Below are 576,716 nucleotides of genomic sequence, written 5' to 3'. Positions count from 1 at the left end.
CACACGTTAACATCTGTGTTTTATTGTATTTTTATTTATTATGTTAAACATTTCACAATTATATTTTAATCTGGTTCAGGTAGTACTCCAAGTGTTGTGGGCCCTGAGTTTGACACCTCTGCCTCATGTGTAGAAGGATTTTCTATAACTGAAGGCAACCCACAAAGATACTATTTGTTTAATTTATCATTAAACTGTCCTCTTCTGAGACCTTTTGCTTTAGGTCACCCTTTTTTTTAAATCTAGATCTGCCCTGAACTTCCCTCTTGAGCTTGTGGGTTTTGGATTACTTTGTTCACCCTTTTCTTCTTATGGCTCCCAAGAATGACTCAGCTCATGAATTATTGCTGATGTAAGTCAGTAAGCGCTTATTAAGCACCTATGGCTGGAGATACAAAGAAAAGTAAAATATAGTCCCTGCCCTCAAAAATCTCACAATCTAATGAAAAGACAACATCCATGCACATATGATATATAAGTAATAAATTGGAGATAATCAACATAGGGAAGATACTATTGGAAAAGGCTTCTTGTAGAAGGTGGGGTCTTAGCTGGGATTTGAAGGAACCTAGGGAAGCCAGGGGCAGAGGGGAAAAGAATTCTAAGCATATCAGACAGCCAATAAAAATTATCAGAGTTCGGACACTGCTGTGATGAGCAGCAAAAAGGTATCACTGGATCATAAAGTATGTGGAGCTGAGTAAAGTATAAGAAAAGGCCAGGTTATGGAGGGCTTTTAAAGACAGAAGATTTGTATTTGATCCTAGAGGTGATAAGAAACCATGAATAAGGGAGGAGTGACAACTTAGCTATCACAAAAAGTCTCAGGGGAGCAATAAGCTAGGGAACAGAAAAGTTGGGATATTTTTCCCATTTGCAACTTAAGTGGGATAAGGAGAAAAAAATTCTTTAGGAAGAATGAAGGATGGTCTAGGTGACTAACCAGCAAGCTATTGCAATAGTCAAGGCATGAAGTAATGGGGGCCTGTACGAGGGTGGTGACTGTGTCAGAGGAAAGAAAAACAGTATATATAAGAGATGTGATCAAGCTAACATCAACAGAACTTGGCAACAGATGGGATTGGTGAAGGTGGGTAGCTAGCCCAGGTGACTGGGAGGATGGTAGTATCCTCAACAATAAAACAGTAATAGGAAAGTTAGGGTGAGAGGAAGGGTTTGGAGGGGAAAATAAAGAGTTCAGTGTTTAGACATGTTGAGTTTAAGATGTCTATGGGATATCCAGTTTGAGATATCCAACAGATACTTGGAAATGTGAGACTGGAAGTCAGTAGGGAGATTAGGATGGAATAAGTAGATTGGAGACAAAAATTAGATAATACAGATAATAAATCCATGAGAAGTAATGAGATCACCAAGGAAAGGGAAAAGAAAAGACAGCCCAGAACAGAGATCTGTTCATGGTTAGTGGATATGACCTGGATGAAGATCCAATAAAGGAGACTGAGAAGGAATAGTCAAATAGGGAGAGAGGAGAACCAGGAAGGAGAGGTGTCCTGGAAATCTAGAAAGAAGCAAATATGAAGAGAGTGATCCACAGTAATAAAGAGGTCAAGAGGAATTAGAATTGAGAAAACGCCATTATATTTGGCACGGAGAGAATGTGTCCTAGGTGGTAGGTTCTTAATAAGTACCTGTTAGGTTTAATTGGATTGATAACTTTTTTCTGAAATCAATTAGGAAGCATTTATTTTATGCATCCTGTGTGCCAGACACTTGTAACCTTAAAGGGTTGCCTTTAAAGTCTAAAAGTCTTGAAAGTCTAACTTGCTCAGGATCAGACACTATGTTAGGGTTCTAAGAGATACAAAATAAATAGTCCTTATTCTAATAGATCTTATATTCTACCTAGGAGAACATCATGTACCCATGCAAATGATTACAAAATAAATACAAGGTAAATACAAGGATTTTATTTTTTTAGGAGAGGCACAAGTAGGTTGAGTGGTCAGGATATATTGATAATTTAGTCATAGAATATCTGTGCATTGATTTGGTTTTTAAAAAAGACACAAGGGAGTTGGCAGGGGAAAGAATTAGAGGGTCCATTGTCGGGAGAACTAAGAGCACTCAAATTTATTCCAAGTTCAACGCAACATGTTCTCACTTTCTGGTGAGTATGTATCTTTTTAATTCCCCAACTTACTGAAGCTGGCCCTGCCTTCTAGTCTCTAAGTAACAATGTAGGGCAAGCAGCTTCCTCTTTGGGCCCAATTATAAATACATGTAACCTTTATAGTATCTAACATTCACATGGTTATCTTCATGTTTAAGTAGCAATACCTATTAACTCTTTGTCAAAATTTAATATCCTCTTTTTGCCAAAGGAAATATTATTGTTTGATAGCACCCAAGAATAAAGCATTATGTTTAACAAGACATTTTCTATGGATGTGAAAATTAAATTACTTTTTGTCTGGCCTCACCAAAAGATGTACCCTTATTGCATTATGAGAACTTATTTCTCTTATCATTTTGCTTCTGGTGATGTTAAGGTTATTATTGGAACATTAATGATATCAGCTGATTTTTAGTACTTTAAGTTTTACAAAGTGCTTTTTGTATATTTGATCCTCAAAAAAATTCCATGAGGTAGATAGTACAAGAATTATTACTGCCATTTTATAGATGGGAAAAATAAAATCAAGAGGTTAAATGACTTTCCCAGGGTTTTGCAGCTGGAATGTATTCAAGGCAGGATTTTAACCTGTCTCTTGCAGACTCTATAACTTTCAGTGTTACTTTGTTAAAGTAATTTAACTTTTCTTTGACTCAGTTTCTTTATGAACTATCCCTTCAAATCTCCAAGCTATGAGTCTATGAATTTTTTTTATTCATAGGAAACTTTGCAAATGACTGATGGGGTTGGTGTAAACTGTTAATAATTTATTGAGAGCAAAAGTTTCAGGGTAATTTAATTCTCTCACGATAGAAACTATAAATTCAATTCCAGTCGGATTTCTTCCTCCTGAAATAAACATAAGGTGAAAGTAGTACAGATAAAAGAGAAAATTTCAGAAGCAATATCTAAAGTTAAATCAGGGAGAAATGAGCTATTCAAGAATGACACTTTTGGTCATTGGAGGAAAACTCTTATTATCTAAACTAGAATAGACTACAATAAGAAAGAATAGAAAATATCGTTAGCTATCATAAAACGTCTCAGGGGAGCAAGAAGCTGGGGAACAGAAAAGTTGGGATATTTTTCCCATTTGCAGCTTAGGTGGGATAAGACTGTAGAAGATCCAAAGGAAGTGAAAAGACTTGAACTGAATGAGAAAAAAATTTTCTAGCTAACCTGGAGGGGCTTTGACTAGTAAAGTAGGTTAGAAGTTGAATTTGGGGAGGAGAAATTTGGCAAAATTTGAAGGAAAACACTTGTCAGACCCAGATTCTGATCTAGATTATATTTTAAGGTTATAAGGGAAATGAGATCAAGAATAATTAATAATAATAATGACCATTTTTATTATGACTAACATTTATATAGTGCTTGAAGGTTTGCAAAGCATTTTATATGCATTGTCACTTTAATCTTCGCAACAACCTTAGAGTGTATATGCTATTATTACTCTCTTTTTATAAATGGGCCAGCTGAGGCTGAGAGGTTGTGACTTGCCTTCGGTGGCACTACTAGTATCTAAGGCAGAATTTGAACTTAGGTTTTGCTATCTCCTTGTTCAGCATTCTACCCACTGTACTATTTAAAAGGAGGATAAGGAAGAACTAAAGAGTAGAACGTGAAGATTTCATTCAAGGAGGATAAGGAGAAGATAATTAGTAGTCAATACAAACTAAGTGAAACAAATAGAAAGTGAAACAAATTCACACATTTTTGTTTTTAAACTCTTAGTGTATTAGTGTCCTTTATAAAGGGCTCAAAGAGGAAGCTGCTTGCTCTCCACTGTCTCTTAGAGACTGCCGTTTCCCTTCAGTGCTGTGTTTATAGTAATGATGGAGAAACTTGGAAGACAGGGCCAGCTTCAGTCAGCTAGGGCATTAAAAAGACTCATGCCCACCGGAGATGAGAACTACATATTGTGTTGAGCTTGGGATAAAATGTGAACCCTCTTAGTCCTCCTAGCAATGGACCCTCTGTGAAACCTCTATCCCCCTTCCCAACCCCCAGCATCAGTCAATGAATAGGGCAATGTAGTTATAAAATTTTTCACTTTTTAAAATTAATATTTGATTGTAAAGAGTTTAAATGAGGTGATTAGACTTGACGTATAAATACCCACAAGTAGTTTCAAGAAACAAGCTGAATATTTCATCCATTCTAAACAGAGGGAATATTAGGCAGTGACTTGAATCAAATTTGTAATGTTTTTATTTTTTTTTAATTCTGCCACAGCCAAACAACTGTTATCTTTGTTACAAGTACAAATTGATGTCTCGTGTAGAGGAGAAAGTAAAGGGATTAGAAGGTCTTTACACTCTTAAGGCTTTAGGGAAGATTAGAGTTCCTAAAGGAATCAGAAACAAGACTTCAATGGGTAAAACATTTCTGAGGTGGAAGAGGGGAGACTTCACACTTTTTGGTATGCTAGAGAAAGGAAGAATGTTACCCAGGAGAAAGGAAAGAAAAAGGATACCAAAACTATTAGAATTTAAAAAGAAATTTAATGCTCTTCCTGAACATGACAAATCAGCTGGAGACTCTCAGAGGAAGAAGCTGTTTTAAGAGTAATGTAGAAAAACCACCAAACCAACAGAACCACAGAAACTAACAAGTGAGATCCAGGAAGAGGAAGAAGCAGATGAGTCAAAGTTGTTGCTGGTACTCATCCCAGGTTATCAAAGCAACTATTTGTCGCATGATAACAACAAGAGGTCTGTTGTTTTCCTGGGACATATATCCAAGACATAACAGTCTCCTAAGACATATCAAAATGAATGACAATACCCCCCCCACTAAAAATAATCTGCATGTACAAAAACTTTTGTAGCACATATTTTCATGTTAGTCAAAAATTAGAAATTAAAGGGTTGTCATCCTATTTGGTGAATGGCTATGCAAATGATGGTAGCATATAACAGTATTATTGTGCCATAAAAAATAATGAAATGGATAATTTCAGAGAAAACTGGGATGACTTCTATAAACTGGCAAAAGTAAAGTTTGCCGAAGTAGTAGAAAAATGATGCAATAATAATATTAGAGAGAAAAATGATTTTGAAAGACTTTGGAACTCTAGTCATTTCAATGATAAACCATAAGTCAAAAAGAATGAAGATGAAATATGCCATTCATCTCCTGATGAAGAGGTAATGCCAATTTGGCATTTGGCTAACTATCTGCCAAGCCTAGAGGCCTGTATTGGGCTACCCGAGTCTTTCCTACCTGTCCCAGGTCTTCGGCTGGCCACGCCGGATGCACATATGAGAGAAAGGACGTTCCAGAGTCGAACAGGGGTTGAGCTTTATTCCAGGGAATCGGTTACAAGAGCAGGGGAGGTCTTCCTTAGGAGGAAGAGGGGGAGATTTCCTAAGGAGGCTAAGCTTAAGGGATTGGAAGTAGAAGTACAAGCGGGGAGAGAGGGGGAGGGGAGAGAGGAAAGAAAAGAAGCGGAGCCCTACTTTTCTCTTTGGCTCCACACGTGCTAAGAGAGAGCTTTCTGGCTTCCTCATTCCTACTTAATCTTCAGCCACACAGTTTGCATCTCAATACCATGCTGTTAGGTAACTAGGTGTGCTCCAATCCGGGACAACCTCGAGGGCAGGGAGACTCCACCCATCAGGTATCTCCGGGGGAGAGGCGGAAATACCCGAGCTAGCCGAGCTAGCTCAGTCTGACCTTCTCGAACCCCCGCTGTTCATGGAGGGCCTCGTAAGACTCTAAGATTTAGAAGTCCCACTTTTACCCGCCCGAGACTGTCCACACGGAATTGAGCTTCCAGTCCCAACAACTATCCATATAGTAGAAGACAAAAAAGGATTCTCTATGAAACTGTCTCCATTTCATATTTGTCTCCTTTTTTGAAAGTATTTACTAATATATATTGTACATGTTATTTTCAAACCTATCTTGCTTGTGATTGCTTCCTTTAGAACTTCCTTCTGTTTTCTTCTGTGCATTTAAAAAATGTTTCAATGGCCCTTTTGTTTTGGCAACACTATTGCTAACCTCCCTCTTCTCCACCAAACAATTCCTCCCCATTAAAAACCAAGAGAAAGAAATTTGTTACCATAAACGTAGTCAAGCAAAACAAAAGCATACATTGGATGTGTTCAAAAATATGTCTCTACAATTGAGTCTATCACTTCTCTGTTAGAAGGTAGGTAACATGCTACTGTAGGAATTCCTTTTGTATATGGTTTGGGGTAGATGATTGCTGAGTTTTCTTCCAGTTCTCAAATTTTATGATTCTGTGATTCTTGAATCTGAAATTTAAAGGAGAGAAAAATAGAGGAAATGTGATACAAGTAGACAAAGCATTGACTTTGAAGTCAGGAAGTCCTAGGTTCAAATCCTCCCTTAGATACTTATATGAGCTGTGCGACCTAGGGTGAGTCATTTATCCTCTCCAGTCTCAACTCCTTCATTTGCTAAATGAGGGGTATGGACTCTACCTCTCAGGTTTCTCCTCTGCTCAAAAACTGTATGATCCTATGATATAAAATAAATTAAATATAAAAGGAAATAAAATGCTGGGCTATTCTAATGGCTATAGCTATTCTTAATTTTTCTCCCATATGGTAGTGTTGAGGGTGGGAAGGGGTGTGTGAGACCCCCATAGAGACCAGGGTACCAGGGGTAGGTCACCTGGAGAAGAATTCACAGACTCAAGCATTGTTGAAGTCAAGGTAAAGATTTATTACACTTTTCAGGGGGCAAGAGTTCTTAGGGAACCTGCAACCTTAGAGGGGTACAGGGAAAGTTTATATAGGATATTGTATAGGAAACATGTGCCAAATATGATAACTAGGTGTTTTGGGGTGGGATTAGGGAGTGGTTAAGGACTTTGGGTATCTACTGTGCAGGCATTTTACCTGAAGTTCATTGGGAAATAGCCCAAGGTGGGCTACATGGAGGTGTGATTTTAGCCCTGAAATGCCACTAAGTCAACTAACAGTCATGGCTGGCTCAGAAATACCAGGTTGCTCTCCTCAGTGTCTTGTTAGACAAGATAAATGTAAGAGAGTATACATATGTCTAAGTCTAGGATACATATGATTGGTCAGTGGGTAGTAAATGTTGTTATGATCCAGTGCACAGCCAGTTCAGTCAGTACACAGTTCTATAGGTACCACTGGCTGCTATCAGGAAAGGAGATAATAGTTGTTGCTGGGGCATGCTGTGTCCTTGGGCTGAGGAGAAACTGCCTGGGATAGTATTTTGAGACTAGGGAAAAATGTGATTTTTAAAGAGAAATGTGATTTTAGAATTGGGGTCCAAGCACATGTACCTAAGCACCCTATCAGTAGACCTATAATCACCATGGAAAGCACATTTCAAAAATTAGTTTCTTGAGGTTCAAATAGAGTCCAATGAATGTATCTTGCAATTTCAACACCCAAAGAGCAAAAATATAATGACCATAGTTTTAGAAACTATACCCCTACATATTTACTCTGCTGTAAAGCATGTCAGAGTCTATAGTATAAAGCGTGGTTTGTGAATACTACCCTTCACACAAAATCCAGCATTTATTATTAGCTAGTGAAAATGAGATTACACCACCAGTTAGCTGCTTTTGAAAGAATTCCCCAGGGCTAAATGGGGGATATCACCAGAGCATCTAGTAGTCGTCACCAGAATGCTCAGTTAAGTCAGATTAAATTTCTTCATCCTCCAAGTCCTCTAATTTTTTGCCATGACTTTTTGCATCTTGACTTCAACATCTTCTCATTGCTGCGTCAGCATTAATAAGATAACATGAAACTTGAGCAATCTGGTTAACAGATACAAAAGTGACTGTAGTATTTATCTGATCTATATCTTTCGCTCTTCAGTACTATGTGAGATTGAGAAACTTGTCTCAACATTTCCTGAGTACTAGTTTGCTTGCCATGCTCAACCTGGGGTGTTACTCTGACATACAGTTCCTTTGGGTGTGCTTTAGAGAAAATATTCATTTCATTATTTGGAACAAGCTGATTCCTCTGACGCTGCCAATTGATCAACAAATATTTACTGAGGGGCGGAGCCAAGATGGCGGAGTAGAAAGACGCACATACACATAGCTCCAAACCCACAACCCACAGAACAGCTAGAGGGGACCAACCCACAGTGAATTCTGCACCCAGACGCCATGGAATATTGGAACGAGGGAGATTTCTGTTCCAGAGAGACCTGCAAACCTCTCACGGGGGGTCCTTCGCACTGTGGACTGGGCGCCGGGACTGGGAGCTGAGGGCAGCCCTGCAGCGGCCGCGACACCGTGAGGAGGAGATCCGAACGGGCTACGGGGACAGGATGTCCTGCAGCCATGAGGGTCCCTCCGCCCACAGAAGGACCTGCAAACCTCTCGCAAAAGGTCCATCACGCTGCAGACGCGGAGCCCAGTCCGGACCTGTGGCGGCCGCGGCTCCGAGAGGTACAGATCCGAGCAAGCTTTAGGGACGGGATCTCCAGCGGCGGCACAAGCCCCCCCACCCACAGGTGACAAGGGTCGGTGGGAGAGTCTCTTTGGCGGGTCGAGAGGGGAGTGGGGTGCCCCCATGGCTCGGGCCCCCCCCCCGGGAGATAGAAGCTGAGAGGCGGCTGCAGACAGGGGCTCCCCAAGTGGGCGGGAGCCTGAATCTATTGTGGAAGGTCTGTGCATAAACCCCCTGAGGGAACTGGGCCTGAGAGGCGGCCCTGCCCCGACCTGACCATCTGAACTTAATTCTCACACTGAATAGCAGCCCTGCCCCCGCCAAAAGCCCTAAGGCGGGAAGCAGCATTTGAATCTCAGACCCCAAACTCTGGCTGGGAGGATCAGGAGGCGAGGTGGGTGTGAGGAAATATTCAGAGGTCAAGCCACTGGCTGGGGAGAATGCCCAGAAAAGGCAAAAGAAATAAAACTATTGAAGGGTACTTTCTCGGAGAAAAGACATCTCCTCCCTTCCTTTCTGATGAGGAAGAACAACGCTTACCATCAGGCAAAGACACAGAAATCAAGGATTCTGTGTCCCAGCCCACCCAATGGGCTCAGGCCATGGAAGAACTCAAAAAGAATTTTGAAAGTCAAGTTGGAGAGGTGGAGGAAAAACTGGGAAGAGAAATGAGAGGGATGAAAGAGAAGCATGAAAGGCAGATCAGCTCCCTGCTAAAGGAGAACCAAAAAAACGTTGAAGAAATTAACACCTTGAAAACTAGCCTAACTCAATTGGCAAAAGAGGTTCAAAAGGCCAATGAGGAGAAGAATGCTTTCAAAAGCAGAATTAGCCAAATGGAAAAGGAGATTCAAAAGCTCACTGAAGAAAATAGATCTTTCAAAACTGGAATGGAACAGATGGACGCTAAGGACTTTATGAGAAAGACAGATATCACAGAACATAGCATGAAGATTCGAAAAATGGAAGATAATGTGAAATATCTTATTGGAAAAGCAACTGACCTGGAAAATAGAATCAGGAGAGATAATGTAAAAATTCTGGGACTACCTGAAAACCATGATCAAGAGAAGAGCCTAGACATCATCTTCCACGAAATTATCAAGGAAAACTGCCCTGAGATTCTAGAACCAGAGGGCAAAATAAATATTCAAGGAATCCGCAGAACACCGCATGAAAGAGATCCAAAAAGAGAAACCCCTAGGAACATTGTGGCCAAATTCCAGAACTCCCAGGTGAAAGAGAAAATATTGCAAGCAGCTAGAAAGAAACAATTCAAGTATTGTGGAAATACAATCAAGATAACACAAGATCTAGCACCCTCTACATTAAGGGATCAAAGAGAATGGAATAGGATATTCCAGAAGTCAAAGGAACTAGGACTAAAACCAAGAATCACCTACCCAGCAAAACTGAGTATAATACTTCAGGAGAAAAAATGGTCTTTCAATGAAATAGAGGATTTTCAAATTTTCTTGATGAAAAGACCAGAGCTGAAAAGAAAATTTGACTTTCTAACACAAAAATGAAGAGAACCATGAAAAGGTGAACAGCAAAGAGAAGTCATAAGGGACTTACTAAAGTTGAACTGTTTACATTCCTACATGGAAAGACAATATTTGTAACTCTTGAAACATTTCAGTATCTGGGTACTGGGTGGGAGTACACACACACACACATGCACACACGCACACATACATAGAGACAGAGTGAATTGAAGAGGATGGGATCATATCTTAAAAAAAAAAAATGAAATCAAGCAGTGAGAGAAAAATATTGGGAGGAGAAAGGGAGAAGTTGAATGGGGCAAATTATCTCTCATAAAAGAGGCAAGCAAAAGACTTATTAGTGGAGGGATAAAGAGGGGAGGCAAGAGAAAAACATGAGGTCTACTCTCATCACATTCCACTAAAGGAAAGAATAAAATGCACACTCATTTTGATAGGAAAACCTATCTCATAATACAGGAGAGTGGGGGACAGGGGCACAAGCAGGGTGGGGGAGAGGATGGAGGGGAGGGCATGGGGAGGAGAATGCAATCCAAGGTTGACACTCATGGGGAGGGAAAGGATCATAAGAGAATAGAAGTAATGGGGGTCAGGATAGGATGGAGGGAAATATAATTAGTCCTATACAACACAACTAGTATGGAAATCTTTTGCAAAACTACACAGATTTGGCCTATATTGAATTGCTTGCCTTCCAAAGGGAAGGGGTGGGGAGGGAGGGAGCTAAAGAAGTGGGAACTCAAAGTGTTAGGATCAAATGTAATGTTCTTACCACTGGGAAATAAGAAATACAGGTTAAGGGGTCAAGAAAGCTATCTGGCCCTACAGGACAGAAGAGAAGACGGAGATAAGGGCAGAGAGGGAGGATAGAAGAGAGAGCAGATTGGTCACAGGGGCAATTAGAATGCTTGGGTTTGGGGGGGGGGGGATAAAAGGGGAGAAAATTTGTAACCCAAAATGTTGTGAAAATAAATGTTAAAAGTTAAATAAAAAAAAAAGAAATTTCCAAAAATATGCAAAACAATGATATTTTTAATGCATTTTTTGTTTTAGAACATATAGTTACTTTTCATAAAAATATATTAACATGTAAAAAAAAAAACAAATATTTACTGAGTACCTACTATGTTTGAAGCACTGAAGGGGGAGGAGGGATAAAAAAAATCTAATTATACCTGCCTTAAAGAGCTTAGGGGGAATACATAAACATATGTTAAGTTACTTAACAGTATTAACTAACACAAAAGCATAGTTTGGGTTTGAATGGCCCTATGAAGTCATCTAATCCAACACCCCTCATTTTACAGATGTAGAAACTGAGTCTTATCACAGGTATAACTGATATCATGTTGCTTACCTTCTCAATGGGTAGAGGAGAAGGTATGAGGGAAGGAGAAAATTTGGAATTCACATTTTTTTAAAAAAAAGGAATGTTAAAAATAAATAAATGAACCATCAAGGTCAAAAGGAAACTAAGTCTCAGAGAAGTTAAGTGACTTATTCTAGGTTACATAATTTGTAAATTACAAAGTCAGGGTTTGAACCCAGGTCCTCTGTAACTTGAAATGCAGTTCTTTATACCCTGCGAGATAGATAGAATAATACATTAGAATGGATTCCGAATGACTACTATAGACACTAAGGCTTAACAAGTTCAAAGAAGGAAATGATTGCTGTGAATTGGAAGGCTTCCTGGAGAAGGTTGGACTTAAACTGGACCTTTATACATAGGTAGGGTGTTTATACATAAACAGAAAAGAATCAGAGTTGTATTTAGGGTAATATGATTAAAGACAAAAGGCAGGAACAAGAAAAAATAAGACATGTTTAAGGACTAGTGAAGAGAGAAAAAAAGACTTAGATGAACAATTTGTGGATGAAAGTAAGGTAAGATAAGGCTAGAGGGAGAGGTTAGGATCAGACTACAGAGGGCCTAGAATGAATGCCATAAGGAGGTTTATACATAGCCATGTAGTATCCATTACCAAAGTCTGTTGCTTAGCATAGAACACAAAAAGGAGCTGCTTCTGGAGTTTCTTTTTTCAGTGTCCAATAGAAACCCCTTCTTTTCTTTTTGAGGAGCTTATAATTTCATTTCCATTTATTTGTTTATTTAGTTTAGTTTTCAACATTCACTTCCACAAGATTACTGTCTCCAGGGACTGAGGAGCAGTGATTGGGATGGAAAAAAGATACCATCCAGCATGAAGTCAGAGAAACAATGGTGGCTATGATCAGTACTTGGGAGGCAGCTGGATCTAGATCGGGAGGATATGCAGAAGTCCTCACAGCCTCTCAAATCCATTTTTCTGTTGCCACTATTCCTGAAAAGTACCAAAGAGAGAGCCTGGCTTCTTTTATGTCCAGCACCACCATCCAGGTTCACAGACTCAGCATCAGGGAGAATGAGAGTGCTCCCCCTCATCCTATCCTCAACTGCCACAGCTGCTCAAGGGGTCAGCAACCCACCCCCTGCCTCAGGTCACCAGAACCTGTATCTTTGCCAAGAAAACCCCAAAATGGAATCATGAAGAGTTGAACATGACTAAAATGACCAAACAACAAAGAAGTGATAAAGTAGAATTATATAGTTATTATTGTAATTATTCCCATGATAAATTTCAATTTGGAATTTTGTACATGCACAAAAAAGTGAATAATCTATACCTTTTGACCGGCACCAAAATTACACTCTTTGGTATTCCTCCAAAGAGATCAAAGATAAAAGGAAAAATTTGATATATACCAAAATACTCATCGCTCCACTCCTTTATTGTAAAAAAAATACTGCAAACAAAACGGGTGCCTATATATTAATAAATACTTAAAATTACAGTATATGAAAATTGAATATTATTGTGCCATAAAGTGAAAAATATGAGGAATTTAAAGCATGTGGAGAAATTTATAAGAATTGATACTGAGTAAAATAAGCAGAACCAAGAGAACAGTATATGTAAATTACAAACGTGTAAATTAAAATTATCACTAAAAGGAAGTTGAACTTTAAGTAATAGAAAAACCATTGAATATCTTGGAGAATTGATCATGGAAAGTACCTCCTTGTTCATGGTAGAAAGAGGGAGAACTACTAGGGAGAGTTCAGTATGGGCAGTGTTTGGTGGTGGGAAAATGAGTGTGATATAATGAATACAATATTAATAAAACTTTTTTAAAAGTATGATTCCAAGTGTCAGATAAATCCCGTCTCCGCCTCACATTGGGAGTTTGGGTCCCTTCCTAGATGGAACCCTGAGGGATTGCACTGTTACTCATCTTGTATGCTTATATGCATCAATTAACTAGTACAACCCTTTCAACTTTTAGAAAAAGAATTTACTGAGAAGATATGGCAAGAACAATCATTAAGAGAGCAATTCCCTTCTCCCCTGCCTGACATGCCCAATTATGGAAAACACTCCCTCCTCACACACAAAAGGTCTCTGTGGAGAGTGGGCTCCAAGTTAAATTACAGTAAAAATGTGAAAAAGAATATGTGTGGCCACAGGAACCTTAAGGCTCTTGGCCCTAGGAGTCTTTTTCTCCATTGCTAGAGTCCTCCTGTGGTTTACCTTAGGTGGAGCTCTCTGCTGGGATCCAAGATTCAGTGCCTTTCCAGAGTCTACAGCCAGCATTTCTCTTAGTCATACTGTCTTTTCAGCTCCTTCTGCAGGTGCCTACTCTGTCATTGGCCACAACTACTTTTATAGATGCTGCCACCAACTCTGATTGCCAGTAAGACCAATTATAGTTCTGATGAATCTCCTGGGCACTCCCCTCTCAGAATACTCATTTACCTAAGATAAAGAAAGAATAAATACAAAATAAGAGATAATGCTGCAGCTCTCTTCTTCTCTCCCTACTCCTCCACTCTGTAGGTCATTTCTATTTGAATTTGACACCACTGCTCTAAATAACTTGAAGTGAACATGTCCAAAACCATTCTCTTAATTTCATTTCATCTGTGATCTGAAGTCCATCAAGTAGGGGTAGTTGAAAATACAAGTCTGGGAATCTGGAATTATCTGAATAGAAATGATAACTGAAACAGTGTGAGGAAAGAAAGAAAGAAAGAATAGTAGACTATGAAGAAAGTGTATAGAGAGAGAACAAAAGGCCATATTCAGAGGGCAGGAAGGGGAAACTGTCAACAAGAAAAGAACAAAAGGAGTGGTTAAGAGGGTAGGGGTGGGAAACAGATGGATTCAGTGTAATAGAAGACAAGAGATGAGAGATCATCAAGAAAGAAAAGATGATTAACAGTGTCAGTTGCAAAGAGAAGCGATGAATTTTCAGATGCATGTAGTAATCAGGAGATACATTGGTGATCTTTGAGAGAGCAGTCCTAGTAGAGTAATACAAATGGAAGACAAATTGCAAGGTGCTGAGAAGTGAGTGAATGGTGAGGAAGTGATGACAAAGATCCTGTAGTGGGAAGGTTGCCAAGGAAGTCACAGCACCAGGAGCAACTATGAATATGCCAGCATAGTTCTGAATCACATAAAGTATGACAGACTCTCCATATAGAAGGCAGAACAAAAACTTTTACTTAGACACCAGAAAGTCAGATTTGTCATAGTAACCAAGAAGTCCATATACATTAGCACTGCAGGGGACAAAGGCATTCCCAAGCTTATCCCCCCAACCCCCCCCACTCCCCCCACCTCCTGACCGCTTTCCCCCTAGCCTTCCCACAGACAAGCATCTGCTTGCCTGTGTCCTCTCCTCCTTCCACCCTAACTGTTCTCATCAACTTCCTCTCAGTTCTGCTCCACCCTTCCTGTACCACCTGTTCAGCAAGCTCCTCCCACCATGTGTGACTTAGACTTCCATGGGATTTAAGCAGGTCACATGGGCCTATTAATGAATGGGAAAGATCTTTCCATTGAAATTACTATTACAGGAGTGGGCCAGGAAACCAACTAGCAGATTACTGCAATGGTCCAGGTGATGAGGCTGTATACCAGGGTAATATGGTATCAGAGTAATATGGTATCAGAGGGGGGCTTATCCAAGAGATTTTATGAAGAAAAAAATCAATATGTGTTGACAATAGTCCTATTAGGCACGAGGTAAGGGGTGACAGAGGATGAGGAGTTGCAGGTTGTTGTGAAATCTAAGTGACAAGCCTGAGTGACTGGGATAATTGTGGTACCCTCAGTGGTAATAGGGAAGTTAGGTAGAGGGGGAAAAGAAAAGATAAAGAGATGTTCTGGACGTGTTGAGTTGAAGCTGTCTATGGGACATCTAGTTTGAGATGTGTAACAGGCATTTGGAAATGTGAGACTGTAACTTTGGAGGAAGGTTCAGGCTAGATAGACTGGAGAATCATCAGCACAGAGATGGTGAATGAATAGAAGGGATGATATCACAAAATGGATAGTACTGAGGGAAGAGAGTCCAGGACAGAGTCTTGGACATCCAGACATCCATGATTAGCAGACATAACCTTGGTGAAAATCTAACAAAGTCACATTGAGGAGTTGTTAGATAGATAAGAGGAGAACTCTATCATGAAAACCTACAGAGATATGAATATCCAGGAAAAGAAGGTGATCTACAATGTCAAAAGTTGCAGAGAAGTAAAAAAGGGTGAAGGTTTCTTTATTAGTAGTAGTATTTTTTCCAATTAATAGTTTTTTATAGGATAAAGATTTCTAAAAGACTATTTGATTTGGCAATTAAGGAGTAAAGGAGTAAAGCAAAAAGTAAAGAAGGGAGCGAGAAGAAAGATATTGGAGGCCCTATATTGGATAGCTTTTTCAAAGCATTTAGCCACAAAAGGGACAAAATATATGGGATGATAGCTAGCAGGGATGAATGAATCAAATGGTGGATTTTTGGGAGATGGGGAGATGGGGATATATTTTAGGCCCTAGGGAAGCAGTGAGTAAAAAGAGATTGACAATAAGTGAGAGAGTGGGGATGATGGAAGAGACAATCTGTTGGAGAAGATGAGATGGAATAGGATCACTTGTGCATGTAGAGGAATTTGCCTTGGTAAGGAATAGGTCCACTTCATTTTTGTGAGGTAGTGATGAAGGATAAGATAGTGGCAGAAATATCACTCTTATCTGAATGATGAGGAGGATGGGAGAAGAGGGAGCTCTCAGTGAATGACATAAAATTTTTTCAGTAAAATGTAAGGGAGAATTCTCAGCTAATAGGGTAAGGGGAGTTATGATGAGACATAAAAAGATTTGGAAAAGTCTCAATGGTGAAGGAGGAGTGTGAGTTAATTAGGGAGGTATAAAAAGATTGCCCAGTAGCAGTTAGGGCTCAGTCAAGGTTATGTAACCTAAATTTGGAGTTGACCCATAAGCATGGTTTCATGATTTTCTCCACCTCTATTCAGCAGTCTCTATGTAGGAGTAAAGATAGTGGAATTGATCCATGGCTAAGAGTTGGCAGGGCAAGTTTGGCGATAAGATATGGAGTTAAGGAACTCAAGAGAACAGGACAGTATGGAGTTGAACTGGTTCACCAAGGGAAGGAAAGAGAGTGTAACTAGTTCAGGGGTGATGGCCTGGGAAAGAGCTGAGGGTGGAGAGATTGAAGGTCATGGTATGGATGAAGAACAGGGTTCAGGGTCACAAAGCAGGGAGAGTGGTGGAATAACAATAGATTGTGATCAAATAAGAGAATTTAAAAATTCATGAACACTAGTTGTGTATTTGTGGATGAGGCACTGGGCACTGTGGCAGGCCCATAAATATGACCATCTTTATGTTTGGTTAAGGTGGGGTAAGTAAGTCATGTAAAATGAGTAAGCTAAGGAACTGTGTGAGGTTAGGGGGCTTGAGCAAATAGCGATATGTATGTTTGATTTGAGAAAAAGAAAGATGTGAGCTAGGCACTGAACTTGAGTAAAGAAATTATATGTAATGAAGGTCAGTAAACAAAGGTAAGAGAATTGTGATTGGGTATTTTGTATAGCTTGAGTGTACGATAAGGGAGAAGTTATTGAGGAATGGAAGAGGAAGAAATGGCGATGGGGAGCAAGAAGTATTCTGATTCCCCCATCTCAACCAATGGATAAAGGGAATTAGTGAAAATGCAGCCAGTGCTGACAAGGGAGGACAGGGAGACTGCGTCATGAGGAGAGGGCCAGGTCTCAGTAAGAACCAAAAGAAAGGAGGAGTAATAAGGGAAAAGATTTTAGATTGAAACAAGTTGTTTTTTCTTTTGTTTGATTTTTTGCCAATGGAGGAAGCATTCTAGAGAACCCAAAGTAAAAGGTGGATAGCTTTAGAGTGTAAGATTAGGATGGTTGGGTTGAAGAGAATGGGGGATAAAGGACTGGGCATCGAGGAATGGAGAATTAGAAGTTCAAAATCAATGGGACAGAGAGGGTCTGACAAGGGAAAAGTTTGTTAATCCATGAGGAGTGAGTTATGGCATGTTTGACTGTTCATAGAGATTTGGCCTGCTAAGCAGTGTCATTTCCATGCTTTTAACTTCATCTTATGGAGTCCCTGGAGACTTTTAGAATAGGTAAATACTTCCTTACTCATCTTCAAGATAACTTGTTGGGGCAACTGTTTGCCTCCAGATATCATGGTATACCATATAATCCTCTGTTATCAGATGGTATATTTAAGATAATTTCAAGTGTGGGATGTAATAAAGTCAGGCTGAAAGACTTTCTTCATGTCTAGATATTGCATGCTGGTTGACAAGACTGATAGTCTTATTGACAGCACCTTCTTTGCTTTGAGATTGGCAGTGATAAGAAAATTTCATTGAATTAGGTAATTTGTCATGTTAAGCAATTTCCATTTACTTTTTCTTTTGAGTGGGAGGACAAAGGAGAGAAAGTATGTCAAGTCCTCTTACTCCACTTTATAAAAATTTCTAAAAGAAGCTCTCAGAATATTAGAGATCCCCAGGCACTGAGGACTAGATTACTGAAGAGCTCTTGATTTAAAGGGTTGAGGGAGAAAGTGGCATCATTCAACTCTCCCTAAATTAACTAAGGACTCTGTGCTTTGTAACAACAGAAAGGAAAAGGGAGAGAAATCCCTTTAACCTCAGTGAAATAAAAATATATTTGAGTTGGCTTGGATAGGGATGACCAAAGGTGGTAAGAACCTTTGTCAATTGATTTTTTTTCTTTTTGAATTGATCAATAGGGTCGATTTAGCCCTGGGAAAAAAGACAAGGAAGGTGTTCTTTTATTTGTTTTTTTGTACCTCTTCACAGTATCACAAAACTGAAGGTTTGAAAGAGACTTCAGAGGTCATTTGGTTCAAGTTGCAATCATAATTGATCCTTCCTCAGAGGTTCCAGTTTGTTCTCTGAGCATCAGGACAGAAAAAAAGATAAAATTCATGACTATTACATAGAGACTTTAATTAGATCAGTCTCTAGTTGTTCATTCATCTATACAGGGCTGAATCTGGATTAAATGTCTGCCAGTCATATAATTGTTTCTTTCAATAGAAGGAAAATGCATTTATTAAGCACTTATTATAGACAAAGTATTGTGCAAACCAATAGAGATACAAATAGAAAAGCAGACACAGTCCCTGCTCTCAAGGAACTCACACACTAATGGAGGAATACAACACATACAGAAGATTTCACCTGAAAGATAGAAAGGTCCCATGGTCCTCAAGGTGCATCAGCAGAGCAGATAGTAATGCAATTTCCTTAATATTTTTTTGACCTATAAAGTCCTATTTCTGATTTCAAACTATTTGACAGTACTATGAACTTTGCTATCAAGAAACTTTGTTATTGGGTCTTTAGTAGCTGTGGTTGCTGCACCTGTAGGAACAGTCACCAGGTACATCTTTGTAGGGCTTGTTCCCCAGGATGCTCACTGTGGAAGCTAAACTGGGAATTTTAAAATTAAAATTGAGGAAGGCTAAGGCTGTTTTGGCTGTCCTGTTTCCAAGTTGGTTGAGTCAGGTTGAATGCATCACTTCAACTATTGCCTCAGACTGTGGACTCAACCCTTGTAGCCCTGAGTTTCCTGTTCAGTCAGAAAAAAAATGTGAAGTAAGAGTGGCTAGACTGGCTTGGTATAGAAAAGAACTATGAGGAACAGTTTTATTGCCACAAATGGGAAATGGTACTAAATCATTCTGATTAAAAGAAAGATACTAATTATATATACAAACATACAAGGTTTGACTATAGAGTAATGAGATCCAATTCCCTGACAGACCTTTAAGTGTTTCATTTGTGCACGGCGCTGCTCAGGACACTGGAGTGCCAAAGATAAACTAAAATGTTGTGCCTTCCCTCCAGGAACTTTAATTTTATGACAGGTGGAAGATGTAGAGGAATAAATATATCTCATTACTTTATTCAATTACTCAATTCAACAAACGTTTATTAAATGCCTAATAGCGTGTTAGGTGTTAGGGGGAGGGGGAAGGTGTGGAGGAAATGCAAAGATGAGAGGAATAAAATCCACTCTCTGCTATCATGAAGCTTGTAATCTAGTAAAGGGGTAATGTGAAGCCAGGAAGGAAGGAGAAAGTGAAAACAACAGCCACAAATAATTGTTATGCAAAATAAAATATGATAAGAGCATAAGAAAGTTATAAAGTGCTGTATGTTTTCTAAGGAATGATCATTTTTTTCTAAGGGTGAGAGTGGTGGTGGGAAGAAGCTTCATTGAGGAGAGAGTTGGACTAGGCTTTAAATAAAAATGGAGAGGATTCCACAAGGTGAGGATGCAGCATTGTGGACTTGGGTGGGCTTTCTGTGCTTAGGAAAGACAATTCTTTCCTAGTAAAAGTATAGAGGTGACTATAGCCACAACCATCTTTTGGTCCTAGCCTATGATTCCTTTGGTATGGCATATTCCTGTAATATTAAAATTCCCTTCACCAATGAAGATCAATTCTTCTGCAAATTGCACTCTTTGTGATCTGAGACATTGAAAGGGTAAGCAATATATTCATCTTCACAACTAATATGTGTCTGAGATAAGACTTGAGCTCCCCTCTTCCTGACTCCAAGGATATCTCTCTATTCAGGATGCCAGACTTTTATATCTTTCAAGTGTTTTTAAATTTTAAAAATATTTAAGACTAAAAGAATAAAGACAAAAACCTCTTATCTATCATATTGCTATGCTTAATAATTACCTTTTTCATCTTTATATACCTAGCATTAAACTCAATGCCATATAAGGTCCTTAACAAATACTTGTTGAATAAGTGAATGAATGTTAGTATGTTACATAACCATTAATCAATACAGATGTCAAAATAACTAAATAATGTTACCTATTTGATATTCTACCATGAGTATCTTCACCTTGCTGCAAGTATGTCTGCTGTACCCTAGGTTTTATATTTATTTCCCAGCATCCCACAAATATGCCTTCTTGCTTAAAATTTTGTCCCATTGTGCTCCTAAAATATTTGTTTTGTCTACTATATAGCAATTTCCCCATTTCAATTCATCATATAAAAGATGTGGGGTATCCTTCGGTCCTTGGTACCAATCCCCTTCAGTTTTGGAGGGAATGTCAGAAATGTTCTATTCCAGTCGCAGCAGCTTTGCAGTGCAGTGGATACAGTGCTGGGCCTGAAGTCAGGAAGACCCGAGTTCAAATCGGCCTCAGACAGTTACCTAGCTGTGTGATCCTGGGCAAGATACTTAACTTGGTTTGTCTCACTTTCCTCATCTGTAAAATGAGCTGGAGAAGAAAATGGCAAACCACTCCAGTATCTCTAACAAGAAACTCTAAATGGGATGACATGTAACTGAAACAACTGAACAACATTAATATTCCTGCTCTGTGATTTTATAGGTGAAGTACCTCAGGCGCAGAAAATTTAAATGACTTGCATAAAGCTACATAACTTATTACCAGATTTTGGGCTGTAAACCAGGTCTTCTAAAACCCCTTACCTTACTGCTGCATAACATTGCCAAAGGTCCAACCATGATAGGATCATTCTCTACCAGGTCCTCATGTAGTTTAGGTTCATTCTATCCCTAGAAGGCAAGGAAGTTATCCCCAGTATTAGTCAAGGAACTATACTTTTCTCTGTGTGTTGATTCAGATTTCTAATTGCTTCAGATAACATTGACTTGACTTCCTGGTCACCTAAAGGCATTGAGCTCTTAAGACTTAGAGGATATCCTAAGGCCACTGGGTTTACCATATAGGACTCTGCTGACCAGATGTACTTTTCATATAGGGAAGCAAGGGAAATGGTATGTCCCACTTGAGTGTTGTGTCCTTATAGAGTATTCTTTCCATGCTATGACTGAACCTCATTTTGTCAATTGTTTAATGACCCTATAAGTATCTCATTTAATTCCAGTATCCAGACCTAAACCACCAGGGTGGTGTGTCAGGTCCAGACTACAACCAAGTAAAACTGGGTATGTAGGCAATTGTTACTTCAATTTGATAGGATCCTAAAAAACAATTCTTAAACACGTCCTCTATGCCAAGCATTATTTAGATGGTGGTAGCTGATTAATCAGTTCCAAGTAAATAAAAATGACCCCAAAAGATGGATCTGTGGCTCATGCTTTGTGGAGTTATTTGGTTCCATCTCAAGACTTATGCCAAAATGGCAGATTATTCTGCTGGCATTCCAATTTTATCTGTTGTTTCTTTGTCACTGTATCATTGTTTATAGAGGTGGACAAATTCAGTAACGATTCTGTGCTTCCTACTGAGGATGAAAATTTCTAACTATATGTAAAATTTCAAAGTGTAGCATGCGGCTTCTTCAAGCTTCTCTTTGTTCCTCTGGGTTATATTTGTTTTATATCCTCCGTCATAACAAAAGTTTCTCCAATATATGTTCAAAGATGTTTGTGAATCATACTCAGTTCAAACCTTCTATCAGTAAATAGAGAAGATAATACCTACCTGGTGAGTTAAGCAAGAAAGATGGGTTATTTCCATTTCACTAATTAGGAAACAAGGAGATCATACTGAAGCCGAAATATTTTGTACAAATACATAAATGCAAGATAATTTGGTGAAAGGGATTAGGAAAGTAATTTGAGAGAAAATAGGGATCTCACTGGTATAAGTGGGGAGGTCATGAATCCCAAGCATGAGGAACAGCTTGTACAAAGACCAGGAGATAGGAAATGTAGTTCTATTGGTAATAACCAGAGAGGAGGTCATTTTCCTCAAACTATAGAGTAAAGTGGAGTGATACATATGGTCTCCCAAAAGGCTTAATGCAGTTTTAAATGATTCAAGTCTAAATTTTTGGCATATCATGTACTATAACACCACTGAGGACTCAGTGTTCTATGCTTCCACAATTACTTTTTGACACAGCCCAGTCTTGACAGTTTTTCTTATTATGACCTTTCTCTGTGTATTAGATTTGCCTTTGGACAGTTGGTATAAATTTGGTTCTAGAGTACAATCACAAGCCTTTATGGGAATACTGGTGATGGTTTGGACTAGTTCCTTCCCATGAACTGGGCACTATAGGAATCCCATGACTAAAATTGTTTTAGTATAGGATACATATTTTTAAATTGAAATAATCCTAAAGGCAGATATGACTCTCCAAAGTCATTAGTTGAGATCTATGTCAGTTTAATGTGACTAAATTTCATTTTATTATGGTAGATGCTATAACCGCAGGAAAGAACCGAGGGAACAGTGCAATAGAATGCACCTCTCAAGCAAACAATGATTTCCCTCAAATGAAGTCATAGGAAATCATGTCTTATTATAAATATAAGATCTTATTTTTTTTAACCTGTTTACCAATTTTTTCTGTACCACCATCATCCCAATACTGGGTTTTTTAAAACCAGATTTTTAAAACATATTTTAAAACAATTTGAAATCATACATATGTTTTCAAATATGAAACAATGGGCCTTAAAAGGCACCATGCCAGTGTAGTCCAAGAATGGCTTTTCTATCCTTCAAGTGTACATAAGCTAAAAGTTCTTCCACTTCAAAAATCCAGTCTATTTATTTCCTTCTCAGTTCAGCTAATTACTTAAGGGTAGTGAGAATAACATGACCAACTCCATATTGTTTTAAGCCTCCACTTTGTAATGGGGTGTTTTGATTTGTTTTGCTACTAGGTATTTTTTTCCTATCGTTTTCAATAAGAAGACAAACATTTGGGTGGTATAGTTTGGTAAACAACATGTGTGCCTGTTTCTAAACAACTGATAAACATATGTGAACCAACAGATAGGACAGATAATCAATGAAAACGTATTGTAAATAACTTATCAATAGTTGTGTATTTACCTACCAAACAAATTATGTGGTAAATAAATTAGGTGACAGATCAACAATAAGAATTTGAGTGTAACCAGCTAATGCCCCAGACTCTTGGGTCTCTTGGGTCTCCTAGGACTAGGACATACTCCTGTGTTTCTAAACATATGACTTGAGCACACTCTGTTCACTTGAGGATGGATTAATTAATTAATAGATTTATAGACTTGCCAGATGACCATATCCAAGGGAGACAAGCATATGACCTTTGAGCTATGAGGGAGTCTTTTCATGAAAACTAATAATGTACATTATGGGACTTCTAGGAATCAAGTCGGTAGTTTGTTCCTATTGCCAAATAGGTCATTGTTTTCTCTAGATTTTTAAATTTTGATTTCATTTTTGAAGAGTGTAAGTCTGATTTAGTGTTTCCACTGTACTAGTCAACATACACAATGGCACAGTTTGACATGTACACTGTATGTTATGTTTGATGAGGAGGATGGGCTCTTTTGACAGGTTAGAATAAGGTTTGAAGGAAAACAGAGATCAGGTAGGAGTTTATTCCCATTACCTCCCTTTAAGTCTCTAAGTTGCTGACCAGGGCTGGGTCCAGGTCTCTTGGAAGTTGTTCCTTCTGCAGACAGGACAAGGTTAATAGCTCTGCAGATAGCTCCTGCCTTCCCTAGAGAGAACAAGGGCTGAGACACTAAACTCTATATGCTAGCAAAAAGGGAATCCTCTAGATGTATAAATTGCTGACCAGGACTGGGACTAGGTTTCTTGGGAGTTGCACTTTCACAGCTGGAGAAAGGTCAATAACTGCTGGCATTTCTTGTCTTCTCTGAAGGGAGCAAGAGCTGAGTTATTGAACCCCATACTTCAGTAATAAAGAATCCCTTCCTTATATAAGAGTCAACACAATGCCTACTTTCTTCTCCTTCTCCTCCTCCTCCTTCTTCTCTCTCTCTTTTTTTCCCTCTTCTTCTCCTTTTTTCCTTTTTTCTCCTTTTTCTTCCTCTACTCCCCTGCTTTCTGCCTCCATCCATTTGTTCTTCCTTATCTTCCTCCTCCCCCCCCCCAATACATACCGAGGTCAAGTTCATATTGTCAAATATTGAGAGAATTTTTTTAAAGAAAGTATCATATGAGAACAATTTTTTCTGGTCCCTTAGAGACAAGGTGGGACCTCATAAACCCTGCAGCAGTAAACTATTACAGATCTTGGATGTATTCCAAGAACCATAGATGGCCCAGATAATGATACTAAAATAGTATAGTGGTCAGAGGCCCTATGACTTGGCTTAAGCCACAATTGCCAATATTAAATTCAAAAATGTATCCTTTTAAAACATAGAAGAGTTCCTATTTTTTAAAATGGGAAAAAGGAACAGACTCAGTTCTACAGGAAAAAGTGTATTTCTATCCCTTTGAAGATAGAAAATAAGTTAAGAAGCTATAGAAATAACAAACAGATGCTCTGGGGTTGTTTTAGAGGTATTTTGTCAAAAAAAATACCTTTGAATATAGGGACACCAGAGCCACATGTGGATAGTAAAGAAGGAATAGTGACTTGACCCACCATTTTATGGTGAGTCAAGTGACACATTGCCAGGAAAATATGAGGACATGTCTGACTCCTGGAGGGTCTCAAGTCCTCTAACATAATAAAAAAACTTAAAGGTGAAGAGGAAAAACTGTCAGCACAGAAACTTAAAAAGAACTGGATCAGGTTTACAAAGTTTGTTCAAAAACCAAAAGAAACAGATGCCATCTGGTTACTAAGAGTCAGAGGCCAGATTGCAAGGAGGTTAAAAGTTTATGAATAATTAGCAGGGATGAAAGCCTGGCCCAAACTATTAAAATTCTAGCAGCAGAAGTTAGAGGGTTAGTGGAAATACTCTCCTACACTGAATTTTCTGTGCCTGGAGGAGAAGATGGTCTGCCCATCACACCAATGACAGCATAGTTAAATTAAGCCTCAGAAAACTATGTCTGAGGCAGTTCACCTGTTACTAAAAAAGGCCATAACAGAATGAGCAAATTCAGATTAAAATTAATAGGCCAGGACTGATAAATTGTATTGAGTATATGAAAAGAATATTAACTAAAGCAGGTTCCAACAGCAACAAAAGTCTACTCCTTTCCCTTTCAACAGAGGGAGAAACACGCAACAACTACTTTGAGGCTAAGTGAAGATGTGAACTCAGAAACCAAATATGTATTCCTGCTGAAAAACAGGAGACCTAACCAGAATGACAATAATGCCTTAAAGGGAATAAAATGATAGAAACCAAGGCAACGTCCAAAATTATGGTCAGGGACAGAATAGATCATATAATGAACTAAGTCCCATCAAAAGAGAAATATGTTCCAAATTAAGGCAGAGAGGAATACCTTTCAATTTTATTAATGGCAAATCATGGTCAGAATTAAAAGATACTGCTATGAAAACCCAACTTCTCCCACAGACCCAAGGAAGCAATAGAATTTTTCAACCCCCTCTACTTCAAGTACAGGTCAATCAAGCCAAAACCAGTACTGGAACTTTGATAGAACAGGGCCTAATTTCACTGTAGGGATTTAGTGGTCTCCTTGTTAAGATCAAACTGGGGGATAATCACCCCTTTCTGGAACTAGTCATTCAACACAATAATGATTGATACCACTCCATGTTGGCCCCACCAAACACTGGCTCCCAATAACTATAATACCAGTAACTATAATACCAGACATAGTAAGAGAGAATGAGAAAACCCTCCAGATCTAGACCTGGATAAAGTTTTGGAGATCCTGAAACCCTAGATTGGAAAATATATAGAAAATTAAAAATTGCAAATTGACCCAAAGAAATTTAAAGAGTAATTGGAATGGATGTGTTACGCAAAAAATTGACACTGTGGAAAAAAAAAAGTTAATGTAACATTCCTACTAGGAAATTGTATTCTCTGTCCCAAGTCAAGTAGTAAACATTTCTCAAAGTATAATTAAAGGGAGAGATTAGGAAATTGGCACATTCCTAAAGGATTTGAACAGGAAGATGTAATTTAGAAAACAATTAACCCTTATAAATTTCCAGTCTGGCCAGTGAAAAAGACTAGTGGGGAATGGAGATTCATAGTGAACTATAGAAAACTAGATGCTGAAACCAAATCCATCAAGTGATCCTTCTCGAACATTTTGGAAATGACTGATGAAATTAAAGGACATGATGGACCTTAGTGGTCCCAGGGGCTAAAGAAAGTCAAGGAAAATTGTGCTTTATAAACAAGAGTAGATTGCTGCAAGGATCTATTCATAGCCTAGCGTTATGCCATAATATGTGCAAACAAGACTTAGATAGCATTAACCCAGGCAACCTTGTCCAGAATTACATGGAAGACATATTAGTTAGGGGTCACAACAAACAAAAGTAGAGGAAGTCACTGACATGATTATTAAAGGCCTAAATAGTAGAGATAGGCAGTTACCCCACAAAAGGTACAGAGAAGAAATATCTATTCCCCAACCAGTGGTTAAAGATCTTTGTCTTACTAGAGGAAAGTGAAGGGAACAAGCATTTATTGCGTACCTACTATGTGACAAGTACTTTACAAATATTATCTCATTTGATCATCACAATGACCCGTGGTGATATTCTCCTCATTTTAAAGCTCGAGGAAACAGATAGGAGTTAAATGACTAGCCCAGTTAATAAATATCTAAGCCTGGATTTGAACTCACTTCTTACTGACTCCAGACCCAGTGTTCTACCCACTGCACTACCTAGAAGTTTACTACCACCAAAGGACAAGAAGAAAGCACAGATAATAGATCGTTTGGTTTCTGGAGAAACCACATTCCTCAGGTCTGATATATGAGGTTACAAGGAAATCAAAATGTTTTGAATGGGGTCCACATCAACAGAATTCATTAGAACATGTAAATGAGATTATGCAATAAGTCATACCTCTAAGTCTCGATTTCCTCAGACCTTTCTTCTAGGTTAGAAGTCGAATACAAGGGAGACTTCATGACTTCATCTTTGTAAAGAGGAGAATGAGAAGGTTTATATGCCACTCATGCTTTGTACTCAAAAGATGATTGTTCCTCAAACTATATACATCACTATGGAAAAGATATCCCTGGCAGCAGTATATTATAGAAAGCAAAAGCTTGACCCAAGGTGTGCTGCTAACACTATCAACACCAATCCCTCTACTAGCATGAGCCAAAATCACCTCTGATAAATATACTGGAATAACCATCACCACACAGTAGAAAAGGCTCATAATCAACAGATCAAGTGCTGGGGAAACAGGAACAAGTCATCTTCAGGAGGAAATAGTAACCCATACTGTTGACATGTCAACCAAGCTCCTATAAAAGGGATGTCACTAGAGTAAGCAATCACCTTCCTGAGTGTCCCCTGACCTATCAAAAACTGAAAGACAAAAGCTATGCATAGTTTGTGAATGGAAATGCTATTCTCACTTCAGAAATAATCAAATGATGAGCAACTGCCTTTGGCCCATCCATTGGGGAATAAATGGAACGAAATAGAAATTAAGTCCAATATGCTGAACTGAGGGTGATGTAATTGGTTGAGCCACCAGGGAAAACCTCAATACTATAATTTATACCAATTCTTTGGCTGTCATTTAATGGATTGGCTGTTTGGTCAGCTAAATAGAGGCTTTAAACAAAATGGAGTTTTCCAGTCAGGATTTCCTTTCTTAAAGATCGTTTTTTCCTGACAGAGTCTTATGGCTAAGTTGAAATAGTACTGATGTAAATCTGGTTTGATACTGCAATAGTTTCTGCAATTGATTGTACATGAGTTTGCCCCCAGGTCAGCCAAAAGAGAATTTCAAAGGAAAAAACATTCTTTGGAAATCTTTCCTCTGAAATAAAATACTGAAGATAGTCCCAGGAAAACATTCACACATTTTGATGTTTGCTTTCAGGAGCTGATGTTCTCACTATTTTTCATAGGATTTCATTTACTAAGCACTATCTAGATGACTGGCCCTTTCATAAGCCCTTTCAGCCTATCTAAACATTTATCTTTTGTCATTATTCTAAAGAAATACTATCTAATTTCAAAAGAACAAAATTTACCATTTCAGTATTTTCAAGACTACATTTGGATCCAGTAGTGCCTTAAGGACCTACTAGTAGGTTCAAAATAATGTTCTAATGTTTCAGATGTTACTTATAAGGCTTGACATTCATGACCTTCCTATTTCCTATTCAATACAGCATCAATCAATTAAAAAATTAATATTAAGTGCCTCCTCTACTCCAGAAACTGTTCTAGGTGCTGGAGATACAAATACAAAATAAGACAGATCTTGCCCTCAAAAAGATTCCATTCTACAAAGGGTAGACAACATATTAATAGACAAATACAGACTATACAAAACAAATACACAGTAAGAGGGAAAGGGAAAAATAAGCAGGAGATTCAGAAAAGACTTCTTGAAGTAGATAGAACTTGAGCTTACCACTGAAGAATTAGAGATTCCAAGAGGAGGAAGTGAATAAGAGAATTCCCGGCCTTGGGGGACAACCTGCTCAAAGGTCCAGAAAAAGGAAATGGAGAGCTATGTGCAAGAAACAGTAAGCAGATCAGTTTGGCTGGTGTGTAGACTGTGTGAGGGCAGTGCATTAGGGGGAATAATGTGGAATCAGCCGGTAAAGATAGGCAGGTATCACACTTTAAAGAGAATTAAATGCCAAACAAGCAACAGGGAGTCATCAAAATTTCTCTGGAAGAATAATGATATGTTCATGTCTGTGCCTTAGGATGACCACTTTGACAGCTGTGCAAAAGATATATTGGAAAGGGAGACACTGGTTTCAGGGATATCAATTGGGAGACTTACAGTAAGTGGCAAGGTCTTGGTCTATTTGGTGGAATCAACGACGCTTGGCAATTGGTTGGATATAGGAAGAAATGAAAATGAAGAGTCAAGCGTGAATTTTAGGTAACAAAGAGGAAAACAATGGTGCCACTGAGAGGAAATATGATGCATTTTGTTTTAGACACGTTGAGTTTGAGATGACAAAGGAAAATTTAGGTTGAAATGTTAAGTGGATGATTGATGATGCATTTATAGAACCAAAAAAAGATAAGACACAGTGGCTGGGTATGTAGATTTGAGAGTCATCTACAAAGAAATTGTAGTTGAATCCATGAAAATGAGATCACTTAGTATAGAGAGCTCTCTCTCTCTCTCTCTCTCTCTCTCTCTCTAAAGTACACTCATGCATAGAATTCTAGATTTAGGAATAGAAAGAGACCTTAGAAATCACCTAGTCCAACTATCTCATTTTACAAAAACTGAAGCCCAAGTGAAATGACTTTTCTAAGGTCACACAGGCACAGCAGGTGGGGATATTAAGAAACAGAGTAAGGATTAGAACCAGATCCTCTGACTCCCAATACAGTGTTCTTGACAGCAAATCCAAGATACTCTTCTAACAGATATTGGAGAGCACTTCAGCTCCAATAAAAACCCATAAATTTGTAGTTTTCTTCATATACTAAGAACATTTCTATAAAATTCATTCTTTTTTCTTCCCCTCTTCCTTCCCATGACAAATTCTATATTATTAAGAAATATTATAAACTCAACATGAAAATAAATGTTTAATCCCTGGACAGTAGATTTTATAAGAAAGTACCTAACTTCATAATTCTTACTTTCCTACAACCTGTTTGGTGCTAGCTTGCCAAAGTGGTAACAAAACAATGTCTCACAAACTTTGGCCTATTGAGGGCTTATGGGCATTTCTTTAAGGACCAGAGAGCTTTTACCTATATTGCACAATACAAAGGTAGTTGCAATTATATGTGGGAGGTCCAGCCCACAGACCACAAATCTCAGCTTGTAGTGGCTAGGGATATAAAAGCATCCTATGCTGAAGCCTCTATTCTCTTGGTAGTGCAACTCTGCCAGTGACGGACAAGTACCTGTGAACAACCTTGAAGAATTCTTGGGGCTACATTTAGATTCTTCTGTTGCATGTCATACGTAGCTCTCTGCTACACCTTTTAGTTCTAAAGAAAACTGAAACAAAGGAAGCAAGGCAGGAAGGTAAGGAGAAAATAACAACAAATTAAGGTTCTATTTCTCTGAAACTTGGAGGAAAGAAAGTGATACTGTCAGTCTGAAACACTTTTAGAACAAGAAAATGTGCCTTTCCTTTCTTATTCTAGAATTTCCATTCAGCCAAGAACTAAATCTCTGCAGGAATACAAACTGTATTGATGGATGCATTTCTTCAAAGTCAGATAGAGAAATTTGTTAGTTTCCCACTGGAATGACAAGAGATTTTTCACTCACTTTCCTTTGAAAAGTACAAACCAAATAACTTTGGCAAGGTAAATGAAGAAGATTCTTTTGATATTACATATGCATAATGGAATGCTAAATCATTTGCAGGGGGAATGTTATTATTACTTACCTTGGAAATTCATTTCTGTCTTGAGTTTGTGCTGTAACCAAGAGTTGCTATTGCAGGTATCTCATCAAATCTTTTTACATATGAGGAAAATGTGTAATTAAAATCAAACCCATGGATGATCATCTTTCAGGATAAAATGTAATATTTCAAATATATCTGTTAAGTTTGATAGTTTTATTTGATAAGATTTGTTAGAAGGAAGGTGCTTTTTCTCCATATCTAGTTCAGAAGTTGTGTAGTGTTGTTCACTTGTAACAAGAATACATTTCTTCATGAAAGTTAACAGGCCATCGAGTACTGTTCTTGCTGCTAGGAAATAAGAAATACAGGTAAAGGGGTATAGAAAGTTATTTGGCCCTACAGGACAGAGGAGAGGATGGAGACAAGGGCAGAGAGGGACGATAGAGGAGAGAGCAGATTGGTGATGGGGGCAATTGGAATGCTCGGTGTTTTGGGGTGGGGGGAGGGGACAAGGAGGGAGAAAATTTGGAACCCAAAATTCTGTGAAAATGAATGTTAAAAGTTAAATAAATTAATTAATTTAAAAAAAAAATGAAGGACCGACAACAACAACAAAAAAAGAAAGAAAGAAAGAAAGTTAACAGGCCAAAGGGAGGGGAAAAAATCAGTTCTGTTATTTCAGGAGGGAAATTGAGCATTGGGTATTCTGGGCTAAACATTTCTTCTCTTTTTGCTTCAACTTCTTACCTGTATTAAGCATATAAGATCTTTACCTGCAAAAGTGACATATTGCTTAGTGCTCTAAGCAATTTGAATTAGATTTGAAGGGATTTCAGAGGTCATCTAACCTAACCCTCTTATTTTATAAATGAAGAAACCGAGGTCCAGAAAGTTAAGTAACGGTCACACAGGTGCTTTAGAATGATGTTTAAAAGCATCCTGTGTCTTGTGACTCTTAATTTTGCTATTTACAATTCAGATCAGTACTAGCAAAGTACTATAAAGACTATATAAAGTTTATACAACATAACTGAACGTTAGGGTTACTATAATAAGTGAACAATATTTAGTAATAAAGGAGTCACAGTTTGCAGTAACTTAAGAGAGTTATATGGTAGATTAGAGAATAACAAAGCATCATAGTAAGATGACAGTATTTTTACAATGGTTTGCCAGAATAAAGAGGTTTTGGGTAGTACATTGATTTCATGTTCTATAGGGATTATAACGAATAGAATATTGGTCATGCCACTTCAGTCTCTGGTGAAAAGTGGCCCCTTCTTCTTGCAAAGATCTACCCCCCTCTTAACCTTTCTTCCTTTGGCAAATTGCCCCTAGCATCATTCTCTCCTACCTACTCCCATTTTCATTCTCCACTATTTTTCATTCACTAGCTCCTTTCCTACTGCTCACAAACATGCTCATCTACTGAATCCTTAAGATCAACCCTTGTTACCTAATATATCTTTTTACTTTTACAAATTCTGTGAGAAAACTGTCCATAATCCTTGCATCTATTTCTCTCTCTCATTATTCAACCCCTTGCAATAAAACTTCCAACTTCAGCACTCAAAAAAACTGCTCTCTCCATATTTACCATGATCTTTTAATTGCCAGATTCAAAAAACTTTTCTCTACCTTATACTTCATGGCCTCTATGCAACATCTGACACTTCACCAGCCTCTTGCCTTGTATACTCTGGATTTTCATGACACTCTTCTACCTTGGTTTTCCTCTTACCTGTCTGACTGTTCCTTCTCTCAGTCTCCTTTGACAGGTCATCATCCATGTACCACCCCTCTGACTCCCCCCAATTCCTAACTGTAGCGTGTCCTGTGTTCTGTCATGGTCTACCTGCTCTTTTCTCTTTATATTCCATTTGCATGTTATTCCATCAGTTTCGGTGATTGTAATTATCAGCTCTATATTGATGATTTCCAGATCTCTATATCCATCCTGTCTCTCTTCTGAGCTCTAGCCTTACATCACCAGTTACTTGTTTGACATATTTAACTGTCTTCTTGTCCTGTAACTATTTCAAACTCAACATGCCCAAAACAGATTGCATCATCTTCCTTCCCAGTCTCACCTTTGTTTCTGGCAAGAATGATATCAGTCACCCAAGTCTGCAGCCTCTACACTCTCCCTTATCTCTGTATCTAATTGGTCGCTTAGTCTTGTCAATTCAACCTCTATAACATCTCTTGCATTATTTTCCTTCTCTCCAGTCACATGGCCACCACCCTTTGTCACTTCCTTCCTGAACTCTTGTGGTAGCTCCTGATTTTTCTTCCTTCACTCAAGGCTCCCCTTTTCCATTCCATCCTTCAAATATGTTATTCCTGAAGCACAAACCTTATCATGTTACTCCCTGCTCCAAAAGCTCAAATGATTTCCTGTTACCTCAAGGATAAAATACATATTCCTCTTTTTGGCATTTAAAGCCTTCTTTATGTATAGGCAGTATAGGCAGATGGCACAGTGGATAAGGCATTGGGCTGGGAATCAGGAAGGCTCATCCTCGTAAGTTCAAATCCAGCCTCAGACTGTGTAACCCCCGCAAGTCATTTATCTGTTATATCTTAGTTCCTCAACTGTAAAATGACTTGGAGAGGAAAAGGGCAAACCACTCCAACAGCATCTTTGCCAAGAAAACCCCAGATGGGGTCACAAAGAGTTGGACACAACAACAACAGCAAAAACAGTGTGGCTTCACCCTACTTATTGAAGCTGAATACACATTATTCCCATTCACACACTCTTTGTTCCAACCAAACTGACCTATTTTCCATGTCTTATGTACAAAATTCTTGTGCTTTAAAACAGGTTTTTTCCTTTGCCAAGAATGCATTCCCTTCTTGCCTGTAGCTCCTTAGTTTCTTTCAGAGGTCAGTTCAGCTGCAAGCTTTTATAGGAGACCTCTCCTGATGTCCCACCCAAGTTGTTAGACTTTCTTTCCCTGAAAAAAAGTTCCTCTGTAAAATATATGTATATACATATTCCTGTATAGATGTCTTTTGAGGGGTAGCTAGTGGCACAGTTGATAGGTAGAGTGCCAGACCTGGAGTCAGGAAGATGAGTCTTCCTGAGTTCAAATCTGGCCTCAGACACTTACTAGCTATGTAACCCTGGCCAAGTCACGTAACTGTTTGCTTCAGTTCCTCATCTGTAAAATGAGCTGGAAAAGGAAATGGCAAACCACTCCAGGATCTTTGTCAAGAAAACCTTAAATGGGATCACAAAGAGTTGGACACAAATGGAGCAAATGAACAACAATAAATATATTTTATGCGTATAAATATATTTTATGTGTATGTACGTATTTTATGTATGTATGTACTATATAATGGTAAGGGCAATATGGCAAAGAAAAAAGTTTCTCTGTTCTGTTGAGGGACTTTTTCCTTTAGCTGATTGACCTACCATTACACTCTCTTCCACCTTCATTTTGCTTATATGTATAACTGTCATTTTCCCTTCCATAAGAAGAAACTGTTTCATTATTTTTGTTTATGTATTTCCAACACCCAGAACAGTGACATACAGTGGACATTTAATCAATACTTACTGACTGATTGATACCAATTTCAGGCATGATAGATAGTAAAAAGCTTCTAGTAGAAACCTGAGTGGGAGGTCAAGAAGCATTTTTATTTTCACATGAAGCAGAGTTGCCAAAATTTAGTGAAACAGTTAAGTCCCTTTAGTATGCCTCCAGGCACCCAAAGGCCACAGTTGGCTCCCTCTCATAGGACTGATTCCAGTTTTCTTTATTTCTAAATGAAAGAGGTATCAGATTGAGGTGAAAGTGCAGGTTAGTCATGCTATTCAACTTTGAAAATCTCCCTAATTTCCTTTATAATATTTTCTTTTTGCACCTGTGAGTTGTGAAGTAAGAAATAAGATACTGTTCTCTCTCTCTTTCACTTTTTTGTTACTCCAGATTTCCACCCCAGATTGAATTTGAACCACACAAAAGTTGGAAGTATTTGGGCTATGGAAGGGAGTGCTTTGAAAAGGAGAGAAGGGGAAGTGATACTAATTTATAAAGTGATCTCAATCTTCTTGTAGTAGGAGTTTGGCCATACATATCCATTACTTTAGGTAGAAAGGGAAAAGTCAGCCATAGAATACTGCTGAACTTCTATTTCCCTCACCAACAGCGAGCTGATTGGATACTTTGGGACTGATGGATTTAGGATCAGTCCCTTGAGTTTTCTGACATGATAATCAAAAAGGTGGGAGGGGATTAACTTTTATACTCATTCTATCTTTTTAAACTGTATTCTTTTAATTCTCAAGTAGTAGAGGCAGTTCAGCATCGTGGAAAGAAAACTGGCCTCAAAGTCAAAAAGACTTGGGTTTAACACTTGACACCTGGCTGTGTACCTCTGAGCAAGTCACTTCATCTCTCTATGCTTTGGGCAACTCTCTAAAACTGTAAGTTGTTGGGAATGTGCCAACCTGCATTAGCAGAGGGAATTTCCACACTTGGGAGTTATTTATACCAAAATAAATCACAGATCCAGCTCTATCCCAGATTCATTCCTATTTCTAACATGATTAGATAGATAATGATACATAGATAGATAGATAGATAGATAGATAGATAGATAGATAGATAGATAGATAGATAGATAGATAGATAGATAAATGATAGATAGACAGACAGACCTCAAGGAACTTACTTTTTTTGAGGTAATTGGCGTTGACTTCCCCAGGGTCACACAGCAAGTAAGTGTCTGAGGATTTGAACTTAGGTTGTCCTGACTCCAGGGCTGGTGCCCTACCCACTACACTACCATCTGCCCCAGGAACATTTTAATGGAGGAGTCAAAAGGGAGGAAAAAAGGGTGAAGGGGACACAGTCAGACAAAGAGAATAAAGAGATTAGCAGTGCACGGGGAACTCAAATAATGGCAATCCCTATCAAAGACTCACGAAGCAAGAGAACAGGCTTCAAGTCAGAATTATCAAGATGTAGGCAAGCAGGTGGGCAGGTAAAGCAATTAGGAGATAAAATTGAGCTGGAAGTGATTTTTAGCTAGATTTTATAGTCCATAATTGCTTGCTGAATTTTAAACATCACCTGGCTCTTATTAAATCTATGGAAAAGGTGGACCACCAACACAGAGAGAATAAAAACAAATGGTCATTGCTGTATTAGACAATTAGCAGAAAAGGTGAGTAAGCGTTCATTTTTTTAAAATAATGCTTTGAAGTCAAAGAACTGTTTAATGGATTTGTTGACTACCCAGGTGAAGAGGTCAGTGTTACAGAAGGCAGGAATTAATAGGTTACATGCGGAAAGCATGCTATTTGACCCAAAGATTTCTCTGGAGAATGCCTTGGCAGTTAGATGGTGCAGTGGGAATTTAAGTGCTGGGCCTCAAATCAGAAAGCCTAAATTCAAATTCTACCTGAGACCCTTACAAATCACTTAACCTCTGTCTGCCTCAGTTTCCTCAAATGTAAAATGAGAATAATGATAATGCCATCCTTCCTGGTTGTTGTAAGTGAGCAGAACCAGAAGAACATTGTACATAGCAATAGCAATATTGTACACTGACTAACTGTGATGACAGCTATTCTGATCATTACAGTGATCCAAGACAATTCCAAAGAACTCATGATGAAAAATACTCTCCACCTTCAGAGAAAGAACTGATGGAGTCTGAATGCAGATTGGAGCATAATTTTTCACGTTCTTTTTAAAAAAAAACCTTCCGTATCTGCTCCCCTGGCTAGAGAGAATGACACTTTTGGTGAAAAGTAGATTCCTTTAAACCTGGGATCTGCCCAGCTAGTTAGGTCTTCTTGCATTTAGGGATTTTTTCCCCTCTTGAGGCAATAAGGAAGTTCCTGAGGGGTTTCCTCTTTCTGGAACTGAAGATGGCACTAGAGAGCAAGGTATCATTTTCCCATTCAGTTCTTTCTCCAATAAGCTATTTCCCTTCTATCTCATCTGTTCGCTACATGTTCACTAATTTTAGCTGTGCTCAGCTGTCCTCCACTCTGTTTATTCTTATTAACCTTTTCTCAGTTTCTCTTCTCCTGAATTCTCAGTTTGGAAGGCTTTGGTAGTCCATCTTCTATGAGTTCTGAGTCTTCTCAGCTGGCTTCTCAAGTGTCTTCTCAAAATGCATTTTCTCATATTACATCTTATGCATAAAATCAGGGAATTCTGTGTAGTAACCTACCTCTAAAACCTAAAATCCACATTTCTGTCAATTACGACATAAAGACAGTATGACATAAAGAGTCCGTAGACAATTGTCCCATAGTTCTCAAATAATATTTTGATTCAGACTTTTCCAGAAATAAACTGCAAAGACCTGAGAATAGTCATATTCAAATTAGCTGCTGGGAAACAATGTGCTACAACCATCTCCAACATCTATCTTGAGTTATTTCTTCATCTGCACTGCTTTCATTCAATTCTTCTCAGTACTTCTATCTGAGGAACTATTTTCTCTCAAGTCCTTAGACTTGTATGTGTTTCTCTTTGAGCTACTTTACTCTTTCTCATATGAATACATTTTTTTCTGCCCCTGTGAGGAAATAAATTGTTCATTCAAGAAAGTGGCAGTGTCCTGTATTTCTTTGTACAAACTTCCTTTATAATAATCCTGTGTGCTTGGTGTATGGTATTTGGTGATTGACAATACATTATTGAGATTTGAATAAAGTGGCTATGCCAAATCCTTTTTTTCTGGCTTTTTCAGTGTAGTAGACCAGGTAGCAGAAGGACAAGAAAGATCAGCTTGATGTAACTTCATTATAGCCATTTAGAGAATGTTAGGATGAATAATGTGAAAAGGCTGCTCAAGATTCGGTTAAATACTTCATGTATGTATTAGTGTTGGGCTATGGAGGCCCAGGTAAACCCTTTATTCTAAATATCATGGCTACCTTAGAAGGTTTGAAAGCAATTTCATACCAAAAGAGTAATCATCGAAAACCTGTTACATTCAGTAACAGAAGATTTACTATTGTCCCATATACAAACTAAAATTCTTGACTTTGAAGCAGACTATCAGTAAGAAGTTGAAAGACTCTATATGTGTGTGTGTGTGTGTGTGTGTGTGTGTGTGTGTATGGATTGCCATTTTGTCCAATATCAGTTTAGGTGCTGCTTGCCAGAGATGAGTAGCAGAACTAGTAAATTACAAGTTTAGTGTACACTATAAACTAGGAAGACAGAGACAGACATTGACTGAAATTAGAAATGGTTTCAGTACTTTGTTTCCTAGCAGCTTTTTTGAAAATGACTATTTTTTGGACTTTGGAATTTATTCCTGGGAAATTCTAAATCAAAGACTGTTTGGGAACTATGAAACAGTTGTCTAGAATTATTTGTATAATTATCTATCAGACGTGTGGAATTGGAGTTTTTCAACCTAAGAAAGGTGGGTCACTACTAAGAAGGAGACTGATTTTCAGCATTAGATGCTAGATGGATGAGAAGCCAGTTTCAGAAAACATTGAGGAATGAGTACATATTGACTTAGAAAATCACAAATTAACATTCTGTTGTTGTGTATTTTCATTTGTTTTGTGCAACATTTCTCAATTACATTTTAATCTGGTTCTTCTGTATCTGTGATTTTGATGCCAGCTCTCCCCCCCACCCCAGCCTGTTACTAAGTAACTTCTAGTAGGTTCAAACAGACAGTGTATATTAGAGGCAGAACTTAGATTCAAGGCTTCCTGGCTCATAGGCCTGGTCTTTCCGTAACATGTTGGCAACCTTTCACTGTATGTAATTATATACAAAATTATATTACTTGTATTACTGCTTCCAATTTTTGTATTTCCCCTAGTACTTAAACACATCCCTCTATAAACAGTTAAATGCTAAATAAATGTTCATTGATTGACTAACTCTAGGACCAGGAGTTCTATATGAGTTCTCCCTGGACTTATAATTATGAGCATTTCTATCCAGACTCTCTTGCACCAAACTGGAAAAAACATCATAACTAACACTTGTGAAGTATAATCTCTGGAGATGCCCTCTGACTCTTCTACGTCAGCTCCCTAAATAGTAAGGTAGAAAGCAAAGTTCATTTCTTCTAAATGTCATAACAATAGTAAAAGAGCAAAGCCGAAAGCACTGGTCACTATTTTGTTTCATGAGTGGGGAGGAATTCACAGAGTAACTAATAGCCTGGATCCAGTTTTCAAAGTCTTGAAAGGATACATGTTGAAAGATTAAAGGTATCAGTAAGTCTAATAGTTAACGGCCATCCACTTGTAGTACAATCAACCGCTAACACTCATTCAGACTAAGTTTCTGCTATAGTGAAACTATGTCCCATATTTAGCAACACATTCTTGTGAGATAAATTATAATTTGTTCCCCTACACTTTTAGATGTTATTTATTCTGAGCAGGACCACGATTGATTTTACAAATAAAATTCTACCCTCTGGTGGCCAGTATTTATAATTACAGCACAGTATTAAGAAAAGTGGGACAAAGGTGAGAAGGTAAAGCCTGACAATTAGTGCTACTGGATGTTTTCCTAAACACTACAATGTGTGAATTTTTCAGATGAGTGAATTCTGCTGAGAAATTAAAGCAAACAAGAGGTGGGATGCATCTTGAGGAGATCCAATCAGAATTGAGTTTAAATGGGCGTGTAGCGGGAAATGAAAAAAAAAATGTGAGAAGAAACAATCAGAGCCTAGGAAGAGAATACATTTTTGTTTTTTATGAGTAGGAGGTCACAAAACTGCAATAGATTATGTGTAAACCTTGGAGAACTGTCATTTGCATAACATTGGTATCAAAGTAATTCTTTGTGGTTGGAACTCCAGAATAAAAGTATGAACATAGACAATGGGCTTTCATGTGAAACGTATGAAAATTATGTGCTTTTTGTTTTGGTTTTGTTTTAATTCACAAATTTATCTTAATTACATTACTCATAATATTACAGTTCATTTTACAAGTTGATGAAGACATATGAAACTTTTGAAAACTAAACATGGATTTGGAAAATGAACTCTATCCAAAAACGGGAAAAAAAGAAGTGGAGTCATGGGGAAGGGGTGAGAAAATGAGAGGAGAGATGATATTTACAAGGTGGGTTAATGTTAATGGTGAATGTTCATCCAGCTGTATTTATACCTGGAACGGGTTTCCAACTTCCTTCTTTGTCCTGTTATGGGATTAGTGAGTTTGGTCTGGTCAGTGGAGGTTGGTCACCAGGTAGGAGAAGGCCATCTGACTGCCTGTACAAAGATGGTTATCTGGTGGTTACAGGTGTTTTTGTTTTATTTTTTTGCCAGAGAGGGAGTTAGAGGTTGTGGTGCCAAAAAAGGGTGTGTGGAGGACAGTAAAACAGTTTCCCTCCCATATCCTCTCCCCAAAACCAAAATCCTGGAAATACATAGATATCCTTTTCTCAAGCATAAAAAAGTCTCACCCTGGATACACTTACAAGGATGTCATCATCAAAGAACTTGGTTTCCAGGATAATATTACCAGTTAAGACTTTTGCTGGCATCATCTGGGACTCTGGCACTGCCTCTGTCAAGGACTGCCAAATGTTTGTGGAATTTGGAATCATGAAGTCAAATTCAAAGAACTACTCTTCTAGGAACCACCCTTTAAAATAAACTTTTTGTTCCAAAGGATAGATCAGAATTGGACTTACTCTCCCAATTTATGCATCCACTAAGCAAGTGAGTCCCCAGAGGTCCGCTTGTGATATCTCTGCCTCAGGGTCTTAGAGGTATTCATGAATGGATATTAGGTTCTTTCTAATGCTATCAGCTACCTTGAGATAGGGGTAAAGGAGGGGAACAGAATAATCATTTTAATGTAGCACCTGCCATGTCCTAGGCACTGTGCGCTTTATAAATATCTCAAGCCATAATTTTAACTCTTTAGAGAACAATTTGCCCAATAGTTCACATCCATATAGTATCACCAAGAGAATTTGGAGGTTAAAGTTATGGCCTTTTGAAGAAGAAAATAGGATTCATTGAAAGTGTCATGAAATTTCCCAAATGCAATTCAGCTTAAAATTTTTCTAGGACTCAATTCTTGGCCCAGTTTATTACCTATCTGAAACACTTGTTTCTAGATCTTCTAATAGCAGAGAGGAAAAAAATATAAGATGAAACTGATTCTTAAAAGAGCTTCCTGGTACCTTTTAGGAACTATTTTCTAGCACTTCTAGAAATTAAAATCTAAAGGCAAATAAAGCCCTCAATTTCAGGATGTAAGCCTGTGACATTTGTCATTTTATACCTTTGGGTCTGCTTTCATTGACTTAATACAGTACCAATACAGAGTAGAAATTTAATAAGTGTTTTCTCAATTGATTGAGCGATAGGCATTATGCTGATAATTTAAATGACTGCCAATAGTTTAACGGTAGTACCCTAGGTCATAATTATGTTACCCAAATAACTAGCAACTTTTATAGATGTAAAGAACTGGAATATAATAAATTACCATATTAATTATGTTTCCTATTTTATTAAAAATATTATTTATTAAAAATACTATGTTTGAGTCCAGGGACTCTCATTTTTTTTATATTCTTATCATAGCAGTTTGCATATAGTAAGTACTTAATAAATACTTGCTGAATTGAATGAATCTAATCACTAATAATAAACATTTATATGTAATTTTAAAAAAGGATGAAATATTGAGTAATATTTAAAGAAATATAAACATAATTTACATATTTTCCAGATTAAACTTCAACTGTTATTAGCCATTGCTAAATAATTGGACCTTAGTTTATTTTTCTTTTTTTTAGTTTTTTTCTCCAACTACATGCAAAAACAATTTTTAACATTCATTTTTAAAACTTTGCATTCCAAATTCTCTCCTTTCTTTCCTCCCCATTCCCTCCTTATTGAGAAAGCAAGCAATTCCATATAGGTTATACATATGTAGTCATGCAAAACATTTCCGTAGCCATCATGTTATGAAAGAAAACAGACAAAAAACTCAATAAAAATAAAGTAAATTAAGTATACTTCAATCTGTATTCAGACAACATCAGTTCTTTCTCTGGGAAGGGATAGCATTTTTTATAATATGTCCTTCAGAGCTGTCTTGGATCACTATATTGCTGAGAATAGCTGTCACAGCTGATCATTGCACAATGTTGCTGTTACTTTGTGCATAGTACATGGCACTTTGCCTCAGCTTCTGTAAGTCTTTTCAGGGTTTTTTTCTGAAAGCAGCTTCCTTATCATTTCTTACAGCTCAACAGTATTCCATCACAAACACATACCAAAATTTGTTTAGTCATTCCCCAATTGATGAACATTCCCTTAATTTCTAGTTCTTTGCCACCAGAAAAGAGCTGCTATGAATATTTTTGTTCATAGAGGTCCTTTTCCTTTTGTTTTTATCTCTTTTTGGATACAGAATTGGTAGTGGTATTGCTGGGTCAAAGGGTAGACATGATTTTACAGCCTATTGGGAACAGTTCCAAATTGTTCTACAGAATGATTGAATTGGGTCACAACTCCACCAACAGTACATTAATGTCTCGTTTTCCCTACAACCCCTCCAACATTTGTTATTTTCCTTTTCTGCCTATTAACCAATCTAATAGGTATAAGATAGTACCTGAGATCTGTTTTAATTTGCATTTCTTCATTCAACAGTGAGTTAGAGCATTTTTTCATATGACTATAGCTATCTATAGCCATATCGGAAAACCTTTCATATCTTTTGATCATTTATCAGTGGGGGAATGGCTCTAATTTTTATAAACTTAACTCAGTTTTCTATTTGTTTGAGAAATGAGACCTTTATCAGAGAAACTTGATTCAAAAATTTTTTCCCAGTTACAATTGCTATTTCCCTCCATCCCATTTCCTGCTCTGTTTCTTCTGTTCTCTCTCCTCAGAAGTGTTTTGCTTATACCACTACTAGGTCTTTATAAGATATAAAAAACAAAAAGGAAAATTATTTATATGTACAAAGATATTTATAGCAGCTATTTTCTTGGGACAAAATTAGAAATTGAGGGGATGCCCATTAATTTGGGAATGGCTAAACAAATTATGGTGTGTGATTATAATGGAATGTTCTTGTATTATAAGAAATGATGAACAGAATGCTCTCAGAAAAAAGTTGGAAAGACTTACATTACACGTGAAATGTACAGCATACAAAATAACAGAAATATTGTGCAATGATCAGCTGTAAATGATTTGGCTATTCTTAGCAATAATATGCAATAATGATCCAAGACAACTCTGAAAAACTTAGGATGAAAAATGCAGTCCTTCCACAGAGAGAGAACTGATGGTGTCTGAATACAAATTGAAGCATACTTTCTTTAACTTTCTTTTTTTGTCTATTTCTTTTATAACACGGCCATTATGGAAATGTTTTCTATCACTCCACATGTATAACCTGTATCAAATTGCTTGCCTTCTCAATCAGGGGGGTGGGGGAGGAAGGCAGGGAGAGAATTTAGAATTCAGTTTTAAAAACAAATTTAAAAATTTTTTACATGTAACTGGGGGAAAATAAGATACTGAATAAATTTTTAAAAAGAAAAAAAGTGTTTTCTTCCAACTAACCCCTCCCCCAATCTACCCTCCCTTCTATCACTACCCCTTCTCTTGTGCCCTTTCTCCTCCACACTTTCTTGTATTGTATGATAGATTTCTATACTTAACTGAATACATATGGTATTCCTTCTTTGAACCAATTCCAAATGAGAAAGAACCTCCACTATGAAAGGTTTTTTTTGCCTCTTTTATTTGAAATAATTTACCCCATTCTATCTTTCCCTTTCCATTTCTCTCATTACATTATTCTCTCACTCCTTTTGTTTTTTTAGATATCATCCCTTGATATTCAACTCACACCTGTGCCTTCTGTCTATATGTAATCCTTCTAACTACCTAATGAGAAAGTTCTTATGAGTTACAAGTATCATCTTCCTATGTAGGAATGCAAACAGTTTAACCTTATTAAGTCCCTTATGATTTCTCTTTCCCATTTACCTTTTTATGCTTCTCTTGAGTCTTGTATTTGAAAGTCAGATTTTCTCTTCAGCTCTGGTCTTTTCATTAAAAATGCTCAAAAGTCTTCTATTTCATTAAATTCCCATTTTTCCCCTGAAGGATTATACACAGTTTTGCTGGGTAGGTGATTTTTGGTTGTAATTGTTACTCCTCTAGAATATCATATTTCAAGCCCTCTGATCCTTTAAGGTAGAAGCTGCTGTATCTTGTGCTACCTTGACTCTGACTCCATGATCCTTGAATTGTTTCTTTCTTGCTGTTTGCAATATTTTCTCCTTGACCTGGGAGCCCTAGAATTTGACTCTGGAATCTGGAATATTCCTGGAAGTTTTCATTTTGGGATCTCTTTTAGGAGGTGATTGGTGGATTCTTTCAATTTCTATTTTACCCCCTTGCTTCTAGAATATCAGGGCAGTTTACCTTGATAATTTCTTGAAAGATGATATCTAGGCTCTTTTTTTATCCTAGTTTTCAGGTAGTCCAACAATTTTTAAATTATCTCTTCTAGATCTATTTCCTAAGTTGTTTTTCCAGTGAGATATTTCATATTTTCTTCTATTTTTTCATTCTTTTCATTTGGTTCTATTGTTTCTTGATTTCTCATAAAGTTGTCAGCTTTCATTTGCTATTCTAATTTTTAAGGAATTATTTTCTCCAGTGAGATTTTGTACCTCCTTTTCCACTTGGGCAATTCAGCCTCTTAAGGAGTTTTTTTTTTTCTTTCTCCTTTAAAATTATTGTACCTCCTCTACAATTTGGCCTAGTCTGTTTCTTAAGGTATTATTTTCCTCAGCATTTTTTGTGTCTACCAAGTTATTGACTTGTTTTTCATGATTTTCTTGAATCACTCTCATTTCTCTTCCCAATTTTTCCTCTATCTCTCCTATTTGATTTTCAAAATCTTTTTTGAGCCCTTCTGTGACCTGACACCAACTCATGTTTCATAGAGGTTTTGGATCTAGGAGTTTTGACTTTGTTATCTTCTTCTGAATGTGTGTTTTGATCTTCCTTTTCAATACAGTAATTTTCTGTGGCCAGAATTTTTTTTATGTTATTTGCTTATTTTTCCATTCTATTTCTTGACTTTTAACTTTTTTTGTGAAGTGGCGCTTTGCTTCCAGGGTGGAGAGTGGCCTGTCCCAAGCTTCAGAGTTGTATTCAGAGATACTTCTAGGGACCTGTAAATTTTCAATTCTTCCAAAGTAATACCACAATTTAAGGAGAGGTGTTTACTCCTCTCTTGACCTATACTCTGGTCTGTGAGTGATCACAAGTACTCTTTTATGCCCTGGAACTATGATCAGGATCCCCACTCCACTGTGGCCCACAAATTCTGTTATGATAGTCTTCTGTGTTCCCCTGGGACTGCCACCCAGTACTGTGACCCAGATCTGAGCATTGGCAAAGCAACAGAGTCCTGCCCCCAGTGTTAGCAAAGAGACCCTTGTAATCTCCTTCTGATCAATCCCCTTACTATCTGTGGTCTGAGAGTTCTGGAAGCAGCTGATGCTGCTGTTAATTCAGTAGCTCCCTAGGCCTGTTCTTGGTTAGTTGAGGCATGGTCTGTGTTGGCACAGCCTACGTTGGAATGCTCTCCACTCTCCCTGCAACAGACTTTTCCTGCCAATCTTCTAAGTTGTCCTTGGAAAATTAGTTCACGCTGTCCTTTCGTGGGCTTCACTGCTACCGGAATTGTTTTATGGTATTATTTAAAGATGTTCAGAGGGGTTTAAGGGAGAGCTCAGGTGAGTCACTGCCTTCTCTCTACCATCTTGATTCTGCCTCTTCTTTATTTTTTTTTTAAGGAGAAACTTGCAACTTGAGGTTAACTATATTTAGCTAATAGTTGTGAGCATTTATTCATATTTTTCATAGTTTGCTGCAGCCTGCTTCTGCTTGGGGCTTGACATCAAAAATCCTTAAGTGATCATTTTCTTCTTACTAGAAAAAAGATATTAAATATTTGTTTAGCATTCCTTTTTCGCTCTCTGAAGACTTCCTCTATTCACTCTAAGAGGAAACTTTTTTTTTCTTAGACACTTATGTGCCTTTGGGGTTTCAGTTCACCAGAAGGCAATTGCTACTACCCACATGTGGGCCCATAGTCAGGAAACTATACGACTCTCTCAGGTCCATGTTGATCTCTTTCCAATCCAGAAACAGATTCCCTGACAATTCTATTTGATTCCTTCCTCCCTTCTGTCCTTTGAAGCTGGCCCTGTCAGTAGTTATTTTGTTCCAAATTCCTTAAAATGACATATTAACCACCCAATAACTTCAAAATTATTCTAACCCTGCTTCTTAAAGTTTTCTGTTTTGTTGTTATTTTACTATGTGAACACATTAAAGCACATTTTGACAGAACAATATTTAAGCATACATATCTAGTGACTTCCTCAGGGGATGAACACTATCTGGTTTGGGAAAGGAGATTAAGTGGCAGCATTGAAACTGTAATACACTGAATATTTTTTTTTTAGATTCTATGAACTTTTTAAATCGCTGAAACATTGCCTTAGTTTCTTTATCTTTAGGGACCATGAATTTTTTCCAGTAAGGTTAAAAGCCAAGTGGTGTAGTGTAGTATAGTATAATTTAGTATAAAAAAGGGCTATTAGGTGGCACAGTGAATAAAGTGCTGGGCCTGGAGTCAGGAAAACCTAATGTTCAAATATGTCCTCAGACACTTACTAGTCATGTGACCCATGTCAAGTCACTTAACCCTTTTTGCCTCAGTTTCCCCATCTTTACAATGAGCTAGAGAAGGAAATTGTAAATCACTCCTGTACCCTTGCCAAGAAAACCTCAAATGGAGTCAGGAAAATTCTGAAACAACTGAACAACAACAATATAGTATAGTATAGTAGTAAGACTTTGAAATTTGGAATCAGCAGGTTGGCTTCAGATACTACTACCTCCTATCCTTACTAGCTGTATAATCCTGGCCACTTAATCTGTCTGAGCCTCTTCATCTGCAAAATGGAGATAATCATTCCTGCAGCACTTTTTGTGAGGATCAAATGAGATCATGTATAAAAATGTTATTATTTTTTGGAAAATCAGGTGTGCCATGATAAGTTCTTTAGAAGCTAGAAAGGATTTAAGATTGTTTATCTTTGACTTTTTCATGGTACTTTGAAATGTTTAATATAGAATTTGGAAATAGTCAACAAGTATTTTGTACTACAAGATCCAAAGTGATTAGAAATTGATTAGAAACCATTTGACAAAACATGGAATAGTGGAGTTCAAAGTATAAAAGCTAATAAAAAAACTAACAAAGGTAATAAATAATGTGGTTCAAGGTAATAGAAGTTTTTGAAAATGTTGGTCAAGGTAACAAAAGATTCTTTGAAATTATGGGACTCCTTCATGCAGTGGAATAATAAGGTTTAGAGCAGAAAGTCATCAGAAACCATCATCTGGTCTCACCCTCTGTCCCCTACAGGTGAAAACATAATATCTTAGGAATATATTTAGAGCTGGAAAATCTAGTTTTAATCCTCTTCAGCAAGTATCACCAAGGCAATATTCACAGCACCATGTTGACATAGTTCTAAATCACAGAGTATAACAAACTCTCCATATAGATGGCAGAAGAAAAACTTTTATTCAGACACCAGAAAGCCAGATCCCAACACCAGAAAGCCAGATCCTGACACCAGAAAGCCAGATCCCAACACCAGAAAGCCAGATCCCAACACCAGAAAGCCAAATTTGTCATAGTAACTGAGAAGTCAATATACATTAGCACTACAAGGGACAAAGGCTTTCCCAAGCCTTCCCATCCACCCCACCTCCACATACCCCCACACACTCCCACTACCCCCACTCCCACCACCCCCAATCCCCACTGGGCCTTCCCACAAACACTCAGGAGCCTAGCTGTGCCTGCTTGCCTGTGGCCTTCCCAGCACTGACTAGCCTGACTAACTTCCTATCAGCTCAGCTCCACCCTTCCTGTTTCACCTATTAAGCAAGCTTCTCCCACCATATGTGACTTAGGTTTCCATGTGATTTAAGCAGGTCACATGGATCTTTTAATGAATGAGAAAGACCTTTCCATTTAAATTACCATTATACTATGCGACTATAGGCAAGTGAATAATCAATTATTAAGCACTTTCAGTCTCACATACTATGCTAAATACTAGGAATACAAGTAAAAGTGAAAAGAAAAATGGTCCTTGCCCTCAAGGAACCTGCATTCTTATAGGAGAATATAACACATAAAAGGGAGTTGAAAGGGAAGAGGAAAGGTCCCCATCAGGAAGGTGGTATTGAAGTTCAGACAGTCAGCAACTGAGCCAGGTGAACAAGGGATAGCTGGTCTGAGTTCCTTTATTCACTGTAGAAATGTTCCCTTAGTAGCCTCCAATTATTTTCAGTATAAAATCCAAATTCCTTAGCTTGTCATTCAAAGCTCCCTATTAGGAAATTACTCTTAAGTAAACTATGAAAGTTAATGGCAATAAACAAATCCATACCTCAGATTTCCTGGTCCATAACACAACTCAAAACATATGCAAATTATATCCATATTTCAAGGCCCAATTCAATCTCTACCATATCCAAGTACTTTTATTCCAAGCCATTTTTCCCTCCTAAGAATTTTTTAGAATAAAAATTTTAATTTAATTTATTGTTAAACATTCTTTTCTTTTTAAATTTTGAGTTCCAAATGCTCTCCTTCCCTCTTTCCATTCCATCACCCACTGAGAAGGCCAGCAAGTGATATTAATTATGCACCTGAAATCATGAAAACATATTTCCGTATTAGCTATATCACAAAAAACATAATCAATAAAGCAAGAAAATTATACTTCAGCCTTCATTGGTTATCTCTCTGAAGGTAAATAGCCTTTTTTCATAAATCCTTTGGAATTCTGTTAGATCATTGTATTGATCAGAGTAGCTGAGTCTTTCACAGTTGATCATCATTACAACATTGAGGTTACTGTGCACAATGATCTCCTGGTTTTTCTCACTTCACTTTGCATCAGTTCATAGAGGTCTTGTCATCTTTTTTCTGAAACCACCTCCCTCGTCATTTCTTTATAGCACAATAGTGCTCTGTCACAATCATATGCTACAATAGCTCCATATTAGCTATTTTGTGGGGAAGGGAACTTAAAAAAAAAGAGAGAGTGAAAAATGGTGTGCTTTACTCTGTCTTCAGATCCTATCTGTTCTTTCTGAATCTGAATCTGAAACAGATAGCATCTTTCATCTTTGGGATTCTTTGGGATTGTCTCATTGTATTGCTGAGAATAGCTAAATCCTTCACAGCTGTTCATGGTACAATGTTACTGTTACTATGTACAATGTTCTCCTGATTCTGCTCACTTCACTCAGCATCAGGTCATGTAAGTCTTGTTCAACTTGTTCATCATTTCTTATACAAAAATAGTATTCCCATACAATTACGTATTATAACCTGTTCAATAAATCCTCAATTGATAGAAATCTCCTTAATTTCCAACTCAGCCACCACAAAAAGAGCTGCTATAAATATGTACATATAGCTCCTTTCCCCTCCTTTTTTAAAATCTCTTTGGGATTCAGGTGTGTCTCTTATGAACAACATATTGTTGGATTCTGTTTTCTAATCAGTTCTGCTATCTGCTTCCATTTTATGGATGAGCTTATCCCATCAACATTCAGTTATGATTACTGTTTATTTCTCTATATCCTATTTTCTTCTGTTTATCCTTCTCTCTCTTTTTTCATCCTGTCCGTCCTCAAGTCTTTTTTGCTTCTGATTACTTTCTCCCTTCATCCATCCTCCCTTTTATCACTCACTCTCCCTATATTTTTTATCCCTTTCTCTTCTGTTTCCCTATTGGATAAGAAAGATTTCTATACCCAACCAAGTATGTATGTACAGTCTTCCCTCTTTAAACCAATTCAGATGAGAATGAGATTCAAGCATTGCCACAACCTCCCATTTTCTTCTCCACTATAAAAGCTCTTTCTTATATATCTCTTTTATGGAAAAAAAATTTTCCCCATTTTACCTTTCCTTTTCCCCTTCTCCCTGTAGATCCTTCTTTCTTTCTTTTTTTTCTTTCCTTCCTTCTTTCTTTTCCTTCTCCTCCTCCTTCTTCTTCCTCTCAAGTCACAGTCTTGCTTTTGTCTATGTAGACTCCTAATAATGGACTCCATCTACTCTAATTATGGCAAAGTATTTATCAGTTACATGTATCATCTTCCCATATAGGAGTGTAGTTTTATTTGATTGAGTTCCTTATGGTTACTCTTTTATGTTTACCTTTTTATGCTTGTCTTAAGTCTTGTATTTGAATGTCAAATTTTCTATTCATCTCTAATGATGAATTCTTTAATTTAGAAGCCACTAAATCTTGTGTGATCCTGACTGTGCCTCCATGATATTTGAATTATTTCTTTCTAGATGTTTGCAATATCTTCTTGACCTGGGAGCTCTGGGATATGTCTATAATATTCCTGGGAATTTTCATTTTGAGATTTCCTTCGGGAAGTGATTGGTAGAGTCTTTCAATTTCTATTTTACCATCTGAATTTCAGATAGCAGGACAATTTTCCTTTATAGTTTCTTGAAATACCATATTTCACCGCATAATCATTACACATTTTATGCCAATTTTTTTTTGCAAAAAAGTGAGGTGCAACCTTTATGTGAAGCTTTAAAAAAGTTGTGCCAGTATTACTTGTCTTTTAGTTTCTGCCAATCTTACATCAACTTTTCATTCATTGAAAACTATTTCCACAGTTTTGTTTTCATGCTGTTCAGTGAACAAAATCACTTTCAGCTTGAAACCCACTGAATGGTTTTTATATTTACCCATAATTAGAAGGAAATGCTTTGCATGTTAATGTATCACTGCAGATGAACTGTACAGTTTAGCTAGCACTGGACGATGCAATTCTTACCATATCATGTGACTTACTCATGGCAGCTTCACCTGCCCACCTGCTCCCCTTTCACCTACAGCCCTTCACTGGGTTGAGTGACAATGCCATTAGTACTGCAGCACTCTAAACAAACCACACAAGTCAGCTTTCAGAAATATACTGACAATACACATGTGCTAAGAATTCTAGGCTCACAGGCATGTTTGGTGAGGAATGGTGGATGAAAGCTAGGATGCTGCTTATCCTCCACTATCTTAACAACCCCTCCTATGAATTTTTAATACTTATTGTTTATCTCTTACATTTTACACTTTATCACATATAGTTTTGTGACATCAATCACTGGATTGTCTGACCCCAAGTTACCCTTTAACCTTACCTCCCACTATAAACAGACCAGTCTACTTCTACTTTAGTCTTCTAAATTCTATTTACTACTTGAGCTCTACAAACAATATTGGATCCAACAATCATAGCTATCATATATGGTGCTTTAAGTTTTGCAAAATTCTTTATGTGCATTCTCTTCTTCCCCAATATAACAAAAACTTCCAAAACATTTTATATTTTATTGTAATGATATCTTTCCACCAAGATTTCCATCTTATTAACAGAAAAGATATTATATTAGGCAGTTGAGGCTACAATTTCTTATATAAAGGACATGATTTCTACCCTACCCCCAGCCCATTTCTCTGTCTATAATGTAAGATCCAAAATAGAAATTCACAAGATTACATGCAGCATAGTAAATAAATAACTCCTTATGGCATGGAAGATGCAACAATAGAGGCTTGAGTTGATATGTGAGGAAGCACTTCCTCTTCTCTAAAGGGCATGAACCCTAGAGTTCCTCCCTTGAGGCAGTCCATGGAATGATGTTGTCTGGAAATGTAAAAATCTTGGAGGAAGCTCTCTTTCAGAAGTGGGTGCAAGGCTATTCTATTTGGGAATCGGGATGCTAACAAGACCTCCTCTAGTTCCAGGAATCTGTGATTCTCTAGCAGAAAAGAGTAAGACCCAAAGAGGGAGGTTTCCGTAGCAAAGAAAAGGAAAGAGATGGTTGTCAAGATAAAAGGTGGTTCTTGGATAAGTGGTACAATGAAAAGACCACTAGATATGAAGTAAAAGGATTTATGTTCAAATTCCACCTCTGATGCTTACTATCCCTGTGACCTTGTCACTTAACCTTTCTGATTGGAGAGAAGAGGTGGTTGAAGAGGAGGTGGGACTAGATGGTCTCCGAGGTCACTTCTAGACCTAGAGCTGTGATCTTTTGATTTTCTGAATTGAAGCAATTGGGTCAGTTGATCCATCTACTTTAAACTAGTGTGTCAAGGAGAAAAAATAAGTTTGAGAATAGGTTTTTCCCATGCTCAGATTCAACCTGGACCTAAGAAGTTTATCTTTCAATTTTTGGAATGTTGATCTCAGACTTAAAGCTGTCTTCCCAAGAGTGTCCCTAAATTAATTCATAATCTTCTTTTGGATCATAAATCTCCATCTCATGCTGCAGATCTTGATGCCAATGACATAGCCCCCACCAAGCACACCACCACTCATAGAACTGAGCAAATGCTTGTACCACTGATTCTAAATCAGCCCCTATGCTTATCCCTCCACTTGTTTGCTTTTAGCCAACACTCCAAAACTGTTTTACTTCTTTTGCTAGTGCCTTATCCTTTTGGTTAATATCTTTTCATATCTCTAGTAAGTTATATCACTAGAATATTTATCATATTCTATTCTAAAACTGACATGGAACTTATGGCACTCATCTGCATGATCAGAGCAGATCTTGTTCCTTCATCCTTGGATTATACCTGGCATCTTGTGGAGTTACTAAACCCTGGGGGCTTAGATATAAAAGGGCAAGAGTTGATTTGGAAAATGTTTGAAGACCAAAATCTTGTTATGGATTCTACTCTTACCTACTAACTTGAATCCTATAAATATTAAAGAATGATATATTAGAGAATAAAGGTCACCTAGAACCTGCCCTTCTTGTTTTCTTTGTAGTAAATGCATAGGCTTTTATGGACTTATCTCAGAACAGGAAGCTATGATATATAATCCTTGTAGGAACTGATCTCTGAAACTCTTGTTGCCTTTGTTTCTGTCACCATTTGTAATGACTGCTTTACAGGAATACTCTACAGTATTGCATCAGGCTGATGTCTGCATCCTAGTCACCAACTCAGAGTAGATGCCTGCCTGTGTGTTTTGACTCAGAGAGAATATATTTTATCTGTGAATATCAAGACATTGTCATTTTTTAATTTCTTTCAAGTCCTAGCTGATATTGAATTCCAATAAAGTCTTGGTAATGAAAAAATATCAGCTCTGACAGTGATTTCCCTTATAAGTGGATGAATTGCTCCTACAAGGAAAGCTGTCCAATATTTAGTTCAGCGTAGAACTCAAATAAAAAAGCATTTTGGTGCTATATTATTTCACCACCACTACTGCCCCTGTGACCACCACCCCATCTCTGACAAAAAAGATATATATTCCCTCGAGTTCATACCTGATGCAGGATTCACAGTGCAATCTTAAAATAACAGTTCTATTTATAATAACAAACCCCCTTAAAGCTCAAACTATTGTCAATGTTGTTGGCAACAGGGAGGACAGAAGGGGAGGAAATGCAAACCAGGATAATACATAGTAAGAACTCTGCCCTGAGATGATTTTGGTGAAGTGAAGGTCTGACGGGAACCCTGAAGTATCAGCCAATTTGGCTATGGCTATACTACTAACTTGGGTAGCACCATGGTCAAAATGATGTAAATATTCTTATGAATCTAAGAAACAGATGGGTTGGTATAGGATTGAAGGCTGACCCCACTTGGAATCATTATGGTGAACAGCATAAGAATGGTATTTGCTTGTGTTCAGGTACCCAAGAAGGCAAGATATATTGAAACAAATCAGAAATAGCACAAATTATGGTAATATTGTGCTAGAAGAAATGATGTAAAAGAAATGGTTTCAGAGAAATTTGTATAACCTGATGCAGAGTGAACCAGAATGATTCATACAATAACATCAACAGTATTTTTAAGACAAACAACTTTGAAAGAATTTAAAACACTAATCAACTCAATAACCAACCACAATTCAAAAGGACACATGATGAACCATGCTACCTACTTCTTGACAGAGAGACTAAGGTTACAGATTAAGACATATTTTTTGGACATGATCAATATAGAAAATTATTTTTTTGATTGTGGATATTAGTTACAAAGGTTTTGTCTTCTTAAACAGAGAGAAGTGTAGGGATGGAAGGGGGTGGCAAAGGTTTTTGTTCATTGTGAAAAAATGTAAACTGAGTCAAAAATAGTTAAAGCAGGACAATCGTAAGATTATGGCAAATGGACTGAAGATATGAATGTTTTTGTAATGTGTCTCTACTTAATATGCCATAACAAAATTGTAAATAGATATTACCAGTGATAAGCAAAGACTCCATACTGTTTTTTGTCAATGATATTCTCAGCTCCAAGTCATATAACAGTGTGTTGCATTTCAATGCTAGATTATCATACAAAATAACTTTATTCCTAAACCTAGGTTAGATTAGATGAGAGCAGAAATTATACAGTTTCTAGAGAAGGAAAGCCAAGGAATCTGAAAGTATTGAAAATCTACACTTCACACAAACTCCAAAAAATGCTACCTAATAAACAAGTAGCAAAAATAATTCCAGTGCTTCAAATCCTTTGGAGAAAGAAATCAACTTATTTAGAATGGAATTTTCAAAATACCTTTTTGAATGTGATGGCATTAATCCAATTAATAGACCAAAGGAGTCATTCAAAAAAGATTGTATCTATCATAATCGTCACAAATGGATGTAATCTCCAGCAACAGTTGACACAGAGTGTAAAAATATTTCATGACTTACATGTAATAGTATAAATTTCACCATTCCATTTCATATAAGTTTATTTCTGACAGGTTCCTACAGTAGCTGGAGATGGGGGGGGGGGGGGGGAAGGTTATGTAGTTTGGGAAAGGGAACATCTGTCCTTTACACCACTTGATATCAGATTAGATTTCCTGTATATATAAGAAAAGGAAAGCAAGGTAAAAGAGACAAAACTTCTCAAATGCTATTTCCTTTTCTAAATCACAAAATCTGCCTTGATCTAGAATCATACATAGCATAGAGTTACAAAGCAACTGAAAGGTAATCTAGTCAAAACCTTTGAAGAAATTGGGTTCTAAAGATATTAAATACCTTGCCAAAGGTCACGCAGATGGTAACATAACTGTAACTAAAAACCAATTTTCATTCATATATTCTATCTACTAAGTTTTACACTTGTCATTTTTTCTGGTACCATATATTTAATTGTACAGGTGCAGAAATTATGCATTTCATGATTATTTTCTGTTAATGCTTGGGCAATATATAGACTCAAACCAAGAACAAAAAAATGGAGTATTTAAGATGACATAGAAGTCAGCCCTTTGGTACTCTAAACTGATGGGCTAGAATCTGTTCTTCTAAGATCATGGCCAAGTTGAACATATTCTGCTTTCTTCCAAAAGTGTTCTGTGTTTTTCATTAAATGAATTTTTTTCATTAATCAAAACATATTATTTATAATCTTCAGAGTAATTGAAACTTTTTGCTTATTTAGAAGGCCCCTAGAGCCTAATACCACCATACCTAAGTACTTCATCCTCACTGCAAAAAGTGGAAAGTGCTTAAAGAGTACAAACAGGGATGAGGTGGGAGTAAAGAAAGTGCCGTGATCAGTAAGCAAATAACTCCATGGATCTTTTCCATTTTTCAGTGCCAGAATTAGGAACCCTATTACTTCATGTACATATTTTGCCAGCTGGCAATGCTAGCATTCTGATTAAGAACTAGGTCAGATTTGGGGAATCTATTGTATTAGAGACTATTTTTGCTTTGTAAAATTATGAGGAGGGTCAGGGCAGTTAATGCCACAAGAAGTGATTATGAAACTGTTAAGAAGCCTGAAAATTACCAGCTTAATTGGTGGTATGGAGAGTTTTAGAACCTCTTTAACTCTAGAGTTAGTTGGGCCAATACATAACGAGTCATCTTAGTTTGACATGGTAGCAAGTGTGGTGTAGTGCACAGAACACTTGAGCTGGAGTTAGAAAATCCAGACTTGACTTCTAGCCTAGTATTTGAAATAGAAAAAAATCTCTGGTCCTCAGTTTTCTCACCTGTGAAATAGGGGGTTGGGCTACAATTATAGATTCTTGGACTCTCAGAATTAGGAGAGAGCTCAAAGGCTTTCTTATCCACCTTATATCTGAACAGGATTACATTCTACAATAAGAGTATTTGCTTGAAGACCTCTGGTAATCCAGAACCCACTAGGTAATTGCATTTAGGGACAGCTCTAATTGCTGTTTTTCTTTGCACTGAGCCTAAAGCTACTCTTTGCTACTTTTGCCCATTACTCCTAGTTCTGCCTTCCGGGCAGAAGTCATCTAATCCTCTTCCAGACAGTTAACATGCCTTTTCAAGTCTTTTTTCCAAGTTAGATGTCCTTATTCTCTTTAATCAATTCTTACAGTATAATGCTGGAAAACATTTCACCATACTCTTTGCCTTCCTATACAATGCAAAATATAATATATGTGTATATGCACACATATATATACATACATGTATATATGCACATGTCTATATTTGTAAATAGATGTGAAAAGTTATATGTAGAACTTATATGTAGAAAAGTTATATGTAGATGATAGAAGGCAAAGAAAAATATTAGCTTTAGAAAAGAAGTTCTTATACATTGGAATGGCTTAAAGACACCAAGTAACATTCACTTGTGAAGGAGTGAGCTCCCATAACTATAGGAAATATGAAAGGGAAAGGCATTGGCTAATAATTTGAGAATTTCATTCTTCACAAGGATCTAAAAATATTGTTTCTACCTGCATTAATTCATATCTCTTCCTTTTCTCCTGAGTATATCTGTCAATTTCTTGCTCCAGATTAGCATCAGTCACTTCCCTTAAGAAATAAAGGTGTTAATAAATGCTTGCAACAGTATATCCTCTGAAGTCTTTGTGAGCAGCATCATTCCTTTATCATTTCTAAGGCAGATGTATTTAAACTAAGAATCCTAACCAATTATTGCGTGTTTTTAAGGGAATATAATCCTTCAGCCTGAGGCCAGAAGCTTCTTTGATGAAACAAGATTTAGATTGATTATATTGACAGAACTCATTTATCAGAGATAATTTAAAATCCTCAGTTTCTACAAAGCTTTTGCTGAATTTTTCTAACTTTTTGAGATGATTCCATGGGCTTCTTTCACTGAGGCAATAATTCTTAAGGGAAGTAATGGTGGGTGCTGGGAATTATTAATACTGCTGTTTTTGTGCCCATTTTAACTCTTTCACTCAGAATTCTTTATTGTTAAAGTATTCAGAATACTTTATTGTTGTTCAGTCGTTTTCAGTCATGTCCAACTCTTTGTGACCCCATTTGGGGTTTTCTTGGGAGAAATACTAGAGTAGTTTGCCATTTCCTTCTTCAACTCATTTGACAGATGAAGAAACTGAGGCAAAATTGGTTAAGTGACTTCGCTGTGGTCACACAGCTAGTAAGTGTCTGAAGTCAGATTTTAACTCCAGAAGATGAGTCTTACTGACTCGACCTGGCACTCTGTCCACCTAGCCACTTAGCCACCCCTGCAAGAACATGCAGGACCTTTATGGTCTAATATTTCAGCAAGTTGAATTTTCAGGTGTTTATACATTTCTGAATTATTAAATTTATCATTAATTGAAATATTTAAATTGAATGACAACTTTTATTTTCTTCTTTAAGGGCTTTTTAAAAATGTTTGTCATGTACATAAAATAAAACTACATTCTCCATTCTTCTACTAAAGCCCAGCTGTAATTCATCATCATAACGTGGGGGTGACTCAGGATTCCTGAAGGCTCTATGTCATTGAACTGCAATTCTGCTATAGTTCATACCTAATTGGAAAGGTTGTAAGTATCTGGTAAAGGACCAGAATGACTTAATCATGCAAGAGTCAACCTACCTAAGTTCATGGAGGCTCATCACCACAGCTTGAATCAGAGAATGATGAATTATTTTGACCAGAACAACTCAGGAAAACCATCTAATAAGATGTGCACTTTTAAATCATGAGATTGAGAGCTATAAGGAAATATCTTCTAATTCAAACCTCATTTTATACAATTAAAAAAACTGTGGCTCAGAGATGACATTATAACAGATATTAAGTAGTAGTACTAGGAATTGAACCCAGGTTTTACAATTCCAGATCTAATATTCTTTCCTCTACATGATAGTTGCCTCCAAAGAACAATCCATAATAACAAAACATTACTACTTTATTAGGTCAATTATATGGCTAAACTACATGTCAGATCATGATCCTCAAATATTTAAAATCTATCCATCACAGTGTCACATGGGAACTTAATAAACTATATGATATATTGCTGTCTTTATCTACTCACAAGAGGAATCCCTGCATTATAGGGACTTTTGTAGCAAAGTGAAAATCATGCATTTTTCTGTTTATAAGTAAAAACCATCTCCCTGGACTACTGCAATAATCTCCTAATAGACTCTTCCTACCTCCACTTTGTTCCCTGTTCCAATCTATCCTTTACACTGCTGCCAGAATATCCTTTCTTAAAAACACATCTGAACATTTTATTCCCCTACTTAAAAATCTTCAGTGGCTCCCTTTTGTCTACTGTTGGAGGAATTCCTCAATCAGGAAGGAGTTGACATCCTGGCAATATTTCACCTATTAGTAGATCTGAAAGACCTGGATCCCCCATCATCATTATTTTACCAAACATTTCACTTATAACCTGAGTTGATAGCAGGTAGCATCAGTGTGCATAGTGGATACAGAACTTGCCTCTAAGGAAGATTTCAGACCAAGACCTGCCTCTGGTACAAACTATCTTGGTAAGGCAGGGCAACTCTCTTGACTTCTCAGCGCTCCAAACAACATCCTAAGACTTTAGATTGTTGAGCAGATGCTAACCTGAATTAGCAGAGGGAGTTTCCTTCATGGGAATTTTCCTACATCGATAAAATTACTAGTCCTGTTAAAAAACAAAAACAAAAACAAACCAATCAGATGCAAAATTCTGTGCCAATTGTGAGAAACCAAGAAATTAGGAGGAAAAATGGAAATTCAAATTTTAATAATATTCTCATTATAACTCCAATGATCAGAATTTATTGCCTCCCTGTATCATTTAGAGTATGTTTGCCTTTTTCTAAAATGTTTCATTACTGTGAAATAATGGATTTGAACTGTGTCCCTTTTTTCCCCATGATATTTCTGTTTTCTAAAGAAGTACTAAAGGGCCAAGTATATGTGAAGTATCAAGGCTCACTAGTTTTTGCTATAGTTCATGTGTTTAAATATTGAACCTTCAAAGATGTTTCCCTCCCCAACTCATTTTGAAATGATTCCAACCTTGAGCACCAAATATTACTGCCCTGGTAAGTCAATAGTAGCCCAGGATGTACACAGGGTTTAATTTCCACTTGAAGTACTAAATTGAAAACCTGAAACAATTTCCTAAGATGATTTTGTATGACAAGATCCCATATAGATGGTATTTTATAATTTTAATTATGTTGATAACACTAAAAGAAAATAATTTAATAAAAAAATGAATGAATGCTTAAATTTCAAGTTTGGAGCTTTATATATTAGTGACATACATAGTTTGTTTACATATACCTACATGTTTACATATGTGTACAACTTATTTGAATGTCAAGAGCATGTATCCTACATTAGTGAAATAGATGTGGTATGCTGCAAAGGTAACAAAAGTACTCAAGAGTCTTTCTCTTCATTATTAGTGTTTCTGCCTCACCTAAAATAGCTTGATGCTTTTTCGTTCTAGTATTACTGGCCCAAAAATGTCAAGTCAGTTTTAAGTAGTATTGGAATGACATTTATTCATGATTAGGGTTTCCCTTTATGAATGTCATTCCATTTTTATATTGTAATCATTCTTTGATGCAACATGAATATATGTGATATCATTTGGGATATCCTTAAAAATAAAATCTTAAGCTAAATAGGTTTATTATGAACTGGACCTGTTCCATTAATCTCTGAAACAGAAGATCATATTCTAAAATTACATTAAAGTGAATCCATAATTCTTTAAAAACTAAGTTTTTTCTCTCTTAGAATCATATATCTAGAGTTTGAAAGGACCTTAGAGGTCACTTAATTTAACCCCTACATTTTTACAGGTAAGGAAACTGAGGTTCAGGAAGATGAAGTGATACCCGTGGTTATATCTGTAATGCAAAGTAGTAAGCATTAAAAGCACAATTTGTGCTCAAGTCCCCAGACTCTAGAACCAGTGTTCTTTCCACAGTATCCTTTGGTCCCTGATAAATGACTGTGAATAGAAAGATACAGGAAAAAAGTGGTGATTCTCTCCACCGCCACTACCCAGCTTAAACATTCTAGTTAATTGCCCTCTAAGATTCATTTTGAGGTGAGAGAAGGAATATTAAGAAATCAACAAAGTATCTGGTTTTCCCAATTAAACTTTTGTTCTGTTCAATGAATGTGTCCATATGTAATAAGATGGTAAACTATCTGTAATTTAAGAAAATGTGATTGTGTGCCATAGTGCTCATAGCGTTGGGCTTGTTTTTAAAAATATCCTTTAATAGAACTCATAATCTATCAGATACAGGTGTCAGACAATTTGAAGTTTGTAAGGTCTCCCTTCTTTAAGTATTTATTTTTGCATATTAAAGAGTCAGGAAACTTGACTGAGGGTTGGCCATTGTCATGAGATAATGAATTTGTCCCCTGGGCGTCCCTCCCTACCTAGAGTATGGGACTTACTCATATTGCTTCATTCTAGGTGCCCCTTCTTTGATATTCGTTTCTATGAGCTACTGAGAGAGACAGTTTAAAAATGGGGGAACCAACTCTGGGGAAAAGGTTTAAAGACAGAAAACTTGATCCATGGAGATGAGATCCTATAAGTTAGGAACCTCAGAGCTGAGATTCCAAAGCAGAACTAAGGAGGCTTCCTTTTGATGCTAGCAGAGTCAAGGGTTCTGATTCTTTTGAAAGAGTCTAACAGTGCCCTAGCCAAAAATTTCAGTTTAGTCAGATGCTAGAGGCAGAGCTATTTAACAATGAAATATAGATTATTAATTTACTAGCCCAAAGGGAGTAGAACTCAATATGGAAAATTTTAATCCTTTTCAAAGGAGAAACTCCATGTGTCAACTTCCAGATTCTGAACAGGAAAAATTCAGTAGACTAGAACACCATGTTAAGAGTTCAGAATGTTTTGGACTGTTTGCTAAGTAGCCAATGATTTTTAACATTGGGCTTTTGCAATAGATACTAACAGATTTTTATGGCAGAGGAAAACAAAGAAAAGACAAGTTTCATCTATTCAAGATGCAAAGTTGACCTTCCACTTTTCAGTAGCTTATAAAAAAGGTAGTTGGAAGTATTGGTGTACCTAGCACTTCATTGACTTTGGAAAAAAAATGTGAAAAATGCTCATGAAAGTGTTGGATCAGCCAGAAGAAAAAGATCTGAAGTAACACTTAGCATAGTATTTTAACGTAATTGGCCCCTACTAAATAACTGTGAATTTGTTTAATTGAATCTATAGAATGAAGGGATTTAGATTAAACTATGTTTAGGTCCCTTTTAGTGTGATAATTCCATGATCCTATGATCATTGCTCAATATAGTATTAAAGCAATGTTATCGAATAGAGTGGTTTTTCTTATATGAAGGGGGAAAAAGAATATTAGTAAATTTGTATTCTATAGGAAATGTTTACTTGCCTCATAAATTTGAAAATAAAATGAGGAAACTAAGTAAATGATATCTTGACACTTGTGATGTCTCTGATTTGTTCCCTGATACCTTTATCATATTAGGTCAAAAACCTGCATATCTCATTAAATCTCAGAACTGGCACCTGGTTTTTAAAGCTTGTGATAATCAAAGAAACATTTTCTGAAATTTCTCTACTCTACCAGAAACTTTTTCAGGAATCCCATATTCTGGAAATTCCCAGAATGTCATCTTTGGACCTTTGTACTTTCAGGTACCTCAATCAGGAAGCCAGCAAGAAGAAAGTGAGAGATCACCATGTCTGTAATAGCAGCTTTCTATGGTGGCAAGTCAATACTCATCACCGGAGCCACAGGCTTCATGGGCAAAGTGCTTGTGGAAAAACTACTTCGTACCAGCCCAGACTTGAAAGTTATTTATATCCTTGTGAGACCCAAATCTGGACAATCTCTGCAACAGAGGGTATGCCAGATGATCAGCTGTAAGGTAGGTTCCCAAATCATTTGGATCATTTCACCTCTCTGGACCTCGGTTTCTCCAAGTATAAAACATAATATAAAATGACAGGATTAGACTAGATCATCTCTAAATTCATTTCCAACTTTAGATTCCACTATTCCAAGTATGACTGGCTATGCTGCCATCTCATACCCTTGAACTAAAATAGAAATCACTAGCTTTGAGTGGGACTGATGGGGAGGATAAAACAGCAAGCTGGTGATTCAAACTGAAGAAATCTGTGTGGCTAGCTCAGAAAAGCTAAAAGAAAAGTAAGCAATTGATAAATATAATCTATGCCATAGAACCTGCCATACTTTGGTCTATGGAAATAATTATCTTATACTTTTTATAGAGAATTGGTATTAGTCCTAAGTTCACACAAACTATGTGAGAGCTTCCCCCCGCAAGTTTTAAGAATTTTTTTATGCCTGAAAATTAATTTATTCTTGACTACTTCATGTTCAATTCTATATTTATTAAGCATCTGCTATATGCAAGGCACTGTACTAGGTACTAGCAATGTAAAGACAAACAAGAGTTCCAGCCTTCAGAGGCAAAGTAAAATGTATACAAATAAATTGATACAAGTATAAACAAAGTCATAAGTGGGAGGGGTTGAATTGTGGAATTGAAGTAATCACTGAGTGTACACATATTAATTTTTCCAAGAAAGTAAGTTCCTAGAAATTTGGATATATATTTTACATAGGAAAATTTGATTTTTAGTATTATAAAAAGGTGTTTCTGGAGCATCATTCCTTTCTGTGAAGACATGAGGGTACCAGTGATTCAAAAAGAGGGAAGCAGAATTTTTAAGACACTAGGAAACTATACTGGCCAAAGCATCCTTGTGTGTTAAGGTACACAGGAGAATGGAGACCTAAGATCAAAATGCTTGCATACAAGATTGGCGGCCTTCCTTTTTCCTTTCATTGTTCTTAAGATTCAAACTTCACCTATTTGCCATGTGGGTGATTGCATTGGTCTGCAGCTGCAGTGAGAGCCTAGTTTGCTAAGTCAGACTTACAAGTTATTCTGTGACTATGTGTGTGTGTATTTGTATTTGAGAGTCAGACTTCCAAGTTCCTATGTTTAGAGGGAACTGGAAACAGAGAAGGAGAAAGGAGTGGGCATGCTGCCACTGGACAAAGAATAAAAGATTCTGGGTCCTTATGAATTAGCCCATGCACAAGAAGAAATGAGATAGTAACCTGGGAAGTAGCTTAAGGAGATTGCCATCTGGTGGCCACCTATGGATTTTATATTCCCTTGCCACATAATTATACAGTGGCATGCCTGCTACTGTCAAGATCAAGAAAAGCAGTACACAAATGAGTAAATCACAATCACTACTGCAGTGCTCCAAGTATCACATGTGGGACAAAAGGATGATATATTGTCTTGTACGCACTTCAGAGAAGAAAGGATTAAAATTTTGGTGGGAAATAAAATGCCATCATGACTATATTTCTTGGCAGTTGTTAATGGCATAGTTTCTACATTGCCAAATCTGCATTAGCATGCAGAAAGGAAGTCTGGCATAGAGACAGAGTTGTTGACTTGGTCAGGAAAACCTGAGCTCAAAAAATGCTACCATATACTTACCAGCTGCATGACCACGTGCAAGTCACAAGCCCTCTTAGCCCTCCTTTAAGATTTATCTACTAAGTTATAAATAGGCAGCAATCTACTAATGAATAAAGTTTCTACATTAGCAAAAAGTGATAAAGAATTGTGTTCTTGAGCAGAATATACTATGTTGGAGTTGTCAAAATTCTTTGAATATTAGAGGATGAATTCATAAGATATGTGAAAGAGAAAAACAAGTAGTGGGGAGAAGGGGAAAATATTTCAGATCTTATAATAACTTTTAAAAATGATAATCAGAAGAACATCTACAATTAAGATTTTATATGCCTACTTTCCCATCTATAAAAAATGCCCAGACATGTATCAAATGCATAGTCAATACAAATATTACCAGGTAGTATTTCACAAACCATATTCTGTAGTAGACTATGTCTTTGCTATCGTAAAGTTTACAGAGCTATACAGAATATATTTTTTCACTGTATTTATTGTTTTTTATGAAAAAAGTTGATTTAATAGAGCACAATACCATCTTAAACAACTTTTAACAAAGTGATTCCCATACATTCAAAATTTCTTGAAATATCTAAAAATAGAAATAGCCTTATTCAATGACTCATCATAAACATGAGGTGAAGCATAAAGTAGAGAAATGTATGCTTGTCAAAAGTTTTTGCTGTTGTTGTAGAGGAGATCCAGCACAGAAGTCAAGTGAAAGAGCTATTTGAATGGTAAGATCTTCCAGTTTCTTCTGTTTGTGGATAACATTGTTTTGGTTGCATCAAGCCTTAGAGCATTGTACTGGAAGTGATTCATAATGACCCAAAAGAGTTTGGCCTGACCATTCACACAGGGAAGATCAAGTGTATAAAGTATACAAAAAATGTCTGTTGCCCATCTATAGAGATTGTTCATGTGAAGAGATTTTGAGTTAAGTACCAGGAAGGAACATAGCCCTCAAGGATCACAAGTTGAGTAGTTTATTATTCATAGACATACAAGCATGTAGCTCCCTAGGGCTTTAGTTTCAGAGGAAAGCCCAGTGGCTCCAGCATTCAATGGAATGCACAGCACAGTCTAGAGCCCTGAATTCTGGGCCTCTTTCTTTATATCTGGTTGCTGTTGCTGGGCAGACTCACAATACTGAGTGGAAAGAGGGACCTTAGGGACAGTCAATTGACAAGCTGCTGTACTGCGACTCCTCTCTAGATATTGTGATTAGGAAAATTTGGTACACTGATTATGACCAGGAGAACTTTGTAAACCTTGCCTAAGTAAAGTTAGCTTAAACCACCTATTTGGTATTGTGGGCCAGAAAATTCCATTCTGTAACAAAAGTCACTGAGTTCAAGCATGATTAATCAATTTATTAGAGAATCCAGGGGTCCATAACTGATTGGGTCCAAGATCTTTCTCCCAATTTGAGACCCCTACCCTTGGATGCAAGCTACTTGGGTGCAATTTCATGATTGGTTAACACCAGAAAAAGGGAAAACTCTATGACCGGTTGAGGGGCATGTCCACCAATCACAACTAATTTATCAGAAAGCTTTTAAGTTACTAAATGCAGGTTTTTCTCAGTAAAGGTGTTTCCCCTGCCACCTCAGTAGAGGTTTTGATACAAAATCAAATATCTGGTGTTTTGGTCAGCAGTATCCTAGGAAATAAGGAAGTGATGGGAAAAAGGAAAGATCACAATGGAAGAGTAACAGATTCATTGGCAAGAGGAGTGTTGATGCTGCAGTAACAAGCTCCAGGATTAATGTTATATAATAACTGTATAACAGTCATATGATTTTATCCTATAACCTACAATTTTAACATGAATATACAATATCAGTATCACTAATACATAAGACGTTCTTCGGTCTAATGTGTATAACTCTTATCCTAACAGCATTAACATTACATAACTAACTCAACCTTAATTCTATTCTGCTTAAGTCACTAATACAGTCACTGACACCCATTAAATCACCACGAACTGAGTAAATACTGATTAAATTGAGTAGGGGTATCAAAATTTTCTTCACAGGACATAGGAATTTCCTAGTATATGAGTGGATCAATTAAATATGAGTCACTTCTGTCAGTTTGTTGTTCAATTATTTTTCAGTCATGTCTGACTCTTCATGACTCCCATTTAGGGGTTTTCTTGACAATGATACTGAAGAGAGATTTACCATTTCCTTCTCCAGATAATTTTACTGATGAGGAAACTGAGGCGAATATGATTAAGTGACTTTCCCAGGGTCACAAAACTAGAAAGTGTCCAGGACCAGAATTTAACTCAGGAAAATGAGAATTCCTGATTTAAGGCACACCTCCTATCCCTAGAGCCAGTCCTCACAGTAAATAAGCATGCGTACCTGGGACATACAATGTAAGTGGATGAGTTATACCCAGAATTAATCAGGAAAATAGTATGATAAATTGCTTTTGAGAAATTTTGAAACTTTTTTAATAATCCCTAGCTTCCACACACACATGCAAAAGGCTCCCTCCTCTTTTTTTAGTCTAGTACCCTATCGTACTAGAAACACAACATTCTCCAAAGAATTATAAATAAATATCACAAAGTGGTATGAGATAACTCTGTGTGTATGTGTGCATAAAAAAGGAACTCCAAAGAAAAATTAAGAGTTAATTATATAATAAGGACAATACATGATAGGACAAGTACTTGAATGTGGTAAGGGATGACAGGCAGACCAACCAGTACTCCACTAGAATGCTCACAGTCCTAGGAGGAAGCAAGAACAGCCTCAATCAAATTGGGTGGACCTGTGGGACAAACTTTCAGGAAGACATGAATAACAGTTGTAGAGGATGTAGTATGTCTATTAGAGGGTACTTCCACATCAAAACAATCATAGATTCCTTTGAGTGTTTGAGTTTGATACAATACAGAAGAACAGAATGTTTTCTAACACCAGTGATCTCACTGACACAATGTAGACCAAAGTTGTAAAACTCATGGTTGAACCACTGGGCCATGTTAAAATGAAATGAGAAATGTTTAACAAAATAAATATAAATAAAATATAAGATAGATAATATTAATTTGTAATTTTTTAAGTCAATATGTGGCCCTTAGGTATCCTAGATTGACACCACTTGTGGAGACTATAACTGTCCAGTTACAACTACCAAAACTCATATTAGAAAATCAGTTAATACCCTCAACAAATAATAACTTCGTAATCTAACATAACAGGAATAGTTATGGCATCTAATATTTTATTAGAAGAGTAACAGCAGGGCTGATATGGCAACAAGAAAGATCCTGAAAGTGAAAATCTTGGTTGTCCTTTCAATTACTTATTTACATAAAATTCTTGCTCTTTTTAATTCCTAAATAAACTTTGTTATTAAAGATTGTTTATACACATACACGCACTCTTAGACTGGCAATTTTGCTGACTCTTGCCACCCCTAGCTTGAGGAATTTCTTAATATATGTTGTATCACAGTCTTTTGATCCGTGCAAGATCCTTATCTGATACCACCTTACACATCCTACACATGTATCTAACAGTGGAAGGACCTGGGACACTTGATAGAGCTACTACTACGTATGACTTAACTTGGACCTTGATTTGCAAAGGAATGGTTTTCTTTTCCAAAATCCCATTTTCAAAATTAGATTAGACACATGTATTCTAAGATGTATTGAGTTTATCCTCCTCTACAAGATTGCTCCTACCAAATGAATTTGCTATGTACTATTTTCCTTTAATTCTAAAGCCATATTATTAGAACTCATAGGAATTGGGCTGTATAATAAGTGGAAAGACATATAAGCATGGTGGTCACTCTCCCAGGACCCTCTAGTACAGGTGGACTGGGTCCTCAGGGCTTGACTACTTATCACTCTCGAGGTTACAGGGATAACCCCAAGGACTACTCCAAGGGTGCTTTTTAAAATGTCATTATTCATGAGCCTATCATCCAATGTGTTCTTCCCTATTCTGCAAGTTAGAAAGTAGGTTTGCCAGGCTTTTATGTGGATATGCAGAGATACAGAACACTATGCTTGCACCAATGACTGTGCCCTTATTGATCAGTAGCCTCCCTCCGTTACCCTATATTAAATCAATACCAGGGCTTCAATAATAAAAATTCTGAAGAATAGTGCTTTCATTTGAAAATACTTCATATGAGAGTGATGTGAAGGGTCCATAGGTAAAGAAATAATTTAAAGAGAAAGATACACTTTGTGGTTCCTTACTGTGGGAAAATTTTCTTATTGATGACTTTGGGTAGGTCATGTGTAGGAAAGAAACAAACCAGAATATAGGCATACTAGATGAACAATATTCACATATTGTATACAGTACACAAAGTGCAGTATTAGGTATGCTGTGACATCATTAGGTATACCTAGACATCAACAACAGCTATCTAGAACATGCTCCATAACTAAAACATAAGTAACAAAAAAAGTCCTTTGAACAGTCAAAATAAATGTCAAAAAGTCCACACTCTTAAAACGTGCATTTTTGTCATTGATGAATCCTTTAGATCTTCATTGCCTATTTACTCTTTTTTTAAAAATTTCAACAGAATTCTAACCAACTCATCATCTAGTCTCTCAGCCTACAATAAAATAACACTATCAAATTAGAAAAGGTAAACATTAAAAGGCAGACATGCCAATAGCTACAATATTGGGCAGCTGACAGATTGACAGCAAAGAGGAAGAGAAAAAATTATAATAAACTGGTTTAGATACTCAGATAAGATAGCAGACTCAGCTATTTAGTGCAGTGGATATTTGCTTTACACATTTCAGTAGTTTTTGATAGCTATGCTCATACCTGTTAACAACTATAGTCTATATCTTTTTTATATAATGGTACCGCATAAGAGAACTTATCCTTCACCTTAAAAAGTTACTAGATCCCTATCCATTTCATCTGACCATCTCTAAAAAAGCCATTCTACTATTCCACTTAAAGGAGAAAAGACAACTGAGTTCATTATTTCAGTGGATGCCAGGGTAAAGAGATCAGTACACAGAGGAGCCACAGGGGGAAGATATAGTCAGATTGTTGCAAATGAGGAGAAATATGATATATTATGATACATATGCATCAAGTGAATTAAAAAAAAACAAGAAAACTATATTACGGTGGAAGGAAACATAGACAACAAATCAGTATTCATTAATAAAACTATATACTCCAAACACCTTAACATTCAAATTCATTTAAGAATTATATAATCATTAATAAAGAAACATTAGCTGAGCTAAAAGAAGACATCAAGAGTAACATAATAATGACAGGAGACTTCAATATCCCTCTCTCAGTTTGGGATAAGTTTAGCAGAAAGCTAAACAAAAGGGAAAATATGGAACTGAATAAACTGTAGGAGAAACTAGGGTTAAAAAACTGATGGTATCTTCTAATTAGAATGGCAAAAAATAATAATAAAGATTTCTCAGAAACACATGGAACTTTTACAAAAATTGACCATATACTAGGATACAGAGATATTGCAAATAAATATAAAAAGGCAGAAATAGTTAAAATACATCCTTTAAAGATTATAATGTGATCTTTAAAAGTATATTTATCGGTTTAGCGACCACAAACAAGACACAGATCCAAATGGAGATTTAACAATGAAATCCTAGATAATGGGTGTGCAAAAGAACAAATCATAGAAACAATTCATTATTATATGACAGAAAATGAGAGTGATGTAACCTACCAAAAGTTCTGTAATAGAGCTGAAGTAGCCCCCAAGAGGGGAAACATATCTCTACAAACATACATTAATAAAAGAAAGAGAGAGGATTAATGAACTGAACAGGCAGAAAATGTCAAAAAACAAAAAAATGTCAGAAAAAGACATATCTAAATTAAGCACAAAACAGGAAATGTTAAAAACTGAGAAATAAACTGGAAACAAAAAACACAGAAATTATAGATAAAATTAAAAGCAAGTTCTTTGAAAAGACTAGTAAAATTGATAAGCTTTTAGTTAATAGTTAAAAGAAGGGAGAAAATCCAATAAATAAAATAGTAAATGAGCAAGGTGAAATACAACAAAAACAAAAGAAATAAAAAGAATAATCAGAATATATTATGTAATTATAGGGTATCAAAACTGAGAACACAACAGAAATAGATGAAACAACTTGAAATATATAAAATGCCCAAACTATCACAAGAGAACTAGATCTTCCTATAAAGGAATTGCCAAAGGGGGTGGGAAGGAGGACTCACAGTCCTGATGGATTCACAGGAAAATCTATTCAAATTAAAAAAAAACAATAAAAACCAATACTTCAAAAATTATTCTCAAAAGTTCAGACAACACTGCCATAATCTTTTTGTGAGACGCTATCGTTCCAATCCTAAACCAGGGAAACGTAAAACACAGGAGGAAAACTAGAGATCAATATCATTCATCAGTATTGACTCAAAAATTCTGAACAAAACCCTGTCAAGCAGACGACAGTAATTTATCCAAGAAATCATTCATTATGACCAAGTAAAATTTATACCAGGGATGCAAGCAGGGTTGGACATTAGAAAAACAACCAAGATAATTAATCATATAAAAATCAAAACATTCAGAACCACAAAAGTGCCTCAAAAGATTCAGAAAAACCCTTTGACAAAGTGCAGCACTTTTATGTTAAAAAAAACAACCTGCAATATATATAGGTATAGAGGGTTCTCTTTTTAGTATCATATATAGAATAGAATCTAATATTAACTTGAAATATCATATACTATGGGGATTCAATAGAACCTCTTCCAATAAATAAGGGAGTGAAGTAAAGGTGCCCACTCTCCCCTTTATTTGATATAGTTCTGTTAATGATTGCAACAGCAACAGCAATAAGACAAGAGAAAGAAACGTAAAATAGGTAAAGAGGAGGTAAACTAGGGAATAAGCAAAGATACTAATTGAAGCAATAGCTTCAGCAAGTTGCAGGCTGTGAAATAAATTTTCAAAAACAGCATTTTTATATGTATAATAATGACCAAATCCTAGATTCAAAAATAAAAAAGGAAATCCCATTCCAAATAACCCAATTCCAAAATATATGCATAAAATGTCTAAGGATCGACCTACAAAATCACACAAAAGACTTGTATATATTCAGTTAAAAAGAATTTTTTAAGAATTAAAGAACAACCTACATAGCTGGGAGAATATTTAATGCTAGACTGATTTTTTATTTATTTATTTAACTTTTAACATTCATTTTCACAAAATTTTGGGTTCCACATTTTCTCCCCTTTTGTCCCCTCCCCCCACTCCAAAACACTGAGCATTCTAATTGCCCCGTTACCAATCTGCTCTCTCTTCTGTCATTCCTCTCTGCCCTTGTCTCCATCTTCTCTTTTGTCCTGTAGAGCCAAATAACTTTCTATACCCCTTTACCTATATTTCTTATCTCCCAGTGGCAAGAACAGTACTCGACAGTTGTTCCTAAAACTTTGAGTTCCAACTTCTTTTCCACCCTCCCTCCCCACCCCTTCCCTTCGGAAGGCAAGCAATTCAATATAGGCCAAATCTGTGTAGTTTTGCAAATGACTTCCATAATAGTCGTGTTGTATAAGATTAACTATATTTCCCTCCATCCTATCCTGTCCCCCATTACTTCTGTTCTCTCTTTTGATCCTGTCCCTCCCCATGAGTGTTGACCTCAAATTGCTCCCTCCTCCCCATGCCCTCCCTTCCATCATCCCTCCCCCACCCTGCTTATCCCCTTATCCCCCACTTTCCTGTATGGTAAGATAGGTTTTCATACCAAAATGACTGTGCATTTTATTCCTTCCTTTAGTGGAATGTGATGAGAGTAAACTTCATATTTTTCTCTCACCTCCCCTCTTTTTCCCTCCACTAATAAGTCTTTTGCTTGCCTCTTATATGAGAGATAATTTGCCCCATTCCATTTCTCCCTTTCTCCTCCCAATATATTTCTCTCTCACTACCTGATTTCATTTTTTTAAGATATGATCCCATCCTCTTCAATTCACTCTGTGCACTCTGTCTCTATGTGTGTGTGTGTGTGTGTGTGTGTGTGTGTGTGCATGTGTGTGTGTGTAAACCCACCCAGTACCCAGATATTGAATAGTTTCAAGAGTTACAAATATTGTCTTTCCATGTAGGAATGTAAACAGTTCAATTTTAGTAAGTCCCTTATGACTTCTCTTTGCTGTTCTCCTTTTCATGGTTCTCTTCATTCTTGTGTTTGAAAGTCAAATTTTCTTTTTAGCTCTGGTCTTTTCATCAAGAATGCTTGAAAGTCCTCTATTTCATTGAAAGACCAATTTTTCCCCTGAAGTGTTATACTCAGTTTTGCTGGGTAGGTGAGTCTTGGTTTTAGTCCTAGTTCCTTTGACTTCTGGAATATCCTATTCCACGCCCTTCAGTCCCTTAATGTAGAAGCTGCTAGATCTTGTGTTATCCTGATTGTACTTCCACAATACTTGAATTGTTTCTTTCTAGCTGCTTGCAATATTTTCTCCTTGACCTGGGAACTCTGAAATTTGGCCACAATGTTCCTAGGAGTTTCTCTTTTTGGATCTCTTTCAGGTGGTGATCTATGGATTCCTTGAATACTTATTTTGCCCTCTGGTTCTAGAATCTCAGGGCAGTTTTCCTTGATAATTTCATGAAAGATGATGTCTAGGCTCTTTTTCTCATCATGGCTTTCAGGTAGTCCCATAATTTTTAAATTGTCTCTCCTGGATCTATTTTCCAGGTCAGTTGTTTTTCCAATGAGATATTTCACATTATCTTCCATTTTTTCATTCTTTTCTTTTTGTTTTGTGATTTCTTGGTGTCTCAGAAAGTCATTGGCCTCCATCTGTTCCATTCTAATTTTGAATGAACTATTATCTTCAGTGAGCTTTTGAATCTCCTTTTCCATTTGGCTAATTCTGCTTTTGAAAGCATTCTTCTCCTCATTGGCTTTTTGAACCTCTTTTGCCAATTGAGTTAGCCTATTTTTCAATGTGTTATTTTCTTCAGCATTTTTTGGGTCTTCTTTAGCAGGGTGCTGACCTGCTGTTCATGCTTTGACTGCGTGTCTCTCATTTCTCTTCCCAGCTTTTCTTCCACCTCTCTAACTTGATTTTCAAAATCCTTTTTGAGCTCTTCCATGGCCTGAGCCCAATGAGTGGGCTGGGATACAGAAGCCTTGACTTCTGTGTCTTTCCCTGATGGTAAGCATTGTTCTTCCTCATCAGAAAGGAAGAGAGGAGATGCCTGTTCACCAAGAAAGTAACCTTCTATAGTCTTATTTCTTTTCCCTTTTATGGGCATTTTCCCAGCCAGTGACTTGACTTCTGAGTGTCCTCTCCACCCCCACCTCGCCTCCAGATCCACCCAGCCAGCACTTGGGGTTTGAGATTCAAATGCTGCTTCCCAGCCTCAGGAATTTGGGTGGGGGCGGGGCTGCTCTTCAGTGTGAGATGAAGTTCAGCTGCTCAGGTGGGGGCAGGGCCACCACACAGGCTCAGTTCCCTCAGGGGGTTTATGCAGAGACCTTCAACAATGGATCCAGGCTCCTGCCTGCTTTGGGAGCCCTGGTGTGCTTCACTGCTGCCTCCACTGCTGCCTCCTGAGGGGGCCTGAGTTATGGGGGCACCCCACTCCCCTCTTGGCAAGCCAGAGAGACCCTCTCACCAACCTTTGGGGCCTGTGGGTGGAGGGACCCATGCAGCTGCTGGTGATCCCATCCCTGAAGCCTGCTCGGATCTGCTCCTCTCTGTGCCACGCAGCCAAGTCTCAGCTCTGATCCGCAGCGCAACGGACCTTTTGCGAGAGGTTTTCAGGCTCTCTGGAACAGAAATCTCGTCCGCTCCGTTGTTCTGTGGCTTCTGCTGCTCCGGAATTCAGGGGGGGGGTCTTTTTTACAGATATTTTATGGGCTGTGGGTTCGGAGCTAGGGTTATGTGTGTGTTTCTACTCCGCCATCTTGGCTCCACCAAACTAGACCAATTTTTAAAGAGCAATTCTTCCAAAGTTAATTTACACTTTTAATACTATTATATAACTTGATAAAATGACAGCAAAATTCATTTGGAATAAGAAAAGGTCTAGAATATCAGGGAAACTGATGAAAAGAAATACGGATGAAGAGCACTTCCAGAACTTAAACTATATTTTAAATGAGCAGTCATCAAAATCATGTAGGGGCAGCTAGGTGGTGCAGTGCAGAGCACCAGTGCAGGAGTCAGGAGGACCTGAGTTCAAATTTCACCTCAGACACTTGACACTCACTAGCTGTATAACCTTGGGCAAATCACTTAACCCCACTTGCCTCATATTGGGCCATCTCTAGTCATCCTGATTATTATCTGGTCACTGGATTCAGATGGCTCTGGAGGACAAGTGAGGCTGGTGACCTGCACAGCCCTCCCTCACTCAGAACAAAATCAAGTGCAAGCCACATCATCATTTCTGATGACATGGTCTTCTTCGGCAACAAAGGATGGACATACATCAAAACCATGTAGTATTGTTTTTTAAAATGGAGAAAGAGATCAACAAACTAGACAAGAAAGAATCAGAAGCAATGAAAACTCAGTGTTTGATAAATAAGAAAACATAAATACCTAGGAAAAAACTCCTTTTGTGATTTTTTTTTAAACTGCTAGAAAAACTTGAAAGTAGTCCAGCAGAAATTAGACTTAGACCAGTACCTTATGCCATATTCTAAAATACTTTCTAAATGTATAAATCACCTTAATATTAATGATCAGATTATTTTTAAAAATTAGAATAGATGAATATTATATATTTCTCACAGCTAAGGATAGGAGATGTATTCTTAACCAAACAAGAAAAGCAGGCAATTTATAAAAGATAAAATGGATAACTCTGATTACATGAAATTGAAACATTAATGCACAAACAATATGAGTGCATCTAGGATAAGAAAGGAAGTGGTCAAATGGGGGGAAATATCTTTGTATCAAATTTCCCCAAGGAAGGTATGGATAAGAAGAAAGTTCTCAAATACACCAAAATATTTGTAGCAGCACTTTTTGTGATAGCAAAGAATTAGAAACAAAATAAATGCCCAGTGATGGAGGAATGGGTAAACAAATCATGGTGCATGGATAATACATATTACTGGGATGTAAGAAATTATGTATGTGATGAACACAAAGAAGAATGGAAAGATCTACATGAACTGATGCAGTGAACTAAACAGAGCCCAGAAAACAATATGCACAATAACTAAATAATGTAAATGGAAGAAAAACCACATCTAAAAACTCAAAAGTTAATGGAACAAAACTATAAAGATCAAGCATTACATGAATGAAGAGACATGAAAAGAACCCCCCCCCCCCCAACCCACCCTTTCATAGAGTTGGGAATTCTATAAGTGTTACACATTGTACATGTTTTTGGAATTTTTCAACATATTGGTCAGTTGCACTGGATTTTTTTCCTCCTTACAAAAATACTATTTGTTATATGGGATATCTTTCTGGCTGAAGGAGGCAGAAGGCTACTGGAGATAACTACAATAACATAAGAAACAAACGACTCCAATAAAAACATTTTTAGAAAAAGAAAATAGATCAATACAAAACATTGATTTGCCCTCCCCTCATTTTACATGTAAAACACTATTGAAAAATACCCCCCTCACAGAACTCTGGATTCTGTTATTGTACTGTACTTTTAAGAGAAAGGTTAAGAAAATCTTGAGAATAGAGAAGCATCATTGTCGTTGTAGAAAGAATTTGTCAGCAACTAAGAGTTAACAGCCATTGTAGAACAAATTTGGGAGGGACCTGAAATTAATTATCATCTTTAGAGTACTCATAAGATACAAAGCATGAACATAACTGTCTTTCCTGAAGTAACAGTTAACTATTGCCTTTGGACAAGAGTCTGGGATGGTCTAGGACAGTCAGCTGTCTTCTTTGGGAGACTATAACTAGCAGTTAGTGGAAAAGTTATTCTGTAAAACCTGCATGAGGGGAACTGAAGTAGTTTAACCATCTTTCATTCCTGATGAAAACTTAACTGAGTTAAATCTTATTCTCTAGAGTAAACTAGTTAACTGACATTTCTGAGAACTGAGTAAAATGTTATTCTGAGTAGAACTAAGTTAACTACAATTCGAAGGCAACTGATTTTTTTTTTTTTTTTGGACTATGTTTCCAGCATTTTGGAGAAGCTGACAGGTGAGAATCTAAGAGAATTCTAGTCAGTAACTATTACTGCTAATACAATCAGCTGAGAAGTTAATATTCAAGACTTGTTGGAATATAAAACAAGGCTACTAATTAAACATTTACATTTGCTACTCTATTGGCATTGTCTGATTTAATACTCTAGCTGTATCTTTCTTCTAGTGGTCTCTGTCTTTCTGCCATCAGCTACTGTCATTCCAGAGACACCATAGTCACCAGCACTGGCAGGCCTTCCAGGACCTTCTAACATTTCTGAATTCATAAAGTCTCTGGTTAAACACATCCATTTTGAGGTTGCTGCTCAGTCACCTCCTTGGAGAAGGAAACGCAAAAGAAAGATGTTATGAGGCAGCCAAGAGTCCTTGGTATAAATACTACTAGTGGAGTCCATATTCCACATGGATATCTGTGACTCCTGCCACCATCATGTCCAAGTAGAATACAGGACTGTCTTCTTCTTATGCTAGAATAGCATCTAATCATTCTGGGGCTACAATCAAGAGAGCACCAGCCAGAACCTCTTTTCATTAGGTGTCACATCTCTGTTTCATCAACATTCTACCTTTATAATCTTCTTATAATTTACTCCTTATTATGTACTCTATAATCCAGCTACACTAGTCTACTTGCATTTTCTTCAACAGGACCCTTCAGCTCCCATCCAGTGTCTTGTTGGCTATTCTCCATGCCTGAAATGCTCTAACATTTCATCTCCATCTCCCTGGCTACTTTCAAGACTGAGCTCAAGTTCTCCCTTCTTCAGGTGGTCTTTCCTGCTCTTCTTCCCCCTACTTCTTTCTTCTTTTCCAGTGGCCTCCCATGTGCTCTGTATATGTAATATACACAAGTTTTAAATGTTGTTTTCTGTATTAGAATGTATACCCCTGGACAAATTTTGCCTTTCTTTGTATTCCCAGCACTTAACACAGTGCCTGGCACTTAATAAATGCTTGTTGATTAACTCACTGACTGACTTGAAATAGGATCTCTAGTGCTTCTTTGTTGCCAGAACTTTGGGCATTTGTAGACGCTGGTTGACACATGATACACTCAGCCAGACATTCCAAAGAAGTAATCAATTTTATTAGTGTGAAGAATCCCAGATTATAATACATAAACCGATCAGCAATTCAAATACAAAGACTGTAGAGTCCAACTTACTCTAGTTTAGCATATACATTTGGCTACAGGGTCTGATTTGTTTTACATCACTTCTAGACCAGCTGGGATATTTTCCTATAGCTCTTCCTACAGAGATTTTCTCTAGGAGGTGGATTCCCAGTATATCTGAGTTCATATCAAAACTGCTCTCTTTGCAACCACCTCATTCCAGAAATGGTCGCTCTTATCTCTACACCTATCCCAAAGACCTTTGGAACTAATTTCTCTCCCTCAACTAAAAGTCAATTTCATGAGAAGTTTCTTTCCTAGCTCTCTGCAGTTGGGTAATTATTTCAAACTCCTAATTCCTTTTTTTAAATAGCATTTTATTTTCCCTGCATTCCAAATTTTTTTAACATTCATTTTTAAAATATTTTGAGTTCCAATTTTTCTCCCTCCATACCTCCTTTCCCCTCTTCTGAAAATGGTAGGCAATTTGATGTTATTTATAAATGTGCTATTATGTAAAAATATTGCCATATTAGTTTCAGTTGTGAAAGAAGAAACAGATCAAAAGAAAAAAAAACATAAGAAAGAATAAAATAAGTGAAAAAATATTCTTCAATCTGTATTTAGAGTCCATCAGTGCTATATCTGGATATGGATAGTATTTTCCTTCTTGAGTCCTTTGTACTTATCTTGGATCATTGTTTTGCTAAGATCTCTGTCCTTCATTGCTGATGCTGAATACAATTCCTGCTCATTTCACTTTGCATCAGTTCATCAAGTCTTTACAGGTTTTTCTGAAATCTGCCTTTTTATCATTTCTTATTGCACAATAGTCTTTCATTACATTCATATATTACAATGTGTTCAATCATTCCCCAATTAATGGGTATCCCCTCAATTTCCAATATTTTGCCACCACAAAAAGAGCTGCTATAAATATTTCTGTATGTATGGTTCCTTGTCCCTTTTTTTATGATCTCTTTGGGATATAAACCTTGTAATGGTATTGCTGCATCAAAGGGTATGAATAAAATGCATGAATATGCCTTTGGGCATATCTAACTCCTAATTCTTAAACTGTTGTTTTATTCATTATCTCTGTCCAAATTCTTCCAATAACTTTGATCTGGCCCAAGTCTCCTCCCATTCTTATAAGCTATTGTCCCTTATCTCTCCTCCTTTTTCCAGCCAAACTCCTAGAAAAATCTTTCTATACTCATTGGCTTTATAGTGAGGGGTGCTGTATTTTCCCTCTCTTGATTTTCATAACTCCATTTTAAAATTAGACTCCATTTAGTTTAAATGGAAATTCATAGCCATTCACTATATTTTCATTCACCTCTACCCCAATTCTCCTACAAGGCCCATCAAAAGATGGAGTCTCCTCTCTCTCATATTCTAGAGTAAATGACACACTAAAAGATTAAAAAATCTCTGCCTCCTTCCCTAGACTACTCCCATGCCCCAAGGACAGTGGCAGATCATTTATGAACTTGAGAGAATGTCTGTATACTTTTGTGTAGATTACAAATACCTCTGAGAAATAACACTTACTCAGAAGCCTGACTCCCCCATAAAGATTTCTCTTTTCTATGGCCAGCTGACACTTCTTCATGTCTTGGCACACAACTGAACAAAATTAAGCTTTTTAGTGATTTATACTCTAAATTATAAGCAAAGGATCTTTTTTCCCCTATAACATTTCTACTTCGTTTCCTCTCACTCACTTCTTAAGCCTTTGCAATCTGGCTTTTGATCTCACTGCTGAAACTGTTCTCTCCAAAATCACCAATGATCTTTTAATTGCCAGATTTCAATCCTCAATTGCCTTTTCTCAGTCTTCCTCCTTTTTAATCTCTCTATAGCTTTTGACACCATTGGTTATCTTAGTTTGCTGGAAATTCTCTCCTCTCTAAACATTTGTGACACTATTTTTTCCTGATTCTCTTTCAGTCTGACCTTTCCTCATTCTTCACTAGAATCACCCATGAAGATAACCTATTGCTGTGTCTAGGACCCACTTCTCTATATATTCTCTTTCGTAGTGACCCCATCAGCTCTACAGGGTTTGCTTATCATCTTCATGACTGCTATATCAATATAGCCATATTTTCTCTCCTGAGCTCTAGTGCCACATCATCAACTGCCTATTATTCATTTCAAAATGGATTGATTAATGGATTGTTTGTGCATAAGATCATTTAAAGGTTAAAGCATTCTTAAGGGTCATTGAATAAAACCCTATTATTTTACATATGAAGACACTGAGATCAAAAGAGGTTAAGTGACTTGCTCAAGGTGACACAGTAGCAAAATCTGAAACCAAATTTGACTCTTTTTTTCCCAAAGCCTGAATTTTTTTTAAATTTTACACTCAAAGGCCAGAACACAAATACAGAATAGATAAAAGAAACAAAAACATATCATAAACTTAAATATTGGAACTTAAATAAAAAGTAAGAAAGGAAAAAAAGCATGTCATGTGCATAGCAGAATGGAAGAGAGGGTTCAAAATATGTAAGAATAAATTTTCATTTCAGGAAAGCCTGTATGATAAATAATACACATTGTGTTGAGAACTGTCCATCTTTTCTTTGTTTTCTTTTAAGTTTTCTTTTGTTCTCTGCTGTGCATTTTTTTACTTTGTTCTTTTTTTCCCCTCCCCCCAAGAAGGCTACAATTAAGTTTGGATATGTTTCTCCATAGCTTTAGATATATACATACACATATACACTTACATATATAGACATTTACTTTCCCAAACAAATTCTACTCCTGGTCTTTGTTTTTATGTTTGTGCATCTTTTCCTATCCCACCTGCCTCCTCTACTTTACTTTTACCCACTACCTTGCCCCCCTATTTCTTGCCTACTCCCTTTTAAGGATCCCTTCCCTAACCCCCCATTCCCATAAATCTGAAGACCCTTCTATACAACCCCTTTTACCTATTTGTTCACCTTCCCCTCTAAAAATTCCCTTCTCTGTCCTCTCCTCCATCCCTATGCCACTACCATTTTTATTACTTCTGAATTTAGAAGACTTCTATATTCTTCTAAATATCTATATATTGTTCCCTCTTAAATTCATTCCTGATGAAAGTGGGTTACCAGCACTACTAACCCTCCTCCCCCATCTAATTTCTCTGTATTGATTCTACCTCTTGCACCTCATTTGTATAAAATAATTACTCTTCTTAGCTGTTCCTAAATGGTTTTACTTTTAAAATTCATATTATAGTCAGGTTTACCCCAGTCTTTCTTATGAGCTACCCAATTGTTAATAAAAATCTTAGGCATACATTTTACATATATAAAAAGTAAACAGTCTGCCCTTATGAATCCTTTATAATCAGTCTTTGTTATGTACCTTATGCTTCTCTTGGCTCTTATATGTTAAATCTTCTATTAAGTTCAGAGTTTGTCTTTTTTTTTAACAAAATCTTGAAAATCTGAGAGTTGATCAAATGTCCATTTTTTTTCATCCAGGATAATGCTTAACTTTACAGGGTATATTTTTGGCCAGAGCCCCAGTTCTTTTGCTGTTTATATCGTCTTCTAAGACTTGTGGTCCTTTAATGTCTCAGCTCCTAGATTTTGTGTGATTCTAATTGTGGCACCATCATATTTAAATTGTTTTGATGCTTTTAACATTTTATCATTAAGCTGGGAGTTTCAGAATTTGACTATGGTATTATGTTTTCCTCATAAGATCTCTTTTAAGTGGTGATCAATAGATTTTTTTCTATTTCTACTTTCCCCCCATCTTCTAATGCTTCAAAACAATTTAATTATTTCTTGCATTATTTTATCAAGATTCTTTTTTTATCATAACTTTCAGCTAGTCTGATTATTTTCATGTTTTCTTTTCTTGATCTATTCTTCAAATCTGTTTTCTTATAAGATGTTTCACTTTCTTTTCTATTTTTCATTATTCATATTTTGTTTAATTATTTCTTGATCCCTTATAATTTCACTGGCTTAATGTTGCTCAATTCTAATTTTCAAGGTGTCATTTTCTTCCTTAAGATTCTGGATCTCCTTTTATAATTGGTCCTTTTCATAATCTTGTTTTTCTTGGTTTATTCTTATTTTGTTTTTCCTCCATCACTGTCATTTGATTTTTAAAGTCTTTTTTAAGATCTTCTATGAATTATTTTTGGGCAGTGACCATTTGAAGTTACTCTTTGGGATTTCTTTACTTCAATATCCTCCTCTGAAGATGAACCCCAGTCATCTTTATTCCCATTATGGCTTTCTATGATTGAATTCTTTCTCCTTTGCCTGTGCAGTTTTTGTGGTAATAGCTTAATTTTTGTAAACACCTCTGGCCCTGGGGTATAGGAGATGGATACCTCTTGCCCCAGATGTTCAGTTCTCCCCTCTAGCCTAGAACCAAAGCCAAATCTCCAACCTCTTGTAAGTGCCCACAGCCAGGGGTTTTCTGCCCCACTGCTTCTGCATTCACCCAGAATGTACTGGTTCCTTCCCTTTGCAGCACAGCTGGATCTGGAGTTCCTTGTCAGCCGGTGTTCCCTCTACCTTCCCAGGTTCAAATGCCCAATTTCCCTCACTAGCGTAGGGGGGGATATTCACCTGACTGGAGCCTATGCAGCCTCTCAAATCAACTAACCCCAGGGCTTGTTGTTAAAATGGAACTTAGCCTGGAGGCGTTTACTCTTCACAGGGAACAAACCTCCTCCTGGAATTTTTCTTCTGATTTTCTGAAATTGTCCCTGGAAGACCCAGGTTGTGCCCCTATTCTTATTTATTTTTACCCGCACCTTGTTCACTCTAAGGTGCTATTTTAACTCTTTTGTGGGGGAAAATCTTGAGAACCTGGGATTTTCTGACTCCACCACCTCCCCCATGACTCTTAAGGCCAACCCTCTATGTACTATGACATATTTTCACTGGTATTTCTTAACATTTTGAAAAGTTTGGTAATTCTGGATCTGGAAAGTTTATATACAACAAATGGAAATGACACATAAAGGCTGTTTTTATTATATTTACCAGGAAACAATGGAACTTTTATCCAGTGACATCTAGATATACTGAAAAAATTATCCAAAATTCTGTATAAATCCAAACTTATGAAGTTTCTTTAATTTATTCATCTATAATCTATAACCAAAGAGTGACTTCTTAAATATTTATATTTTGCAAAATGTGGAATTATTCTTTTAGCAGGTAAAATTATATTCTAAAGGAAAGATAAAACTAATGGCCTGAGGCACAGATTAGTGAGAATTTTATCCTAACAAATTAAAGAACTGGAGCAATTGTTCATATCTTTCTCCAAGTACACAACTTTTAGTGAATGAGAAAAATGTACTTATTTGTCCAGTAAGAAGGGGCTTCCAGTGTCTATACCTCATGTCAAGTTATTCCTTTCCTTAGGCTTGCCTGTTCCAATATTGAATATAGTTCCAGATTTAGGAACTTAAAACAACTCCTCTAACACTGCATCCAATAAATAAGGATATAACTTATTGGTAACTGAGTTTCAGAATCTCTGGACTCTTCCCCTTGACAAACCCATAAATGGTTGGAATACTTAAACAGATGTGCCTATGAAAGATGTGGGTTCAAAGTTGAAGAAAACTCAGGAGTCACTTAGTTCAAATTCACCCTGAATTAGAATAGTACTTTCTTAGCAAGTTGTCTGTAGCCTAAACTTGAAGATCTCTAGTGACCTGATTCACTATATTCCAAAACAGCCCATTCCACTTCCAGACAATTCTAACTATTCAGACAGTTCTAATTAGTGTAGCACATAGGCTGTGTATTTGTCCGCCAAAATTCTGGAGATATAACCCTGAGGGGCTAAGCCTTGTGTGGGATGACCTTCTTAGTAAACTTAGAGTCTTGACCAAAGGAGTAAAAACAAAAGACATTTATTCAGCTTTCTCAAGAAAGGGCACTCCTGCCTGTACTCAAGATGGCAATGACTAAAGAGGGCAAGGGTGTGCCCTGCACAGTAGTTTTTATAGGTCCTAACCACAATACCCCCACCCTAACCCCCTTCCTCTTAGCACATTGACTGGGCCTTGATGGTACAATCTATCCATGAAAATCTACCCCAGCAACAAAGAATAAGTGTACAAGAGTAATTTTTAGAAAAAGGGGGGGATATGGGAGTGAGCAACTCCTGCTCAAGGACTGTCACATAATGTCTACGAAAAGAGATAAGGGAGTGAGTAAAGGCAGTCTCTGTCAAGGACTATCTTAAAAAGAATTTTAAGAGAGAAAAAACCAGAATCTCTATTGTTTGGTTTCTCAGTTTCTTAGGGCTGGGTGAGACAAACAGGGCTGACCCAAAGGGGCCCCTGGGGGGTCTTCACTAAATACACCTGTTCCACTCAATCCCTCCTTTTTTTTTTGTCCCTTAACTCAGATATGAGGCTGATTGACACATTGACAAATTATGGGGTAGGGGGGAAGGGCAGTCCCCTTCATGAGATTTCACTAACGAGTCAATAACAGGCTCCAGTAGTTACATAAATATACTAAATAATCATTGTTAACACAGTACATATCACATCATAAAGTAATTCCAACTTCTGGTCATGTGACACTTCTTCAAGACGTCTTCAGCACAGTATCTCAGCATCTTCTTTCCTTCATCTTCTCATAGAGATCCAGTTGTCCACTCTCCTACAAAACTGCCTTTAATACAATACAATTTTAAATGACCATTCCTGAGCTTTATACACTTATCACTCTTACAAAATCTAAATTGGAACTTTGTCCAATTGTGATTTTTAAGAAATTCACATTAACCAACTGAGACAAAATAATACCTATGTATGCTAATCTCACAAGCCCTTGACCAGATTGTCTCCTTACTGTTACTAAGAATTAAAGGACTATAACTTATTGTTGTTGGTCTAAGATCCTAAGTCTAATAGCTTAATTTTTAGGCTTAACCTCAGATGTTCCCCCATCAACAATCTACTATTTAATAGATCTGGTATTATGCTTACAAAACTTTTGCTCATAGGAAATTGCCATTAAGAGTAGGGACATTTCAGGGGAACATCTCCCTAACTTCATGTCAGTCCCAGGCAGGAGTAGATTGTCAACTGGCATCCATCCACACTGCCATGTGTCAGTGGGAAAATTGGCCCAGGAAAATCCTACCTCAGCCCAGGTTGAACAGTCATTTCCCCAACCTTCCCATGAGATCACCTTTGCAATTCATACCAGCATCTCACAGGCTCACTGTCATCATGGATCAATGGTTCAGACAGTCTTTCTATCTACACCTGGAGTTAGACTCAGAAGAATAGTCAGTTAATAGTCCCATAAAATCTTAACATAGCAAACTCCAATAATCAGTTTCAGATATGACTGTAATTTCACATTGGCTAAGGAACATCTTTTGAAACAAGTCTTAAGTAGCTTTGTATGCCTTTCTATACGTGTTCTAATTCTTGATTAAATAACAATCAAAATCAAATTTACCATTAAAATCATGTTATTTGCTCTAAATTTACATGTGTTTCCTAAGCTTCTCTATACCTTCTCTATACCTCTAACCCTGCTCTGTCTAAAAGAATGAGCTACACATGACAAGTTCAAACATTAACTTCAATTTATACTCTTGAAGTGAATTGAAATCAAAATAGAAACATCTAATTTTCCATTAATGGCAAATATTACCAGAGGTTACCTACCTCTAAGAAACTACACAAATTCTTTTCCCCTAATTTAAGATGTCTCTGTTTTAGTCTCAGTAATTTGATTCAGTCAATTGTTTCAATCATTATACCCAAATCTCTGTTCTATTTCCCATCTTTGATACTATTAATCCAAATCTTCAGGCCATTCCCGTCAAGACCATCCCTGGAAACCCCCAAACCACCTGGGGCCACCCCTGGACTCTTTCCTCAGTCCCTCTGTAGATAAGATAACAAACTTTGACCTTCTTTAGCTGAAAGAAGGCTTGGGTTGAATTCATTTGAGCAGGACCCAATTTTTGGTCACTATTTTGGGGTTGTAAGTACCCCCAACCTTAACAATTCCACACAATTACAGTTAACTTTAAATCCCAGTCTTATTCTATGGAACAATGATACAACATTACATTTATACTTTAGTTTCCTTTCTTTTATCTAATTATTCCTATAACATTCAGAGTTTTGTGTCCCATTTACACCAGAGTACCCATCCACCCAATTAATTGAAAACAGCAAAATTCCACTACTTGCCTTGTGCTCACATCTTAAAACTATCTGCTTTGATTATAGAAACATGCCATAAAGATGAAAAGCAAGAACTCAATTAGATATCAACTCCACTTTATAATCAGACTCAGAAATAGTCAATCACTAGAGATCATTTCTTTACATATTCAAATTCTCACCCAAGCAAGTTCTTTATACAATCTCCTCAGCTGATGGGGCTGTACTTTTTGACTAGCCTGAGGACTGCTCCTTTCCACACATATACACACAGTATACCAGCTTTAGGTTTTAGCATTAGAACTATAAACAAACTTAAAATCTTCATAAGTGACAACCAAATTGTTTTAGCTGTGAACACAAACAATAAATTTCACATGACATCAATTGCATTTTCATGTCAGGATGAGCTGTCTTACCAAGTGCAGATAGCAACTGGCTGACTTCTCCATCCTGATCCATCCCCCTTTGCCCTCTATCCAAATCTGTGGCTATGTGCTGAAGCCAGGTACTTCCAGGATGTAATTTTTCCACTAGAAGCAGGCACTTCCATCAGGGGAAAAAGTCCTGAGGACCCTGTGGGGATAGGAAGTTCCACTCTTGTGAGGGAGGGGTTAGGGAATGCTGTGTGGACCAGATTAGGCTGCAAGGTCAAGGAATCCGGGTGGCAAGGGGAAAGATCTGCTGAGGAAGAATAGGGGTCAAAAGGAAGATTCCCCAGAGAGTACCATGGGAGCAGGGCCTGAGGCCTAAATGGGTGTTGCCTCAGGAGGAGGGGCTGCAGAGGGTCACATCTCAGAAAGACCCATGTCTGGGCCAGGGGATGGGGAGAGGGCCAAAGTCAGCTGACCTCCATTGCTTTTTCGGGGGGGGGGGGGGGGGAGGGGAGCTCTAACTACAAGCATCTCACAATTTCTCCTGAGAACAGGGTTCTGAGAGCTTAACAAGGGCCATTATGTAGGAAATTTCTACCCCTTTTCCTTCTAGGCTCACAGTACAATTCTACCTAGGGGCAGCTAGGTAGTACAGTGGATAGAGCACCAGTGCAGGAGTCAGGAGGACCTGAGTTCAAATCTCACCTCAGACACTTGACACTTACTAGCTGTGTGACCTTGGGCAAATCACTTAACCCCAAATGCCTCACCGTGGGTCATCTCTAGTAATCCTGATGAATCACTGGATTCAGATGGCTCTGGAGGAGAAGTGATGCTAGTGACCTGCACAGTCCTCCCTCACTAAAAACAAAAGTCAAGTGCAAGTCATGTCATTATTTCTCTGATGGCGTGGTCTTCTGCAGCAACGAAGGTCGAACATACACACGATTCTCACTATAAGAGAGTATTTATTTTTAAAGTCCCCAAAACAGGTCATGTTTCATGGCCCTCTAAGCAATATTGAGGCCAAACAGTGTTACAAAAGAACATGACCTTTTTCTTTTTAAGTTCTTTAGAGAAACTAAATTTTTCCCAATTTTGTGAAAGACAAACTTTTGGGAACTGAACAAATTAACTCACAAATACAAATTGGGTAGGCCTTCCAAAAATCATACAAAAGCTTTTGCAAAGCATTTCTTCATACAAAAATATCTTCCTCTTTTAAGAACAGTTTACAATTTATCATAAGAGCCTCATGAACCTAATTGGCAAAAATTACAAAAGATCTAAAAACCAAGGCCTTTTCACATTTGCCCTTAAGGTTCCTTTTACACACATACTTTTGTAAGTGCTTAATTCATAGCAAAAAACAATTTTAATTAAAACTTCCTTCTTAACAGCAGAAATAAACTTTTTAACATACGTTATATATCCTTAGATGGAACAGGCTTGAAAATCACACCCATATATATAAAAATATATGTATTTTTTTTAAGGATCCTCATTTTCTCAATAGAAATTCTACAACACAGAAACTCTTTCACAGAATTCATAACAGCTTTTTTTAAACCAATTCATCATTAATTTAACAATGGCATTCCTAATATAACAACATTTAGATTACTTAAAAATTTAAAACTATTTAAGTTCATTTAAAACTTAAGAAAAAAAAAAAACCATTAACCCATTCAGGTGAATGTATTTCCACATCACCTGGCACAGTAATTCATCTCTTTACCACCACGTGGGCACACTCTATCACCTGATCAAATAGAGTCATCTCCAATTTGATTGTGCTATTAATTATCAAATAAAGTTACATGATTTTTCTGTCTCCTTCAAATACTTCCTCACACCCTCACCACTTACTGATACCATCTGAAACTGACACAAAGGTCCAAAACAACTATCTAGGGACAAGGGGAATTTGAATAACCCCCATCTATTCTTAAACCTTATCTGCCTTCCATATTATCAATCAAACTTTATTCATCTTTCCAAATCTTTCAATCCCATTACTCAGATTATCCAGTTTTCCTTTACATTTTAATCATAACACAAGACAGCTCATAAGTTATTACTTTTTATTTAAATTCAATCTAAATAACATTTCTCCTTTTCTGAAAAAGTTTAAAATTATGTTGACTTAAAATGTACTTACGTTAACTGTCTTTAGCCTTGGTATAAAGAGATCTTATTAATTCTGAAGCAATGTTTGACTTACCCTCCAAGCAGGGAACTTGGAAACTTAATAATTCATTGAATTGTAACAATTACCAATTACAATAATTGTCTGTTGGTTTTCCAATCAAGTTATAAATTTTCATTTTCTCAACATACTCAAATCTTCTGAACTGACATGGGGAAGGGAGTGGCTGAAAGCACATGAGCCCATTGTCCCCCCATCTCCCATTTTTCTTTACATCATTCTTTTTTTCTTTTCTGCCTTTACTCAGATTACCTTTAATCTCCTTTATATTCCAAATAAAAAATAAAATGCCTAACAATTTTGTCCTACCTCAAACCTTAAAACTAGAGGGAGTTAAATGTCTAACAGTTTACATACCAAGAAAGCCATATTTCTTCCCCTTCCCCTCTGCAAAAAAATAAAATAAAGCAGAATAAAGTAAAACCCTTTTTCCTTATCCTAAAGTGAGCACTAAAAAAACAAAACAAAACAGAAAAACCTCTTCTTATTATTTATTTATTTTTGTCACCTTAAACCCATTGTCTGGTATCAGATATATTGACTTAATTTGAACATAAATTAAACATAATTGAACATAAATAAGTTCAAGACCTAATTAAACCTAAATTCAAAACTCTCAGCCCTTCTTCTAAATTGCCTGCTTGAGATTTTTTGCTAATCTTCCACTTGCTTCTACCAGACTTTAATAAATTCTAACCTATCTTGAACATTAAATTAAGAGTAACACATTTCATCTATTCACAATTCCGAATACCACCAGAATGAATTCTATTACCTTTCTGTTGTGTCCCATTACACAAAAATTTCTCCTTTGGATGAGGCAGGAAATGGTTAAATGCTGATTAGCCCGCCTTTCTTTGGTCTGAGAGAAAAGATAAATTCTCTCCCTCCCTGTCCCTCCATCAAGGACAATCCAGCTCAGTCTTTCTGTTCTTGCTAGCTGACTGGCTAAATTTACAAAGTGTCAGATAAAACAGAGACATAGACTTTCATTCAAGCAGAAATATCAACACAACATGTACAGACAAAACATTTAACAAAATAGGAGTGTACATATAGGTTTAAATTTTTGGCAGACCCAGTCCTCAGAGGATTTGCACTTTGGCCAGAAGACATTTCCGCTGAACTGAGTGCCCGCCCAAATTAAACAACAATACTTAATCATTTTCTTCTTATCTTTTCCTTTATACTTTAGTAGTTCATTCAAATTACTAAATCAGGACCCAAGAGGACTATCAGCCTGCACATTAAGTAACTTGCCACCACTTTCCTTAGAATTAATCTTCCCTATTTTTATGGACTCTAACCACTTATGTGGGAGATTAAACAGCCCTTACAGACTTGAACTGCTTAGGGCTACACCTACCCAAACCTTAGGGACTCTAACCGCTTAGGTGAGAGGCAAATCAGGAGCTCACTGGTCTTGGCTAGGCAAGGCTTATGGACTCTAACTGCTTAGGGTGCCAAGTCTCACAGATCTTGCTTACCTGGCTGGGGGAGGGAGGGGAGACGAGGGGGAGGAGGTGTTTGTGCACACAAACTCACGATACCAAGTTGGTTTCACTTTGATCTGGTGGCCTTGATGACTTCTTTGTTAGCTCTGGAGCTCTGCTGGTGTGGCACCTGCCCCCGAGAGTACTGGAGAGATTCCAAGGAAAAGGGGAGTTTCCCAGGTTGACCCCCTTAATAAAATTAGAGTCTTGACCAAAAGAGTAAAAAGGAAAGATACTTATTCAGCTTTCTTGAGAAAGGGCCGTCCCGCCTGCACTCAAGATGGCAATGACTGAGGAGGGCAAGGGTGTGCCCTGCACAGCAGTTTATATAGATCCTGACCACAATACCCCCACCCTAACCCCCTTCCTCTTAGCCCATTGGCTGGGCCTTGAGGGTGCAGTCTATCCACGGGAAATCTACCCAGCACCAAAGAATAAGTGTACAAGAGTAATTTTTAGAAAAGGGGGGGGATATGGGAGTGAGCAACTCCTGCTCAAGGACTGTCACATAATGTCTAGGAAAGGAGGTAAGGGAGTGAGTAAAGGCAGTTTCTGTCAAGGACTATATCATAGCACAAAAAGAATTTCAAGAAAAAAAATACAAAATCTCTATTGTTTGGTTTCTCAGGGCTGGGTGAGACAAACAGAGCTGACCCAAAGGGACCCCTGAGGGTCTTCACTAAATATACCTGTTCCACTCAACCTTAATATGGTATATTTCTATCTAATAGCATTTAACCAGTTAACTTGTCCCCAGTGTCAAGTAACTAACATCTGCTCTTGCGGCAGGATATTTACTGAGAAGATATAGCAAGGACCAAAGGACAAAAGCATTCCTGTTAATTGTGACTCTCCCTGCTATACATTCACTCAATTCCTGGGGAGAGTGGACTCAAACAAAGAGGTTGCTACAAGACATCTGACTGGCCTTCTCTGCCTCCACACACACACAAAATAAGGGGCATTTTCCCAGATGCTTTTCTTTTCCTGCAGAAAGTGACCTACCAAGGTCACTTAGGGGTGTGACACAAATGATGTATGAGTTGCTCCATTGCTTATAGGATGTGGTGTCCGAGCTGCCAGACAACACCTCCACTTCTGATAGAACATTCCTGAATTACATCATTACGCCACTTCTCGTATGCAGATTTCCATTGGCAACATGCTATAACTAACCTACAACTATTATGCATCTCTGAATTGCCCATTGAGTTTCTTTTAATTTCAATTTTTAAAAAAATTTTAATGTTTCATGATTAGAAACCAAATAACTTCACTGAAAGGATATTTATATTCAAAAGGCAGATTTTTCTGTCAGTCCATTTGTTGAAAGTTCTATTCAATTTCTTCAATGTAATCCAACCCATTTTCTTCCTTCTTTTCTTCCCCTCTGATAGTATATCTGAAGTCTATATCCCTGATATATGTACTAAAAGGCTAACTCAATAGATTGATCATCTAACTGCATTTCATTTTCTAGAACATTTAGCTTTTTTTGTCATATCATAATGTTGACTCAATTTTTGTGTGTGTATTCCAATATAGCTTGAATATCAGACTTTTATTTAGATATTTGATATCAGTTTTTTTCCTGTATCCTTTCTTATCCTAGTCATGTTAAATTTACTCTTGCAAAAGCTTTCCAATTTCTTGAAATTAAAATTACTTATTTTATCTCCTGTGATTGCTTCAGTCCCTTATTTGTTGTTCATCCCTAGCCATATGGAAGAAAAGTGTCTGATCCTTTCTCTCCTAATTGTTTGATAGTATGATGTTTAATATTTTGGTCATATATTCATTTTGAATTTATTGTAACACAGAGTATGAGAAAAACTCTAAGCCTAACTTTTATTAGACTATTTCGTGGTTTTCCTAGCAATTTTTATCAAACAGGGAGTTCTCAGGTTTTTTAATTAACTGAACTGTGGGTTGTTTCTGACCTTGTTTAGTCTGTTCCATTAATCTACTTTGCTCTGTTTTAACCACTACCAAAGAGTTTTGATGATTTCTACTTTAAACTATAACTTGGATTATGGAAAAGCTATCTTCCCTTTCATTCCTATTTTTTTCATTTTCCTCAGAACTCTAGATCTTTTGTTCTTCAGAATAAAATTCATTATTATTTTTGCACACCTCTGCAAAGTATCTTCTTGGTAGTTTGATTGGCATAGTACAAGATCTATAAATAAAGTTAGGTGTTATTGTCATTTCTACTATGTTTGCATAACCTAGCCATAAGCATTGACTATCTCTTTCTAGTTATTTAAATCATTCTTAATTTTTTAAAGAGCATTTTATAATTATATCTACATTGGTCTTAATGGTGTTTTGATAGATTGATTCTGAAATATTTTAAACATTTTGTAATTATTTTGAATATGACTTCTCTTTCTTTAGTTCCTCCTAGATTTTCTCTAGTTTTATTAAAATGCTACTGATTTTTGCAGGCTTTTTTATAGTGTTCTATATTAATGAAGCTATTAATTGTCTCAATTAGCTTCTTGGCTAAGGATTTCCTAAGTATCATGTCAGCAAATAGAAACAATTTTGTTTCCCCTTTAACCATCTTTCTGTCTTTAATTTCTTTCTCTTGCCTTATTATTTATTTATTTTTGTTAGTTTAGTTAATTTATTATTGTTAGCATTTTGAGAGCTATTTCAAATAACAGCTGGGAAAGGGAATATCCAAGAATGAATGAATGGATGAAGAATCTATTCAGCACTAACTATATGCAAAACACTCTGTTAAGTGTTAGTATTACAAATAGAAAAATAAAACAGACCTTGCGCTCAAGGAGCTCACATTGTACTGGATGAGACAACACATATAAGAAGTTTCAACTTCAAATCCATAGGGTGCAGCAGCAGCAATGCAAATAGTAATGCCTCTTCTTTGTTTCCACTGGAAAAAATCATATCAGTTTCTCTGATGTTGAACCATATGACATTTCTGATGACTCTAGTGATGAGAGCTTTCTTTTCTGGATCTTCACAGATATGACTGTAGTACCTACAGTTACAGGTGCCAGGCTACATGTCCATAAGGGTTGCTTCCCAGGATGATAGCTGTGGAAAGCATTGCTATTCCAAAGGCTCTTGTGTTCAGGGTCCTGCAGTGTCTCCAGTGGACTCGATGTGGAGATGATAGTTACATCAACTTGCCTGGCACATGCTGCCTCCCATTTCTCCCTCAGTTTGCCTCCAGCTTTAGCTATACTAGCCCATCTGCCTTATGAATGGTGGTTGGTTGGCAGTTAGTAGGAATGTCTGACCTATTTCCATAGGAGTTGCTTCCTTGGATGATGACTATGAAGGCAGATCTAAACTAGGAATATTGTTCTGGAGAGCACTGACACTGGTTGATCTAGATGTTCTCCAAGGTCCCTTTCAAATCCTATAAATAAGAAAATTATTTTAAAATATTTTCTATCAGTTTATGGAACTAATTCATAAGGAGGAGGTTATTGTCAATATTTCAGCATAAATCTTGAGGGATCATGCAAGGTGAATTGCCACAGAATCAGTCTTTGGCTAAATGGTGACAATTTTTGTCATCGATGATGATTTATCACAGATATTGAGAGTACTTTATTAACACTAATGATGAAACCAAACTGGAGGAATGAGGGCTAACATAATAGAAGGGTTTCCACTGGTATGCTCAAAAAGGTTAATAAGAAAGCAAAATTAAATTCAATAAAACAAATGAAAATTGATACATTCAAACAGAACCAAAAATGACTAAAGTAATCGTACCACTGACCCAGTCATTCAGCCTCCTAAGCATATATATGCTACAAAAAAGTAAAAAATAGAAGCAAAAATTTAATATATGCCAAAGTATTCACAGTAGCACATTGAGTAGCAAAGGACTGGAAACAAAGGAATTGCCTATTGACTAAGAATGAATGGGGAAAACAGCTATGGTGTGCAAATGTAATGAGATATTATTGGACAATAAGTAATAATGAAAAATTCAGAGAAATGTGAGAAGACTTGCATGAACTGATAAAGTTCAAAATAAGCAGTATCAAGAGAATAATATTCACAATGACTTTACCAAGGTAAATGAAAAGGTCCATGAAAGGAATTTAAATGAATAACTGAAAGCCAATGAAGATCTTTGAGAATAGATAATGAAACATACTTCCTCCAGTAAACCAGAATATTATATGTATTTTCAGATATCATCTCAATATCAGATGTGTTTGCTTAATTTTTTTTAGTCATAGAAGAATATTCACTATGGAAAGGGAGTGGAAAATGATTATGATATAAAGAAAGTGCGTTTGGTTGGCAATGAAACTTTCACTGGAGGAAGAGACTGGCTACATATAAGAGCCTGGGGTGGGGGGATCTAAGTTCAAAGAACACAAGAAATTGGCCAGAATTTTAGTTAGCCCTCAGGATGTGGGAATCTATGGAGAACTATACCAAGAGAATTATAGTAATATTTTTTTAAATGCTTCCTGTCTTAGGAATTGCTAGCTTATACATGGGAAAACATATTTAATATCTAGCAGGAGAAGTAGAAACAGGGGTTCTTGAAATGAGAAACCCATTTTCTCATTCTTCTCAATTAACTTTATTGTTGGCTTGGCAGGTTTTCTGTCTTGCCTATGGACCACACTACTATTGTTGTACTCTGAGGAGGGAGATATGTTTCTTCACAGAAACTTTAGCCATAAAATTAGAAATTATACTTTTTTCTTAACCTGTCCTTTTCCCTCCAGATAAATTCTTTTGGTAACAAAACTTCTCAGAGAGGATTTTTGTTACATTATCAATGGTGGTCATTTAAGTCTGAAGAACATGTCTTTTACCAGGGATTCAATCTCCCCAGCACAAATCCTACGTCAGAGTGGAACCATCCATCTCTGAGAAAGAAATCATCTCCTGTGGTTTTGAATTCTGTTTCCTATAGAATTTGCACAATGTTCAGTATAATCTACTGCATTGGAGTTTTAATTATTGTATCCTTTTCCTAACTCTATTTCTTGGTTAGGAAATGAATCTGAATTTTTATGTTTTTAGAATTGTTTTCTCATACATTTTTGTGGTCATTGTATATATTATCCTCTCATTTCTGTTTGTTCTTCAGCAGTTCATTCATGCATGTGTTCCAAGGTTTCTTTGAATTCCTCATGTTCATGATAGCTTCTGCACAATCATACACCATATGCCACAATTTGTTTGGCCTTTCCCAAATGATGGTTTCAGTTTTTGGTTACCGCAAAACTGCTATTATGAATTATATCCTACTTCTGAGGTTGTAAAATAGAGCTACTAATTCCCATTATAGCTACCTCACTGTTTTGTTATGAGGGTCAAAAGCTATAATGTATGCTTTACAAGTATGGAAGTGATGGGTAAAAGTCAAATATTATTACTTAAATATGTAATTATCAAATGTGATGAACGCATTAATACGTTAAATACATTCATACCTTTTAATTATCCCCAGTCCTTCTCCCTCTACTTCAGAGAATCCTTAGTGTTCTGCCTACCCCCATAAAGAAACTTCTTGCTTCTTTTGTACTAATTTATTCATCCATCCAACCATTCGTTTGAAATTATTTATTTCATTGAACCCCCAAAATTGAAATTAAATATCACCAGGGATTGGGAAGGTTCTAGTTTTCCCACAGAAAGATCCTCAGATGATGTCAAGCCAAGAGTTATCAGAGCCACGTCATTAACTCCTGGTTGGTTCCATAGATGTGTCAATACCAGAGGGAGTAAAAAGAATCTGTCTCATCATTCTATCCAAAGCATTATACAGACACTGAAACAAACAATGAAGTGTGTCCTTTTTAATGTTTTGCCTTAACTAGAAATGACATATCTTCTTTCGATTGTTCCCCAAAGCTCCCTATATATATAGATAGTTTATCATATATTGGTTGATGCAGCTGCAGCAGACTCTGCAATAGACTACAGTTGCCAGCCCCCCTCCACATGGTTTTCCCACCCTTTTGGTATCTACAAGGTCATACTTGGATCTATACCTGTCTATTACTTAGTCACCTAAGATCAGGAAAAAATAATAGAGACACAAGATAGCTGAGAGAGAAGAAACAACAGTGCCACCGATTCATGACCACATGGCAGCCTGAATACAGAAAACAGGCTGCTGATGCTACCTTTCTTCCAATCTCACGCTTACCACAATTTTTGCCTTACTACCAAGGAAAAACAAAGAGCTATGTACATTTTTAATGCATAGTCTTTTGTATTCACATACAGTTTCAGCCAATTAAAAGGTTTTCCATACTTGTGCTTGTTCTCAGTTAGAGCCAGGGTCCCTCGACATCTGCATTTCCAGAACCAGAATCACCGTACTTCCATGTGGGCCAATACTAGGCAGAGCATTTTGCACATGGTCCTTTTCAGCCCACATCCCACCCCATTACTGTATATAAACAGATAATATCTATCTAACTCTCTATGAAACAGTTGTGAACAGATTTACTAATTAGGGTCCTGTTTGTAGGTCTAGTTATTTATTGTGAAGAGTAATATATTGTTAGCAAAGTAAAAATTAGAGAGGTCTTCTGTTCAGTGACAATAGAGGATTAACTTAGGCCCTCCAAGGAAATTGCAAGGGAGCAATTTGCTCATATTGTTAAATTCAAGAATATTATTTGTTATTAATAGACTGTGCATGTATGTGTATGTGTGTGTGATGAATTAAGAATAATTTAGGTTTTTAAAAAAGGAATAATTATAGTTGAACAAAGAAGACATCCCCATAGAACACTCTTTCTTTCTTGAGGTAGAGGGTTATAGTTATAAAAAAATTAAATAAAATGTCAAACTTTGATCAATATTTTGATTGGTTTTTCTGGACTGCCATTTTTGCTTTTTTATTCTTTGTTTTAATTGATGGCTTTGAGAGGGGAGTAAGGAGGAATATATTAGGAAATGTATGCAGTATAAAAAGATTTCAATAAAATTTTATTTTTTAAAATGTATATTCTTTCAAAAACAAAAATTGGCAATTTGTCCAAAGAATTTTGCAAGAGAGAAAGAACAAGTCAATCTGAATAATAATAATTCCATCTGGATAATAATGAGAATAAAACATTCTGGTATTCTTCTTAATAAAAACTTACATATAAATAATCCTTTAATTTTTATGCGTTTTAATTTTTTCATGCGTTATTGAATGTGTAGTATGATGATTTAATGCTATGTCTGTTTTACACAGGAATAAACAGAGGCTCAGAGAGCTGAAGTCACTTATGGGAGGTCACATGGCTAATAAGTGGTAGAATTATGATTAAAACACAAGTCTTTTGACTCCAGTTTTTTTAGCATTATATCTAAAATGTTTAAGTTAGAAGAGATCTGAGAGTGCATCTAATCCATTAGATTAGAGTTCATCTATTCTCCTCATTTTACATATGTGGAAGCTGAGATAATAGTTAAGTGACTTGCCCATAGTCACATAGCAAGTTATTATCAGATCTGGGACTTGATTCCTTCACCCAGTGGCTTCAGAGGCCCAGAAATGATTTGCCTGGGAAATAAGTGATAGAGCTCAGATTTGAACACAGGTCTTTTGATTCTAATCCTGACTGTGATTCTGGATCTAGGGTTCTTCCAACTCACCATAACTGCCTTAACCATTTATAATTCTTATTCTGGGCTGGATTAATCCAGTTAGTTCAGATCATATTGCTCTGAGTCCAAGGGCATAGATCAAAGGATGTGAAACTTAGATCTTGAAAGGATCAACAGGGTCATCTAGTCCAACCTCTTTGTTTTATGTATGAGAAAACAGGCCAGAAAGATTAATTGTCCAAGGTGCAGTAAACAGTAGGGCCAAAATTAAGACCCAAGTCCTTTGACACTAAATCCAACAATCTGCTGCATGCCTGAGAAATTCTATTTCCAATTAGAAGCTGCAGAGGATTCCTGTATATTTGTGCTGCTTATTATAAGGAAAATCAGGGAATTTGGTTGAATGTCTTATCACTATGCTGACAGGCAATGAGTAAGGCATACATTTTGGTCTTTTTCAGTGAAGATAAAAGTTATCTATAATTTTTTAAAAGTTATTTATCTGGTTTAGAGCATAAGAAACACAGAAAATAGGTGTAGGATAAATACTTTTTTAAAAATTACGATGATAGTTTTCTTTATTGAGTTCATCAGGACAGCTAGCCAGTTTTCAAGACTGAATTTAGTAAATGTCAAAAGGAAGAATTAGGTAATGATGAGGTATGAATTGACCTACATCTATGTTTCAGCTTTTTGAACAGGCCAAAGAAATTTGCCCAAATATCTTGGAGAAGATCAAACCTATTTATTCAGATTTCATAAAGCCAGATTTGGGTATCAGCAAGGAAGATCTAGAGGAGCTCCTGAGTAACACCAATATCATCTTCCATTGTGCAGCAACAGTTCGCTTTGATGACCCGCTAAGGTACGTTCCCATTTTTTCTTTTTAATTCAGAGTAGAAAATAAGGGCCAATAAATCTAAATAATGGAGAAATCTATCTAATCCAACACAATTAGATGTCATCTGGCAATCAGGCCTTGAATCAGGCTTCTACATTAAAACAAAAACAAACAAAAAGCATTAATATAGCCAGTGGCACTGGCTTTTGTTTTTTTGTTTTGTTTCACAACTGGGTTCACCCAAGGGACCTGTCCTGTAGTGACAGTCTTCCTTAGACCCCCATAGGCCTCCTGGTGGTTAAAATCATCATCAAGATGACTGAGGGCATGAATTAGAATATTTCTTTTTTCTCAAAGTCAGAATCAAATCATTGTCTAAATGTAATTGGAAACTCTAATCATCCTTATCTATTTCACGAATGTAAAAATTGTGGTTATGTGAAGGGAAAGAAGGAGATATATAAAGAGATATTGTGAAGGTAGAAATTATAAGATTTGACAATAAATAGGATATGTGAGATGAGAGTGAGGAGTGTTGTAAGTCTATATGACTGGGAGGATAATGGCAACCTACCCTCAACAAGAATAGGCAAGTTGGGAAGAAAGAAGGGTCTGAGGAGAAAGATAATGAGTTCTGTTTAAAGGCATGCTTATTTTAAAATATGTATGGAACTTGAGGAACATTCAGTTCTTAATGTCCAAAAGGCAGTTCATGATACAAGACTGAAAGTCAGGAGAGAAGTTTGGAAGGGATATATAGAATCATCTGTATTAAGATGATAATTGAATCTTGGAAGCTAATGAGATCAGTATGTGAAATAGTATATCTAGAGAAGAGAAAGCCAAAAACACACTCTTTTGGGGACATCTATGGTTAGTGGCATGATATGAATAAAGAATTAGCAAAGGAGACTGAAAAATAATAGTCAGACAACTAAGAGAGAGTACCCAGGAGGAAAAAGTGATCAACAGAGTCAAAAGTTGCAGGCAAGTTAACAAAGGTGAAGACTGAGAAAAAACTGTAAGATTTGGCAGTTAGAGATCACTTGTAACTTTGGAGAGAGCAATTTCAGTTGAATGATACAGTTGGAAGCCAGAGTTCATAGTTAAGAAAAAAGTAAGAGAAAAGAAAGCGGTGGTACCCTGTATAGACTGCATTATCAAGTTTAGCCACAAAGGGAAGGTAAGATATAGGATATTGACTTGTGGGGATAGTTAAGATGAAATGAGTTGAGGGAGGATTTAAAGTAAAGGAAGGCATGGGCATGTGTATAAGTGGCAGGGAGCCAGTAATTAGGAGAGTGATGGGGGTGGGGTGTAATAAAGGGGGCAATATGCTGTTGAAGTAGGAGTGGATGGGATCAAGAGTTCATTTAAAGGAGTTAGTTTTCAGAAGGAAAAAGACCAATTCTTCATTCAAGCTACTGTAAAGGAAGATATAGTAGGGTTTGAAAACAGGGAAGCTCTTGGTGAATGGTTTCAATATTTTAAGTGAAGTATGAAGCAAGATCTGAGGATAAGAAGGTAGGATTTGGAATACCACACAAGGGCTTGAGAAGAGATGAAAGACATGCTGCATTTCCTGGTGCCTGTATTCTATTTTTATGACGTCTGAATTGCAGGTGACTTTGATGATTTGATCAATATTATATTTATATTAAAAGTACTAGAAAAACTGACTTCTGGGAGCAAAGATAGTGGAGTAAGCAGTAGACAGCTGCACCTCTCCCATACTCACCTTCAAACAGCCATAAAGTAGAGCCTCAAAACAAATCCTGGAAAGCAGAACCAGCAAAAAGACGGAGTGGAACAATCTTTCAGCCCAAGAAACTTGGAAGATCAGCATGAAAGGTCTGTCTCACTTGGGTGAAAGGGGAGCACAGCCCAGGAGGGGAAGCATCCCAGCAAGGCAACAGCAAGCTGTACCTCAGCAAACCAGCAGGAGATCCTGAGCCCCAGTGTGGTGGAGCAGGCAAACACCAACACCAGGGCTCCCTATATGCCTTAGCATAGCCAGGAAAACCAGCAGATTCCAACTCTGAGAACCACCATAGCCCCGGGCAAACAGGCATCCTCCAGAGGCCTGACCACTATGTGCTTCAGTGTAGTTGCAGGGAAATGCAGAAACACCCCACCAGGCCTCAGCATGTGCCACACACCACCACTAGAACCCCAGCTCAGCACCAGGTAAGCTGCCAGACCCCTACAGCTTCCAGCAGCACCAGCCAACCTCCACTCCACACCCTCAGCACAGCATCAAACATGAGGATCATCCATGGTCCTCAGGACAACATAGTGCAGCACCAGATTAAACAGCTAGAGCCCTCAGCCACTAGGACAAGAAGCAGGAGACAGTTCCCCTGCCACCCTGGAAGCAGAAAAAGGCTAAAAAAAGATAAGCAAAAAACAACAACAAAATAATCTGACCATAGAAAGCTATTATGGTGACAGAGAAGAAGATCAAGACACAAGCTCAGAAGAGGACAACAATGACAAAACACCTATGGGCAAAACCACAAAGGAAAATGGGAAGTGGTCTCAAACCCAGAGAGCTCTTATGGAAGAGCTCAAAAAGGGACTTAAAAATAACATAAGAAAGAAAGAAGAAAAATTGGGGGGAAAAATGAGAGTGATGCAAGAGAATTATGATAAAAGAGTCAACAGCTTGGAAAACTGCTTAAAAAGTAGAATTGATCAAATGGAAAAGGAGATACAAAAATCCACTGAAGTAAATAACTCCTTAAAGAGTACAGTTGGCCAAATGGGAAAGAAAGTACAAAAGTTAATTGAAGAAAACACCACCTTAAAAGTTAGAATTGGGCAAGTGGAAGCTAATGACTCTATGAGACATCATGAATCAATCAAACGCAAAAGAATGAAAAAATAGAAGAAAATGTAAAATATCTCATGGGAAAAACAACTGACCTGGAAAACAGATCCAGGAGAGACAATATCAGAATTATTGGACTACCTGAAAGCTATAATGAAATGGAGCACTTCAACAGCATCTTTCAAGAAATTATCAAGGAAAACTGCCCTGATGTCCTGGAATGAAAGGGCTCCATAGGCAATGAAAGAATCCACCCATCACCTCAGTAAAGAGATCACAAAATAAAACCACCAAGGAACATTATAGCCAAATTTCAGAACTATCAAGTCAAAGAAAAATACTACAAGTGGCCAGAAAGAAATATTGGGGAGTCACAATCAGGATCACATAGGACCTGGCAGCTGGATCAGAGGTCATGGAATATGATATTCTGGAAGACAAAGGAGCTAGGACTACCAAGAATCACTTATCCCACAAAATTAAGCATAACACATCAAGGGAAAAATGATCATTCAATGAAATAGAAGGATTTCAAGCATTCATAAGGAGAAAACCAGAACTAAATTAAAAATTTGACTTCCAATATCAAGACCCAAGAAAAAACAGATTTAAAAAACAGTTAAAAAGAGAAAAGAAAACAAGGGATTCAATAGAACTGTTTACATCCCTATATGGGAAGATGATACTCATAACTCTTAAAAGTTTTATTACTAACAGTGCTGATAGAAAGAATATATATAGAAGATGATATGGATATAAGGTGAATTTGAGGGAATGACAAAAAAATTAAGAAATGAGAAAGAGGAGTACAAAGGGTGCAAAAAGAAGGGAGAAGTAGAATAGGGCAAATTATCTCACATGAAGATGTGAGAAAGAACTTTTACAGAGGATAGGAAGATGGGAAGGTGGGTGATGGGCATTACTTGAACGTTACTCTCATCAATATTGGCTCAAAGAGGGAATAATATACAAAATCAGTTGAATATAGAAATCTCTCTTACCTGATAGGGAAGTGGGAGGGAAGGAGATTAAGTAAATAGGGAGATGGTAGGGAGGGCAGATGAGGGGAAGTGGTAGACAGAAGCAAAACACTAGTGAGGTGGGAAAGGGTGAAAGGAGAGAAAGGACAAACAGAAAGAAGAAAAGATGGAGGGAAATACACAGGCAGTAATCCTAACAGCGAATGTGAATGGAATGCACTGTTACATATAACAGAAGCAGATATCAGAGTAGACCAAAAACCAGAATCCTACAATATGTTGCTTACACGAAACACACTTGAAGCAGAGAGACACACACAGAGTAAAGCTAAGGGGCTAGAACAGAATCTCTTATGTTTCAGCTGAAGTAAAAAAAAAAAAAAAAGCAGGAATGGCAGTCCTGATCTTATACGAAATAAAAGCAAAAATATACCTAATCAAATGAGATAAGAAAGTAAATTATATCTTGCTAAAAGGTACCATAGACAATGAAAGCAATCAAATTAAAAGAGTAAGGAATAACCTATCTGACAGATCTATAGGGAAAGAAAAAATTCATGACCAAACAGGAGATGGAAAGCAATACAAAAATGTGGAATAGATTATTTTGATCATATTAATAATAATAACTGATCATATTAAATTTAAAAGCTTTGCAAAAAAAAAACAATGCAGGGGGCAGAGCCAGCATGGCAGAGTAGAAAGATGCACATACACATAGCTCTGAACCCACAACCCATAGAACATCTCTAAAAAGGAACTCACGGCGAATTCGGGAGCAGCAGAGGCCACAGAACAGTGGAGCGAAGGAGATTTCTGTTCCAGAGGGACCTGCAAGCCTCTCACAAAAGGTCCTTCGTGCCGCGGACTGGGCGCCGGGACTGGGAGCCGAGCACAGCCCTGCCGCGGCTGCGGCACCGAGAGGAGCAGATCTGAGCGGGCTTCAGGGACAGGATCTCCAGTGGCCGCGTGGGTCCCTCCACCCACAGGTGACAAGGGTTGGTGAGAGGGTCTCTGTGACGGTTCGAGAGGGGAGTGAGGTGCCCCCATAACTCAGGCCCCCTCAGGAGGCAACAGCGGAGGTGGGAGCAGACTGGGACTCCCCAAGCAGGCAGGAGCCCAGATCCATTGTTGAAGGTCTCTGCATAAACCTCCCCCCCCCCCCCCCCCCCCCCCCCCCCGCTGAGGGAACTGAGCCTGAGAGGCAGCCCTACCCCCACCTGAGCACCTGAACTTAATCTCACACTGAATAGCAGCCCTGCCCCCACCAAAAGCCTTGAGGCTGGGAAGCAGCACTTGAATCTCAGACCTCAAGTGCTGGCTGGGCAGATCTGGAAGCAAAGTGGGTGTGAAGAGAATATTCAGAAGTCAAGTCACTGGCTGGGAAAATGCCCAGAAAAGGGAAAAGAAATAAGACTATAGAAGGTTACTTTCTTGGTGAACAGGCATTTCCTCCCTTCCTTTGTGATGAGGAAGAACAATGCTTACCATCAGGGAAAGACACAGAAGTCAAGGCTTCTGTATCCCAGCCCACTCAATGGGGTCAGGCCATGGAAGAGCTCAAAAAGAATTTTGAAAATCAAGTTAGAGAGGTGGAGGAAAAGCTGGGAAGAGCAATGAGAGACATGCAGTCAAAGCATGAACAGCAGGTCAGCACCCTGCTAAAGGAGACCCAAAAAAATGCTGAAGAAAATAACACCTTGAAAAATAGGCTAACTCAATTGGCAAAAGAGGTTCAAAAAGCCAATGAGGAGAAGAATGCTTTCAAAAGCAGAATTAGCCAAATGGAAAAGGAGGTTCAAAAGCTCACTGAAGAAAATAGTTCTTTCAAAATTAGAATGGAACAGATGAAGGCTAATGACTTTGTGAGAAACCAAGAAATCACAAAACAAAAACAAAAGAATGAAAAAATGGAAGATAATGTGAAATATCTCATTGGAAAAACAACTGACCTGGATAATAGATCCAGGAGAGACAATTTAAAAATTATGGGCCTACCTGAAAGCCAGGATCGAAAAAAGAGCCTAGACATCATCTTTCATGAAATTATCAAGGAAAACTGCCCTGAGATTCTAGAACCAGAGGGCAAAATAAATATTCAGGGAATCCACAGATCACTGCCTGAAAGAGATCCAAAAAGAGAAACTCCTAGGAACATTGTGGCCAAATTCCAGAGTTCCCAGGTCAAGGAGAAAATATTGCAAGCAGCTAGAAAGAAACAATTCAAGTATTGTGGAAATACAATCAGGATAACACAAGATCTAGCAGCTTCTACATTAAGGGATCGAAGGGCATGGAACAGGATATTCCAGAAGTCAAAGGAACTAGGACTAAAACCAAGAATCACCTACCCAGCAAAACTGAGTATAATACTTCAGGGGAAAAATTGGTCTTTCAATGAAATAGAGGACTTTCAAGCATTCTTGATGAAAAGACCAGAGCTGAAAAGAAAATTTGACTTTCAAACACAAGAATGAAGAGAAGCATGAAAAGGTAAACAGCAAAGAGAAGTCATAAGGGACTTACTAAAGTTGAACTGTTTACATTCCTACATGGAAAGACAATATTTGTAACTCTTGAAACGTTTCAGTATCTGAGTACTGGGTGGGATTACACACACACACATGCACATGCACACACACACACACATAGAGATAGAGTGCACAGAGTGAATTGAAGAGGATGGGATCATATCTTTAAAAAATGAAATCAAGCAGTGAGTGAGAAATATATTGGGAGGAGAAAGGGAGACATGGAATGGGGCAAATTATCTCTCATAAAAGAGAAAAGCAAAAGACTTTTTAGTGGAGGGATAAAGAGGGGAGGTGAGAGAAAAACATGAAGTTTACTCTCATCACATTCGACTAAAGGAAGGAATAAAATGCACAGTCATTTTGGTATGAAAACCTATCTTACCATACAGGAAAGTGGGGGATAAGGGGATAAGCAGTGTGGGGGGGATGATGGAAGGGAGGGCATGGGGAGGAGGGAGCAATTTGAGGTCAACACTCATGGGGAGGGACAGGATCAAAAGAGAATAGAAGTAATGGGGGACAGGACAGGATGGAGGGAAATATAGTTAGTCTTATACAACACAACTATTATGGAAGTCATTTGCAAAACTACACAGATTTGGCCTATATTGAATTGCTTGCCTTCCAAAGGGAAGAGGTGGGGAGGGAGGGAGGTAAAGAAGTTGAAACTCAAAGTGTTAGGAACAACTGTCGAGTAATGTTCTTGCCACTAGAAAATAAGAAATATAGGTAAAGGGGTATAGAAAGTTATCTGGCCCTACAGGACAAAAGAGAAGATGGAGACAAGGGCAGAGAGGGATGATAGAAGAGAGAGCAGATTGGTCATAGGGACAATTAGAATGCTTGGTGTTTGGGGGGGGGGACAAAAGGGGAGAAAATTTGGAACCCAAAATTTTGTTAAAACGAATGTTAAAAGTTAAATTAATTAATTAATTAATTAATTTAAAAAAAAAACAACAATGCAACCAAGATTAGAAGGAAAACAAAAAGCTGGGAAACAATTTCTACAGTAAGTGTCTCTGATAAAGGCCTCATTTCTCAAATGTGTAGAGAACTGAGTCAAATTTATGAGAATACAAGTCACTCCCCAACTGATAAATAGTCAAAAGATATGAAGAAATGCTAGAAATCGCTTTTGATTAAAGAAATGCAAAATAAAAGAACTCTGAAATACCACCTCACATCAGTTACATTGGCTAATATGACCAAAAAAAAAGGAAATAGTACATGCTGGAGAGGATATGGGAAAACTGGGACACTAACGGAGGTGTGAATTGATACAACCACTCTGGAAAGCAATTTGGAACTATGTCCAAAAGACAAACAAATTGTGCATACCCTTTGATCCAGTAATATTACTACTAGGTCTGTATCCAAAAGAGATCATAAAAAAAAGGGAAAAGGACCTTCATGTGCAAAAATATTTATAGTAGCCCTTTTCATAATGGCACAATATTGGAAATTGAAGGGATGCCCATCAGTTGGGGAATGGTTGAACAAGCTGTAGTACATGAATGGAATGAAATATAATAAAAATATGCAATATGAAATGCAATAAAAAATGACCAATAACCAGATTTTAGAAAAATCTGGAAAGACGTGTACAACAAGTGAAATGAGCAGAACCAGGAAAACATCGTACACAGTATCAGCAACATCATGTGCTGATCAACTATGAATGACTCAGCTCTTCTCAGCAACACAAAGGTCCAACACAACTATAAAGAAATCATGAAGGAAAATGCTATCCATATCCAGATAAAGAACTGATGGACTCACTCAGAATGCAAATCGAAGAATATTTTTTTCACTTACCTTATTTTCTCCTGCCTTTGTTTCCTTTTAATCAGTTTCTTCACAACTGGGATAAATATGGAAATGTTTTATACAATAGCACATGTATAAATTATATACCATTTTCAAAGGAGGGGAGGGGAATTTAGAATCTTTTAAAAACTAAGGCTAAAAATTTTTCCTGATATGTAATGGGAAAAAAATAAAATACAATTTAAATTTTAAAAAACCTAAGAAATAGTAGGAAATCTTTCTTCCCTTCCCTCTCATGCTTAGCAATAAGACTTAAGTATGGTGCTTCAGGAAGAGGCTCATGTTCATTAAGTATATTGTCATCATGCAAATATTAAATATCATGTATTTTCAAGTATGGTCTATGTTATAAAAGGAATTATGGCATTATGAATCAAGATCTGCCTTTGAAGGAACCCAGGAAGATCTGGGTTCAAGTCCTCTCTCTAACAATTACTTGATTGCAAGTTACTTAACCTCTTAGTACTCTAGGCAAGTCTTTAATACCAGTTGCAGAGAAGGTACCAATCTGCATTTGTAGAAGTTTCTTCATCTGGAAGTTCCCAATACCAAAGTGATCAAAGGTTCAGTCCCTATCACTGTGATTGATATTAGTGTTTACTTGGTATAGTCAACATAAGCTTTGTTAATTAGTGCTGTAGCTACCATTATAGGAATGCAAAACTACAAACTGAACACCTTTGATTTTCTTTCTGCCTGATGTCCTCTAGACATGCTTTGCAACTCAACGTTACTGCCACCCAGCAGCTTCTGTTGATGGCCAGTCAGATGCCACAGCTTGAAAGCTTCATCCATTTATCCACTGCCTATTCAAACTGTAACTTGAAGTACATTGATGAAATTATCTACCCATGTTCTGTGGAACCCAAGAAACTGATTGACTCAGTAGAGTAAGTTGTATCCAATATGATTTTCTACACCCTACTCTTACCTGTTCTTGCTTTCTATAGAAATTCTCCTCTGCCACCACCCTCCAAGACTATGAAGTAGTTATGTATGTAAGACTCCCTTCATTGATGCTGGTTCTGTCTACCTTGCCCATGGTCTCTCCTATTTCAGAGAGGAAAAAATAATTTTGGGTATGTGGGTATAAGGAGAGGTGGAAAGAGTTAGCAAAATCCCAAAAGAAAGGCTTAAGCTTCCAAAGATCATATGAAGTACTTCGAAAGTATCAGAAAAGGCAGCAATTCTACATTTTCTAATGAATGTAGTATGTCCCCCAAAAAGGTAAGATAAGATTACTTAATAAGTGAGAAGTGAGAAGATTAATTGATAAGAAAAATGCTACTAGCTAGAACCAGAACAATTTCTTCTAAGAAAGGGCAGGAATTTCCTTTATCTTTTTGTTATAAGCTGTTTTTCAATTTTAAGATATTGGGCAAAGGCCATCATGCCCCTGACCTACCCAAGTGGAATAATATTTACTTTCGCTCTAACTGTTCAGCAAAAGTAGTTCTCTATTTCTGTTATTCTCTCCAGGGATAACTTTCTTCCAAGGAAACACTATTAACACTGTTATTTGTTCTCACATTCTATCTCTTTCCTTCTCTTCTATACTGTCTATGCTTCTATTATAGAATTACTTTATTCTTAAATATTCCTAGAGAATGTTGAAAGAAGTCAAAAGCATAATTGACCATTTCAACACCAGGTTGTTTTAAATTGCAGTTTCATTTATTATTATTACAGGCAACTTAAGTTCAAATCCTAGCTCTGTTATTTACTGATAGTGTACACCCCACAAGAAGTTACAACCACTTTTGGCCTCATTTTTTTTTCATTTTAAAAACTGATAGTGTTAAATTAGATGATCTCTAAGGTCTCCTCCATCTTTAAATCCCGTAAATTTTAAGATGATAACATAAGTTGATAATTATAATTGATAACTGATTGTACTTATTAGGTTCCTTTTTATTTTCAAATGATGTAGATAAATGTATAACTCTGCACTTGGTCTCACAATATTTCAAGGATAAAAGACAGGTATTGTTACCATTTTTGCATAGAGACAGTGAACAGCCAAGAGAGAAGTGAGAATTATTTTGGAAATAATTGCTTCCTTGATTCGAAGATTTCATGAAACTAAAATTCTCTGAATCAGGTTAACCCATCAAATTTTATAAGCCTTTAAAATGTCCTAAAAGCTATTTCAAACTATGTAAGCAATAGTGAACACAAGCAATATGAAATATAACAGTGTAGTGAGCTTTGCTCTGATTTTTATTAAAATTCTTCTTAGTTGGTTGTTGCTTTCTATGGCTGGCTTAATGTACTTCAGACCTAGAGCTGTCAATTGATACGCCATTTGATTCATCTACAAAATGAGGTGGTTGAGTTAGATGATTTCTAAAGAGCCTTAAGAGAATCAGACAATCTCAGATTCTGAGTTATAAGGGACCCTGAGGCCTATAGTCCAATTCATACATATCTAAAAAAGAATTCCTACAACATAGCATAGTCAAAATAGTTTTTGCTCAAAGAACTCTAAGAAAACGGAACCTCACCCCTTCCTGAAGCCGGCTATTATACTTCTGAATAGTTATAATTACATCCTTACATCCAACTGAAATTTATCTTTTCAATACTTATCCCTCTTTGTTAGTTCTCCCCTTCTACACTCAGACAGTGAAGATTGTCTCTCTTCTACATGGCAGCCCTTCAAATATTTGAAAACAGCTATCATGTCTCACCCTCTACTCACATCGTCACAAGTTTCTCTCTTCCACTTCCTCCAACCAGTCCTCATATGAAATGATCTGGAGGCCATTCACCACCCTGTTTGCCCTACTCCATATGCTTTCCAAATTATTAATGTCCTTCCTACTACATAGCTACCAGAATTCAGTGTGTGGTCTGATGAAGGTACAGTGCAGCAAAACTAACCTCACCTTCACTTTAGACACTATTCCTCCCAATGCAATCTAAGATTACATTAGCTTTTTTGGCTGCCATATAATATTGAGATTGCAGCCCACTAAAAGTTTCAGATTTTTATGCCTTACCTGTTTTATACTTGTGAAGCTGATTTTTTAGACCTATATAAGACTTCTTACATTTATATCTATTATTTTTCATCTTATTAAGTTTATGCCGGCCTGTTAGGATCTTTTTGTATTCTGTCTCTGTTTTCCATTATAGGGTTAGACACTCTTCCCAGCAAAATTTAAAAGTGGACCATCTATGCTTTTATCCAAATCACTGATGAAAAAATGATGAAGGAAAAAAGATAATATAACATGAGTTGATAATATATGATAAGTGATTATACTTATTAGGGTTCCTATTTTTTATAAATGAAGTAGACAAATGTATACTTCTGCACACGGCCTCATGATATCTCAGGGTTACAAGGCAGCTATTATTATCATTTTTCCACATAGAGACACTGAATAGCCAAAAAGGAAGTGGGAATTTGGAAGTACAAAGAACTAAAAATCCCTTATGGAACAATAACTCTGAGTCTTACGTAATGACCAGAGCCAGACTTGCTACATTTCCATCTCAGGATACTAGGGGTATTCCGAAGGTTTAGAGATATTTCTTCTCTAATGTTTGAACCCCGAAGAGTTCTGCTCATTGCTTTTTGTATTATTTTTTAAAAAAACTTTTTCCAATTACATGTAAAAACAATTTTTGACATTTAAAAAATTTTTTAATTCCAACTTCTCTCCTTCCATCCTGCTTTGTAATATGGCAGACAATTTGATATAGGTTATATAGTCATGCAAAACATTGTTCCATATTACTAATGTTGTGAAAGAAAACACAGACCAAAAAAAATTGCTGAGAACACAGGCTAATTTTGAATGAGAAACACAAGAAATCCAATCTGTAAACTGACTAGTGGGAGTTGGATGCAACAATTCTATGATTCCTGGTGACTTGTTAAGGGGCATAAATGGTCATAAATAGAAGGGTCATGATTGAAATATAGGCAATCTTACTTCAACTGTAGTATCCTAAGATTCTGTTTCATGTCTTTAGTCTTTTCTCTTCAATGTGTCCTTAAGCTAAATGAGGGAGCACTGTACATATATATGGGTCCTATATTTTTCTATGGCTCCTCCATGGTGCTGCCTAACTAACACCTCAAATACATGGGAAGATAGGGTTCAAACTTAGATAATGAAGATGAAGCACACATGGAGGATATATGAATGGCAACAGAAACTCACAGGGCCTGGATTCTCTGTTTGCATGGTTCTCTGCGGTTCCTCTTGGATACAGTGTCTCTGCTGGGTGGATAGTTTGTTCAGCTAGACTCCTAAGATCTTTGCTCTTTCTCACCAGCCCAAATATTAATTGACAGCTATCTCTTTGCAGTTATTTCTTCCCTTTGGTGACTTTGTGTATCACTGTCTATTTGGAATGTGTCTCTGCTCCCTGATGGATCTAGTGTCTTTCTGCTGGTCAAGGAGCTCTGATTCAGAGTGGCATGGCTGATGTTAGGGTCAGGGAGGGCCAGGGAAAGGAAAAAGAAATTCCCTCTTCCCCTTTTATAGGAATCACTTCCATAGGAAGCTTCCTAGTCTATACTTTCTTCCACTCTTGAACTGCTGGATGTGGTTGGTGTCTACCACTCTACTGCTAGATATCATGACCAATGTAGAGTGGGGAGAGGAAGAAAAAGAAATACCTTTTACCACCCCCACCCTACCCCACCAGTAACACCACAGAATATCACTTCATCAATGTTCCAAGCCTTGCCAAAACAGTTCAAAACATAACTCCTCAAGGCTTAGCTATTTAAAACACCATAAGTATAACCAATCTGTTTTCTCAGCCAATCATATTGTTGTCCTCTTGATTCAGAAAGATATTTATACCTCATAGAGGTATCAGGGTGTGGATGTATAATTATATATATGATTCTATATTCATATAAATATATTTATGTATATATGTGTACACATTCAGTTTAACTCCACCTTAACACCGTGATGGCATGCTGGGTCTTCTGTAACTATATGAGCTGAGTCAACCAGTAAGCATTAATTAAGTGCTTACTTATGTGCCAGGCACTGTGCCAAGTGCTGAGTATACAAAAACAAAAGATAGTTCCTGCTGTCATGGAGGTCACATTCTCATGAAGGATAACATGCAAACAACTATGTACAAACAAGATATATACACAATAAATATAGATAGAGAGTCTCAGAGGGAAGGCATGAAAATTAAGGAGGATTAAAAAAGGCTTCTTACACAGAAGGTGGGACTTTAGCTGAGATTTTTAAGGAAGCCAAGAGGAGAGAAAGAGTGTTCCAGCATGGAGGACAACCAGTGAAAATACATTTGTTCAAGGAACAGCAAGAAGCCCAATGTTACTGGATAGCAGAGTATGTAGAGAGGAATAAATTTCAGGAAGACCGAAAACGTAGGAAGGAGCTGAATTATAAAGAACCCAACAACTAGAGGGATCATTATGTCACCTTATTTAGGAGATATAAACTGAGTCTTAAAGGGAATTAATAATTACAAGAGAAGGGGCTGGGGAGAGAGGGTATTCCAAGCAAAAGAGACAACTAGTGCAAGGCATGGAGATAAGATTAGGAATCTCATGTCTGTAGAATATCAAATGGGTCAATTCACTAGAATATAGACTGTATGAGGGGGGAGTAATATGAAATTAGTCTGGAAAGATATGTTGGAACTGGATTATAAAAGGCTTTCAATGCCATAGTGAGGAGTTTTCATTTGATCCTAAAGGCAATATAAAGCCAATGAAGCACCTGGGTCAGGGGAGAGTCATGGTCCAACCTATGTTTTAGGAATTTGGTAGCTCAGAGAAGGTGACTTTCCCAACATCACATGCTTCAAACTGAGGCCCTTTGGGAGAGCAGCTTGATAGAGCGGGCAGAGGAATGCTGACCTTGGAAACACAAACACCTAAATTCACATCCAACTTCTGATATTTACCAGTTATGTGTGAATGGGCAAGTTACTTAGCCTCAGTTCCCTCATCTATTAAAGATTATCTGTAATACCTACAGTACCAGTTTACTATGAAGCCCCAATAGGATAATATATGCAACAGGCCTCATCAAACCCATCAGTGAATTAGGGGAATGTCTGCTCCAAGCATGTGAAGACTTTCTCTGGTGGAACAGGTAGATGAGGACAATTTGTTCCAACAGTCATGAAGGCAACTGAAGCAGGCACTGCAGAATGCTTATACAGCAACACATGTATAAATTATATCAAACAGCCTACAATTTTCAAAGGAGAGGAGTGAGAGAGGGAGAAAAATTTGGAACTTAAAGTCTTCTAAAAGTTAAGGATAAAAATCTTTCTTGATATATGATTGGGAAAAAATAAAATACAATTTAAATAAAAAAGCCTAAGAAGTAGTAGGAAATCTTTCTTCCCTTTCCTCTCATGCTTAGCAATAAGACTTAAGTATGGTGCTTCAGGAAGAGGCTCATGTTCATTAAGTATACTGTCATCATGCAAATATTAAATACTGTGTATTTTCAAGTATGGTCTACATTATGAAAAGCAGTGTGGCGTTATGAATCAAGATCTGCCTTTGAAGGAACCCAGGAAGACCTGGGTTCAGGTCCCCTCTCTAACAATTACTTGATTGCAAGTTACTTAAGTTACTCAGACATCAAAGATGCCAGTCAACCACTGCATTTCAGGATGTCACCAGTTGTCTAGACTTTTGTCTTGTCGCTGAACTTTGATGATTCTGGAAGAGAAAGTGAGGCTGACAATTTTGCACAAGTCTGCAAACTAATTTATATGAAAGTCAAGACATCACTCCTTTGTGTCATTAGTCTTCTTTGAAAATGAAGGATGAACAACAGTGTGAACCTAGGCGAGTTACTTAACCTGTTTCCTCATCTAGAAAATGGAGCTAATAATAGCATCTACCTCCTAAGGGTAGTCATGAGAACAAAATGAGACGATATCTGTAAAGTGCTTCACAAACTTTAAGGCACTATATAAACGCTAGCAATCCTTCCTCTGCTGATTTCCTGTATGTACCTACTATTTTCTTCTTAATCTAGATAGTAATAGATACTAATAGATTTTTTTTTAACTTTCCCTGCCCTCCAGGTGGCTAGATGATTCAATCATTGAAGAAATCACACCCAAGTTGATTGAGAATCGGCCCAACACTTATACATATACCAAGGCCTTGGGAGAGATGATGGTGGTTCAAGAACGTGGGAACTTAAATGTTGCCATCATAAGACCATCCATTGTTGGAGCTAGCTGGCAGGAGCCTTTTCCAGTAAGCCCACCCACTCCTTTAGCTTCCTAGTTTTGCTTCCTGATACTTCCAGACTCATTTTACTTTGACAGCCACCTTTCCTGCTCAGATATCTGAAGGAACTTCCTGAGATGGATTTGTGATGTTCTGAATACTGATCCAGTTTAAGCAAAATCTTAATGGATGGATATAGAAATTCTTACCTAGGGTTCCCCCGAGAGGGGCACTCCCAATACTGACAATGGCCTTGGTTGGGGTGAGTTTAAGTGAACTCCCTATATTATTCCTTCCCTAGTCTCAAGGAGCTCCTGGATTCAGACTGTCCAGGATAGCACTGGGGATTTCCTATGTCACCAACCTCAAATTCTAGGGAATAAGTAGGTGCTATGAGTGAAAAAAAGAAGACACAGCACTGGTTTGTGCACTAGATTGGGAATACTGATACCTGGCAAAATACTCTATACTTTTTAAGACGTGCTTCTGTGTTTTCTTTCTATGGTCACTACAACCTATGAGGTTTCATGTTTCAAGAAACACGAAGAAAAAGATTAGTTGATCTGTCCAAGGCCAACACAAATAGTGGGAAAGCTACAACAAGAATCCAGGCTTCTATCCATGTCCTAGTTCATTATTGTTCCCACTAGCCAAACTGTCTGTCTCAGACCCAATACGGAGACCACTGCTCATGGGAATTGACTACATTGAAGCAGTCCTGAGTGACTCCAAGGTCACTAGCTAGAACTGGACTAGTTTCAAGAATGTAGCAATTTTAATAATCAGTTTATGACTTTTAACTTCACTCCAGTATTACAGTGTGGGGCATCTCAATTTAGAAGCAACAGTTTAAGTGAAAGGGGTATGGTCTATTTACTTCCCTTGAGTTTCAAAAGCTCAAGTTTCCATGACCTATTAGGGCTGAGTTTGCTTTGAGATGGTGGGAAAATACACCTTTAAAAATATACATACATACATATATATGTATATATATCCTATTCATAGTATCTATAGTTTTAGGGTTTTTTTGTTTCTTTGTTTTGTTTTTCATTTAGCTTAGGCTGATAAAGGTACCAAGAGGTAAAGTCTCAAATAGCTTTCCCAGCTGTCCTGGTCAGCTAATAATGTGTTTCCTTGACTTCCTTGTGTCCTCCCTTGTTTCATGATGAAACAGGAAGAAGAAACTTTTATGTGATGGGATATTCTCTTTATAGTATAGTATATATATTTATGTATGAATGCAATTTGATAGTATTTTCCCCCAATCATAAATTTTCCTGCCAACCAAGTATTAACCTGTTTTTGTTTTCTTCCTTTTGATTGGAAGTCCTAATTTAACCCTTTCTCCTAACCAATAGCTTAGCTGGGTGTAAATAAAATTCATAATAAATTGTTTCCATAATAATCATCCTAGATTCATCAGCTATGATGCAAAGTGCCCTCCTTTAAATCTACTCTACTCCCTTTCTAGCTAGAGTTGTTTAAAAATAATATACTGTATTTTATGGGCAATTTAATGGATTATGAAAGATAATTATCCCCCATAAAATGCTTCTATACAGCTTGACAAATTTTCTCTCTCCTGCCCCCAAGTGGCTATATTGAAATTACATCTTTTGAGATTCAGTTCTGTAGAATTTTTAAACTCCCTAGCTTGGTAGGAACTGGCAAAGTTAGTGCATGGCTTGAAGTTGCTTACATTTTCAGAAAAAGAAAAATCTCACAGTCATGCTCTGTGTAAAATGCATAACTTTCTTTTTCAGGGTTGGGTGGATAACTTAAATGGACCAAGTGGACTCATTATTGCAGTATGTATAATGGTGAAACAATAATTTATTTCTCTAAGATTTAACCAGGAGTAATAGTAGTAGAATACATATATATATATATATGTGTGTGTGTGTATATGTATATATATTTAGTATATGTTTATGTAAAGTATACATATATCCACACACATATATACTAAATATAGGATATATAAATATACACTGTGAAAACAGGGTCTATATATACACCCACATGTAACATATATAAATGTGTTCCAACCAATGTTAGTGAAATATATATATATATATATACAATATGTAATGTATATACAGTATAAATGTACTGTATATACAAATACATGTGTATATAATACATACCTAAATATATTATATATGTGTATACACAAATACATGTGTATAATACACATATACAAATACATATTTGCATATACAGGTTATTTACATAATACATATAAACATATTATTTTACTAACATTGATGGGAACACATTACCCCCATTTTGCAAATGGGAAATAGGGATTATAATGTATTTTAGATAAGAGTTTAATTGATTAAGAAAATTTCTGACAATATATATCCATATTTTAACTTGAAATGGTATATATTTTAAGAGTATTATTGACACAGAATAGTATGGCTGATAAAATAGGACTAAAAATTACGAGATCTGAGTTCTAATTCAAATCCTAGTAATTATGACCTCAGCAGTTACTTAACATCTCTGCATCTCAATTTCCTCATGTATAAAATAAGGAAGCTGGGCTTGATGGTCTTCTAGCTCTAACATGCTATGATTTTATTGTACTTTGGCTCTGCCCCCAGGATTGTCATAAGTAAAAAAGTTACCACAACCAAACCCAGTAGCCTCTGAAGTGGTATGTTTCCAGATTGAACCCTTAATACTTTTGTGTTCATTCCTGGTTCTGAACTTTCCAAAGAACAACTATTTTCACCCAGAAAGGTATAAGACTTCCAGAAATACTAATATGAATCCTATTAGTCCACATTTCTGTCTATTTTTACCATTCTTTGTTTTAAAACTATTTTAGGGAGAAGCAACACAGCCATTTTTATTATTTTTTGCTTGAGAACAATTTATTTTAGGGAGAGGCAATATTGGATATTGATTCTCTCCAATCAGAGAAGATGTTTTTCTCAAGTCAGGTTTTAAACACTTTAAATTCAACAACTTTTCACTAAATTCAGCTGAGTAAAAAGTTCCAAATACCCAGCGGCAAAAGTAGAAATGAAGAAAATGTAGTTCCAGGATCTCCCAGGTTCCCTTCTGGGCAGATCACCAGGGGTCTGAGAATGAATGTTTTCCATTTCTAGGAACAGGTAGTATCTGTTTTTTAGGACCTAATTCATTTCAGTTTAAATTCAGCTCAAGTTTAAGCAGATTTTACAAGTATCTACTACAATAATAAAAATAATTCACATCTGTCTAACACTCTAAGTTTTATAGGGGCTTTCTGATGAAATAGTATAATTATTAATAACTCCATTTTACAGAAGAGAAAACTGAAGTTCATAGTGCTTGTTGCTTGTGAATAATCATGTAGCTAGTTAATAAATGGGCAGCTAGGTGGTACAGTGGATAGAGTACTGGGTCTGGAGTCAGAAAGACTTATCTTTATGAGTTCAAATCTGGCTTCATAAACTTACTAACTGTGCAACCTTGTTTGCCTCAGTTCCCTAGTATCTTTTGCCAAGAAAATTCCAAATGTAATCACAAAGAGTTGGACACAACTGAAAAATGACTAACAAGTGAATGTGTCTAAGCCAGGACTGCACCCAGGTGTTCCAATTCTCAGTTGGTCAGAGAGTTCAGTTCTCTTCTACAGCATATTATTTTTCATGTAAAGTGATCAACACTGTACTAGTCACAGTGGGAATGCAAAACCAATATATTTGATGATCTCTACCTTCAAAGAACTTAAACATTTTTGAGGAAAAATGGGTCATGGAATAATATAAGATCAAATGTAATTAATCAACAAGCATTTGTTAAATATCAATGTATTCCAGGCAGTATATTAGGAATCAATGAAATATTTTTTTACTTGCAAGGACCTCATACTACAATAGGGAAGACGACAAAGACACATATAAGCATGTCCAAAATAAATTTAAAGAAAATAAATACAGAGTAATTAAATACAAGGCATTGGGGGAGGGAGGAAACCAGCAGCTGAGGAGACCAGGAACAACTTTAGGTAGAAACTTGAGTTGTAACTTGAAGAAAGAAAGGGATTCTAAGACAGAAGTGAGGTGTCTCCCAAGCACATGGGGACAGCCAGTACAAAGGCACAGGGATAAGAGGAGTATCATGTCTGAGGAGCAGAGACCAGTCTGGCTGGTCTCAAAGAATATGAGAGAAGTACAGTGAAGCTTAAAAGAGAGCTTGGAGTCAGGTTATAAAGGGCTTTAAAAGACAAACCTATGAGTTTATAATTTTTCCTGGGTGCACCAGAGAGGTGCTAGAATTAATTGAGTACAGAAGTAACATGGTCAGAGCTGCACTTAAGGAAAATCAGTTTGGCAGCACTGTGTAGAATGGACCAGAATGGTGAGACAGGAGGCTGGGAAACTAAACAGGAGGCTGCAATAATTCAAGCAAGAGGTGATGAGGTGGTAACTGTATGTGTAGACAAAATGGGCCAGATGCCAGAGATATAATGAAGGTGGAAACAGTAAGGTTTAACAACTGTTTGGGTTGAGAGAGAAAGAGGAATCAAGGATAATAATAAGGTTAAAAAACCTTGGAGACTGGAAGAGTTGTGGTGCCTTTGACAAAAATAGCAAAGATAGGAAGCGGGAGAAATTTGAGGGTGGTGAGAGTAGGGGTGGAGCGGGGAGAGATAATGAATTCAGTTTTGGATATGCTAAGTGTGAGACATCCCTAACCCACACAAATTTGACAAAGAGTTGTGGGGAAAGAGAGAGACCAATGTAGTCTAAAAGCTGTTAGTTTTATGGACAAGATGAGCCTTGAAACAGACTGAAAGATGGATAGAATTTAGAGAAATTTAGAGGTGGGGGAAGGTAAGGAGAACTACATGAATGCTTAGCACCTTTAGAAGAGAATTCATATTAGGTGGCAGTAGAAGATAGGATTGGATAGATGCTAGATTAGAGAAAGTCTTGAAATCTAAGCTAATAATACTTTGCACTTCTGTAGCACCTTAAAGTTAGAGAAGCACTTTACATACACCATTTCATTTCAGCCTCACAAAAACATAGTGAAGTCAATACTATAGGTGTATTGTTTCATTGTTGTTGTTTTTAAAGTGAACCTCTGATTCTATTGGTATATGGAATTTCCAGTGAGAAAATACACTCTATCAATGAATGTTTGTACCTGCTTTGCAAGTTATACTTTTAGAGAGCTAATCTAAGGCAATGAGAAGTTAAATAAATGACTTCCCCTGGCCCATGTCTTCTTGACACCACATTGCCTCTCAACCGTGGATGTTATTGTCCCCATGTTATGGATAAGGAAATAGCCCATGGTACAGCTAATAAGTGTCAAGGGTAGGATTTGAACCCAGGTTTTCCTGACTCAAAGTTCATGAGTCTGTCAACAATTCTATACTGCATGAGGATTTTAGATTTGATCTGATGGGCAAAGGGAAGCCAGTCAGTGCCTCCAAGTACCAAAGAATATTCAAGTGAGACTTTAAAACTTGAATGTATTTGAACTACAGTATTGACTGAAAATCTGACTTTAATTATGTTCTTGTCCATTGTGTAGGCTGGGAAAGGGTTTCTACGGTCTATAAAGGCCACTCCAAAAGCTGTGGCAGATGTGGTCCCAGTGGATGTAGTCATTAACCTCACCCTGACAGTAGGGTGGTACACTGCAGTTCACAGGTATGGATGCACTTCTGGTAATACTGGTAACAAGGAAGATTAATGTGTTGGGTGCATTTTAAAACAAAGGAGATTTCCACAAGTCTGAGAAATAGTGTCTATTAAGTCTGTCTTTTTTTAAAGAACTGAGAACAGTACTGTATGTCCTAGGGTGCCTTATAAAAGCTTTACTCACATGGTCATGAAATATTTAAGCTTTCCAACAAATCCTGTGGTTACTGCTGGTTACTGTTTTATTTTTGTCAGGTACAGAGTAATCAGAGAGCCTTGTGATTTTAGATAGCTTCAGTAAAATAAATAAGCCCACAAAAATTAGTATTTCTGTATATGATATAAACTTGCCATGTTTATATAATGCTTTGTATTTTTACAAAGTACTTTTTTTCTTCTGTAAAATAAGTAGTAGTATCCTCATCATATTAGTTATTTATATTTATTATAAATCAATATTTTAATTATAATTTAATTTATTATTAACTTATATGATTAATTAAATTAATATTATCCCCATTTTAAAGATGAGAAAACTGAGGCTCAGAGAGAAGTTAAATGATTTGTATGAGACCTCACAGTTATTCAGCACAATTGTAGAGTTTAATTAAGCAAATATATAACTCAAAACCCAATGTGCTTGCAATAGACTACGATTCCCAAAAGGATCTTCCCTTTGTAAAGGGAAATTAAGATGTGAGGGCAGAATGGGGCATTTCAAAAATTAGCTTGGCAATAGAACAATGCTAAAAGTTAGTAGCACTTATGGGGAATTTATTTGTTTATTTGTCTCTCTGGCTCTATAAGCCAATCAATCAATGTTAAGTACTTACTTTGTGCCAGGTACTGTGCTAAGCACTGGGGATACAAAAATAGGCAAAAAAGAGTTCCTACCATTAAGGAGCTCACAGTCTAAGAGGGGAGACAAGATGCGAACAAATACATATAAAGCAAGCTATGTTTAGGATAAATTAGGAAATCATTAACAGAGGGAAAGGCACTTGAATTAAGATGAGTTGGGGAAGCTCTAGAAGGTGCAATTTTAGTTGAGACTTAAAGGAAACCAGAGGAATCAAAAGTCAGAGTGGAGGAGGAAGAGAATTCCAGGCATGGGAGCCAAGCAGAAAAAAATGTCTGAAGCAGAGGTAGAGTATCTTGTTCTTGCAACAGCCAGTGTCACTGAATGGAAGAGTAAATGTAGAAGAAGAAGGTGTAATAAGAATGCTTTGAGGGCTTTGAATGTCAAATAGTGTATTTTATATTTGCTCCTGGCGGCAGTAAGGAGCCACTGGAGTTTACTGGGGCAGAAAAGGAATGTGGCAGGAGGGGAAAGTAGGTTGACGTGATCAAACCTACAAAATCACCTTAGTGGCTAAATAAAAGAGAATTGGAGTGGAAAAAATTGAGGGCCACCAGTAGGCTATTGCAACAATCCAAGTATAAGGTGATTAAGGGCCTGTACTAGAGTGGCGGCAGTATCAAAGGAGAGAAGACGGCATATTCATATTTCAGAGATGTTGTAAAAGATGAAATCAACAGGACCTGGTAATAGATTAGATATGGGGGATGGGGGTGGAGGTGGTAGTGAAAGATAGTGAGGAATCTAGGACGTCTCCTAGATTGCAAGTCTGAGGAGACTGGTGCTGCCTTCTACAATTTTAGGAAAGGGAGGAGTGGTGGAGGGTTTAGAGAGAAAGATAATGTGTTCAGCTTTGGACGTACTGAGTTTAAGAAGTCAGATGTTGCTGTTCAGTTGTTTTTTCGATTGTGTCCAATTCTTCATGGCCCCATTTGGGGTTTTCTTGGCAAAGATGTTAGTCTGCCATTTCCTTCTCCAGCTTATTTGACAGATGAGGAAACTGAGGCAAAGAGGATTAAGTGACTTACCCAGGGTCACAAAGCTAGTAAGTGTCTGAGGTCAATTTGAACTCAGGAAAATGAGTCTTCCTGACTTCAGGCACAGTACTCTGTCCACTTAGCTGCTCAAGAAGTCAAATTCCAAACAGTATTTTGTATCAGTCCTGGAAGTGACAAGAAGCCAATGGAGTTTATTGAGAAAAGGGGCAGAGTATGTGTGTGGCATTGTTGGATTTGTGCTTTAGAAAAAATCACTTCAGTGACTCAGTAGAAGATGGATTGAAATGGGGAGAGACCAGAGGCAGAGACCACCAGGCTTTTGCAATAATCCAGGCATAAGGTGACAAGGGCCTGCATTAAAGTGATGGCAGAATCAGAGGAGAGAAGGGGACATATTTGATACATATCAAAAAGGCAAAATTGACTAGGCATAACTTTAATGTGGGGTTGGTGAGAGATAGTGAGGAATCTAAGATGACTCCTAGACTGTGAGCCTTAGGGACTGAGAGAATGGTGCTGCCTAATAAAGAAGATGGAGGGAACAGACCAGGGTTTAGGTTGAAAAAAAAATGTTCTGTTTTGGACATAATGAGTTCCAGTTAGAGATGTCTGAATGACAAGTGGAAATGTGATACTGGAAGTCAAGCAGAGAGTTTGAGGTAAGATAGGTCAATCTGAGAATCATCAGATTGACATGGTAGTTGAATCCATGGGAGGTGATGAGATTACCAAGTGAAATGGTATAGAAGGAGAAGAGAAGAGGACACAGGAATAAAATCCTGAGGGCTACCCATGGTTAGAAAGTATAATCTGGAAGAGAATCCAGCAAAGGAGACAGAGTAGTCAAATAGGCAGGAGGGGAACCAAAGAGTGCTGTTCCAAAAACCTAGAAAAAAGACAATATCAAGAGAGTCAACTGTCAGAGGTTGCAGAGAGGTCAAGATGAGGTTTGAAAAAAGGTCATTAAGTTTGGCAAACCAAAGATTATTAGTAATTTTGCAGAAAGCAATTTTAGTGGAATGATATCAGAAACTGAATTATAAGGGGTTAAGAAGAGAGTGAGAGGGAGAGGGTTCTAGGGAGATAGTGAAGTAGGTCAGAAAATTCCAAGCTCTCAAGATTTCCCCCCTACAAAAATCTTAGAATAGCACCTTAGGGTGAACAAAGTGTGGATGAAGATAAAGAAGAATTGGGGCTCAACCTGAGTCTTCCAGGGACAATTTGAGAAGATCAGAAGAAAAGGTCTGGTCCTTGTGAAAAGTAAACCCTTTCAGGCTAGGTTCCATTTTTAACAACCAGTAGCAAGCCCTGGGGTTAGTTGGTTTGAGAGGTTGCCTCCCAGGGATAGTGAGGGGTGTTAGGCCTTTGAGCCTGAGAAGATTGAGGGAACCTCTGCTGATAAGGAATTCCAGATCCAGCTGTGCTGCCAAGGAAGGAATGAGACCAGCACATGCCCAAGTGAGTGCAGAAGCAGTGAGGCAGAAAGCCCCTGGCTGTGGGCACTTACAGGAGGTTGAAGGCAGGAGGGGAGAACTGAAGATCTTGGGCAAAAGGCATCATATCTCCCATACTCCAGGGCTAGAGGTAATTACAAAAATTAAGCCATTACCACAAAAAATGTACAAGCAAAGGAGAAAGAATCCAACCATAGAAAGCTATTATGGAAATAGAGATGACCAGGGTTCATCTTCAAAGGAGAATATTGAAGTAAAGAAATCCCCAAAGAGTAATGTCAAATGGTCACCTGCCCAAAAAGAATTTATAGAAGATCTTAAAAAAGACTTGAAAAGTCAAATGACGGAGTTGGAGGAAAAAATTTTAAAAATAAGGATAATCCAAGAAAAACAAGAAGGTTATGAAAGGAAAGCTAAGCAATTTGAAAAGGAGATACAGAATCTTAAGGAAGAAAATGACATCTTGAAAATTAGAATTGGGGCAGACAAAACCAGTGAAATTATAAGGGATCAAGAAATAATTAAACAAAATATGAATAGTGAAAAAATAGAAGAGAAAGTGAAACAACTTACAAAAAAACAACAGATTTGGAGAATAAATCAAGAAGAGAAAATATAAAAATAATCAGACTAACTGAAAGCTATGATCAAAAAAAGAATCTTGCTACAATAATACAATATTGATACAATCTTGATGCAAGAAATAATTAAAGAAAATTGTTCTGAAGCATTAGAACAAGGGGGGTAAGTAGAAAGAGAAAAAAAATCCATCAATCACCACTTAAAAGAGATCCTTTGAGGAAAACTCATAGGAATATTATAGTCAAATTCCAAAACTCCCAGGATAAAATATTAAGATTAAAACAATTTAAATATGATGGTGCCACAATCAGAATTACACAAGGCCTAACAGTGGACACATTAAAGAGCCACAGATCTTGGAACACAACATACTGAAAAGTTAAAAAAGTGGGGCTCTGGCCAAAAATATCATACCCTGCAAATTTAAGTATTATCCTGAATGGGGGGAAATATGGATATTTGTTAAACTCTCAGACTTTCCAAGACTTTGTTAAAACAAAATCCTGAACTTAATAGAAGATTCAACATACAACAACAAAGAGAAATATAAGGTACACACCAAAGACTAATTATAAGGGATTCATATGGACAAACTTCTTACCTTTTATATATGTGAAATGTATGTCTAAGATTCTTTTTAATAATTGAGTAGCTCATAAGAAAGATCTGGGTAAACTTGGCTGATATGAATTTTAAAAGTAAAACCATTTAGGAAGAGCAAAAAAGGGTAATTATTTTATACAAATGAGATGCAAGAGAAAGAATGGATACAGAGGAATTAGATGGGGGAAGAGGGCTGGTAGTTCTGGTGACCTAGTTTCACTGGGAATGGGTTTAAGAGGGAACAATACATATATATTTAGAAGAGTACAAAAGTCTTCTAAATTCAGAAGAAATAAAAACGGTAGGAGCATAGGGAGGGGGAGAGGACAAGGGACATATTTTTAGAGGGAAGGATGAGGGAATAAGTAAAATGGGGTATAGAAGGGTGTTTAGATTTATGGGAATGGGAGATAAGGGAGGGATTTTTGGAGGGGTTAAGCAAGCAACAGGAGGGCAAGGTAGTGGGTAGAAGTAAAGTAGAAAAGGCAGGAGGGATAGGAAATGAGATATGCACAAATATAAAAGCAAAGATCAGGAGGAGAATATGTTTGGGAAAGTATATGTCTATATGTATGTATATATGTATGTGTGTGTGTATACATATATATATATATCAATAGAAAAATATATCTAATCCTTACTGTAACCTTCTGGGACCTGGGAGGGAAAAGAACAAAGTAAAACAGTGCACAGAGAGAACCAAAGAAAACTCACAAGGAAGCAAAGAAAAGATGGACAATTCTCCACACAACCTGAAGAGAGTGAGAGGAAAGAAAGCAGAAGCACCTATTATAGACAGCCCTTTCAAGTTCAGCTACAAAGAGCAGAAGAGATAGTTGGGATGATAGTTAGCTAGGATGGAAGGATCAAATGAGGTTTTTTTCAGGATAGAGGATATATGAGCATGTTTGTAGTCAGTAGAAAATGGGGCAATCTTTTGGAGGAGACAGAAGGAAATGGGATCACTTGAATAAACAGAAGGCTTAGCCTCATTAATGAGTAAGGCCACTTCATGCGAGACAGGGTTGAAGGAGAAGAAAATGGGATAAAACATCTGAGTGATAGAATATGAGGAAAATGGGTAAATGAAGTTCATGGCAAATAGCCCCAATATTTTTCTTTTGGTAATTTTATAGTAGTAAGATGTCATTTACCATATGGAAAGTCAAATGGTTAGATGTTTTCCAATCCAGCATGCCTTAATTACATTGAGGAAAAAACACTGCCTAATTGTTTGCTCTGCATATATGCCCAAGAGTTACCTGTAGTCTATGGAAGAGTTTTCATCTCCATAGTATATCTTGCATCGCTATAAACCTGACATGAACAAATATTGCCCATCTGTTTGACCCACAAACATCCTTCCTCTCCCACCTCAGCTTCATTTTGCTAATTCACTAGCAAATAAACTCTAAAATAAGAGGAGAAAATGAGAATGGTTCTGGCTTGTATAGGAAATCCTAAGGTACCAAAAATCATTGCCTATCATTAACAACCACTTTCCCCTGAGACATTTTATTTTCTCCTCTACAATGCTGTACTTATCTAATTTTCCTCTTATTTTTCAGACCAAAATCCATTTTAATCTATCACTGCACAAGTGGAAGTCTCAATCCTTGTTTTTGGAAAGATCTGGGTAAGTTTCTAGAATATCAGCTAGGTATGTGAATTGCTTGGGACATTTCAATATGCTTTCATTTTGTCAAAGCAATGATATGTGTACTTCTATTCACATTAGACTGACTTAGAACTCCTGACCCTGATCAGATGAAACTGGATCAAGCTGGTTTCCCCTCTTTTCTCAATTAGTTGAGTGCTGTATTTTGTGTCATATGCATGTTTCATTATTCTCTTTTGTTATTAATTCTGAGGTCTTTAAGAATGGATATTATTACAAGAAAATGTGCAAGAAGTGTAACATTTAAAGAGCACAATTTAATGACAGTTAAGAACTAGTATGGCAGGAGTGACCGTGGCTGGATATATATATGTAGATCACAAAGTTATCTACATAGACATACTAATTAGACTGCTATGAGCTTATAAGGTCAATGAGAGAGTAGAGAGAAGAGAGCCAAGGACAGACTGTGTAGGGTACAACAAACAGATGACAGGATAAGAATGATGATCTGAGAAGATTATCAGAAGAAACTGAGGAGCAGTCAGGCATGAAGAAGAGACCAGAAAGTAGTGTCAAAAAAAAAAAAAAAAGAAAGAGTATCCAAGAAGAGAAGTCAACAGTATCAAATGTTGTGGAGGTCAAGAAGGATGAAAATTTAGAAAACGTCATCATATTTGGCAATCAAGAGATCACTGATAAATTTGAAAGGAGGAATTTCAGTGAAATAATGAGGTTAGAAATCAGATTGCAAAGGACTAAGAGGTGAAAGGAAAGGAAATGGAGACAAGGACAACTTTTTTTTCTAGGGCTTTAACTGTAAAAAAAAGGAAAGTTATGGGATGATACTTTAAGGGCATAATAGAGTCAAGTGAGGGTTTTTTTAAAGATAGGGAGAGACCAGGCCATATTTGTAGGCAGCAAGGGGAGAGAGTGAATATCAGAGAGAAAAGTAAGGCAACTACAGTGACAATCTTCTGGAGGAACACAAGGGATGAAAGCAAGTACATGTAGAAGGCTTGGCCTTGGTGGATAGAAGGGCCACTTATTCACTTTTGTTCTTGTTGAAGTCATTTAGTTGTGTCCAATTCTGTATTTCCTTAGCAAAGATACAAGAATGGTTTGCCATTTTCTTCTTCAGTTTGTCCCCATTTTACATATGAGGAACTGGGGCAAATAGTGACTTGCCCAAGGTCAAAGAGCTAGTTAGTATCTGAGATCACATTTGAACTCAGATCTTCCCAACTCCAGGTCAAGTCCTCTATCCCCTGCATCATGTAGCTTCCCCTCACCTATTCACTCGAACCTGAAATAAATAAGGAAAGAGTAAGGGGTGATGTCAAAGGGTTTTGAGATGTAGCTAATACACTTAACTAAGTAAACCAAATAAGTAAATGGATGAAAAAGAGAGAGCTCATAGCAAATGGTTCCTTTTCTAAGTAACTGATGGAGTGAGATCCTTTGCTGAGAACATGGAAAAAGGGGATAGTGTGGGAGACTTGATGAGACAGGATTTGTAACATTTCCCATATGGGATGTGATAGGAAATTAGAGAAAAGTAATATGGCCACGAGGGCCCAAGTGAGAGTATCTATCCTACAATCTCAATGCTTTGGTTGGTTCCTAGACTATGGATCTATAAGGTTAGTTGTTTCTTTGACTCACTTCCCTTCACATGTTTCTGACTGATATGTGGGGAATCCATAAGGAGTTCTTAGTTTGTTTGGGGTTTTCTATGATTTCTTAATATTTAAAACATTCCAGTTTAATAAAATTAAACTCATACCTAGTAATAGAAAAAAAATTTGGGGATTTTAAAGATAAATATGTAATGTTGAAATACAAAAGATTCATATAAGGTTTATTTAATCATTTTATTTTTAATTTTTTTATTCAGAACACACACACAAAATGAGCATATCCATATATACAAGAGAACACATAAAGATCGTATATAAAACCATGAATCTCCATTTCATACCATTTGCTTTAAAAGAAAAATATGTTAAATTCTCAAATTACTTTCGAAACTGTCCTAAATATCTCAGGTACTTCTGTTTCTTTCTATTTATTCTTTTAAAATGGGAGAATAGCCCTTTTTTTTGGACATTACTACGGCTAAACCTTCTTTTTCCCTCCAAACCATTCCCTATTAACAATTGAATGAAAAAAAAAAAAACTACCCTTGTAACAAATGCACACCATCAGCATGTCAAAAAATGTTTCTCCATTACCTCTCTATTGAGAGATAGGTAACTGTGCTTCATCCTAGGTCCTCTGGTCATTGATCAAACTGTGTGTGTGTGTGTGTGTGTGTGTGTGTGTGTGTGTGTGTGTGTGTGTGTGTGTGTGTGTGTGTGTGTGTGTGTGTGTGACTACGTACAGTGACTGGCTTTGTGGGTGTAAGAGGAGAGTAATGTATGACCAGTATTGCTACCCACAATATATATATATGTAATGAGTTATGTCATTTCATCTGAACCTGAAGCTACTATTTGATGAGCCTGGCTCTCTCTGCAATTCTCCACAGGTCGCAGGGTTGAAGGAAATCTCAAATTCAGCAGACTAAATCCAAAGTTTTCAGATCAATTATATATAAATGGTATATATGTATATGTAAATATGTAATAGTTTTTTTAAAAATTCAGAACTCATTAATAACAAAAAAGATCAAGTATACATGAATAACTATTGACCAAGAAATATGCTTATTTTTCCATCTAAGTATAATTTTTATTCAAATAACCATCTAATCCCAATTAGGGAACATTCTCCAGAGGGTGCTAGTATGGAAAAAGTAAGTTTTCATAAGAGATATTCTAAAACGGATCACATATTTTTCATTTCACAATTGGCTGAAAGATATAGAGAATATAAATTCCCCTTGTGTTTATAACAGTTACAAAAAAGCATTTGATCAAATCCATTTGAGTACTGGGTGTCCTAGTTCAGATAACAATTAGGTTCTCTCTGCCTGTATAGTTTTCTCTTGAAGTAGCAGAGTTAAGAGAAATAGTCATTGTCTCACTCTACTTCCTCATTCTTTGTTCACATATTTCCTTTTCCCTACCTTTTCTTTCTTCTCTTAAAATAATATAAACCAGAGGAAATCTATTCCTGAGATTGTCTTTCCTTGTTCCTTTGATTTTGCTGTTCTTCACACACAACATTCAGTATTTTTTCACTGACTGTCTCCTGTACCTGGATGCTCTCCTCCTCCTTATCTCTGCCTCTTAGCTTCTTTTAAGTCTTAGCCAAAATCCCATCTTCTGTAAGAAGCCTTTCCAAGTCCCTCTTAATCTCAAAACCTTCCCTCTGAGACTATCCCCTTTTAACCTGTGTGTCTTGTTGGTACACAATTGTTTGCATGACTCCTCCATTAACTAGTGAGCTCCTTGAGAGCAGTGATTGTTTTTGCCTTTCTTTGTATCCCTAACATTTAGCATAGTGCCTGGCATTCTGTCAATAAGCATTTATTAAATGCCTACTAACTGAACAGTAACCTAATATTCTGTCATTGCGGCTCTAGATAAAATTGAAGGAAAAAGCAAAACAAAACATGTTGAGTTAAATAAAGCTAAGTTGTTTTCTTAAGACTAATAGACAAACCATTAGCTCATTTGATTTAAGAGAGGAAAACCAAATTACTAAAATTAAAAAGAATTCACAACAGAAGATTGACTGATTAACCATTTATTAAGCAATTACTATGTCCCAGGCACTATGTTAAATTCTGAGAATGAGGATAATTCCTACTCTAGAGCTTGTATTTTAATGGGGGAAGACTATATACACAAAAAGGGGAGATCAAAAGTGGAGAGGGGGGAGGTGTGTGGAAAAGTACTTGTGTGCAGGCAAGGTGGCTGGCAGGAAAATAGAGAAATTCATTGAGTAAGATGAAATCCTTTGAGTGTGAGCATGGCTGTGGAACCTCTTAAATGACGGTATAGATACAGCACTTCTTAAACTGTGCGTTGTGACCCCATTTTGCAAGAGTAAAAGGTTTCTGAAATGTACAACCAAAAATTAATTCAAAATCAAACGTAATAAATCTGAGGTGTTTCTGGCACCACTTGCAAGTGTTGCATAGCACAACTTCATTGTAGCCTTGATTCAGGAACACAAAGCATGCAGTCCAGCCATGCAAGGCCAACAAACCGCTACTGAAAAGGAAAATGGGTTGCTAGTGGAAAAAGTTTAAGAAGCCCTGGTCTAGAAAACAGAATCACCATTTAGGAGAATGGGGCCTGGGGGGGGGGGGGGGGGGGGAATGAAGCGAAAACACAGAAAATTGTTACAAACTATTTTATCAATTATATGTCAACAAAAGTGAAAATTTAAATGAAACTCATGAATATAGTTTTAAAATATAAAATACTTCAATTAATAGAAGAGACAGAATTTAGACAAGACACAAACTAGGCAATAATGGTCAAATGCATTTAGAACTGGCTGAATAACTGGACTGAGAAGAGCTGTCCCATTAGCAGATCTTTCTAGCCCTAAACTCTCTCCTAAATTCTAGTCTTACAAATTCAGTATGACCAAAATAAACTCATTGTCTTTCTTGTCCAAATCCCACCCTCTTTATAACTTCCCACTTACTGTCAAGGACACCACTATCCTACCAGTCACCCAGATTCATCCTTGACTCCTCACTTTCTCATCCCTCCATACCCCATCAGTTGCCAAGTTCTGTTGATTATATCTTGATTATACCTTCCTACTGTGTCTCATATATGCCCCCCACCTTCATTTTTCTGACACCACCCTGGTATAAGGCTTCATTACTGAACATCTGAACGACTACAAGAGCATTCTGGTTGGTCTCCCTCCTTTGTCTCTCTCCACTCTGCTATCAGAGTGATTTACTATTATTTGGCTTTTAAAGTCCTTCAAAAGTTAGCCCCTTCTATCTCTGTAGTCTTCTTATACTTTACTTTCCCTTTCACTTAATCTGTGATCCGGTGACACAGTCCTCCTTGCTGTTTCTTGTATTGACTTCAATGTATTTAAACTCTTTCCTGTTCATCCTGTCTTTCTGGCTTCACTAGCTTCTTTTAAGCCTCAGATAAAATTACAGTTTCTACACAAAGCCTTTCCCAATCCCCTAATCTCTGATACTGTCTCCATCTTATATTGCATATATGTATATACATACACGTTTGAATGTTGTCCTCCCCATGAGCACCTTGAAAGCAGAAGCTGTTTCCCCTACCCTTTTTTTTTTTTTTGTAGTCCCACTCCTTAGCACAGTACAATGACCCATAGTTGCTTAATAAATGCTTGTTGGCTTGATTTAATTTAGGTTAGTCAACTTGTAAAGTTTCTGGTAGAATGTTGAGAAGTTTTATATTTGACTCTGTGCTATTTAACATTTTTTATCAATGAGGCAGATGACTTGCTTATCAAATCTGCAAATGATACAACGTGCTTTAACATGTTAGAAGTATTAGTCCAAATCAAATAAGATGATTGGGGGGGAAGGGTGGATGAGGAGGAAATCTAGACACTAATTTCGTTGGTGTAGTGAATGTCCTGTGGGGAGATACTCTCCATTCATTTGGTAATCTGTCCACAGCTCACAGTTTCTGAGAGTTGCCTCAGGCATAGAAAGGTTAAATGACTTACCTATGGTCACACAGCCAATGTTTCAGAAACAGGTTTTGAACACAGTTTTCTGACTTTAAGTGACCTAGTGCTCATTGTACAATGTTGTCCCAAGATGAAATTTAATAAAGAAAAATGTTTTGTAACTGGGTTAAAAAAAAAATCAACTTCACAAGCACAAGATAGGGGAGACATAATAGTTCATCTGAAAAAGATCTGGGGATTAATAGATTGTCAAATTGATATGAGTCAGCAATATATGACAGCCAAAAAAATCTATAACAGTCATGTTGCATTAAAAAAACCAAAGTGTCCAGGACTAGGGAAGTGAAAATCCTGGTATACTGGTATACTACATTCTGTTCAAAGCATATCTTAAGTGGCATGTTAGTTTCTGGTTGCCAATATCTAGAGCGTTCAAAGAAGAGCAGCTAAGCTAATGAGATGTTTACGATTATGGCATATGAAGAAAAACTGAAGGCATTAGGGATGCTTACCTTCAAAAGAAGACTTGGGGAAAACATGGTAGATGTCTTTCAAATACTTAAAGGAGTGTCAACTAGAAGAGGGTAATCCCACCTTTCTCCTTGGCCTCAGAGAATTGAACTAGAACGATGGGTAAAAGTTGCAGAAAAGCATTTTTTTGCTTTGGTGTCAACTCCTAATAATTTAAGCTATCTATTCATAATTTACAAATTCATACATGCAGTACATATATATAAATATGTAGCATACATAAATACACTCTAGCATTTTCTTTTAATCCTTATATTATAACCCTCCTATAATTCAATTTAACAAACATTAAATGAGTGTCTTCTATGTGAAAGGCAATATGTTAGGTGGCAGAGATTGAAAAACAAAAAAATTAAAATTAAGTTTAATGAGTTAACATGCTGCTAGGGAATACAACGTGTGTGCATATAAGCAAATATAAGGTAGCATGAGGAAGAGAGCACTAATAACTAGGCTTCAAGCACAGGCTTCAAGGAGAAGCTGACAATAAGGAGAGAGGACATTCTAGGCATCAGAGGCAGTCTATGCTCATGAACAAAGATGGAAGAAGTTTGGCAAACAGTAATAACCCAGTTTGTGAAGCACAATATTAAGAAAAAATAAATTGGAGTCAATTAATGAGTATAAGTAAAACATTTATTATTTTATCTATTTTATTATCAATTAAGAGAACCTTAATTGATAGGCAAGGAGTTTCCATGTTACCCTGTAGGCAAATCAGAACCACTGAATATTTTTGAGCAGCTAAGTGACATAGACAGGCCTGCACTTTGGTAATATTATCATGACAGCTTTATAAGATTAGAAATAAGGAAAACACTAGAAAGCATAAGGTTAAATGGAACTTTTATTAACATAAACAGTGTCTATCTAAACCTTAAAAAGCCAGGATTATCTATAATGAAGATAAACTAGAACTTTTCTAATAGGATCAGGTAAAGCAACGATGTCCACTGTCATCATTAATACGGTCTAGAAATACTAACTGTAACATTAAGACAAGAAGAAAAGAGGAAATAAAATTATCACTCTTTGCAGATATGGTGGTTTGCTTAGAGAACCACAGAGTCAAAATAATCATTGAAATGATGACGTTAGTAATATTTCTGCATGTAGGTCCTTTACCTCTTAGGGTATTAAAAGAGAGAAAAAGTAATTGAATTAAATAAGTACAGAGAGTCTTGGAACCTGCCAAGAAAAACATTGTAACCACATGAATACAATTACCAAAACCCTCTTTACATAAATACTAATCTAAATAATTGGAGAAATATTCATTGTTTATGGGTAAGCCAAGCCAATGTAATAAAAATGACAATACTGCATAAACTAATTCACATATTCAGTACCATACTATCAAACTAGGGTCCCTTTATAGAGCTAGAAGAAATAACAGCAAAATTTATCTGGAAGAAGAGAAAAAAAATAGTAAAGGAAATAATAAAAAATGGGAAGGAAGGGTACCAGGCAATACCAAATTTCAAACTATATTACAAAGTTGTAATCATCAAAGGAATATGGCGCTGATTAAGAAATAGTGAGGCTAATTAGTGGAACAGATTAAGTGTTCAGTATATAGAAGCAAAGAAATACAGGAGCCTATTGTTTTATATACCAAAGAAGAGCAATATTTCGCTATACAACAAACACTGCAAGAAAAACTGGAAAACAGTGTGGCAGAAACTAAATTTAGACCAATATCACATACCAAGATATACTGCAAATAGATACATTATTTGGATATAAAAGGTGACAAATTTGAGCATGGAAGAAACTACCTGTCAGGTCTCTGGCTAGAAGAGTTCATGACCAAATAAGAGAGAGGTTAACAGGAAGTAAAATATACAAACTTGATTACACAAAATTATAAAAATTTGTCAACAAAACCAATTCAGCTAAAATTAGAAGAAAAGCAGAAAACTGGAGATGAGGGAGAATTCTATGCAGTGAGATTCTCTGGTAAAGGTCTCCCTTATAAGGTATATAAGGAACTGATTCAAAAGTACAACAATAAATTAATAAATGAGCAAATGATATGAATAGACAGTTTTCAGAGGAAAATAAATCTGAGGCACCAATAGTCTATATGAAGATTATGCTAAGTCCCTAATATGAGATAAATACAAATTAAAATAGCTATGAGATTATGCCTCATATCCCTCAGATAGGCAAAAAAGGGAAAATGACAAATTTTAGAGGGGATATGGGGAAACAGATACATAAATGCAATGTTGGTGGAACTGTGAACTGGTCTAGACATTCTGGAAAGCAATTTAAAACTATGGCCAAAAAGCTATTAAATTTTGTATACCCTTTGATCCACCAATGTTGCTACTTAGGGCTGTACTCCAAAGAGATCAAAGAAGGAGGAAAAGGAACCATATGCAGAAACATTTTTAAATCAGCTCTCTGTGAGAGCAAAGAATTGGAAACTGAGAGGGTGCTCATCGATTGGAGAGTAGCCCAGTTCTTTGAACCAGTTATACTAGCTTCCTCACCGTCCTCCAAACAATACACTATATTTCCCAATTCAGAACATTTTCTCTGGCTGTCCTTCATATCTGGAATGCTCTACCTCCTCATCTCTACCTCATGATGTCCTTCAAGTCTCAGCTACAATCCCACCTTCAGCAATGAACTTTTCCCTTAATTCTAGTGTCTTCCCTCTATTGATTGTCTATTTATTCTGCACAGAATTTATTTCTACATATTGTTTGCATCTAGTCTCCTTCATTAGATTGCAAACTCATCAAAGGCAGTGACTGTCTTTTGCCTTTCTTGTATCCCAAATGCTTAATATAGTGATTGGCACACAATAGGTTTGTAATAAATGATTACTGTGAAACTTAATAGTAACTTAACATTCTATTATTGAGACTCTAGGAAAAGATTAGATCATTAAAATATAAGGAATTGAAAATACAGCTCAAATTGTGTTGATCTGGACAAGTTAATAACATTTTTTCTCCAAATTTGTTTTAGAGTTAAAAATTTATCAAGGGCCACATTCTGAATATTTAAACAGAATTCTTATGTATTTGAATTTGCTGATTGCCACTTGAATTTGTGCTTAGTGGCAATAACAAGTTGATCTAGGAATAAAGGATGCTTTGTTTTTAAAGTCAGTATCCAAAGTAAATTTCTCTCTGTAGCCCATGGTGGGAATGGTTGGGATCCACACATTTTGGATATTAAAATTTGTCATTAACTAGGAAAAAATTCTTACTGCTTTCTGAAAGGGGGACACCTCATCATTTAAAAGCACAATAAATATTATTTGCTTTCACTTACACGATACTTCATGCATTCCAACAAATTTGGTGTTGTATTATCGCTTTCTCTGTCTACTGTTTTCCAGGATTCCATGTCTTAGCCACTTTTGAAAAAACTCCCCTTGAGAAAGCATTTAGGAGGCCAAATGCTGACTTCACAACCAACAAGTTCACAACTCAGTTTTGGAATACTCTTAGTCACATGGCTCCAGCAGTGATGTACGACTTTTATCTTCGCCTCACAGGAAGAAAGCCCAGGTGAGGAGACAAACTACTTTGGAAACAATGTCGCTGAGTGGTGAATTCTGAGGAAACTAATTCATGCTGATGGGTGTGGAACCCCTTCCAGGTGTAAGCACTCTTCAGATAGGAATAAAGAAATCAGAATATGATGTAATGGAAAGAGTGCTGAATTGGGAGCAAGGGGACTTGGGTTTGACTGCTGCCTATGAAACATGGGCATTTGGGAATGACTTAAGGAAGTCGTGCCAACTCTTCTAGCTTCAGTCTCCTCCTCTATGATGGGGATCATGGCGTCTTTTCTGTCTCAGACTGTGAAGATCAAAGGAGTATTCCTTTGAAGTACATGAATCTGGTCAGAAAAGTACAAAATCTTTTACAAAAGCAAAGTTTTACTATTATTATAATTATCAGCTTTATTCTACCAGAAGTAAAGGGCTTAAATAGTGTTGACACTTCTGTTGTAAAGAATCTTTCTCTGCCCATGGCTCATTGTTTAGGTATTGATAGATTAGAATGAATTTAAATGGCAGTTGTTTTCTGTTCTGGCCAGAAAATCTAAGGGTCTTCCCCATCTGTAGGATTGTAAATTGGGTCACCTTTCACCTTAATTCTTACCTAACCCTTAGTCACTAAATGGACATGGCTTCAGACAAATAGACTGGGGAAAGAATTTAATTCAGAAAAGGACAAGGTCATGCACTGCATCCTGGGCCATCACCAGTCATTTTGACCTTTATTTTGCCACTGGAGTTCAATGACCTGGAGGATGGAGCGTGACTGATGACACTGCATGCTCTGCCACATTCAAAACCAATTCATGTGCAAGTCAGGTTATCATGCTCTTGGTGTCATTGGTCCTCTTCAGGAACAAAGGAGGAACAGCAGCAGTTTAGCTCCTGCTGGTTCACTTCCTCCATATCCCATCTCTGTGCATTTTCTTTATATCTGGACTGTTCTTCTGCCTGACCTCTCCCTCCTGGTTTCCTTCTAGACTCAGGTCAACATGTACCTGCTGCAGAAAGCCTCTCCTGGTGTTCCAATACACATTTAGCCAGTGACTACTAAGCGCTAAGCACTGAGGACACAAAAATAGACCAAAGACAGTTCCTGCCATTAAGAATGCTCATATGTACAAATAAGTTATATATAGGATGTAAAAGAAATAGTTAAAAGGAGGAAAGTATTAGAATCAAATTGTTGCTCAATTGTTTCAGTCATGTCTGACTCATTTGAGGTTTTCTTGACAGAGATACTACAGTAGTTTGCCATTTCCTTCTCAGGTTCATTTTATTGATGAGGAAACTGAGGCAAACAGAGTTAAGTCTCTGAGGCTATATTGGAACTCAGAAAGATGAGTCTTGCTGACCCCAGGTCCAGCATTGTGCTACCTAGATGCCCCAGGTTGCCTGCATTAGATGGAATTGCAGTTGGAACTTAAAGAAAGCTAGGGAAGTCAGAAGATGAGGATGATGATGAAAAGCAGTCCAAGCATGGGAGACAGCCAGAAAAAATACCTGGAGTCAAGAGATAGAGTATCTTGTTTGTGAACAGCAAAGAGCCTAATGTCACTGCATTAAAAAGTACAAGAGAAAAAAATATGACTGGAAAATGGGGAAGAGGAAGGAGCTAAGTTATGAAAGGCTTTGAATGCCAGAGCATTTTGTATTAGATGTTGGAATCAACAGGGAGTCACTGGAGTTTACTGAGTAGAGGAATGACATGGTCAGATCTGTGCTTTAGAAAAATCATTTTCATGGCTGAATGGAAGATGAATTGAAGTGAGGAGAAACTTCAGGCAGGCTGACCCACTAGCAAGCTAGTAATGGTCCAAGTGGGACATGATGAAGGCCTGTACCTGATTGGTAGCAGTATCAAAGGAGGGAAAAGATATTGCAAAGATGAAATTGATAGGCCTTGGTAACAAAATGGATATTGGGGGTGGGGCATGTAGAAACACCAAGGAATCAAGGATGACACCTAGGTTGTGAGCTTGAGAGACTGGGAAAATGGTGTTACCTCCAAAAGTAATAGGGAAGTTGGAGGGAAGGGAGAGTTTAGGGGGAAAGATTTATTTGTAATAACTTTTACTATGGTTATTCAAATTGCCTTGAAGAAACATTATTTTGAATTCTCATAATTGCCAAATTATGCCTAATGCCAATGCCTCCTAAGTATCATTTGCTTGGTACTTCACATGTGGTTAATGCAGCAAAATTGGTCTGACTCCTGGTAAAGGAATAGAAAAGGACCTTCTGTTTCAAGGCTCTATTATGACAGCTGATTTACTTAGGCTCCATGAACACTAAATGAAGTTGTGACTCCTATGATATGGGTAATCACATCCATTGACACTATCCCTTTTTTGATGTATAGCATTATGTGATGCTATGTGATTTTATAAGGAGGGATGAGATTTTCCCTGCTCTGAATAGAGAATTCTCATCTTTTCCTACTAAATTCAAAGAACGTATTGTGTGTGTGTATGTGTGTGTGTGTGTGTGTGTGTGTGTCTATGTCTATGTCTATGTGTGTTTGTGTATATTTAGTAAAGGTAAAAAGGTCTGCTACTCAAAGAACTGAATAGTGGAAAGGTATAAAGAACAAAAAAGAAATGGGGCTATAAGAAAATTAAAATATAATTAGCATTTAAAAATTCAAGCCAGTTCCCTCAGATAATGGGGAAATAACTGGAAAAATAAGAATAAGAGTTTCACATAAAACCTTAGATATAGTTCGAGGTAATTTTAGTGGTTTTTTTTATTAATTTATTTAACTTTTAACATTCATTTTCACAAAATTTTGGGTTCCAAATTTTCTCCCCATTTGTCCCCTCCCCCCACCCCAAAACACCAAGCATTCTAATTGCCCCTATCACCAATCTGTCTTCTCTTCTAACATCCCTCCCTTCCCTTGTCCCCATCTTCTCTTTTGTCCTGTAGGGCCAGATAACTTTCTATACCCCTTTACCTGTATTTCTTATTACCTAGTAGCGAGAACAGTTGATCCTAAAACTTTGAATTTCAACTTCTCTTCATCCCTCCCTCCCCACCCATTCTTCTTGAAAGGCAAGCAATTCAATATAGGCCATATCTGTGTAGTTTTGCAAATGACTTCCATAATAGTCGTGTTGTGTAAGACCTATATTTCCCTCCATCCTATCCTGCCCCCCCATCGCTTCTATTCTCTCTTTTGATCCTGTCCCTCCCCAAGAGTGTTGACTTCTAATTGCTCCCTCCTCCCATTACCCTCCCTTCCATCATCCCCTCCACCCTGCTTATCCCCTTCTCCCCCACTTTCCTGTATTGTAAGATAGGTTTTCATACCAAAATGAGTGTGCATTTTATTCCTTCCTTTAGTGGAATGTGATGAGAGTAAACTTCATGTTTTTCTCTCACCTCTCTTCTTTTTCCCTCCACTAAAAAGTCTTTTGCTTGCCTCTTTTATGAGAGATAATTTGCCCCATTCCATTTCTCCCTTTCTCCTCCCAATATATTTCTCTCTCATGGCTTAATTTCATTTTTTTAAGATATGATCCCATCCTATTCAATTCACTCTGTGCTCTCTGTCTCTGTGTGTGTGCGCGTGTGTGTGTATGTGTGTAATCCCACCAACTACCCAGATACTGAAAAGTTTCAAGAGTTACAAATATTTTCTTTCCATGTAGGAATATAAACAGTTCAACTTTAGTAAGTCCCTTATGACTTCTCTTTGCTGTTTACCTTTTCATACTTCTCTTCATTCTTGTGTTTGAAAGTCAAATTTTCTTTTCAGCTCTGGTCTTTTCATCAAGAATGCTTGAAAGTCTCCAATTTCATTGAAAGACCATTTTTTCCCCAGAGGTATTATACTCAGTTTTGCTGGGTAGGTGATTCTTGGTTTTAGTCCTAGTTCCTTTGACTTCTGGAATATCCTATTCCACGCCCTTCAATTCCTTAATGTGGAAGCTGCTAGATCTTCTGTTATGCTGATTGTATTTCCACAGTACTCAAATTGTTTCCTTCTAGCTGCTTGCAATATTTTCTCCTTGACCAGGGAACTCTGGAATTTGGCCACAATGTTCCTAGGAGTTTCTCTTTTTGGATCTCTTTCAGGAGGTGATCGGTGGATTCCTTGAATACTTATTTTGCCCTCTGGTTCTAGAATCTCAGGGCAGTTTTCCTTGATAATTTCATGAAAGATGCTGTCTAGGCTCTTTTTTTGATCATGGCTTTCAGGTAGGCCCATAATTTTTAAATTGTCTCTCCTGGATCTATTTTCCAGGCCAGTTGTTTTTCCAATGAGATATTTCACATTATCTTCCATTTTGCCATTCTTTTGGTTTTGTTTTGTGATTTCTTGGTTTCTCACAAAGTCATTAGCCTCCATCTGTTCCATTCTAATTTTGAAAGAACTATTTTCTTCAGTGAGCTTTTGAACCTCCTTTTCCATTTGGCTAGTTCTGCTTTTGAAAGCATTCTTCTCCTCATTGGCTTTTTGAACCTCTTTTGCCAATTGAGTTAGCCTATTTTTCAAGGTGTTATTTTCTTCAGCATTTTTTTGGGTGTCCTTTAGCAAGGTGTTGACCTGCTTCTCATACTTTTCTTTCATCTCTCTCATTTCTCTTCCCAGTTTTTCCTCCACCTCTCTTACTTGATTTTCAAAATCCTTTTTGAGCTCTTCCATGGCCTGAGCCCATGGTATATTTATTTTGGATGTGTGGGATACAGAAGCCTTGACTTCTGTGTCTTTCCTTGATGGTAAGCATTGTTCTTCCTCATCAGAAAGGAAGGGAGGAATTATCTGTTCACCAAGAAAGTAACCTTCTATAGTCTTATTTTTTTTTCCTTTTCTGGGCATTTTCCCAGGCAGACTTGCCTTCTGAGTTTTCTTTCCACAGCCACCACGCCTCCAGATCCTCCCAGCCAGTGCTTGGGGTCTGAGATTCAAATGCTGCTTCCCAGACTCAGGGCTTTTGGCAGGGGTGGGGCTACTATTTAGTGTGAGATTAAGTTCAGGTGCCTGGGTGGGGGCAGGGCCGCCACACAGCGCTCAGTTCCCTCAGGGGGTTTATGTGGAGACCTTCAACAATGGATCCGGGCTCCTGCCTGCTTGGGGAACCCCTGTCCGCTGTCGCCCCGCTGCTGCCTCCCAAGGGGGCCTGAGTTATGGAGATACCCCACTCTCGTCTCGGCAAGCCAAAAAGAGTCACTCACCCCCAGTGCCTGTGGGTGGAGGGACCTGCCTGGACACTGGAGATTCTATCCCTGAAGCCTGCTCAGATCTGCTCCTCTTGGTGCCTCGGGGCCAAGGCAGGGCTGGGCTCTGCTCCAGGTCGGTGTGTGACAGACCTTTCATGTCAGGTTTTCAGGTCTCTCTGGAACAGAAATCTCCTCCACTCCGTTGTTGTGTGGCTTCTGCTGCTCCAGAATTTGTTGGGAGTTCTTCTTTACAGATATTTTATGGGCTGTGGGTTTGGAGCTAGTATATGAGTTGCTTTCTACTCCGCCATCTTGGCTCCTCCATTTTAGTGTTTTCTTAAAAATAACTTGTTTCTCACAGCTTGGATTGCCAAGTAGAAATATTTCACAGACAAGTTGAAAACAGATATGCCAGTATACAAAGTACCATTTACTTGTGTTTGATCTCTTTTTTTAGAATGGCAAAACTCATGAGTCGCATGTTGAAAACCATTTCCATGTTGGACTATTTCATCAATCACAATTGGGAGTGGAGTACACACAACACAGAAATGTTAATGTCTCAGATGAGTAACGAAGACCAGAAAGTAAGTATTATGTTAAATATGAAACCTCTTTAATTTGGATGTCAATAGTTTAGAATTTGTGATGATTTGACCAGAATAAGCTGGTCAGTGTAGAAAGGTTTTACAAAGCAAATAAATCAACAGTATAAACAAAATTACAGAGAAAAAGCTACTTGAACAAGAACATTTCTGTATATAAAACCATACTGACTGGACCCACTCCTGTATCTCACCCCTTCCATTGTGCTGTAAGAAATAATGAGGAATAACCACAACTTAAAGGACTCATGATGAAGCATGCTATCCACTTCCAGAGAAAAAGCTGATGGACTCAAGAGTGCAGACTGACACACTTATTTTCTCTTTCTCATTCTTCCTTCCTGTGCTCACCTGCTCTCTCTCTCAAGGACTCAGAGTATCTTTCCTCTTTACCATTTCCACTGCTATTACATGGTTCAAGCCCTCAATTAATGTCTTCTTCACTGATACTTATATTGCTTGAAGACAGAGAAAGTCACTGGAATCATGAAAAGAAGTCCCTTCAGCACTCCCCAATTTTGAACCAAGCACTGGATCTGTTGTGTGTGCATGTGTATAATGTGCTAACCAATACAGAGAGATATGTAATGTGCTAACCAATCCTAGAAGCTACTGCCAGATTTATCTTCTACCACTCTAAATATATAATGGGCATACTTTCTTATTCAAGGATCTTCAATGGCCTACAGGAAAAGTATCAAATTCCTTATTCTAGAGGTTCTACACAGATTGTGCTTAACGTTCTTCAACTTTATTTCCCACTACTTCCGACATGAACCTTCTGCTTAGACTAATTATGCTGAATATGCCATGCACATTCCAGTTTTTAAACCTTTGCCTATTCCATTCTCCTACCTGGACACTTAGCCTCCCTCCTCTTCCCTGCTTTTCTACACTGTAAATACTGTCCCAATTCAGGTTCAACCTCTTTATAAATAAGGCTCTTCTCAACTCCCTTAGCCTTCAGAGATTCAACAAATATTTAATAAACTATATTTATGAGCCTGATTAAGCTAGGCACTAGGATACGAAGGTAAAGAAATACTTCTTGCTCTAAAGAAGGCTGCATTCTAAGAACTGTTTTTGATTTTGATCTATACCATTCATTCTTATGCTACAATATATTACCACATATACTTGGTATTTTTATCTTTTAATGTCATTATTCTGTCTCCCCCATTAGACTGTAAGGCCATGGTGTCTATCTTCATTATCCACTCAGCACCCAGTGTAGTTCTTTACACAGTATCTGCTGCTCCGACTGCCACTAAATAAACTTCTTAAATACTTTCAGTACATTTGATTTTGAAAGTTTGATTTCTTCCTTTAAGTAACCACAGTCGTTCACACTCACTGACAATTTTACTTTAGTAAAGTTACAAGTATAACTGGAAAGTAACAAAGTTATCCTTTAAAAAATGTATTCTAGTTCAAAATTTTTGCTGATTTGGACTGACCTTCACTCCAGTAATTCACAATAAGAGAAGTTTTTTTAATTAATGTTAATCATTTTCCTAAAACATTTGGCCAAAGTTAATATTTGTTAGAATAGTCACATGCTACAGACTTTAAAGGAAACTCTTAATTTTTAGCCTCAGATTTGTTAAAAAAAAAAACTTTTAATAAAATTTATCTTTAATTTATAATTTATTTTATACAGGTCTAAAAAATGTTCCATGTCATTAGTACATTATAACTACTAATATGTTGGAAAAGCAAACTGAATAATTTGTTTTAACTCACTTGAATTCTCTATATTGCTGCCTTACTTAATGCCATGTTTTTATGGACTCATTTGGTAATGTTAATGGGGTAAAACTATATAGTCATGGAGTATTTTTAACAGGTTCCTCTCTGGTTGTTAGCTAATTCAAATGACTCTTTGATGGATATTTTCCCCTAAATCATATGATGATGAAATACAAGCACTTCATAAACAAGTGTTTTCATATTGGTCAGATTTTGAAATGTAATTTGGCTTTTAAAGCTGTGTCACATTTTGAAATGTAATTTGGCTTTTAAAGCTAACGTCTCACTAAATTTGAGCTTTTATTATCTAAAAGTCAATAATTTAGTTCAATAAATATATAGTAAGTAAATACTTATGTAAGACACCACAATAAATGCTAAAGACAAAACTGAAAAACAGTCCCTCCCCTCAAGGGCATTACATTCTACTCAAGCCATTTCTTGACCTTTACACTATTTGCCTGCTGACATTGCAGCTCTCTGATGCCCTTTATGGAGTACATTTACTAAGGATGTACTCAGTATTGGATGTACTCAGCTTGAGTCAAGCTACTCAAACCAGGGGTATATTCCTCATAGGCTAGTTGTCAACTTGGAGAAAAGTCTTTCTCTTGGTTTGCCTCAGAACTTTGTAGATCATTCTCTGGTCAATATCTTTGGTTGTGTTCAGATAACAATACCAAAACGTTTGCCAATTTTCGTAGATAGTTGAATTACTGTATGTCAGAATCAGGATTCAAAAAAAATCTCAATAACATGCCAAATTTAAAAAAGTTTGCACTTCATTGGGATAAATATAAAGTCTCAGGCTAAAAAGAATGAACGGGACAAAAAACTACATGGAAGAGATATGGCTAAGTAATCATTAATGGAAAAAATAATCAGAGTTTTAGCTGACAGTAAGTCCAGTGAATCAACAGTAGGATATGGCAGCCCCAAAAGCTAATGTGCCCTTGGGCTTTATTAATACTATATAGAATCCAGGAAGAGAAAAGAATAGTTTTACTGAACTCTGTATGGTTTAGACTATACCTGAGGTATTCTGTTCAGTTCTGGGTGTCATATTTTAAGAAGGATATTGAAGTTGATACAACAAACAAACATATCCAGAAACAATCAGAGGAGTGGGATAACGTGAAACCACTTCATATCTGAAATAGTTGAAGAAACTGGAGGTTTTTAGTCTGCAAAAGTATAGATTTTGGGCAGGGTTTGAAGATTATAGCTGATATATTTGAAAGGCTATCACGTGGATAAGGAAGGATGTTTGTGGTGATTGATTCATTTCTTTGACAATGCTGTTTTAGGCCTACTGGCTTCTATAACCTAAAAACTGAAATAAAATATATGTTGTATATGAAAAGTAGACTACCTTAATAATTTAACTTGGTTGTATGTATACATTATACAAATGTGTATAAAAATCATGTGTATATGTATGTAAATAAGTATATACACATTTATATCCACATGTGTATCTATATATAGTCAATCAAAAACTATTTAAATGCCTACTGCACTAAGCACTAGGAATACAAAAAATAAGGACAGTCCCCTATTCTCAAGAAGTTCACAAGCTAATGGGGAACAGAAAATGCAAATAATTATGTACAAAATATTTACAAGACAAATGGAGAAGGCTAAAGAGAAGGCACTAACATTAAGGAGATCACAAAAAGCTTCTCATAGAAGAATTTAGCTGAGATTTTAAGAAAGCCGGGTTGTAGAAATGAGGAGGGAGAATATTGCAAAGGGAACATCCAGTGAAAATTCATGAAGTCAGAAGATGAAGAAGCTAGAGTCACTGATTACAGAATATATGGAAGGAAGGAAGATATAAGATGGGTGGAAAGCCAGGAGGGGATCAAGTTGTGAACAGCTTTTAGTGCTATACAGAAGACTTTATATTTGATCATGGAAGTGACAGGGAGACGCTGGAGTTCATTGAATGGGGGGAGGGAGAGTGATATGGCTAGTTTGTATTTTAGGAAGATTAATTTGACAACTGAGTGGAGGATGAACTGAAGTGGGGAGATACGAGGGCCTCTATCAGGGCAGTTATTGTACCAGAGAAGGGGGAATATGAGAGATGATACAAAAATAGAATTACCAAACTTGACCTTGACAATTGACTGGATACCGTAAGAACGAGAAGTCAAAGATGACTTAGGTTGTGCGTCCAAGTGACTGAGTGGTACCTTCAAGAGTAATAAAGAAGTTTTGAATGGGGAGAGTTAAAGGGGAATGATGAGTTCAGTTCAAGGATACAAGTTTAAGTTGTATACAAGATATCCAGTTTTTGTATATAAATTTACACATATTTGGTATACCCATTTACATTTTATATATACATGGATATGTATATATTTGAACACACATATAGTGAAACTAATAAGCAGTGGAAGGCTATTTCTCACCTGAACTCGTCATTGAGGCTGTGGATTGGATTCTTAATATCATAAAGCATAAGTGAAATAAAACTAGGTCTGAGATATCAAACTTTGCCCAAGGACACTGAAATTTAGAGGATACTAAAATTTTAAACTGAACTTAATGCCTAGTTTACAAGAACAGTTAAAAAAGGAAAAGCTACTCAATCATCGCTCAACTATCTTTTTAATTTTCAAATTATTAGGGCATAATCTCAATCAAGTCATATCAGTTACACACTAAAAATGCCATTTCTGAATAACCTCTTAGAAACTTTTCCATTCATAATCTTATCTCTGATTCTTTGGCTTCAAGAATAAGTCTCTCCACATGATAGCCCTTCAAATTCTTAAGTCGTATTTTATTTTTTTCAATTACATGTAAAGACAAATTTTAACATCCACTTAAAAATTGAGTTTTAAATTATCTCCCTCACTCCTTCCCACTTTGATATAGGTAACATATATGCAGTCATGTAAAACATATTTCCTTATTAGTCATGTTGTGAAAGAAGAAACAAGCGAAAAACAAGCCATGATAAAAAGAAAGTGAAAATCGTATGCTTAGATCTGCATGAGATTCTATCCATTCTTTCTCTGGATGTGGATAGCATTTTCCATCCTTTAGAATTGTCTTGGAAGCCCTTCAAATTCTTAAAGATGGCTACTACAAAACTGTAGAATTTAGAATTAGAAGCCATCTAGTCCAATTTTTACCCAAAAGGAAATCTCATTCTGCTAAACCTGAGTCATCCAGCTTTTCTCCTAAATATCTCAAAACTGGGGATTAGAGGGGGAGACCTAGTACCTTTCAAGGTAATCAGTTCCGCTTTTTTTTTTTAAACAGTTCTAATGTTAGGAACTTTCCCTTAATAAAAACCACTTAATTTAACTTAAAAACTTTTCTCACTTTACCATCCTAGCCTTTAACCTTTCCTCTCACAGGTCTTAGGAAGTGTTTAAATAACAATTATTTAATGCATCCAGTTAGAGCCATCTAATTCCTCATCTTATTATCTTTAATCTTTCCTTAAGCAAGCAAGCAAAAAAAACCCAAAAAACCAAAACACTTTGGCAATCTCATACATATATAAAAGTTTTTCAGTGTTGGATTATTACATTACTGCCCAACTATTCAATCTTAGCTATTAAACCACTGTTATTTCCTTTCAGTTATTCAATTTTGATGTGCGTCACTTGAATTGGTTGGAGTACACTGAAAACTATTGCTTGGGAATTAAGAAATACCTACTGAAAGAAGATATGGCTGGGATTCCTGCAGCAAAGAGACATTTAAGAATGTAAGTGTAAACAGTCAATTAATAATAGTTGTCGAGCTCCTATAATGGGTTATTACACACAAAGAACTTAAAATTGAGGCGCAGACAAAACAGACACATGAACAATTTGTTAAACAATACAAAGTAATGTCTGAAAAATTCAAAATGAAAGATTGAGTCAGTAAGTATTAAAGACTTCAAAATAGGAAGAAAATAACTGTGGGGATGATGTTTGGGTATTCAGAGGGATGGCCTTTCCAGTCATGTCTGTGTGCTTAGGTGTTGGGTAGCTGAGGGGGCAAAAGGAGCAAAGGCATGGCGGTAATAATATACAAAACTTGTTTATAGCATAATGACCATTAGCCCAGCTGGAGGAATAAAATTGAGTAACAGTGAAAAATATAGTTGAAAAGAAAAGTAGGTTGCAATCAGATTGGGAAGGGTTTTGAATGCTAGGCTTAGTTTGGAGTTTATTGCTTAGACAAGAAGTCATTAAAAGTTTGAGGCTTTATTAACGTTAATATGACAAATATTTTTATGAATATTTATTTGTCGAAGTTACATACAAAAGATGGAAGCAGACAGGATAAAGAGAAGGAAGCCACTTAATAAGCTATTATTAGTATTGAGGTAAGATGTAATAAGAACCTGAACTAAAGTAGTAGCAGTAGAACTTGAAGAGAAAAGATAATGAAATTACAAAAAGACTGCAATTGAGTAATTTGGATGTGGGAAGCAAGGAATATAGGATAAAGTCAAAGTTAACTCCCAAGATTTTAAGCATATTAAGGAAACTTCATGTTTCTAAGAGTGTATCTGGCAGTTATGCAAAGTTTTTGCTTTTTGAAAAGGAGTAATAAATCTAAAGAAAAGTTGTTTCTAGTAGAAATTTCCAGTAGAGCATAAATTCTTTGAGGGCAGGGGGTGGTTTTATTTTTGCCTTTCTATCTCCAGCACCTAGCATTTAAATGAATTTCTAATGTAATTTTACCAATGGAATTAACAGCTCCCTCTAAATTCAACTCAGGTGGACTGCAGAAAACATTTTCCACAACAGTATTGCTCTATCTCTGTGCTAAGTTGTATCAGCAAGTACCCTGGAAACCAGGAGGGCCTGCTGCACAGGTTCTTAGATCTGCTCTTCTAATAGGAAAGCAACTTTAAGAGGGGCAAACAATCTTACTTTAATTACATATACCAACAGAGAAAAATATAAGCAAGACCAATAGACATGACTTCCAACTGTCTGACCATAGGCAATACATACATCATTACCAGAGAGAGAAGCACCAACATCTGGATTTTCAAAGCCAGGGGGCTTCTTAAAATGGCTGCCCAGAGTCCCATCTGACACACGAACCTTCTTCCAAAATCTAAGCTCCAAAGCAAAACCTCATCTCAGAGTATATATACTCTGTGAGTCAGAGGGCACTACCCCCTGGTGACCCAGTGCATCATTAGCAATTAGCAAAAGGTGTGGGCCATCATTGGAAACGAGCCTCCCCTAATCAAGCCTCCCTTAATAGCTTATCAATGGGTGGGGAAGATTTTAAACTCCCATTACATAAGTATAAAAAGTCTACAAGGCTGAAACACTCAGGGCACAGCTCTATCTAGGGAACAATTAAGCCCCAGTTCAAAATTTCTCTTCCTCTATTGCTTTTTAAGCAATGAGGGTGACAATAAGCAGCATCCTGAGGATTTGATACATAAATCGTGTTAAATGCTTACTAAATGCCAGGCAAACAATAATATTCAGATGCTCAGGTGTTCACAAAGCAACCTCAGATTTCCTTCCTGGGAACACAAGGCTTATTTTCAATCGGTGGAAAAAGAGAAAAAGAGGAAGCTTCTTTCAACATTCCTGTTACTGATTGTCTGAGCATCAGTTGTTATCAGCACAGCCAGCACACGTATAACAACCAATCACAATTCCCAGCTGGCCTACTACTGATTTGAAAGCTCAGCCAACCACTTGCATTGGTGAAAAGGAGTGGTCTCCTTCCCTAAAATGTAGTTTAAAAATTGTCTCTTCAAATATTATGTACTATAGGTATTGAGTCATGTGATACTTTTTGGAAAGGGGCATGGTATGAGGAAGGGTAGAACCTGGCCTTTCATTAGCATGTGTTCATAGGGGAGTAAACATGCAGTTAGTTAAATAGAACAGTGTGATCAGAGCACCAAAGACCTGCTGACTATCAAATGGCTTACTAAATGGATGAAAGTGAGGCTGGGATACAAGCTATACCAAAGAACTTCATTTAGCACCACTGGCTAGGCCAAATCCAAATTATTGGGGGAGGAAGGAAAGAGACTGACTTTGAACCAGTTCTTTGGGCATTAGAGAGAAACATGTGGTCTCTGATGTTAGCAATGTAGAATAGTTTAGAAAATTTAGAAACCACTTGATCCATGTTGTATGATGGAATTCTCTAATTAGTTTTACTACTGATATTCCTATTGGTACTCTATGCCCTTGGAAATACACTAGGAAAAACACACTTTTATTTTGTTTAGTATAGGATGAGATAAAGAATTAGTTACAAGTCATTTTTTGGTTCTTTTAGAAGTTCACAACACTGTTATAGAAAGAACAGAATACTGAGGTTTAACTTGGCTCTGCTGTACTGGGTTAGATAGAGCTAGTCATTACCATTTAAGTACGTGAAATAAGAAGGTTCAGATCATGCATTGATCCTCTGAAAATTAGGTAAGGTTAAATTTAGTAGAGCCTCAACAGTCTAAGAAAAAATCTTGTTCATAACTATTAGGTTATGAACCAAATTCCTGAATATAAACCACTTGATAGCACATTAATTCCATTTTACAAACTAGACACATTGATTCTGTCATGTGCAAAAAAACTGCTTCCAGCATGCTATGCACTTTAGAGAGGTTAATTTGCTTTTATTACAGCTTATACTTGAGAATTTCTTAGTCCTGTGCCCCTGATAGCAGGTACACATTCTTTGAAAGGCAATCCTATGTACTCTGTGGGTGTTCAATAAATACTTGGGTAACTGTTAGGTTTAGAGTAGTTTTTTTGTTTTTTGTTTTTTTTTAAATCACGTGTGTCTTTCTGTTCCTCAGGCTCAGAAATATTCACTACCTCTTTAACACAGTCCTCTTCCTCATCATCTGGCGCTTTTTCATTGCAAGATCACAGATGGCTCGGAATATCTGGTACTTCGTGGTGAGCCTCTGCTATAAATTCCTTTCCTACTTCAGGGCATCCAGCACCTTCAGGCACTGAGAACAATCAAAGTTTACCCATCTTCCATTGAGCTCCTTGAACACAACAAACTGTGGCTATTAAGTGTTAGAAATCATTTAGGAGCTTGTCCTTTTATCTATTACAGGGCATATGTGTAGTCTCACATTCACCTCAACTCCTAACTGTATTTTCTTGATTTATACGTTGTGCTTTACCTTCCAGAGGATGCCTAGTGAAATAAAACCTCACTGCAATCTCTTAAGCCATAATCATGAACTTTGTTGAAAAAATGATCCTGGAATAATTTCCCAATACTGTCTTTGACATATGTGTGGAACAACTTAACTTCTTTCTCTCTTCTAACTTTGATGTTTTTTTTCTGTACTACATTCTGATGTCAAATTTTAAAGCACAAAATATAAAACAAAGTTGAAAAATGTGAATTTTTAAGAGCAGGGTTACACTGTGGCGCCCTCTTGGGGAGTAAGTTAAAAGTTACAAATAAAAGTAGGCAGAGGAGAGTATTTCTCAACTCACTAACAAGTACTGTAGGAGAAATTGTTAACTTTTAAACTTTCTCCCCTGTCCTCTAAATGTGAGTAATATTTTCAAGTCCTGGGAGAAAAGCTTTTTAACTAGGAAATCAATATTACCAAGAAAAAAAGACTCAAATGAACATGTTCTTATGACTTTTAATCAAAATTCTGAATTTATATAATTTGGACTTAAACACTAGTATTCAAATTTCTTTTAATCACTCCTCCCCTAGCAGTTTATTACTTTTTAAAAATTCATTTCCCTAGCCTCTTCTATTGTTACCTCTATGCTATCTATAATTATTTTTTCTGTAAACTCTATTTATATTTAAGCCCTGTTCAGCTGTTATTTCAATTAGGGCAAATGCTGGGAGTGGCTTTCAAAGATATATCTAAAAAACATTTCCCAACTGAAAATTATGAAATATTATAAAGGTATTAAATAAAGCAGGATTTGAAGCTAAGTATTTAGTCATTGTTATTATGCAAGGGAAAAGGGGAGAAGCAGGCACTTATTCCACACCTGCTAAATTGAAAGTGTTGCTCTATTTATCTGTAATCGAGCTGACCCAGTGTTGTGTACTATGTACACAGGAAGAGGTTACAGTCTTCAGTAATAAGAGACACTAAAACTACCTTTTGGGCATGCTGATTAGGGGTGTTTTTTTTTAAGCTTACTGTATTTTTAGGTGCAAGGGAAACAAACTAATTTGATCAGGTTAATAATAAATATCAAAACAATCAAAAATTTCAAAATGCTATTATATTATCATAGCATTTGCTCTTGCATCTTTCCTAGTAATCATTACTTACTACACTCTATTAAACCACTCACTCCAAAAACACTGATTAATCATATGATCATAGTTTGAGCAGGAAGGAACCTTAAGAGGTTATCTAAACCAATTCTCTTATTCTGAAGATAGGAAATTGAGGTCCAGATAATTAGTGACCTGCTTGGTAAGTGGCATATTTGAGATTCAAACCAAAGTCCTCTGACTCCAAACCAGCGTTCTTTGGGGTAGAATAAATGAACAGAATAACTTATTAAGTGGTTACTATAGGCAAAGCCCTGTGCTAAGCACTGGAGATACAAATAAAAAAGGCCATCCCTAGTCTCAAGACGCTTACATTCTATTAGGGGAGAAAACACATATAGAGATTTAACATGCAAGTCAGATGTAAAAGTCGTTGTCCTTAGGGTATAGCAGCAAAGTGGATGTTCATTCCTCTTCTTCGATGCGATTTCCACTGAAAAAAATTATATTAATTTCTGGATGTTAAACTTACTTGGCAGTGCCAAAGACTTTGGTGGCAACATTTTTTTTCAATAATTAGAAAAGAGCAATTATCCAAATAATAGCTAATAGAAGAAAGAATAACTTGGGCAAAATATGGTAATAAAAACAGCTTCTCATTTATATTCAAATATTGGAATAATGTGCAACAAGATTAGAGATCTTCTCTGAAGGCCCCCAGAAGAAGTATGGACTGATACATAAACTAATTCAGAGTGAAGACTTAGGGTCAAGCCTCACCTCTAATGCATATTGGCTGCATGACCCTGGGCAAGTTGCTTTTAACTTCTATGTCAAAAGCATCTCTTTAAGACTGTAAATTGCTGAAGTTTCCTCTCATTCAGGGGTTTTCTGTATCAATGAAATCAAAGGTCCAATCCCTGGGCTCCACAAGTGTCCCCCCCTTTTAGGGAAAAAAAATCAAAATTTCCTCCAGGTCTAAATTCCAAGGTATTTAACCCAATTCTGGATCAAAGTATCTGGGAAGCAATCTGAGTTTCTCAGCTGTTAAACTACAAAAATACACAATAATAAAAACAAGGGATATGAAATATGTAAAAAAATCATCAAAATGTTTCACTGGGATGGGGACAAGTTTTAATAAATTACTGGCTATGCCTTTTTGATTACTATGTTCAAAAATTTCAATAACTTCAGTAAATCAAATAATCATTTTTATTTTTTTCAGTGAGAAAAAATTGAATAAAAAATGAGTATTTCCTTCCTTCTTTCAATGACTTGTATTTATTTGTGCTTAATATTTAGAGAAAAACACTTTTCAAAAGCTACTCTTAAAAAATAAACAATTTTTCTGGCTTCCCAAAGAATCTCTCTGTATGATAATTTTGGGTATTCTATTTATCATTAGTTTCCATTATATGGGCTTCCATCTCTAATCTGCTAGATTACAAATTCCTTCAGGGCACAAACATCTAGATAAAACTTCGCTTTATCTTTGTTCAGGCTCTCATTACTTCTCCACTGGATTATTCTAACAAGCGCCTACTCATGTCTCCCTCCCATTTTTTATTTTTCCTCTACAATCCATCCTTTATATATTGTTTCCAAATAATTGTCCTAATAATTCAAAGGTCTCTTCATGTCACAAAATTTTAGTTTCCCATTCAAAATGAACTCCCTAGTCTGGTCTGAATACCTTAGTGTAGTATTCAAGGCCATCAACTATCTGCCTGCAACCCACATTTCCACCTTTATCTCACACTACACTCTAGTATGTTGAGTGTTATCCTTCACAGTCCACTTCCATTAAGCTTTCCTTCCTCTTTTCACTCCGTTCCTCCATCTAAAAATGATTCTTCCCTCTAACTGTTCCTACCATTGTTTGACATCTTCTATGCACATAATCACATTTGCATAGGTCACCACTAAATTTCTTTCTGAAAAGCCAGATTTGCGTAGTGCACCACACTCCCTGACGTGATCTCTCTCACACAAGGCTGTGTGATTTAATTGAACTGGTTCTACTTAACATGAGCTGCTGAACTCTTGTACAAGCTTACTGATATGGTGGTTAAAATTTGAACTTCTTAATGCCCTTGGTTCTTCATTAGGCAAACTTTAGAGCTTTCTTCTGCAATTGGTTCATGTTCCCTGACTTCACTCCTTCAGAAGTTAGCTTCTTTATCAGGCCTTTGAAAATACATATAAATGGCCAGCTAGGTAGCATTGGCCCTAGAGTGAGGAGGAGCTGAGTTCAAATATGAACTTAGTTGACACTTACTAGCTGCGTGACACTGGGCAAGTCACTTAAACCTGACTGCCTTGAAGAAAAAAAAAGAAAAGAAAATCTATATAACTATATAGCTTTGGGCCTTTGAACAGAGGTCATACCATACAGCATGTCTGGATTTCTATTCTGTATGCTGGCTCATCGAACAGTGGGAGCAAGGGAGGCTGCCTGCATCCTATCCTTGACTGAATTACTGTTATCCTAAAACATTAGCTTGGTTATGTGAGTATCAAAAAGCTATCTTAAATCTATTCTAGTGCTGCTGCATCAAAATTTGTGCAACACATTTCCTTACTAGATTATGAGGACCTTTTGAGAGTAAAGACTTGTCAACATTCATATCTGATATTCAGGAACTAACACATAATAGGTGTTCAACTCATTGAAAAGAGAATTTAAAATAGATAATGGAGGTAGAAATAATGTTTGGATAAGATATGAACCTTGCTCCCAATGATCTTAGTCTAGTAGTGGGTTAAGTCACAAAGAGGTAACTATTAACATGCATTATGCAAATGCCTTAGACAGCAAAGCAACAGTTTTGGGAACTCTCAGCTCATACATGGTAAGGGGATCAGGCAACTAGTTAGAGATCACAACAACCTTTGTTAGCACTAAGTGCAGCTGGCACTGATTATCAATTCTATTACTTATAAGCAGCTCTGGGTCTCAATTAAAGCATGGAGAGAACATGTGATAAGTCACAAGACGCCAGGGGTCCTTCCTGGGTAAAGGCAGGAGCAGAAACCCAAAAAGCAATGACTCTCACAGGAGTACACTGCAGACTCCCAGAAGTAGCTCTGAAAACAGCAAAACAAAAAATCCTAAAGTTAGGCACAGTGCCTCACCATACCCGGGTAAGGAGAGATCAATTTTAACATAAAGTTTGAAGTTAAGAAAATAGGGGAAATGAGCAAAAAACAAAACAAACAAAAAGAACCTGACCATAAACAATTACTACAGTGGGAGAGAAAAACAGGACATAAACCCACAAAAAGAAAGCAATGTGAAAACAACTATAGCAAAGCCTCAAAGAAAAATGTTAATTGGACCTAAGGCTATCCAGAATACCTGGAAGAGTTAAAGAGACAAGTGGTAGCGGAAAAGTTGGGAAAAGAAAGGAGAGGGAAATTATGAAAGAGAATTATGAAGAGAATTAATAGTTTAGTAAAAGATGCACTTTACAAAACTGAATAAAATTAACATCTTAAAAAACAGAATTGGCCCAATGAAAAAAGAGGCACAAAAATCACTTTAAGGGAAAAAAAAAACTTAAAATGTAGAATTGGTCAAATGGGAAAAAGGCACAAAGGCTCACTAAAGAAAATAATTCCTTAAAAATTAGAATTTGCAAGTAGAAACTAATGACTCCATGAGACTTCGAGAAACAATAAAACAAAGTCAAAAGAATGAAAAAAAGAAGAAAATGAGAAATATCTAATCAGGCAAACAACTGACCCTAGATTAATGAGATATGATTTAAAAATTATTGGGAGCTGGCCATGATGACAGAGAAAGGGCAGAAACTTGTCTCACTCAAATTCCCTGCCCAACAACTTTCAATAACGCTTAAAAACAAATTCTTGAGGAGTAAAACCCAAAAAAGGACAAGGAAAAATAATTTTCCTTCCCAAAACTACTTAGAAGAACTACAGGAAAGGTCTATCTCAATCAGGTAAAGGGAGAGCATAGCCCAATGTAGGCAGTGTCCAGAAAAGCTAGTGGGAGGCCTCTATCCCTATCACAGGTCAGAAAACAAGACCGAGCTGTGGCACAGCAGTCCAGTGGCACAGTGTGACAGGGAAGAAGCAAAACACAAACTCAGAAGAGCAACAATGTCAAAATGCCTATATGCAAACCCTCAAAAGAAAAACATTAATGTGTCTCAAGTTCAAAGAGAACTCTGAGAAGAGCTCCAAAAGGATTTTAAAAATAAAATAAGAGATGTAGGAGAAAAATTGGAAAATGAAATGAGAATTATGCAAGAGAATCATGAAAAAAACAGTCAAAAGCTGGATTTAGGAAGCACAAAAAATGGCAAAAGGTGTACAATAATTCAATGAAGAAAACAAATCCTGAAAAAAACAGAACTGAAAAAACAGAAAAGGAGGTACAAAAATCCATTAAAGCAAGCAACTGCTTAAAAAGTAAAATTGGCCAAATGGAAGATGAGGTACAAAAGCTAACTGAAGAAAATTCCTTAAAAATTAAAATTGGGCAAGAGGAAACTAATGACGCCACAAGACATCATGAATTAATCAAACAAAATCAGAAGGGTGATGGATCAGTGGAATAGGGTATATAAGATAGAAGTAAATGACAATAGTAACCTAGTGTTTGATAAACTCAGAGACCCCAGCTTTTGTGACAAGAACTCACTATTTGACAAAAACTTCTGGGAAAACCGGAAAACAGTATAGCAGAGACTAGGTACAGACCAACATCTAACAATGTCCACCAAGATAAGGTCAAAATGGGTACATGACTTAAATATAAAGGGTGATGCCATAAGCAAATTAGGAGAACAAGGAATAGTTACCTGTCAGATCTATGAAAAAGGGAAGAATTTATGACCAAACAAGAGATAATTTTTATTATATTAAAAATTTTTGCACAAACAAAATTAACGTAAGCAAGAATAGAAGGGAAGTAGAAAGTTAGAAAATAATTTTTATAGGAAGTATCTGATCAAGTTCCCATTTCTCAAAAACATAGAGACCTAAGTGAAATCTACAACACAAGTTATTCCCCAATTGATAAATGGATATGAACAGTCAGTTTTTGGATGAAGAAATCAGTTATCTATAGTCATATGAAAAATACTCTAAATCACTACTGATTAGAGAAAAACAAATGACAATAACTCCAAGGTACCACTTCACAATTATCTGATTGGCTAATATGACAGAAAAGGAAAGCAGTAAGTGGTAGACGGGATGTGGGAAAAATGGGACACTACTGGTAGATTTGTGAACTGATCCAACCATTCCTTACCAATTCAGGGAGGAGAAAAGTGAAGAGAAGAAAAAAATTTGGAATTCAAAACATTTTTAAAATGACTTAAAATTTTACTTTACATGTAATAGGGGAAAATTTTTTTTAAAAAAAAGAATTATTGCACTTCCTGAAAATCATGATTTAAAAAAGGGCAGAGACATCATACTTCAAAAAATTATATAGACCTGACCTGATATCTTAGCTTTAGAAGGCAAAATAGGAATTTGAAAAACTCCACTGATCACCTCTTGAAAAAGATCCCAAAATGAAAACTCTCAGGAATACCACAGTCATATTCTGGAGATGTGAGGTCAAGGAGAAGACATTGCAAGCAGTCAGAAAGAAACAATTCAAGTAATGTGGGACCACAGTCAGTACCACACAAGATTTAGTAGCTTTCATTTTAAAGGAGTAGAGGTCGTGGAATATATTCCAGATGGCAAAGGAGCTAGGATTACAATAAATAATCACCTACCCAGCAAAACTAAGTATAATCCTCCAAGGGATAAAATGGATATTTAATGAAATAAAGAACTTCCAGAGCTGATAGAAAAGTTGACACTGAAACATAAGGCTCAAGGGAAGCACAAAAAGATAAACATAAAAGAATAATTACAAAGAAATCAATAGTTAAAATGTATACATTCCTATATGAGATATATGCAATTGCTAAGAACTTTGCCATTATTAGGGCAGTTAAAAGGAATCTATATAAGGCAAAAAGTATGAATGTGAATCAGTTATTTGGGGATGATCTTCCCTCCCCTCCCCCAAAAAACATGAAAGGGTAAGAGGGATACAATGGGAGAAAAGGAAGTGGAAGAATGTGGCAAATTTTTCCCCATACAAGTGCCAAAGGAAGAGCTTTTATAGTCGGGGGAAATGTTGAGGTGGAGGGTAGTATTGAACCTCACTCTCATTAGAATTGGTTCAAAGATGGAAGAATATATATATATATACACACACAGCTGGGCACAGAAATCTATAGTGAAATAGGAGGGGATGAAGATAAGAGATATGCAGTGGGTAGGGGATATTAAAGGTGGCAGTAGTCAGAAGCAAAGCAGACTTTTGAGGATAGGATTAAAAGAGAGAGTCAGATAAACAGAATAAAATAGGATGGGGGAAAATACAAAGTAATCATAATTATGAATGTGAATGAGATGAGTTACCTCATAAAATGAAAGCAGATAGCAGAAGGGATTAGAAACCAGAATTCAACAATATGTTGCATACAAGAGACACATGGAGAGTTAAAATAAAGGGTAGACTCTATTATGCTTCAGCTAAAGTAAAAAGGCAGGGGTAGTAATTATCATCTCAGAGAAAACAAGGGTAAATATAGATTTAATTAAAAGATATAGTCAGGGAAACTACATTTGCTAAAAATGTACCACAGACAATGAATATAAAGTTTTGTAGTAAGTTTTTGATAAAGACCTAATTTCTGAAATATATAAAGAACTGAGTCAAATTTATAAAAATAACCACTCCCCAACTGAAAAATGGTCAAAGGAAAGAAGAGGCAGTTTAGGTACATTAAATGAACTGATCCAACCATTTTGGAGAACAATTTGGAACTATGTCCAAAGGGTTATAAAACTGTGCATTCCCTACTAGACCTGTATCCCAAGGAAATCAAAGAAAAAGGAAAAAGATCTATATGTACAAAGATATTTACAGCAGCTCTTTTTGTGGTGGCATAAGATTGGAAATAGGATGTTCATCAATTGAGAAAGAGCTAAACAAGTTGTATCGTATGATTGTGATGGAGTATTATTGTGTGATAAGAAATAACAAGGGGGTGCTCTCAGAAAAACATGACAAGTTTGGTAATCAACTGGTGCAAAGTGAAGTGAGAAGTTGTTGTTCACAGTGCACAGTTACAGCAATGCTGTAATGTTGGTCAAATGTGAAAAACTTAGCTACTCTGATCAATACAATGATCAAGATAATTCCAAAGAATTCATGATGGAAAAATGCTACCCATCTCTAGAGAACTACTGAACTTTCTATGCAAACTTAAATTTTCTTTTTTTCTTCTTTTTTGCAATATGGGTAACATGGAAATGTTTTGCATTTCTCAAGTGTGATATCATACTGGTTACCTTCTCAACGGGTGGGGAAGGGAATCTAGAACTCAGAATTTTAAAAGAACACTAAAAATGCTAATGTTCGATATTTGAAGAGTTGCTATGCAGAGGAGGAATTAGTGTGGTACTTTAAATTTCTATGGATCTTACTGAATTTCTAGAAGTTAAGAGATCTTACTGGGATTTCTCCCTACTGCTTTCCCCAGAATGGAGAAGTCAGGAGACTTAGATTTGTATGGCCCTACAGGGCAGAACTGGAACCAATAGATGTTGGCTCTTAAGGGGGAACATAACAATGCAAAAACAGAATAGGATAACTAATTCTGAGTTTCTCATCACTAAAGATCTTCAGAGTAGATTGGGTGGAGAGAAACAGAGTGGGGGGAAGGAGTGTCAGAGAAAACTTTTCCTGCAGTGGCATGTGGGTTTATCTCCTAAAGGATACAAAGAAATTAAAAAGCACTTTTTCCTGGCAAATGACCAGAATTTAAAGATTTCTATTTTGGGAGATGGGGGGTGATGGAAACTGAGTTTTAAAACAATTGACTTGCAGTGTGTATTCCTCAAATGTTGTTATCTGGAAGCTACAACATACAATTGTATTTCTGAAACGTATTTAGTATTATGCAGCATGGGGAATGGACACCAAGCCAACATTAATGAGAATTATGCTTTGAGTTGTTTTTCCAATGGTGTTCATGAGTTTTGCACCTGGTCAGTCTCTTGCCTGTGATGTTTCATTCATGTGTGACTCTTCAAGATATTGGAGTGATCTGCCATTTCCTTTTCCTGTTCATTTTTACAGATAAGGAACTGAGGCATAAAGAGTTAAGTGACTTCCCCAGGAACACACAAATAGATGTGTCTGAGACCAAATATGAACTCACATCCCCCTGATTCCAAGACCCACACTCTATCCACCAAACTACCTAGCTCTCCCTCTTGCCTACATTATCTCTTTAAATAATGAAAATTCTTGAGATGGCAGGTCAGGCTTAGGAGTAGTTCGTAGTAACAGTATGTTAAGATTTCATCTACATTAAATTGACTATGATGAGCACATTTATGACCTCTGACCTTATTAACAACATTCTCCAACAAACTCAGGCTCATACTTAAAAAACTGTTCCATATTAAAAGAGATGTTACAAAGACATTTAAATAACTTTTGAGAAGAAGTAAAAGCAAAAAATAACCAAATCCAAAGTATTACTTTTAATTTTTTGGGTAGCTATGAACTTGCTCCCTATTTGAACTTCCGGGAGCCAGCATGATAGAGTGATTGGTAAATGCTCTCCCCCTCCCCTTGTTGACCTTAAAAGATCCATAAAATATTTCCCCAGGAAAAATTCTGGAACAGTGGGATCAGCTGAAGGGGTAAACAGACTCTTTGCCTGTGACGATAGGAAAATCGCAAAGGGGGGGCCCCTTTTGCTGTGGCTGAAGGGGACTAGTGCAAGACTAGAGCTGTCCCAGACAGCCACATCTCAGCAAACTGGAAGGAGATCCTGAGCCCCAGGGGGCTCAGCCCAGAGCCGCCAACACCAGGACCCCAGACATGCCTCAGTACCAACAGTTCACCAACCACTGAGCTTGTCTACACTCTAGCTCAGCAGAGGAGATCTCTTGTGGCCAGACCACCCCTCCCCCACACTTAACGCTGCTAGTTCCAAGGTAACTATGAGGAAAACACAGAAAGACTTCACTTGGCCTCTGCTCTGGAATACCGGCCAAGCTCAGCACCAGGTAAGCTGCAGCATTTTAGCTTCTAGCTGAAAGAACCAGAGGCCACAGCACACAAAGCCTCAAGTTCAAGGCACCAGAACTGTGGGACACAGCCCTTTGTGCCCCAGAAGCAGAGATCTACTTTAAAAGCCAGCAAAAGGGTGATCATCATGAGTAAGAAGCAAAGCAAAAAAGAAAAGACCACAGAATCTTTCTATGAGGGCAAGGACCAAAACACAAATACCAAAGGGTTGAGACTACTCTCATCTGAAACTTCTGAAAGGAATATTAACTAGTCTGAAGCACAAAGAGCATTCTTGGAAGAGCTGAAGAATAATTTTAAAAGCCGAATTAGAGGAATAGAATAAACACTGGCCAAAAATTTTTAAAATATGAACAAAGAAATCATAGAAGAATTTAAAAGGAAAATTGGACAAATGGAAAAGTACAAAACCAAACTGAAGAAAATAACTCCTTAAAAGGAACAACTGGACAGATGGAAATGGAGATGCAAAAGTTAACCGAAGAAAACAATTTGATAAGAATAAGAATCAGGCAAGTAGAAGCTAATGACTCTATGAGACATCAAGAATCAGTCAAACAGAATCTAAAGAATGAAAATATAGAAAAAATATAAAATATCTAATTGGAAAAACAACTGACCTGAAAAACAGATCCAGGAGAGAAAAATCTAAGAACTACTGGTCTACCACAAAGACATGATGAAAAAACAGCCTGGACAATATCTTCCAAGAAATCATCAAGGAAAACTGCCCACAAGTCCTAGATCCAGGGGGCAAAATAGTCATCAAAAGAATCCACTGTTCACCTCTTGAAAGGGATCCCAAACTAAAAACACCAGGGAATGTCATTGCCAAATTCCAGAACTATCAAGTGAAGGAGAAAATACTGCAGACAGCCAGAAAGAAACAACTGAAGTATCGAGAAGCTACAATAAGGGGCACAAAGGACCTTGCAGCTTCTACATTAAAAAGATCAAAGGAATGAGAGTATGATATTCCATAAGGCAAAGGAGTTGGGACTACAACCACGGATCAATTACCCAGCAAAGTGAGCATAATATTTCAGGCAAGGAGATGGACATTCAATGAAATAAGAGATTTCCAGACCTTTCTGATGAAAAGGTCAGAGCTCAATAGAAAATTCAATCCTCAAACACAAGTCTCGAGAGGCATAAAAAGGTAAATGGGGGGGGGGGGGGAAACTTGTTATTCAATATAGGCAAACTCTTTACATCCCTATAAGGGAAGATGATACTTGTTAATCTTGAGAACTGCATATTTATCATGATATTTAGGAGGGATATACATAGAAAGAGGAAGGAGATATAAATTACATAATGCAATGATAAAAAATGTGATTTAAGGATGCAAAGGGATTGTAACGGGAGATGTGAAAAGGAGAAGGCAGAAAAAGGTAAATTACATCACAGGAAGTGGCACAAAAACATATTACAGAAGAGAGAAAGAGGGGATGGAGATGAGCAGTTTGAAATTTATGTTCATCTGATTTGGTTTATATCACTGTGATGGTCCCACTTACCTTTCCATTTTGCCTCTGTTTTGACAAACAAACCTTCACTTAGTGTCATTACCAATTTCAAAAGATAAGGAGAAATGACAATGGTTTTTTGTGATATTCTCCTAATATATAAACCTCCTAGAACTGAGTCTACTAGCACAATGTCTTGTAGTTACATAAATCCTTTGCTGCATAAGCAAAACATAGTTTTTTATGACTGTCTAAAATTTTCCCCTGAATTGCAAGAAAATAAATTATACAGGTAGTATGGTACAACAGAAAGGAACACTGACTCTAAAACCAGAGGACTTAGTTCAATACCCTGTCTTTGAGCTTCCTCCTTTAACCTATGGGTCCAGTTTCTTCTTCCATAAAATGAGACTTGAACTGAAAAGCTAAGATTCCTTTCAGCTCTAAATCTGTGGTCCTCATTCTAATACATCAGAATTCAGTGCATCAACCTGTTTATTCTTTGGAATTCTACATTTTTATAAACTTTGAGTCTCTCTCTTTTCTCAGTCTTCATCTTTCCAGATAAAAATAATTCCTTCTAAAGCAGATTGCTTATCTTTTTGTCATTTTACCTTTGGGGGACATTTTCTAGTTCACATTTCTAGAAACACAGCAACTATAACAGCAAACAGTTGTCTATATGCTTTCATTTCCGTGTTGCTAAGCTATGATGGAATACAATGACAAAGCAGTTGACTTGAGCACTGAGAAATTAGTTCAAGTCCAAATTAAGACACTTTCTAAATGTGTGCCCATAGTTAAGTCATCTCCTTCATCTAAGCTTCTTGTTTCCTAACCTCTAAAAGGGCTGTTACAAAAAATCCTTTATAAACCTTAAAGGACTATATGTGTAAATTATTGTTATGGGGTGGAAAGTGCCTATCAGTGCTAAGAACTTTTTAAAACAAAGTCCTGCCTGATTTGATGGTTACTCAATATTCTCTTTATAGCAAAACATTATAAGCTCAGAGTTATAGCTAAACAGACCCTCAGAGGCTATCCAATCTAACACCCTCATTTTACAGATGAGGAAACCAAGAACCAGGCAGATCCCATAGTTACCTAGGTAGGAAACAAAGATAAGATGTGAAACCAAATCCTGACTCAAAAGTCAAAGCTCTTTTCACTATACCATGGTTACACTAAATGCCACAGAAGCAGATAAATAGTTATTGCCTTATAAGTACATAGGATAAATCAGTCAAGTGAGATAACACTATAGTTAACAATAAAGATAATTCTTAGCTATTCCAGTTTCTATCAGTTCATTAGCATCTTGTCAGTGATATTTTATTTGGTCTATATTGGTCTAATAAACTTCACAGTAAATATATCTGCTCTGTGAACACAGAATATTGCCTAAGACCTTGTTATTTGACAATAAACACTTTAAACTTAGTCTCAAACTTTCTAATTGTTTTTGATCCAAACTCATCTATGCTTAAACTGTAGCGAACTTCCAAATGCAATGTTTCCATCTATCAAAAATCAACTATTCTACAACTCAGCCTTTGAGAATGGCCTGGAGGTGTAATAAAGGAGGTTAAGGGACTTTCCCACAGTCATACAGCTAATATGTTTAAGAGGTGGGACTCAAAAATAGATCTTCCTGATTCTTAGGAATTCTCTATCCAAACACACATGGTAATGCCTGTCTCAAAAATTAGTTCCCCAAATTTTAAAGTCTCACTCATACTTTTGTCACCTCCTACCTAGTGTTTTGTCATACCTAACATTAACAATAAATGGTAAACAGGAACAAATGTCCTAAGATCCCACCAAAAAAGGGCCTAGAAAGATGCTCACTCTTGATTTAAGGGTCTGGTATCATTAAATTAAAAAAAATAAAGAAAACCAGCACTTGGCCAAACGTTAAATGTTTCATAAGGAGGGAGTGGTGCCTTTTTAAACTGCTTACTCAGCATAGCAGGGGATGCTTAACTGGAACAGAGTTGAGTCTCCAGATGCAACTCTTCTTATATCCAGGGGAGCACTTTGAGCAAGTGTTCCCCCAATTTATTTGATCCACTGCTCCCAACCTGGAATTACACATAGGTAGGGTGGGAGAAAGACAGAATCAGGCTAGTCCTAAGTATTCATATTTTTAAAAACTAAAATCAAGGATTTATTGGAATTGTGATTTGTTTAAATAAATAAACACTTGCTTTCACTTGAAAAGGTATATCCTGTAGTACTCACTGCTCATAAATGTTCACTTAGCTGCTTAGGAAAAGGGATGCTAAGGGTTTTTTTTGTTGTTGTTGTTATAAAATATTACAGATAACAGGTTAACAAGCCTATTAGCTGTTTATCAAAAGTGTAAGCAAATACTGAGATTAGCATCCATTCATTTAGGATTGGTATTTTTTTTCTTCCACCTGTATGAAAATATTTTTCCTTGAAAAGTTAAAACATACAGTTTTGTGCAAGTATTCTAGTTCCCTCTTTTAAAAATGAATAATAAACATAATCCAGTGTTACTAAGACACAAGTACTTGCAGGTTTTCTTGAACAGTACTAACTTTCTATATCCACTTTACTCAACCTTGTTCACTAGTTTCCAGATGAAAAATGCTTCAGTAAAATTTTCCCTCAATTTTCCCACATGATTTTTTGGTGCCAATCTTTGCTATAAGAAAGGAAAAAATAAGTCTTTATCCATATGAGGACTTAGCCCCAAATGCATGAAAAATCTGGGTTAAGTGTTACATTAAAATTCTTACTTCATTTTACTTAGGCAGTTGTCATGAGAAGGAAGAAGTTAAGGTATATCTGAGATTTCCTATTTTCTTTCTGTTTAGATCAAAAGGACAAATTAGTTGTTTTCATAGTTCACCGTTTTATTTATTCTAAATATCCTAGATCACGAGGAGGAATTCGTTTTAATTTTTCAATTCTTCCTGCTTATCCCTAAAAAACAACACAAAACGCAAAAGCAAACTAAAAACAAGGCATTTTTGGTCTCTATTTGTAGAATAACACAAAATTACCTCATAATTGTGTATAAATGTTTCAGGGAAAAACACCAGAGACAAAAAACAAAAACAAAAACTACTGACCCTAAAGTGAGAACACAGGGTTTGGCACACTTTTGCAAAACACACAAAAAATCCCAGAGGAAATGATACACACTGTTCCTTTTTTGGAAGCACCAAAAAAGGTGGCTGAAAGACCATTGTTATAATTCCAAAAACTGAAGAAGAAAGTTTTGCTGAACTGAAACCAAATACGAAATGCTTAAGTCCCACTTTAAAAGGACGGTTTCTTGAAATCTTTTAAGGTTCTAAGACTATTTAAATATTCTTCTTAGACTACTTATAATGTTCACAACTTGAGCATGAACCTAAAGTTTTAGACTTAAATCAAGTCTATCGTAGAGTAGTAGAAACTACTTCAAGTATCATTCTTGAATTATTAAGATAAAGAAAGCACAAATATATAGAACACATGCAATACTGTAGGAAATTTGTTAATTTTAAAATTAATTTTAAACACAGATTAGCTAATGAAGCCTGTATGTTCACACTGATGCATTTTTAGTTTTTCTATCTTGTGTTTATATTATTTATGCTGTGTGATAAATTTCTGAGAGGAAGATCTGCGGGTTAACAGATACAAGCAGTAAACTATGTAAATTTGAGTTGTTCATTTTTATCCAGAAGAAAATAATTTGCAGTTACTTTTTGTTTTGAGTCAACATGCAAACTGATGAAGCAAAGAACAAATTGATTTTATAGAAACTGAAGTCTCAAATTAAGGAATTCTCAATACATCATCTTAGTAGCATCTTCAAACAGTGGATAATATTAAACAAAAGTTAATAATGCTGCCTAATTCTCTTTTTAGACACTTAAAATCTAGCCTAAAAAAGGATTAATAAAGTTTTAAGAAGTAAAAAGATCCTGGTTAAGAGGAAAGTTGCTATCGGTAGAACCACAAAGTACAAAGGAAAAAACTACTTGTTGAGGACAACTTCTCACGGATGTACTTCCTTGATAACAGTAATTACTACCAAGCAGGTAGGTAGCCAAGGCTTATAATCCCTTTTCAAAAGGGTTACTCATCTGCTTGGGGAAAGTTAGTGGGAAAACTGGATTTGATGCAAAGAAACTAACAATTCAACTTTCTTCAGACAGATTCATTCTTTAAAAAAGCAAGAGATATTTGCAAAACCTTAAGAATTATGATAAAAGGAAGAAAAATTCATTTAAGCAATTTTAAATGCCTTTTTAAAAAAAACCCTATACACCATGTTTCCTAAACTCTTAAAACCAAATTGGTGGATCTAGAGTATCATGTCAGGTATTTTTCCCTCAAAGATAGAGATGAATGAGGGGAACAAAACAATTAAATGGCATTTTATTGGATGAACTCATTCAAAATCTTGTAGTATGATAAAGTTCTGATTTTTAAAGAAGTATTTATAAAGTATACGCTACAAATTGCTCTTTAAAGTAAAATTCTAATACTTTCTTACATAGAATCCAACTAAGGCTCATTCATGACTCCAAAATTGTAGGGTCAAATTCTTTTTGAGAAGAAATAAAATTAGCTAATTAAGGGGGCTCTTTTTTTTTTTTTTAATGCATTATTCTTCTTGGCAGTACTTTTACTTTCTGCAAAGTGTTGCTAGATGAGAACTCTACTGCAACCTAGTTCCTTCAGCAACTCTAGACTTGCTTTTCCTTGTTACATTAAAAGATTATCAACCCTATTTCCAAAAAAGCAACTCCCTCTCTTTATCTTTTTTCCTAAGTCTAACAGATAACTCTTAGTTTATCATCTTTTAATATACCATTCTCTACAAAGTCATGATTTAATTTCCAGTTTATTATAGTAGAATATGTCTAATTTGGGCTATTACTTACCTGTAAGATTTCAACATTCCTTTTCCCCTTAATGGTCTAAACTCTGGGAATGAATAAGTGTTTCCTCCAAAGTCCTCAAGTATTTATTATAAAAAGAAAACTAAAGTTTGGCATGTTTATTGAAAAGGAAATATAGTTTTGAACGGCAGTTCAGATCATAGTCCTCTTTTTACCTTCAATTTCATTACATTACTACTATTTTTAATCAGCCTAAGGTCACAACTATATACTGTATACTCTGCAGAAATGTAAACCTAATGCCTAATATTCTTAATGTTAATAAAGCAATTTGTTTCTTTGTCCCATGGAATTTTAGGGTTGAAAGTGACGTTAGTCACACTCCATCATTTTACAGAAGAGGAAATGGAAGTCCATGTATGTTACAAATCACATGCCTTCATTTGGTGTCTAACAACTCCTGCATCTCTTCTTTAAGCACACTGCTGGCTCCTTTTGACTTGCTCTCCAACTTTATATTGCTTGGATAAATTAACTTAAATCAAAAAGCACCGACACAAATATAATAAGTGCATGTCCTAATTCCTTTGCAAGATTAATTCTCACTAATATAAACGCACTTTTTAAAATTTAAACTCCTTAAACTTTATATTTTCAGCTATAAATTCTTTGCAAAGAAAAGAATCGATTAAAAAAGAAAAAATAGCACTTCTTTTAAAGGACTGTTTCCTACTACCATCCAAAAGAGTTTTTAAATTTTGTCAGTAAGATATTGCTTAGTTACACATCTAATCATCAATGTCTTCATAATAACTTTCAATTTTATCTTCTTGCTGGCTTGAGCAATATTAGATAATTAAAAGATCTAATTGTGGCAAAAAGCAATTAGGTCACATTTCTTATTTTAGATCAGCCTTAATTAATGGAATCTTTGTATCAGTATGGCTTAATATTAATAAGGCTACATCACAGGAACTATTTCTGTTCTTTTCCTTTGTTAACAGTGGGACTGATAACTGACTTTCAATGTCTGGACTAACCTGATAAATGTTTTAATTCCAACAAATTTTTCTAAAAATAAAGGGATTCACCATGTCCACTACTTTTTTTCATATGCAGTTTGACTTTTTTCTTTTAAGACTCTACCTTAACAATAAGAATGGCCTGATTTTAATGCTGACTGCCCATCTGCTATGAAAGTAGTGGCTGGGGTTTTCTTCAAAGAATTTCTCCAGGTGGGTTCAGTCAGAAGATGGGCCCATGACCTCTTGTAACAAATTTGTAACAGACACAACACACACAAGGTTGTTGTTTTTTTAAAATGTGATTTCTCCTTTCCATTCATATTTTTTCTTTAAACATATTGCACAATATTTTATTATTTAAAAAAGATTTTCTGTCAGGCAAAAAAGTTTTTCTCCTCTTCTCAGGAGGTGCTATGTATACTATTTTTTGTAAGAGGTAAGTGGTTGTTTGTGTGGCCATCCTGGACCTAGGAAATATAATAGAAAAAGATCACATTATTAGTTTTAGTTATTGTAAAATACATCTAATGTAAAAACAGAAACTTTATTTTCATTCAAATTTGGATATGTTGGGGACCCTCAAAAATGTCTGTCTTTTTTTTTTTGTCCACACCTATGATTTCACGGGTTTGAAAGCACTTAAAAAAGCAAAACTCACTAAACCAATGCAGATCAACAACTGCTCTGTCCTAGACAGATATCTGAGACAGAGAAAGGTTAAGTAACATGCAAGTATAAGAGGCTAGATTTCAACCTACATGTTCCCAATTCTGACACTGCCTTCTCAACTTCTATTTGAAATATTACAATAAATGAAACACAATACTGGTAACTCAGATGGTTGTTCTACTGTTGTTACTTACAGAAGTAACAGCTTTGTAGGCTCCAAGTCTGAAACGACAACAAATTATTTCAACTATGAATTTTCCAATTCCATGAAGCATGCCTGTAGTTAAGAATAAACACATAAGAATACTTTGTCACAAAACAAGAAATTTTTAAGCTAAATTTCTGAATTACCATTTAAGAATACACAACAACTAACTGGACTAGTATAGATTAAGGTGTGAAAAAGAGCACATAACTTAATGGATGACATCTTTTACTTACCAGCTAATAAGAACTCAAAATTGCTATTTTCAAGGATAATGGATTTTTAAAAATTGTAACAAACAAATAAAGCCACATAGTTCCTAGGCCCTCAAAATCCAGCTTCTCCAATTATACTTATGAAAAGCTGCCAGTAAAAAAAAACATTGGGAGCTGTTTTCATATCTTTTGGGAAATTAGTGATACTACAACATAACGTTTTATCCACATGGCTGTGTGGTTTCATATAAGAAAAGAACAGTATGCCCACCACAACTTAAAAAAACATGATGAGCAGTAAATATAAATTGTTTAATTACATGCTATTCTGATCATAAAATAAGTTAGGAAGAACATAATTTAATTTCCATACAAAATTGTATCCTTGCCTTGTTCAACAGCATTTCTTATGAAAATCACACAAATTTATCAGGATCTTATTAATCTTTGTGATAGTAACTTAAGTAACACTGAACTCATGATATATAATCTATTTTCATTACAGGATGATTTTCCAAATTAATTCTGAGATTAATTTCTCTGTCTCTTCTAAATAACACATTTTCTAAAATGATAAAAATTATTATAGGTTGTTGATATTAGCTCAAATTTATATAGTGCTTTCATGATTTACAAAACTTCCTCAATTTAGGCTTGTAAGACAGATTATATATGTATTACTATCCCCATTTTACAGACAAGGAAATAGAGGATCAGAAAGCACTGACCAAAAGGTCACATAGTTTTTAAGCCAGGACTCAAATACAAGTCATAGTATCATAGATTTAGATCCAGAAGGGACCATAAACGTATAATCCAAACTTCTGGATTTTTAATCAAATAAAGAAACTGAGACCCAGAGAGATTAAGTGGCAAAGCAGAGATTCAAACCCAGGACTTCTGATGCTAAATCTGTTTCTTCTTTCCATTGCATCATGCCTCCTTTATGACTCTGAATCAACACTCTTTCCCAAAATAAACAGCATTCCCAGAAAAAAGATACAAAAATGTTGTATTACCTGTTGTTGAGAAAATTCCTCCAATAATACCACACAGTCTTACTAAAAATTGCCAGAATGGCATATGTTCTTCAGTCACTGTTACCATAAGGGAACTAAGATCATATTTCATAAATATCCCAGATACCCCATGGCTTCCTGCAGCATGGTTAATGGCACGTTCCTAAAGCAACCAAGTTGGTGAAAAAGGTAAAAGAGAGAGACAGATAATGTATGTCAACATTATGTAGTCAATTTCTACTGCTTCTTAACTTTCTGACTGATAAGTCAGTTGCTAAGGAATTCAGGCAGAGAACAGTTCCCGCAAATTAAAAGTGGATAGTAAACTGGAGAAGAAATTGTCTCACATCAACCTCTCAGGTCTAAAAATCTCCCATGCCTCCACTCTTTCTTCTCCCCTGCCCCAAAAAACTTTTTAAAGATCCTTACAATTACTAGATTGTGTTTTATTTTGGTTCAGAGCAGCTGATTTTGTTAGAGAAGGGATGCCCAATAAAGAAACTCCCTTTATAAATGCAGACCAATTAATGAACAAACAACTGGCTATGTGCCAAATATCGTGACAGGATACAAAGAAAAAAAAGACAAAAATGGTCCCTGGTCTCTGCCCTCAACTCAACATGTAAATATAAAGAGATAACACGTAACTATAAACACTATATACAAAATAAACAAAAAGTAATTTTTTGAGGAAAAAGCATTCTCAGGTGAAGAGGTGGTGAATTATGAAAGCCTTCAAGTAGAACATAGCTCTTCAGCTAAACCCTTGAAATTTAATACTGACTCCTAGAACAGAAGTATAATTTGATGTATGAGAGACAGCCAATATAAAGGTATGGGAAAGGAAATGTCTGCTGTGTAAAGGCTACACCATAAAGTGTGTGAAGTGGATTAATTTATGATAACATTGGAAATGTAGTCAAGAACCTAGTGGTCAGGGTCTTTAAATTCCAAACAAAGAAATTTATACTTGATCCTAGAGGTAACAGGGAGCCAAATGAATTTATGGAGTATGTGATTAGCTCTCTATAATTTAAGCATATCACAATAACAGCTGTGTAGAGAATAAAATAGAAAAAGGAGAGTCATGAAGCAAGAGGACTAACCAGAAATCTATTCCAAAATAATCCAGGACAGAGATGAGAGCCTGATTTATGGTGGTGGCCATGTGAGTTAAAGGAAAACATGTAAGACTTGGCAAATGACTGGATCTGTATGGTAAGAGAAATAAATCAAGACTGAAGACCTAGATGGCTAAAAGGATTCTTGACAAAAATAAGGAAGTCTGTAAAGGGGTTGAGGGGGCGGCTGAGGGGAGGGGGGAGGAATGAGATCATTATTATTACTAACATTTATATAGTGCTTATTATATGCCAGGCACTATGCTAAGAGCTTTACAATTATCTCATTTGATCCTGGGAGGTAGGTGCTATTATCATCTCCATTTTACAGATGAGAAACTGAGGCAAACAGAGGCTGATGACCTGCCCAGGGTCACAGAGCTAGTAAGTCTGAGGAATGACCAAAGCTTTGTTCTGGGCCTGTTTTCTTTGTTTATATTCTCTTTGTGACCTCCTTAATTCTTGAAGGTTTATCATCTTTATACAGATCTTCCAGGTCATCTCTGGCTTAACAGTCTGTACTTCGAGCTTCTGTCTTACATCAACCTGATTTTGGGGCATTCTGAATTGGACGCCCTATAGCCCAACATGTCCAGAACAGCAGCTGGGTCCTGCTCACCAGGTTTTCCCCCTCTTCTGATTTTTAATTGAGAAGGGAATGGTAATGTCAAAGAATGCAAGCCAGTGAAACATTTTCAAAAATGAGGACAAGCATACAATTTTAAAGTTAACATATAGAGGTTATGATAAACTTTTCTGAAGTAAAGTAGTATGAAATTAAGGTTCATGATTTCATATACAATCTTTTTTTGTGTGTGCTCTGCTCTGTATAAGACGATATTCATTTTTAATTTCAGAATTTTAAAATTACATTTTTTTAAAAGAGACTTTTGGTAACTTGAGATCTAACAGTTACTGTTAAGAGATGGAGTCAGAAAAAAGATTGCAATTAAGAAGAAAAATGATAGAAAAAGGAGTGGAAGCAACAAAATAGACAGTTTTTAACTAAAGGTTTGGCTTTTAAAGGGAAGAGAGTTATAGAATAATAGTTTAAGGGGATGGAAGGTCCAGTGAGCAGTTTTTTTCTTTTTAATAAAAGATAGAGTGAGGAGATGCAGAGTGTTTCTAGGCAGTAAGGAGAGAACCAGTACACAGAAAAAAATGAAGAACAGAGTGTTTGTAAAGGGACTGACCTTGGTGGGGAGGACCACCTCTTCATATGAAACTGGAGTAAAAAGAAAAGAATGAGAGATAATATCAAAGGATTTCGAAATGAACAAGAGAGAAGTTCATAATTGATACATTAATGTAAGAGGATACCATTGTACTATAAGTAAAAAGGAATATGAAGAATTCACAAGAACACCAAAAAAAAAAAAACCTCATAAAAAATGATGGAGAGTAGAGTACAGCCAGGATAATAATATATGCAATGTATGAAACAATCTGCAAACTGCAATTATAAGGACCAAGCTTTTGCTATGGAAAAGCTAAGAACAGGTATCTCTGTCTCCTGCAAAGGCAGGAGACTAGCGGGTTTTACTTAATTTTAAAAGGTATTTCTAAAAAGGGAAGGATAGCTTGGTGAGGAGGTCAGTTATATATTCATAAATAAATGTAAAAACAAAAAAGTGATAAAAAATATTTTTAAAAGAGGAAAAACCTTAGAAAAACTACTCTTGTAATCTCAAATATATTGAGACAACGGAAAAGGGAACAGGTACGAGAATCTGACACTGAATAAGAGCGGTAGACGTAGAAGGTAGAAAGTTGATCATGGATTAAGTGCTATAAATTCCTCAACTCCAAGAAGCAAACAAGCTCAGAAGCTCAGAGCTTTAGGCTGGAGTTTACAGATCAGGGAAAGTTTGTAAAGTGATGAAAGCCCTGGAGTCTAAGGAAAAGAAAGAAATGGAAATGCATAGAAACTGACTCAGGGCTAGTCCATTCCTATGCAGCTACAGGGAAGTAGAGAAATTTCTTGCAGCATGGTAGACACTTTCCTGCTAAATCAACCTCTTGGCAGAGAGAATAGATATTAAATTACTGTTAATGATGAACTAACTGCCTTTAGACTTGCCCTTCACTAATCGATTTGTCACATTCTGCCAAAATAGTTTTCGTAATGCAGAGGTCTGATTGCATCACTGATTCTCAAAATTCCTCAATGACTGTTATAAAATACAAACTCCTTTAATATAATGTCCAAGGCTCTCCCCAGACTAGACTACTTGCTCGCCAGTATCATCCTACTCTTTTCTGTTTCCTCCATCTACAGAAAGGACACTCTCAGCCTATCTTTTCCAAAATTCTCTTTCTTCAAGGCCCAATTTACCTGTTACCTTTTTCATAAAAGCCTTTCCTATTATCTATTGCTAGACAGGATCCTGGCCTTCCAAAAACTCCCATGCATCCTGACTTTTGCTATGCATTAATCATATCAATGTTTATATTATAATTATTTGAGTACATGTCTTATTCCTTTTCCTATACTATGAGCTCTTGGAGGGTAGGTACTATAATTTTTTATTAGCTATATCTCTAGCACAATGCCTTACTAAATGGTTGTTCAAGTGAAATAAATATCTCCATATTAAAAAGTCCAATCAAGTTCAAGAGTTTTAATCTCACAAAGCCTACTGATCAAATTAATCTGAGTGTTAAAGTTTACAATCTGGTCACACTTTCAGTAACACTTCCTTGCAAGAAATTTATAGTGAATTCTGAACTCTACAATCTGTCACTGATGTAAGATACCATCACTGGAACAGGCTATACTATACTGATATTCTCATTACAAGAGATTAAAGAAGGGCAAGAATTGAGGTTGATAAATATGAGACATTTACTCAGATTTTTTGAGCCACTAACCCAAATATTAGGAGATATTTTGCATCTCTCTCTGAATTAAATATAAGCAAATTAAAAAAAATAAAAAATTATTTAAAAATTTATAAGATTAATTTAAAAATTAATCTTACATCTGCAACATCAGTATTTTTTAACCAATCAATGACATTCCATTCTTTTTTGGGGGGGGGGGGGACAGGGCAATTGGGGTTAAGTGACTTGCCAAGGTCACACAGCTAGTAAATGTCAAGTGTCTGAGGCTGGATTTGAACTCAGGTCCTCTTGACTCCAGGGTCTGTCATTCATCGCGCCACTTAGTTGCCTGTATTCCATTCTTTTCATCCCTATATTGTCTCAAAAAAGTTTATTTTCTAGTATAAATGCTTCCATTCTGAGAGCATTGTTATAGAACTACAATTATCCCTTCCACATCATGACTTTCCCCATCATCCCTCTGATATACCACAGATTGGCAATAAGAAATTAAAAAGGAATTTTGGGGGAGTTTTGTGGAAGTCACAGACAATATGCAAAGGCCAGCAGACAACAAAGAAAAAGAAACTCAGAAATTTGTAAAATATATGTATAGTATTGTACAACATCAACTCAAATTTTACAATAAGGTACTATAAACATCCCATAAAAGAAAAAAAGGGGGAGGAGCCAAGATGGCGGAGTAGAAAGACACACATATGCTAGCTCCGAACCCACAGCCCAAAAAATATCTGTAAAGAAGAACTCCCAACAAATTCTGGAGCAGCAGAAGCCACAGAACAATGGAGTGGGAGATTTCTGTTTCAGAGAGCCCTGAAAACCTGACATGACAGGTCTGTGGCACACTGGACCCCGAGCAGAGCCCAGCCCTGCCTTGGCCCCGAGGAACCAAGAGGAGCAGATCCAAGCAGGCTTCAGGGACAGAATCTACAGCGGCCAAGCAGGTCCCTCCACCCACAGGTGACAAGGGTCGGTGAGAAAATCTTTTTGGGTGGCTGACAGGGGAGTGGGGTGTCCCCGTGGCTCGGGCCCCCTCGGGAGGCAGCAGCGGGGCGACAGCGGACAGGGGCTCCCCAAGCAGGCAGGAGCCCGGATCCATTGTTGAAGGTCTCTACATAAACCCCCTGAGGGAACTGAGCCCTGTGTGGCGGCCCTGCCCCCACCCAGGCACCTGAACTTAATCTCACACTAAATAGTAGCCCCACCTCCGCCAAAAGCCCTGAGTCTGGGAAGCAGCATTTGAATCTCAGACCCCAAGCACTGGCTGGGAGGATCTGGAGGCGTGGTGGCTGTGGAAAGAAAACTCAGAAGGCAAGTCACTGGCTGGGAAAATGCCCAGAAAAGGAAAAAAAAAATAAGACTATAGAAGGTTACTTTCTTGGTGAACAGATAATTCCTCCCTTCCTTTCTGATGAGGAAGAACAATGCTTACCATCAGGGAAAGACACAGAAGTCAAGGCTTCTGTATCCCACACATCCAAAATAAATATACCATGGGCTCAGGCCATGGAAGAGCTCAAAAAGGATTTTGAAAATCAAGTAAGAGAGGTGGAGGAAAAACTGGGAAGAGAAATGAGAGAGATGAAAGAAAAGTATGAGAAGCAGGTCAACACCTTACTAAAGGACACCCAAAAAAATGCTGAAGAAAATAACACCTTGAAAAATAGGCTAACTCAATTGGCAAAAGAGGTTCAAAAAGCCAATGAGGAGAAGAATGCTTTCAAAAGCAGAACTAGCCAAATGGAAAAGGAGGTTCAAAAGCTCACTGAAGAAAATAGTTCTTTCAAAATTAGAATGGAACAGATGGAGGCTAATAACTTTGTGAGAAACCAAGAAATCACAAAACAAAACCAAAAGAATGAAAAAATGGAAGATAATGTGAAATATCTCATTGGAAAAACAACTGACCTGGAAAATAGATCCAGGAGAGGCAATTTAAAAATTATGGGACTACCTGAAAGCCATGATCAAAAAAAGAGCCTAGACACCATCTTTCATGAAATTATCAAGGAAAACTGCCCTGAGATTCTAGAACCAGAGGGCAAAATAAGTATTCAGGGAATCCACAGAATACCGCCTGAAAGAGATCCAAAAAGAGAAACTCCTAGGAACATTGTGGCCAAATTCCAGAGTTCCCTGGTCAAGGAGAAAATATTGCAAGCAGCTAGAAAGAAACAATTCAAGTATTGTGGAAATACAATCAGGATAACACAAGATCTAGCAGCTTCTACATTAAGGGATCGAAGGGAGTGGAATAGGATATTCCAGAAGTCAAAGGAACTAGGACTAAAACCAAGAATCACCTACCCAGCAAAACTGAGTATAATACTTCAGGGGAAAAAATGGTCTTTCAATGAAATTGGGGACTTTCAAGCATTCTCGATGAAAAGACCAGAGCTGAAAAGAAAATTTGACTTTCAAACACAAGAATGAAGAGAAGCATGAAAAGGTAAACAGCAAAGAGAAGTCATAAGGGACTTACTAAAGTTGAACTGTACACACATACACATACACACACACACACACACACACACACACACACACACAGCACAGAGTGAATTGAATAGGATGGGATCATATCTTAAAAAAATGAAATTAAGCCGTGAGAGAGAAATATATTGGGAGGAGAAAGGGAGAAATGGAATGGGGCAAATTATCTCTCATAAAAGAAGCAAGCAAAAGACTTTTTAGTGGAGGGATAAAGAAGGGAGGTGAGAGAAAAACATGAAGATTACTCTCATCACATTCCACTAAAGGAAGGAATAAAATGCACACTCATTTTGGTATGAAAACCTATCTTACAATACAGGAAAGTGGGGGAGAAGGGGATAAGCAGGGTGGGGGGAGGATGGAAGGGAGGGCAATGGGAGGAGGGAGCAATTTGAAGTCAACACTCTTGGGGAGGGACAGGATCAAAAGAGAGAATAGAAGCAATGGGGGGCAGGATAGGATGGAGGGAAATATAGTTAGTCTTACACAACACGACTATTATGGAAGTCATTTGCAAAACTACATAGATATGGCCTACATTGAATTGCTTGCCTTCCAAAAAGAATGGGTGGGGAGGGAGGGAGGAAGAGAAGTTGGAACTCAAAGTTTTAGGATCAACTGTCGAGTACTGCTCTCGCTACTAGGAAATAAGAAATACAGGTAAAGGGGTATAGAAAGTTATCTGGTCCTACAGGACAAAAGAGAAGATGGGGACAAGGGAAGGGAGGGATGATAGAAGAGAGGACAGATTGGTGATAGGGGCAATTAGAATGCTTGGTGTTTTGGGGTGGGGGGAGGGGACAAATGGGGAGAAAATTTGGAACCCAAAATTTTGTGAAAATGAAAGTTAAAAGTTAAATAAATTAATTTTAAAAAAAAGAAAAGAAAAAAAGAAAAAAATGAATCAGATTTATTCTCTGGTACAAAAGTAAGATCAAAATATTTTATAAGGATTTTCCAAGATCACAGAGGTACCACTCTGCTACATGGAAGGGATATCTGCACACTCCTTTTCCATGTTCCATTTTAGCTAAGTTATAATTGGTGCTAGAGTTTTTTTTAAAAAATCACAGTAATGAGGTCAACTCTTTTCAAAATAAGGAATTACTAAGGAAAATGCTAACTAAGACAATACAGTGCCTCATTACCTGTTAATATTACCCTCCTAAGATACTACAGCATAATTTAAAACATTGTATCTCAAACTATTTTTTTTTTAAGGATTCTTTTTTATTACAAGGAGGGGAGGAAACACACAGCCAGTATAAGGCTTCCTTATCTTGTCCAGGCTGGAAGTACAGCACCTACTCACTAGACTTATTCCAATACTGATTCACATGGAAGTTTCAATTTGCTGCTTTTCCTGCCTGAGTCAGTTTGCTCATTTTTAGGCTGCCAGGTGGCATTCCTCCTTCAAGGGCTTACCATATTGGTGCCATACTTAGTGCAGACACCAATTAGTTTTTGGCCCTTCTGAAGCTCAGAACTCCTGGAACTCAAGCAATCCACCAGCCTCAGCCTCCCTCATCAGCAGGGACTACACAGGTATATTCCACCATACCCAGGGAGAAAAACACATTTATTGACAAAACTTAAAAAACAGTTATCACTGTGCCATGTGGCTGAATGGTGAGAGAAAATATTTTTTCAAAATATCAGCACATCCAGCTAACAAAAAATTTATTATTAAGTGGCAAGGATCCACTTCTTTATCCTGTTTCTTCTCTAAATGAAACATATCCACCTCTCGTCACACTTTCAGTATAACCTCTTCACTGTAGAGGTACTTAAGAATTCCTCTTCTAATCACCAGAGTGGGTAGAAGAGAAGAAGTATGAATGTACTCAATTCTTTTTCAGGTCACACAATGAATGTAAGAAAGAAACCTTAAACATACTTCTTTTCTCAGCTTCAAAGCATAAAGGTATGTAAAGCAAATCATTTGTTCTCAGCTAAGTGGAAATCTGCTACACTTAATATTTGTGAGAGCTACATATTTTTTAAGGCACTAAAATTAAATTTCAATTGAAGGTAACCAAATTTCTCTAATAACATCCTATTCTGTAACCTCATTATGGCATGTTAACTTATATTGGGTTCTTACAGCCTATCTATGTCACTAGGATATAAGATCCGGAAGGTCCTATCACAGATTAGAAAGGTTTTTAATATGGGTCTATGTGCATGGAATTTAAAGACCAAACTAACCATAGAAAATTTCATTATTAATTACATGGCTGACTACCAGATAATGGATGTTTTAAGCCATTTTCCTCCTGGTCCCGTTCCCACCTTCTGGATTTCAAAATCATGCCTCCTGTACTGCTGTCCTGGAATTTCACTCAAGTGCTTGAGGCCTCATCACCCTGAAACAATCTTCTACTCCCAAGGTCACTGACCATGGCATATTCCTCCACAAGACCTGCCCCTCTCCCCCTTCTCCCACTAGTGAGTTCTTCCTGAAGCCTCAATTTTATAGAGGAGATAAGGCTGGACTGCTATCATTCTTGTCAAGGCCCTTGTTCCTGACTCCCTCTAATTTCATAACCTTTACCTGGTACTTCCATGCCAACCATCCCCACCCCTCCACTTTTCACCTCACTTTGTTGTTGTTCCGTCATTTCCAACTCTATGTGACCCCATTTGGGATTTTCTTGGCAAAAATAGTGAAGTGCCTTGCCATTTCCTTCTCCAACCTATTTTACAAATGAGGAACTGAGGCAAACAGGGCTAAGTGACTTGGCCAGGGTCACACAGCTAGTAAATGTCTGAGGCTGGTTTTGAACTCATAAAGATGGATCTTCCTGATTCAAGCCCAGCACTCTATCCACCGCACCACATAGCTGCCCTAAAATAAACTACTTAAGATTAAATATTATAAAAAACATTAAAAAATTTCTAGATTTAACTAAAATGGGTTTTAGGAAGTAAAAACTAAAATCAATCCATTTTTCCATGCAATGAAATTTTACAATGTAACAAATACAGAAAAAACATTTACACTTAGTGTTAAATTATTTGTCAAATATGAATACATACTAGTTTTGAGACATTTCCATTCTTAAGTTCTGGGCTTAAGAAAAACCTCACTGAAGTTCAAATTTTTTCTTCTATTAGAAAAGAAAGACTATAAACAAAAATTATCACAGATTATTATGCTAGTCTGGAACTAACTTACCCTTTCAGTCACTGAAAACTGGTGAGTGTCTGCTGAGATTTTGTACGTATTGAGTTTTGTTGGCACAACTGTGATAAAGTACTGGAACATCTGGTTGTCTAGAACAAAATAAGTTTTCCAGAAAGTCAATCAAAAAAGTTAATACTTAGGAAACATGCTTTTTTCATGAAAGTTAATACCTTCTATCACTACCATATAGTAACTAATAAACAGTACTTATTTATTAATGATGTACATAAAACCTAGTAAAGCAGTTTCAAGGTACCAAAATGACTACAGCAATTAGAACTACAAGTGGAATGAGTTACCTAAAGAAGTGGTTGGCTCCCCCTTTAGAAAAGATTCTTGTTTGGGTTTTAGGTTGGACTAGGTAGATGATCTTTAACAACGGGGGCACAGTAATGGTGCTGGATAGATAAAGCCCTGCCTAATGCTATAATGGCATTTCACTCTAACTACTGAATTTAATATTCTCTGAATAATTGATAAATTAGACCAGAATTTTGTAAATGTTTTAAAGTAAGATGACAGACCTAAAAGACATCTCTCCTTGACATAGAAACATTTGTAGAACTAATGTTGAATTTTTGGATCATAAATGATCTGTGATTATTTAAAGTCCTTTTAAACTTCATCCCTCCCCCTCAGTTGCATGGAATTTTTAGGTAATTTTAGTAGTATAGGTTGGTCTTAAACATACATGTAAAATGAATAAGTTCAGATCTAATCATTTAATCTGGGTTTTACCTTATTAAGTACTCATAGGATCACATAATGTTAAATATATGACATTTGATTTTCTTCATACTTAATGCTGCAACGGCCCCCATGAACAATTTCCTAGGATATTGAGCAACTGTTACTTGAATGAAATACTTTTAAATATGACTAGACAAAAAAATAGAAAACTCATATATATTGCTTCAAAGTATAGAATTAATCTGGTATCGTTTCTTAACTTCCATGGTAATTAACACTTGCTTTTCACAAAACATGTTATTATGGTAGTTAACTATAATGTTTTAGGATAAGTTAAAAATTTTGTTTTAACTTTTAAAAAAGACATGCTTCCCAGAAGCTAGAGGAGGAAGAGGTGGAATTCTCTGTGGGCCCTATGATGTGCAGGCCTGCCCAAAGGTAATGAGCCTCTTAATCACTTCTTAAAAGGCTAGTGAACCCTAAGCCACAGTTACATCCTCTACATTTTTCACAGGTCACCCAAAATCCTTTGGTGGGCCACAAGTAGCCCTGTGGCCCAAATGTCATTCAGGCCTGATCTATATTTTCAAACAAATTCTATGAAAAAATCTAACCAATTTAGGCCAAAAATGTTTTATTTTTAAAACTACATCAACATTCATACATCATTACAAACACTATGTATGGTGGGGTAAAATAAAGTTATAGTGGGATTAACATACAACATCAAAACTTTCAGCTATTATCATGAATATCTTCACATTTCATACATGAACCAAAATTTAGAGTGATACTTGATAAAATATATCTGAGATATCAGGGATTAAACCTCTACCAATGCTTTTTTTCTTTTTCTTTCTGTAAAACCAAAAAAGTTGCACTTTAAAATCTTAGTAAAAAAAAAAAACTACTTAGAGATTATTTTACAGAAAAAAAATCAATACTGTAAATAATTAAGAGGGTATAACCAATTGTTCCCTTGACAAACTTATTTGCCCTACTATTCAACACCTGTCTTAGATTCACATCATAATCCAAAATTAACAAAATAAACTTAACTATTAATTTCTAATTTCAATCAGATTTCAATTAGGTAACTAACATTACATAATTACATAGCTCCTCTATACTTTAATCATAAAAGTGACTAGCAAAATCAAAAAAATTCTGAAAAAAAACTCAAAATAGTAGACATAAAAAAAATTTTTTTGGTCCATATCTGTAATGTCACTAATATAAAGAATTACAGGTAAGGAAATTTCTTTTAGCATTGAAAAACATAATTTGCAACTCAGAACCTTAGAGATGCCTGAGGAACACTGATAGATTGACTTTGTCTAGGGTCCTACATATAGTACATGTGTTAACAATAGGACCCTGAAAAGACAAGCTGACTTTCTTACCCACTAAGCTAAGCTGCTTAAAAAATGATATGCAAATCTAATTTTACAGACTGCATAGTTTAAAATGTTTTAGTAGACTATTTAAATGTAGCTTATAGATTCTTATGCAAGCAATCTAGCGTCATCCTGAATCAGGAGCCATGAGACCTCAGTTTTAGTTCTGGGTCTGTATCTAAGTAGCAATTCATTTAATTTTATTTTCCTCATTTATAAAAGAAACAGGGACTTAACTGTGAGGTCTAAAAATCTGTGATCTTTTTATAATGCCAAAAATAGTTAGGTATAGCCTTAAGAGAAAAGTCTGTTTCAATTTTGTCACTGAGTACTTCACATCTGTCTGCTTAACTAATTTTTAGGGGCATTACATAATTTCAAATGTCAGGCACATTCCTGAAGATATATATTGTGTGGATATGAAGACACGCAATTTGCAGTTTAGTCTGACATCCCGAAATAACAATGACCAATGTAAGTTCTCCAATTACCTGTTATAATACATATTTAATATTTTATACAATTTTGTGCTTAAGAAGCAACAGTGGTTCAGAGATCCACTAATGAATTTGTGATCTGATTTCCTTTTTTTGTATAGCCAATTTTCTAAAGTGTAGATAGTATATCTAAGCCAAAAATAAAAAGCATGATGGATTGAGTGCTACAAGAAATAATAAGAGGTTAGCTCATCTATTTTTCTAACTCTATGACTACAATTAAAATATCCCATAAAAAGAAACGTATAAGGTATGTAAAAATTCCACAGAGGCTTTTGAAAATAGCAGTGCACTTTTGGACCTTAAAATTGTAAGTGAGGTGTTTCTTCCCAAACCTCTCCTAGTTCTTATTCTGCCTTTAATAAGCAGAAAACAGCAGCATCAATTCAATACAATTTCCACATATTTGAAAATTCCATGTTGTCCCTTTTCTAAACTGAGTAACTATTTAAGTTATATCACAAGCTAATTTCTTTAGCATTTCCTTCTAAGGCCTATGTTCTAACCTTTCAAAAATGTTCACTGCCGTTTCCTACTTTTAAACACATTTAACATTCAAATGAGGAAGAAACCTGGAATTGATATTATTTAAATTATAATAGTTCAATGAATACAAACCTCTATATCGACTGCAAAATACTTACGATCTGTAGCAATTTTTTCAGTTCCATCTAAAGGATTAATAATTCCTGGAACAAGTTCACCAAAAGACAGATGATCTATTCTATGGGAAAAATTGTAGGCTAAAAGACAAAAACAATACAAAACCCATAATATTGTAAAACATAATTTTCCAGAAACAATTTTAAAATTCTATTTTGTCTTTTTTGGGGGAGGCAATTGGGGTTAAGTGACGTGCCCCAGGTCACACAGCTAGCTAAGTGTCTGAATTCAGATTTGAACTTGGGTTTTCCTGCCTCTAAGACTGGTGGCTCTATCCACTGCACCACCTAGCTGTCCCCAATTTCAATTATTTTGCCCTAAATATAAACTCTAAAAATCTATATGCTCAAAAATAGTTTTATTTAATACATATGCTTAAACATTTTCAGAAAATCTAAAAGAAATGTATAAAAATTTCCTACAAATTGTTGTAAATCAAGGTTTCAATATTCTACTACAAAAGAACGCTACACTTAACTCTCGTATCTACATGTCTATCTATCCCTTGAGTTCAATTTAAGAAAACAACATATTTCAGAGACAAATAACTTAAAACTATTGTTATAACTGTGATGGTATTCTTTACACAATCAAAAAGTAAAACGTCTCAAACCTACTTCCCCCACAAAAAAAAAAAAAAAAAAGATCAAACTAAATTTCAAATGAAAGTCTTCAGAAATTTTAGCATTATATATTCTTTGTTTTCAATCTAGTGGTTTTAGTTTTATGCAATAGCCATTACATAAATTATTTTAATTGAAATATATATTTAAAATATAGTATGCATATTACAGATTATATATATTTTGCTATGTTAGAAGTAACTGAATGAACCTGAAACTTAACTAACATTAGAATGAAAAGGAAGATTAGTGCATATATATATAAGATGACATTTACAGAGGTTTTTGTTGGCTAAAACATATTCTGAATTGCGTCAACAAAACAGAAACAAAAAGTAATGGATTGGTAATCAGTCCTTGGGAAAAATCCAGACTGGAAGAATAAATGCAAAGTTATATATTTAGGGAAATTGTGAATCCACAAAATACTAATTCTTCTTCTCTCTTTTTGATCTCAAATGGTTTAACCCATCCAATGATTCATCTAAATTACTTCCTTTCAATTTCTTATCTTGCATTAGTACCAAAAACAAAAATCACAATTTCTTTTAACGACCCTAACAAATAAGGGAGAAAATATCATAAATAGCTTACACTCATGGCTGACAAGTGCTGCCAGGTGTGCATGACCTCGGGGATGTGGAATTGCCCTATGAGGATGAAAAAACAATGATTTTAATGAAAAACAGAAATTGGATTTTCTCTTGAACTAACTGCTGTATTTTTTTTCTTAATGTACAATAAAGAGTGCCACAAGCTTTAAAATTAGGTTTGACAACTCCCTAGGTACATAAATCCACTCCTCTCAAATATGTTCTTCATCTAACTACCCTTATCTTATTGATATAACTTTATTCATTCCTCTACTTTGAATTTCCTCAAATCCTCAGCATAACTGTTCTTCCTTCTCTTGGATCAAACATTTGAGGATTTTACTATACCTGGAATTATTTCTTTAAATGATTAGAGATATTTTCCTGTAAGTGAAATCGCTATTGCAATGAAATGCTGAAAAGTCACAGCATAAAACATCACTAAGTGATGAAATCAAATTCAGCAAAAGTTTTCTTTTTTTTGAAAACAGGAATTACTTCAACTTTAACTGTTTGCTTTACTACCCAGAGTTCTGAACTGAGATGAAGAGAAGTACATAAAAAAAAGATTAAAAAAATCCAAAAGCAAATTCATAAGGCACAGAATTAAAATAGAATAAAAATACATCTTTTTTAAAACACAAAACTTAATTAGCTTTATTTCTCCTCATCACAACATGTCTGCATTGAGCTTCAAAGTAACCAAGTAAAATCAAAATCACCAAAAGACGAAACAGAAGTCAGAAGTCCAGATCTATTTGTCTTTATTTTGTGAAAATGTTACAGCCATTTTTGTTGGTCTGTAAAAGAATCATCATTAGGGTTAAAAATGAGTTTTTATAAATCAAAAACCAAACCAAAAAAACCCCAAAAAACAAAACATTCTACCTTTTGCAAAGGGAAATTAGCAGTAACATTCTCACTGAAGATTGTAAATTACATTTTTTTCATAAAAAGTACATACTATTCCACATGTTCCACCAAAAGCAGTGGTGTAAGTTCTAAGTTTTTAAAATATAGATTTGTATAAAAATCCCCAACTGGGACAGCTTGTGATAGGAAGTACTTTCCCTCTTCTCAAAGTACTTATCCTACCAGAAGGACTGCAGAGAATTCCACCTCTTCCTCCTCAAACTACTGGGAGCATGTCTTTTTTAAAAGTTAAAACAAAAATTTGTAAACCTGTCCTAAAACATTATAGTTAATTATTATCTTCCAATAATATGTTTTGTGAAAAGCAAACGCTGATTACCAGGGAAGTTAAAAAAAAAAATCAGATTAATTCTATACTTTGAACCAAAGTATATGAGTTTCCTATTTTTTGTCTAATCATATTTAAAAATATTTCATTCAAGTAACAGTTGCTCATAGGGGTCATTGCAGCATTAAATATGAAGAAAATTAAATGTCATATTTAACATTACATGATCCTATGAGTACTTACTAAGGTAAAATCCAAAGTAAATGATTAGCTCTTAACTTACTCATTCACTTTACAAATATATAGTTAAGACTAATTTATATTACTTAAATTAGCTAAAAATTCCATGAAACTGGGGGGGAAAGCTTAAAAGAATTTTAAATAATCACAATTTATGGTGTGAACACTAGTTCAGTAGTACTAGTAGAACCCAACACTAGTTCTCCAAATAAAATGTTTAAATGTCAAGAGATGTCTTTTAGGTCTGTCATCTTACTTTAAAACACTTTAAAAAATTTTTAAATTCTGGCCTAATTTATCTGAAGTCCCAGAGAACATTAAATTCAATAGTTAGAGTGAGATGCCATTATAACATTAGGCAGGGCTCACACCAATCCAGCACCATTACCACCCCGTTACTGTCAAAGATCATCTACCTAGTCCAACCTAAAACCAAAACAAGAATCTTCTCTAAAACTTCCACAGCAGATGAGCACCCAGCTTTTGCTTAAAGACCTCTAGTGAGGGGGAACCAACTACCTCTTTCGGTAACTCATTCCACTTATAATTCTGATTGTTAGGCAGTTTTTTCTAACAACAAACAAGCCTATATATGTTTCTTTTCAGCTTTCATGTCTTGGTCCTGGCTTTGCCCTATCATATTCCCCCTAAGTCTTCTCCAAGTTAAACATCTATATTTACTTCAATCAATCCATATATGGCATGAACTCAAGGTTCTTCATCCTGTTAAAAGTATCCATGTACTTACTTACTAAAATGTGGCCCCCAGGTTTGATCTAACCAGGACAGAGGTACAATGGTACTCCCTGCCTTCCTAGTAGAGAGTACATGAATGTCTTAATGACAAGCTTAACTCAATTTTGAAATACCAGGCTCCCTGAGATAACTTAACATCCTCTAACCTGACTATTAAAAGAAAAAAAGGTTAAACGTTTGCATTCTTTTTACTCACAATCCTAAACTCTGAATTTTGACCAAATCTTGCAAGTAAAAAGCACATATTAATATATCTTAATAATAATAATAATATATTAATTAAAATACACATATTAAGAAAAGCTCTGTTAATCAAGCATACAAATGTATGGTCAATTTAATATATGATTTAACTTATATCCAAGTCCCCATTTTTATGTAAAGTATTTTCAATAAGCGAAAAGAACATACTTGCCCACAGTTATGTGAAAATTCCCTGCTACTTTATTGACATATAGATGACCATGAATTCTGCATGCATCTGGAGGTTGTAATGAATTATCTTCCCTGTTAGAACAAGATATGGTAAGACTGCTTAAAGCACATCCATCACAGGAAATGACTGCATAAATGGGTAAGGTATGTGGGAGAATGGTCATAAATTTTAGGAAGATCCTAAATTTCCAAAAAATAAAAATAAAAAACAAAACTGCTTAGAAAAAACCTAAACTGTTAGCATTTATCAATCAGAACCTTAAGAAAAAGGAAAAGATAATTTAAATTGACAATTCCATAGCACTTTAAAATTTGCAAAATTAATTTATTACTTCATTTGAGCTACACAATACTGTGAGGAAAGTGCTACAGGTATTACTATTTCCATTTTATGGATGAGGAAACCGAAGTTTAAAGAGGTTGCAATATGTCCATGGTTACAAAGCTATTTACTATCAAGGGTAGGATTTGAGCCAAAGCCATAGAACATTACAAATGCTACACAGAACATTACAAATGCTACATAAAACAGAGAACATTACTATAAGAAAAGTTAATCTGAAGTTCTACAGTTTTTTATAGCTAACCAAAAAGCTTAGCTACTACTTAGAAATTATGTGTAATTAGGTCAATAAAAAAGATGACATGCAGTCTTTCCCTTTACTTCCAGTACTTTATAGAAAACTACCTTTTCAAATGAGAATTAGAAGAAAACACAGATCTAGCACAAAATGCAGTTATCAGCACACCAAATCATTTAGCAAAGTATTTGTATTAGGTAGAATACCAGGACTGGAGTCAGGAAGACCTAAATTCAAATCTGGCCTCAGAAACAAGCTGCATCACCCTGGCCAAGTCACTTAACCCTGACTGCTCAGTTTCCTCATTTGTAAAATGATCTGGAGAAGGAAATGGCAAACTACTTCAGTAACTTTGCCAAGAAAACCTCAAATGGGGTCACACAGAGTTGGACACAACTGAAACGACTGAAAATCTGTATGATTATACACTTCTACAAAATTATGAGATATTTTAAATCAGTAAAAGAAGTAAAAACTAACTCAGTAACTAGGAAATTCACACTAGGGGAACAACATGCACCCAGAAAGATCTTCACCCTCCTATAACTTAACAAATAAATCCTTTGCAATTGCCTAAGAGAAGTAGGCACTGAGCAATTTTGTCTGGGGACACTCAGAGAGTGGGTGAAATGGGATCTAGATCCAGATATTCCTGACTCCAAACACAGCACTCTACCCCTGGATCACATTGCTTATATACTGCACCTCTGTACCCGTAACCATAAATTAGTATATCACCACAGGAAGGCCTCTAGTGTGTTAAAAAAAAACACCTGATAGATCACACCTCCATTTATGTACCTGACCATACTATGCTATTACAGCAAAACCCTCAAAGGCCCCTGAGGTGTATGAGCGTTTGGAATCAGAGAAACCTAAATTCAACTCCCAGCTCAACGATTCACTGACACAACAGTGCCCTTGGTGAGTAAGTCATTTACACTTCTGGGCCTCAGATTCATTCCTCCTGTTTAAGATGAGGGATTAGGACGAGGATTCTCCACAATTCTATAACTATCTCCCTATGAAATCCAAAATATTTTGTAGACTTACTTATTTAGTCCAAGCAAAAAAAATTCTTGAAATAATTCAGGACAATTATATAACAAATAATGCTTCTATTTTGTTTTAAAATCTTACAAACAGAGAATTTTATTCAAGAATTTTATAGATTGCTCCCCCATCACAAAAATAAAAAAAGTAAATAAAACTACACCATATTTGTAAAATTATAATGAGAAAATGGGTTTGCAAAATTCTTGGTCAATGCTAAACATTCCCATCAGTTCAAAACTAAACAATGTCATCATAATACAAAATTATTTTCATTTCTATAGCCTTAGTTACACATGAAAGAAAACTGAAAACAATATTCACTCCCTTTACTAAAACTCTCTAACAATAAATTCATGAAAATGGAAAATAAGATATAATGAATAGTCATCTCACCTTGGGGGTAGTGCTGTTGAGGCACTTTTAAAAGCACTTTTGAATATCACGTCTTGTAGTGAATGTTCCTCTTGCAACCTACTCTGAATTGTCTGTAACATTCTAAAAGTAACAACAAAAAAAAAATTAGAAAGTTAATAAGGTATAAAAACATAAGCAAAATTCTACTTGAATACTTCAGAGATCATCTGTGACCTCACCAAGATGCACAAACTGCAATCCCGCTAAAAAATTTCATTATCTGTGATGATGGCACCAAGTGATAGGCCTCTCAGACACTCAAATTTATCCAGGTTCATCTTAGATAAAAGATGTATCATATATAATTATGTCAATTTTTTAAACCTGGATATTGTATTCCATTGACATAGCAGCTAGTCATGAAGATCAGAGCTTGAATCCTGCCTCAGGCACTTTACTAGTTGTATGACCCTGGGCAAGTCTTTTACCTCTCTCAAGTCTCTGTTTTCTCTTCTGTAAAACAGGAATAATAATACCATGTACTTCACAGGGTTTTTTGTGAGGATTAAATTAAAACATAGGTGAAGTGTTGTGCAAACCTTAAAGTGCTATAAATTATTATTATTATTATTATTGTTACCATTAAGAACCCATGGTCATTTTAATAGGACAGCATAGCAACAAAGGAGGACTTTATAGGAGGAACCAAAAATATAATCTTCATTAAATCTGTTCATAAAGTAACAGCTGGCATGCACAGCAAAACTGTACATCAATCTCTGAAACTATTTTGAAAAAGACACCATGTCTTCATTTATTTTCTTGAAAAAAACAGAAAGTAAGGTGTGACAGATTGGTGGTAGCAGTCACTTGAAAATACAAATGTAGGAATCCTGAAGTTCACTATGCTAAAGGGGAAATACTCCCCAAGTTTTGCAATTCTGTCAATGCAGGATCCAAAGATAGCCAAGAAAGGGAACAGCAGACAATGAAGTTGGTGAAGGCAGTTACCACCCCAGTCCTGGTCACCATGCCATTAAAAAGCATCTCACATGCACAAAGTTGACAACTATTTTATAACAAAAATATTTAAAAGGAACAAAATGCTACTGTATATTTAGGTTAAAGTCCAAGATCCAGGATTCTAGAAAACAAAAGTGACAATTTTTTGGTTCAGTTGTTCCAGTCATGTCTTACTCTTCATGACCACATTTGGGGACATTCCTAGCAAAGACACTGGAGTAATTTTCCATTTCCTTCTCCAGCTCATTTTACAGATGAGGAAACTGAGGCAAACAGAGTTAAGTGTCTTGCCCAGGCTCACACAGCTACTAAGTATCTGAGGCAAGATTTGAACACAGGAAGATACGTCCTCCCGAACCCACACTCTATCCACTCCGCCCCCCACCTGCCCTATTTCAAAAATACACAATAGATTTTGTAGCACAAAGCATAGAAGCTGCATCAAAAAGACTACTTTTAACAAGACTATGCACAGAGGCTCCCATGTTGAGATAACTTAAGGTATGTCAATATTAACATTCCTATTTCTTTATGAGGCATGTGAATTTAAGCCATCTTTGATACAGTAACCAAGGTAAGAATGGAATATTCCTGCACTTCTGAAAAGGTCAAGTTTACTTTAGGAATACCTATACATCTTTTATGTCTATTCCACCCCTATTTCCTATAATTTTGTACCTTTGGGTATCCATTAGTAACCCAATTTTTGCCTAACTCCACAAGTATTTCTTTTAAAAACAAGCCTGGATAATTTTATTCTTTAAAAAGGTAAATATAAAATCCTTTAAAAAAATTGCAAAAATAAATTTGAATCTTCCATACCTCTCATTTCTTCACCCTAGAACATGCAATAATATTTTTTCCAGGTGTTCAAGCAGGTAAGAATGAGATTGAAAAAAATAAAAATATAAACCAGCCAGTTTTTCACCAGATGTTTGCAGTCATGGCAAAGCAAGTGTATTTAAAATGAGATAAATTATTTTTATATTTTATAATTATTTCAGCCTATACTAAAACTTTAGAAATAAGAAAAGGCCTAGAAAAAAACTCTAAAAACTGGCAGTTCTTTCATAGAGTTGTAAAGAGAGATTAAGGCATTTGAACATTATGGAAAAATAAGATAGCAGTATAAAAAAATCAGTATATTTTATTTTGGCATCTCTCACATAGACATGAATATGTTCAGGTGTTTTTATTAACAACCAAGAAGATGCCTTGAGATGTTGCTGTTCATTCCAGAAGTACTTTGGAATTTCCGCTCCAAGTATATAGTCCCTCCCCCTTGCCAGAATTTTCTAAAAAGCTGGACCAAATTTGGGATCTGACCTAAGGGTCTTCATCCTAGCTTTAGGGTATCTGAAAACTTCTTAAAGAAAGATCTCCACCTCCAGACTGCTCTTGGCATTAAGCAGAAGTCAAGTAAAAAACTACCTGGTTATCTTATTTGATGACATCAACATGATGCCAAATCTACCTCCAGAATACTAAAAGGTATCTTGCTAACATGCTAGACTTATAATTAAAGAATAAGTTTGAATGCTAGCTCTGCGGCTTGGAAATTTGGGTTATTAGAAAAGTCACTTAACTGCTCCGGACCTAGTTTCCTCATGTGTAAAAATAACAGGGCTTGGTCTCTTTCTAGCTCCAAATATATGTGCCTACAATGTTATGTGCAAACTGTGTTCAGATAGAATATATAAGGTATGATGTAAAAGATCTGTCATTCTTAAAACAAAGGGAGGTGGGGAGAAATTTCCACTTTCTCTTGTGAATTCCGAATATCAGGCAATTTCAGCTGAACCAGAAATACCAATTTCCAAATACTTCAAGCTAATCTAGAATACACTCAGTCTTTTGATGGCCTTCTACTCCTAGCTTTAAAAGGGCTAATCAACACCCAATGAGCTTTAATTGCATTAAAATGCTGGAGTATAAAATTTCTACAGAGTTAAAAAAGTTAGGAATGAGGAAACTTGAAATCACAAGTAACATTCTATAACAAACATAACCTCTTATACAAAAGACTGGTGGTAGGAAGTTTATAATAAACAAAATAATAATAATAATACCCTTACAAGTCAATCAAGAGGAATAATACTTTAATTACTTATTACCTCTGCCACTCTCTTTGTTGGGGTGAGAGATCAAATATTACCTGTAATAAAGGAAAATAATCAACAGCAAAGTCAAAATCTTTGGTTTTCACAAAAGAAAAATTATTATGGATAGATAAAATGCTTTTTAAAAAGTTTTATTTATACCTTTTGTTTTTATATTAGTCATTCCCAGACAAATCCCCCTCATTCACTGCTCTTTTAAATAAATAAACAAATAAATAAACAAGTGAACGCACGAATAGAAATGAATGCACCTTCCTCTTGAGCCTGTTGTGAAGATCAAATGAGATAATGCTCATAAAGCATGTTGTAAACCTTGAAAGTGTCATATGAAAAGACAGTATAATACAGCGGAATACACTGGTTCTAGAGTCAAAGGACCAGAATTTGACTTCTCTCTAGCTTGCTATTTGTGTGGGCAAAGCACTTAACCTTCCTGGGCCTCCCTTTCCTCATCTGTAATGCCCCTTTTGCAAAATGAGAGAACTGAATTAGATAAACTCTGAGGCCCCTTCCAACTGCAACTCTATGGTCATATGATCAAAAGAGTCAGTATCTTTTTTGGGAGGGGAGTGGGGAGCAGTAGGAAAGATAAGGAGGGAACTGAGATTGGCAATAATTTGCTGAAAGTCACAGAGAATCCACTTGTCATTTCTAGTTCTACCAAATCAGGCTCTCACCTCAATCCACTAGTCTAAATCTGCTTCTCTTTGTTTTGAATAAAAATTTACATTAATAAAGTAAATGACATACTGCTTTTTGGGAAATAAAACTAAATGAAACTACAATATTAATCAAAAGGGTGTTTTACATGGATTAAAATAATATAAAACACTGTTAATCTTCAGAAAAACAAAAATACATCAGAATTTTTGCTTAAGTACAAAAGTCAAAAGTACTAAAGTGAGGTTAAAGTTTTATTGGAAAGGAAGAGAAGAGTGTGGTCTGGCCTTGCATCTCACCAGTGTAAAAAGTATAGAAACTTAAGTACAGGACCATAATTCTCAGATTTATAAATCAGCAAGGTTACTTTTCTCCATCAATTCAAAGTAAAAACGATGGTCACTTGAGGAACAAAAGAAAACACATTTTCAAGAGGATCTTATTGTTTATGGACATAATTTAATTGTCTGAAAGTGCTTATCAGATGTAACATAATGTGTCAATTCCACATTACATACTCCATTTTACCAACCTATTTTCCTAAGCTTATCTTCCACTACTGCTCTACATCACTTCCCACAAAAGACTAATCTACTTAATATTATCTATATACAAGCATTTCATTTCTATACTTTTTGATAACTTCCCTATGAGGAATGATTATCTGCATTTTTCTTTTCCATAGTCACAGAGTATCTATCCCTTCAAGACTCAGAAAAAGTCCTCCAAAAAGTCTATCAGATCACTTCAGGACATATTTGTACCACCCAGTCAGCATCTAATCATATACTGGCTAGTAATGTTTCTCGTATGTAACCTTGTGTTGTCTAACTACTGTGGAAGCATACCGAAGTCACCATCCTTACCTTTTAGAAATACTAATTAAAGTATTTTCTAATTATTTTAGTCTGAAGCCTTTAAAACTAATCTTAAAGAGAAACTCTTCTCAGTCTTTTTCCTAACTATAAATTCCCAAACTGTTCCCCCTCTTAGATCAGCCCAGGAAGGACTCCTTCCTTGGAAGTAATTAAAGTAGTAAACAGTCAAGTAAGAAGACAATGGACCTTTGATTGATCTGATCTACCTAAGAGTAGTAGCTGCTTTCCCAGTGTCCTGAAGTAATGATCCACCTAAGAGAAGTCTGAAAAGTCTCTAACTCCTTCTGGTTCCCTGTGATCAGCTTGGAGAAAGGGGGTGGGAGGGAGGAGGAATAAGAGGGAATTGGAGGGAAAGAGAGGTCTTGAGGAAAAGGTCACAGAGGGGCTGAGTGTTTTTGGTTTTTGGGGGGGCTTTTTTGGAAAATTATTTCCCAAGGGCATCCCAAAAGATTAAACGACTACTATTCTGTTTGATGAAGCAAAATGTTAGGTTTTATCATACTGTAATACTTCCTCATCATAATCTTATAAAGGGACTTCAAGATGATTTATGTGGAAAGATGTCCGTCCAAGTGTAGAAAGGAGTTCAGCCAGTTATTTTTCTAAGTCAGAAAAATGCTTCCATTACATGATAAATTAACAAATATTTCTGGTAAACTTGGGACTATACCACAGGCTACTGTATTAATACTTTTTCTTTGATAAGAGCAACTGCCTCTTATCCCATAGTATCTATTTGAAACATTCTTTGCTCTAAGCAAAAATGTCCATCTCCATCACCACAATTTCCACAGATGATTCAGCCTCCTAATTTGCTAAGAAGATTGGAACTGACATGGCATCCCATAGCAACTTCATGTCAATCTTCAAAACTTCTGACCATCAACCTCAACTTTTCTCTGTTCACAGAAGAGGAGTTATCTCCTACTCACTAAGATTAATCCCTCTAGCTACACCCTTGATCCTATTCCTTCTTCCTTCTTCTAAGACCTTATTCCAAATAATTATTCCTTTCAGTCTCTCTGTCTCCACTGACTCCTTCCCATCTATACCTATAAACATGGTCAGATTTCCCCACTTATAAAAATGCCTGCCATTGCCCTTTTTGACTCCCCACTGAGTTACTGTCCCAGGTCTCTTCTATCCTTCACTGCTAAATTTTAAAGTTACCCATTCCCAATGTCTCTGAATGTTCACTATCTTTCTCTCCTCAATTCTCTACATCAGTCTAAACTCCTCTTCTAAAGACTAAAAGTTTTCTAAATGGTACACCCAATGACCTTTCAGTTTTCATCAGCTTTAAACTCTCTAATAATTCCTTCATTGTTTCCTTATCCTTTTCCCAAACTCTTAAGGAGGGTGAGAATTTTTCAGAGGTCTGTCTTGGGCCTTTCCTTCATTTATCTCTATCCTCTCCCACCTGGCTATCTCATTCCCTAACACAGTTTCAAACACTATACTTCTTTGCTGATAAGCCTCTGAACTCCACATCTACATCACCAACATCCAGCGGTTCCACCAGTAATTCAAACATAAGTTACTAAAAGGTTTGCTGTTGTTCAGTCATTTTTCACTTATGTTTGACTCTTCATAACCCCATTTGGGATTTTCTTAGCAAAGATACTGGAGTGGTTTGGTATTTCCTTCTCTAACTCATTTTGCAAATGAAGAGAACTGAGGCGAACAGGGTTAAGTAACTTACCCAGGATCACACAGCTACTAAGTGTCCAAGGCTGGATTTGAACTCAGGTCCTCCTGATTTCAGCTCTACATAGCAGTATCCACTGCGCCACCTAGATGCCCCTACTAAAAACTGACCTCTTACAAAGCCAGAGTCTCTCAGAGCTACCAGAGGCTCAATAGTAAGAGATCAAAAGCCTACAAGGATCACCCCTCACCCTGAGGCCTATCCTAAGTGAAAGATGGAAAAGAATAGGAAAAGACTTGAGATAGGAACACATATTAGAAGGCTACTGCAATAATTCAGGAGAAAGATGATCAGGGTCTGAACTCTGCTGGTAGCTGCATGAGTTGAGAAAAAAAGTTCTATGAAAAAGATGCTGTAGAGGTAGAAACTACAAGACTTGGTAACTAATCTGAATATGGGGAGTGAGGGAGAGTGAGGAATCAAGGATGTGACCTGGATAAAGGGAAGGATGGTGGAGCCTGTAACAGTAATGGGGAAGTTCAGAGAGGGGTGAAACCCTGTAATTCCTTTATCGAATCATAGCCACCTATGTTTCAATCTCTCCCTCTGACTTCTCACTCCCTAAACTTATTGCCTAAGCCAAATTCTTCAACCATACCACCCCTAAGTACTCTGTCAGTCATCACCTCTGCTCTGACTCCACTGTTTCCAACAGAAAAAACTCTGTTCCTAAACTCAACCCTACAATTAGTTCAAGTCACACTGTTTTCTACTTTCAAAATCCTTACTCCCTTTGGACATGGCTTGCTAAATTATGCAACCCGGGATTACTTCCACTATCCACATTCTCTGTTCCTAGTCACATGTCAAGGAACAACATGAAAGAAGTCACAGTTGACTGGGTACAGTACAATTTAACATTTTGGAAGAAGTCACTCACAGATGACTCGGTCCACTATAAATTTATATTTTCTAACTTCAACTGAGAGGATGGGCAATTAGGAAGTGTTATGAAGTTTGAGTAAAGAAGAGAAATTTTGGAACAGCATTTGTGGGATGTAGTATAGAAAATTAATTAGGAAAGAATAAAAATCTCCTTCCTAAAGGGAGACCCAACTGATGTATACAGGATAAACTGGAGATAATCTCAGGGGGAAGGCACTAAGAAAGGCTTTTTTTGCAGAAGATGGAGTAAGAAATATGAAGGAAGCAAGTGAAGCCAGTGGGCAAAGATGAGGAGGGAAGAGAATTTCAGGCACAAGGGACAACTCATAAAAATAGACAGTTGGGAGACAAAGTATCTTGTCTGAGGTCAGTGTCAAAGGATCACACAGCATATGGAGGGAAATTAGACATGTAAAGATAGGAAGAGGGTTTTAAAAACCAAACAGAGTTTTACATTTAATCCTGAAGGTAATGGGTAGTCATTAGAATAAATTAAATAAGGGTGTAACATGGTCCTGTAGGAAGATGCCTTTGATAGCAAAGTAGAAGATGGTTTGGAGTGGGGAAGGCTTTAAGAGGTTACTGTGATAGTCCAGGTTAGAGATGATGAGGGCCTGCACCAGGGTGGCAGCAGTGTCAGAGAAAAGAAGGAAGTATATAGAGGAAATATCATGAAGGTAAAATCAATAAGATTTGGAAAGTGATGAAATGAGAGGATGAGCAATTAGAGAGAGTGAAAAGTTGAAGATGACACCTAGGTTGACTATGAGTGACTGAGAAGATAGTGAAAATTCTCAATTATAGAAAAGTTAGGAAGAAGGGAGGGTTTGTGGAGGAAATATGAATTCAATTCCAGACATGCTGCATTTATGTTGTCCTTGGACAGTTAGATCAAAATATCCAACAGGGAGATAGAGATGTCAGATTGGAAATCAGGAGAGAAGTTAGGGCTAGATAAAGTTGAGAATCATCTGCATAGAGAAGACAACTGATTTCAATGGAACGCATGAGATCACTGAGAGATATTATAAAAGGTAAAGAGAAAAAGGCCCAAGACAGAACCCTGGGAACACATACAATTATTGAGTACAACAATCTTCATCTGAAGATCCAGAAAAGGAGAATGAGAAGAAATATAATCAAACAGTGTAATGAAAACTTGAGAGAAGACAGTATCAAAAAGACATGGATGACTGACAAACGCTGCAGAGATGTCAATAAGGATTAAGACTGAGAAAAGATTTGACAGTTAAGAGATCACTGGTGATTTTGGAAAGAGTAGTTTCAGTTGAATGAAGAGGTTAGAAGTCAGACAACACAGAATTAAGGCCTTTACAAAGAGTTTAGCCTTCAAAGGTGGGCATGGGGCTGAGTTGGAAGGTCAATCTATCCAGCATTCCACCTTTGTGCTGTATGCCAGTCACTGTGGTAAGCGCTAGGGATACAAGAAGAGGCAAAAGACAATCCAAGGTATCTGTGGGCTGACAACACATAGCACAGTCACCTGCATGTAGATGCGCTTAATAAATATTCATTCAATGAATGAATCTAATGAGGGAGACAATATGCAAATAAATATCCACAAAGCAAGCTATATACAAGGCAGTTGACAGAGGGAAGGCACTGGAATCAAGAGGGGTTGGGGAAGGTTTCCTGTAAAAAGTGGAATTGTAGCTGAGACTTAAAGAAAGCCAGAGAAGTCAGTAGTCAGAGTGGAGGAGCAAGAGATTTTCAGGCATGGGAGACAGCCAGAGCGAATGAATGCCCAGAGTTGAGAGATGGAGGATCTTGTTTGTGGAAATGGCAGGAGGTCAGTGTCACCTGTTGAAAGAACACTTGATGGGGACTAAGGTGGGAGAAAACTAGAAAGGGCAGAAGGGGCCAGTTTATGACCTGGCATTTTGTGTTGGACTCTGGCAGCAATAGGAAACCACTGGAGTTTATTGAATAAGGACAGCGGTGATACGATCAGACTTATGCTTTAGAAAAATCATTTTAGAGGCTGAATGGAAGATGGATTGAAGCAGATAGGAATGCCCTAACCACCTCTAGAAGACTATTGTTAATCGTCCTGGGTGTGAGAGTCTGCACCAGGGGAATGACAGTGTCAGAGAAGAGAAGGGCACATGTGGGAGAGATGGTGTAAAGGTGAAACTGACAGGCCTTGGCAACAGCTTGTGTATGGGGTTCAGACATAGTAAGAAGTCCAGGCTGACTCTTAGGTCATGAGCCTGAGGGATTGGGAGGGTGGTATTGTCTTCTGTGGTCTTAGGGGAGGTATGTGATGGGGAGGGTCTAGGGGGAAAGATAATGAGTTCAGCTTTGAATATTTTGAGTTTCCTATGTCTAGTGGACATATGAGTTTGATATGTCTGAAAGGTCCTTGAAGATACGAGACTAGAGATTAGCAGAAAGGTTGGGGCAGAAAAGGAAGAGTAGGGAATCACCATTGACACTACACACCTATATGAAACCTCACAAGGGATTATGAACTGGTTTCAAGCCCAAATAGCATCCTTGGAAGAGCTAAAGAAGGATTTTAAAAGCCAAATTAGAGAAATAGAAGAAAAACTGACCAGTGATTTTAAAAATACAATCAAGTCCTTAAAAAGTCAAATTGGCCAAATGGATAAGAAGGTACAAAACCTAACTGGAGAAAATTACTCCTTAAAAGGAACAATTAGACACATGGAAAAGGAGGTACAAAAGTCAACTGAAGAGAACAATTCATTACAAATCAGAATTGGGCAAGCAGAAGGTAATGACCCTATGAGGCATCAAGAAGCAGTCAAACAAAATCTAAAGAATGAAAAAATGGAAAAAAACATAAAAGTATCTCATTAGCAAAACAACTGAGCTACAAAGCAGATCCAGGAAGGGGCAGAACCAAGATGGCAGAGTAGAAGCACAGACCTGTAAAAGCTCTCCCCCAGAGACCATAAAATACCTGTAAAAAATGACTCTAAACAAATTCTAGAGCAGCAAAAGCCACAAAACAACAGACTGAAAGAGATTTCCAGCCCAATACAGCCTGGAAGGCTGACAGGAAAGGCCTATCGCGCTGGGCTTAGAGCAGGGTGCAGCCCAGTGTGGGCCCCACAGTGCGACAGGGACAGGACTGCAGCAGGTCTCAGGGGGCAGAATTCTGGGCAGCAGCTGCAGTTCCCACACTGCTCAACCCACAAACACCAAAGACAGTTTCAAAGGTCAGTGAGAAAGTTCTTTCACCTGGGTAAAAAGAGAACATGCAATGGCCCCGCCTGCAGCAGCAACTGCAGTGGCAGGCCAGCATCCATTTTTGGAGCCCTCTGCCTAAAGACCCTGAGGGAAATGAGCAGTTGATCTGGATCTCAGCCCTGAGTGGCAGCCCTGGGGTAAGGAGCAGTGCTGCTGTGGTGGAGCTGGAGGTGGTTGTGGAGAGGGAACCCTACTCACAGATCCTGGGCAGAAAAGTTTTTGGTTGCTCACAGAGCAGTGCACAGGCACTCCTCTCCCTTGATTGTGCCACCTTGGAGTAACTGAGAACTTACAGGTCCCTAGGGTATACCTTCCTCTTGACAAAGGACTCAAAAGTAACTGGCTAGAAAAAAAGCACAAAAAAGGGAGAAAAAAAAGACTACAGAAGGTTATTTTCTTGGTGAACAGGTATTTTCTTCCATCCTTTCAGATGAGGAAGAACAATGCTTACCATTAGAGGAAGACATAAAAGTGAAGGCTTCTGCATCCAAAACCTCCAAAATAAATATGCAATGGTCTCAGGCCATTGAAGAGCTCAAAAAGGATTTTGAAAATCAAGAAGAGAGGTGGAGGAAAAACTGGGAAGAGAAATAGAGAGATGCAAGAAAATCATGAAAAACGAATTAACAGCTTGCTAAAGGAGACCCAAAAAAATGCTGAAGAAATAACACCCTTAAAAATAGACTAACTCAAACGGCAAGAGTCCAAAAAGCCAATGAGGAGAAGAATGTTTTAAAAAGTAGAAAGCAGATCCAGTAGAGAAAATCTAAGAATTATTGGTCTACCGGCAAGCCATGATGAAAACAGGAGCCTAAACAATATCGTCCCAGAAATCATCAAGGAACACTGCCCAAAGGTCCTAGATCCAGAGGGCAAAATAGTCATCAAAAGAATCCGCTATCACTTCCCTAAAGAGATCCGAAACTGAAAACACCAAGCAATGTTGTTGATAAATTCCAGAATTATCAGGTCAAGGAGAAAATACTGCCAGCAGCCAGAAACTATTTAAATATCAAGGGACTTTAGTCAGCATCCAACAGGACCTTGCAGATTCTACATGCAAAGATCAGAGGGATTGGAATAAGATACTGCATAAGGTAAAGGAGGCTGGACTACAAGCAAGGATCAGTTACCAAGCAAAGTAGAACATAATCTTTTAGGCATGGAGATAGACATTCAATGAAATAAAGGATTTCCAGACCTTCCTTAGGAAAAGGCCAGAGCTCATTAGAAAATTTAATTCTCAAATACAAGACTCAAGAGAAGTATAAAAAGATAAACAGGAAGAGAAAGAAAAAGAAAACCTGTTATTTAATATGGGCAAACTATTTACATCCCTATATGGGCATTACCTCCCTCTAAATGAGTACCTGAAAAGGCCAGCCTAAAAAGGCCAAGGTCGCCCATTGAATCCTAGGCCATCTCCAGTCATCCTGATGCACTGATGAATATTTGGTCACTGGATTCAGATGGCTCAGGACATGAAAGTGAGCTTGGTGACGTTGCACAGCCCTCCCTCCCTCAAAACAAAGTCAAGGATAAGTCATGTCATCATTTCTCTGATGTCATGGTCTTCTTGGAAAACAAAGGACTAACATAGACAGACAGCCTTCAAAGCGTGGAGAGATATAAAAAAACAGTTAGCAGAGATAGAAGGTCAAGAGATTTCAGAAAAATCTGGAAAGACTTACATGAACTGAAGCTGAATGAAGTGAGCAGAACCAGGAGAACATTGTACAAAGTAACAGCAAAACTGTGCAATGTTCAGCTATGATTGACTTAGAACTCTTTTCAGCAACACAATGATCCAAGACAATTTCAAAAGACTCATAATAGAAAATGCTATCCATATCCACAGAAAGAAATGATGAGAGTCTGAATGCAGATCAAAGTATACTATTTTCACTTCGTTTTTTTCATGGTTTTTTTCCTGTTGGTTCTGTTTCTTCTTTTACAACATGACTAATGTGGAAATTCATGATTGCACATGTATAACCTATATCAGACTGCTTGCTATCTTGGGGAGTAAGGGAGGGAGAAAAAATTTGGAACTCAAAATAATCTTACTAAAAAATTAAATTTGAAATTGTCTTTACATGTAATTTGTAAAAATATTATATTAAAATTTTTAAAAATCAGAACTTGCTGTCTTTTCCCTAAAACATTCCTATTTATGTGGAAGACGAATGACACCATCCTTCTATTCTCCCAGCTTCACAACTTCAGATACACAACTTCCTCAAGCTCCTTCATTCTACTCATTCCCAGAGTTGCCAAATCCTGCCACAACAGGTTTAGTACCTAACCCTTTCTCATTACTCCCACAGACACTACATTACTTCAAGTGCTCATCCCCACGACAACTGTAATAGCCTCCTAATTGGTCTCTCAACCTCAAATCTCTTGTATTCCAACCATTCTCCAAAGAACTAACAAAATGATTCTTCTTAAACTCAGGTGTGACCAGGTGATTCCCTAAGTCAAAAAAGTCCAGCGGTTCCTGATTGGCCAGAGAATAAAATGTAAATTCTTGTTTGGCTTTTGACACTCTTCACAACCTTACTCCAAACTAACATTCTAGCCTCATTATGCATTATTCCTCTTCTTTTATTTTACAGTCCAGATAAACTGGACTTGATGCTGTTCCTCACATATAAGATACTCCATCTCCTGTTTCCTTGCCTTTACAGAGGCTATCTCCACAGCTAGGAATGTATATCCTCCTCCCCTCTATCTCTTAGAATCCCCAGTTTTCTTCAAGATTTACCTCAACTGCTAGCTTTTCTTTCCCAGAGCTCTCAGATCCAAGTGCCTTCCTGTTTAAGGTTACCGTTCTTCTACTCTGAATGTATATTTTATATGCCTATTTGTATACATGTCATCTCAATAATTAGAATCTAAGCTTCTGGGGCAGCAGGGACTGTTTTCATTTTTTCTGGGTATCATTAGTGCTTAGCCCAGACAGAATAAATACATAATAAATGTTTACTGACTGACTGATCTTATATATACTTAGATACAGTTAGATGTTATCTTCCCATATAGAAAATAAGCTCTAGATATAAGGGACTGTTGCTTTTGTCTTTGTACCCTCAAGACCTACCTATCAAAATGCCAGGCACATATTAATAAATGCCTTAAAAATGCTTGATGACATATATCATTCTCACTAAACTTGCTCTTCCTTCTGCTTTCAATGTCTTGGGGTTATCTTTAACTTTTTGTCTCATCTCACATTCAGTTACTCTGATTAGACAGCATTCTTCTGATGCTCCTTCCTTCAGTCCCATGTCCCCTGATGCAGTATCCTGGTCAAAAGGCATAAAAAGTCCAATCTATGTGAAGTCTGAACCTCTCAGATTTGGTGAGTGCCTGAGACCAGGCAAGATGCCAAATACATTTTCTATTGGAGATAAGGGAGACTGTGTTAAGAGAAGCTAAATGCCACTGTATCTTTGTTACCTATTCTTGCCCTGTGAGGGCAAAGTAAACCCTCTTTCGTTAAATGTTCAATGACTCACAAGTGCCTTATTTCGTCCCATCACTGAACCTGAGCTAATGGGGTCCTGATGTTGCTAAAATCTGTTAATTCCACCTCTATAATCTTTATTACCTTTCTCACATTCATTGCTTACTCTTTAATTCCAATGTCACCACTCCAGCACAGGACCTCATTACCAAGTGATTCAATACTAGTCTTAGAGCCTTCTAACACAACCCTGCCCTCAATTCTCTGCCATCCATAGTCAATTCTTCATGTTATCGACAGAATATCTCTCATAAACAATTGTTGTGACATCTACCCATTATACAAGCATATCTAATATCTCCCTAACTCACTCCCAAATTCAATTTCCTCTTCCTGTCATTCAAGGTCTTCTATAATCTGGCACTGTTATACTCTTCAAGCCTTATTTCATATTACCTTTCTCCAAATTTGTGCTTGAGTCAAACTGTTCTACACTGTTGAAAGCAATACAAACTTAAAGGCAATCATGGATTAATTTTCAAAAGTGATGACAAAGACAACACCAATGCCAATTCAGGAAAAACATTTCACTTAGTACAACAAAATGTGACCATAAAGACTCTCTTCTATCAGGGAATTTCCCATGCCTAACAGCAATTGTGTCAGTTGAATCATATAAGAATCTTTGATTGAGCCAAGGGCTATAATTAGAGAGCCAATTTTTAAATACTTCCTGATCATCAATTAGCAAAGTACAAAATAGGGAGATATAAGTTTGACAAAGATGCTAACCACTCTCACTCTTATCAAATGATAAAATATTTCTAAGGGCACTTAGCACAGTGTCTGGCACATAGTAAGTGCTACATAAATGTTTATTCCCTTCCCCCTTTCCTTCATGGCTGATACACTGGTACAAAATCCAAATAGGAAAACAATTTTCCTATAATACATAAGTTCATCTTTGTAAACAACATCATACTGATTCTATAGAGCCACAGAATGCAACAGGGCTTTCTCTATGACATTCATATGGCCAGTCAGTCAACAAGCATTTATTAAATGATTAATATGTGCAAAGTATTATGCTAAATTCTAGAGTACAAAGAAAGGCAAAAAACAGTCCCTGCCTCAAGAAGCTTATACTCTAATAAAAAAAACACAAAATGTAAGGAACTAGATGCATATTTCACATATACAGAACTAGATAGAAGAAAATCTGAAAGGGGAAGGCATTAATAACTGGGAGAACCAGAAAAGGTTTCCTCTAGAAACTGAGTTTTAAGCAAAGTCTTAAGGGAAGTCAGTCACTAAAACAGAGGTGAATTAAGCAGAGCACTGCAGACCTGGGGGACAACTAGCATAAAGGAACAAAACTGGGAGATGTAGAGTGTCAGATTCAAGAAAGTAGGCTGGTTCACAGAATATATGAACAAAAATATTTTAAGAATAGAAAGGTGGGAAGGTGCCAATTTGTGAAGACTTTTAAATGCTAAATGCAAGTGTTTATATTTTATCCTAGAGATAAGAGAGTCACTTGAGTTCACTGAGCATAGGGGTGATAATGTCAGACTTACTCTTTAGAAAAAATATCTTCATAATTGAGTAGAGAATAGATTGGAACAAGGAATCCAAGGGAGAGGTAATGAGGGTAGCTAGGTGAAGCAGCAGCCCTGGAGTCGGAAAGATCTGAGTTCAAATTTGGCCTCAGATACTTACTAGTTGTGTGACCCTGGACAGGTCACTTAACCCTGTTTGCCTCAGTTCCTCAACTGTAAAATCACTTGGAGAAGGAAATAGCAAACCACTTCAGTATCTTTGCCAATGAAAACCCCAACTGGGGTAACAGAGAGTCAGGCATGACAGAAATGACTCAACAACACCAGGGGCCGAAACCAATAATGTGATTCCATAAACAACAAAATCTGGCAACGAACTAGATATGTGGGATGAGAGAATATAAAGGTAATTTAAATGGGAAGATCTTTCCATTCATTCATAGGCCCATGTGACCTGCTTAAATCATATGGAAGTCTAAGTCACATGTGGTGGGAGGAGCTTGCTGAATGAGTAGAATAGGAAGGGACGAGCAGAACCAAGAAGAAGTGAGAACAGTTAGGGTAGAGAGAGAGAAGACACAAGCAAGCAGACAGATAGGTTCCCAAGTGTGTGTTTGCTGGAAGAGCCTAGGGAGAGGGTGAAAGTAGGGGGAGGGAGGCTTGAGAATGACTACGTTCCCTTCAGTGCTAAAGTATATTGACTTCTTGGTTACTATGATGGATCTGAGTTTCTGGTTTGGGGATTTGACTTTATGGTGTCTGAATAAATGTTTTTCTTCTGCCTTCTATAGGGAGACTCTGTTATATTTTGCGACACAGAATTACGCTGGCATATTCATAATCGTGACCAGTGCTGTGAATATTGCCTTGACAATACAGACAGTGAGGAATTACAAATGACACTGTATTTCAGAGGTTGAGTGACTGGGAGAACAGCAGTATAAGTTCAGAAGGAAGCAGAAGTTTTGGGGTTTGGGTTTTTTTGGGGGGTGGTTTAACCAGTTCTATTCTAAACATGTTGGTTTTAAGACCTCTGTGGGATATCCAATTAGATATGCACACAATGCACTTAGATGTGTAATGAAAGCTCAAGACAGATCAGGGTTGGATATATAGGTGTAGAAGTCACTTGCATAGAGATGATACTGAGAACCAGGAGAGCAGTTTCACAAAAACCTAAAGTGAAAAAAGTATCCAGGAAGACAAGGTGATCAACAATGTCAAATGCTGAAGGGAGAACAAAAAGGAATAAGTCTGAGAAAAGGCCATTAGGTTTTGAAAATTAAGAGATAACTGCTAAGTGTGGAGAGTTAAATTTCATTTGAATGATGAGGTCAGAAGCCAGAATGCAGGTTTCAAAGAGAGGAAAGGAAAGTATAGAAGTTCTAAAGTTTGGCCATGAAAAGGAAGACAGATGAGAGATGATAACTATTAAGGATGGTAGGCTCAAGTAAGTGTTTTTTAAGGATGTGGGAATCAAAATCACAGGTTATATTTTTAGAAACAAAAAAGGTTCTGGAAAATAAAGAGAAATAAAGGTAGTAAAGGCAATTTGCTAGAGAAGTCAAGATGGAATGGAATCAAGGGAGTATAGAGAGAGACATGGTCGTCTCCAGGGAGATAAGCCTATTAATCCAGACATGAAAAACCAAATGATTAAGAAATACTGCCCAGATTAAGACATACTGTCCATCACCTATCTTGGACAGGCATTACAGACAGACAGTGAGTAGGGCCCAAACATGAACTGAGGTGGGGAATTGGATTACATTTGGGAACTACAATGCTTTTGAGGACTGAAAGCTGTTCCCTGACACAGAAGACCATCTATATTACAAGCATTATTTTTTCAAGAATGCTGGGAAAATGGATGCTCTCAAAATTACAGATGATTCAAGGGAAGCAGAAAGATGCAGGCTAAATAGGTTATAGGTTATTATATACAAGGTTGTGAAAAAATAACAGATGCAGAGGCCAAATACTATACTCATTTCCATAAATTGATGGAAGACCTAGAGGAAAGCCTCCAACACACTGAGTAGATCTATGAGAATTTATGAAAGGGCATAGAAAAGAATTGCCTAGGATGAAACATAGGTAAGTATTCGGCCTATTTGCCATGGGCTACCCCAGTCTGCTTACCTTTCACAGGTCTTCGGTGATCAGCCAGATAAACGTGTTGAGAAAAGAGACTTTCCAGAGTCAAACAAGGTGGTAGGCTTTATTCAAGGTCTTAGTTACGTATCCATATGCAGGGCGAGTTCTTCCCCAGGAGAAAGGAACCCTCTTCCTCCCAAGGAGCACGGATCATACAGCAAGAGGACGGGAACGGAAGAGGGGAGGGACCCTCTTCCCTCCAAGGACCCCGAAGCAAAAGAGGGCCGCCTCAGGCTTTCCTGTCCCTACTTAAGCTCTCCCAGCAGCATAGTTTGCACGTGAATACTGTGCATGCTCTCAGCCCCTAGCTAATTAACAACAGGTGTGCTCAGACCACAGACCAATCTCAAGGGTGGGATGCTCTCCCCAGCAAGTTTCCACTGAGAAGAGGTGGAAATACAAGATAGCTCGAGTTTCACTCCTCTATTCCCAGCTGTTCCTGGGGGGCCTCGGGAGAGCTCTGAGGTTTAGAAGCCCTCACTTTTACCTGCCCGAAACCGTTCACGTGAAAACTGAGCTTACACCCCAACAGGTAAGTTGTAATATACAATGGTGGCAGAATTTACTACACCAATGAAATCACATAACCTCTGAAACAGTGTTATTTAACTTTTGTGGGTTTTCTTCCCACTTGCTTCATAAACTTTAAAGTGGTACTACATTCCACATTTCCATTATGTCCTAAGCTACACATGTGTGTGGTCCTCCTTTGTTGCCAAAGAAGACCATGCCATCAGAGAAATGATGACATGACTTGCACTTGACTTAACAGAGTGAGGGAGGACTGTGCAGGTCACCAGCCTCACTTCTCCTCCAGAGCCATCTGAATCCAGTGACCCGATATCCATCAGGAGACTGGAGATGATTGGAGATGATCCAGGATGAGGCAATTGGGGTTAAGTATCTTGCCCAAGGTCACACAGCTAGCGAGTGTCAAGTGTCTGAGGTGAGATTTGAACTCAGATCCTCCTGATTCCTGCACTGGTGCTTTAACCACTGTACCACCTAGCTGCCCTAAACTACACATAATATAATGAAGAAAGTAAATAGGGAATAAATATAATATCCAAGACAATACTGTCTACATTAAAGATTAGGTAAGCTAGATGAGATTTCCTATAGATATTTTGTCTATACTCCTACATTCAGATAAGCAAACATTTTAACCCAAAGACAAACAAGTTTGTCTATTCCAGCTGGCAAAAATATTTTAAAATTTATATGTTAAAGTGGTAGATTTTACTTAGTCACACTAACTCCTGGTGAGGTAAAAATGCATCCTGGCTACCAATTCATGTGGCCAATATCCTTAAAGTAGCAGGGAGGAAAAGACATTATGAGTTTACCCAACTTCTTTGAGACTTCTATCTTTGAGATATCTAGGTCTATTCTGTTCTATTTTTTAAAATCTCCAAGAAAAAGAACTCAACTTCTCTTTATAAGTAATAACTTGGCAACCAAGAATTTAACTTTGTCCTATCATTATCCTAATCAATAAAATATTAGATGAGAGTTTAGCACAAGGTCTTTGCTAGATGACCAGGCATAGTGAAATCAGCTCTGAATTTGAAGTCAGAAATACTTACATTTAAAATCCCACTACAGCACTTACTACAAAGTTTATTGTACTTATTAGGAACTGAAGGCTAAAAAAGATAAAAGTGCTTTAATATTATGGAGTAAACAGTCTCTTTGAGAAGGTAGTAGATATATACAAAAGGATAAAGTATGGTGTTCTACACAACATTTAATAAATGTTGAAAGTATTAAATCCTGTGAACAAAATCATCAATACTTAATTCCATCACTGGCACCTGTGGCAATTTCTACACTTCACCCCAAAATGCCTAGGACAATTTGGAAGGATGTTAGAAAAAATCTGTCAGACCTGTGTGAGAGAGTAGTATGGTTCGGTCCCAGCCCCAGGGTGGTGGAGGAGCCCAGAGCAGCCAAGGCAGTAGGGGCAGCAGCAACTGCTGTTTCTGGACCTCTAGGTCCAGCTCTAGGGGAGACCGAGTAGCTGACAGTACACACCCCATCCCCACTGGAAGCAGAGGAACTACCTTGAGAAAGAGCTCAAAAGTCAAGTAAATGGCCAGGGAAGCGAGGAAACAATGGAAAAAACCACATACTACAGAATCTTACTTTGGTGACAAGGAAGATCAAAATATACAAACAGAGGAAGACAACAAATTCAAAGCTCCTACATCCAAAGCCTCCAAGAAAAATATGAATTGGTCGCAGGCCATGAAAGACCTCAAAAAGGATTTTGAAAATCAAGTAAGAGAGATAGAGGAAAATATGGGAAGAGAAATGAGAGTGATGCAAGAAAGTCATGAAAAACGAGTCAACTGCTTACTAAAGGGGACCCAAAAAATTGCTGAAGAAAATAACACCTTAAAAAACAGACTAAGCCAAATGGCAAAAGAGATCCAAAAAACTAATGAAGAGAAGAATGCCTTAAAAAGCAGAATTGGCCAAATGGAAAAGGAGATTCAAAAGCTAAATTAGTTAGATTTAATCAAATCTACATTCCAAGAAGGGAAACAGTCTATTCTTAAATACTGAGAGGATCCAAAAAGCACTTGAAAGTCTTCAATGAAAAATATTGTCATGTTAAGATTTTCTAATATAACTGAATAAACATGTATTGAACACCTACTATATAGGAAATATTATGGTAGGCAATTTAGGGAATAGCGTTCAAGTCTTCAAAGAGTTTGGAACCTGGCTGGGAAAATAAAACAGACATATGAACAGGTAATTAACAAAATCTGGCCATATAAGCACCAAATATAAAATATTCCACAGGAGTTCAGATGGTAAAGAAAATCTGAAACATGTTCTGAAAAAAATCTTGAAGAAAACTTACTGATTCATAAACTAGACCATCTGCAGCTGCCACCATTGTTTCTGCTAAATCCAGTACATCGGCTCCAACATCTGTATAAAAGGAAATATTAACATGTTTGTATTCTATAGTCAATCAAAAACAAAATATATAGAAAATATTAGAAAGTGAGAAAGAAAAAAATAAAAGACTTGGTTTGTAGATTCACTTCCTACACTGCTACCATTTTGTTCAAAAGCTACAAAATGCAAGATTACAAGACTCAAAGATCTGCAGTACCTTTTTCAGTTCTTCCTTGGTAAATTAAATGATGAAAAGCTCTATATAATATAAACTTTTATTAAACTAAAGAATGTTGTGATGACTAGAGAATATCTAACACCACTAGTGAATAAATGCTTTACATGATACCAAATGTATCATATTTAAAAACTAAAACAAATGTCTTTTAAATTTTAATCGTTTTTCAATCATATCTGACTTTGTGACCCCATTTTGGGTTTTCTTGGCAAAGATAATAAAGTAGATTGCCATTTTCTTCACCAGCTCATTTTACAGATGAGGAAACTGAGGCAAACAGGGTAAAGTGATTCACCTAGCAGCACAGAGCTAGTAAGTGTCTGAGGCCAGATTTGAACTCAAGAAGATGAATCTTCCTCACTGCAGGCCTGGCACTCTATCCACTGCGCCACTTAGCTGCCCCTTTTAAAATTATACTTCTGCTTTAAAGAAATATTACTTCAAAATAGCTAATTTTGAAAAAAAGAAATGTCTTTTTCTATGTAGTATGGAAATATCCCACATAAGGCAATATATACAACCAAGTAATTCAGAATCAAACACTGGTCCAAAAGCTATCACTTTTCAGTATACAGATAAGGTTAGGTACTTAGCTCCACACATCCCTTCATCAAATACTAGTCTACCTGACATATCTTCTTCTCAACCACAGGAAGGGGTAACTGAAAAATAAGAATTGGTATAGAACTTCTTCAAAATGAAATTTTTGCAGGGACTTCTCTGATTTCATAAAGTTCTCTGATGTCTTTTTTTTTTTGAATTGTGACCTTGAATTTTAATAATTATTTTGTTTTCAGTGTTCCATAATCACTTCCATATATCTTAGATTTTTTCCCTTCCCTCTTCCTCTTTCCCCTTCCCTCCTCCTCTTTCCCCACTCCCTCCCCAAGACAGCTTGCAATCTTATACAGGTTCTATACATACATTCCTATTAAATACAATTTCACTATAGTCATATTGAATAGAAGAATTAAAATGAATGGCAGAAACCATAAAAACAAAACATAATAAAACACAAAAGAAAATGGTCTGCTTCATTCTGCGATCCAATTTCATAGTTCTTTTTCTGGATGTGGAAGGTGATTTGCCTTAAAAGTCCACTGGGAATTTTTTAGGTCCTTGCACTGCTATGAAGGGCTAAGTCTACCAGAAAAATCCCTTGCACACTGTGGTGGTTGCTGTGCACAAAGTTGTCCTGGTTCTGCTCCTTTCACTCAGCATCAGTTCATATAAGACCTCTCTGAAATCTTCCTGTTCATCATTTCTTATAGCACAATAGTATTCCATTACATTCATATGCAACAACTTGTTCAGCCATTCCCCAATTGATGGACATCCCCTTGATTTCCAGTTCTTAGTCACCACAAAGGGAGCTGCTATAAATATTTTTGTACAAGTGGGACCCTTTCCCATTTTTATGATCTCTTTGGGATATAGTCCTAGAAGCAATATTGCTGGGTCAAATGGCATGCACATTTTTGTAGCCCTTTGGGCATAGTTCCAAATTGCTTTCCAGAATAGTTGGATCAGCTCACAGCTCCACCAACAATTAATGTTCCAACTCTCCCATATCTTCTCCAGCATTTATCATCTTCCTGTTTTGTCATGTTAGCAAATCTGATACATGTGATGGTGGTACCTCAGAGCTGTTTTAATTTCTATCTCTTTAATCAATAGTGATTTAGAGCATTTTTTCATATAATTACAGATAGCTTTAATTTCTTCCTCTGAAAACTGCCTGTTCATATCCTTTGACCATTTATCAATTGGGGAATGACTTATATTCTTGTACATTTGACTCAGTTCTCTATATATTTTAGAAATGAGGCCTTCACAGACACTAGTTATTAAAAATTCTTTCCCAGTTTTCTGCATCCCTCCTAATCTTAGTTGCATTGAGTTTATTTGTGCAAAAATTTTTCAATTTAATGTAATCATAATTATCCATTTTGCACTTCATAATGTTTTCTATCTCTTGTTCGGGCAAAAATTTCTCCATTCTTCATAAATCTGACAAATACGCTATTTCTTGTGCACCTCATTTGTTTATAGTATCAATCTTCATACCTAGACCATGTACCCATTTGGACTTTATTCTTGTGTACGATGTTAGGCATTGGTCTATGCTCAGTTTGCGCCACACTGCTAATCCAGTTTTCCCAGAAATTTCTGTCAAACAGTGAGTTCCTATCCCACAATTCTGATAAACTTTTTTTAAAAAAAAAAAAAAAAATTCCTACAAAAATGGAGCTTTTACTTACTGTTTTTAAAGCAAGATGAAACTCAAGTACATTTGCTATTCAAAGAGTTCCCCATTTTGTGAAACAACATTTAACATGAAAAAAACTGCCTACTTCGTAACATGTATAAATTTCTACAACTTTGTACAAGTATCACTAAGAAAATAATCTCAGAAGCCTCACAGGCTAATAGAATCATTAATTTACCACTTTTTGTTTTTTTTTTAAGATTTAGATTTCTGCATATAAAAGAGAGCTATAGAGGACCTAAGGTGGAAAGGTAAACAAGTGCATGGAATTTAATTAAAATTTTAAATATTTCACTCCCTCAATTCTTTTATTATGATGGTTCCTCTTATGCTAATGATATAAATACACTGGAGGAATTAATAGATTCCTTTCTTTTAATGAGAAATAAGAGAAATATTCTATGAATAAAGAGACAAGCTGAAAATATTTCTACTATAGGAAACTTATAGTAAATTTGTATAATCCAATGAATGATGGTGAAATTTTTTTTGACGATGAAATTCTTAAAACCTAACAGAAAAAACAAAAAAGGGAAAATGAAATTGCAATTGTTAGAAATTTTTTAAAAAAAGCACTTTGAGTCATCAAACAGAAGAGATACTTACACTGACACTTCATAGCCACAGTAATATCTATATTGATTCTTAATTTGCTAGAAGACAAAAAAAAACACAATTCATTGACAAATGCCCCCATGTAATGACAAAGGTGTAGACTGGTAATAGTAGAAAGCGTATTCACTGGTTTCAGAGTCAGAGGAATGGCAGTCCAAGTTTGTCTCTATCACTGTTACTAAGTGTGCAACATAATCTTTTATGGCCTATTTCCTCATCTTTAAAATGAGGGGGCAACTACATAGCTTCTAAAGTCCTTTCCAACATTAAATCTATAATCCATGACCCAAAGTATGGTTTGATTCAGAAGAGAATGGAAAATTTTAGATTTCAAAGAGAATTAAATATAGCTGCATTAGTAGCATATCTAGAACTGAGAACGGGATACTTTAAAGTCAGCTTTGAAATCATTCTAAAGAATTTTTTTTAGTCCCACAGGTTTTGGTATTTTTATCCCTAATAATCATAATGGTAAGTATAAGAGTAAGAATGCTAGGTAACTCTTAAAGAAGCAAAAAAATCCTGAATAGTATCCTTCTAAAGTAAAGTTATTTAGAAGTCTATAAAAGTTAACTCAAATAATAGTGAGACTACAGTTAAACCCCTTGAAAACAAATTATTCCCTAAATATGCTTTGCTTTTCAAAGAATAACTTGTACCAAATGAGTTTTTAAGATGCACCATGAATAATCAAAAATAAGACCAAACTCTCAATCAAATGCCCTACAACAGAAATGTCATACACTGGCCTGTTGGCCAATGGGTCAGCAAATTCAGCCTGAACCAGATTAAAATGCAATTAGGAAATGTTTGACAAAATAAACTAAAATATAATACAACAGACTATGTTAATTTGTGGTTTTCTAAATCAATTTGCAGTCTACAGAGTTACTATGAGTTTGACATCACTGCCCAACACTAAACTACGCTGCCTCAACTTTGATATTTTTTACTTAGATGAGTGCTATTATCAGTGTGAATATTACCTTCACTTGTACAAGTCACAACAAATACAACAACTAAGTCTTCTCAATCAGTATCCCAATGATGATTCTCCCATCAATCTCCTTTTATTATCGGCCACAGAAGAGCTAATCAATATGCTGGTTCTTAATATGAACAGGGTAAACATACCCAGGCTATACATTTATTACTGCTTTCTTTCTATATGATCCAAATACTTCCCTTTTCATTTATTCATGTCCCTTCTTTTCTATTCTCATTCATAAGTTCTCTCTTTGTTAACATGTTATGATCTGGTGATATTCCATCATGTGTCTTCTCATTACAGTCACTTGCAATATTGACTGTTTTGATATCATAACAGTATATGATTCACAGCCATATTATCACTAAGAGGATGCTGATGTTAAAGAAACATTTTTGAAGCGGCAAGCACCTAAAGATCACTGAATGTCAAAATCTGGGTAATATGTATTTTTTTCAACAAATACTTTGTTCTTCCAGTGTAGATGGTCAAACTGATATCACTCTTCAGAACAATTAAGAATTTTATTGGGGTGGCTTCGTTTCTGGGGTTGATGCAATTGGTACATTTTTTGTGACTAGAAATATTTGGAGAACTTTGTCATTAATGGTAATGCTTTGTCTTTTTTGGGGAGGTCCCTGGGCAACTAGGTAACACAATGAACAGAGTACTGGACCTGGAGAATGTGTGACTCTGCAAAACCTGTATTTGTCTCAGTTTCCTAAATAAATATAATCATAGCACCTACTGGGTCGTTGCGATGATCAAGATAAAATATTTCTTAAAGAGCTTAGAATAATGCCTGGAACAAAATAAGTGCTTAAATGCTTGTTCCATTCTTTCCTTCCTAGACTAGGACAACCTAATGAAAAACGCTTTCAGAAGCCCTGCATTTACCTTACTACCTTGTGACACTGAGCAAGTCATTTAACTTCTGGATCTAAGTTTCTTCACCTATATAAAATGAGAGGGTTGAATTAAATGATTACTGATGATTAAATTAAATGATTACTTCAGGTTCTAAATGCATACAACTATGAAACCTCAAGAAAATACTTTTAAGTCTCTTTTACAATGCTTGAATACTTAGGACACTGACGAACAAAGTTATCTCATAAGATCATAAACCTTCAAAGTGGAAGGACTCTTAGAAATAAAACTCTTCATTTTACACCTGGGGTCACACAACTACTTAAACATCAAAGGAAGTATCTGAACCTAGGTTCTTCTAACTCTTAAGTCCAGGACTTTACATACTATGCTAAATTAACACTCAAACAGCAGCTCTAATAACTTAAGAAACATCTGTCATAAAAATCTTCTATTACTCAAAAATGTGAACAGAAAATGCCTTGTTAAAAAAAAAAGTCTTCAAAGCCATATTTTATTATATTTCTCAATTTTATGATTTTAAGATGAATTAAGATGAACATCATGTACAAAACCTGCCTGGATCCCTTTCTCAAATTTTCATCAAAGATATATTGAAAAAATAATCACGTGTGTGTGTATATATATATATATATGTATATACATATATATATACATATATATTTGATCAGGATCACCCATTCTTATATTTGATCAGGATCACCCATTCTTCCTAACTTTATCTTAAGGGCCAATGCCATGCCCCCATATAGTGAAGAAGAAGAATTCAGAAGCATATTTCATCTCAGATATACCAGTTTATGTAAATATCAACCAATCTATTTCATTTCATATCTGTTCATTATTCTCTTCCTGAGTTCATCTGCTCTTAGATGATAGGGTTTACCAAAAATTAATAACTCTCATAAATAGTTTTAATTTAGCTTTTTGTGATGTAGTTCTGTGTTCACTATTTCAGTTCAATTAAATTCAAAGGATTTATTATGCACCTATGTATGTATGCAAGGCCATTTTTCCAAGCACAAAAGATGAAAATGAAAGAATCCTTGCCCTGAAGGAACTTACCTTCTATTAGGGTTATAAAACACATACAGAGATAAAACATGTACATAAACAAGTAGACAAAGCAATCGGAGAAGGGAAAGAGTATTAAAAACTGAAGAAATCAAGAAAGGATATAAAAAAGAAATTGATAAGAGGTAGATTTAGACTTAGTAACACTTCATGATACACAAAAGTTCCTTAAACATAACTCTTTTGATCCTCACAATACTACTACATGGTTCTGTAAAGAAGAAAAATGAACAATTAAGTTACTTCATTTTGTAGTGGGTTCCATCTCCCTGGAGGTCTTCAGGTAAAGGCTGTATGAACACTTCTCAGGATTGTTGTTGAGAGGGATTCCTATTTCAAGTATAGAATGAACCAAAGGACTTTTAAGGTCCTTTCGAACTCATATTCTATGTTTTTGTGAACTGGGAATTGAAGGAATATAAGGAAAGGAAGAAATGACAAGTGAATTCTAAGCATGAAAACTTAAAGAGAATGCATAAAGGTAGAGATGGCATGGAGTTCAAGGAACAGCTGTAATGTTAATGTAACGTTAATGGTGGAGGGAGCAGGGAAGGGAGGAGAAGAGTCAAAGATCTTCCCAGCCCATTAAAAGGCCTCAATACCTTTTGTTAATTTCTATTGAGGTATGGGTCAGAGGGCTGTGACTTCTGGGTCTGAAAAGCAACTTCTGGGTCTGAAAAGCGTATAAATACTCTGAGGTGAGGTTTCACTTTGGGACTTAGCTCCCTGGAAGTGTCTGTTTGACAAGAAGAGACTCTAGGTAGCTGCTAAGGAGGCACGCCGGCTTTAAAAATCCAGATTTTGGTGCTTCTCTCACTGGTAACTATATATGTATGTAATGGTCAAACAGCTGGATCTGTCTGTTGATCTGTGATGTGTTTTACTAATGGTCAGACAGGTGGAAGCCCTGTCTGTTGGTCTTTCTGTTTGTAATTTCTGCTTGTAATTTGTTTATATTTTCTCTGAAATTCAGGGTGCTGACTTTTCCCCCTGAACTAAGTGAATGATATATGTGCTTGATTAACATAGATTGCTGACTCCTCAAAAGCTGCTTTCCTTTTAGAAAAGTAGATGTAAGAACCTGTACAGCAGGCCCTGCTGTTATGTTGGGGTCCTTGCTATTTCAATACCTAACGTCAAGTTTGGCCAAAAGTAGAATGTATAAAGGAGAGAAGTGAATGATGACTAAGAAAGTAGTTTGGAAAAAATGAATGAATTAAAAAGCATTTATTGATTGCTTACAATATGTAAAATACTGGGGATACAAACAAAAGCAAGAAAGTTACTGCTCTCAGTAATTTCACATTCTAATAGAAGGCAACAGTACATATGGATTTCAGTTGAAAGTTAGATGAAAAGACCTTCTCATACTTAGGATGCAGTAGCAAAGCAGATGGTAATGCCATATTTCATATTAATTCCACTGATAAGACAATATTCATCACTGATGTCAAACCACCCGACAGTGTTAAGAACTTAGGTGGTGAGAACTTTCTTTTCCAGGGCTTCAGCAGGTACTAAAGCAAGAGCTACAGCATTTTTAGAGAAACATTTGCCAAATCACATCTCTGCATGGGTTGGTTCCCTATATGACGGCTTTAGGGGTTGGGTTAGAAACTGGAAGAAGGAACAGGTGGAGGAAGAAGGGAACAGTTATTTCCACATGAAATAGAGCAGGAAGAATCTTAAATGCCTGTCTAAAGATTTTTTTTTATTTTATCCTTGAGGTGATAAGAACAACTAAAGGTTAGAGCAGGGAACTATTCAGGCCTGTGCCTTAAAGAGAATATTTTAGCAACTATGAGGCAAAGAGGATAGAGAGATAAGAGACTGGAAGTAAAGGAGATCAATAAGGAAGCTATTGCAATAGTACCATACAGAGGTGATGAAAGTCTGAACTATACAGTACAGATAAAAATTCGTTGTAGAAGTTGAATCAATCATCTTGATAACTGATTGCAGTATCTGGTCCAGGTGGGAGCAGGCAGAGAAAAAGGTAAGAGACCTGGAGAGAATCAAAATAACTGAGTGATGATCAGCCTAAATGACCAGGAAGAAGGAAGGCAGCCTGGTACAATGGAAAGAGTACCAGTTCTGGGGTCAGAGGACCTTGGTTCAAATCCAGCCTCTGATACTTCCTACCTATGTAATATAAGGCAAATCACTTAGCCATCCTTGCCCTTGGTTTCCTTATCTGTAAAATGAGAGGACTGAACTAGATGCTCCTTGAAAGGAACTATGATCTATGTTCCTACAAAGTTCAAAGAAAGGGTGAATTTAGGGGAAATGAGTTCAGTTCTGGACAGACTCAAATTGAGTTTCCAATAGAACATAAAGGTAGAAAGGTACATCAAGTACGGTAGTTGGCAACAAAGATCTATAATCAAAAGAAAGCAATTAGAGATGGATTTGGAGACTTGTGGATTACCAGGCATACATAAATACCAAGAATATTTAAATACAAAGGAAGTGACCAGATCACCAAGAGTAAAAGTATAAGTAAAAGAAGAAAGACACAGCTGTTTCTTTTATAAAATCCTTCCCTGGAAGAGTCATGAAAAACACCCATTCTTAGAAGGTGAGAGATTTATTGACTGACTAGTACTGTCATCCATCAATCAACAAACATTTATAAAGCATCTACTATGTGCTAAGCACTGTACTTGGGACTAGAAATACAAAATGATACCATCCTTGCCTTCAAATTGTTTATAATCTATCAGAAGAGACACTGAAGACATGGTACAGGACTTGTTGCTAGATAATTAGGAAAGGCTTCAAGCAGAAGATGGCACTTAAGCTTAGTTTCAAAGGAGACTGGAGAATCTAAGAAGAACAGTCATTCTAGGCACTGGGGGATGACAATCAATGCAAAGGCATGAAAACAGAAGAGCCTGTAGTATCTTGTGTGAGGAGCAGCAAAGAAGATTTTAACATATGATTAGTCACATCTGGAGAGAAATAGAACAATGCTAAAAGAGGAACAATTTAACCTGGACTGAAATGACACAGAAGATAATTCCACAGGTGAAGAAAGCAACTGGCTCCCTTCAGTGTCCCACAGCTTTTGCCACTAACTGCCTGAGACTCAGCATAACAGTTATAGCAAATGAATGTAGTGAAAGGATATAAACAGAACACACTTTCATAGATAGTGCCATGGTTTCATCTCAGGATGGTGAAAAATGAGACACACAAAGAAGGTAATAGTTCAGGTAGAGTTCATGTTGGCAGGTAGAGTTCATGTTGGCTCCTAATCTGAATATATGCCCTTTGGCATGCAAGGCTAAGGTCCTCTGACAGGTATGCCAGGGATCTCTGATAGCTGTATATACCTTTTAATATGACAGGATTGAGTTTTATGAGTATTGCACAAATTTTTAGCCTCTTATTTCTTGATTCTCACATCACTTTTTCTAATATAACATTCAGCACTATCCCCTGTGACCATTTTCATATAGAAGTGACTGACCATGAAGTTAATTTAGAATATCTAGTTCAATTCTTCACAGAACTTCTCTATTCCTTCATTTCGGTTGTTTCAGTTGTGTCCAACCTTCTGTGACCCCATTCAGGCTTTTCTTGGCAATGATACTTTGAGTGGTTTGCCATTTTCTTCTCCAGATCATTTTACAGATAAGGAACTAAGGGCAAAGAGGACTAAGTGACTTGACCAGGGTCACAAAACTAGTAAGTATCTGCACCGACTAGCCCCTGATAGGTCATTGTTTTAACCATTTCTTAGTTCCAACAGGTGGCTAAGTAATTTTTTTCAGTTATGTCCAACTTTCCATGACCCCATGTGGGGTTTTGTTGGCAAAGTTAATGGAATGGTTTGGCATTTCCTTCTCTAGGTCATTTTCAGGGATGAGGAACTGAGGCAAACAGGATTAAGTGACTTGTCCAGGGTCACAAATCTAGTAAGTGTTTGAGGCCAGATATGAACTCTTATCTGATTCGAAGCCCAGGGTTCTATCTACTGCACCACCTAATTCAATTCTTAGTGGAATTTTTTTATTCTTTCTTACCAGACAATAAATGCTGGTACATAAGTATAGTTATTTTCTTGACAATCTGGTACATAAGCTACAATTAATCTCCTTGTAGTACTCATGAATAGTATTTCAGCACATAATCATCATACCCCCTTTTTATTCTGTCCAAAAGTTGGTTTATAACCTTTCAACGTGGAATCATCATATGGTATAATTCTGTTCATCACACCACTTATAAGATAAACAGAGCAGCAATGTATTCATGAGTGGCATATGGATATGCATTTATCTCCTGCTCATTGCAAGACACAAGCCTAGAACTCTCAGTGTACAGATACTGTAGTACATTTCCAAAAGCTGACTTACATGGTTTGTTTAGAGTACTGTAGTACTAACAGTCATGTCACTTAACCCAAATGAAGAGCCACAGGTGCAAGGGCAGCAGGCAGGCAGGCAGGCAAAGCTGCCATGAGTAGTTGCATGATATGACTGCTTGCTAGTGACACATTAACATGCAAGGCATTTAATTATGATTCTGAGTAAATATAAAAACTATTCTGCAGGCTTCAAGTTGAAAGTGATTGTGTTCACTGAACAGCATGGAAACAGAGCAGCGGAAAGACAGTGTTCAGTGAATCAAAAGGTGGTGGTGAAAAGGTGGTGCAAGAGTGGTGGAAAGTAAAAGATAATAAGTAATACCAGTTTTTGTCTATTAAGTGTGTAGTAGTACCATATCTAAAAAAAAAGTGCATGCCTTAATTAAGAAATACTTTATTGCTAAAAAAATAATTCTAACCACCAACTGAGCCCTTAGTGAGTCATATGCTTTTTGCTGGTGGAAGGTCTTCCTCAGTGTTGATGGCTGCTAACTGATTAGGGTGGTGGTTGCTGAAAGTTCAAGTGGCTATGGCCACTTTTTTCAATCATGTAAAACATATCTTCATATCAATCATGTTATAAAAGAAAAAACAAAACAAAAAGAAAAAAGTATGAAAACAATAAAGTGAACATAGTATGCTTCTATCTGAATTTGAACTCCATCAGTTCTTTCTTCAGATGCATTTTCCATCATGTGTCCTTCAGAATTGTTTTAGATCACTGTATTGCTAAGAAGAGCTTAGTTAATCATAGGTGATCACTGTACAATGCTGCTGTTAGTATATACAATGTTTTCTTGGTTCTGCTTACTCCACTTTGCATCAGTTCCTATCTTTCCAAGTTTTTTCTGAAATCTGCCCACTCTTCATTTCATATAGCACAATAGTATTCCATTGCATTTATGCACCATAACTTGCACAACCATTCCTCAATTGATGGGCATTACTTCAATTTCCAATTTTTTGGCTGTGATAATTTCTTTTTTTAAATATATAACATTTATTTTTCAGTTTTAAACATTCACTTTCACAAGAATCTGAATTCAAAATTTTCTCCCCAACTCTCCCTACCCCCCACCCCAGGACAGCATGCATTCCATCTACCCCTTCCTCCAGTCTGTCCTCCCTTCTATTACCCATCCTTCTTCCATTTCCCTTCCCCTCTGCTTTCTTGTAGGGCAAAATAGATTTCTATACTCTTATTGCCTGTATACTTTAGTTTCCAGTTGCATGCTAAAACAATTTTTAACATTCATTATTAAAGCTTTGAGTTCCATATACTCTCCCTCCCTGCCCCCCTCACTGAGAAAACAAGCAATTCAATATAGGTCATACATGTATAACAATGCAAAGCACTTTCATAATAGTTATGTTATAAAAGACTAACCACATTTCTCTCTGTCCTATCCTGCCCTTCATTTATTCCACTCTCTCCCATTACCTATCCTCTCACAATAGTGTTTGCTTCTGATTATCCCTTTCCCCAATTTGCTGTCCCTTCTATTATCTTCCCTCTCCTATCCCCTTCCTCCTTGCCTTCCTCCTGCAGGGTAAAGTAGATTTCCATATCCAATTGAGTGTGTTATTTCTCCTTAAGCCAAATCCCATGACAGTAAGGATCCCTTATTTCCTTTCATTTCCCTCCCTTCGCCTCCATTGGAAAAGCTCTTTCTTCCCTCTTTTATGTGAGATGATTTGCTACATTCTACCTCTCCCTTTCTCTTACCCCAGGTACATTCCATTCAACAGTAAATTTTATTTTTTTAGGTATTCTCCCTTTATATTCAGCTCACCTTGTGCCCTCTGTCTACGTGTGTATATACACATATACACACACACATACATATATACATACATGCATGTATGCACACACACCCATGTACACATACATACCTACACATATATAATATACATGTGAGAGATGATCTCTGAGGATCTCTCTCAGGAGCGAAGCCTCTTCAAGGGGTTAATTGTTTTTTGTCTTATTGAAACTATCCCAAGACTACTCCCTTTACTTTCCCAGACCGCCCTCTGCATTTTCTCAGCCTTTCCTCCCCTTGTTTTTAGATACCTAGCAGGGAGGAATAATACCTCCCCTGCGTCTTCTCTTTTTTTTTAGGGCTAATGTGTGACATTACTGTTTTTTTTGTTCTGCTGCTGGGATAGATTGTCCCAAATAGATTTTACCCTCAGGGCTTACATCAATGAGCCCTGAGGAAGGAGGATAGGGAGGGGGGACTGCAGGTAAGGCCTATATAATCTGTTGAGCTAAGCACAGCTCTGCGCTCTCTCTTCAGCTGGTACCATCTTTTGGGCACTCTGAAGGAGTCCTTTCTCAAGAAAGTCAATAAACAAACTACTCTTTTTGCTAATATCTCTGAGTCTCTGATTCATTGATAAGGGTAGTTAGAGGGAATATATATATATACTTCCTCTAACTACCCTAATACTGAAAAAGGTCTCGAGTTACAAATATCATCTTTCCATGTAGGAATGTAAACAGTTCAACTTTAATGAGTTCCTTAAGGCTTCTCTTTCCTGTTTACCTTTTCATGTTTCTCTTGCTTCTTGGAACTGAAAGTTAAATTTTCTATTCAGCTCTGGTCTTTTTAACAAGAATGCTTAGAAGCCCTCTATTTCACTGAAATTCCATTTTTTCTCCTAAAGTATTATACTCAGTTTTGCTGGGTAGGTGATTCTTGGTTTTAATCCTAGCCCCTCTGACCTCTGGAATATCATATTCCAAGCCCTTTGATGTCTTAGTGTAGAAGCTGCTAAATCCTGTGTTATCCTGATTGTATTTCCATAATACTTGAATAATTTCTTTCTGGCTATTTGCAGTATTTTCTCCTTGAGGTGAATTTCTGAAGGATCTGTTCAGAGATCTCTGAACTCTGGAATTTGGCTACAATATCCTTAGGAGTTTTCCTTTTGGGATCTCTTTCAGGAGATGATTGGCGAATTCTTTCCACTTCTATTTTACCCTCTTGTTCTAGAATATCGGGGCACTTTTCCTTGATAATTTCTTGGAAGATGATGTCTAGGCTCTTTTTTGGATCATGGTTTTCAAGGAGACCAATAATTTTTAAATTCTCTCTCCCTGGATCTATTTTCCAGGTCAGTTGTTTTTCCAATGAAATAATGCACATTGTCTTCTATTTTTTTTCATTCTTTCGGTTTTGTTTTACAATTTTTTGGTTTCTCATAAAGTCATTAGCTTCCATCTGCTTCATTCTAATTTTGAAAGAACTATTTTCTTCAGTGAGCTTTTGAACCTCCTTTTTCATTTGGTCATTTCTGCTTTTTAAAGAATTTTTCTCCTCATTGGCTTTTTGGACCTCTTTTGCCATTTGGGTTAGTATATTTTTAAAGATGTTATTTTCTTCAGCATTTCTTTGAGTCTCCTTTAGCAAGCTGTTGACTCGCTTTTCATGATTTTCTTGCATCACTCTCATTTCTCTTCCCAATTTTTCTTCCACCTCTTTTACTTGATTTTCAAAATCGTTTTTGAGCTCTTCCATGGCCTGAGACCACTGCATATTTTTTTGGAGGCTTTTGATGTAGAAGCCTTGACTTTGATGTCTTCCTCTGATGGAATGCTTTGGACAGAAGAAAATACTTTTTCACCCAGAAAGTAATCTTCTATAGTCTTATTTTTTCCCCTTTTGGGCATTTTCCCAGCCAGTTATTTTACTTTTGAGTCCTTTGTCAAGTGGAGGGTATACTAACCTAGACTTCAGAGGTTTTGTGCAGCTGTTCTCTGAGTTATCTCTAGATACCTGTAAGTTCTCAGTTCCTCCAAGGTGACACAATCAAGGAAGAGAAGTTTACTTACTCCTCTCTTGCCTGCACTCTGCTCTGTGAGCAATCATAAGCACTCTTTTCTGCCCTGGAACTACAAGGATGGTTCCCTCTCCATAGCCACCACCAGTTCTACTGCGCTAGCACTATTCCTCATCCAAGGACCGCCACTCAGGACTGAGACCCAGATCAGCTGCTCAATTCCTCCAGGGTCCTTAGGTTAGGGCTCCAAAAGTGGAAGCTGCTGCTGCAGTGGCTGCTGTCCTAGGGCAGGACTGAGCTTCCCTCTTATCCAGGTGAGCTTTCTTACTGATCTTCGAAGCTGTCTTTGGAGTTTATGGGTTGAGAAATCTGGAAACCACAGCTACTACCTATGATTTCGCACCCTGAAGCCTACTCCAGGTCTGTCTATGCCATGTGTCCCAGGCTGGGCTGTGCTCTGCTGAGCCTGGGGCAACAGATCCTTCCTGTAGGCCTTCCAGGCTATCTTGGGCTAGAAATCTGTTTCACTCTGTTATTTTGTGGCTTCTGCTGCTCCAGAATTTGTTTAGGGTCATTTTTACAGGGTTATGGGGAGAGATCTAGAGCAGATCAGCCCTTCTACTCCACTATCTTGGCTCTGCCATACCTGTAATAATTTCTTAAAATAAAACAAAAATGAAGTCTGCCATACTAAATGACTCTTCCACAAAAGACTTCTCTTTAGCATGTAATGCTATTTGATAGCATTTTACCCATAGAATAACTTATTTCAAAATTGGAGTCAATTCTCTCCGACTCTGCCACTGCTTTATCAACTAAGTTTATGCAAGGTGTCTTAGGAAATAGGGAAGTCAAAGGGAAGAAGGGAAGCAACAGCTGGATGGTAGATCAGTCAGAACAAATAAAACATTTATCAAGTAAGTTCACTGTGTTATATGGATACAATGGGTAATGACCCCACCTTCCAAAATTACAACAGTAACATCAAATAATACCAATGACAGATCACTAAGACATATATAAGACACAATAATAATGAAAAAGTTTGAAATATTGGAAAAATTACCCATCTGTAATATAAACACAATGTGAGCACATGTGGTTGGAAAAATGGTGCTGATAGACACAAACCTTCAATTTGTAAAACAAACAAAAACCACATTAGCTACAAAGCACAATAAAATGAGGAATACCTATACTTTCCTGCTCAGCATTCTTAGAATTCTTTCAGTCTAAGAGAGAAAGCCTAGAATCCTCTGAAGATCATCCCAAAAGTATTTCAAAAGGAAGGTAGATAATAGGACTTATCTGAATATGACTGACATGCTATATTCATTGGTATTAGAAAATCTGAAATAAGTCAAGAAATCTGATTACTAAAATATGCCCTAAAACTTACAAAGGCCTATATGTATCAAAGTATTCTTACAAGGAAACAAATGGATTTGTAAAAATAAGATTTCCTTATTGAATCCTTGTGCAATCGTAACTGACCTGTAAATGACTCTTGAAATATCTAGTTATTTGACATAGTATAAAATTGATTATTTGGACATGGGAATAATTAAGCTAATTAAATGAGAAAAGACTCTCTTTAAACAGATGCATATCAAATCAGAGAACAAGAACATTTATTTCTTACAGACTAACTATACATAGGTCACCTATGTAAAAGTTTAATTCTGAAAATATTAATCTAATAATACATCCAACTTAGAAGAGGATATGATGCTGTTTCCTTAGCAGAATATCAGGTGAACATTAAATAGTTAATTTTTGAGCTTTCTATACATTTTCTCTCAGAAGAAATAAATAAGAATTAATACACTCTAAAAAGATTTCAAAAAGAAAATGTTACCTAGAAAAATCTTTGTCTACTTCATATTCATACTTCATCCAAGTATCTTGATACACTGAAAACTCCATTATGGTTAACAAAGCCATTGTAGTAAATGCTATTAGAGAAACTAAGAAATCAAGAACAAAAGAAAAAATGAGTTAAGTAAAAGTAAAAGTAAGCCTTAAATAAACATTTCTGGTTTTTAATATGCTTTCCTTAAAAAGAATATATCACTCTTGAAAAAAATCTAAAAACTATTAGAAAATCATTATTAATAACTTTAAAATGTGACTGTGTTCATAAGACACTTTCTAACTTTCATTTTAAAGGTTCTTATTAAACCAAATATAACCACCAAAATATTTACAAGACCACAAAATTTTCACTTGTCTTTCTACATAACAGAGACACTACAAACTTTTGTTGTATGGGTTATAGTATTTTCAATCTTGACATCTGACTATGTCTACAGACTCTGCTTATTCTTTTATTTAATTTCAAGGGTACAGGAGGATAGGCAGATTTTGATGTTGTTTTAAATAAATTGGTCTGATTTCTCCCAGGCACCTTGGAAAATTTACATGGCTGAAAAGTACACAATAGCTCCAAAATACAACCATAAGACTTCTTCCTCTGCTCTACATTTGGCAATCACATAAAAATGTTACTCCACATGCAAAGGAAAAATAAAAAGTCTGATTGAATACACATAACATCTCCATTCTTAGCATACTAACAACAATAAAAGATTAAGACTGTATAATTGGAATTTGCAGTATTAATTTCATGGCAATGCAACTGAAACTTTAATAGTATCATAATCAGTTTTGTGCTTGTTATTTATGACATGATTTCTATAAACCTTTGTGATGTCTTTTTTTCTGAAAAAATAAAAAAAACTCTATGAAAGAGAAAGTTCAAATACTACCATTTCCATTTTACAAATGAGAAAACTGAGGCATGAGAAGGTACATTTAAGGTTCCTAAAGCTAAAGCTTTAGAGCGAGGTCTCAAACCTAGGGCTTCTAACTCCAAGACTAGGGTCCTTAATATGATACCACTGTGACTCAAAGACTAAATCTGAGAAATTTCACTACCATAAATAAGTTATCTCATCTTCAATTTATACATAATTATCTACACTTGAAAAACATGAACAGTTTAAATTTGATTCATTCCTTAATTCATTCACTTAATAATTATTCATCACATTACATAATTACACTATTATAGATACTAAGAGGGCACATGAAGCATAACGTGAAGTCCCTGTCCTCTAAATGTAAATGATGTAGTTAGAGCTACAAAGCATACCAAATAGGAGAGGATTCTGGGAAAATGGTGGAGCAGGTCAGAAAATTTCAAGCTCTCGAGATTTTCCTCCACAAAAGAGATAAAATGGAGACTTGGGGCGAATATAAAGCGGTGAAAATAAGTAAGAGTAAGGGCAGAACAGGGGTCCTCCTGGGACAATTGGAGAAAATCTAAAGAAAAATTCCTGGAAGAGGTTTCCTCCCTGTAAACATTAAAACATCTCAAGTCTAGAGACCACTTAAATAACAAGACAAACCCAGGGACAGTGAGGGGAGTTGGGTATTTGATCTGGGGAAGATTACAGAACTTCTGCTAACAAGGAATCCCAGACCCAGTTGTGCTGTTGAGAAATGGTAAGGGCAAGAAGAAACCAGTACACACCTGTTCAGTGCAGAAGCAATAGGACAGGATAGGGCTGGCACTTAGAGCAGGTTGGAGGTCTTGGTTTGAGTTCAAGGTCAGAGGGGAGAACTGAAAAGGATCTAAGGACAGAGGCACCATACCCCATGCACCAGGACTAGAGGTGATTATAAAAACTAAACTATTACCAAATAAAAATGCACAAGCAACGAAGAAAGAATTCAACCACAGAGAGCTACTATGGAAATAGAGAAGACCAGGGATCATCTTCAGAGAAGAATACTGAAGCAAAGAAACCCCTCTTCTACCCCAAAGAGAAATGTCAAATGGTCACCTGTCCAAAAAAGAATTCATTAAAGAACTTTAAAAAAGACTTTAAAAATCAAATGAGAGAATTTGAGGAAAAAACTTAAAAAAACAAAAAGAAAAGAAAGCTAATTAGAATTAGCGTTAGCTATTAGCAATTAGAAAAGGAGGTCTAGAATCTTAAGGGAGAAAACATCTCCTTGAAAATCAGAACTGCACAAGGGGAAGCCAGCAAAGTTGTAAGAGATCAAGAAATAATAAAACAAAATATAAAGAATAAAAAAAATAAGAGAATGTGAAACATCTCATAAGAAAAACAACTGATCTGGAGAATACATCAAAAAGAGAAAACAAGAATAATCAGACTACTTGAAAGCCATGATCAAAAAATGAGTCTTGATACAAGTATACAACAAATAATTGTCCTAAAGCATTAGATGAAGAAGGGAAAGTAGAAATAGAAAAAATCCACTGATCACCACCTGAAAGAGATCCTACAAGGAAAACTCACATGAATATCATAGTCAAATTCTGAAACCCCCCAGCTCAAGAATAAAATATAAGCAACAAGAATAAAAACAATTTACATATGGCAGTACCACAATCAGAATCACACAAGACCCAGCAATAGTGACACTAAAAGACTGCAGGTCTTAGAATACTATATCTCAAAGAGCAAAAGAACTAGGCTTCCAGCTGAAAGCATGATACCCAGCAAAGTTAAGCACAATTCTGAATGGAAAAAAAAAAAGACATTTAATGAACTGTCAAACTTTCAGAACTTTGTCAAAAAAACAAAAACAAAAAACCTGAAGATTTGACATACAAGAGCCAAGAGGAATATAAAGAACACACCAATGACCAAATTACAAGGGACTCAATAAGGACAGACAATTTACCTTATATGTATGTAAAAGGTAAAACCTGTGTCTAAGATTGTTATTAGTTATTAGGTAGACTTTAAGAAATATTGGTGTAAACCTGAGTATGTTATGATTTCAAAAAGTACAACTGTTCAAGAACAGTTAAAAGAGTAATTATCTTATATAAATGAGGTACAAGAGGAAGAACCAATACAAAGGAATTAGATGGGGGAGGAGGCCTATTAGTTCCAGAAAACTATTTTCATTGGGAATGTGTTTAAGAGGGAAAAATACATATACATCTAGAAGAGTATAAAAGTCTTCTAAATTTAGAAAGAAATAAAACTAAGGGCATAGAGAGGAGGAAGAAGATAAAGAAGGGATCTTCAGAGGTGAGGATGAGGGAATAGGTCAACAGGGTGAACAAAAAGGTGCTTTGATTTATGGGGAAGGAGAGGATAAGGGGAGTTGTTGTAGGGGAGGATAGATTAAGTAAAAGGAAGGAAAAGCAACAGGTCAAAGGGGCAAATAAAAGACTGTTCAGATTTATGAGAACAGATGGAAAAGGGAGAGATCACTGGGGGGAGGCATAGTTTAATTAATAGAATTCAGGGTAAAGTAGCAGGTAGAAGTAAAGTAGAGGAGTTCGAAGAGATAGAAAAAAGAGATACGCACAAACAAAAAAACAAAGATTAGAAGTAGAACCTCCTAGGGAAAGTATGTTTGTGTGTATGTCTGTGTGTATGGACGGATGGATGGATATGTATATATATGTATATGTGTATGTATATACATATCAATATCTATATGCAAATATATCCATTTTGGGGGAGAGGGAATTAGGGGTAAAAGGGGAACTAGGGGGAGGGGGAACTAGGGGGTAAACAAAGTCAAGTAAAATAAGTAAAAACAAAGTTGAAAGTGTATAGCAGAGAACTGTAAGAAATCTAAGAAAAGATGGACAGCTTTCAACATAAAGCACAGTATTTAATATATAAGTTTGGAAAGTTATTGCTATGTATTCTGAATCCTCTCCTACATACATTCTGCTGTGCACATGGCATGTTTTTTTTCTTATATTTGTTTATTTTTTTCTTATATATTTAAATTTCAGTATTTATCTAAAATTTCAAAAGATAACAAAAAAAAAAGAAGAGGTAAAGGGGAAAAAAACTCTTTATATCAAATACACACACTTTTCCCATAATCCCCACTGCCTGAAATGCCTTCAGCAATCCTTTTATGCTATTCAGTTCTTAGCTGTCTTTTAGTGATCAGTTCAAGTTCCATTCCTCTGATCATTCCATCTCATGTTGTTATCTATGAACTCAGCATTTATCTACTCTCCTAGCTACTGGACATTTAATCATATGCTGCCATTTATATCACTGGTGCCATCTACCGTTGCTATTTAATTCTTATGTTATTTAGGTATGACCCTTAAATATAACCACCTGAGCCTCAGTTTTCTCATCTGTAAATTGTGAGTAGCAGTATTTGAACTCTCTCTTTCACAAAGACAAAGCATAGACACAGAAAAACCTAACTAATACAAGAATTAAACACCAATAAAAGATGGCACAAGTGATGTCAATGGCAGTGTATAATTAAATACCAAAAAGGTAGGATAGTAGATAAATACTGAGTTGATAGACATCAATACGAGACGGAATGGTCAGTTGGTTTAATAAGACTTGAGCTGATTAACAAAAAAAAGCTGAAAAGGAATACTGAAGGAATTTCAGGCAATGGGGCTTTGTGCAAAATCTTAACAAAAGTGTATATTTGGTAGTAAATTTATTAGACTGGTCAAAGTGGCGAGTTTACGCTGGAAAGTAATGAAGATAAGGTCAGTGACTGAGGCCAAACTGCGAATAGCCTTTAACACCATGAAAGCACTAAAGGGTCATAAACTTCATCTTGCAGAAAACAGAGTGGCACAGCTAGGTTGTGCAGTGAATAGCGCACCGGCCTTAGAGTCAGAAGGACTTATATTCCTATCCGGCCTCAGACACTTGACACTTATTAGCTGTGTGACTTTGGGCAAGTCATTTAACCCTGACTGCCATGCCTCCTCCCTCCAAAAAAAGAAAACAAAGCATTATGGAAGATATCTAAATAAGGTGAATAACATGAAAACAAATGGTTAGGAAGAGTGGAACAACCTGAAAGCAAGGAAACAGTGACAAAGCTATTCTGATAATCCAGTCAAACCAATGTCAACTTCCAGTGATTAAAAGGAATTGCCATTTGCCAGCTAATATGACCTATTGTTTTTAATTAAAAACTACGGATAATCCAGGTAGTTAACTTGGAAGTCTTTTTTCTTATTTCTCTGCTTTTCAAATTACTGAGGTATTACTGAATTTGCAACATTTCCACATTCCCTTGATCTTGAAAATGACTAAATAGTAAACTATTGAGTGTCATATGACATACTCAAAGTGCAAAAAGAGAACAGCGTCTGGGCATTGTCCTGACTCAGTATGCTTTATACTTGAAGCTTAAGACGTTGCATTTTTAAATGATAGCTCGTAGGTCCAATCTAAAATCTCAAACACCACTTGTAACTTCTGTATGTTATATGTTAAAACTGTTACTATAAAAGCCAGTTCTCTTTCTGTAGTGTCAGATTATTATCAAACAAAACACATCTTAATGAGTCTATCTTTTCAAAACATTGCATTTCTATTCCATTGACTGGAACCTAAAAAAGAGTTACAAAGTTTCTATTAAAAACCACATGTTTATACCCCATCCACAGTTGAGATTTTCAGTGAAACCTACCTGTACCCCCAATCGCTGAAGTCTCTACATAGCTTACAGGAACCTTTGGAAAGGCATCCAATTCTTTAACCAAATTTAAGGTTTTCTTTCGACTCAGTCGCCTCATCTTCAGCACAGTCTTCCACTTCTTCCTTCATATAGCCACTCTACATGTACAGAAACATACATATATACATAGAGTTAGCGAGAGTTCTGAATATTTTAAAAATCCCAACAAATACTGAATACCGACAATGTGAAAGCATTGTGCTAGGTACAAGAGATACATAGACAATAAAGTCCCTACAAATATGGGATTATATTTGGAGCTAGAAGAAGAAACCTTAGGAATTATCTACTCCATCTCATTTTACAAATGACCCAATGTTGCTTAAGGTAATAGATTTTAACCAAAAATATATTTTCTTTCCATTACACTTCTAGTGCTATATAACTCCTTTAGAAATAAACAAAAACTGGGATGTTGCTTCTTAATTAAGGACTGCAACAATATCTGACACTGCAAACCCAAGAAGCAAAACTCAAATTTTAATGTACAACAGAGCACTTCTACAAAAAATAAACTCTTTGGAAAGCTTTAATACATGCTAAAATACAAGATTATCATAATTATGGAATTATAACTCCTAATTACATAATATCTAAAATGTTTAAGTCCAATTTTATTAAAAGATAACAAGTCAGGAGAGGATTCTGGGAAGATGGCAGAGTAGGTCAGAAAATTCCAAGCTCTCTATACTTCTCCCACAAATGAGATAAAATAATTGCCTCAGGGCGAACATACAGTGGTAAAAATAAATCAGAGCAGAGCAGAATAATGGTCCCCCTGGGACAACTTCTCCCCCTGGGAGAAGATCTGAAGAAAATTTCCAGGATAAGGTTTGGTCCCTGTGAAGAACAAACACCTCCAGATTAATTCTGCTTAAACTGTAAGCCCTGAGGTTAGCTGGGAAGCTGCATCAGCCCAGCCACAGGAACTTATACCCCAGGGACAATGAGGGGATTTGGGCATCTGAGTCTGAAACACCAGACCCATCTGTACTGTGAGGATACAAGAAGGAACCAGCATGCCCCCCAAATGAGCGTAGAAGCACAAGGGTGGGGATCTGTCTATGGGCATTCACAGTAGGCTGGAGGGCTTGGTTTTGGTTCTAGGGCAAGTGGGAGAACTGAAGAAGGATGAGAGGATCTTAGGCACCACTCTGCATATCCCAGGACTACAAGCTACTGCTACCAAACTGCTACCAAAAAAAAAAAATTAACAGGCAAAGAAGAAGGAATTCAATCATAGTATGGGAATAGAGAAGAGCAAAGTTCATCTTCAGAGGAGGATACTGAAGCAAAGAAACATCTGTACCCCAAAGAGTAAGGTCAAATAGTCACCTGCTCAAAAAGAATTCACAGAAGAACTTTAAAAAGAATTAAAAAATCAATGAGAGAGACTGAGGAAACTTTAAAAAAAAAAATTATAAAAAAAAGTCATCCAATCAAGAAAGCACATTCAGAATCTTAAGGAAGAAAACAACTCCTTGAAAATCAGAACTGGGAAGGGGAAGCCAGTAAAGTTGTAAGAGAACAAGAAATAACAAAACAAAATATAAAGAATGAAAAATATAAGAGAATGTGAAACATTTCATAAGAAAAACAAATGATCTGGAGAACAGATCAAAAAGAGAAAACATAAGAATACTCAGACTACTTGAAAGACCTGATCAAAAATGAATCTTGATGATACAAGTATAAAACAAATAATCAAGAAAATTGTCCTGAAGCATTAGAACAAGAGAGGAAAGTAGAAACAGGAAAAACCCACTGATTGCCACCTGAAAAAGATCCTATGAGGAAAACTCACAGGAACATCATAGTCAAATTGTGAAACCCCTGGTACAAGAATAAAATATTACTAGCAATAAGAAAAAAATTTAAATATGGCAGTGCCACCATTAGAATCATACAAGAACCAGCAGTGGTGACACTAAAAAACCACAGGTCTTGAAATACTATATGACAAAGAGCAAAAGAACTGGGCTTCCAGCCAAAAATATAACCAGCAAAACTAATTATAAAATCCTGAATGGAAAAAATAAATGGACATTCAATGAACTGGCAGACTTTTAGATTTTATTTTTAAAAATAACATAATAGATTTTACATGTGACATACAACAGCAAACAGAAATATAAGGTACACACCAATAACCAATTAGAAGGGACTCAGTAAGGACAAGACTGCTTACCTTTTATATATGTAAAATGAAAAACCGATGTCCAAGATTATTATTAGCAACTGGGTAGTTCGTAAGAAAGATTTGAGTAGACCTGAGTACATCGTGATTTTAAAAAGCAAAACCATTCAGGAACAGCTAAAAAGAGTAATTATCTTAAATAAATAAGGTGCTAGAGGAAGAACTGATACAGAGGAATTAGAGGGGGGAGGAGAGCTAGAAGTTCTGGAAACATTTTCATTGGATATGGGTTCAAGAAGAAACAATACATATATACCTAGAAGAGTATAAAAGTGTTCTAAATTTAGAAAGAAATAAAATCCTAAGGGGAAAGGGAGAGGATAAAAAAAGGGATCTTTAGAGGGAAGGGTGAGGGAATAGGTTAAACTGGGGGGGGGGGGTGTTTAGCTTAGGAGAATGGGAGGATAAGGGAGGGATCTTTGGGGGGTAAGGGGGGAGGTGAGGTAATAGGACGGCAAGGTAGTGTGTAGAAGTAAAGTAGAGGAAATAAGAGATACACACAAACATAAAATAAAGATCAGGAGTAGAATTTCTTAGGAAGAAAAGTGTGTGTGTGTATGTGTGTGTGTGTGTGTGTGTGCGCGCTCAAGCTTGTGCGTGTCTGTGTAGGTGTGTGTGTGTCTCTAAGTATATCCAAGACTAACTGAAGCCTGGGGCAGAGGCAAGAACAAATAAAAATTGCACAGCAGAGAACAAAAGGAAACTTAAAAGAAAGCACAGAAAAGATGGACAGCTCTCACCACAACATGTACTATTTATTACATAGGCTTTCTTGGAATGGAAATTTATTGCTGTGTATTTTGAATCCTCTCTTACATTTTGTTGTGCACATGACAAGGATTTTTTTTAAAAAGTTTTATTTTTGTATTTCAGTTTCAATATTTAAGTCTATAATAAAAAAAATTATTTAAAAAAAGATGAAAGTCATGTTCTATCTTCAATCCATACACACACCCCCATTACACCAACTATAATGAATTCATGTTAGAAATTAATATTTAAGATAATGTCTCCATGCCAGAACCACGACCTTCTATAGCTTACAAAAATCAACAATTCAAGTGAATTCAAGATTTATTTGGTGTCTACCAGGCATGAGGGGGTGTTTTAAGTATTGTAGAAGAAAAAGATTTAGAAATTACACAATATCCTTATACAGTCTAGTTGGGAGTCCTGACATAATACAGTAAAAAAAAAAAAATGCTTGGACAACAAGATATGAGAGGGAGGCATAAGCAAACTCCTGTGAGGTTGGAGGGAAAGAAGAATAAAAATAAAAGAATGCTTCCTGAAAAAATTGGTGGATGAGAAGTAGTTGGCCTGTTATAAAACAAAAACACATGAAACAAAACAGCATCTAAATTCATTTTAAAAAGCAAACCAAATTGAAATAAAATATTTAATATTCAACTGTAGTATTTTTGTTGTCCTTTTTTATTCTTATATGCAGGTAGGTGGTAATGTGGATAGGCTGGATCAAAAGTAAAAAAAAAAAAAAAAAAAGAGTCCAAACATGGTCTCAGACATATACTAGCTGTGTGACCCTGGGCAAAGCACTTACCTTCCACATCTGTAAAATGGGGATGATAATAATAGCAACTACTTCTCAGGATTGCTGTGAGGATCAAATGAAATAATAATTATAAAATGTTTATTTTAGTACATTGCCTGGCACATTGTAAGTGTTATATAAATATTATTATTTTGTGAGCTAGATAAATCTAAGAAAAATATAAACAAAAAAACCACAATGAGCTAAAAAGTATCCTGTGGTGAGGTATTAAAATATATACACATGTCAGAAACACAAGGTACCATAATAAAAAACACATTACATTCTAAGGCACAGGAAAAAACCTTTAATGTAAAAAAGAAGCTATATTAAATACATTATAGATGACAAAACAATAAAAATAGCAATAGAAGAAACATAAGCAAAAAGATACAGACCTAAATGGAAACCAGTAAGTATCAAAGGAAAAAAATCATAGAAACTAATTCTTCATAAAATAATAAAATAATGTACCAAAATTTTAGGTAGCAGCTGAAACAGTTCTCAGGAAAAAAAAAATGTTATCTCTAAAACATATTTTTAAAAAAAGGAGAATTAATGAATTGGGCGTGTAATTTTAAAAATCAATAACCAAGACATTTTTTAGAAAACACAAAATAATAAAAACAGAAACATCGAAAAGTATGAGAAAGAGAAAATGTAAAACAAACACACAAAAAGCCTAAAATTAGAACTAAGCTGGTGTCATAAATATCTTTAAAATGTTAATGCAATTTTCAAAAAGAAGAATGGGCTGAAGTGCAGCCAAGATACTGGAGTAAAGGCAGGGACTTACTTGCTTCAGCTCTCCCAATCTGCCCTGTAAACAATTTTGAAATAATACCTCAAAATGAATTCAATACTACTGGAACCAAAAAAGTACAGAATGAAACAATTTTTCCAGCTGAAGATAAATCAGAAATTAGACAAGAAAATCTGTCACACTAGAGTGAGAATGGAGGGGCAGTCTCTAGCACAGGTGGCACTCCATAAGCCTTGGGGAAGACTAACTTGGGTTGATGACATCCTGAGCTCTCAGCCCACAGATATCAAACAGGGCTGTTTACAAAATTACTGGGGACTCTGTGCTAACTCTGAGTGCAGGACTCTGCTGGATTGACTATCTGGGGATCCAGGTAATGGCTAGAATGAGAAGGAGCAGCAGCACACCACAGCTTGTAGTCAGGGGGGAGCAGGAACCCTGGTCAAAGTACCAGGGAGAAAAAGGAGCACTGGTCTGGAGAGTAGTGATCACAACTCTCTTTATATCATGACACCTTGGAAGAACTAAATACTTAGAGACCCCAGAACTAGCTCTGAAAACAGTAACAAGAAAACCTGAAACTTGGGACAGTGCCCTCTCCACCAGAGGGGCAGAGTCCAACTTTAACAAAAAGTTAAAAGTCAAGAAATAAGCTAGAATAATGAGCAAATAACAAAAAAGAACCTGACCACAAAAAAATTAATATAGTGAAAAGGAAGATCAAAACACAAACTCAGAAGAGGACAAGAATGTAAAAAAACAACTACATGCAAAGTCTCAAAGAAAAACATGAATTGGTGTCAGGCTCAAAAAGGATTCCTAGAAGAACTCAAAAAGGATTTTAAAACTAAAATAGCAAGGATAGAGAAAAATATTGGAAAAAGAAATTAAAGTATGTATGCAAGTATATGTATGTACGTATACATATTTTCATATATATTATGTATGTATGTGTGTGTGTGTATATATGTATATATATATGTACATATATATATGAGAATAAAGAGTCAACAGCTTGGTAAAGGAAGTTCCAAAAATAGAAAAAAAATGTACAAAAATTCACTGAAGGAAACAACCACTTAAAAAGTATAACATTAAGGGGATGAGAGAAGAGAGGGGGACTGACAGAAGAAAGAATAGACTGGGGAAGATGGTGGTCAGAACTAAAACACTTTTGAGGAGGAAAAGGGTGAAAAAGAAAAGAATAAATGGGAAAAAAATAGGATGGAAGAAAACAAACAGCAATCATAACTATGAATGCGAATAAGATGAATTCACCCATAAAATGGAAGCAAATAGCAGAAAGGATTAAAAACCAGAATCCTACTAAAGGCTGTTTATAAGAAACACACTTGAAGCAGAGAGATACAGATTAAAGGTAAGGGGGCTGGAGTAAAACCTATTATGCTTCAACTAAAGGAAAAAAAAAGAGTAGGGGTAGCAATCATCATCTCAGACAAAGGAAAAGCATACACATATCTAATTAAAAGAGGAAAAACAGGAAAACACATCTTGTTAAAAGGTACCATAGACAATGAAGTAATATCAATACAAAATACATGCACCAATTGGTACAGCATCCAAATTGTCTTAATTTATTTTAAACTTAAAAATTAAAACTTAAACAGAAAATAAGAAAAGAAAAAAAGCATTACCATGTAACAGCAGATTACAAGAGAGGATTCAAAATATACAGCAATAAATTTCCATTTCAAGAAAGTTTATATAATAAATACTACTACACACTGTGTTCAAAGCTGTCCATCTTTTCTTTACTTCCTTATAAGTTTTCTTTTGCTCTCTGCTATGCATTTTTTCATTCCTCCCCCCAAGAAGGATATAATTAAGCACAGATATTTTATCTATATAAACATACATATACACATATGTACACAAAATTACATACAAATACATATTTATAATCATACTCATATATAGAGACTTACATTCAAATGCATCTATGTAAGACCTTACCATACTTGTTTGACTTCTGTTTCTCTGAGGGTGGAACATCTTCATAAGTCCAAGTCTTGGCATATTTTTCTAAGCTCAGTAACTCATTATTTCTCTTAATGTTTTAAAAAGTCTATCTAAAGCTAAAACCTAGCATTTGAAACTAAATAATAAAATATGTACCAATAAAACACAAAAGTAATGCAAGGATGCTTTCTTTTCAATAGTATTTAACACAGTTCTTAAAAAGTTAACTACAGCAGTAAGACAAGGGAAAGAAATCAAGCACAGAAACAAAAGTAGCCCTAAGTATAATCACAATAGGGAAACATGACAAATCATCAACTAGGAATGGCTAATCAAACTATCCTATGCAATGTAACGGATTACTATTGCATATAGAAGAAAATGACAAATTTAAAGAATGGAGAGAAGCCTGTCAGATTTAAAGTACTGCAGAGTAAAATAGAAAGAAACAGAACAATAAATAAAATGACTAAAATAATATAACATTCAGTAGACAGAAGCTGACTTCTGAGTAATTGAAAAATCAGTAACAATCCCAAAGAACAAATACTAACAATTATCTTTCTGCTCAAGGCAGAGACATGAGGAATTATTATTACACAAAAGTATATTTGTCACACAAGTTCACTGAAAAGTTGCTTTTGTTCAACTGCTTTTCATTGCTATAAAGGAGTTTTCAATTCTAGGGAGCAGGGGAGCAGAAAGGAGTTTATCCAAAAAGTATCTATGATAAAAAATATTAATATAACTTCTAAAAAAAATACTCCTGCTTACACACATCAAGATGTTTTATTTAGAAACCACCAGAAAAATCAGTGATGAAACTAATTAAGACAATTAATGTATTCAATAAATTAAAAGGTTACAAAATAAAGTCACAAAATATTGTCACTATTTCTTGGGAGGAAACTCAGGAGGAAACAATAAAAAAAGACATCCAATTCAAAAAATCAACAAAAGGTATAAAATATCAGAGAACCACTACTCCTCCAAACCACCCTACAAAGAAATAAATAATAGGAGGGATATTCATAACTGATTGTAGAAATGCCAATGTAATAAAAAATTAGTACTATAAAAATTAATTTATAGATTTACTGCTACACCAAGCTACCAAGATATTACTTTCTAGAACTAGTAATATTAAATTTTATCTGAAGGAATAAAAAAGTCTAAAATCTTAAGTAAAATAATTGAAAAGAAGCACAGAACTTATGGACTTTAAAAAAACTAAACTATAATAATCCTCAAAATTATTTGGTACTGATCAGTGGGTGGCAGAAACAGTAACAGCAGCCCATAAACACAAACTTCATGGGAAGGACTCCCTATTCCAGAAGTGCTGGGAAAAGCAGTTTGGTAAAACAAAAAAAAAAAAGTTCACATCACTGTCTTATACCACATACTGTATGCAACAATACATTCCTTCAGGTTAAGTGACCTAAACAAAAAAGGTCACAACTTAACAAATAAAACAGAGAATGGAAATAAGGTTTACAACTATGGCTAGAGATAACTCTTAAACAAAAGAAAGGACAAAAGACATCATAAAATAAGAGGAGCTGGCAAAAAAAAGAAAATAGCAGAAATTAAGCAAACCAGTATCTTACAAGGCCTTTCACAATCAATTCAAAAGGGACATAGGATATTAAAAACCATAATATTAAAAAACTAGGAGAGAAACAGATGTTGTACCTTTCACAGTTCTGGGTAGGAATTCTTAACCAAACAAATGATAGACATTTGATCTATAAAATCTATAGACAAAAGATCATTTTGATGAAATGAAGTTGAAAAGCTGTTTGCTGCACAAAAATCAATAGGCCTAAGAATTTTTTTTAAAAGGTGTTATAGAGAAAAATTTATCAAATATCTCTAATAAGGGTTTAGAATCTAAGATATAGAGAAACATACAATATGCACCCCAAAATCTTTAAAGTTTAAGAGCTTAAGACTGCACTAGGACCTCTGAGACAACTCCCCAAATGACAATCCAATCAATCAACAAGCATTTATCCTTGATTACAAAGACCTTATATTCAAGTTCAAGGGACACAAGTACATATAAAAATACTCATACAGCATAAATACTAAATTTATAAACACAAATATATACAAAGCACTTAAGCACAAGAGAATTTAGAAGAAAAGGCACTAGCAATTGAGGGGAACAGCACTATTAGAAAAAACAATACGGAAGATGTTGCTTCAGTTGTGTATTAAAGGAAGACAGGTACACTGAGTGGATGCAAGTAAGGATGGACTACATTGCTGGGATGTGGAAAAACATGGGAAAGGCAGAGATACAATGAGAGGAGTGTCATGTGTCAGTTACAGAAGCAAGGCCACTTTAACTGAATGGGAAAGTATAGGATGCAGAGTAATATTCAATGAGGGTGTGGCCAATTCAGGAAGAGCTGGGATCCAGATTTTGAAGTCTGGTTAAGACTATGAACTCCCTCTAAGAATCATATTTTAAATGCATAAAATATACAAGATTACAAAGTAAGCCAATTATGCTGAAATAATTATCAAAACTTTTTTTTTAAGTTCATGGATTCTTGATAGAACCTTTGGGAATATCCAGAACTGGTGGAGTGATGATGATTAAGCAACTACTAATACGCCCAGCACTGGAAAAACAAAGAAAGGCAAAAGATACCCTCTGCTCTCAAAGAGCTCAACAGTGACAAATACAGCAGGTAGGTGGAGAAGGATTTTATAGATTCTTGACAAATATTTCTTAAATTCAATTCAATGTTTTAACCTTTCTGCCTTGACATATGTGAAACCAAAATAGGAAAAAGCTTTGAACAACTGAATTACTTGCAATGGGGGCTCTACTAATCTTTCCACTGCTTTGTATAAAGACCAAACGAGACAAATAACTCTTCAATCCCTTCAATCAAAACTGAAGTCAAAGTAATTGTAATCATCTCAAAATAACTCACAAACACAGAAGTCCAAATGCACAATAAACCTGATTGAATGTCAATTATGAATTTTGCTATGTAAAATAACTACTAAATTTGAGTAAATTAAAGTTAAAATTTAATAATAAAAAGTAAAAATTAATTTATTTTATTAATTTAAAAAATAATAAAACACAGAAATCATAAAAATAGAGCACATTTCATTAATGTCACTGTTACAATTAACATATTCCAGTGGCTCTAAAAGTATGATCAGGGAACCCAGAGGGGTCACTGAAGTCAAAACTAATTTTACATTAACTAAGAAAAAGCAGTTAGGTCAAGCGGTGACTAGAATCCTGAAACTGGAGTCGGTAAGATCTGGATTCAAATGCAGCCACAGATACTTACTGGCTGCACTTAGGCTCAGCCACAATTACCTCCCAAGCTTGTCCTGTGCATACAATATGTTAATATTTATAAAGCACTTTGCAAACCCTGAAGTGTCATGTACTATCATTATTATTATTGTAAAATATAGATATAACTCAAGGTTTATGTGAGGAGAAGGGAGGGACGGAGGATGTCTCAATAACTGAAAACCAAAAATATATACATGCTAAGATACTTTGTGGGTGTGTTGTCACCACATACGTAAAATGTTCCCACAAAAAGGTAAAGCACTGAAAGCTTAAGTTCGGAAATGAGGTTTTCTGTTGTGAAGGCTGGGGAGTTTTACCAACAAGCTCCAGTTACTCTCTCCACAACGCTGCATTTTACCCCCTGGGGCTTGTAGCAGCAGTAACTACAGTAGCAGTCTGACAGCGGATGTCAGTTAAGCCCCTCCCCCACCTGCTGCTTTCTCCTTACCTCCTCCTCCCTCCCCCCCTGTTCTGCTTCCTTTTTTAGGTGGTCTTCCCCGATTGGTTAGGAGGATCATGAAGGCAAGGGCAGTCTTCTACCTTTCTTTGTATGCCCAAGCTTAACCCGGTGCCTCGACACGCAGTAGGTGTTAAATGGAGGGACGGACCTCCGAGCGTCCGGGGCTCACTGGGTTCTCTCCAACAAGAGCCTCTCGCGCCCGCCCCCTGCCCCCGCTACCCCCTTCCAAGGTCTCCTAAGACATCATCTAGAACCACGACATCCCACCCTGAATCTGACAGTGCTCGAGCGGAGAGCCCGCCCCGACAAGCCGAGGTTCGTGAATGCTATCAACCCGGGCAGGCGAGCTCGGCGCAAGCCTCAGAGAAGCCAGCCGGCCAGAACGAGGATTCTCCGGGCACAGGGACTGAGGAGGCGCCGACGAAGGGGGCCGGTCTACCTTCCCGTGCCCTCCCCTTCCCCCCCGGCGCGTAACCCGCCAGCCCAGGTCTCGGAGGAGCGACCCCGGGCCAGGCGGAGCGCAGAGGGATGGGGCCAGTAACGCCCCCAAAGAGAGGGGGAGGGTGCTCGGGAGCCGGTACCCGCCCTCGTGCGCGCCGGAAAGAAAGCACCGCTCCGGGAGCCAACCTCGCTGCACGGCCCGAATCCCTCGCTCAAGCCCCCCAGAGCGGGCCTCCGCGCGGCGTCCACAACCTCACGATTCTTTTACCTTAGGATACAGTACACGCCGACAGCCATGATACACGGAAGCCCTCAGCCACTCAGGGTCCCGAGCGTCCGGAAATATCGCGGGAGGTGGAGCAGCAGCCGCCGGAAATTTCTTTTTGGCTACGGATGACGTTCTCGCGATATTTCCCGTGGTCCTCAGCCTGAGGAGTCGGAAGAGGTGGAACTTGGGAGAGGGGGGCGTGGCGAATGCGAGCTTTCGGAGACTTGGGCCTCGAGGAAGCACGTGTGTCCGGAGTTCGTTGTTGTGTTTGCCCTTCGTTCTCGAAGAGGGCCGTGACAGCGGGACGATGGCGTGACTTGCAGATGACTTGGATTGGAGGGAGGGAGGGAGGGCTGTGCAAGGTCCCCAGCCTCGCTTTCTCCTCCTGAGCCACCTGGGTCCAGTGGCCAGATATTCATCTTCCAAAATAAAATCCTGAATCCAGACAAGGTGCAGAGGCACAGGCTGCCCTTCCGTGGCCCTGATCCCATGTCCAGGTTTCAGGGTGCCAGGCTAATGTATGGCATTCCCTATTCCTCCCGACACAATACAAGTTGGCAGCTCCTTGGTTTTTCCAAGCAAGGCTGTTCCTGTGGATAAAACTGATTGTCCCAGGCATGTGCAAGAGCCAGGTAGCTCATACCCACCTAGGGGATTGCTAAATATTCCGTTTGAGCATTTATACTTTGGAAATTTGCAAATACTACAAACCAGAGCTTGGTTTATTGGTTCATGGATTGTCTAGACTCAAGAAAGTCATGGAGAAAATGTTAATAATGGAGATGAAATTTTAGAGTGTGCCCTGTAGGTTTTCCTGGAGAGCAGTTGTCATTCATTTACTAGCATTTTCCTAAAGTCGATCCAGTCAAACATCATTACCCTCTGACCATTCCCTGCAACTAAAGATGATTTTAAAAACGCAGTAGGGATAAAAGAGAAAGGGGAAATAATTGCCAGCTGGAGTCAAGAACAGTATTACTGTTTAAATATGACCTCATGTACTACATTTCAAATTTTAATCTGATAATCTCAAACCTTTCTGATTTCATGTTGGGGTGTTTTTTTCTTCTCAGATTCCAGGCTTCCTAATCTTGCTCTTTTAGGACTGTGATTTCTATTGATATTTAGTTCAAAACCTGCTTCAGGCCATTGCTGTGGGACATTAGGTAAGTAGCTTACCCTCTCTACCTCAGTTTCCTCATCTTGTATAAGGGAGATAAGAGTAGCATCTAACTCAGATGATGTGCTGATAAATGTTTAACAACTGGCTCTCAGGGGGAAAAATTGTATAGCTGACAACATTTTAAGTTTAACCTGTATTATTAGCATTTTCTCCATCACTTTCCTAAATCTAGGCAGTCAACAAAACAACAAATCAAACCTATTTGTAGCATTTGCCTATTCTCAGAGTTTGTCCCAAATTTGCCCAAGATTACATAACTAGGACTAAAACCCAGGGCTCCTAGCTAATAAACAACTGTAAATTAGGAGATTTTTTACAGGCTCTCAATGAGAAAGTCACCTTGTCGAAATGTACTTGAACAAGAATCCCCTGTACAGTATGCCTGACAAGTGATCTTTCAGGGTGATGTTATCACACTGGACTTAGGTATTGTATATCCCTTAGATCCTGCAATACAAGATATTTGTGTTATTTAACTCCTCTAAGAGTCTGATAAATTCTGTATTGTGTTTAGAATGAGGATGTGGTGACACAGTCCTATCAGACCACAACTAGTGAGTAGTGTTTAGATCTGGGTGGAATATTTTAGGAAGGATAAGCTGATACACTTCTGAAGGTGATTAACCAGGATACGACAGGAACAATAAGAAACTAGAGAAGAAAAGACATAAGCCTTGTTTTCTGATATTTGAAGTACTCTAGCACAGAGAGGGATTAAATTGTTTTTGCTTGGTCTCAGACAATAGAACTGCTACCAAGAGGTAGGTGTTAAAGAAAGGAAGATTTTGGCTATATGTAATGAAACACTTCCTAACAGAGGCATTTTAAAATGAAATGGGCTTGAGAAGCTATAAGTTTCATTGTAAGTTCAGTTAAAGAAAGACTGGGTGTTTATTTGTTGGGGACAGTGTAGACTGGATTTTACACTTCAGGTAAGGGGATGAGGGTTTCTTTTCACTCCTGAGATTATATAAAGCAGATACAGGCAGCCTGAAGTGTAAGAAATAGCTAATTGAACAGCTTCTTTAAGTGATAAGGGTACCACTTACATTTCTTTTATAATTTAATTCTGACAGGAGGACACAACTCCAAGAATCAATCCAGGAAGCTTTATTAGTAGTGCCTTGACACTTAGCACTACCAGTGGTCCATAGTGAATGTAAACAATGGCTGACTCCAGAGTACAAGCAGCAGGACCTAAAGGAAGAAATAAGGAGGGAAAGAGACAAGAAATGTCCTGAAGGAAAGGGAGGCATCCCACACTACAAACTAGGTGATCACAGTGAGTTGGAAAAACTGATTCCTGAACTTTAGTTCAGAGTAGGTGTCAGTCATGCTGGGAAAGGACAGCTGTGACGGCTCCACTGACTAGAACTTTCATCAGGGTTTTTATAGTGTTCTTCAAATATGTTCCCCTCAGAATGGTGGTAGTAATGGTGGAACTGTCTCCATGTACAGAGTAAACAAAAGCCCTCTCATTGTTTTGATATTTGCCATCATAAACTATGAAACAGGACAGGAGATGGTCATTCAATCAGGATAGAAAGTTAGGGAAGGCCAAGGCATGGGGGTGGGGGGTAAGGGAAAGGAAGCCAGCTAGTAAATTTCCATAGCAAATTAAAACTGCATCACAATTCAGACTTACAAGATAGCCCCCAGGTTACAAAATGGAATCTAAGGAACTTCAAGGGATCATACAGCAATGTACAATACAGATTGCTTCTGAATTTCTACCTCCATGAAATGCTACAGCCACAGGTTGACAGTTTGACTGAGCCCAGATCTTCAATGGATGAAGAGGAGTACATGCCCTGTGCCCAGAAGCAAGGGCATGGGTACAACAACCTTTCAATCTTCATATGTCTCCAGCCTTAAATGAAACCAGCAAAACTGTGTTCTTTATAAGTGGATGTTGTCATTTTTTTGCTTTCTCTTTCTCTCCCTCTTTCAGTAATCAAACTGTTCACATAGAAAAGGGGAGGTACCTTACCCTTACTTCCTTCTTTCCTTACTTCAGTTGTCAGCTTGGATGGTGCTCTGGTTCTGCTGATATCACTTTACAGCAATTCATATAAATGTTTCCATACTCATCCTATTTATTACTTCTATCTGGTACATACTGGAGTAGTTGTTTTGGGGCAGATGGAAGATGCCTGACCAGGTCCCTATCAACCTTTCCTCAGAGAACAAGACTGTGCCCAGCAGGACATAGCTCAGGGCACTAAGTCACCCCCACTATAAGGCCCTCTCACTTGAAGAGGCTGGCAATGAGGTAGCAGCAGAAAGTGGTAGACTCGCTGAGCAGATGGAAGATTCCTGGCCTGGATTCCTTTCCTCAGTGTCTCCACTATGCCCCAGCACATCCATGTGTTTGACCTTGACCATCCTCTCCTAGATGTTCTAACAATTTTTGTGGCAACACTCTCTTCTAGTTTGCCTCCTTTCAGTCTGATTACTTTGTTTGAGTTTCTTTTGCATATCATGCCCCCTAACCATGAATGTTCTCCAAGGTTTTGTCCTGTATCCTCTTTTCTCTTAGTCACCACATCAATTCCCATGAGTTCATCAATTCTATAAAGATGATTCACATGTATATCTATAGCCCCAACCTCTTCTCTGAGCTCCAGTCCCATATTACCAGTTACCTTTTGAATATTTCATACTGGATATCTCAGAGACATTTCAAACTCAACTCTATGTCTGTGAAAAGCATTTTCCCTTCTTCTACCTAATCCAGATTTATAACCTCAGTAGCTTTCATATCTTCACTCTCTTTTCACCCCTCATATGCAAAATTACAAAATCATATCATTTCTACTTCTACATCTCTTATACTGGATTGCTTTTCTCTACTACAACCACACCCAAAGTTCAATCCACACCTAGAGTTCAGGACCTTATCACCTTTCATCTAGACTATTTGAACTATCTCAAAATTGATCTTCCTGCCTCAAGTCTTTCCCCATTCTAACCTATTCTCCACTGAGATGCCAAAGTGATTTTCCTCCCTGACCCAATAAACTTTGATGGCATCTTACTTTCTCTAGGATAAAATGTGAAATCTAGCATTTAAAGCTCTTTACAAGTTGGCCCCAGTCTCTATTTCCACGCTTATTCTATTTTCTTCTCTCCCCCCACTCCACCCCTGCCATGTTTTATGATCCAGCGAAATTGTCCTCTGTTCCTCATATAAAGCTCTCCATCTCTACATGCTGGCTAACATATATGCTTAGACAGCACTCTCTTACTGCATCTGCCTTAGAGATTTTTTCAGACTACAGTTCAAGCACCACCTTCTACCCAAAGCTTTCTTGGTTCCTCTTCCCCCCACCAGCTAATGTCCTCCCTTATTACCCAGTATTTATTTTGCAATTATTTTACATGTATGGCTAAAGACAGTATAGAATACATTTATTCTGTATATGCTTAAAATATATATGCACGTTATTTCCTCAGATAGAACTCTTTGAGGGCAAGGATTGTTTTATATTTTATATGTAGATACCCAGGATCTAGCATAGCACATGGCAATAAATTCTTGTTGATGGAATGATTGACTGACACTGTGATTTATATGCTGTGTGAGGAATTTGAACAAACCTAAACCATTTCCTATGTTGGTATAGTAAATTACATGGGCTGTGAAGGTCTAAGGAAAGGAATTTACTCTAATAATATGGAGCTTTTCTCTCTTTTATGGGAGGGCCTCAATCCCAGGGTAGTACTATTAGACTAGGGTGATAGGTTGGTGAAATTTGCCAGAAGAGGGAATTGCATGACTCTCCAGCAAATCCAGCTACTTCCCCTAACTCCTTTGGTAAAAGAAAATAACCTCAGCCTGAGGGACTATGTAGGTAGGTCCCTGGGAAAGGGGAGAGGTTCATTATAGTAGAAAGGAGATATATTAACTATTTATGAACTTAGTTATAAGGCAGGGTAAAGTTGAAAGAACGCTGCATCTGAGCTCAGAGGTCAGAGATTCGATTTTTTCCTCTTCAACTTTGAGCAAATTATATAATCTCTCTAGGCTTCAGTTTCCTCATCTATGAAATGAGACTTTGAACTAGATGGCCTCTAAGGAAACTTCCAGCTTTATATCTATGACTTTCATTTTTCTTTTTAGTATTTTAGAACATTCTTTCAAATGATTAATTGATTGTAATTCTTTTGAGAACTATTTGTTCATATATTTTATTATATATGTGATACAGTAAGAAAAGTTTTGGAGTTAGAGGACATGAAATCAGATCCTGACTCTGCTAGTTATTGTGTGACCTTGGGTAAGTTATTTCATTTCCTCTGTGCATCATCAATTCATTCAATCTGTGTAACAGGACCTTTGGAGCATGCCCAGATCAGCTAACATGGAGGTATGCTGAGAAGCCTGTCTGGGCATGCTCAGATCTTCTAAGATCTACTTCTCTTATTCTAGTTATATTAATTTTATTTGTACAGAAGTGTTTCTGTCTTGTGAGATCAAAATTATTTTCTCGGGGGGCGGAGCCAAGATGGCAGAGTAGAAAGACGCACATACACATAGCTCCAAACCCACATCCCATAGAACATCTACAAATAAGTAACTCATGGCGAATTCTGCACACAGAGGCCACAGAACATTGGAGCAAGGGTGATTTCTGTTCCAGAGAGACCTGCAAAACTCTCGCAAAAGGTCCTTCATGCCGCGGACTGGGCGCCTGGACTGGGAGCTGAGTACAGCCCTGCTGCGGCCGCGGCACCGAGAGGAAAAGATCCGAGCGGGGTTCAGGGACAGAATCTCCAGCGGCCACGTGGGTCCCTCCACCCACAGGTGACAGGGGTCGGTGAGAGGGTCTCTTTGGCGGGTCGAGAGGGGAGTGGGGTGCGCCCATAACTCAGGCCCCCTCGGGAGGCAACAGCGGAGGTGGGAGCAGACCTGGGCTCCCCAAGCAGGCAGGAGCCTAGATCCATTGTTGAAGGTCTCTGCATAAACCCCTTTAGGGAACTGAGCCTGTGAGGCAGCCCTGCCCCCACCCCAGCACCTGAACTTAATCTCACACTGAATAGCAGCCCTGCCCCCGCCCAAAGCACTGAGGCTGGGAAGCAGCATTTGATTCTCAGACCCCAAGCGCGGGCTGGGAGGATCCAGAGGCGAGGTGGGTGTGAGGAGAATATTCAGAGCTCAAGTCACTGGCTGGGAAAATGCCCAGAAAAGGGAAAAAAAACAAAACTATTGAGGGTTACTTTCTTGGTGAGCAGGTTTCTCCTCCCCTCCCTTCTGATGAGGAAGAGCGGTGCTCACCATCAGGGGAAGACACGGAAGTCAGTGCTTCTACATCCCAGCCCACTCAATGGGATCAGTTCTGGGAAAAGGTCTTAAAGAGCCCAAACAATTTTCAAAATCATGATAGAGAGGTGGAGGAAAAACTGGGAAGAGTAATAAAAGACTTGCAAGCAAAGTATGAACAACAGATCAGCACCCTGCTAAAGGAGACCCAAAAAAATGCTGAAGAAAATAACACCCTGAAAAATAGGCTAACTCAATTGGCAAAGGAGGTTCAAGAAGCCAATGAGGAGAAGAATGCTTTCAAAAGCAGAATTAGCCAAATGGAGAAGGAGATTCAAAAGCTCACTGAAGAAAATAATTCTTTCAAAATTAGAATGGAACAGATGGAGGCTAGTGACTTTATGAGAAACCAAGAATTCACAAAACAAAACCAAAAGAATGAAAAAATGGAAGATAATGTGAAATATCTCATTGGAAAAACAACTGATCTGGAAAATAGATCCAGGAGAGACAATTTAAAAATTATGGGCCTACCTGAAAGCCAGGATCAAAAAAAGAGCCTAGACATCATCTTTCATGAAATTATCAAGGAAAACTGCCCTGAGATTCTAGAACCAGAGGGCAAAATAAGTATTCAGGAATCCACAGATCACCGCCTGAAAGAGATCCAAAAAGAGAAACTCCTAGGAACATTGTGGCCAAATTCCAGAGTTCCCAGGTCAAGGAGAAAATATTGCAAGCAGCTAGAAAGAAACAATTCAAGTATTGTGGAAATACAATCAGGATAACACAAGATCTAGCAGCTTCCACATTAAGGGATCGAAGGGAGTGGCATAGGATATTCCAGAAGTCAAAGGAACTAGGACTAAAACCAAGAATCACCTACCCAGCAAAACTGAATATAATACTTCAGGGGAAAAAATGGTCTTTCAATGAAATTGGGGACTTTCAAGCATTCTTGATGAAAAGACCACAGCTGAAAAGAAAATTTGACTTTCAAACACAAGAATGAAGAGAAGCATGAAAAAGTAAATGGCAAAGAGAAGTCATAAGGGACTTTACAAAAGTTGAACTGTTTACATTCCTACATGGAAAGACAATATTTGTAACTCTTGAAACTATTCAGCATCTGGGTACTGGGTGGGATAACACACACACACATGCACACGCACACACACACACACACATAGAGACAGAGTGCACAGAGTGAACTGAAGAGGAGGAGATCATATCTTAAAAAAAAAAATGAAATCAAGCAGTGAGAGAGAAATATATTGGGAGGAGAAAAAGAGAAATGGAATGGGGCAAATTATCTCTCATAAAAGAGGCAAGCAAAAGTCTTTTTAGTGAAGGGAAAAAAGAGGGGAGGTGAGAGAAAAACATGAAGTTTACTCTCATCACATTCCACTAAAGGAAGGAATAAAATGCACACTCATTTTGGTATGAAAACCTATCTTACAATACAGGAAAGTGGGGGATAAGGGGAATAGCAGAGTGGGGGGGATGATGGAAGGGAGGGCATGGGGAGGAGGGAGTAATTTGAGGTCAACACTCATGGGGAGGGACAGGATCAAAAGAGAGAAGAGTAGTAATGGGGGACAGGATAGGATGGAGGGAAATATAATTAGTTCTTACACAACACTACTCTTATGGAAATCATTTGCAAAACTACACAGATCTGGCCTATATTGAATTGCTTGCCTTCCAAAGGGAAGGGGTGGGGAGGGAGGGAGGGCAGATTGGCAGACAGGGGCAATTAGAATGCTCGGTGTTTTGGGGTGGGTGGAGGGGACAAAAGGGGAGAAAATGTGGAACCCAAAATTTTGTGAAAATGAATGTTAAAAGTTAGATAAATAAATAAATAAATAAAATATTATTTTCTCTTTTGTAATTACCTCTTTTCCTTGTTTGTTTAAGAAATCTTTCTGGGGGGTGGAGCCAAGATGGCAGAGTAGAAATACACACATACGCTAGCTCCGAACCCACAGCCCATAAAATATCTGTAAAAAAGAACTCCCAACAAATTCTGGAGCAGCAGAAGCCACAGAACGATGGAGCAGACGCGATTTCTGTTCCAGAGAGCCCTGAAAACCTCTCACAAAAGGTCCGTCGCGCCCCGGACCTGAAGATCAGCCGAGCCCAGCCTTGGCCGCACGGCTCTCAGTGCGGATCGGAGCGGGCTTCAGGGACAGAATCGCCAGTGGCTGCGCAGGTCCCTCCACCCATGGGCCCCAAAGGTTGGTGAGAGGGTCTTCTCGGCTTGCTGAGAGGGGAGTGGGGTCCCTCCATAACTCAGGCCCCCTCAGGAGGCAGCAGCTGAGGCAGCAGCAGACTGGGGCTCCCCAAGCAGGCAGGAGCCTGGATCCATTGTTGAAGGTCTCTGCATAAACCCCCTGAGGGAACTGAGCCCTGTGAGGCAGCCCTGCCCGGACCTGAGCACCTGAACTTAATCTCACATTGAATAGCAGCCCTGCCCCCACCAAAAGCCCTGAGGCTGGGAAGCAGCATTTGAATCTCAGACCCCAAGCACTGGCTGGGCAGATCTGGAGGCAAAGTGGGTGTGAAGAGAATACTCAGAAGTCAAGTCACTGGCTGGGAAAATGCCCAGAAAAGGGAAAAAAAATAAGACTATAGAAGATTACTTTCTTGGTGAACAGGTATTTCCTCCCTTCCTTTCTGATGAGGAAGAACAATGCTTACCATCAGGGAAAGACACAGCAGTCAAGGCTTCTGGATCCCAGCCCACCCAATGGGCTCAGGCCATGGAAGAGCTCAAAAAGGATTTTGAAAAACAAGTTAGAGAGGTGGAGGAAAAATTGGGAAGAGAAATGAGAGAGATGCAAGTAAAGCATGAAAAGCAGGTCCACACCCTGCTAAAGGAGACCGAAAAAAATGCTGAAGAAAATAACACCTTGAAAAATAGGCTAACCCAAGTGGCAAAAGAGGGTCAAAAAGCCAATGAGGAGAAGAATGCTTTCAAAAGCAGAATTAGCCAAATGGAAAAGGAGATTCAAAAGCTCACTGAAGAAAATAGTTCTTTCAAAATTAGAATGGAACAGATGGAGGCCAATGACTTTATGAGAAACCAAGAAGTCACAAAACAAAACCAAAAGAATGAAAAAAATGGAAGATAATGTGAAATATCTCATTGGAAAAACAACTGACCTGGAAAATAGATCCAGGAGAGACAATTTAAAAATTATGAGTCTACATGAAAGCCGTGATCAAAAAAAAGAGCCTAGACATCATCTTTCATGAAATTATCAAGGAAAACTGCCCTGAGATTCTAGAACCAGAGGGCAAAATAAGCATTCAAGGAATCCACAGATCACCGCCTGAAAGAGATCCAAAAAGAGAAACTCCTAGGAACATTGTGGCCAAATTCCAGAGTTCCCAGGTCAAGGAGAAAATATTGCAAGCAGCTAGAAAGAAACAATTCAAGTATTATGAAAATATAATCACGATAACACAAGATCTAGCAGCTTCTACATTAAGGGATCAAAGGGTGTGGAATAGGGTATTCCAGAAGTCAAAGGAACTAGGACTGAAACCAAGAATCACCTACCCAGCAAACTGAGTATAATACTTCAGGGGAACAATTGGTCTTTCAATGAAATAGAGGACTTTCAAGCATTCTTGATGAAAAGACCACAGCTGAAAAGAAAATTTGACTTTCAAACACAAGAATGAAGAGAAGCATGAAAAGGTAAACAGCAAAGAGAAGTCATAAGGGACTTACTAAAGTTGAACTGTTTACATTCTTACATGGAAAGACAATATTTGTAACTCTTGAAACTTTTCAGTATCTGGGTACTGGGTGGGATTACACACACACACACACACATGCACACACACACATAGAGACAGAGTGCACAGAGTGAATTGAAGAGGATGGGATCATATCTTAAAAAAATGAAATCAAGCAGTGAGAGAGAAATATATTAGGAGGAGAAAGGGAGAAATGGAATGGGGCAAATTATCTCTCATAAAAGAGGCAAGCAAAAGACTTTTTAGTGGAGGGAAAAAGAGGGGAGGTGAGAGAAAAACATGAAGTTGACTCTCATCACATTCCAGTAAAGGAAGGAATAAAATGCACACTCATTTTGGTGTGAAAACCTATCTTACAATACAGGAAAGTGGGGGATAAGGGGATAAACAGGGTGGGGGGGATGATGGAAGGGAGGGCATGGGGAGGAGGGAGTAATTTGAGGTCAACACTCATGGGGAGGGACAGGATCAAAAGAGAGAATAGAAGTAATGGGGGACAGGATAGGATGGAGGGAAATATAGTTAGTCTTATACAACACGACTATTATGGAAATCATTTGCAAAACTACACAGATATGGCCTATGTTGAATTGCCTGCCTTCCAAAGGGAAGGGGTGGGGAGGGAGGGAGGAAGAGAAGTTGCAACTCAAAGTTTTAGGAACAACTGTCGAGTACTGTTCTTGTTACTAGGAAACAAGAAATACAGGTAAAAGGGTATAGAAAGTTATTTGGCCCTACAGGACAAAAGAGAAGATGGAGACAAGGGCAGAGAGGGATGATAGAAGAGAGGGCAGATTGGTGATAGGGGCAATTAGAATGCTTGGTGTTTTGGGGTGGGAGGAGGGGACAAAAGGGGAGAAAATTTGGAACCCAAAATTTTGTGAAAATGAATGTTAAAAGTTAAATAAAAAATAAATAAATTTTTTAAAAAATGAAATCTTTCCATAAGCTGTGAGCTGATCCAACCATTCTGGAGAGCAATTTGGAACTATGCCCAAAGGGTACAAAAATGTGCATACCCTTTGACCCAGCAATATCGCTTCTAAGACTGTATCTCAAAGAGGTCATAAAAATGGGAAAGGGTCCCACATGTACAAAAATATTTATAGCAGCTCTCTTTGTGGTGGCCAAAAACTGGAAATCAAGGGGATGCCCATCAATTTGGGAATGGCTGAATAAGTGGTGGTATATGAATGTAATGGAACACTATTGTGATATAAGTAATGAAGAGCAGGAGGAGTTCAGACAGGCCTGGAACAACTTATATGAACTGATGCTGAGTGAAAGGAGCAGAACAGGAGAACATTATAAACAGCAACAGCCACAATGTGCAAGGACTGTTTCTGATAGACTTACCCCTTCACAGCAATTCAAGGACGTAAACATTCCTAAAGGACTCTCGAGGCAAAATGCCATCCACATCCAGAGAAAGAACTATGGAATCAGAACGCAGAATGAAGCAGAACATTTTTTCTTGTGTTATGTTTTGTTTTGGTATGGTTTCTCTCATGTTTTCTCCTATTCTTTTTAAAGCTTCTGTGCCACATGACTAATGTGAAAATGTGTTTAATAAGAATGTATGTGTAGAATCCATGTAAGATTGCATACCATCTCAAGGAGGCAGGGGAGAAGGAGGAAGAGAAAATTTAAGATTTATGGAAGTGATTGTTGAAAACCAAAAACAAATAAATTAATTTATTAAAAAAAAAAAAAAGAAATCTCTTTGTAGCCATCAACACAATGGCAGCTGACATGGTTTCAACTTTAATGCTCAGCTCATGTGTTGACTTTCAGTTTATTATGGTATACATTGTATGACACTGTCTAAACCTAATTTCTGCCAGACTGCTTTCTAGTTTTCCCAACAATTCTTGACAAATAGGGAGGTCTTTTCTAGGTCATTTTTTAAAAAGATTTATCAACACTGGATACTGAATCTAATTATTTCTGAGTCTTATCAAGGTAGAGTAATGATTCTTAATCTTTCTTCTGAAAATATGGAGGCTTTGTCCATTTGTGTATTCCATATCCCCATTAGTAAGAGAGTAAAAACATTTCAGTTGGATTCCACAAGTACATACTGAGTGACTTATTATGGTATAGCATTGTGCTAGATATTGTAGAGTACACAAAAAGGGTATTTGTACATATCCCTGCCCTCAAGGAATTTACAAAATTGTTGGTGAGATAAAACTTACAAAATAAAACAAATAGAATAACATAAGATGTTATTTAACAAAGTTCCAGAATCTAAAATACAGATAATGCCATGGATAGTTAGAAAGAAAGGAGATCAGTATTATCTAGAATCTTCAGTGAAGGCTTCACTGAGGATGTGATACTTCATAACAGATCATAGAATAATGCAACTAGAGCTGGGAGGGACCTCTGAGCCATGTCAGCTAATACTCTCTTTTACAGATGGAGAAATTGAGGTACAGTAACTTTTCCAAGATCATACAAGTAGTATGTAGAAGAGGTTGAATTTGAACCCAGGTTCTCTAATTCTTTCTAGTGATCCTCCTTTTATGGGAGGTCCTAAATTCCAGGATAGTGGCATAAATCTGAGTACTAGGTTTACCAAAGGGGTGAGTTGTTTGACTCTAGCAAATCCAAAGGGGGATTTCATAAGGGGGAGCTCATAAAGCAGAAAGAGGATTTTGAAGGATAGAGGCTGACATGTCAGGTAGAAGGAGAATGTGAGCAAAGTACAGAGGTTGGAAGGTTCATAGGGTATGGAAAGAGGGGATGAGTAAGAGAGCCTGGCTGGAGTATCAGGTACATGGGAGTAGTAGCACTAGATAAGGTTGGATAGGTAAATTGTACCAGATTATGTTTTTGCATGATAAGATGAGGAATTTGGACTTGACTTGGAAATGAAGAAAACAATGGTTTAGGAAGATTAATTTGGTAGCAATGTGCAATATGAAATGGAGGAGCTAAGACAGGTTGGAGACAGATTAGTTAGGAAGGAAGGTGTCACAGCAGTCTGGATATAAGAGGATGATCCAGGATATGTGCAGAAACAAGTGAAAGGGGTATTTCAAATGGAGAATCAGTATGATTTTTAACGACATGGAAAGGAAAAGTCTGGGTGATTTCCCAGATGTTCGTCAATCAATTACTTCCCTAAAGGAAGGATTGTAGTATGTTATTTCGCCACTAGTTGGCACTGGGGCTCCCCTAAAAATTCAAATACATAGTAAAGTCAAAGCTTTCAAATAGTAAGCTTCAATATTGTTATATTGCCTTTTCTTTCACACCCTTCCTCCCAGCTGGACTCAGAGGGGTTGGGCATTGGGATACAGAAAGAAAAAGTTGGATAATCTAGTGAAGATTTCTTCAACAGGAACTCTGAGGAAACAGGGAAGGGCAATCATAGTGAAGCAAGGTTCCATTCAAGCTAGCAGCTACAAGTTTGGCTCAGTTCATTTCCATGTCACACATCTGGTTTCAGCTGCTTTCCACTGTGGCTTCCCTCAACAAGGTCCTCTCTGCTCCTACAAGTCTATGAATGGCTCACAGAGAAATCTCATTAGGCACTCACTGAATTCTGCTTGGAGGGCAACAGCCTTTAACATATCCTTTCTCCATTTCCAATCTCAGGACAGCAACTATCAACACACTGTTCATTAGTGGGTACCTTGTTCTCATCTGTCCAAACCATTCTGATGAGATCTAACAATTGTGGATGGCGAAGAATTCTTAACTAAGGAAGGATTAGAGGTGATCATAGTAGTTAAAATGGAAAATTTCCATTGCACAAAATTGAAAAAACTTTTCCACAAGTAAAATTAAAAATTACAATCAGAAGGAAAACAGTAAAATAAGAAAATATCTTTGAAGCAAATGATAACCATATATCCAGGGTATATATCCATTCCCAATGATACAAACATATAAGAGCCATTCCTCAATGAATATGTAGTCAAAAGTCACAAAGTAGTGATTTTCAAATGAAGAAACCCTCTGAAAAAATTCTCTAATTGGTAATAAGAGGAATGTAAATTAAAACAACTTGAAGTTCTACTTCACAGCCATAAGATTAACAAAGATGACAAAAGAGGAAAATGGCAGCTATTAGAAGATAGGCACACTGCTATACGAACTATGAATTAGTCCAACTATTATGGAAAACTATTTCTAACTATACCCAAAAAGATACTGTTCATTGCCTAATCTTTGACCTAGCAAATAGCACTATTAGCTATATAGATAGAATGAAAAGGACAAAGTATTTAAAGCAGCTCTTTTGTGTATATGTAGTAGCAAAGAACTCAAAACCAAGTGGGTATCCTATCAGTTTGGGACTGGTTGAACAAATTGTGGTTTATGAATGCAGTGAAATACTACTGTGCTGCTAAGAAATGACAAAAGAGAGAAATCTAAGACTTTATACAAACTGTTGCAGAGTTAAATAAGTAGAAACAGGAGAACATTTTATGCAATGACCACAGTAATGTAAAGGAAAATAACTTTGAGATCCTTCAGGACTTTTTTTGATAAAGTGACTAATCATGACTTCAGAAGACTGATGAAGGGCAATGCTTCAGAGTGGGTAGAGTTCTGAACTTGGAGTCAGTAAGGCAGATTCAAATTCCAACCCCAAAATTTACTAGCTATGACCCTGGGCAACTCACTTATGGTCTTGGTGCTTCAATTTCTTCATATGTAAACTAGGAAGGAGAAAGTTGGATTCAATAACATATATGGTTCCTTCTAGTTTTTAATGTAAGATCCTATAATAAAGCTTTCCTCTCACCTCATGACAGAGAAGTATTGTACAAGGAAGTGAATGACATATATTTTTAAACCTGTTCAATGTGTGGACCTATTATATTTAATTATATTTGTTGCATATATTTGGGAGAGGGGACTACTGAAAGGTGGAGATAGGGATAAAAAAAGAAGGAAAGAAGTATTAAAAATAATTTTTTAAAAAACACAAGAAATTTAGCAAGGATACATAGGCAGGACACTTTTATTAGCACCATGTTAAAATTAATATATATATATATATATATATAAACCAAACTATGTAGCAGAAGTGCAGCTTCATGTACAATTTTCTTTATTTGTTCTTTATATATTGAAATATTTGTGTTTGTTGATGTTTGTTAAGTTCATAATAAAAAAAAAACTGAAAAAGATAAGTCCCAACAAAGGCAAAGAAAACAAACCTAAGGACACTTACTGAGAAACCTTAGTGTTCAATGAACACATAATTGTGGATCAATGGATATCTATTCCATACTAAGAAGCTGAGAGACTAGACCACTTGTCTTTGTACAGAATAGTCCCAGAGAATGGTGGGAGCACCATAAAGAGGTGCCTCCAGAAAGGTAGGCGAATTAGTCAGACACCCTGATGAAGTAGAAGAAAGGAGTGATGTATAATTAGGTAAGTCAACTATGGAAAGAAGGAGATATCTGCTAGTGGTAGAAAGATTGGCAAATAATAGCTCGGAAGACAAAGTTTTAAATGGGAAAGATATTACTATAACTCAATGACTTTCCTTCAGATGGAGAAAGACCTAAATACTGAAGTAGATTGGGGAGAAGGACTGGACCAAGAGGAAGTTCCTTTCTAGATTAGAGATTCATTTTTGAAATCCCTAGGATAGAGAGGCAATCTATGAATAGGGACAATTAGGTCATACAGTGGACAAAGCATTGGGCCTGGAGGCAGAAAGATCTGAGTTCAAGTCCAGATTCTGACACTTACTAGCTGGGTGACCCTGGGCAAGTCACTTAATCTTTGTTTACCTGAGTTTTCTTTTCTGTAAAATGAGGATAATAATAACATCTACCTTCCAGGGCTGTTGTAAGGATCAAATGAGATAATAATTGTGAAGCACCTAGCATGTGATAAGTGCTATATAAATATAATTCTTCTTATTTTTATTATACTTGAAAATATTGTTAATTAACCTGACCCTTTAGCAAATCTGTATTTAGGAATGCAGGCTCATAGATTTGATGCTAGTGATGACAAGCCTAAATTATCAACCAGCTAAGGTATAGATGCATAAAAGGTCAACAGATCACAAAAGAGCTAGAGCCATCCAACCTATGACCAGACCAGCTTATAATGTTGCAAGAGATGCAAAAGAAATTATTACATATGTAGTTAGATGACATTAATCTTTGTCCATGTAATGTATACATTGCATATAATTAAATGTTGTCATGTTATATGTCAATTGTATGTATTTTGCTGTTCATGTTTATGTGTTAGTTTCATGTATGCATTGTAGCTACAAGTCTCTTAGCTATGCTTTGCTGTTTGAATGTATACTAATGATTTAACATGATTTGATCTATACACAGGCAATTAACATTATTTCTATCAGCTATGCTTTGATGCTGCTAGCTATGCATTTTTAACTGTTTAAGATTAATTATGTACAATAGCTGTGCATATATCATCATAATGTACATCTTATATTCTGCATGTAATTTAAATATATAGTCATTAAAGCAGTCTCACAAAAGATGCCTTCTGTTGGTTTCTGACCACTGCATGTAACATCAATGTGATGTAAATAATATGATGGAATAATTGTGATTTTTGAAATAATCATTTATAATCATAATACATAATATCTAAGAAGATAATTTAATAAATACTTTTAAGTATCTATTATATGCCAGGCATTGTGCTATGAGTTAGATCACCTTTAATATATGAAATGTTATGTTGCTTATGATGCTTATAGCGTATGTTTGCAGATCCCAAATAAGCGCTAAGTGATTTTTCAGTGTTTTCAAAATTAGGGCTGAGAGGTGGGATGTAACCCAACTTTCTAAAACTTCTTGTGAGAAGCAAGGTAAAAAGCAATTGTAGAGAATCATGTAAGCTACGAAACACTGATATATTTTCCTGTAAAGGGGCAAAATACAGGTTGTTCGACAAATCAGAAACATGTGCAGTTTTTCTTAGTATAATCCAACCCTATCTGCCTTTTGCTCTGTATTTTAGGGATATTATTACTTGGATGTCTCACTATACCTAAATACCTCAACACATCCCAAATCATCATTTTCCCTGGTAAGTGGATCTGCTATGATGCTAGAATTCTTCTACAACCTGCACTATTCTTCCTTAAAGTACCAAGGTAAAAAAAGGATCAGAACGACTTATGTACCTTACGATCCTAAAATAAGCGTAGAGTCAGAGGATCATATATTTAGAACCTAAAGAGACCTCAAAGCCTATCTATTCCAACCCCATCACTTTACCAATGAGGAAATTGAGGCCTAGGAAGAGCAAGTGGTATACCTAAAGTCATACCTCAGAGATAATTAGAACTCAGGTCCTCTAACCCCACGTCCAGTGTGCTGCCTACTACACCATGTTGCCTCCCAAATCAGGGTAGAGAACATCTGTTGTGTTCCTCCATCCTCTAGGCTTAATCTACAGAATTCTGAAAGATTAACTTGAGTAGTTTCAGGCTTGTGGTCATTACATCTGCATATAGTCATCAGCCCCTGGCAGTAATTGAGGCATTCTCTATCTCAGGCATACCTTGGTACCCATCTGGTGGGAAAGTGTGGCCTTCACTCAGGTTCCATGGAAATATTTGGCAGGACAGGTACCCTTGCTCTCTTTATTCTTTTTTATGATTGGATAATTAAAATTCCAAAGTCCAAATAATCCAAATAGTCCAAAAGTTTAGAGTAAAATATACATTCATAGTGTGCTCACAGAATTATTTTCATTATAATTTTATATAAAATAAGTAATTATATAATTTTATTTTGTAAATGCTATGTTCAGAGCTTCTTAGGCAAAGTATACATAAATCAGATAATGAAAAAAAGAAATCCATAAATTATTTGAGTTTTCATTGGCCTATATCCAAGCTAGCTATTTTATTTTTCAATAAATTATATATGCCTAACTGGATCACTTGATGTAAAAACAAATGTATAGCACAAACAACTGAGAAAAATATAAAGTAAGAACACTGTGAACAGAGAATTTAATTTTAAGAACAAATGCAGGAAAACACCATAACTTCTATTAGGTCAAATGATTTCTACACAAAAGGCATGCCATAACTTCTACAGATAGTTTCAAGAAATCCTAAAAATGTGAGAAGAGTTTTAATCACACTCTCAAAAAAGAAATAATACTCACTTTTATCAGTTTAGCCACAATTAGTACCCTCTCCTTAAGTGGTTTGTGTAACCATCATTAAAACAGCTACTAGCTATTTCTTTAATGATCTAAACCTTTTAAATCCATATTGCCAAGATACAACGACCTAATAAGATATCACTATGTCTTAAGACATCTCAAAAGTGTCAGAAACTTCCAAATTAGTGTAGGAGGCTTGTCTTTGGAGCATGCCCAGATTCCTTAGGTGCTTGTCCTATGCATGCATAGATCTCCTAAGACGGAGACACTCTTTGTCCCCTACAGGGTTTGGGAGTAGTCTCCTTTGATTTGCTGCTTAACTAGACCAGACTATATCTTTAAAATTGGTGAGCCTGAGATGGTCATTCTCTCTCTTATACTGCGGTGGCAACCCTTTTTTGCTGCAGAGGGTGGAGATCACAGTTTACCTAAAGGGCTGGCACAATGAATTGAACTGGTGTGAATTCTTTCTCCTGCTCTCCTCTCTTTTACCCCAGTTCCAACAGAAATGGGCCTGGGGGTGTTCGTTTCAATTCTGTGTTGTATGCCCTCAATTTCAGGTACAGGTGTAATCCCCACAAGGCTAGGAGTTGGAGTCATGGCAACCTTGAAGATAGGATTCCAAGTGGAAGGTTCAGCTAGACTGCCTTGCAGGGAAACCCGACTGGGAGAAGCGAAGGTACTTGGGACTCAAATCCAAAGACAGTTTTTGACTTGGAACTGGGACTGTATTCTATAGGAACTGAGTTAAGCTATGAACCTATTGCCCTTTCCGTAAAGACAAGGGTGGTGCAAAAGACTCCCCTTCCTGATTATGCCTCCTATGTGTTGGGGGAATGAGTTTGTTTATTTGTCATTATACCTGTGAAGTATTTCTTTGTAAGAGCTAATCTGTCAAATGGCTCAATGGAATAGGGGACCCACCTCCTGCACTTGGAAGAATACTATTGGTGGGGGCTGGAACCAGTGGCAGAGAGTCTTGACATCCCCAAACCTCGTAAGGGTACAAGAGAAACTTGGGAGAGAAAAGTAATCTAACATACCTGACCGTTAGGCAGTGGAAACCATAGTGGTCAATGTTAGAAAGAAATTATAATCACTACCATCAAATAGGACTCTGAGATTAACATAACAGTTTATAAATAGTATCTTAATTTATCCTCACAATAACCCTAGGAAATAGGTGCTATTATCTCAATTTTAGAGATGAGGGAACCGAGGCTGGCAGATTAAGTGACTTGCCCATGGTCAACTGGCTAATTAGTGTTTTAAACTAGTTTTGAACTCAAGTCTTTCTGCATCACCTACTGCCTCTCAATATCTCCCTTGCTGAAATCCAGCTTGGGCTGCTACATTTTCCATGAAGTCTTTCCTGATATAACTCTCTACTCCCTTCCCCCAAACTTCTCACCAGAATGATCTTTCCTTCCTTAGAGCTTCGTTGGCTCCTCATCATTTACTAATTTATATTATATTTACTTATCTCTCTGGCTTTCCTGCCTCTCTAGACTATGAGTTCCTTGAAGAACCATAAGGTAAAATGCCTTTCACTTTTTGGGGGGTGGTCTCAACCTATGATTTAACTGGCATAGTAAGGGCCCTGTGGAAATGCAGATCAGCAACTTACATACAAATTAAAATCTTAGAGAATTACCTGGGACACTGAGAGGTTAAATGATTTGCCTATGATCACAAAGGTAACAAAGGTTCTATGTGACAGAAGTAGGACTTGAATCCATTCCAAGATCTGACTGTCTCCCTGCCTTCTACATATGAGGCTCTTATCACATATTTATTGATGTTGAGTTTAAAATATTACATACCACTGTCTATGCTACTCAGATTGGGGAGAAACCAAGCACATCTGTACATAGACTGATAGGATCTTTTCAGATAGACAAAAATAAAGATAGATCCTTGTGGATAAATTGTGGATAAATAAACCTATAAAATGGAATAGTTTTTCATTTTACATGCGTTTTAACATCCCTAAGCATTTTAATAGAAAGATCCTTTAGAGATAAAAAAAGAAATACTGAATAGTGACCCACTGACAAAGATTAATATCGTAATTATTCCTTTGCATATTTTAAATAGGACCATTTATTCTGAAAAATTTTGACAATGTGTGTGTGTGCGTGTGTAACATTTCTGATGCAGTTATATTGTCTCTTAACCATTAAGCCAAACACCTACTGAAAACAGAAATAACAAAGAATTGTTGTTTAGAGAATAACTATTCAATATATTTCTCTTTTGTACCAAAACAGTAATAGCAAGCACAGAAAAATTCACTATCTTAAATTATAATTATTTTTCAGTTTGGCAATCAGCAATTGCCTTTCTTTAGTTTACTCAGCTATCAGGAAATCAAGATATGAAGTGTATTTATTCTTCAAAAAAGTAATTAAAAGATGCTATTTACAGAGCCATGTCTGCCTATATGACGGAGTATTTTTAAAAATAAAAGTAAGCTGGAAACTAGGAAAATATTAATATTTTTAAAAAATAAGCAAAATAGAGTCACACCTGGTTTTTAAAATAATCCATTAGTAGTTTCCTATAAATTTATTTACCTAAGAGGAACAGAGATACAAACAAAAATAGGGGGAAAAACCACAAGGAATCTATACCCAACTGCAAAGGATGGTTACAGCCATAAACTATGTTAGACAATACATTTTGAATATATTAAAGATTGAGGCATCCCTTAGAGTTATATACAATTTAAGTCTTGTCTTGATTACATAAAGCTCATTTAGTTACTGCTGCAGTCTCTGAAGAATTGTAGCTAAAACTGTCCAGGTCCGTAAGCAGTTCAATAAAACTACCTGCTTCTCAATTTTGTGAAGGTAGCTTCAAATAATTATGTTCCCTCTTTAATTCTTCAGCATTCTTTGGTTAATTTTTGTTTTTATTTTGGCCTAGGAGTTTAATAAGCTACAAATTCCAAAAGGGTATTTCCACTTCTGTCTTTGGAAACTAGATAGAAATTAGTCAACCCTCTGTAACTTAGTATGGAAGTCCTAGAGACTTTCCTAAGGCACAAAGAGGTTACTTAAGTGACTTGGCCAGGTTTGCATGGCTAGGAAAAGAAATCTGAATCTAGTTCCTCCTCAGGCCAAGTCTAGCGGTGTTGCTACTATACCACACTTGGCTCAGTATGAAGAAAGTAGGTAAAACTCCTATGAAAGCTGCCAGATAGATAAAGATGCTCACCTGCAAGTAAGATTTTTCCCTTCAACTAAAACATGCACAAACTCTTTTTTTTTCAGTTTGGCTGTCCTTTCAAATTATTATGTCTTTGTAGTTTAATTTGTCTGGAACTGTTTTGATGTCTTCATCTGAATTCTGATTTAAAATGCACTTGCACAACGTAATTTTAAAATGTGCATTGTGTGAGGTGTTCCCTCTTAAGAATTTCAGCAAATATCATTTATTTCATGTTACAATGGACAACAACTAAAATATTTTGTGAAAGGCTTAAAAGCCAAAGGAAAGAATGCATTTTGGAGCTACATAGACTAAAATTTATTTTTATTCTAGGTGACCCCATAACATATTGGTAACCTTTGGCTTGTTTTACTTGTCATACTTATCCCTCTTTAGTATTTATAACTTTATATACACAAAGAACAGTAGGGAATATATGAAGCACTTTCTTTTTGTCCTCGTATTTAGATCGTTAATATGGAAAAAAAAACAACAGTTGGCTTTAAAACATCCCTACAGATCTTACTTTGGAAGATGAAGTTGTTTTGTTTCCTCTATCAACTGGCCTTTTAAAAACTGACTTTATAATATTGTAACTCTTGGCAAAGTTAAGAAAGAATTTCAGGAAGAATCCTACCAATTTGCAATGTTAAAAATAGACAGCTCCCAAAGGCAATCTTTCATTAGGCACCTATAGATTTGTATATGTATTTTGTGATGGGAGAGAAACAGAAATAAATATACTACACCTAGAATAGAAGAGTGCAAGGGTGGGACTTTAGTCTTTGAATTGGTACTATGTCAAATTCAGTGCTAACCTATTTCTCCCTCATTCTCTGGTTTCTTTCCTCTATTTTACCAACATAAAATGGTGCTGTCAATAAAGACAACAAAGTTACCATGTAGGCATTCATAATAACTTTTCAAATACCCAAGGCAATCATCTAAGACTAGACTTTACAAAATTTCAAATCTGCATTGACTGGAAGAGGGCGTTTCTTCACACTGAGATCCCTATCCAAATTAAATCACAAAAGCAGATATCTTTTTTAAAAATCTAAATAAACATTCATATAGAGTGCCCTACATGTCTTTTGAAATAATATCTAAATTATTGTCTTATACTTTAAAAAATAAAAGTGCAAATGCACTAATTGCATCAATAATGATATCATTTTGTTTTGATTTGGTTTTTGTCTATTTCTCTCAGAGGCTTTTAGGATTTAACTGCTAATTTAATTATGCCAGCTGTCTTATAGCTTCAGAACATCCTTTTCAAATTGAGTTTTTTTTCTTTTAGGCCTTTCTTTTTTTGGACTAGAACTATAAATCATTGGTATAGAGAATTCCCTTGAGGAAACTCCATCTACTGAGGCAGATTTGTACTTATTCTGAAATTTAGAGTCTTAGAGAGAGCCACATGGGCAATGAAAAGTGAAGTGATTCACCCAGGGTCACACAGCCAGTAGATGTCAAAGACTGTTGTTGAACCCAGGTCTTCTTGACTCCAGGAATGGCTTTCCATCCCTAACATTAAGGTGCATTTCCATTAGTTTTTCCACCTCAGTGTTTGTTATACCTGAAAATGCTTGTTACCAACAAGTTACTCCTTAAAGCTTGAGCTCCAAACTAGAAACACAATTTGGGATGCTGATATTGCAACTATTAAAAGTTTATTTTCCTGAGGAATCCATGAAATTGAAATGTTCTTAAAGTTTTAACTAGCTATAGGATTCACTCCATTAAAACATTAACCTAAAGTATCACTGATAATAGTATTAATATAGGTTTCCTTTCCAAGACAATTTTACATTTTGAAAATTTGTTAAAAAAAAAAACCCTTTCATTCCTTAAATGTTGGAATTTATGTTCTTATAATGTAAGTTTCTTAAGATTGGATATTTAACTACACCACACATATAGGTAAGGTAGAAAACATTTACCCTCTCTGTTACTTTCCTAAGCTATCCGTGGAAACAAGAGGTTCCTGCTGATTTATTTTTGAGTCTGATTTACTGAACTACAGAATGGATGCCATGTTCCTCCCTATTTAGATTTGAATGTCTTTGAGTTTACCTTATTTGTATAATACCTGCACAGTGCCACACACAGCATGGAATTTAGTAATTACTCTTTAAGGAAAATGATTGTTAGAATCAAGTTTCTAGATTTAAAGGTGAACATTTTCATTCTCTTTGTTTCAATCTTTTATAGCAATATCCATCATTTACGACTGACACCCACCAAATTGCCTTGGATTGCCCACGAGTGACTAAATCAGTGGTACCAAACTCAAATTGAAATGGGGGCCACTAATCTGTACATAAGGATCCCTTCAGGTCACATATTGATTTGGGAAACCCCATATTAACATTTTAATCTGGTTTGGCCACACTTGGGAATGTTATGGGCCACATGTTTGACACCTCTGCTCTAAATCATCTCCAGTTTGTGATTCTGTTAGAACTTTGCTACTTTTCACTTTGGAATTGTCTTCTGTTGTTTTCATGACCAATTTGGAAAGATGGTATTGAACCACTACAAAACTACGTATATACATACATTAAACATTTTATTATAAGTTAAAAATAAATAACACTCAAAACTAAAAGTCCAAATTGTGAGTTTCACTTTGCTTCCACTTTCACTTAGAAAAAGATGTATATTGTGTTTAATTACCATTTTAGACAGTCTCTCACAAAACGTACTCTGTATTCTTTAGGAAAGCCCAACGATAAAAAATACATTTCTAAACCAAATAAACCAAGGACCTTGGGTCTAATTCATTTCATGTTCTAGGCATAGAGCCTCACTAACCCTAAGATAAGTGAATTGTGTTCTCTATTTAAAGTTTTCTTTAAAATACTTTTGTGCTTGACTGTAAAAAATTTTCTCAATACTTTATTTTTCCTCTCAAAAAATAATGAGACCTAGGATATTCAATATTAAACTAATAAAGTGATTTCCATTCATTTATTTTAACTTTGTCTTTCAATATTAGACTGTTTTTTTCCCATCAAAATGTCAATATTTGGGAGAATGAATTAATGAATATAAAAGCATTTATTAAGTGTTTATTATGTGCAAGCCACTTGTGTTAAGGACTGGAGATAAACAGAAAGCAAGATGATCCCTATCCTTAAGGACCTTACATTCAAATAGAGGGAATATATTTTATATAGATAGATTTATATATGTATATATATATGATAGATACAATAACATATCAATATCATACAATATATCTATATGATATATCTATATGTGATATAGATATATCCTATCTGCCATATCATAAATATTATATATCATATTTATATATACACATATATGATATATACAGAAGTGGGAGCCAGAGATGGGTTTTTTTCATTTGGAAAAACCTAAGAATGGTGAGTATAATCATAGGGCAACTGATCTGACATATACTTTTCAGAAACAGTAGTCTTGATTTAGTTACTGTGTCCAGACGAAGAGGTAGAAAGGAAAGAGGATACTCACAGTGGAGTTGCAAGAAGATGGGCAGAATGTGGCCAGGTAAATCTGGGGGTGACTAGACATGGTAAATTCTCACCAATAATGAAAGCATGAGAATAATATTTGTGATTTTAACAGCTCTTTTAAAATACTGGAGGGGAACTATTACAAAAGTGATAGTATGTTTAATGACAATAAAACATTCAAGTAACTCTTCCTTATAATAATTAACTATACTGTTGTTGTCTCTTTCTTCCTCCTCCCTTTCCTTTCACAAATGGACAGGCAGGGATTTCTAAACATAATTCTAGTGGCTTTCCTTATAAATTATATGAGGATAAAAAAAAAAAGAAATATGAGAGTGGGACACTGTTTACTCCTAATAGAACTTTGAAAATAGTCCCCCCCCTTTCCCTTGTATCATCCTTTTATTCCTGTACTTTCTCCAAGGTTCCATATATTTATCCCCATACTCTCTCCAAGGTTGCAGATAATATCACACTGACCCTCAGGATTAAGTAAATTACCCCTTGGTGATCTTTTATTAGTATTCCATGGTATTTTCTATTTGGTTTGCCTTGTAAGTATTCTGTCTCAGGATCATCTTCCATTTGCTTTTCCCCTTCTAGAAGAACTAGATGCTGTGCCTCCATAGTGTTTAATGTTTTTTAAATTTCTTGATATGATAACTGAAAAAAAGATCTGAGCTTTCAAAACTGATAGAACAGAGCAATATTTGGAGGGATTCCTAGGGCTAACCCAAGCATAGCAGGTGGTTAAAATGAGGTTATTTCCTTATTCTTTTTCTTTGCTCTTGACTGTTCTTTATGACCTGTGGAAATACAAATTTCATTGCATTAGTGTTAGCAATGAATGTATCCATATGCACCATCCAGGTTGATGAGCTTGACCAAAGTCTTTTCTCCACTGGTATGAAAATGAAGCCTCCCATAATTTTCCCTCTCCCAGGGAGCTCAAATTATCCCAAGAGCCTTAGTCAAAGTGCTACTGCATCTGATCTTTTTCTTGAAACTTCCTGTAATCGCTTTTCTAATCGATCCAATTTGGCCAGATTTTCCTTCAGCAACTTGTTATTAGGAACCAGTTGTAAGGCTTTCTCATAATAACCTCTTGCAGAAACATAGTCTCCCTGTGGAGGAAAAAAGAAGAGTTACATTCTGCTCCATAAAAATACTGCCATCTAAGAAAGTCAAATCCACATTATCTATACGCAATTTAATATTAATGTTTACAAAAGGAATATTCCACACTACTGGCAATTTCATCCTTGTTGGTGAACACTTTCCAAAGATCCGTTTGTTTTAAGTGCAGGACCAGATAAGGAATGTGAAGAAACAAGAGTCAAACCATAAGGTGGGATAGTGGAAGAACAAATTTTCAATTCTATTAATGCAAGGTGTGAGGATTGGGGGTAAAGTATTTGCAAATGATAGCAAGGCCATTATTTAAAGGCATTCTCATGGGTAGAACACAGCTGGTGCCTTCTGGCAGTGAGGTAACTGAATTTTAGGTCATTCTCCGAGACTGACCTAGATGAGACAGATAGGTGGTACAGTGAATATAACGTTGAGCCAGTGTCAGGAAGACCTGAATTAAAATCTAACTTTAGATCTTATTGTGTGACCATGGGCAAGTCACTTATTGTCTCAGTTTCCTCAACTAAAAAATGGGGATAATAATAATACCTTCCTTCCAGGATTGTTGTGAAGATCACATGAGACGATATTTGTAAAGTACTTAGCACAGTGCCTGGCACATAGTAAATGCTATATAAATGCTAGCTATTATTATATTATTATTATGGCTTGTCATATGTAATAGTGGAATACCAACAAAATCACAGTGAATGATGGTATTTTGAAAGGTTTTTTTATCAGCATAATTTCTGCTACTATCATCAATGTTTTAAAATATTTTCTTCTTACAATATAAAATAAAAACAACAGCTGGGATATGTCCATGGTCACAGCATTACTGCATCAGTGTTTGAACCCATCTGTCTGATTCCTAAACCAGTACTATACACTAAATTATGCTGTCTCTCTAATTTAAATCTTACAGTAAAAAAAAATTAATGGAATACTAGCTTACTGAAATGCCAATTTTATAAAATGAAAGTGAAGGTAATTTAAAAACTGTTCTGTGTCCAGGTAATGGACACAATTCTTGGAGGCAGTCTATAAAAAGGGAGGAAATGTCTCTATTACCCTAGCTACCGATTTTAACGCCAATCCAAATCCAACTATCCTCACATGGTCTATCCACTACATCACTGTCAGACCCATAGTCTTCATGGTTTTCATTCTCTTGCTTGTAATCTGAACTGCCTTCTTGTCTCTTCTCCACTTTCAATTCTAATAGCTTTCCTCAGCTACCCTTTTGTAAGCCCCTTTGTCTATGAAGTCTCAATTCATTCAGCAATCCTTGCTCTCTGCTTCTAATTCCTAATTCCAGACTTCCTTATTTCTGTTCATGGCACTGCGACATTGTCCCATTTACTCAAATTCAAAACCTTGAATATGCATATGGTTCCTTCCTCACCCTTAACATTCAGTTAATCTCTAAATGAGAAGGTAAGGGAATAAGCATTTATATAATGCCTACTATGTGCTAGACACTATGCTAAGTGCTTTTTACAAATATTATTTCATTTGATCTAATAACCCTGGGAGGTAGGTGCTATTATTATAAATAGAGATTAAGTGATTTGCCAAGGGTCACACAGCTAACATTTGAATTCAGATCTTTCTGATTTCAGAAAAATCTACTGTGCCACCTAACTGCCTAAACCTTATATATTCCATAATGTATCAACCTTTGGTCTCTTTTTTCCATTTCTACTGCCAAATACCATCATTACTTTGTTACCTATTCCCTGGACTCTTGTCATAATCTACTAACATCTGAGATATGGATGTTTCAGGGATAAAGGCTGGAATAAAATACAGAATAATTCATTTCTTTAAAATAGAAATGAAATTAAAAAAGCAAATTAGAATGCTGGGCTGAAATTTTTTAAAAAGATGAATCTTAATGTGGATATAGGAAAAACTTTACATTTAGGCAATAACAAAAAAACTCATAAGTTCTTGAAGGAGAGACACCTTAGTATCTCCTTAGAGGCAGCTTGCACGGGAAAAGGTCAGGGCATTTGAATTGATTTTAAGTTTCATATGAACCAATACTGTGACACTGCTGCTAAACAAAATAATTGATTTTAGGTAGCATTCACAGTGTCTGAATTACTGCAAGTAAAGGCCTCACTGGTCTTTGCCCTGGTCAGATACCCTGCTTATCTTCTGCAAATGTCAAGAACCATAGCTTGTTTGGGGTGTCACATCTAGGAAATGATATAAAAAAAACTGGAGAAATGGCTGAAGGAACTAAGGATACATAATTTGGAGAAGAGAAGATGGGGCAATGACTGTTGTCTTCAAGTATTTATAAGGTGTCATATACAAGGATGATGAGTTATTTTACCTGTGTAGTTCTAAAAGAGTGGGCAACTAAGTGGTGCAGTAGATAAAGCACTGGACTGGGAATCTGAAAGACCCATACCCACTTGTTGGGATTAAGGTATAAAAAGACTGGAATAGAAGAAGGGGGCTAGCTTATTAAGACTTTGAATTTTAAAAAGAACATTTTGCATTTGCTTCTAGAGGCAATATGAAGTCACTGGTGTTTACTGAGTAGGGGAAGGGATGAAGGTGACATGATCAGATCTTCATTTTAGGAAAATCACTTTAGTTGCTGAATGGAAGATGGACTGGAATGGGGCAGACAGATCCACCAGCAACCTATTGCAATACTCCAGACATGAAGTAATGCGGTCCTGTATCAGAGACAGAGAAGAGAAGAGAAAAAATTTGAGAGATGTTGCAAAGGTGAAATAGACAGGTCTAGGCCAGAGTTTAGATAAGAGTTGAGAGATAGTGAGGAATCCAGGATTACTGGACTTCAAGCCTGAGGAACTGAGAGGATGGTGTTGCCCTCTACAGTCTGGATTATGCAAGGATCTAAGCAAAGTAAATATATTATATACCCAAGGGAACTTTACAAGCTTACATGAATGGGACAAAAGGATATCTAGCAATCTGGAGCTGTGTTACCCCTTTGCCACATATGTTTGAGCTTACCATAAGTATTTGTGAGAGAATGCATTATAGACTTTTAAAGGGAAAGAGGAGACAGAGAAGAAAAAGTATGAGTATAGAATGGAAGGAAACAATTAACTTTCATAACCATGAATGTAAATGGAATGAATTTACAATTAAAATAGAAGAGCATAGTAAAATGTAAAGCAGAGTGTAAAGCAAAATCCAACAAGAAGCATACTTAAAAGCAAATTTTCACAATTAAAATGAAGGGTTGAAATTAAAGCTATTATGTCTCAGTTGAACACAAAAAAATCAGAGGTAGCAATTATAACTTCAACAAAAATAAACTTAATTAAAATATTTTTTAAAAATTTATTTTCCTTGTTGGTAACATAAATATTGAATTAATCTTAATACTTAGTATATGTATTCAATGTCACAGCTTCTAAATACTTAAAGACACTAAGTGAATTATGAGGAGAAGGAGACAATAAAACAACAATTTAAATTGTTTATTCCTATCAGCCCTTGATAAATTTAACCAAAAGGAAATTAGAATTAATTAAAGGACCTGAATAGTGTTTTAGGAAAATTAGATATGAAAGATGTCTGGTGATTACTAAGTGAAAATAGAAAGGAGAATACATATTTCTAAACTGCACATGGCACTTTTATAAAAACTAATCATGTTCTACAACATACAAACCTCAAAAATTCAGAAAATAGAAAAATTATACACATACTTTGTTATTCACAATATAAATATATATTAAAGGGCCACTTTTAAAAAGTATTAAAAAATCAACTAGAGATTAAATAACTTAATCCTAAAGAATTGCTAGGTAAATCATAGATAGATAATTTTATTTAAAATAATGACAATAATACAATATCATTCCAAAGATTTAGGGTAGAGTCAAAGCAATCCTTAAGGAGAAATTTATACTCTAAATACTTTTATTAACAAAAAGAGTAAGAATGTACTGACGAATTGAGAATGCAACTAAAAATATAAGAAAGCTAACAAAATTTTAAAAACCCAATTAAATACCAAAATAGTTTTACCAACTTGAGAGAGATCTACTATAGAATGCTAAAGGTAAAAGGAATCTTAATGATTATCTAATTCAAATTCATCAACTAAGGACCACACAGGCAACACATAAACAGAACATAAATTTTTACACACATACAGATACATACATACACACACACACACACACACACACACACACATACACACCCCCTATAAGTAGCAAAGTCAATTATATATTTAAACATGTAGATATTCAGGTTATATTCATCACTTACATAAAGGGCTTTTAACCTTTCTGTGTATGTCATGGATTCCTTTTACAGTCTGGTGAAGCCTATCAACTCCTCAGAATAATATTTTTAAATGCATGAGACAAAATACAGAAAAGACAAGTAGATAGAGAATTGGTCTATGTAAAAGGAAATTCCTTTCGCTACCTTGATGTGTTCAATTCCACCCATGTTCATCCAGGCCTGTGCTTGGTCTGGGTTCAGTTGCACAGCTACTTGATAGCTCTAAATAAATAAGAAACAGCTTCAGATCAGAAAGCAAATACTCATGAAAAACACATTATGTGTGTTATATAAACTTTTATTTAAAGGAAATTTAAATTATTAATACAATTATCATAAAATGACAGTCATTATTTCCATGAATGGACTGTTAAATCTCTATGATTTTCTCACATTCACTGGATCACCTAAGTAAAATGAAAGACACAAAAAGTATAATTTCCCAGGAGAGTCATCTTTGTAGACTTACAGAAACTGTTGGATCTTTTAGAAAATATAAATGAATTTTTATGGTACCTTAGTTCCCATTGATCTTAATGTATAAGAATACTCTGTGCTTTTCAGGTGTTTGCACTGAAGGCTGTAATAGTAGTAGTAGTGGCAGCACTAGTACTAATTAGTACTAGTAGAAGTAACACTATAGAATCATAGAACTGGAAAGAGACCTGGGAGATTGACTGCTTCAGCCTCACTCTGACACTTACAACATCCCTAATAGGTGCTTATCTAACCTTTGCTTAAATATGTCTAGTAATAAAGAAATTCATTAATTTTCAAAATGACGTTCCATTGTAAGGCAGTTCTGTTAGAGAAAGTTCACATATTGAGCTGATTGATATTCATCTTGCTGCACCTTTGGTCCTAGCTCAGTTTTATTGTTTTTGTAACCCCAACATTTAGCACAGACCCTGGGCTTAATAAATGCTTGTTGCCTGCCTGCCTATTATTTGGAACTATACAGAATGTCTAATCCCTTCTTCCAAAGGGTAGTTGTTTAAATATTTGAAGGTAGCTACCAAATATCCCCTATTCTTTCAATGTTCCTGACAAATATTTTGATTCCTTACCATTTTGATCATTGTCTTCTGAATGTTCTTCAGTTTGTCAACCAGATGCAGTCAGTCTGACCACAGCAGATTTAAAAACAAAACTATTGTTTCCCTTGATTGGCACAGTATTGTTGGTTTATCAAGGGTTGTGTGGTTTGTCCTTCATTCTTGAAGAGGACCATGACATTAGGGAGATGATGACATGACTTACAGTTGACTTTGATTTGAGTGAGGGAGGGCTGTGCAAGGTCACCAGACTCACTGTCTCCTCCAGAGCCATCTGAGTCCAGTGACCAGATATTCATCAGGAGGACTGGAGGTGGTCTAGGATGCAATGTGAGACCCTGGCCCTTTAACACTAAGGTCTTTCCAGGTTGTCACTTTGAAGGTGGTAACACCCATTCAGTGAATAGGCCTCTTCTAAGAAGTGAGTCTAGGGATGGCCTTAATAAAAAAAATCAAACTGGGAAGGAAGACCCTCAGGGTTGCTGGCCAAAAGACAAACAGTTACTATATAGAGTCACTCTGAGCCAGGAGGGCCCAAAATATAACCATTAAGTGGTACTTGGGCAGGGACCTATTGCTGTCCAATCTATGAACTCGAGAGTGAAATGGGTTTAATGTTTGGCACAGTATATACTTCTATTAACATGACCCAAGAATACATTAAGTTTTTTTTTTAAAAACAATATTGTCACAGTATTTTGTCATATTAAATCAATTCAAACCTTCCAACCTTTTTCAAACGTCTTACTGTCAAGTCTGATTCAATTTACTTTGTTCTTAAATAACTGAGTATTTTGAAGTTAAATGAAATGCTTTATGTTTGGCAAGTTTAAACCATTTATTTTGGCTTTACATAGGATAAGACAGTTTAGTTTATTGTCTTGGCTTTCCTAGATTTACCAAAAATAATAACAATAAGACAGCAGAAAACAAAACATTGTTATGACTAATTTTACTCTCCATGAAGGAAGGGACCAATTCACCTTTGTATATTCCATAGCAAACTGAACAGCTCAAATGAGGTTATATTTGTAAAAAGCACTTTACAAAGCAGTATATAAATGTTAATTATTATTATTATTTGTCACCTTCAATACTTAGGGAAATGCTTTACGTATGGTAAGTGTTTAATAAATCCTTGTTGAATGGAATGGCAAGAAAACAAATTCTAATGAGGGATTTATTAAAAAAGAAGGAAGGAAAGAAAAAAGAAAGAAAGACAAAGGAAGGAAGAGAGAGAAGAGAGAGAAAGAATAACTGATAGAGAGTATATTTTACTTTTGAGAAGTCATCTAAACTATTTATGGTAGTAATCTACCTTAGTGTAGGACTTTCCACAATAAGTTTTACCTTATTAATCATAGATTCTTCATATATTCAGGTATAATTTATCTGTGCGTGTATTTATGTGTATTGGTACACACATAAACATATGCCGATACACAAACACACACACACAAATTTGTTTGTAAGTGGTGGCATGGCATAGGGGATAAAGTGCTAGGTTTGGAAACAGATCTCTAAATTAAAATCATTTCCTTGAAAAACTAGGTGGGTGATTATAGTCATGCCCAAGCTTAATGTACCTCAAGAAACTTTCTAGAATTTATCTAAATTTTGCATAGCTTACAATCTGTCTTAGAGGGACTTTGACCTACCAAGAGTTTCTTCCACTGATAAAATCACAGATTCTTCATGTATAATTGTATATTTATTTGTATTTAAAATTATGAAGTTATAATATTACAACCACAACTTACAATTGTTTCTGCTCAGTGAGTTAGACAATAGATGCTTATATTTCATTGAAGAGAGAAATCAATTTGGGCTTAGACAGACAGAAAATGCTATTTATGGTAGAGGTTGAATGTGAATTGAGTCTTGAAGGATGAATATAATTCAAGCAGGCAGAGAATGGGGTGGATAAGGTGTTCTAGAGAGGGAGAGTGGAAAGAGCCAAGCCACAGAGATATAATCTGAATATTCAAGACATGTTCATGGGATTAAATTGACTAATTCGATTGTACTGTAGTGTTCATGCAAGTAAGCAATTGTAGAAAAAGTTGGAAGGGTAGGTTGGGACCAAGTTATGGAGGGTCCTGAAGGTCAGGCTAAAGATGATCCGAATGATGACTCTAAGGCACTATTAGATCCTCAATTATGATTTTTAAAAAAAGATTCAGTTATGCTTATTAGATATATATACTTACATTATTATTACATATGATACTTATATGCTATATAATTATATTCATGAGACAAGAAATGGGAATACTATATTTGGGAATATTTCCCAAAATGTTTGAAAGGAAAAGGATCAATAAAGGAAGTTCAATTAGTCAAGTAACCACATTTCTTAACCATACTAGTTATAATTAAAGTCTTACTCTGCATAACTTCAAGTATTTGCAATTCCATCAGTGTGGGTACTCCCTTCACCAATTCATATCACAACTCCTCTATGATTTAATGGGTATTTTCAATAGTTGCTATGGCTGAATACCCACAAAACCCTACAGTCAGACTGATGAAAAGCCTTCATAAACTCACCTATGATTATCCTTGAAAATCAAACATACCCTTTCAGAAAGACCTGTATATAAAACCTCTCTAGTTTAGGAAGATCTGTCAGAGCTGGGGCTGGCACTGCCTCCTTGCCAACACAGTCCTCATCATTTTATGATGCGTTGAAACAGAACATTAATAGAGAACTCTCATTATAATCACTGAACTCAAAAATGGAGCATCTTGGATCTGTTCAACATACCTCAAATGCTTTATCAAGAAAATTCTGTTCTCTTAGTTGGTTTCCTTTTGTGAAGAAAAGCTCAGATATGACTTTAGGATCCTTTGGTTTTAGCTGGAGAGCTTTATCTATAGCTTCCAGGGCCTAAAGGAGGAAGAAAATTAACGTAATATTATAAAAATCCACTTAATATAACACTACTTACGTGGCATTTGTTTGGTACTGTAGGGTATAGAACAATGAATATCAAAAGACATAAACATGAATCCTAACATTGCCACTGACAAATGGTCTGATCTTCAGGAAGTCACTTCACTTCCCTATACCTCAATTTTCCCCTTCATAAACTGGTACCAATTTGAATATGTGAGAAAAAAAAATAACCACATAGCTAACATCGATATAGTGCTTATTATGTGCTAGGCATTGTGCTAAGCATTTTACTACGATTATCTTCTTTTACTCTCACAACAATCCTAAGGCTGTTTATCCTAAAGTGGAGCACTATCCCCACTTTATAGATGAGGAAACTGAAGCAGATAGAGGTTAAGCCCTGGAGTTGCACAACTTGTAAGTGCCTACAGTCAAATCTGAACTCAGGTCTTCCTGATTCCAGGCCCAGCACTCTTTCCACTGTACCACCTAGCTGCCTGTAGGTACAAGTCACATTTCAAAGGTGAAATATGACAAGTAAACAGTTCAAACGCTCCATAAGTAGCCTTATAAATGTCAGGGGAAATCAAGGGAAGTTCTCCAGTATGTTGGATGAAGCTTTAGAGGAGAACTAATTGGAGGACATGAATAAGAGTCACAAAGGATGGACACACAGGAGGTTGCAATCTCCATGACTGTACTTTGCACCTAGTTTTGGTAATATTACATTATTATTTTGATAGTAAAAGTAAAGTGAGCTAATAATGTACGAGGATTTTAGTTTTTTGAAGGAAAAATGTTAAGTCTAAGGCAATATTGTTGATTAAAGATAGATATAATTCAGAGACATCTGGTTAAAAAATATATGTAAGATACTCAGTGATATGAATAATCCCAAGAGAACCCATCTTCTATCCATGTTTGAATTTAGAAGCTCTTTATCCACTTATCTGCTCCTACTAGCGGACCCAGGGAACATTTAAAAACTAAAGCTGCACCTTACTCAAGCACACAGTACCTTGGGGTAATGTTCTTGCTTGCTGTAGATTGCTGACAACAGGCGATAACATTCCAGGCATTCAGCCTCTTCTGACACAATGTGGTTGGTCATTTTTTCAGCTTCTTCTGTTTGCCCCATCATAACTAACACCTGAGCCTAAAAAACAATTTCAGGGCTTTGATTTTGAAATATTCTGTAGGATATCCTTCCAAATAAAGTTTTTTTACTGAACTTAGTCATTCAGTATATACTGACAACGCTTTGGTTTAAGGATTTTCAGAGCTTGTCTAATAATTCACTAATATTGCTGCACTAACCATTTGATAGTCTCTGGTTCTCTTCTTATGCCTGAGGTCACTGGCAAGGAACATCTGCTAAGGTAGCCCTTTGAGAAGGAAAGATTTTTACCTAGACTTCCAGTTCTGAATATATTTTCATGATTTTAACAAGTGAGTGTAGGCTAATGGGTAAGTTTCATTTATTGCTACATTTGCTGATATGGGTATTAGTATCTTTGGTGAATGAATTCAACTCTGAAGAGAAAATAAAAAGAATACTGTAGATGTCAGGGTTTATTAACTGAAAGAGTGCCACAGATTGGGTCGATCACATATTGTTCGTATTTTTGTTTTACTGGGAGTTGATAATTGACTGGCATCATAGGATTTGTAGTTTATAGGGAGACATATTCTCTGTCAGTCACAAAAGTGATTTGGGACTATGCAGTGGGAGACCCTAACTGGAAGGCAGGGTTGAGTCATGCTTAGAAGTTCTTAGAGAGGTACATACAGTCTGTGAAAAAGAAGGGGAGACTATAGGGGCTGAATGGCAATAGAAGCTACGAGTACACTTCCAAGTCCTACTCAGGGCTCAACAAGTCAAGCTGGAAAGAATCAGAGACACAGGCAACAGGCAAAAATACAAACAGAGGACAGAGGTGTGTCAGAGAGAGTGAGGCAGGCCATTAGGCATTGCATACATGTTCAACAGAGGACTAAGACTGAAGCTACCTCTTCAAGGACTGAGGGAAGGTCACCAAAAAAAGTTTTACCCTTTCCCCAACTTCCCCTCATTATGCCTATCTAGCAACAGACACTGTAATATATTCTGTTCACTTATTTTATCTAAATATTTTCTTGTATCCTCATTGTTGCCTCAAATATAAAAGGGCTAGAGATTAACTAGAGTTAAACAAAAATTTTAATTGGTCAGTGAGTCAAATTTGTCTTACTGTTAGGAATTTTCCTAACTGGGGGTTTCAAGCTACTGTGATCATGTTCTTCATTCTTGAAGAGGACCATGACATCAGGAAGGTGATGCCATGGCTTGCAAGCAAATTGAATTTAAATGGGGAGGGCTGTGCAAAGGCACTAGCCTCACTTTCTCCTCCACAGCCATCTGGGTCCAGTGACAAGATATAGATCAGGAAAACTGGAGATGGTCCTGGATATAGTGGGAGACCTTAAGGTCTTTCCCAGGTCTCAGTGTGTCTGAGGCAACACCCAATCAGTGATTAAGGCTGGGTAAAAAATGAGGCAAAGAATGACCTCTTTTACTTAGTTAAAAAAAAAATAATAATCTGGGAGAGGAAGACCCTCAGGGTTTCTGGTCAAAACAGCAGCAGTTGCTATTTACATTCATGAAGAACCCATAGTTGTTCTAATAGTAACCTGAACAACTTTCCTCCAAGATTGCACTGACATCTTATGGCCAAACAATAGTCACATTGGGACCTGAGTTCTCATTCACCTCTCTATATTCCGTGTTACCCCCACTTATCTTTGCAACAAACTCATATACCAAACAGCATCCAAATGCAAACTTGGTCCTTTTTTTAAGGTCCAGTTCAACAGCCACCTCCTCCATGAAGCCTTCCCTGAGCACTTGCTTCTATCCCCCAGCCCTCCCAAACCCCCTTCTCCCCCAATCCCTCACTCCTGAAGTCTTAATTTCCCTCCTGCTTTAATTTCTCAGGACACTTTGTTTGACCCCTACTATACTCTTAATTACATTTTGATTTGTGTTTTTATGTATTTGTAATTGTGTCTCTTCCTTCTAGCTAGATTGAAAACTCCCTGGGAGCGGGGACTGTGTTATTTATTATATTTCCAGGCTAAAACAGAACATGCTAAAAGTCTCCCCACAGTACTCAACTCCTGTACTCTCTGCTCCTTTCTCTCCATTTTCTTGGAGACAGTATTTTCCTTTTAAGAGCTCCCAGGTGAGACTCAAATTTGCCTTCTGGCTGAAATGTCTCCATTTTCCCAAATTCTTCCCAGAACAAAGTACTACCAATTCCTGGATATCAATCACTTCTTAAATCCCTCTTATCTTTGGATTCAATTGTTCTTACCAGGGCCAGCTGGATTTCCTTAGCTGAAGGCTGGAGTATTGCAGCTTCACGGTAAATCTGTAATGCCTCTTCATACCTGCCAGTGTTGTAATACAGTGCTCCCAAGGGGGTCAGTATTTCAGCTGTTTGTGTTATATCCAGGGCCCTAAATGTTAAGAAAGAGCACAACACCCTTTTTTTGCACTGTATTTGTGATCTGTGCAGATTTTTAGCCCTTCAAGCTTCATTTTGAGAGGTTCTTGTCCATATCATTCTACAACACTTGTCTTTAAGAGACATGTTTCAAGAACATTAATACTTAGACTATCTCAAAATGCTTTGTTTATATTTTATGCTTTCAGTTTGTATCAAGATAACGGAAATACAGATAATCTATGGATCAGCATTTGACAAGAACCCACCATGTGTAAGTCACTGGGCTAGGAGTTAGCAATATAAAGTCAAAAAATGAAACAAATCCTGCCCAAAAGGAGGTATATAATCATGTTTTCCTTTTAATAAAGAAATGACTCTGCTGAGTCATTGTAATTATTCAAGAATACATTTTTAGAGGGTCTTTTCTAGGGGAGGCCATGGATTTGTGTTGGTTCATCTACATTCCTTCATATGAATATATTTTTTAAATATAGTTGACTTGGGTTATCCAGTCTGTGATTTCAGAAATATGGGGACTTCTACTGAAACATTTCACCATCTGAGGCAACCATGCAACCAAATACAGACTAGGACAATAGTGTATTTCAGTGTTTTCTCTGGAAAGTACAATACTATTCATCATGAAATGCTATTTGAGCGGATAAGAGGTATTTAAGAGCTTTTCTTCCTCAATAAACCAAAAGGTGATGAGTGATGGTAAATTGTAGGGAAACTCCTAAGCAATTCTCAGGAGTCTAAATAGAATGGAAAATAAATTTAAAAAATGCTCTTCAGGACCTGAGTCTAGGGAAGCTCAGATTCACTAAATGGGGGAACACCACATAGTCTTGAAGTTTTATATTATTCTTATTTTAGCGCTCCTCTGCTGAAAGGATTTTTAAATCTTTTCAACCTCTCCATCCCTATCCATCCTCCTTTTAAATCAAAGATGAGGAGATTAGTGATGGTCCTTTGGCTAAGAGAAACACTCTATAAAACTTTTAGTGCAGCCCTTCTGCAAACCAAATTCAAAGAAAAGTCTGAGAAAAAACATAATCAACACAACTAATATAATTAGCTTATTCAACTAGTAAAATACGCATTGAGATGATATCTACATCCCACTTCTATGCTCTGAAATGACACATATTAAATGTACTTAATCTCTTTCAAAGCAATAGCTGTTCAAACATTGGAAGTCAGCTGCCATGTCTTCTTTCCCAGCATTACCAAGGGAAAGTGTTAGGCAAATGGCTAGAAAAATAAAAGTGAAATTTATGAGGAGCTCCGAAAGAACTGTGAATGTTTTATTTAAAGACAATTTGGAAGAAGGAACCACTTTTTTTTTTCACCTCACAGGCTTACCGTTTGTACCATTCCTCAGCTTCTTTGTTCTCTCCCAAAGACCTGTAGAGTCTGCCAAGGTTAACCATGGCTACATGATGACGTGGGCTAAGTTGGATGGCCTGTTGGTAGTGGTACATTGCACTTTCTGGAGCCCCTGAAATCAGGGAAGAGGTTGCTGAGACTTGGATGTTCCTGAGGTTGTCAAATATTTGAGTATCTTAATTTCTCTTCTACTTTTATAATTAAATGGATCAATATTAATTTAGCAAACTATGAATCAGTCTGTTTCTTGTCCTTCCTGATACCTGGTTTGGGGATTAGTTAACAAAGTTGTAGAATATTTAAACTGAAAACAGCTTATTAGCATCTCAAGTAAGCGCTAGGCAAGATAAATAAAAAGAAATCATGTAATCATTAAATCTTAAGAGGTGAAAGAAATATTGAAAGTAATTGGCATAACTTCCTTTCTGAAGAATTATCTCCTTTACAATATTTCTGACTTTGTATTGAAATTATCCTCACTGGAGAGTTCAATCTTTCGGATTGTTCTGATTATTAGAAAGTTTTCCTTGATTTGAAATCTGCCTTCTTATCAGTTTTATCCATTGATCCTAATTCTATCCTCTGGAGCTTCTCGTTGTTCTGGAGGAGAGGTAATAAGTGCCCAAATAGTTATGATAGAAAGCAGAATGTGATGTAAGAAGTCCCAAAAATGCTACGAGAAATTTTAAGACTTATCATTTTAATCAAGGAGAAAAGGAAGGGAATTTGAAGGTAGAGATGAGGGAAATATTTATGAAGAAGGTGTCACTGGAAATGGGTCTTAAAAACAGGGACTTCCACAGAGTTGGAAGTATGGTGGAGTATGTTCCAGGCAAGGGAGATGGTTTAAGTAAAGACACAGAAAATTGGAGAGGGTAGGAAGAAAAGAAAATAGGAGCAAGCCAGTTTGTGTGAAGGTAAATATTATGTGTGAAGGCAAATGTTATGAGATGATTTTTAAAATTTAATATTTTATTTTTTCCCAATTACATGTAAAAATAATTGTAACTTTCTTTTTTCAAATTATGAGTTCCAAAGTTTCTCCCTCCTGCCCCTCCCCACCCCTACCGAGAAGGTAAGCAGTTTGATATAGGTTATGCATATGTAGTCATGCAAAACACATTTCCACATAAATCATGCTATGAAAGAAAACACAGATTAAAAAAAATAAATGAAAGAAAAAAGTATCTTTGATCTGCATTCAGGCTCAATTAGTTCTTTTTCTGGAGATGAACATCACCTTTCATTATTAGCCTTTTAGAATTGTCTTGGATAATTGTATTGCAGAGATATGTAAGTTATTCACAGTAGCTCATCATATAATATTGTTCTTACTGTGTTGCAATGTTCTCCTGGTTCTGCTCATTTCACTTTGCACCAGTTCATGTAAATCTCCCCTGTTTTTCTGAGAGTATGCTGCTCATCATCAAGAGTATTGTATCACAATCGTATAAAACAACTTGTTCAGCCATTCCCAACCGATGAACATTCCATCAATTTCTAATTCTTTGCCACCACAAAAAGAGCTGTTATAAACATTTTTGTACATGTAGGTCTTTTTCCTTTTTTTAAAAAAAAAAATCTTTTTGAGATACAGCCCTAATAGTGGTATTACTTGGTCAAAGAGTTTTATAGTTTTATAGCCCTTTGGGTATAGTTCCAAATTGTTCTCCAGAATGGTTGAATCAGTATGCAAATTCACCAACACTGCATTTGAGTTTTGATTTTCCCACATGCCCTCCAGTATTTGTCATTTTCCTTTTCTGTCATATTAGCCAATCTGATAGTGTGTGTGGTAGCTCGGAGTTGTTGCAATTCTCTGATCAATACTGATTTAGAGCATTTTTTCATGACTATAGATAGCTTTGTTTATTTTGTCTGAAAACTGGCTGCTCATATCCTTTGACCATTTTGAGGAATGGCTCTTATTTTTATAAATTTAACTCGGTTTTCTATATATTTGTGAAATGTGGTCTTTATCAGAGAAACTTGCTGTAAATTTTTTTTCACAGTAATGCTTACCAACTATACATTTCCCTCCATCATATTTTCCCCTATCTCTGTTTGTCCTACTCTCTCTCCTTTCATCCTGTCCTTCCTCAAAAGTGTTTTGCTTCTGATTTTTATTTCTGCCCTCCCTTCTATCAATGCCCCCAGTCCCCTTATTCCCTTCCCTTTCTACTTTCCTGTATGGTAAGATAGATTTCTAAACCCAATGGAGAGTATATGTTATTCCCTTTTTGAGCCAATTCAAATGAGAGTAATGAAAGTTCATATACTTCTCACCTTCCATCCCCCATCCTACCTTCCACTGTAAAATCTCTTTCAGGCCTCTTTTATGTCAGATAATTTACCCCATTCTACCTCTCCTTTCCCCCTTTTCCCAGTGCATTCTAATTTCTCACCCCTTAATTTTTATTTTTAGATAATCATTCGATCATATTGAACCCATACCTGTGCCTTCTGTCTAGGTATACCCCTTCTAACGGCCCTAATAATAGAAGTATCAATTTCCCATGGAGGAATGTAAACAGTTTAACCTTATTGAATCCCTGTTTACTTTTTTACATTTCTTTTGAGTCTTGTATTTGAAAATTAAATTTTCTATTCAGCTCTAGTCTTTTCATTAGTAATGCTTGAAAGTCCTCTATTTCATTGAATATCCTTTTTTTTTCTGAAGGAAAAATTCTGACAGATTATATTCTGTTTTGCTGGGTAGGTGATTCTTGGTTATAATCCTCATTCTTTTGCCCTCTGGAATATCATATTCCAAACCCTTTGATGCTTTTATGTAGAAACAGCTAAATCTTGTGTTAGACTGACTGCTTCCACAATATTTGAATTGTTTCATTCTGGCTGCTTGCAATATTTCCTCCTTGACCTGGGAGCTCTGGAATTTGGCTATAATATTCCAGGGAGTTTTCATTTTTGGATCTTTTTTTCAGGAAGCACTCAGTGGATACTTTTAATTTCTATTTTACTCTCTGATTATAGGATATCAGGATATTTTTTCCTTGATAATTTCTTGAAAGATGGTGTTTAGGCTCTTTTTTTGATCATGGCTTTAAGGTTAGTCCAATAATTCTTTAATTATCTGTCCTCAATGTATCTTCCAGGTTAATTGTTTCTTCAATGAGATATTTCACAGTTTCTGCTATTCTTCATTCTTTTGAGTTTGTTTTACTGTTTTTTGATGTCTCAAAAAGTCATTAGCTTCCACTTGTGCAATTCTAATTTTTAAGAAATTGTTTTCTTCAGTGAGCTTCTCCATTTGGCCAATTCTGTTTCAAGGCATTCTTCTCTTCATTGGATTTCTGTGCCTTTTTTACCATTTGGCCTATTCTGTTTTATAAAGTATTGTTTTCTTCAATATTTTTTGTTTCTCCTTTATCAAGCTGCTCTTCCATGGCCAATTCAAATTTTTATCTGAGGCACTGGATGTAGGAGTTTTGATTTTTTGTCTTCTTCTGAGTTTGTGTTTTGATCTTTCCTGTCACCATAGTAAATTTCTATAGTCAGTATCTTTGTCTGTTATTTGCTTGTTTTACAGCCTATTCCTTGATTCTATGCTAAAATTTTCAAAGAGAATTCTGGAGACCTGTAAGCTTTCCATTCTTCCAAGGTGGTAGGATCTGTATGATCTCTTCTGTACTGTGCACTGCTCTGTGAGTGACTACAAGCATTCTTTTCCACCGCATAATTGTGACCAGAATACCTGCTCCCCTGAAGTTACAAGATCTAGTGTGCTAGTGATTCTTCTTGCCCTTGGACTGAGAACCAGGACTGTACCCCATATTCAAGTATGGGTAATATAACAGAACCTGTCCCTAGTGCCAGCAAAGGGACACCTATAATATCCTTCTGCCTAGTCTGAACCTCTTACCATTTATGGGCTGAGAGGTCCTGAAACTGTCACTGCCAATGCTTATTCAGTTGTCTCCAAGACCTGCTCCTGTTCTCTGGGATTAAGACTGTGCTGGGGCAGCCTGCCCTGGACTGTGCTCCACTCTCACCCTGGTGCAACAGACATTTCCTGCCAACTTTCTAAGTTGTCTTGGGCTAGAAAATTGTTTCACTCTGTCCTTTTGTGTGTTTTGCCACTCTAGAATTTGTTTTGAAGCATTTGGGGAAGAGATGGGATGGGAAGTATCTGCCTTTTCTCTACCATTTTGACTCCACTTCCATGAGATGATTTTTTAAAAATTAACTTATTTATTTTTAATTTTCAACATTCACTTCCATAAGTTATAAATTTTCTCTGCCTCTCTTCTCTCCCTTTTCCCCAAGATGGTGTGCAATCTGATATAGGCTCTACATACATATTCTTATTAAACATATGTTCACATTAGTCATGTTTTATAGAAGAATTAGAATAAATGGAAGGAACCACAAGAAAGAAAAAACAAAACAAAACAAAAAGAGAGGAAATAGTATGCTTCAATCTGCATTCAGATTCAATATTTCTTTGTCTGGATATAGACAGCATTTTCCATCATGAGTCTTTTGGAGCTGTCTTAAGTCCTTGCATTGCTGAGAAGAGCTAAGTCTATCAAAGTCAGTCATCATACAACATGGTTGTTATTATGTACAACAGTGTCCAGGTTCTGCTCACTTCACTCAGCATTCATTCATATAAGTCTTTTGAGGTTTTTCTGAAGCCTACCTGCTCATTATTTCTTTTAGCACAACAGTATTCCATTACATTCATATACCACAACTTGTTCAGCCATTCCCCAATTGATGGGTATCCCCTCAATTCCTAGTTCTTGGCCACCACAAAAAGAGCTGCTGTGAGTATTTTTAACATATGAGTCCATTTCCCATTTTTATGATCTTTTTGGGTTATTGCCCTAGAAGTGGTATTGCTGGGTCAAAGGGTATGCACATTTTTATAGCCCTTTGGGCATAGTTCCAAATTGCTCCATGAGATGATTATTGAAAGGCAGGATGGAACGAGAATGTGACAAGATCCTCTCCTGTCTAGCCTTGAGTAAGAAGAATAAGAATTTGTTCAGTAGGCAATGGTGAGTCATTGAAGGTTTTTGACAAGGAGAGTAATATAACAGTATGGGTAAATTGCAAAGACGACTTTGGCTGTTGAGAGTGATGAGAAATTAAAGGAAGAAAAAAAAAGTCTAGGTTCAAATCAATAAGGGCCATAGGTTTATCAGATCTAAAACTGTATTATAAAACTATTTGGTACTGGCTAAGAAATAGAGTGGTGGATCACTGGAATAGGTTAGGCACACAAGACAGTACTCAGTGACTATAGTAAACTAATATTTGATAAACCCAAAGACTCCAACTTCTGGGATAAGAACTCACTATTTGACAAAGACTGCTGGGAAAACTGGAAAATACTATGGCAGAAACTAGGTATAGATGAACATCTTATACTGGATACCAAGATAAGGTCAAAATAGTACATGATTTAGACATAAAGGGTGATATCATAAACAAATCAGGAGAGCAAGGAATAGTTTACCTGTCAGATCCATGGAGAAAGGGAGAATTCATGACCAAATAAGAGACAGAGAACATTACAAAATGCAAAATAGATAATTTTAATTACATTTAACTAAATAGGTTTTACACAAAGCCAATGCAACCAAGATTAGAAGGAAAGCAGAAAGCTGGGGAAAAATTCTTACTGCCAGTGTTTCTCATAAATGCCTCATTTCAAAAGTACATAGAGAATTGAATCAAATGTACAAGAATACAAGTGCAATGGTAATTTAAATGGGAAGATCTTTCCCATTCATTAATAAGCCCATGTGATCTGCCTGGATTACATGAAAGTCTGAGTCACATGGAGCCTGTGGTGGGAGGAGTTTGCTGAACAGGTGGAACAGGAAGAGGCAGAGCTAGAGGAGAGGTGAGAGAAAATCAGTGAGAGAGCAGTCAGAAGTGAAGGATGCAGGCAAGCCTGCATCTGGCTGTGAGTGTGAAAAGGAAATTTTATTTAAGGAAGTCTGTTTGTGGTTTGTTTAAGGGACCTGGTTTGTTGGAAGCCTAGCAAGGGGAAGGCTTGGGGATGGTGTTGTTCTCTGATTTGTTATTATGTATAGATTTTTGTTACTATTCTGAATTTGACTTTCTAGTGTCTGAACAAATGTTTTGGTTCTGTCTTCCCTATGGACAGTCCATTGTATTTCATGATTCAAAATTGCACTGCAATATTCATGAATATCTTGTGTCGTGAGATCACAAAAATGGAAAAGGACCCACTTATTCAAGAATATTTATTTGCAGTTCTCTTTATGGTGGCAAAGAATTGGAAATTGAGGGGATGCCCATCATTTGGGGAATGGCTGAACAAGTTGTGGTATATGAATGCAATGGAATACTACTGTGCAATAAGAAATGATGACCAGGAAGATTTCAGAAAAACTTGGAAAGACTTACAGGAACTGAGGCTGAGTGAAGTGAGCAGAACCAGGAGAACATTGTACATAGTAACAACAACTTTGTGCAATGACCAACTTTGATAGATGCAGCTCTTCTCAGCAATGCAATGAATCTAATTCCAAAATTCATGATGGAAAATGCAGAGAAAGAACTATGGAGCCTGGATGCAGATTGAAGTATACTATTTTCTCTATTTTTTTGTTTTTCTTTCTTGTGATGTTTTCCTTTTGTTCTGATTCTTCTTTTACAACATGACTAATGCGGAAATGTGTTAATATAACTGTATATGTATAGCCTATATCAGATTACTTGCTGTTTTAGGGAGGAGGGAAAGGAGATGGAGGGAGGAAGGAAAAAAAATTAGAACTCAAAATCTTATAAAAATGAATGTTGAAAAAAAATAAAGTCATTATCCTCAAAAAATCATTAAGTACCAACATATCCAACTTATTTTTTAATCCCTTCTACATTTGTATCATCTGCAGATTAGATAATTATGGGATTTATGTCTGATATAACTGATAGAAATATAAAATGACATAGGACAAAGAATGGGCTGGCTGTGTAGCTCAAAAAACAGAGACCTCCTCCCTTCAGGATCCATGATCAGCAAATATTGATTTAGTTAAATCAGGTATTAATCTATATGACCATCCCATCCACATTTCACCATTTTGTCCACCATAGCAAAGGATCATAGCTTTACAGCTGGCAGGGACCATACAGGTTAATCAGTTCCACAAATGAGGAAACTGAAACCCTGAGAGTTTCAGTAACTTATTCATGATTACATAATTAATAATGCCTCAGGTTTTCCAGATGGTAAGTAGTAGAGCTAATATTCAAATCCAGGTCATCTGATGCTATAGCTGATGTTCTACACTATGACATTTCTCATGAAAGACTCATAAATATTTTAATGAAGATCTAATATTTATACAAAGGATGGAGCTAAGATGGCAAAGTGACAGGAAGGAAGCAATGTGATGAGCTATTGTCTACAAACGTCTCCAAACAGATATAGAAAATGCATCAGACTGAATCCTGCTGGTGAAAGTCCAGAAAAAGTCACAGTGAACCATCTGTCCAGCACAGTCAGCATAGGGGGACATGGAGGTTTACAGAAGTTAGAGACTTGTTTCAGCCAGAAACACTCCACACATGGAACATTCCAGTACCCAGGAAGAGGCTCTGTACCAGAGCAAGAAGAGATCCCAGACTCACACTGGATTCCTCATAGACTCTTCTAGGGCACTGCAATGGGGATTTGTGTGAACCGGAAGCTTTGTCACCACTACACAGTTCTGTGTCAGAGATCCAAGGTAAAGTGAAGTGGATAACTAAGCAGGATAGAGTAGCGAGGCCCTGGGCAGTATACTGAGAAAGGAGGAAATTCAGAAGGAAGCAGCAGTGGTTTGGTTCAGATTCCAGAACTGGAGGAGGTACTTATTTCTAGCATCTAGACTAGCCTGCAGAGGAATAATGAAAGCAGGAATCCCAGACCAAAGAAGAGCCTACAATTCTGCCTCTCTGAACCAACAAAGCTATCTAGCTAGTTGACATGGTGGAGTCCAGCAACAATCAGCTCTTGCATAGAACCAAACCCAGGTTAAGAACTTGCAGAATTGGGGGAGTGGAGCCAAGATGGCAGGGTAGAAAGACACACAAACACAGGCTCTCCCCACACAGCCCATAAAATACCTGCAGAGAGGGACTCTCAACAAATTCTGGAGCAGCAGAAGTGGAGAACAACAGAGTGGAGGAGATTTCCAGCCCAGGGTGACCTGAAAGGCCCACAGAAAACGTCTGTTGCACAGGATGTGGAGCGGAGCCCAGCCCAGCCTTGGCTGCACAGCTTGGCTTATGAACAGCCCTCAGGAGCAGAATCCCCAGTCACAGCAGCAGCAGCAGCAGCAGCAGCAGCAGCAGCAGCAGCAGCAATGGTTCACAGATCCTTCAACCCACAGGCGCCAAAGGTCAGTGACAGGGTTTTTTTCAGCTGGCCAGGAAGGGAAGAAGGGCCTTCCCACAGCTCTGGCCTTAGGCAGCAGCAGGCTGCAGAGGCCACATCCAGCAGGCAACAACAGTTCCTAACAGCCATGGGCATCCATTGTTGGAGCGTAAAAACCCCTGGGGGCACTGAGGAGCTGAATATTACCTCAGCTCTGTGTAGAGGCCCTGAGTGAATTGATTTTTATCTCATGCTGAATGGCAGTCCTGCCCATCCAGCTTATCTGAAAATCAGCCCCCAGGGTTAACTTGGCAGAACTGGAGACCAGGTGGCTGTGGAGAGGTAACTGTTAAGATTCTGGGCATAAAAATCCCTTCCTGCACCCAGACCAGTACGAGCTTGATTGTGCCACCTTGGAGGAACTGATATCTCACAGATTCCCAGAGTATACCCTACTCTTGACAAAGGACCCAAAAGTCAAGTAACTGGTTGGGAAAATGCCCAAAAAAGGGGAAAAAAATAAGATTATAGAAGGTTACTTTCTTGGTGAACAGATATCTCCTCCCATCCTTTAGGATGAGGAAGAACAATACTTACCATCAGGGAAAGACATAAAAGTCAAGGCTTCTGTATCCCAAACATCCAAAATAAATATTCAATGGGCTCAGGCCACGGAAAAGCTCAAAAAGGATTTTGAAAATCAAGTAAGAGAGGTGGAGGAGAAACTGGGAAGAGAAATGAGAGAGATGCAAGAAAAGCATGAAAAGCAGATCAACACCCTGCTAAAGGAGACCCAAAACAATGCTGAAGAAAATAACACCTTGAAAAATAGGTAACTCAATTGGCAAAAGAGGTTCAAAAAGCCAATGAGGAGAACAATACTTTAAGAAGCAGAATTAGCCAAATGGAAAAGGAAGTTCAAAAGCTCACTGAAGAAAATAGTTCTTTCAAAATTAGAATGGAACAGATGGAGGCTAATAACTTTGTGAGAAACCAAGAAATCACAAAACAAAACCAAAAGAATGAAAAAATGGAAGATAATGTGAAATATCTCATTGGAAAAACAATTGACCTGCAAAATAGATCCAGGAGAGACAATTTAAAAATTATGGGCCTACTTCAATGCCATACCAAAAAAAGACCCTAGATATCATCTTTCATGAAATTATCAAGGAAAATTGCCCTGAGATTCTAGAACCAGGGAACAAAGTAAATATTGAAAGAATCCACTGATCACCTCCTGAAAGGGATCTAAAAACAGAAACTCCTAGGAACATTGTGGCCAAATTTCAGAGTCCCCAGGTCAAGGAGAAAATATTGCAAGCAGCAAGAAAGAAACAATTCAAATATTGTGGAAATACAATCAGGATAACACAAGCTCTAGCAGCTTCTACATTAAGGAATCGAAGAGCATGGAATATGATACTCCAGAAGTCAAAGGAACTAGGACTAAAACCAAGAATCACCTACCCAGCAAAAATGAGTATAATCCTTCATGGAAAAAATGGTATTTCAATGAAATAGAGGACTTTCAAGCATTCTTGATGAAAAGACCAGAGCTGAAAAGAAAATCTGACCTTCAAACACAAGAATCAAGAGAAGCATGAAAAGGTAAACAGCAAAGAGAAATCATAAGAAAATATAAAAGAGATAAGAAGAAATCATAAGAAATAAGAGAAATCATAAGAAATCATAAATTCAACTACTAAAGTTGAACTATTTACATTCCTACATGGAAAGACAATATTTGTAACTCTTGAAACTTTTTTCAGTATCTGGGTAGTTGGTGGGATTACACACACACACACAAACTCACACACACACACAGAGCACAGGGTGAATTTAATAGGATGGGATCATATCTTTAAAAAATGAAATTAAGCAGTGAGAGAGATATATTGGGAGGAGAAAGGGAGAAATGGAATGGGGCAAATTATCTCTCAGAAAAGAGGCAAGTAAATGACTTTTCAGTGGAGGCACAAAGTGGGGAGGTGAGAGAAAAACATGAAGATTAATCTCATCACATTTGACTAAAGGAAGGAATAAAATGCACACATTTTGGTATGAAAACCTATCTTATAATACAGGAAAGTGGGGGAGAAGGGGATAAGCAGGGTGGGAGGGATGATGGAAGGGAGGGCAATGGGAGAAGGGAGCAATTAGAAGTCATAATTTGGGAAAGGACAGAATCAAAAGAGAGAATAGAATAAATGGGGGGCAGGACAGGATGGAAGGAAATATAGTTAGTCTTACACAGCATGACTATTATGGAAGTCATTTGCAAAACTTCACAGATATGGCCTATATTGAATTGCTTGCCTTCCCAAAGGGGATGGGTGGGGAGGGAGGGATGAAGAGAAATTGGAACTCAAAGTTTTAGGAACAACTGTTGAGCATTGTTCTTGAAACTAGGAAATAAGAAATACAGGTAATGGGGTATAGAAATTTATCTTGCCCTACAGGAAAAAAGAGAAGATGGGGATAAGGGAAGGGAGGGATGTTAGAATGGAGGGCAGATTGGTAATAGGGGCAATTAGAATGCTCAGTGTTTTGGGGTGGGGGGAGGGGACAAATGGGGAGAAAATTTGGAACCCAAAATTTTGTGAAAATGAATGTTCAAAACTTAAATAAATAAATTTAAGTAAAAAAAAGAAGAACTTGAAGAATTGAAACTAGAGGGATAGCAAATAGAGTTTGTCCTGGATTAGATCCTTTGGGGAGCAATGTCCCTGAGATTCTGTAATAATATAACATTTAATACCCCAAGAAAGTAGCAGCAGGACTAATTCAGATCTTCCCTCCAGAACTGGCAAAGCCCAGTTCTAACATTAAGTCTGAAATTAGGAAGTAGGCTGGATGATTCCAAATCCAGTGTTCTATTTACTGCACCACTTAGCTGCTACCCTATTATAGAGGCAGGGACACTCAAAACATAAACACAAAAGAAAATTACTCCAAATCCTATATAAGCAATGCCTCAGAGAAAAAACATAGCTTGAACACTACTAGAATTCCTGAAAGATGTGAGGCAAGAATTTTAAAAAAAGTTAACATTTTTTAATAAATAAAATGAGAATACTTGAGGAAAAAACTTGAAATGAGAGCTGTGAAACAGAATTGGGAAGGGAATTAACAGGCTGGTACAAAACCTTGTCCAAGTAACAAATTCCTTGAAAATTAGGACAACCAAAGAGAAGCCAATGACTCTATAAGGCAATAAGAAATATTGAAACAAAATCACAAAACTTAAAAAAAAAGGAGTCTGTGGTATTTTAACAGAAAGAACTGACCTAGAAAACAGATCAAAGAGAAAAAATTTAAGGATCATTAATCTATCTAAACACCATGGTCAAAAAAAGAGCCTAGACATAACATTTCAAGGAATCTTAAACCAAAATAGCCCACATCTCTTGGTCCCAGAGGGCAAAGTCAAAACAGAAAGAATCTGCTAGTCATCTCCCTAAAGAAATACCAAAAGAAAAACTTCCAGAACATCATAGCCCAGACACAGAAGTTCTAGGTCAAAGAAAAAATTGCTGCAAGCAGCCTCAAAGAAATAATTCAACAGCTAAGGTGCGGTAGTCAGGATCTCACATGATTTAGCAGCCACTGCTATGAAGAGACAAAGAATTTGGAATACAATATTCAAGAAGGCAAAAGCTATGAGCTTCCCACCAAGAATAATTTACCCAGTAAAACTGAGAGTCATGCTAGCAGGGGAAAAAATAGACATTTGATGAAATAGAAAACTTCCAAGTATTCCTGATGAAAAGAACAGAGCTGTGGAGAAACTCTGATATTCATACACAGGAATGAAGAACAACATGAAAAGGTAAATATAAATGAACAATTTTAAAGGGTTAAGTAACGATAAGCTGTCTACATTCAAATAAGAGTAGATGATACATGTGTCCCATCTTAATCTTAACATCATCAGGTTCCATAAAGGGATTCTAATTAGACAAGGCCTGGGAGTGGTTCTGTTATGTCTTGAAGATCTTAAGAAAATAATGGAAAGAGAGAGAAGAAGAGGAATACACTGAGAAGAAAGGGGAAGAAAGGTTAGGGGACATTACCTCACCTAATCAGGGTGCACAAGTAGACGTGATATAAACAATGAGAAGAGGGAGAGGAAGCAGCTGATACATGGACATCACTTTCATATAAACTGGTAAAAAGGAGGAACACACAGATACAGAAATACATTTCATTCAACTAGAAAGTGAAAAAGGGGAGGGGAAATTAGAGGGAGAGTAGATGAAAGGAGAAATTGGTTTTAAGCAAAATAAACTCTAAGGATGTACAAAAATATTTATAACTCTTTTTTGAGGGAGCAAAAGAACGAGATTCTGAAGCTTTGTTGATGCTACTGGCTATTAAGTCATGCCTGACTCTTTGTAATCCCTTTTGGGGTTTTCTTGACAAGATATTGGGGTAGTTTGCCATTTCCTTCTTTAGCTCATTTTACAGATGAGGAAAATGAGGCAAACAGTGTCAAATGACTTCCTCGGGGTTACACAGCTAGCAAGTGTCTGAGGCCAGATTTTAACTCAGGAAAATAAGTCTTCCTGACTCCAGGTCCAGCACTTGATCCACTGTACAACCTAGAAATGTCCATAAATTGGGAAATGGACAAACAAGTTATGGTGTATAAATGTGATAGAATGCTATTGTGCAGAACAAACTCTTAACGCAATAATGACCAATCATAATTCTAGCGACTAATGAGGAAACATGCCATCAATTTCCTGATAGAACGGGGAGCAACTCAGAATACAAAATAAGACAAACATTTCTCTGGTCATGGTCAAGGTAGACATTTGTTTTAAGTGATTATAAATGTGTGTAATTGGGGGAGACTGGGGTAGGAGGGTGGGAAGGCAGATCTTGACTGATAAAAATAAATGTGAAAAAATATATATAGATGTGAAAAAATGCTCTAAATCATTATTGATTAGAGAAATGCAAATTAACACAACCCTGAGATATCATTTTATACCTATCAGATTGACTAAAATCATTGAAGATGAAATAATGAAGGGGATATGAAAAAATTGGAACACTAATTGTTGGTGGAATTGTTAACTGATCCAAATATTTTGGAAAGCAATTTGGAATTATAACCAAAGAGTTATTAAACTGCCCATACCCTTTGACTTAGCAATACCATTATGACTAGGTCTATTTTCAAAGATGATTAGGGAAAAAGAAAAAAGAATCTATATGTTCTAAAATATTTATAGCAACTTTCTTTGTGGTGGCAAAGAAATGGAAATTATTTGGATGCTCATCAATTGGGGAGTGACTGAAGAAGTTGTGTTATATGATTGTGATGGAATACTGCTATGCTATAAGAAATGATGAGCTTGATGATCTTAGAAAAACATGAATAGATTTGAATGAGATAATGAAGAGCAAATTGAGCTGGACCAAAAGAACATTGTATGTAATAATTTTATATTTTATATAATTTCATATATTTTATATTTATATTTTAAGAACATATGTATTTTATATTTTATATATTTTTATATTTCATATTTTAAGAACAACTTTGAGAAGTTAAGTGATTTTGACTATTATAAATACCCAAATTAACTATAAGGACATATAAAGGAAGAGGCTACCTGCATCCAGAGAAAGAACTCATCAACAGAAATATATACAAAATGATTTCACGTGTGTGTGTGTGTGTGTGTGTGTGTGTGTGTGTGTCTAATGGCAGCCATCTCCAGGGTGAGGGGGGAAAGAAAGAAAAGAAAAAAGAAAAAAAAGAAATGTATATGATAATTCTATTATATATTTTAAAAGAATGGCAAGTTGTACATAGTAGATTATTCATTTCAAATGCTTTTAACTATACTATGTGTGAAAATACTTGTTTTATTCCATAAATTAAAAATAAAATCAAAATTAAAAAATGTATATAGCATTTCTGTGACCTACTATTCTAGTAGTTATAAAAAATGAACACACTACATTCATGATGAATCAACTGATCTCTTTATAAGTGGTCAACCTAGACCAACTAGTACGAGAAGAGGCTGGAAGGAGAGAGTTAGCATAGAAGGAGATGGGTATTGATTGGCATGCTGAGTGCAAGAGTTGAAATTCATACGTGTGCCATTGTAAGGGAGGCCACATCCACAGATACCTTTGGCATACATCACTATTATATTTTGGAAACTAGTGTGTAGTATCTGTTATACTCCACTTTAGTGAAGATGCTACCTATTAGGAAATAAGAGTGGTTAAACCCTGAAAACAAAAAAAACTTGTATTTCATATTGTTAAAAAAAATAAAACTGCATTTTACTGCTACTACAAAGAGTACCTAACCTGGTAGCTAATGAAAAATATATAGAATTACTCTCATAAAGTTTCTTTTTATTTTTATAAGCATTCACTACATCCTAAGGTTACATCATATAGCATGAAAACAAGGGAAACAAAGACTACCCATTCCTAGAATAGTTTTACTCTAAACAAGAAAAAGTGGGAAGTGGATTCTATCTAACATACGATATCTCAGAATATTTAATCAATTATAATTATGCTATTTCTATAATGCATATCATATACATTATACTACAAAAATAATGTAGTCATGACTTGTTTGAGGTATTGTTTCTACAATAGAATTGAAGAATATTTCATCAGTACAAAACAGCCATTTTGGGTATTATGTGAAGTTAAGGAAAGACTAAGTTAACAAAACTTTTTCAAGGGATTTCTCTGAAGAGAGAACTGTAAGAACTGAGCAAACTTGGCTCCACTAAGCTTGTAAGAACTAGAGAAATCACAGTCCCAAGGTACAATGAGGCTATCAAGAGTCCAAATAACTGCCAAGCTCAGTGAATTTTATTTTTGAGATTTTTTTATGCAGTGCTGTTTTGGCCACACCTCCTTCAGGCATGACCGAGGGAATCAGGATGCCATTCATGGATAGATGCCTTCTTGGTGCAGGCAGGAATCTCTTAGCCTGTTGAATCCCAGATTTGAGTTGACCTTGGGAGTGACAGAGGGACTGACTTAAGCTAGCTTATTTGTGGGAGAAAATGACTCAAGGACTGAGAAACAGTGGAAGAACTGTTGCCATGGAAGTCGCATAGGGGCTGGCCATGAAGTCGCTCATGCCAGACTCTAGATTTAAGGTAGAGTAAGTGAATCATTCATGATCCAGGATGGGACAGATTCTGCGGTGCTGAAAATGTCTGGATTTTAGACAATCCTTCATTTCTCTTACTCCCTTTGCATTCCTTTCTTCTGAAAGGGGCCTCAGGAATGTTTCTCTGGGGTATGGCGAAGCTCATGTTTATTTCTTAAAAGATTGTTTACCTTTTCAGTGTTTAAATGTTTACTTTTTATCTTAAACTGTCAAATGTGACAAAATTGTTAACCACTGACATTACTAAATTGTATGGATTGTTGCTGGAATGGAGCATTGAGGGGAGTGATTGGGAGTACCCCAAAAGGGGAGAAAAGATTTCAAATGACAGAATCAAAAAAAGCTGTTTAATTTTTACAGTTTCCCTGGGCAGAGAGAATAGCTGTATTTACATCCATATCCACACCTACATTCACATCCACATTTCATATGTATATCTATATAAGAATTTCTCTAGGAAAATGAAACTTCAACAGTTCCTGGAGCAGCAACTGGTTGGGCTAGCATTGAGGAAGAGACCCAATATTTTCCTACACTTGGTGTGAAAGGAAAGTCACTCTCCAGAAGAAATGGTCAAAGAAGGAGGTAGAGAGAAAGTTACTCACATCAGCATGAATAGCCTACCCTAAAAAGGTAGGGAGATAAGTAAGATCGAGCTTGCTTGCTCTGCATATAGAAATACCACTATCACATTTAATCTTACTTACCAGTATCTACTAAAAACACTCCATAGTTGTTGTGTAAATCAGAACTCTCTGGACAATTCTTAATTCCGGTCTGATAAACTTCCTCAGCTTCCTGAAATAATTCCTTTAAAGGACAAAAACAGAAATTTAAAAAACATCAATATTAAAATTAGCATTGTCAAAACCCTTAGATGATATCTTATTTTGATGACATACTGGGCTAATGAAGTGACTTGGTTCTCACAGGCTATCCCATCAGAGGGTAAGGTATGTAAGTTACTAGTAAATTGGAAAAGTTTCAAATATGGTATGGTAAGAGAATATGTTTCTTCCCTGAGGGAAGTTTGAATAGGCTTGTCACTAGAAAATTTGTCATCACTAACGATGGCTTTTTGGCCATAACCACTGATGAAGAAGACTACAGAAAGAACATTGCATTTGAAACATGAATACTATGCTTTGATTATGACTGCAACCTACCATGTATATCAACTTGGAAAAATCACGAATACTATGATTTGATAATGATGGCAACCTATTACGTGTACCATTTTGGAAAAATCACTTCAATTCACTGGAACTCAGTTTCCTTATAGATAAAGTTTGAGGCTAGATTGGGAAATCTCTCTACTTCTTTATAGATGTATGTATAATGATCTAAAGACTGGAGAGATTGGAGCTTATACCTCAAAATGATAAAAGAAAGAGGAAAAGATCCTATGTGTACAAAAATATTTGTAGCGCCTCTTTTTGTAGTGGGAAAGACTAAGGGAAGTACCCATCGACTGGAGGATGACCAGATAAATTACAGCACATGAATGTAATGGAATACTAAGAAAAGATGAAAGGAATAGTTTCGGAGAAACCTGGGAAGATATATCAACTGATGCAGAGCTAAGTGAGCAGAACTAGAACAATTTATATAACAATAATGCTGTAAAAACAAATTTAAAAAACCACTGAAAGTTGTAAGAATGTCAATAAATGCAATGGCTAATCATGATTTCAGAAGAGTCATAAAGAAGCATGCTACCCACATCTTGACAGAGTGCACAATGAGGCAATATTTTTTTACATAGTTAATGTTGGAATTTCTCTTTCTTGATTATATGTATTTTTAAAGGGTTTTGTTCTTATTTTTTAATGGGTGGGGGAAATTTTATTTTTGTTAATTAAAAAACAATTACAAGATCTTCATGTGATTTCAGTTTGGAAAAATTGCTGACATTTAAAAAATTTTTTTCATTTTCCCCAATTACATATAAAATTATTTTTAAGTTTTTTTAAAAAATATTTTGCATTATAGATTCTTTCCTTCCTACCCCTTCACCTCCTTGAAAAGGCAAGCAATTTAATACATGGTATATACATGTAGTCGTGCAAAATGTATTTCCACATTAGTTAAAGAAAATACAGATCAAAAAAGAAAATTCAAGAAAAACAAAGTTAAAAAAAGTATGCTTTGCTCTGCCTTCTGACTTTATCAGTTCTTTCTGTGAAGGTGGATAACACTTTTCATCATAAGTTCATTAAAATTGTCTTGGATCATTGTTTTGCTGAGAATAGCTAAGTTATTCACAGTTGATCATCCTTACAATATTGTTATTACTATGTAAAATGTTCTCCTGTTTTTCTACTCACTTCACTTTGCATCAGTTCATGTAAGACCAGGTTTTTCTACAGGCATCCTGCTCATCATTTCTTATAGCATAATAATATTCCATTCAGCCATTCCCCAATTGATAGGCATCGCCTCAATTTCCAGTATTTTGCCAACACAAAAAAAAATAAATATTTTTGTACATATTGGTCCTTTTCCTTTTTGGGGGGATCTCTTTGGGCTACAGACTTAGTAGTGGGTATTACCGGGTCAAAGGATATTTGCAGTTTTATTTTTGGTTTGGACATACTTTGGCCATAGTTCCCAAATTCTCTCCAGAGTGGTTGAATTAGTTCATAACTTTACCAACAGTGCCCCAGTGTGTAAATTTTCCCAAATCCCCTCCAACATTTATAATTTTCCTTTTCTGTCATATTAGCCATTCTGATAGGTGTAAGGTAGTATTTCAGAGTTTTAAAATTTGCATTTCTCTAATCAATAGTGATTTCAAGTATTTTTTCATATAACTGTAGATAGCTTTGATTTCTACTTCTGAAAACTGCCTGTTCATATCATTTGACTATCAATTGGGGAATGACTTGTATTCTTATAAATTTGACTCCGTTCTCTATATATTTGAGAAATGAAGCTTTGTCAGAGAAACGTGCTATACAATTTCCCCTAGTTTTCTACTTTCTTTTTAATTTTTACTGTCTTGGTTTAATGTCATCAAAATCACCTATTTTATGTCCTATAATGCTCTCTATTTCTTATTTGGTCATAAATTCTTCCCTCATCCATAAATCTGACAGGTAAAATATTCTATTCTCCCCCTAGTTTGCTTATATCACCCTTTATGTCTAAATCCTTTACCCATTGTGGCCTGACTTTTTTTTAGATATTAAGTACAAAGTAAACCTACATCTATGTCACAAAGGAAAAAGAACTACTTTAAATGTTATGTCTTTAAAATTCAGAAAACTTAAAATAAGCAAGTGAAAAAAAAGCCAGGGATAACTGATTATTTAGTGAACACCACAAGATACTGGCTCCATATTAGGATATAGAAGTTATCAGCTACTGAACTAAGAGATAAGATATTTGATCTCAGAAGAGGTATCTTCCAAATGTCATTTTATCCAGTAGTCTCAACTTTCAGCTCCTATCATACACCCAACCAAAGGTATCTACAAGCAGAAATGATTAAGAGGGAGATTACGTTTCTTTTGATTTCCTCTGAAATCAAATTATGATAGAAATGATAATGTGGGGAAACGATAGCAGGCAGGTGAAACAAAAGAAGCAAGGAAGCTGGCTAATCTACATGATGGATAACCATCTTCTGAAAAATCATAAATACACTGTACTACACACTTTAAAAAAAGTTTGTTGATATCTTTTGCTTTTACATTGCCAACGTTTTCCCCAAGATCTTTCCTCCTTCCCTTCCTGAGAATCATTCTAGAGGAGAGGAGAAAGAGATAGAGTAATATGTAGCATGAGTGATTGAATTAAAGGAAACTTTTGTAAGGATGTGAGATATAGGTATATTTGTAGGTAGTAAAGAAGAAGTCAGTAAATACAGAGAAATTGAAGATAAGAAGAAAGAGTGTATGATTAAGAATGCAATCTTCTGTAGATGAGATGGAACTAAGGGTGTGTATAGAGACGTTTCTCTTACAAGGATAAAGGCTACCTCTTCATGTAAAACAGAAGTAAAGGAGAAGATAGTGGGGAAGGATGTCTGAACAATGGGAGATGAGGAGGGAACAAGAGAGAATTCTCAGAGAATGGCTTCTATTACTATTTATTTTGGTAGAGTATGAGACAAGATCCTCAACTTAGCGAGAGGGAAGAGTCTCTATGGAAGGTTTGACTAGAGAAGACAAAGGTTGTAACAGAAGGTTCAGGGGTTTCTCATTGCCTATAGGCTAAAATGCAGACATTTCTGGGTTTTTTTTCCATAAAAAACTCTTTACAGTTTGGCCTCAATCTACTTTTCCAAACTAATTATTCTATTTTATACACCTTATGCTCAAGGTAAACTTACCTAATTAATGTTCCTCTTACATGACATTCCATATCTTACCTTTAGACCTTTCCACAGGTGGTCTCTCATATCTGAAATAGTCTCCATTCTTATTCCTGTCTTTTGGACCCTCTAAGTCCCATCAAGTCTCAGCTCAGCTACCACCTCATTCAAGATTTTTATAAGTCTCCCAATGGTCAGTGTCTCTCCCCTGCTCTTCATTTTGTATGTCTGTGAATACACTGTATCCTACCAGTAGAATAGAAAACAAGGAGTTGATTCATTGAAGACAAAAACTATACTTTAATTTGAACTCAGAGTTCATCAGTTCTTTCTGTGAAGGTGGATAGCATTTTTCATCATGAGTCCTACAGTTGATCATTATTACAATATTACTGTTACTGTGTGCCATCACCTGGTTTTGTTCATTTCATTCTATGTCAGTTCACATAAGTTTTCCCAGTATTTTCTGAAATCATCATATTCATCATTTCTCGAGCACATTATTGCATATTCTATAATAGTATTCCAGTATACCACAATTTATTCAGCCATTCTCCAATTGACAGGCATCCCTGTTAATTTCTAATTCTTTGCCACTACAAAAGAGCTGCTATCAATATTTTTGAACACATAAGCCCCTTCCCCTTTTCTGTAGTCTTTTTGGGGGGGGGAGCAGTATTGCTGGATCAAAGAGTGTTGGTCTAGTAGCAGTATTACTTGATCAAAGGGTGTGTATATGTATATATATATATATATATATATATATATATATATATATATATATATATATATATATATATCCCTTTGGACATAGTTCCAATTTGTTTTCTAGAATGCTTGGACCAGTTCACAACTTCACTAACAGTGTATTAATTTTCCCTATTTTCCACCTTCTTTCCAGCATTTGTTATTTTCTTTTTCTGTCAAATCAGTCAATCTGATAGGTGTGATGTGCTACCTCAGATTCATTTTAATTTGAATTTCTCTAATCAATAGCAATTTAGAGCATTTTTATATGACCATAGATATTTTTAATTTCCTCTTCTAAAAACTGCCTGTTCATATACCTTAACCATTTATCAACTGGAGAATGGTTCTTATTTTTGTAAATTTGATTCTGTTCCCTACATATTTGAGAAATGAAACTTTTAGCATAGAAATTTGCTGTTAAATTTTTCTCCAGTTTTCTGCTTTCCTTCTAATTTTGGCTGTATTTGCTTTGTTTGTGCTTTTAAGAATGTGAATGCTCTGCCATTTGGTATGCATATGTTATGTACTGGTATCACTTCATTGTCTAGTATACCTTTTAGCAAAATGTATTTTCTCTGTTTATCTCTTTTAATTAGGTCTAATTTTGGTTTTGCTTTGTCTGAGATCATGATTGCTACCTTTACCCTTTTTTTACATCAGATGAAACATAATATATTTTGCTCCAGCCCTTTATTTTAATTGTGTGTTGTCTTTCCATTTCAAATGTGTTTCTAGAAACAACATATTGTTGAATTCTGATTTCTAGCTCATTCTGTGATCTACTTTCTTTATATTGTGATTTTATCACATTCACAGTTATGAATACTGTATATTTCCTTCCATCCTATTTTTTCTCTTTATCTATCTCTTTCTCTTTTTAACCTGTCCCTCCTTCAAAATCTGTTTTGCTTCTGACCACTGCCTCCCTTTTTTGGCCCTTCCTTTTATCACTTCCTTTCTCTTATCTCTGTCCCCTCTACTTCCCTGTAGGATAAGATAGATTTCTTTATCCAGCTGAGTGTGTGTATATGGATGTATGTATATAGTCTTCTCTGTTTGAACCAGTTTCAATGAGAATACTTGCCCAACCCATTTTCCATTCCACTATAATGTGTTCCTCTTTTATATGAGATAATTTTACCCATTCTTCGTCTTCCTTCTCCCTTCTCCTATGGCATTCCTCTTTCTTTACCCTTTCATTAAAAACAATGTTCCCATATAATTTACTCACAACCATGCCCTCTTTCCATGCAGACTCCTAACTGCATAATAATAGTAAAGTTCTTAGCAGTTACATACATCATCTTCCCATATAGGAATATAAACTTTTACTCTATTGAGTCCCTGATGATTACCCTTTCATGTTTACCTCTTTTATATAGGAGTTGTGTTTGAATGTTAAATTTTCTATTCAGCTCTGGTCTCTTCATCAGGAATGCTTAGAAATCCTCTCTTTTATTAAACATTCATTTTTCCCCTGAAGGATTATACTCAATTTTGCTTGGAAGGTGGTTTTTTGTTGTAATAGTAGCTCCTTTGCCATCTGGAATATCATGTTCTAAGTCCTCTACTCCTTTAACATGACAACTGCTAATATTGTGTGATCCTGACTGTGGCTCTGTTATATTTAAAAAATTTATATTTAAATTATTTCTTTCTGGCTGCTTGCAATATTTTCTCCTTGTCTTAGGAGCTCTGAAATTTGGCTGTAATTTTTCTGGGACTTTTCATTTGGGGAATCTCTCTCAGGAGGTGATTCTTTTAATTTCTACTTTACCTCCTGAAGCTAAGATCTCAGAACAGTTCCTTTATAATTTCTTGAAATATGATATCTATACTCCTTTTTCAACATGAATTTTAGGTAGTCCAATAATTCTTAAATTATCTCTCCTCAAATCTGTTTTCTAGGTCAATTATTTTTCTGATGAGCTATTTCATATTTTCTTCTATTTCTTTCATTCTTTTAACTTTATTTTACTGTTTCTTGATATCTCAAGTGTGGTGTGTTATGAAATCATTTCACATTTTTAAGGAACTATTTGCTGAGTTTTTCTACCGTTTTTCTTTATGAACAATTTTAATTTTTAAGGAATTCTTTTCTGTAGTGAATTTTTGTCCCTTTTACCATTTGAACAATTCTGTTTTTAAGTTATTATTTTCTTCAGTACTTTTTTGTCTCTTTTACCAAATTGTTAATTCTCTTTTCATAATTTTCTTGCATCACTCATTTCTTTTTCTCAGATTTTTCCTCTGCCACTCATCTCTTTCTTTACTTCTTGCAGGAATTCTTGTTGAGCTTGTCAAATCTGCATTGCTCTTTGAGGCTTTGTTTGTAGCATTTTCACTTTGTTGGCTTCGTCTGAGTTTGTTCTTGGTCTTCCCTATCACCATAGTAGCTTTTTATAGTCAGGGTTCTGCTATTGTTGTTTACTCATTTTTTTCCAGCTCATTTCATGACTAATCTGTTAGCTCTGGCTACAGAAGGCTGCAGTAGGCAGTAGCCTACTGACTCTATATGGCCTAGTGGAGACAGATCCTGGTATTCACTTTGGGACTGTATAAGAAAGTTAAAGGAGGAGGAAATGAAGACTGACAATGATCAGAAACACAGGTGTACACTATGATACCCCCTTTTCAGTTTATCATAGGTGCCAAAGAATTAGAAATTGAGGGGATGCCCATCAACTGGGGAATGGCTGAACAAGTTGTGGTATATGAATGCAATGGAATACTATTGTGCTATAAGAAATGATGAACAGGAAGACTTTAGAAAAACATGGAAAGTATTACATGAACTGATGTAAATTTTAGTGAAGTGAGCAGAACCAGGAGAACTTTGTAAACAATAACGGCAAACTTGTGCTATGATGAACTATGATTGACTTAGCTCTTCTGAGCAATAAAATGATTCAAGATAATTCCAAAAGGCTCATGGTAGAAAATGCTATCCACATCCAGAGAAAGAATTGATGGAGTCTGAATGCAGATTGGAGCATATGATTTTACATTCTTAACTTTTTGTGTAGTTTTTTCCTTTTGTTCTGTTTATTCTTACACAACATGACTAATGTGGAAATACATTTTACATGAGTGCACATATATATCCCTATATCAAATTGCTTACTCTTTTAGGAAGGAGTGAGGTCAGGGGGGAGAAAATTTGGAACTCAAAATTTTATTTTAAAATATTAAAAATTGTCTTTACATGTAATTGGGAAAAAATAAAATACTATCTAAAAGAAGAAATCATCAGGGGTGCCAAAGTGATTTAATTTTCCTATTTTTGTAACAATATTTCAATTGGTTATCCATCCTAAAAACAGAATAATTTATAATTTCTCTTCTAATATCTCTAGTCCTAACACTATCATTACAATTCCTGTTTGTGTGACTTTTTACCTTTCTTACTTCCCGTCACAGTACTTTAGAATCAAAGAATCTTAAATATAGAATCTTATAGCCGAAAGGGTTTCTAATCAATCAATAAGCATTTATCAAGCATTTCCTATGTGTCAGACAATCTTCCAGGTTCTAGGAATACAAAAATGAAAATGAAAAGTCATTTTTCTTGAGGAACTAGATTTATTAAAATCTAGCAAAAGGAGATATACATATATAAGTATATAAAAATGTATACTATTTTTTTTTGTTTCTGGGGAGCAAACCACTAATAACTCAATGGGGGAGCAGTAGTAAATAGTTTTTACATCTGCTTCATAGTGAAGTTTGAGATCTGTTTTTGTTTGCCCTCCTTCCAATTTTTTCATAATTTTCCTTGCCATTCTTGATCTTATTTTTTTTCATGGGAATCTTTTTTTAGTTCTATAAAGTGACCATTTGATAGTTTTATTGGTTTGATACTGAATAAGTAAGGTAATTTAGGTAGTATCACCATTTTTATTACAGTGGCTTGGCTCAACTATTAGCCATCATCAATTAATATTACTCCCTTTACAAAAACTCTACAAAAGAATAGCTTGTAGTTTATTCAAACAATTTCTGTGAATTTGTAATCTATAGTCATTTTGAATGAGATTTTTCTTTCTATCTATTTTTGCCAGGTTGCATTGATAATCTATAGAAAGACCAATGATTTACGTGGGTTTCCTTAGGGAGCTAGGTGGTGCAGTTGATAGTTAGGAAGACCTGAGTTCAAACCCTATCTCAGACACTTACTTGCGATGTGACTTTGGGCATGTCATTTATCTTCTACATTCCCCAGTCTCCTTAACTATCAAATAAGGAGAGTAATATCACATACCTCCCAGAGTTGTTTTGAGAATCAAATAAGATAATACCTATAAAGTACTTAGCACAGTGCCTGGCATATAGTAGGTCTTCAATAAATGCTTGTTTCCTTCCTTCCTTTAAAATAATGCAGGGGGCGGAGCCAAGATGGCGGAGTAGAAAGACGCACATACACATAGCTCTGAACCCACAACCCATAGAACATTTGTATAAAGTAACTCACGGCTAATTCTGGAGCAGTGAGGCCACAGAACAGTGGAGCGAAGGAGATTTCTGTTCCAGAGGGACCTGCAAACCTCTCGCAAAAGGTCCTTCGCGCTGTGGACGCGGAGCCCAGCCCAGCCCTGCTGCGGCTGCATGGCACCGAGAGGAACAGATCCGAGCAGGCTTTGGGGACGGGATCTCCAGCAGCCGCGCAGGTCCCTCCACCCACAGGTGACGGGGGTGGGTGAGAGGGTCTCTTTGGCGGGTCGAGAGGGGAGTGGGTCAGGCCCCCTTGGGAGGCAGAAGCTGAGGCAGCGGCAGACCAGGGCTCCCCAAGCAGGCAGGAACCTGGATCCATTGTTGAAAGTCTGTGCATAAACCCCCTGAGGGAATTGAGCCTGAGAGGCGGCCGGCCCTGCCCCGACCTGAGCACCTGAACTCAATCTCACACTGAATAGCAGCCCTGCCCCTGCTGCAGCCCTGAGGCTGGGGAGCAGCATTTGAATCTCAAACCCCAAGCGCTGGCTGGGAGGATCAGGAGGCGAGGTGGGTGTGAGGAGAATATTCAGAGGTCAAGTCACTGGCTGGGAAAATGCCCAGAAAAGGGAAAAGAAATAAGACTATAGAAGGTTACTTTCTTGGTGAACAGGCATTTCCTCCCTTCCTTTCTGATGGGGAAGAACAATGCTTACCATCAGGCAAAGACACAGAAGGCAAGGCTTCTGTGTCCCAGCCCACCCAATGGGCTCAGGCCATGGAAGAGCTCAAAAAGAATTTTGAAAATCAAGTTAGAGAGGTGGAGGAAAAGCTGGGAAGAGAAATGAGAGACATGAAGTCAAAGCATGAACAGCAGGTCAGCATCCTGCTAAAGGAGACCCCAAAAAATGCTAAAGAAAATAACACCTTGAAAAATAGGCTAACTCAATTGGCAAAAGAGGTTCAAAAAGCCAATGAGGAGAAGAATGCTTTCAAAAGCAGAATTAGCCAAATGGAAAAGGAGATTCAAAAGCTCACTGAAGAAAATAGTTCTTTCAAAATTAGAATGGAACAGATGGAGGCCAATGACTTTATGAGAAACTAAGAAATCACAAAACAAAACCAAAAGAATGAAAAAATGGAAGATAATGTGAAATATCTCATTGGAAAAATAACTGACCTGGAAAATAGATCCAGGAGAGACAATTTAAAAATTGTGGGCCTACCTGAAAGCCAGGATCAAAAAAAGAGCCTAGACATCATCTTTCATGAAATTGTCAAGGAAAACTGCCCTGAGATTCTAGAACCAGAGGGCAAAATAAATATTCAAGGAATCCACAGAACCTGAAAGAGATCCAAAAAGAGAAACTCCTAGGAACATTGTGGCCAAATTCCAGAGTTCCCAGGTCAAGGAGAAAATATTGCAAGCAGCTAGAAAGAAACAATTCAAGTATTGTGGAAATACAATCAGGATAACACAAGATCTAGCAGCTTCTACATTAAGGGATCGAAGGGCGTGGAATAGGATATTCCAGAAGTCAAAGGAACTAGGACTAAAACCAAGAATCACCTACCCAGCAAAACTGAGTATAATACTTCAGGGGAAAAATTGGTCTTTCAATGAAACAAAGGATTTTCAAGCATTCTTGATGAAAAGACCAGAGCTGAAAAGAAAATTTGACTTTCAAACACAAGAATGAAGAGAAGCATGAAAAGGTGAACAGCAAAGAGAAGTCATAAGGGACTTACTAAAGTTGAACTGTTTACATTCCTGCATGGAAAGACAATATTTGTAACTCTTGAAACTTTTCAGTATCTGGGTACTGGGTGGGATTACACACACACACATACACACACGTACACACACATAGAGACAGAGTGCACAGAGTGAATTGAAGAGGAAGGGATCATATCTTAAAAAAATGAAATCAAGCAGTGAGAGAGAAATATATTGGGAGGAGAAAGGGAGAAATGGAATGGGGCAAATTATCTCTCATAAAAGAGGCAAGCAAAAGACTTATTAGTGGAGGGATAAAGAGGGGAGGTGAGAGAAAAACATGAAGTTTACTCTCATCACATTCCACTAAAGGAAAGAATAAAATGCACACTCATTTTGGTATGAATACCTATCTTACAATACAGGAAAGTGGGGGATAAGGGGATAACTAGGGTGGGGAGGATGATGGAAGGGAGGGCATGGGGAGGAGGGAGCAATTTGAGGTCAACACTCATGGGGAGGGACAGGATCAAAAGAGAATAGAAGTAATGGGGGACAGGATAGGATGGAGAGAAATATAGTTAGTCTTATACAACACAACTATTATGGAAGTCATTTGCAAAACTACACAGATTTGGCCTATATTGAATTGCTTGCCTTCCAAAGGGAAGGGGTGGAGAGGGAGGGAGGTAAAGACGTTGAAACTCAAAGTGTTAGGATCAACTGTCGAGTAATGTTCTTGACACTAGGAAATAAGAAATACAGGTAAAGGGGTATAGAAAGCTATCTGGCCCTACAGGACAAAAGAGAAGACGGAGAAAAGGAAAGGGAGGGATGATAGAAGAGAGAGCAGATTGGGCATAGGGGCAATTAGAATGCTTGGTGTTTGGGGGGGGGAGGGGATAAAAGGGGAGAAAATTTGGAACCCAAAATTTTGTGAAAATGAATGTTAAAAGTTTAATAAATAAATTAAAAATAAAAATAAAATAATGCAGCTTCCACATGTAAATTCATCTAGTCCTTGAGTTTTTATCCCCATGTTAGGAGTTTGGTATGCCTTTTTCACCTTTTGGATGTTATTTTTGAAAATGTTGAAAAGACAAAGAAAATAACTTTTATATTTAGATTACTTTTAAAGATATTTGTGGAAGTATTATAATATCACTTCTGAAAAGTGAAAGATAAAAATTTCAAGACCTTTTAATATAGGAACAGATTATTCCTACAAATTCTCATTTTCTCTTAAAATTATTCAAAATTTTAAATAAGTAAAATGCAATAATACGTGCTATCAACCCAGAATAGCTGTGTTATATTATTGCAGTGGCTTTCAAATTTTATGTAGGAATCTTCCTTTATAAAAAAGAAATAAAAATAAAATAAATTATTACATCCTACATTTTTCAAGAAACAATCTATGAAAATAATTTTCATAACCTGTACTTTGTTCAAATAAAATTAAGAAATGAGTACAATTTATATAACACAAAAAAGTAATACATACAATAAAAACAAAGGTAATGTATAGAAATGTTTAAAGAGGAAGCTTAGAATAGGAAATAGAGAGTTGGTCTGGGAGCCAGGAAGACCTTGATTGAAGTTCTGTTTATATCGTATATTGTCTTGCTTCAAAACTCAAAAACTGTATCTTACAGAGAAGGTGGTAACCTCCATTGATAGAAAAATTTTTCTCTTCTGGGAATACCTTATACCAATGAACTCACAGTCTAGTCCCTACCCTATAAAGCTATTTATTGAGAAATTCCTCTATAATGTTCACATTTATAACTTGTAAAAACAATAACATGATTGTAATAGGTGCCTTGACTGTAGTGCAGTTTCCCAGAATGTGGTGTTTATGCATTATATTGCTTTTTATATTTCTTTTTCAACCACTAATAGATATTACTATTGTGTCCTTATGGCAGCCATAGCAGGGAAATATTTGTAATGGGAGACATCATCCCCTTAGCAATTATAATTTTACCATATTAAGTTTCAATTGTTTTGTGGCAGGCATCTTTCCCCTTTACATTGTTTTAGTCATACATATTGTTTTTCTGATTCTGCTTTCTTTAATCTGTATCAGCTCATGTCTTGCTATGCTTCTTTGAATTTATCATATTTTATTTGAAATTATTTTTATTAATTTAATTTTTATTTTATTTTCAGTTCTAAAATCTCTCTTTCCTTTTCTCCCCCCACTAAGATATGGATAGTTATTCAAAACAAATTCCCACATTAGCTATGTCCAGAAAGAATGAGAAGAAAATATGCTTCAATTTGCGCTCTGCATCCATCAGTTTTCTATCTAGGGGAGGTCATTGTGTCTGCCAGAGTTACTAAGGCTTTCAAAGCTGGTTATCTTTACAATATTGCTGTTATTATATAAACTGTTATCCTGGTTTCTATTCATCATTTCCCACAGGAGAGTAGTATTCACGCACCATAGCTTCTTTAGCCATTTCCTAATCTATGGGCATCTACTTTATAACTTGATCTTTGCTGCTGAGAACAAAGTGCTACTACAAATATATTGGTCTTTTTATCATTAATAAGAGAAATGAAAATTGAAAAAAACACTTGAGGTTTTATCTCATACTCAAAACATTAGCAAAGATTATAAAGGATAGGAGGAATCAATACAGGAAAGGCTATGGCAAGATAAGCACACTAATGCACTATTAGTGAAGGCGTTCAAACAAAAGTTTGAACTCTACCAGCTCACCCTGAGACAGCACTTTAACAACAATAGCAACAACAGAAATAATGTTTATACACTGCTTCCTATTTCCAGGCATTTTGCTAAGTGCTTTATAATCATCTCATTGGTTCTTCACAACAATGATAGGAGGTAGGTGCTATTATTATCCTCATTTTACAGATGAGGAAATGGAGGCAAGCAGAAGTTATGTGACATACCCAGGGTTACACAGTTAAAAGGTGTCTAAGGTGAGATCTGAACTCAGGTCTTCCTAAGTCTAGGTCCTGTGCTAGGAATTACAAAAAGGCTTTCTCATCATAATTTGGTGAGATTTAAAAGAAGCAGAGGGCACTCAGGTTAGAGTATTATAAAAGGCTTAAAAGAGGAAGCAGGATCAGAGGTAAGTACGAGCAGGATATGAAAAAGAATGAAAAAGAAGACAGAAAGAATAGTTTGTGACAAGATCATGGAGAACCTTGAGTGACAAGATGAGAAGATAGGACTTTTCTTTAGATTCCTGAGGGTAACTGAAGGTTATTGAACTATGAAGTAAAAATAATGAAAGCAGCATTTTAGGAAGATTAGTCTGATGTTTGTGTGTGAGGTAGATTAGAAGAGGGACCAGATGGGAGGCGGGAAATCACTTGGGAAGCTGTTAGAGGCATAGGTGGATAAAAGCCTGCACTAAATTACAGTAGTGGGAATGGAAAAGCTATAGATCAAGATATTTTAACAGGAGAATTAATGGGGATGTGGTGACTGTTTGAATATGAAGGAGAGGTTTATAGAGAAAGAAAATTCATATAATTGCAAGGTTTAAAACTTGGAAAATTGGGAGAACTGTGCTATCATTAATAAAAAGAGGGATGTCAAGAATGAAGAGTCAGATTTTTTTTAGGGGGGGACAACATGAAGAGTTAAGTTTATTCTTAAAAATTGTAGTTTTAGAAATATTCAATAGCCTACATTTCTCATGAATTCTAGGAACAACCTTCCCTACAGGTAGTCCTAATTAGCGAAATTTTTGAAGTTAGATAAAATCAGCAAAATAATTGGTATTATTGTAAATATTCTGATTCAGAAGATATTTAATAAGTACCTAACATAGATAATGCACATGGCAGTGAGGAAAATAAGAAAATTTGAATATAGCATCATCCCATGTCACAGGAAGCTTACAATTTGACAAGGAATCTATTTATAACTGAATAATCATTTTCTTATTGTCATATTTGCTAAATAATTTTAACTTCTACAACAGAAAGCATACATGTGTTCATATGCATATAAATACACATAATGCCTAAGCATGAATTCAGTTTGACAAAAATTACTGCATATCTAATATGTGCCAAATTTTAGTAAGATAGGATCGTATCTTAACTGATTAATATACTTAAAAGAATAACAGAAAGTACCATCTCCACAATATTTCGAAACACACAAAATAAGAGGACATATAGGAAGATAAGAATATAGTAGCAATAATCGATATTTACATATTACTTTAAGTTTATAAGTGTCTGATACAGCATCTATCTATCTATCTATATGGAATGTTCATTTGTATCTTTAAACACAACAGAATCAGAAAAGCTAGGTTCGAACATGGACTTCAACACTGCGTGAACATGGGCAAATCACTTAACCTATCAAGCCTCATTTGTAAAATAAGGGCTTCTGAGATCCCTTCCCCATCTCTGTAGTCATGATCTTATTATCTAACTTGAGTCTCACAAATGTAAGTATGATGTAAGTACTAGAGTATTATTATCCCCATTTTACAAATGAGGAAACTGAGACTCAGAAAAGCTGCGACTTGCTCATGTTCACACAATTAGGAAGTATTTCAGGCTCTATTTCAACCCAGGTCTCTCTACTCCAGATTCAGTATTCCTTCCACTAGATCATATTATCACTCTTTCATCTCTTTTAATATAAAAAGTGACAGTATACAAGAAGCTGAGTGGCAGGGAAAGAGTAGCTGCCCAAACATGGTACTGTCAGTTTGCTCAGTTCATTCCTTGGAATATCTACTAATTCAATATTTATTAAGCACCTACTTTATGTAAGACTTTATGTTGGGCGCTAAGGAGACAAGGATATGATCAGAAACCAGCTTGGCAGGATTTTACAATCTCATATGAGAATAAGGGAAAACATAAAACTGATTTCTAAATTCTGCTATCTATCACTAACCAGTTAACCACACAGTTAAAGTTTGATGTCAACTCAACTCTATTCTCTAGCTAGTGATGTGCCTTGCTGCCTCAAGCAAATGGCAGAAATAGAGCCGAAGTGGAAAAATTTTCTTATCACGGAAGAAAGGCAAGGAGACCAGGGAAAGTATGATAAGGTATGAAAAGATGTGTCTAGTATTTAACACTGGTGAAATAACGAATAATTAAGGTTTAAGTTAAAAATTTAAGTTAAAAAAGTTTTAATTTTTCAAATTAAAATAAAAGGAAAAGAAGCTGATTACCTTGTCAGCCAACAGTGAAGCTAGGCTTGAATAGGCATCTGCAAACTCTGGACCAAATTTGATGGAATCTCTTAAAAAGATGATAGCTTCTTCTTTCTTCCCCTGGGACCTATTAGTCATGGGAGGTGGGGGGGAGGAAGAAACATTTTTAAATTATATCTTGTTTACATATTTTAATATATTTTAATTTTTTTTAGCAAAAACTAAAGAACCAACGTAAATTTTCTCTTTACATCACAGTAATTTATTACATATTTTCAAAGCCCTTTTTATCTCTATGTCCTTCTAAGAAACATTAAAATTTGGGTGGAGTTGGTGGTATTCAATAATTTTTATAACTGTCCCTTTTGACCCAGCAATACCACTTTTAGGGCTATATCCCAAACAGATCATAAAAATGAGACTAGGACTCACATGTACAAAAATATTTATAACAGCTCTTTTTGTGGTGACCAAGAACTGGAAAACAAGGGGATCCTCATCAGCTGGGGAATGGCTGAACAGGTTGTGGCATATGAATGCAATGGAATACTATTGTGCTATAAAAAAAATGATGAAAAGGCAGATTTCAGAAAATCCTGGAAAGACTTATATGAACTGATACTGAGTTAAGTGAGCAGAGCCAGGAGAACATTCCAAAGGACTCATGATGGAAAATGCTGTCCACATCCAGAGAAAGAACTATGGAGTTGGAAAGCAGAGCGAAGCAGACTATTTTCTGGTTTTTGGGGGGTTTTTTTCTTTCTCATGGTTTCTCCCATTCATTATAATTCTTCTTTGCAACATGACTAAAGTGAAAATGTTTAACAGGAATATATGTGTACAGCCTATATCAGATTGCATGCTGTCTTGTGGAGGGAGAGGGAAAGGAAGGGGAGAAAATTTAAAAATTATGGAAGTGAATGTTGAAAATTAAAAATAAATAAATTGAAAACTGTTTAAAACATTTTTTTATATCTGTCCTTTTACACTGTGACTTCTGGAAGCTTAAAACAGGAGAGTTCTAGACTAGGAAGGCCTGGGTTCATATCTTGTCTCTGAGATTTACTATCTGTGACTACTGGCAAGCGGCCTGAGTCTCAATTTACTCATGTATAAATAAGTATAATAATACCGATACCCATCTCAGAACAGAGTTATTGTGAGGATCAAATGAAATAATACATATGATGTGCTTTGCAAATTTTAAAACTATATATAATTATACTTATTGCTGTACAAGTTATAGACCTTAGAGTAAAAGTTGTGACATCAGCTAGTTGATACAGATGGAGGTCCAATGTCTATCACAAGCCAAGCACTGTTCACAGAGTCAAAGAATGATAGAACTGGAAGGGACCCTAGGGATCAAGTGTGTTATTCCCTTAATTTTCCATTTGTGGAAACTGCTGCTTGAATTGGTGAAGTGATTTTTTTTACAAAAAGGTTTATGATTGCTTTTTGCTTTTCCATAAAATTAATTTTTACTTAACTATCTCTTCCTTTTGAATAATAATGATGGTAATAACATATCTTGGCTGTTTTTTAGTTTTATTGTTTATACATTATGCCAGTCATGATAAGTATTGCTTTCTTAGTGCTTATTTCACTGTGCATTTCTTTATATATGTCTTCTCATGCTTTTCTTTCTGAATTTTTTTTGTTGTTTCTTAACAGCAAAATAGTGTGCCATAACATTCGTATACCACAATTTGTTTAGCTAAATCTGCAGTTTATATTTACCCTTTTTATATCCAGAGGTTTTTTGTATTTTTTTTTTTGCTACAACAAAGACTACTGTTATGATTATTGTGTTATCGATAGGGTCTTCTTCTGTTACTGACCTCCTTGAACTAGATGTTCAATAAGGGAATAACTGGGTTGAAGGGTATGAACAGTTTAGTGATTTTTAATTGCATAATTTCAAATTGTTTTCCAGTATCCAGCATCAAATCACAGTACTGCCAATAGTATAATAGAATGTATGTCCTCCTGTAGCTTCTCAAACACTAAATGCTTCTGTTACTAAAAAATCATCTTTACCAATCTGATGGATATGAAATAAAACTTCAGGGCTATTTTCTGATCAATTGCCCAATCTGTGGCTTCTACCTTCACAATATCTTTTGCATCTATCTCCTCTCCATTCACAGTTGTCACTCTATTTCAGGCTCTTTCCTATATAACTACAATAACCTCTTAACTGATCTTCCTGCCTCAAGTTTCTTCCTTCTCCAATCCTCTACATAGGTGCCAAAGTGTTATTCCTAAAGCATGGTCATGTCAGTTCCCTCCTCGAAAGCTCCAAAGGGTGCTCCACTTTTTACTTGGAAGACCTAGCCATGCTCTTTTAAGAGCTCTCTCATCTCCTCAGTATTACAGGCTAAGCTTAAAGCAGATTCAAGTTTTAAAAATCAATACACGTTCATAGAATTATAAAATACATGTAAGATCAACTTTACTAACTATAGGATTTTTAAAAACACATGTTTTCAAAGTTAAAAAAAAATCTACAAAATGCTCTTTTGGTAGTCACCGTAGAAAACTATCATATTGAACAGGGAGGCATCTCTCTGGAGGGCAATAATTGCTAAGACAGAGGCAAAAAGGTGGCTCACTGGACAGAGTGCTGAGTGTGGAGTCAGAAAGATCTGATTTCAAATCCTGCCTCAGACACTTATTAGCTGTGTGACTTTGGGCAAATCATTTAATCTGTTTGCCTCAGTTTCTTCCACTGTAAAATAAGAATTTTAATAGCACTTTTCTCCCAGGGTTGTTGTGAAGGTCATAGGAGATAATATTTATTAAATGTTTAGCATATTACTTAGGACATAGCAGGTGCTATTTAGGGGCAGCTAGGTGGTACAGTGGATAGAGCACCAGTGCAGGAGTCAGAAGGACCTGAGTTCAAATCCCACTTCAGACACTTGACACTTACTAGCTGTGTGACCTTGGGCAAGTCACTTAACCCCAATTGCCTCATCCTGGGTCATCTCTAGTCATTCTGATGAATATCTGGTCACTGGATTCAGATGGCTCTGGAGGAGAAGTGAGGCTGGTGACCTTGCATAACCCTCCCTCACTCAAAGTTAAGTGCAAGTCATGTCACATTTTCTCTGATGGCATGGTCTTCTTCAATGGTGAAGGACAAACACACTAGTAAGTGCTATGTAAATGCTATTTATTTATTATTGTTGTTATTATCGTTCTGTTCTGATCCCATTTCTGCTCGGGTGTCCTTTCTCCCCTTCCCAATCAGGCTAAGCCCCTTTGTGCTTCCAATCTAGTTAGCCAATGGCGAGAGCACCCTCCAGGTATATGAAAGTGCTATGATGACCACAAAGGATAAAAGAGAAGTGTAGCAAGGGAGTAGTGACAATCATTCCTTCCCAACAACACCCTTGAAATACCCTATTTGTTGTCCTTATAAAACAACTGCTACCATACCATTAACAGCTACTAATGTCCTGTGTCCTTATGCAAGAGTTATGAAACTATAGAATTGAATCGGGCAAGGGGTTTGGGTGGGAGAACAAAATCTCAAGAAACTGGCTAGTCTAGCCCCATGCTTTTAATTAGATTTCAATAATAACTAGGAACGTTAGATTGATATTCAGTTGAGTAGGCAAAAATTGCTGCCCTGATGACTACCCAAGTGCTCCCAGAGAGGACTACAAAATTGCAAATGACAATTTGCTGTGAAGATTCTTTCTGATTGTCAAAAAAGAACATATATTTGATGATTATGTTATCATATTATAAAATACAGAAGAATTTGGGATCAATATGTTACTAAAGTGACAAGGAGCAGAAAAGGGCATATAACTTTATGTCCTATAGTCTGCAGCAACTACCAACTTTATTTTGAGTTTGATTCAAGATATTTAATATTACTGGTAAAATTCTAAACAGTTTATTATATTTGGATATATTAGAAATCACCATTCTAGAGATGATTAAATATACTACCTTCCTTTCAGTAGAGAAGTAGGAGACAAGTGCTAAATATCGCATGTGTAGTCAGATATAGTCACTATGTTGTTTTATTTTTCTTAACTGCTTCTCTTTTTGATAATGGAGAATTGGAGGGGATTGATTGGGAAAGGTATGTCATAAAAAAATGAGATGTAATAAAACTTTAAAAAAATCAATCACCATTGATTGGTTGAACAATTGAATGGTTAAACAAATTTTGGCATATAAGAAATTATGATTACGAAATATTCAGAGAAGAATGAGAGAATTAATTTATATGAAATAATAGTGAAGTAAGCAGAACCAAGAAAGCAATGTTAAAAATGAACACAGAAATGCAAATAAGAGAAATGAAACTGAACACAGAAGTGTGGACCTGAAGACAGATTGAGAAAATGCATTTTCCCTCTCTTCTTTGCAGAAGTGGTAGAAAACAGGGGTGGAATTTTATAGATATTCTCAGACTTGGTTGATAAGCTGCTTTTTCTCTCTTTTAAAAAAAATTTGTGGAGGTGGAGCCAAGATGGCCAAGTAGAAGGACAGACCTATAGAAGCTCTACCCCCACCTGTAAAAATGACCCTATACAAATTTTAGAGCAGCAGAAGTCAAAAAATGACAGAGTGAAAGAGATTTCCAGCCCAAGAAAGCCTGGAAGGCTGACAGGAAAGGTCTTATCCCACTGAGCTGAGCTGCACTCCGCTCTGAGCCTCTTGTCACAGACAGGACTGGAGAAGGTTTCAGGGAACAGAATCACTGGTAGCAGCTGTGGTTCCCAGGTTTATAAACCCACAAATGCCAAACACAACTGCAAAGGTCAGTAAGAGAGCTCTTCCACCTGGGTGAGAGGGGATCAAAGTATGGCCCAGTCCTAGGGCAGCAGCAGCCACTGCCATAGCAGCATCCATTTTTGGAGCCCTCAGCCTAAAGACCCTGGGTGAATTAATCAGGCAAACTGGGTCTCAGTTCTGAGTGGTGGTCCTGGGGTGAGGAGGAGTGCTGGCATGGTGGAGCTAGTGGAGGCTTTGGAGAGGGAATCCTGTACTCAGTTCCAGGGCAGAAAAGAATGCTTGTTGCTCCCAGACCAGAGCACAGGCCAGGAGAGGAGTAAACTTCTCTGTCATGATTGTGCCACCTTGGAGGAATTGAGAACTTACAGGTCCCTAGGGTATACTCTCCACTTGACAAAGGACTCAAAAGTCAAGTAACTGGCTGGGAAAATGCCCAAAAAAGGGGAAAAATAAGACTATAGAAGGTTACTTTCTTGGTGAAAAGGTATTTTCTTCTATCCTTTCAGATGAGGAAGAACAAAGCATATCATCAGAGGAAGACATTAAAATCAAGGCTTCTACATCAAAACCTCCAAAATTGCAATGGTCTCAGGCCATGGAAGAGCTCTTAAAGGATTTTAAAAATCAAGCAAGAGAGGTGGAGGAAAAATTGGGAAGAGAAATGAAAGAGATGCAAGAAAATCATGAAAACTGAGACAACAGCTTGCTAAAGAGACCCAAAAATGCTGAAGAAAAAAACACTTAAAAAAAAAAAAAGATTTACCCAAAGGGCAACAGAGGTCCAAAAAGCCAATGAGGAGAAGAGTGCTTTAAAAAACAGAATTAGTCAAATGGAAAAGGATGTTCAAAAGCTCACTGAAGAAAATAATTTTCTAAAAATTAGAATGGAACGGATGGAAGCTAATGACTTTATGAGAAACCAAGAAATTACAAAACAAAACCAAAAGAATGAAAAAATAGAAGACAATGTAAAATATCTCATTGGAAAAACAACTGACCTGGAAAATAGATCCAGGAGAGACAATTTAAAAATTATGGGACTACCTGAAACTCCTGATCAAAAAAAGAGTCTTGACATCATCTTCCATGAAATTATCAAGGAAAACTGCCTCGATATTCTAGAACCAGAGGATAAAATAAATATTGAAAGAATTCACCAATCACCTCCTGAAAGAGATCCCAAAAGAAAACTGCCTAAGAATATTGCAGCTAAATTCCAGAGTTCCCAGATCAAGGAGAAAATATTGCAAGCAACTAGAAGGAAACAATTTGAGTACTGTGGAAATAAAATCAGGATAACACAAGATCTAGCAGCTTCTAAATTAAGGGGTTACAGGACTTGGAATATGATATTCCAGAAGTCAAAGGAACTAGGATTAAAACCAAGAATCACCTACCCAGCATAACTGAGTATAACACTTCAAAGGAAAAAATGGGCATTCAATGAAATAGAAGACTTTCAAGCATTCTTGATGAAAAGATCAGAGCCGAAAAGAAAATTTGACTTTTAAACACAAGACTCAAGAGAAGCATTAAAAGGTAAACAGGAAACAGAAATCATAAGGAACTTACTAAAGTTGAACAGTTTACATTCCTACATGGAAAGATAATAACTCTTGAGACTTTTCTCAGTATTTGGGTAGTTGGAGGGATCATACATATATATATATATATATATATATATATATGCATGCATACGTATACACACACACACACACACACACACACACACACACACATATATATGTATGTAGGGAGAGGGCACAGGGTTGAATAGGAAGGGATGATATCTAAAAAATAAAATTAAGAGGTGAGAGAGGAATATATTGGGAGGAGAAAGGGAGAGATGGAATGGGGCAAATTATCTCTCATAGAAGAGGTAAGAAAGTTTTTTCAATGGAGGGAAAAAGGGGGGAGGTGAGAGGGAAAAAGTGAAGCTTACTCTCATCACATTTGACTTACAGGAATAACATGCACACTCAATTTAGTATCAAAATCTATCTTACACTACAGGAAAGTAGGGGAGAAGGGGAGAGGTGGGATGTGGGGGGGGGATGATGGAAGGGAGGGAAAATAGGAGGAGGGAATAATTAGAAGAAAACACTTTTGGGGAAGGACAAGGTCAAAAGACAGGATAGAATAAATGGGGGGCAGGATGGTATGGAGGGAAATACAGTTAGTCTTTCACAACATGATTATTATGTAAGTCTTTTGTGTAACTACACATGTATAGCCTATATTGAATTGCTTCTTTCTCAGTGGGGATGGGTGGGGAGGGAGGAAAGAAGGGAAGTTGAAACTCAAAATTTTAGGAACAAATGTTAAGGATTGTTTTTGCATGCAACAGGGGAAATAAGAAATACAGGTAATGGGGTATAGAAATCTATCTTTCCCTACAAGAAAAGAGAGAAAATGGTGATAAGGGAAAGGACGGATGTCATAGAAGGGAGGGCAGAGTGGGGGAAGAGTTTAACAGAATGCATGGTGTTTTGGCGTAGGGGGAGGGGAGAGATGGGGAGAAAATTTGGAACTCAAAATCTTGTGGAAATGAATGTTGAAAACTAAAAATAAATAAATAAATTTAAAAATGCTTTGTTACAAGTTAGAAGTTACAAGTACTATAGTGATTTTCCTAAAGTCCATGTCTGTCTATATCACCTGCCTACTTAATAAATTCCAGTGGTTCCCTATTATTTCTCTATTACTTCTAGAATCAAATATGAAATGATCTGTTTGGCATTTAAAGACTTTCACAACCTGCCCCACAACTGATCTCTCCAACCTTATTATACATTACTTTCCTGTACACAAAATTTAGTTGATGTTGCCTGCTTACAGTTCCTCATATATGATATTCTATTACTCATTTCCATGATTTTTGCACTGCCTGTGAATTCCCTCTTGGAATGAATTTCCTCTTCTCCTTTGATTCTTAGATTCCCTAGTTTCTATCAGCTCATATAACTTCCTGAATGAAGCATTTCATGATTTCCCCTGCTACATATGCCCTCTCCTCCCACCCCCATTATCTTATATCTATTTTGTATCTTCACAGTATGTAATAAATACGTAGATATTGTATCATTCTCTCTTCTACCCTTAGATTATGAATTCCTTGAGGGAAAGCACTTCTTCATTTTTGTCTTTGTATCCCCTGCTGTTATTTGTCCTTTGTTTTTGAAGAGGACCAATGACACCTGAAGGTGATATCTTCACTTGCACAGTAAATTGGATTTAAGTGAGGCAAAGATGCACAAAGTTGTCAGGCTTATTCTCTTCTAGAGTCATCAAAGTTCAGACAAAGACAAAAGTCAGGATGACTGGTGATAGCCCAGGATGCACATGATGCCTTACTATCTTTGGTGTCTGACCAAACTCTGTTCCACAGTACCTGCTTCAACCACCTTCATGACTTCTGGAACAAATTGTTCTCATCTGCCCATTCTTCTGATGCTTGGGGTAGATATTCCCCTATCTCACCAATGAATTTGATGCCTGCAAGTTACCCTCAACCTGGTTTAGCACATCTACAGAGATGGTTTTGTAAGAGTAAGCCTGCTATGCATGCTATAGCTTCTTAAAGCCAGAGGGGAGAGTTGAGTACCAGGAGGACACCAAAAGTGGATGAGCAACCATGAAACAACACATCTTCATACTAGAGGCGCTAGTCCTCCTTGAAAATCCCAAACATCCCAGTTTCCATTACAAAAGCGGAAGGTGTTCAAACGGTTTAGTTTGAATTTTCTCTGTAGGAAGGCACTTTAACTCTTTCTAAAACAGACTAAGTAACAAAGGATATAATATTATATAATATTAAATTTATGATTTAGTGAATTTTATATATTATGCTTTTCTTTGGGGATTAGTTTTATATGTATATATGTAAGCATACCAATTGGACAAATGGAAAAGGACATGCCTCACCATTCTTTTCTCTTGAACAAAAATTACAAAGGTAACAAGAATATTTTGTTAAAATGTTGCAGTTAATGGAGAAATAAGCATTTATTAGGCATGTATTATATGTAGAACACTGTGGAAAATGCTAGGACAATTGAGTTAGAAGTCCAACTTTTTTATAATCAACTAAAGGAAGTGTCACATGCAAACATTAAAAAATATGTAAAAAACAAAATACAAACAAATATCAATTTTCCTAGCGATGTTCTTTTTTTAAAAGTTTATTCATTTTACAAAGTCTTAGTGACATATTCTGGCTTTTTATATCAGCATAACTTCTCTCAGTATCCCTCCTACTCCCTCTCTCAGAGAAAAAAAGAGTACTAATCTCTGACACAAAGTAGGAACTTAATAAATGCTTGCTTCTTGATTGGCTGATAGATGAAAGAGAATTCCTTGGACAAAAGAGGAAGAAAATATAGAGTGGCAAATGAAGGTGATGTAAAAATAAAATGTGTATTTAAAACATGAATTATATATAATTATAAATAACATTTCTTATATATCTATATATACATATATATCTATGAATAACAAGTATTTCTTAAGAGCTCACTGGGTGTCACAATGTGCTAGGCAGTGGAGAAACAAAGATTAAAAGAAAATAGCACCTCCCTTTTAAAGAGTTTATATTTTACTTGAGGTAAACAACATGTACATAGTTTAGCAAATGCAAAAATATGTAATCCTCATTTTTGGCCTCGCCATACCTGACATGGAAACCCTAAGGAGCCCAGGAACACACTTGTTAGTTGGGGATAGGGTAATTTACTGAACATTCCCAATGTTTTGTTTTTCTGGCCCTGCCTATGAACTCGAACAAGCTTCTGAGATAGAGAAGCTGAAGAAGGTATCATGGGTATGTCTGTATTGAAAGTCATCACAAAAGGAGTGATCACTGGAGACTTCTCCTATGGGATCCATGAAGGTGTGTGCAGAGGGAGCTGAGAGTACAAGTAAGTATACAATGACAACTAGCTGTGGGAAGAATGAAACATACAAAACCTAAGCCATAATGCCTTCTTGTCCCACTCTGTCCATAGATTGTGTTACTTCCTATGTGATGCTAGATCATGTACCTTCTAGACTATTTGAGTGGAAATTATCTTTGGAATTTTCCTCCCTAAAACAGCTGTATTCATCTGAAGAGATCTTAATGATGGTGAAACTTGCTACTCCAAACAAAAAGTTGAATTCTTGGCTTTGAAGTGGGATGTCCCCTCAATTCAAAGACCTCATGAATTCAGCCTACACCACTTGTCAGTGAAAACTAATGTGAACATAGATGCTCTGTCCTGAAGGCCACATGACTGAAGCTATGCTGATAATTATGGAAGGAATTAACGCTTTGTTTAGCACCCAGCAGTGTGGACCAAAAAGAAGTGATGATGCACCTGAGAACTTTGGACTTCCACAACATAACATACCAACAGCGTGTTAAACCTTGTTTCCATTGTATCAGTCTTCTTTCTTTTTCAGTTTTCTGTGAGCGACTGGTATTAAGAACTGAGAAATAACACAAAACAAGAAGCAAGAGTGATGATAAAAGATTCAAGTTGTATTTATTAGTAGTGCCCACTTCAGCTGCTTTCACCTCCATTGGAACAAATTGTTCTCATTTGCCCATTCCACTGAAGGAAATCTTTTTTGGGGTGAACAACACCCACCAGGTCTGAGACATCTCAGTCACCCTCAACCTGGTTTAGCCTGTCCACCAAAACTGATGAGGCTGACTTCTGCCCAGCCACAATGACAGCCTTGCCTAAATCTAAATCTGCCCAGTTACAGGGGACTGACTATTGGTCGATGAGAAAATCTTGTTATTTTCTGTGTACTCGACTAACCTCTATGGTTTATGCCCATATCCTCAAATGTTGCAAGTTAAGTTCCCTATTTTGTGACCACATCCCTGAAATGTTTTGAGAAATACCCAACACACTTACTTTCCCTTTCCTGCCTCTTCTTCCCTGCGGTTCCAATATACCTGCTTCCCCTTCCTGACAACCTTCTCTGTGGTTAACTGCCCACTGGAGAGCATACCCTTCTCTTGGCTGACTTGTGTATAAAAGCAAGCCCCTGTCTTTTCTCAAACTGCTAGTCCTTCTTCCAGGGCTAGACCACTGCTTTCACAACAACAAAGCCCTCTTGACTAGTAGAATCTCTGCCCCTGAATTCTTTCCAGACAACCTGACTCCAAACCTCATCTACCTCTTCAAAATGGTTTGCCAAGGTGTGGCCGCTGTGCATGCCCAAGCTTCTTAGAGACACAGGTGAGAGTTAGGTGCATCAGGTAGGCACCAAAGGTGGAAAGGAGCCCTGAAAAGGGCTCAGCAGCCCTTATACCAGAGGTACTAGTCCTCCATGAACACACCCTACACCTGAAGAGCTCACATGGTGGTCAGAAGAAGTGATACAAGGACATTCTCAATGTTTCTCTTAAGAATTTTGGAATTGACTGGGTGACATAGGAAATACTGGCACAGGACCACCCAGTTTGGTGTGCCCCTCATTAGAGAAGTTGATGTGCTCTATAGCAAAGCAAAATTGGAGTAGCTCAAAAAAAACCTTGAGATGCGCAAATTTAGAAAATCCACCCCAAATGTTCATATGGGCTATTTGTGCCCAACTTGTGGTAGAAAATTTTGAGCTCTTTTTGGTCTGATCAGCTGCAGGTGGATTCACTGTAACTTGACTCTGAAAGTGATGTCATTTTGGTCCTGGTAGGGAATGAAGGACAACAACCATTAGCAGGCACTTGACTTTTGAAATAAAGACAGATGTTAGAGCTCTATTGCCACCCATCCTACTAGGAAGGGTGGTGCGAGTGGCTGCCATATGCCATGCAGTGGCTATGGATGACTACATGATGATTTTGGACATATGGTCAAGAACACTGGAAGCAGAAAAAGCAGATTGACTGTCCCAGAATGGCAACAGATGTAGCTAATAAATGTGAAACATGCCCAATATGTTCTGAAGAAAAGTGCTAATAACTCATGCTGTGTATTTGGAGAACGCAAGCCCAGCAAACCTTTGGAACTTGTCTACACTGACTTTTTATATCAGAAAGGAGAAAGAAAGGATATGTCATGCCACAGGGGTGACTGATCATTTTATCAGGTATATAGTCATATTCAATGAGTCATCAGAATACTTCAATAATTGCAAAAGGGTGGAGGCAGATGTATTTCTCATTATATAGATTCTCAGGTAATTAACCAAAGAAGAGATTTTGAAAGCAAGTTATTCAAAGGAATGCTAACACTGGAAGGTATCACAAACCTAAGGAGAATAACTACTTATTCAAGGGTTTCATTCACATACTTCTGACTATATTAGGAACACTAAGATTGAAACAAAAATCTCAGGGGAAACAAGTGGCATTTCTAATACATGTCCACTACTCTACCAGGAATGATATCACAAGTTTTACACCATATTTGCTAACATTTTGCTAACAGGCATACCTACCTATTTCTTTGTGCTTTAGAGTTTCAGAAGAGGAAAAGAATGTATTCACAAGTAATACATCTATTGTCTGAGAGGCTGAAAACAGCCTGTCAACTATTAATAACTTAATTTAAGAAGAGCTCTGATAGAAATAAATGATGGTATGATGCTCAAGTATACTGTCAAGATCTTCAACAAGGAGAATGAGTTTTGATGAGAAATCTTGGTGTCCAAGGAACACAAAAGTTCACAGAGTGATAGAAAGCTATACCATACCAAACTATTGAGTGAAAGAGCAACTTGCCTATTTATAGTATAGCTACAGCAAATAATGGGAACCCTATAAACTAGATGATTTACCACAACCTTACGTGGCAGATTGGATTGCGTACCAGGCCCAAAGTCAGGAAGACTCATCTTCTTGAGTTCACATCTAACCTCAGACACCAGTCATGTGACCATGGACAAATAACTTAACCCTGTTTGCCTCAGTTCCCAATCTGCAAAAAGAGCTAGAGAAGGAAATGACAAACTACTCCAGTATGTTTGCCACAAAAATCCCAAATGGGGTCACAAAGAGTTGAATGCGACTGAAATGGCTGAACAACAAAACGCCACCACAACTACTTGTTGTGTATTGGAACTTATTTGAACTCTCTGATGAACAGCAGGAGAACTGTGATGGACATGCAGTTCCATAAACTTTCAGTAAAAAATAAAAAGACTGCTCATCCAAAGGGGCTGCTTGAAATGAGGAAGTTTAGCCCAGCTCCAGCAAAAACCTAAAAAACATACCAGACCAAATAATAATCTAGAAATCTAAGGAGAAGCTACAAGGACTTCTTCCACCATATAATTTTACAAAAAGGAAACCAGAATTTCCCAGGCAACAGGAAAGAGGATGCCAAACAAAGCTGGCACCAGCAGAAACAAACAGTATGTAGCTGTCTAGGATGACTCTGTAATCTTCAGGCCTCAAGAACAAAGGCTACTGGAAGAAAGACTCAAGGTGGACAAGTTAGAAAGAGGAAATGATTTGTGGGGTAGGTGGGAAAAATGAGTTCAGTTTTGGACATGTTGAGTTTAAGATGTCTTTAGGATATCCAGTTGGAGATATTTAATAGGTGGTTAGAGACACATGACTGAAGTCAGGAGAGAGATTAGTGCTAGACAAAATGATCTGAGAATCTAACATGATAGCTGAATTCATAGAACTGATATCACTAAATGAGATAGTATAGAGGGTGAAGAGAAGAGGGCCTAAGACAGAGTCCTGAGGGTCACACACTGGCCAAATGGAAAAGGAGGTACAAAAACTCACTGAAGAAAATAATTCCTTAAAAATTAGAAAGGAGCAAATGGAAGCTAATGACTTTATGAGAAATCAAGAAACAATCAAACAAAACCAAAAGAACGAAAAAATAGGAGACAATGTGAAATATCTCACTGGAAAAATCATTGACCTGGAAAATAGATCCAGGAAAGATAATTTAAAAATTATTGGACTACTTGAAAGCCATGATCAAAAATAGAGCCTGGCAGTATCTTTCAAGAAATTATCAAGGCAAACTGCCCTGATATTCTAGAAAAGAGGGTAAAACAGAGATTGAAAGAATCCATAAACCACCTACTGAGGAAAACTCCCAGAAATATTGTAGCCAAATTCAAGAGGAATTTCATGGAGAAAATATTGCAAGCAGCCAGAAAGAAATAATTCAAGTGTGTTTGGAGTCACAGTCAGGATAACACAAGATTTAGCAGTTTCTATATTAAAGGATCAGAGGGCTTGGAATATGATATTCCAGAGGTCAAATGAACTAGGATTAAAGCCCAAAATCATCCACCCAGCAAAAGTGAGTATAATTCTTCATTATTCAATGAAACAGAGGTCTGTTAAGCATTCTTGATGAAAAGACCAGAGTTGAATAGAAAATTTAAGTTTCAAATACAAGACTCAAGAGAAGCATGAAAAGGTAAACAGGAAAGAGAAATTGTAAGAGACTTATTGAAGTTAAACTGTTTCCATTCCTATTTGGAAAGATGATATTTGTGACTCATGAGACCTTTCTCAGTATTAGGGTAGTTGGAGGGAATACATACATACATACAGACACACACACATATATACATATAGACAGAGGGCACAGGGTGAGTTGAATATGAAGAGATATCTAAAAAATAAAATTAAGGAGTAAGAGAGAGGAATATGCCAGGAGGAGAAAGGGAGAGATAGAATGGGGTAAATTATCTCACATAAAAGAGGCAAGAAAAACTTTTACAGTAGAGGGGAAGAAAGGGGAGGTGAGAGGGAATGAGTGAACCTTATTCTCATCAGATTTGGCTTAAGAAGAGAACAACATACAGACTCAATTAGGTATGGAAATCTATCTTACCCTACATGAAAGTAGGAGGGGAGGGACATAAAGGAGAGTAGATGATAGAAGGGAGGGCAGATTGGAAGAGGGATAGTAATCAGAATCAAATACTTTTGAGGAGGAACAGGATCAAATTAGAGAATAGAATAAATGGGGGGGGAGGGTAATGGGACAGGATAGAGAGAAATATAACTCTTCTTTCACAACATTATAAGTATGGAAGTGTTTTGCATAACTACCCATATACAACTTGTATTGAATTGCTTGACTCCTCAATGAGGGTGGGTGGAGAAGGAGTAAGGGAGAGAATTTAGAACTCAAAGCTCTAAAAACGAATGTTAAAATTATTTTTATATGCAAATGGAAATTAGTTATATAGGCAATGGGGTACAGAAATCTATCTTGCCCTACAGGAAAATAGAATGGAAAAGGGTAAGAGAAGAGGATGGGGTGGGAGTGACAGAAAAGATGGCAGATTGGGGGAAGGAGTAATAAGAATGCATACTATCTTAGGGTGGGGGTAAGGGGAGAGATGAGGAGAAAATTTGGAACTCAAAATCTTGTGGAAGTGAATGTTGAAAACTAAAAATAAATTAATTAATAAAAAGATTACAACATCCTAAAGAAAAATAAATAAATAAATAAAAATTTAAAAAAGAAACTACCAATAGAGCCTTGAAATACTGATAGAGAGGCTGGGACCTCAACAAGTTCAACTTTAAGTATGGAGGTCTATAAGTATGATCATGATCATGATCATTCCATTGCATCAACTAGCTCAGGACAGAAAGGTCAGCAGGTCACAAGAGAGCTCAGTTAATACAACCTGCAAATAAACTAATTCATATTGTTACATAATGTTTAAAAATGTAACCAGGCAATAGTAATGTTTATTTATGTAACGTATGCCTTGTATGTTTACATATATTTTACCATTTACAGTTATGATTACTGTGTCTTTCTCTCCATACTATTTCCTTGCTCCTAGCCCTATTCATACTTTTCTCTCTCCTTTCACCTTTTTCCTCCTCACCAGTGTTTTGCTTCTGATGACACCTTCCCTCAATCTGTCCTCCCTTCTATGAGCCCCTCTCCTTTCTCTTTCCCCTACTATTTCTTCCCTTCATTCTGCTCTCCTTTCTATCCATTGCCCATTTTCTTCCTATATTCTCCTCCTACTTCCCTATAAAGTAAGATAAATTTCTATAATGAAATGCATGTTTTTGCTATTACCTCTTTCAGCCAAATCTGATGAAAGTTCTAGCAATGTTCACCTCCTTCCCTTCTTTCCCTCTACTGTAATAGCTCTTTGTACCTCCTCATGTAATAGAATTTACTCTTTTTAGCCTCCTCCTTTCCTCTTCTCCCAGTACAATCCTTTTTTTCACCCCTCAGTTAATTTTTTATCATCACATTGAAGTCATCTTACATCCACACCCTCTGTCTATGTAAACTCTTTCTAACTGCTCTAATACAGATATAGTTCTTATGTAAGTTCTTAAGTATCATCTTCTTATAGAGGGATATAAATAGCTTAACCTTACTGAACAGCATTTTTTTCTTCCTTGTTTATCTTTTTATGCTTCTCTTGAGTCTTGTATTTGAAGATCAAATTTTCTGTTCATCTGTTTTTTTCATCAGGAAGGACTGAGAGACCCTTATTTCATTGAATATCCATCTTTTTCCCTGAAAGAGTATGCTTAATTTTATGGGTTAGTTGATTTTTGGTTGTAATCCAAGCTCCCTTGCCTTCCAGAATATCATATTACAGTCCCTCTCATCCTTTAATGTACAAGCTACTAAGTCACCTGTAATTCTGACTGTGATGCCATGACATTTAAATAGTTTCTTTCTGGCTGTTTGCCATATTTTCTCCTTGACCCAGAAACTCTGGAATTTGGGTATAATATTACTGGGAATTTTCATTTTGGGATCTCTTTCAGGAGGTGATTGGTGGCTTCTTTGGATGACTATTTTACCCTCTGGTTCTAGGATATCAGAGCAGTTTTCCTTGATAATTTCTTGCAAGATGCTGTCTAGGCTCTTTTTCTTTTTTGATCATGGCTTTCAGGCAGTCCAATAGTGATTTAGAGCATTTTTTCATATGACTGTAGATAGCTTTAATTTCTTCCTCTGAAAATTGTTCATATCCTTTGACCATTTGACAATTTATCAAGAAATGACTGGTATTCTTGTAAATTTGATTCATTTCTCCATATACTTTAGAAATGAGGCCTTTATCACAGACACTAGTTGCAAAAATTCTTTCTCAGTTTTCTGCTTCCCTCCTAATTGCATTGGTTTTGTTTGTGCAAAACCTTTTTAATTTAATGTAATCAAAATTATCCATTTTGCATTTCACAATGTTCTTATCTCTTGTTTGGTCATAAATTTCCCCATTCTCCATAAATCTGATAAATAAACTATTCCTTGCTCCCCTAGTTTGTTTATAGTAACAGCCTTTATACCTAGATGATATACCCATTTGGACTGTATTCTGGTACACGGTGTCAGGCACTGATCTACGCCCAGTTTCTGCTACATTATTTTCCAGTTTTCCCAGCAGTTTTTGTCAAACAGAGACTTCTTGTCCTAGAAGCTGGGATCCTTGGATTTATCAGACAGCATACTGAAATAATCATTGACTACCACGTCTTGTGTATGTTACCTATTCCACTGATGTACCCCTCTGTTTCTTAGCCAGTATCAAGTGGTTTTGATGACTGCTGCTTTATTTTTTTTTATATGTATACAATTTAAGATCTGGTAGGGCTAGGTCACCTTCCCTAGTATTTTTTTTTTTCATTAATTCCCTTGATATTCTGGACCTTTTGTTCTGTCAGATGAATTTTGATATTTTTTCTAACTCTATAAAATAATTTTTGGTAGTTTGATTGGTATGGCACTGAAAAAGTAAATTAATTTAGGCAGAATTGTGATTTTTATTATATTATATTAATTATATTATTTTATATTATATATTTTATTCTATTATTATATTTTATTATATTATACATTATATTATTATATTTAATTAGCTATTATATTTATTATATTATAATATTATATTTTTGTTATATTATATTTTTATTATGTTATTACATTTTTATTATATTATTATAATAACATATTATTTTATTTTATTTTATCATATTATTATATTATATTAGCTTGGTCTACCTATGAGCAAATGATGTTTTTCCAATTATTTAGATCTGACTTTATTTGTGTGAAAAGCATTTTGTAATTGTGTTCATGTAGTCTCTGTGTTTGTTTTGGCAGGTAGACTCCCAAATATTTTATAGTGTCTACAGTAACTTTAAATGGGATTTCTCTTTCTATCTCTTGCTGTTGGGCTTTGTTAGTAATATATAGAAATGCAGATGATTTATGTGAGTTTATTTTGTATCCTGCAAATTTGCTAAAGTTGTTTATTATTTCAAGTAGTTTTTTACTTGATTCTCTAAGATTCTCTAAGTATATCATCATATCATCTTCAAAGAGTAGTAACTTAGTTTCTTCTTTTCCTATTCTAATTCCTTTAATTTCTTTTTCTTCTCTTATTGCTAAAACCAACATTTCTAGTACCATATTGAGTAATAGTGGTGACAATGGACATCCTTGTTTCACTCCAATCTCACTGGAAAGGCATCTAGCTTATCTCCATTACTTTTAATGCTTGCTGATGGTTTTAGGTAGGTGCTACTTATCATTTTGAGGAAGTCTTCACTTCTTCCTATGCTCTCCAGTGTTTTCAATAGGAATGGGCATTATATTTTGTCAAAAGGTCTTTTTGCATCTATTGAGATAAGCATATGGTTTCTGTTGGCTTTGTTGCTGATTGATCAATTATGCTGATAATTTTCCTAATATTGAACCAGTCCTGCATTCCTGGTAAAAATCCTACATGATCAAAGTGAATTATTCTTGTGATAAGTTGCTGTAATCTTTTTGGTAATATATTATTTGAAATTTTTGCACCTATATTCATTAAGGTAATTAGTCTATAATTTTCTTTCTGTTTTTGCTCTTCCAGGTTAGGTATCAGCACCATCTTTGTATCATAATAAGAATTTGATAGGACTCCTTCACCAATTTTCCCAAATAGTCTATATAGCATTAAAATTAACTGTTCTTTAAAAGTTTAATAGAATTCACTTGTAAATACATCTGGCCCTGGAGATTTTTTTCTTAGTTCATTGATGGCTTGTTCAATTTCTTTTTCTGAGACAGGGTTATTTAAGTATTTTACTTACTCTTCTTAATATGGGTAATTTATATTTCTGTAAATACTCATTCATTTCACAAAGATTGTCAGATTTATGGGAATACAATTGGGCAAAATAATTTCTAATTATTGTTTTGATTTCCTCTAAATTGGAGGTGAATTCACCCTTTTCATTTTTGATACTGATAATTTAGTTTTCTTTCTTTTTTTAAAAAAATTAAATTGGCCAAGAATTTATCAGTTTTAATGCTTTTTTCATCAACTCAGTTTTATTTTTTAGTTCAATAGTTTTCTTAATTTCAATTTTATTAATCTTTTCTTTGGTTTTCAGTATTTCTAGTTTGGTATTTAATTGGGGATTTTCAATTTGTTCTTTTTCTAGCTTTTTCAGTTGCATGCCCAATTCATTGATCTCATCTTTCTCTATTTTATTCATGTAAGCTTTCAGAGATATGAAACTTCCCCTAAGAAGTATTTTCACTGCATCCCAAAAGTTTGGTAGGTTGTCTCATCATTGTTATTCTCTTGAATGAAGTTATTGATTGTTTCTATGATTTGTTATTTGACCTACTCACTCTTTAGGATTAGATTATTTAGTTTCCAATTAATTTTTGGTCTATCTTTCCATGGATCTTTATTACATATAATTTTTATTGCATCATGATCTGAAAAGGATGCATTGACTTTTCTGCCTTTCTCCATTGGATTGTGAGGTTTTTATGCCCTAATACATCACCAATTTTTGTGTATGAACCACGTACCATTGAGAAAATGGCATATTCCTTTCTATCCCCATTCAATTTTCTCCAGAGGTCTATCATAGCTACCTTTTCCAGAATTCTATTCACCTCCTTAACTTCTTTCTTGTTTATTTTGAGGATAGATTTATGAAATTCAGAGAGGGGGAGGTTGAGGTCCCCCATTCATATAGTTTTGCTCTCTATTTTTTTCTGTAAATCCTTTAACTTCTCCTCTAAGGATGCTATATCACTTGGTGCATACATGTTTAGTCATGATATTTCTTCATTATCTATGGTGCCTTTGAGCAGAATATCATTTCCTCCCTTATCTCTTTTCATTAGATCTATTTTTGCTTTTGCTATGTCTGAAATTAAGATTGTTAACCCTGCTTTTTTTTACTTTGGTTGAAGCATGATATATTTCATTCCAGCCTTTTATCTTTATGCTGCGTGTATCCCCCTGTTTCAAATGTATTTCTTGTAAACATTAGGTAGGATTATATTTTTTAAACCATTCTGCTATCTGCCTATGTTTTATGGGAGTTCTTCACATTCACATTCATAGTTATAATAACCATCTGTGTCTCTCTCTATCCTACTCCCCCACCCCCATTTATGCTTTTATTTCTCCATTCTCCCTTCTGCTTCTCAAAAGAGTTTTACTTTCGACCACCAACTCCCTCTATCTTCCCTCCCTTCTCTCAGCCACCTTCTCTTTCCTTTGCCATTTCTCCTCCTACTGCCTGTAGGGAAAGTTAGAGTTCTTTACTTACCTGAGCATGTTATTCCCTCCTTGAACCAAATCCGATGAGAGCAGAGCTCAAAGCATGTTCAGCTCCTCCCTTCTTTCCTTCTACTATAATATGTTTTTGTGCCTCTTCATATGATGCATTTTACCCTTTGCTGCCTCCTCCTTTCCTCTTCTTCCATTCACACCCCTTAATTAGGTTGTTTATCCTTACATCAGTTATTTTATACCCACACCCTCTATCTATGTATATCCCTTTTAAATGTCATAATAAATATATAATTCTCAAGATTAACAAGTGTGTGTGTTTGTCCTTCGTTACTGAAGAAGACCATGCCACCAGAAAAATAATGACATGACTTGCACTTGACTTTGTTTTGAGTGAGGGAGGGCTGTGCAGGTCACCAACCTCACTTCTACTCCAGAGCCATCAGAATCCAATGACCAGATATTCATCAGGATGACTGGAGATGACCCAGGATGAGGTAATTGAGGTTAAGTGACTTGCCCAAGGTCACATAGCTAGTGAGTGTCAAGTGTCTGAGGTGAGATTTGAACTCAGGTCCTCCTGACTCCTGCACTGGTGCTCTATTCACTGCACCACCTAGTTGCCCTAGATTAACAAGCATCATCCTCCCATATAGGGATGTAAACGATTTGCCCTTATTGAATAACAAGTTTTTTTTTTCTTTTTTTCTCCTATTCACCTTTCTATGACTCTCTTGAATCTTGGATTTGAAGATCAAATTTTCCATTGAGGTCTGGTCTTTTCAACTTGAAGGTCTGGAAATACATTATTTCATTGACTATGCATCTCCTAGCTCAAAAGAGTATGCTTAATTTTGCAGGGTGATTGATCCTTGGTTGTAGTCCAAGCTCCTTTGCCTTACGGAACATCATATTCCAATCCCTCTGATCTTTTAATGCAGAATCTGCAAGGACCTGTGTGATCCTGACTGTAGTTTCACAATATTTCAATTATTTCTCTATGACTACTTCCAGTATTTTCTCCTTGACTCGATAATTCTGAAATTTGACTACAATATTCCTTGGGTTTTCAACGTAGGAACTCTTTCATGAGGTGCTTGGTAGATTCTTTGGAAAACTATTTTGCCCTCTGGTTCTAAAGGACCTTGGGACAGTTTTCCCTGATGACTTCTTGGAAGATACTGTCCAGGCTCTTTTTCTCATCATGGCTTTCTGGTAGACAAATATTTGTCAGATTTTCTCTCCTGGATGTGTTTCCCAAGTCAGTTGTTTTGCCAATGAGATATTTTACATTTTCTTCTATTTTTTTCATTTTTTAGATTTTATTTGACTGATTCTTGATGCCTCAGAGTCATTAGCTTCTTCTTGCCCAATTCTAATTTTTAACAATTTTTTTCTTCAGTTAACTTTTGTACCTCCTTTTCCAGTTTTTCCTTTTAAGGCGTTATTTTCTCCAGTTAGATTTTGTATCTCCTTATCTATTTGGACAATTTTACTTTTTAAGAAGCTGTTCTCTTCAGTGCATTCTTTTTTATTTTGTCAACTGTATTTTTAAAATCATTGACCAATTTTTCTTCTACTTCTATAATTTGACTTTTCAAATCCTTCTTGAGCTCTTCCAAGAATGTTTTTTGGGCTTGAGACTAGCTCATATTCCTTTTTGAAGTTTCCAGTGTGGGTATAGTGTCAATGCTGCCCTCTTCTCAATTCATATTTTGATCTTCCCTGTCCCTATAATAAGATTCTTTGTTTCTCTAATTTGTTTCTTGTTCATGATGATTGTCTTTTTTTCTGGCTTTAAAAGTGGACCTCTGCTTCTGGGACACAGAGGGCTCTGTGTCACATATTTTTTGTGCTGGGAGCTTGGTGTCTGGTTACTGGTTTTGTGTGCTGTGATCTCTGTTTCTTTCAACTTGAAGCTATATAATGCTGCAGCTTACCTGGGTGCTGAGCTGGCCAGTGTGTGCCAAGGCTGAGGCCAGGTGAAGTCTTTCTGAATTTCCCAGGGTTACAATGAAGCTCACAGCATGAGGTATGGGGGAGGGGTGGTCTGGCTGGTGGATGTCTCCTCCTTACCCCTAGGGCAGCGCTGGAGCACAGGCAAGCTCAGCAGCTAGCGGACCCCAGTCTGTGCTGGTGTCTACCCAATTTCTCTGGCTGTACTAAGGCAGAGGTTGTGGTGTTGGCACTTACCAGCTCCACCCCCTTGGGGCTCAGGACCTCCTGCTGGTCTACTGGGGTGGGGCTTGCCGAGACACCTATGGTCCTTCCTTGGTCCCCTTTAGTCACAGGAAGAGGATAGGAGGATCTCCCTACCATCCCAAGCTAAAAGAATGCTGTACCCCTTCTGCTGGCTCCACTGTTCCAGGATTTTTCCTGGGGCAATATTCTCTGAGTTTTTCAAGGTTATCAAGGAGAGGGTGAGAGCACTTAACAATTTCATTCACCATTTTGATTCTCAGAAGTTCAAGTAGGTGATTTTCAAACATTTAGTCTTTTGGGCTAGAGCCCCAGGAGTGGCTGCTGCTGCTGTCATGGACCCTGCACTTCTTTCACTCAGCTCCTCCAGACTCCTGTCCTGTGGTTTGAGTTTGGGAATTGGCACTGCCACTGGTGATTTAATATTTAATTAATAATTTAATAATTAATATTTAATATTTTCTTCAATTTTTTGTTCTTTTTCCAAGCTGTTGACTCTCTTGTATACCATTCATTTCTTCTCTCTCTCATTTGACTCTTTCATTTGCCTTTTAAAATCCTTGAACTCTTCCAAGAAAGCTTTTTGGATTTGAGATTAATTCATATTTCCCTTTGAGGTTTCTGGTGTAGGAATATTGACAACGTTGTCCCCTTCTGAGTTTGTGTTTTGATTTTCCCTTTCACCATAGTAACTTCAATGTTCATTTTTGCTTCTTGCTCATCTTATTTGCCTATTTCCTGGATTTTAAAGTCAAGCTTTCCTGTTGGAGCACAGGAGCACTGTTCCAAGCTTCTTGTGCTAGGGGACAGGGGCCTGGTCACTGTATTTGTGTGCTAGGGTTTCAGGTGCTGGCAGTTGGAGGCTCTGGCAGTTTACCTGGTGCTGGAATGACTCATCTTGACTCCCAGAAGTCTTCCCTGTCTCCTTCTATGCAAGGAGACCAAGTATTTTCTTGCCAACGTAGTTTCTATGCTCTTATTTATCCCATATCTAAAGGCAGCAAGAAATGCCACTTTAAGGGACACTTGATCTCTGAGAAAATCTCATGATAAATAATAAGTTGTCCCTTAGTAGATGTACAATAAATATGAGAATGAATTTCTATTCTGTGAGATAACTAGAGTGGATTATTTGTATAGTAACCATCCAAAGCATTCTATGAAAATAGCTTGCATTTATATAAGTGTTTTATAGTAAAAGTTTGCATTTGCTGTAAAATAGTTGCTATTATTCCTATTTTACAAATGAAGAAATTGAGGTAAAGAGATGTCAATACACAGGGTTGCACAGACAGTAACTATCTGAGGTACAATTTGAATTCAGGTTTTCCTTACTCCAAGTCCTGTGCTCTCTGTGGATTTATAAAGTATCTTTCAGGATACAGTATTTTGCCATGTATCACAGGTTTAAAAAAGAGGAGGAATAGTTACTACCCTCTAGAGGTTTTCAGACTAAGCTAAACAGCATAGAGAGGATGTCATAAAAGATTTACAATCCACTTACTAGAAGATATCCATTCTTGGATAAAATGAATAAGAACTTAAAGCAATAAAATTGTTGATATGTAAAGGTGTATTGTACATTTTATGGGAGGAGGTATATATGAAGCTGAATATTTTGGCAGGAAAAGACCAATAGCATTTTTTAACTTCCTTTTCAGTTAAACTAGGAAAGTTTCTTTTTTTGAATTCAGAAACTACATAAATTTTGTTTTAAAAAAGAAAGAAAAGGACAGGGCTTAGTGCTAGAGGAATTCCAAACAGAACTTTTTGACATCTTTTCACTAATGAGAATGAACAATTCACTCTTGCAGAATAAAGTGGCACAATCCTGAAATGTTACTTTGGAACTTTCTTCATATTTTTAATGACTCACTTGAGTTCCCTAATCAATTAATTTTAGAAGCCTGGAAATTAATTGGGGAGGGCAGCATGGAATACTCAAAGTGGGCTGGATTTGGAGTCAGAAGAACTGGGTTCACATCCTGTCTCTGCTACTTACCTTCTGTGATTTTAAGTCATTTAACCTATTTAAGCCTCAGTTTTCTCATCTAAAACAATAAGAGGATTAGACTAGAGAATTTCTAAGGTTGCTGTTAAGAATTAATCAAATCAACAGATTGGGGGGTTTTTTGTTATCACATAGAAAAAGCTTGATGTAACCAATCTAAACAATGTAATTTAACTGGCTATGCATGAAGACACAATTTTATGTACTTTATACAAATTATATATATGTGTGTGTGTGTATATACACACATAGAGTCATATACATATACATAGAGACAGATAGATGGACAGCTGGATAGATGAACAGACAGATGATAGATAGATAGATAGATAGATAGATAGATAGATAGATAGATAGATAGATAGATGATAGATAGATAGATAGATAGATGATAGATAGATAGATAGATAGATAGATAGATAGATAGATAGATAGATAGATATAGACTCAACTCAGTCAACTCAATTGATTAGCTGCACACAATATTTCCAGTTTTGGAATCACTGAAAAGAACACCATGAATTCCTTAAACAATCAGAGTATTTGATATTGGAAGAAAATATACTGTCACTTCCAGACTACAATGATTATTTCATTTGAGTAACATAAACAAGAAACTTGATCTCATTCTTAAGAAACAAGTTTACATTGCCAATATTTGTTACTTTACAGGGAGGTACTTTATCCTCATTCATGTGACGGCAGGAATATTTTCTCCATATGTTAAATTAAAACATTTGCATCAGTCATATTTTCAAAGTTCTATTTACATGACATGAGATACCCACACCACATTTTTCTTTCAACAAATAATTAAGGACTTGTTAGTCTGTCAATTTAGAAAAACTTTTGGATTTCTTGCCTATAATTTCATGACACATTTTAATAAACTGAAGACAGATGCTCCCTAGGGGGAAAAAAGTTTGGGAACTCAGGATATTTGAGCAAATGCCAGTTTCTGAAACAAGTTAATGAAGTGAGCCACTTGGAGGCAGACAAATTCCCTGTTAAATACAGGCATGAATTTGGATTGCTGTGTAGCTGTTAATTGCTCTTTCTTCAAAAAGGCTAAAAAATCAACATCTTTCAAATGCAAAAAATTATGGCATCTCTGTTATCTAATGGGTTGAGAAATATTTCAATATTAGATACGACCATCTTTATTGAAAACAGAATTTTGTGGGTTGAACACTATATAATCTATATTTTTTTAAACAACCATTTTCCATAGATTTGCTATTCATTCAGGGATTGCTCACAAAGGGAAAAGAAATTAGATTACATTTTAGTCAGTCAGTGAGTCAATAAGCATTTTTATTCAGATCCTGCTGTAGGCTAGGCACTATGCAAAGTGTTGGGGATACAAAGAAAGGCAAAAGATAATCCTTGATCTCAAGGAACTGAGTCTAATGGAGGAGACAACACGCAAATAACTCTATACAAACAAGTTATATATAGGCTAAATTGGAAATAATCAGTAGGGGGAAGGCATTAGAATCAAGAGGTCAGCTAGGTGGTAAAGTGGATAGGCACCAGCTCTGGAGTCAGGAAGACGTGAGTTCAAATCCTATCTCAGACACTTTCTTGCTGTGTGTGACCCTGGACAAGTCACTTAACTCTGCTTGCCTCAGTTTTCTCATCTGTAAAATGAACTGGAGAATGAAATGGCAAACCACTCCAGTATATTTGCCAAGGGGTCATGAAGAGTTAGACTTCACTAAAATGACTGAACAATTAGAATCAAGGCCGATCACTGAAGGCTTCCCAAATAAGGTGAGATTTTAGCTGGGACTTCAGTTTACCGAACAGGTCATGACATGGTTAGACTTGTGCTTCAGAAAGATCATAATGATGAAGTTGGGGAGATACTGTATCCCTGCAATGTCCCTACTCTTGGTGGCAATTTCCTATAGTCAAAAGGTTTGTAAGCTTAATACCAGATCTATTCAATTATAGATTATTGATAGGGGAACATCTGAGGTTAAGTCTAAAATTAAGCTATTAGGCATAGGACTTTAGACCAACAACAATAAGCTAGGTCATTTGATTCTTAGTAATACTGTGGAGACAATTAGGTCAAGGGCTTGTGAAGTTAGCAACATAAATATTATCTGTGTCTCAGTTGATTAATGTTTAAAAAAAAAATTCTTTTGTGGTCTATATTGTAAATGCTTTAAAAAGAAGTATTACCTGACCAAAAGTTTGAATTGCTTGATTTGTTATAAACTGTGTTAAAAATTTTAAAAAAAAAAGATCATAATGATAGATGAGTGGAAGAAAGTCTGGAATAGGGAAGAGACCTAAGACAAGGAGACCAATCAGCAGGCTATCAAAATAGTCCAAGCTTGAGTAAGGTGGCAACAGCCTACACCAAGGTGGTTGCATTGTCAGAAGAGAAAAGGGGACATGCACTGATTGACAACAGATAGTATATGGGGGTGGAGTAATAGACATTTAGGAATCAAGGATGACACCTAAGTTTTGAGCCTGAGCGACTGGCAGGATGGTGGTATCCTCGAGAAAAATAGGGAAATTCAGAAGTGGAGAAGGTTTGTGGAAAGAGACAATGAGTTCAACTGAGTTTATATACTGAGTTTAAGATATCCCACCAGACATTCAATTTTAATCATTAAGCTAATCTTCAGACTCACATCTATTTTATGGGGATATTTGTGTATTTCATATCCTATTTCATGTGGATTTCTTCATGTTTAAAAAAAACCTATCAATCAATTTCAATATTTACAATAAGGTAGTTCCATTTTTTTTCCAAAATGGTTCATCATGTATTTATTTATTTTAGAAGGAAGAATCCTTTGTCTATATTTTCAAACTAACAATGGTTATGTTTTAAAATTTCCTGTCCATTAGAGTCACTGCAGCTTTATAGAAGTCTTGTGAATCCCTGGCTGTGGTTCCTTGAAACCTGAATTTTTTACTTATACTATTTTTTTCTTTGAATTCAAAACTCTGAATTTTGACTAGAATTCTTCAGTGTTTTCAGTTCAAGGTTTCTTTCAGGAGGTAATTTGTAAACTCTATTTTTTCTTTCCCCCTCTGGTTCTAATAAATTTGGTCCAGTTATGTTTACCAGAGATCAGTCAATTTTCACATCTCCCTGATATGTCCCTATGTGTTGTTCCTAGAGTCTGGAGGGCCACTGACCATATTCCTATGTAGTCCTTCCTTAGACACAGGAACTTACTGGTATTTCTCTTATGTCTGATTGATCACTGTTTTTAGTGTCTTTTAAGATCTTTTCTGTTGTATTTTTTGGGAGTCTGGGTTCCTCTATAATCTTTTACATTGCAATCTTAACTGTAAGTCAAAAAAACCTATTTTAACACCAATATTCTTTTGATGATATTTTACGACTAAAAACAATGAAACATCATAATCTCTGAGGAATCAAAATTGTGGCTAACTCAGTGTGGATAATGGGAGAAATGCATGGTGGGTAAAAGGGAAGTAGAGAATAAGTTGGTAATATTATCAACACTAATTTCCATGTAAGAAGACATTGATGAGGAGAAAGTAGAGTGCATTAGTGTCAAAAGGTACAATTTTCAAAAGAACTGCAAACTATTAATTACCATATGAAAGAATCTTCCAACTCATTAATGATAAAAGAAATACATATAAAAACAACTCAGCGGTTTCACCTTTCACCCAACATATTGGCAAAGATATAAAAAGACAGAAATATTCAGTGTTGGAAAGGCTATGGGAAGACAGGCACAATAATTGGTAACTGGAAAGCAATATTCTGGAATTATCAAATAAAGTAAGTAAAATGTGTGACCCAGAGCTTCCACTACTAGAAATATACTCCAAGGAGGTCACTGAGAATAACAAAAACCAAAATCCACCAAATGTTTCAGTATACACCAATATAGTAACACTTTTTCTGGCAGTATATTCAGAGGCAGTGAGGTAGCAGAGTATACAGTGCTGGATTTAGAATTAGGAAGACATAAAATCAGCCTATAAGATGCTGAACAAGAGAACTAGCTTCTCTCAATCCCAGCTAACTTATCTGTAAAAAACTTCATTTGTAAATGCAAGTCAGGACATTACCTTCCTGATATCAGGGTCCTCTTTGAGAAGGAAAAACAAGCAATAACAATAACAAAACTCACAAGTAAAATGTTCACAGGGTTGTTGTGAGGATTAAATAAGATGACATATAAAAGTCTTTGTAAATCTTAAAGTGCCATATAAATGCTACATCCTACAAAGAAATAAAAGTAAAGAAGCTACTCATTGAATAGAGATTGGCTATATGTAGCACATGAATATTACTCTACCATAAGAAATGACGAGCATGATGAATACCAAGAAGCAGTAAGACTTCCATGGCTGGATACAATATATCAGCAGAGACTCAGGAAAGAAACATATGCAAAAATCAAAAACAAGCAATACCAATCAATCAAAACAGAATATCACAAAATTAAAATGACAAAGTTTGGCCAAGAAGAGATATGAGAAGGAGAAGGGAAAGAGAAATGATATTTATATAGTGCCTACTACATGTGAGATACTGTGCTAAGAGTTTTACAAATATTATTTCATTTGATCCTATAGCAACCCTAGGGGGTAGGTTATTTTATGCCCATCTTACAGCTGAGGAATTTGAAGCAAATAGAGGTTAAAGGTACTATAGGTAGTAAGAATCTGAGTCCAAATTTGAACTCAGATATTCCTGACTCCAGACCCAATGATTTATCAACTGCACCACCTAGATACCTCATGAGAAGATACTTCCCTTTCCTCCTTGTTAGAGATGGAGGTTCACAAGTATGGAACACTGCATGTAACATCAATTTTTCATGTGTTTATTTGTTTTGCTGATTTTTTTCCTCTTCCTCCTTTAAAAAAAGTCTTATGCAGAATAGCTTATAAAGCCATTGCTCATAAGGATGGCTTATAATTTTTTGTAAGGGATAAGAGGGAGAAAAGGAAGGATACAAGCATAACTGAAGTTATCAAAAACAGTATCAACAAAGTCTATTATTTTATCAATGTTAGATTTTTAAAAATCAATATCTGAACAGGAGCTTATTAACATTTAAATTCACTGTTAAAGAGCAAATTCAGTAAACTAGGAAATTGCATTTTCTGTGTATTACAATTAATTAAAGTTTCTATCATACAGTTAAAACTGTAGTGTCCTAAATCCTTGGGGAATGTCATTCTAAATTCTAGGAGGCATCACACACAAAAAAAAAAGAGGGCTGGTTTTGGAGTCAGAAAATATGGGTGAGTTCAAATAGGGCCATTAATGTTTATTACCTATGTGACCTTCAGCAAATTATTCTATTTCCACAGGCCTTAGTTTCTTCAACTGTAAAAAGAGGACATTGGACTGGATGACCTTTAAAATCTCCTTCACATTTATGACTACTATATGACTACAATTCTCTTGATTCTTTTAAATGAAATGTTTTATCACAAATTGTTCCTGAATTATTTCAAATTCCTATTTCACATTACCTAAAAAGTACAGAAGTTTGAAAGAATGATGAAGTTTAAAGGAGTCAGATTTCAGCTGCAGTGGGAAAATACTATGAAGGTTAAGAGGGAGGGGGAGATTATTTCCACAACAGGAGAGATCACTAATACTTCTTCCAACTGACAACATGGCCTGAAATGTTTAAACATTCTTTTTTTCCTCAAAGAGAATGTAAACAAAGTCAGGAGTTCATTAAAGCATGATCATCACCCACAGTGCTTCCTGTCTTTGTCTTCAGGGCTTGGCAATCCAGAGTGGAAATGTGCAAGGCTTGTGAAAAGGTTACTTCCCTTGCAAATCAAAAAATTCCACACTATATTTCATTTAAAAACAATTAGGTCATGTTCAGATGAGGAATTGAGGTGACTTCCACAAAAACATGTAACATACTTAATAACACACTTTAAAATTTTTTCTTTATAATGAAACCTCAAGATCCAGAAAGATAAGAAACAACCTCAAGACTATTTCACACATAAAATATGTCTCATTTTACACAATAAAGCTAATTCTAGAATGTTGAGTATAGATGGAATATTTTTAAATCAATATTTGGAGGTGGAGCTAAGGGAAAATTGGGAAAAGAAATGAGTGATAAAAGAAAATTATGAAAATGAAGTTAACAGCTGTGTAAATACAATACTGAAGAATACACTATTTTAAAAAACAGAATAGGCCAAATGGAAAAGGGGGCACAAAAATTCACTGAAGAAAAGAATTCCTTAAAAAGCAGAACAGGACAAATGAAAAAAGAGATAAAAACATTCACTGAAGAAAAGAATTCTTTAAAAAACAGAATTGCCCAATTGGAAAAAGAGATAATAAAGCTCACTGAAGAAAATAATTCCTTAAAACTCAGAATTGTACAAATGGAAGTGAATGACTCCATGAGACACCCAGAAACAATAAAACAGTCAAAAGAATGGGAAACAAAAAGAAGAAAATGTGAACTATCTCATCAGAAAAACTGACCTAGAATACAGATTAAGGGGATATAATTGGACTACCTGAAAGTCACCATCAAAAAAAGAGCTAACATATCATATTTCAAGACATTATAAAGAAAAACTGCTCCAATATCTTACAACCAGAAGGCAAAATAGAAATTAAGAGAATACACAGGTCACCTCTGGAAAGCGCTCCTAAAATGAAAACTTCAAGGAATATTATAGTCAAATTGAAGAGCTCCCAAGTCAAGCAGAAATTATTTCAAGCATCCAGAAAGAAACAACTCAAACATTGTGGAGCCACAGTTAGATCATACAAGATTGAGTGGCTTCCATGTTAAAAGAGCAAAGGGCTGGAATGGTTTCCCAGAAGGCAAAGGAGCTAGGATTACAAGTATGAATAATCTACCTATCAAAACTAAGTATATTCCTTCAGGGGGAAATGAACATTTAATGAACTAGAGGACTTTCAAGCATTCTTGATGAAAACATCAGAGCTGAAAAGAAAATCCAACTTTCAAACATAAGATCCAAGAGAAGTATGAAAAGATAAATATGAAAGAGAAATCCTAAGGGACTCAATAAGGTTAAACTGTTTACATGTCTATAGGGGAAGATTACACATGTTACTCCTAAGAACTTTATCATTATTAGAGTTGCTAAAAGAAATCTACATATACAGAGAACATGGGTGTGAGCTGATTATGTTGCAATGACCTCAAAAAAAATGAAGGGGTGAGGAAGAGGAATGCACTGGGAGAAGGGGGAAGGGAGAGATAGAATGAAGAACATCTTCTCACATAAAAGAGGAGCACAAGGAAAAGCTTTTATACTAGAGGGGAAAAGAAGGGGTGGCAGTGGCAGGCAATACTTGAATCTTACTCTCAGTTGACTATATATACACTTTATATATAGTGTGTATATGTATATATATATATATACATATACACACTATACACACTCAGTTGACTATAGAAATCAATATTATCCAATGGGATAAGAGAAAGGAGGGGAGGATGATGGAAAGAGCAGATTAATGGAGGCAGTGGTCAGAAGCAAAATAGACTTTTGAAGAGGGTCAGGACAAAAAAGAGAGAGAAGGATAAACAGAAGAAAACTGGATAAAGAGAAATCACAACTGAATGTGAAAGAGATGAGCTGACCCATAAAATAGAAGCAAATAATAGAACAGAGAAGAAACCAGAGTTGAAATAAGGAGCTGGGGCAAAATCTAATAGGCTTCAGATGAAACAAGAGGATGAGGTAGCAATTGTGATCTCAGACAAAACAAAAGCAAAAAAAAAGAGCTAAATAGAGATTTTGCTAAAAAGTACCATGAACAATGGAGTAATATAAAAATAATTTACATCAAGTTTCTTTGAGAAAGGCTTCATTTCTTAAATGTCCATAGAACTGAGTCAAATTTATAAAAAATAAGGCCCATTTTCCAATTGATAAATGACCAAAAGACATGAAGAGGCAGTTTTCAGAAGAAGAAATCAATGTTATCTATAGTCATACGAAAAAATGCTCTAAATCATTATTGATTAGAGAAACGCAAATTAAAACATCTCTGAGGTACCACCCTATACCTATCAGAAATGACAAATGCTGGAGGAAATGAGGGAAAACAGATAAACCAATGAATTGTTGGTGCTGGGAACTGATCCAAGCATTCTGGAGAACAAACTGGAGCTGTGCCTAAAGGGCTATAAAACTATGCATACCCTTCCTTTGACACAGCAATACCACTGCTATGTCTAATACCCAAAGAGATTTAAAAAAAAAATGTCAAAAGGACAGATATACAAAAATATTTACAGGAGCTCTTTGTGGTGACAAAGAATTTGAAATTGAGGGGATGCCCATCAACTACTGATTGGCTGCAAAAGTTGTAATGTATGGTTGTGATGAAGTAGTATTATGCTAAAAGAAATGACAAAGGGGATAGTTTCAGGAAAACATGGAAAGACATACAAATTGAAGTTATCTGAACTAACGGTTAACTGATAGTGCTGATGGTAATTGAAGACAGCAGAACCAGGACATCATTAGACACAGTAACAGGAATGATTGTAATATAAACTGTGTAATGTAATTGTAATGATAATAATGTAAATTGTGAAAGTCTTAACTACTCTGATCAATACAAGGATCCAAGACAATTCTAAAAGACTCATGATAAAAAATGTTATCCACCTCCAGGTAGAGAACTCATGAACTCTGAGTGCAAACTGAAGAACAGATTTTTCACTTTATCTTTCTTGCTTTTATCTGCAATATATTTATCATGGAAATGTTTCCCTTGATTTCACATGTATAATTGATGTCACACTGCTTGCCTTCTCAGTGGAGAGTCTGAAGGGAGACAGAATTTGGAACTCAAAATGTTTTTTATGTCAGAAATAAAGTTTTAAAATACCTTAAAAATGTTTAAAATGTACTATGAGAACTCTTTATTTAAAAAAACAACTTGCAGAGAGATTTTACATGCAGTGAATAGTTACCTCTTCATTTCATTTCTTCATTATCTCTTCATTTGTACTTCTGAATTTTCTTTAAATCAGGCACATTTTTACTTAAGTATAAAGTTCTACAGCTAGATTTAAGAACATAAGAAGAAACGTTCATAAACTACTATTTTTAAATAGTAGGTAGCACTCTTCTCACCTGCCAAGCAGAGCCAAGGCCTTCAAGGCTCTCCATGGAGAGGGAAGGAAGGAGACTAGTGACCTCCCCCAACCCTGATTCATGGCAGCTATGAGCACACAGCTGCTAAAACATACATTCAACCTAGGAGAGCCTGGAACTGGATCTCAGAGCCCTAGCTACACAATTTCCTTCAGCTCCATTCCATTTTGACTGGGCTCATCTTCCAGCTGGTGGTCATCTTTTCCTCCAAGTGCTATAATGGATACAGTAGAGCCAGCTTCTACACCAACTGACAATCCAAATGCTTTAGACTTCTTGATTTTACCAAGCAATCTTCAAGGTAACGCATGTCCAGCTTGGGATTACTGTTTGGTCATCTGTGCTCATGAAAGAAGCACAAAGCTAGCACTTTCAGATCCACAGACAATGATAAGTTTTATATATGTGTATGGATGTACATAGTATTTTCCTTCTTGAGTATTTTGTACTTGTCTTAATCATTGTGTGGCTGTGAAGAGTTGAGTCATTCAGAGTTGATCATCTCACAATGTTGCTGACTCTGAGTACAGTGTTTTCCTGGTTCTGTTCATTTCACTTTGCATAAGTTTGTACAAGTCTCTCCAGGTTTTTCTGAAATCTGCCTGTTCATCATTTGTTATTGAACAATAGTATTCCATGTCATCATATACCACAGCTTGTTCAGCCATTCCCCAACTGATGGGCATCCCCTCAGTTTCCATTTCTATGCCACCATGAAAAGGACTGCTATAAATATTTTTACACATTTAGGTCCTTTTCCCTTTTTTATGATCTCTTTGGGAATATAGATGTAATAGTGGTATTGCTGGATCAAAGAGTATGCAGAGTTTGGTTGCCCTTTGGTCATACTTCCAAATTGCTCTCCAGAATGGTTGGATCAGTTCACAATTTCATCAACAATGCATTAGTCATCCAATTTTCCCACATCCTCTCCAACATTTGTTATTTGCCTTTTTTCTCATGTTAGTCAATCTGAGAGATATGAGGTGGTACTCAGAGTTGTTTTAATTTGCATTTCTCTAAGCAAAAATGATTTAGAGCATTTCTTCATATGCTTATACATAGTTCTGATGTCTTCATCTGAAAACCATCTATTTCATATCCTTTGACCATTTATCAATTGGGGAATGTCTTGTATTCTTACTTTGTGTTCATCCTTCGTTGCTGAAGTAGGCCATGCCATCAGAGAAATGATGACATGACTTGCACTTGACTTTGTTTTGAGTGAGGGAGGGCTGTGCAGGTCAGCAGCCTCACTTCTCCTCCAGAGCCATCTGAATCCAGTGACCAGATATTCATCAGGATGACTGGAGATGACCCAAGATAAGGCAATTGGGTCACATAGCTAGTGAGTGACAAGTGTCTGAGATGAGATTTGAACTCAGGTCCTCCTGACTCCTACACTGGTGCTGTATCCACTGCACCACCTAGCTTCCCCTACTATTGATAATCACTCTAAAGCTAGGAGGGTTCAGATGACCCCTTAGGCAGGGGCCCATTGGCATCCCTGCTTTAGAGTGCAGTAAGTTTAAGGTTTTGGGAAAGGGCAGGAGAGGAGAGGGGAGGGGTAGGGAGGGCAGGGGCAGGGTGGGGCAGAGTGGGTCGAGGCGAGGCAAGGAGCCAGTAAAACCCAAGTCAACTGGGCATCTTTTGACCATCCAAATTTACCTTAAGTGGGATTGGGAAAGAATTCTTGTAGAAAGGTAGGACTTTAGCTAAGGCAAGAAGGAAGCCAGAGAAGCCTGGAGATGGAGATAAGGAAGGAGAGAATTCCAGGCATAGAGGACAACCAATGCCTGCACATTGGTTGCACAAACAACCAATGAAAATGAACATGGCATCCAGAGATGGCAGATCTTGTGCAAGGAACAGCAAAGTCAGTACCACTGCAGAGTAGGAGAGAGTAAGATATAAGAAGACTTCGGAGGTATGAAAGGGCTATGTTAGGAATGGCTTCAAAAGCCCAAAAAAGGATTGCATATTTGAATCTGGTGGTAATAGGGATTCACTGAAGTTTACTGAATTGAAGAGGGAGATGGGGAAAGCATTAGGTGGCTCAGCAGATAGAGCACCAGGTCTGGAGTCAGCAAGACATGCGTTCAAATCTAGCCTCAGACACTTAGTAGCTATGTGACCCTGGACAAGTCACTTAACCTCTGTTTACCTTAATCTACTGGAGAAGGAAATGGCAAACTCTAGTATCTTTCCCAAGAAAACATGGTCAGCTGATGTGCTAAAGAACACAAGTTCATGAAGAGTTGGACACAACTAAATGACTAAACAATAAGAAGGGGTGGAGAACAGCATGGGGTGGACTGAAGTTGCTGGAGGTTGGGCAATGACAATGTAGGAGGAAATAAAAGGGTATATAACAGTGAAGAGTTGAGAATGACACTCAAGTTGTGAGCCTAGGTAATTGGAAGGATATTGGTGCTCTTGACAGTAATAGGAAGTCAGCAAGAGGGAAAGATTTGGAAGGAAAAATAGTAAGTTCTGTTTCAGACATATTTAATAAGTCTCTGTAACATCCAGTTCAGATGTCCAATAGGCAGTTAGAGATGTGAGATTTTCTCTTCTGCCCATCTCTTAGAAATATTATGAAGAAAGCAATGTTGAATAGAAACCATTTCATGTAGTGAGAGCCACTCCTTGATTTTCTTAGAGAAAGTGGTCTTTTATAAAATTACCCCAGATAAACCCAATACAAAGTCTTCCTTTCTTACCAGAGACCACTCCCAAAACAGAAATGGTTTTTAATGAGACCCTTTTATTCCCTTCCAAGGAGATACTTGCCCCTACCTACTTCCCAGATTTAATCCCCCTTTTCATGGATAAAGTGATATAAAGAACTCCATCATCAATTGATAAGCAGAAAAATGGGTAAATATTAGGACATGACTTCCTCCCCTACAGCACTGGGAATTGTTTCCACCATGTGTACTAGAAAATGTAAGAGGTTTGCTATTGAAAATTTGAACATCTAAACCATTTAACACCAGGAATAGGTTATACTGTTCTAAGTAAAATGGTGTTAAACAAAGAACTAGACATAAAGTGGGTGCCAGCCTACTGGGGAATGGCTAAACAAAATGTATTTTGTGAAAACACCTGGATATTACTCTTCAGTAATTTTAAGAAACTTCATAAAACTTATATGAGACAGAATATAGAGGGTATAACCAAGAGAACAATGAAAAGAAAATTAAAATGAAGTCAAAGTCTGCGTAATTTTAGTAACCAAATTTCACCCCAGAAAATAAGCAAGATAACATAACTCATGCCTCCCAGCAAAAAGGCAGAGGATTAGCATAAACAAATGATCACAACCACAGTCAAATGGCGCATCATACCACATGGACGATATCAGTTGCTTATGCTTACCTATTTTTCTTTATTTCAAGAGAGACTTTAATTTGCTTTTTTCAAAGGGTGGGAGGGAATGGTATGTCCAGAAATTATTGTAGTGTAAACCTTAAAATCATTAATAAAATATACATATATATGCATATAATTCTATATATTTAATAGTGCTAAAAGAAAAGGAATCGTTACATTTATATTTTCAAGTCATCTCTAATAGACTGTTCAACTTACTTGAGTAGATTTCCAAGATTGAAAAGAGCTCGGTTATGCTGTGGGTTTAGCTGCAGAGCTCTTTGATAGTATTCCTTTGCTTCTGTCCTGTCTTTGGTCAGTGTTCCAAGGTTGTTCAGGGCACTTGCATGATGGGGATACAACCTGAGAAAGTAGAAATTTCAACCCATGATGTTCAAAATGCTTTTTAGACAAGTAAAGTATACTTATTCCCTTTCTAAATTCCCTTGCTAAAATCATAGATGGAAATTGTCTTTTTTCTTCCTTTCAGTAAGGCTATTTCATAAATATTCGTGTAGGGATTGAGCTAAAATAGATCTTTGAGATTATTTAATTAGATTCCCTAATTTCACAGGTGAAGAAATTGAAATGGTGAAATGAAGGTGGACTTAGAACTTAATTCTCTAGACACTTTTTTTTTTAAAAAAAAGTTTAATCTGAATTATTTTAAAAAATGTTTCCTACATGTGAAAACAATTTCTAAATTCATTTTTCAAATTTTGAATTCCAAATTCTCTCCCTTTCTCCCCTCACCCCTTCCTGAGAAAGTAAGTCTTTTGTTCTTAAAGATGACCAAAATGACATCACTATGTTGGAGTCAAGAAACAGTGCATATGACTGACTGATCAGACCAATATGAGCTTACAAGGCTCTTCAATTGGTTGGGCACAAATAGTTCACATGAACATTTGGATTAGAGATGTTTCTAAATTTGCACATCTCAAGTTTATTTTGAGGTATTGTAATTCTGCTTCCCTCATAGAACACAGTGCCTTCTTTAATGTGGGAAAGCCATACTGGGTAGTCCTTTGCCAGTGTCTCATATGTCAATCGATTCCAAAGTTCTGAGAGACCTCTAAAGTGTTGTTGTATCACTTTTTCTGACCACTGTGTGAGTATCTGCCTTGTGTGAGTTCTCCATAAAAATAGTCTTTGAGGCAAATGGACAGTTGGCATTTGAACAACATGAACAAACCTATCAGAGTTGTACTCTCTGCAGTAGAGTTTGACTACAGAAAAAAATGGAACTTTAATAAAATAAAGGTCATATAAAATAAAAGCAAAGGTCATAACTAGGTAGGAACTCTGAAATATATGCCCAAGAGTCAAGAGAAAATCAGAAAAAAATATCCTCTATGTATCTGATTGGATAAAAATTACTCTGTGCCCCACTTAACCAAATGCAAATTATCCATTGATTATGAGAAAAAAAGCTGAATTTCACATAAACAAATTTTCCACAGTAAGATAAGGGGAATCTTTTGTGAGTTTTAGATGTCTACTTGTGTCATACCTCCTTGAAGTATGTTCAGTTAATATTCTAATCAAGCACATGGAAGCCCAACGTAGACGTGCTTTCCTTCATCCAGGATGAAGGGGTCCTTATCTCCTTTCAATTCAGAGCAAACACAGATATTCTCTGATTGCTTCTTGTAAGTGATGATAACTCAAGGATTCATACTATGTGATGATGAAAAATCTTTTAAGTGACTGCTGATCCAGATCTTTATGAATATATAGAGAGATATGCTTTCTTTTAAGGACTATTCTCTGATCTTCAAATGGGGGGTGGGGAGGAGGTGTGCTTCTCCTACCTGGCTGCAAGCTGAGAGTTCACAGCCTCCTAAGCAAGCCTGTACCTAATATGGGGCCATCACCCATTTGTATCTTTTGTTCCTTTGATATAAGAACTTATGAAATATTCAGTGGCAACTGGGGTCTTCCCCTTGCCAGGTACAGGAACAGCTGGGTAGTGGCTCCCCAAGAAGTTACTATGGCAAGAGAAGCAGAAGCAGGCAGTTCAAAAGGGAAAGAGTTGCTCAAAGAGAAAGACCACCAGACAGGAAGAACCAATGGTGACGTACAAAATGGCTAACTAGCAGCACTTACAAAGACACCGTTTGAAAATGTCTCAATGAGGCTTGACTATATTAGCTTTTCAACTAATCATTCTGTGATTTGTCATTGCTTAACATTCCCTGTTCTGTGTGGAAATACCTGCATTTCCTGTATTATTGATTTGTGCTTATTTTTTTGATACCTTTTAACTTTATCCCAAACTGTTGGCTCAAGTTAGGTAGAACCCCCTTAGACTAGAGTCAAAAAACAGAATTGTTTCTCAGCAATCTGAGTTATGGATGGAATTGAAGTATTGGGGGTAGAGGAGATTCCCTGACAGGGAACCCCTGATAAATGAACCCAGGATAAACATTATAGACATGTAAAGGATTGGATTTGAAGAAGGTTGCCAACCCCTTTGGCCTCAGTGAAGTAGTATCTGGCTAATCACTGTGATAATCTTGAAATATGGTTTTGTTGTTATTCAGTTGTTTAAGTCATGTCCAACTTTTCACGACCTCATTTGGGGTTTTCTTGGCAAAGATACTAGAGTGGCATACATTTACTTCTACAGTGCATTTTACAGATGAGGAACTGAGGCAAACAGGATTAAATGACTTGCCTAGCAAATAAGATAGCCAGCAAATGTCTCAGACCAGGTCTGAACTCAGGAAGATGAGTTTTCTTGACTCTAGACCCAGCACTCTTTTAGTTACAGCACCTAGCTGCTTTCCTTATATTTCTCACAGAAATATGCAAATATAACATAATCTCAGGGCTTCTTTTTAAATTAAACACAAGCTTAAATTAGACTAGAATTTGTTTTCTCAAGAAAAGTCAAATGGGGGGTTTCCTGTTGGTAAAATGAATAACTCAGGAGAGTTCTCTGTGACTGAAATAATTGTCAGAATAAATCAATACCTATCTTGCCTTTAACTTCTACCTTTATATTTTATTAAAATCTTGTTAATAATTATTCTCTTTCCTTTTTTTAAACCCAATAAAGAGTTCCTCTGTACACCTAGACAAAAGCACAGACTGACAATTTCTAACACTTTTTGTTGGCCCAATGTAAAATATCATGAGCTTTCCAGACTTTTAAAGAGTTGATGATGACTCACTTAATATACTTACTACACCTAAAATTTACGATTAAGTAAAAGGAAGCACTTTTTTTCTCTTTTTAAATCAAATAAGATAATAGATGTAGAGAAATTCTGTGAGTTGAAGGAAAAAGGGGGTGAAATAGAACAAAATAGTTATAACATAAATAACCTATAATCCATAAAGAATTTAGTTCTCTTAACTCAAAAGTTGAAAAACAACTTAAATGCTTGACAAATCCATTTCTTAATACAGCATTTACTGGGTTCTTAATTTTAAATTAACGTGTTCATCCCAAAGCTAATTATATTAATATCCTATTCTATTCCTAGACATATTCAATATGTTATTCAGTGTGTTAAAATGAAAATCACAGGGGATCTTAATGAACCTAGTAGGCATTTATTAAGTAATAAACAGAAGGAAAGCAGCAAAAGAAAAAAAAAAGCAAGATGACTCATTGATATAAAATTGAAATTAGAATGCTAATCCTAACTCTACATATGTACTCTAATCCTAACTCTGTAACCTGCTAGCATTAAATCTTTTGGTAGTCATTTTGGATTGGAGCCACAGATTTTATGGAATGTTAATATCTATCTTGGAGAGGATAAGTCTATGGTCAGTCCAGCACTCTGCACCACACATTGCCTTTATTACTCTCTCACCCTGTATTCTCTTCTCCTTAGAATCACATAATCTATTAAATGCCAACATTTGTTGCAAGGGTGCATCCATAAAGTTTTATTGTGTTTAGGTAAATGGAAGACAGTACTGATGATGAGAAAGTCATGAGATGCCCAAGTCTTCAGTAGTAAATGATCATTGCTCTTGCTGTTTCCCACTCCATTCCTCCGAAGGATTCCCTGTCATGTGTGGTAGTCTGAGCCTACTCTAGCATTAAAGTCACCCAGAATTATAAGCCTGTCCTCTTTTGGCACACTGATGATAAGGGTCTCCAGGTCTTCATAAAATTTTACTTTGACCTAATCAGCATTTATCATGGTGGGAGTATATGCACTGATGATGATGGCTTTTCCTGCAAGTAGCAACCACATTGTCCTGTCATTCACTTTTTAGTACACAAACAAGCTTGTTGACTGGATTACCTTTGATTGTAAAACCTACAGAAGCTTCATGGTGCTCCCCTTCTCTGTGGCCACTCCAGAAAAGCATGCATCCATTTCTACCATCATTTGCCAGCCTCATTTCATTCAGGTCTGTTATTTGGATGTAATATATGCTGAATTCTCTTACAACAAGAACTGTTTCTCTTTCAGGTCTACTGGATTTTGTGTTGTCTATAAGTGGGTACACATTCCAAGTACTGAAAATGAGTGGAATCCTCTTTGGAGAAGTTTTTGTACAATTTTTTTTTGTGACTCGACCACAGGGTGGAATCTCTGTCTGCAGCAGTAATCAGACCAGGGCTGGGTAAATAGGCAATTTTTAGGGTACCTTTTCTAGCTCCTTCCTCACACCAGGAGGTAATCAGTATCTTTAAAAGTCTGCTCAGACACCCATGAGGCTGCAGAATCCCACTGCTGCTTCCAATGAGAAGATCACCTTATGGCCTGGGCTGCCTCTGTGCACGGTTGTGATTACAGTTTCCTGTATATCCGCAACTGATGCTTTGTCATTTGCCTGTCATCACAGGACTTTGAGATAGGTAAATATGGTAAAATGGTATGGGTGACATCTTTTGATTTGTGCTTGAATTGGATTTAAGTGAGGCAGAGTTGCACAAAGTCATCAACCTCACTCTCTCTTTCAGAATCATCACAGTCCAGTGTCAGGATAGAATCAAGACAACTGGTGATGGCCCCAGATGCAGTGGATGACCTTGGTGTCTTTGATGTCTAACCAAACTCTAAGCATTCCACATTGCTTGCTTCAGCTATCTTCATGACCACTAGAACAAATTGTTCTCACCCATCCATTCCACTGGGGAAGTCTTCACATGCTTAGGGAAGTCACCCTCTTAACTCACTAATGGGTTTGAAACTCCTCAATTAACTTCAACATGATTTAGCTCATCCACCAAAACAATTTATGGGGGGTGGGAAGGGAGGGCACCTGTAGAAAGCAACCCTAAAAAGGGCTCAGTAGACGTCACACCAGAAGTACTAGGTCTTCCTTGAACACACCTATTTTACTATTTTTAAGCTGAAGCTTTCAATTAACACTCCATAGATTAAGCACCATGGCAGTGAACTGTGGTCATATTAGAAGGACTTATGTAATGATGCAGTTAATAAAGCCAAAGTTAAGTTTTATGTTTGCTTTCAGAGTCATTTCCTTTTGATCTGACACAAACTGAAGTGTTTAAGTCAAGGGTATTGCCAACTTTTCATTGTCTGAGGAATTTTCTTATCAAATCACATGCACTAGTTTGTAACTTCCTGTCACAGTGTATACACCCTAATTTGTTGCCTGATTGTCTTTATTTTATTTGTGATCATCTATGACAAAGGTCAGATATTTATTTTCTGCTTCCTGTTTTAGTTACAATCAACTAAAAACATAAAATTGAACAAATAGAATCTTAAAACTAAAATCTTAAAATTAAAAAATTATATAGTACTAGAAATATTCATATAAATTTAAATAGAGGAGGCAATCAGCCACACTCATTTGTTGTTCTAATAAGTTCTAACGCTGTTCTAAACCCCTGAATGCAGATTGGACTACTGGGAAGGTAGCTTATTTATAACTGTAACCTGCACATTATTACTACTATGTCTTTGAGAAGAAGTCGAATGAATCAAGAAGACATCCACCACTATAAAAAAATTATTGGAGATTACAGGAAAGTGTAATTACAACCCTGCACAGAGACAGCCCAGGCCATAAGGTAATCTTCTCATTGGATTATTATATTCTGGCACAGAATATAATATACATTTTTGAACATGATAACTGAGTGGATTTGTTACATTGCCATGTTTACATGTTATAAAGACTTTTTCCTTCTTTGTTTTTTGTTTTGAGTTATAGTTATAACAAAAAAAGCCAATGAAAGCTTTTTTAAAAAATGTACAGCAGAGAACAAGAATTTCAAAACAAGCACATAGAAGCAGGACAGGTTTATACTGCCAAGTCTTGAAATAAATCAATTTTGCTCCCCAAATCCAGACGAGAGGGAGATTATAATGTCATAACAGTTTCAAGAAGAGACTCAAAGAATAAAAGATTTTCCACAAGGACTAAATTAATACCTAGAAGAAAAGAAGCAAGCAAGAAAAAAAAGAAAGAAAGAAAAGCTCTAGAGGAAGGAATTGGAAGGAGAACAGTTTTAGAGAAGAAACTAGTAAACCTCATCCAAGTAAAGACTCCTTGAAAATTAGAATAAATCAAACAAAAATCAATTATTCCAAGAGAGAGCAAGAAATATTAGAACAAAATTAAAATCATGAAAGAAAAAAGAAAACGAAAGACATCAGATATGAAAAACAACTGACCTGAAAAGCAGGTCACTGGACTCCCTGAAAATTATTATTTTCAAAAACATAGCTTGAGTCTGAGAAAGGAATTTATAATTTTTGTATCAACTGATAGGATATATCTAACGAATATACTAATAATTAAGTTTTCTCAAGAGCTGCCTCTCTGGCTAGGGAGTAAGAGCTCACAATGCAGCTTAAACTAATTAATCAAAACTCTGACAATGCTCTCAGTCACTTAAGTGAAGTGAATCAAAGACTGTAGAATCTGTTCCAATCACAGAACTCTGGTTCTATACTCTAGGGGAGGTGGTGACAACCCCCAAAGACTTGACTCCAGAAGTGTTGTATTGTGGGACTTGTGGGTTTCTCATGGGAAGTCACCAAACAATTGTTTGTAATCCCTCTTTCCAGTCCTTCCCTACTCATGATTTTTACTCGTGTTTTTACTTCAGCTAAGAGAACATACCTCACTCTGAAACTGATAAATTAAACTATTTGATTACTGGCACTCTCATCTCCAGGTCTCCTTTATGTGGTTCTAAGCATTCTCGTATTAGATACTGGCTCAGTAAAAATTCTGTTAAAAATCGTATTTCAACATCCTTACAAATGAAAAGTGCTAGAATCTATTAGAATTAAAGAGTTAAGATAGAAAGAATTCATCAATCATTTCCTGAAAGAAATTCCAAGGAGAAAAGTCCCAGGAATGTCATAAATAAAATACAGAGATTCCACATCAAGGAAAAAATATTATAAGCAGTCAGAAAGGAGTTTAGGTACCAAAGAACCACAATCAAAATCATATAAGACCAGTAGTTTGTACTGTAAACAAAAGACCTGGGAATACAATATTCCCCAAGCAAATGATATGGACTTTTAACCCAAAATAATTCACTTTGCAAAGACTTAAGACTATAGGAAAAAAATGGAACTTTAATAAAATAAAGGTCATATAAAATAAAAGCAAAGGTCATAACTAGGTAGGAACTCTGAAATATATGCTCAAGAGTCAAGAGAAAATCAGAAAAGTAAATTTATTGGCTAGAAGTAAACCAATAGGTTAGAAGGAGCTATAAATGTATTGGTTAGAAGGACCTGTATGATGATGTATATATTCTAATAAAGGGAAAAGAAATATCCTGCTTCAGAAACTTACTGACCTTAAAGAAGATTGAAAGAGTTAAATAAGTAAAAAAAGAGGACCCAGGGCATGCACTGATTTTAAGGGGGGAAGAAACTGTAGTGTAAAATGGAGTGAAACTTGCTACTCTTCATAATTATAAAAAACATGGAGGTGGGAGTGGGGAAGTGAGCATTAGATGAACCTCAGGCTTGTCTTGACTGGCAAAAGAAGTTTGAACATACGCATTAAGGTAAGTTAAGAGGGAGGATAAGAGTGGAGAGGGAATAGTTATAAGCACAACAAACTGCCTGATTCTGAAGGAGGGGATTAAAAGCAAAAAGAAAAAAAAAGAACTGGAAACTAAGAGGGTGCCTATCATTTGGGAAATGACTGGACAAACTTTCCAGTGATGTAATAGAATATTACTTCATCAGAAGAAAAATGATGAGATAATGTTGGAGAATCCTAGATAATATGAACCGATGCAGAATGAAGTGGCAGAACCAGAACAATTTACTCAAGGGCAATGTTGTAAAGAAAAACAGCTTTGAAAGGCATAAGAACTCTAATTAAAGCCATGACCAAATATGCCTCCAGAGAACCTATGGTGAATTGTGTTCATCTCCTACAAAAGATATGGGCTCAAGGGACAGAATATAATATACATTTTTTAACATGGTAACTGAATGGATTTGTTGCATTGCCATGTTTACATGTTATAAAGACTTTTTCCTTCTTTGTTTTTTGTTTTGAGTTATAGTTGTAACAAAAAAAAGCCAATGAAACCTTTTTTTAAAAAATGTACAGCAGAGGGGGGAGGAGCCAAGATGGCGGAGTAGAAAGATACACATATGCTAGCTCCAAGCCCACAGCCCATAAAATACCTGTAAAGAAGAACTCCCAACAAATTCGGGAGCAGCAGAAGCCACAGAACAACGGAGCAGAGGAGATTTTTGTTCCAGAGAGACCTGAAAAACTGACACAAAAGGTCCCTCACGCCCCAGACCCAGAGCAGAGTCCAGCCCTGCCTTTGCCGCAAGGGACCAAGAGGAGCAGATCCAAGCAGGCTTCAGGGATCGAATCTCCAGCAGCCATGCAGGTCCCTCCACCCACAGGCCCCAAAGGTCAGTGAGAGAGTCTCTTTGGCTGGCCTAGAGGGGAGCGGGGTGTCCCCATAACTCAGGTCCCCTAGGGAGGCAGCAGCTGAGGCGGGAGCAGACCAGGGCTCCCCAAGCAGGCAGGAGCCTGGATCCATTGTTGAAGGTCTCTGCATAAACCCCCTGAGGAAACTGAGCCCGTGAGGTGGCCCTGCCCCCACCTGAGCACCTGAACTTAATCTCACACTGAATAGTAGCCCCGCCCCCGCCGAAGCCCTGAGGCTGGGAAGCAGCATTTGAATCTCAGACCCCAAGTGCTGGCTGGGCAGATCTGGAGGCAAGGTGGGGGTGGAAAGAAAACTCAGAAGTCAAGTCACTGGCTGGGAAAATGCCCAGAAAAGGGAAAAAAAATAAGACCATAGAAGGCTACTTTCTTGGTGAACAGGTATTTCCTCCCTTCCTTTCTGATGAAGAAGAACAATGCTTACCATCAGGGAAAGACATAAAAGTCAAGGCTTCTGTATCCCAAACATCCAAAATAAATATTCAATGGGCTCAGGCCATGGAAGAGCTCAAAAAGGATTTTGAAAATCAAGTTAGAGAGGTGGAGGAAAAACTGGGAAGAGAAATGAGAGAGATGCAAGAAAAGCAAAAGGTCAACACCTTGCTAAAGGAGACCCAAAAAATGCTGAAGAAAATAACACCTTGAAAAATAGGCTCTAAGGGAGTGCACAAACTGGAATGCTGTGCCTGACTCGATTGACCCCATCTAGACATGAAAGTAGCTGCCCTCCCTTCACCCTGGCCCCTGTGAGAAGGGTGATTAGGGAATACTGTAGGAGCTGGGGCTCCCATTATCAGCAACTCCTTCTTGAAAAGACTATACTAGAATGAAGTAAAATTATTAACCTCTCTGAAGCTGTCTTCCTGTCCTTCCCATATGATGAGGTCAAGAGTGAACCTATTAGAGACTGGAGTCCAAAAACTCAAGTGCCTCCTATGTGCTATCTGTGACACACGCACCTGTTATAGCTACAGGAAAAGTAACTGATTACACAATATTAACCTAGTTAGTGTCTTAGATTAATTTTACTTCACTTTCTTACATTTGCATGATTATATCACCTAGTTTATCCTAAGATATTGCTAAGTAATTCCACTAAACAACAATATGGAATGCTTTAATGCTACAAGAATTATTATATACAGATATTTCTTTTCTTTTCTTTTTTTAGACCAGACCTATGATTTCACTGGGAGATTTCCAAGGCTAAGAATTCCTTGTACTGATATGCAGATAAAAACCACTCTAACTTCTAGGTGAGTTGGGTAGGGACAGTGGTGACTTGTTATTGGCTATACAGCTAATGTGTATCAAAAGAAGGACTTGAACTCAGATATTCCCAACACAAAGGCTTACTTTCTATCCACTGTAGCCTCTTATTCAATTGCTTTGGCTTAATGTACTAGAAAAGTTCTACAAAATAATCACCTTTATCAATTTATATTTCAAAGACCTATATTTTTGCTGGAGTGAATTCTCCATTCATTAACACAGATCTCAATCCACTGACAGAAACAAATATGACAGATTGGCATAACAGATGCTCAATAAATATTGGGTACCATTGATGAAGCTGCATTTTTAAAATCTTGTAAAACTGACTTGCAATTTTTATTGTGATTTTTTTTAAAAGTGTAATACTGTTTATTTTACTTCAAAAGACAATTCAGCATTCTAAACATTAAAAAAAAAAAGCGAAAGTTTTCAAATTGTGTTTAAGAACAGACTTTTTGTGTTTTTTTTCCCTTGCATCACTGCCCTGGCTTTCTGTTTGACAAGGCAAAACTCTACAGTTTCAATTTAAAACTACTGCACTTCAACTAAAAAGAAAACTGAAAATCCAGACACTTTTCTCATGCCAGCTGACCCCCACCCCACCGTATGACACCTACAAATGGGAGCTGGGTGCTATTTCATTGTATATACAGAAAGACAACTTTTAAGCTAAATGGACACCCACTACTGTGTATCTTCTATCTACCTTCACAGTATAGGCTTTGGGTTGCAGCCTCCTAGGAAAGGCAAACGAGCCTCATGCCTCCTCCAAGCCTCTACCCCAAAAAACTGTCTAGACATGTGGGGTTTTTTGTTGTTTTTACAAACTATAGATATGTACAGTTTATAAACCAGAATTTTCTAGCCAATAACCATATAGTTAAACACCACCTTACAAATTGAAAAAAAATGCCTAAAAACATTTGTAAATGCTTTGGTTTTACACCAACAACAAAAGTGCACAGAGTAAGGAGAACACGAGACCGCCTTTTCATTTTTAAAAATTATTGGAATTATGTACAACTTTGATACAGTTTCTGGGTGCTCCAAGATACCCATGGCCACTCCGTGTAAACCAGTTACAATGTCTATCTAGAAGTACTTTTGAGAAGTTATGCGATCAGAAGCCAAGTAAGCTTTATGAGGTCAATTGACACCATTGTAAAGGAGAGGTGTTTCATTTAAAGGTGTTTCTCCTACTCTATGGTATTCACATGGAGACAGAATATGGTACAGTTTCATTCATCATCTTCTTCATCCTCCTCCTCCTCCTTGTCTTCCTCCTCTACCTTTCTCCAGGTGGCTTTAGCCACCCCCGTTACCCCATAGAACTTCCCTTTTGACTTATAATCTGCAACATCCTTCTTGTATTTCTCCTTCAGTTTGGCTGCCTTATTATTATAAGGTTGCTTCTTGTTGTCACTCAGATTGTTCCACATTTCGCCAAGCTTCTTTGCCACATCCCCAATGGATATGTCAGGGTTTGTAGACTTAATGTTGGGATGAAATTCTGAACAGAACAGGAAGAAGCCAGATGGTGGTCATTTAGGTGCATTAGGATCCTTCTTCTTTCTGCCACCTTTTGCTGTTCCACAGTCTTTCATTTCTCTATCATATCGTACCTTGTCAGCTTTTGCCATCTCATCAAACTTGGATGTCTCTTTCCCTGACATAGTCTTCCACCTCTCAGAATACTTTTTAGAAAACTCTGCAAAGTTAACAGGAACCTCTGGGTTCTTTTTCTTATGCTCTTCCCAGAAAGTTTGCACAAAGAAGGCATAAGCAGACATCTTGCCCTTTGGTTTCTTTGGGTCACCTTTAGCCATGGTGAACTCTGTATTGTTCACTAGTCTGGGCAGCCATTCTGATTGCACTTTGACCATTATTGTGCAAGTATATGTAAGAATTTTCCATAAAATCCCTTTCATGCTTTTACTAGAATATTAGGGGGCTTCATATTAAAGGGCTGGGCTGGCAGAAAAGAAAATGGCCTTGCCCAGTAGGTTTAGCATTATTTTTGTGTTTGTTTCTCACCCACACAGCTACCTGGGTGAACAGGTTCAAAACCTATTGAGCCTTATTGAAAAGGTATTAATTAGTCTAGTAATTGAGCAAATACTCACTGCCTAATTTATAGTCTAGTCTAGCCTTCAAAGATTAAAAGTTAGAGTGAGGTCTTCCATAGTGAAATAGTCTCATTATTCAAAGGCAGAATTCAAAAAAGAAAAAGACTAAGCCTAAAGGTATTAGCTAGTTAGAAGGGTCCAGAATCACAGAATTTAAGAGCCAGAAGGGATCCCAGTGGCCATATAGTTTAACCCTGTTCTTTGTTCTAAAAAGGTTAGTGCCAGAGGATAAAATTCTATTATTGGGAAGATGGTAGAGGACTCAGGGTAAGAGAGACAGAAGACAGGGAGACAGAAGGGTCTAACAAAGCCTAGAGAGAAAAGAGTATCAATGTGTCAAATGCAGCATATAAAAAAGAATGAGGACTGAGAAAGTATCATCAGATATGGTAATTAAGAGATGATTTGTAAATCTGGAGACAGTGGTTTCATAGACTTATGATACTGCAAACTATACTGCAATAAGGAGAGGAAGAGAGGCCAACAAATGTACAGTCTTTTCTAAGAGTATGGATGAGAAGGGGAGAAGAGAGAGCTTGAGGGGGGGAGGGGCTAGTTCAGGGCTGTTTTTATTTTTTAAAGGAGACTTGGATATGTCAGAAGATAATAAGGGATGGAATCAGTAGAGAGGTCAAAAATTAGAAGGGGGATGATTGAAGTCACAATCTGGTGGAGAGATAGTCAAGAATGATGTTAAGAGTATATATGGAGGGGTTGGCTTGGCAACGAGAAGGTCCATATTATTGTCAGGAACTAAGGGAATGTAGGAGAAAGGAGAGAATTATGTCAAAGGTTTTTGAGACGAAGAAATGGAATGAAGAAACTCATGGCAAATGGCTTTAATTTTCCCATTAAAATAAATGACAAGGTCCTTACCTGAGGGTTGGTAGAGTGGAGGTAGGGAAAGCTTGAGGAGAAAAGAGGTTTACATCGTTTGTGGGACTCAATAAGGGAAGAATAACACCTTGTTGTAGGCTGGAGGACTGACTGAAGATGGATGTACCCATAATAGGCCATTAATAAATATTTGCGTTGGAAAGAGCATTGCATTTGGAACCAGAGGTCCTGAGTTGGACTCATGGTTCTGCTATTTTGCTACCTGTATAACTGCTCCAGGACTCAGTTTCTTCATCTGTAAAATAAGTAAGTTGGACTAGATGGCCTCAAAGGTCCATTCCAGTTCTGAATCCTATTTTGCAGAAGAGAAAGCCAAGGTCCAAAGAGGAAACATGATTTGCCCAGTATTATGCAACAAGTTAGTTGCAGAGCCAGGTCTAAGAAGCCAATTCTCCCAATAATGTATTTCTTACCGCACTACTCTGCCTTCTGCTCTTTTGGCATATATTTAAAAATCTATTTCTGGACGGGGAATGGCACAGTATATGAGATCAAATATAGACCAATCATGGTGAAAAATGGCATTCTATGTCCATAGGAATCAGTAGTTCTGTAGAAACAGCAGGGAGAATGGACACTGAAACCTGTTGCTTGAGCATCAGGGAATACACCTTAAGAGAAGACTTGGTTTACTTTATGTGCCTGCAACTGTTGTAAGCAAAAGCTAGATTAATTTATGAACACAAACAAATTAATTAGGGTTTCTGAATCCCTTCATATCTGAAATCTTTTAGAAATGTCTGTGATCACATCAGATGATGTAGCTAGTGTTTTCTCAATGTTAAAGTATGATATGTATATATTAATAATAACTATTAGAATATTTAAAACAATAACACCTAGCATTTATACAATGCTTTAAGACTGGCAATGCATCTTACAAATATTATTTCACTTTATCCTCATAACCTCTCAAGGTAAATACTATTATTATTCCTGTTTTAAAGATGAGGAAACACAGGCAAACAGAAGTGAAGTGACTTGCCCAGGGTCAAACAGCTAATAAGTATTGGGCCAAATTTGAACTCAGATCTTCCTGACTCCAAGTCCAGTGTTCCATCCACCGAGCCACCTAGATACTCTAATAGATAATATTAAAAGACTGGTAAGATTTTTTTAAAAAGCCACCTGTGACTGATTCTGAATAGGGATGGGTCATTCTTTGCTTCATTTTTTTTGCTTTTCTTCAAAGGAGAAACAAACATCCACCTGGCAGGGTTTGTGGTAAAAAGGACTGTCATAGAGATGTGCTTGAGCCTCCTCATACCAGATTATGAAAGCGAATTCTTAAATTTTCATCATGAGTATTTATTTATACCTCAGAAATTGGCAAATGCTATAAATCAGGACTGAATTTGTTTTGTTGATTCTCTAGCCTTAAGGAAATAATGGAGAAAATATTAATAATGCAACTTAAACTTAACTTAACAGTGTATCATGCATTCTTCTGGGGCAAGGGGACTGGTTGTTAAATACTTAACAGCACATCCCAGGAGGGAAGTATTATTTATTTGGAATATTGATGTATGTATATCTGAAAGGTTTAATTTTTATCCATTTCATTTCCAACATAAAAATTATATTTATTATAATTGAATTCTTACTTCAATTTAGCCAAAAAAGCATTAAATTTTTTCCACTGGAGGAATATGCTTGCATATAAGTATCTCCCAAGCTGTGAAAGGCTTCATGTTTTCGTATTACATACATATCATTAATTATATATCAGTATTAATGTTCTAGGAATTTGCTAACATATTTGACAACCATCTACTACTAGGCTGTCCCGGAGTCAGGAAGATCAGAATTCAAATCTGGACTCAGATACTTACTAACCCTGTGACTTTGGGTAAGTCACTTAATTTCTGCTTGCCTCAGTTTCCTCATCTGTAAAATGGGGACAATTATAACATCTACCTCAGAAGGTTATTATTAGGATCAAATGAGATAATAATTATAAAGCACTTAGCACAGTGACTGGCACATAGCATTATATAAATGTTAGCTGCTATTATTACTATTATTACCAATATACATTTAAATGAGTGCCATTTTGATGAGGTACAGGCTCTAGGAACCCCACTGAACACTCCTTGAATTTTCCCATTTGATCTGACCTTCACCTGAGGTCATAAGGCCTCCATTATCACCATGCTCAGATCACTTGTTACCCTTAACCAAGCCTAGCCTGCTATGGTCTGTTACCTCCAGGTAGTCTTTGGCTGCTTCCTACCCTTAATTCCGTTCCCTTGGTTCCTGGCATTTGACCTCTCCTCACCACAGCTACTGGCCTCTCCCATCAACACCCTTCCTAAATCCTTCCTCTAGTGACCTCAGTCTACTGGTCACTCCCATCAAGATCCTCCCTAGACTCCTGCTCTGGTCACCCCAGACTACTTGGCCACCCTTAGATCTCACCCTCAGTCGTTCTGTATATAAGATCCATCTTGTTTCCTTGAAGGTGCTCAGATTCATTCTGGCCTACTTGTAGCATCACAGATGCTCAGATTCTTAAGAGTATAGCCAATGCTGAGATTTCTGGCCAATATGGTGGATTTTTAATTAATAGTATGTTTTCTTTTGGCTGAAAGAAGGCTTGCCTCAAATTCATTCACGCAGGTCCTGCATATCACTATTTCAGGGTGCCAGCACCCCTAAATTTCAACAACTTCATAGTTTAAAGATTTAGAGATAGGGATAGATCTATGGACCACTGGTATAAGGAGCTCACTGGTGAGGAAACTCTCTCCACCAATGCAGGTCAGCACTTCCCTGCAACTTATAGTCTTAGAAAGTTCCCCAGAGCAGAGAGAAGTTAAATAACTTGCCTAGGGTGAAACAGCTAGTATTTGTCAGAGGTGTGACTTGAAACCAGATCTTCCTGGCTTTGATGACAGCTCTAGAAACTTTTATAAGAAAGCACAAAAGGTTGAATAAGATCCCAAGTTACAGCATGAATAACAAGTTCAAATAAAAAGTCAAAATGGTTGATCTCAAAAAATTAAATCTATAACAAAGAATTACTAAGTATTTCCAGGATAAAAACAAAACATGTTATCCATCAGGACGGAATGCATTAAGTAACCTAAATAGCACAAAGGTGAACAATATATAGCAAGGAACTTACTTGAGGGCAGTCTTGTAATGGTAGATGGCTTCTCCATTACGACCTTGGTCTTTCAAGAAATTAGCATAATTGTAATGCACCTTAGCATTATGGGGCAAAGTTTCAACTCCAGATCTAAGAAAAAAAGGGGGTAATGGGGAAAGCAGGTGAATAGCTCTGTTTAAGAATGCTATCAGTTCATTTAGTCTGTTTTTACTCATAAATGTTATGCACTTTTATTCATAATGTTGCTACTTTGATCTAATTAAGCTTACCAAAAACCTATTCATATGCCTATGAGAACAGAAAGTCATATGCTTTTTCAGGCATCCATACTAATATATAGATCCAAACATAACATCTTTCTTCATGTACATCTAAAAACTTTTTTATATACCAGAAATACTGATCTAGCATAGAGAACTAAATAGCCCTTTATATGGAATTACTTTAGAAACATAATGAGCTCATATTCCCCAACTGATAAATGGTCAAATTAAATGAGCAGGCAATTTTCAGAAGAATAGATCAATATTATCAATAGTCCCATAAAAAAATGCTCCAAAAAACCATTGGTTGGAGAAATGCAAATTAAAACAACTCTGAGGTACCACCTCACATCTATCAGATTGGCTAACAAGACAGAAAAGGAAAATGACAAATATTGGAGGGGATGTGGGAAAATTGGAATACTAATGCATTGTTGGTGGAGTTGTGAACTTATTCTTGAGAGCAACTTGGAACTACATCAAAAAGGCTATAAAACTGTGCATACTCTTTGATCCAGTAATACTACATCTTTATCCCAAAGAAATCAAAGGCAAGGGAAAAGGACCTTATTTGTACAAAAATATTAATATCAGCTCTTTTTGCAGTAGTAAAGAATTGAAAATTAAAGGGATGCCCAACAATTGGGGAATGACTAAATAAGCTGTGGCATATGAATGCAATGGGATATGATTGTGCTACAAGAAATGATGTAAAGTCTGACTTCAGAAAAACATGGAAAGACTTACACAAACTGATGCAAAGTTAAATGAGCAGAACCATAAGTGAGGAGAACATTGTAGTAACAGCAACATTGTGTGATGATCAACTATGAAAGACTTGGCTACTCTGATCAAGATAATGATCCAAGACAATTCCAAAAGACCCATGACAAAAAATGCTATCCACCTCCAGAGAGAGAACTGATGAATCTGAATGCTGAGAGAAGCACTTTTTTACTTTCTTTATTTTTCTAGGTATATTTTTTTTTCTGGTGTGTGTTTTCTTCTGTAACATGGTTAATATGGAAATGTTTTGTAAGACTTCACACTTAGAATTGATATGAAATTGCATGCCTTCTCAAAGAGGGGAAAGGTACTGGAATAAAGGAGAGAAATTGGAACTCAAAATTCTAAAAAATGAATGTTAAAAATATTTTACATGTAATTGGGAAATATTTAATGAAATGAAAATATACTGGAAAAAAGAAACATAAAGAGCTCAATTACCAAACCAAATGCATACTGAAGTAAATGAAATGGATAATTTTCTTTTAAATAAAAATCTGAACTTAATAAATATGAACTAAATTGAGTACTTCTATATACACAGCAGGACAGAGTTGTACATGAAACTGAAAAGCTCTATTATGAATATCTTGCTTTTCTTTTTAATTACTTTCAAAGCTATCCTGTTTATCTGATTCCTTCCCTTCCCTTCTCCCTTTCCCTCTCTCTCTCCGTGTGTGTGTGTGTGTGTGTGTGTGTGTGTGCACGTGCTATCCTTAGCTGCCTTATCCCTTACTTCTTAGGGAAGTCTTAGAAAAATAAAAACAGTAATAAATATGTATGATTCAAGAAAAACAAATTGCTACAATCACTATATCCAAAAATTTTCTTTGACTCACATTTCATTTTGCAACTTGAGTCCGTTATGTCTCAATCAAGCTCTTTGGAATTATGACTTGTCATTACATTTATCAGAGTCTTTCAAAATTATCTTAATAATACTGTTATTATTGTATGAATTGTTCTCCTCGTGCTTACTTAACTCTGCATAGGTTCATTCAAGCTATCCCAGGCTTCTCTGAAACTATCTCTTTTGTTATTTCTTCTGATATAATACATTCACATACTATAATTTCTTCATCCTCCTTTGCTTCTAGTTCTTTATTATAAGTAAGGAATCAGTTATAAATATTTTTGTGTATATGTACATATTTTGTACATATAAATATTTTGTATATGTTCCTCTTTCTCTGATGTCTACATAAAATAATAGTGATAGTAAATGACATCCTTGCTTTATCCTTGATCTTATTAGAAAGGCCTCTCCCCTTCATTATTTATAATATTGACTCTTTTTTTCAGACAGAAATTGTTTCCCATTTGAAGAAAAGATTCATTATTTCCTATGTTGTTTCTTGTCAAGTTTTTTCAGAATCTATTGACATAATAAGTTTTATTTTGTTATTAATATAGTTATGTAGTTTGTTCAATCATTTTGTGGTTATATAAATAAATTATTTCTTCTGCTAACCTAAGAATTTTATACAGTTATAAAGATTCTTCATATATGAATAAATATATGTAAACAATTCTTTTGTAAATATCTTCATTATTTTTCAGAGTGCACTCCTAACTCTCTTGGACTTTCTTTACCATGTCTCAGAAACATCTATACCCTGGAATCTCACTCTGTACTTGGACTTCATGCATTGGAAGTATCCTCCACTCCTGTGGCCTTGCCATCTGATTGGCTGGTGGTGCTCCCCAAAATTTGATTTTAAGCAAGACGTTCAAACTTGCTATGTCTTCATTGCTCTCAAGGCTGCACTCCTAACTCTCTCAGATTTTCTCTACAATGTTCTTGCTTTGAGCATCTTTATCTCTTTTTCCTCCTCTCTCTCCTATTTCATCTCCTTTTTATGTGTTATCTTCTCCCATCAAAATATTTAGCATTTTGAGGGCAGGGACTGTCTTTTCTTTTTGCTTGTACTTGTATACCCACTGTTAAGCACGGTACCTGGCATATAGTGGTTGTTGTCCTTTGTTCTTGAAAAGGACCAAAATGGCATAACCAAGATAAAGACAAGTTTCAATATGTCCAACTGCGTCTGATCAGATCAGTAGGAGCTTGGAATTCTCTACCACAGATTGGGCACAAATAGTCCAGGTGAACATTTGTAGAAGATACTCTAAATATGTATATCCTGCATTTCCTTTGAGCTGTTTCAATTCTGCTTTGCTCATAGAGCACCTCACCTTCTCTGATGTGGGCATGACATGCTGAGCAGTCCTGTGCCAGTCGCTCCCATGTCACCCAATCAATTCCAAAGTTCTTAAGAGAGACCTTGAGAGTGTTCTTGAATCACTTCTTCAGATCACCATGTGATCTTTTGCCCTGCATGAGTTCTCCATAAAATAGTCTTTTTGGCAAGTCTACATTTTGCATTCGAACATGGCCAGCTCATCGGAGCTGCACTCTTTGAAGCAGAGTTTGAATGCTTGGCAGTTTAGTTTGAGTAAGAACTTCAGGGTCTGGTATGTTATCCTGCCAGGTGATCTTCAGAATCTTCCTAAGACAATCCCCTCCCCTAGCTGAACCCCCAACTGAAGAAGAGGTTTTGAGGGCCGTTAGGCTCTGCTCATGTGGCAAAGCACTTGGTACTGATTCTGTCACAGCTGAAATTTACAATGTAGGAGTTGCATTGCTCATACAAAAGTTGACTGAAATTTTCCAGGTTATATGGAAAGAGGAAGTTATCCCCGAGGAGTTCAAGGATGCTCCATAGTCCATCTCCATAAAGGTAAAGGAAATAGGTTGTCCTGTAAAAATCACAGAGGGGTTTTTCTCTTAGTCATCACTGGAAAGATTCTTGCCAGAGTCCTCCTTAGTAGGATGATCCTTCACCTGGAAGATGGTCATTTACCTGAGAACCAGCGTGGCTTCAGAAAGGGCCAAGCAACAGTCAATATGGTGTTTGCTGCCCAACAACTCCAAGACAAATACTTGGCATATAGTAAGTACTTAGATAATGCTTATTGACTTTAACACATTCAATTATTTCCTGGAAGCTATCAGTTCTGTTGGCATATATTTGGGGAAAATAGTTTCTAATAGTTTCCTTTATTTCATCTTTGTTGTAATTTCTACTTTTTAAAAAAATTCATTTTCTCTCTTTATAAAACACTTTCTTTTAATAGTTCTCTCCCCCCGAAAAAAATCCCTAGCATCTACATTTATCAATTAAATAGAGCATTTTGCTTTCAATTTTCTTAATCTCTTTTTTGATTTTCAGGATTTCTATTTTAATGATTAACCACTTTGCTTTTTCCTTACTTTTCTAGTGTTGTTTAGTTGTATTCCCAATTCCTTGATGTATTCTTTCAATCTTTTACTCATGAATGTGTTTACTGATATGATATTTGCCCTGAGGACAAAAATTTTAGTATTCTGTCTTACTGTCATTTTCTCTGATGCAATTTCCTATTTTTCTTTGATATACCAATTCTGTAGGATTAAATTATTTAGTCTGAAATTAATATTTAATTCTTTTTCAAAGGCCCTTTATGTAATAAAAATTTTATTACATTGTTGTTAGTAAAGGATGGGTTTAATTTTGGCTTTTCTAAACTTATTTATATAGGGTTTTATGCCCTAAATCATGGTCCATTTTTGTAGATATGCTATGTCTAGCTAAGAATTAGATAAAATTATTTCTGTTCTCCATAACTTTCCAATCATCAAACTGAAATAACTTTTTCAGTTTAGGATTTTAGTAAGCAGAGGACAACCTGTAACTGAGGGATTATGATGCCACAAAATAAACTGGAATCCAGAGAAAATAGTTACAAAAAACATAGCTCTTTTAGTAGGGATATTAATACAAAGCACACCCTTTCATTTTTTCATGTCTGTGTTAGGAAGAAGCTTCTCTTTTACAGAGATCTGATTAAGTGACTAATTTGAGTTCTAAAAGTATAATTAGAAAGAATTTTTAAAAATGCTTTTTATGTAAGGACAGTCTATAACCACAATTTCCTTTCTAAACCAAGCAACTGATGAATATACTACATGCCTCTTTTTTCTGTTGTTTTCCCTTTCTTTTATTTCATTGAATAGTTCTTTTTTTCCTTACTGTAAACCATGACTACGTGTATGTGCCTTTTTCCCTTGAGTTTTCATGGCTTTTTCTTTTTAAGTCTCATAATTCTTTAGGATGCTAAGTTTGAAAGAAAGGCACTTTCCCAGTTTGGAATTTGTTCACATGACCCATAGAACTGACCAATATATTAAGAGTGAGTTGCAAAGTTAGGTCTATACGAGACAGCTAGAATATGATCAATCTAAGGCAAAAATAGGAAAGAGGATAGAAGCAAAGAATTAGAGGATTGTATAAATCTACCATTCAAATTTTTCTCTAAATTGAAACAAACCTCTGAAAATGTTCAACTGTCTGTACAGGCTCAGGATTATTCAGGATTAAATAAATGCATATTCTTTTTAAAAAAACCTCTAGTTACTCATGTGTATTTAAAGATTCCAGTGGCATGGTACACATTGTCTAATTTAATCCTCACTAAACTCCTGTGAGATAGAAATTATAATATTAGCTTTGTATTACCTATTTGATACATGGGAAACTTTCATTTAAAGACATTAAGTTGTCGATCCAAGGTAACACTGTAAGCAGAAGATTAAAGATGGGAAAGTAGGCCTTCTTATTCAAAGTTTCATTCAACTGCACCATACTAGAAATTGTCATTGGTCTCTAGATGTTTGCATTCTAAAGAAGGCACACAAAGCAATGTAGTACTATGGAAAGAATGATGGATTTGGAGTCAGAGATCTGGGTTAGCAATATCCTAATTCCCTGACATCACAAGGCTAGTTTTTCCTTAACAGGTGTTACAACCTTATTTTGAGATTTAATCAGCTCTGGATACTACCGGCTCAGAATAATGACATCACTTTCTGGTTGCTCCAATATAAAAGAACTGAGAGGAGCTCTCCCTTTGCTAGTTGACCAAACCAAGGCAAGGGAGCATTGTTCAGATGAATCATCTCCATGTGTACTTGGTGTGTTTCTTTACTGAATATCCTTCTCCTGCTAGGGTCAACTAAATCTCCCTTTGTCAATTATTGAATGATCTACAAGTACCTTATTCTATTGCAATATCAAATATCATCTACCAGGGAACGTCCTGAGTCAGGTCTAGCCCAAAACATTGCCTGGACTCTATACATATTTGTGGCAGCGTGTATATCACAGGTGCATTGTAGGAAATGAGATGGGAAAAGGATATCTTGTACCAACTAGATCACTGTAGTAAACATCTGTTTCTAAAATCTAATTTAGTCAGCCAATAAGTCATTAATAAGCATTTATTAAGTACTTACTATGTCAGACACTATGCTAAGGGTCTGGAGATATAAAGAAAGGTAAAAGACAATTTCTGTTTTTGAGGAGTTAAAAATCTAATGAATTTGGATAAATAATTGATTTTCACTGACAATCAATGAAGAACACTTTTAAGGGCTCATGAGCTACAGCATTAGAAAGACATCTTCAACCTTTCATTATCACCCCTAGATTCTCAGGAGAGATGTAGTGATTGCTTTCCAGTGACTGGACTTGCCAGGGCCAATAGGGGTTGGGAGAGTAGCCCCAGCATACCTACTATAAAAGTATTTGAAAAGGCCAAATGTCAAAAACATGGTATTTATGCTTGAGGACCAAGAAGCAAAGCTAATTATTCTATGTTGAAAATTGAAAGAAATATAAAAATCAAATAATCTAGATCAGGAGTGAATCCCTACAATCTTTGAAAACCACAAATTAAGGAGTGTTTTATGGGCTATGAGCCTATGAGCCCAAGTTTCACACCTCTGATCTAGGTGATAGAAAGATGAACTTTCTTGTTAAAATAATGCTTACATGGGTTCTGGACAATTGGCAATGCTCTTGTACTTTCCCAGTCACCAATGGAGTGAAGCAGGGCTGTGTGCTCACTTCCATGTTTTTTTAGCACAATGTTCAGTGATGTGTGTTAAATGCCTTCAAGTAAGACAAAAACAGCATCAAGGACAATAAATTATTTAACTTGAAAAAGCTGTAAGCCAAGATTAAAGCAAAGGGAGAATTGGTGCATGACTTTTGGTTCACAGAAAACCATGCACTCACTGCAGCCTTTGAGGTTTTGATGCAACAGTGCATGACTTGATTCTCTGCTGCTTGTGCTAATTTTGCTCTGGCAATTAACACCAAGAAAACAGAAGAAGAAAACAGCACCACACCACCCATACATGAAACCATTAGTTACAGCAAATGGAGAAATTTCGAATGCTGTAGATAAGTTCACTTATCTTGGCAGTATATTTCCAGGGATGTTGACAGAGATAATGAAACTGATGCACACATTGCCAGAGCTAACTCAGTGTTTGGGAGGTTCTGAAGGAAACTGCAGCAAAGAAGAGGTCTTTTGCAGCAAAGAAGAGTATTTGCCTACCAAACTGATAATCTGTAGAGTTGTTTTACACCTCATTGTTGTATGCCTATGAAACCTGGACAGGAAATTTAATCGTTCATATTTGAATTGTCTTCGGAAGATTCCAAAGAACACCTGGCAAGATAAGGTACCAGACACTGAGGTCCTTTCTTGAGCTGAACTGCCAAGCATTCAAACTCTACTGTAGAAAGTGCAACTCCAATGGTCTGGCCACAGTGTCCAAATGCCTAATGAATGTTTGGCCTATTTTATGGAAAACTCATACAAGACAAGCACTCACAGAGAAGTCAGAAGAAACTATACAAGGACACTCTGCATGTCTCTCTGAAGAATTTTGGAATTGATTGTGAGATATGGAAGGCATTGGCACAGGACCACTCAGCATGATGTACCCACATCAAAAAAGGTCCTGTGCCTTATGAACAAAGTATAATTGCAGTAGCTCAAAAGAAATAGGAGATGTGCAAATTTAGAGATATTCCCACTCCAAATGTTCATATGAACTCTTTGTGCCCATTCTGTGGTAGAGCATTCCAAGCTTTATATGGGTCTAATTAGCCACAGTAGGACACTTCATACATTGATCTGGATGTAGTAATATCATTTTGGTCTTCTTTGAGTATGAAAGAAAACAGTTTTAAAATCACATATGCCTGATCTCAACAAAGAAGTGTGTTTGTCCTTCATTGCCAAAGAAGACCATGCCATCAGAGAAATAATGACATGACTTGAACTTGACTTTGTTTTGAGTGAGGGAGGGCTGTGCAGATCACCAGCCTCACTTCCCCTCCAGAGCCATCTGAATCCAGTAACCAGATATTCATCAGGGTGACTGGAGATGACCCAGGATGAGGCAATTGGGGTTAAGTGACTTGCCCAAGGTCACACAGCTAGTGAGTATCTGGGGTGAGATTTGAACTCAGGTCCTCCTGACTCCTGCACTGGTGCTCTATCCACTGCACCACCTAGTTGCCAACAAATAAGTACTGTAAAAATAGAAGGAGCCATATTTGCTTTATATATATATATGTATGTATGTATGTATATATCAATCAATGGATATACCACTGAGTATGGATTCAGGAAGACCTGAGGCCAAATCTATCTTCCTACAATTTCTAGCTGTGTGATCCGGGACAAATCACCATCTCTGTTGGCTTCAGTCTCCTCAGCTGTAAAAGGGAGATGATATTAGCATCTACCTTACAGGTACTGTCAGGCTCAAATGAGATAATATTTGTAAAGTACTTAACACAGTACCTAGCACATAGTAGGCATTTAATAAATCCTTCCTTCCTTTCTTCTTATATTAAATATGTAAATCCCTCGTCAATACCACAGTTCTTCCTAGAGTGAGAATTGGAAACATGCACTCCAAAACTAGGATCTATCACAATTCATCCAGATGCTGGCTGAACACAACCTGTCTGGAGTACAGATGTGAGTGAGTTGAATCGGAACAGAAATCAGTGTCCTGGCCACTAGGTAAACATCTCAGTTGAAAGTACAGTTCAACTTTATGCTTTCAAGTTGATATATATCAGCAGCTTCTATATTTAACAGGGAACTATAGACTTTGGTCTTAGCAAACTAGGTTGTTTTTTTTAAAAAATCTATATTACAATCTTCAGTAAAACTCTGCATTCCTTTTCCCATGCAAAATGAGAAAAATAATTATCCTCATTAGAGACTGTAAATCATGGTGATCTCTATTAAATGTACTACGTTTCCTGTGACTCCAAGAAGCTGCAACATGCACAGTGGCCACGCCCCAGGAAATCCTCTCAGAATATGGACTAAACCAGGCTGTGGCCTCAAACCTAGCAGTGAATCAGGGGGATGTCTACCCCAAGCGAGTAAAGACATCACCCAGTGGAATGGGTGGGTGAGAACAATTCATTCCAAAGGGCATAAAGGAGGCTGAAGCAAGTGCCATGGAGAGCTTAAAGCTTGGTCAGACATAGAAGACACCAAAGTCATCCACTGCATCCCAGGCCATCATCAGCCATTCTGACTTTTGTAATGCCACTAGACTTCAATGATTTAGAAAGATAGAGGCTGATGACTTTGGGAAACTCTGCCTCACTTAAATCTAATTCATGAACAAGTTAAGCTATCACCCCAAGGTGTCATTGGTCCTCTGCAAAAAAAAAAAAAAAAAAAAAGCTGAACACAGCTGCGCATTACATGATGCACAAGGTATTCCTTTAGCTCCTACCCTTTGGTGAGAGTTAAATCTAGTTTTAGTGAATAAGTATATTTTTTTATTTAAAAAAAGTAACATGTGTAAAAGAAAGAGCATTTGATCAAGGATCAAAAGATCTGAGTCTGATTTCAGACTCTACTGCCTCTTAGCTATAGTAAATGCGATAAACAGCATGGAATATTGGAAAGAGCTCAGGACAGGCATAAAGCTAAGTATGTTCAAATGAAGGCTCTTACACTAATCAGCTGCGTGAACACAAATAATTTTACTTTTCTAAGCCACTGGTCTTCTTCCACTGTAAAATAAGCTTATTCCTAAGATTCCTTTATTTTTCTGAATGTGAATTTATGATCCTTCATCATGGATTCACCAAATGGCCTTGTCCCTTTTGAGAAGTATAGAAATAGGAGCTAATTGTGTAAGTCATCTATCTAATTGTATAACTGTATGTCATCTAATCTCTCTGCACTTCAGCCTCAGTTTCCCCTTCCCTCCCCTGTCACTGAATAGCAGTATGAGATATGCTTACTGGGAAGCCCTAGAAAATGAAAGTTGGTAGCTTATTCCTACTGGAGTTAATGTCTGTATTGTCTAGTAAATGATACAAACCACTGTTTGCACGCATTTGGCTTAATTAAGTTTGATTGCTAGCACTGCGAAGTGAAAGTCTAATCAGTGTTTTTGTTGTACAAGTTAGCATAAGTTACAGAAAATCAAATTTGTGTAGTTACACCCAAAGTAATGATATTTCCATCACTTTAAATTTCTGAAATAAGAAAAAGTAAACATTAAAAAATCAGGATCTTGCATTTTAAGACATAGTCACACAACTTTCCAGTATCAATTATCATCCTTGGAGAGGAGCCAAACAGGCTCATATTTGTAACCATGCTTAAAAGTATCAACTACTATCAACTTTTATAAGATGGAAGTAATAAATCAACTTCTGATCATGCTACTTGGTGTAAGTAGTACATACCAGGTTAATCTTTGGTACATGCTAAAAGTGTCTAATTAATAAATATCCATGTACAACTCCCAAAAACTGAACATGGTTTTTGTAGAGAGATTTCAAATGGTTTCATCACATATCTGTAAAGTTTGGCTCTTTCAGATTACCCTTTCTAAAACACCACTCACATCATTTACTTGCTTAAACATCTTAAGCAGCCTCCCCTTATCTACAGATTAAAATTAAAACTCCTTAGCTTTTCCTTACAGGCTTTCCATGGTTTGCATCAACCTTATCTCTCATTATTTCTCTGTATGAAAACATCACTCTGGATAAAATGTCTTCAAATATGCCTTGAGCTTTTGGTATATTTGGATTATCCTTCTCATTTGAAATTTCATCTTCGTTCCTCTTCTACTATCAAATACTACCCATCTTAAAAGTCCCAACCTAAATCCTACTTCTTCCATTAAACATTTTTTTTTTACCATACAAGCTAACAGTAATCTTGCTCTCCTCAATCAGTTAACTGAAAAGCATATATTAAGTATCTGTTTTATGTCAGGCACTGTCATGAATGCTAGGGATACAAAGGCAAAAAAAAAAACTGTCTTCAAGAAGTCTAATTGAAGTAGATATATGAGTGTGTATGTGCGTGCATACTCACATATATATGAATAGATAAAAGATATATACATATCTCTACATAGATGTTAATATCAGTGTAGATGATTTTATGGAGAAGACAATAAAAGCTGAGGAAATCAGAAAAGGCATTACGTTGAATGTGGCCTTTGAGTTGTCTTGACCATCTTACTTGGCACTGACAGTTTCTCATTGGTACATATATATCTCTTCAATTAGATCATATATTCTTAAGAGTAAAGGTTAGTGTCTTATACTTCTTTGGATCCCAAACGGTAGTAGCTACACCTCAATATGTGTTAGGTGCTAAGGAAATGCTGAATGACAAGACAGTCATACAATATTAAAAGATAATATTTGGGGCTAGATGAAAGTCATATATGCTACTGTCATAAAAAAATAAGTTGATACATGAGGAATAAACTACAGTCACAAAACTAATGTTACCATCAGTCCAACGTTCACTGAAGGAAAATAATTCCTTAAAAAAAACCAAATATTTAAAGATTCTGGCATGGTACCTAAATACAATTTGTATTCTAACCTTAGCAGGGAGAAGGAAGTAAAATGTTTGCTTGAGAGAAGCAACTCTTTCACATCAAGAAAATCTCTTTTAATTATTCTTTTCTCCAATATATCACCAAAGAAAATTAGTGCCCCTATAAAAGCAAAACACATCCAGGAACATCAAAATGTTTTTTCCACCTTCAATTATAACTACTAATTGATCTAAGTTTGGAGCCAGCTGTTAGTCCCAAATTTTCTAAGAGTTCATGCACGCTAGTTAACTAACTTTAAAAAAAGTTTTCAAACTAGGAAGGCTGTCTACTGGAAGGCTGGTTTGGATTCCCTTCTCACTGGGAGATCTGGCAACGATTTCATTAATTTCATCAGTGCAGAAACTAAAACAAGATAATTCAGTTCTCAGATTCAAAGACTTCTAAGAAAGGACATAAAAGAAGACTGGGCTGAAAAATCTGCCTGAAATTTCTTTTTTTTATTACTCTCCAAGACAGAATTTTTTAAACTGCTTGAAACAGTTAAACCATTGTTCTAAATTGCTGAATATCATGGCATACATGTCAACTGGACATTTTTCTGTGTAAAAATGCATTCCAACCTCTTATCTCAGCAGTTTTTCCCCAACATGCTTTTTAAGTAGATACTAATGGGAAGATCTTTAGCTGTAATTTTAACAGTAGCACTGAACAGAAGTAGAAGCTGGTATCATCTACACCTATTATTAACAACCACAACAGACAGGAACTAATAACAATAAAGTTTCTTAGTGGGCAATAGACCTGGCACGTGTCTATTTGAATTTGAAGATTCTTTTAAAACCTGAAGGCCAACTACAACCTCATAATTTATAGCCCCAACATTTTTCTGTATTCTATTACAAGTATAGGGCTAGAAGCAAAAAATGTTGCATTGAGAAAAATATATTAACATGTACAGATTTATCATGACATGGGAAAAAGCCTCTGGTTTGTAAGTTCAGAATTTTATCTCCAAAATGGACTAGTCTACAGAACATTTTAAAGGTCTGCAATACTTAACAGAAAATTTATTTCATTTTTTACTTTCTTTCGGACCATTTTCTTATCATGCTAAAATGAGCAATGAAATTAAGTTTATCAATTTCATTCAGTTTATAGCTGATATTACATGCCAACAGAGCATTTAAGGGTATTTCCATCTAGTCATAAAATTAAAAGCATTTCCAAGAGTTTCCTTTAATTCTTTTTTAGACTCATGCTCACAATTCTTTTCATATCTGATTTCATTAAGGATACAAGAATGACTTTTCTAATTAATTAAATATTTTCAAACCCAGATAATTATACTATTTGTGTATATCTATATATCTGTCTATATGTGTGTTATTCATACAAATATATACACAAGTAAGAAGGCAAATAATCATTTTCCATAACTAATCATACCTGAAGAGAGATTCCCTTGACAGCCAAATCTCATTCTGCTTCACAGTTTTGCAGGAGAAAAGCAGCAGAAGCAGCAAAGTAGACATCATCAAGGTAGCAGCCCCACAGCGATTTAACCATGTACAGAGCTTATTTAACCCATGGACAAAAAGGATGCAGTAGCCCATACTGAAAAGAGAGGATGAAAGAAGTATTGAATCCCCTACTCACATTATTTTTTAAAATCATCCAACATTTATTTTTTCTCCTACCTCCCTCCCTCACACATCTAGAAGAGTAAATAAAACCTCTTAACTCCAAAACTCAGTAAAGCAAAATAAATTCCCACATTGGACAAGTCCAACAAGGTGCGTCTCATTCTGCATGTCAGTCCATCACCTTTCTATCAGGAGGTAAGTATCATTCTTCTTTACTGGTCCTCTGGAATCTCAGTTGATCATTGATCAGAGTTCTTAAATCTTTCAAAATGTTTCTTCCTATAGTATTGATGTTAATACTAGTAATAACTGTTCTTCTAATTCTGCTTCTTTCATTCTGTATCAGCTCATACAAGTTCATCAAGGTTTTTCTAAAACCACCCCTTTCATCATTTCTTATGGAATTATCTTTTATCTTTCTTTGTATCCCTAGCACTTAGCATAATGCCTGGTACATGATAGGCATTTAATAAATACTGATTAACTATTCAGGCTTCAAGGTCTTGTAGTTAATATTCAAGATGGTAATAAAATAAGACACTGGTGGAACAATGAACACTTAACAAAAGATGATTTATTTAGCAATAACATAGAAAGCATGCACAATCAAAATACAATAGATATGCTTCTCCCTACACCTTGGTCTCTACATCCAGAAACAAGTCTGGACAGCAGGGTAAGGTGTAATGATTTCTGCAGCCCCAGGACACTCCCAAAGTCTGAAAAGCACTGCCTCTTCATGGGCTAGACTTATTTATCACCTTAGGAGACTAGGAAGCTTCCACAGTGGCTCTCTTGAGCCTTAACCCTTATTTGTGGTAACAAAGAACTGGAAACTAAAAAGGTGCCCCTCAGTTAGGGAATGACTGAACAAACTAAGGTATATGAATGTAAGGGAATACTCCTGTGCTATAAGAAATGATGAAAGGGAAAGGATCAGTGAAACCTGGGAAGACCTATAGGAATTGATGTAGTGAATTAAGTAGAACCAGGAGAACAATTTATAACAACACTGTAAAAAAAAAAAAAAAAAAGAACACCATTGAAAGACTTAAGATCTCTGATCAATGCAATGACTGACGCTGATTACAGAACACTGGTGATGAAGAACGTTGCCTATCACCAAAGAGGTGATGAACTAAAAATTCAGAATAAGTCACATATTTTTGGACATGACCAATGAGGAAGTTTTAAATGTATAGCTATGCATATTTGTCACAAGAGCTTCTATTTATTTGTTTATTTTCATGGGGATCTGGGAGGGAGAAAAAAAGAAATTCTTGCTAAATGAAAAAATGTTTAATTTAAAATAAAATATTTCTAAAAAAAAAGAAAAAAATAGAAAGGATGATGTATAGTGATTTTTTCTTTTAAAAAAAATTATTTGAGACTCAAATACCAGAATACAAATACAGAATAGAGAAAAGAAACAAAAGCATGTCATAAACTTAGATACTGGAACTTAAATACAAAGTCAAAAAGAAAAAAAAGTGACATACATAGCAGAACATAAGAGAGGATTCAAATTATGTAATAATATATTTTCATTTCAAGAAAGTCTGTATGATAAATAACACATGTTAAAAAAAAGTTGTTCATCTTTTCTTTGCTTCCTTATGAGTTCTTTTGTTCTCTGTTATGCACTTTTTTACTTTTTTTGCTCTTTTCACCCTCATCCCCTACTTCCCCAGAAGTCTACAATAAAGTTTAGATATGTTTCTCTATAGCTATAGATACATACATACATACATACATACATACATACATACATATATAGACATATACTTTCCCAAACCTATTCTACACCTGATCTTTGGTTTTTATGTTTGTACATGACTCTTGTTTCCTATCCCTCCTGCCTCTTCTACTTTACTTCTACCCATTACCTTCCCTCCTATTTCCTGCCTATCCCTCCTCCAAGGATCCCTCCCCTATCCTCCCATTCCCATAAATCTAAACACCCTTCTACACCCCCTTTTACCTTTTCCCTCAGCCTCCCCTCTAAAGACCCCTCCCTTGTCCTCTCCCACCCCGCTATGCCCCTACCATTTTATTTCCTCTGAATTTAGAAGATTTTTATATTCTTCCAAATATACATGCATTGTAAACCCTCTTAAACCCATCCCTGATGAAAGTAGGTTACCAGAATGATCAGCCCTCCTCCCATATTTGATTCCTCTGTATCATTTCTTTGTCCTGCACCTCATTTATTTAAAATAATTGCTCTTTTTAGCTGTTCCTAAATGATTTTACTTTTTAAATTCACATAATAATCAGATTGACCCCAACCTTTGTTATGAGCTACCCAATTATTAATGAGTCTTAGACATACGTTAGACATACATTTTACATATATAAAAAGGTGAACAGTTTATCTTTATGAATCTCTTATAATCTGTTTTTGGTATATACCCTATATTGCTCTTGGTTCTTGTATGTTGATTATTCTATAAAGTTCAGGATTTTTGTTAACAAAGTCTTGAAACTGAGAGTCCATCAAATGTTTATTTTTTTCATTCTGAATAATATTTATTTTGCAGGGTGAGATATTTTTGGTCAGAGCCCCAGTTCTTTCACTCTTCGATATGTTGTGTTCCAAGACCTGCAGTTCTTTAATGTCTCTACTACTAGGTCTTATATAATTCTAATTGTGGCTCCATCGTATTTAAATTGTTTTAATCTTGATGCTTTTAATATTTTATTTTTGAGCAGGGAATTTCAAAATTTGACTATGATATTCCTATGAATTTTCCTCATAGGATTTCTTTTAAGTAATGATTGATAGATTTTTTTTTCTATTTCTACCTCTCTCTATTGTTCTAATGCTTCAGGACAATTTTCTTTAATTATTTCTTGTCTTATTGTATCAAGATACTTTTTCTGATCATAACTTTCAGTTAGTCCAATTATTTTTATATTTTCTCTTCTTGATCTATTCTCGATATCTGTTGTTTTTCTTATAAGATGTTTCACTTTCTCTTCTATTTTTTCATTATTTGTATTTTGTTTAATTATTTCTTGATCTCTTATAATTTCACTGGCTTCACTTTGCCTAATTCTAATTTTCAAAGCATCATTTTCTTCCGTAAGATTCTGGATCTCCTTTTCTAATTGGTTGACTTTCCTTTCATAATGTTCTTGACTTTCTTGGATTATTCGTATTTTTTTAGTTTTTTTCTCCATCTCTGTCATTTGACTTTTAAAGTCTTTTTAAAGATCTTCTATAAATTCTTTTTGGGCAGTGATCATTTGAAGTTACTCTTTGGGGTTTCTTTACTTCAGTATCCTCCTCTGAAGATGAACCCCAGCCATCTCTAGTCATAATAGCTCTATGGTGGGATTCTTTCTCCTTTGCCTGTACATTTTTTTTGTGGTAATAGCTTATTTTTGTATCACCTCTCCCCCTGGGATATGGGAAATGGTGCCTCTTGCCCTAGATCTTCAGAATTCCCCTGTAGCTTGGAACCAAAGTCAAACCTCCAAACTCCTGTAAGTACCCATACTTTCTGCCACACTGCTTCTGCACTCACTGGTTTGTGCTGGTTCCTTCTCAACCCGCGGCTCTTCACAGCACAGCTGGGTCTGGTGTTCCTTGTCAACAGAGGTTCCCTCAATCTTTCTGGGCTAGTAATGTCCAATTCCTCCCACTATCAGAGGATAAAAGTTCCTGTTGCTGGGGCTAATGCAGTCTCCCAAATCAAATAACCCCAGGGCTTGCCACTTGTTTAAGTGACTTGAGGGTTGTTGTTAAAAAGGAACCTATCCTGGAGGTGTTTACTCTTCACAGGGATCAAACCTCATCCTGGAATTTTTCTTCCAATCTTCTGCAACTGTCCCAGGAAGATCACTGTTGTGCCCAGATTCCTATTTATCTCCACCCACACCTTGTTCATCCTAACGTGTTATTTTAACTCCTTTGTTGTGGGAAGGGGAATCTTGAGAGCTTGGAATTTTCTGACCTACTCTTCCATCTTCCCAGAAATCTTCTCTGATATGTACTGATTTGAAATGTTTACTGAACTATTTCTTGGTATAAAAGCAGCATCAAATTTTCAGATAGTGAAATAAATCTTTTCCACTTCTACTATAGAGGACGACACTATTCTCCAAACTCTCTCAGACTTACAATCTAGGAGTCATTCTTAAATTCTCACTAACTCTCACCCCCCATATCCAAGGTGTTGCCAAGACCTATCTATTTAACCTTTGCACCATCTCTCAAATATGCCTCCTCTCCTCTGACCCTACCACCACTCTAGAGCAAGAACGAATCACCTCACACTTCCTGCCTCAAGTTTCTCTCCACCTCAAACTATCTTTTATTCAGCTATTTTCCTAAAGTGCATGTCTAATCATGTCACGCTTCCTATGCAAAAAACTTCAGGAGCAAATACAAAATGTTGTTTGGCATTCAAAGCCCTTCATAACCTAGACTCTTCCTACCTTTTCAGTTTTCTTACATTTTATTCCTCAATGCCTAATCTTTGATCCAATGACACTGTCCTCCTTGCTGTTCCACAAACAAGACATTCTTTCTCTCAGTTCTGAGCGTTGATTGATTGGTTGAAATTACCCATTTCTGCACTTCAACTAACTTCCTCATGTGGGTTGTATTTTCCTGGATCTATAATTTCACTAATGTAATGAACTCCAGCTGAAAAAACTACCTACATTCATGCAGGTCAGCACCTACTCTTTTCCTTATGGTAGATGGACGAAGCATTTTAGCTTAACTCATCCACATGCTTCCTCAATAAGGATCCAAAGAATGCAATACATTGAATTCCAATAAGGAAAAGAAAAAGAGGTCACAATTAGTCATTTTTCCAGTCCAGGGTGACTTAAGGAGACAAAAAGGTCTGAAGACATTGGAAAAAAGGTCTGATCAGGAGAATACCCTGGCAGCAGATGTGACGAGCAGAGCAATGCCCAGGGATGGAAAGAGGGCCAAGGCAGAGCTCCTGGATAAGAAACACTGGAGCAGAAAAAGATCTCAAGAGATCCACAAATAAATACTGGTGCAAGAATTGGTGATATCAGGCAGCTGTGCCTTCCAAATCAAGTTCCAGATCATAGATCCACAGTGAAGAAGAGTGGTAGTGACTGTGGGCCCTACTTATTTACTGAGCATGGAAGAACTCAGATGAAGCAAACTGTAACTTCTGATACCTGATCATGATCACAGGAACAGAATATAGTGCCCTAGATCAAAGGAGACCCAGCAATTCAGACTCTGAACCTGCAAATCTTCTCACTGTCCAACAGTGGCAAGAAGTCTACTAAAACTTACAACCAAAAAGAAGCCAACAGACCAAAATTTGGATCAAGAACTTGCAGTAGTGCAGTGAACAGACCTGTCTCCAAATAATACCACTTCGGCTGAACGGAAGGACTCCTAGGCAGAGCCGTAAAAATAGCAAAAAGATGTAAAAGACAGAAGCTCACACCAGATATGTTCCTTAAAAGCACACAGAGCTATAGTTTCCTATCAGATCTATGATATTTTACCTGTCAGATCCATGGAAAAGGGAAGAATTGATGAGCAAACAAGAGATAGAGAACTCTAGGAAATGCAAAATGGATAATTTTGATTACATTAAATTAAACAGTTTTTGCACAAACCAAGATAAGAAAGCTGGAGAAAAAATCTTACAACCCGTGCCTGTGATAAATGCCTCATTTCTAAAATATATAGAGAACATAGTCAAATTTATAAGAATACAAATCATTCTCCAATTAATAGATGGTCAAAGGATATGAACAGGCAGTTTTCAGAGGAAGAAATTAAAGCTATCTATAGTCATATGAAAAAATGCTCTAAATCATTAGTGATTAGAGAAATACAAATTAAAATAACTCTGAGGCATCAACTGACACCTATCAGATTGGCTAATATGACAAAAAAGGATAATGATAAATGTTGGAGACGATGTGGGAAAATTGGAACACTAATGTAGAACTGATCCAACCATTCTGGAGAGCAATGTGGAACTATCCCCAAGAGCAATCAAAGTGCATACCCTTTGATACAACAATACCGCTACTAGGTCTGTATCCCAAAGATATAAAAAAGGGAAAAGGACCTACAAGTATAAAAATATTTATAGCAGGCCTATTTGTGGTGGCAAAAAAAAATTGGAAATCGAGGGAATTCCCATCAATGGGGAATGGATGAACAAGTTGTGGTATATGAATGCAATGAAATACTATTGTTCTATAAGAAATGATGAGCAGGTGGATTTCAGAAAAACTTAGAAAGACTTACATGAACTGATACTGAGTGAAGTGAGCAGAACGAGAACGCTGTATACAGTAATAGCAACACTGCAATGGCCAACTTTAATTGGTCTTCTCAGCAATAAAATGATTTAAATTAGAAAATTCCAAAAGACTCATAATGGAAAATGCCATTCACATCAGAGAAAGAATGATGGAGTCTGAATGCAGATTGATGCATAGTATTTTCTCTTTTTTTCCTTTCTTGTGGTTTTCCCTTTTTGTTCTTATTCTTCCTTCACAACATGACTAATGTGGAAACATGTCTAATAGAATTGTACATGTATAACCTGTATCAGTTGCATGCCATCTTGTGGGTGTTGGGGGGACGGAGACAAAAAAATTTGGAACTCTATCTTACAAAAGTGAATGCTGAAAATGATTGTTACATGTAATTGGAAAAAAATAAAATACTATTAAGTGGGAAACATAATAATAACAGTAATGAAGTACACAGAGTTCAGCATTAACATAAAATATAAAGTCAAGAAGCAGGCTAGGAAAGTTAGCAAAGAAGAAAAGAATTTGATCATAAAGGATTATTATGGCAACAGGGAAGCTCAAAATAAAAACCCAGGAAAGGACAATAACTTGAGGGGAAAATCTCCAAGTAAAGCCTCAGAGAAAAATGTAGGTCAGACAAATGCACAATAAGAATTCCTAGAAGAGTTGAAGCAAGAATTTTTAAAGACAAGATAAAACTTTTAAAAAACTATTAAATGATAGTAGTAAAGGAAAGAATAGGAAAAGAGGCAAGAGCTCAGGAAGAAAAATATGAAAGGAGAATTAACAGCTTAAAAAAGTGGGTGCAAAGTTCTATATAAGAAAATAACTTTGAAAATTAGAATTGGCAAAATGGAAACTAGTGACTCCATGTGATGTCAAGAGAAAAAAAAATACAAAATCAAAACATTGAAAAAATTGAAGAGAAAGTGAAATATCTCATAGGAAAAACAAGTGACCTGAAAAGCAGATGGAAGAAAGATAATTTAAGAATCTTTAGAATAAGGTCTGACTTCTGGGAGCCAAGATGGCAGAGTAATCAGGAAATTCCTTGAATTCCCCCCATTCATCTCCAAACATCTATAAAATAACACCTCTGAACAAATTCTGGAACAGAAGAATCAACAAAAAGATGGGATAAAACACTTTTCTAGACAAAGACAACTTGGAAGACAGGCAGGAAGCGTCTGTCTCACTCTGGTAAAAGGGGAGTGAAGGGCAGGCAGTGTCCTGGGAAGCTAGCAGCAAGCCCTGACTCAGAAAGTCAGTGGGAGACTCTGAGCCCCAGAGCAGCACAACATCAGGCAAAACACCAGACCCCTGCAATACCTGGCAGCACCAGCTACCTTCCATCCCTGCCTCAGCATAGCACCAGGCAAACTGCTAGACCCCCTGCAGAATCATTGTAGCAGTGTTCCAAGTGCCTCAGTGAAGCACCAGGCAAACAGGCAGATGCTATCACTAAGTCACCCCATATACTTGAGCATAGCACCAGGTGAACAAGCAGGCCCTCCGCCACATGCCCACCCTACCTGTTGCCCCAGCCCAAATTCCATACCCCTCCCGTCCATGAACCTCAGTACAAAACCAGGGGAGCTACCAAAAATCCACAGCACCAGCTATGCCCCATTCCCATTTCAGCACAGCACCAGGTAAGCCACAAGACCCCCTTCCTCAAAATCCTGGTGCAGCACAAGGGTCCTTGGGTGACTTAGTTCAGCACTACTTGAATAGGCAGAAGTCAATAACAGCCCCCACCATGTCGCTCAACACAATACCACGTGAGTTGCCAGACACCCATCCCACAGCATGAGCCACCTTGTAGCCACACACACCCCTTCCACCTCAGTGTAGTACTAGGTAAGCCATCAGATATCTGCAGCCCCAGCACAACATGAAGATTTCCCCATGCGCCTCAAGAAAGCACAAACACTGTAACAGGCAAATAGACAGGTCTTGCAGCCACCAACACAAGAAGCTTAGGACAGTGCCCCCTTCCAACCTAGGAGTAGAGTTCAATTTTAAAAGTAATGAAATAGGCTAGAAAAGATGAACAAAAAACAAAACAAAGCAAGAACCTGCTCATAAAAAGTTATCATGGTGACAGGGAAGATTAAGACCCAAACTCAGAAGAGGACAACAATGTCAAAATGCCTACATGCAAAGTCTCAAAGAAAAACATGAATTGGTCTCAAGCCACAAAAGAACTCTTTGAAGAACTCAAAGAGGAGTTTAAAAATTAAATAAGAGAGGTAGAATAAAAATTGGGAAAAGAAATGAGAGACGTAAGAGAATAATGAAAAAAGTCAACAGCTTGATAAAGAAAGCACAAAAAAAAAGGAAAAAAAAGATGTACAAGAATTTATGGAAGAAAACAACTCCCTAAAAAGTAGAATTGGCCGAATGGAAAAGGAGACAAAAAAGCTAACTAAAGACAATAACTTCTTAAAAATGAGAATTATACAAGCAGAAGCTAATGATTCCATGAGTCATCAAGAATCAATTAAATAAAATCAAAAGAATTAAAAAATAGAAGAAAATGTGAAATATCTCATTTAAAAAAACAACTGACTTGGAAAATCGATCCAGGAGAGATCATTTAAGGATTAAATTGAATTACTTGAAAGCCATGATCAAAAAAAGAGCCTAGACGGCATCTTTCAAGAATTATCAGGGAAAATTGTCCTGATAGTCTAGAACCAGAAGGTAAAATACAGATCAAAAAAATCCACTGATCACCCCATGAAAGAGATCCCAAAATGAAAACTCAAAGGAATATTATAGCCAAAGTCCAGAACTCTCAGGTCAAGGAGAAAGTACTACAAACAGCCAGAAAGAAACAGTTCAAATATCAGGGAGTCACAGTAACCATTATACAGGATTTAGCATCTTCAACATTAAAGGATCAGAAAGCATAGAATATGATATTAGAGAAGGCAAAGGAGCTAGGACTACAACTAAGAATCACCTACCCAGTGAATCCGAGCACAATCTTTCAGGAGAAAAAATGGTTATTCAATGAAATAGAAGGCTTTCAAACTTTCCTTATGAAAAGACAAGAACTAAACAAAAAATCTGATTTCTAATATTAAGACTCAAGAAAAGCATAAAAAGGTAATAAGGAAAGAGAAAACATAAAGGATTCAATAATATTAAGCTGTTTGTATCCCTCCATGGGAAGAAAATGCTTGCAACTCTTAAGAACCATATAACTATTAGTGCAGTTAGAAGTAATATATACATAGATAGAAGGTTCTGGTATAAGAAGGCTTTGAAGGGTCGAGATTTGAAATGAAGATAAGCTAGAATTCTTTCCAATAAGATCAAGGTTTAAGCAAGGATATTCATCATCACCACTATTATTTAATATTGTTCAAGAAATGTTAGCTATCACAGTAAGACAAGAAAAGAAAAAAAAGACATAAGCAAAGGTAAAGAACAAACAAAGCCATATCTTTTTGCTGATGATATAATGTTTTACTTAGGGAGCCCTAACTGACTAAAAAACTAATCAAAATAATTAAGCACCTTTAGCAAAGCTGTAGGATGTATAAAAGTTATCAGCATTTCTACATATTACCAAGAAAACCCAAATAAAAGAAATAAATTTAAATGTCATTTAAAGTACCTATGGGTGATATAAAATACTTGAGAATCTATCTGACAAGATACAAAGGAACTATTATAAATACAATTACAAAATGCTTAACAAGTAGAGACAAATGTAAATAAGTGAAAAAATAGTAATTGCTTATTGCTGGACAAAAGCAATTTTACAAAAAATAATAATACTACTTATATTAGTTTACTTATTCTTTACCATAGCAATCAAATTACTAAAGAATTATTTTATAAACTAGAAAAAATAATAAGAAAATTCATCTGGAGAAACAAATGGTCAAAAATATGAAAGGGAACATTTTTTTTTTTAATGAGAAGGAAGTTGGCCTAGCAGCAGCACATCTCAAACTATATGACTGTGTATGATTGTCAAGGCAGTTTGGTACTAAATAAGAACTAGAGGTTGATCAGTGGAACAGGCTAAGTACACAACGTAGAAAATCAAATGAGCATAGCACTTATTGTTTGATAAACTGAAATGTCACAGCTTTGAGGCAAGAACTCACTATTTGACAAAAACTGGGAAGAAAAATGCAAAGTATTCTGATGGAAACTAGGAAACAATATCTCATGCCATATATCATGATAAGCTTGAAATAGTAACATGATTAGATATAAAGGGTGACATTTAAAGTAAATTAGTGGAACATCAAAGAAATTACCTGTCAGATTTATGGATAGGAGAAGATTTCACAGGAAAATAAGAAATAGAAAGATTCACAGGGGGTAAAATGGATAATATTGAACACATAAAACTAAATTTTTGCACAAAGAAAACAGTGGAAATAAAATTGGAAGAAAAGCAGGAAGCTGGTTCAAAAAAAACCCTCGTAGCAAATTTCTATGACAAATGTCTAATTTTTAAGATATACAGGGAACTGAATCAATTTTATAAGAATAAAAGTCATTCCTCAACTGATGGTCAGAGGATATGAATGCAGTTTTCAAAGGAAGAAATCCAAGCCATCAATATATGACCATGTGAAAAATATGCTCTAAATCACTAATAACTAGAGAAATGCAAATAAGAACAACTTTTCGCACTACCTAACACCCATCAAATTAGCTAACATGACAAATAAGAGAAATAAAAAATGCTAAGAGGGGCTATGGCAGGGCAGTTCACTGTCAGTGCTGCTGTGAGCTAATCTAACTATTTTGGAAAGCAATTTAGTAATATGCCCCAAAAGGTATTGAACTTGCATCCCTTTGCAATGACACCTCTATCCCAAAGAGATCAAAGAAGGAGGAAAAGGAACCATATGTACAAAAATATCCACAGCAGCTCTTTTTGTGGTGACAAAGAATTAGAAACAAAGGAGATTTTCATCAGTTGGGGAATGGCTGGACAAATTAAAGTAAACAAATGTGATGGAATACTATTGTGTTGCAAAAAAAAAACATAATGAAGGGGATGGTTTTAGAAAAACATGGAAAGACTTGTATAAACTGATACAAAGTGAACAATTTGTATAATAACAGCAATGTTATAAAGATAATCAAATTTGAAAGACTTAGGAACTCCGATTAACATATAATTCCAAACCTCTTACATAGAGAATTGATGGATTCAGAGAGCAAACTAAAATGTATTTTTTTCCTTTTTTTCTTGTTTATTCTTTGTTTCTCTTTATCTTTCTTTCCATCTTTTTTTTTTGGACATGGCTAATGATAGAATTTGTTTTCATGATGATACATATTTGTAATGAATTTTGTTTTTCTTGCCTTCTCAATGGATCAGGAAGAGGAAAAAGAAAGCAAGAGAAATCAGGACTGAAAATAAAATGAAATTGAATTAAAATAAAAAGAGATGTCAGTGACACTAAAAGGTTATGTTGACATTTACAAAGCCATAAATTCAGCCTGCAGTAAAGGTGGAAATTGTTCCTAAGGTTTTCTTGGCTAAGAGGCTCATTTTTTATCTTCTATGACATACTAACATGATATTAAAGGACTGAGAAAATAAATAGTTCCCTGTTGAATGCGAATAAGTTCATCAATTTCTTAAAAATCCTTGCATTTTTATCCAAAGTTACAATCTGTGGGTACAGCTTTAATCTGTACAATTGCAATAGCTCTCATTTCAAAACATGATGTGATTGACCAAATGGCTAGTATGAGGTACTTGTAACAAGTCATGGTACTGTACATGGTACACATTTTCAGTTTTATTTCTTCCTACACATTTCAATCATATACCTCCTCAATTCTCTTCACCCAGTGGGGAGCCATTTTCCAGGAAGAAAAACACTGAAATGTCATTCCTTAATGAATTAGCAATTTTAAAAGCATATTTCATAGTTAGTTGAAAAAGATACAGTCAAGTTCATAAGCACAGCACACTAACCTGAGTTTTGTTTAATGCCTGTATTTTGTGTTTGGGCAAGTCATCTGGCAGTCGAATCCTATTATTCACTCACTATGTTCTCAGTCAATTCTTAATTTGGTTTTTATCCCAAAGATAAAACAGCTGGGGGAATGCTTCCAGGATATTAATTGTAATCTAGATGTAAAGTTTATCCCCAAACACCTCTTTTAGTACTCTCACTTCTTAAGGAGTAAAAAAGCCCTCTCAAAGAATCTTCTGGATAATTCTTTCCCCTTATGTTTCAGCTGATGCAAAAAAAGGCAGGGGTAGGCAAAGCTATGGTTAAAATAGATTTAGAGAGATAAATGGGATAACTACTTTTTGATAAAAGGTACCATAGACAATGAAACAATATCACTACTGAACCTATCTGCACTGTCTTCTCATTTGAAGTATTCAAGACCACGGCACACACAATCACAGGTTCACGGCACACAATCAATTATTAGAAATTGGCACTGGCACTATACACATTCAATTTTTTCATCAACTGAATCAATTTTTAAAATTTGATGAGCATGGTCTTACACAGCTCAGACTGACCGCTAGAACACATACCATACTAACTTGGGGCAAGGGTTATGCTTGTATCTTTACAGAAGACAAGGAGATTTGGGTACCAGTGAAAAGACTACGGGTCGTACAGCACCGGGAAGAAATCACAGGGATTCTGCCAGTGGAATGCCACAAGTATACCTGCATTTCAGTAAGGGATTTGACAAAGTCTCTCCTGTTCTCCTTTTAGATAACATAGAAGGTGTGGACTGTAAAACAAGATAATTAGGTGGATTGAGACCTTGTTGAGTGAATGAAATTATAACAATCTAAAAAGAAGTCTCTAATGGAATGCCTTAGTAATCTGTCTTTACTCCTATTCTAGTCAATATGATCAATGACTGTGATAAAAGAAGAGGTGGCACATTTATTGAATAACCTTCAGAGGGCCCAAAGCTGGAAAGGACAGAAGATATGTTAGATGACAGAATCAGGATCCAAAATGATATTTATCAATAATAATCAAGCAAAATAATCAGCCTCCTCTGATGAATTAAATTTAAAAGGTAAAAATGTGAATTCTGCACTTGGCTTCAAGCTGATCATGTGAGAGATAGGGGAAATACGACTGAAAAGCATTTCACATGAAAAGGGCCTGGGAATCTTAGTGAATCTATTGATTTCCACTATAACATAACAATGTTAGAAGACAGTTTTTAAAAATGTAATCAGAGGCTGCAGAGAACAAAAGCAAGATTATTTCCACTGTACTCTTCCCTAGTCAGATCTATTATATTGGAAACAAAGAATCATTACAGATAAAACTATTGCCCACAATTGATTTGATTTAACATTGAGCTAGATGGTGCAGTGAATAGAACACTTGCCCTAAACTCAGGAGAACCTCAGTTCAAATCCAGCCACAAACTCTAGCTGTGTAACGCTAGCCAAGTCATTTAAGCCCTATTGCCACCAAATTCAAAAGTGAAAGCTAAAAAAAAAAAAGTTGATCCATATAAAATTTAAGAACAATGTTTTTTTTAAATAGATGTAGTCATCTTCTGGTTAAATGAAATGAAAAGCTTTCAAAATATATAGAGGCCTAATAGAGATATTAAAATCTAAAGAGAATAGGCTAAGGTCAATATTATCCTGTCTGATACTAATAGTATTCTGGATATATTTAGTGAACCTATAGAAAATAAGTATATATCCCAGCACTTTTATTAAATTATAAATAGCAGTCCTTTTATCTGCCTATGCAATAGTCTACATAATAATAAATGTAAAAGAATAATAGGATAGCGGCTTGTCCTTGAACTATTTTTATGTGAGCTCCATCAAAAATTATGAGAATGAAATAAATGTTATAATAATGAGAGTAACATGCTTAAATATCACATTAAGGTTTCCAGACTTACTTGATGCTCACAATGATCCTGTGAGGTTTCCATTTAACAGATTAGGAAACTGAAATTGAAAAAGGTGAAGTGATGTGTCCAAGGTAGTTTCTGAATCTGGATTCAGATCTAGGTCTAAATCAAAAAGTCTTCATTTACATCTCAGAAATGCCATTTGAATTTGGTCTTTTTTTAAACAGCTTAGATAGCGATATGTTCCCATTAGGCAAAGTTAGAATAGAAAAACTTTTTAAAAGCTTAAAGCTTTGAGCTTTGTGGTATTTGTGGCTACATTTTCAAGTATTCAAGTATTTCAAGTATTCTTTTCAAATATTGAATTCCACTCTCATTGGCTATAGCCTACTTAAAAGTAGAAAAAATGTTCTTTAACAACATAAATACTTTTTGTTTATTACCAATCCATTGGGACTGGATTTTCCATTAGCATGAGTTAATGGTGCCCATTTTACACCCATTACACAGTCAATCTGCTTTCCCTCTTTCTTTAGTGATTTCATTTGACTGACTATGTCTTCATGTGATGCTTCCCAAGTAAATAAATTAAATTTTTAAAGAGTATATTGCCTTTTCCTTTGACCATCATTACAAATACTATGGATCTGAAAGAAGTGAGAGTGTTCTTACTATAGGTAAGATAACAGTGATATAAATGCAGGTCAAATGGTTTTCTAGCCAGAAGCAGATAATTGGGTTAACTGGAAGGAAATGTAGCTACTAGTGCTTCCATTCACCTCATCCTTTTCTTTTTGCCCAATTGCACAAATTATATTACACAAGGTATTCCAAAAGTCTTAGTGCAGCTTTTAGCTACTAAAGTTTAAAACTGCACTAAGACTTTCGGGACACCTTGCTTGATAAATCTTAGAAGAATGGTCCATTCAAAAACGGAGGAAATTAAGAGCTGACTATGAAAATAGATTTAAATGTGGTCTTCCTTCCCATGGGAGAGTGAGAGAGTAGGAAAGGGTAAGAGAAAGGAGTGAACAAACAGAGAGAGAAGACAGAAGGTAGAGGGAAGAAAGAAAAACTTTAGTAAATTTACTTTGAATCATAGAATAAGATAATGTTAAGAGTTTAAAGGGATCTTAAAAACCATCTAGCTCAACCCCTTCATTTCAGAAATAAGAAAACTAATGAACAGAGGGATAAAGTGATTTTCATCACTTTAAGGTCACACAGCTAATTAGTGGGAGAGCAGGGGACAGAGCTCCATTCTGCTGATTCTTAGAATAGTACCATTTATACTATATCATATTTAGCCTAATCCACTAAATGAACTATTTCCAGATAAAACTGGAAATGTTCTCTCTTTGAAATACCACTTTTCACAACAATTAGATTCATACCTCAGCTCTATGATTCAACCTTCTCTTTCCCCATACATTCTTCCAGACATAAAACTCAACTCATAGTGGAGTCATAGGAAGCTTTAGCCTATATTAAATCAGTAAGATAGAGTCTTACCGACCCATTTGTATGACAAGAAATTAATGATTCAGATCATTTTTGCTTCAGATTTTTTTTAAAATTATTAATGACGTACTTAAAAATTGGGGATGAAGTGATTGAATTTTTATTAAAAATTGAAAATTATATGTAAGCCTGTATTTCCTTCTTTGTTTTCAAATTCTTCATTTCTCACAAATCCATTCAGATACATTTTTCATTTCTCTCTCAATCCATTTTATTCAAATTCTTCCTACATATTTTTTATTCTTTGACAAACCCACCCCCTGAAAATAAAATATTATTTCTATCTTCCTTAATTAATTCCTGTTTTTCTACAACTCCAACTTATTTAAGGTATCTTAAAACAGCATAGGAATTTGTTCTTTGAAATGAATATGAATAAATCACCCTTCATCTTCTACAGCTATGAGCCATCAAGACCCACTATTGCTTTTCTTAGGTTTCTGCTTGCTGTTTTGATCTTTCAAAGTGAAAATATTTTAGAGTCACCTAAAATATACTATGGTGAGTTTTTATACTGAAATAAAAGTTCTATTTAAAAAGCTGTGAAACAATATGCTACTCTTGTCACACAAACAGCCCACTATTTTTGTAAAGGAATGATCTTCAGAAAGGTCATTTATAAAACTGCTAGTTTCCCCTTTGAAGAAAAGATTGTTCCAATTTATTTTGGCAGTGAAATCGATACCCAAAGTTATGTTATGCTGAACATACACTTATACATCATATAAACAGAAATTTCCAGTCTTATTGTCTCTTTCATTATTAGATCTCAAAGCACAATTCAGGAGATGCTGGTACTCTGGGTGTCTATTGTTCCTTATTGGAATGGAGGAAACGTAGGAACCTAGGAGGATTAAGCAACTCCTTAAGAGTCAAACATTAAAATAAGAGGGTAAAATGGTACTAATAATGTCTAACTAATATTTCTGCTATTATCTTAAGAATACTGAGACTCATATACTTCATGGGTACTTAGCACAATGTCTGACACATAAGAGGCACTTAAGAAATACTTGTGGTCTTGACTCTAACAGATTATTCTTAATTCAAGTACTGTACTATATTTTAGGCTTCTTTTTTGTTTCCAGGTGAGAATCTACGGGCATCACTTTATCACACATTAAGCTTAAGAAGTCATTTCACCGAGTAGAAAGTCCATCTCTCTCATTATTGCCAATTGATAATTACTCCCCACTCTTCTCTAGAATCTTTAGCACAACAAGTGCAGGCATACACAAAGATGACAAAGTACGCAGCAATATGTAGAGAAAGTATTGTTGTAAAACTGCCTAGCAAGGTCTAATGGGATAGATAGGGGGAGGAGGTGGGGAGGTGAGTATCAGAATATGGCATAGAAGGGTTTTACACAAAGCAAGAATAATTAGAGCTTAAACAATTAGAGCTTAAAAACAAATCTCAGATTCTTCTGTGAGGAAAGGCTTAAAAGATCACAAGAACAGACTATTTTGTTGTTGTTCAGTTGTTTCAGTTGTGCCTGACTCTTTGTGACCCCATTTGCGGTTTTCTTGGCAGAGATACTAGAGTGATTTGTCATTTCCTTCTCCAGCTTATTTTACAGATGAGGAACTAAGGTTAATAGAGTTAAGGGGCTTGCCCAGAGTCACACAGCTACTAAGTGCCTGAGGACAGATTTGAACTCATGAAGATGAGTCTTCCTGACTGCAGGCAAGATCCTTCAAATTTATGATCCCTTCTTATTAATTTTTTAGCTTTAAAAAACTTTCATGTTATTCTGAATTTGACCAAAACCAACACACGTAAGCATTTTCTCATGCAAAGAATTTTGCCCATGAGACCATAGATCTTCATTATCTACAGCTTGGTTTTATAATTGGTACATTCCAGATATTAATTCCAAAGCTGTGCCACTCACCTGAACTTCCTTCTGTTCTTTATAATTTTTAAACACTCCACTGATGCTCATACTTTTTTATACTTTGTTTTTAATGCTTCTCTCATAGTCTTAGACATTTTCCCCCTTGCCTCACTCTCATAGTTAAGCAGCATACTGATAGAATGCAGGAGGCACACCCACATCTGAGTTCAACTGCCACCTCAAGCAACAACTAGTTTGTGACCCTAGGTAATTCATTTAGCCTCCTTCAGCCTCAGTTTCCTCATCTGTAAAACAGGCATAATAATAGAATGTATAGGATTGTTATGAAGATAAAATGAAATAACATATGTATAGTGCTTTGAAAACTTTAAGGACTATATAAATGCTAGAAATTATTATTTCTCCTCTTCCCACCCACAAAACCCTTCCTTCTAATCAATAAGCATAGTGTAACAAAAACAACTTATCCATTACAAACTACACATATGCCACATCCAAAAATGTATCTCTTATTCTTTATCTCTAGTCTATCACCTCTCTGTCAAGATAAAATAAGAATGTTACAGCTTTGGACCTAAGGAGTCATGGGAGGTTATTAGATTCTCAAGTTGTTCAGAAGTGTTTTTATATATGCAAGATGATAAATACAGCACACTTGAGGGCTGCTAGCACAGGTTCACTCTTGATTTGGTCAGACAGGAAAGACACTAAAAAGGGGTTAATAATCTTACTTTATTCTAGTCTAGAAACTCCCACAGCCTGTCGAGACAGGCACAACTTGTGCTTTCCCTAAATCCCCTCAAGCCTCATTGGGGACCAGTTGAGGCAAACACAGATTCCTCCCCACCAAGTCTTGATCAGGGCTGATCAAGGCATGCACAGCATTCCAGCTTGTGCACTCAACCCTAAGGCTCCCCACCAAGCCTCAATGAGGGCCAGTTGAGGCACACACAGCATTTGTGCATTCAACCCTAAGGGTTCCCCATTCACTGTCTAGTGACCACCTGTCTTATAGACCAACAGACAAAGAAGGCATGTTGCCAGCAATAGCCTCACAAGTTTGCATCACTTCATCCCTGTATCTCACCGGGCAGCCACAGTGAACATTTATGTTACTTACCATTATATAACTATGCGCAAGTGTGGTGGAGATGTTTTGAGCCATAACTGTGGGAACTCATATCTAATACTTGAGAACTGTTGATATGGCTATGGACCCTGGGAAACTGAACTCTGAGAAATAATAACAAAAATTCACTTTACACACACTAAAATCCACCTTACGCTAAAATTCACCTTACATACAATATATAATGTTGTCATTATATAAAATATTTCTGCTGCTTCTGCTTACTTTGCTATGCCCCAGTTCATGTAAGCCTTTTTATGTGTTTCTGAATCTCTCCCATTCATTATTTCTTATGGCACAATAATACTCTATTATATTTGTATGAAATATTCTGTTTAGCTCATTGATTAAAATGTTAAACACAAATCCCTACGATACCTGCAACCAGTTCTAAATCCATCTGACTAAATTAACTGTCTAATCCATATCCCATAATTTCTTCCTCAGAGCAACCAGATCTTTCCTCTTCAGAAGAGTCTTATATCTGTTTTTAAGCTCTAAATGTTTCAATCCCTTCTTGCTTTGTGTAAAACACTTTCCTTCTCTACCAGCCCGACAAAGGTCAAACTTTGCCTTCTTCCCACTACTTCAGAACTTCCACTTTTCCCCATTTAAACCATGATTGGATTTTCTTTAGGAACCTTTCATCCTCCTGAACAACCTGGAATAGCGAGAAACATTCTTCTAGCACAGGAATGGGAAACTTTTTCATGTTGTTTGGCTGCATTAATTTACCAGTAATCAAACAAGGGCACATTCAAGAAACTTCAATTAGATATATTTAAAAATGTATACTATTTTGTAAAAATCTAACTACTATATATTTAATAATTTCAAAAAGGAAAACTATTTGTTAACTTTAAAGATAACTAATCTTTTAATGACTTTGTTGCATCTGCTTTTCATTGGAAAGCATTTGAATATTTAGTTGCAGCATGGAGGTGCATAGATTCAACTGATCCTTCAGATAGGTATCAGTCATTTGTGACCATAAAGGCTTTTGATTTAGGTCAGGTAGGAGAATGTAGATTAGCAGCAATAAGCAGTTGGAAAGTAAGAAAGCATTTTTTGGGCATGTTGCCGAAGGCATGGCTATTCTACTGCATTTTTCCATATTTCAACTGGATCTTTCTTAGCATCAAATAATGACTTTAAAATGTTATCTACTGAGAGCTCAATCAATTCCACCTGTAGTTCTTTAGATGCCTTGGTGATATCACCTAGGTGAGGCTGAAATGCTACTTTGAGTGTGATGTCATGATTCTCAAAGTCAGTAAACCTTTCATTGCATTCTCCAATTAACAGGTCAATAACAGCTGTATATTCTTCAAATGATTTGCATATACCATGCTGCTCATTAATGTCCTCTGCCAGCTGAGGAAAATGTTCACCTGAAATTTCCTTTTGAAGAAGAGTTTTGAAAAAAGATAGCTTTTTTCAAAATGCTTGGATTTTTTTTTTTGCCACATATCATACAAAGACAATTTTACCTTGCAAAGAAATATTCAAGTTGTTTGATTTGACATATCACACAGAAATGCAGCATTCCTACAGATATCTTATTTCAATAATTCACACCGCTAATTCTGTTCTTCATAAAATTTAACTATCTGTTCTCAAAGAGAGAAAATGTTGGCTAACACCTATCCCTATGAGAGCCAATGCACTTCAGAGTGATACGGCAAATCCACATGGAACATATCATCATTCAGCTTTAGCATGTTACAAAACTGACGATGCTGTGTTGCATTTGCGTGAATATAGTTAACAATACTTATAACTTGTTACAAAGTGTCACTTAGAATAGTAGTTTTAGCACTGAAATTCTGCTAATGCAAGATACAATGAAAAGAAATGAGAGCATCTGGATCTATTAATACTATTTTTCTATCTGTGCAATAAACCCTTCATATTTTCCTGTCATAGAAGGTACACCATCTGTACAAATATTAAATTTACCAAATTCTGTCCAACTTCACGATGTTTATTCTGAAAGTTGTTGAACATATCTATTACCTGTGTTCTGTTCACAAGTATGCCCAAAGAGAGTAACTTCAGAGCAAAGAAAATCCTATTTTATGACCCGAATGAACTATAAAACCTACGTCAAGTCAGTAGTATCAGCTGATTCATCCAAAGTGATTGAAAAATATATATTTTCCTTTTGAAGTATTGCATGAAATTGTTCTACTAAGTAGAAATCTAATGCATACTGCTGGTCAGTTACAGTTCTCCTTGAAAGAGTCTGTACTTTGAAATGTTGTCGGAGTCAAAGCATCCTACAGCTTCAACAACGCATTCTTTCACAACTTCTACATTACTGAATGACTTCCCCTTTTCTCCAAGTATGTAAGTATATCAGCTACTTTCAAAGTTCTTCAGTAGCATTATTTCCAGATCCTATTTCTGCTTGAAAGAATTGCCTTTGCTTTTCATTTTCATCTTTTAATTTCTGCAATACAACCTTTCATATCTCTCTAATTTAAAATATTTGTGGTCTTTATGGGTATTATAAAACTGACGAGTTTCTTTAATGTCAATACTGCACTATTAGAAGGCAAGCAAATCATCTGTTTTTAGCATAAACAAGATAAAAGCAGGAATAATTTTTTAAAAACTGTCAAGCTATGCAACCATTCACAAATTCCACTTCAAAAAGAAGGCATGCACCAATGTCAAAAGATGATAACAGACTGATGTACTCGACCCCCCATAAACTCTCACCAACCAGCCTTGTGCCAGTAAGGTGGGGGATGTTAGAATTAAATCATGAGCACAGTGGCTGTCAATTTAGCCCATATTGTGGTTTACTGATGTTCTAATTATGCTAGTCAATCTGGAAGGACTGTTTCATTGAAACTTATTTTATTCTTTGGAATTACATTCATTTTAAAAATAAAATAAAAATAGAAAAGATGAAAACATGTATTCATTAAAATATAAGGATTTGTTCCATAAAATTTGGATTCAGTCAAAAGGCTGTACTTAAGGACCTAGAAGGACACATGTGGCCTGAAGGCCGCAGGTTCCCCACCTTTGTTCCACTCGCTTTATCATCTCTTCTAGAAGTGAGATCTGCCTACATTTAGAATACAGATAAGAGTCACTTGGCTGTAGTAGAAATACAAACATCACACACTCAATATAAGTTACTGTGCAATTTCCTCTAAAATTCATGTTTGAGATTTTTTAACTTATTTCTTGTAGCTACCTGTGGGTGTTTTCACATCAAATCTAAGTATCTGGTTAAAACTTTCTCACACCCAAATCCAAACAGGGCTTGTAATTTTTAAATCACATTTGGTTCTTTCTCAAGACAAAATTATTCCCAATTTGAAAATGGAATACAAATATCATAGTAACAGTCTAATTACTATTAGGATTCTTAACATGTGTATGCAAATCACCAAAATATTTTCAGGCTATTACTCTAATTTTTTTCAATAAGATCCAAATGTTCAGACAAGAACTTTATGGAGCCTCTACATGATTCTGGCTCAGAATTTGCATACACTTCTCACAGTGATTTAGTAATGAAGGAAACAAGCATTTACTAATACATACCAGGCACTGTGCTAACTAAGCATTTTGCAAATATTTATCTCATAATAATAACCATGGAATATTTATGCTGCTCTTTTCCTTATTTTACTTAAGGAAATTATTTTACTGAGGTAAACAGAAGTTGTGACTTGCCCAGGGTCACACAACTAATACACGACTGAGGTTGGATTTGAACTCAGAACTTCCTAACTGTGGGTCCAGCATCTTAGCCACTCTCACCTAGCTTCCCAACCCAGTTTAGATTTTGATGCTAAGCTTTTAAATACATCTAAAAGCATAAAATTAAAATAATTTGTATTTAAATTGATTCTAAAAAACAGCCTACCGGGTTATATTATAACGGTCAATGATATGAACTCTTGGATGCAACTGTTATTCAAAAGAGCTATCTTTCTTGAAATAAAAATCTGGCTTATGTAAGACCGAATATATGAAAAAAGGAAGCAGTAATTACCTAGGCATATACAGGACTCTTTCTGCCACCACAAAGCCCACACTGAAGAAGAGGTTGCTGGCTGGGAGGAATGGAAAAACCAGGAAAAGCAAACCAACCAGAACTTCATTATGTTCCAAGTTCTGCAATACACAAGAATGAAGGAGAAATTAATTTATAGAAATCCAACTTTACTCAGCATTTAGCTATTGTCTCATTTTAAAATTTTTCCTGACAGAATGAACAAATCAGATTGGTATACATTTTTTCGATCTATGTGAGAAACATGAAACAAAAAGCTCTCTAGCAGATAATTCAACTGAATATCAACACATTAAAGAATTATACTTCTGCTCTTGTTTATCAACTAAAATGATGTAACATTTATAGACTATAAACATAACTAGCACTACCTCTATGAAGGCTGCCCTAGGTAAAATTATGAAGAAGGCAAAGTCTGTTTTTGGTCATTCTTGGGTTCACTTTCTTGCCTTCATTTCTCACATTGCCAGTTTCAGCACTTCTCCTGAGACGTTCATTGACGTTCCACAAGAAAGTATTATAATAGATGCAAGACAGTAGGATAGCAGGAAGAAGAAAAGCTTAGTTCTCCTTTACATCTTCTCCAAAAGATCTAGAAAATGCATCAGAATGAGTCCTGATCAGGGAAATCCAAGAAAACAATCATAGTGAGGATCCAAGTGGGAGGTCCTGAGTTTTGCATTATTCTAAGGAACGTCTCACGCTGAGAACCTTCAGGTTTTCAATGCTCACTGTCAGGTGTTTTAGGACAAAATCAGATCACCAACCTTTTGTTATGAACTGAACAAATTCCTGATCTGGGTTGGGATCTGTATAACATTCCTATTGTCTTGTCCTAGATAGAAGCTCACACAAAAATGCCTACTATGTGCTACCCCTGTGCTAAGCACTCCAGGGATTCCAAGAGGGGCCAAAGTTAGTCCTTTCCATAAGGGAACTCAGAATCTAATGAGAAAAACAATAAGCAAACAAATATATGAAAACAAACTATATATTAGGTAAAAAGAAAACTATTAAGAGAGATGGCATTACAGTTAGAGGGCAAGACCTGAAAGAGGATCCAGCAAAGAATATTGAGACAGAACCTTTTGATAGGTAGGAGAACAAGGTGGTGTCCTGAGGTAATAGAGATCATCAAGAAGAAGAAGTTGATCAATAGTGTCAGCATCTACAGAGATGTCAAGAATGATTTGGCAATTGACAGATCATTGGTTACTAGATTTGGCAATTGACAGATCATTGGTAACATTGGAAAGAGAATTTTCAATGGAATGATGAGGTCAGAAAACAAACCATTTGGAGTTATGAAGAGAATGAGAGGTGAGAAAATGGATGCAACTACTGTAGGGGAACTTCTCAAGTAGTTTATTCATAAAGGAAGAAGAGAATTAGGGAGAAATAGAAGTGAAAGGGAAGAAGACATTAAAGAGACAAAAAGGACAGGGGGAAAATTATCTTATTTAATCTAACTACACAAGTAGAAATCTATACAAATAAGAAGGAAAGGGTAGGGGAGCAGGTAACACTTGAATCTCACTTTCATACGAACTAGTTAAAGAAGAGAAAAACATACAGAGCTGGAAATAAAAATGTGTTTCATTCAACAGGGAAACATCAGGGAAAGGAAAGGGAAAAATAAGAAGGATGGACAGAGGGGTTAGTCTTAAGCAGAACTAACTCAAGGGGGTAGTAAAAAAAAAAGAGAAGGAAAAGTATAAGAAAATATAAAGAAGGGATACATACAATCTGTAATCATAACTGTGGGTGTGAACAGGATAAATTCACTCATAAATGGAAATGTATACCATAATGGATTAGAAAGTAGAATCTATTATTTACAAGAAATGTACTTAAAATATAAAATTTCACATAGAGTTCAAATAAGTGGCTGAAGCAAAAATGTTTTACATTTTTTCTAGAGTACAAATGTTTTGCGATCATATTTCTGAAAAGGCAACAGCAAAATTAGACTTAAAAGAGAGAAAAGGAAAAAAAACTATATTTTGCATAAAGGCACCAAAGACAATGAATTAATATCAGTACTAAAAATACATATGAAAAGGGCCATAACATCTACACACTTAAAAGAAAAGTTAAATCATTTAAAGAGGAAAAAATAGTAAAATTATAATAATGAGTGACCTCAGTTTACTTATCTCACATTTACACAAATTTAACCAAAAATAAAAAAAGAAGAATAGTTTTTAGGAATATTAGATATGATAGACCTCTGGACATTTTTGAATGGGAAGAGAAGGGAGTAGTGTTTATGTGTGTATATGTACATGTGTGCATGTATGTGTGTTAAGGAAATGGAAGGAAAGAATCCATTGTTGGCAAAGACAGGAAAGATGAGGAGAGAAGTCATACAAATAAAGAGGAAGGGGGAGGGGGAGCAAGAAACACTTGAACCTCACTCTTATCTAAACTACTTAAATAAAGCAAGAATACAATACACAGTTGGGTGTAGAAAGGCATTTTACTCAACAAAGAAGCAAAATAGAAAATGAAGAAAAGAAAGGGAAGGAGGTTGTGTGTTTATGCATATGTATATATATATATATATATATATATATATATGCATATGTATCTACATTTATATATATATACACATATTTATGGGGGGGTATATGCATGTATGTGTATATACATATCATCCACACATACATAGATGCACATGTATATACATACATACATATATATATATATTTCTCAACTAGGCATTTCTCAACTTTACAAAAACTATGTATTAAAGCCTAAAATCCTCTCAAACATTCAGGAAAACAGTAATATTAAATATATCTTTTATAGACAACAATGGAATAAAAACATATTTAATAAAGGGTCACTGATGAAATAATTAAAACATTTTATCAGAAGAAAGAATTCTGATAAATTCATTCACAATAAGCTACAGTTATCCCTTCCACATTGCAGGGATCAAGGATGCCCCCACAATCTGGAAAATTCGAATACAATTTTTTGGCCCTCCCTTCATACCAGAGAAGTCTAAATTTTTCTTTTTCTTTTATGGGGTATTTACAATACTTTATTGCAAAATTTGGGATGAAAGGATACAATACTATACAAAAATGCATTTCTGAGTTTCTAAACATTTTCTGTATCATTTGCTGACCTTCATGTGCTTCCAAAAACTCCCCCCAAATTCTCATTTAATTTCTTATGCTAACCTGTGATACATCAAAGTTGTGATGGAGAAAGCTGCAATGTGGAAGGGATAAGTGTATTCAAGAAGATAATTTGTTATTCTTCCTTCAAGAACAAGCATTTTATAAGAAAATCATGGTGTGAGGGTGGCTTGGAAAAGCACCAACCCGTACAGACAAAACAAACTGCTAATGGTGTCATTTCAGACACTAGTGGGAAGAAGTGGGCAGGAAAGAATTTTCTGGACATTCTTTAAATTATATTGGTACTGGATTTGGAATTGAATTAGGTATTAACTATAACAACAGTTTCCAATCTGTGGAACAAAGACCTCTGAAGGCCATGGAGTCATTCCAAGGGATCCATTAATCCACAAGACCAGGGAATTTTGCCATTTTGTCATTAAGAATTTACTAAACCAGTGGATACTAATATTATCAAATTTAGAGTTGAAAGAAACTGTAGAGGTCATCTAATATAACCCACTCATTTTACAAGTAAGGAAATGGTGGCACAGAATGGGGAAGTGTCCTCTCCAAGATTACACTGTGATTAAGTAGCAGAACCATGACTTTTAACTCAGGTAGCCATTCCAAATCCAAATAACTTAGACCACACATAAAGCCAATCCTGACATTGTTTTTCACATTTTTTTCTACCAAAATGATGATACAAGACATTATGGCAAAGAGGTCCTCCGTGTCCCAGACAATTCTTCAAGATATAGGTTCTTCATACTCTGAGGTATGAATTTGTGATTCACACACACACACACACACACACACACAACATACACAACACACCTGTATTTCAATATAATTCATCCTTTGTAATTCTATATATTTTATTTTATGCATTATTCTGAAGTTACATGGATTTCACAGGGAGAAAGCCAATAACCTCACAGGATCAGATTTTTTTAAAGCTAATACCTAAAGTAAATGATATTTATCCCAAAGAACAATCAATAAGCATTTTTAAACTGCTACTATGTGTCTGGTATTGTGCAAATTACTCAACATACAACAGGCACAGATAGAAAGAAAAGGATTCCTGTTTCAAGCAAAGGTCTGAGTAAAATCATGGGGACGTGAAACACAGAATGTGTTTATGCAACACTGACTAAATCTCAATGTAGTTTAAGAGATATGTTTCTGCCATCTCAAATTAGAATTTTGGAAGCATCTTCCTTGGAAACATTGATATGAATGTTATATATAGTAAATGGTACTATACATATATATATAGCTACATGCTTCATAAGATCACAAATTTAGCGCAAGAATGGACCTTAAAAGTGTAGTCCAATATTCTCACTTAACAAACAAGGAGACTAAAGGCTAGAAATGTTCAAAAGCAGATTTTAAACCCATATTCTTAAAGCCCACCTTTCTTCCTACTATGTCACGTACATACATTGACTGAAAATTTCAACCATTGTGGAGATCAGGGGAAATATGCAATCACTTGCATGGAATGCACAATAATTGTATTTCTGCCAAGATTGAGCAACTTTTATCTGTTTTGTAAAAGTAGGCTGAGCTTTCTCCTGGAGAAGATGAAGAGACTCTTCCAAGTGTCAGGTTGTTAGGGAAAATAAAGGAGCTAGGATTAAAGTCAAGAATCACCTACCCAGCAAAACTGAGTATAATACTTCCTGGGAAAAACATGGTCATTCAATGAAATAGAGGATTTTGAAGCATTCTTGATGAAAAGACCAGAGCTGAATAGAAAATCTGACTTTCAAACACAAGAATCAAGAGAAGCATGAAAAGATAAAGAAGAAAGAGAAATCATAAGGGACTTATTAAAGTTGAACTATTTACATTCCTACCTGAAAAAGATAATATTTATAACTCTTGAGACTTTTCTCAGTATTAGGGCAGTTGGAGGAATCATACACATGTAGACAGTGGGCACAGGGTGAGCTGAATAGGAAGGGATGATATTTAAAAATATAAAATTAAGGGGTGAGAGAGGAATATAATGGGAGAAGGAGAAAAGGAGAAATAGAATGGGGTAAATTATCTCTCACATTAAAGAGGCAAGAAAAAGCTTTTTCAATGAAGGGGAAGAGCGGGGAGGTGAGAGAGAAAGAGTGAACCTTACTCTCCTCACGTTTGGCTTAAGCAGGGAATAACATGCACACTCAATGTGGTATGAAAATCTATCTTAAACTAAAAGTGGGGGGAAGAGGATAAGCAGAGGGTTGGGGAGATGATAGAAGGGAGGGAGAATGGGAGGAGGGGGTAATTAGAAGTAAATACTTTTGAGGAGGAACAGAGACAAGAGAGAATAGAATAAATGGGGAGAGATGGAGGGAGGGAGATATAGTTAGTCTTTCCTAACATGACTGTTATGGAAATGTTTTGCATGACTACACATGTGTTACCTACATTGAATTGCTTGCCTTCTCAATGGGGGTAGGTGGAGTGGGAGAAAGGGAGAGAAGTTAGAACTCAAAATTTTAAAAATGAATGTTAAAAATTATTTTTATATGCAACTGGGAAATAAGACATACAGGCAACAGGGTATAGAAATCTATCTTGTCCTACAAGAAAATAGTGGGGAAGGGGAAAAGAGAAAGGAGGGGTGTGACAGAAGGAAGGGTAGATTGGGCAAAAGGTTAATCAGAATGCACACTGTCTAAGGGTGGGCAGAGGGGAGAGATGGAGAGAAAATTTGGAACTTGTAGAAGTGAATGTTGAAAACTAAAAATAAGTAAATTAATTAACAAAAAATAAGTTCAATTAAAATAAAAGATACTGGAATGATTTGCCATTTCCTTCTCCAGCACATTTCACACATAAGGAGGCACCCAGGGTTAGGTGATTTGCCCAGGGTCACAAAGCTAGTAAGTGTCTGAGGCCAAATCTGAACTCACATCCTTCTGACACCAGGGTCAGCACTTTGTCCACTATGCCACCTTGCTGCCCTTCAAAACAGAAGACAGTTGACCATTTCTGGTAATTCACAAAGCCACAAACAACACAACCAGAAAAAAAACAACTATAAAATATTTCTAATGAAAATAAAATCTTGAGCAAAAAATACCCGTGTTGAGGAACAGTTATTTCCTCACTGATGTCCACTGGAGGTGAGGAATACAGAAGAGGAAAAATTAATTTGTCTATAAATGGAATTTCAATTTCTGTATCAGGGTTTAAAAGGCAGGCATGACAGAATTCTGGCAGGAAAGTATTACAAAAGTAAGTAAGTATTACAAAAGCTGGTGTGAATATATTTTCTGGATGTCTCACAAATATAATCAAAAGTGCTTTAAACTAAAAAAGAATGAATGAAGGAGAACATTGTGTGTGCATGTGCATGTATCTATGTGTGTATGTATATTTTCCAAGCTAGATACCATAAAAAGTTGCTAAGAAGGAAGAACAGTATTTCAGACAACTAAGAATTTGGCAAATAATCCAAAAAGAAAAGCCCTATAGTAAAACTCATTGCCTCAAATTCCTATTTTCAAATGTCCAGCATTTAGACCACAAACAAGAGGAACTAGACATGTTAATTTAAGTAAACAAATTTGACCTTGGGACATGGTGGGATGCAACCTAGGCCTGGAACATGACTCCGGATAAATCTTATTTAAAAGAAATAGAGTATTTTTAAAAGGTTGTGGAGGAGGTAGCGCTGGAAGCTATTTTGTGAGGAAATCTAGGAACCAAAAAGAAAAAGTCAGTAAGAAAGGAAAAAGCCGATTTCTAGTCTCAAGAAACTCACAATCTAATGGGACGCAGACAAATCATATGCAAACCAAATATTTAAAGTATTGGATTGGAAATAATAGAGGAAAAGCACTAGAATTAAAGGGGGGTTTAAAAAAGGTTTTCTATAGAAGACAGGAGTTTAACTGGGATTTGAAGGACATCAGGAGGCACAGACAAAAAGGGAGAACACTTGTGGCATGGGGGACAGCCAAAGAAAATGCCTGGAGATGGGTAATGGAATGACTTGTTTAAAGAACAGAAAGAAGGCCAGTGTCACTGGATCATAAAGTATATGGAGGAGAAGGACTGTGAAGTGTAAGAAGACTGGAAAGGTGGGGAATTTCATATTTGATCCTGAAGATAATAGGAAACCACTGGAGTGTGTTGAGCGAGGGATGGGAAGGTGGGGGAGGGGAAGAGTGGTGAGATGATTTAATGAGATCTGTGAATCAGGAAGATTACTTTGACAGCTGAGTAAATGATGGACTGGACTGGGGAGAGATCTGTGACAGGGAGACCAATTAGAAGATTATTGCAATAGTCCAAGAGTGAGGTAATGAGGGTCTGCACCAGAGTGGTGACACTCTTAGAGAAAGACAGATGGAGTCCAAAGGAAATGGCACAGGAAACAAGGAATTTTGTCATTCAAGTGTACAACAGAGCACCTGGACATAAAGAAGAAATAGATGAGAAATTTGAGAAATAAATCACAAGTTTGGCAGAAAGACTTGATATAGTAGTAATGGAAGATTTCAATTATCCAGTTATCAGCTAAAGCTTTCCTTTTGTCAAAAGCAGAGCAGCTAAAAACTCCTGACTTGTCCCGGTGATAATTTTGGCCTTCAAAAACTGAGGAATAAAGTGAAATTGTATTCTGGATTGGATTTCTCACTAACAGAGAGGTTGCTGGGGTAGAAATTATGGGAACTTGGTGAGGGGAACAGGAAGTGACCACTCACTCCTAAAGTTTGTGATAAAGAGGAAGAAGTCTAGACTTAGTGTGACATGTACTCTACATTTAAAAAAAGGAGAATGCAAAGAATTCAGGGGAAAGATACAGAATAAAGGATTTTTAGAAATTAGTTCAGAAGAGATAGGAAATGCCCAAGAAATTCTAAAAGCTACAAAAGGAAATAATTCCAGTGAGGAGGAAAAATGAAATTTGCCTCAAGAGGACTGTGTAAATTCATAGAGAACTCATAAGCCAACTTAGATTTTTTAAATGTATGGAAGATGGAAGTAAGACTAAGTAACAGAAAATGAATATGAGTGTGTGGCATATTTCTTTACACAAAAACTCAGAATGTGTGGGAAAATAAAGATAATCAGAACTGTTTTTAGCATATAGACCTCAAAAGGGAGAAAAAGGGAAGATCAAAAAAGGAACTGCATCTTTGCATGGGGTAGATTGGATGATAATAAATGAAAACAGAGAAAAGGCTGAGTTGCTCATTTTTTATTTTGTTTCTGCTTTCACTTCAAAAGACAATGATCTTCATGATGGAAGTAACATAATAAAACAAGATAAAACAAAAAGACTTATAAGGAGAGAGTAGGAAGTTACTTGGCTTCCCTTCATGAATTAAAGTCACCTGGATCAGATGGATTATACCTGTGGATATTAAAAGAATGGGATGATATGATTCCTGAGACACTTTCAAATATATGTGAAAAAGATCTGTGGGGGCGGGGACAATTATTGGACTGCAGATTCAACTTGAGTCAGTAATGTGAAATGGCAGCCAAAAAAGCTCATATGATCTTCTGCCCCTTCATTAAAAGGGGCAAAGTTTCCCAGAATAAGGAGATAATAGTTGCACTATATTCTACCCTCATTAGACTTCATCTAGGCTATTATATTCAGTCCTGGGCACCTTTAAGATGGATATTGATAATCTGGAAAGGGGCAATCAGGACAATGATGGGCCTTTTGTCTATGTCAGATGAGGATAGATTAAAGGAAATGAGGATGTTTAGACTGGAACAGAAGACTCCGGGGATATATGATAGCTGTTCTCAAGAATTTGAAGGGCTGTCATATGGGGCTGAGATCAAGACTCGTTTGTTGTTTTTAGTTCCAGAGAATGGAATAAAACATAATGAGTGGAAGTTACAAATTTAAGAAATAAATTTAAGTTTGATGTCTGGAAAAACATTCTAGCAATTTGAGATGGGCAAAAGTAGAATTGACTGCCAAAGGAGGTGGTAAATTTCCCTCTGTGGAGATCTTCAAGGAGAGGCTAGATGACAACTTGTAAAGATTCCTTTCATGGGTGGTGTGGACTAGGTGATTCCTGGGATGCCTTCAAACTCAAGTTCCACAATTCTATTAGTTTAAGTAGGTTTTTGTGGACTGAACTGGAAACTTACCCACCATTTATAACATAGTACAAAGAATACAGATAGATTAGCATAAATCCATTACAACTAGAAAAAATATTATTTAGTGAATCTAGAGCATCATCCTTAAATATAAAAAAGTATAACATGTTCTCACAATTATCATTAAGTAAAATCTCCTGCACCTCAATTTCTTCATTTGGAAACGAGTCCTGTGGATACCACTAGGATAAATAAAGTATTTGCAAAGTAGTAAAATATCAGGATACCCCCTAAGAACATATAACTAGGTCTCAATTCAAATAGTGAATCCTGTTAAGTGGTCACATTATTCAAATTTACACTCCATATTTCAATTAAGTTAAAGCCAAAGACAGTTTCTTATTTTTAACTTTAAGCAGTGTGAATTTGAATACATAAGACCACTTTAGGAGATTCATTATTCCCCCTAATTGGGTATGTCATGAAATGCATTCTCACATGAAATATTCATAAATGAAGTTTGCTGATGTTTCTATTATTAGGCTGGATAGACTTTTATACTGGAAGAAATAATCAATGAAAAACAATAACAAATAGAAGTAATGAAATAAATTCACCTCAACAATTGGATTCATCCTTGCTCTTCTGATTTATGTCAATTTTTTGTAAACTCACATGCCAAGACCAGAACCACATCTGTGAGACGTAGGAACATGAACCGTTTCAGTACTCCTGGGGCACGCACATTAAGTATTCAGAAGACAAATTGGAATAATTGGCTTTCCTTGGTTAAGTGCCTTTTACTACTGCCCTATGTAAAATCCAATAAGGTAATTACTATAATCACAAATGTCTACAACAAATTAGTTCATTTGAAAATCCACCAAGAACAAAGGACTCAGTCCAGTTCAGTTTTTAAGTTGCTCTCTATATCATGTAACATATGCTAAAATTCAGCTACAACCCACACTGTATTTGAGGAGTAAGTGCAAGAGGAATAGTGATGCTGTGGTACAAAATATGACAGCTTTTATCTTCAAATATTGATAAAAAATTTATACTGAGAATCTCAGCACGTAAGGTTGCAAACCAAGCTTTTGACTTATCTCATATAGGAAAGCATGCAAATAATCCTTGATATAGGATAAGCCTTTGTTTTGGGGACCACAAGATACTATTTCAGCTCTGAGTTTATATTTTATTGATCTAGGACAAAAAAGAAAGTACACACCATCTAAATTTACATATCAACTATTACAAGAGAAAAGCAAAACCATATGGAACCTAGATGTTGGATCACATTAGCCAGGTGAATAAGCTATTCATTGGATGTTCTAACTATGTACTCTCTCTCTCTCTAATTAGTGACTATGGAGCTTGAAATAATTAGTGAAATTTCAAAAGTATTTAAGTTCCTCTGTAGAAGTCAACCTCTTTTGTGTCAAAGACCCCTTAGGCAATCTATGGATCCATTCTCAAAACAAAGTTTTTAAATAGTTAAGGGAAATAATAAATTTCACTTAGAGGTTAGTGAATATAGGATGCAATTATTTCTCCAAGCAAATTAACAGACCCCCTGAAATTTATCTATGGATCCCTTATGTGAGTGACTAGTTCAGAACTCTAGTTCTATGGTGTAGCTCTACCATCCATGGGTAGTTTAACATATATTCAGGGTCTTCACATAAGCTTTAAGAACTTAAACTATCTTAAGACTGTGGGGAAATGTTGTATATATGTGGGTGTATACATAAGTGTGCCTGTGTCCATAATATATCTTGTTTGTCCTTCATTCTCGAAGAGGACCATGACATCAGGAAGGTCCTGCCATCATTTTCAAGTGAACTGGATTTAAGTGAGGAATGGTTGGACAAAGTCACCAGCCTCACTTTCTCCTCTGGAGCCATCTAGGTCCCGTGGCAAGATATAAATCTGGACAACTAGAAATGGCCCTAGATGCAGTGGGAGACCCTGGCCTTTTTAAGCTAAGGCTTTTCCCAGGTCTCAGTTTGACTGGGATTAAAATTATAACAAGGTAAGTATAAAGGGAGTGTTTAAGAATTTTTAATCGTTGTTTAGCAACTGGAAAACAAGATGTGAAGAAGTTTAATAATTGATCTTAAGCACAAAATTCCTATTTGGCTTTAACTATGTGGTGATTCCTCTGAGGAATATAGACTATAAGTTCCTTATGGGCAGGAATTATACCTTACACTTTAATATCGCCTGCAATGCCTAGCACAGTGCAAGGTCTCATAGGATGAAATTCCTGAACGACTTTTCATGATGAGTTTGCCTTGGATCACAGGTTCATGAAGCTGCTTTGAGGACTTTGAGGCTTTTGTAGAAGAGGCCAGTGATGCAAAAAGTAGTAGGTCTTTATTAGTGATCCATTTTAATTCACATCAGAAGTTTTAAGGCATAACTTGACATCCAGGGGGATCAAGAGGAAAGCGGTAGAAACTGAGGTTCACATTCAAATAAAGGATATAGCTGGATCATAGACAGAAGACAAATTCTTATAATTACATCTCAGTGAGTAGTTAATTCTTGAGTCAATAACAGGAGGAGAAAGGATGTTGATAATCCTTTAAGAGGTTGCTCTACTGACCTGAAACCCAAATTACACTGGGATCTCATAACTCCTCCTAAGTCAGTGTAGGATCATCTGGATTCCAATGCTCTTACAGCAGGGCAATTCAGCCATGCAGATAAAAGGAAGTAGTTTCATAGGGAGGACTGGGGTGTGTGTCATTGGTTTCCAGTCTCTGAAGTGGCCAGGGCTTAACCAGCAAGGCTGGAAGTTTCCAGCATAGACGATTTTATCATATAAGATTGCAATATGGCAAAATCAGAAAACAGGGGATCGTGGTTCCAGGAAGGAAGAAAGGGCTTGTTTAGAAGACAGTTCATCACCAGAAAGGACCATCCCTTCGCATCTTCACTCCCAAAAGCATACATTTTTTTGGACTACCACAACTTGGAAAGAGAAGACAAAAAGCCACGATGTAGGTAGTATAACTAACTTCCAAGAATAATGGGAAGAAAAGTTAAGCCTTTTTATCACTATCACAGAGAATGCTCTCTGAATTCTCCTAGAAAGAATCACTTTAAGTCTCAGAAAAAGAATTCACAAAAAAAGAGAAGTTAGAAAAATCTTCAAGGAAGAAATTTTCATTAAATCATTATCTTATCAAAAGGCTTGAGTTCATGTGTACTTGGTTACTATTATAAAGGAGTGCATTTAAAATACAACTATGATGTCACTCTGTTTGGGCTCATTGCCCTTTCCTTAATTCTTTGAAAGTTAATGAAAATCCTTTCAAAATGAGCCATGCAAGGTTTCCTCAGTTTTAAGATACAACAGCCATATCCAGCTCATAACTCATAAGATAGAATGCTAATAAAATTACTATCAAATTCAACATGAAATTTTCATGCTATTGTTGGAGCTGTGCTCACTTTTAGAAAATAGAATGTAGGATGCAAAAAAAAATCCCAATTCTCAGAATGGCTAAATTGGTGTGTATTCATATTACAATAGGATACTTTCAGTAGATACATATTTACTTCAGGATTCCTTTAGAAGACAAAAACCTGAAGTATATTTAAAATGTGTATTAAAAAATTTCAGATTTTTCCATACCACTTAAAGGCATATTTCTTTTCTTGGGCAAGGTGGAACTGAATTCTAAGTCTCAATTCTAAAGTATCAATACCATGACACAGGAAGAAGTTGGACAAAAGCAAAATGTGATGCTACATTACACCATAGTCCAGCTATCCCCAAATACTAGGGGAGATTTTGTGGAACATCACATACTTTGAATAACATATGATCATGGGGTCACAGATTTACATCCGAAAAGGATCTTAGAAATTCATTAGATAACCAGATGTTCCCCAAGGACTAAGCCAGTCAGTTCAGAATTCTTTCAGACTATTATCCTTATGCCCTGGACATTTTGTTCTACTGCCATCTGTGTACTCTATTACATATCGCTCTTGCTCTGAGAATTATCAAATCATCACTACCACTGAATTTAGAATGCATAGGTAGTTGGTGGACTGCCCTGATATCTCTCTCTCATCAACTCCACAGACCAAAACACCCTTCACCATTCCTCTCTATGTATTGTCTCTCACCCCACAAGAAAGTAGCTCCTTGAAAATAAGAACTGTACTGGTTTTTGTATTTGTATTTGTATCCCTTGCATTCAGCACATGGTAAGTATTTATGAGATGCTTTTTCATTCATTCATTTTCATTCATTCAGATAGTGGGGTAAAGTACTGAAATATTCGGTGCACGAAGTACAAAATACACAGACAATGAGATGTCAAGGATTTAAACAAATTCTAAAGAGGGGTTTGTACTTTGTTGTTCCTTTAGGAGAGATTAAATTCTTTAATCAGTATTAAGGTGGAATTATATGGCGACTGTAGGATCAAAAGTCCCAGGTGGCCTGTTGAAAGTTAGGCAGCTCTGGAGAGAACATACAGTTTTTGTATTTCTGGTGGCATTTAGCAGCAACATGAAGGAATTTATTTCTTCTCTCCCTCTACTCCTGTCAGCATTCAGTGGAGTGGCATCCAATTGTGTGTGTGTGTGTGTGTGTGTGTGTGTGTGTGTGTGTTAGCTGACATGAAAGGAGTTGAAGGGAAAAGTATGTCTAAAAGCATAACTTGTCAAGACAGAACAGCTCTTCATCTTTCTGATGGATTATAGTGACAGGTTTCAGAGCTAAGACCCTAAGGGAAGAAAACTGAGGAGAATTCTTCCAGTTCTAGGATAAGGATTCCTGCTCTTTTCAAAACAGCATAGCATTATTCCAGTCAAGGATTGCAATTTACTCAGGAATTGGTAGTGGAGGACACTCCGCCCTCCCCCCACCCCCAGTGAGGAACAAGTGTATGAAGCCTCAAGCAGAAATGCTAACCCCTTAGAAGATTAAACTGAGCCAGGAAGCAGAATGTCTTGCCCAACACAGACACCATCTTGCAGGGAATAGTATGAGGACATCACCAGAAGTAAAAGACCTTGGAGCCCTACAGCATCAGAGGCAAAAGATGCCTTGGCCATACGTGTTCTCTCAGCATGTTTTTCTCTACTGGTGTCCTCTACGTATATGCCCGCTATTCCTACTGACGATGTGTATATTTGTGGGAGAATGCACTTTCCCCAACCCCAAAGGGAGAATGTTGTATAGCTATTGTTCTTATGATATCATCTTAGCACAAGGCTTTGCTTTGAGTGATATAATATTTAAATATTAAAGGTAAATGCACTGATATGGGGCTTATGAGTTATATAATTTTAGGAGTATGGATCCACAAAGTGCTTTGGACTTGGAGTAGTCATTGTCTGGGGATCCCAACCTACCAGTGTAAGTTGAGGGAGAGTCCAGAAAAGGGATGCTGCACTTTAAATTGTATAGTTTTTAACACAATGCATGGTTACATCTATAATTCTCTATGTTTAAAACAAATGTACAAATTAAATGGATTAACCAACCTCATCAAATCAGGTACCATGGTACTACAGTGAAATGACCTTTGAATCTGCAATCAGATGAACAGGATTCAAATCCTGTTCTGGTATTTACTTCTTGTATGACACTAGGCAAGTTACAAAACTACTTCAATTTTCTCTTATCCTCTTTTTAATATTTAATATCTTATTTTTCCCAATTCCATGTGAAAAACTACTTAACACGTTTTCATTAAATCTTTTGTTCCAAATTTTCTCCTGCTATCTCTGCACTCCTCCTCATTGAGAAGGCAAGCAATTTGATAAAAGTTACACATAGGCAGTCATGCAAAATATATTTCCATATTAGTTACGTTGTTAAAAATACACAAAGAAAAAACAAGAAAAATGATTGAGTTCTTTGGAGTCATAAATATATTCCCATGTAGGAATGTAAATAGTTTAACCTTATTGAATTCCTTATCACTTCTCTTTCCTGCTTTGTTATCTTTCTCTTGAGTAAAATTTTCTATTAAGCTCCAGTTTTTTCCTCAAGAATGCTTGAAAGTCCTCAATTTCATTGAAAATTCATTTTTCCCCTGAAGGGTTTTTCTGAGTAGATGATTCTCTCAGATGTACTGGGTAGGAAATTCTTGGGTATAATCTTAGCTCCTTTGTCCTCTGGAATATCATATTCCAAGTCCTCCAATTCTTTAAGGTAGAACCTGCTAAATCTCATGTTATCCTGACTTTGGTTCCATGATATTTTAATGGTTTTTCTGGCTAATTGCAATATCTTCTCCTTGACCAGGGAAATTGGGAATTTGGGTCAAATATTCCTGGATATTTTCATTTTGGGGTCTCTTTCAGGAAATGATAAATGGATTATTTTAATTTCTATTTTACTCTCTGGTTCTAGACAATCCAGACAGTTTTTCTTAATGATTTCTTGAAAGATTATGTCTAGACTCTTTTTTTGATCACAGCTTTCAAGTAGTCTAATAATTCTTCAATTATCTCTTCCTAATCTATTTTACAGGTCAGTCATTTTTTCCAATGAAATATTTCACATTTTCTTCCATTTTTCCATTCTTTTGATTTGTTTTGTTCTTTCTTGATGTTTCATGAAGTCATTAGCTTCAATTTATCCAATACTAATTTTTAAGGAATTCTTTTCTTCAGTGAGCTGCTGTACCTCCTTTTCCATTTTTGCCAATTCTGCTTTTTAAGGAGTTCTTTTTAGTGGATTTTATGCTTCTTTTATCATTTGGTCTGTTGTGTTCCTTAAGTTTTCATTTTCTTCAGTATTTTTATGCCTCTTTTACCAAGTTCTTGACTCTTTTTTCATGATATTTTGGCATCACTCATTTCTTTTCACAAATTTTCCTCTATCGCACTTATTTGAGTTTTAAAACACTTCTGATGCTCTTTCAGGTATTCTTTCAGGGCTTGAGATCAATTTATATTTTTCTTTGAGGCTTTGGATATAGCGATTTTGACTTTATTTTCTTGTTCTGAGTTTGTGTTTTGATCTTCCCTGTTGTTGGGGGTGTAAGCTCAGTTCCATGTGGACAGTCTCGGGCAGGTAAAAGTGAGGACTTCTAAACCTTAGAGTTCTCATGAGGCCCCCCAGGGAACAGCTGGGAACTATCTTGTGCATCTCCGCCTCTTCTCCATGGTATACGTGCTGGGGAGAGCATCCCGCCCTCGAGATTGGCCCGGGGTCTGAGCACACCTGTTGTTGACTAACAAAAGGCTGAGAGTACGCCCGGTATTCACGTGCAAACTATGCCACGGGAGAGCTTAAGTAGGGTCAGGAAAGCCTGAAGGCGCTCTTAGTGCTGAGGGGCCCTTAGAGGACAGAAGGCCCCTCTTCCCTCTCCCCTCTTCCCTCTTCCCTCTTCCACTCCTGCTTCCATTCTCTTACTGTAAGTTCTTTGCCTCCTTGGGAAGAGGATTTCTCTCTCCTGAGGAAGAATTCCCCCTGCACATGTAACCAAGACCCTGAATAAAGCCTAACCCTTGTTCGACTCTAGAAAGTCTCTTCTCTCATATGTTTATCCGGTTTGGCCAGCCGAAGACCTGCGACAGGTAAGGTAAGACTCGGGTAGCCCTTAGGCCTCTAGGCCTGACACCCTGTTACCATAATAATTTACTATGGTCAGGTTATTTTTATTTTCACTTGATAATTGTTCTAGTCTCTTTCTTGACTTTAAATTTTATATGTAAAGTTGGACTCTGCTCCTGGGGTGGAAGGAACAGTGTCTCAAGCTTCAGGTTTTTTGTGCTGCTGTTTTTTGAGCTATTTCTGGTAGTCTGTAAGTTTTCAGTTCTGCCAAAGTTGTATGATCTAAGGAGAGGTATGTTTACTACCCTGTGTTCTGGTCTTTAAGTGACCACAAGCACTCTTTTCCACTCTGGAACTGTGACTAGGGTCTCCACTCTTCTGTAGCTGCAACATCTACTCTGCTAGTGCTCCTCCTCACCTTGGGACTGCATGAACATTGCAACAGAGTCCTGCACCCAGTGCCAGCAAAGGGACTCTTGTAATCTCCTTTTGACTAGTTGTCTGATCCTTTATGGTTAGTAGGCTGAAAGATTCAGAAACCTCTACGGCCTATTCAGGTGCTCTAAGGTTTGCTGCTGCCTTGCTAAGGCATGACTTGTTGCTATCTCACTGCGGCATCGTCTATTCTAGACTGAGTTCTACTCCAACTCTGGTTTGATGAAACTTTCTTGCTGACGTTCTAATTATTTTGGGCTGGAAAACTATTTCACTCCATTCTTTTTTGAGGGTTCTTCCACCACAGAATTTGTTTTGAGTCATTATTTAAAGTTGCTTGGAGGAGAATTTGGGAGAGCTTAGGTGAGACTCTCTTTTCTTGGTCATCTTGACTTCACCACCACCCAGTGCCACCCCCCCCCGGCAACTTCAAATTTCTTATCTATAAAATGAGGAAGTTAGACTAGATGATCTTTGGGATATGTTCTAGTTCTAGATCTATGATCCTAACATAACTTTTCTTTTGAGACTGGGTCTCCCTATCTCACCTAGCCTGGACATGCAATGGTGATACATGAGTTTGATCAGAGTTGATCACCACAGAGCTTTGACTTACTCCATTTCTTTCTTAGGTTGGTTCACCCCTTTTTAGGAAGTTTGGTGGCTTCCTGTTCCCTGAGGCTCACCATAAGGGTGCAGACAGTGTATCAGGTTACTAAAGCTCAAAACTCCTGAGCTCAAACAATCCACCAGCCTCAGCCTCTCTCATAGCAGAGATAAGTATGCATTACCATTCCTGGATATAAAATTAATATTTGCAAATATCAGATTTCAGATTAAATTCTCCAGATGGAGGTAGGAACTAGTATATGAAAAACTTGGCAGTAATGAGAGAAAAATAAAAGAAACCTAGCAAGATTTTTATGAACTGATGTAAAGTAAAGAAAGAAGAATTGAGAGAATATAGAAAATGACCCCAATAATATAAAGGAAAATGGAATTAATTAGGACCAACTAAAATGTGACTGATACAATGCACCCTCAATAATTCCATTATTTGTAATATCTCTTTTCTTAATGTATATAAGAATATGTTTCATATTTAGAATTTTTGTAACAGTAAATATTACATTAACTATGAGAAAGAAATCACACTGTTTAAAATGTATCTAGAGAAAGCTATAAACTCCTTGAACAAAAAACTTATTGTCTTTTCATCTAAGAATACAATTCAAAGCCATTTCCCTTAGTAGAAATCAAGTTATTTAGACAAAAAGAACTAAACTGTGATAGGTAACTTTAAATCAAGTGTATTGCTATACTTTTCATCTCGAAACTGCTGAGAATACTTTTTCCTAGTTCCAGAACTTATAGTTTCATAGATAACGCGCATCTCAACCAAAACAGAGGAATCTTTTGTTGTGCCATAATTCTTGGGATTATAGATAATATATTTCCACATTCTACTGGTAAGACCTTTGGACTGAAATCAAAAAGAGTGGCATTCTAATCCTATGTTGTAGCTTATCACTGCCCTCTGAACTCAAGAAAGGGAATATCACTGAAACGTCAGACATAAGATCTTTCTATATTAAAAAAGGAAATTTAATGAATCATTGATAGTATTGCAATCCCCACTAATCATGCGTGAAATTACCACCAAGCCATGAGTTGATTTGAGACTGGAGATCTCTCCTGCCTAAATAGCTCCCAAATTAAGTTGCACACCACCTTGATCCCAAACCCTCTTGAGACTTCAGCTGGTTGTACAGAATATCCTTTGCTATAGTGAACTTCATTAAGATGTGTAAGTCTTGTGCACAGGCTATTTTTCCTCTCAGAAGAAAACTCACCACTCATTTAGAGATCACTCATTTAGAAAGCATGTGCTATTTATTGATAGGGAAGAAGAAACAAGAAAATTTAATCCCTTTTTTTATGACCCCATAGACTCAAAATATCACTGACTAACAATGCTATCAGATAATAGGATTCCAATTAATGTCAATTATCAGTCTTGATCCCAAGAGACTAATAAAACATACCTTCCTTTTCCATGAAGAAAGGTGTTAGACTACAGGCATAGAATATCATATATGCTGGAAGACATGGCCAATATGATGGTTTGCTTTATATAATTATTTTTCTTAGTTACAAGGAAAGATTTTATTGGATTTCATTCTGAAATGACAGTGAAATTTTTTTTAATAACAATAATTTTTTTGAAATTGTGCCAGTTATATGGCTAATGCAACTATATTCTATATAAATTATTAAAATTACTAAGATCTAATTCCTAACAAGAGTTCTAAAATGTGTAAGCTACTATGAAGATTAAAAAACCAATGTAACCTCAGAAAAAGGATCCCCTACCTTTACCCCAATCATAGTATTTAACATAAACATCCACCTTGAAATTCATCCCATAAAATATATGCTTAAATCTTGAAAAAATTACCTTGAATGCTGTTAAGCAGTGTAGAATCAGAAACAGCATCACCACAACCAGGAGAAGGGTGGCTAAATTCCGTACATCCCAAATGGTCTCTATCAGAGGAATACTTCCAACCTGCCAGTCATAGCATAAAGTAATTGGTGCCAGCAGTAACCAGGTGTTGAAAGCCAGAAGGTAGGAATATGTAAGGAATCTGAAAGGTAAAGAGGAATTGAATTGAATCACTGTAACCCTGTTAACTCCAACTTAACTTTTCTTGAGTTTCATAGTATGAAGTTTTGTGGAAAAATTGAACACTCTTACTATACAAGTCTGTGAACCAGCCATAATGGCATTCCTCAGCAGCCAGATAAGGTCCATTGGGCTAATGGAGGAGTCAGAATGTTGGACTTGAGGCAAAAGGCCTTGGATTTGTGCAGTCACAATCTGTTTATGAAAGGCATTAACATGTAAGGGACCTGAGCAAGGAGAACCTCAAAAGTACTATTCCATTTCACAATAGAGGCCTCCTCTGCCCTAAGAAACCATATTTGGCATCAACCAATTCCTAAAAGGCAAGAATGGATGAGAAGTGATAGCATGGCCCTGTGTCATTTGTTCAATAGCAACTAGGACTCAATAATGAATGAGCAACTACTTTTTAAAAGTTATAGAGTGAATGGTTGCTTAAAGAAGGCTGTATCTCCAGAAACCTAGTGGTCATTTGGTCTGATCTCCATTAAGTACCTACCTAAATCTTCGGGACAGCTAGGTGGTGCAGTGCATAAAGCACCAGTGCAGGAGTCAGGAGGATCTGAGTTCAAATTTCACTTCAGATATTTGACACTCACTATCTGTGTGACCTTGGGCAAGTCACTTAACCACAATTGCCTATCCTAGGTCATGTCTAGTCATCCTGATGAATATCTGGTCACTGAATTCAGATGACTCTGGAGGAGAAGTGAGGCTGGTGACGTACACAGCCATCCCTCACCCAAAACAAAATCAAGTGCAAGTCATGTCATTATTTCTTTGATGGCATGGTCTTCTTCGGCAACTAAGGACCAACACACACACACTAAAATCTTCACTTAGTTGGGTCTTGATGGAAAGAGACCTCCAAAAACTTGGACTCCATGAAGTCAGAAGGGTCAATAAGTGAGGCAGTTGGGATGGCCTTCTCTAGGTCTTCCCAGTCTAATTTTGTCATAGGCCCCACTGAAAACATGAGACTAGTGAAAGACTTGATAATAGATGCCATGAAGAAAACCAGGAGGAATGTGGTTTCTCTAAAACCAAATCCAATAAGCTTTTGGATTTTATTTCTAAACAGTGTGGAGGTGTCAGCAGATTTTTCTGAACTGTATCAATAATCATCTGGGTTCTCCTTATCTATTGTTCTCAAGTTTTAAATGAGCGGACTAAATTCCAGATTATTTTAGTCCCTCATGTTGGCCACTAACCAGTCTAGACTCTTTGCCTCTGTAGCCTTAACATTATGTCATCAATACAGTAGCAGACATAAATGCCCTCAAGAATTGGGGTCTCTTTTAGGTCTCTGCCTACCAGACTGTATGAAGGAAAGTTCAGATAGCCCTAAGGAAGGATAGTAAAGATATAGTGGGCTCCTTCCCAGGTTAAAGCAAACTACAACTAATTAATCTGTCATAGTAATAGTGAAAAAGGCATTAATGAAGGCAACAACCGCAGATTACTTACTAGAGGTCTGTGGTACCTAGTCTAAACCACTGAGGAGGTCAAGAATTGCCTCAGATATTGGCATGACAGCTTTGTTCAGCTCCCTTTAGTTCAATGTAAGTTCTTAGGTGCCAGCTGCCTTCCTCACTATACACATAGGGCTATTATCAAGGGATCTGGAATACCTCTTTAATCTCTATCACTTGAAATTAACTATCTTTCACTGCTGGGATCTGGTGTTGTTTGGTGTTTTAAATATATATATTATATATATGTATATGTATATATACATACATATATGTGTATATATGTATGTGTATGTACACATATACACATATATGTGTGTATACATACATACACACACATTTACACATAGGATATCTCAGGCAATTCCAAAGCTTTCCATTTGGCCCTGCTAACAAAAACTTGTCTACTAAACCCATCTCTTTGAGGAATGTCACTCCTTTCCTTATAGAACACCAACAAAGAATTGACTGTAAAAATATTCAGGTCAAGTCCACAAGCATTTATTAAGTGCTTACTATATGCCAGACACTGTGATAAGTGCTGGAATAGAAACATAAGCAAAAAGAAAAACCACTGGCTTCTGGGAGCTAAGATGATGATGTAAGAAGTAAGTTGCTCCCACACACCCTTCATGATCCGTGAAAGCCCAGAAAAAATTACTCCAAGAAAAACCATGGAACAGGTGAGCTAATAGAAAGACAGAGTGTAGCTGTCTTGTAACCTAGGAAGCTTAGGGGATTAATAGGAAAAGTCCTTCTCGTTCTGTGGGGAGGGGGAGCAGTACAGGATGGTAACCATCACAGCAAGCCAGCAGCAAACCAGGGGGAGATTCTGATGCCCAGGGTGGTAGAGTAGACAAGCACCAACACTAGGTCCCCCTGAGTTCCTCAGCACAGGAAGAGGAACAGGTAGACACCACTCTGGAAAACTACCACATGTGCCAACATTCTTCAGCAGCCAAATCTCCCAGTGCTTCACCACAACTCCAGGAAGCACAACTCCAAGAGTCACAACTCCAGACTGGCAGATATCCTCCAGCAACCAACCATTCAAGTGTAAGGCAAGGGTAAGCAGACATCCCATAGTGGCCAGGCTCCCCAGCACCACCCTGAGAGCTCCAGAGTTACTGACCCCAGCTCATGACCAGGTAAGCTGCCAGATCCTTATAGCCTCCACCGGCCAGCACATAAAGCCAGTGACTAGGACATGAGTTTCTGGCACAAGAAGCTTGTGTCAGTGCACCCTGGACTCTAGCAGGACAGTTCAACCAGGAAATATGCAAATATCATGAGCAAAAGCAGAAACAAACAATAACCACAGATTCTTATTATGGGGACAGGGAAGACCAAGGCACAAATTCAGAACAGGACAACATTATCAATACACCCACATCCCTCAAAGGGGAATATGAACTGATCTCAAGCCCAAAAAGGTTTCTTGGAAGAACTCAAGAAGAATTTTAAAAGTCAAATAAGAGAGGTAAAAGAAAATTGGGGAAAGAAATGAGAGATATGCAACAGAGTCAATAGCTTAGAAAAGGAAGGACAAAAATTGACTGTAGGAAACAAGTCCTTAAAAATACAAATGGCCAAATGGGGGCATGGGAGGAGGAAAGTACACTGAAGAAAACATGTCCTTAAAAGATACAATTGGCCAAGTGGGAAAAAAGTTAACTTAAGAAAAAAATTCATTAAAAAGTAGAAATGACCAAATGGAAAAGGAGGCAAAAAACTCACTAAGGTGAACTCCTTAAAAAATAAAATTGGCCAAATGGGAAATGAGGTACAAATTAGAATTGGGCAAGTGGAAGCCAAGGACTCTATGAGACACCAAGAATCAAACAGAAACAGAAGAATGAAAAAATAGAAGATACTGTAAAATATGTCATTGGTAAAACAAATGACCTAGAAAATAGATCCAGGAGAGACAATTTAAAAATTATTGGTCTACCTGAAAACCATGATGAAAAAAACAGCCTCTCTTTTCTCTCAGAAAATCATCAAGGAAAACTGCCCTGAGGTCCTAGAACCAGAAGGAAAATTAGTCATTGAAAAAATTCACCCATCACCTCCTGAAAGACGTTCCAAATTGAAAAGGCCAAGGAATATTGCAGCCAAATTCCAAAATTATCAGGTCAAATAGAAAATACTGCAAGCAGCCAGAAGGAAACAATTTAAATATCACAGAACCAAAATCAGGATTACATGGGACCTTGCTGCTTCTACATTAAAAGATTAGAAAATGTGGAATACAATATTCCACAAGGCAAATGGGCTTAGATTACAACCAAGGATCAACTACCCAGCTAAACTGAGCATAAACTTTCAGGGAAGGAGATGGGCATTCAATGAAATAGCAGAATTCCAAACCTTCCTGATGAAAAGACCAGAGTTCAATGGAAAATTTGCTCTTCAAATACAAGATTCAAGAGAGGCATAAAAAGGTAAACAGGGAAGGAAAAAAAGCAATGTGTTATTAACAATAACAAATTGTTTACATCCCTACAAGAGAAGATGGCACTTATAACTCTTGACAACTATACTGCTATTACATTTTAAAGGGGTATACATAGAAAGAGAGCATGGATATAAGTTGACTTTGATGTGATGATAAAAATATAATTAATTAGTGAAAAGGAATTGTAATGGGAGACAAGAAAAGGAGGAGGCAGATGGGTAAATTACATCCCATGAAAAGGCACAAAAGCCTACTATTGTAGAGGGAAAGAAGGGAGGGAGGTGAGCATTGGTTTTTTTTTTTCAATTTGATTTATTTTTAGTTTTCAACATTAATTTTCACAAGATTTTGAGTTCCATATTTTCTCCCCATCTCTCCCCTCCACGCACCGCAAGAGATCTTGCATTCCAATTACCCCTTCCCCCAATATGCTCTCCCTTTTATCATACCTCTCCCTTCTCTCATCCTCTTCCCCTCCATTTCTTGTAGGGCTGGATAGATTTCTATACCCCATTGCCTGTATGTTTTATTTCCCAGTTGCATGTAAAAACAATATTGAACATTCACTTTTAAAATTTTGAGTTCCAACTTCTTTCCCTTGCTCCCTTCCCACCCATCCCCACTGAGAAGGCATGCAATTCAATATAGGTTATATATGTGTCATCATACAAAACATTTCTATAACAATCATGATGTGAAAGATTAATTATATTTCCCTCTATCCTATCCTGTCCCCCATTTTACTTACTTCTAATTTCCCACTCCTCCCATTTGCCCTCCCTTGTATCATCTCCCTAAACCCCCATTTATTCTCTCCCCGCTACTTTCCTGTAGTGTAAGATAGATGCTCATAGCAAATTAAGTGTACACGTTACTCCCTCTTTAAGCCAGATCTGATGAGAGTAAAGTTCGTTCTTTACCTATCTCCTCTCCTCTCTTCCCCTCCATTGAAAAAGCTTTTTCTTGCCTGTTAAATTATGTGATATAATTTACCCCATTCTATTTGTCCCTTTCTCCTTTTCCCAATACATTCCTCTCTCTCCCTCCTTAATTTTATTTTCTAGATATCATCCCTTCCTATTCAACTCACCCTGTGTACACTGTCTATGTGTATATAATCTCTCCAACTACCCTAATACTGAGAAAAGTCTCAAGAATTATAAATATTTTCTTTCCATGTAGGAATATAAACAGTTCAACTTTGATAAGTGTCTTATGATTTCTCTTTCCTATTTACCTTTTCATGCTTATCTTGATTCTTGTGTTTGAAAGCCAAATTGTCTATTCAGCTCTGGTCTTTTCATCAAGAACGCTTGAAAGCCCTCTATTTCATGGAATGATCTTTTTTCCCCTGAAGTATTATACTCAATTTTGCTGAGTAGGTAATTCTTGGCTTTAATCCTAGCTCCTTTGACTTCTGGAATATCATATCCCAAGCCCTCTCATTCCTTAATGTTTAAACTGCTAGATCTTGTATTATCCTGATTGTGTTTCCACAATACTTGAATTGTTTCTTTCTGGCTGCTTGCAATATTTTCTTCTTGACCTGGAAGTTCTGGAATTTAGCTACAATATTCTTAGGAATTTTCCTTTTGTGATCTCTTTCAGGAGGCAATTGATGGAGTCTTTCAATATCTATTTTACTGTTTGATTCTAGAATATCAGGGCAATTTTCCTTGACAATTTTTTGGAAGATGATATCTAGGTTCTTTTTTTGATCATGGCCTTCAGGTAGACTAATAATTTTTTAAATTGTCTCCCCTAGATCTATTTTCTAGGTCAATTGTTTTTCCAATGATATATTTCACATTGTCTGCTATTTTTCATTCCTTTGATTTTGTTTTATAATTTCTTCATTTTTCATAAAGTCATTAACTTCCATCTGCTCCTTTCTATTCTTTAAAGAATTATTTTTTTTAGTGAGCTTTTGGATGTCCTTTTTCATCTGGCCAATTCTGCTTTTAAAGTTATTCTTCTCCTCATTAGCTTTCTGAACTTCTTTTAACATTTGGGTTAGTCTATTTTTAAGGTGTTATTTTCTTTAGCATTTTCGGTTCCCCTTTAGCAAGCAGTTGACTTGTTTTTCTTGTATCATTCTCATTTCTCTTCCCAGTTTTTGCTCTGCTTCTCTTACTTGATTTTCAAAATCCTTTTTGAGCTCTTACATGGCCAGAAACCAATTCATATTTTTCTGGTAGGCTTTGGATGCAAGAGCTTTGACTTTGTTGTATTCTTCTGTTTGTATATTTTGGTCTTCTTTGTCACCAAAGTAAAACTCAGTATTCTGATTCTTTTTCTGCTTTTTGCTCATTTCCCCAGCCATTTACTTGACTTTTGAGCTCTTTGTCAAGGTAGTTCCCTGTTTCCAGTGGGGTAGGGGTGTACTGTCAGCTGCTTTATTCCCCCATAATCTGTGGGCCTAGAACTTGAGAAACAGAAGCTGTAGCTGCCTCTGCTGTAGTTCCCATAGGCTCCTCCACCCCCTCTGCTGCCCTAGGGTTAGAGTTGTATCACTCTACTCTCTCACACAGGTCCCACATATTTTTTCCATTCTCATTTGTTAGTCTTTTGGGGTTATCTAGAAACTGCCACACGTGCCAGAAATCCAGTCCCCCAACCTGCCCATGCTTGATTGTGCTCTGCTCCCAGCATGGATTGATAGATGCTTCCTGTCTACCTTTCAGGCTGTCTTAGGCTGGAGATTTGCCTCACTCCATCATTCTTCAAGTTCTGCAACTCCAGAATTTGCTTACAATCATTTTTTACAGGTATTTGGATGATCTTGGGCAGAGAGCTCTAGCAAGTCTCTGCTTCTACTCTTCCATCTTGGCTCCTCCCTCATCAAGACTTAGGCATTCTAATCAATGCCATGAAAATCCACAATTCCATAGAATGATGGGGAAGCATTCTGTCCACTTTCTGACAGAGAAGCGATAGATTTAAGATGAAGAATACAACATACATATTTGGATAAGGCCAATTCAAAAATTTCTTTTGCTTAATCAGGCATGTTTTTTACTAGAGTTTGGTTTTTCTTTTCATTGTCCTTTTTATCAATAACTGGGAAAAGGTGAAGGTGGGAGAGGGAAAAATAAATCTTTGTTATTTGCATGACAAAAATCATCCAGAAATACCTTGCTTAGGTACTACTGACAATCATACAGTCAAGAAGAAAGAGAAATGGAGCAGTTTATTATGCTCAGAACACAGGCTACACTGATCATACACAAAAGGGTCAGTGAGTCCCAAGCATCAGTTGTAAGTTCGAACATATAGATTGTGATTACATAAAAAGGATGGATATATGACAAGAGAATTTCTGGCTTAGTCTTCTTGCCTCCATTATGCTCAGAAAAAACTATGTCCCAGTTTCTGTCTTGAGCTTCCCAACACTGCTTGCAGCAATGAGTTCTGTTGAAGTCTACAAAAATAAAGCTTAGAACATAAACTTCAATTCCATGTTTGATGAGATGACCATCTTGTGGCAGATATTCTTATCTTCCCCTTCAGTTACCTGTCCAGCTTTCTGTAAAATTCTGTTGTACTCATTATTTATATATTCACATTTAATATAAGGTTGCTGAAATGGAAACTTTGGACTCACTGACAGATAAATTTTTAGTGTAGCATTGTAATAATACTTCAGTTACTTATCTGTGCCTCAATTATTCAGTGATTGACAGTAATAACTAATCTATAATGACTCAAATAATTTTTATCTCAGGTACAATGGACTTTTAAAGAGGAAAACTAATGATTTACATGTCCAAGAACAGATGGCAGAAAAGGGAGATCTATATCAGGTAAAACAGGAAACTGCTCTAGATCTATTACTGATCTCTCAAGGTTGATTTTGCAGTCTCTAGCCAATTACATTAAGAGCTCATTTTATGTAAATGGCACTGAGAAAATTAATCCAGAAATTCTCTTACCACAATTGAAAAATAAAATAAAATAAAACAAGTTATTGCAATGTGTGCATGAGTGGAAGGGCAATTATAACTTTCTGGCAATGATTTGTAAAAATCTTTTAAATATATTTTATATACTATGCTATCTGAACAATTGAAAAGCAAACATTTACTGAGCATTTATTTGCCATGTGCTACCGTATTATTGCATAGAGGAGGTAAATTTTGAATTTGGAGGAAACATCTCCCTAGAAAAGGTTGCCTTAGAGTTCAAAGAGATGGATCTCTGGGATTGTGTAAATAGAAACAGACCCTTAGCCTGAAAAAGATAAAATAAACCTTGGGGGATGAAGCCAAGATGGTGGAGTAAAAGCAAGGACTTACCTGACATCTCTCCCAAACCTGTCCTGTCAAAATTACTCTAACAAATTCTAGAGCTGCAGAAGTCACAAAATGATGGAGTGAAACAAATCTCTAGCCCAAGACAGCCTGGGAGGTTGACAGGAAGGGTCTATCATACCAGACTAAAAGTTGAGCACAATTCAGTGTGCGCTGCACTGGCATAGACAAGTACAGAGTAGGCCTCAGGGGACTGAATCACTGGCAGCTGTGGTAGTTTCCAGACTTTTTGGCCCACAAACACTGAAGACAGTACAGAAGGTCAGTGGGAAAACTCTATAGGACCTGTATGAGAAAGAAGCATAGTCTGACTCCAGACCTGGGGTGGCAGAGGTGTAGCTGTGTAGCCACAGCATGGTCCATAGACAGTGTGGGGATTAAGCAGTTGATCAGAGGGGCATTGCAGGGATCTTGTTTCTGGCACCGAGGCAGGATTCTCTTGATTTGCCTGTGCTTGGATCTGGGTCACAGTCCTAGGTGGTGGTCCTCGGGGGAGGAGGAGCATTGGTGTGGCACAGACTGTGGCTGTAGTGGAAAGTGCTCACAGTTCCAAGGCAGAAAAGAGTGCTTGTGGTCACTGACAGACCATAGCATAGGCCAAGAAAGAAGTAAACACTTCTCCTTTGGTCGTTCCACCTTGGAAGTACTGAAAATTTGCAGGCACCTAGAAGCATCTCTGAAAACAGCTGCACAAAATCCATGAAGCATGGGACAGGACACCTTATACGCTGGAAGTAGAGTCCTACCTTAATAAAGAGTAAGAAAGACAAGTATTTGACTGAGAAAATGAGCAAATAACAGAAAATAACCTCAGACTATAGAATCTTATTTGGTGACAAAGAAGAACAAAACATACAGCCAGAAGACAACAGTGTCAAAAGTCTACATTAAAAGACTCCAAGAAAAATGTGAATTGGTCTTGGATATGGAAGAGCTCAAAAAGAATTCTAAAAATCAAGTAAGAGAAGTAGAGGAAAAAGGGAAGAGAAATGAGAGTGATGCAAGAAAATCATGAAAAACAAGTCAACAGCTTGCTAAAGGAGATCCAAAAAAGTACTAAATAAAATAATGCTTTAAAAAATAGAATAACCCAAATGGCAAAAAAGGTCCAAAAAGCTAATGAAGAGAATACCTTAAAAAGCAGAATTGGCCAAATGGAAGAGGAGGTCCAAAGGCTCACTGAAGAAAATAATTCCTTAAAAATTAGAATATAGCAAATGGAAGCTAATGACTTTATGAAAAATCAAGAAATTATAAAACAAAACCAAAATGATGAAAAAATAGAAGATAATGTGAACTATCTCACTGGAAAAACCACTGACCTGGAAAATAGATTCAGGAGAGGCAATTTAAAAATTACTGGACTACCTAAAAGGCATGATCAAAAAAAAGAGCCCAGACAACATCTTTCAAGACACTATCAAGTAAAACTGTCCTGATATCCTAGAACCAGAGGGGAAAATAGAAATTGAAAGAATCCATCGATCACCTCTCAAAAGAGAACCCAAAAGAAAATCTCCTAGGAATATGATAGCCTAATTCCAGAGTTTCCAGGTGAAGGAAAAAATATTACAAGCACCCAGAAAGAAACAATTCAAGTATTGTGTAAACACAATCAGTATAACATAAGATCTAGCAGCTTCTACATTAAAGGATGAGAGGGCTTGGAATATGATATTCCAGAGGTCAAAGGAGCTAGGATTAAAACCAAGAATCACCTACCCAGCAAAACTGAGTACAAAACTTCAGGGGAAAAAGTGGTCATTCCATGAAATAGAGGACTTTCAAGCATTCTTGATGAAAAGACCAGAACTGAATAGAAAATTTGACTTTCAAATACAAGAATCTAGAATTAATTTTTTTCTTTGAAGATCAATACTCTTTAAGCTAATAAATAAAAATGGCTGAAGAAAATAATTTAACTGAATTAAATTGTTGCTCTGTCTCTAACACATTGGTCCCACTTCATAGACTGTTTATCTTTTCTTCATAGACACTGACTTCTATAATATTATGAGTACATTGTTCCTCTGTTATTTTGCAATCATTATCTCTCCATTAACATTATTATCTTCTTGCACACTGTCTTGTGGAGGAAGGAGATGGAGGGAAGTGAGGGGAAGAAAATTTGGAATTCCAAAGCTTGTAGAACTGAATGCTGTAAACTAAAAGTAAATAAATAAATTTTTTTAAAGTAAAAAAAAATTATAATTAACCTTTAAGTTTTCGCAGGACTAACTAAACCTGAGTTAACTTTTCTACCAACTGTATAAGCAAGAGGGTATGGAAAATAGGGGGTGACCATCCTCTGGCCTACCCTAGAATCCCCTCCCCACATACTCAGTATAGAATTGCCTCTAAAGATCCATAATTGCATGATTTTCCTTCATGTTTACATATCAGCAATCTATTACTATCCCCAATATACTCAAACACAACATTCTCTTTAATTTACTTAATAACTGTTCCACTTGAGCTGGATCTTAAACTGCTAGACCAATAAACACCAAGAGGTTACAGGGAGTTGGGTGAATGTTGCATCTACTCTATGGAATTACTATATCAGTTTAGCCCAAGGTCCTCAGATTTAATAAGGAAGAAAGGTAATTACATTACCATTTCAGGAAGACTAATCTTCTTTGGAAAGAAGGGGGAAAATATAAGCTAGTAAGAACCTAGAAAATAGCAAGAGGAACAAATGAAAGACATTTCAAAGGAATTCTTGACACAGTTTGGTGCTTACATATAAAAGACATGTTAAAGATACTTTTTAGTTTAAGAAACAACAATGAGTCAGACAAAACAGAAAATGGAAAGAGCTTATTTTGTTTTATTTCTTGTTTGTTTTGTTTTAGGGGAGGAAGGTAATTAGTTCACTAGCAACATCATAGGATTTTGAGAGGAAAGAAATATTAAAGATAATCTAGTCCATCCTCTTCTTTTGAATGCAACAGGTGCTCCAAAGAGGGAAAAGTACGTCCCCAGCAGGATGCACTACACTAAACCATACCATTTTTGTACCTTTATACCTTCTACATTCACTATCTTTGTTCTAATGAGCTTTTTGGAACTGGCACATCTCTTTCCAAAACTGTTCTTATTCAATAAGAATCTACCCAAGATCTGTGTAATCAGTTGCTATGCCTGTTATATACAGAAATAAAATCTCAAAGAGGTTACATGACTTGCCCATAGACACACAGACAGTAAGTGGAAAAACCTGTTATTAACTCATGTCCTTTGACTCCTAATATGGTGTTCAATACCATATTAACAACAGTGGTAATGACTGGCATTTGTATAGTGCATTAAAGTTTTCAAAAAAAAATATTATATTATTTAATCTTCAAAATAATCCTATAAGCACAACCATATGAATGAATCCTCTAAACCATAATAAGGGAAATGGAAGACAAAAAACTCTGAGGATTTACCTCATGTCCTGAAAACCAACAAAGTTGATTTAAATTGGGGTAGTCTACACTGGAAGGAACTGATCTAACCATACTGGAAAAGAATTTGGAATTATGCTAAGAAAGTGACTACTTTAGTGGTTATATCCTTTGACACAAAGATTCCTGGTGGGCATAAATTTAAAGATCAAAGACAAAATAAAAGGCCACAGACACACACACACACACACACACGCACACATCTCAATCAAATATTTAAAAGCAACACTTTTGTAGTAGCAAACAACTAGTAACAAAGTAAATGCCTATCCTTTAAGGCATGGCTAAACAAACTTTGATACACAAATGTTAAAGACTATTACTGTGCTGCAAGAAATGATGAGTTTGACAGGTGGAGTCAAGATGGAGGTCTAGGACACAATTTCCCACAAACACACACCTTCTATGTCAACAGTGGGCACAGGGGATTTGAAGCAAAGCAAAGGAAGGGACTTACAAAACCTCTCCCAAATTCTCCTCTAAACAAATTTTAAAATAATGCCTCAAAACAAATTGTGGAGCAGAAAAACCAACCCACAAAAGGACGGGGTGAAACGATATCCCAACACAAGACAATTTAGAAGGTTGCAGGAAAGGTCTGTCTCCCTAGGGTAAGAAAGTAATACAGTCCAGTGCATGCAATGTGCAGCAAGTCTACAGTGAAACCCTGAGCCCTGACCCAAGCCAGCAGCAAGACCCCTAGCCCTGATGCAAGCCTGCAGCAGGTCTTGGGGGCAACTGAAACTGTGGGAGCAACTTTCAGAGTTCTCAGCCCAGATATGGTCAAGGGGTTGAGCAGCTGGTCATAAGGAGATTACAAGGGAACTTTTGCTAACATTGGGTACAGGACTTAGTTGCATTGCCCATGCTCACTTCTGGTGCATAATCCCGGGGAAAGAAGGAGCACTAGCACACTAGAGCTGTGGTTCCAGACCACAAGGAAATAGGGCTATGTTCACAATTGCAAGGAAGAAAAAAGTACTTGTGGTTGTTCACAGATCAAACTACAGAATAAGAGCAATGACCATATCTCTCTATAAATCAAATGTCTTTGAAAAAACTAAAAATTTACAGACACCCCCAGAACTAACTCTGAAAATAACAGAACAAAAAAATCTGAAGCTTCAGACAGTGTCCCAAGGAGCAGAGGTCAAATTTAACCTTAAGTAAAAAGTTAAGAATAGGCTAGAAAAATGAACAAGCAATAAAAAAAGATGGCCATAGAAAGTTACTATAGAGACAGAAAAATCAAAACACATAATCAGAAGAAGACAATAATGTCAAACTGGGTATATGCAAAAGCATCAAAGAAAAATGTAAATTGGTCTCCAGTCCAAAAAGAACACCTGGAAGAGCACAAAAAGGATGCTAAAATTCAAATATGAGAGTTAGAGGAAAAATTAAGAAAAGAAATGAGAGTGATACAAGAAAAAATAACACCTCTAAAAACAGAATAGGACAAATGGCAGAAGAGGCACAAAAATCCACTGAAGAGAACTCTTTAAAAAGCAGAATTGGCCAAATGGAAAAAGATATACAAAAATCACTGAATAAAAAAAGTTCTTAAGAAGCAGAACTTGCCAAATGGTAAAAGTAGGAACAAAAGCTCACTGAAGAAAATAATTCCTCAAAAATTAGAGCTGGGCAAGTGGAAGCTAATTACTCCATGAGACATCAAGAAACAATAAAACAAAGTTGAAAAAAATGAAAAAAGAAAAGAAAATGAGAAGTATCTCATTGCAAAAACAACTGCCCTCTCCTGGAAATAGATCCAGGAGAGATTTAAGAATTATTAAACTAAAAAGAGCCTGGACGTCACCTTTAAAAAAATTACTAAAGAAAGTTCCACAGATATCCTAGAACCAAAGGGTAAAATGAAAATCAAAATAATTCATTGATCACTGCCTGAAGAGATCTCAAAATGAAAACTTACAGGAATATTATAGTTAAATTCCAGAGCTCCCAAGTAAGGAGAAAAATGCTGCAGGTAGCCAGAAAGAAATAATTCAGATATCTTGGAGCTACAGTCAGGCTAACACAAGATTTAGCAGCTTTTACATGAAAGGATCAGAGGGCTTAGAATATAATATTCTACAGGGCAAAGGAGCTAGGATTACTAGCAAGAAAATCTACCCAGCAATATTAAGAATAAATCCTTACGGGGAAATTTGACATTTAATGAAATAGAGGACTTTCAAGAATTTCTTATAAAAAGACCAGAGCTGAAATGAAATTTGTATTTTCAAATACAAGATGAAAGAAATGCATAAAAAAGGAAACAAGAAAGAAAAATCATAATGGATTCAATAAATTTAAACTGTTTACATTCTTATATGGGAAGATAATAAATGTAACTCCCAAGAACCTTATTATTACAGCAGTTAGAAGACAAAGACAGAGGACACAGGTGAGAGGTGATCATGATGGGATAATATCTAAAACACAAAACTAACTAAAAGGTGAGAGAGGAATGCACTGGGAGAGGGGAGAAGGAAGAGTTATAATGAGGTAAATTATCTCACATTAAAAATCACATAAGAGCTTTCACAATGGGGTGGAAGATGAGGGGAATGGCAAGGAATGCATGAACTTTGCTGTCATCAAAACTGGGTGAAAAAGAGAAAGACATACACACTTGGGCATAGAAATCTATCTTATCCTACAATGAAGTAGGAGAGGAGGAAGATAAGAAATAAAAAGGAGAGCAGAATACAGGAGTTGGTGGTCAGAAGCAAAACACTTTTGAGGAGGGACAGGGTGAAAGGAAAGGATAAACAGGATGAAAACAGGATAGAGGGAAATACAAGGTTCTCATAACTGTAACTGTGAATAAGATAAACTCACCTAGAAAACAGAAGCAAATAGCACGGTGGATAAAAAGCAGAATCCTACAAGACAGACTTGAAGCAGAGAGACACACACAGAATAAAGGCAAAGAGCTGGAACAGAATCTATTATGCTTCAGCAGAATTTTTAAAAAGGGGGGGTAGCCAAGGTGACAGTAAAAGCAGGAACTTGATAGAGCTCTCCCCAAAACCCAGACAAATACCTACAAAAATGACTAAACAAATTATGGAGCTGTAGAACTCACAGAATGATGGAGTGAAACAAATCTCCAGCCCAAGACAGCCTGGAAGGTCAATGGGAAGCATCTATTGCACTAGGCTGGGAGCAGAGCACAGCATAGCATGAGCTGCGCCAGCACAGAGAGGACCTGACCAGGCCTCAGAAAGACTGAATCACTAGCACCTGTGGCAATTTCCAGACTTCATGAACCCAAAATGCTGAGGACATACTGGAAAGTAAGTAGAAAAAACCTGTTGGACCTGTGTGAGAGAGTAGGGTGGTTCAGTCCCAGTCCCAGGGCATTGGAGGGGGTGGAGGAGCCTTCAGCAGCCACAACAGCAGCAGAATCAGTGGTAGCTGTTATTTCTGGAGCTCTAGGCCCACAGATTATGGGAGGATTGAGCAGCTGACAGTACACTCCCTTACCTCCACTGGAAGCAGAGAATTGACTTGACAAAGATCTCAAAAGTCAAGTAAATCACTGGGGAAATGAGCAAAAACCAGAAAAAGAATCAGACCAAAGAATCTTACTTTGATGATAAGGAAGATTAAAATATATAAACAGAAGAAGACAACAAAATCAAAGTTCCTATATCCAAAACCTCCAAGAAAAATATGAATTGGTCGCAGACCATGGAAGAGATCAAAAGGGATTTGGAAAATCAAGTAAGAGAAGTAGAGGAAAAATTGGGAAGAGAAATGAGAGCAGTGCAAGAACATCATGGAAAAGGAGTTAACTGCTTGCTAGAGGGGACCCAAAAATGCTGAAGAAAATAATACCTTAAAAATAAACTAACCCGAATGGCAAAAGAGATCCAAAAAGCCAAGGAGGAGAAGAATGACTTAAAAAAGATAATTGGCCAGATGGATAAGGACATCCAAAAGGTCCCTGAAGAAAACACTTCTTTAAAAATTAGAATGCAGCAAACGGAAGCTAATGACTTTATGATAAATCAAGAAATTATAAAACAGAACCAAAGGAATGAAAAAACAGAAGACAATATGAATTATCTCACTGAAAAAATCACTGACCTGGAAAATAGATCCAGGAAAGACAATTTAAAAATTATTGGACTACCTGAAATACGTGATCAACCAAAGAGCCTAGACATCACCTTTGAAGAATTTACCAAGGAAAACTGCCCTGATATTCTAGAACAAGAGGGTAAAACAGATATTGAAAGACTCCACCATTTGCCTCCTAAAAGAGATCCCCAAAGGAAAACTTCTAGGAATAGTGCAGCCAAATTCCAGAACTCCCAGATCAAGGAGAAAATGTAGCAAGCAGCCAGAAAGAAACCATTTAAAGTATTGTGCAAACACAATCAGTATAACAAGATCTAACAGCTTCTACATGAAGAGATCAGAGGGCTTGGAATATGATATTCTAGATATTAAAGGAGCTAGGATTAAAACCAAGAGTCATCTACCCAACAAAACTGAGTATATAATACTTCAGGAGAAAAAAAATGATCATTCAATGAAATAGAGGCCATTCAAGCATAAAGGTAAACAGGAAATAAAAATCATAAGACACTTACTACAGTTGAACTGTACATTCCTACATGAAAAGATAATATTTATAACTCTTGAGACTTTTCTCAGTATTAGGATACTTGGAGGGATTTTATCTATCTCTCTATTTATAGATAGATATAAATATGTATATATACATATATACATTTATAGGCAGAAGACATAGGATAAGTTGAAAAGGAAAGGATGATATCTAAAAAATAAAATTAAGAAGGAAGAGAAGAACATATTGGGAGGAGAAAGGCATCAATAGAATAGGATAAATTATCTCACATAAAAGAGGCAAGAAAAAGCTTTTTCAATGGAGGGGAAGAGGGGGGAGGTGAGAGGGAAACAGTGAATGAATCTTACTCTCATCAGATTTGGCTTAAGGAGGGAATAATATACACATTCAATTTAATATGAAAATCTATCTTACACTACAAAAATATACAATACATATACAATAATACTATATGCAATGTATAATATACAAATTTACAACACAAATCATCCTGTAATTGATGCATAGTCAAAGTATATGAACAGGTAGCTTTTAGACAAAGAAATCAAAGCTATTTATAGTTATAGGAAAAAATGTTCTAAGTCACTACTAATTAGAGAAATGCACATTAAAACAACTCTGAGGTACTATCTCATTACCTATTGGATTGGTAATTTGACAGAAAAAGTAAATAACAAATGTTGGAGGTAATGTGGGAAAATTGGGGTAGTAATGCACTATTGGTGAAGTTGTGAACTAATCCAGCCTTTCGGGAGAGCATTAGGAACTCTGCCCAAAAAGCTGTAAGACGGTGAATATGCCCCTTGACCTAGTAATACCATTACTAGGTCTGTATCCCAAAGAGATTTGAAAACAGGAAAAGGACCCATATGTACAAAAATATTTATAGCAGCTCTTTTGTTGGTGGCAAAGATTTGGAAATTAAGGGGCTACCCATAAATTGGGGAATGGCTATACAAGCGATGGAATATTAATGTGCTATAAGAAATGTAGAGTGGGATGCTTTCAGAAAAACCTGGAAAGACTTACATGAATTGATGCAAAGTGAAGTGAGTAGAACCAGGAGAACACTCTATAAGGTAACAACAATACTGTATGATGATCAACTGTGAATGACTTAGCCATTCTCAGCAATACAAAGATCCAAGACAATTCTGAAGGACCTATAATAAAAAATGCTATCCACCTTCAGACAAAGAACAGATGTAACTTGCATGCAGATCAAACCATATTTGCTTCTCTACTTTATTTTTTGGGTTTTTTTTCTGTTTCCTTTGACAAGATGACTAATGTGAAAATATGTTTTACACGACTATGCATGTATAACCTATACAAAATTGCTTGTCCTCTCATTGAGGGGCAAGGGGAAGAAGCATGAGAGAGAATTTGGAACTCAAAATTATTAAAAACAAAGGTTACAAATTATCTTTATATGTAATTGTGGAAAAATAAAATATTAAAATTGAAGAAAAAAAGAGTGGGCACAAAGTACAACTCTGATGAACACAAATAGCAAAAAGTCATTTAACAGATCCCTCCATGGTGTCCTCGTTATGTTTGCTGAGATCTCCTTCTTCTCCCCTCCTCAACTCACACCATGCAAGTGCCTTACCACACTATTTCCTCCTTCATTCCTGTCTAATATGAAGAAATAACCCTTTTCCCTAACATGAAAAACCATTCTACTCACACAAATGATCCCATTCCATTTCATCTTTTCTAGCAAATCATACACCATTATTTCACTCCAAATCCATTGACTGCTTCCCTATTGCCTACAAAACCCCATGTCTTTCCCATCTTTAAATAAAACTCTCACTTAATTCCATCTCCCCTGTCCTTATAAATTTCTCCTCCCCTTTCTTGTTGCTCATACTATTTCATCATTGAGGTGGGAGTTTTGGAATTTGACTATAATGTTCTTGTGAGTTTTCCTCTTAGGATCTCTTTTAGGTGGTGATCAGTGGATTTTTTCTATTTCTACTTTCCACTTTTGTTCTAAGGATTTGATACTTTCAATTTCTTCAATACTTGTATCAAGATTTTTTTTATCATAGCTTTCAGGCAGTCTGATTATTCTTACATGTTTTCTTCTTGATGTGTTCTCCAGATTAGTTGTTTTTCTTATGAGATGTTTCACATTCTCTATTACTTTTTTCATTCTTTATATTTTGTTTTATTATTTCTTGATACTTTATAACTTTACTGGCTTCCCCTTGCCCAATTTTGATTTTCAAGGAGTTGTATTCTTCCTTAAGATCTGGATCTCCTTTCCTAATTGGTCGACTTTCTTTTCATAATCTTGGGGTTTTTTTTAGTTTTTCCTCAATCTCTCTCACTTTATTTTTAAAGTCTTTTTAAAGGAAGGAAGGAGCTGCAGCGCCCAACTGGAACTGGCCAGTTGGATCCCCAGAATGTCCTTTGTTCTCAAACAGGACCAATGACATGAGGAAGATGATGCCACAACTTGCAAGTGAATTAGATTTAAGTGAGGGAGGATTGTAAAAAGTCACTAGCCTCACTATCATCTCCTGAGCCATCTGGGTTCAGTGGCAAGATACAGATTAGGACAACCAAAGATGGCCCTGGATACAGTTGGGACCTTTGCCTTATAAGTTAATGTCTTTCCCATGTCTCAATTTGACTGAAGCAGTGCCAATTCAGTAATTAAGGCTAGGTAGGAAATGAGGCAAAGAATGGCTTCTTTTACATAATCAAAAAAAAAAAAAACAATCTGGAAGGGGAAAATCCTCGAGGTTTCTGGCCAAAACAGAAACAATTACTATTAACACCCACTCTAGTCATCAGGGTCCAAATAACAACTAAGTGAAACTGACCTATATCCTGCCACTGGACCCAGATAGCTCAGGAGAAGTGTGTGAGGCTAGTGACTTTGCACACCCTCCCTCACTTAAATCCAATTCACTTACAAGTCATGGCATCACTTTCCTCATGTCATGGTCCTCTTTGAGAATGAAGGACAAACCACAACCTGTGAGTAGTCTGAGCTGACCCACTGGGGCCCAACTGGCCAGTTCCAACTGGACAATGCAGCTCCTTCCTTCCTTCCTTCCTTTCTTCCTTCCATCCTTCCTTCCTTCCTTTCTTTCCTCCTTCCCTCCTTCCCTCCTTGTCCCATTCAAAAGCTGGAAATGTGAAATCTGCCACTCTTTTTTCTCAAAGGGTACTTAAAGTAATGTCCTTTTGGTTTCTGGTTCCTCAGAGTGATGTGTTGGCTCCAGAGTGAGGATTCATAGATGGCCTCCTCTGGGAAGGTATAATAGAAAAATCAGTGTTCCTGGAGTCGGCTTTGTCAGATGTGGCCATTGGAGCTCATCAACCAGAGTATCTCAGACTGCCATCAGAGAGGTGGGCATCACCACTATTTATGGGCAGGTTTCTAGTATAAACTTCCCTCTCTCAAGCTCATGTTCTTCCTTGCTCTACTACCTGTTCTTCCTGCTCTGCTACGTGTGACACCAACAGTGCCAGGACAAATCTGGCTCCGCTCCATCTTGTAATATATCTTGAGGTTTACCCACTAAATTCCTTTCTTAAGAACCATGCCTTAAACCCAAATCACTCTGGCTCTCACTGACTGGCCAACAACAGGTCCCAGACCAAGCCCCATTTAGTGGTCATCGTTTGGGCTCTGTTTGTCAGTGTGAGAGTAAATAGGAAATGTTTCTGTTTTGGACAGAATCCCTGAGGGCCTTCCCTTCTCAGACTGATTTTTTTTTTAACTAGGCAAAATAGGCTATTCTTTGCCTCATTTCTTACTTAGCCTTAATCATTGAATGGGTCTTGCCTCAGTCAAACTAGACCTGGGAAAGACCCACTGCATCCAGGGCCACCTCCAGTCATCCTGATCTGTATCTTATCACTGGACCCAGATGACTTGGAAAGAGACAGTGAGGCTGGTGAATTTGTACAGCCCTCACTCACTTAAATCCAATGCACTTCTAAATCATCACATCACCTTCCCAATATCAACACAGGACAAACAACAATGCTGTCATTCCAGCCTATCCTCCATTCAGTTGTCAAAGTGATCTTCCTAAAGCATACATCTGACCATGTCACTTCTCTATTCAATAAACTCCACAGTCCTATTACTTCCAACATCAAATATGAAATACTATGTTTGAATTTTAAAGCATGTGACAACCAGGCTTCTTACACTCTACTTCCTTCCCTATACTCTATGCTCCACTTACCCTGGCATCCTTTACTATACCTTGCACCAGAAAACCCACCTTCTGACTGGCATTTTCACTGGCTGTCTTCTATGACTGGTATGCATTCCCTCTTCATTTCCAAGGCTTTACCTTCAGAATGCTTAGCATAGTTCTAGCACATAGTAAGCACTTAACAAATGCTTGTTAACTGAGTGACTCATTAATCTCAACCAGATTTTTAAAATTTAATATTTCAGATTTGTTTTGTTATAACAATGACAATGATACTATTATTTCACCAATTACTTTAAAAAGTGCACTTTTTTCATTGGCCTTTTAATTAATAGAGTCATTGTTTGGAGAGAAAATCAACAATTTGGCTAAATTTAAGACAGCAAATGATCATTCAACAAATCTGAAAGCAAAACTTAAGAAGATGGAATATGTAAATTTAGATTCTTTAGTTATTTCCACTGTACCTTGTAAGAATGTAAGGTGAAAATGAAGCTGGATTATCCTGCTCTGAGAACAATGGCATGGATCCACCCATTATCCACATACGGAAATATAAAGTTACAATCACCTTTGGGAGGAAAGAAATTTGATTGCATTAGGCAACTGGTACTTTTTTCAAGGTACTTCAAGAAGATTTATAGATACATATTTTTAAGTTTTATAAGCAGTTCTTACAAAAAGCACTTTAAATGTCCAAATCTTTAAAATCAGTTGAAAATGTAAGGAAACAGTAGAAGGGCACACTACAAGATTCACTCACAAGAACCAAAGAATAACTTAGCATTCAAGGTCCTCTGGATCCAACTTACCTTTTTCAGACTGATTTCAGATAACTTCCCATAACACACTATTCAAAATTCTGACTAATCTGGACCATCACCTAATACCTAATCCCATCCTCCTTTCTCCCATTTTTGTACATTTGCACAGGCTAACTGTCTTGCTTGGAATACACTCCTTCCTCATCTCTGTCTATAAAATGAGTCTCCATTTAAGGCCCAGCTTAGTTGCTACTTCCTTCTCCCACCCCTGCAGCTCATAAGACTTGATCTGGGTTCTCTCCATAGCACTTGTCACATTCTGTTTTATGTCAAATTATTTGTGCATTTAAAAGTAAATGCACAGTTCCTTTAAGCTCTGGCTATGTTAATAACTAGGCAGATAGAAGAGAGAATGACTGCCACCTGAGCTTTTCTTTGTCTTTGTGCCTTTTCTGGCCCACTCCTCTGGATGGGCAAGTAAAAGGGACATGTTGTTGAAAAGACAGGGATTTCCCAAACCCTAGATTTATTTGGCACTTGCTAAGTAAATAGACAAAACTAGATGATAGTCCAGTCTTTAGGGATTAAAATTTGTAAGTATATGAAACATTCATCATAAAGTAGAATTGTCACCTATAGAGTTCCAAGATTATAACTTAAAAGTTCAATCCAAATAAAAGATAAAATGTCAAGATATTATCTATGGCCTAATGACCTTGGCATACCAAAAAAAAGAGTGTTGCTAGAGATGAAAAGTCTTCTAGCCAAAACACTGAAAAGGAACAGACAGGCCTCGCCCCTACGTGAAGAATAAGTAAGGAGGATTCCCCAGCCCACAGGGAAGGGTTGTTGATTTTTTATGACTAAAGGTCAGACAACAGTTTTTCTAGAAGGCTCAATCTTATGAACTATAAAAAAGTTTGGCAAAATCCATTTTCCATAAAAAATAGAAAGCATTGTGGCCAAATATTTCAGTTAAAGTCAAATGCTAGAGCAAAGAGAAGCTCCACATGCATGTGTCCAGTGGGAATCTGACAGCACCTACCAAAGACAGATATAAAGATATATACAAGGGAATATCATTCAGCAGAGACTGTGTCTGGCACAGCAGCAGCTGGTGTTTATCTAGAAGAGCAACATCTGACAGACTTTGCTTGATGGAGGATCGCCCAGGGAAGACTATATAAGGTGAACAGTCAGAGCAACACAATAGTTTTATAAGGCTTTAGCGGTCAGATAGACTCTGAGACACAAGCTTCCCCATGATACAACCTGGCCATATATGTTCTCAACACATATGGACCCCCTCCCAATGATGAATTATTTGTGCAAGACTATATCCCAGATTTATGGGGAATATGCTTTACTGTGAACTTTCATACATCATTTCATTAAATTATCATTGCTTCCAATTAATTATATAATGTGGTTTCTAAATACATTGATGAGGGCTCATGAGCAATAATTCTAGTGGATCCAGATAAACAGAGTCAATTGAACTTGGGGTGACTCATCTCTAAGAGACTTGCCCTGTGACCTAAGGGGGAAAAATTCCCCCAAACACAACATATACATGACTCAGTATCACTGTTTTATCATAAGCTCTATGGAACCTGGAAGTTAGTAGATACTTACTAAATTTTTCTTCAATTGAATTGAATATAAATACTTATGAATATTTTAAAATAGTTATATCAAAACTCTTATCTCATGAATCTCAAAGACTTCAATATTTAATTGTCCTAAACCAAATAACAATGATTTTTCTTATAACAAAGAAAATATTCCGTCTTTCTGTCTTTTAGATTTTAGTGCCATGTTCTAGAATTATATTAAGGTAGTTAGCCTGAATTTTACACAGGTCAGAGTAACATTTCATTCTAATGAATTTTGTCTTATGAAGGTCCATGCAATTACATCTTCTGGCTTTTGTTTTCTTAAGTATGTGATACTCTTAAAGTCAATGGGAGTACTTTTCTTGAATAAATTCTAAGGCCTCTGTCTTCTCAAGCATAGTTTGTTCTGATTTTTAAGACGAATAGCACAGATGTATTTTACAAAAGCAAATCTAAATTTTAAAATAAAATGAGGAATTTACAGCAAGATTAAAAAGCACTTCAGAAGTTACAGGGTGGGTGCATCAAATTTTCTAAACATGTAGACACTGAGTTTTAGAGTGAATTAGAAAATTTAGGGTGGTTGGCAGATTTTCAGATTGTCCTTAAGGATTAAAATTTCATTTAATAGTGTATGCAAACTATATAATTGGTAGGGGAAAGAAATTTTTTTAAGGCAATCAGGGTTAAATGGCTTGCCCAGGCTCACATGTGAATAGTGTCTGAGACTAGATTTGAACTCTGGTTTTCCTGATTCCAGGAGTGATGTCCTGTCCATTGTGCCACTTAGATGCCCCTCAGGGAAAAACTTCTTGAAAAATGTTTTTACTGAAAGTAGTATGGGAAGGGAAGGATTTTAATAAATGAAACAAATTAAGTTGAATTACTATAATATAATGTAATATAAATTGTACAACCTGAAAGCTCCCAGAAAAATCACTCCTGAGTCTTATGGCATCTTGTAGAAATATAGTCTCTGCTGAATTTTTTTGTCTCCAGTTCTGCATAGACTTTTTTTTTCAAACCTGCCTACATATGCATTTCAATTTTCATAGTATTCTTTTCAGGATAATTAAGTGATCCTTTGCTTGAAGAATATAGTCTTTACTTTGGGGGAAAAGAATCATCCTGGTATACTAACTGAAGATACACATTCTTAACCTTCACTCTAAAACATAAAAACATTCACACATTGCTTTTACTTTCTACCTTCTGTGGCTAATTATGCTGAGAAATATTGCTACAATCTCTGGACAAAGCTGTATGGGAAAATATTCACTGTTAGGTAACTCAAAAATACTTTTTACTTACATAGCTTACAACCAGAGCAGCTCTATTTAAAAATGGCCTTGTGAAACACAGGAAATTCGGATTGCTATTTGCAGTCAGGTACCTGAAACAAAAGGAAAGAAAAACTATTTTCTAGGATAATTGCTATTCACTTTATTTTCATCATGAATGTGGCTATAGTGTTAACAATGCTCATGTGATTGTTTGACTAGCTTGTATTATTGTACACTATGTACAATACACTACTGTATTATTGTACACTATGTCTTACAAGATGTGCAGACTCTCCATGCATTTCCCCTTCTACTTGGTCCATGGCCTAACTATTTCTGCAACCAGTGGGGCATGCCTCTCCCAGAATACTGGGAGGCTGTGAGAGGCCCAGGGAGAGTCCAGCAAGATGAAAGCAACTCACCCATCTGACAGATGGACAGGAAAATGAGTACAGAAGAGTAGCTTGGTCTCAGGCCCCCCTAAGTAATGCCTAGCCTAACCAACCCAGGAATTGACCATTGGCAGCCCCTAACTTAATACCCCTAAACCGGGCTCAATTTTCACCCATATCTCTCACTTCTTCCCCCACTCACTGAGAAAGCAAACAATATATCAGTTATACATGTGAAATCATTCAAAATATATTTCCATCTTAGCTATATTTCAAAAAAGCAAGAAAAATAAAGAAAATAAGAACATTATACTTTAATTTTTATTGAGATCATCAGTTCTCTCTCAAAGAGCATTTTTTCCTCATGAGTCCTTTGGAATTGTCTTGGATCTTGCTTAAAGTAGCCAAGTCTTCAATAGTTAATCATAATTAGAACATTGCTGTTCCTATGCAAAACATGTTCTCCCAGCATTCACTTCACTTTGCAACAGTTCCTACAGGTCTTACCATGGTTTTCTGAAACCATTGCCCGCATCATTTCTTATAGCACAATGGCACTCCACCACAATGATATGCCACAACATTTCAGCCATTCCCCATTTGATAAGAATTCTCTCAATTTTCAATTCTTTGCCACCATGAAAAAGAACTGCTATAAATATTATTGTACATATTAGTACTTTTCCTTTTTCTTTGATCTTTATGGGATACAAACTTAGTAGTGGCATTACTGTGTAGGGTATGCATGGTTTTATAGCTCTTTGGGCATAGTTCCAAATTATTCTCCAGAATGATTGATCCAGTTTACTACTCCACCAATAGTTCATTAGTGTACCTATTTTTCACTCAATCCTGCTAGCATTTGTCATTTCTGATAGATGTGAGGTGGTACCTCAAAGTTGTTTTAATTTGCCTTTTTCTCATCAATAGTGATTTAGAGTATTTTTTCATATGACTACAGATAGCTTTGATTTTTTCTGAAAATTGTCCGTTGCATCACCAAGGCAATATTCATAGCCGAGATATGAATATGCTGGTGTAGTTCTGAATTGCAAAGTATAACAGAATCTTCATATAGAAGTCAGAAGAAAAACATTTATTCAGACACCAGAAAGCCAAATCCCAACACCAGAAAGCCAAATCCATCATAGTAACCAAGAAGTCAATACACATTAGCACTGCAGGGGACAACGCCATTCTCAAGCCTTTCTCTACCCTTGCCTTCCAGGGCCTTCCCACAAGCAAACACTCACAATGCTAGTTGTGCCTGCCTGTGTACTCTCTCTCTCCTCCACCCTAACTGCTCTCACCAACTTCTTCCACCCTTCCTGTTTCACCCATTCATTGTCTTTGGTACCTTTTCAATGTAGTTTCTCTGATCATCTCTTGCAATTAAGTCTCTTTCTGGTTTCGCTTTGTGTGAGACCATGATTGGTACCCCCGCCTTTTTTACTTCAGCTAAAATATATTAGATTCTGCTCTAGCCCTTTATTTTAACCTTTCCATTCCAAGTTCTCTCTTGTTAATAGCATTTTTAAAATAAATTAATTTACTTGTTTTCAGTATTCAACAATCACTTCTTTAAGTCTTAAATTTTCTCCCGCTTCTTCTACCCTCCCTTTCTGAGATGGCATGTAATATCATATGAGTTCTACACATACATTCTTATTAAACATATTTTCACATTAGTTATGTTGCATAGAAGAATTAAAATGAATGGGAGAAACCATGGGAAAAAAACAAAACGTAACACAAGAGAAAATAATCTGTTTCATTCTGCATTCAGTTATACAGTTCTTTCTCTGGAAATGGATGGCATTTTGCCTCAAGAATCCTTTGGGAATATTTTAGGTCTTTACATTGCTATGAAGGGCTAAGTCTATCAGAAAGAGTCCTCACACACTGTGGCTGTTACTGTATACAATGTTCTACTCATTTCACTCAGCATCGGTTCATATAAGTCCTTCCAGGCCTCTCTGTTCATCATCTCTTATAATAAAATGGTATTCTATTACATTGATATACTACAACTTTTTCAGTAGTTCTTCAATTGATAGGCATCCCCTTGATTTCCAGTTCTTGGCCACCACAAAGAGAGGTGCTATAAATATTTTTGTACATGTAGAACCCTTTCCCATTTTTATGATCTCTTGGGGATATAGTCCTAGAAGCGGTATTGCTGAGTAAAAGGGTATACACATTTTTGATGCCCTTGGGGTATAGTTCCAAACTGCTCTCCAGAATGCTCTCCAGATCAGCTCACAGCTCCACCAACAATGAATTAGTGTTCCAACTCTCCTGCATCTTCTCCAACATTTATCATCTTCCTATTTTGTCATGTTAGCCAATCTGATGGGTGTGGTGGTACCTCAGAGTTGTTTTCATTTGCATCTCTCTAATCAATAGTGATTTAGAATATGTTCTCATATGACTATAGATAACTTTAATTTCTTCCTCTCAAAACTGCCTGTTTATATCCTTTGACCAATCATCAATTGGGGAATGACTTGTATTCTTGTACATTTGACTCAGTTCCCTATATGTTTGAGAAATGAGGCCTTTATCAAAGACACTAGGTGCAAAAATTCTTTCCCAGCTTTCTGCTTCCCTCCTAATCTTGGTTGCATTGAGTTTGTCTGTGCAAAAACTTTTCAATTTACAGTAATCAAAATTATCCATTTTGCACTTCATAATGTTCTCTTTCTCTTCTCTCATCTTAAATTTATCCATTCTCCATAAATCTGATAAATACACTATTCCTTCCTCACCTAATTTGTTTTTAGTATCAGCCTTTATACCTAGATCATGTATCCATTCAGACTTTATTGTTGTGTACCGTGTCAGGCATTGGTCTATGCCCAGTTTTCGCCACACTGTTATCCAATTTTCTCATCAATTTTTGTCAAACAGTGAGTTCTTACCCCAGAAGCTGGAATCCTTGGGTTTATCAAACAGCAGACCACTTCTTGCAAACAACATATTGTTGGATTATGTTTTCTAATCCATTTGCTGTCTGCTTCCATTTTATGGATGAGTTCATGCCATTCACATTCACAGTTTTGATTAATGTATATTTCCCTCCATCCTGTTTTCTTTAGTTTCTTTCTCTTTCTCTCTTTCTATCTTGTCCCTTCAGAAAAGTCTATTTTGCTTGTAATCACTGCCTCCCTTAATCCACTTTCCTTTTTATCATCATCTCTACCCTTTCTCTTATGGCCTTCTTTCCTATTTCCCTACTAGGCAAATTGCATTTCTGTACACAACTGAGTATGTATGTATGTGTGTGTGTGTGACTATATATATATTTTTTTCTTCTCCCCTTCTGAGTCAATTCCAATGAAACTGAGATTCAACAATGCCTGCCCCCTCATGTTTTTCTTCACTGCAATAGCTTTTTCTTGCACACCTCCTTTAAGTGAAAAAATCTAACCCATTCTACTTCTCCCTTCCCCCTTTCTGGTGTTGGGATTTGGCTTTCTGGTGTCTGAATAAATGTTTTTCTTCTGACTTCTATATGAAGATTCTGTTATACTTTGCAATTCAGAACTACACCAGCATATTCATATCTCGGCTATGAATATTGCCTTGGTGATGCAACGGACAATTTTCAGAAAAAATCAAAGCTATCTGTAGTCATATGAAAAAATACTCTAAATCACTATTGATGAGAAAAAGGCAAATTAAAACAACTTTGAGGTACCACCTCACATCTATCAGAAATGACAAATGCTAGCAGGATTGAGTGAAAAATAGGTACACTAATAAACTGTTAGTGGAGTAGTAAACTGGATCAATCATTCTGGAGAATAATTTGGAACTATGCCCAAAGAGCTATAAAACCATGCATACCCTACACAGTAATGCCACTACTAGGTTTGTATCCCATAAAGATCAAAGAAAAAGGAAAAGTACTAATATGTACAATAATATTTATAACAGTTCTTTTTCGTGGTGGCAAAGAACTGAAAATTGAGAGAATTCTTATCAAATAGGGAATGGCTGAAATGTGACCAAGCCCCCACTCCCTTGTAACTGACAAGTAGCACTCCTCTTTGACCTGCAACTGTGATCCAGAATTGTGTATGGGCAATAGATCGTCAATCAGCACCATATTTAACCAGTGTCAACAAATGATTCCCTTAATCTCTTTCTAACCAATTTATCTGACCCCTTACTTTCTCTGCAAACTCCCACACCTACTGTGGCTGCTGCTGCTGCTGAGGCCACTGCTGCCATTGCTATGTATGTGGGCTCTGTACAGGGTGAAGACCCCAGTGTCACAAACTTTTCCTGCCAACTTGTTAAGTTTTTTCAGGCCTGAAAATTTTTTCAACCCAACCTTTCATTGGCTCTGCTGCTCCAAAATTTGACTTGAGGTGTTATTTTAAAGTTCTTTAGAATGAAATATTGAGAGAAATCAGCTGTATGGCTACCCCTAATCTATCCTTTTGCTTCACCTCCCCTACCATTTTTTAAAAGACTATTCTTCCCTATCTCTTCCAGGCTGTTAAGTGTATGGGTGACTCACGGACCTTATAGTACTACTGAGTGGCATGGAAGCTTTAATCCCCTCCATTTCCAATCTACGCTAGTTCACTCCTCTTTAAGTGGCCTGGTATCTCACCCTACCAATATAGTAGTAGGTGCTGGACTATATTGGTGCTGGACTTAGGATGGATAACAATCATTTCAGGCTATATATCTCTGTTCTCTAAAGTTTAAGAGCTCTGCCAGCCTCAATGTCCACTGTAGGTAGAATTACACACATGTACCACCACTACTGGGAAGGAAGAATTTCTAATTAAAAAAAACTTTAATGGATTCTTACTGTCTAAAAGATAAGGTATAAATTTGGACTCAGGCTTCCTTTCCAATCTGATCTTACTGACTCCCTTATGAGAACTTTCTACTTCAATCGAATAAGTTTATTTGTTAAACATATTTCATATCACCATACTTTACTCATTCTCCTTACCTAGAATGAGTACTTCCTTGTCCTTGATTATCAAATCCTTCCTTATTATTTAAAGCCCAGCACAAATCTTACTTCTTCCATAAAATTTTCTCTCACCACTCCAGTTGAGGAAGCTTTTTTCATTTTTCTACATTCTAGTTTGAACCACGTATTTGATGGTTATTGTGTATTGCATTTTATTGCTGACATTCACAGTTCAATTCAATAAGCATTTGCAAGCACAAATTATATATCACCAGCTATGGATACAAACACAGCCCCCCCGAAAAATGAGACAGACGAGGTCACAAGATCACCAAGATGACCAAGACATTTTCTCCAATCCTTACAACTTCTTATATCTCTCCAAATCAGAAATTAGTGATGAAAACTAAAGTAACTTCAGCTGCTGCCATGTTCTAGGACACCATGTAACCAAAAAAAGAAAAAAACCCTCTATGAAACTAACTCAATCTTACTCAGCCTCACCTCCCTACTCACCCAACTAGCTACCAGCAGTTCAATAGCTGAATACATTGGATATGATGTAATAGCAGAAGATACGAATTCCAGAAAATAAATTCAGGCATCTATGAATATTGGGGGTGTAAGCTCAGTTCCATGTGGACAGTCTCGGACGGGTAAAGGTGGGAGCTTCTAAATCTTAGAGTTCTCATGAGGCCCCCCAGGAAACAGCAGGGAATTGAGGAGTGAGATCTCGTGCATTTCCGCCTCTTCCTGTGAGAAACGCGATGGGAGGAGCATCCCCGCCCTCGAGACTGGCCCGGATCTGGGCACACCTATTGTTATCTAACAGGCACGGTATTCAGGTGCAAAATACACGGCCGGAGAGCTTAATTAGGGTCAGGAAAGCCTGAAGGCGCTCTTAGCGCTGAGGGGCCCTTACAGGACAGAAGGCCCCTTTTCCTCTCTTCGCTCTTCCCTCCCCCCTCTCTCCCCACTTCCACTTCTGCTTTCATTCTCTTACTGTAAGATCTTTGCCTCCTTGGGAGATTTCTCTCTCTCTCCTAAGGAAGAGTTCCCCCTGCACATGTAACCAGGACCCTGAATAAAGCCTAACCCTTGTTCGACTCTGGAAAGTCTCCTCTCATACGTTTATCCGGTTTGGCCAGCCGAAGACCTACGATAGGTAAGGTAAGACTCGGGTAGCCCTCAGGCCTCTAGGCCTGGCATATGAATATATATATGGAAAAATAAAGGGGTAAAATTCAACATGTGATGAGATAAAGGACCTTTGAAATTTGAGAACTTGGAACCACACCATACTTGAGTGGTTCAAAGAAGAAATGACAAATATGAACAACCCAGTTCAGAAGCAATAAATTCTACATATGACCAGGAGAAGGACCTTCATTTATAAAAAATAACAATAATATAAGACTATACAGTATTTACCAGAAAACACAAAAAGGTACAAAATTATGTGTTCCTAAGAGCAGCAGAGCTCAAGATGAAGCCCAGGATAACTTAATCTGCAAATCTGAGCTTAACCATAAATGAAAAAACATAGTCATTCAATAACACAGAGATAAAAGTGGGAAAGAAAAATAAACTAATAGTAAAACTCCAAAAGGAGAGGGAAAACAAATATAAGGGGGAGAATGGGAGTCAGAGGAAGAAAGCAAATGAGAATAGGATCTTTTTTTTTTTTTTAAATAAAACTAAAATAACTGAAGAAATTTAATGCTGGCTTTACAGTGGAGAGGGGGGAAATCATAACTTGAAAAGAAAATTAGGGACAAGTAGAAAAAAATATAAACCTAAATTTCAGAACTTCAAATGTGAATGAAAAAGCCAATACAATAAAAAAGTGACATTGAATAAGAAAATAAAATTCTATAATCTATTACAAAGGAAGAGTAAAAATTAAGGATTTATATATTACTTGTGTTAAGTATTCTTTACAAATTTTATCTCATTTGATCCTCAAAACAGCCTAGCAAGGAATGCATTATTTACTTTTATCCCCATTTTACTGACGAGGAAATGGAGGCAGAAATTAAGTGACTATTACAAGGTCACACAGCTATTAAGTATCAGAAGCTGAATTTTCTCAGGCCTTCCTGACTCCAGGCACATTGTTCTATCCACTATGCCACCAGCTTATAGGAAACACATTTTAAGATGAAAGACATATAGAAGATAAAACTGAGAGACTGAAAGAAAAAAAATTATTATGTTTTTAAAAGTTAATCCAAAAAGTCTGGCAAATACAATCATGCAATTTGACAAAGCAAAAACAAACACAGAAAAAATAAAAAATAAAACTATATTATGCTATACTGTAGAAAATCACCCAAGATCAATATTAAATATGTGTACCTAATGGCTTAGCATCAAAATTCATAAAGAAAACATTAACTGAGCTATAAGAACAGATAGACAGTAATACTTTAGGCAGGAATAGACAGGAAACTTTAATGTCTCCAGTTTTGGATAAGTCTACTAAAACAAACAAGAGGGAAAATACAGAACTGAATAAATTACTGAATAAAATGGAGCTAAAACATTCATTGTATCTTCTAAATGGGACCACAGAAGAATATACATATTTTTCAGCATAACATTGGACTTTTTCAGAAAATGATCAGGGATTAGGTTGCAGACATGTCACAAACAAATGTTTAAAAGACAGAAACAGTAAACATATCCTTTACAGACTGTAACACAATTAAAATAGGCAATTCTGGGACCACAAACAAAGAACACAGACCCATATGGAGACTTAATAATGAAATCCTAAAGAATAAATGAGTCAGAGAATAATTCACAGAAACAATTAATAATTATGTGAAAGAAAACTATAATAATGGAAGAACAAGTCAAAACTTCTGGGATGGAGCTGAAACAGTCTTTGAGAGAAAATTATATCTATAAAAACATACACTAACAAAATAAAAAAAGGATTAATGAACTGCATATGCATTTTTAACAATAAGAAATCAAAAAAATAAATGAACCTAAAATAAGTGCAAAAGAAGAGATTAAAAATGAAAGGTGAAATAAAATTGGAAACCAAAAAAATTATGGAAATGACAAAATTCAAATCTAGTTCTTCAAAGAAAGTGAAAAAAACTTATAAATTCTTACCTAATATGATTAAAGAATGAAAAAAGAGAGCAAACAATCAGATCAACAAAACAGCAAATTAATAAGGTGATGTCACAACAAAAGCAGAAAAAATAAACATAATTAAAATATGCTAGAAAGGTGTATGCTAATGAAATTGAGAATAAAAAAGAGAGGAATACTTTCAAATATACAGGATTCTGAAACATCAAAAGACTAGATTGTAATCTTAAAAAACCCAGTCTCAGAAAAAACAAATACAACTAATTGTCAAGTAACTACCAAACTAAAAATGCCTGGTCTGGATGGATTTACAGGAAAATTCTATAAAAAATTTTTTAAAAAACTATCAGTACCCATACTTCACAAATTAGTCTCAAAAACTGAGGAGGAAAACTATATATCAGAATCCTTTTATCAGACAAACATCAAATTAATTTCTATATAATAACAAAATCCAAAAAGCAACAATAGAGGTAAATCCCATTCCAAATAACAGCAATAAAACATCTGGATATCTACTGATCAAAGCACACTAAAGACCTGTATAGATAACATTCCAAAGTAATTATATAAATATATATAAAAATATATTTTTAATCAATATATAAGAAATGTATTTATATTTATATATTTCTTACATAAAGAAATAAAGAACAATTTACATAGCTGGGGAAACAATCAGTGCTCATGGCTGAGCTATGCTGATACCAAAAAAACAGCAATACTAGCAAAGATAATTTACACATTTAAGGCTATACCAATCAAATTATCAAGATGATACTTTATAGAATTTCATAAAATAAAATTGATTCATTTGGAAAAAGAAAAGATCAGGGAAGTGGGCAGAGCCAAGATGGTAAAGTAGAGGTGGCAACCCAAACAAAATCTCCCAATGTTCCTCTCCAAACAACTTTATAATAATGCATCAAACTCAACTCTGAAACAGAAAAGCCAAGAAGAGATCAGGTTACAATATTTTGCCAACCCAAGATAAGTTAGGAATTGAAAAGTAGAGGTCTATGATACTGGGAAGGGGGTATGTCCAGAGAGCAGGCAGTGGCAACAGCAGATGTGGGTCTTGAAGGTAGCTCTTCAAGCAGGAACAGCAGCTTTGGAATCTTTCAGTGAAAGACATCAAAGGGATTGGAACATTGGTCAGCAGGACAGTAGGGGACCTGTACTGGTACTGGGTACAGGACCGGGCACTCTTTGGAAACTCCATTGCCAATAAGCAGTTCTGTACCATAGTTCCAAGGCAGAGAAAAGCACTAGCACTTGGGGCTTCAGGGAAACAGGGACCTTTCCTGGGGAAAGAAAAGGAAAACAATGACCAAAACTCTCTCCTCATCACACCATTTTGGAAGCACAGGAAACTTACAAATCCCCAGAACTAGCTCTGAAAAAAGCAACTTGAAAAATTATATACTTGAGATAGGCTTCATACTTACTCATTGTGAACAAAGTTCAACATTACCGTAAAGTTTAAAATCAAGAAACAGACTGGAAAAATGAGCAAACAACAAAAAAGATTGGTACCATAAAAATCTACTATGGTTTCAGGGAAAATCAAGACAAATTAAAAAGAACTACAAGCAAATCCTCAAAGGAAAAATATATATGTTGGACACAAGCCCAATAAGAATTCCTGGAAAAGTTAAAGAAAGAGCTAAAAGTGGTAGAGGAAAAAATTGGGAAAAGAAATGATAATAATTCGAGAAAATTATGTAAAGAGAATTAATAACTTGGTAAAAGAGGCATGAAAAATACTGAAGGAAGTAACATGTTAAAAACAGGACAGGTCAAATGGTAAAAGAGGTACAAAAATTAACTTGAAGAAAAAAACTCCTTAAAAAAAACCCAGAATTGGCCAAATGGAAAAAGAGACAGAAAAACTCACTGAAGAAAATAATCCTTAAAAATCAGAATTGAGTAAGTGGAATTCAATTGCTCTAGAGACATTCAGAAAAAATAAAATAAAGTAAAAGAATGAAAAAAATAGAAGAAAATGTGAACTATCTAATTGGAAAAACAAATGACCTGGAACACTGGATAAGGAGAGATAATTTAAGAATTATTGGACTACCTGTAAGCCATGATCAAAGAAAGAGTCTAGACATCATATTTCAAAAAATGATCAAGGAAAACTACGCTGGTAATCTAGAGCCAGAGAGTAAAGTAGAAATCAAAAGAGTACACATATCATTTTCCAAAAGAGATTCCAAAATGAAAACTCCAAGGAATAAGAGAAAATGTTGCAAGCAATCAAAAAGAAATAATTTAAATATCATCCACAGTCAAGATCACACAACATTTAGCAGCTTCCATGTTAAAGGAACAGAGGACTTGGTAAAGGAGTCAGGATTACAACCAATAATAACCTACCCTCAGGGAGAAAAATGGACATTTGATGAAATAGTGGACTTTCAAGCATCTCAAGGCAAGTATGAAAAAGAAACAATTAGGGACTTTGTAAGGTTAAATTACTTATATTTATTTCTATGTGGAAAGACAAGACACACAACTCCTAAGAACTTTTATCATTATTGGGTCAGTTAGAGAGTCAACACAGACAGCACAAGTGTGAGTTTATTCTGTCAGGATAATCTAAAAAAAAAATTAGAGAAATAAAGATGCATTGGGAGAAGGGGGAAGGGAGAGAAAAGATGAGGAAAATTATCTGATATAACAGGCATGCAAGGAAGAGCTTTCACAGTGAAGAGGAAAATACAGGTGGGAGTGATTAGCACTTGAAACTTGCCCTCATCAGAACTGGTTCAATGAATAAAGAGTATATTTGGAGAGGCAGAGGGAGAAACAGAGGGAGAGGGAGATGGAGAGGAAGAGGGAGGGAGGGAAGAAGGAGAGAGAGAGAGAGAGAGAGAGAGAGAGAGAGAGAGAGAGAGAGAGAGAGAGAGAGAGTTGAGTATAGAAATGAATTTTATCCAACAGTGAAGAAGAAGGGAACAAAAGAAAAGGAGGTGATGAAAAAAAGGAGGGTAGATTACAGAAGGCAGAGGTTGGAAGCAAAAAAAACAAGACTTCTGAGGATGGACAGGGTAAAATGTGAGAAAGAAGGATAAAGAGAAGAAAAGACAATGGAGGAATATGCACAGTTAGTAATCATAATTGTAAATGTGAATGGGATGAAGTCATTCTCAGCATGGAAGGAGATAGCAGAATGTATTAGAAACCAGAACCCAACAACGTGTTGTTTACAAAAAACATACTTGAAAGAGAAAGACACACAAAGAGTTAAAATAAAGGACTACAGCAGAATCTATTATCTTCAGATAAAGTTAAAAAGGCAGAGTAGCAATCAGATTGATCTCAGACAAAACAAAAGCAAAAATATAACATTAAAAGGGATAATCATGGAAACCACATTTTGCTAAAAGGTACCATTGACAATAAAGTAATATTATTATTTAAATTATATACACAAAATGGCAGAGCATCCAAATTCTTACAAGTTAAAAAGAATTATAGAAGGAAATAGACAGTTAAACTATACTAGTAGGTGACTTCAATTTTTCCCTCTCAAAACTAGATAAAACTATAAAAAAAAATTTAAAAGAAGTTAAAGAAATGAATAGAATTTTAGAAGAGTTAAATATGATAGACCTCTGGAAAAAACTGAGCTTCTCATTTCAGTAAGGAGTATATCTTTTTCTCAGCTTACTGAAGGCATCTTCACAGAAACTGACCATGTATTAGGGCGTTAAAATGTTACAGCAAAAGCAGAAAAGTAAAAATATTAAATGAACACCTTTCTGATGAAAATGCAATAAAAATAACATTCAATGAAGGGCAGTGTAAGGATAGGTTACATAGAAACTAAATAATCTAATCCTAAAGAGCAGATCAATATGTCAGGCATGCAATTTAAAAAAATCTAGAAACAGAACAAATTTAAAATCTCCAATTAAACATACAAATGAAAATCCTGAAAATCAAAGGAGATATCAATAAAAACTAAAGGTAAAAAAAACCCTTGCACTATTAAATAAAACTGGGATCTGTCTTTATGAAAAAAAAGAATAAGATAAATAAAGCATTGGTCAATTTGATTTTTAAAAAAACAAAGAAAATTAATTTATCAGTATCAAAAAATATATCACCAATGAAGATAAAATTAAAGCTATTATTAGGAACTGTTTTGCCCAATTACATTCTCATAAAAATGACAATCTAAGTGAAGTGGATGAATGTTTACAAAAGCTGAAAATGCCCAGATAAATAGAAGAGGAAATACAACACTTAAATAACCCTATTTTAGAAAAAGAAATTTAATAAGTCATAAAGAAGCTCCCTAAGAAAATATCCCAAACCAGATGGATTTTAAGTGAATTCTATGAAACATGTAAATAATAATTAATTCCAATACTATGCAAACTATTTAGAAAAATAGTCAAAGAATCCTATAAAATTTATTTTATGATAGTGCTAAGGTGCTGCTATGGTGCTAAACCAGAAAGAGAAAAAATATAGGAGAAAAACTATGGACTAATTTCCCTGAAGGGTATTGATGCAAAGATTTCAAATAAAATAGTAGCAAGCAGGATACAGCAATATATCACAAAGATCATTCACTACGACCAGTTGGGATTTATACCAGGAATATGTGACTGGTTCAATATACGGGAAACTACAAGTATAACTGGTTATATCAATAACAAAAACAAAAAAAATCATATCAAGAGATCCAGAAATTTTTTTTTCACAAAATACAACACCCATCCCTATTAAAATGGAGCTTTCCTTAAAATAATAGACAGTATTTATACAAAACAAAGAGCAAGTATTATCTGTAATGGGGATAAAGTACCAGCCTTGCCAACAATATCAGGGTGAAGCTAGCATATTCATTATAAAGACTACTATTCAATGTTGCACTAGAAATGCTAGCTATAAAAATTAAAAGTATTATTTACAAAGTAAAAGCAATATTGTAAAATGATCAGTTGTGAATGACTTAGCTATTCCCAGCAATACAATGATCCAAGTCAACTCTGAAGGACTTGTAATGAAAAATTATATCCATCCCCAGAGAAAGAACTGATGATGTCTAAATAGAGATTGAAGCATATCTTTTTTTTTATTTTATTTTCCTTGAGTTTTTTTTGTCTATGCTTTCTTTCACAACACGACTATTATGGAAATGTTTTGCATGAATACATATGTATAACCTATTCTGAATTGCTTGCCTTCCCAATGGTGAGGGAAGGGAGGAGGAAAGGAGAGAATTTGGAACTTGAAGTTTTAAAAACGAATGTTAAAAATTGCTTTTGCGTGTAACTGGGGGAAAATAAAATACTTTCAAAGAAATTATAACTACAGTAATAAGAAAAGAAAAAGAAATTGAAGAATAAAAAATAGGAAAGAAGGAAATAAAACTATGATTAAAGATGATATATGATAAAGCACTGTTGGTGGAGTTGTAAACTGATCTGTCCATTCTGGAAAGCAATTGGGAACTATGCCCAATGGCCTATAAAACTATTCATACCCTTTGATCCAGCAATACCACTGCTAAGTCTGGTTGATATCCAAAAAAAGAGGAAAAGATCTATTTTTACAAAAATATTTATAGCAGTTCTTTTTGTGGTGGCCTAGATTTGGAAATCAAAATTATGCCCATCAGTAGGGGAATGGCTAAACAAGCTGTGGTATATGATTACAATGTGCTATAAGAAATGACAAGCAGGATGATTTCAGAAAAACCTGGAAAGAATTGCATGAACTGATGCATAATGAAGTGAACAAAACCAGGAGAACTAATGACCAACTTTGATAGACTTAGCTCTTCTTAGCAATGCAATGATCTAAGACAATTCCAAAAGACTCATGATGGAAAATACTATCCATTTCCAGAGAAAGAACTGATGGAGTCTGAATGCAGATCGAAGCATACTATTTTCTCTTTTTTTGTGGTTTTTCCCTTCTGTTCTGATTTTTCTTTCACAACATGACTAATGTAGAAATATGTTTAATATGATTATACATATATAGCTTCTATCAGATTGCGTAATGTTTTGGGGAAAGAAGAAAGGGAGAAAATTTAGAATTCAAAATCTTATAAAAATGAATGTTGAAAACTAAATATTAATTATTTTTTTTGAAAAAAATACCAGGAGAACACTTTACATGGTAACAGCAACATTGTTCAATGAAGAACTGTCAGTGATTTAACTACGGTCAGCAATACAATGATCTGAGACAATCCCAAAGAACCGATGATGAAGCATTCTATCTGCCTCCAGAAAAGGAACTTATATTGATTGAATACTGAATGAAACATGTTATTTTTCACTTTATGTCATTTTTTCTTTTATTTGAGTCTTCTTGTACAAAATGACTAAAATGGAAATGTTCACATAATTTTTTTAAAAAGGAAATACCTCTTATAAGAGGTAGAAACTCAGCTCTACTTTCAAAGAAGCTAGGTGTTCTATTACCTGAGCAGGACTTTGTTGACAAATACTACAGGTGATTAATAATCTGAATAAGGAAACGAATGGATGGAAGAAAGTAGTCTGGCTTGAATCTGGGAAACTGCACCACACTTTCAACAATCCTAACCTTCTTACAATTAAAAGTCATGGGTTTTTTGTTAAATATTTTTATTCAAAAATATGATATTGACTGTCAATACAAGAAAGTTGCTTAGTAACTAAACTTATTTATGTTCAATGAATAAAGTATCACACAGTGACTTCCTCTTTAAAATTTTTAGCTTCTACACTATTCTGGTGATGATTTCTAATCATGGAACTCATGGCACAATCTCTGAAGAATCTAAATTGTAGGTGATACAAAGGACAATGGAAAGGCATCCATTACAGTATTTTATCAATAATAAGTTACACAAAAGAAGTTGTATAAAAGATATTCTCAACAAGTTGTATAACCAAAAAAAAGCCAGGGTTGATCATGTTGAAGATGAAGGAAGAGATTGATAGTTGCACTTCTGCATGAGTTCCTGTGTAATGTTAAAAGACCTAAAGTTCTTGTGCCCTGTCAAAGCTGAATGGGATCTCCATGAAAGATTTACAGGAGGACATAGGAAAGAATTACATCACATAAGAAGGTATGGCTTATGATTTGCTCCACTGTCAGCAGTCTGTACTAAGTATATCACAGAATCAGTGAAGTTGCAAAGAAATATTTTTTTCATCACATACTTAAAAGAGGAAATTCTCTTCACATTGCTTTAGGGGTTTTCCATAATATATGTGAAGGCCCTAGTTGAAGTACTGTCATTTGTTACTGTTATCATGCTCATCATCTTGTTGCTGTTTGTCCTTTATTAGCTAAGTGGACGATGACATCACAGAGTGATGTCTTGACTAGCACATGAATTGGATTTAAGTGAGGCAGAATTGCACAGTCATCAGCCTCACTCTCTCTTCCAGAGTCATCATGATCTTACAAATGGGGAAAAGAAAGCATAGTCTGATAGTCAGTATTATGATAGCTTTGATGATATACCATTTAAGGAGGCAATTTACTGGTATAGCAGAATCCTAATTTGTATGTTTCCTCAGGCACATGAGCAAAAATTTTGCTATATATAAACCTGTACTGTTCCTTAGCCCAGCTGCTCAAATCACTTCCCATAAAATCCTACTGAACAAGTGCTCATTAATTTGACATCTGCAACATTTCTAACTTGTTTCCAGAATGAGCTACCCACAGTATATCATAGACCACTTTGTCAACAACTGAGGAAAATCTTGAGGAAGTTTGAGAAACAGTAGATGCCTCGTAAATTATATTGGTTGCTCTGCCATTCTAGTATCAGATAAATTCATCCAAGAGGCTATTGGTTCTCAGTAGATATTTAAACTTAGTTTTCATTTTAGTTCTCCTTAAAAGAGTTTATCTTCTAAAAACCCAGTTGCTCTCAAATTAAACTATATTGATCCCCAATTCTTGGCAAGAAGACATTTTGTTCCTTGCAAAACTTAACTCTAATCTCAGAAAAGACACACTTAGATTATGGTGACTAAACAAGTGATAGAGAATATCATACATAAAATGTGTAATTTTGATTATATAAAAGGTTTTGCACCAAAAAAAAATATAATGTAGTTAAAAGAAGGGAAAAGATAGCTAGAGAAAAATCTTTGCAGCAAGTTTCTCTGATACAGTTCTTACATCAAAGATATATAAGGAACTGATTCAAATTTACTAGAGTAAGAGCCATTCCCAACAATTAAATGGCCCAAGCTATCTATACTATATGAAAAAATGTCTCTAAATCACTAATTATGAGAAAAGTACAAATCAAAGCACCTCTGAGTTTCTACCTGACACTCATAAAACTGGCAAAGATGACCCAAAACATGACGAATGTTGAAGTGGCTGTGGAAGAAGAGGTACATTAATACACTAATACACATTAGATATGAATTAGTTCAATCATTCAGGAAAATAATTTGGAATTTGTCTTCAAAATTACAAAATGTACTGTGCAAATCCTTTGACCCACCTATACTACTACTAGCCCATACCCCAAAGAAAGCAAAGAAAAATACGTAGGAAAATATGTATTGTAGCTCTTTCATAGTAATCAAAAATGAGAAAATAAAGAAGTGTTCAGTTGAAGAATGACCAAGCAAATTATGGTAAATGAATGTAATGGATTATTATTGTGCCATAAGAAATCACAAAATGGACAGTTCCAGAGGAAACTAGAAATATCTCTATAAATTGAAAATAAGGAAGTGAGAACCATGAGGACATTTTTTTATAATGATAACAACATTGTGGAGAAAAATACTTAGAAAGATTTTAGAGCCTAGATCAATACAATGATTAACACAAATCCAGAAAACTGAAGATGAAACTTGCCATTCTAACTTACTTCCTGCCAGAAAGGTGATAAAGACAAAACTTAAAGAGAAAGACATACATGTTCAGGCATGGCCATTGTGGGAATTATGCATGTTTATGACGAGAATTTCATTTTCATTGTTGTTCAATTTAGACAGGGGGTGAGGTAGAGAAAAATTATAAATGCCTGTGAAAAAAAAAAGAAATAAACTTATTTTTAAAAATGATTCCATTAGGCACAATGAAAAGGGAAGAAGGATAGAGTTGTGTTTGTCCTTCATTCTCGAAGAGGACCATGATCTCAGGGAGATGATGACATGACTTGCAGTTGACTTTGATTGGAGAGAGAGAGGGCTGAGCAAGGTATTCAGCCTCACTTTTTCCTCCAGAGCCATATGGGTCCAGTGGCCAGATATTCATCAGGATGACTGAAGATGGCCCAGGATGTAATGCAAGACCCTGGCCCTTTTAGGCTTAGGTCTTTTCAGGTTCTCACCTTGGCTAAGGTAATGAACAGTCAGGGAATAGGCCTGTTTAAGAAGTGAGTCAAGGGATGGCCCCTTTAATTTAAAAAAAAATTAAACTGGGAGGGCAAGACCTCCCAGGGTTGCTGTCCAAAAGAGAAACAGTTACTACTTATATTCAATCTGAGCCAGAAGGGCCCAAAAAATAGCCATTAAGTGGTGCTTGGGCAGGGACCTATGAGCTCCAGAGTGAAATGTGTTTAAGGTTTGGCACAGTATACTTTTGTCAACATGGTCCAAGATTATATTAGCTTTTTTTTTTTTTTTAAAGCAATGTTATCACAGTATTTTGTCATTAAATTTCTGATCAACTCAAACTTTCCAGTCTTTTCCAAATGTCTCACTGTCACTGTCACTGTTTCATTTTCTTTGTTCTTATAAAACTGATTATTTTGAAGTTAAATGAAGTGCTTTATGTTTAGCAGGGCTAAACTTCATTTATTTTGGCTTTACCTAGGATAGACAGTTTAGCTTATTTGTTTTAGCCTATCCAGACTTTCCAAAAGTAATAACAATAAGACAGTAGAAGCAAAACAATTTTACGACTAATTAATTTTATTCTGCATGAAGGAAGGGACTTTGATTCATCTTTGTATATTGTACAGCAAATTGAACAGCTCCAATGAGCTTATATTTGTAAAAAGCACTTTACAAACCTTACAGTGTTATATAAATGTTAGTTATTATCACTGTTATTTGTCACCTTCAATACTTAGGTAAATGCTTTACATATGGTAGGTGTTTAATAAGTCCTTGTTGAATGGAATGACAAGAAAATAAATTCTTATCAGGGATTTATTTTTAAAAAGAGAAGGAAAGACAAAGAAAGAAAGAGAAAGGAAGAAAGAAGGGAGGAAGGGAGGAAGGAAGGGAGGAAGGGAGGAAGGAAGGAAGGAAGGAAAGAAAAAAATAATTTCTGGAGAGTAGATCCTACTTTTGAGAACTTACCTATGTTATATGTGGTGGTTATCTACCTTGGTGCAGGACTTTCCACAAAAAGAGTTTCACCTCACTAATCATAGATTCTTCATGTATTCAGGTATATTTATCTATGCAATGCAATAGAAAGAATGTAGGATCTAGATTCACAAACCCTAGCTCTGTCACTATCTGTATAACTTGAGTCAAGTCACTTAAAAACCTTACCTTTAAAATGAAGATACTGGACAATATGAACTGAAAGGTCCTTTCAGTTCTAAATCTGTGATCTATGCTCTTATTCTATAAACTGTGAAAAGAACTCTTAATGATCACCAAATAATTGAAGTCAAATTTATGAAGCATGTATGTAGTTAACTCTATATTTGAAATTGATTGCTCTCCTAATATTAGACCAGCCTTGTACCCCTGGTTAATTTCTACGGAGAATTTTTTTTAAAGCATCTGGTAAGATCTCTGTTTTTAGGTTGCTTAAAATCTCATTGAGAATGTAAGAACACAAAGATTATATACATGAGAAAAATTAAGAGAATAATATGACAGTATATAATAAAATAAAAAATTATGTAGAACAACCATAAATGCTGTTTTAATTTAAAGAAGGGTTTCATGTGATCTAACGTAGGGAAAAATTTTCTAGTGCAAGACATATTTTTAAATAGGATTTAGATATGAAGAGTAAAGAGATGAGGACATTTTCAGGTCAACTCAAATACATATTAATTGCCCATAGTATACAAGGCACTGTGTTAGAATAATGAAAAAGCTCTTTGGAGGCAGTGTGATGTACAGGATAGTGGACAGACTTGGAGCCAGAAGAACAGGATTTAAATCCCACCTTATGACTCTAGACAAGTCACCCTCTCAGTTTCAGTTTTTCATCTGTAAAATGAGGAAACTAGGCTTAGTGGCATTTAAGGTCCCTTCCAGTTCTAAACCTATGATGCTGTTATCCTGCTCTCAAGAAGCTAACATTCTCACTTGGAGTAGAGAAGATAAAGGCTTTCTAAATGAGGTAGCTTTCTAAATGAACTTACCTTGAAGAGAGCTAAAGAGGTATGGGAAACATTCTGTGAAAAGGCACAGAAGACGAAACTGGCATGCCAAATCTGGATTAGTTTGGTTAGTTTGGCTCGAAGTTGTACATAGTATACAAGAAGAATACAAGAAATCAGTCTGAAAAAGTAGGTGGGCACCAAATTGTGAGACAGTCCCCAGTCAGTTCAAGGAGCTTGTATTTTAACATGGAGGCAATTAGGAACCATCAGGAATTTTGTTCAGAGGAGGGAAACAGTCAAAACTATTCATTAAGAAAGAATTTTATAGATGTATGGAAAATGGTCTGCAGGCAGGGAGCAAGCATTTATTAAGCATTTACTATTGGTCAGAACTGTGCTGAGTGATGGCTGTACAAATACAAGCAAAAAGAATGACAAAAAAAGCCTTACACTCAAGATGCTTACATTCTAAAATGAACTGAAAAGCAGAGAGTAAAATAAGGGGAACTCACATAGGGCCATGATGGCAACCTACATAGATTCAGAAACAAAGTCAGGAGAAAAACGCAGCATGTGTCTTAGGTCTGTTCCTAAAATGGAGGCTCCCAAAAGAACTCACAAGAGTGAGAAGGGGACTGGTAGGATGCTGAGATATTGAAAGGTAAGAAGGCTACAGTCACAGAGAGAAGGTCCAAGGTGTGAGAGTAGCAGGGTCCTTGAAGTCAGAAGCACAGCCAGGAGAGGTAAGGATTGCAAAGGGAAAAGACTAGAAAGGGGGAGTATAATTAGTAGAGGGGAGGTAGGAAATTTGGAACTCAAATTTTTTTTAAAAATGAATGCTAAAAATTGCCTTTACATGCAACTAGGAGAAAAAACTATGTAAAAAAAGAAAGTATATCCCAAGTCTTCCTTTCTACCTTCTCCCATTCTATTAATGATTTCATTTCCTCCTGTGAATTCAGTTGTCATCTTTAGGCAAATTATTCCCAAATCTGTATAATAAGTTCTTATTTTTGTCTTGAACTCCAGGTCTGCTGACCTGGATGATTTCCATCTGCCAACTGACTATCTCCACCTCATTGCACCGTAGTTGTCTCAAACTCAGTACACCTCAAACAAAACACATTACCTTCTCTCTGCATCTTCCACAAAGCCGTTTCTTTTCTAAATGTTCCCAGTTCTGATGAACGTTTTCATCATTATTGAAGTCAACTAGGTTCATAACTTCTGCATCAAAGCTTGGACTTTTCCCTCTCTCTCATGCTTTTCTCTGCCATATCTAATCATTTGACAAGACCTGTTGAATATATCTCACAGTATCTTCAAATCCATCCCTTTCCTCCATTCACCAGGCCACAATCCCAGTTTAAGCTCTTATCCTCTCTTGGATAGGTTATTGCAATAGTCTAAAACTCTAGAGTAGAAGTGATGTAGTTAAGTAGATAAATATGTCCTTTGGAAAGGGGGCTTTCATTTTCCACATATAAGCAGATTGAATCTATACCTGAAGGTTTGTCAGGGTCAACATGCTGAGAAGGAGAAGGGCATTCAGGAAAAAAAAATCTCCCTTACACATAGCCTCAGAAAATAACTATAAAATGGGATGAAACACTGGAGACTCTTCTTTTTCCATGCTTCTAACATAAACCCAATCCCTAACCTAGGAATTCTCTGTACTCCCATCTATGACCTTATGACACTGAACATTATAGAGTCTGCCTCTCTTTTTCCCTGGGTCAGTCACTTCTCTTGAAATATGTGAGTGATCATGTAAATTATTTACATTTTTGCCCAGAAATATGGGACACTTCTTAATCGCAAAGATAAGTCCCAAAAATCCTTCCAAGCAGACAAATGGTCAGGTGAGCTAGAGTTTCATTTCCAATGTCTGGAAATGGAATCTTTCTGAAGAAAGACAGACATTCTCAGGTTAGTTTATCACATCAAGTTCTGGACCTCTGTCAAATATGAATTAATTTAATAGAGTAAAGAGAGGTTCAGAGAAGAAAAGGAAAAGAGACCCATGCTGTATATATCTACGTCCCAGCATGCTTTATGCTGTGGTTATTGTAAATGATTGAACCTAAAAATGTTTTTAAAGCTCAGTTAGGTCTTGGCTGATGCTCTAATGTGGTAATTTCCCATTTAGAATCACCAGATCATCACCTAAGAAAAGCAGAATTGAAAGACTATTAGTGAATCATCTTGTTTATAAAACACTGCAGCCAGATAAATCCTAAAGATATTGAAAATGCATTATTTAGCCACAATTTATAACGAATTGAATACCCTGCAGAGACAAGAGGTTGTATTATTAAAGGTTTTTGTCATTTCTGGAAAGCTGTTGATTTGATCTGGAGTTTCACAACAGGCTTTTAGCATAGACTGGGATTTTCCATTTCCCTGGGCACCTCCTTCTAAAGACAACAGAATGACTCTAAAATTGATTTCCATAAGAAAAAGGCAGTATGCAAGGGTCCCAATTTTAAAAGCATAATTTTCAAATAAAACTCCTTCCCCCTCACATTACATGCAGGCATGTCCATACACAGAACTCCAAGAGAGGTTTCAAAGAAGTGAAAATAATTCTTGCAAACTGAATCTTAACAGAAATGTACCTTACAAAAGAAACCTATGGCATTCTAACCCTGAGTAACTTGTTTCCAGGCCAAAACTCTACAAAAAGGCTAACTGCCTCAAACCCTGAAGTATAGATTGCCATTTCCTAGGCATGACCTGAATGTCAAAATGCTTGCCCTTGAAAGAGAAAAGCCATGTGCAGCATTTGGACTTGTTTCTGGGCTAGGAAGCAGCAATGTAGTCTAATGGGATACTACCCAATCTTAGCAGATGACTGAAATCTCAAATACAATGGCAACCATGCAAAGTGCGGAGAAGGGAAAAAGGCTTGATAGTTGGAGATGGGAGAGAAAGGAGTGATGGAAAAGGAAGAAAGAGAGGAGCAGCCTAACAAAACAAATGAATTCTTTCCAGATTTCTTCCCTAAATACACTCTGCCCAATGTTTCAGTTCAGCTCACTAGATGTTTTTCATACATCTCTACCACAAGACAAAAACAATATCAAATTAAAAAATAATCTGGAAAGGCATATAAGATATTTATATGCAGTTCTGTAAGCATTAACAAGATGGGAATTTTGTTGCTTTTTTTTCTTGGAGTTCAATTTCCCAGGCTCATGCTAAATTGTAAACATCTGAAGGATCAAACTCCTTTGAACTCTGTTAATTCACAGCTATACCAGGTCATGTAGGGTTTGGTGCCTTCTGGCTCTAAGCTTTTTAGTCAAAAGTGTATATTCATATATTCTGAGGTGAGAATATTGCCTTGGGGCTCACTCATGGGAAGAGCACTTAGCCTGAGAACCTTTTGATGTCTGAGATGAGACTCTGGGTAGCTGTTGTTAAGGGGTCTTCTGGCTATAAATGTGAACCTATATGTTGGTGCTCTCCTAATTTGGTGATGTATGTGCCTTTAACTTGTGTAGACAGTCGGAGCCTTGTCTATTGGATCGTTATATTACTCCTGGTTATTGTGCTATTTTGCTGTGTCCAGAGTCCAGACTGGAGCGGCCCCTCCCCACGAAAGGCTGAGGGAGGATGAGCTGCCCTAGAGTTGGGGTGGTGCGGGCCAGAGATGGAGGTTGGGGGCAGGAGCTCCTGGAGCCTGCTATGCCTGGACTCAGGCAAGAGCAGGGAGAGCTTGGAATGGAGCAATCCCTTCAACTGTGAGGTGAGACATGGAGCAGGAGTGGAGAGCTGCTGCGTGCAGACCCAGGCAGGAGCTGGGAGAGGTCAGCCCATGAACCTGCAGCAGGAAGAACCCCAGAGCTGAGACTCAGCCCAAACTGAGATGGAAGCTTTGCAGCAGGGCAGGAGCAGTGAGCATGCTTTCCTGCTGCATTCCCCGTGAAGGGCAGGTCATCTAATCCTCTACATGCCTTAGTTTCCTCAACTCTAAAATGAGGATAATAATAGTACCTACTTTGGAAGGTTGCTATGAGGATCAAATGAGATAATATTTGTTTATTAAAAAAATATTTTGCATGCTGGCACATAGTGTGGGTGAAGTAAATGCTTATTCTCTTTCCTTTTCCCTTTCCTCTGCATTAGCAGTGACACCCTTGGTGCATATGCCTTGCAGAGTGGAATATCTAGGTCAAAGGGTGTGAACATTCTAGTGACTTTATTTTAATAATTCCAAACTTCTTACCAAAATGGTCATGCCAGTTCATAGCTCTACTTAACTAGAGTGCCTATCTTTTTACCTGGACGAGACTACACTAAATAGTTCAATGGAAAGAGCATAAGAAGAACTGAGTTCGGATGCACCTTCAGAAACTTGGTAGGTGTAAGACTGTGGACAAGCTAATTAACTTGTCTGCCTCAGTTTCTTCATCTGTAAAATTGGGATAATAATAGCACCTACCTCCCAGAGTTTACTCCAAAGATGTCATTGCTAATAAGAAGGGAAGGGAAAGTGGAAGATAAAGTGAGATAATACCTGTAAAGCATTTTGCAAACCTTAAAATACTGTATAAATTAAGTTAGCTATTAGCATTCTTATATTTGTCAGTTTTCTGGTTGTGTGGTAAACCTATATGGTTGTTTTAATTTGCATTTCCCTTATTAATAATTGGAAATGCTTTTTATATGGTTATTAATTTGTAATTTTTCATCAGCAAATTATTTATTCATATCCTTTGCCAACTTATCTATTAGAGAATATTTTTTGGTTATATACACATGTGTACACTTACATATGTGCGCATACTGTGCATATACATGAGTGTATGTGTGCGTATACATATGTGTATGTGTCATGAATATCCAGTGAAAAGCAAGAGTTAAGGGTTTTGTCTGAATTTGGCCTCCAGTGAAAACCTCCTGATTGTGGGGACAAAGATATCAGATTCCAGGGAATAAGCTGAACGCTGAACTGTGCAAAAAGTATAAGTTGTACAAGGGCAGTTACCTTGTCTATCTCTTTCAAGATAGGGACTTTGAAAATCCAATACTTTACCATAAGGAGATAGACCAATGCCAACTTGTATTAACTGATTTCCCTGATCTACCAGGGAATGCTATGCTGCCTGATGTACAACATCTTGGCCATTTAGTTCCTCAGCATCATGAGGACTGAGAAACCTAGGACCTAGCTAAAGCAGGGCCAATCCGTTCTAGAGGGATAAAGAAGTAAGCTGAGCCATGCCTAAATATCATGGGCAAGATCAGGATATGGGCTTCACTACAGTGGAGATGATGAGTATCAACAAACTCATCAAGTAGAGCAACATGAAAGAGATCCAGAAGACCTAGAGCATCCCTTTTGCCTTCCAGGAGAAGGGAATAGGGATAAATGAGCTTTGAAGAAGATTTTCCTTTGGCAGAGGTTGATAGGGAGGAGATGAGAAGGAAAGAGAACTGGAAAGATTCTCCATCAAGCTCTTAGTCTGACATATGATCTCATCATTCAAGCAAAAAACTATACTGTCCGAAGTTACCAACAATCTCTTAATTGCCAAATTAAATAATCTTTTCAGTCTTCATTCATCTTTACCTCTCTGAAGTTCTTCACACTGTAAATCACTCTTTTCTCCTTTACATTCTCTTCTCTCTAGGTTTTTGGAACATTAATCTCTCTCAAGTTCTCCACCTGCCTGTCTAAGGACTAGAAGATCTGCCAGATCTTCATCCAGGTTGTGCCCTCCAATGGTAAATCTCCCACAGGGTCCTCTTCTCTTATCCCTCTATACTACTTTACTTGGTGATCTCCTCAGATCCTATGGAATCAATTATCATCTCTCTGCTGGTGATTTTCAAATCTGTCAATCCAGCCTTAACCTCCCTGCTAACTCTCAGTTTCACATTTCTAATTGCCTGTTGGATTTCTAGAATCGAATGTCTTGTAAACTCAGTGTAATCAAACTGAACTCATTATCTTCCTACCCAAACCCTCCCCTCTTCCAAACTCCCCTATAAGTGTCAAAAGACACCATACCACCATCCTCCCATCCCCCACGATAGAACTCTAGGTGTTAGCCTCTCCTCCTTACATATCCAATCCTCTCCATATCCAAACTGTTGCCAGTGCACCTCAATTTTACTTTTCTAACGTCTTTCACATATGCCCCTTTCTCTCCTCTGATACTGCCACCTCACCACCTCATATACTTTACTACAAGGGGATATAAGGATGGCTCAATTTAAGGAAAACAGCTAATAAATGAATCATATTAAAAACAAAACTATCCAAATCCACATGATATTGATACTGTAAATACAGAAAAAGATGTTGACAAAGGAATGACAATATGAACACATGAATGGTTGCATGAATATATATCTGTCAATGAATAAGCTACTATAACAATAATACTTAGCCTCTTAAGTAAGTCAGTCTCTGAGAACTGAATGTATGACAATAGTTCAGTCTGTTTGCACATTTGGTTGGTGCCCAGGTGATACTTGGAGAACTGCAATAGTATTAACAATTCACAATGACCAAGTTCCAAAACGTGTTGTCAACTAGTAAATTAAACAGCAAAGAACATATAAGATAGATAGATAGATAGATAGATAGATAGATAGACAGACAGACAGACAGACAGATGTATATTCCACCAGGTGGAGCTATACTCAAACAACTAGTTACGTATCACCAACATCTATCTAGTAGACATTGTCCAAGGATGGTAAAATTTTTTCATGGTAAATAAATAAGGGTAAAGTCAATTGACCTTTACCCATGCTTTAAAAGTAATAAGATGCTTAATAAATCTATCATAGGCTTTAGATTAAGTGGGGAAAAGTCCCTCAAATTGGAATGACATTACTCAAGAATCATATTTGGATAGGACAAGGCAGCTTAGCCGAATCCTCTGGAAGGACTATAAATTATCAAACTAGAGAACTTCAGTCATTCCAGAGGTTGGAGCAAGTGAAGCTTTCCAGCAAACCCCAGAGGAGGGACTATCTGGAGACAAAAGAAAAATTTGAGTTTCATCCTTGGCCAGATCTCCTGTCCCCTCCCTTGCTACAGCCTCACCCCACCCCATGACCAAAAGAAGCCTTTGCAACCATCCCTGGCTAAGATAGCTGAGAGCAAGGGACTGCATCAGAAACCAAGAGACGGATGTAGATTCTCCTTGTTTAAAAGAAATCTCTTGAGTTCCCTGAGAATGAGACAAAAGGACTTCCAGGAACCAGGAGCCACAAGTTACCCCTTTGCCATATGTACTTTCTAAGCTTAAGCCTACTTTTCCCTGGAACTAAGGAATATACATATATATATATATTTGTGGGAAAATGTTACAGATTTTGAATGAGTACAAAGTTGAGAACAAATGTTTTGTACCAACTGTTAACCATCTCAGTTAAAAAATCCTTTCTAAAAGTTACTTAAGATTGCCTGAATAATTTTCAAATGAGGGTAGAGAAAAGATGGTGGAGAGAAGCCAGGAAGTTGACTGGGCTCTCCTCAGCTTCCCTCAGAAACAACATTAAATCAAGCCTCTAAAAAAAACTTGAGCAACTGAACCTATAAAAAGATGGAGTGAAACAATTTTGCAGACATCTTAGAAGGATTTCAGGAAAGGTCTGTCTCACTTGAGTAAAAGGGGAGTCCCACCAAATGCAGGCAGTGTCCGGGCAAACCACTAGGAGACTGTTAGCTGCAGCACAGATCAGCAACCTAGGCCCCGAAGTTCTGGCACAACAGACCAGCTGTAAGGCCTCCAGCTCCAGCACAGCAGCAAACTGTCAGCCCCAGAATCCAGGGCACAACAGACGTAACTAAGCTAGGCCATCCTAGCACAGTGGACAAACCATCAGCGCCAGAGGCCCCAGAGCAAATAGCCAGTGATCAGGACCCTGGCCCCCCAGTGTAAGAAGCTTGGGACAGCACCTCCTGTACCCGAGGAGAAGAGCTCAACTTTGAATAGGGAATATTCTAGCCGAATTCCAGAAATATCAGGTCAAAGAAAAAATACTGCAGACAGCCAGAAAAAATGATTCAAATAGCCAGGATTACACAGGACTTAGCAGCTTCTATGTTAAATGATCAAAGGGCTTAGAATATGATATTCCAGAAAGCAAAAGAGCTTGGATTACAACCAAGAATCAGCCACCCAGCAAAACTAAGCATACTCTTTCAGGAAAAAAGATTCAATGAAATAGAGGACTTTCAAATTTTCCTGATGAAAAGACCAAAGCTCAACAGAAAATTTGATTTTCAAATACAAGACTCAAACCCAGAAAGTTTCAGTCAGCTTTTGTATGAGCAATGTACCCCCCACCATGTAAATCTCAGCTGTAATAGAATCAGCCCCAGGAGCTTTGTCCACAGGAGGGGAGCCTAATAGCATTCAAAGATCTCTTCTTCAGTAGGAAATTTGGCTTGAATGGGATTGATTTCAACCTGAGGTAGTCAGCATTGACTGATGGTAGTCTGTGGAGAACACTATGGAAGGGTTCAGCCCATCTCTCCAGGATCATGTTCTTATTAGTAATTAATGTGGTTCCACCAGCACTGAGTAGCTGAGATGAACCATATGTCTCTGACCCATAAGAACATCATTAAAAAGCTTTGGAATTTTACTATTAGTGTAAAACTGAATTTTATCTGCCTTCTTATTGAGACAAGAATCCTACCTCTCTCTAAGATTTTCTTGTAGTTGACTTTCAATGGTGTTAAATGTTGCCTTCTTAGAGATGGATAAACCCTGTGGAGTTCTCATTTTTCATTTAGCAGCTTCTGCATTATTTAACATAAAAAAGTTACAAGCCAAGACTAAAGTGGAGGAAGAACTGGTGCATGATTTTTTGTTTGCAAATGACTATGCACTGAAATGCAGCCTCTGAAGCTAAGAGGCAACAAAGTATAGATCATTTCTTTTCTCCTTGTGGTAATTTTGGCCCAGCAATTGACACCAAGAAAATGCAGGTGCTCCACCAACCAGGACCATGCCATCCACACTTGGAACCATTGATTACAGTAAATGGAGAAGTTCTGAATACTGTAGATAAGTTCATTTACCTTGGCATTTACCCTTACTAGGGATAAACATACCGATAATAAGGTTGATGCATGCATTGCCAGAGCTAGCTCAGTGTTTGGGAGACTCCAAAGGAAAGTGTGGGAGAGAATACCAAACTCAAGGTCTAAAGAGCCATTGTGCTGATCTCATTGTATGCCTATGAAACCTGGACAGTATTTCAGCACCATGCCAGGAAACTGAATCACTTCCATTTCAGTTATCTCAGGAAGATTCTGAAGATCACCTGCCAGATAAAGTACCAGAAACTGAAGTTGTTTCTCAAACTAAACTGCCAAATATTCAAATTCTACTGCAATTCCAATAGGTTGGCCATGTTGTTTGAATGCCAAGTGTATGCTTGCCTAAAAGATTATTTTACAGAGAATTCACACAAGGCAAATGCTCACATGAGGGTCAGAAGAAGGGATGCAAGGATCCTTTCAAGGTCTCTCTGACAAACTTTGGAATTACATGGAAGACAATGGCACAGGACTATCCAGCATGGCATGCCTTTAAAGGTGCTTTGCTGTATGAGCAAAGCAGAATTGAAGCAGCTCTAGTGAAATCTGTGGATGCACAAATTTAGAGAAACCACCCAAATTTTCATGTGGACTATTTGTGCCCAACCTATGGTAGAACCAAGTTCTTTTAGTCTGATCAGCCACAGTTGGACACATTGTAACTTTAATATATTGGTGTCATTTTAGTTCTCTTTGAGAATGAAGGAAAACAGTCCATCAACCAACTCCATAAAAATAGTAACCAGTTCAGGGAGCACAAGCAAAAGAGAGATACTTAAATGGAGACTTAACAATAAAGTTCTAAATAAGGAATGGGTCAAAAAAGAAGTCATAAAGACCAATAACTAGGTGGGAGCAAATGATAATGCTGAAACAATATTTTCTTGGATTTATCTAACAGTGAAATATTATGTGCAGTTACGACTGTTCTTAGCTCATCTAAGTCTATTCCATTGATTTCTAGTTTATTCCACTGATTTCTGTTCTTTAACTTATACCAAAAAGGTTTTATGACTATTAATAACATGTCATCAAAATACCAGTGGTGCAACCACAGGCATAGAGGGACAGCACAGCCTAGATGGCAACGTACATGGCTGGAGTACTGAAGGTCTCAAACAATAATCTGCGTCATCTTTTCTCTGTTGGCTTTGAGGTTCATGGGGGCTTCTGGGAGCAGCACAGGGTGCTCTTCAGGGGCCAAATGGAGCTCACTGTAGAAAGTATGATGAACAATACCATGTTCAATGGGGTACTTCAGGGTCGAAATAGCTCTCTTGCTCTGGGCCTCAGCCTCCACGTAGCTGTCTTTCTGACCCATACCCACCATCACACCCTGATGTCTGGGGAGCTCAACAATGGAACAGAAGACAGCCCAAGGGGCATCGTTTCTTGCAAAGCCAGCTTTGCACATTCTGGAGCCACTGTCAATAATGAGAGCAACAATATTATCATCCATGTCGAACTTTGAAGTGGCAAGTTTAAATTTTAAAAGAGAGAGGAGGAGGAGCCAAACCTGGAGGCAGGGAGAAGGTAAGTGCACACTAGAAGAGCTTACAGTTACCTAAAATATATTTAAGAAAAAATAGGATGGTTTTCCCTACTTGGGCCTCACATACAATTATTGTCTATATTTGTGTCCTATTCCTTTCCTAGAGGAGGCAAACAGGGGTCACACCATAGCCAAGTTTCATATCACCCCTAATGCCTAGTATACACAAGACACAGAAATAAATGTTTGTTAAATAAACTGAATGTGTAAATAAATTTCAAAAGCGTTTTTAAAAACCACTAAAGCAAACTGTAAACAATTTATCAATAATATGTAGCATATAGAAAATAATGGGCAAAGATATAAAATGGACTTTCATCACCAGATGTTAAAATAATGCATTTTATTAATAGTCATAAAACCTTTTTGGTATAGGCTAAAGAACAGAAATCAATGGAAAAGGCTAGATGAGCAAAGAACAGTAGTAACTGTACATAGTATTTCACTGTTAGATAAACCAAAGAACGTAAATTAACGAGGAATGGGCTTTCTTTTTGGCAAGAACTACAGGAAAAACTGGAAAGTAATCCAACAAATTAGGTTTGGACCAAAAAGTTTGCACAATATAAAGTAACTCAGAAGGAATATTGAACCTACATATAAAGGATCACAGAATAAAAAGTTACAAGAGAAGTGCTTTCCTCATATATAGCTAGAATGAGAAATCGTAACTAAAGATTCAGAGGCAATCATAGAAGATGTAATGGATAATTTAATAGAATAAAATAAAAAAATACACAAATAAAATAAATGAAGATAAAATTAGAAATTTTTGAAGGAATAAAATTATTTGTAGCAAATATCACCAATAAAAATACTGTACTTTTTTAAGGATAAGGATATATGTAATTGGCAGAAATATATAACACTAAGATAATTTTAATAGATATATGGTCAAAGGATATGAACAGTTTTCACAAGAAGGTTTGCAAAATACTAAAATAACCATGTGAAAACATGTTCCAAATTGCTAGTAAAATTAAAATTAAAATAATTCTGAGGTTTTACCTTACTCCATATAAATTGGCAAAATGAAAAAAAATATTAGAAGGCCTTTTGGGAGATGGACACATGATGGATATATTGTTAGAAACATGAATTGATCCAAAGATTCTGAAAAGCATTTTGGGAATTATGCTAATAAAAGTACTAAAATATTCATATTTACTGCTAAGCATATATTCCAAGGGAATCAATGTCAAAAAGAAAGGCTCCATATACACCAGAATACTTTTGGTGGGAGCAAGAAACCAAAACAAAGTAAATTACCACCAATTGGGTAATGGTCAAGTACACTATGGTTCATAAAGGTAATGGAATATTTTTGCATTATAAGAACAAAACAAGCCTACATGGGGACTGACATGATCTAATGCAAAGTGAAGTAAGCAGAACCAGGAAAACAATATACATAAGCACAAAAATGTAAGTTGAAAGAAAAAAATATCTGAATGCTATGTAATTATAATGGCAAAGGTTGACTCGGAACAATTGAGAAAATATGCCTCTCTTCCTTGGAGAAGTGGCAGCTAGGAGTAGATATTCAGATGAAATATATCAGAAAGGAGAGAGGTATTGGCAAGTTTTGTTGAACTGTACAGCTTTTCTTTTTCTGTTCTATGTTATAGTGATGGCTCTTTGAGTACAAATGGGAATGATAGTGGTGCAAAAACTAAAGATAATATAAATTTTAAATAAACAAATGAGTAGTGGGATTTGGTGGAGGTGCAGTTGGAAGTAAGGAAAACCTAAGTTTAGCTTCAGTTTGCACTGTTGGTGGAGTTGGGAATTAATTCAACCATTCTGGAGAATAACTGAGAACTCTACCCAAAGACCTCTGCCCTTTAACCCTGCAATACAACTACTAGGTTGGTATGCCAAAAAGATCAAAACAACAAGGAAAAGGACCAATACATGCAAAAATGCTTCTAGCAGCTCTTTTTGTGGTAGCAAAGAATTAGAAATTGAGGGGATGCCCATCAACTGGGAAATGGTTGAGCAAGTTGCAGGATATGATTGTGGTGGGATCTATTGTACTATAAGAAATGATGAGAAGGATGTTTTCAGAAAAACCTGGAAAGACTTAGATGAACTGATGAAGAGAAAAGTGAGCAAAACCAGAAGACCAATATACACAGCAAAAGCAATATTGTAAAGATGATCAAATATGAAAGACTTAGCTACTCTGATTAGGACAATCATCCAAGACAATTCTAAAAGATGAAAAATGCTATAAGAACTGATGAACTCTGAGAGCAAACTGAAGCAACTTTTTTTTACTTCCTTTATTTTTCTTATTTTGTGTTTGTGTTTTCATGGTTAATAGGGAAATATGTTTTGCATAGAGTCACAGAGGAGAGAGGTATGTGCAGCAACCACACCTTCGTTAAACCATTTACAGGCATCAAACCCATCTATGAGTTAGGGGAATGTCTGCTCCAAGCATATGAAGACTTCTCCTTGGTGGAAGGGACAAATGAAAGTAAATGAAGGCAGCTAAAGTTTGTGCTGTGGACTACATAGAGGTTGATCAGATATCAAAGACATCTTGGTCATCCACTGCACCCTGGGCCAACTCCAGTCATCCTGACTTTCGTCCTGCCACTGGACTTTGATGACTCTGGAAGAGAAAGCAAGCCTGACTTTGTGCAACTCTGCCTCATTTAAATGCAATTCACATGCAAGTGAAGATATCAGCCTGCGATGTTACTGGTTCTCTTTTGCCTGACTTCACATGTATAATCAAGATAATATTGCTTTTCTTCTCATTGTGTGGGAGAACATGGGAGTGAGGGAGAGAATCTGGAACTCAAAATTTTTAAAAGGGAATGTTAAATCAAATTTAACATGTAAAGTTGGGAAATATTTAACAAAATAAATAAAATATACTGAAAAGAAAGTTGAACTCAGAGTACTCAAAAATCCCTATTATGTTCTTAACAACTAGATCAGAAATTTTTTTTTATTTCCTCCCCTTCTATAAGAGACATAGGGCAGAATACAACATATTCTATCAGATGTCATCACTTTATGAAGTTTTTAAAATGTATTTTTCTTTCTTATCAGGAAAGATTAAATCTGAATGGTTGGCTAGCAGTAGCAGGGAGGGGTAGCTGAAAAGGAAAGACGCCTACGAAAATAATTGAGTACAAAAGGCATTACTAAAAATCTTTAAAAAATATGTTATATGTATGCATGTGAAATTTTTTCCAGTGACCCCATTGGAATTGGGTTCTCCATGTGAAAACACCAAACACTGATGCAGATATGCAACTTAACCGTAATTTTTAGTCCTTGTGAGTTCCTGGGGGACATCAAAAGTTTAACTGGCTTACCTATGGTCATACAGCTAGTTTTTATCAGAGGCAAAACTTGAATTCAGGCCTTCCTGACTCCAATACTGGTCTTCTATCTACCATGCCATACTGCCTCTCATTCATGCGTATTGTTACTGTTTAGTTGTATCAGTTGCGTCCAACTCTTTGCAACCCCATCTGAATTTTCTTGGTAAAGATACTGGAGTGGTTTGCCATTTGCTACTCCAGCTCACTTTACAGATGAGGAAACTGAGGCAAACAAGGCTAAGTGATTTGCTCTGGGTCCCATAGCTAGGAAATGTCTGAGGCCACATTTGAACTCAGGTTTTCTTGACTGCATGCCTAGCAGTCTATCCATTGCCCTGTCTGGATGCCCACACATGTGTATATGAAAATGTATATATACACACATCTACACATATATGTACTTATATATGTATAATTAAATGTATACATGTAGGTATGCATATACAAAGAGAGAAAAAAGAGAAAATTGGCTTTTCGGGTAAAATATTTTTGTCAGTTTCCTACATATATATACATATATATATCAATCTTTAATTGGAGATATTTACTGAAATATTTTTCCCACTCTGAAGTTTCTTAGTCTATCTCTATTTATTTTATTTGTGTATTAGTTCTTCTTATCTTACAGAGCTAAAATAACCAATTTCATTTTTCATGATCTCTTCTAACCTTTTAGTTAAAAATTCTACTATACACACATGCATATACATATATGTGTATCTTCACATATGTATATATGGAGGGGTATGTTTACATACATGTTATTCTGCATGTTTGCATATATTTTTAGCCCAATATTCTTTTTCTACTATATTATATCTTTATCACAGAATTTCAGAATTAGAAAGGACTGCGAGAGTTCTTGTTTTCAACTGACCCTGGAATTATCATCATCCACAGATATCTATATAGTGGTAAAAAAATATACAAAGCTTTTTATGTAAATTACTTCATTTGTATAATAACCTATGAAACAAACAATAAAAATATTTTTCTTTTTCAGATGAAGAAATTGAGACTGAGAGAAGTTAGATATGTTGTCACAGTCATACAGCCATATATCTAAAGCATAATTCAAACCCACATTTTTCTGATCCTAAATCCAGCATTCTATATATTATTCAATGGATAACAAAAAATTAGTCCCTGTGACCAATAAACTTAGTTACTATCAACCACTTAACCTAATTCCTATAAGCATCACAACAGTTTGGATTCATTCTAGGCCTTTTCTCAAAGTTGGAAGTATGTCCTAAGATTAATTATAATTTACCCTGCATATGTTTAGGGAAGTGGCTAAATGTAATTCTAGCCTGATAGCCCCTTCCTGAGGAGAGGCAACTTAGCCAGCCTCATGACTCCAATCTCCTGCTCTCCAATGTCTCCCTTGGAGAAGGATAAGCAGAGGAAATTCTGGTGAGTTACATTTAGACAGGTCCACATAAACATAAATAACCCATGTGAGAACACACAAACACACATGACATATAAACTATTCCTTTTAATTGAGGAGTTTCATGCCCATGCTTTCCTCTTCCCATTCCAAATCATACCAATTATCAGAGCTGCCAATGATTCACTGGTGAAGGATCAGTACCCCTCTAACTCTGCTGTGATAATCATAGATTTACAACTAGACAGTCATCAAGTCTAGTCTCTTCATTTTACAATTAAGGAGGCTGAGGCCTGAAGAAAAGTAATTTGTCCGACACTCAACTAATAACTGGCAGACCCAAGATTTGAACTCAGGTCCTCTAACTCAAACTCCAGTTCCCTTTCCAATATAGCATGCTCCCTTCTAAAATCAAATAGCACCAAAAGTAAAAGACCCAAAATCTAAATTCTTGTCACTTATCCTTAATCATCACAGAATAACCAATGACAGCTTTACTAGAATTCTTTTTGTTACTGAACGTTGAAAATTCAACTGACAGCAGGTTCACAGAATTATACCTCAAAATGTTCCACATTGCTGGTCTGGACACAGCGAATCTTACAGTCTTCTGCTCAGCAGGTAAAAGGGAGGAGCATGAGTTCCATGTCCCTTTGGGGTGTTGCTTTGCATTTTCTTTGGGAGACGAGGGAAGCAGGGGGAGTTCAGAGGCTACAGGCTGTTGAGATATCCATTGTTGCACTTCTTGGTTGTTCCTAATTGCACATAAAATTGAAAATAAACAAGACTTTAGAAAGCAGAAAACAGAAAAAAATTTAACTATTTGTTGGAGTTGTTTCTAACACACATTAGTCTTCACAAAAAATGATGCATGGAAAAGTCATCCCAAGCCATATATAAAATATCACCTTATTCAATAATGGGTTTTCTCTTCACTTGACAGACCATTTCACACATACTGATAATTGCTTTTATTCATTTATTCTTGAATTTTCAAATTATTCCACAGTAAAGAGAACTTTAGAGATCATCCAATGCAACCCTCTCAGTCATTAGAAGAGGGAAGTAAGCTCTAGAGATTCCATGACTAAACCAAGGACACATAAATGTATCAGTGCTGCAGCCAAGATAAGAATCTGGCCTACTCAATGGAAAAAGTAAAGAAAAATAAGGTGAAATTACAACAGAGGAAAAGTAAAAATAGCTACCAGAACATACTATGCTTATGCAAATTATGTGCCAGCAAAGTTGTGAAAAGAAGTAAAGCAAAATCATGAAGGGGCTAAAAAATAAAGAAATGATTTCTACAGATCTAGGAAGACAGTGGCAGGTAGTGTTCTCCCCTTTAAGTCATAACATAAGGTCACAGGATTCTAAATCTTATAAAGCAATACTCTGTTATAATTTAAAATAACTGTGTCTGAACCAAGCAACAGTCTTCACATTAAAACAGTATATCTATTTATTGTCAGTGAAGCAAAGCAAAGTTATGTTAGGATGTAGCTGAAAAGTAAAGCAAAGAAAGGAAACAAAATATTTTTATAGCTTGCTCTCTAAAAACTGAGACAAGATAGTCAATCTGTTTCTATGTCACAGTCTCTCTCTCATTCATTTGAAAAATCATCTGCTGGGACTTAATGGTGAACAATGAAAAGTTAGGAGCAAAGGACAGGAGGTTCAATATGGCCTCAGGGGAAGAATTCATTCAAGCAGGCAACTTTCAGAGCACTAGATGGTGTAAGAGGGAAAAGCAATTTGCTCAATGGGAGCTTTGGTTAAAGCATTAACCGTCATCCTTGACATTACTATATGGTTGAAATTTCCTAAGCATAGATATTAGACTATTAAATACACTCAAATTCTCACAGGAATATGCAGGAAGTTGATAAAATTTTAATGACTCAACTCAGATCTTTACCATTTGGTAGTATTGATAGGTTTTTTTTAAGATCAAAGAAAACAAAGACGAAGGGAACATTATAAGACAATTTTTCTGTTCTTAAAGATTAAATTTTTTTTCTGTTATGGCAAGGCAAGAAATAAGACTCATATATAAAAGTATAAAATGATGACAGCTTATGTAATAAAATTGCTATTAAATATAACAATATATAATAATAATAATAAATATAACAAGGAAAAAACCTTCAGAGTTGACTTAAAGTATTTAAATTCTTCAGTCATTCTTTTTATATGGTCCAAGAGTTAGCAGTCTAAAAGTATATATACTGTTACAACTTCTGTAACACTTTTGTGAAAATCAACTAAAATATCAAAGTTAATTTGAAACTGTTTATGACTATAATGTGACATGGCTTGGAAACTGACTGAAAAGGCAGTTCCATAAAAATAATTACAAAAACATTTTGAAAAAAAGGTGTCTCACTAAAAAATTTGAGAAGCTAGGGTCACATAACTGGGGGAATAGTGTAACTTCTATAATATTAATTCCCCCATAAATTGATATTTCTTGCAGAAATAAGGACAAGGCAAGACCAGCAAAAGCAATGATAGAAAATGAATAGAAAAAGGAGCTCAAATTTTGTACTTCAAAAGTTTTAACTCTATCATTTAAAAAAGTTAAAAAAGACTATAGAATGAATGAACAAAACTAAAAGCTTTTCTTTGAAAAGCTAAACAAAATGAATTAGTCCTTAGTTTACTTGATTCAAAAGAGGATAGATGCCATAAGAAATGATGAACAAGAAGACTTCAGAGAGGCCTGGAAGGACTTATATGACCTGATGCTGAGTGAAAGGAGCAGAACCAGGAGAACTTTATGCACAGCAACAACCACAGTGTGTGAGAGTTTTTTCTGGTAGACTTAGATTTTTGTAATAACACAAGAACTTCTGAAAAAAAAAAAAAATCCCAATGGTGGACCTCAAGGCAAAAAGCCTTCCACACTCAGAGAGAGAAATATGGAAGTCACTCACATAATGTAGCAGATCATGTTTGTGTATGTGTATCTGTTTGTGTATCATGTTCTGATTTGTTATACGGATTCTTTCATTTATCTTAGTCTGACTACACAGCATGACGATAGTGAAAATATACTCAATAGGAAAGTTTATGTAGAATTTATACAGAATTGTATGCAGTCGTGGGGAGGGAGGGAGGTAGTGGGGGGTGGGTGGGGAGGGATAAAATCGCAATTGTATGGCAGTGATTGTTAAACATTAAAAAAAATAAAAAAATTAATAAAAAAAAAAAAAAAAAAAGAGGATAGAAACTCAAATTACCAAAATTTAAAATGAATAAGGTGAAATGATAACAGAGGAAAAATAAAAATATCTACCAGAACATACTATGCTTATATAATTATGTACCAGCAAAGTTGTCATTTTTTAAATGGAGGAATATCTACAAAAACATAACCTATTGACATTAACATAATAAATATAGATCATACCCATCTAATTTGGTGGATTAAAATAACTATAGGCAAACTGTCCAAGGAAAAAACCCTGGTCAAAATAAATTTAAAGTGAATTCTATTAAAATTTTAAAGATTAATTTTTATGCTACAAAATTATTCTCAACAATTAAAGAAGAAAACATTTTATCAAACTACTTTTATACGAAAAAATATAAACTTAATCCCTAAGCCAGAAAAGGACAAAGGAAAGAAAAATAACAAACTGTTAACAAATATTGATTTTTAAAAACTAAATAAAATTCTGGTCAAAAAAAAGAAAAACTATAGAAAAGTAAATCCAAAAAATATATATTCATTATGATTAGGCTGAATTTCTACCAGGGATGAAAGGTATTAGAAACATTAGAAAATGACATTAGAAACAAACAAAAAATAAGAAAGATTTTTTAAAAACCAACAAATATTTAAATAGCTATAGAAAAATCCATGCAGAATGCATATAATTCATTTATGTTATTAAAACACACACACACACTCACACACAAACATACACCCCAAAGTATAAGTATACAAGAATCTCTTTTTCTAATTTGCTATTTATTTTAAACATTCTTTTTTTAAAATGGGTTCCAAATTTTCTCCCTCCCTCCAGCCTGTCCCACACATATTAAAAAAGCAAACACTATATCAACTATACATGTGATACGAATCACATGTGAAACGTACAGCATTTTTCATCCTGAGTACTTCAGAACTATTTTGGATCATTGTGTTGATTAGAGTAGCTAAATCTTTCACAGTCAATCATCATTACAGTATTTCTGTTACTGTTACAATGATCTCGTTCCACTCATTTCCAATTGCATCAATTCATATGATTATAGAAAGCTTTGATTTCCTCCGAAAACTACATGTTCACATCCTTTGACCATTTGTCAACTGGGGAATGGCTCTTATTTTTGTAATTCCCAATATATCTGAGAAATGAGGCCCTTATGAGGGAAATATGCTGTAATTTTTTTTGTCCCCTAGTTTCCAGCTTTCCCTCTACTTTTGGCAGCATTGGTTTTGTTTGTGCAAAAACTTTGTAAATTCATGTAATCAAAATGATCTATTGTTTTATTACTGTGATCCTTTCTATCTCTTTTTTGGTCATAAATTCTCCTCTCAGCTGACAAATAAAATTTTCCATACTCCCCTAATTTACTTATATCATCCTTTATATCTAAGTCATTTACCCATTTTGACCTTAACCTATATATGGTGTGAAATGTTGGGCTATGCCTAATTTCTTCCAAATTGTTATCCAGTTTTCTCTGAAATTTTTGTCAAATCGTAAGTTCTTGTCCCAAAAGCTTGGATCTTTGGGTTTATCAAACACCAAATTACTATAGTCACTTACTATTGTGTATTGTGTACCTATTCTATTCCACTGGCCCATCACTCTATTTCTTAGCCCGTACCAGATTGCTTTGATGATTACCAATTTGTGGTATAGTTTGAAATCTGGTACAGGTGAGGCTACCCTTCCTTCACATTTTTGTCTTGATTCTCTTGATATTATTAACCTTTTTGTTCTTTGAGATGATTCTTTTTTTTAGATCTAGAAGATAATTCTTTAGTAGAAGAAACTTTTCTTAATATGATAAAAAAAAAATTATCTAAAACCTAAAGCTTGTAATGTTATGGTAACGTAAATGGGAAAATCTTTCCCATTCATTAATAGGTCCCTGTGACCTGCTTGGATAACATGGAGGCCTAAGGCACATATGGTGAGAGAAGCTTGCTGAGAGTGAACTCAGAGAACTGAGAGAATTTAGTCAGGCTAAATTTAGTCCGAGCTGGGAAGGACACAGGCAGGCAGGCACAACTTAAGCTCATGAGTGTTTGCTTGCGGGAAGGTCCCAGCAGGGAGTGGGGAGGCTTGGGAATGGCTTTGCTCCCTACCATGATAACCTGTATTGACTTCTTCATTGCTATGATGGATTTTGCTTTCTGGTTCTGGGATTTGACTTTCTGGTGTCTAAATAAATGTTTTTCTTCTGTTTGGAGAGTCTGTTATACTTTGCAATTGAGAACTATGCCCGCATATTCATAGTCACCAACAGTGCTGTGAATATTGCCTTGGTAATACGGTATTACATACAATAGGCAAACACTAGAAGCATTCCCAATAAATACAGGAATGTAGTAAAGACGCTGCCATTTCTCTTCTATTATTTACACGGTTCTAGAAATGCCAATGTTAAAATAAGATAAAAAACTTAAATGCATAAATGATAGTCAAAGAAGAGGAAACTACTCTTTTTTTTGCTGATGTCACTGTTTGCATATGAAACCCTAAAAGAATCAGAGAAACAAAGAGAGAGAGAGAGAAATAATTAGGCAGAATCAAGATAAACACAAAATTTAAGAATATTTATATTCAGCAATAGTAAAATTGAGTAAAGAATAAGAGAAGAGAAAATTTCATTCAAGATGACTAAAAAATGCATAAAATACCCAGAACTCAATATACCAAGTCAAATTCAATAGCTGTATTGTAATATTCATGAAATAATACTCTTTATAGAAATAAAGAATTCATGATGAGATTATGTCAATATAACAAAAATGAGAATACTACCTAAATTAATTTATAGATTTAATACTACATATAAATCAAGCTACGAAGTGGGATATTATATTATTAAAGCTGTATAAAACAATGACAAAATTCATTTGGAAGAACAAAAGGCCTAGACGATCAAGGGAAATAATGGAAGGAAAAGTAGGAGTGAAGCTGGGTCAAAGGGTATGCACAGTTTAATAACTTTTAAGAGCACATTTTCCCCAAAGGCCCTCCAGTATTTGTCATTTTTTTTCTTCTGTCATGTTTGCCAATCTGATAGGTATCAGGTGGGACTGTAGTAATGCATCAATACCAGATTTCAAACTACAAAGTAGCAACAAGAGTAGTTGCAAAGTAACAAAGGAGCTACAAAGTAGCAACCATCAAAAACTTGATACTCATTTAAAAAAATAGATAGTCATTAAAAAAGAGAGGTTGATCAGTTTAACAGATTAGGTAGATGCCATACAGAAGTAAAGGAACATAATACAGTATTCAATAAGCACAAGTTTCTAGGAAAACTGGAAATCAGTTGAGCAGAAATTACACAGCAAGATAATATACAAATGGATACATGGCTTAGACATAAAAAGTGACATCATAAACAAGTTGGAAAAGTAAGGAAGAAATTATCTTTCAGATCTATGAATAAAGGAAGAGTTCGTGACCCAAGAGGTGACAGAGAGGATCACACGGGACAAAATGGACAATTTTGATTGCATAAAATTTTACATTTTTGTACAAAACTAATGCAGCTAAAAAATTAGAAGAGGAAACAGATAAATAGGGAAAATATCTTTAAGTTTCTCTCATAAAGGTCTCATAACCAAGATAAGGAACTGATAAAAATTTCTAAGACTAAAAACCATTTCTCAATAGAAAAACGGTCAAAGCTCCGAATAAGCAGTTTATAAAGGAAGAAATTGAAGCTATCATGTTCCAAATCAATAATAATCAATTCTGAATTCCCACCTGACATCTATTAGATAAACAATGATGACAAAAGAGAAAAATGATAAATACTGGTGGAGTTGTGGGAAAATGAGTGCACTAAGATACTATTGGTTCAACCATTAAGGAAAGAAATTTGGAACCATATCCTAAAATTGTGTATACATTTTGACTCACGTATACCACTAGTAGCCCTATTCCCAAAATTGATCAAAGAAAGAGGAAAAGAACTCATTTGTTTGAAAATATTTATAAACAGCTCTTTCCATGGTAGCCCAAAACTGAAAATCAAGAAACTGCCTATTTATTGAAGAATGCTTAAGGTATAAAATGGGTATTTTCAGAGAAAACTGGGAAGGCCTATATGAAATGATGCAGAGTGAAGTAAGCAAAACTAGAATTTATGCAATGACAAAAATAATATAAACAAAAAAATTTTGAAATTTCAGAATGATGATTAATGCAATTATAAATCATGATGCAGATAAATCATCATGCTTAAGGTGAAGCAAATTACCTTCTTCTTGCCCAAAAGATGAAGCAGTTACAATACAGAATGAGGCATGCATTTTTGGAGTTTAGCCATTGTGGAAATTTGTTGTGCTAGGCTATGCATATTTATTGCGAAGATTTTCTTTTTCTCTTCTTTGGTCAATTGGCAGGGGCAATCGGAGGGAGAAACAATAAATGTTTGTAAAAATGAAAAAAAATCCTTTAGTTTTCTCCATGCATTGAAAATTATTGCATTTTATAACTATGAATCTCAAGTGAAATATTTTAGTTTTGATACTGACTGTAGGAAAAAAAATTGTTAAAATGATGGCAAAACTTTCTTTTAATCTAAGGAATGGAAAAATCAGTTCTAAAATAAATTTTACTCTATAATACCACACACAAAAGAAGCAATTATCTATTTGATCCTAGTCAGACTAGATGACCACTAAGAAAAAGTGTAAAATTGTAAGAATGCTGTAGTTTTACACATATGTCTCAGACAGCAGTGGCACTGCCTGTCTCTAGGATAGTAGTAATCTGCCTAGATGAAAGAATCAAGCCATTTATAATAAATAATTGGCACAAATGGGACCTAAGTCAACAGTTCTGGACCCTTTATTCCATTCACTCATGCCTACTTCCCTTCCTTCCCCTTCTATACTTCCCTTTTCCCTTATCAGCGGGTTGCTGACCTCTGAACTAATTCACTGACAATCATTTTACTCATTGGTCCCTCCAAGAAAGATGTCCAGGTACCAATTTTACTTCAGATTTTTGTTGTTGTTCAGTAGTGACCAACTCCTTGTGATCCCATTTGGGGTTTTCTTGGCAAAGATGCTAGAGGTGTTTTTCATTTCCTTCTCCAGTTCATTTTACAGCTGAGGAAACTGGGGCACACAGGGTTAAGTAACTTGCTCATGGCTACACAGCTATTAACTATCTGAGGCTGAATTTGAACCCAGGTCTTCTTGACTCCAGGTCTGCTATGCTAGCCACTGTATTACCTGCCTGCTCCTTTACTTCAGCACCTGAACAAAAATGTTTCCACAACTAAAAATCTAACATGATCTGATGAGAAACATGAAAATACCAAAATGAGCACTGGACCTAGGTTTAAGTCCTAACAAGGATACACACAAGTTGCCTATCTATGCTTGTCACTTAGCCTTATCTGCCAGATGGGGAAACCAGTACTTGTATTAATGACCATGTTTGTTGTTATTAGGAAAGTGCTATATAAATGCAAACTATTACAGTAAGATTATTTTTGAACAAATGTTCTAATTGTGCCTTCCCGCTTCCTTTCCTGTCCCTTAATTATCTTGGTGCTTTTCCAGTTCAGTTGGAAGGCCTTCCCATCTTTTCATACTCAAACTATACTTCTGCCAAAAACCTAGAAACTACCATGTAGCTCTTGCCACAAGATAGATGAGCTAAGAGGAAAAGACAGGTTTGGATACTCCTACCCATTTCTGAAAAATAAATAGCAGGCCCACAAAAGTTATAGCCATTCATAATGGCAAACTTCAGCCATCACTATTTTTAGTCAGTTCCATTAACGGAGAGCAAGGTCAGAATAAGAAAACCTGGGGGGGGAAAAGTCTAGCTTCCATCACCTAATGAAATCTTAATATGGTACAACAGATTTGGTTCTAGTCTTTCAACAAAGACAGAAATATATTGTGTGATAATTATTTTTATAGGTCTTTTTGTTTCTACTATGCGAAAGTTTAAAAAAAAATTTGAGCATTCAATGCTAATAAAGTTGCAGATGATTCTGCTTTTGATTTATCTGCCAATACAGAGGAAAACCTTCAAAACAACTTACCATTTACCTCTGCTGTGGGGTAGGGAAAAAAGATCATAGACTAGGCACACTCCAAACACGGTGATTCCCGTCTCTTTGACCAACATTGCACAGGTTCCCAGAAACAAACTTAGCAGCAGAAAGAATGGAGAAGTCTTAGGAAAATGCTCTCCAATGTAAAGCAGATCCATGCTCCTGCAAACAAGGAGGAGAAGAATTACCAAGGATCTCTAACAAATCTCTTTATGATGACAACTCTAGCAGGGCAAACGTTTTTCAGCCTACACAAAGTGAACTGGCACCAATGTTGATGAGCTATACCCATCTACTTCCACTAAAGGTCATAAAATCCAAAGCCCTCATTTTACAGGTAAGGACAGAAAGGTCCAGAGTGGCAAAAGTGATTTCCCCCACACTACACATGTAGTAAGGAGCAGAACCAGGATCCAAACTGAGGTCCTCTGACTCCAAATCCTCTGAATCCTTAATGAGTCACCCAAGTACAAATGAAAGAAAGCTTCTTTATAGATGATGAGACACATCAGATGCTTCTGTTTGCAGATGACATTGTGCCAACTGTTTTAAATCATAGAAAAGTGCAGGAAAGAGAAGCTCCTTCCTGAGATCCATAGTCACTCAAGGAATCAGATTAGCAATCCTCAGAATAAAAACCAAGGAGATCAAAAATCTTACTGCCTAGACATGCAGTTGGAAGTGTAGCCAATCACTTTAGGACTTGAGTTCATATCTTGAACAGATATTGAAGACGGTAAATAAGCATGGCTTAGAATTGCACAGGAAGAACACAGCAAATTAGACCACATTTGGGAAATTGTACAGCCCTTCAATGATCTTGTCTCAAAAGCCTACCTTTTGAACACTAACATCAAAAATAATAATAACTCATACTTATGTAGCACTTTAGTTTGCAAGTATTTTGATACAGTGTTTCATTTGATCTTCATAACAACTCTATGAGGTAAGCACCATTGTACAAGTTTTATTTATTTTTACCAGTGAGCCATCTGAGGCTCAAAAGGTTAAGTGACTTGTTCAGCATCTTACAACCAGTAAATGCTAGAAATGTTATTTGAACTCAGCTCTTTCTAATTTCAAATCTAATGATCTGTCTATTATCATACTGTTTTTCTTTGTAATATTGTATGTCTACGAATCACCACCGTAACAAACTAAGGATTCAGTTCTATAAGATACTCAAATGTACCATGAATGTGTTAACCTCTATGACCAATTCTTAAATCATGCTCAGATATTCCCAATCTTGTTTCAGTCTAAGTGACCATGTGAAAACTTGGAAGGGAACCAGTCATCTGGACATGCATGACTGAAATTCTACTACCAAATAATAATGAAAACTCTTCTATTGTCTTCAGAGCCAGAAAAACAGATTATCAGAAGCCAGAACTGAGTGGGTATGCCAAACAGGTGATCACTCCTGCATCAGCCTTTTCCTTAAGCTGCTTCTCTAAGAGCTGATTAAAGGGAAAAGTACCTGTCCTGTTCACCTCTGTCTCTTTTGTTTTTGCTTTCTTGATTAGATGATCAAGCAACAACTTTGTGAACTTTTCAAGTTCTAGAGATTGCAGAGTGACAACTGACGTTTTATCCCTCCCTAGCTCCTGAGCAGAAGGGGAGAGAATACCAGCCAGCGGCAATAAAATAACATAGTAGGGAGGTTTGAGGGAAACAGGAAACGAGGTCAGTGAAAGGAGTCTATGTTACTGGATGGAAATCTAGGCACAATTCCTAAACATACTTTCCTGAAACCATGCCAGCATGATTAGTATTGTAATATTCTCTTCCTAACACTTTCTGATCTACAATCAATCAATCAAAAAGCATTCATTTAGCACTTACAATGTGTGAAGCACTTGGGGAAATAAAGACAAAAATCAAAAACTCCTTCAAAAAGTTATCCCCAAAGAGGTTATATATTCTATTAGGGAAAACAACATTTCTCACTGACTTTTTCTCCTTCCCTCTACCTGTACTGATAGACCAATAGCAAGATGGAAACCCTATTTTTTCAGTATGGTTAAACTATAAGGATAATACTACCATTCTCTACTTTCCAATAACAAAGAAATACTACCACCCATTCTAGGTTCTTTTCTAACCTTGCTAAAGATATTCACCATATATAAGATTAAGGAATTTTTTTAAAACCTTGAGAACGTCCTCTTCAAATCCATTCTAATTTTTCTTCAACTTTCAGCCAACTTTCAAAGTATAATTGTGGGACTAGAAAGAGGTGGAATAAGTGAAGACTGACATAGGAAATATTAAATACAATGAAGAATCAAAAAAAGAGCTGCATATAGGTTTAATGTTTTGTTTATGTGGGCAAAGTCAAACTTCTAAATTTTTTGTTCTCGATCAAAAATCACAGAAGGTAAGAAGGAAGGGTTTAGTTTCCCCACATTATGGGGGGGAAAGGGTCCATTTTTAACTCTGCACCTCATTTCAAAAAATGGGTACAGTTTCAAGTGGTAGGACATTAGGATAAAGAGAAAAATTTACTCTTCTCTTTCTAGTGCACAAAAAGCACTTCTGAGGGCATGATTTTTTCTTTCAGAAGATTATCTTGTTCTGTAATGTCAACTGATTCAAGGTGACTGCAAACACTGATGGGTTCTCAAAGGAGGGAAATGGATCAAATGGAAGAATAGATATAATGATACTCACCTATTATAGGAGAGAAAGGCCAATAGAAATAGCAAACAAGCTAATACATCTGCTCTGCCCACGATGCCAGTCACCTAGAGACAGACACACAGACAGACAGACAGAGATTACTTTCAGAGGGGGAGGAGTACATTTAAAAACATAACAAATTTTTCTACCTAAAATTATGAAATTCATCCTCCAGTGCTAAGAAGTTACAACATAGTGGATAAAAACCTGAACTTGGAGCCAGGAAGACCTGGCTTGAAGTCCAGCCTCTGACACATCCTGGCTCTGTGACTCTGGGCAAATAAGATGTTCTTGGAAACTCTATAAGACTATAATTGGAAAAGAAGATGCATTTGATAGGAGGCATTTTCTCATCCAAGAACTTTCTATACTAACAAAATCACAGGGCCAAATTCTATCCCTTTGTGCTATATCTGTCTAAAAAACTCTCCAATAATCATATACTTAACCATCACTGTATTAAGGGATTAAGTATCCATATTTTAACCATCATTCTAGACCTTATTATATCACACTGGTCAATCCAAATAATCTTAACTGGCATCGTTAATGGAATCTTGGCTACATCAGTTTGAAATTGTCCTCCTGAAATACTTCAATATACTACTTCCTAACTAACATGTCATGAGTGAAAGAGCAGCATGATCCCTGGGAGAATGGCATAGTGAGTACAGAAGTAGCTGTGGCATTAGGATTAAGCCAAATCAAAGGCCTATGAAGCCACTGGCTTTGTCCAATAGGCCTTAAGGGCCTGTGTCAGCTCTAGACTACGCAACTTGACTCTTTTAGCATTTTCATCAGCTGTATAATCTCTAAGCTCTAGTGATCATGAAAGGAAGAGCCAAACAGGATCGGCTACAATCAGCTCCAGAAATGAAGCCAGTCTAGTAAAACTGAAGTGAAGTGCATTCCAATACAGTTGGACACATGTAGCAAGAATTAACAAGATTCTCAAACTAAAGTGGAACCACTACAAACAAGGCTAAAGCAAGGCTTTCAGCTGCACAATGTGGTGTAGGGGCATAGTGCTGGGAAACAGCTACGAAACAAATCAGTTTAGGTATACAATTCTGACAAGTAGGAGCCCTCTTTATAAACAAAAGTCATGAGCTGAGAGCAAAAGTGTGCTCGTGAATGTTTAACAATGAGTACTCCAGTGGAGAAAAATGTACCCTCCATACACTTTTAAATTTAATGTGCATTATTCACATTCTATTAATAACTTTCTTTCGTCTAAACAATCCACAAAACAATAAATCAAGTCCTGATTTATTGTGTTTCCCAGATTACTGTGGTATAGATGCACATAGTGAAAATTTAACAATTTATTCTCCCCACTACGACTTGACTCCAACTTGTCCCTTGCTGGGAGTGAGCGGGCAAGTTGTCAACGGTAATAACTCTGTTAAAACATCAAAGATTAAATGTGGGAATTGGGATAAGTAGTATGAGGATGTAAGATTTTCTTTAGCCATGCCCACCCATATCTCAAACTTACATGATATTTAAGATCATAGCATGGTTTATAAGTGATAGATATTAGCAATCATCCAATGCCTAGGTTCTAGTCTAAGCTCCTAATTCCACTAATGCACGGAAATATGGGGCAGCTAGGTGGCAGAACTGATAAGAGTTATGGGCCTGGAGTAAGGAAGACTCATCTTCCTGAATTCAAATCTGGCTTCAGACTCTTACTTGCTGTGTGATCCTGCATAAGTCACTTAACCCTGTTTGCCTCAGTTTCCTCATCTATAAAATGAGCTGGAGAAGGAAATGGCAATATCTTTGCCAAGAAAATTCCAAATGGAGTCATTAAGAATAGGATACAATTGAACCACAACAGAAATATTAAGTAATCTACCTGAGGGTGAAACAGGTAGCTCATGTCAGGTGATGCTAAATCCAATGCTCTTTCCTCTAGATTACTATTGCCTTATACCATTTAAATAGTACTTTACTATTATCTCATTTCACAGACAAGGAAACTGAAAGTCAGAGAAGCAGGTACCAATACATTATGAAGGCAAGAATCAAACTCAGGTCTGATTTCAAATTCAAAGTGATTTCTGTGACACCACACCGCCAAGATTAGTATATCAATACAGATGTAGTCAGTTAAACCTCATCACCAACCAACAGTATGTATTGAATACCAATTATGTGCCTAGCACTGTGAGGAGCCCTGTAAGTTTTCTTTTTTAGAGCATAAAACAGAATCCCTCTCCTGGGTTTTTTATTATTTTGTTAATGAAATCTGTAAAAAAATAAATGAACATGTCAGGATTATAAATGATAACATTAAAAACTGACTGAGTCAATGCCATGGTCAGTCATTTAAACTATGAAGCTAGAACACTTAGAAGTCCCTCAAGTTCTTGAAGTTCCACATTATTTACTTGAAAAAGAAGTAAAGGAAAAGGAAAAACTACACTTTTCATAGGTTCTTAGATTTAGAGCTAGAAGGGTGAGTTCAACCTCTCTTGCCCCCAATTTTGCAGATGGGCAAACTAAGGTAAAAAGAATTTAAGTGATTAGCCTTGTCACACAACTAATAAATGTCTGAGGTGACATTTAAATCCAGGTCCTTCTGATTCCAATTCTAGTTTCCTAGAAAAAAGTTACATAAATGGAGCCTCTGGTTATGCATCTATGAACTTCAAAGGGGTTGTACTGCTTGCCAGTAGCAATTCAGAAGACCTGGCCATTACAGGTCTCTGTGATCTGTTCAACATAAAGACAGTCTATCTCTTTTGCATGCCTGAGCATAACCCCACTAATGAGCATCTCGGCACACAGTATGGTATGAGCAGAATGACACAGAAAGAGAGAAATGTGATCTTAAGAATGCGAAAGCCTACTCTGGATTTCAGCTTTGAATACTATTAGCTTTGGGACCCTGAGTTAGTCACTTAATTATGTTTCTTAATTTTCCCACTTGTAAATCAGGAATAATAGTAGTTGCACTACATATTTCACAAATAATTGTTAGCAAAATACTTAGTAAACCTTAAAAATTATATAAATTGTCAGATATTAATACTTCACTATTATTAATTAAAAGAAATATGAAAAGATTAACAATTAAACTTGACTTGGGAAGTCATTTTTTGCAAAACTATACACTATTACTCCTCCTCTACAGTATAACTTTAAAATTAAAAAACTAAGCAGTGCATGGAAAACCATTAGGTATTTTCCATGAAGACAGCTATTGCTATAAGATGACCAAAATGGAAAGTAGGGAATGACAGATACTGACTTCTCAAGATAGTTTTCTAACCAGCGCAGCACTTCTTACAAAATAAATATTACTTTAGAAGGGTTGTATCTAATTAAAGAGCACAGAATATAATTTGCAGGTTACATAACCTGTGAATCTGATAAGTAAATGCAATTCTAACTTGTGATTGTCCTTTTCAAAAACGTATAAGGATCAGTATACTAAGCCATTCAGATAGTAAACATAAGGGCAGACAGAGAAAAAGGTAAATTAAAAATTTAGAACAGCACAGCAGGCATTGCTAATGTAGCTGTCTTCTTACATAGACCACAGGCTCATGTTTTCTTCAAATGTATTCCTTTATTCCTACTTCTAATGACAAGCTGCTTTAATCGGAAAAGCAGTTAGCAGTAGAAGCCCTAGGGTGACTTTGAGCCTACGCAAAGTGGTCAAATAAATGTTATATTCTATAAAGACAGCACCTTAATGCATCATAATTTGTTCTTACATCACTTTTGAGTTCAAATGATTTTACACTAGAGGGGGAAACATCCATTTAGCTTTCACCTTTTTGCCCATTATTTTCCAGTATTGATGCTACTTACTGCCTCTGTGTGAATGGGATGCACAGCAAAAATCAGTGCAGTAACAAAAGCAAGTCGATGGTCCTTGAAGACAACTTTGTTGCATGTGTACATCAGCACCAGAGTCACCAAGCAGTGTAAAATTATATTTACTGCATGGAAATAAAATGGGTTCATGCCGGCCAAATAGACATTTAGCCTAGAAAAAAAAAACACACACATTAATTGAAATTGTATTAGAACCAAACAGAGTATGGAATCCTTACTACTAAATAATAACAGAAGAGCTCTCAAAAATAGACATTGTCACCCAAAACTATAAGTTGTTCAATGAATTAGGGTAAAAATAACTTCTAACATCTGGTGAGTCTGTGTAAGGAGATATCATTTTTCTCTGTATTTCAATTGTGGGATAAGCATGGAAAACACAGTATTATTGCTAGAGTATTTATTGGTATGGAATAAATAAAGGAGCAGGTGAACAGGAGCTGAACCATTTTTCCACATGTATATTTTTCAAATGACGCAATCCTTCACTGCTGGGTTTTTCCAAAGGAACAAGAAGCCATTGGTGCACTATTTTCAAGGTGCAAATTCATAGACACTGGAGAAGAGGCAAAAATGACAATGGATGAAGTGCTGGGCCTGGAGTCAGGGAAAACCTGAAAGCAAATTCGGCTTCAGACACTCACTAACTGTATGAACCCTGCGCAATTCATCTAACCTCTGTTTACCTGAATTTCCTCTACTGTAAAATGGAAATAACAATAATACCTACCTTAAAGGGTTGTCATAAGGATCAAATGAGATAATAGTTATTAAAAAAAAAGATCTTAGTCTAGTACCTTGCATACAGTAGGCACTGTATAAATGCTTATTCCCTATATACACATTTGGGACACAGAGCAAAACTATTTGTTTCCATGAGGCTCTGGTAATCATCTTTACAGATTATGTATGTAAAAACACAATCTAGTTACTATCTCATAAAGAAGCTTTCGAGACACCACAAGGCCTTTTAGCACCAATGATCAAAGTATAGGCAAATGAGTAAGGAGGATTTTTTGATTAAATGGCTAACAAATTCCCAGTGATTTAGGAAATTATCAGAAATCTTACTATCATAAATCAAATAAATAGAGTTAAAGAGAGAAAGCAACTTCTACAAATAATGGCTTGTAATGAACTTATGACAACATTCAAAAGTCCTCTGGTACTATGATTTGAGTTAAAATCCTAATGCTTCATAATGGCATGGAAGTCACTGAATTCTTGAAGGCTTTGCAGATGAACATAAACTCTGGCAGTTCTTACCAAGTTAAAAACATTTTGAAAGACAGATTTTTTTTTTATATTCCAGATCTGAGACCTGGACAAGCCATTCCCTCATACTACTGGAACTATCTTTGCCATATTTTCAACCTCAGTTTAAGCAACAAAATGACTCTTAAAATTCATACATATTCCCTATTTGGGGAGTATTGAATCATGATGAACAGAGAAATGGTATAGTCTTCTTGACTCTAGAGAACAAGCTATAATGCCATTTTCTAAGGATTAGATCTTTACAGTTACAGCTACATATTATAAAGGCAGAGGAAATACTGGGAATAGGAAGAGGTGTTCAACAGGTAGAAAATATGATGAATCTTTTGTGCATTTTGATTGACTTCTTCATAGACACAGTATCAATTTGCCTTTATTACATATGGCTTCTTTTTTGAAAGGAGGTCAAATGATCACATGTAGTTATTTTGCCTTGAAAAATAAAAGTACATAAAGATATAATTATAATGTAACTCGTTTAGTAGCCCATAATAACTTGAAGTTTGGGAAAGCAATTTCTTTATAATAATGCTTTGAAGTAGGTAGTGCAAAACGATTTTATAAACATACACATATGGGTGGGGGTGGAAGGTGGTTAGGGTTGGTGTCTACATTTATACAATATATGCTTTTTATAAATTCCCAGTCACTTTTAGATATATATAGAGGAGCAAAAAAGGAAACACAGAGAAACAGGACAATTTTGGAAGCAATTGTTGTGTTGCATATCCTTTTTTTTAAAGCTAGCTACAAATAATATTTAGGGATTCATATATATTCATTTTTCCTATTTTACTATTTATATGGAATTTTGTGGCATTTGTAAAGTTCAGAATTTTCAAAAAATTTAAGTCCTCAATCTCTATATGACCTTTAAATGTATAGAGGTGCAAAAATATATCTCCTGAGCTGAAGGATCACTAAAAGACTGAGCGACCGTGGCCCTACATTGTTACTACGAATTATTCAGATGGTATTGCTTCAGTGGGAAAAAGGTTGCCTGCCTGGCAACTTTGAAGTGCCAAATTTCCTTTGGAGGAACCTGCAACCCTTCAGGTTGCATTGTAGGTCTAGAGAACTACATAGTTAGAGACTCAGTAGAAGATGAGTGATTGACTCATTCTAAGAACTCCAACTGCTCTTTGAAGACAAGTCTAAACCTCAGGGTAGCAGGGTAAGGATCTGGAAAATTTTATGGGTACCTGATAGGAAGGCAGAACTATCAAAAGAAAGAGAGTTGTTTGGACTACGTATGAGCTACTGTATGTTCATTACCTTGTTCTGTATTCTTTCAATGTAGAAAAATGTTATTCTATATTCAAACTAAGCTGTTAGCTAGCTCCTTGCAAGGAAGCTGAGGGTACTCTTACTGACATATATAGAAACCCAGAGAAGGGGCACATACTGAAATATGAGGAGTCTGAGGAGAAACCCTCAAGAGTGAAAGTAGGACTCATGGTGATCTTGAGCTATGAATTATATCTTGTGTACTATTGCCGTTGGTCAGTCATTCAATTGTGTCAGACTCTTTGTGACACCAGGCCCTTCTGTCTTCCACCATCTCTTGAAGTCTGTCCAAGTTCATTTTCCATGACACCATCTATCCATCTCAACCTCTGTCATCCCTTTTCCTTTTGCCTTCAATCTTTCCCAACATTAGGGTCTTTTCCAATGAGCCCTGTCTTCTCACTATACGGCCAAAGTATTTAAGCTTCAGCTTCAATATTTGACCTTTTGGTGAACAGTTTGAATTAATTTCTTTAAGTATTGACTGATTTGACCTTCTTGCTGTCCAAGATACTCAAAGGTCTTCTCCAACACCACAGTTTGAAAGTGCCTTAAATGTACTTCCTCTGTCTCCATCTCTTAGAACAGAGGTAGGGAACCTGTGGCCTTCTATGTTTGTGGGTGCAGCCTTTTGAATGAGTTCAAGTTTCACAGAACATATCCTTTTATTATGGGGATTTGATCTGTGAAGTTTGGATTTAGTCAAAGGGCCATCCTTGAGGACCTAGAGGGTCACATGCAGCCTTGAGGTCACAGGCTTCCTCCCCATCCCTGTCTTAGAATTTTTAGTTTCCTTCAAACCTCTACTCAAGTTGCAATTCCTCCATAAGATTTTTCTTGATAACCCCAGTGTCTCCGAGAAGAAATTTCCTTGTATTTGTTTTTATTATATTTGTTCTGCTACTATCACAATTTATAAAAGAAAAGAAAAACACTTCCTGATCAAAAAGGGAATTGTGTGACTCTCCAGATATCATGGAAAAGTAGGAAGAAACTCTACAATGAGTTTCGATAATGAATCAAGCTACCCACCCAACCTCCTAACCAAACCTCTTTTGTTATATATGCTAGATTCAAGGTGAAAGAGACCATACAACTTCATATATGATAAATATATAGATTGATTATTTTCATGACTTTGTTTATAAGTATATAAATTTTGCATGACTGTTTATTATAAGAGTTCTTTCTTTTTTTCAATTATTTATCAGGGAAAAGTTTGTAGAAAAAGGATTCTAAAAATAATGTTGCCTCCAAAAAAGAAAATAAAAGAAAGAAGGACCATTGAAATATTTTAAAAGAAAATGCACAGCAGCTAACAAAACGAATTTCAAAAGCCAGCTTTGAAAGTAACATGTTCAAATCAATTCAGTAATCATGTATATGCAAGGTACTACACTAAGCACTGGGGGTACAATACTACTTTTTAAAGAGGCCTATTCACTGAATGGCCATTACCTCAATTTGAGTATCTGAAAAGACCTTAGCCTAAAAGACCAAGGTCTCCTATTGCAACCTGGGTCATCTCCAGTCATCCTGATGAGTATCTGGTCACTGGACCCAGATGGCTCAGGAGGAGAAAGTGAGGCTGGTGACCTGCACAGCCCTCCCCCACTCAGATCAAAGTCAACTGCAAGTCATGTCATCATTTCTGTGATGTCATGGTCGTCTTTGAAAACAAAGGACAAACACAACAGCCAGCATCAGATACAATCATCTCTTCCTGTTCTACTGTGTATACGGAAATGCTAAATTTTTCTTTTGCTGATTGCGAAGTGCAGAATTTTTTTGTATTAGCATTTTTATTGAAAGTTTTGACTTTCAAATTCTATCCCTCCCTCTTCTCCCCCGTACACGAGAAGGTAAGGTTACACAGCTGCAATTATGCAAAACATTTCCATAGTAGTCATTTTGTACAAAAAGATTTGATTAAAATTTTAAAAATGTAAGAAAGTGAAAAATAGCATGCTTCAGTCTTGTATCGCCAAGGCAATATTCACAGCACTGATGGTGACTATGAATATGTGGGCGTAGTTCTCAATTGCAAAGTATAACACACTCTCCATACAGAAGAAAAACATTTATTTAGACACCAGAAAGCCAGATCCCAGAACCAGAAAGCAAACTCCATCATAGCAACCAAGAAATCAATGCTGGTTATCATGGCATGGGGCAAAGTCATTTCCAAGCCTTCCTGCCCCTTGCTGGGACCTTCCTACAAACAAACACTCACTAGCCTAAGCTGTGCCTGCCTGCCTGTTTCCTTCCCAGCTCTGACTAGCCTGACTAACTTCCTCTCAGTTCTGCTCTATCCTTCCTGTTCCACCTGTTCAATAAGATCCTCCCATCACATGTGACTTAGGCTTCCATGTGATCCAAACAGATCACTTGGACCTATTAATGAATGGGAAAGATTTTTCCATTTCCATTACTATTACAAGTCTGTATTCAGACAATATAAGTTCTTTCTCTGGAGGCAGATAGTATTAGTCCTTTGGTATTTTGGATCACTGTATTGCTGAAAATAGCTAAGCCATTCACAGTTCTTCATCAAAAGATATTGTTGTGACCCTGTATGATGTTTTCCCAGTTCTTTTCACCTCACTATGCATCAGGTCACATAAATCTTTCCAGTTTTTTCTGAAATCATCCTGCTTGTCATTTCTTACAGCACAATAATATGCCACTACAATCAAAGACCACAGATTGTTTAGCCATTCCCCAATTGATGGGCATCCCTTTGATTTCTAATTCTTAGTCACCACAAAAAGAGCTGCCATAAATATTTTTGCACAAATAGGTCCTTTTCCCTTTTCTTGGATGTCTTTTGGATAAAGACCAAGCAGTGGTATTGCTGGATCAAAGGACATGCATAGTTTTATAACCTTTTTGGCACAGTTCCAAATCTACAAGATATTTTTTAATTTAAAAAATGAAAGGGGAAAAGAATTTGGACAGGAGGGGATGCAATACAATGAACACTGCTCTAGAAAAGGGAGACCAGAGTTTTTGTGTCAATAGATATATGTATTATTTTGGACAAAATATCTGACATCTTTGGGCCTCAGTTCCTGGGTCAATTAAACCAGGCATTAGATTATGTGAGCGCTAAAGTGTACTTGTAGTTCTAAAGTTCTCAGAATGCAAGATTATTAAACAAATTACTTGTGAGCACTTAGATACAATGATCAGTAGAAGATTGTATAAATTCATTTGGAGTAAGTCATACTGAACTAATTTTCCTTTTTGGATAAGATTAAGGAAATGGTTAATCAATGGAAAATTATAAACATTATCTGGGTTTTAGCAAGACATCTTGCCAAAGTTTCTCATAATATCCTTAGAAAAAAAATAAAAAAAGAGAGAAAGGATTATGGGAAGATAGTGAAGTACATCGGAAAACTTTAGGCTCTTGAAAATGCCTTGACAAAAAAAGGAAGATCATCATCTCAAAGTGAACAAAGAGCACTAGAAATAAAAATATAATAATAAAAAAGTAGGGTAAAGCAATTGCCCTCCTAAGACAACTAGAGAATTCTGGAAAGACTCTACCTCCAGGGGTGGAGGTTTGGCCTGAGTGAAGTGCAAACACCTCCAGGCCAACTCTGTGGAATCAACAAACAACAAGCCCTGGAGGTGGTAGGAGTGGGAGGCAGCCTCAGCCTCAGGAACTTTCACCTCACAGACAGGGTGGAGGTTGGATGGCTAAACATGTGTATGTTCCTCCTTCATTGCCCAAAGAAGACCATGCCATCAGAGAAATGATGACATGACTTGCACTTGAGTTTTTTTGAGTGAGGGAGGGCTGTGCAGGTCACCAGCCTCACTTCTCCTCCAGGGCCATCTGAATCCAATGACCAGACTTTCATCAGGATGACTAGAGATGACCCAGGATGAGGCAATTGGGATCAAGTGACTTGCCCAATGTCACATAGCTAGTGAGTGTCAAGTGTCTGAGGTAAGATTTGAATTCAGGTCCTTCTGACTCCTGCACTGGTGCTTTATCCACTGCACCATCTAGCTGCCCCCAGATGGCTAAATAGGAAAAGATTGAAGGACCTTCCACTGATGAGTGAGGCCAAGCACAGCTGTGCTAACCAGGTGTAGTCACAGGCTATGGCTCTGAAGGAAAATGAGCTAGGACATGCCTAGTGAGTGTGGTAGCAGAGGGGTGAGGACACTGCTAGGTGTGGGCATTTGTAGGAGAACAAAGTCCATGGTTTCAGTTCCAGGTCAAAGAGGACAGTCGAAGTTTGCTGCTACCAGAGGGACCAGAGGAAGCGTTTGTGAGAGCATTGGGCTGGGGACCCAAGCCATGAGGGGTAGAGAGGAGTTTCTAAGTCTGGACCTCAGATGAGAGTTCAGAAAATAACAGTAAGAAGGCCCTGAGACTTGGAGGCATCATTCCCCACACCTTGGGACTAGAAATTAATTATTAAAATAACCTGCTAAAATAAAATAAAAAAAAATTAAAATGAGTAAGCAAAGGAGAAAGAACTCAAACATAGATAACAACTATGAGGACAGAGATCTGAGTTCATATTCAGAGGAAGATAGGAGAGCTAAAAAAAAAGCTAATCCTTTTTCAATTAGAAACATCAAATGATCACAAGCCCCAAAAAAGTTCTCAGAAGAACTTAAAAGGACTTTTAAAATCAAATAAGAGAGAGATCGAGGAAAAATTAGGAAAAAAAATAAAAGCAACCCAAGGAAAATCAAGAAAATTATGAAAAAAAGTTAAACAACTGGAAATAAACAAAAACTTAGGAAAGAAAATAATTCCTTGAAAACTAGAGCTGGAGAAGGGGAAGCTAATGATGTTATAAGACACCAAGAAATAATAAAACCAAATTAAAAGAATGGAAAAAACAGAAGAGAACATGAAACATCTCATCAGAAAAACAACTGATCTGGAGAACAGACTGAGGCAAAACAATGTAAGAATAGTTGAACTACCTGAAAGTTACAATCAAAGAATCTTGATACAATATTAGAAGAAAATATTAAGGAAAATTGCCCTTAAGTTCTAGAACAAGAAGGTAAAGTATAAATAGAAAAAAAAAATCCACCAATCACCATCTGAAAGAGATTCCAGGAAGAAAATTTATAGGAATATCACAGTCAAGTTTCAAAGCTCCCAGAGAAAGGAGAAAATATTGCAAGCAGGTGGGTGGATCCTCCTCACAATTCCAGGGCAGAAAAGAGTGCTTATGACTGCTTACAAGCCAGAGCACAGACCAGGAGAGCACTATCTTGGAAGAACTGAAAACTTACAGGTCCTTAGAAATATCTCTGAAAACAGCAGAACAAAACCCCTGAAGTTTAGGACAATGTTCCCTCCAACCTGGAAGCAGAGCCTGGCTTTAACAAAGACTTAAAAGTCAACTAATAGGCTGGGAAAATGAGCAAACAACAGAAAAAACTCTGACTAATGAAATTTCTATGGGTGACAAGGAAGATCAAACCCTACACTCAGAAGACTACAATAAAGTCAAAGCTCCTACATCCAAAGCCTCCAAGAAAAATGTGAATTGGTCTCAGGTCATGGAAGAACTCAAAAAGGATTTTGAAAATCAAGTAAGAAAATTAGAGGAAACATTGGAATGAGAAATGACAGTGATGGAAGGAAATCATGAAAATAATCAACAGCTTGGTAAAGGAGATACAAAAAAATACTGAAGAAAATAAAACCTTAAAAAACAGACTAGACCAAATGATAAAAGAGGTCCAAAAAGCCAAAGAGGAGAAGAATGCTTTAAAAAGCAGAATTGGCCAAATGAAAAAGGTCAAACAGCTCATTGGAGAAAATATTCCTTAAAAATTAAAATGAAGCAAATGGCAGCTAATGACTCTAGGAGAAATCAAGAAACAATAAAATAAAACCAAAAAGTGAAAAAATAGAAAATAATGTGAAATATCTGACTGGAAAATATTGCGAGCAACAAGAAAAAACAATTTAAATATCTCAGAGTTATAATCAGGATTCCACAAGACCTAGTAACTACCATGTTGAAGGTCCATAGGTCTTGGAACACTATATTTCATAGACTAAAAGAGTTGGGGTTATACAACCAAGAGTAATTTACCCAGAAAAGTATAATAATAAATAGGAAGTGGGGGCATTTATTGAATTGAAAGACTTAGGTATTTATGACAAAAAGAGCAAAATTTAATGGAAAATTTGACATATGAGATCTAGGAGAAATATAAAGTAAAATTAAAGACCAATTATACGGGACTTAATCAGGTCAAACTGCTCTCTTCTTATATGGGGAAAATGTTATCAGTTCTCATGACTTTCACCATTATTTGGGTAGTGCTTGGGCTGAATTGTGTATGATGGGATGTATGATTCTAAAAAGAACTGCATAGGGAGAGGTAACAAGGAATAATTATCTCATACAAATGAGGCATGAAAGGAAGAATTTATACAGAAAAATCAAGTGAGGGGAGGGCTGATAGTTCTGGAACTTTATTCTCATTGGAAATGGGTTCTAGAGGGAACAACAGAGAGAGAGAGAGAGAGAGAGAGAGAGAGAGAGAGAATAAAAGTCTTCTAAACTCACAAAGACATGAGAGGACAAGGGCATAAGATAAGGGAGGGAACTTCAGAAGGGTGTATAGATTAAGAATTAGGAGAAGGAGAGGATAAGGAAGAAACTCTTAGAAAGATAGACTAAGGGAGAAGGTAGGAGGAGAGATTAAGGGAAGGACTCTTAGCAGGATGGGTAGATTAAGGAATTACTTTTAACCACAGGTTAGAAGTAAATTAGACATGTGGGGAGGGACTGGATAAACAGGACAAGAAGAAAGGTGAAGAAAAATAGGTTGGAGGGAAATATACAATAAGTAATTATAACTTGGTATGTGAATGGGATGAATTTACCCATTAAGCAGAAACAGACAAGAGAATGGATTGAAAACAATATGTTGCTCTTAGGAAATGCAATAAAAATGAGAGAAACACACAGAGATAAAATAAAGGGCTGGAGTAGAATTTACTATGTAAAAAAAAAAACAGGTTAGTAATCATGATCTCAGACAAAGTTAAAGATAAAATAGATTTAAGTAAAAGAGAAAAACAGGGAAACTACACTGTGTCATCAATGTTATTCAATATTGCTTTAGACCATTTAAAATAACTAAACAGTATAAAATACCTGAGAGTATACCTGCCAAAACAGACATGGGAACTACATGAACATAAATATAAAACACTCTTTATACAAATAAAGTCAGTATAAAGTCAGATTTAAATAATTGGAGAAATATTCATTGTTCATGGGCAGGTAAAGCCAATAAAATTTAAAATGACAATCTTACCTAACATCTATTTATTCAATGCCATCCCAATTAAATTACTACAAAAATTATTTTACTGAGTTACAAAAAATAAAATGCATTTGGAAGAACAAAAGGTCAAATATCTCAAAGAAACTAAAGAAAAAATGTAAAGGAGATTCAGCAGTACTAGAACTTAAAACTATATTATAAGAGAGCATTGTTGAAATGCAAAATGAATCATTTCAATTATTTTAAATTTAAAATTTCTTGTACAAATAAAACCAAGATTTGAAGGAAAACGGAAAACTGGCAGGAAAACTTTTATAGACAATCTCTCAGACAGAATATGATTATGATAGAATAATGCTGTAATATAAGAAATGATGAACTAGTAGATTGAGAAAAATATGGAAAGACTTGGACTTATGAAGGAAGATGCTATCTACCTCCAGAGAAAGAACTGTCAAATAGAAATATGTACAGTATGGTCTTACATATATGTATACATGAGTATATGTATATAATGTATATGTTTATAGATATTATGTGTGTATATACACATACAGATATATGTGTATATATGTGATTATATATGTATATATACATATATATATGTGATTAACTACAGCCTGGGGAAGAAAAGGGAGGGAGAAAAAAATAAAAAGTATACATCAGAGAACAAAAGAAAGCCTAGAAGAAAGCAAAGAAAAACTGGGTTGATTTGAAAACAGTGGAAATAAATGGAAATTTATTGTTTTTTATTAAATGCTCTTTTGTGTTCTGTGTACTTGGAAATATTGGGGGGGGGGGTTGGTTTGTATTCAAATTTAAATGAATTTTTAAAATTTTTAAAGGAAAAGATGAAAAAATTCAGGCAAAGAGCATATACAGTTTAACAGCCACACCCAAAGAGTACTGATCTTTGGATAGGAATCAACATGGATCACATGACTTAAGAGATAGAAAGGATCTTAAAGATCACCTCATTCAAAGCCTTCATTTTCTAAAAGAGGAACATTATAACAGGCTTAGCCAAGTACAGTGGGCTAAACCTTAATTTGGTTTAGTCCATCAAGTTCAAGGTTTTTTCCTCTTAAAAATGTGACAGCCACTCATAAACCATGAAATCTAATTAAAACTACTATAATATTGGAAATTTAAAGATATAATGTAAGAATCCAAATGTTGTCAGTTAAAACTTCCCTACCACAGCCACTAAATCAGGACTGAAAGATGGAACTGCGCAGGTGACAAGAACTATCTTCCCCATCGGACCACACCCTCATTGGCAGTGGTTCTAAGGTTTTACTGACTTGTTGAATCTTCTCCTGAGAAGACCCAGGTTCCTTAATGTTAAAAGAATTCCTACTCTCAAATTCCCCTAAACAAGATACTGCTAAGGAAACAGTATGAGTGGGGGAAGGGTAACAATAGGATAAGATTGAAGTTCTTTTTCCATTTGCTCTGATTCCCAGTTATGATTGCCTCTATTAACCTAGTTTATAGCCCTCAATTCCAGAGTCCAAGGCATTCCTCCAGAGAAAAGTCTGGAATAGGAAACATACGTTCCTCCTATGCCTCCATTAACACTGACCTCTTCACCTTGCTAATCAACAAATCCATCAAACAGTTTTCTGACTTTAATGCATTTTTTAAAAATTATAAGCTCATTCATCTCTGCCTCTTTAAAGACAACTTATGTTCTTTCTCCCTGCCTTGAAAGTACGCAACTTTTTCCATAAATGGCATTAAGGGCCAAATAATGCTTTGGACATTTCCAGACTTCTCACTTCTTTTAATATTTTCTAATAGCCTAAAGCTGCAGGAAGACTTTTGAGACATCCTGTACACCTTGAAAATCCCATTAGATCAGTAGGAACTTTCTCTCTATTCCAAAAAAGCAGTTTTCCAAAAATTCTAAAAAAAGATTTTTGTCACGGAGAAAAAAACTCTGTTGCTAATCTAGGATTTAAACACCTTTCCGCCATTTAAAAAAAAAAAAACTAACTCAATCAGTAGTCCACTGCAATAAATAAATAAGCAATAACAAAAAAAAATTCTCAAGTCATAATCCCACATTTTGGTGGTCTAAACCTAAATTTATCTTAGTCCAGTGGGTCAGTGGGTTCAAGGTCTTTTTCCCCTTTTTGAAAAATCTAATTAAAATACTTTAGTAATTTAAGTTTAAAAATATATGATGTAAGAATAAAAAGGACTTAAAATACAATTCCCCTTTTACATAACTAAGTCAGAAAATGTAGGAAGGGAACTTCAAGGCAAAGTTCATGAAAAGATTTCTGCCAACCTTACCCATGTCCAAAATAATATATTTGTAAAAGCATCATCTTGCTCCACTGATTCAACCACACCATATCGGAGATGCTAGGGAACTGCTTCTGGGAGAAGAGAGATGATGGGTAAGGAAACTTCAACGGAGGGGCTGCAGCATATGCATAAACATTTTGTAACTGGGTAGCTAAATAGCACGTTAAATAGAGTGCTGGTCCTGGAGTCAGGGGGACCTGCTATTATGTGGGTCAAGCAACAGGCTGACAACTCACTCTTGCTAATTTTAGTTTCCTCATTTCTAAAATCAGGGGACTGGGACCTCCATGGTACCTTCCTGTCCTAAATTTGTCATTATAATAAAAGTTGACATTTATAAAGCTCCTTAAGATTTGGAAAGAAATTATATCTTTTTTCTCATCTAAACTTCAAAACAACCTCAATAAAGTACACAAATGCTAGAATTATTCCCATTTTGCAGATAAGGAAATTGAGGTTGAGAATAGTCAAAGTAACAGTCATGGCCACAAAGCAGAAAGTATTTTAAACTCAGTTTGACCTGATTCCACCTCCAACACTTTCATTTCAAAAAGCGACTTCACAAATACAAGATGAGAAAGGGATATTTGGAGAGTAATTCATCTGAAAAAGACCTGGAGATTTTATTCAGTCAACAAGGATTATTAATGCCTTGGTATGTGCAGCTCACATACATAGTAAATGGAAAGTAATCAGAGAGGAACAAGCCCTGGCAGCCTAATGACTTGAAAAGGCCTCTTGCAGGAGGTGGAAATTAAATCTTGAAGGAAACAAGAGAAACCTAGAGATGGAGGAGAGAGGACAGAGCAAGGAACATGGGACACCCATGCAAAAATAAGTTCATTGTTGTTCAGTCATTCAATTTGGTCTCACTCTTTGTGATGTCATGAACCATTGCACACCAGTCCCTTCTATGTTCCACTATTTCTTGAAGTCTGTTCAAGTTCATGTTCATTGTTTCCATGACACCCTCCATCCATCTCATACCCTTTTCCTTTTGCCATCAATCTTTCCCAACATCAGGGTGTTTTCCAATGAGCCCCATCTTCTCACTATATGGTCAAAGTACTTAAGCTTCAGCTTCAATATTTGACCTTCCAGTGAACAGCCTGAATTAATTTAAGTACTTACCGATTTGACCTCCTTGCTGTCCAAGAGACTGTCAAAAGTCTTCCACACCACACCACAATTCAGAAGTGTCAGTTCTGTGGTGCTCACCTTTCCTTATATCCCAACTCTCACAGCCATAAACTGCTACTGGAAAAACCATAGCTTTGACTATATGGACCTTTGCTGGCAAGGTGATGTCTCTGCCTTTTAGTCTGCTGCCCAGATTTGCCATAGCTTTCCTTCCAAGGAGCAAGCATCTTTTCATTTCATGGCTGTAGTCACTGTCTGCAGTGATCTTTGAGCCCAACCTGATACGTTTCCATTTCCTCACCTTGCCAGAAAGATATAGGGCCAGTTGCCAAAATCTTAGCTGCGTGTGTGGGTGTATGCGTGTGTGGGTGTATGCGTGTGTGGGTGTGTGTGTTTTATGTTGAGCTTCAAACCAGCTTTTACACTCTCCTCTTTCACCCTTATCAAGAGAGCTCCTTAATTCCCCTTCTCTTTCTGCCATCAGAAAAGCAGACCGATGCATTTGAATCATAGAATTTATGTAGAAGAGTGAAATACAAAAGCCTACGCAATTAAGGAGCGGGTTATAAAGTGTTTTAAATAGCAAACAAAGGAGTTTAAATTTGATCTTGGAGAAAGACAGTACCACTGGGATTTACTGAGCAAGACAGAGACAAAGTCAGATTTATGCTTTGGAAAAATCAAATTGGCAGTTTAAATGAAGGTTAGATTCAAGTGGGTAAAGACGTAATGCAGGGAGACCAGTTGCAAGGCTATGGCAATAGTTATAGTAAGGATATAAGGACCTTTTTTATGACCTAAGGTGACTTTGAAGCTTAATCAACATCTCAAACCATAACTTCTTGGACCACTCTAGTATTGAAAGAGATCTTCCAACACTTTCAGAGAGAGAAAAAATAAAAAACTTATCTAGCCTACATGAAGTTGAACCTAGTAAATATTGCCCCTACCACCATTTACTCTTGGCAGTAAGGTCCAAATAGTGTTTTAGAGCATAGATGTTAAACTTGCAGTGGGCCACAAAGGTTCAGAAAAATTCCCAAGTGCATATTGATTGGAGAAACCCAAATTTAAAAATCCTGAGGTACTACTTCACACCTATTAGATTGGCTAATAGGACAGAAAAGGTAAAGGACAAATACTGAAAAGGACTTGGGGAAAATGAGACACCAATGCATTGTTGGTGGAGTTGTGAACTAAATCAACCATTCTATAGAGCAATTTGGCACTACGTCCAAAGGGCTATAAAACCAAAATACACTTTGACCTAAGCAATACCGCAGCTAGGTCTGTATCTCAAGAAATAAAAAACAAAAAACTTCTTACCCTGATATGAATAATTTACCAGTTATGCATAGGCTGAGGATCATACAGGATAGACACTCCTCTGATTGATACAAGGAGACCCATTATAGAGAAAGATGCCTGGTCCACAATCAGGGCCTTGAGTAACATGATTCTATGCCCAGAAAAACATGGCATATAGTAGCTTATGAGGTTTTTATGTACTCATATGGTCAGTTTTCTGAAGGAGCCATGCACAGCTGAAAATATGTGTATTCTTTTCCATTTCATTTCAATATTTCTTTTTTTATTATTTAGATTGATTTATCTAGATCTGAGAAGGGGGAAAATGAGTTTCCTCACTATTACAGTATAGGGTGCTCAAAGAGTACCAGCATGTTTAGCGTGAGGGCTTTACAGGACTATTCATCCAGCTTTGTTGTCCACCTCACACCCAATTCTCAATGGTGGTTCCAAAAAGCTGTAGCAAGTACAGAGGTCACACGCCCATAGAAAAGATACCAAACTTGACCAAAACAGATGAAATGATCAATTCCAGTTCCCAATACACCAAGGATAATTGACTAACCCTTACAGGCAGACAGCAAATAGCAAAAAGCTAAGTTGGTTTTTGTAACCAGGTCCCTTGGATTCTAAACCTAATGCTATTTTCCCCACTATAAAACACTGTGACATGTTGCAAAGCTGTCCTTTTCAACATTTTTTATCAATGATTTGGAAAAAGACATAGAAGGCAAGTCTTTATCCAAATCCTCAGATAATAAAAATCTGTAATTATACCTCCTACCTGTGGATGGCAAATATTTCTAAAGTTCTTTAAGGCCTATAAGATGAATTCTAACATCTCATTTAATTTGATCCTCCCAACAACTTTTCAGGGGTCATATACAGTAACAGGACACCTGGGGACAAGACTGTCCCTAGTCCCCAACAGCGTTTACCCAGCAGGCTTCTGCTTGGCCTTCCCAGAGCCATATCTAGCACTGAAGGCAGAGATTTACTCCCTGCCTCCCACTTCAGTGGAACACTTCCCAGGATTACCTTCATTAACCCCTTCCAGCATCTGGGTAGAAGATTACTTCCATCTCTGCTCCAAAAGCCTTCTCCAAGGCAAGCAAAGCATTCCTGATTAGGTTCCCATATCTCTTCCTACTCCTTCCTGCTATTCAGCAGGTTTCCTGGGGCCTCTTCTAATCACATGGCTCCCTCAAAGTACCTGCCTCCAAAGGCTGTTACTCTGCCGGTATGTATGTACATGCACACATACACTCAATCCTCAACTTTTGTGAGTATAACATTCCTTGAAAACAGCATGAAAGTAGAAAATGGGAATGCTGATACATTGAACCTATGGAAACCCTAGGGGGTTGGATTCCTGTTACCACCAAAAACTATAATCTTTCACCCAAGATTGCTGAAAATATACTTTTCTGAACACAATTCTTTATAACAAAACATTAATTTTGATAATATGCATTTTTTTCTAACATAGTAATCATTAAATAACTCATAAAATGCAGTATACATATAAAATTGGTAGTAAGCAAAACATTTTTCTCGCAATTCCCTAGAATTATGTGACCTTTTATGCTAACATCTCAATTTTAAAAGCCCCCAAAAAACATTGATTTCAGCCAATACTATACTGCTATAAATCTCTCTACTTTGGCCACCCTCTGAAAACCAAGGAAGATGTTTCTGGGACTTCAGTCACTCATGTTGGAAAACTCTGAAACTGGCAAGGTCTCAACATCACCTCCAGCACTCCAAATGCACAAGAAACTCTTTACATCAATAAAGTAAACTGGACTACTGAAGGCAGGATGCCAGTCACTCCACAATGTGTACATCGTGCCTCTCAGTTCTTTTCTATTAGGGATGCCACAAAGGTATACAATTGTCAACATGAAAGTGAAAATGAGGTTACTAATAAAATCACACAAATGTTTCAGATCATGAAAATTAAATATGTAAATGTTGAGGATTAACTATATAGGAGTGTGTGTTTGTGTATGTATGTGTGTATGTATGTACACATTGTTCATACATTTTGGATAACAAACCCTTACAAGAGAAATTTAAGGCAAAGATTACCTTCTCATCTTAGATGCATTAATGTTTCCTTGTAGAAACATTTTAGTTTCAACTAATCAAAGCTATCTATTTTTTGTAATTGATTCTATCTCTTCTTTGGTTAAGAATACATCTCTTACCTATAACTATAAGAGGTACATGATCTGTTTCTCTTCCAATTTTTTAATAATGTGATCTTTTATATTAAGGTCACATATCCAGTCAGAATGTATTGTAAAGTAGAATACAGCTGTCCATTTTATATGTGTGTGTATACATATATACATATGTATACACACACATATATACACACATAAATATATACACATTATATATAGATGTGCGTATGTATAGTTTTTCTCTATATATCTATATCTATATATGTATCTCTCTCTCTCTCTCTCTCTCTCTCTCTATATATATATATATATATATATATATATATATATATACACATATAGATTTTGGATGCCAAACCCTCATCACAGGAGGGTGATAGAGAGGTTTCCCCCGTTCTACCACTGCCCTCCTTATCCTAGATGCATTCATGTTGTCTGTGCAGAAGCTTTTCAGTTTCAATTCCCTCTTCTGCTGTAACAGTTTTATGTTCCTTCAATTACTTTATTTTCATCTTTTTTCAAGGACACTCTGTTCCTACTGGCTCTCTTCCCCCTACTCTTGACCCCCTCTTATTTGATATTCTCACCTTTTCTTTCTCTCCTTCAGCTAGTCCTGTTCCTTTATTTTTGTGTGGCTTTCCTAAAAGTGTTTTCCTTTCTCTTCACTATTCATTTCCTCTTTCTGTTTCCTCTAAACCCTCAATCTCTGATACATGACCCTTATAATTCTCTATATTCCTACGATCAAGGCTTCCAGGGTATCCCAGGCACTTGCTACTAGTACTTTCTTTCTAAAAATGTTCCTTGTAGGTCTTGCCTCATGGATTCCCCTCTTCCATGGTGCCACATTTCCAGAACAACAGCAATTCCTGCAGAGAGGACACCTCCCCGTGGTAGGGCCCCTCCTGCCCCAATGTCCCAGATTGTGCAGTCCACCATTGATCTCTGATACCCTCTCATCTGATGCCCTCTTTTGCTGACCTTCTTAAAAATTTTACTTGGAAATCTCCCTGTGTCCCTCCTCTCCCACTCCTTCAGATGCCAATTGTCCCCAGGGATTCCAATGCATTCCCATGCCACCACTCCCTCAGGACAAGTAGAATTTTTAAGCACTGAATCCCCAAGATCTCTTTCAGTGTAATGTCCTTACCTCACTTCACCAACTACCTCTCTTCACCTTTAGGCGCGGTGCATTCATCAGTGAAAGCTCCTTGCACTTCCAAAGTAAGGCTTCTTTCTCCAGACCCCCCCTTTTCCATCTTTCCCCTCTCCTCCTTACCCATTCCTCTGTAGGTGCTTTCTTTTCTGAGATCACAGAGTCCCTTCCTATGATTTGACCCCTGAGCATCATTCACTGCTCTCTCTCTCTCTCTCTGTTCCCCTCCCCACCTTGTATGTGCTCTCCCACATTATAATGCAGTCCCACAAAAAAAAAAGCTTAACTGGTTGGAAGAGTTCTGCCAGGCTCTGTCCAGAATCCCTCTTGTCTACCTCTTCACTGTTACCTCAACAAGATTTCTGGCTTCACCCTTCTCTCCTTGTATACACTTATATAAAGAAGTCTTTGGCGTCTCTGGCCATTTTGTAGCTATTACTGTTCTTGCCTGCTGCATTCACTCTCCCTTCCACATTCCTGTTGTTTGGGGGTGTTTTAGAGAAGCAAATAATTTTCTCCAGTTCTGGTGATATTTCTAAAACCGTTTCAAACTTTTTTTAATAATTGAAGTTACATCCTTGTCCTGTATATTTAAGGAGAGGTGACCCTGCACTTCATCCTGAACTCCACTGCTCTACAGAAAACATTATTCCATTTCCTCCTTTTCCTCACAGGTGCAAAATTGTTTTGCATTATTCCAGTACATTTTCCTTTGTATTTGAATGTCTTTTTCCCTATGGCTTGCAGAACTTGTCTCTGAATTGAATTGTTAAATTTAACCATTATATATCTTGGAGTTTGCAACCTTGGGTTTTATTTTTCCCATAAGGGCAATCTATGAATTCTTTCCCTTAGTATTTTATTTTCTTTAATTAGAAGTTCTGGGTAGTTCTCTTTTATTATTTTCTTCATTACAAAATTAAGGGTTTTTTGTCCTGTTGTTTTCTTCCGGGAAACTTATGATCCTTAGGTTGTCTCTGTACCTTCTATCTTTCAGATCAGTATATTTTGCTTACGTAGTAAGCATTTTTTTCTTTTTTAAAATTTATTTTACTTTTAATTTATGGAATGAAACAAGCATTTCCATAACATAATACAATAAAATAATGATTGCTTATGAAATCACAAATCTGCTATGCACAACTTGCTAATCCTTTCAAATATACAACAAAATTATCATGTAAATTTCTTTTTTTTCTTTTTTTCTTCCTTCCCTGTCTTCCCTCCCCCCATGGTCATCATTAGACAAAAATAGGTATATATTTGTAAAATTATTCTTCACATACTTCTATTTACCAATTCTTTCTCTGAATACAGATAGAGTCTTTATATGTATGTGTCCTTTGAAGTTAATTTAGGTATTTATAATAGTCAAAATAACAAATTCACTCAAAGTCATTCTTAAAACAATAGTGCTATTACTGTATCTAATGTTCTCTCGGTTCTGCTCATTTTGCTATTCATTATTCTGAGCAAGTTTTTCTAAAATCACTGGGTTCATCATTTCTTATAGCACAGCAGTATTCTATCACAATCACAGACCACAATTTCTTCAGACATTCCCAAATGATGGGCATCCCTGTAATTTCCAGTTCTTTGCCACCACAAAGAGAGCTGCTTTAAAAATTTTAGAATATATAAGTTCTTTTCCTTTTTTCCTAATCATCTTTGGCAATAGACCTAATAGTGGTATTGCTGGGTTAAAACTATCTATTAGTTTAATCATTCTTAATTGCTCTCCAAAATGGTTGGGTCAGTTCATAGTTTCACCAACAATGAATTCACGTCCAAATTTTTCCACATTCTCTCCAACATTATTTGTTTCCCCTTTCAATCAATGTGATAGGTATAAAATGATATCTCAAGATCTTAATGTTACTGGACTGTGGGTTTAGAGTTTTTTGCTTTCAGGTTTGTTTTGTTAGTTTCTCCTCTTCTAGGGTGGCCTTTACTTCTGTGCATTTGCATTCCCAATCTATTTTCTCTCTTATTTCTTTGGTGAGGCTTACCATTGTATATTCAAATTTTTTCTATTCTGTTCGTTGTTTTTGCTATGAAAGACATAAATTCTGCTCTTTTAATTCTCAATTCTATTTTAAACCACCCAGGAATAACGTGTTGTGGTTTCATGTTCTCCTCAAATTCCATGGGGTCCTCTATCTCACTAAGTGTTGGAACATTTCCCTTTATTTTGCAGATTTATTCACAGATGTCTAAACTTCTTTCACTAGATTTGGAGTCTGTATTTCCTTCTGCTGTTGTTGTCTTTCCTGATGATTTATCTGTTTATGGTCAAGGTCTCTGAGTTTCATTCCTCCTAAAATGTTTGGTATTTTCAGTCTTTTTTCTCCCTTTTTATTGCTCAATTCTTGAATCCTTCTCTGAGGGTTATTTCCTTGAGGGCAGGATTTCAAAGCAACTCCTCCCAAACTCACCAGCCTAAGTCACTGTCCCAGTTGACTTTTGAGTGGTCAGAACTCTTTTCCTCAGGCTTGGTGAAGTGCTGCAGTTTTCTCTCCTGGTGACCTGTCCCTTTCTCACAGTTCCTCAGTTCTCTGGCCTAGCATCAGCAGTTCAGAATTTATTTTCCCTGGTATGTGCAATTCAGAATCCTGGAGCACTTATACTTTTGGACTGAAGTCCCTGGCAGTCTTTTGCTTCCTGAATGGCTGTGGCCAAGTTGGCTTTCAAGACCCAATTAAATTTGTATAGCCTGAAGGCAGGGTATCCATGGCACTGAAAATACAGTAAAATTTCAGTTCTTAGGATTTGGGGGTTTGGAAGGGAGAGTAGGTTACCTTCTTTTGGATTCTGAGTGTCCTAGACATGAAACAGATGAAGTTGCTTTATTTTTGGTGCATATCTGTCATGGAGAGGTTTGAGAAATCATGGGGATAGGAAAAAATGTCTAATCTGCTATCTTGTTGCTCACACAGCTCCTTTACAGGGACTGTCTTACTTCTGACACCTTTCTTCCATCTCCTCTGATACATTCTCTGAGGGAAGCTACCAAGGAGCCAGGTTGCTCCCATCTGCACCAACTCAATTTTTTCTAGTATGAGAGACCTCCTGTTGAGTTCACCTGATCTCCAGCCTCAGGAAAGGAATGGAATGATCTCCTTCAGACCAATACATTCCATCTCCTGCTGTACTAGTCTGATCTGCAACCTCAGGCCGTTGTTGTTGGCCAACTAGGTGAGAATTTAGTCTATATCAATGCAAGACACTTCTGCCTCCTACTGTGACTGATGTTCATATCTCCTATATCCCTTTATGTGTTTAGGGTAGGGAAGGGGGAGGAAAAGAAAGAAAAGGGGGGGAAAGTAATTTACATTATAACTTTATTACATACATAAAAGGAATAGCAAATTGTACAAAACAGCTTTGCAGTTTCATGTGCAATCATATTTTTTCATTATATTATGTTATGCAAATGCTTAAAAATTTAAAAAGAGAAAAAAGGCAAAAGAGAGAAAAAGAAATAAAGGAGGAAAGAAAAAGGAAGGAAGGAAGGAAGGAAGGAAGGAAGGAAGGAAGGAAGGAAGGAAGGGAGGAAGGAAGAAGAGACCTTCCCTCTAAACTTGGGCCTTCTATCTCTTGCTGCCTTATACCTCATGCTACACTATCCCCTGAGGGAAGAGGAAGAGAAAGTCAATGGGAAACAGGTCTTCCATCTGCAGTGCAAGTCCAATTTCAGTTTCCTGCTACAAAGTCTCTTACTAATCTCCAGCCTTCAGAGCAAAGAAAAGGAAAATGGGCCTCCCATCTGGCCATGTTCCTTCCATCTCACCTCTGCCGTGGTCTCTTGGCTGATCTCCATCCTTCACTGGGAAGGTGACTGATGTTTTCCACTCAATAATGAACATAAACCTGGTCATGCCCTCCACATTCCAGGGATTCTGAAATGTGTAGGTCATCATCCAAACCTCATTCCCCATCATCCACCACCAAATTCCTTATTCTCATCCTCCTTGGCCCTCCCTTCCCAAACTCCCAACCAAATCCTATCCACCTCTTATCCTATGTTCTCTGGAATGCTTGTTCTATTGGAAATAAGCTTCCCTTCATCCTAAATCTTTTCCCCTCTCATTCTTTCTCTCATCCAATGATCCTCCTAGGCCACCTTTTCCAGTAGTGGCTGAACCCACACTTATTCTACTTTGTGGGTGAGTTGGAATACACTGTGCTCCCCACTGCTACTTCTAAGACTTCTCCCTACCTCCATTACTCAATAATTTCTCCTTCAAGGTTCATGAAATTTGTATCTACTACTCAATCAAAATACTAGTCGTTGTGGTTTACAGACCTCCAAGTCACTCCCCATCCTTCCTCAATCAGTTCAGTACTTGGCTCACAATTTTTCTCTCCTCAATTCTGACTTCATAACGTGGGACTTCAACATTCATATTGACTTTCCCTCAAACACCTCAACCCACTCAACTCTCCAACCTACATCACCTATTCTTTCATCCCATTTCAGCTGCACAGAAAAATTTATCAAAGGCTTACCTTTGATCTTGCCATCACCCACAAATGCACCACCTCCATGTTCAATAATTAAAAATTCCCACATCTAACCATAATCTATTAGTTTTACACCTTTCCTTTTCCTCACCAAATCCTGTTCTCTGTCCATACCTTGACCTCCAATCCCTTAACTCCTTAATTCCCTTCCTGACCATCTGCACCAGCCTGTCTCCTTTTTACCTTAACCCTCGGCAAACCAGTTCAACTCCACACTGTCCTCAGCTCTTGATTACTTGGCCCCCTTATATCCATGATTTTGCCTTACCAAATTTCACCTTGAGCTCACTTCCACAATTTGCTACCTTCACTTCTAAATAGATGCTGCTGAATGTAGGTGGAGAAAATCACACAACCATTTTGAATGGATCTTTTATAAATTTATGTTACAAAATGTCAACTGAGATCTTGCTCCTATTAGGCAATCCTTTTGGACTTCCCTTATGAATTCACTGTCCCACTCTCCACAGCAGCTATTCTGAACATTTTGATCACTCTGCAAGCCTTCAGTGATTCCCTTTTCCCCTACTCTCTCAACTGAGAAACTTGCTTCATGTTTTACATTAAAAATGGAGACCATTCACTATGGGCTCTCTCTTCTCCCCTCTTCCTCAATTCATATCACTCATTTGTCTTCTGCCACTATCTCATCCTTCGCCCATCTCACAAATAAGTGGCTTTACTCCTTACCAAAGCAAACTTCATTACCTGACAAGAAATTCCATGCTATCACTACTCCTCCAACAGACTGCCCCACTCTTTCATTCCAACTCTATCACTTATTTTCAATCAGTTTCTGTCTACTGGCTATTGCCTACAACATGACCATTTCTCCCCCATCTTCAAAAAATCCTCACTTGATCCTTCCATGCCAGCTATTGTCCTATATCCCTTCTGCCCTTTGTGGTTAACCTTGTTGAGAAGGAAATTTGTAATGGGAGCTTTCACTTTCTCTCCTCTCACTCTCTTCTTAACCTTTTACAGTTTGACTTCTGATCTCATTATTCCATAGAAACTGACCTCAAAGTTACCAATGATCTCTTCACTGGCTTCCAACAGCCTTTACTGAATGTTCTTCTTGACCTCTTTTTAGCCTTTGACACAAATGATCACTTTCTTCTCCATGATACTCTCTTCTAACTAGTTTTTCAGGACACCACTCTCTGGAGTTCTCCTCCTACATAGCTGATCATTCTTTCTTAGTCTCCTTTGCTGGATCCTCCAGGTCATTCACTGGTATCCCACAGGGCTCTGATCTAGGCTCTCTTCTCTTCTCCTTCTGTATTATTTCACTTGATAATTTCATCAGTTCTCATGGATTGAATTACTACCTCTATTCTGATGATTCTCCCATCTTTAACTGCCTTTCAGATATCAAAAACTGGATGTTCAACAGAAATCTAGAACTCTACATTTCCAAACCTAAACTCATTATCTTTCCCCCTAAACCCTGTCTACTCTAGACTTCCCTATTATTGTCCAAACCAACCCTCCCTGGCCCCAGGCTCACAACCTAGGTGTCATCCTGAATTCCTTATTATTTCTCATATTCCAAATCCAATCTGTTGTCAAAGACTGTGAATTTTACCTTTGTAACATCCTTCTTCTGATACGGCCATCACTCTCATCATCTAATTAAATTGGACTACTATAATAACCTGCTAGCAGGTAGCTTGCCTCTAGTTTCTCCCCACTCCAATATCCTCCATTCAGCCACCAAAGTGATTTTCCTAAAGCACAGGTCACACACACACACACATACCCCATTCAATAAACAACAGGAGTTTTCTATCATTATAAGGATCAAATACAAAATCCTTTGGTGTTCAAAATCCTTCATAGCCTACTCATCCTTCTACCTTTTCAGTCTTCTTACACCTTACTCACTGACATAATATTTGATCCAGTGACACTGGTCTCCTTCTGTTCACCAAACAAACACTCCATCTCTCAACTCCAAGCATGGTCTCCATGCCTATCATGCTCTCCCTCTCCATCTGTGCTTCCTGGTTTCCCTAGATTCCTCCAAGTCCACAAAAAATTCAAAACTTTTAAAGGAAGCCTTTCCCAATCACCCTTTTAATTTAAGTGCATTCCCTCTGTTTATTATTTCCAATATATGCCGTAGATAGCTTGTTTGTACATATTTGTTTGCTTATTCCCTCTCCCATTGAATTATAAGTTCTTTAAGGGCAGGGACTATCTTTCACCTTCTTTTCTAACCCTATTGCTTATCATGGTATGTAGAAAATAGTAAGTGCTTAATAACTGTTTAACTGACTCAACGTCTTGATTAAGCCAATCAATCCCACAATTTCACCAATAAGCTCAATCTGAGCCAAAGTTGTTTTCCTGGCCACAAAAAAGTTAATGTGGTAGAGAGACACCAGGAAGTTGCCTGAGCTCTGCCCATACTCCCTCAGAAAGAACTTTAAATTGAGCCTCTAAATGGGCTCTGGATGGACAAAACCTACAAAAAGACTGAGTGAAACAATTTTCTAGCTTAAGAAAACTTAGAAGGACTTCAGAAAAGGTCTCTCTCACTTGGGTAAAAGGAGACCACAGCCCAGCACAGACAGTGTTCAGGCAAGCCAGGGAGGCTCTTGACCACAGCATATAGATAAGCAACCAAGGCCCCTCTGTCCTGGATCAGCAGGGCAGTGGCAAAGCAGGACAACTATGAGCACTCCAGTTCCAGTGTAGAAGGCAAACTGCCAGCCCCAGAATGCAGGCAACAATAGGCATGACTAGGCCAGGTCATACCAGAGCAGTGAGCAAACCACCAGCACCCAAGGACCCAGCACACAAAGTCAGTGACCAAGCCCTTGCCTCCCAGCACAAGAAGCTTGGGACGGTGCTCCTGTCCCCTGGCAGCAGCGCTCAACTTTAGAAGCCATAAAATAGGCAGAAAAGTGAGAAAGAAGCAAAAGAGAACCTTGACCATAGAAAGTTACTATGGTGACAGGAAAGATCAAAACACAAATTCTGAAGAGGACATCATAACTCCTACATGCAAAATATCAAAGGGGAATAGGAATTGGTCTCAAACTCAAAAAGCATTCTTGGGAGAACTCAAAAGGATATTAAAAGTCAAAAGACAGAAGTAGAAGAAACATTGGGAAACCAAATGAGAGGTACTCAAGAGAAAGTCAACAGCTTGGAAGAGGAAGAATAAAAATTGACTGAAGAAAACAATTCCTTAAAAAGATACAATTGGCCAAATGGAAAAGTAAACAGAAAAACTCACTGAAGAGAACTCTTTAAAAATAGAATTAGCCAAATGGGAAAGGAGGTACAAAACTTAACTGAAAAAAACAATTAGTTAAAAATTAGAATTGGGCAGGTAGAAGCTAATGAACCTATGAAACACCAAGAATCAATCAAACAAAATCTAAGGAATGAAAAATATAGAAGAAAATATAAAATACCTCATTGGAAAAAACAACTGACCTGGAAAATAGATCCAGGAGAGAGAATTAAAGGATTATTGGACTACCTGAAAGCCATGATCAAAAAAGAGCCTGGACAACATCTTTCAAGAAATTATCAAGGAAAACTGCCCTGACATCCTAGAAGAAGGCAAAATCATCATTGAAATAATCCACAAACAACTTCCTAAAAGAGATACCAAAATGAAGACTCCAAGGAATATTGTAAACAAGTTTCAGAATTATCAGGTCAAGGAGAAAATATTTCAAGCAGTCAGAAAGAAACAATTTTAATGGTGTGAAATCATAGTCAATAGTATAAAGGATTTAGAAACTTCTATATTAAAGGATCAGAAAGCTTAGAATATAATATTCGAGAAGACAAAAAAGCTTGGATTACAATCCAAAATAAAAAAAAAACTCAGCATAATTCTTCAAGGGGGGAAAAAAGTGGACATTCAATGAAATAGGGGTCTTTTGATGATTCCTAATGAAAAGAGCAGAGCTGAACAAAAAATCTGACTTTCAAATGCAATACTCAAGAGAAACATAAAGAAGGAAACAGGAAGGAGAAAAAAAACAAGTTAAACTGTTTATATCCCTACACAGGAAGATGATACTTATAACTCTTGAGAACTGTATCTAGGGCAATTAGAAGGGGTGTACCTATAGAGACAAATGGTATGAGTATAAGTTAATTTTGATGTGATAATATTAAAAAAAATTAAAGGAATAAAAAAAAAGGTTTGCCCTGGGAGAAGAGGAAAGGGGATGTAAAATAGGGTAAATAACATTACATGAAGAGACACAAAAGACCTATTACAATACTGGGAAAGAAGAGAGGGGGGTGAGCACTGTTTGAACCTTTTTTCCATCAGATTTCGGCTCAAAGAGGGAATAACATATACTTTCAGATGGATAGAGAAATCTATCTTAGCGTATAGGGAAGTAGGAGGAGAAAGGGGGAAAAACGGAAGGGGACCGATAGAAGGTAGAGCAGGTTGAGGGAGGTAGTGGTCATGAACAAAACACTGGTGATGAGGGACAGAGTGAAAGGAGAAAGAAAAGTATAAATGGGAGGGAAACTAGGAAGGAAGGAAATACACAGTTTGTAATCATAACTATGAATTTGAATGGGATGAATTCTCCCATAAAATGGAAGCAGAGAGCAGAGTGGATTAAAAACCAGAAACACATCTGAAGCAAAGGGATACACACAGAATAAAGGTAAAAGGCTGGAGTAGAAGGTATTATGTGTCAGCTAAAGAAAAAAAAAAAGGAGGGGTAGCAATACCTGATCTCACACAAAGCAAAAGAAAAATAGAAATATGGAGGGACAGGGACTTCTGGGAACCAAGATAGCAAAGTAAGTAGTAAATCACTCTTACTCTCCTTTCCTAGCCTTGAAAACCCCAGAAAGTACTGCTCCAGTAAACTCTTGGAACAGTGGAGCCAGTAGAAAGATGGGGTGCACCAGTTTTTTAGCTCTGAATTCTAGGGGGATTAATAGCAAGGCTCCCTGATGCTGTGGCTAAAGGGAACCAGTACAGGACAGGAAGCATCCAGGCAAGCCAGCAGCAAGCCCTGTCTCAGTGGACCAGCAGAAGATCCTGAGCCCCAGGATAGTGGAGCCAACAAGCGCCAACACTGTGTGAAGTGCCTTCACATAGTCAGAAGAATAGGCAGTCGTCAAAAGCAAAACTCTTTTGAGGAAGGAAAGGGAGAAAAAAAGCATAAATGGGGGAAATATGACGGAGTGAAAGATACAGATAGTAATCAGAACTATGAATGTGAATGGGATGAACGCCCCTCTCTCCATAAAATAGAAGAGGATAGCAGATTAAAAAACATAATCCTACAATATGTTGTTTATGAGAAACACATCTGAAACAGGGGGATACACATGTGGTAAATGTAAAAGGCTGAAGGAGAATATCTTATGCATAAAAACCTCACAATCCATTATAGAAAGGCAAAAATGTTAAAGGCATTCTTTTCCAATTATGATGCAATAAAAAATATGCAAAATAAAGGGTCATGGAAAGATAGACTAAAAATTAATTAGAAACTAAATGATCCAGTCCTAAAGAATAAGTGGATTGAGTAACAAATCATAGAAACAATCAATAACTACATTCAAGAAGCAAAAGTGGTTCTTAAGAGAAGTTTCTATCTCTAAATGCTTACATGAATAAAAAAGAGAAACAGGAGATAAACGAATTGGGCATGCAACTAAAAGAGGTAAAAAGAACAAATTAAGCATCTCCATATGAACAACAAATCAGAAATAATGAAAACCAAAGGAACAATTAATAGAATTGAAAGTAAGAAAATTACTAAACTAATAAAACTAAGAGCTGGTTTTATGAAAAAAAACAAAATAGATATATCTCTGATTAATTTAATTTTAAAAGAAGAATGCCTAATTACTGATATCAAAAATGAAACAGGCGAATTCACCCCTAATGAAGAGGATATTAAAACAATAATTAGGAGTGATTTAGCCCAACTGTATGCCAATAAATCTGACAATCTAAGTGAAATGAATGGATTGCTAAAAAAAAATATTAATTGCCCAGATTAATAGAAGAGGAAATAAAAAACTCCAATTCAGAAAAAAAAATTGAAAAAGCCATCAATGAACTCCCTAAGAAAAAATCTCCAGGGCCAGATGGATTTACAAGGCAATTTTAACAAACATTTAAAAAAGAAATAATTTCAATACTTTGCAAATTATTTGGAAAAATAGGTGAAGAAGTTCTACCAAATTCTTTTTTATGACATAAGTACATTGCTGATATCTAAATCAGGAAGAGCCAAAACAGAGAAAGAATATTATTGATGAATTTCTCTAGCGAATATTGATGGAAAAAATTTTTAAATAAAACATTAGAATAGAGATTGCAATAATTTATTACCAGGATAATACATTATGACCAGGTGAGATTTATACCAGGAAAGCAATAGTAGGAAAATTATATGCATATGAATAACAAAATTATTGGAAACCTATGATTATCTCAATAGATGCTGAAAAGTTTTGTTTTTTTACTATTTTTAAAATATTAATTCATTTAGTTTTAGTTTTCAACATTCACTTCCATAAGATTTTGAGTTTCAAATTCTCTCACCCTGCCTCTCTGTGCTATCCAAGATGGCATGCAATCTAATATAGACCCTATATATTGTGTGTTCATCCTTCATTGCCAAAGAAGTCCCTGCCATCAGAGAAATAATGACATGAGTTGCACTTGACTTTGTTTGGAGTGAGGGAGGGCTGTGCAGGTCACCAACCTCATTTCTTCAGAGCCCTCTGACTCCAGTGACCAGATATTCATCAGGATGACTGGAGATGACCTAGGATGAGGCAATCGGGGTTAAGTGACTTGCCCAAGGTCACACAGCTAGTAGGTGTCAAGTGTCTGAGGTGAGATTTGAACTCAGGTCCTCCTGATTCCTGCACTTATGCTGTATTCACTGCACCACCCAGCTGCCCCAGACTCTACATATACATTCTTATTAAACATATTTTCACAGTAGTTATGTTGTAAAGAAGAATCACTGGGAGGAATCATGAAAAAGAGAGAGAGCAAATAAAATTCTTTGATCTGCATTCAGATTCCATAATTCTTTTTCTGGACCTGCATAGCATTTTCTATCATGAGTCTTTTGGAGTTATCTTAGATCCTTGCCTTGCTAAGAAGACGTAAGTCTATCAAAGTCAGTCATCCTACAATGAGGCCGTTACTGTGTACAATGTTCTCCTGGTTCTGTTCACTTCACTCAGCACCAGCCTTTCCAGGTTTTTCTGAAGTCTGCCGGCTCATCATTTCTTACAGCACAATAGCATTTCATTACAATTTGTATACCACAACTTGTTCAACCATTCCCCAATTGATGAGCATCCCCTCAATTTCTAATTCTTGGCTACCACAAAAAGAGTTGTTATAAATATTTGTGTTTGTGTGGGTCCTTTTCCCATTTTGATTATCTCGGGGATATAGACCTAGAAGTGATATTACTGAGTCAAAGGGTATGCATAATTTTATAGCCCTTTGGGCATAGTTCCAAATTGCTCTCCAGAATGGTTGGATCAGTACACAACTCCACCAAAAACGCATTAGTATTCCAATTTTCCCACATCTTCTCCAGCATTTATAAATTTCCTGTTTTGTCATGTTAGCCAATATGATAGGTGTGATGTGGTACCTAATAGTTGTTTCGATTTGCATCTCTCTAATCAATGGTGATTTAGAGCATTTTTTCATATAATTATAGATAGCTTTAATTTCTTCTTCTGAAAATTGCCTGTTCATATCCTTTGATCATTTATCAATTGGGGAATGATTTGTATTCTTATAAATCTGACTCAGTGTTCTATATATTTTAGAAATGAGGCCTTTATCAGAGACATTGGTTGCAAAAATTCTTTTCCAATTTTCTGCTTCCCTCCTAATCTTGGTTGCATTGACTTTGTGCAAAAATTTTCAATTTAATGTAATCAAAATGATCCACTTTGCACTTCATAACATTCTCTATCTCTTGCTGGGTCATAAATTCCTCCATTCTCCATAAATATGACAAGTAAACTATACCTTATTCTCCTAATTTGCTTATAGTATCAACCTTTATATCTAAATTATATACCCACTTGGACTTTATTTTGATGTACAGTGTAAGACACTCGACTATGCCCAGTTTCTGCCGTACTATTTTCCAGTTTTCTCAGCAGTTTTTGTCAAATAGTGAGCTCTTATCCCAGAAGTAGAGGTCTTTGGCTTTATCAAACACTAGATTACTTTGGTTACCACTATATATTGTATACCTAACCTATTCCACTGATCCACCAGTACCAAGTAGTTTTGATGACTGCTGCTTTATAATACAGTTTAAGATCTGGGATGTCTAGGTCACCTTCCCTAGCACTTCTTTTCATTAATTTCCTGGATATTCTGGGAATTTTGCTCTTTTCTTCTTCAGATGAATTTTGTTATTATTTTTGCTAACTCTATAAAATTATTTTTGGTAGTTTGACTGATATGGCAGTGAATAAGTAAATTTAGATAGAATTGTCATTTTTATTATATTAGCTCAGCCTACCTATGAGTAACTGATGTTTTTCCAATCATTTGGATCTGATTTTATTTGTGTGAAAAGTGTTTTGTAATTGTATTCATATAGTTCTTGGATTTGTCTTGGCAGGTAGACTTCCAAATATTTTGTAATGTCTACAGTAACTTTAAATGGAAATTCTCTTTCTATCTCTTGCTTTTGGGATTTGTTACTAATATATAGAAATGTCAGTGACTTCCTGCAACTATGCTAAAGTTATTTATTATTGCAAATAGTTTTTTATTTAATTCTGTAGTTTTCCTCTAAGTATACCAACACATCATCCGCAAAGAGTGATAGCTTTGTTTCTTCTTTTGCCTGTTCTAATTCCTTCAGTTTAATTTTCTTCTCTTATTGCTAAAGCTAATGTTTCTACTACAGTTTTGAATAACAGTGGTGCTAATGGTCCTTGTTTCACTCCCAATCTTACTGGAAATGCTTCTAGCTTATCCCCATTACATATGATTGCTGATGGTTTTAGATACTACTTATCATTTTAAGGAGGATTCAAATGATTCCTATACGCTCTAGCATTTTTTAAATAGGAATAAATGTATTTTGTCAAAAGCTTTTTCTACATCAATTGAGATAATCATATGGTTTCTGTTAGTTTTGTTGTTGATATGGTCAATTATACTAACAGGTTTCCAAATACTGAATCAGTCCTACAATTATGGTATAAATCCAAACAGGTCATAATGTATTATTCTCATGGTAAGTTGCTATAATTTCTGTGCTAACATTTCATTTTAAAATTGTTCATCAATATTCACTAAGTAAATTGGTTTATAATTTTTTCTCTGTTTTGGTTCTTGCCAGTTTAGGTATCAGTACCATAGTTGTACATTTAAAAAAATTAGGTAGGACTCCTACTTTGCCTATTTTCTCAAATAGTTTATATAGTATAAGAATTAATTATTCTCTAAATAGTTGATAGAATTCACTTGTAAATCCATCTGGCCCTGGAGATTTTTTCTTAGGGAGTTCATTAATGGTTTGTTCAATTTTTTCTTTTTTTGAAATGAAGTTATTTAAGGATTTTTCCCCTTTTCTGTTAGAATGAGCAATTTATATTTTTTAAAATATTTATCCATTTCCATAAGATTGTCATATTTATTGGCATACAGTTGGGCAAAATAACTCCTAATTACCATTTTAATTTCCTCTTCATTGGTGGTGAATTTACCTTTTTCATTTTTGATAGTGGTAATTTGGTTTTCTTTTTTTTTAATCAAATTAACCAAAGCTTTATCTCTTCTACTGTTTTCTCATAAAACCAGCTCTTCGTTTTATTAGTTTAATAGTTTTCTTATTTTCAATTCTATTAATCTCTCCTTTGGTTTTCAGAATTTCTAATTTGTTATTCACATGGGGATATTTAATTTCTTCTTTTTCTAGCATTTTTGCTGCATACCCAATTCACTGATCTCGTCTCTTTTTTTATTCATGCAAGCACTGATATAAAACTTTTCCTAAGATCAGTTTTAACTGCTTCCCATAAGATTTGACATATTGTTTCATTATTGTCATTCTCTTGGATGAAGTTATGGATTGTTTCTATGATTTAATGTTTGACCCACTCAAGATTAGATTATTTAGTTTCCAATTAATTTTTGGTCAATCTTTCCATGACCCTTTATTACATGTAATTTTTATGGCATCATGACCTGAAAATGATGCATTTAATATTTCTGCCTTTCTGCAATAGATTGTAAGGACTTTGTGCCCTAATACAAGGTCAGTTTGTGTGTATGTGCCATGTACCTCTGAAGGCATATTATATATTATATATATTATATTTTTATTATATTATGCTGATATATATTACACTATTATAACTTTATTATTATATTATATATATAAACATATATAAAGAGGTATATTCCTTTCTCTCCCCATTCAATTTTTTCCAGAGGTCTGCTATATCTAAATTTCCTAAAATTCTATTCATCTCCTTAACTTCCTGCTTGTTCATTTTGTAGTTACATTTATCTAATTCTGAGAGCGTGAGATTGAGGTCCCCCACTAGTATAGTTTGCTGTTTATTTCTTCCTGTAACTCCCTTAACTTCTCCTCTAAGAATCAGGATGCTATACCACTTGGTGCATATGTTTAGTAATGATATTACTTCATTGCCTGCAGTACCTTTTATCAGGATATAATTTCCTTATCTCTTTAAATTAGTTCTATTTTTTGTTTTTCCTTTGTGTGAGGTCAGTATTGTTACCTCTGCTTTTTTTTTTTTTACTTCAGCTGAAGCATATATATTCTATTCCAGCCTTTTACCTTTACTCTGTAAGTATCCCTCTGCTTCAAATGCATTTCTTGTAAAGAACATATTGTAGGATAATGGTTTTCAATCCACTGTGCTATCTGCTTCTGTTTTATGGCAGAATTCATTCCATTCACATTCACAGTTGTGATCATTATCTGTGTCTTTCTCTGCATCCAATTTTCTCCACTGTTAATGCTTTTCTCTCCCTTTTCCTCCTCACTAGAGATTTGCCCTTGACTATCAACTCCCTCAATTTGCCCTCCCTTCTATCTACTCCTTCCCTTTTCTTTCCCCTTTCCTCTCCGACTTCCTATAGGGCAAGTTAGATTGCCATACCTGAGTATGTTATTCCCTCTTTGAGCTGAATCCAGTGAAAGTAAGGTTCAAACAATGCTCATCTCCCTCCCTTCTTTCCCCCTACTGTAATATTCATGACATAATTTGGCCTTTTATGAGTCCTTTCTTCTCCCTCTACAATCCCTTTCCACCACTTAATTAGGTTTTTTTATCATCACAGCAAAGTCAACATATACCCGACACCATCTGTCTTAATGTCATAATAAAGATACAGTTCTCAAGAGTTATAGGTATCATCTTCCCATGTAGGAATGTAAACAGCTTCCCCTTATTGAATAACATGTTTTTTTTCTTTCTTGTTTACCTTTTAATGCCTCTCTTGAATTTTGTATTTGAAGATCAAATTTTCTGTTGAGCTCTGGTCTTTTCATCAGGAAGGTTTGGAATTCCCCTATTTCATTGAATGTCCATCTCCTCCCCTGAAAGATAATGCTCAATTTTGCTGGATAGTTGATCCTTGGTTGTAATCCAAGCTCTTCTCCCATATTTCCAGGCCCTGCAATCCTTTAATATAGAAGCTGCATGGTCCTGCAGAACTCAGACAGAGTTTCCATGATATTAGAATTTTTTTTTCTAGCTTCTTGCAGTATTTTTTCCTTGACCTGACAATGCTGCAATTTGTTTATAATATTCCTTGGCATTTTGAATTTGGGATCTCTTTCAGGAAGTGATTGGTGGATTCTTTCAATGACTATTTGACTTTCTGGTTTTAGGACTCCAAGGCAGTTTTCCTTGATGATTTCTTTTAAGATACTGTCCACTCTCTTTTCTCATCATAGCTTTCTAGTAGACCAATAATTCTTAAATTCTCTCTCCTAGATCTGTTTTCCACCAATGAGGGATCTTACATTTTCATCTATTTTTTCATTTTTTTGATTTTGTCTGACTGATTCTTGATGTCTCATAGCGTCATTAGCTTCCACTTGCCCACTTTTAGTTGTTAACTAATTGCTTTCCTCAATTAGCTTTGGTATCTCCTTTTCCATTTGGTCAATTCAACTTTTTAAGGAATTATTTTCTTCACTGAACTTTTTTTCTACTTCAGTATTCAGGCTGGGCTGAAGGATGGGGGGGTTTACCTGCTAAAGGACACCTGCTCACCAGTGCAAGTGGTGGTTCTCTAAGCTGAAATTTGCCAGTTCCCATGGCTGTGCCAAGGAATATACAGGGTCCTGGTATTGGCACTTGCCAGCTCCAGCACCTTGGGGCTCAGGATCTTGCACTGGACTGTTGACATGGGGCTTGCCAATGGCTTGTCAGCACACCTCCCACCCTGTACTGCTCCCCTTCCACCAGAGTAAGAGGGACCTTTCCCATTAATCCAAGCCTCCTGGGCTATAAGACTGTTGCAACCCATATTTCTGCTGTTCTGCTGCTCTACTGTTCCAATATTTTTCCTAGGGAGATATTTTCTGATTTTTTTCAAGGACAATAAGAAAAGGTGAGAGCAATTTTACTGCTTACTCCACCATTATGGCTCCCCAGGTCAAATCCTGGAAATGTTTTTGATAAAATATCCATTACTATTAAAAAGACTAGAGAATATAGGAATGAGTAAAGGTTTCCTTAAAATTTTAAGTAATATCTATCAAAAAACCATCAGCAAGAATTATGTATAAGCTAGATAAGCTTATATAGATATAGGTAGCTATAGATATAAATAAGCTAGAAGTTTTCCCAATAAGATCAGGAGTGAAGCAAGGATGCCTATTATCACCTCTACTATGTAATATTGTACTGGAAATGTTAGCTTTAACAATAAGAGAAGAAAAAGAAACTGAAGGAATGAGAATACGCAATGAGAAAATGAAACTATCATTCTCTGCAGATTATATGATGGTATATTTAGAGAATACTAGAGAATCAAGTGAAAAAACTACTTGAAATAATAAACAACTTTATTAAAGTTGCAGGATATAAAATAAACCCATATAAATCAACAGCATTTCTATATATTGCCAAACAAAACCCAACAGCAAGAGATAAAAAGTGAAATCCATTTAAAATAACTGTAGACAATACAAAATATTTGGAAGTTTATCTAACAAGACAAACCTAAGAACTATATGAACACAATTACAAAACACTTTTCAAACAAAGTCAGATCTAAATAATTGGAAAAACATCAGTTGCTTATGGGTAGGCTGAGCTAATATAATAAAAATGACAACTGTATCTAAATTTATTTTTTTATTCAGTTTCAATTAAACTATCAAACTATCAAAAATTAAACGATCCAACTATCAAACTATCAAAAAATTATTTTATAGAGCTAGAAAAAATAATAGCAAAATTCATATGGAAGAACAAAAGATCCAGAATATCAAGGGAATTAATGAAAAAAATTCAAAGGAAGTTGGCCTAGCCATACTAGATCTAAAACTATATTATTAAGTGGTAAACAGTAAAACTGTTTAGTACTGGCTAAGAAACAGAGTGATTGATCAGTGGAATGGTTTTGGTACACATGACACTGTAGTCAATGACCATAGTAATCTGCTGTTTAATAAACCCAAAGACTCTAGCTTCTGGCATAAGAACTCACTATTTGACAAAAACTTCTGGGAAAAAATGGAAAACAGTATGGCAGAAATGAGGTATACACCAGCATCTTACAGTGTATGCCAAAGTAAGGTCAAAATGGGTACTTGATTTAGACATAAAACATGATTATAAGCAAATCAGAAATGCAAGGAATAGTTTACCTGTCATATCTATAGAGAAGGGAGGAGTTTATGAGATAGAGACAGAGAACATTATGAATTACAAATAAGAAATAGAGAATATTACGAAGTGTGAATACTTTTAATTATATTAAACTTAAAATTTTTTGCAAAAACAAAGCCAAAGCAACCAAGACTAAAAGGAAAGCAGAAAGCTGTGAAACAATTTTTATAGCCAGTGTTTCTGATAAAGGCCTCATTTCTAAAATACGTAGAGAACCAAGTCAAATTTTAAGAATACAAGTCATTCCCAAATTGACAAATGGTTAAAGTATGAAGAAATTAAAGCTATCTATAGTCATATGAGAAAATACTTTAAATCTAAATATTGATTAGAAAAATGCAAAATAAAACAACTTCAAGATACCACCTCACATCTATCAGATTGGCTAATACAACAAAAAAAGAGGAAAATGATAAATTTTGAGAAGATATGAGAAAACTGAAACACTAATGCATTGTTGGTGGAGTTGTAAACTGATCCAGTCATTCTGGGGAACAATTTGGAACTATGTCCAAGGGCTATAAAACTCTGCATACCCTTTGATCCAGTAATACCACTACTAGGTCTATATTCCAAAGAGATCCTTAAAAAGGGAAAGGGACCCACATGAACAAAAATATTTATAGCAGCTCTTTTTTGTGGTAGCAAAGAACTGGAAATTGAGAGAATGCCCATCAATTAGGGAATGGTTGAACAAGTTGTGGTATATGAATGTAGTGGAATACTATTGTGCTATAATAAATGATGAACAGGCAGATTTGAGAAAGACCTGGAAAGACTTACTGAAACTGATATTAAGTGAAGCGAGTAGCACCAGAAGAACATTGTACACAGTAATAGCAACACAGTGTAATGATCAACTTTTATAGACTTGGCCTTTCTCATCAATACAATGATCTAAGACAATTCCAAAAGCTCATGATGGAAAATACTATCTATATCCAGAGAATGAACTATGGGATTTGAATGCAGACAGAAGCATACTATTTTCTCTTTTTTGTTTTTTTCTTTTTGGGGGGTTTTCCCTTTTGTTCTGATTCTTCTTTTACAACACGATTAATGTGGAAATATATTTAATATGATTGTACATGTAAACCTATATCAGATTGCCTGCCACCTTAGGGAGGGGTAAGGAGAGGGGAAAAAATGCTTCAAACTCAAAATTTTATAATAGTGAAGGTTGAAACATAAAATAAAGAAATTTATTTTAAAAATTTTAAATGAATGCAATCTTAGGATGCATTAATATTAATAGAGTATTCAAAATACTCAGACATCCACTAATCTGTCCATTTCTATGTACTATATTTTAAAGATAGGGTTATATTTTTAAATATTTGAAGGCATACATCATGTGAGTCATATTTTATGTGAATACAGATGGCAAAACTAAGGTCCTTCAGTGAAAGGTACAGGGTTGTAAATTCTGATTAATACAAAATAGAAGAATTTCCTAATAATTAGGGCTGTTCAAAATTTAATAAACTTCTTCATCAATAATGCTTTTCATTCCTTGGAATGTTCAAGCAAATATAAAACTGCCATCAGTCAATGAGATTGAATAAGAAATGCTGAGATTAGTGTTTAGATGAAATGACTTCCAAGGTCCCTCTCAACCCTTAGATTCTACTACTCTATTGAGTTTTTTTCCTCTTACCAATAAAATTACATCAAACATCATGGCAGGAAGCTATTTTTTCCCAAAATAATTGTAGCAATTACTACAAATCTGAAAGCATTTTGATACATAATATGAATGCAAACAGACTAGATTTAGCTGTCATTGGCCTCTTTATGCACTAAAGAGTTGTTTATCCTTCCCATGTTTCTGGTCATACTTTTTAAGGAAAAGTGATATGGGCACAAAGTATTGCAATGAAGCAACTAGGAAACAGTATTAGGGAACTGAGGGGGTGTTCATCAATTGGGAAATGGCTGGATATGGTATATGCTATGAGAAATTATAAAGAGAATGGTTTCAAAGGATTGAGGCTGTACAATGGATAGAGTACTTGGTCTGAAGTCTAGAGGGCATGAGTTCAAATCCAGCCTCAGACCCTAACTGTGTCACCTTGGACAAGACATTAAATCTGTTTGTCAGTTTCCTCAGCTGTAAAATGAGAATGATAATAACATGGATTTTGTGAAGATCAAATGTGATGATATTTGTAAAGGCACTATACCTGGCAGACAGTAGGTGCTATATAAATGCTAGCTATTATGATTTTTTTTAAAATTTGAGAAGACTTATATGTGAAATGAAAAGAATCAGCAGAATAATTTATACAGTAACAATATTGTAAAGATAACTTTGCAAAACTGAGGAACTCTGATCAACACAATGATCAATCACAGTTCCAAAAGACTTAAGATGAAAATGCCATCCACCTCCAAACAGAGAGCCGATGGACTCAAACTACAGAGGGAAGCTTATTTTCTTTTCTTCCTTTTTTTTGTATGCGGCTACTGTGAGAGTTTATTTTGCATTAATGTACACATTTGTAACACATTTTATTTTAATTGTTTTCTCAATGATGGGGCTGGAGCAGATGGGAGTGGATTCAGAAATGAAAACAAAACAAAAGTGTATTTAAAAAAATAAATTGTATGGGAAAGTTAAGAGACAAGAAAGAAATATTAATCCTTTTCTCTGTTTTAAGTGTATTTTTTTTCAGTTAATGAAAAATCCACCTTCTCACTTCCCCTATCCTCAACACTGAAAAAAAAAGAGGAGGGAAACCCCTTGTAACAAATACATATAGTCAAGCAAAACAAATTTTCCATTGGCCATGTCCTACATATAGTGCACCTCAAGTCCATCACCTCTTTGTTAGGAGGTAGATAGTATGTTTCATCATATCTGAAATGACTGATTGGTCATTGTGTTGATCAGAGTTCTTAAGTCTTGCAAAACTGTTTGTTTTTATAAAACTGCCTTTATAGATCTCCTGGTTCTGCTCATTTTTCTTTGCATCTGTATGTAAGGTGGATTTTAGTGTGTGCAAAGTGAATTTTTGTTATTTCTCAGAATTCAGTTTCCCAGGATCTATAGCCATAACAATCAATGGTTCCTAAGTACTAGATATGAATTCCCATGGTTATGGTTCAAAACATCTCCACCACGCTTGTGCATAGTTATATAATGATAAATAATACGAACATCCACTGTAGCTGCACAGTGAGATTACAGGGATAAGGTGATGTAAACTTCTGAGGCTATTGCTGGCAACGTGCCCTCTTTATCTGTTGGCCTATAAAACAGGTGGTTACTGGGTAGTGAACAGGGAACCCTTAGGGTTGAATGCACAAATACTGTGTGTGCCTCAACTGGCCTCCAGTGAGGCTTGGGTGAACCTTAGGGTTGAGTGCACAAGTTGGAATGCTGTGCATGCCTTGACTGACCCACATCAAGGCTTGGAGGGAATCTGTGTATGCCTCAACTGGCTCTCAGTGAGGCTTGAGGGGATTTAGGAGAAGCACAAGCTATGTTGGTCTCAACTGACCCCATTGAGACATAGGGGTAATTCCCACCCCACCCCCCACTGACCCCTGGGAGAAGGGTGACTAGGGAATGCTTTAGGAGTTTATGCTCCCGTTATCAGCAATCCTCTCCTGAGAAAACTACACTAGAATAAAGTAAGATTATTAACCCCTCCTTAGTCTTTCCTGCCTAACCAACAAGAGCGAACCTGTGCTAGCAGCCCTCAAGTGGGCTGCGTTTATCTGTTTTACAGCATCATTTCATACAAATATTCTCAGATTTTTCTTGAAACCATCTTCTTCATGATTTCTTACAGCATCTTAATACTCTATCACATTCAAATATCATAATTTGTTCAGCTATTCCTCAATTGATGGACATTTATTTAGTTTCCAGATCTTTGCCACAACAGAAAGAGTGGCTAGATGTATATATACATACATACATACACACACACACACACACACACACACACATTTTACATATGGATCCTTTCCCTCTGTCTTTGATCTTTTTGTATTATAAACATGATAGTGGTATCACTGAATGTAACTGTAAGCACCCCCACATACACAGGGGGGGCCTGCTATCACAGGTTCTTAGATCTGCATTCATAAAAGGAAAGGCAACTTTTGAGGGGTTAACAATCACTTTAATCAAGCACATGTATCATCTAACCAAGCACATGTATCATTCACCTAGTTCAAGGGAGTCAGCATCCTGAACTTCAAAGAAAATACAGAGAAATTAAAAGTCAACAGACATAGCTTCTCTCTGCCTGAATTCAACAGATGGATCCAACTGTCTGATCATAGTTACCAGAAAAGGAAGCACTGATATCTTGGTTTTCAAAGCCAGGGGGCTCCTTTAGTGGCTTCCCAGAGTCCTCATCTGGTCAAATAAACACTTACAGTCATTAAGCCCCAAAGTAATCAAAGATCAACAGACATGGCTTCCTCAAACTGAATTCAACAGGCAGTCCAGACCTTAGTTATTAGAGAGGGAAACACTGACATTTGGGTTTTCAAAGCTGGGGGGCTCCTTAAAGTGGCTTCCCAGAGTCCTCATCTGGCATTCAAACCTTCTTACAAAAATTAAGCCCCAAAGTACAACCTCACCCTCAGAGTATTTACACACTTTTTAGAGTCAGAGGGCATAACCCTATGACCCAGAGCCCCAATAGAAAAAACAAAAGGTACTTTGGACCCTCCTACAAAAGAACTTCCCTAATCAAGCTTCCTACAATGGGCAGGCCCATCAATGGATGGGAAAGATCTTCTTTTTTTTTTTTTTTTTTTTTAATTAAACTTTTAACATTTATTTTCACACATTTTTGGGTTACAAATTTTCCCCCCTTTTTTTCCCTCCCCCCCCCCAGACCCAAGCTTTCTAATTGCCCCTGTGACCTATCTTCTCTCTCCTCTATCCTCCCTCCTTGCCCTTGTCTCCGTCTTCTCTTTTGTCCTGTAGGGCCGGATAGCTTTCTTGACCCCTTAACCTGTATTTCTTGTTACCCAGTGGTAATAACATTACATTTGGTCCTAACACTTTGAGGTCCAACTTCTTTGGCTCCCTCCCTCTCTACCCTTTCCCCTTGGAAGACAGGCAGTTCAATATAGGCCATATCTGTTTAGTTTTGCAAATGATTTCCATACTAGTTGTGTTGTATAGGACTAACTATATTTCCCTCCATCCTGTCCTGTCCCCCATTACTTCTATTTTCTTATGGTCCTTTCCCTCCCCATGAGTGTCGACCTCGTATTGCATTCTCCTCCCCCTGCCCTCCCCTCCCCTCTATCCTCCCCCCCATCCTGCTTGAGCCCCTGTCCGCCACTCTCCTGTATTATGAGATAGGTTTTCCTATCAAAATGAGTGTGCATTATATTCTTTCCTTTAGTGGAATGTGATGAGAGTAGACCTCATGTTTTTCTCTTGCCTCCCCTCTTTATCCCACCACTAATAAGTCTTTTGCTTGTCTCTTTTATGAGAGATAATTTGCCCCATATAACTTCTCCCTTTCTCCTCCCAATATTTCTCTCTCACTGCTTGATTTCATTTTTTTTTTTTTAGTATGTGATCCCATCCTCTTCAGTTCACTCTGTGCACTCTGTCTCTATGTATGTGTGCGTGTGTGTATGTGTGCGTGTGTGCATGTGTGTGTGTGTGTGTGTGTACTCCCACCCAGTGCCCAGATATTGAAATGTTTCAAGAGTTATAAATATTGTCTTTCCATATAGGAATGTAAACAGTTCAACTTTAGTAAGTCCCTTATGATTTCTCTTTGCTGTTCGCCTTTTCATGGTTCTCTTCATTCTTGTGTTAGAAAGTCAAATTTTCTTTCCAGTTCTGGTCTTTTCATCAGGAAAATTTGAAAGTCTTCTATTTCATTGAAAGACCATTTTTTTTCCTGAAGTATTATACTCAGTTTTGCTGGGTAGGTGATTCTTGGCTTCAGTCCTATTTCCTTTGACTTCTGGAATATCCTATTCCATTCCCTTCTGTCCCTCAATGTAGAAGGTGCCAGATCTTGTACTGTCCTGATTGTATTTCCACAATACTTGAATTCTTTCTTTCTAGCTGCTTGCAATATTTTCTCTTTCACCTGGGAATTCTGGAATTTGGCCACAATGCTCCTAGGAGTTTCTCTTTTTGGATCTCTTTCATGCGGTGTTCTGCGGATTCCTTGAATATTTATTTTGCCTTCTGGTTCTAGAATCTCAGGGCAGTTTTCCTTGATAATTTCATGGAAGATGATGTCTAGGCTCTTCTTTTGATCATGGTTTTCAGGTAGTCCCAGAATTTTTACATTGTCTCTCCTGATTCTATTTTCCAGGTCAGTTGTTTTTCCAATAAGATATTTCACCTTATCTTCCATTTTTCGAATCTGCGCGGTATGTTCTGAGATATCTGTCTTTCTCGGAAAGTCCAAAGCGTCCATCTGTATCATTCTAGATTTGAAAGATCTATTTTCTTCAGTGAGCTTTTGAATCTCCTTTTCCACTTGGTTAATTCTGCTTTTGAAAGCATTCTTCTCCTCATTGGCCCCTTGCACCTCCCTTGCCAGCTGAGTTAGGCTAATTCTCAAGGTGCCAATTTCTTCAAGATTTTTTTGGTTCTCCTTTAGCAGGGAGCTGATCTGTTTTTCATGCTTCTCCCTCATCCCTCTCATTTCCCTTTCCAGTCTTTCCTCCACCTCTCTAACTTGATTTTCAAAATTCCTCTTGAGCTCTTCCATGGCCCGAGCCCATTGGGTGGGCTGGGACACAGAATCCTCGATTTCTGTGTCTTTGCCTGATGGCAAGCATTGTTCCTCCCCATCAGAAAGGAGGGGAGGAAGTGTTTTTTTCTCTCCGATAAAGTACCCTTCAATAGTTTTATTTCTTTTCCCTTTTCTTGGCATATTCTCCACCTAGTGGCCTGAACTCTGAATGTTCTCCTCACACCCACCTCGCCTCCTGGTCCTCCCAGCCAGCGTTTGGGGACTGAGATTCAAATGATGCTTCCCGCCTTAGGGCTTTTGGCGGGGGCAGGGCTGCTATTCAGTGTTAAATTAAGTTCAGGTGGTCAGGGGCAGGGCCGCCTCTCTGGCTCAATTCCCTCAGGCGGTTTATGCACAGACCTTCCACAATGGAACCAGGCTCCCGCCCGCTTGGGGATCCGCAGCCGCCTCTCAGTCCCCACCTCCGGGGGGGGGGGGGGGGGGGGGGGGGGGGGCCACGAGCCATGGGGGCACCTCACTCCCCTCTCAACCCGCCAAAGGGACTCTCTCACCTACCCCTGTCAGTCACCTGTTGGTGGGGGGGGCCGTGCCGCTGCTGAAGATCCCGCCTCCGGAGCCCTCTTAGAACTGTGCCTCTCAGAGCCACAGCCGCCGCCGCCGCCGCAGGTCCGGGCTGGGCGCTGCTTCTGCAGCGCGACGGACCTTTTGCGAGAGGTTTGCAGGTCCCTCTGTGGGTGGGGGGACCCGCGTGGCCGCTGGAGATCCCGTCTCGCAGCCCTCTAGGATCTTCTTCCCACGTTGTCGCTGCCGCGGTAGGGTTGCTCTCTGCTTCTCGCCCTGGCGCCCAGTCCACGGCGCGAAGGATCCCCCGCGAGAGGTTTGCAGGTCTCTCTGGAACAGAAATCTCCCTCGCTCCAATATTCCGTGGTCTCTGGGTGCAGAATTCGCCCTGGGTTAGTCCCCTCTGCCGTTCTGTGTTTTGTGGGTTCGGAGCTATGTGTATGTGCGTCTTTCTACTTCGCCATCTTGGCTCCGCCCGAAAGATCTTCTTTAATCACATTATTCAATCAGAGACATTTTTAGTAAAACAAAAACACCAAAAGATCCTAATTTGATTGCCATCACACTAAGTCAAAGAACATATAAGAGTTCAAGTGACATAATTACAAATTGTTTACCATAATGACTGGATCAGTTCATAGCCCCTCCAGCATTTGTCATTTTCCTTTTTGTCAAGTTTGCTAATCTGATGGGTAAGAAGTAAAACCACAGAACTGCTTTAATTTTTGTTTATCTGATTATCAGTGATTTGAAGCATTTTTCATACATACGGCTATTGATAACTTGGATTTCTTCCTTTGAAAATTTCCTGTTCTTATCCTTTGATTATTTTTCATTTAGGGAATAGCTTGTAAAAATTTGACTCAGTATCCTACATAGCTTGGAAATGAGATCTATATCTGAGTAATACTGAAGAATTTTTCCCAATTACCTGCTTCTCTAAACTTATTTGCATTGATTTTGTTTGTACAAAAACTTTTTAATTTTAGGTAACCAAAATTGTCTATTTTACTTTCTGGGATCCTTTCTACTCCTTGTTTCATTTTATATTCTTCTCCTAGCCAGAGATCTCCTAAGCAATTTCTCTAATTTGTTTGTCATATCACCCTTTATTCATAAATCATGTACCCATGTACATGTACTTATCTTGATATGTATTGTGAAATGTTAAATTAGATCTAATTTTAAACAGACTATTTTTCAGTTTTCCCAGAATTTCATTAGAGTGAGTTCTTAACCCAATAGATGACATCTTGTTTATTTGTTTCTATAAATTATATGACTGACAGATTCTTCCTATTTCTTTACCAATAACAAATCATTTTGATGATTATTAATTTGTAGTACAGTTTAAGATCTAGTACTGCTAATTCTCCTTCCTTCCTGCTCTTTTTCTTTCCTTTGGCATTTTTTATCTTTTATTTCTCCAGATGAATTTCATTATTATATATTCTACCTCTAAAAAGTAATTCTTTGGTAGTTTGATTGGCATAGTACTGAATAAGTAAATTAATTTAGGGAGTACTGTTATCCTTATTATATTATCTCAGTCTACGTAAATCAATATTTCCTCAATTACTTAGATCTGTCATTTGCATGAAGAGTATTTTGCAGTTCTGTTCATATATAGTTCCAGGCTCCTGCGAGCGTCTTGGCAAGCAGACTCAAATGTTTTATAAATTCTATAGTTATTTTAAGTAGAATTTCTCTATCTTTTCCTGTCGAGTTCTGTTGGTAATATACAAAAATGCTGATGACTTGTGATGGTTTGTTTTATATTCTGCAACTTTGCTGAAATAGTTATTTCAATTAATTTTCAGCTGATGCTCGAGTTCTCTACTTGCTTCTTTGGCTATGATGAGTCCTTCATTTTTTAAAAAAGTTTTCAATGCTATAGCTAGCATTTCTATGACTATTTCAAATAGTAATCATCATAATTAATATTCTTGATTTATTCCTGATCTTGCTGGAAAGTCCTCTGGTTTATCATTATTACATATAATTCTGGCTGTTGGTTTTAGATATTATTTAAATTAAGGAAAGATTCTCCGATTTCTAGTGTTTTTTAACAGGAATGGCTGGTATATCTTGTAAAAAGCTTTTTCTGTATCTATTAACATAATCATATGATTTTTGTTGTTCTTGTTATTAATAGTCAAGTTTGTTTTATTTAGGAAAAATGATTTCCTTAGTTTACCTTCTTTCTCATTCCTTTCTCTCCCTTCTCCCATTCCCTTCCTGCTTCCTTATTGGATAATTTCTGTACCCAATTATGTGTGCATTCTTCCCTCCTTTGACCATTTTAGATGAAAGTGAAATTTATGTGTCACCCACTTCCCTGACACCTTCTTCCTCTTTTGTACTGTAGTTATGCAAGAGAATTCTCCACTTTCACTTCCTCCACTCCCACATATTCCTTTGCCCCTCCCTTTCCTTTCTACTTTTAACATTTTTAAAACACAAAAGACCATTCCCAATACCTCTGTTTTTTAGACTCTCTTTAATGATCTCTGATTATAATAGGTTAATATCAGTAAATACCAGAACCTTGTTCAGTCTCTTGTGATTTCTCAGTCATATTTACCTTTTTATGTTTGTCTTTACTCCTTTGTGTGTATTTCAAAGTTACTATGTAGCTCTTATCTTTTAATTAAGAAAAGTAAAGTAATCCAATGAGTTTTATATTCTCTCTTTTATTTGTTTTCTAGGTCAATTGTTTTTGATGTGAGATACCTGATATTTTGGGCAGCTAGGTGGTGTTGTGGATTGAGCTCCTGGCCTGGAGTCAGGAAGACGTCAGTTCAGATCCAGCCTCAAAATATTTACTAGCTGTGTAAACCTGGGCAAGTTTTTGCTTTAGTTTCCTCATCGTTAAAATAAGCTGGAGAAAGAAATGGCAAACCACTCATATCTTTGTCAAGAAAACCCCAAATGGTGTCACAAAGGCTGGACACAACTCAACAACAACACCCTGACATTATTTTTTTAATCTTTTGACTTAACTGTAATAGTTCTTTTTTGTCTCATGGAATCATTAACTTCTATTTGGTCCCTTCTAATTTTCAAAGGGTCTATTACTTGGATAAGGTTTTTGTATCTCATGGGGAAAGCTGTTAAATTTCTTTCCAATTCTTTCTTCCAAAGCTCTCATTTGTTTTCCAAATTTTCCATTGACAAAATGAGTTTTTGTTTTTATTCCTTTGTTCATTTCCCTTTTTTCCCCTTTGAGACTGGATCTCCCAATCTTTCTCAGACTGGAATAATAATGGCCACTAAAGGGTCTAAACTGTACTACTGATCAGCATGGAAGATTTACTTGCTCCATTTCTGACCTAGGTCAGTTTGCCCCTCTTTAGGGAACTTAGTGGTACCTCTCTCTCTGGGACTTACCATATAAGTGTCAAACTTAGTGTAAACACATCAAAATACTTTAGCCACCACAGCTCAGAAATTCCAACCTTGAGCATTCTAACAACCTTAGCTTCCCCCATAGCAGAGATTATGGGCTACCATATCTAGCTCTCATTATTTCTCCAATTATTTCCTTTGGTGTTCTCATTTCACTTATGCAAGCCCAAGCAAAGTGGGATTTTTTGTTGTCTTCTTTCTGGAGTTCAGTTTCCCAGGCTCATTGAAAACATCTGAAGGACTGGTCTCCTTTCAGCCCTGATGGTTCACAGCTGTGCTGAGTCACATAGGTTTCATGCCTTCTGGCTTTGAACCAATTAGGGGCTGAATCTTTGTTATATATACTGGAAGGTTGGTATTTTGCTTTGGGGGTTCGCTTATGAGAAGCTCCCCTTGATTTCCTGGTTGAGACTCTGAGTAACTGCTCAGATGTAAAGGCTCTCTTGATCCAGTGGTGTATGTAAAGTATAGCAATGTTGCTTTGATTTAGACAGTCAGAGCCCTGTCTGTTGGTCTTTATACTAATTTCTCTGCTTGTATTTATTTTCCCTGACATTCAGAGTGCTGACTTTTCCCCTGAACTAGTGAATGTAATTAAAGAAGTTTGTTGATCCCTTAAAAGTTGCTTTCCTTTATGAAAAGTAGATCCAAGAACCTGTACTAGGAGGTCATCCTGAGTGTGCCAGGGTGCTTGCTGTTACAACTTATAAATTCAATTTTAGCTCTTAAAAAAAAAACCAAAACCTCTTCATCTCTTCCAGGGAATTCTACTGAACTAATACTCAACCTGCATTATTCTTTAAGGTTCTGCATACAGATGCTCTGCAGTCATAATCATTCTGTTCTTCTGGTTCTATGTTTTGAACAATTCCTTCACCATAATTACTGTTTACAATGGTATTCTTTTTTTATTTGTTCATTCTAGAGACTTACTTCCAGACTTCTGACTTTATGTTAGGGTAAGACTGTACACCTCTGGAAGGAATGTATGGGTTGCCTTTGGTACTGCTTTGTGTCTTTGGTATTATTTGTGTCCTCTTGGGCCCTGCTATTGCTTCCTTGGGGGCACTGAGTGTTTTATTTCAGATCTCAGAAATACCTCTAGCTACAGTCCTGAAAGGTTTTGGTTCTTCTAAAGTGTTCTGATCCACGATAAGTATTAAGCATCGTCCTCTTGATCTGAGCTCTGCAAGTGACTGATCTGAGTTTGTTAACATGCTAGAGTGTATACACATACATATATGTGTGTGTGTGTATATATATATAAACATGCATATATATATATTTCTGCTCCAACTAAATCGTTTCTGCACTTACATATAAGTAACTCTGGCTTTCCAAAATAACCATCTTTTCTAACACAGGAGTCAGAAAAGCACAATTCTCCCAGCCACAAAGAATTTTCCTCTACAGCAATATTTTCCAATTATGGCTTACAGTCATCATCACCTCCTTCTGACTCTGCACTGATCAAACACTCAACCATGTTACTTTCTTGTCGAGTTACTGGAAGAGTTGAGACCACACAAGGATTAATTCTAGAAAGATATAAGGGATCAGAATTCTTACTGGAGACAAGGAGAAAAACCCCTACTACAGTTCACAAAGGGATGCTTTTCCAAATAGTTTGCTACAGGCTTGACATGGTTAGATATAAAATATCTATTTCCCTATGAAATGGTTAGTCAGTGGTATACAAAATAAAATGCCATAGCTTCTGGTCTTAACCAAACACAGCATATACAATGTAATTTAAAGCATTTCTTCCTTAGAGAAGGCACAAGTAAGAATATCAAACACTGGTTTTCAAAATCTACTATGGTTACTTTGATGATGGGTATATGTGAATATTGCAAAAGATTGACTGAGATATCATTATACTATAGATTTTTGTACATGAAACTGCAAATCTATTATGTGTAACCTACTATACTTTTTAACTACATGAGAAAGTTATCATGTAATTTATTTTCTTTTTTCTTCCCTCCCCCACCCTTGCCCTAGAAATGGCCACCATTAGACAAAAATATGTGTGTGTATATATATATATATATATATATATATATATATATATATATATATATATATATATATATATATATATATGTGTGTGTGGGTGTGTATATGTAAAATTATATATATATATACTATTTATCAGCTCTCTCTCTCTCTCTCTCTCTCTCTCTCTCTCTCTCTCTCTCTCTCTCTCTCTGAATGCAAAAGTGTCTTTCTTCAGAGGTCCCATAACTTGGGTATTTATAATAGTCAAAATAATGGTCAAAATGGCTTAGCAGTTCAACTTCCTGGCCTGGCCCCTCCATCCAACGCCTATGAAGGTGGCTAAAACAGGCATTGTGGTGTACTTAGAGCTTGGTTAGACACCAAAGGCACCAAGGTCATCCCTTGCATCCCAAGCTATCACCAAAGTCATCTTGTCTCGCCACTGCACTTCAATGACTCAGGAAGGGAGAATGAAACTGACAACTTCACACAACTCTGCTTCACTTATATTCAATTTATGCATGAATCAAAAGACATCACCCATACCATTCTACCATTTTTATCTATCTCAAAGTCCTGTGGCAACAGGCAGGTGATGAAGCAGTATATGAGATACAGATCAGTATATCAGCAGATACACTGGGAGCTGTAGTCACAACCCTCCACACAGATGGCGCAGGCCACAGGGTCGCCTTCTCACTGGCAGTGGCAGTGGGATTCAGATACCACTTGGGTGTCTTTCTTTCTTTTTTTTTTAATTTAATTTAATTTTATTATTATTATTTTTAATGTTCTACAATCACTACCATAAAATTGAGATTTTATCCCCCCTCCCCACGACAGCATACAATTCTGTATAGGTTCTACATATACTTTCCTATTGAGTACGTTTTCACTATAGTTATGCTATGTAGTTGAACTAAAATAAATGGAAGAAATCATATAACAAATCAAAACATAATACACAAGAACACCCAGACACACAAACATGATCTGTTACATTCTGCAAATGACTTCCATATTTCTTTCTCTGTGTGTGGAAGGCATTTTGCCTTAGAAAACCACCATTGGGATTTTTTTTTTATTAAGTTCTTGCGTTATTACGAAGTTCCAAGTCTACCAGAAAAAACTCTCGCACACTGTGGTCGTTGCTGTGCACAAAGTTCTCCTGGTTCTGCTCCTTTCACTCAGCATCAGATCATATAAGTCCTTCCGGGCCTCCCTGAAGTCTTCTTGTTCATCATTTCTTATGGCACAATACTACTCCATTACATTCATATACCACAATTTATTCAGCCATTCCCCAATTGATGGGCATCCCCTTGACTTCCAGGTTTTGGCAAATACAAAGAGTGCTGCTATAAATATTTTTGTACATGTGGGCTGAGCAGCTTTTCTTAAGGACCACACCGCTTATCTCTTCGTATGAGGAAGCGGCTAGAAAGAGTACCCTAAAAATTGTCTGCTTTATCGAAACCTGACCTGTTTATTGCAGCAGGAAGGGATCCCACTTGTAGTCAAAACACAAAAAAAGTACAGAAATCTTTGCAAAAACAATTCTTCTCACCACATGGAATGTGTACTCACTTATAGACCACATGAAATCCAGTAGACCTGAAGGATGAACAGCTTTTGTTATGAGACTCAGTAGGTCTCATAGCAACCCTGAGCAAAACAAGGCTGGCAAAAGAAGGCCAACTCACTGAATTCAGAGTTGGATACTAATGTATGTATGCCTACCAAAAGGAGTGAATGACAGACTCATGAAAAAGCAATTGCCAATTTCAGGAAAGCACCATGCCACCACCATCAATATCTATGATTAACCCTGAGGAGAAGAAAGAAAAATTTTAAGAACGCCTGGAGATCGTCATCATCAACGTGCTGGAAAAGAGGACAAGCTTATAATTCTGGGTGACTTTAACACAAGAGTAGGCATAGACATAGCAGGGAGTCCTTGGGAGGAGTGGAGTCACAAACAGCAATGATCACTTCCTACTGAAGGTCTCATGACCTCATCAACAACATTGTCTTCCATTTCCCGAGATGCAATAAAACTTCATGGATGCACCCTCATACTAATTGTTGGCATTTAATAGACTGTCTTTTTAAAGAGAAGGGACAGACAGGATATGAGTGTACCAAAGATGACATGTGGCATGATATGCTGGACCAATCATAAACTTATTCTCTCCAAGCTAAATATTTGCATTCAACAAAAGTAACAACCCCAAGACAAGATGACTAGCAGCAGACTTAATACCAACAAGTTAGAGTGCTTCTCAGAGGGTCAACAGTTTTGTGGTTAACTTGGAGGGAAAGCTGAGCCAACACACGCCTGGCAACAGTGGAGCAGAAAAGGAGTGAGCAGTTTTCAGAGATGTGGTGTATGGTCTTCTAAGAAAGAAGGTTTAATTCCATCAAAAGCAAAGCTTAGAGAGATGCAGGATTCTTGGCTTGGTAAGAAGTCGAATGAAATTCAGTTTTAGGCTAACAGTAACAGTCCAAAGCACTTTCATGATGCCCTGAAGGCTATTTATGGGCCAAAGACCTATGGTGCATCTCAACTACTTAGTGCTGATGGAGCTACACCGATTAGTGATAGGGATGTAATCCTGGAGAGATCGGCTGAGGACTTCCTAGTGAATCAGTGCTGAAGCCACCTGACCGTATGCCTCAGGTTGAAGTCAATCCCTCCAACTGAAGAAGAGGTTTTGAAGGCCATTAGTCTCCTCTCATGTGACAAAGTGCCAGTGCTGATTCTATTCCAGCTGAGCTTTACAAGACAGGGGGTCCACTGCTCATACAAAAGCTGACTGAAATTTTCTGCATTATGTGACAAGAGGAGGTTATCCCCCAGGAGTTCAAGGAGGCCTCCTTTGTTCATCTCTGTGAAGGTAAAGGAAACAGACTGTCCTATGATGATCACAAGGAGGAGTCTCTCTCTTACTATCACTGGCAAGATTCTTACCAGGGTCTTCCTTAATAAACTGATCCTTCATCTGGAAGAGGGTCATCTGCTTGAGAGCCAGTGCGGCTTCAGAACGCACTGAGGAACAGTCAATATGTTGTTTGCTGCCTGACAACACCAGAAGAAATGCCAGGAGCAGAACAGAGGTCTGTATGCAACATTCATTAATTTGACCAAGGCCTTTGATCCTGTCATTTGTGGGGGCTTGTGGGAAATTGTGTCAAAATTGGGTCGTTCATGTCACATATACATACACACACAGAGTACTGTATGACAATTTCATGATGGAATGCCTGACCGGGCTCTGGATAATGGATGATGCTGTCATGCTTTTTCAGTCACCAATCAAGGCTGTATGCTTGCTTCTGTGTTTTTTAGCATGATGTTTTCAGTGGTGTAGTCAGACCTTCAACAAGAAGGAAAACGGCATCAAGGTGAGCTACCCCACTGACAGCAAATTCGTTAACTTGAAAAGGCTACAAGTCAAGACTTTAATGGAGGGAGAGTTGGTGCATGTACTTTTTGTGTACTCAATATTGCCTCTAAAGCTCAGATGCAAAAGTATGGATCGAATCTCTGCTGCTTGTATTAATTTTGGCCTAACAATTAACACCAAGAAAACACAGGTGCTCCACCAGCCAGCACCACACCAGGCATACATGGAACCATCTGTTTCAGTGAATGGAAAAATTCTGAATGTTGTGGATACGTCCACTTATCTTGGCAGTATACTTTCCAGGCAAGTACACAGAGATGATGAGGTTGACACACATATTGCCAGAGCTATCTCAGTGTTTAGGAGGCTCTGAAGGAAGGTATGGAAAAGAAGAGATATCAGACTAAAAGTCTACAGTGTTGTTGTGCTGACCTCATTGTTGTTTGCCTGTGAAACCTGGACAGTCTACCAGTGCCATGCCAGAAAACTGAATCGCTTGCATTTGAGTTGTCTTAGGAAGATTCTGAAGACCACCTGGCAAAATAATATGGGACACTGAGCTCCTTTCTCAAGCTAAACAGCCAGGCCTTCAAACTCTACTGAAGAGAGTGCAGCTCCAGTGAACTGACCATATAGTTCAAATGCCAAACATCCATTTGTCTAAAAGACTATTTTACAGACAACTCACAAAGCAGGCACTTACACAGAGGTCAGAAGAAGCAACACAACACTCTCAAAGTCTCTGTGAAGTACTTTGGAAACCACTGTGAGACATAGGAGACATATGGTGTGCCTGCCTCTGGAAGATGACCCTGTGCTCTATAAGCCAAGCAGAACTGCAGTGGCAAAACATGATGAGTGCAGAAATTTAGACATCTCCACTCCAAATGTTCATATGAACTATTTGTTCATATGTTCATAGAGCCTTCCAAGCTCAGCCACAATCACATGCTGTACCTTGACTCCAACATAGTGAGGTCATTTTGGTTCTCTTTGAGAATGAAGGACAACGCCCATATACACAACATAACTAGAGCTGGATTCAACCACTGTCAGCCATCTAGAAAGCTCTGTAGATTCAGATTTATGGAACTGCAAGCTCCCTTTTGTTCTGGGTTCTGGGTATTCTTCTACAGGGTTCAGAATGGGCTGAGACCTATTCCACTTCTACGGTGAGAGCCACAAATCTGCTCTTTGCTTCTGTGCTTACCCCTTGCTCAGTACACAGTCTCAGGCCATGACTACTCCTCACTCTGGACTCTGGGCCCACATCTCCTTCTCAGTTTTCACTAGTTCATGATCCAGCAGTGGGTACTAAGTGACGAAGCTACCAGTTGGTCCTCTGTGCCAAATCTAAGATCTCTTCTTCCCCTGATGCACAGTCACAAACAAGCTCTTATTTAGTCCCTGTGTTGGAGGACTCTGTAGAGTACACCCCTGGCTAGATCACATCCTTAATATCTTGTGACATCCACTATTATGCCTCTATAATGACCTGGAATGAGAAAAATGACTAAGTGATTTTTTTCCCTTGGATTTTCAGATGGGGATTCAGTTTGGTGCACCTTCTAGATCTCTGTGGGATAGCTATGGGGAAGACCTTGGCTATACTGCTTTCTCCTACTTCATCATCTCCACTTGTGTCAATCCTTTTCCTGTCTCTCAACACTTGCATAAATGATCATTTCTGCTTTAGAGTCCATCCTATCCATTAAATGCATTGCACTTTTATAAATAATATATATAACAAATTTTATTTAAATAAATTTTAATATAAAATATATTTATATATTTTATTAATATATTTCATTTAAATTTAACATATTTAACAAAATTTAATAAAAATATAAAATGAAATATTTTATAAATAATATAATATAAATTACAAATGTATTATTTAGATATGACTAAAAAAACAAACTGGACCTCCAGAACTTAAATCTGAAATTGGCATGGCATGCTCTACTATAACCAATGACTCAATCATTTAAAAGAGGGGTTGGGAAAACACAACAGACTATCTTTGCTAGTATCATACTGCCTAGTTCCTCTATAAGTTCTATAGAGGTATACAGTTAGGATATGATAAAGTGGTAAGAAAAGATCCAAAAAGATAAAGAATGAGAACGTCTGTCTATCTCAATAGCAGGAGGTTGGAAAGGTAGAAAAGCCCTTTCTTTTTCCTTTAAACTCTGCGAGAAACCTTTTAAATTGCCTTTCCTGAATGTTCACAGTTTTCATGTATTTGCAGAGCATTTTCTCTGACCTCTTTCTTGGGAGATGTCTTTCTGAAGGCCAGGTAAGCACGATAAAGAAATATAAAATTTAGTTCTGCCTCAGAATCCTTACACATACATAATAATAAAAATTAAAAAATAAATAATGGTTTTACCTCGGAGAATCTTTACCGATAAATAAGTGTTAGAAAATATGCCTAAGTTATTTTTGTGAGAGGCCATTTATAAGTTACTTCCAAACGAATCCTTACTCTGTAAATAATATAGGTATTTATTTATCATTCTAGACCAAGAACTTTATAAGCATATGACATATCAGGAGCTTTTGGTAAAAGCACATTAATAGACTATTAGTACATCATTTTAAGACAGCTAAGTGGCAAAGTGCATAGAACAGTGAACCTGGAGGCAAGAACACCTCAGTTCAAATGGCCTTACTGAGCAAGTCACTTAACCCATTGTACCCTCATTCCCTTATCTGTAAAATGAGTTGGAGATGGAAATGGCAAACTACTGCAGTCTCTTTACCAAGAAAACTCCAAATGGGGTCACAAAGAATTAGACACAAATGAAACAAATGAAAAAAAATTACACACCTCATTGAGGAATTTTAAATCAGTCATTAGTTTATTTAACCAACCATAAGCTCTTTAGATCCCAAGGTCTGTAAGATCAAAATGAATCAGGTTCAGTTTTAATGATTCAGTGGGTTGACTAGAGGAGCTCTGCTCAACTTGAGGCAATTTAAGACTTTTTCAAACAAATGGCTCAGGATGGGGAATTAAGGTCAAGCTGGACTTATGCCTGGGAAAGTGCAGATTTTTTGAAACTGCCAAATAAAACAAAACAGGGTACTAGGTGTTCTTGAGTGATTTCACATTTCTCAGTCTCTTTTTGTTTTTAAGTGTAATAGGGATTGGTCAGAGGAGAATCTCCTAAAATCACTTAATGAAAATGATGGGCTGCTTCCAAAATCACATTACTCTCTAAAAATCACATTTCCCACTAACTTCAAAACAGTCTCAAGCAGTTTCTTAGATCTCTCTTCTGATACAGGAGCCAGCTTCACATATAGAATTTATTAGTCTGAACCAGCTGTGTACTGGCTGAACTGGCTGTGTACTGGGTAAATAAAGTAAATAAAGATATTTACTACTCACTGACCTATCATATGTATCCTAGACTTATATACTCCCTTACATTTATCTTGTCAAACAAGACATTTACGGGAGCAGCCTGGGTATTTCTCCGTCAGCCCTGACCGTTAGTTGACAGTGATGTTTCAGGCCTAAAACAACACCTTCAAGTTGTCCAACTTGGGCTGTTTCCTTGATGAACTCTGGGTAAAATACCTTCAAGTAGATACTAAAAGTGCATGCTCCTTTAAGAACTAACCACTCTTTAACCACTCCTTAATCCTGCCCTGAATCACCTAGTTAGCATATTTGGCACATGTTATACTATAGAATATCCTATATAAAGTTTATCTGTACCCTTTTCAATTCGCAGGCTCCTTGAGAACTCTTACCCACTAAAAAGTGTAACAATAACTCTTTACCACTTTGACTTCAAGAACTCTAGAGTCTGTGAATTCATTCTGGACAGCCCTGTCCAGTTCTCTGGTCTGGGGGGGGGGGAGGAGGGGGGTGTCTCACCACCCCCACTTTCCAACCCTCACCAAAAATACAGGGTACAGAGAACATGAAATTTTGCCCCTTTCAGATTTTTACTGAGCAGTAAGAAGTTAAAATAAAGGAGTACTTACATTTCTTTACTTTCTTAAGAGTACAAAAAAGTTCCTTAACCAACTTGAAAGTGCCTTGATCATTCATCAGATGAAGACATCACAAAGAAAATATTTAGTAATTGGTTAAGTAATTGCTTTGGGCCTATATTTTTAAAAAGCAAGACTGTTAGCCCCAAAGACCAGCAGTCAGGAATAAAGCTAGTTACAGAAGAACATAGCTCATGAGAGGGAATTGCTTTTTTCCTTTTCCCTCCTCCAGGAGTATAACAGAGGTAAAGGAGGGAAGAAAAGATTTCTCTTTCCTTCTCTTCCTTCTATCAGCAATGGCATTTTTCAGTGGAACAACTTGCCCAGTAGGAGCTGACAGACCCAGCAGAAACTAAGCCCAGAGGATCAAGCTACAAAGACAATTTAAGGTGTGAAAGGTATATGCCAAGAGAGTCCAGCTGAACAATATGCCCTGCACCAAAGTGAAACAGCATTCCAAGATATCAAGAAAACAGATATCAAGGCCCTCGAGTACTAAAGATGTGATTTGCTTTGGCCACATGTGCCTCTCTACTTGTAGACTCTATATGTGTGCCCACTCTTCCCATTGACCCAATATGTATTTGAGAGAAAGAATGCCCCAAGTATATGGGGGTGGGAGATTGGGGGATATGTTTTGTTATTACTGTTCATGTCATGTCACTTCAGTAAAATCCTTTGAGTAATTGTGTCCATTACATGACTATTAAAGATGCACGTAACAGTAGGGGATTGTGAACTATAGTATTAAAAGTATTTTGAAGAGTATCCTGAACCTGAGATAGGGGACATCCATCAGTTGGGGAATGGCTGAACAAGTTGTGGTACACGAATGTAATGGAATATTTTTGTGCTATAAGAAATGATGAACGGACAGAGTTCAGAAAAATCTAGAAAGACTTACATGAACTGATGCTGAGTGAAGTGAGCGGAACCAGAAGAACATTGTACACAGTGACAGCAACACTGTGTAAAAGCAAGGACCCTGACACACACAGGAAGGCCTGCTGGACAGGTTCTTAGATCTGTTTTTCTAAAAGGAAAGGCAACTTTTAAAGGGTCAATAATCACTTTACTCAAGCACATATATCATTCACTTAAGAAAAAGTCTGTGCCCTGACTTTCAGAGAGATCAACAGACTTCCAACTGTCTGACCATAAGCAATACATACATCACGGATCAACAGACAGATCCAACTGGCCATAGTTACCAGAGAGAGAAGCACCATCATCGGAGTTTTCAAAGGGAGGGGGGGCTCCTTAGTGGCTGCCTAGAGTCTCTTCTGTCCAAACAAACACTTCCAATGAGTAAGCCCCAAGTAAAACCTCACCTCAGAGTATTTACACACTTTTCAGTGCTGGAGGGCAAGATCCTGGACCGAGTACCTCCTCAGAAATTAACAAAAGGTACTTGAGGCCCATTAATGGGTAGGGAACATCTAATTAACATACACCTACTTTGATTGACTTACCTCTTCTCAGCAGTACAATGACCTAAGACAATGCCAAAAGACTCATGATGGAAAATGCTATCCACATTCAGAGAAAGAAATATGAAGTGTGAAAGAAGATCAAAGCATTGTGTGGGATGGCTCAGGTCCCTACATAAATCAATTACTCAGAGGCCTCTCAAAGTGATGACAGAAAAGAGATTTATTCGATTCTCAAGAATCTGGACAATCCTACAGCAATTCACCTGGAGTAGGAGAGCCGAAGACAAAGAAAGGGCAGTGATTTATATAGACTCTAACGCAAGTCCCTCCCCCCCCACTGACCATTATTTTCATTAGCTGAGAATATGATCTTACATTCTAGACACAAAATCTAACCAATCCCTTTTGAAATGAAGACATTGAAGAATTAGGTAAACTTTATCCAATCATTGAGACCCTAATGTACTACACAGTTTTATATCCTTATATGGAATTATTCTGTTCTAAAAATATAGTAACCTTGAGCCTCTCAGTCTTACCTCACCCCTGGGAGAAGAACTACAATCTGAGAAGTCTTCACTAAACCTATCCCACTCACATGTAATTGAAAAAATACTATTAAATGGGGGAAAAAGAAGTTACTATCATGAACAACAATGTAATTGTTCAGCAGATAAACTAAAGTGCTGAATAACAGAAAAATTTCAGCTTAACAGAGATTTATTGTATGGGATCACTCACAACTGAGTAGAAGTAGAAAGCAGAAAGCAGAAACTGTGCATAACCCAAACATAGGAATGTTTACTTGATTTCTGATATTCTGACATTCTGAAAATATTCTGAAAATATTCCAATCTTGAGCTGAAATTTGAATTTGGATAGACATTCTAAACTTTTGCTAAGCAGTAAAAATATTTATGAAAGACAGGAAGAAACAAAAACCGTCTCAGTTGGAGAAGATTGACATTAAAATTTAATCTCTCACCCTTTTAGTGCCAAAAAATTATTTTTAACTAAGCCATATTATTGAGTTATCATGTGACAACTCTGTTTCAACTCAGAGTTTATTTCTCTGAATATTCATACACACATGCAGTGGTATAAATAATTTAATGTTCTCTTAAGTAACATGCTTAAAAGATTGAAAACCATAGCTCCCTAGTTCTTTAATCTAGAAACTCTAGATTATTTTGAGATCTACAGGGAGAAAATGACTAACTGCTACTGAACCCAGCCAACCATAATTCTCCACAACAGATCAACATAAGATGATTTTGAATATAAACAAACCAAAGAAAAGGAAACTTTTAAAACAACTGATAATAGCCCATGGACATGGCTTTAATGGCAGGTCACTGCTGCTAGTTGATGCTTCAGTTTATCTATTTCTGGTTTCTCCAGCGCTAGAACTCCCAACAACTTCCTGGTAGGCTTCCAAATCCCAGTACTTGAGGTTCAGGAAGTGTTCTTACATTCATGTGCTATACACGCCTTTTATGCTAATCTTAACAATCATTTGCCATCTTTAGATACTTGTATGTGGTTCTCAGTGATCATCCAGCCAAAAAAAAAATAACATCTGGTTCTTTTCATCTTTCCTCTTAAGTAAATCCCTCGGGCTGCTTACTCATTTATGTTGCTCCTCTTTTTGCATTCACTCTGGTACCAGGAAGAAATCAACAGTTCATCATCATTTAATGTCTTTTGAGTACCCACTGTATAAGAAGGACATTCACAGTTGTCCAAGAACTTCACAGAGGGGACAATAAACAATCAGACAGATATTTAGCCAAATTTTGTTCACGTGGGGAAGTGGAAGAGGAAGGAGAGAAAATAAATGCTTGTTGATCAGGGAAGAAAATTCTTCCACAATATTTGACAGTATAAAAAAAAAAATTCAGAGCCAGCACGCAACAATATAGGTTACAACTATTACCATGGTAAAGACCATAAAATAAAAGGTGGAGTTATCCAAGAGGATTACTAAAGACAGGTATCAAATACCACCATGGTATAAACAATTCTGGGGACCTGAGGAAAGATGTTGAAAAATCCTATCCAAATCTAGCCAGTACAAACAGTAGAAAACAACACCGCATCATCCAATTAAGGCAAGAAAAATGAAACTTGTGGAACAGAATCCTGAAAATAAAAGCATATTAGAAATTCTTGATACACACAATCAATAATTGAAAGCAAAGGCCAAAAAAGTCAAAGTACTACAGTAAGTCCAAGCAGTATAAAGAAAAAAAAGAACCATCCAACAGGATCTTGGAGAAAAAAAACGCCACCTTGACCATGACTATAAAGTCACTGACTCCTGATTTTGCACTCCTCGTTTAGAAATGTACTACCAACAACATATATACTCTATCCTAGCATAATAATAGCACTACAGTCTTTGACTTCCACGTGGAAAACTCTCCTCCATAGCACACCACCAACACAATAACACCAACAATTTATACTGAAAGAGGCATCTTTCACAGAGCCAATTTTGGCCTGCTCTGGTGCTGTCTGGAGCAAAACACGTTATCATCCATCAATCTTAAATAGAATCCAGTATGGCTTTCAAGTCAAAGAGGGGAAATCATACCAAAACATCATATGAATTACATCACACACAGGGATGAGCTCAAGTTATTTGGTTCTACTGAAAAGTACATTAAAAATAGCTACTTCATCTCAAGGAAATATTTTTCTAACAATATCAAAATGTCATTTGGACTCAATAAATATAAAATTTTTGAAGTGTTTCTAAGAATATAGACTGAAGGCTTTGAGCTTGAATCTAGTAGTTGAAACAAACCAGTGAATGACAGTGATAATTACAAACACTTTGGTGTTCAGGCAAGACACTTAAACCTTAAGGATATCAAGGGAAAAGGTCAGAAAAGATTTATTTAAGAAACTGACCAGTTTCCTGAAGTCAAAAGCAGGAAGGAAATAATTAGAGCAATTAACAATTACATAATAGCATCATTAACATACACATTGGGCATGATAAGATGTACAAAAATGTATGTTATTGCTCAGTCCTTTCCCTGTGGAGTTTTCCAAATTTTCTGGCATACTGAATACAGCACCTTAATAGCATCATCTGTTAAGATTTTAAATAACTCAGCTGGAATTCCGTCACTTCCACTAGCCTTATGGTTAGCAATTCCAAAGGTCACTTGACTTCATTCTCCAGGATATCTGGTTCTAGATCAGTAACCACAATGTCATGGTGATGTTAAGATCTTTCTTGCAGAGAAAAATAGGTCTAGAAAGTATTCAAATAAAAACCCATACACTGTTAGAGCAATGAACACTTCCTCCAAAAATCAAAAGCTCTTCCATGTATGAGATCCTCATGAATCCAAATAATGTCAGAAAATAAGCTTCAAACAAATTCTGAGTCATGAAGATTTGTTTATGGAAAGATTTTTGCTAGCAATTTCAGATCAGGTCTACAAAAAAATTTTCCTTAAGGAGCCCACATTTAGTAATCAATTTAGATTTTGTAATAAACTGGTGAAAACTGTGGAACCTATCACTGTAGGTTACAAATAGTAACCTTTGGATAATAGTATCCTTTGGATAATAATAATAAAGACATGATGTAACTGGAATTATATACCAGAAGTTACAAATACAAACCCTAAATATCCTTCAGAATTCAACAAATTCTACTAGAAGTGAAATATCATTACAGAAAGAATTGCTGCCTGTCTATAACTTCTCAGTTATGATGGTGATAAATTAAAAAGTTAAGAAAATCATTTTAATAGATGTTAGCATACTAATATTCATAAGCTCCAAAATATTTGGAATGAAAAAAATTTTAAATATAAAGACCTAGAAGAAGAAATTAAAATTATGTAGGGGAAAAACAAAACAAAACCCAATTCTATAATGTCCCCACCATCATGTCTGCTACTGAAATTGTCCCAAAATGCTTTGTGACTCAGTGAGTCTTTAATTCGATTACAAAAGGCAATGCTTTTATTTGTTCTACACAATAGCAAAGCACTGAATAAAAATTATAGCGGAAGTGGTGACTTGGCCATTTCCATCTGAACCTCGTCAAAAAGATGAGAACAAAATGAAATAAAGCAACTAGATTTGTAAAGAAAAAGGTAGAAAATCTGGAAGACTGATCATTTAACTGCAGTGGCACAAGAAATCTATTCAAGGCATTTAGAGAAGACTGACAGAACTGCCTTTAGAGAAAGTCTGTGAGAGACCTGACAGTTAACTGTCCCTAATGAAGACATTCTGTGGAGAATCACTGAGCAAGAACTAAATGAGTTTAACTGTCTTTCATTACTGGTGAGAACTAAATTGAGTTAAATCTTGTTCTGTGGGAAAAGCAGTGAACTAGAATTTCTGAGAAGAAATAAGTAAAATTCAACTCCAAGAGAAACTGAGTTAACTACAATCTAAACACTACTTATTTTTTGGACTATGGTTCCGCGGTTTGGAGGAGTTAGCAATTGATAATACGTGAATGGAATACTAGCTAACAGTAAGGAATACTAGTTAATAGGTGAGTTTAGCTGTTATCCCCATTGCAGCCATGTATAGTTTAAACATTATTCTATATTTTTGAAGAATTAAGTATTAGTCCTTGAAACAAAAGCTGGTCTACATGCTCAAGATCTTAAAGAGTATCCATACCTATCAAGAGACTATTTTTCAAATTAATCACATTTTTAAAGGTCATCTGCCTTCACTGTCATGGTTTATATTGTGATCAAAATCTCTCAATAAAACAAAATTTTACAGGAAAAACAGCAGACTTACTGTGGTCTAATAATCAGAACAAGGACCTACACAGGTCCTTGGCTCAATCTGTTCCAAAATTTAATCCTTTTATCTTAATTTGCCTACCCAGGACAGGACTAGTGGAAAGATCTTTAAATGTCTGTAAGACTTCTGAGGTTTAATAGTACATATCATTAAGGTATACAAGCCATAGTATCACTCTTTTCTCTCCAAGGTAGGTTTCCATTTGCTTACTGATCTGCAAATAAGGAAGTTCCATCAGTTTCTGCTTATAAAACAGTAAGCCAGTACAGGGACTTTGAACCAGTTACGGACGATTTCAAGAGATGTTAACATTTACCATGAGCTTTGGTTCATTACTGATTAAGTGTCTACAGAAGATCTTGAATCTTTCACAGATATAAAAGCATATGGACAGTAAAAGATGAAGAAGCATGGGATGAAAACCTGAATCTGGAGTGAAGGTCACTCACTGTAGATTATTTACAAAGATCTTTGATTCTCCTCTACTATGATCCAAAACCAACTACCTATACCCTTAAACATTAATTCATAAACATTTTTAATGACAATTTTTATTAGAGATGAAAATTCATAGGAATTCTTAACTCATAACTAGGAATTCTTTTTTAAGAAGGAACTACAGTTCCTTAACTACAGTTATCATCTGTGCCTCCTCTCCCCTCAAAAATAAAATTAGCAAGGACTCAGCATCTATTTTTCCCCTTTGATTCAATCTCAATTAAAAAAAATAAACTCAATAATTCCATCATAGCAACAAGTGTCATGAATCCACCCACTGTAGGTCCCAAAATTTTTTCTGTAAATGTCAACCAAATATCAATTATGTGTCTTGAGGACATCTATCAATATCCATTTTTTAAAAACATTATATATCTTGAACAACTTAGTTTACCTCAATGAACCTCAGCTTTCCTCATTCATAAAATGAAGGAATTGCACTAGAGCATCTTCTGGTTCTAAATTTCTGTAATTCTAGGATATTTATTCAGTGGGTCAGAGTCAATCTTTTTTTTTTTTACTTTAAGGAAAATAAGTTTAAAACACTTAAAGATTTTTGCATAAATAAGCCTATCAAAGGTGGAAAGATTAATTTGATGTGCCAAAAGCATCTCAGAAGAAATGTTTTACTTTATGCTTTTAAAACAACAATCTAAAAAAGCCATTCCATCTTTAAGCTATTTTATCTATTTAAACACAAGTCTTAGAAAACTTTCTTCCTTATAACTGGCATTGTTCATTATTCTTGAAAATAGAAGTCAAGGTTGCACTATAGGCGATTTAGAAAAAAGTGAATCAATGCTATTTAAAATTAAGGCAAAGCAAACTGAACAGAAAAGTAGTATCCTTGTTTTTTTAAAGAGGGCCTCCACTGTTGTCCTTCCTACTACTACTTTCAGGTGTTACAGTTGAAGCCTCTCCTTATCCCAAATCAGTATGACGCAGTTTGCAAAGTCACATAAATCTGTATGATTTTTCTAAATGACTGCTTCCTTTTAGCCCAGCTCTTCCTACTTTATATTTATCTCTGACTTCTGCTAAACTACTACACTTTACTCTTTTTTTCCATTACCTCTCCTCCCTAGTCCTCATGCTGTCTTCTGCCTTTATCCAATCCTATATGGATACAAGAAAAATTTTGAAAAGAAAAAGTCAAGCCACATTAAAACATGTGCTTCTTGAAGCCGGAATCAGAGTACTCTTAGCATTGGTTTACTTACTGTCAAAGTAATACTGATGAAGAGGATATCAGAATAAACCATGCCGACACATTTTCAAGCAGGACATGGAGGGTTTGGGTTTTGGTTTTTTTAAGAAGTTTAACAGCACTGTCAGGCAACTACTGTATTGTCACACCTTAACTCCAGGTTTAAAAACTACAATATCCAGATAAGCAAAGAGTTTTGGAAGAAGGCATAGACTGTTTTTCTCTTAAATCACCTCATGAAATGCTCTTTCCAAAACTAATGACACAATACGCTCCTTCACTTCAAAAACAATAAACTAAGTGAAAGAATGGAGTAAAAAGTCCAGTTTTTGCATTGCTGCGAGTTTTTGCAACTGCCAATCAAAATGTTTTATTACCGTAAAGTCCAGTTCCGATTATACCCCTTAGACTAGGCTTAAATATACCAACACCAAACCAACATTATTTCTGCAGCCTCCTTCAGGATCCAGGAAAGGCCAAACCCAGCGGGGGAAAAATAAGAATGATAAAATAAACAAAAGGTAAAAACACCTCGGCAGCCAGACCTCTCATTTCGTCAGGAGATAAAACTGCACCTTTAGGAAAAACTGACGTACGCTTATAAATTATTTACAGCAAATATCCAAGGTTATAAGATCAAAATGAGACTGAGATACAATAAACGCAGACAATTTCCACTCTCCCGCATTCTTTTGCTTTGAATTTTAATAGCTTGATCGCAAAGGTTGGAGAGGATTTGGTGTGCCGCCAAGAGGAAAAGAATTATCTTGCTGCCAAGGTACAACTCATTTGATACCTAAGCAAAACACAAGATTTTTGCCTCCCGGCTCTAGAAACCGAAATGTGAATTTCAAAGCAGCTTACACACTTTCCCAGCTGGAGAGCTCCCCACTAGCCTTAGGGACACAACCAACTTCTCTTTTCAGTAAATCAGCAAAATCCCCTCCAAAGGCTACCCCACCTCGACGCGAGTCTCACTTTGCCGCCTCCTACCAAAGGGTAGGTGGCGGAGAAAAGTACTACGCACCCCCACCAGTCTCCTCCCACCCACTACTCCCCAAAGAAAAGTGGGTTTAAAAGAACAGACACTTGGGTGCAACTCTCCTCCAACTCCCTCAGCTGACCCCTCAGGCTATCCGGAAGCTGGAAGGCTGAAAAGTGAGTGGCCAGGAGAGCCGGGGTGGAGGGACAGCAGTAGGTCAGAGAGCCCGCTAAAGGCTACCGCCGTTAGAGGCCGGACTCACTTGAAGGTGAGGACGCAGAGAGGGCGGTAGGACTTGTGACTGGTGTTTTCGGCCATGCCTTTGCCCCAGAAATCGTTGGCGAAGATGCCCCAGCTCAGAGGGGCAGCCCCCCTGACGTCTGGGTTGTTCACAATTGCCCACACGTCGTCGTGCACAAACTCGCCCGGCAGCGAGTTTCCGTAACACAGGCAGCAGACGGTGGTCAGCAGCAGCGCAGCCTCGGCCGGCGCCAGGCAGCAGCCCCTGTGGCGCTGGCCCGGGGCAGCCCGATCCCTTCTGCTGCCGCCTCCAACGCCGCCACTGGCAGAGGTTGTCACCACCATCCTGCTGTAGCCGCGGCTGCCCTGGCTGCTCTGGAGCCACTGGCATCCTCCCCCTCGAGGGCTCTGACAGCAGGCAGCACCAGCGAGCTGAGAAAGAGCATGTTGCGGCAGCAGATCGGCTCACCCACCCACCACCCGGGACCTGCGCTTGGCCGCTACCTCCGCAAGTTGGTCCAGCTGCAAATAAACAGCAGCCCTCCCTCCTCCCACTCCGCCGTCTCCGCCTCCTCCACCCCACTGCGCATGCCCCGCCTGCCTGCGCAACCCCTCCACCTCTCCAAAATCCAGTGACTGCTTGTTCTCCAAGGCTCCCAGCTTTTACATTTAAAGGTGGGCCCTTACTAGATGTAAGCGGCGTGGCAGACTGAAAAAGAGTCGGCCGGCAGGGGGACGGAGAAGTCTCCCCACCTGTAGGGCCACCTCACCTCCTTTCCCTGTTTCAGTGAAAGATGGAATCTAATACAGTCTGGTTTTCTCTTCTCTGTAGTCATCCACCCCACTGACCGTAGCCTTCCCCCCAAGAGGAGAAAAAAATAAGGTGCTAGTGATCTCGATGCTCTGTTTATGAAGAATTCTTCTGGATATCAACTTTCTGGTGCTGATCATTGCTCATACATTGTTACAGACCCCAGACCCTTCCACCACCACGCCAAATGGTGTTGACGTCTGTGTGGAAGTTACCCAGTATTTTCAGTACTTCGGCCAACCGCAAGAGAAGACAGTAGTGGAACTATTTTCGGGCTCAGAAGAGGGAGATATTATAACATCTTCACATAATCCAGTTGCCTTTTCTTCTGCCTCTAGTTGTGGAACCTCTGTTGAAGGATTTTCTCTTGTCTAGAGCATTGTTAAGCAGTTCTAGCACCCTAGAGTCTTCGGGGAGATACCGAAAGACTGAGCTTCGCAATGTACGTTTTAGAAAGCCAAAAGGACTTCTTGTCCTTTGTCGAACGCCCTTCCTTCGACTTGTTCTAAATCTCAGCCCCTGCTGCAGGGGGGGGAGGGGGGGGAGGAAGGTGTCCCTAGGCAATGGGGGAATCAGGGAAGAAGGGAGGGGAAGAAAAGGAGTATTTTGGAAGGAGAAGGGAGAGAGAGAAAGACAGAAAGAAAAATCACCCTATCTACCATCTATTTGAGAGGCTGTTTGGCATACGTAGAGAACCCAGCTCCAAAGACAAAGATCTGGGTTCGAGTTCTACTTCTGATGTATACAGGTTGTGTGAACCTGGGCAAGTCCCTTAACCTCTCTTTGCTCTAAGCAGTTTCTCAAGACTAAGTCGCCGAACAGGTGTCAGCAGTACTGGCTGAGGAAGTCTCATCTGGGTGTTCTTTATGTCAGTGAAATCCCAGATCCAGTCTACTATTCCTAGAGCTTTAGACGTTTGCATTATTCCTAAGTCAATATACAAAGACTCTCTAAAGCTGCCAGGCTTTGAATCTTAAGCTCCCCCATCTTTGTGAAAAATCCGCTCCTCTCCCCAAAACAACTTCGGGTTGATCCATAATTTCTTCGATGTGGATACTTCCTGGAGTGTACAGGTCTCAGTCCATCAATATTCCGAGGCACTCAAGTGACTCCCTGGAACTGGAGTCAGGAACACCTAAATTCAAATCCTTCTAAGTTCACATATCCTTAAATATTCATTGACTCTGTGACTCTGAGCAAGTTGCTTAACTTGTTTACCTCAGTTTCCTCAAATATAATATGGGGAAGAATAATAACACTTAACAGAGTTGTGAGGATTAAATGATATTTTTTAAAAATTATTATTTTATTTTTCCCTACTTACATGTAAAAAACAATTTTTCACATTTGTTTTTCAATTTTTGAGTTCCAAATTCTCTCCATTCCTCTCTTCCCACCGTCCCTCATTGAGAAGGCAAGCAATTCCATATAGGTTATATATGTGTAGTCATACAAAACATATCTGTAATAGTCATGTTGTGAAAGAAAAAATAGAAAAAAAATTCAAGGAAAATAAAGTAAAAAAATTATGCTTCAAGCTGTATTCAGACACCATCAGTTCTTCCTCTTCACTAGTTCTTCTGAGTTATCTTGGATCATTGTATTACTGAGAATTAGCTAAGTCATTCACAGCTGATCATCCTACAACATTGCTGTTACTTTGTACGCAGTAATTTCACTTTGCATCAGTTCATGCAAGTCTTTCCAGGATTTTCTGAGAGCATCCTGCTCATCATTTCTTACAGTATAATAGTATTCCATCATAATCACATACCGCAGCTTGTTCAGCCATTACCCAATTAATGGACATCTCCTCAATTTCCAATTCTTTGCCCCCAGAAAAGAACTGCTATAAATATTTTGGGACATATAAGTCTTCTTCCTTTTTTTTTTTTAATCTCTTTTGGGATACAGACCTACCAGTGGAATTGCTACGTCAAAGGGTATGTATGCATGGTTTAATAGCCCTTTGGCAGAATACCAAATTGCTCTACAGAATAGTTGATTCAGTTCACAACTCCACCAACAGTGCATTAATATCTCATTTTTCCCACATCCCCTCCAATATTTGTCATTTAAATTTTCTCTCTTATTGGCCAATCTAATAGGTATTCCATAGTACCTCAGAATTGCTTTAATATACATTTCTCCAATCAATAGTGAGTTATTTTTTCATAAGATTATAGCTTTGAAACTTATCTGAAAACTGATTGTATCACTTCATTTATCATTTGGGGAATGGCTTTTATTTTTATAAATTTGATTCAGTTTTCTATACGTTTGAGAAAAGAGGCCTTTATCAGAGAAACTTGCTTCAAATTTTTTTTCACAGTTACTCTTGTTAACTGTATTTCCCCTTCATCCTATTCCCTGAGCATTCATTGTATTCTTTCTCCTTTCACCCTATCTCTCCTCAAGTGTTTTGCTTCTGACTACCCCCCTCCCTGCCACACACACACACACACACACACACACACACACACACACACACACACACACACACACCCCTTCTCTTATCCCCTTCCCCTCCTACCTTCTTGTAGGGTAAGATGGATTTCTATACCCAATTACATGTATATGTTATTCCCTCTTTGAGTCAATTCTGATGAGAGTCAAGTTCATTTACTCCCGCTCCTCACCCTCATATTCCCCTCCACTGTAAAAGCTTTTTCTTGCTTCTTTTATGTGAGATAGTTTACCCCATTCTATCTCTCACTTTCTCTTTCTCCCAATACATTCATCTCTTACTCTTTAATTTTTTAGATAGCATCCCTTCATATTGAACTCACACCTTTGCCCTCTGTTCCACATATACTCTTTCTAACTGCCCTAAGAATAAGGTCTTATGAGTTACAAATGTCATCTTCCTATGTAAGAATGTAAACAGTTTAAACTTAAATCCCTTATGATTTCACTTTTCCTGTTTACCTTCTTATGCTTCTTATGAGTCTATTCAGCTCTAGTCTTTTCATCAATAATTCTTGAAAGTCTTCTATCACATTGAATTTCCATTTTTTTTCCTCTGAAAGATTATATTCAGTTTGGCTGGGTAGATAATTCTTGGTGGTAATACTAGCTCCTTTGCCCTCCAGAATATCATATTTCAACCCCTCTGACCCTTTAATGTAGAAGCTGCTAAATCTTGTGTTATCCTGACTATGGCTCCACAATACTTGAATTATTTCTTTCTGGCTGCTTGTAATATTTTCTTCTTGACCTATGGAACACTGAAATTTGGCTATAATATTCCTGGTAGTCTTCATCATGGGGTCTCTTTCAGGAGACAACTGGTAGGTGTTTTTCACTTTCTATTTTAGCCTGTGGTTCTAGTAGAACAGGGTTGTTTTCCTTGATAATTTTTTGAAAGATGATGTCTAGGCTCCTTTTTTGATCATGGCTTTCAGGTACTCCAATAATTTTAAAATTATTTCTCCTGGATCTATTTTCCAGGTCAGTTGTTTTTCCATTGAGACAGTTCACATTGTCTATTTTTTGATTCTTTTAGTTTTGTTTGTTTCTTGTTTCTCACAAAGTCATTAGCTTCCATTTGCTCCATTCTAATTTTTATCAATTATTTTCTTCAGGGAGCTTTTGGACTTCTTTTTTCCATTTGGCCAATTCTGCTTTTCAAGGCAGAATTCTCCTCATTGGCTTTTTGGACCTTGTTTACCATTTGACCTAATCTGTTTTTTAAGGTGTTATTTTCTTCAGTATTTTTTTTGTGTCTCCTTTACCAAGTCGTTGACTTATTTTGCATGATTTTCTTCCATCACTCTCATTTCTCTTCCCAATTTTTTTTCTATCTCCCTTCTTGATTGTCGAAATCTTTGGGGGCTCTTCCAGGGTCTGAGACCAATTCATATTTTTCTTGGAGGCTTTGGATGTAGAAACTTTGACTTTGTTGTCTTGTGAAAGTGTGTTTTGATCTTTTTTGTCACCATAGTAGCTTCTATAGTTGGAGTTTTTTTTTCAATTGTTTGCTTCTTTTGCAGCCTATTGCTTGACTTTCAAGTCTTTGTTAAGGTAGGACTCTGCTTCTAGTGTGGAGGGCATACTGTCCCAAGCTTCAAGGGTTTTGAGCAACTGTTTACAAAAATCCTTCTAGAGACCTGTTAATTTTCAGTTCTTCCAAAGTAGTATGATCTAAGGAGAGGTATTTACTACTCTCCTGGACTGTGCACTAGTCTGTGAGTGACCACAAGCACTGTTTTCTGCCCTGGAACTCCACTATGGCTACAAGCTCTGCTGTGATAGTACTCCTCCTTGCCCTGGGATCACTGCTGAGGACTACAACCAAGATCCAAGGTCCTGCCTCAGTGCTAGCCAAAAGATCCCTGTAACCTCCGGCTGACCAATTATTTGATTCCCTTTCCTTCTGTGGGTTGAGAGCTCCAAGAGCAGCTGCCGCCACAGCTAGTCAGTCACTTGCAAAGCCTGCTCCTGGTTTGCTGGGGCTACAGCTGTGCTTTTGCAGTCTATGCTGAACTGCTCTCCACTCTCACCCAGGTATGATAGACATTTCCTGCTGACCTTCCAAGTTGTCTTGGGCTGAAAATTTGTTTCATTCCATCTTTTTGTGGGTTCTGCTGCTCTAGAATTTGTTTAGAATCATTTTTTAAAGGTAATTGGAGGAGTTTGGGGGAGAGCTCAGATGCATCCCTGCCTTTACTCCCCCATCTTGGCTCCACCTCCCTAAAATGAGATATTTTTAAAGCACTATATCAATGCTTGTGCCTTAATATTAATTCTAAATTATCCTAAATTTATTTTGTTGGTACATACTTATCATGTTGTTTCCTTCATTAGACGGTGAATTCCTTGAGTGCAGGGACTGTCTTTTGTTTTTCTTTGTATTACTAGTGCTTAGCCTACATAGTAGGTATTTAAAATGCTTTTCCCAATTAATTTTATTATTATAAGTAATCCTTTGATAATTTGGCCTGTCATTTTTAGTGTAAATTAAGTTTGTCGTTTCTATCCTATTCTAACCTGGCCCAGCCATGAGCACTAAATATTTCTCCAGTTATTTACATTTTTCTCTAAGGAACACTTTGGAATTGAATTGATTGAAGTCTTTTGTGTCCTTTGCTAGATTGATCCCCCAAATACTTTGTAGTTATTTGTAATGGGATTTCCCCTGCTATTATTACCACTTGGGTTTTATTATTATATAGAAAGAAATGAGCTTATTTTCTAGCCTGAAACTTTGCTGAAGCTATTAATTGTCTCAATTGGTATCTTTGCTGATTCCCTAAGATTTTCCAAGTATACATACCATCATATTATTAGCAAATAGAGGAAGTTTTCCATCTTTAAAGTAATCCATCTTTATTCCTTTCATTTCTTTTTCTTGTCTTATTGCTATTACTAGCATTTCTGAAGCTGTATAGAATAACAGTGAGGGAAATTTACTCATATTTACTGTAAAAGTGTAGTATATCCCCATTGAATATAATGCTTTCTTTTAGATTTAGACAGGTATTTTCTGTGCTTTTTTTTTTCAGAAGGGTCCCTCTGTGCCTATACTTTGTAGGTTGTTGTTGTTCATAGCATAAGCTGATGTCGTTCTTCATCAAAGGTTTTTTCTACAGAGAGATATTCATGTTGATTTTGGATATTTTTTGTTTTAACATGAATCAGTTACATTACTGATTGTTTCCTAATGTTGAAACTTCCTTGTATTCCTGGTATAAATCTACCTTGACCATGATGAATACTATCTCACTGAATCCTCACAACAACCCTAGGAGAGAGGTGCTCTTATTAATCCCTTATTTTTACTGATAAGTAAACTGAGACAGAATGAGTGATTTGCCCAGTATCACACAGCTGGTGTTGGAGGTAATACCTGAATTTAGGCTAATTCCTGCGCTTTACTGACTGATTGGCTATTATCTTTTCATTATATGTGATTCTCTGTGCTCCCATACTGCATCATCTCATGAGAGGAAAAAATATCCAGACATAGAGTCCCATAGGGAATTTGGGGAAAGATGCAGGAAGATAGAATCCAGGATTTTTACTCTGTATCTATTCTGTTGCTGTAACCTACATGTTATATTCTTTCCAGGTAGAAAAATCATCTGACTTAAATAATTTTCAGTGTACTGAATGTTCCTGTAGTTGTGCTAGAAATGGCACACATTTTAAAAATATCACCTGAAGCTTTTTACGCAAGAATGTTGTGAGGAAAACAAACATTACCAGCAATGAAATACCTTTCTATAAAAACCAAGCAACCACCAATTTGTGACATTTTCTTGCAACCTGAAATCTTCAAAAAGCTTTGCTATATATGCAGTACACAGTGATCCAAAGCCTCTGTTTTTGTTGTCTGAGGTTAAGAGTATTGTGTCAAGTTTTATTCATGGAATGGCTACAAGCCTGAATAAGGAAGTGAATTGCTTCTTCAGTTAGAAAAGCTTCCCAAGCAAGTAGTCTGTCATTTGTTTACAATGACAGTGGCGACGTAAACAAACCACACACAAATGTAAGCCTAGGACAGCTGCCTTCCTCACCAGCTCCAATCCCGATGGAACACCACTCAGCTGCCATACTGAAGCTTCTGATTTTTCCAAGAGCATTTTAAGAATCAGAGACTCTTAGAATTACAAATTATTTCAAATATGATCTAATACAAACTCCATTTGAAACATAAATGCCTTCTTTGACATCCTCTACAAGTGCTTATCTAGCCTCTCTACCTGAAAACCTACAATGAGGCAGCCTTTTTCATTTGGGGACAACTCTAATTGTTAGGGAGTTCCTCTTTATATTGGGCTGAAATTTGGCTCCCTGTTACTTCCACCCATTGTTCCTAGTTCTTCCCCAAGAGAGTCCAAGCAGAATGTATTTAATTCTTCTTCCACATGCCAGTCTCTGCTTCAGGAATTTGAAGACTAAGATTACTTCCCCATCCTTCGACCAATCTTCAAATAATGTGGATTCCAGGATCCTCACAGTCCTGGTGGTCTACCTATCTATGAATACTGAATCCTTCCTAAAACAGCGTCTGTCAAAGCCACAGTAAGACTCTGATCTCCATTAGTTTGGACGCTGTACTTTTATTTTTGCAGCCTAAAATGGCATTAGATTTTTGTTATTGATGCTGTCAAATAGTTTTGTTAATTTATATTAATCTTTTGGTCCACTAAAAGTCCTAGCTCCTTTTTCATAGGAACGGTTGTCTAGTCAGCCACCTTCTCCCCATCCCAAATATACAATTTCTTTTTTTTTAATCTAAATGCAGGTTTTTCATTTTAATTCATTTTTATCTGACTCAACCTCTTGTTCAAAATCTGCCATCCCTCCTAGTTTTGTGTCATCTGCAAATCTGATAAGCATGCCACTTATGCCTTTAACCACCTCATGAAAAAAAACAAACAAACACTGAATAGAAAAGGGCCAAGAAAAGATCCCTGCAATAGTCTATGAGTGACTTTTTTCTATGTCAACATTTATTCATCAATCAATACTCTCTAGGTCTGGTTATTCAATCATTTCTGAATCCATTTAACTATTATTATCTGACATAGAGCTGTTCATTTTATCTATAACTATAAGCTAAGAAGATTCCAAAAGAGCCTTTGATGGTAAAGAATAATAAATACACATGGCACAAAGCAACGTGCATTTTGGAAAGACACTTTTATCACTATAAGATAAAAATCTAAAAATCTTATAATTACTAGCCAGTGAACATGAAGAAAATAATTTAATCTGTCTGATCGTCAGTATCTTCATCTGTAAAGTGGGGATAACAATACTTAAATACTCTGTCTTTACCCATTTTGAAAAACATGCTTTGTAATTCTTAACAGGGAACCGGCAATGTGGAATCTTCTCCCATGAGTATTCCCATAAAATATAAAGTTTTAGCAATTTGCCTGGAGTCTCTGAGAGGTTAGTTAAGTTATCTGCTCAAGTGTCAGAAGCAAGCCTTTAACTACTCCAAAGTCAGCCTTTTGTCCATTGCTACATAGACCCATTATTATTGTCTTAGATGATATATGTATATTCTATCCCCCAACTAAATTATAAGCACCTAAAGGGCAAAGAAAACTACACACACACACACACACACGTATGCACGCAAGCACGTGCACACACACATCTGTGTATGTATATATATATGTATGTATGTATGTATATATATATATATATATATGCATCCCACTCGGTACCTAACAAAACAGAACAGGTACTTGACTAATATTTATAGATTGACTTCACAACTTATTTCTAACATCTTTCCCAGGGTCTGAGAATGTGAAATAAAATAAAATGTAAATAATATGATAAATAAATATAAATTATATATAATCATATTATATAAAAATATAATATAATAATATAAATAATAAATGAAATAAAATAAAATTTATTTGGCGAGGGCATTAATCTATTTTTCTCAAAAATAAGTTAGAGAGTTAAAAGATAAGTTGTTTAGTACCAAGAAGAATGGATAATATCTGGAGATGATGTTTCTCAAATTAAGAAGCATTTACTATGTGCCTAATACGTGCCCAGCATTGTGCTTGGCACTGGGGATACAAAGAAAGGCCAAAAAGAGTTCCTACTCTGTAAGAGTTCACAGTCTAGGAGGGAAGAAACAGCTATGAACAAACAAGATAAATACAGAATAAACTGGAAGTAATTACAGAGGGAAGACATCAACATTAAGGGTGACTGAGTGCTAGTAAGTGCTTAACCAAAACTCTGAAAAAATTCAAAACACTTTTAAATGTAATCTACATTATTAACATTTTCTTCTTCACTTTCTAAAGTCGATACAATCAACAAAGTAATAAATCAAGCCCTGATTAGTAGCATATGTCAATTTCCAAGGCATTTGATGCTACTTACACTGAACATTTCACAATCAGTTCTAAAAATCTCAGGACAAGCTGGGACTAGCACATTCCTGATTAGAGGGACCTCAGAAAGGCTTAGCAGAGAAAGTGAAATTTTAACTGGGACTTGAAGAAAGCCTGGAAAGTCAAGAAGCAAAGTCAAAGAGTTAGAGACTTCCATGAATGTTAGACAACCAGTGAAAATGCATGGCGTTGGGACATATGTGTCTTATTCAAGGAAAACAGGAAGAAAGTCTCTATCATTGGACCACAAAGTACTTGAAAGGGAATAACGCATTAGAACTGGAATGGTTAAAGAAGGATTAAAAGTCAAATAGAGGAGCTCTCTCACTCTAAGTTCATCTCTGAACCCATGTATGCAGTCCTAAGGGAATTCAGTCCTAGGAAAGCACAACCATTTTAAAAAAGGGGGAGGGGGAATAGTGGTCAGACTTCTTCTCTCACATTCATTATTTACTTTATCCTTTACCATCACTACCCTGGCAACCCAGGAAAGAATTTCTTAAAATCACTTCATGAGTTTCCCAAAAGGAGGATAGAAATGTATAATGTAAACAAGTTATATTCATTTCTTACACACAAAAGAAATGCTTAACACAAAAAGATCTTATAAGCTTTCAATGAGTAATTTAAAAAATCAGTAATTTATAATTTATAACTACTGTTATAAACTCTGCCATGAGGTTGGGACTTTTAACTGTCAAAAGGAAAAGCAAAATATTCAGCAGGACTGCCGAATAGGCATTTCTATATTTCCTCTCAATTCTGCACTGTACAAATAATTCACTTAAGGCAACTGTTTTCAGGGAATTCTGGTCAAAACCCAGGTCTGTCCTTTTGTGGATGGCCATCTTCTGTAATGCAAAAAAAAAAAAAAAATCTCCTTACCACTAGTGAACTCTGATTAATACACCTATGAGCTACAACCTCTTGAACTCACAAGGTTGCCTTCAAGACTATACTCATACATATTGGGATTGCTCTAAAATTTACCTAATTACAGAAAAGAAAACATAAAGCAGAAAAGGTGGCCAGATCACCTAATTGAGACCCTCTGCCTTAGCTGCCATGTGAAAATGGTTGCCATGAGACAAGAGTGAAGGAGAGCCTTCCCTCGCCAACCATAAAGTCTTTGAGCAAGGAGTACAGAGGCTGCGACCAAAGGTAAGGTCACACCCCTGGTCTAACCAGTAGGAGGGGAAAGCTTTAGACCACCTCTTCTTTGGAAGGATCAAGATAGGATTCGTGATTTCCTTGGTACTAGGAAAGATATAGAAATTGACTGCACCAACGCAAATCTGCATCTTTTCAGCAGCTTATATTACAGAGGTGCCTCAGACATTGGAAGCTTAATTGACCTTACCAGGATCACACAAGTAACATGTCATATCTAGCATGTGAACATAGGTCTCACTGGTTCAAAGGCCAGGTCTCAATCTATTCTGCAATACTACTTCAATTTTGAGGACAGAATAAAAACATTTTTTTACAAAAAGTGACTCACTGAACTTGGCCCCTTAGTGACACCTGCTGGTAGAAAGTGGGAACTATGTATGGTTTTACTTCTCCAATTTTGTTTGGTTGTTTGCTTTTGTTTCCCCTCCTTCTCTGCTTTAGGTATTTAGATACTGTTTTGATTATTTCTTTTTGCTTCCTTTTGAGCAAGACTCTGTTTACCAAGTCTTCTACCCTTTGCCTTTTCTCACAGACAGACTCTCATCTTTATTTCAAGGTGCTAAAATACTGAGCTCCACATAGGTTTCTGGATGATGTAGCACCCAAAGTGACCATGGAGAAGACATTCCCCATATGTGTGTTTCTGCTCTCTTCTCCCAATAATGATAGTTTCTGTCATGCAGAAAAAATTGATGAAATTATATAGTATTTTAAGGTTGATTATATATACTATCTCATTAGTTCATGTGAATTTGACACTAGAGGTATTATTATGTCCATTTTATAGATAAGCCAGTCAGTCAATAAAACTACTACCTATGAGGAAGGAGGGAAGGAAGGGAGGGGGAGGGAGGGAGGAAACGTGTAAAGGAAGCCAATATCACTTTAAAAAAAAAAATGATTTACTATCTGAAAGTTTTGGACTGAAAGGCAGGCTAAGCATGCGTAGGGTTCCAGGACAACACAATCATGACTCATTATGATGCAAGACAAGGCATTTTTCTGCCCTTATGGTAAAACTCTTGCCTAGTCCTTCTTTGAGTATTAACAAACTCTGGGAACAGGAGCGAGAAATCTTAGGCCTCACACCTAGCACATCTGTAACCAGCAATTCTTCATCAAGGAAAGGACACCAAATGTACTCTTAGTCTACTTGGGAGGGAAGGAGGGAGGTGCAGTGAGGGAGTGTCAGACTCCAGAGCACAAAGAACCACTGCTAGAGATAGCACCATCTTGGAGAGAAGGGAGAAGGGGGATGAAACCAAGCATAAAAAGAACACACTTGGGGTATGGAGCCAAAAGAAGTAATATCTGATATTCATTTAACTAAGTGCCAAGTTCAGTCACCTCTGCAGAGCCGGTGGACCATAAATGCTGTCGGTGGCTTCTAAATTTTGGTACCTTGGGCCAAAGTTCCAGTTACTCTGCCACAGTTATAGCTTTGTTCATAACTTACTGTCCCAACACATATAGCAATATTTGGATTTATGAACTAACCCTCTCCCCTCCAAAGAGTATGGAAGATCTGAAGCACAGCTGACATGCAAGATTAGATTTCAGAGGAAAAGACTAGGTGTCAAAAACACAGGTACAGTCACATAAGGCCTGTCTATCCCAGTCATTCCAGGGAAAAACTCTAAGCTGTACTATTTTTCAAAGTATCATCTCTGGCCAGGCCTATTGGCAGTTGCTTTTTGAACTGATCATTACCATTAAATTTCTTTCATATGGCTTTTCTTCTGAGGGAATGTTTTACATTTTTTAAAAGCTGAATCTCATTTTGCTAAGATCTCTAAATTCTGTGCTTTCTTGTGCCCAATAAATCACTCAGCTTCATTTGTGGATTTCATTAATGAGCCATTTACATGTTTTTTTCCCACATTATTAGTAAAGATGTCAAATTCTGATGAAATGACGTTAATTCCCTTAACAACGGCACTTCCCTGGCCTCTCCTTATATTTTCTAGCCCTACCATTTATAATTACTCTACATTACCTGCACTTTTATTTATGTAAAGACAGAATAACTATCAATCAATGAATCACCAAGTATTTATTAACTGCCTAGTATGTTTCAGTCACTTTGCTAGGTTGTGGGGATACAAAGATATTAAATAAGTACTCCCCAACCTCAACAAGTTTACATTCAATAGGGGAAGACAACTTGTGGACAGACAGATGACTTTACAAAATTAGTATCCATTGTCTGTGTGTTGGTATGTAAGAAACCTGAGGTTCAACCCATTTGCATAACTCTTCATTAGTGGAGAATAATTATGTAATGTTCCATGTTCACGTAAGGGATAGAGGCAGAGAGAATTTAAGAGAAGAGTACTCCTGAAATTCTGGCGTCTATGCTTAAGACTCTCTTCAGGGAGAAGACCCTGTAAGAGGCCAGGAAAGTTGACGTGTAGAAAAGCCAGTGCCTTGATCGTGTACCAATCACGAGCTTACCATGCCAGAAACTCTGACTTGGGTGAACTCAGATCTCTTACTCCCAGTAGGAGAGCTCATTCACTGTGTATTGTCTGGTATATACGGAATCTGTATATTATCTGATATATCTGATATCTGTTTGCTATTGAACTGGATAAATGAATTTATTTGCTATTCACTACATGTGATGGTCTTTGAGGAACTGGTAATTGGTGGGAAGGGAGTCAAGCCTTTGGATGTATAGCTTGGAGCCTTCCTTCCCCAGTAAAGGGATAGAGATGAAAAGAGTTGTTTGAAGCTAAGAAGCGCTTCCTTTAGAATTATAATATTCAGGGGGCAAACAGATAAAATTCCTGTACCACTTCTCTGAGGACAGCAGAATAGCTATCCTCATGGCCACAAACTCCCTTGGAGGTTAGGTGAAAGAAACTCCAGAGATATCTAGTCACATCTCAATCAATTATATCTAGATAGACATATGCATACATGGGCAGCATTCATACTTTCTCAATATCCCTGCCCTTGAAGCCTCTTCATTCCTCTGATTCATGTCAAATTCAGGCTCTAAAATGAATCCTGGGGGCAGAGCCAAGATGGCAGAGTAGAAAGACAGACCTGCTATAGCCCTCCCCTCAAACCCCATAAAATACCTGTAAAAATAAATGACTCTAAACAAATTCTAGAGCAGCAGAAGCCACATAGTGAAAGAGATTTCCAGCCCAAGGCAGCCTGGAAGGCTGAAAGGTCTATCACACCAGGCTCAGAATGCAGCATAGCCCAGCCTTGGCCACCCAGCATGGCAGGGACAGGACTGGAGCAGGGTTCTGGGTGCAGAATCCAGGGTAGCAGCTACGGTTCCCAGACTCCTCAACCAACAAACGCCAGGGACAGCTTCAAAGGTCAGTAAGAAAGCTCTTTCACCTGGGTGAGAAGGGAGCAGGGTCCTGCCCTAGGCACAGCCTCAAGTGGCTACATCATCCATTTTTGGAGCCCTCAGCCTAAAGACCCTGGGGGAATCAAGCGGCTGATCTAAATCTCAGCCCTGAGTGGCAGCCCTAGGGTGAGGAGGAGCACTGGTCTGGTGGAGCTGGAGTTGGTTGTGGAGAAGGAACCCTACTTGCAGACTCTGGGCAGAAAAGTTTGTGGCTGCTCCCAGACCAGAGCACAAGCTAAGAGATGATTAAACTCCTCTCCCTTTCTTGTGCCACGTTGGAGGAACTGAGAACTTACAGGTCTCTAGAGTATACCCTCCTCTTAACAAAGAAGTCAAAAGTCAAGTAACTGGCTGGGAAAATGTGCAAAAAAGGGAAAGAAAAATAAGATTATAGAAGGTTACTTTCTTGGTGAACAGGTATTTTCCTTCATCCTTTTGGATAAGGAAGAACAATGCATACCATTAGTGGAAGACATCAAAGTCAAGGCTTCTGCATCCAAAACCTCCAAAATAAAT

General features: G+C 36.6%; 3 protein-coding genes, 2 long non-coding RNA genes and 1 pseudogene across 18 annotated transcripts in view; 2 read left to right on the top strand and 4 right to left on the bottom strand.

The window, feature by feature from the left end:
• Positions 1-151,335, top strand: part of FAR2 (fatty acyl-CoA reductase 2) — a 177,052-nt gene extending 25,717 nt beyond the window's left edge. For 4 of the 5 annotated variants that reach the window (XM_072654420.1, XM_072654419.1, XM_072654418.1 and 1 more), the window contains exons 2-12: positions 61,714-61,946; positions 97,369-97,544; positions 106,402-106,581; positions 112,751-112,928; positions 114,665-114,721; positions 118,446-118,564; positions 124,620-124,687; positions 134,154-134,325; positions 139,945-140,074; positions 145,444-145,571; positions 148,644-151,335. In XM_072654420.1, the coding sequence (XP_072510521.1) occupies positions 61,758-61,946; positions 97,369-97,544; positions 106,402-106,581; positions 112,751-112,928; positions 114,665-114,721; positions 118,446-118,564; positions 124,620-124,687; positions 134,154-134,325; positions 139,945-140,074; positions 145,444-145,571; positions 148,644-148,806 (1,560 nt within the window). In that variant the 5' untranslated portion in view covers positions 61,714-61,757 and the 3' untranslated portion in view covers positions 148,807-151,335. The remainder of the gene's footprint in view (positions 1-61,713; positions 61,947-97,368; positions 97,545-106,401; positions 106,582-112,750; positions 112,929-114,664; positions 114,722-118,445; positions 118,565-124,619; positions 124,688-134,153; positions 134,326-139,944; positions 140,075-145,443; positions 145,572-148,643) is intronic. The other variant, XM_072654422.1, reaches the window with a different exon arrangement.
• LOC140533955 (uncharacterized) lies at positions 82,733-90,150 on the bottom strand. 2 transcript variants are annotated; one of them, XR_011977121.1, is made up of 4 exons: positions 88,396-90,150; positions 86,137-86,272; positions 85,457-85,613; positions 82,733-83,520 (listed from the first exon to the last, which is right to left on the bottom strand). It is a non-coding gene; the product is annotated as an uncharacterized lncRNA (long non-coding RNA). The 2 variants fall into 2 exon arrangements; XR_011977120.1 differs by having other exon boundaries at positions 86,182-86,272; positions 88,396-90,144.
• A 15,516-nt stretch (positions 151,336-166,851) lies between the features above and the next one.
• Positions 166,852-240,876, bottom strand: ERGIC2 (ERGIC and golgi 2). Of its 7 annotated transcripts, XM_072654425.1 has the most exons (16): positions 240,760-240,850; positions 233,523-233,576; positions 231,953-232,078; positions 229,717-229,862; positions 224,105-224,213; positions 211,130-211,176; positions 207,976-208,046; positions 190,545-190,585; positions 187,447-187,548; positions 185,393-185,488; positions 182,786-182,841; positions 181,550-181,648; positions 178,313-178,410; positions 168,680-168,842; positions 167,435-167,517; positions 166,852-167,038 (listed from the first exon to the last, which is right to left on the bottom strand). In XM_072654425.1, the coding sequence occupies exons 4-16, from the start codon at positions 229,820-229,822 to the stop codon at positions 166,973-166,975; spliced, it is 1,137 nt and encodes a 378-aa protein (XP_072510526.1). In that variant the 5' UTR covers positions 229,823-229,862; positions 231,953-232,078; positions 233,523-233,576; positions 240,760-240,850; the 3' UTR covers positions 166,852-166,972. The 7 variants fall into 7 exon arrangements, with proteins under 7 accessions (XP_072510526.1, XP_072510525.1, XP_072510524.1 ...); XM_072654424.1 differs by lacking the exon at positions 231,953-232,078; XM_072654423.1 differs by lacking the exons at positions 231,953-232,078; positions 233,523-233,576 and having other exon boundaries at positions 240,760-240,871.
• Positions 240,877-240,982: 106 nt separating this feature from the next.
• Positions 240,983-245,487, top strand: LOC140533956 (uncharacterized). The gene is made up of 2 exons (XR_011977122.1): positions 240,983-241,925; positions 243,019-245,487. It is a non-coding gene; the product is annotated as an uncharacterized lncRNA (long non-coding RNA).
• A 13,451-nt stretch (positions 245,488-258,938) lies between these two features.
• On the bottom strand, positions 258,939-563,259 carry TMTC1 (transmembrane O-mannosyltransferase targeting cadherins 1). 3 transcript variants are annotated; one of them, XM_072654414.1, is made up of 20 exons: positions 561,993-563,258; positions 496,311-496,488; positions 492,477-492,550; positions 489,792-489,965; positions 481,088-481,282; positions 445,456-445,537; positions 442,232-442,335; positions 421,049-421,238; positions 401,383-401,504; positions 378,524-378,691; positions 365,297-365,410; positions 349,199-349,342; positions 312,010-312,118; positions 296,318-296,420; positions 280,060-280,195; positions 278,560-278,704; positions 276,225-276,362; positions 275,075-275,197; positions 271,397-271,474; positions 258,939-266,955 (listed from the first exon to the last, which is right to left on the bottom strand). In XM_072654414.1, the coding sequence occupies exons 1-20, from the start codon at positions 562,313-562,315 to the stop codon at positions 266,803-266,805; spliced, it is 2,853 nt and encodes a 950-aa protein (XP_072510515.1). In that variant the 5' UTR covers positions 562,316-563,258; the 3' UTR covers positions 258,939-266,802. The 3 variants fall into 3 exon arrangements, with proteins under 3 accessions (XP_072510515.1, XP_072510517.1, XP_072510516.1); XM_072654416.1 differs by lacking the exon at positions 349,199-349,342 and having other exon boundaries at positions 561,993-563,259; XM_072654415.1 differs by lacking the exon at positions 365,297-365,410 and having other exon boundaries at positions 561,993-563,259.
• Positions 349,351-365,290, bottom strand: LOC140533952 (high mobility group protein B3 pseudogene; annotated as a pseudogene).
• Positions 563,260-576,716: the final 13,457 nt, after the last annotated feature.

Source organism: Notamacropus eugenii, chromosome 3, assembly GCF_028372415.1.
Source record: "Notamacropus eugenii isolate mMacEug1 chromosome 3, mMacEug1.pri_v2, whole genome shotgun sequence".
In the NCBI taxonomy this organism is placed as follows: Eukaryota; Metazoa; Chordata; class Mammalia; order Diprotodontia; family Macropodidae; genus Notamacropus; species Notamacropus eugenii.
Note: the sequence above shows the minus strand (reverse complement) of the source record. Positions and strands in the feature narration are given on the sequence as shown.

What these genes read in the sequence shown, in the direction of transcription:
- TMTC1 (XM_072654414.1), bottom strand. Translation starts at nt 562,315, where the DNA reads ATGGTGGTGACAACCTCTGCCAGTGGCGGCGTTGGAGGCGGCAGCAGA. An exon ending in CCCCACAGCAGAGGTAAATG is followed by an intron (nt 481,283 to 489,791) that starts GTAAGTTGTTTT and finishes ATGTGCAATTAG; the next exon opens with GAACAACCAAGAAGTGCAAC. An exon ending in GCAATGTGGAACATTTTGAG is followed by an intron (nt 445,538 to 481,087) that starts GTATAATTCTGT and finishes CTTTTGTTTCAG; the next exon opens with GTACCTGACTGCAAATAGCA.
- ERGIC2 (XM_072654423.1), bottom strand. Translation starts at nt 229,822, where the DNA reads ATGAGGCGACTGAGTCGAAAGAAAACCTTAAATTTGGTTAAAGAATTG. An exon ending in TGTGGCTATGAAGTGTCAGT is followed by an intron (nt 208,047 to 211,129) that starts GTAAGTATCTCT and finishes CCTTTTATACAG; the next exon opens with ATGTTGGAGCCGATGTACTG. An exon ending in TCAACAGCACTACCCCCAAG is followed by an intron (nt 185,489 to 187,446) that starts GTGAGATGACTA and finishes TTGTTCTAACAG; the next exon opens with GGAAGATAATTCATTACAAC.